The 476,775-nt window shown below is 43.5% G+C and overlaps 2 protein-coding genes across 5 annotated transcripts; both read right to left on the bottom strand.

The window, feature by feature from the left end:
• Positions 1 to 23,874: 23,874 nt before the first annotated feature.
• DGKI (diacylglycerol kinase iota) lies at positions 23,875 to 332,244 on the bottom strand. Of its 2 annotated transcripts, XM_050918163.1 has the most exons (34): positions 332,048 to 332,244; positions 225,335 to 225,443; positions 214,508 to 214,603; positions 211,373 to 211,447; positions 197,823 to 197,879; positions 195,155 to 195,220; positions 189,233 to 189,304; positions 188,482 to 188,598; positions 182,324 to 182,419; positions 181,949 to 182,023; positions 181,480 to 181,575; positions 180,093 to 180,175; positions 167,386 to 167,446; positions 163,644 to 163,757; positions 162,455 to 162,592; positions 161,150 to 161,228; positions 154,953 to 155,008; positions 153,830 to 153,892; positions 152,911 to 152,984; positions 151,747 to 151,858; positions 146,658 to 146,857; positions 118,355 to 118,455; positions 100,162 to 100,241; positions 89,638 to 89,682; positions 82,631 to 82,700; positions 80,168 to 80,208; positions 78,182 to 78,309; positions 77,618 to 77,743; positions 59,139 to 59,164; positions 38,341 to 38,378; positions 34,956 to 35,076; positions 28,487 to 28,523; positions 26,903 to 27,002; positions 23,875 to 25,245 (listed from the first exon to the last, which is right to left on the bottom strand). In XM_050918163.1, exons 1-34 carry the CDS (start codon positions 332,242 to 332,244, stop codon positions 25,129 to 25,131), a joined length of 3,066 nt encoding a protein of 1,021 aa, XP_050774120.1. In that variant the 3' UTR covers positions 23,875 to 25,128. The 2 variants fall into 2 exon arrangements, with proteins under 2 accessions (XP_050774120.1, XP_050774127.1); XM_050918170.1 differs by lacking the exon at positions 225,335 to 225,443 and having other exon boundaries at positions 332,048 to 332,105.
• Positions 332,245 to 341,320: 9,076 nt separating this feature from the next.
• On the bottom strand, positions 341,321 to 470,378 carry CREB3L2 (cAMP responsive element binding protein 3 like 2). 3 transcript variants are annotated; one of them, XM_050918748.1, is made up of 12 exons: positions 469,923 to 470,378; positions 393,684 to 393,900; positions 372,769 to 372,935; positions 370,988 to 371,075; positions 369,620 to 369,801; positions 368,931 to 369,077; positions 367,591 to 367,649; positions 365,271 to 365,339; positions 355,498 to 355,597; positions 352,896 to 353,022; positions 351,630 to 351,864; positions 341,321 to 349,356 (listed from the first exon to the last, which is right to left on the bottom strand). In XM_050918748.1, the coding sequence occupies exons 1-12, from the start codon at positions 470,022 to 470,024 to the stop codon at positions 349,281 to 349,283; spliced, it is 1,569 nt and encodes a 522-aa protein (XP_050774705.1). In that variant the 5' UTR covers positions 470,025 to 470,378; the 3' UTR covers positions 341,321 to 349,280. The 3 variants fall into 3 exon arrangements, with proteins under 3 accessions (XP_050774705.1, XP_050774708.1, XP_050774709.1); XM_050918751.1 differs by having other exon boundaries at positions 369,620 to 369,798; XM_050918752.1 differs by lacking the exon at positions 469,923 to 470,378 and adding an exon at positions 453,536 to 453,566.
• Positions 470,379 to 476,775: the final 6,397 nt, after the last annotated feature.

Below are 476,775 nucleotides of genomic sequence, written 5' to 3'. Positions count from 1 at the left end.
TGCACATTCCTGAAGAAAAGTGTAGATTAGAGAAGAGTGTGGTGGAGGTGCAAGAACCAGCTGCTGCTGAGTTTAGTTCCTTAAGTCTAGATCAGTAGTTCTCAAAGCCAATCTGCCGCTTATTCAGGGAAAGCCCCTGGCAGGCCAAGCTGGTTTGTTTACCTGCCGTGTCTGCAGGTTCGGCTGATTGCGGCTCCCAGTGGCCGTGGTTCGCCGCTGCAGGCCAATAAGGGTTGCGGGAAGGGCAGCCAGCAATCAGCCAAACCCTCGGCCCGTGCCACTTCCCGCAGCCCCCATTGGCCTAGAGCGGCGAACTGCAGCCAGTGGGAGCTGCAATCAGCCGAACCTGCAGACATGGCAGGTAAACAAACTGGCCCAGCCCACCAGGGGCTTTCCCTGAACAATCGGTGGACCAGCTTTGAGAACCACTGGTCTAGATAACCCAGGGCTATGGACCCACTTGAGCAATAGCCTGAGGGACTGCATGGGCCACAGCAAGCAAAAAACTTCATGTTCCCCAAAGACAATGAAAATAGAATTTTCCATCCAACACATTACGGCAGGAAATCCCCAATGGTGACAAAGTGGCGAGGCTATGGCTTATGTACTCAAAAACCCAGAATGCTGCATACTGTTTTTGTTGCAAACTCTTCCAGTCTAATGTTCCAGCCACATTGGCTTCTACAGGAACAAAGTACTAGAAAAATCTAGCTAGAAATCTGGCATGCCATGAGAAGGCAGCGAATCACCAGAGAGCATTCCATAGGTGGAAAGAGCTTGAGATGAGACTAAGGTTAAAGGCCACCATAGATAACAGCATCAAGAGAAGATTGCATCAGAGTCTCTTTACTGGCAAAATACTCTGAAAAGGCTCATTGCCATTGTGAGAATGCTTGCTACCCAAAACCTAACACTATGTGGCACTTCAGATCAACTGTATGTACCAAACAATGGAAACTTCCTTAAAATTGTGGATCTGATGGCTGAGTTTGATGTTGTACTCCAGGAGCATCTAAGAAGAGTCACCACCCAAGAAATGTAGACACACCACTTATCATAACCATAGTCCCAGATTTGGACCTTAGCGTCCAAAATATGGGGGTTAGCATGAAAACCTCCAAGCTTAGTTACCAGCTTGGACCTGGTACCTGCTGCCACCACCCAAAAAATTAGAGTGTTTTGGAGCACTCTGGTCCCTCTGAAAAACCTTCCCTGGGGACCCCAAGACCCAAATCCCTTGAGTCTCACAACAAAGGGAAATAATCCTTTTTCCCTTCCCCCCTCCAGGTGCTCCTGGAGAGATACACAGACACAAGCTCTGTGAATCCAAACAGAGTGAATCTCCCTCTCTGTTCCCAATCCTGGAAACAAAAAGTACTTTCCTATTCCCCCAGAGGGAATACAAAATCAGGCTAGCAATCCAACACACAGATCTCCCCTTGATTTCTTCCTCCCACCAATTCCCTGGTGAGTACAGACTCAATTTCCCTGAAGTAAAGAAAAACTCCAACAGGTCTTAAAAGAAAGCTTTATATAAAAAGAAAGAAAAATACATACAAATGTTCTCTCTGTATTTAGATGATACAATACAGGGTCGATTGCTTAAAAGAATATTGAATAAACAGCCTTATTCAAAAAGAATACAAATCAAAGCACTCCAGCACTTATATTCATGCAAATACCAAAGAAAAGAAACCATATAACTTACTATCTGATCTCTTTGTCCTTACACTTAGAAACAGAAGATTAGAAAACAGAACTACTTCTCCAAAGCTCAGAGAAATCAGGCAGCCAGAAAACAAAGACCTCAGACACACAATTCCCTCCACCCAAAGTTGAAAAAATCCGGTTTCCTGATTGGTCCTCTGGTCAGGTGCTTCAGGTGAAAGAGACATTAACCCTTAGCTATCTGTTTATGACACCACTACCTTGGAAAAACAATTCAAAATGAGATCATATAATTACTGGCAACAAAAGTCAAACAGAAGATTGTGGCAGATCTGAAGTCAGCAAGATATTATTCTGGACTGCACACCTGACATCAGCCATATGGAACACATGACTTTAATGGTGCATTTTGTAACAACAACAGAACCTAGTGAAAATATCCCTGCAATGGTGACTGTCCGAGAGCATTTTCTAGAATTTATTGACATTGATGATACTACAGGAGTTGGTATGACAAATGTGCTTCTTAAAAAGCTGGAATATACAGGAACTGCGATAGCTGACGTAGAGGTCAGGGCTAAGATAATGGTGCCAACATGAGAGGAAAGAACAGAGGAGTGCAGACATGGATCTGAGAGTTAAACCCTTGAGATTTTTTTGTCCCATGCAGTTCTCATTCACTGAACTTGGTGGTCAGTGATGCAGCATCAGCTTCTAGTGAGGCTGCTAATTTTTTTAATGTAATTCAAAGCATCTATATATTTTTCTCGGCATCAACTCATTGATGGCAAATCTTGAAGCAACATCTTCTCTGACACTGAAACCACTGAGTGCCACACGATGGGAAAATCGAGTGGAGGCAATAAAGCCTATCAAACGCCAAATGGGGAAGATTGATGATGCCATAGTTGCCATTATGGAGGATAATGCTATGACAGGAACTGTTTGTGGGAGAATAGTGGCAGAGGGAAATGGAATCACCAGAAACACACATAACTTCAAATTTCTGTGTGGCTTAGTGTTGTGGCATGACATACTGTTTGAAATAAATGTTGTACACAAGAGACTCCAAGGTGTTGACCTGGATATATCTGGAGCAATGGAACAACTGGACAAAGCAAAGTCATACCTACAGTCTTACCAGTCAGATGAGGGATTTCAAAATGTTCTGAAGCGTGCACAGAAGTTGGCAGAGGAACTTCACACTGAAGCTATTTTCCCACCCATTCAAGAATACAAGAGTCACTGAAGAAGAAGAAGTCATTTTGATTATAAGGCACAGGATAATCCCATAAAATATCCCAAACAACAATTCGAAGTTGAATTCTTTAACCAGGTGCTAGATTGTACAGTTATTTGAAGAATGTTTCATGCAGCTCAAGGAAGACAAGCAGTATATTTGGGATGTTGTATGATATTCCAAAACTCACTATACCTGAAGAAGACCTGCACCAGCAATGCAGGGCGCTAGAGACAGTTTTGACACATGATAACATGCGCAATATTGATGCAAGTGATTTAGGTGATGAACTGAAAGACCTTTCAAGATACATTTCAGCAGGTTCAACTCCAAAGGCTGTTCTGGAATATATGTGCACAAATAAGATGACCACCGTCTTTCCAAATGCTTTTGTTGCTCTATGCATACTTCGAACACTTCCTATAACAGTTGCCAGTGGAGAACGCAGCTTCTCCAAGCTGCAGTTGATAAAAACACATCTGTGCTCCACACTGACACAGGAGAGGCTGGTTGGCCTTGCAATCACCTGAATAGAGGATGAGCTGGCCCAGACTGTGGTCTTTCAGGAAGCAGTTCAAATCTTTGCAACCAAGAAGGCACGGAAAGCACCACTTTGATTATTCAAACAGATAAAAATGCCAGTGTTTACTATGTAGACAAGAAAAGTTACATTTTCTGTTCAGGCATTTGAAAGTTAAGTGTTACTTAATTTTGAACAAGGCATTTGAAGTTGTTAGTTCTCCTTTATTGAAGTAGGTAGCAGAGCAATACCATGAGAGTAGTAGAACAGGAAGAAGGCAGAATTGAGGCCTTTCAAAGTTTTGGCCCAAGCGAGGGAGCATGGGAGCGTCATTTGAGCTTCCCACCTCAGGTGCCAAAATGTTGTGGGCTGGCCCTGCCAATAGATGGATAGCAAGAAAGATGCTGAAACTGGAAAAATTGGCAGGCCGCATTTCTGGCCACAATTGCTATTGTGTCTCTGTATTCCACAACATTCAGTAGTCAGTTAGGCCAAGATTTTCAGATGTGATTAGTGATTATTAGGTATCTCATGTTCAGTGTGCCAAAATTGACACATCTGATTTTCAGAAAGTTCTGAGCACTTACTTTTGGTAATGGTTAAAGTCACTGTCAATTTAAATCAATACTATTAGGATATTGAAGTTATTAAAAAAGATTGAAAGCCAGAAAATTATGGCATGCTTAAAAAAATCCTTAATAGCAGAAAGTGTGAAAATATTCATTTAAATTTTCATTACCAGCTTTAATTATACCTACCTATCCTAACTACCATCCCCCATTTAGCTGCCAGCTACAAGCCACAGAGTGCCATTATCACACCAAAATACTTTACACACTGTCCTGTAATACTGTAAAATGCAAATCCACTTGCTAACTAGAGACCAGCAACCAGATCTTCCTGTAGTTTCATGGTACAGGTCAAAGACCACATCTCAGTGCTAGTGTTGGAACCTTAACTTAGTCTGCCTGATATTTAGGTTTTTGAAATGCAGCAGACTTTCAAACAAACACCACTTATAATGTATGGATATAAACATACTACTGATGTTTTAAATTAATAGGTATGTTTCACTCTACAACATTAACTATCATCTTGGTAACACTTCACCATAATATTAATTGTGGTTTTGTCTGGGAATAAACCTTAAATCGCAGTTCCTTGCTTCATCACTATGTGGCATGTGACTGAGAAAAATGGGAGGAACTGTGGGCAGGACTTTGAGAACTTTAAATAGCTGCAAATGCATTGAGCAGCTGTTAGAGTTACTCATTGTCTTTGTTCTGCCATCTTTTTCAATTGGACACCACAGTTATGTCTGCCCTTCTGCTTTATACTTCGTATGGTATGGCAGAAGAGGGAGAAAATGAGAAAAAGGGAATGTCCAGAATAACAATTCCTCACATTTATTCAGAGGGGGTAGCCATGTTAGTTTGGATCTGTAAAAGCAGCAAAGAGTCCTGTGGCAGCTTATAGACTAACAGATGTATTGGAGCATGAGCTTTCGTGGGTGAATACCCACTTCATCACATGCATCCGCAATTCACTCACAAAAGCTCATACTCCAATACGTCTGTTAGTCTATAAGGTGCCACAGGACTCTTTGCTGCTTTCACATTTATATAATGCTGTTCATCCCACAATATTCCAAAATGCTTTGCAGACAATATTTAGATCATTTCACCCACCAGTGAATTTCAGTTGCCCCCTGCTGGCCTAAATTGGCAGAGCAACATTGAAATCAATTGGCGCTCTGCACATTTTTACCAGCAGAGAAATTGACCAAGTATGTGTATATACAGACAGATATATATGGATGAAACAACCATGGAATCACACTCCACCCAACACACAAAATTCTAGCTCCTGCTGACTAGTTATATCGGCAAATATATAATCAAATCCTTGTGTGCCAATTGCTGTCCCAGCATGGGCCCTGCAGCAGATGGTTTGACTCAAGGTGGGTTGGGATAGGGATAGGGATACAGGATGGAAGAGCCAAAGCACAGTTCAGAAATAGTTTTGTTTTTCTCAGAACTTTCCCAGAAAGTTCCACCAGCATGGGACTGTTTCAGCTCGTTGGTAAGAGACCCTCTGCTACCACTCTTAAAATAGTTTCCAGCTTCTGCAGAACTGTGCAGTCAGGGTTAAAAAGCCACATCTCCTTCTTTACTCTGGGATCAGCGAGAACTACTCAGCAAGCCACCACCTGTTTTATTTTTCTGAATGATACTTAGATGCCTTGAGAATGAATGTGTAATAGATAGTGTGACGTTATTGATATAAACTGGGACCATATAGAACATGGTTTGCAACCAAGGTTCTGTAGTGGCACCAAATCTTATGTAAAGGGGGTCATATAAGGTGTCTAAGACCAGGTTACGGGTTACTGGTTATGATTATGCTGTCTGTATGTCTGTATCGTTTTTGTAGTTGAAGTTATGAATATTGGCTGTATGCTGTCTGTATTTCAAACTTGTGCTGTGTTACTGGGAAACATCCCAGACAAGTTGGTGTCAGCTCTGTTTAGCCTGTTTGATGGCCCATTAAGGACCATCAGCTACACAATTAACCCACTCAGAGGAGGCGGATATGCCTTGTGACTCAGCAGGGTATGCAGAAACTGGCCCATGTGACTGCAGACTCCATTTTGCTGTAACTTTCCACAGTAAGGACAAAGGAGTGTCCTTACACCTGGAAAAGTCTATATAAGGCTGACGCCTCATCTCCATCTTGTCTTCAATCCTGCTTCTTACCTCTGGAGGGACTTTGCTACAAACTGAAGCTCTGCACAAAGGACTGAATGACCCATCCCAGCTGTGGATGTATTCCAGAGACTTGATTTAAACCTGCAGTTTACTCCATCACTGCTACAAGCCTGAACTAAGAACTTTGCCATTACTGTATGTAATTGATTCCATTCAACCAATTCTAGCTCTCATCTCTATCTTTTTACTTTTTTGAATAAACCTTTAGATTTTGGATTCTAAAGGATTGGCAACAGCGTGATTTGTGGGTAAGATCTGATGTGTATATTGACCTGGGTCTGGGGCTTGGTCCTTTGGGATCGAGAGAACCTTTTCTTTTACTGAGGTGTTGGTTTTCATAACCATTCATCCCCAGGACGGGTGGCGCTGGAGGTGATAATGGGAAACTGGAGTGTCTAAGGAAATTGCTTGTGTGACTTGTGGTTAGCCAGTGGGGTGAAACCGAAGTCATTTTTGTCTGGCTGGTTTGGTTTGCCTTAGAGGTGGAAAAACCCGAGCCTTGGGCTGTGACTGCCCTGTTTGAGCAATTGGTCCTGATTTGGCACTCTCAGTTGGGTCCCGCCAGAACTACATCGTCACAGATAGATTGAGCTGCAATCACAGGGTTCTATTACACTCACTACAACTGATCTCTACAGGCTCTTTGATTAGATAACAGCCTGATTGTGAATATTGATCATTCGCAATCTTTTGTCTGGTTCTCTATGTAGTTGCCAGAGAGTCCTGCTGATTCCATGTCTCGGTGTATGGATTTTGTATGCTGAGTTTCAGCATCAGTGTTTCTCATCTCTTGGGAGTAATCTTTATTCTTTTGATGCCTAGGCTGGTGCATGTCACATTACTGCTTGTGGAACTCCTCATCCTTGAGTATGAACATAGTAGCATCCTTGGCTGTGTTTCTTGTGAGGATTCAGAGCACTCTGGATCACTTGGTAGACTGGGCCCAAGCAAACAATAAAGTTGTAATATGGCTAAATGTAAATGTATACATCTAGGAACAAAGAAGGTAGGCCATACTTACAGAATGGGGAACTCTATCCTGGGAGGCAGTGATTCTGAAAAAGATGTGGTGGTTGCGGTGGATAATCAGCTGAACATGAGCTCCCTGTTGTATCTGAAAGATCTAGTGAAATCATGAGATTGATAAACAGGGGAATCTCGAAGAGAAGTAGAGAGGTGATTTTTACCTCTGTTTTTTGGCATTGGGGTGACCACTGTTGGAATACTCTGCCCTGTTCTGGTATCCTCATTCAAGAAGGATGTTGATAGATTGGGTCACACCTCCCCCACTTACAAAGCTGCAGGAGCGTTAGCCATTGGCTGACCAGCAGGTAGCAGGTCAGACCTCCTTTCCTGGACAGGGCATCTGCCATCATATTTGCTTTTCTGTTTATATAGAAGAAACCTGTTTTGTCACCTTTGTCAGTTTATAGTTTCCAGGACATGATGCCAGAGAGCATCCCTAATTTCACCTACAGTGTTGTTAAACATTTCACAGTGACATTAATGACCAGTGTCTTATCAGCTGTCAAATAATATATTACATGCCGCCTATTATATAAATATCATGATACCAGTGTGGGACAAGAGTTGGTGACAAGAGTTGCTAACACAGCGTAGTGTCAAATGGGCCTCTGTGGCTTGCTCACCTGATTAGGGTCTAAGTGTCTACATTTATAGTGGTCTTTTCAATCTAGCAGAGAAAAGTATATGATCTAATAGCTGGAATTTGAAGCTAGAGAAATTCAGATTGGAAATAAGGTGTACATTTTTGACCGTGAAGGTAATTAACTATTGGAACCACTTCCCAAGGGTCGTGGTGGATTCATCATTTCATGGCTATTTTAAAATCAAGATTGGATTTTTTTCCTAAAAGATCTGTTCTAGGAATTTGTTGGAGGAGTTGTTTAGTCTGTGTTATACAGGAGGTCAGACTGGATCATAATGGTCCCTTCTGGCCTTGGACTCTATGAATTACCCAGTTGAATCCTTTTATGTTTGCTAAATTTGACCAAATTGTTTTGGTGCCCACAATGCATTTTCAGCCGAATTACTAGTTGCAAAAAAAAAAAAAAAAAAAAAAAAAAAAAAGAAATATCACCCAGCTGTAGTCATAAATCACTAAAGCCAACTTCATGTGTGTATGTAGCTAACATTTTCAGTGTACTGTATCATCTCGAGTGGGACCATTTGTGGTTCTGTCAAAAATAATTTGCTTAATACTGGTGCTCTCCTATTCAAGGGAAACATGGGGTATGTCTACACTACACAATTAGGTCAATTTTATAGAAGTCGATTTTTAGAAATCGATTTTATACAGTGGATTGTGTATGTCCCCACCAAGTGCATTAAGTTGGCGGAATGCTTCCTCACTAGCATTGACTTATGGAGCAGTGAACTATGGGTAGCTATCCCACAGTTCCCACAGTCTCCCCTGCCCATTGGAATTCTGTCGTGGGTGGTTTTGGGTACATGGAGTCAGGCGCCCCTCCCTCCATGACAGCAACGACAGACAATCATTTTACACTTTGTTTCCTGGGTTATCCATGCAGACACCATACTACAGCAAGCATGGAGCCCGCTCAGCTCACCATCACTGCTGCTGTTGTGAGCATTGTAAACACCTAGCGCATTATCCTGGAGTATATGGAGAACTGGGCTAAGAGACGCCAGCACGAGGAGGATTTTGATGAGGACATGGACACACACATTCCTGAAAGCACGGGCTGTGGCAATTGGGATATCATGGCAGCAGTGGGGCTGGTTGATACAGTGGAATGCTGATTCTGGGCCCAGCAAACAAGCACAGACTGGTGGGACCGCCTAGTGTTCCAGGTATGGGATGATTCACAGTGGCTGCGAAACTTTTGCATGCATAAGGCCACTTTCCTGGAACTGTGAATTGCTTTCCCCCATGCTGAAGTGCAAGAATACCAAGATGAGAGCTGCCCTGACAGTTGAGAAGCGAGTGGCAATAGCCCTGTGGAAGCTTGCAACACCTGACTGCTACCATTCAGTCGGGAATCAGTTTGGAGTGTGCAGGTCTACTGTGGTTCACTAACTGTGATGGGGTGATAGACGGAACGCATATCCCCATTTTGGAACTGGACCACCTTGCCAACTAGTACATGAACTGCAAGGGGTACTTCTCAATGGTGCTGCAAGCACTGGTGGATCACAAGGAATGGTTCACCGACACCAGTGTGGGATGGCTGGGAAAGGTGCATGATGCTCGCATGTTTAGGAACTCCGGGCTGTTCAAGCAGCTGCAAGAAGGGACTTACTTCCCAGACCAGAAAATTACCACTGGGGATGTTGAAATGCCAATAGTTATCCTTGAGGACCCAGCCTACCCCTTGCTCCCATGGCTCATGAAGCCTTACATAGGCAGCCTGAACAGTAGTAAGGAGCAGTTCAACTATAGGCTGAGAAAGTGCAGAATGGTGGTAGAATGTGCCGCAAATGCATCCCGATTCTTCAGGGCAAATCAAACATTAAACACTATTGCTTTTAAACCCTGCACTGTAGTTACAAATGTGCACTCACTAGGGTCGAGGATCCCGCCTTGGGAGAGTATTGGCTCCAGGATGATGAAAAGGTCCTAGCCACTGTGTAGCAGTGGTGGCTCCAGGCACCAGCACGTGCCTGGAGTGGCAAGCCGCAGGGGGCACTCTGCCAGTCCCTGCGGGGGCAGCAGTCAGGCTGCCTTTGGCAGCGTTCCTGCAGGAGGTCCGCTGGCCCCGCGAATTCAGTGGCAATTCAGCTGTGGGTATGCTAAAGCCGCGGGACCGGCGGACCTGCCGCAGGCACGCCACGGAAGGCAGCCTGCCTGCTGTGCTTGGGGTGGCAAAAAAGCTAGAGCTGCCCCTGCCGGGGACAATGGAGTCACTGCTTGCCAGCTGTACATTCTCCTCCTCCTCTTCCTCATCCACAAAATCCTCCTCCCTGTTGCGTGAGATTCCCCCCTTGCAGGTGTCCATGGACAGTGGTGGGGTACTGGTAGAGTCCCTCCCTAGAATGCCATGCAGCTGATCACAGAAGCGGTATGTATGGGGCTCTGACCTGGAGCAACTGTTTGCCTCCTTGGTCTTTTGGTAGGCTTGCTTGAGTTCCTTAACTTTCACGTGGCACTGCTGTGTGTCCCTGTTGTAGCCTGTGTCCACCATGCCCTGTGCGATTTTGGCAAATATATTTGCATTTCTTCTTTATGATCGGAGTTCGGCCTGCACAGATACTCCTCCTCATACAGAAATAAGATCCAGTATCTCCCTTTCGGTCCATGCTGGAGCTCGTTTGTGATTCTGGGGAGACTGCATGGTCACTTGTGCTGCTGAGTGCCACTGAGTTTGTGACGCTGACCAAACAGGAAATGAAATTCAAAAGTTCCCGGGGCTTTTCCTGTTGAAAAGTGCTGTCCAGAGCGGTCACAATGGAGCACTCTGGGATAGCTCCCAGAGGCCAATACCATCGATTTGCATGCGCACTACCCCAAATTTGACCCAGCAAGGTCAATTTTAGCACTACTCCCCTCATCGGGGAGGAGTACAGAAATTAAGTTTTAAGAGCCCTTTAGGTCGATGGAATGGGTTGGTTGTGTGGATGCAGTCATTTTTAAATTGACCTAATGTGGCTAAATTCAACCTAACCCTGTAATGTAGACCAGGTCCTACTCATCCAGTTCTCCATTGTATACTCACTTGCATTAGTACAAAGAGAGTGCAATGTGCTACCATTCTGATGTTAGTGTTTTACACCTAATTTGCACTAATGTAATTGACTATATATGGTGTAGGGTAAACCCAGTATGTTTGACTATTCTTTGGGGGTGGTCTTTTAAGATGGGATGTTGATAAGAAGGGTTATCAGTTGCACACATTTCACTGTATATTGCACAAACACATACCTGTCAGCGATTGTCTAGGTGTACTTAATCCTGCCTCAGTGTAGGGGAATGGACTGGATGTCTTCTTGAGGCCCCATCCAGCCCTATATGTCTATGACTAAAGAAACAGTTTTGGGCCTGGTGCATTTCAGAGATGTGGGAAGACTGAGTGGAATAGAGCCCAAGAAGCGACACTCCATTTTGAGAGACACATTTATATCCTTGGGCATGAGAAGCAAAAACAACATGGCATTTGCCAGCCTTTTGGGAGATCTCCATATAGTGAATTTCCAGGAGAACTATTTGTTAGAAACCAGCCCGGCAGCAGCTAAACTGACAAATAACAAGGAAAATTCCTGTGGCATGTGAAGTGGTGGTTGAAATCTCTCATGCCACTACACTAGTTCTTGACTTTAAATGATCAGAAGTGTGGGAGGCTGAATCAGTGGGATGTAAGAATGTCTAGTTGTGCTTTCAGCACAGCCTGGAATGCCTCCTACACTGGATGTGGCTGTGTAGGCAGGATTGCACCTTTCAGAGAGCACTGTTTAATTTCCAGAGAATAGCTACTGCGGCCACTTTGTACCAGCCTGTTGGTGCAAAGGAGTCCCACGATCAGTATGAATGTGGCCCTTAGTGCATATGAAAGAGAGGAACTGATAGCACTGTCTAGAGCTAGCCACAGTAGGGGCAGTGCTGAGTGCAAGTTTCTCAGCTCTGTTGATATGTAAACGGACACAACATTGCACACAATCGTGACAATTACCCCTCTTTCCCCCCCGCACACACAGTAGAGTTAGCCTTTTTTTTTTTTATTGCTAGACTGGCCCAAACGTCAGGAAAAGGGGGTTTAGATTTTAAAACAGGCAAATAGAATGCTGGCTGCTGATGATTCCATGGCAGTTGAGAAGTGACAGTTGGTGAGATGGAGGAGAGAGTAACAGAAGAGCGCGCCGGTGAGATGTCTGTGCTGCAGGCCCTACCCTTGGCAGAAGTGGCAACGGAGGAGGCAGAAGCCCTCCAAATACAATTTTACGAAGGGAGGATGCCTGACAAAACGATGCCTTACAGGATCAGATAGGAGAGAGACAGAGACTGAAGCCCTCTGGCTTAAAGCAAATGGAGATTGCTGACTGAAGCATGGAGTGTCGCGCCGCAGGACAGGAGAGCAAACGCTAGCCACCACAGAGACTTCTGTTGGGTGGAAAAAAAAACAGACCTAACGTGTGTCTCTGGGTTAGCAACCAAAACATTATGAAACTGAGAACCTGCTTTCCCTCAGTTAATCTTGGAAACTGGGGGCAGGTCACAAGCACAAAGCTTTTTAAAACTGGGCTCTTTGGAAGACTGGGCAAGACTTCCAGGTGACATATCGGCCCATGCACCTCAGTCCTGCTCAGTCTCCCTTGAGCAGCTTGCCAGGCAAGCTGAACACTGGGGGGTTTGTTGTGTGCATTATCAAAGGATGAGGATGATCACACCAGAAACATTTGTGAAAGGCCCGTGCACTAACCTCTTATGCCACCATGGTCCCCAGGGCAAATTACATAAGCAGCTTTTTCTGACTCAGTTTGGAACAGGGGCTGATCCCAAGCCCAGTACTCCAAAATGTGAGTTTCTGATCCCTCACTGTGTCCCATTCAGTGGACCTGGAGTGAGAGGTCCCCAGGTCGCTGGAGATACGGTTACTGAGGAACACCTGGAAAACAGGGAATGTGAGGAATGGGGCTGGAAGCAATGCAATCACATGGACAGAGCAGTGCACAGGATTTAGCAGAGTTCCACTTATTCAACTTAACCTGCCTTCAGCTTCACTCTTCGCTAATGAAACAACACTCACAACCTCTTGCCCAGTCTCGTGAGCTTTCTGCTGCTTTTGAATCTCAAAATTGTTCTGCAGCACTGACAGCTGCAGCAACCTGGCTTCACTGGAATGACACAAGGAAACTTGGCCCAACCAATGAGTGAGCTTCTTCACTTTTATTCTGTACATTTCCACACAAGTCACAATACAGAAAAAGTGTCCAAAAGTAATAGCAACTGGTAATTTCATTGTTTACAGGTTTCCCTTGCTTTCAGATTAGCTCACATTTAAAACCTCTTTTTAGCAACACAGTGATCAAGATACTTTGTATAAATAGGAACTGCAAGAAAATTAGGGAAGAAAATACTTTGTCACTTTATTACAAAAAAAACCCCTTCCTCTTTCCCCTTGCCACCACCCTCCACTGCACCCTGATCCTTTGTTAAACACGTCACCTCACTGCTGCTTTGCTTGGATTCCGTCTGCCAGCTGGCACGTTCCTGGTGGTGCACAGCTCTGGGGCATTATGCAGTAGGGTCATACAGCATAAAAGAGCCCTTTGTGATGTTTTTACAACTCCTGGAACAGATGTAGATTTGAATATAGGATATCTACAAATACTGGAAGTCTGGATGCCCATGAAATGCTGGCTGAAGATGGATGTTTATGCCTCGGCTTTATAGTTTTATAAAGAGGAATAAAACTATTAGAAGACAATGGTCCAGATTCTGATTTTTTGTTACACTGGCATTAATCTGGAGTGACTTCACAGACTTCCATAGAGTAACTCCAGATTTATACAGGTGTAATTGAGATCAGAATTTGGCCATCAGTCTTCGATTTATCACAGTCCCCTGACAGTGGTAAATGAACACCCACTATATTGGCTACTGGGAATCTCAGCCCTTTCACCATGACCACCACACCTCCCAATATCTCCTGGTTGTCTGATAAATCCCAAGTGTACTTTCGCATTAGATCAGTTTTGTCCCTTTTTGGAAAAGAGATACTCAGTTCTCTGTGTTCCATTAATTACTATCCTCATTCTGGTTCATGTATCATCTCTCATTCCATGGGTGGCAGGAACATAAAAATCAGCCCGCTAGGGTGGGTAGGCAGTTGAGAATGAATGCCATACATCCTTCTCCAGCAACCCTCTCAGGCTAACAGAAAGGTTGCAGCACCAGGCTCCAGATGGTGCAGCATCCAGTACTCCTTGGCTAGAGGAAGGGCTGCTGTGACCCCTTTGATGGTAGGGTAGATACAACTGGGGTGAGGCGATTCTCAGACGTTTTCCCCTCCAACCCCCCCAAAAAGAAACTGCCTGTGCTCAGTGAACTCTTAATGCTAAGAAACATAGATGTTCTAGAGTTTGGCAAAACATATCTAGTGTGTCAACCGGGTGTGTGGAGGGAGAGGACCACCTGAATGCCCTAATTCAAAGGAAACATCACCTGAGTAAACATTTTAATATGCAATATTTTAAACATTGAAACCAAGCATGAAAAGTGCAAATCTCCTCTTCAGGAACTTGTCATCTTCCAACACTATTCTCTACATCAATTACACTAAGATAAAAAAAAACCACAGAACAATGCTAATCCTCTTCCTTTAAAATGTGGCACCAAAAGAAGCAGGATACTAAATGGGACAAACTTTGCAAGGCACAATGAAGAACTGTAACAATGATTAATAATATGTAGCACTTACATAGCACTTTTCATCAATAAACCTCAAAGTGCTTTATCAAAGTGGATAAGAATTATTATCCCCATTTTACAGATGGGGAAACTGAGGCACAGAGAGGTTAAGTGACTTGCCCAACATCACATTGTGAATCAATGGCAAAGATGGGAATAAAACCTAGCTCTCCTGATTCCCAGTCAATTGCCGTATCTATTGGACCACAATGCCTCTCTATAAAGACATGCTGATTACTTATTATTTACTATAAATGCATTCTCAGTAATGTGGAATAACCCTGTAAACACATGGTTATCTAGACTTAAATACATGAGGCACAAACATATAATTAACATGAGGATCAAACTCTTTGGGGGTACTGTAGCTAAACCATGGGTCAAATCCATAAGGCTTTGCTCAGACAAAACTCCCACTGAGCTACTTGTGGACAGTCTTATAAAATGTCAGTAATTCCTATAGACACGGCATTATCATAAACATATAGCAAGAGTTTCATGAATATTTAGATGAGTGTTTTTGTCCATATCAAACAATTTGTGCCCATAATGTGATATCTTTAATGTGGTGCAAGGCAGAAAATTCATTGCATCTCTAAAGCTGTGCAGAAGCGAAGTATTAGATTTAAAACAATACTAAACAAAACAAAAAAACCTGTCATTTGCAGCAATAAGGTTTATTCACTGACTAAAAGGCAATACTGAAATTCCATAGATAGTTGGAAAGTTTGCCCAGCAGGTATGGAAGCCCAGCCCTCAAAATTCACCTCCTACCAGGCTGAAGATTTCCGATTGTTAAGTCAGGAAAGTGTTACAATCAGGTGTCTCACATGAACAAGTTTTCTGGTGGTCTGTTTATAGTCACTAATATAAGCTGGAGAACATTAGTGCACGCTACAGTTCGGCCCAAGCAGCCAAAGATAGCTCTCTTGTTGAGCTTCAGGGAGTGATATGCTACGAGTTGTATTACAATGACAAACATTTGCAAGTTATAGCCTCCGTTAGGAAGGTACTTTAACCTCTGACTATTCAATTTTCCATCAGAAGAGCGGGTAATACAGAATGCTCAACTCCTGGTGGTGGAAGATGTCACTTGAGTGCCAACATTTACAAGGGAGAATTCAGAGCTGTGGGATTGGGAGAGATCTAGGTGCAAAACTTCCTCGGCCAGAAGAGGTTTCCCTATTACCTGGGAAAATAGAAAAGAAAATACGAGGATCTTGGAAGACGTCCCCAGAAAGGAGGGTGAGACAAAGACTTACTTGGAGCTGTAGGTATTTAATGGAGGTATTTAAACTGAGGCTTAAAGACATTTCCCTGTGGCATCTCTGGGATGGGGAGTCTCTGAAGAAAGGTCACTTCCCTCTGCAGCATTGGTGCATGGCATGCATGTTTCTCTGCACATTTAGGACCCAGTTCTATGAAGTCTTGATATAGCTCAGATAGAAAAACAATGATTAGACAGACTTCAGTGGGAGTTCAGAGTACTCAGCACCCTGCAGGAGCCGCTCAACATTTTGCAGGTTCAGCCTCTCACATCCTTTCCCCCAACACTGTTAAGTGGTTTAAGGAGTCAGCAGTATGGCAGGGAACCATTCTGCAGTACATGTGAATGGATACTAGAGACCCTTATTGGTCTTTTCCATCTCTCTATGATTCTGTGAGCTGCAGGATGAAGAGAGACAGGCGTTTCACCATACTGAGAAGCTTTTGAGAAAGGAAATGATTGGGGAAGAAGAAAGTTGGGGCAGTTTGATAGCCCAACCAACCCCCACTCACCCAAAAACTCCATGGCCATTAATCTTTTGGAAGAAGTTGGCACATCCTGTAAAACCTTCAAAGAGCAAAACAATTATTTGTCCTAGGCAAAATTCTTCAGTGGGATAAAGTTGAGCGAGAGGAGGTGTCACAGTCAGGGGAAAAACACAACTTATTGAGACTGCTTTTCATTTACTCTGCATTTAAGGTTAAAAGATGGACATATCACAACCAAAACCACAAGTGCAAACTATCCCCACAGTTTATGCTCCTGTCCTCATACATCTTAATCTTGACACATGATGGAAATTCCTCCTGCTCCATTCCACCACTAGGATCTGCTCTCTTGGCATGAGAGCCCTGCCCATGAATGGTACCTCAGAGATCCACAGCTCTACTCATGGCAGGTCCTGACTACTCAGAAGTGCCCCAGGAAGGATTATCTTGCAGGAACCTCTCTGTGATGCTGGTCATGAGGAGGGACACAGAGAAGGTAGAAGAGCATAGTATATAGAATCAGGAGGAGCCTTTTTAGCACAAATAAAGTGAGCAGGAGGTAGGGAGGAGAGAAACAGCATATGTGGGGAATGACTAAATGGAAAGAAATCTGATGGAGGTAAGAACGGAAAGAGAAGGAAGAAGAAATGGGCATGGGCCGGAAGAGCAAAGAGCACCCGGAAAGAGTTTAAAATAAGCCCACCTTAAATTACTTTCCAATCCCTGCCTGCTCTTACTGCTACCTCTCCCACCTTCTCTACAGGCCTGGGGACTGATGCATACCCCCAGAATGCCTTGCACGGAAGGAATGTTGCCATGGTAATGGCAAGCCCACAAAGCAGCACTGAACCACGATGGACCAATTGCTAGATGCACATATAGGTCTGCTTCCTATTAAAACAGACCAAAAAAAACCCCTTCTCACAGTGATCATGAAAAAAAGATGATGAAAAGTGACTGGAGAAGAGTAGGGGAGGGGTATTTGACTTTTTTTTATCTGCAGCAAATGAGAAAGGTAGCAGTTTGTTTCAGGGTGGCATTGTCATCAGTCTTTATGGGGAGAAAGCTTCTTGGCAATGTGTATGTGTGTGTGGGGGGGGGAAATGTCCAAAGTCGACCATTGCCCAGTTTACAGCTTTTCTTCAGTATTTGCAAAGATCTCAGGAGTTGAAAACAGAGAATTTCATGCATTTTTGGACGGCAAAGGAATAGACAAGCAGGAACTTTAGTTCCCCCCCAAACACACACAAATTAGGGATTGTGTTAATAAAGAAAGAAAACCCTGAGCTCAGAACAGCAGCTCACTGTTCTCACTTTATTAAAAGTGGACAAATTTAGTCATGCTACAAAACTGCTAATTCCAGTGATATTCTACGGCTCCTATTGTATTTTTTTAACTAGCACTCCTCTTTCCCCCCCCCCCCCCCAAAAAAAAAATTGTCTATGGCCTTCAACTGACATCCATCCTTCAGGGGGTCCTAATATGTATTGAGTTTAACTTCAACTCTAGTTTTCCCACCTCTACCCCAAATATCATAGCACTCCATGGAATAAAACATACCCTAAAAAATGAAACTGTCAATTAGAGTCATGCTAACCAGATAAGTAACTCCTATGTCTAGTATTTTCTGTACAAGAACGTCTTGTTTTTCTCAGTAACTAGAACATTATTTCCTACAGATTAGATGGGAATCAGAAATGCATTAAACCCCTTCCCTCTAGACTGAAGGCTCTAGAGAAATATGATAATTAACAGACATTAAGGCAGTTAGAACCAGGATATCCTTAAGCATATACTAAGGATTAAGTGTTACTGTGGTTCATATATTAATTAAATTATTGCTGCATGACACAGCACTTGTCATAGAATACTGGAATGTTGCAAATTCTGTGTTTAATGCAAATTAATAGATGCCCATTTTTATCTATTAAACTAATTTGTTATTAGACACTTCTTAGTTCTTAAGCACTTTTAATTATCAGTGCTGTGTAAGGGCCAGATATTGATACCTTACTCATATTGAGTAGACCTTTACTCTTCGAGTACTCTCACAGATGGGACTAATTATGGAATCAGGTATTACTCAATGTGAGTAAGGATAACACAATCTGGCTCTAATACAATAATTATATAATTAGTGATATATTACTTAAAGGAATGGTGTCTATTTCTGGTATTTTAAAATGTACATCTCCTTACTGTATATATGAAAGTTTGAGCTGCTAAATCATCGATAAACAATAATTACACAATTGTAATACAGTGCTCCCCATTCAGTTTCTGTCTTTGTAGATGATGGCAAGAAAATGAAAACCAATTGCTATAGAAAATATTTCAGAGTGAATTTTCTGTTCTCCCATTATTTTATCTCTGTCGCGTCTGTTTTTCTTTGAAAAATATCTAGCCTTCAGGTCTTCACACTTCTCTGGGATTGGGGGATGTCCAACCATAATTGGATACATTTAGGTGGGCTAAAAATCAAACCTTTCACTGAACTATTATTGTGTTCATGTTAAAACAAAGAACACTTGTTAAAAAGGCTTCCTTCCTTTACATCTCAAAAGTCTCCAGATGCTGCATCTGCATGGGCATTATTAAAGCACATACAGAAGAGGAGTATGCTGGCCCCTTGCCTCCCTCCCTATTGCCAGCTGGATATATGTGCCCTCTGTGGGAAAGACTCTTCTCTTTTTACCGTGCAAGAAATAAAAGACTTCACCGAGGGCTGGAATATATCAGTTTATAGAAAAGGTTGGATATCAGATGCAACCTGATTGCTTTATGAAGTGAGATTATTCAGCACTTACTCTGCTTAATCATCAGAGACTTGATCCTGTGCGCATTGAAGTCAAATGCAGTTACTTTCCTGGGGCAGGATCAGGCCTGAGGGAGGGATTTTTTCCTGCCATTATGGCAACCCTTAGCCAGCAGGGTGAAAATTCCTCTGACACATGCACTGCATAGGACAGCCATAGGCTTCTCTCTGCAGGCCCCATCACAAGCCCTAGTGTAGGAGGCATGCCAGAGGCAGGATGGGAGTCCCTCTAGTTCATGCAGCTACAGAAATTCTCAGCAACTGCAGGCTACAAAGCAGCCCAGAGACAGACCAGGGAAAGGGTGCTGTAACTTATAATAGCCAGTCATTGGTCTAAATTACTCTGGAAGCCATGGAAGAGCAGCTTAAAGCTACCTTTAAGACCCTTCCCCCTTCTCAGCAGAGCCTTCCATTTGCACTTCATGGTGGAGTTGCAGCACAGAATCTCAAGAATCTTTTCCTAACATTTAAAAGTCTAGACTTAGATGTGCGACTGTGAAATAATTTTTGGCACATTACTGGACTTACTTTAAAATCCACTGTAGTGTGGTGGGGAGCTCCTCCAGATTTAAAATATATGTTTAAAAAGCAATTGCCTATTCTATTACTAAGAAACAGGGGCGGCTCTAGACATTTCGCCGCCCAAGCACGGTGGCATGCCGTGGGGGGCGCTCTGCCAGTCGCCGGTCCCGTGGCTCCGGTGGACCTCCCGCAGGCTTGCCTGCGTGCGGAGGGTCCACTGGTCCCGCGGCTCCACCGGAGCCTGCCGCCACTTGGCGTACTGGGGCCTGGAGCCGCCCCTGCTAAGAAATCAAAAGAAGACACCCACCAGTTTCAATCCTGTAATATTGTTTGTTCTGTTGCTTCAGAGGCAGCCAGCAAGGCATGAATTTACTAACAAACTGTTCCCAGAAATGCTGCAGGTACTAAAGACACTCCTGGCTGATGCTTTTGACAAACAAGGAAGTTAACAACCTATTGCCAGGTTGGCTTGTGTTCCCGGAGACAAAGGAGGAAAATGTACCATTTGACAAATAGAAAAGGTCAAACAATGCAGGAAGAAATGCTATTCTCAAAGTGCTGAGGGAGCTGTTACAAACAATGGGAAGTGAAACCTTAAACAACAAATTTACAAAGTGCTTGGCCATGTCCCTTTATTCTGACCAAAACCAGAGACAAAAATGGGGAAAGAGAAAATTATGAACTTCAAAGGAATCAGCACAAGGAACCATTTTCTCAGTGCAGTGCCCAAGAGGCATGGACAGGACTGCTGGACAGAATTTCTCAAAGTGTCTTCAAGACATCCAAATATCCAGCATGTTTATATACTCATTGAGTGTCATTACATATGTGAAAGTCACAGGGAGCTCAAGACTAGCAATTTACCTGCCCATTTAATACTTTTTGCCAGTTCTTCTCACTATGAATCTGATGCACTGGAACTATCAACACCTAGGTGCACCCAAGTGCAGCATCTGGGATAGCTGAATGGAAAATAGCAGCTGGCAAGCCACCATCTATGTGAGACCTGGTGTGTTCATGCTATTCATTACAATTCATGTCACTGTAACAATGAAACAGCAAAATTGAAGAGAGAAGTGAGTAAAAGGGGTGATTAAAAAGCCCAAACAAACATACCAGAACTAAATGCAACATAGCATCACAAAACTGTGTGCTCACTTGTTCATCCAAATTAGCACCACCTACACATATACAATTGTGCAGATCAATGGCAACAAAACATTTTGTTCTATTTTCTTTATGTATCTGGTGCTCTAATGGCCCTTCCTTGTGCATTACAGAACTGCCCACAAACAGTTCAAAACCCAGGCTACAGAACTGTGAATTGATATTGAATGAGTCCATTATTGTTGTTTTCACATTTGGGAGATACAAAAGTGAGGGGTGTCAGCATAAGACTCTAGACAGACAGATCTCAAACTGTGAGATGGCTCATCCTGGCTATCACAAATTTGTTCGGAGTGAGCTGTACAATTACAGAGACATTTTCACTGACTATTGCTGATGCTATACCCATAGGTACAACACTTACTAAATACAGAGGGCTGAGGGGTTATTTTATATTGAACTTCCATTTTATAACCAAGAGCTGTAATTTCCTTGAAATCTACTGCCTGCCATGGCCTTCTTCTTCCTACAAGGTCAACAATGCTTGAAGGATGCTATAGTTACCCAGAACCTTGTCATGTTTTATCACATAATGTATACAGAGATATACATTTATAAAGCATTGAGATATGCAATAACAAAAATAACTAATATTGTTAAATAACAAAATTGTTTATTTCATTAACATAAAAATATTTTCTGCCCCTCAGTTTCACTTTAAAAATGGGACAGTGCAGCACTCAGAATGGAACAATCCAGGGGTTCCTACATTCTACATCAAGAACCTCTATAAAGGATATTAACTAATAATATTCTACCAGTCCAGCAACCTCAATGGTTGATCATCCCTAAATTCTTTACACTTCTAAAATAATAGCTCCGTGGAAAAATACCTGCAGTAAAGATATTTTAATAAATTAAAATTATTTAAATTTAATTTAAGTGAGTTTCCAGCCCCACACTAGAACTTGGGCACTGCCCAATGCATAGACTGCAACGCAGTGCTAGGATGGACCCAAACCCTCATAGGTTCTATACGCATGTATAATATTAAACTGATGCCCAGTCTGCTTGCTTCTGATAACTGTCCAGAATCAAGGATCCTGTGGCACTTTGAAAGGAATAAGGAATAATCCCTACTAGGGTCCTAGCCCAACATTCCCTCTCTCAATGAGACAGATTCTGATATCCCAGGCTGAGAGAGAGCCATTGCAGAGAATAAATATATGCTCTGTTTAGCTACATAATCAATATTCCCCCAGGATGTAACATGTTTGTGAAGTGCATTTGCACACCTTGACCATTGACTATGTGGACAACCAAGTTCTGTTCTATCTCCAGCGCTGTTTTTTTTTCCCACCACCCCCATCATATAGTAACTGGTTCCTACAGAGTTCTCAGAGTGAAAAACTTTGAAGAGGCACAATACTGTCATTCTAGTCATAGCATCATTTTCCAGCTGCAGGAGAAAAATAGAAGGCCAGATTCTCATTTGGGATCCAGCTCCTTTAAACTGTATGAATGGCACAAGTGAGCCAGAATCTGGCCGCAGATGCCAAGTTGAAAATTCTCCCTGCAGAGGGGAATTCCTAACATGTAAAAAGCCAGCTGCTATGCTGACCATTTCCCCAGTTCTCAGGGCACATCATGGGAGAAGAGGAAAATCGGTGATGGGGAGGGGTGGAACTCAACCCTGCTACAGTAATTCATAGCCACTCTACGGTTCCCTATGGACCACAACAAGTGGTCATAAGTTAGAGCAGCCATTAAATTGCTCTAACTGATGTCTGGTCCTGGGCCACGGAAGGTTGGGAATCAGGGAGCTATAACCGCCTCACCGACCATCCTGACCCCATGCCCCAAGTGTATCTTGGCACAGGTCAGAATTTAGCCCAAGGTACCAGTCCCATTTCCTCCATTTCTCACATATAGAATGCACAACCAAAAGCGAAAAAGCTGCATGCCTTTCCTCACAGCTGGGAAATAATGCCAGGACTGCAGTGACAGCACAAGGGGAAGGTTGTTTGTATGGAAGTATCACACACAGAGAAATTTTACTCTGCTTTCTGTCTTTGTATGTATACACTGGCCCTCCATGGAAACCCCTGAATGAGTATCCAAGGGAAGAATTTAGCCTTAATCTTTTGGTTTTAAATTAGAAAAATAAAGTGAATAGAGAAAATAAGACAAAATACATTTCATGTCGCCATTGATCTGTAGATTACAAATATAATATAATCTTCTTTCAACGGAAGAGATACTGAACAATATTTTGCTCACATTGAATAGAGCTTTGAAAACAAGATAAATGAAAAGGCTTATTATTCAGCTCCCCCTCCTCTGCCAAAAGACTCACTTGTGGAAAAAAAAAAAACGTGGAGAGAAAAATTCACCAGAATCACATCAATTTCATCCCCATAATGGCTATTAAAGGAAGAAAAACTTTACTGAAGAATGATCTGATGGGTTTTCCTGGGTTCAAAACTGTACACCAATCCTGTTTAGCACCAGCCATCAAAAACCTACACCTTGCAAATGGATGTGAAAAGAGAGAGAGAATTGGATCTTCAATTACAAACAGTGTTGGAATTATGATGTCAGGATTGAGTCTTGACAATTCTTAAGGGGCTGGTCAGACTAAGGAAAAGGGCAAGCCCCCTTAATTCTGACAGCTGAATCCCATAAGTGATAGAAAACCTTAACATGAACACTCTATGTATATGTGAGTATTTTTGGGGTGTGGATGATTCCTCTGTTCCATGGTGGTATTCTTTGGGTCAGGAAAGTAAGGAGCAGAATAAAGAAACCATAACTACTTGCCTGACAACAGCTAAGCAATATATGTTTTTAACCCTATGGCGAGCAATGAGAGGCTAATGGTTGACATTTGTCTTCTTTTGAATAGGATAATCTCTCTCTTTTAAAGCTTTGTTCCAAATCCCTCTTGGAATCTGCCCATCTGTTTTCATTGTATTTTATTATTTAAAAAATGTCTAATGTGGTGCTCATCCTCTTGTTAATATCAGCAAGCCTCAACAGCAGGGCCGGCGCTTCCATTTAGGCGACCTAGGCGGTCGCCTAAGACACCAGGATTTGGGAGGGTGGCAGACTGCTCTGGTGGACCTCCTGCAGGTGTGCCTGCGGACGGTCCGCTGGTCCCACGGCTCTGGTGGAGCATCCACAGGCATGCCTGCGGGAGGTCCACCGGAGCCGCGGGACTGGCGAGCCGGCCCTGCGCCTAAGGCGCCAAAAACCCTTGCGCCGCTCCTGCTTGACAGACAGCTGATGCTTTACATTTGGTCTCTATGACTGTAAAGAGTCAGTAAGTCAAAGTGGCAGCGCTAGTAAGTCAGTCAACCACAACTGCATCCATCATACTCTGATCTTGCCCTATCTTAAAAACACAACTTGACAGAAGCCCCAAATGGCTAATTATAGGCAGGATTCAGACCTGAGCAGAATCAGTCTGTCATTATCAGCAGAGTGGCGATATGAGACATCTTATTGGTTACTGTGTGGTCTGTCAGAAGATAACACAAAATGTCACATAGCAACTCCCTATCATTTCATGAGGACACCTTTAAGATCTATTCAGAGAGATAGAAGGCTAGCTCTTGTCAGTGCTGTAAAGCTAGCTGGATCCAGCACCCCATAGAACAGGGCAGTAGAAAGAATTTGTTCCAAAAGAGAAAAACAAGCTCCCTGGCAATTCAACACTGAGAATTCAACTTCTGAGGGAACAGTAGGTGAGGACTGAACAGGTTCAAAAGTCATTTTTTTCTAAGGGCATCCAGAGATCCTCAAAGTCTTGCCTATCACCTGTCCATTTGTGAAGAATTAATACAGAGATAACAGATATTATTTAATTGGTGACAAATGAGTAGGATGGGAGAGGAAGGAATGTAGGGCACGGTAGGAATGGAGGAAGGGGTTCGTTGGGTTTATTAATGTCCAAGTTAGTTTGTATCAGAGGGGTAGCCATGTTAGTCAGCTAGCCCAAGTTAGTTTGGTTTTTTTCCTCCCTTTTTCTTTTTTTTAAATAAATTGTACAGATGAACATGGGAGAAGTTCATGCTACTTGCTGGAAGCAGTAAGGGTAAATTTCCGTGGTCTATGGATTCCACAGACCTTTGAGTGTTTCACCTCATCCCCAATGGGCCATCACATGGGAACACAACAGTTCCGTGGCAAGACTCATTAGCCCTTAGAAACTGGTGGCATGTCCTCAGATATTTTGCATGAGAGCGAGAGACACGTTGATTCCATCAGCTTCTTCCTCATACAATGCCTGAGTGTCTCAGGTGCAGCCTTGTTATTTCCTAGGATTCTCTTCCCCTTCACGGACATCAAACTGCAGTCTCCAGATCCTCGTGGGAAACCATCTGGTAGTTCTGACGACTCTCCAGGTAGGAGGCCAGATCTGAGTCCCCAGCTTGCTGAGCCTTGTCTCTAGGTGTCTGACCCTACAATGAAGGGACACAGATAGAAAGCCTTACACATACATTTTTAGAAGACAAGATTAATTTATGTCTCACAGAAGGTAAAACTAGAAGTACAGAAAGAAAATTCAGAAGCAGAAATGTGAAGAGGCAGCTTGACTGGCGTCAAGTTAAGGTTCTCCATGAGAATTATTTAATTTTACTATATGCATGGCTCCTGGGACTAGTGAGCTCCTAGTGTCTTGCTGCCAGGCTTCCTCCTACTTAAAGTCTTTACCAGATTTAGAATAAACCCTTCAACTTTACAAGAGACTGTATGGTTTGCAGTCACTGACAAATAGTATATAGACACCAAAATAGATTTAGCAGAGTTCCCATCCAATGGCTGGACATACTGTGTGTGCATACCGCACAGTACTGTAGCTGAGGCATGAAAAAAACCCATACAAACCATAGGGAATAACTCTATCAAGTGTGTGGAGAGAAAGGCTCCCAATATCTGAGTCTGTAGAAGCCATGTTGCGCTGGCCTCAGTTAATAATCACTCTTTAGGGCATCTGACTACTACCAAGTTATTTTAAGATTGCTGTAACCTAAACCCAGGAATCTGGAACATCAAACTTTAAAAAATATTGAAAATACATTAATATACATAGGAACATCCCAGCCCCCCAGGAACATCAATATCCCTGGGTTGATAAAGACAATCAGTCAGTGTCCACTTGTCTGCATTTCAGCCTTTGCTGACAATAGTATTCAGTACTGTTGTCCAAAGGGAACAGATGAACCTTCTCTTCACAAGAGACTACTCTGCACCACAAAATATGGTAATAATGTTTTTAAAACTTCATTTATCCGTTTGAGAAGCAACAAACCTTGGATTCTGGAATCCTAAAGTTTAACTGCCTTTTTATCACACCTTTCAACCATTACCCATAGGTTGTCTGCTTTTACCAACTTCTTGCCAGAAGGGCAGCTTATGTAGCACCTTCCAAGGTGATTGTGGTCACCTGCATACAGGTCAGTTGGGTGATTAGAAACCCTGGTACTCAGTGTAATGTGGTAGTGGCCCCTCCCTGACCGTGCTCAAGTTTATTTATGTTCGTGAACTTCTTGTGGATGTTCAGTCAATCAGACTGATACAATGGCTGAATGTTCCTAGCCTCTAATTTTGCCCATGTTTTCCTCATGCTCAGACAGTCTCATTAGGTCTGTTCAATTTTGAGTTTACGCTAAGAGGGTGGGGGAGATTGTGGTTGGCCTTGCATAAGTGGACAAAATGGAAAGTAGGACACAGAAGGGGGTTAGCCATCCCCACAAAATAACTAGATCACAACCACAACACTGCATAGTCACCATTGAATCAAACTAGTATTCCTAATCAGTGACTCCTACATCTCTTTTTACAATGTCCAGCGATGATACTACTCTGCCCTGGAGATGCCTCACTGACACTCCATTTGAGAAAAGAGTTCAGTATCACTATGGCAAAGATGACCCAGGTTGGGGACTTAACTGAGGTCTCTTGTGTTTGTTTAAATCAAGACATTTTTCTAAATAAAATGACTTGTTTGAAAAGAAATGCTTTTGGAACATACAGAGGGCCTCAATAATGCAGACAGATGCTGACTGGTCTCACTCGTCTAAAGTGTTTTATAATTGGTTCATTTGGTTTGGTTACCTTGGAATCTGTATTTCTTAGAGACGCTCCCGCATCCACCAAGAGCTGGCAGATGCCACGATGGCGCTGGCAGGCCGCCTTGTGCAACGCTGTCTCACCCCTAAACCAAAGCAGAGGAAACTAGCCATAAGTTAAAATGAAAAATGCAGCATTTTTGTGAAGATCTCTTCTGTTATCCTTGGCATAGACGTACACTTTCTTCCTCAGCTTGCATACCCTCTGGATCAGTAGAGCAGCTTATAATGCACATATGGCATCCAGGTGGGTGGGGAAGGGAACAGGAACTGTTGCCTTCATATATTTCCTTCCTATTAGTACTCTTACAGAAACAGATCACCACATTCTTCTGGCTGCTGGAAAAGCAAGTTAGCTGCCTTTCTGTTAATTCACTGTAGGGTAAACAGTGGTGATTTCTTTCTATTATTTCCTACCCAAACTAAATATTATGACACTTTGGCTCCTGCAAGCAGGGACAGATACATGGAAGTCAAAACTCCTGCCTGCCAAAGTCAGCGCTTGCACCATATTGTTGCCTGAGCCCAGATCCCCACCTCTTCCCGACCTCCATTAGTGAGTTAGTGTTCTAGTAGAATCACTGGTGCATGGGAATGTTCCACGCACGCCTCTTCGTTCCCTCTTCCAGCGTACTCTGGAACTCTCCCTGCAGTGGAGGCTTCTGTGGAGATGGGGCAGAGTTGGTTCTCTGCAGGGCACTGGCATCCCTGTGACAAGGCTATGCTTACCCTATTATGGCCCTTTTGTGGCAGCTCAGTACAGATGGTGCAAAGGGGTTATAAATAAGGTGACTAGACAGCAAGTGTGAAAAATCAGGATGGGGGTGGGGGTAGGGGTAATAGGCACCTATATAAGACAAAGTCCAAGATATTGGGACTGTCCCTATAAAATCAGAACATCTGATCACCCTAATCATAGAGCAGCTGTGGCTTCACCCTATAAAGTCCAAAATGGTTTGGGTTCTGACTATTTGAGATAAAAATCTTCTCTGCTTGTGGGAGGGCATTGTCAGCAAGAAGTTCTTTCTTGCCTTTGGAATTTACTATCCCTCTTGGGCCCTCAGTGCCTAGATTCAGTGGGTGTCAGGACATTGCAAATCTCACCTGTTTTCCTCTAGGACTGTGGTTCTCAAACCTTTGCACTGGTGACCCCTTTCAGACAGCAAATCTGAGTGCACCCCCCCTTTACATTAAAAACACTTTTTTTTATAGTTAACACTATTATAAATGCTGAAGACGAACCGTGGCTTGGGGGTAGATGCTGACTGCTCGTGATCCCCCCACATAATAACCTCTTGAGGGGTCACGACCCCCAGTTTGAGAACTGCTGCTCTAGGAGAATTAGAGCAATTAGGAGATGAGGGGAGAGAATGGAGTTTGTTTTTTGAGCTTGGAAGGAGGGGCATGGTGCTCACTGGGGTTGGGAATCCTTTTTCAGAAGTCTGCCATTTTCACACATTTTTGTTTTAACTTTTGTACCACACCAAGAGATTTCCAATGAGCACAAATGGAAGGAAAGTGAAACAAATCAATCATTGAAGGAAGTGGGTCTCAAGTGGGCTGCACTTACGTTTCACTGTCTGTCATATCCAATAATTCTGATGGACCTGTGAAAGAAAGTCACGTATGTCATATGCAGTGTTGCTGTAACCATGTGGGTCCCAGGATATTAGAGAAACAAGGTGGGTGAGGTAATATCTTTTATTGGAGCAACTTCTGTTGGTGAGAGAGACAAGCTTTCAAGCTCACACAGACCTGTGAGGATAAGCTCAAAAGCTTGTCTCTCTCACATATGTCACATGGTATGCTTTATGTTCTATGATTGGCTGATTATTGTTCTAACCAGTAAAACTGTGCCCAATATTGTGGGTTTGGTTAGAGGTGGGTATGGTGAACCTTACTTTGAAGTTTCGTTGCCTGGGGGTTCATATCCCCCAAATTCAACTTTGACTTTCAGGTTGAATGATCCTGCAAAGTTTATATCAAATCTCATCTGAAACCACCAAATTTTACACTATTCATTACAAAAGCACAAAATAGAACCCCTCTTCTTTTCCTCTTTTGCTGTTTTCCTGTGGGTGTGTTGGAAGAGAGGAGAACAGGACTCAATGGCCTGCACCCCCTCCCCAAAAACAAACATTTTCAATATCATTGAGGGAAGCCAACTGACTGTCTCCTGGAATTGTAGGTGGCCCACTATCTTCCTCCTCCAGCTTCAGACTGTGGGAGGTTGGAAAAGCAATCCCATTTCCCATACCCTTACACTGTATAAATCTTTAAGGAACCCTGCAGCCTCACTGTTTGCCTCAAGTTACCAGCAATGTGCTCAAATGGTTCCACTGGCTGCTGCAATGGCCTTGAACCTCATATGGTGATTTATAGCATCTGAGATTTCACCAGCTACTAGGGAACCCGCTCCCATAATTAGCTGCTTTGGGGGCCCACTCCCGACACAGCAGGGACTGTGGGTGCTATAGACATAGCACATTCAGTTCCTACTTGGAAAGGCTGCACTGTAGTCCAACAGTAATACTTCAGACATACACAACACTTTTACATAAAGTGCTACACAGCATTAATCTTAATAAGGAGCAACAATGATGGGTTCCACATTCAACCCTCCTTGACTAGAAAGGTAGTCAGATATGATGAAGGGCCTAGGAGCATGGAGGAAGGAGGAAAATACGCAACTCCTTGAGGCTCTGAAGCCCTTGCATGCCAATAAGCGGGAACATGAAATTTGAATGTCTCATTCCATTAGAATCAGACAACTAAGAAAAAAGAATCTAGGGTCCGTCAAAAGATTGTTCTTTTCAGGCAATGATGCTCTTTCAGCTTACCAACGTTGCCATTTGCCAGCCACTGGGCTTAGACAATACACTGTAGCCTGCTGGGAAACACAACTGGAGCTTTGGCACTCCCAGATACATACACACTTCTTTTGTGCATGGAAACAACTTTGATTGAGTGAGGAGTGGCGTGGGGAGAGAGGAAGACAGTTTGACTGGGGTGGAAAGTGCCTTGGTAGATAGAGTAAGGGTAAAAAGAGAAACGGCTAGGGCATCAGGGGAGAAAGGGAAGGGGTATGAGGTAATTGGTCTGGGGTGGCAAAGGAGCTGGCTTAAAGTGATGAGGGATTAGGCCTGCTAAGCAGGGAGACCAAGGAGGAGAGGAAATTGGACTGGGATGAAAAGGGATGAAATTAGGATGAAGGAGGATGGGGCTGATGGCAAGGAGCTCAAAAAGCATTCTAAAAATATACAAATAAGAAAGCCAGCACATGTTCTGCCGCCTTAGGGAAGGGGGTTTATATGATATTACACTGAACTAAGCTATTTATCAGCATCCCAACTATCACAGTCAGCTTGAGGGACAGAGACTGGTAGTATACAATTCACAGAACAACATGGCACCCAATTGTTGTTTTGTTCTCTTATGTTTACAGCTGAAACTGGAGGCGCTGAGTCATGCATAATATTAAGCTGGGCCCTTATTTATGTTCAGCAGTGCTTCTCTTAAACCATTTCACGCCCTCCTTCTAACTCCCCAACCCCTCTTTTTGGACCTTGTTTCTACATCAGTCTCCCTGGCGCTGCTAGCCGACCATTCCAAATCCCCCTCTGGTGCAGGACAAAAGCTGCACAGATGTGGGAAAGGCTGGCACTGGGAAAGCTAACAGCACTGTCATCCTGGCCCAGTGGGGAGCTGCCTGTTTTACTGGGGACAAGAGACAAAGAAAGAAAAGGGGACTGAGGCACAGAGAGAGAGAGGACAAAATAACCCAGTAGAAGTCCGGAAGGGAAATGCATGAGTGAGAGTTCTATCAAGGAAAACAGCGGGGGAGGGAATAAAAACAAAAGATAGAAATGTGTTGGGAGGTGGAGGAATAAAAAAAGGCCCAGGAAAATAAAATAGGGGAAGGGGGAGGGGAGTTCACTTGAAAGGAGCTGGAAAGCAAGAACCACTGGGGAGAAAACCAGCTGAGATCACTCTCCATCCTTAATGTCTGATAGTAATCTCACACAGAAAGACTAACTTTTTTCCTCTCTCCCTCTCTCCCCTCCTCCCCTGTTTGCTCCACCAAACCCGCTCTCTGATTTCTCAGGAGGCATAGCAGTCTGGGTTTTGGGGAGGGACAAGGAGTGAGATGTTCAAAAGCAAACAGCTGCCCTTTAGCTGAGCTCTCTGCAATAGAAAAGAAACTAAATGACCACATTTCCAAGGCCATTTCCAAGGCATTTCCAAAATCTATGGCACCATGCAGGCTGAAAGTCCTCAATACGTGCAGCAAACCCTACCCCTTCGAACTGAGGCTGTTAAAGCTACTCCTTTCCTCTTCAAATTCAATCCTAGGGAGAGGTTAACATTAACTGTCTTTTACAGTTGATGTCTTTTTAACTTGACTCAGGGTCACCCCCATGACTTAAGGGTAGGGCTCTACTTTGAAAAGTGACATTGTGGGTTTCCATATTTATTGTGTCTCAATAATTTCCATATAAAATTTGCTTACAAGTAAAAAGATGGATTTTCTATCTGTCAGCCTCAAACTGTGATAGCAAAGCCACATAGTGGTCTAGCTGGCTTAGGTACCTGATTTTGCAACAAAGATTTTGCAGGTCAAATGCTGCACTCAGTTATACCACTGCAACCTCACTTCCTTCCAGTTATGTGCTTAGCACAGTTATGCAATCCCTGTGCCTTCAACGGGATTACATACATGTCATTTAGAGGAGAATTTGGCCCTATATTTGGAATTTACCTAATAAGTCTGTTCATGATGTGAGCCGAAATAGAATCCAGCTCATACACCCAGAATTGTGTTGGCTCTTCAGTGCTAACAGTGGTAAAACTGTATCCTTCTCACCAAAGTAAACTGATACGACTCTGAAAAAGGACTAAAAATGGCACTTTCCTACTCAATAGATCTGCTCCCTCTGTGTATTCAGAGTATAACTCCACTGGAGGGTAGCAAGGCTGTTGAAGTTTGAGGAATGTTCAGGACTGGGCCTACTGCTGAGCATACTGACTGACATTCCACTAGCTCTGCCTCATCTCAACAAAAGTTAACACAATACCTATCAGTGTCAACTTACTAATCTACCAAAAGACACTGCATGAGTGGCTAGACCCGCTCGCTCCTCCTGAACACATAGGGGAGAAGATAGAAAATATCCTACTCCGCTCCATGGAAAGGGGACGAGAATCACCAGCACATATTCTCCTCCCATTAGTTAAGGGTAAATATTTCAGAACTGCCACATAAAGAATCAAGGTCAGGTTTGATTCCAAATATAGATGAAGATTTAGGAGATTATTTTTCCCCACCAGAACTGGTTAAGCCTTTCCCAGTTAAATTCAACTAGATTATTTAAGAGATTAGCTTTTCTAACAGATTTATTTCTGTAGTGTAACAGAGCAACTGTGCTGACTGGGCATTTCTTGGCACACTCAGTTTCTAAAGGGTGTGTCTCCACCCATATGGGAAGGACCCCTGACTCTGGGAATTCTGGGAGGAAGTTGAGGGTTTTGTATCTGTTTTTCCTGCCTCTGGGAAAGAGGAAAACTTCTTTGTTACAGCCATGCTAGGAGCCAGCAAAGTGTTGCTTCTGTACTCTTGTAGAAGAGTCTATTCACTACACGTGCATCCTCTCCTGGCTAGGCAGGGTGTAGCAGCTCTCCTCCTCCATTGGTGCCCCCCCACCGACAGTGACCTGGCCCTGTGGTGGTCTACCTCTTCCTGTGAGTTGGCCATCCAGCCAGGTCACTTTTAGTCCCTGGCCTTCTGGGGAAACATGAGTCCAACAGCCCAATGGCCTGGCAGCATCACACCAGAGGTTCTGCCCAACTTCAGGCTTTTTGGGCTTGTCAGCCATAGGCTCTGGGGTGTTCATGCCCCTGTCCTAGGTAGGCTGACAGAGGAACACAGGCCTACCCTCTACTCTGGGTTCCAGGCCAGAGACCCTGTATGAAGCAGATGAGGTCTGTTTGTTGAGATCCACTGCTGTCTCTGGATTGCTTCCTACTATGGCCTGTACCTAGGCCTTCCTCACAGTCTCGTACCCTGCTGACTCTTCTGTTGGTCCCAAAACAAATGAGAGCCAAACCACTTATGAGAAACAAAAGAAACAGAGGTCCTGCACCAGACCCACCTTTCCCCAGGGGGCTATGACCCATAGGAGTCTCTGGTTAGGCTCTAGCCCCAGTTGGCTCTTCCTTCCAGGCAGCTTCAAGGCAGTCTCTGGCAGTAGCTAGGGCTTTCTTCACACGGTTAGTTCAAGTTATCTACTCCCTCTCTCAGCCAGCCACCAATGAACTGGCCTTTTCCTCTTTTATCTCCTTCCTCCAGGCTTGACACCTTGCATAGGGGTAACAGGATGGGGCTGATTGGGCCCACAGGCTTTCATTAATCCCATCTTGCTCAGCATGGTGTCTGCATACCCCATCACACTCATCTTCCAGCAATAAACAGATGTGATTCTGATGCCTACTGAGTTTGTACCTGCATTGTCATTCCAGCGACTATGCCAGATTGTTCTAGGGCACTAATAAGTACACTGCAGCATTGCGTAACGGTATCTTTATATGACTAGCCTATGATTTTTCTAATTTGAGACTTTTTTTCTTAACATCTGAAATGTTTCAGATCCAGAACATGGAACAGCCTCTCCTCATGACGACACTGGTGTGTTTGAAGATGGCATATGCCCATCATCACAAAGGGCCTCCTCACATTAATGCTTCCTTTTTCCTCCTCCTCTATCTCTGAGCACATGGGATTGGATTTGCCTTTTCTTTATTATATTATATTCACCTCCCTAGTTCAATGTGAGGAATCTAAAAGTTCTGTCTAATCCTTTTTAGCATTCTGAACATTTTCCCTATATGATTTAGTGCTGGATTTTCAGCAGCGTGCCCTGGACGGTATTTTGCAGTGTGACTCCCGCTAACATTAGCCATATCCAAGAGTGCATAGGCAGCAAACACACTACAGGGGCACATGACTGGGCAGGGATTGAGGCAGTAGCAGGGATGAAAACCATTCCTGTATCTTCTCACATTAGCTAAAATGATTTATGGGGGAAGCATAAGATATTAGGAAGTGTCAGAAAACATCTAAATCACTGATTAATATACTTTATGCTCTGAAAACTGATAAGGTGGTAGGGGTCACAATCTACATTTTAAAGTACTATAGAGAAGCAGAAACATTACACAGATGAACCTTCAGCAAGTTGGCTCAGAGAGATTATCAAAGAATGAGAAGTGTCCTGTGTATAAATGACTTTTATTAATTTCTTGGATGCAAGTGGAGAGAGTGAGTGGACCTCCATTAGTGCATTGCCAATCCCCAGTCAGATTCCCCAGAGACTTACACAAACAAGGCAGCTGAGCCACCCAGAGGAAGAGGATCTAGAAAGGTTTCAGAGGGTTCCTGCCACACTGGTGAAAACGGCTGGTGTTTGCTCAATGCTATGGTTTGTCTTCATTTAATCTTGCCATAGCCTCCTCACACTTTCTTTGTTAGCTGAGGAGACTCCTTCTCATGGATTTCCTGTTCATGTCCCTGCTAGCTTCAACTACTACTTCATCTTGAGTCTTCACAGAAGTCTAACTGTGCTGGAATGCAATTGAGATGCACACATGCAAGATGTGCCTGAGGGAAATATTGGGGAGGGATGGGGGAGATGAGTACATAGGCCAGGTGTGTTCTGAGACTCAGTCTGGAGAGAGGGTTCAATGAAGGAAACTACAGAATTCAGGGAAGTCCTATGGCCTGTGTTATGCAGGAGATCAAACCAGATGATTGCAACAGTCCCTTCTGGTTTTATAATCTAGGAAAATGTTGCATCTCCTTCAAAGTTGTCCTGTTATACTCTCCACTCTTTCCCCCTTATCTAGGGCCAGCTTCAACACTTCCAAATCCATAGCAACATGCTGCAGGAGGATAGATTGGTAAGGGGTTCTGAGTAAACTTTTATTCTACTACAATGACACTTCATGGAATGTGATTCCGTGTGGGTTTGCACACAGTTACTCACCATGTTCTAAGATGTATTTCACAATTTCAAGGTGCCCAGTCTTGGCAGCATGGTGAAGCAAGGAACAGCAGTCAGGTCCCTGGATTAACAAATTAGCTCCTCTCTTACAGCATTCTATGAACTGGAATGTAAATGCACAGGAAAAGGACAAGAAAACTGTAGAACAAGGTGCACAGGTAAATAAACATGCAAGTAAATTAACTGCAGGGCTGGCTCTAGGTATTTTGCCGCCCCAAGCACAGCAGGCAGGCTGCCTTCGGTGGCTTGCTTGCGGGAGGTCCCTGGTCCTGCGGAGTCAGCGGCACGCCTGCGGGAGGTCCCCGGTCCTGCAGATTCAGCAGCACGGCTGCGGAAGGTCTCCGGTCCCACAGATTCAGCAGCACGCCTGTGGGAGGTCTGCCGAAGCCGCGGGACCAGCAGACCCTCCGCAGGCATGCCGCCAAAGGCAACCTGCCTGCCACCCCGTGCGGCGACCGGCAGAGCATCCCCTGTGGCTTGCCGCCCTAGGCATGCGCTTGGTGTGCTGGTGCCTGGAGCCGCCCCTAATTAACTGTCAGATTTGCTAGCAGATGGCTAAAAAGGAGCAGTGGTAACCACTAGCCAAACTTTTAGGCTCTTACAATGCACAGCAAAGGCTTTTGACCTAAAGCTAGCAAGACTTACAACACAGTGAGTTAACAATGTCAAATCACATTTCCTTAGCAGTGGATCATTGGTGATATACTGTAGATGACTTATTGCTTGCAAGTAGGGCTGATAAAAAAAATCATTGAAATTATTTGAGGTTTTTGTTTGTACATTTTAATGAAAAATTGGGTTTTCAGCTAAACAGTTCACAAAAAGTGTTTGCTTTCTGTGGAACATTTCAACTTTCTGATCAAAAAACCAAACACACGTAAACCAACAAAACTGAGCCAAACCCCAAAAAATGTATTTGGAAATACACAGTGTCTTATGGGAGCTGTAGTTTGGGTGTTTTATGCCCCAAGTCCATCTGCAGAGATTCAGATACAGAGTTTACATGCATGTGGGTGTCTTGGTTATGCCCTGTGCAAATGTGTGGTGGGGTGGATCGCTGTGTGTTTGTATGAATACATGTTATTACAGTGGTGGTGCTACAGCCTAAGTCTGTATATGAATTTGTGAATGGCCCATGTGTTCATGATTGGGTACACACTGTATATTGCTTGGAAATAGTAAATTGCTCTTTATATTTTCATGTATATTCCCAAGTATATTTTTAGCTAATAGGGGCTCTAAGTATCAAAGGATCATTCCTAAATACACTTGTATGTATTTGCAGCTGATATCATGGGAAGTATCTTTTAAGAATTAGGTTTGGGGTCTTTTCCCAAAATCTTCCTGCCTTGCCTTTCCTACTGCTGCCCCGAGAAGATCTGAACCTCTGTAAGGAAACCAACATGTCAGAGATCTGTTGTACCTCCTACTTCCTTATCCATATATTGGATATACATGCTGTACCTCCTACTTCCTTATCCATATATTCCTCCCCTCTCACACACTTTTCTACTTGGATCTCATTGTAGGGGAAGACCCGCATTGGGAAGGCAGGAAAGAGCAGGTGATTGCTTCTTAAAGTTGCTGACGGCTCTGGGCATTTGTAAAACACGCTACAAAAAACAGTGTTCAGATTGCATTATGACAATGGGATATTATTATGTCATGACACAAAGTCTTGATGCACCTGCAGAAGATTCAAGGGAGAGTTGCATCTTATAAATTACAGTAGCCTTAAGGGATGGGGAAACTGTGCTGTGAAATCCAGAATAGAATGTGATATGAGAGAAAAAGCAATATTGTACAAATAAATGGTGGTTACAGTGAATCATTGCTACTGCTGTTGCTAGTGGGAAAGTGGGGGCAGAGGTGTGTTTCTATAGGCAAAGATCATGAGTAACAGAATTGCCACTTTTTCAGATAGCTTCAAGGCTTTTTCCAGTTAATGTTGCAATTGTTAGTCACAATACTCACCCAAATTCAGGGGCATGTTTGCAAATCCCAACCATTTAGGGTACATCTACACAGCAAAACAAAACAAGCAAAACAAAAAAAAACAAAAAACAAACAAACAAAAACAGTGGTAGCAAGTTTCAGAGCCTGGGTCAACTGACTTAGGCTTGTGCTACAGGGCTAAAAAATAGAACCCAGGCTGTGAGACCTACCCCCATTGTTAGATTTCAGAGCCTGGGCTCCAGACTGAGCAGGAACATCTACAATGCTATTTTTAGCCCCAAAAGCCTGAGTGAGTTGACTCTGGCTTTGAGACTCATTACCATGGGGTTTTTATTCACTGCGTAAATGTACCCTTAGCTGCTGAAAAACAGGGACTGCAATTGTCAGAAGAAAGCGTCACACTTATAGGAATTAAACACTTTCCCTCTGCCCCCTTTCCTTCTTCCTGAGAGAGTTCCCAATAGCTGACACTTAGGGCTGGGCCAAGGTTTCTTGGGTTTCAAGCCCTTCTGATTGTCCGAAGAACTTGGTTCATAGTTAATACTGACATTACAGTGCAGTGCAAAGGGAGCAGAGACTGATGAACTATCAGAAGTGTCCTCTATCAGATCATAAAATGCTAAACTGAAGTCCCCTCTTCCTACCTTTGTAGTTGTCCAGGTGGAAGTTGCAAATATCCTTACACTCTTTAAAAAGAATGGGGGCAAATCTGGTGTTCTGACCAATATTCCCCTTTCAGTAAAACTGGCTTTATTGTACAAGGTTGGGTTGGTGATACTGTATTGCTCAGCACTGCATTTGCCTACGTAATCATTTCATTGTGTAATCAACCCATTGCTCCATGAAGTACTTTGGGATTCCCAGAGTATGAAAGGTGCAGTATAACACCAGATTCTATTCACTTGAATTTTAATCATATCTCACTTGGCTATTGTTCCTCTAATATTCAATGTACCCTGCAAGTGGCATTTGGCTATCAATCTTTACAGTAGTATGTTTATGTTTTGAGAGAGGAGTAGACTATAACTCAGGGGTCAGCAACCTTTCAGAAGTGGTGTGCCAAGTCTTCATTTATTCACTCGAATTTAAGCTTTCGCGTGCCAGTAATACATTTGAACATTTTTAGAAGGTCTCTTTCTATAAGTCTATAATATATAACTAAACTATTGTTGTTGTATGTAAAATAAATAAGGTTTTTAAAATATTTAAGACGCTTCATTTAAAATTAAATTCAAATGCAGAGTCCCCCAGACTGGTGGCCAGGACCCGGGCAGTGTGAGTACCATTGAAAATCAGCTTGCGTGCTGCCTTTGGCACGCATGCCATAGGTTGCCTACCCCTGCTATAATTCATAGTCCATCACAGCTGCAAATAGCTGAGAAGAGGGAGAAACTCAGCTTGCTGTACTTACCTTTAGAAGATCACCATTTATTACTGCTTGTAAAAGTGCTGCAAAAGACAAAAGACAAGACTAACATCAGGGATAAGGACACTAGTACAATTAATATTTACATAGTTCCACAGATGAGTACAGTGCTTGACAGTATTAAAAATACATAGGAGGCAAGGTCCCCTGGCCCCAACAAGCTTGCATTCTAGTGACACAATCTTAAATCACCAGAACCATGCTCTGGGTATGGCTACACTGGAGCTGGAAGTGCAAGTTCCAGGTCAAGCAAATGCACCTGTGCTAGCTCTGATCAAGCTAGTGTGCTAAAAATAGAAACGTAGCTGCAGCAGCATGAGCAGTGGGATAGGCTAGCCACCCCAAGGACAATCCTGTCCGAGACCCTAAGTGCATATTCAGGGAAGCTAGTCCCTCCTGCAATGCATGCCACACAGTGGCTACACTTCTATTTTTACTGCATTAGCTTTATCAGAGCTAGTATGGGTGTCTCCGTGGGCTGGGAATCACCCCTTCCAGTTCCAGTGTACTCATACCCTCTGGCAAGCATTACAGAATCGGGGAGGGAGTATAAACTATATTGTGTCAAACACTACCAAAAGTTTAGGCCAATGTTTTCAAAAGTAGCTATTCAATTTGTGTGCCTCAGTTTTTGAATTCTCAACTTACAACATGTTAGGTAATTTGCAATGTGCTTGCAGAATTGGTTTAACTCTGTTCCAACTGAGGTCAACAGTGAAACTCCCATTCACTTAAATGGGAGCACAGATAGGCCAACACTGAATGCAAAGAAGGTCCTTCCTGGGATCCTCTCAAGATTTATACTGATGAACAATCAGTCCCAGTAGTGGATAGCAGAAGACTCAGAAATAAACAAACGGGAAAGCAGAGCATTATTAATTATTTAGTAGTCCCTACACACCCCAACTGAGATTCAGGCTTCCATTCTAGTAGGCATAGCACAAACACATCATAAGAGACAGCCCCTGCAGCACTTGCAACAAACAGACAATGGGTGGGAGGGAAAAGAGAGACAAGATACTCTGGGTCATGCAGCATGTCAGTGGAAGCACTGAGACTAGAACCCAGATCTCCCAGTCCAATGCCTCACCCTACCCAGTAGGCCACATTGATTTATAGATCAGGAGAAGCATACAGGGAGTCAGACTAGATGATCACAGTGAAACTAGTGTCTCATTTGGGGTGTCTAGGCACTTCTGTAATACAAACAATTAGTTGGGAGCCAGTGGATAGGATGCTAGACTGGGGATCAAGGTTCCATTCTTGGTTCTGCTCCTGATGGAAAGTGCAAGTCACTTTCTCTTCCCACTGTTTTTAACAGTGGAACAATTTGCCAAGGGCTGTGGCGGATTTTCCACCACTGGCAATTTTTAGATCAAGAGTGGATGTTCTTTAAAGACATGCTCTGGTTCAAAAGGAATTATTTGGGGGAAGTTCTATGGCCTCTGGTATACAGGAGATCAGACTAGATAATCACAATGGTCCCTTTTGGGCTTGGAATCTGTGAATCCTCATATACTGCCTCCCCCATTCCTAATCAGATTACAAGAAAAGAGGGTGGGAAGAGACCAAAGTTCCAGGTATTTTGGTCATAGCTGAACTATATAACTCACAGGAGAGTTTCTACACTCTCTGGGCAGTAAGTAATCACAAATAAGTGAGGGTGATACAAGTTTTCTACCACAAAGCTATTTTCTCCTCTCTTTCCCTCCTCTTAGCATTACATATACAGCAAAAATCAATAGTGAACTAATCTTTCTGGAAAAAATTGTATTAAGACCCATGGGACAGAATAGCATGTTAGTGCCTAATCCCATCTTTGTTTTAGAACAGCACTTAAGTATGTGCTTAACTTTAGGCAGAAGTGTAAAGTTAAGGATGTGCTTAAGTGCTGTCTGGATAAGGATGCTTTCCTGAATCAGGGCCTAAAGGCAGAATAAGAAAAACAATATCATAGTATTTTATCTGGCAAACACAGCACTGGAACCTCCATGGTGACTATTCCACAAGGAGCTCATTACTTCTCCAGGAATAACATCACAAATTACTTAAACACTGAAGGGAGACAAGGGAGAAACCAACAAATGTTTCTTTCTTTTAAAGCACAAGGAAAGCTGCACGGTATGCAAGAGGTCATAGAATCATAGAATCATAGACTATTAGGGTTGGAAGGGACCTCAGGAGGTCATCTAGTCCAACCCCCTGCTCCAAGCAGGACCAATCCCCAGGTGGATTTATATTGCCTAAGCAATGTCATTTTTGTGCAGGAGATTTAGGGGCCTTTTCTCACTTCATCCCCTGGCTGTGTAGCAGTGGGGAAAAGCAAAACTTCACCCAGCAGAGCTCTGAATTTGGAAAGTAGTGCTACAATCACAGTTCATATTTATCCTGCAGCACTTAAGGCAGTTTCTGAGTGAGCAGTGGTTAACAAACTAAGTATTATAAATCACCTGGCAGCTGCACAAAGTTCTTAAGTAAAGAAGGAGACAGAAAGCAAAGGATAAGAGCCAGAATTGGGAAAATACAATGTTGTGCCTCTGACTTGGTTTTCACATCACTGGATTTAAATCTAGTGTTTCTTCTCTGTCTTCAATGGATTTATACCAGTGCAATACAGCAGAATTTGGCCCCTTGTGTTTATTTGTTGCTCATTTTGTATACAAGTCTTGTCTTTTGTCTCCTTGGAAAATCTGACCCCTTCAGAATGGCTGTCTTGTGGGTTACTTGTATTTTCTATAAGACATTCATATAAATACTGTGTCCTCCCCACAAAATGAGGAGTCAAGAAATGGAGATTACTTACTTTAACTGGAAGTCCTTTGAGATGTGTGGTCCACACGTGGGTATGCATGTGTCTGAATCTGAAGATTTTAACAAGCAGCGTCCGTTGGCCAACACTTGTACAGAAGAAGTCCTTGTGCTTCCCAGGGTATAAGAGGCAGTGTGGCTGAATATCCCCTCAATTCCTCTTCTCACAGCTAATCCAATCCAGATCCAAATGCGGAGGGGATGAAGGCAGGAAGTGGAATACAGATAGGAACTACACATCTCGAAGAACTTGCAGTTACAGCAAGTAATCTCCATTTCTTCTTCAAGTGATGGTCCCTATGTGTATTCCACTTGTGGGTGATAGACAGGCAGTACTCAGACTGTAGACTGAAGCAAGGAAGCCAGCAACAAAGACACATGCAGTATTGCAGAGCTCACTGCTGCATCCACAGCAAAGGCCTAGACTTGAGCATAATGCCTAGCTAACATGTGTATGGAACTCCAGGTGGCTGCTTTGCATATGTCCTGCACTGGGACGTCCTGCTGGGATGCTACCGTGGTGGCCTGTGCTCTCATGCAGTGGGAGGTGGGATGCAAGCCAGTTTGTAGCATTTGATAATTCAGCCAGAAACACACACAGAAATCCTCTGAGAGGATATAGCTTGACCATGGGATCACTCTGCTATCACAAAGGAGAGTCTCAGATTCTTCCTGATGAGCTTGGTTCTTTACAGATAAAAGGCCAATGCATCCCTGACATTGAAGGAGTGAAGTCTCTTCTCTTCAGACAAAGCATAGGGTTTTAAAAGAGACTGGTAAGTGGTAATCCACTGGTTAAGACGGAATTCAGAAAAGACCTTGGGTAGAAATTGAGAGTGAAGGGATACTTTGTCCTTTTGAAATACTATAAAGGGAGAGTCCACCATGGGAGCTCCCACTTCACTCCTGGTCGAATTGAGGGGCACTACAACACTACCTTCATGGATAGGTGGGACATGGAACATGTCGCTAAGAGTTCAAATGGAGAACCACTAAGTTTTGACAGCATGTGATTAAGATCCCATAGTGATGTCGATTTAATGACTGTCAGGAAGGCCTGAACAAGGCCCTTCACGAACAGTGTCATAGTTGGTTGCATAAAAACAGAGCACCTGTCTACTGGAAGGAGGAAGGCACTAATGGCTGCTAGGTGGATTCGAAATGAGAGGATTGAAAGACAAGAATTCTTTAGAGACAGGAGGTAATCTAAAATGATAGAAGAGACTGGGTGCAGCACTATCAGGCTCATCCAAACAACAGGTTCTAGTAGATTGTTTTCTACTCTCAGTATAGCCTGAAGAGGTGATGAACAAGAGCTCTCTACTTCTGACTCCCATCGAAACATCAGTCTGTGACAGGGAGAGAGCCTGGGTTGGGGTGTTTGACCCTGCCCCTGTCCTGCATCAGGAGTTCTGGGAAGGGGTGGATTTTGATTAGAGGAGGACAGGATGACATTGACAGAAGATCTGGGAACCAAAACTGTCTGGACGCATAGGTAAGGCCCTACCAATTTCATGGTCATAGGATTTTTAAAATCGTAAATTTCCTTATTTCAGCTATTTAAATCTGAAATTTCACAGTATTGTAATTGTAGGGCCCTGACCCAAAAAGGAGTTGTGAGCAGCGCTGCTTTCAGGGCTTGGCAGCTGGAGAGCAGCAGCTGCTGGCTAGGAGCCTGGCTCTCAAGGCAGAACTGCCACCAGCAGCAGTGCAGAAGTAAGAATGGCATGGTATGGTATTGCCACGCTTACTTCTGCACTGCTGCCTGCAGAGCTGGGCTCTCAGTCAGCAGCTGCCACTCTCCGACCACCCAGCTGTGAAGGCAGTGCAGAAGTAAGGGTGGCAATACCATGATCCCCCTAAAATAACCCTGTGATCTCCCTGCAGCTCCTTTTGGGTCAGGACTCTCAGTTTGAGAAACATTGGTCTCCCTCGTGAAATCTGTATAGTACAAGGGAAAAGCATACAGAAGACCAGATTTCACAAGGGCAGACCAGATTTAATGGCCTGTAACGAGTTTTTCCATCGCCATGAATTTGGTAGGGCCCTACCCATAGGAGAATGGCCCTGGCCTCTTCACAATGTATCTTTCTCAGCACCTAAGGAAGCAGGGTGATGGAAGGAAATTCGTATCTGAGACTGCTTTTTATGGATGGTAGGAGAGTGTCACCTTGGGAGTCGCACCTCTGGCTCCTCAGGAACAACATAGAGGAAGTTTTATGTTCATTTGTGACACAAAGAAGTCCCATAAAGGTGTGCCCCATCATGTGAACATGTCCAACAGAATGGAGACCTGGATTTCCCACTCATGGTCCGCTGAGAAGTGCCTGCTGACATTGTCTGCTAAATAGTTGTGAACCTCTGGGAGGTGTGCCTGGATGGTGATTATGTGCCTTATGCACCAGTTCCAAAGCCTGTCTGCCTCCAGACAAAGCGAGTGAAATCCCGCTCCTCTATTTGTTTATGTACCTCACAGTGGCAATATTGGCCGCCATCCCTTGGATGGGGATGAAGTAAATGAGTGGGAAGATGGCCTTGCAAGCAAGGCAAACTGCCCACAGCTGTATAATGTTGATATGCAGTCTGACCTCTCATGGGGTCCACATGCTTGCACAGTGTGACTCTTCAGGTGTGTGCCCCACCCCAGAAGGGATAGATCTGTTACGATGGTGGGAGTGGGAGAGGAGAAAGGAACTCCCACTAGTACCTTGTCTGTGTTTGACCACCAAGTGAAGGAGTGATGACCCTGGTCACCTGGGGAGCTGATATGGTGTTTGTTGAGTAAGCAGACTGAATGGAGCCAGGCCTGCAGGGAACGTAGATGAAGCCTGGTGATAGGTGTCACATAAGCACCGGCTGCCATATGACCTAGCAGCAATAGGCACATTCACACTCTAGTCCAGGGGTCGGCAACCTTTCAGCAGTGGTGTGCTGAGTCTTCATATATACATTCTATTTTAAGGCTTCACATGCCAGTAATACATTTTAATGTTTTTTAGAAGGTCTCTCTCTAAGTCTATAACAGGGGTCAGCAACCTTTCAGAAGTGGTGTGCCGAATCTTCATTTATTCACTCTAATTTAAGCTTTCACGTGCCAGTAACACATTTTAATGTTTTTTAGAAGGTCTTTCTATAAGTCTATAATACATAAGTAAACTTTTGTTGTATATAAAGTAAATAGGGTTTTTTAAAGGTTTAAGAAGTTTCATTTCAAATTAAATTAAAATGCCAAGTCCTCCAGACTGGTGGCCAGGATCCAGGCAGTGTAAGTGCCACTGAAAATCAGCTTGTGTGCCACTGTCAGCATGCGTGCCATAGGTTACCTATCCTTGCTCTAGTCCTTAGTCTCTGGGAAATCAAAGAAATGAGGTTATGCATCATTTGAAATCTTTCTACAGGAAGGAAGACTGGCAGAAAGAGGCCAATGTTGCCCCTATAAAGTTCATTTTCCTCATGGGGGATAAAATTGACTTTTCTCTGTTTGCAAAAATTCCTAGGGCTGCAAGACTTTGAATCAGGAACTGAATAGCCAACCTGACCTCCATTCAAGAGTGGCCTACCAGGAGCCAGTCACTGAAATACAGAAAGACTGTGTGGCGCTGATGTCTCATCTCGGCCACCATCAGGGAGAAAACTTCCGTTAACACTCTGAGTGCTGCTGCAAGTCTGAAGGGGAGGACTTGGAATTGAAAGTGCTCCGAGCCCACCATAAGCTTTAGGAACCACCTGTGGGGGTGCTGAATGTCTATATGACAATATGTGTCCTTCATGTTGAGAGCCACAAACCATATCCCTTCTTGAAGAGAGGAGATGCCAATAAAACCATCCTGAATTTCAACTTTCAAATGAAGATATTCAGTTGCTGAAACTCCAGAATGTGTCTCCTCTTTCCATCTTTTCTGGTGACTAGGAAATATGGAGACTAGAACCCTCCTTCCTTGATACTGAGGTGGGACACACTCTATTCCCCCTCAGTGCAATAGGGATTCCATTTCCTGATGAAGAATCAACTCGTGAGAGTGGTCCCTGAAAGGAGACTGTGAAGGGGGTTTGTGAGGAGGGAGGGAGGGAGAGGAGCACTATATAGAGTATCCCTGATAGATAATCTCCAGGACCCAGCTGCTCATCATGCTTTACCCTGCAGTCTGGGGGTTTTTAATGTGGAAACAGTTCCTTAGAATCTGTGCAAAATGTTTCTCATTGAGACAGTAGAGGCCGCACTGTATTTGTTGCTGACAGAGAAGGATCTAGGACAGGGGATGCAGTTTTTGAAGCCCAGGACCCTGGGCATAGTCCCCAACCGCAGGAAGGGAAACCTCAGTCCAGGGAAACAAACTACATTAACTTTACTAAAAAAGTAACTGTACTAGGCTAAAAGAATAACTATTTACAATCTTATTTACAGGATTTTCTGAAAGGCTGAAGCAGGAGAGGACACTGGATTCCAATGCAGACCATGAGATGGTAAGATGGTCCTGAGTGGGCATTGACTTGCACTGCCTCTTATTTCCTTACTTGGAAGCATAAGGAGATCTACTGCACATCTGTGAGCCAATGGACATTGCTTGTTAAAATATCTGGACTTGGGCACTTAGAGCGCATGCGTTCCCATGTGACGAATACACATATGGCCCAGAACTCGAAGATGACTGGTGATACCATTTCCAAACTGTCTTATACTTCCTATTATTTCAACAAGTGCTGCCTTAAAAGTTCCTTTTCAAAAGGAAGATATATTTCATCTCATTCAAACCAAGGTGACTACCTGTGGCTACAACTCTGAAAAGATAAAGGGCAGAGAAATCAAAGTTTCCTAGAAGTCGCGCAACAAATCTATCTCCCAGCAAATATCAATAACTAGTGATTGGCTAGTGGCTCCTCCTCTATTGTGATGTGATTGACTACTGAATGTGGATTGCTATCAGTCACAACGAATAATTTATATGATCCTTTTCAGACCTTGATCCAGCAAAGCACTTAGGCAAGGTGTTAACTTGATGCATGACTAGCCCCACTGAAGTCAATGGGATGACATTCATACTTCAAGTTAAGCACTTGGTTAAGTGCTTTGTTAGAATGAAATCTTTCTGCATAGATAAAATAAAATACACATATACATACCAAAAACACAAAACTGCTGCTCTAGTGAATAGATTGAACTATAAGAATTCAGTGCTTTGTTAGAATACTGGAACAGGTAGAAGTAGTCTGCTTTTTGGGGAGGGACCATACATGTTTTGTACATAGCTTAGCACAATGAGGTCCCAAACTCAGCTGGAACTTCTCTGTGCTAGGATTTGATGATGATGATGACGACGATGACGACGACAACAATACAATAATAAATTCACTCACTTTTAAAACAGGTGGTCCAAGCAAGCAAAGATATGGTATTGGGGATAGCGAAAAAAGCTATTAACAAATGAAATCAAATGAAAAAGCTATTAACATGTAATGACAAAAAGTAAAAAAACAAATGTGAGAACAGTTTTATTTGTTCTGAGCAAAGTATGTTTGTCACTGGTGTAGTACAAAACATGAATTATGCAATTGTTTTATCATACCAAAAAATACCTTCAGGTCTTAAAGAGTTTAAAATAATTACTTGATCTAATAAACATTTAAATCAAGTCATTATTTTCTTGATTCTTCCCAAGATGGGCATTTGCTATGAGTAACAGAAATGTTTTACTACTTATTTGGGGGTGGGGGTGTAGGTGAATTTACTGCAAATGAAAGCTACCAGATAGACAGAACTGGAGACTGAAGTCCTTTATCCATATAATTGGCAACCACACAGTCTACAGCAGTGCTAGATTCCTTAGACTGCCTTCTCAATAGGCCTCAACTTTCTTGATTGGGCGCCAAGGACAGTTCATATTCCATGTCTCTTCAAACCTTTGACCTCTTTGCAGAGACTGCCAATGGTGCTATGAGTAGCAGTCAACCACTAAACTTCTCCACAACTTTCCAGGGATCCCTGGGAGGCTGGAGCTGCAGCCGGGGGGAGCTGTGGCTGGGGGCCGGAACTCCCTCCCCACCCACCCAGTTTGGGGACCACTGTTCTATTAGGACAACCATCAAAGGAGTTAATTTTGCAGTTTATGTACTCATGTGCTCCTTATGGGAACCTGAGTCCCATCAATAGTACTGTCACAGTTAAGAAACAGAGTGGGCAGTAGAGTTTTCCCACAGTGCAGCATATTCATAGGGCTAAAGTGTTAACATGGGGAGGATCACTAGGCCTTCTGGGACAGGGTTACTTTGGCTCAGGTCTGTTTACTGCACTGTGGATGCCAGAGCCCTAAGTTGAAGCACAGGTCAGAATATCCTTAACCTAGCTGTAACAGGGTGAGCACACCCCCGCCATGAGCACCGCCCTTCTCTGGCCAATATGCCTGCAATCACAGTTCTTTTCAGCAGGACAGCACCCACCTCTCACCAGCGGCACTGCTTTGATTGGTTGGATGTGAGCCTGTTTTTCTTTTTTAGTTCTTACTATTGGGTGTCACCTGTCTCTCACGAGCACACAACACACTCACACTCCTGGCCAATGGTTTTCTCAGCAAATCTTCAGCAACTCAGCTCTCTGGCTGAGCCGCGTACATTGTTCCCCCTTCCAGGGTATACACTCTAGTTTTTTCCCAGTAATAGTATGGGGCCGTAGCAATAAGGTTTCTTCCCAGAGGCACTACCTTCTTCAACAACCCCACTGGGGCCTATCTCCGTCCCCTTGGCTGGTGTCCTTTCTGCAGCCCTTCATGAGATCAGTCTGCAACCAGACCAGGAGGGCCAACCTTGGTCTGGCCAGGTTCTGTGCTCAGTCCCCCAGAATCAGCCTGCCCACACTGACCTTTTCATGGCCCTGCTGCTCTTTCCACCAGCCAGGCATCTGGCCTTCAGCAGCCTTCCCTGGGCTTAGTTCTGTCTGGTGATCACTCCATGGTCCCACTGTTCATCTAATCAGCCCTGCACCCAATCCTCTCTCATTAAGTTCCACACAACAACTGAAGGCTCTGTTCTGCTGCTTGCTTTTTATCTGGCCCTTCTCCCTTCTGGCCCCTTATTGGTCACTCCTGCAGCCCCTCTTATTGGCTGCTCCTCTGCATCCACTCTAGGCTGCCTGGAGGACTTCTCACTGCTCTATTCTGGGGCAAGATGATGCAGGGACAAGAGGCCTTCAGCAAGGGATCTCTGGATATAGTCCATCCTGCCACACTAGGGTTAAAATGCAATGTAGACAATGAAGCCCAGAGTTCCCTGACACAGGTCAGCTGACTCAAGTCCCACTAACCCTAGGCTTACGTAGCTGTGTAGACATACCCTGAGAGGCAGAAAGCCAGCAGACGGAAAAGGAAGCAATGGTGAGAGTGGCCCTGAGAGGAAGCCAAGGGACAGAGATTCTACTGGACACAGAATTTGTTAGAAACGCAGACTTGGATTTCTGAGCAAGGAAACTGCCTTCTGTTTGGTTTTTGCCCCAGAGTCCAGTGTACATTCTTTGCAAATAAACGGGACTGAACAAAAAACACCTAACTTATGTAATCAGTTTTGCCTGCTAACAGAAACACAGCAAGGCTCCAAATATTGGCTAACTCCTCAGACCAAAAAGAGGTAAGAATACCAAAGACATGCAACAACAGCCAGCTAGAGAATTTCCTCTTGTGGGCTGTTGCTGTAATGGTATATAGCATTTGCTGAGTGAAGGACATGCTAATTTGCTCCTCTCAGCACTCTCAGGGCTAAATTTTCCTTTATAATTGTCCAAACAAAAGACATCCATGTACAAAGCAGCCATATTTATATGTAAATCCTGTAAAACAACATGTCTGACTAACCCATTTAAACATGCAAGTGAGTACATATGCACATTCTACTTCTGCAGTTTGGGAGACTGTTTTCGGAAGATGTCAGTCCTGTGTCTAAGTCCTGTTCTAATAAAACCTGCAACTTGGATTGCACACAATGGTATAAATTTCTCATCAATGTTTGTGGCTGCCTCTTAGCTAAGAAACCATCATTTTCATAAGCAATTTAAAGGCAAGAGCTAACACAGGCTTCAGTGCATCTGCTAACTAATTTGGAAATAAGACAAGACTTTTAATACGTGAAAAGCAGCAATTGCTCAATGTACTTACAAATACGTATCAGAAATCTTTTTCCTTTTAACATTTTTGCTTCAAACAAGAGGCCGTATCAAGCCCTTTGCTTAGAACAGGAAGATAATAAAAAACAACCACTATCCTGCCACACACATTTGCTGTACAACTGAAAGGCCAGATTCTCATTTGTACCGAGGTGCCTTTTCAACTCTCTGGCAGTATAAAAGGGTCTTAAAATAGTTATGAATTATATTTAACCCATTTTAAGACCCATTTACACTGCCAAAGCAGTGTAAAGGGCTCTTGTGTAAATGAGAATCTGTCCTGGAATGCTCCCATAGAGCACACTGGTGAGTGTAGGGATGGCTGAGGAATGGAAGTACTTGACTGGCTGATGGTGAGGTGATGCTTTCCCTTCTTGCATGGGGAAATTCCAAACAGCTTTGCAAAGGAAGGGATGACCATGAAGGAGAAGGACCTTCTGTGTAAATGGTCTAAGGAACAAAGAACAGTTGCAGATAGAGACAGTACCATCTGGCTGGCATCTTCACTGTATCCTAGAAAGCTATTTGTTTTTTTAGCCAAGACAGGAACAATTAATGTTACTTTCAAGCATGATGAAATGGAGGAAAATGTTGCTGACCAAGTCAGAATGAGGACCAGGAGAATTTTGGCTGGCTAAATCCAGGCACTTTATCAGAATGGCATTACTTTGGCAAAGGAAGAACTTTAAGCAGAATAATTAAACAATGGCATTTTTTATTTAAAAAAAAAAAAAAGACGGAAAGCAAAGAAAGTTAAGGGCCAGACCATTCGCCCTGTTGCTCACACAAGCAGTCCTACTCAAGTTAGAGGCCTCTCTTCTCTCTTTTCCCCAGAGGCCTTTGCAACCCAACGTCTGGCCCTGCTGTGCATTGGGTCTCCCTGACAATACTCAGTGAGTAACTGTTCATCAATAGAGAAGGGATTCACAATATGATCCTAAACAATTTGCAAACCAGCTCAAGCATTAAATTTTTTACAGGCCTGTTGATTTTTTTTTTTACATTAGCATTGTGATTGGATCCTAAGCAGAGGCACTGCTCGCTGTCAGAAAGAGCGACGAGAAGAAAAATCTACGTATTAAGTTCCATCACTGAGTTCTGTTTAGATCTGGATATTCTCTCGCTCTAACTATGTGTGCCCTGGTCATATGCTTGCTTCTGGGATGAAGAAATAAGCCATATTTGGGAAATTATCTCCATTTTTCTCTTTTAATCCTCACTATGAGGCCTTATACTCACCATGCCTGTCCTGCCTTCTCAGAAAGGCTATCCATGTCTCCCTCTTGGCCCTCCATCCCTCTTTCTGAATCTATATAGGATTCTATGATGAGAGGCACCTTGGAAATACTTAAGAAAGATCAATACTACTCATGAGCCAGCTGCAAGGGGCCCCAACAGAGTGATGGGAGGCCCTTCCTCCTGCTACAGGTACAATCCCAGCCTCTGTTGAGCTGGAAAATTAAGAAATAAGCTCAACTTCTGAACTCTGATTATCCAAGCAACAGACGATTGGGGCTGGCCAGGGACACACTTTCAGAACAATATATATGACCGCTTTCTTCTCTAAGTGGTTAATTAATCAAAATAAATACCTGCAGTCAGGAGCCTCCCCTGCCGTGCTCTCTTTGATTTGTTCAGAGAAAGCATTCCAAGACATCTTAATTTGTTGCTATGTGAATGGCTGTGACTTCACCCTGAAGTCTACAGCCTCTCAGTAGGAGCTGCGTGAAACCATTGATCGCACTTTTGAGAGTATTTGGCATTCAAAGCACAGCTTTTCCTCTCCTCTCCCTGGCCCCAGCCCAGTTTTACCAGCACTAAGAGGTTTGGGATTTGATTTTATTTCTTTACACAACTCTCTGCTCAATGTAACCAGGAGAGTTAAAAGTGGAGCAGAATTCCTGAAGAGAACATCCCTTTGCACACTAACACCAAACTTGGAGTGCTCAATGAGTGAAGCTCAGGTTTGGATGGGCCCACAGCGATACAAGGATATCAGGAACAGAGACAGGCTTGTAACCTCTTGCTTTATGTTCTGGGATGCATTGAAGAATAGCCAAGAGCGGACTGTGGGTGCTGACCCCAGGGAAAGGAAGAAGCTACCCCTGCCTGAGGCAACAAGATCTCCCAGAAATCCATAACCCCACAGCAGCCTGTGGAAGCCATTGGAGAATCTCCCAGCAGACCCCCTCCACTCTGACCAAAGCCTGAGGAGGGCACTGAAGAACTTGTTGGCAATGAGCCCTCTTCCCTGGAAGCCTGTGCTGGGGGGAGGGTGAAGAATCTCCTTGCAGGTTTCCCTGAGGTACGGTGAGGTGGGTGAGGTGGCAGAAGTCTCTTTCCCAAGGCCTGAGGAAACAGGTAAAGATTTGCCTGGATGGAGACCCTAGTCTGAACTGATTTGTTGCTCTGAAGAGGGATTGTTTTGATATGTCAATTCAAAGTCACAGATGCAACCCCCAAAAGCAAAAAATACTCCAGCCAAAAAACATATCGACTCAAACAGACTCAATCAGTAAATCAACTTAATGATGCCCCATCCCCATTCCTGCTCCTGCAGAAATCAATTCAACCTGCTAACCCTTAAGAGAAAAATCAATCACATCTTCCCTTCCTCCCTCCCATAGTAGCTACATGCATAACTGCCTGCCTGGATATAAGGCAACCACGGGCTTTTCACCCCCTTCCCACCGTGCAAGCACTATTGGGAACCTCTTCAGTCCAGCCCCCACCCAGGCCTCAGTGGATATGTCTACACTGCATCTGGGAGCCTCCCAGCCTCGGTCCACCATGGGGCTTGTGGGGCTCACCCTAGCCTGCTAAAAATAGTTGTGCAGACATTGCTTTGATGTTCTGCCCTGAGTTGGAGTGCAGCTATTTTTACCATGCTAGCCCAGGCCCAGGAAGCACAAGTCTGTAGACTCGGGCCTGGAGGCTTGCTCCCAGATGCAGTGAAGACATGTCTGGGATGAGGGTGGGTAGTGTTGGGGTATTCTGCAATACCTTTCCCTCCCCCGCAATAAACCACTGCTTTTCCAGGAGGTTCTTCACTACCTCCTAAAGCCTCAGTGCGGTGCCACTGAGAGGATCTACTTTCTCAATAGTTCAGGAAACTTCTGTCATTTGAGGGTGCTGGTGCCCACACTGCATTCTGCATCACTTCTCAGCGGCACTGACACCATCCCTGGGAGTCAGCATCTGCTGACTTTCAGGCATAGGGGCAGTCGGGAAGGCCTGGGGAAATAGGTACATCTTGCAACTCTTTCTAAAAGCATCCAGGTTTTTCAACTAGACACTAATTCAAAGACCTATTGTTAAAAATCCACTACATTCCTAACATGCAGAAGGGCCAGCCACCTCCCATGCACCTCCTAATGGCCTAAGGTCTCACTACAGGTAGCCTACCTCAGTTTCCCCACTTGGACGTTCAGTAAACTCAAAAAACACTTTTGTCCACTCCCATTCCTTCTTATGCTCTGCTTTATTAAATTAACAAATGTTCAAAATAAAGTTTTCAAGTCCATCCAAAAGTCCACACAAACCAAAGGTTTCTCCTCCTCCTCCTCGGCATTTCTGCCTAGGCCCTTTCCTGCTTTGGCAGGTGCTTCCTGGCTGGAGTCTCAGTCCTGACTCTCTTCTAAAGCCTGCTCACTCTTAGAGATCTCTATTCTTGAGCATCATTATTGTTTTTTTATTTATTATTATTCCTCCTCTCCCCTTCATTGCAGCCTCCTGCTGCTCTTTATAGGGCAAGCACAACGATCTCTTCTAGGTATGCCTCATTCCATAATCAGGGTTGACTAGCCCTAGCCCTTAAGGGAGATGCTGCCCTGTTACAGGCAGCATTAAATGACTCAGCATCAGCCAGCCTGAAAACACTGCAGAGAGCATATCCAGATTGGGAGATACTAAAAATCAACTCCTGCCAGGGTTTTAAAGGTTTTTTTTTAGTGTCTCCATATGCCTTTCTAAACAGAAAATCATCCTCTATCTTCTCCCTTCAAAAATAATTATTAGAGTGCATTAAGAAAACTGGCTCCAAACTCTTTTCAATCTATTGTTCTCATCTTAATTGATTTCCCATTTATATCCTATTCCCTTGTGGACTCAGAACCTACTCCCAAGATAAGAGGATGAACTTCAAAATAATAGCTCACTGGAAATGCTGCTGGTGCAGCAAAGAATGTGTTGTCATGCCTACTAAAAGAAAAAAAAGCAAAGCACAATTTTCAAGGATTGAGTAACAATAGGGGTGTCATAGTATAATTCCCAAATCTGGACCTTAGCATCCAAATTATGGGTACTAGCATGAATTCCCCTAAGCTTAATTACCAGCTTAGATCTGATAGGCTGCCACCAATCAGGACTTAGGTAGAGCGCCTGATAGACTCTGGTCTCCCCAAACCTTCCCTGGGGACCTTGAGTCTCAAAACAAAGGGGAATAAACCATTTTCCTTCCCCCTCCTTTCTTTCTCCCAGCTCTTTCCCGCCCTGGGCACCCTAGGAGACCACCGTGATATAATTCCTTGAATCATCCCTTCCCCCTCCCTTCTTCCCCGGAGAAAGATACAGAGATAAACACCGAGAGCAGGTTTTTCTTCCCTCTTCCCTTTCCTTTCTCCCACCAACTCCCTGGTGAGTGCAGACTCCCTTCCCTGGAGTCTTACAAAAGATAACCAAAAAAATCAATTAGATTAAAAAAAAAGAGGAAAACTTTAATAAAGAAGGAAAAACATAAAAATTGTCTCTGTAATCAAGATAGTAAATATACAGGGTTTTTATAGCTTATAGACAATAGAAAGAAGCTTTCTCCAGCAGAAACACAATTTAAACTATTTCTAGCAAGTACACATCTGCAAATGGAAAAAAACAAGTTAAAAGACTATAACCGCCTTTGTTACTTACTAACTATTCTGAATAGATAAGAGACTGTAGCAAGGAGATTGGCAGAAACCTGGTGGCACCTCCAGTCCCGTCCAGGACCCAGAGAGAACAACGCACAAACCCAAAACCCACAAACAAAGGCTTCCCTCCACCCAGATTTGAAAGTATCTTGTTTCCTGATTGGTCCTCTGGTCAGATGTTTGGGTCCCTGTTTGTTAACTCTTTACAGGTAAAAGAGACATTAACCCTTAACTATCTGTTTATGACAAGGGGTAACTAAATGAAGGGACAATTACTGGGATACAAAACTTGTCATCTCCACATCAAAATTTGACTCAGGTGGATAGTGACTAAACAATGTTGGGCCTGAGTGCACCAAAGAAGATAGGTGCCTAAGTCCCAGTTTTGGAACTACCCTGATATACAAAACTCCTGCAGAACCCTGTAGGCACCTAAACTCGGTGCCTACATTTTTGCAGTAAAAGTTCCCTAGGTGCCTATGTTTCTGGCTCTGGACATGCGCACAGCACCTCACTCTAGGCACCCAGACACCTACCTCCCACCTAAGCCTCAGAGCAATTCACACCTACATTGTGGGATGGACCCAATACAATAAATGTGCTCTGAGGCTGCATAGCAGATTGGCCCCTCAGGTGAGTTCACACAAAGCAGCAGGAACAGGACCTCCCTCATAACTTTTAGCTCAGTGACTAGAGAACCCACCTGGGATGTGGGAGACCCTGGTAGGTCCCCCATTCACCTAACAGGGAGAAGGGATTTGAAGAGGGATTGGTCAGCCCTCAGGTGCATGCTCTAACCACTGAACTATGGAATATTCTGATTAGGGCTCCTTCAGTCCCTCCTGTTGAAGTTACTGCACTCTGGATAGAGTCGCCAGAGCAGGGGGAATGGATCCTGGATCTCCCACCTCCCAGGTGAGTGCTGTGACCACCAGACTATAGAGTGAGTCAGTCTCACTCTCGGAATCAGAGTCATCTGGGGCAAAGAGAGAGCACAAACATGAGAATGACTATAGTCTGGGAGTAAGAACAGTCACCTGGCTTTTTTTTTTTAAATAGGAAAACAAAGTGTATGGTTCAAATATGCATGTGAGACTCCTACAGCAGTTGTGTAGTCCCTTGCAAGATCTTAAGGAGGCACTTTTATTGCAAGCCACTGTGTCCCTTTCTGCATCAAGAACTAAATGGCCTTATGTTGTAGCTGATAAAGGTGCCTTTAACATGCATCCACAACAAGGAGCATTGTGTGTTGATTGGATGCACAGTTCCAGACTAATGGTGCTTTATCCCCACTCCCTTTGAAGACAGCATGATGCATTGTCCTAGTAGGGATTAATAGAAGTGCTACTTGCATTCAGTACTAGATACTGGTAGCACTTCAGACACTAGAACTTCTGCTTGCAACTCATGCTAGAATCATTTAATGTGGGGATTGAGGACGGAGGAGAATGACACAGATACCAAAGCGAGGAGGATGGTACAAGAATCTATACAGACTAGAACGGAATAGATCACCAAGGGAAAGGACAAGTAAAGGACAGAAATGGCAGTGAGGAGGTGGAAGGATGGCAAAGACATGAGGTACCATGGAAAATAGTGGGAAAGAACATAAGAATGGAAATTAAAGAGGGAAAGAAGAGATCAGAGGCAAAATGTGAAGTAAAAACAAGAGATGGATCACACCAGAGACAGCACCTCATCTCAGTAACAGCCAAGAAGCAATGCAACCAGAAAGCCAGTTCTGAGGTACTACTAAAGTAACCAATGTGCTAGAGAGAGGCAGGATTATGCAAAGAGGAGAAATTGAAGTATCGCCCCCTACTTTTAAAATTGGGCCCATACTTTATGTCACCATTCCCGCCAACACATTTCTGAAACTGATCAAGCCCCACTGTGTAACTCAAAACATTATCGGGTTATTAAAAGAAACAGCATTAAAGCACTGTTGAGAGGTATACTTTCAACATGATGAATGGGCATATAGCTGAGTGCTGACTATTAAGAAAGAGAGTCACACAGCTAAATCCTGGAATCCCACTTTAGAGAAAATATTCCTCTCAATGTCTGAAATAAAATCATAAAGGCCAGAGAATACAGAGTGAAGGGATTAAACTCTGTCCTTGACCCTCCCAAGTCACTGTTTAGAAAAGGGTTCTTAGAGTAGTGAGCAATCTTACCAAATATGGTGCTGCAATACTTAGCCACAATGGGTTTTGAATGGCAACCTTGGCTCTGAATTTATGGCTTTTATGAAGTTACATCATCTCTGTTATTCCACTTGGGAGCCGCCCAATATTTGATACATTTAGGACTGTACAGTGAGTTAAGAGTGTGTCCAGGGCATCCAGTCTCTCCTCCAAAGAGGCAACAGAGCATAAAAATTCTGTTGTGCTTCAAGCAAGATACGTATAAGCTAAACTTACTCCATTGCTTCATGTTGACAAATTCAAATAGATATTCCACTTCCACCACATAGAACCTTGTAAAGACCATGGTATGATAGGCAGAGGCTAACTAGTTAAGAGTGTAGGGTGTTTAATGCTCCATTTCAAAGCAGACTTTTAAAATTTTTGGAGTGTGTAAGGATACTGATCAAAATGAAGACTTGTACTCTGATCACATAGGCACAGGTGAGAGGTATTTGTGGGAAGAAGGAAACAATAGAAACAGTGAAAGGAGAAAGGAATGAGTTAGGAAAGGGGGAAGTATTAGAGATTAAAGTTTAGAAGATCATAAAGAAACTGACCATACAATGTCTGTTGCTCCATTAATAGAGTAAATGCAAGAAAAACCTATAAGCAAGTGCAATTAATCATTGATGAGTTCATCCACTGACAAGTAGTTCAAGACCAGATCCCAGAACACCGTATTAAAATGTCATGTTTCTCCTAAGTACTGGGGAGTAGGGGAATGGTGTTCAAATTTTGCAAGGCTCCAATACTCCCAGCTTGAGTGGTGGGGAAGGGAAGAGGGGCACTTCCTTTATTAGGAAATGTCATTTTAAGAAGATGAAGGAGATTTTTAACACTTATTTGTGGCTGTGTGTCAATTTATTGGCATTTGCTGGATTTAAGAGTTCTGCCTAGAAACAAGTACAGTGCAGCTAGGTGCTATACAAGGTTTCCTCATACAGTATTGCCAATGCACTTCAATGGTGCTCTGCAAAATCCCTTGTTAATTACAGTTGTGGACCCCCACAACACTGAGTCAATGCCTCTCAAATCTAACCTTCCCACAATTCTCTCAGCACACTCAGCCTTGACCTGCAACACTCCTTACTACTCCAGTCCTGGGCCTTTGTTGAGCAGTGACTAACACTTGTCCAGTACTGTGGGAAATGGCATGGTCATCTTATGAAGCATATGCACTGGCAGGCAGAGAATACTACCAAACTCACTTCATTTGTGCCCAAGATTGTGTACAACTCTTCCGAGGTAATTCAGCAAATGATGTCACCCCAGTAACTACTTTATTTGCCAAATATTTTCAGGATAGAACAGGAGAGATTAAGTTCTGTTTGAGCATGACACTAAATGCATGGAATTACATAGTGGTTTTGTAAGTGCAGTAGCATGCATGATTTTGCATCTGAAATCATAATGTAATGCAATGCGACACAATAAACCAGCTCCGTTAGAATGTCAAAAATATGGATAAAGACTGACATTCAGTGGCTCTTTTACATTTTCTAAATAGGGATACGGAAGTTCCATCTCCATATTGTTTACTACTGGCTTAAAACAGAACTACAAACACACAGACGGCCTGATTCTTATTTAGATTAAGGCCCCTTTTCATGAATCTGCCACTGGTAATTTACTCCCACTTCAAGGGCCCTTTACACTGTCAGAACTGTGTAAAGAAGCCCTTGTGCATCTGAGAATCAGTCTCCAAACAATTAATTTAACTATTAAACATTACAGTTCTTTTTCAGGCAGCACTGGCTAGAATCCAGTAGTTGGTGCTAACTGACATTATTCCTGTAACCCCATAAGTTACCAATGAACTTAATTCCTAGCTTCAGAGAGGTAGCTGCATTAATCTGCATTTGTAAAAAGCAACAAAGAATCCTGTGGCATCTTATAGACTAACAGATGTATTGGAGCATGAGCTTTCGTGGGTGAATACCCACTTCGTCAGATGCATGTACCCACATGTGTCTGACGAAATGGGTATTCACCCACGAAAGCTTATGCTCCAATACATCTATTAGTTTATAAGGTGCCACAGGACTCCTTGTTGCTTAATTCCTAGCCTGTAACACTTCTTTCTGTTCCATTCCTGATCTTCCATGCAGCTCTGCCAATGCACTTCATTTCTGACCTGCAACATACCCTTATTCCAGTTCTGGGTTCCCATGCAACTCTATTAACAAATGTATCTTCACCTGCAACTAACCTTGGATTCTTACATGTGGAAATCCATAGGTGTTCTGACCAAACAAACATACAAGACCACCAAACTAGTTTTAGTAGTAGTCCAAACTAGCTTGAAAGCAAAAACCAAATGTAGTCATTCTCTTCACCTTCTCATGTACACTGCCTCTCCCCTAACAGTCATAATAATTTAGCATCACCTAACCCATGCAAACTCTTTTGAGCGTGTACACTTCTTCCCCTAAGCCGAGCCCCAGTGGTGATGAGGTACAAGAATCACTCTGCAAATGCTTTTAGTGCCTCAAGTTTAGCTGAGCAAAATTCATTTTGCAGAATTTGGGGTTAAGACCTAAACACAGACTTGGCTTTTACTACATTGAACTTTAACCGATATGAATTTGAAGTCACAGATGAACTAAATATGAACATCAAAGTGCTATCTTTGCAAAGTTGCTTTTCTCCATCACAGGGATCATCAAACACAGCTTCCTAACTCGTTGTCTGTTCCATTTTTAATCCTTCATCAATATCAATAAAACAGGATCTTACCTTGATCTTCTGAAGAGACGGGTGGCCTGGAAGAAAACAATAAAGATCAGTCAATCTTTTGTATGATGAAAAGGCTGCAGACAGGGTTCAGTGTCACCTAGAAAATGGTGTAGGCATGTTGGATATGAGGGAGCTGAGATATTCCAATCCCAGCTTCTCTCAGTCAGAATGTCTATAAGAGGGGTGACAAGAAGGGAGATCTCAAAGCTATTTCAGGAGCAAGGCCTCCCAGCCAGAACACTTTTATGGAGTAGTACCACAGTGCTGGGCTGGTTGTAAGGCAGCTCATAGCTACTTCAGCCCTTAGCAAGAGTTTCTGTAGGGTCTAACTGTGTGGGAAGTCTCAGGATCTCCAAGCAGGTTTCAGGGTTGGAAATATCTGAGGAATAATGGTCATGGTGAGGAAGTAGTGTCCCAATCGCACCAGGAGTCACTGCAGGGAATTGTGAAGGAGTGCTGGCTGTTTGGACAGCTCCCCAAGTCGGGTTGCTAGAGGGACTAATGGAAGAATAATGGCTGCAGAAGAACTCACAAAATGTACAGCCCCAGAATCTCCTAGCGGTGATAGTGTAAAAGCACTAGCAGAAGATGGAAGCATTTTAACAGGAGCAATGCATATAAGTTTAGATAATAAAGAGCCCTTAAGATATATCTGCTGAAACTTTGGATACATTGAACTATCGTATAATACAACTCAATGGCAGGGTTCTGGGGATTGAGGGGATATACAATCACTGACTGAAAGGTTTGAAAACATTCCAAGAGTGATGAGGTATGAAGGTATGAAGTGTGGTCAGCTAGTCAGGTCCTCAGCTGGCATATATTACGATAGCTTGCCTTACATTGGCAGAATTATCCCAGTGTACACCAGCTGAAGATCTTACCCTCCATCACCTGTGATCAAAAATAAAAAATAGCACACACAGATGAATGCAAAGTACTGTACTTCATTTTTCTCCCAACATATTAGCATGGGGCAGTAGGGCCGGAGTTAGCCATGTGCGAAAATTTTTGGACGTGCTTTGGCTATTTAAACTCAGTTTGGCAGCATACTGTGGGTCAGGCCATCACCTGAGCCATTCCTACAAGATGACTTTAAAGTAAATGCACATTCTTGCTGCCAAGGTAACACAAGAGCTAGCTGCTAGCATGGTAAGGCTTCTGTTTTCTTTCTGACATAGTTTAATTTTACACTGATGCACAAACATGACAGATTAGTAAGATTAAACAAATGTCAGCATTGCAGGCAAAGTGCTCAAAGCTGGAGTCAAAAAAGCATCTAATGGTAGGGGGTGGGGGAACAGAAAACATAACAGGAGCAAAAAGGGTATGTGTGTGAGAGTAACAAGTGGGGATAGAGGGGTTAAAAGCTTTGAATTCAGAGGAATAAAGAAATCGAAGGAGGAGTCACGATCTCCTTCCATAACAGGGGTCTGAGGACGAAGGACTGTAGGGCATCAGAGTCAGATAGGCATATACGTGTAGGTGCAAACATGAAAGATGGAGAGGGAAGAAGGAAACTTCTCTAATGAGGTTTGTATTTTTTTTTACTTTTTAAAAGGAAGAGCTTTGCAGGGAAAGAGAGGAAAGAGTTACACTCAATTAGAGAAAATAAAGGAAAAAATCAGATTGCCTAATGAAGATTACGACCATGCCAATATCCAGAGTATCTGTATAGATCAGAATTAATCAACCTGCTGCTACTGTTAAAATCTCTGACTGCTGCTGAAACCTCCTAGCCATGTCCTCTGCAGCCAAACAGACCAGGTATATCCTGCCATTCCAATAATTTCCATGCAACATGGCAATACTGTATGTAACTCAGAGGACAGCATCCAAAATATTAAACGTTTTAACTGCCCCACAGCATTAAGCAGTAATTATCCGTTTCACAGTATATTCCCTTCTTCCCACATGCCCCCAGTAAGGTATACAATTCTGCAAACATAGAAGGCTAAGTGATGTAGGACGGCAGATACCAAGAGGTACAATTCCGCTCTCCCTTTGGAAAGATACACCCAAGCAAATAGTTACAGATAGGACCCTCACCAGAATTCTCAGCTGTTCTATCTTGATGCCTCACCTGCCAAAGTGGTTTCACACAATCTGAGGCATTTATTCTCTTTGTTTGTTTCTTAGTCACACAATTTTATCACTTTCCTTGTGCAGGGCAACAGTACAGAATAGGACACACTATCCTATAATTCAGTTAGATTACACCTGGGAAGACATATGCTATTATCTCTAAAGCACCCACAAGGAAAAAAATACAGAAAGCAAGAGAGATATACAGCAGGAGACCACTTTAGCAAGCACAAGACTTGTATTTATCATTTTTAAAACTAATGGTGATATGTGTGCAGCCCTGAAAAGTGCTTGCAGATCTATGGATGAGAAAATCAATATATAAGATATTTATTATTATTATTATTGTTTTCACTTGATAGGCTGCAGAAGGGTTGTTTTTTGTAGGTAAGGTTGTTTGTTTTTAGTAAAGAGTGTGGGGAGTTTGGTCTCTTTTAGCATTGTTTTGTTCCTTGTAGTCTATATAGTTTAAGGCAGGGATTTTCAGCATTGGCCTAACTTTGCTTCCACTAAAAACAATGGCGTTTTACCAATGACTTTACTGGGAGCTGAGTTAGGCCTATACCAAGCACTTTGGAAAATACATCCTAAATTGTCAAATGCTTAGTCATTCTCTGCCAGATCTTCTGGTCCAACCAAACCATGCTCATTACAGGACTGGAGAAAGGAAGGAATCAAAGGTGGCCTTAAGCCTAATGGCTGCTTTATGTTATGCCCTGTTGCCCCAGAGCCAATAGGGGGCATATTTTTATGGGAGAATAATCTGAGCCATAGTCTCCAAAACTGGTTACATCTTCAAAACGACTTGCCTAAATTAGTTGTGCCAAAGGCAGGGCTCCCTTTCCATCCACAAGTGTGGAAGAGAAACATCAGACCTTGTTTGGTCTTTGTTGAGCTCTACTGTATTATTACGTTGCTGGAGATGGGACCAGCAGCAAAACAACTAGCTAGAAGGCAAGACGGCCAGTTCTTGTGGACAAGTAAAAACTGCAGGACTAGCAGAACCGTGACCCACAGATCTTGATATTTCCACTCCTCCCTACTTCCCCTCTGTAGTACCAACAAAGTAGGCCTTGGTCCTACATTTCTGTCACTAGCTGGCTGCCCAAAAGCTGAAAAAGCTGGTGAATTCTGGGAAATTCAACAGAGAATTTGGCCCTTGATTTCCAGCTGGATAGGGATGTAACTGCAGCTTTTCTGAAGGATACAGATCGGGATAAAATGTCAAAGTGCAGCCCCAAAGGAATACTGTGTAGTAACACCACCATTTTAATGGAATTTACAAACACCAAAAACTAATAGGAAGACAATGCCTATAGTTGCTTATTTCCAGGACAGCAATAATTAGTGATGCCAACTGTAATGTAAGTGCCACCGCCTTGATAGAGATGCCACTTGGAGAGCCTATTTCCCTGACACCTCTACCCCTCCCTCCCTTGCCACATCCTTGTTTGTGCAGAGCAATGCTCTGACATGTTAGTTATGGAAGGAACAAAGATGGCTACACTAGGGGTGTGGGAAGAAGAGTAGTGGTGCTATCATGTAGCCTCCTTTTCTTTCCACACATTGCATTCTCCTTTAATGAGTCTCCGACAGTTGAGTTCCCCTCTGTACTGCACAGTGGACAGGATGCCTCCGAATGGGTAATTGCACTTGCAGTTACCAATATACAAGGAAAAACTGTGAGTTGACTACACAATTATCCCTTTTAGAAGCACAAGTGCATATTTTGCATGTATATATATTTAAATGTACCCCGTACGATCACTATCACAGCAAGCTAGACAGAGATTTAGCAGTGCATTATAAAGACCTGAATAATAATCATTAAAAAAAAACCTCTTAGTCATCATAATAGACACCTCCAGGAAATTAAACAGCCTGTGCCATGACAAGCATGGTGTTCATCTGCCTGCAACATAGCATCAGGGCCCAGGGATTAAGGGTATGAGCCAAAGTTCAATGGAGTCTCTCCAATGGGTTTTGGATCAGGCCCTCTCACGGGATTAATCTCCAGTATGGCCAGGGCACTTTCAGCATCATGCAAACATTCCACAATCAGTGAAGCACTTACAGCAGCTATTTCCAAATGCTCTTTTCAATCTGCGGGCGTGAGGTTTATTCAGCACTGGAGGGCTAGGGAAGGGAACATTTATTTGTAAGAAGGGAAAATGGGGAGTGTTGTGATGTAGAGCTGTGTCTACAGGGGCTTGAGAACCTAGAGAAACCCAGCCAACCTCCTACAGGTAATTTCTAACAAAATTCCAGTAACTGAGTACCTTTTTCTTGAAGACGAAAGCCCCTAGAGAAACAAACATCGAGCTGATGAAAAACTGCTATTTTTATCAAAAAACCTGCAACCGATACCATTTGCACCAGGGCTACTTAAAACAAACCGCTTACAATTTAAAGGCCAAATAGCAACCTGCGTGCAGCACTTACACTGTTTTCCTATGATCTCCCCCGCACACACACTTTTCTCTACTTAAGTGATGTAATGCTGTAAACTTGCTAACTCACTCTATTCTTGCCAGGAACTAAAGGTAGTGGGCTAGAGGAGGGGAGAGGGGAGGCTTTAGACTAAATCTGTTCCCTTTCATTTTATGTTTTTGTATATATCTTCAGAACTGTAAATCACCTTCCTGATTTAAACTAATTCACTTAGACCTCAGTTTTAATTAAAGAGAAGTTTTAATATATTAAACATTATTCAATGTGCGAGCTCCCCCACACCCTGGCACCTGCACCTGTCACTGATACGGTCTGGGACTGGAGTAGCAGTGAGCTCCCACAGCCAGCACTTCCAGCGTGCTATACCGCACCTCCTGGTGGGAGACAGTCAGGCTGGAGAAACTGCACAATCTTCCATTCCATGTAGCACCTCCTACTGGGAAAGGTGAAACTGAACTAGAGGTATTGGTCAGACTGTCACCAAAATTATTCCTGTAATGGCAACTGGTGGAAAATAGTGGAACCAGAGTAATTGTGAGTTTCCCCACATGCAGCACTTTTTACCTACATCTACTCTCTATGGTGCCTTCTGCTGTGAGAAGCTAGGAATCTGCTGGAGCACTTCCACTGCACTTTCTCAGAAGCCAATCAGTCCTTCTGTCTATCTGTCTTTCCTTCCTTTAATCTATTTCTCTAAGATAATGGCAATATGATTAAAGCAGCAAATAAAGAAAACTCCTGATCAACAAAGCTCCATGCATCAAACAAAATCCCATTCAAATAAAGAATGGTACAATTGTTTGCCAATTTGCAGACATTCATTCAGGGATTTCCAGATCGTCTGGACAAACAATACAGATAGTTCAATATTTCTTATTAAATGTAGTGATCTAATTTGGGGCGGCATTTCCCTTCCCTCCTTTCACTTCTGCCTCCATCTGCACATCCAGATATTGAATTGAACTGTTTGCAGGCAACGTAACATGCAAGAAACCAGCCCAGTGCTGCTTAGTGGAAATGTCTCATGAAAATAAGTTCAGGTCCAGAGTATTTCTCTCTGTCCAAGCATTTGTGCCCTTCATATTGTTTCATTTTTTTTCCACTGCTATCTCACTTTTTAAACTCTTGCAATTTTTTTACTTCTCTCCCTACTATAATGATTTTGCAAGCTGAACAGGATGGAGGGAAGGGTGCGGAACGAACTGGCTATACTTGAAGTTTTACTGCCACCTAGGGGAGTAGGGGCATTTCCATTCAATAGTAATCAAACAGGGAAAGGCCAGGAGAAAGATGCAAGGATAGAAAGCAACACTTAACTTTGTTTTAAAAGAAACAGGCTAAAACAGCTTCATAAGCTACCCTCTGAAAAAGAAGGGAATACTATCCAAAGCAGATATTTTCCCCTGAGGTCAAGAGGGGAAAGATTCCTCTGACTACCCTATACACCTACACTTCCTTCAGTTTTATGCAGTCAGCTGAGGAAGACCCTGATGCAGCTCCTTTTGAAAAGAAGGATCTACCCAAATGACTAGCAAGATCAATACAGAGCTATGTGAGGTTCTTCCTTTCACACTATTCACCCTGCTGCTCCAGTCCTAATCAAGACGTGTTCTAAAAGAGAGAAGATGAAACATCTGTTCAGTCTGGGCCTGATCCAAAACCCCATTGAAAGCAGTGGAAAGATACCCACTGACTTTAATGGGTGTTAAAATTCTCACTGATCTGACCGATAAGTCATCGACAGTGGTAGGAGACAAGGGGCAGGGAGAAAAGAGGCTGCTGATGGGGAGGTAAATCTAGTGGGAGAATATGGTTCAGTCCTATATGCAGGCAGAATGACACACTAGCACAGGGGTCGGCAACCTCTGGCACACGGCTCACCAGGGTAAGCACCCTGGTGGGCCGGGCCAGTTTGTTTACCTGCCACATCGGCAGGTTTGGCCGATCGCAGCTCCCACTGGCTGCGGTTCACTGTCCCAGGCCAGTGGGGGCTGTGGGAAGCGGCGCAGGCAAGGGATGTGCTGGCCGCAGCTTCCTGCCACCCCCATAGGCTGGGATGACAAACTGCAGCCAGCGGGAGCCACGATCAGCCAAACCTGCTGACGTGGCAGGTAAACAAACTGGCCAGCCCTGCCAGGGTGCTCACCCTAGCGAGCTGCACGCCAGAGGTTACTGATCCCTGCACTAGTGAGAATATAAGGCTGAAGAGTTCTGCTACCCATTCAAAACCATGAGGAGGGGGCCAGGAAGAGCTGAAGGGTATATAGGTTACTCAGCTTGCTCTGGGAAGCTGAGAAAAGGCAGCGATCAATCTGGTGATAAATTCATTGGATTCTCTTGCATGACTAAGGGTGTTATGTGAATGACCTCTCCCAGAGCCAGCGCTAGGCATAAGCAGACTAAGCAATTGCTTAGGGCCCTGAGCAGCAAAAAGGGGCCTCCTATTAATTATTAGTATGTGTTGGGGGGGGATAGTCCTGCTTTGGACCCCCAATGGGCTAGCACTGCGTCTGCCCAGGTAACCTTCTGTCATCACCGTAAGCTTTTGATCTGGCCCAGAAAATAATTGTTTGGTAACTGCAAAGACATCAAGAAGGTCAGAATGCTGCTTTGGAACAGATCAATGGGCTAATGTGCTGCAAACTTAGATAAAAACAAATTACTCCTACCAGTCCAAGAGTTTCAAAAACAGGTGCCTAACATTGGGGTCTTAAATCCACATTTTGGTATCTAAATAAGTTGTTAGACCCAGGGACCCCCAAATAGCTTTAGGCACACTTTTTAATAATTGTTGGCCACGGCACATGTCACATCCACATTGAAAAAGAAATGAAGGGTCATCTAAACCCAAAGCAAAGTAAAACTGCTGAATTTTGCACAATACTGCTATGGACTAACTAATGGAGAATGAACCACACAATGTTTAGAGGCTTGGGGAGGAGGGATAGCTCAGTGGTTTGAGCATTAGCTTGCTAAACCCAGAGTTGTGAGTTCAATCCTTAAGGGGAACACTTAGGGATCTGGGGCAAAACCAGTACTTGGTCCTGCTAGTGAAGGCAGGGGGCTGGACTCAATGACCTTTCAAGGTCCCTTCCAATTCTAGGAGATAGGATATCTCCATTAATTTTTTAAGGGGCACAGCATAGAATTCAGAGTCCAGGAGTCTGGGGTTAAGAAGGCTTTCAACCTATAGGTGCTGACTCAGTGGGTACTTCAGCATCCACAGGAAAAAATAGTAGGTGCTTGGCACCCACTGGCAGCCCCACCAATCAGCTTCTCCTTTGCCTCCCCCATCACATCCCTCCCACCAGTGATCAGCTGTTCAGCAGCATGCAGGAGACTCTGGGTGAGGAAGAGCAGGGGGCAGGATGAGGCAGAGTGAGGGTGGAGTGTGCTCGGGGGAGGAGATGGAACAGGGTGGGAAGAGGCAGGGCGGGAGTGGGTGGGGGAGGAAGAGGTGTGATGGGGCAGGGTGGAGGTGGGAAGAGGAGAGGCAGGTGGGGCCTTGGGGGAAGGGGTGGGTGGGGGCAGGGCATGGGGTGGAATGGAAGTAGAGCACCTCCAGGGAAATTAGAAAGTTAGCACCTCTGTTTAAACCACCTTCTCACCCTCCCAATTCTGGGCTGCTCCAGGAGTTGAAGCAGCTCCCGGCATAATTTTGACCCAATCTATCCCCACTTGCCTATAGGCAACAAGCCCACCCAGAATCTGAGCAATGCCATATGCTTCTGCCCACTCCACCCTGACATGCCCAGCACAGTCATACCCTCAACAGCCCTTTCCCCCTACCCCCAATGCCAGAGTTTATGAAGGGGTCCTACGGCTGTCATCCTCATTTCCTGAGCCAAAGACTTTGCTTTTACAGCCCCTTTACCCGGCATTTGCGAGGTGGTTCCCAGCAGTTATCGGTTCTCCCAGCCTCTACAGTGAGATAGCAATGACACTGCCTAGCTTTGTTTACCCCTTTCAAGCATGATATCAGTCAAAACAGCCACTAGGTGAAAACATTAACTAGCTATCATAAAATAGAATCTGTGGGCACATGATGGTACATGCCTGAGTGTTCAATGTGAGTGTGTGCACGCACAACAGTTTGTGTATGTATGTCGCCGTGTACACGTGTGAGCACACGCTGAAACTTTACAGCCCGCTTGGTACTGAATGAAAGCAGATTAGGAAGTGGTCTCATCTCCCAGCAGCTGGTGGGTCCTCATGGCAAGGACACAGTGCATGGACAGAGGACCATGAGCAGGCTTGCCTGTGTATTGCTGGGTAAACTAGGACATCAGATCTTTTCCATCTTGGCTTAAGTCTTTTTTACTTCTTCTTTTTAAGATAGGATGGCAAGGTTCATTTCCTGTGCAGCTTTGAAAGAAGTGCACTGTTCTGTTCAAGTGGAGTGGAAACCTTGGGCATCAAAGGGTAAGAATTTCCTTCACTCTGTCTTTCTAATGAAGCTTGAAGGAAAGAGAACTAACTGTATACATAGATGTAGGTGAACAATGGATTTCTTTTCATCACATAATTCTAGCCCACCTTGTTAAACCCAGCTAGATTTCCCTTTTGCTGGCTGCCAGTATCCTCTGGAGGGCTAAGGATGCTACTTCCACTCCCCAGAGCACCCAGCATTAGGAGAAAGGGATATTCAAGCAGTAGTAATGTTACCATCATCATGGCCTCCCCTCTCTTTCCCTTAACAATGCAGTTTACCACTTGCCTTAGGGCAGCAGTAATCCCTTAAGGTCAAATTCCAAAAGGTCATTTTCTCTTAGCCAACCAAATAGAAAGATGCTGCACTAAAGCTGATATTCCCATTTGTTCCCCTGCCTTCCTTGCTATAGAGTTATATTATTCTCTGTCACAGACGCATCTCCTTCACTCCACAGGAAAGAGATTGAAAGGAAAAAAGGATGAGGAGAGAGAGAGAGAGAGAGAGAGAGAGCGTGCAAGGTAAGTCATCTATTCTACTCTGGCCTGGACAATTAGCCAGAGATAGGGAGGAAGATTTGTGGCTGCTCTGGCAAGCCATGTGGAGAAAACAGATGCACCCTGCTATCTCATCTCTGTCAAACACAGATTTCATCTTTTAAACTCATTCCAACAAAAACTTACATTCCACTCAGAAAACTCATTTTCTCTCCCTTATCTGCTGACAATATTTGGAGGGGATTTTAAAACCAAATTGCAACAAGCTGTCTCTGCACCAGGACCATGGAGTCCTTAGCCAATCATGCATTTGTTCTGTTCCTTGGAAATCAGCTCCAGGAAGAGGTTGGAAGCTGGGTTGTTTGCATTTCCCTTTCAGAGAGCAAGAGGCTAGTCAGCCATGAGATCTCTCTAAATAAGTCAATTTGTAGTCTCATGATGTGTGGGTGTGCTTTGTGTTTCACTATCTGCCAAAACAATTTGCTAGCAGGGCAAGTTTCCTCAACTGCACATCAGGTGCTGAGATTTTACAAAATCATTAAGAGCCTTCATTTCCAGGATCAAGAAGAGGGAGAAGGGGAAACTAAAATCCATGCCAAATCTGTTCTGAGGATCCACTCCGTCTAAAGTATTCACTTAGAAGAGGGGTGAAAGTGGGCCGGTATGGGTTGCCAATGGAACGGGGGAAAAGGGGCAGCTGTCACAAGGACAGCGATTTAAAAGGGCCCACGGCTTCCGGCTGCTGCCACTGCTACCACGGCAGCCACCGGAGCCCGGAGCCCTTTCAAATCGCTGCTGAAGCCCTGGGCGGCAGGGACCAGGCAGTGCAAATGGGCTGGCTGGGGGGAGGCTGACCCCCAGCCCTGCCCCTTCCGCCCAAGGCCCTGCCCCTTCTGGGGGCTGGAGTCGGTCCCGTACCGGTAAGAATGTAATATTACTTTAATCTCTGCTTAGAAACAGGGATGGTGGGAAATATCATATTTCACAGTATACAGAAAACACTGTATTTCCATCATATACTGAAAGGCCAGAAACACAGATAGTCTTGTCAGATCCAGCAGCTTTCATTACAACCCCTTAGCACCTCAGTGCCTAAACAGCAGGAGGCAGAAGACCTAATTCTAGAGGAAAAAAAACAAACATAATTTGTCTAGCAATCTTTTATGCAAATAGGTTTGGGTCTATGAAAATGAAAAAGACACTTTAATTTCCTTTTTAACCACATTTATTAACAGCAGAAGAGGTGGCACAAGACTGATTTAAAGTTCAGTTATTGCTGGAAAAGGACTGTCAAAATGATGATCCGGGGCTCCATATATACTGAGTCTCAATTACTTTCATGGAAATTTTACTCTGTTAAGTCAAAAAATTATTTCTCTGAATGCCAGTCCTGATTAGATAAGTCAAGACCCTAGCACTGTACTGACAGGTGGTGCCAAAGACTCACCCATTTCTAGGGAACAAGTTATTAACTTGAGTGTTTTCTGCAGCATCTGTGATATCTTTCTGCTCATTTCACAGACTCAGTCACTCACTAGGGACAAAGGGCCAGTAAAAGCTCTAAAAGTTTATCCTGGCTGCTGTCTCAGAACCCCTGCTGGGAAGAGCGCTCTTGTATCCAATAAAGTATACCATGATGTACATCACTGGTGGTTGTTGCCACAGTCTGTGTTGCGAGAATGAATTTGTGCTGTGGCATTTTCTATTTTCTCAGTTCTACGTTGCCAGAAGGCAACACCGTGATCTTCATGCATCCAGTGCTCACTACAAGACAGCAGGAGGATGGCTGAGCTTCTGACTGGTTATTTCTGTCATGTCTTCCTCCCAGAAATGGGGCCTGAATGGGAACAGACCAGGAATTACAGCTCTCGGATGCCCAAACAGCCAAAGATTTGTTTGTTTCCAGTTGGTGCTAGTGGGGGGTTTCCTTGCTGACAGAGCCAAATTACCAAGTTTGAGATCTGAACTGATTTCATGAAAATCAAAAACAATTTTAAAATAAAAGAGGTATGGTCAGAGCCAGTCCTAGGCAAAGATGTGGTTTGGTGCCCTTCCTTCCCACTTGATTCCCAATCTGTGCAGCTTTTCCCTTCAAAATGGTGTTCCTTTTTCTGCTCAGTTGTCCACATGAGGTGCCTTTAGTTCTCAGCCATGCCCTGGAATGCCTTTTATACACCATGGTGGTGATTAAAGGAGATGTTGCATCATATGGTGTGAAGGAATTTGGTGTGGCTCTGAGGGACACAAGAATAAGCCAAAATAGAGACACCACTTTGGAGAAGCTGAAGAGGGACTAGGTATGCAGAAATGCCACAGCTGGAGAGGACTGGTTCAAAACTGGCCTGCAAGTAAGTGACCAAAGCAGTCCAGACACATTTGTTATCATGCCTCTTTTGAGGTAGAATTTTGGATCAACACATTTATCACGTGCCTTACCCCACTGACATTGGGGTAAGCTTTGTAAATAGTAGCAGAAGCAACAGGCATTTTTCCAGGAAATTTTTAGAAGACAAATTGGACACAGAAATCAGCATCCCAGAGTAGCAGACACAGATAGCTGCAGCAGCTGCCATTAAGAAACTCCTGAAATCCTATGGGCTGCAGCCTCCTGAAAAGCAGCACAACAAGCTGAAAGGGAGTCCAGAAACCATACTACTTTGTGCAGTCAAAGTGCAAAGAGACCGAGTTTCCCTGAGGAGTGGTCCCTTTTATCCAGAGACAACCACCTGCAGTATGAGGATTGTTCTTATACATAGTTGACTGTACAGGGGGAAAAAACTTTCCTGAAATGAGTACACAAGAAAACATCAGATTGATTCTGGCAACTTCTACCAAAGCTTTGATTTTGCAAACATAACGATCACAATGGAAGAACAGATTATTTTATACCATTGTATTTAGCCAAATATTCAACAATTCTTGTAAAGCCTTGCTATTATTTCTCAGTCTATAAGCCTTCTTTGAAGGCATACAGTGAAACTTCTGAAATTCCGTTCATGCAGTGCTGGGACTGTCTTTGATTTCCATTGTTTCATGGTACATAAAACTATGCAAGAAAAATAAGACCAGGCAGAATTCCTGCTTCCGAGTAGAACTACCTTCAGAATGGAGACCCAAGAAAACTAACTGTTTGAATGCAGTGAAAAATACACCAATACACCTTTTAATCTCTCTCCTTTCTCCTCCTTGGTCATCTTGGGAAAGATGCTAAAATGTAAGCCTTCTTAATATGCCACATTACGGTAATGAGAATGGTCCCTTACAAGCTATCTTGTTAAGAGTGGAGGGCAATGCAAGAGAAAGAAAGAGAAGACCAACAGATGGAAAAAGAGGATGAAGTAGAAGGGAGAAGCAGAGAGAGGGGGGGAGGGAGGGAGGGAGGGAGAAATTTCAATTCATCATTTTGTTGCTCTTAAATTACATTTTACAAGAGAAAGTATATGTGGGTGAGTGGGTGACAGGTTGAATTTGTGTGTGTCATCCTCCAAACGTGATTGGGTTGAAAGCCGTGACTACACTCACAAATACATCTATGATCTTAAACAGCCCTGGAAAATTGGTTTCTAGGAGTGAGTAAACTGCTTGGATAAAATAAGAACATCCCACTCAATCCTCAAATTTGCACCCAGAGCTTAAACAGAATCTGAACCAAACAAACCTTTTAGTGTGTGATGCTGAAATACTACCAGACAGACTATTTGGAGGTATTTGGGAACAAGTTTTATGGCGTTTCATGCTCATTTTTCCAAAAGCATAGTGAAGCATCTGAAATTTTAAATGCTTATTCAAAGCAAACCTCTGGACCTTCTCAGGTGCACTTATCACTAGCTGCTTGCACCACACATTTTCAAACTGCACATGCCCTCTTTACATTTTCATAATCCTGTCATTGCATGAACATTTCTCTCCCTTTTCACATCCACACTCACTTCCCTGATGCTTCTCTCACCTTATGCTACACACAGTTTTCCTTTAAGAAACCTTTGTAACATCTGTACTGCCACTCTGATTTCCTCAACAATGATCCAGTTCCTTTGGCTGTGACAAAGCACTTGACCTCCAGCCTCCTTTTTCTCCCTGCTCGGGAACTCGATCATTATTGCCTCATAAAGCAATGGCTGCGTGATATTACTGGCTAATTAATGTCCACTTATTGTGAAGTGTTGCTGCCATCTTCAAGCCCCTGTAGGCATTTTTCTTCTTCTGTACAACTTAACCAGATGGTGTGCTGGCCAACCTTCTCCCACCCTTCACGAGCCATGCACTTTACTCAGATAACACATCTAACAGCTCTGGACACACAATGCCATTACAGCTGGGTAGATGTTAGACAAGTTGCTATTACTCTTTCCAGGTGACTGAAGATGAAAGAGTTTGGTTTACAGGTTCTTTCATTCAGCGTACTGCCAACCTCCATCAAGTACTAGTTACAGTTCACATCTTCCCTTTTCAACACTGTCTTTTTTTTCTCACCTGCAGCAGCTAATATGGCAGGGGTGGCCAAACTATGCTTGGCTCTTTTACAGTTAAAGTGCAGCTCGTGGAGCCCCCTACACCCATCCCCCATTCTCCACCTACCAGACACGGAGGAGGGGCATGGGGAGCTCAGGGCTTCTGCCCTGCAGTGGGGAGGGGATGTCTCAGAGCTTCAGCCCCGTAAGAGGCGCCTGCTGGGTCTTGGGGCTTCAGCAGGAGTGAGGCAGAAGCTCCGAGCCCTGCCAGGTGCACTCGGCTCTAGAAATTCTGGAAATTACTGTATGCGACTCGGAGAGTCAGTGGGTTTGGCCACCCCTGGAATAGGATAACCATCCTGTGGCCTGACGGTTTGAACGAATACCCATGAATGTTCCCTGATGACAGACCAACAGTCAATGCTCTAATGATGCAGTAAATACTTTGAATTCCTCACATTGCTCTGCTGCCAGAGAACAAGCACATCACCTCTGCATTCCACAGATGGTCTTCATGGACTCACGGAGACACAGGTTTCAGAAGAGCATGCCTAAATCCAGCTCTTACTAATGACAACTGGCAGTTCAGAGGTGGTTTTGGAGTTAGGAGGTGGGGATGATGTGACATCCCTTGTTTGGTGCATAGCCTCCCACATTCTATCATATGTCCAGCCAAGGAGTGCTAAGAAGCATTTGATCAGATGAAAAGCAATTACTTCAATGAGACAGCTTATGTGCTTAAAGTTAAATACCTAATTATGTGCTTTGTCAGACTGAGGCCAGTGTTTAACACATTGCAGGATCAAGCTCGCCCCCTCTCCCTCCACCCCATAGGCAGAGCATTTCTCCAGCCCAACTCTCTCAATAGAACATATAGTTTATTCATTCAGAAAACCCTTTTTTAAATGTAACTTCAGGAAGAATTTTAGCAAGCCAGAACACAACTACCCAAAGAGGAAAATTTACAGAATACAGGGGATACCTCGTGTCTTGCATCAAGTTCCAGCCGATCTTTTAATAGCTATGAGTGATCAGAAGCCATGTTTCACATCTCATCAGCAATACCGTACAACACCTCCAGCTACACAGCACAATATCCCTTAGCACCATACTAGGGCATTGGTCCAGCACTCGCTCTGGAGGAGGAAAGAGTGCCTTCAGCTGATTCACCAGTGCCATTTTCTGCAGTGCTCTGGGTCTCCTTGGAGGTCTCTTTTTCAAGCATTGACCTGGGTAGACTTGTCTTAGATCATGAGAGCAGATCACAGCCAGAAGGAGTATGGCTGACGGCTGTTTGGAGTGTCCATATACCACCCTTTAAAATGCTGTCAGCCTTTTTGAAAATGCAGGGGCAGTTGAAAAGTCAAGATATGTAAACAAATTGATGCCTTAAGTCTCTCCAATCTGAATGAAGAGATCTACAGAGAGAGAATCTGAAAATAATTACCGTGCTTGGCACTGATCCTACTCTTAAGCCCTTGGAGGGAAAGAGATTTGATTTTAATGGTTCCCAGGCAGGGGTCTTTGTTAGAGAAAATTAATTACCCTTTTGTTTTTCATTAAGTGAGCTTCACATGAGTTTATTTTCAGATGGCATCTGATTAATGATATTTCAAGTTTTTCCCCTGCTCCCTTTCTCCCTGCCCCTTGATATGGAAGAGCTGTCTGTAGCCAGTGCTTAGGATTAGAAAGGACTGATCACTAAAACCTTAGCACAGTAACCGGGAGGGGAGTCAGGCTCATTTTACAGCTGGTGAACACAGGGCCAGAGAGTTTAAGACCAAAATTGTCAAAAGTGCCCACTAATTTGGGGGTCCGGCAGATAACAGTCGCCCTTCACTACACAATCCTGATTTCTCGCTATGACAGCTCCATCCTGTACACTGAATAAAGCAGGGGACATTTGTATGTGACCATGCAATGTCACATCTGTTAATCTATAAGGTGCCATAGGACTCTGCTGCTTTTACAGATCCAGACTAACACCGCTATCCCTCTGATACTTGACACCATGCAAGGCACTGCATTTAGCCGTATGGAGTGGAAATCCATCAACCTCATGAAGAAACTTGTACAAATACAGACGGATATCATCTTCCTTTCCAAATGCAAACGGATGGACATCATACCAAATGGACTAAAGGTAAAAAATCCACTGCTATCTACATACTACACAGACCACAGTGAGAGGTTCTAGAGAGAGGGTTCTCTAGTGGTTACGGAACCTTCTGACGCTGTAACCCTACCCTATCTCTGTCCCACTCTGTTCCTATCCACCCACCCAGGCTCCTTCTTCCTCTCCCCTTCTGTTCCTATCTAGCCCCACACACTGGCTCCTTCCCGACCCATTCTGCTCCTATCCATCATCTCCATCCTTTTGTTCCTGCTCCCTCCCTCTCTGTGCCAATATACTCTCCCACCCACTATAAGCTCCTAACCCCTGACTCCTCTGCTCCACCCCCTTCCAGTTCCTGAAACGTGATCCTCCTGCTTCCACCATTTCTCATTCATCTGCATTCTAGTGTGGATGTTTCCTTCTCCTCCTCACTGCCTGGATGTAAGCAGCAGAAGCATTCAGAGCACAGGACAGTCTCCCAGCTCTAAGTTCTTTATGCCTGGTACTGCAGTGCTCCTACTCCCACCAGAAGTAGCAATCACAGGAAAAGTCCTGCTCTGCATCCTGCATTGAAGCATGCTCAGTATGGCCAGAATCTTCAGATAATGTAGCTGCCAGACTCTAACAAGTCTCTACTGAGCATGTATGAAAATTTTCCAGAGGTTTATAAGGTGGCCATATTTGAGTGAATTCTCATGGAAATGGCAAAAGGCACATCTCTGGAACCAGGCTGACTAAACTTCAAGTCCCTGATCCAAAGCTAGAGCATCTCAATGAAACAGTTGTATGATTTTTTTGGTAAAAACAGGCAAAACGAAGTACTTTCCCCTAATCATCCCCAGTCTCAGAAAAAGCTGAACTGTTTTAGTTGAAATTTTCAAAAAACATTAATCTGAGGCAGACTCCTGTTATGGAAAATTCCAGCCTGAACAGGTAAACGAAGTTCTAAGCCACTGAACACAGGGTTCTATAATTGGAAGTATCGGGTAATCTTAATAATAGGCAGCACAACCAGTTCTACCTGCAATAAATGAATCTCTGTGATAAACACCATTGTTGTATCTATGCAAATGTTTCTTTACACATCACTTTAAACAAAATCTGTCCTCACAGCAGTCAGAACATTTTTCACACCTAATTACCTTTATTCCGCTTGGCCAGGAATTACATTACATCATTCTAATTTCTTTCTGCTTCATGTGCCCCAAGTTTAAGACCCTACATTCTGGCCTGGGGAAAGCTGCAGACTCTCCCAAGCTGTTTAGGTTTCCCTCTGCAATATTCACAGTCCCTATCATTCTGGGGAGCACAAGATCAAGGCCAACAACTGAACCAAAACGTTCCCCATGACAGGGCAGAGTACTAACCAACAGACACTGTGGCAGTCCCTTTTCACATGTACACATATAGTTGATCTAAGGGACAGGAATTAACTAAAAGTCAGGCTATAACAAGGTCTGAGTGATCTGTATATATAATTGCTCTTTCCTCAGGCAGACCTGGCTTTTCTCCCCCTCTCCTCCCCTCCCCCCCCCCCCCCGATTGGGGGTAACGTGAAATGTAAAGTAGAATTGATGTAAATCAATCTAAATCAGTTGCTATAGTAAAAAGATGAGAATTTCAGAACTAACAAAGGAATTCAGCTAGCCTCCTCCCATTTAAGATTCAATGGGAGTTGTGTGTCTAAATCCCTTCATTAGTGTTTGAAAAAATCTCAACCAACAGGAACAAGCAGCTGGGCTCCACTTCTGAAAAAAGTGGAGTGGGTGGGGAAAACGAAAGATACATGCACATGCAAATACATACCTTTTATGTAATGAGAGTCAGTTAAGTCTGGCGTGTAGTCTAAAGAATCATCTCACTGACCCTCCTCAAATCCTTAAGCTGGCCCTGAATGTCGTGGTATGATCATGATGGATAGGAAGCTGTTACATTGTGGAAGTGGGACAGCAAAAAGTTGTCTAACAGGCCTGCCCCAAAATGCTAACCTTGGCTCTGATCCCTTGGAAACTGTGGCCTATATTTTCAAAATGATTAGTGATTTGGTGTGCCTCCATTTTGGGGTGATCAACCTGACACACCTTAAAGGGGGCTTTTTTCAGAGGTTGAGCATTCAGCTTGTTCTGAAAACCAGGACCCTTTAAGGTGCCTCCAGTTTTGCAGCCAAATTTTGACACATCCAAAATCACTAGTCACTTTTGGAAATCTGGACCAATGTTTTTAAGACTATGGGAGACTGAAAGCTGGAGAAAGAAAGGAAAGGAAAGGAAAAGCAACAGACAGAGAAAGAGGATGAAGCAGAAGGCAGAAGTGGGGGGGAAAAAAAAGAAAAGAAAGATTCCATTTCATCCTGTCACTGTAACCCACTACATTTTAAAAGACCAACTAAAAGTTGTCAGCCGTGATGGTGACGGTGCAGCATCAAGCAGAGAAATGCAGAGGGCTCTTACTGCAGCATGTGTGTCTGGCTGGCGTCCTTTTGTTTGTCGGGTACCTCGTAGTGCGGGGAAATCTTGCCAAGGCCACTGTCACTCAGCATCCGCTTTCGGACTGCAGGGTTCCACCGATCTGATATTCTAAAAACACAAGGAAGAAAGAAAGAGATGAATTCCTCAGAGACTGCTTTTCACTCTCCAGTTTGAAGCTCCCTTATACTCATTCATCTGCAGTACTTTTCTAGCCCTGCATTAACCCTACATAGCTCATTGGGAGAAGTGAGTGTGGGGTTTATTTCAGTGTGAGCATATATTGAACCATCAACAGGACAAGGGGAAATGGAGACATTTCAGTGTAACTCCCAGGTTCACAGATCAATTTAAGACCCCATGTACCAGTATCTGAACCTAAGCCCCATAGAGAAAGAGTTTGTAATTTGATCAATGGATCTGTTTACCCAACTCCTTACTTTAATATCTGCCTTTTCCTCTTCCTGCTGTTGGACTTCAGGAAGGGAAGTGCCCACTCCTGGAAAAGCTGCAAAGGCCAGAGCCCAGCCTGGGAAAGGAAGTGCTTACCCAGAGGCCTGCTCCACTACCAGATCAGGCATTCCTGGCGGCGTCCCCACCTGCTGTGATATCACCAGCTCTGGGTCCAGGATAAAAATCTCGTCCTGAGAAATTTCCGTCACAAAGTGCAAATGTTCCTTTTAGAATGAAATAGAGTCAATAATGAGTCACCAGCAATCTGTCAGGAGGCCAAATTGGCTATCAGAAAGCTAGGTGAAAATTGGCCCATCCTGCAGGATTTCCCCCTCCATCTGCAGCAAGTATCCATTCCGTAACAATGCTTACAAGGCTGGTTCCACCTTTTCTCCATTGGTCTCTATTCTACGTTCCACCAACAACTGAGCAACACCTCCCAATAGACAACTGAAAGATCCACAGAGACTGCTGACACTGACATTTGTGGCTAGACACTCCTGCCATTGTTCAGGCTTGAAGGCTGCCCGGAAAGCCAGAACTGACCTTGGCACAGAAAAACATTTCAGAGCTTGGTGGGACTCTCCCAAGCCAATTTATTTTTTTTGTTCCTTGTTTGTTTGTGGGGGGTTGCATCTCCATTATCACTTGTCCCTCTCCTTCCAATTCCTCAGAGACATAAAAGAAGGTTCAGAAATCCCCACCCCTTTACTGTTCTGGGAAGTTCAATGCAAGTCTGAGGGAGAGTAAATCTGCAATCCTGTGCTCAGTGGAAACATCATGGATCCTCACTTTCAACCCCAAAGAGACTTGGGGGAGGAGGGAGAGAGTAAACCCAAGGGCATCTATAACATCATGACAAAAGCTGTGCAAAACTCGGTAGGATCACATCCCTAGAGGTCCAAGCAGGGGCGGCTCCAAGCCCCAGCACGCTAAGTGCGTGCTTGGTGCTGCAAGCCGTGGAGGGCGCTCTGCCAGCACCGCGAGGGCGTCAGGCAGTCTGCCCTCGGCGGCTTGCCTGCGGAGGGTCCGCTGGTCCCGCAGCTTCAGCGGACCTCCCACAGGCGTGCCTGCGGAGGGTCCGCTGGTCCCGCAGCTTCGGTCCGCTGAAGCTGCAGGACCAGCAGACCCTCCGCAGGCAAGCCGTCGAAGGCAGCCTGCCTGCTGTGCTTGGGGCGGCAAAATGCCTAGAGCCGCCCCTGGGTCCAAGCCAACATTTTACTTCACCCTGCTTGTGAGTTTCAGGTTCTCCAAACTTTAAAGTAAAACCTCATCCAAGCAGTCACCTGGCTTTTTGTCAAAACAGCAACTTGTGTAAAAACATCCCTTCTCAGATGATTCACAGCAATTGAAGCTGGGACCTCTGGTCTACAAGCATGATCCTCTACTGCACAAGCTACAGGACCATCTCCATCAACTTGGAGACAGTAGCAGACTCAGGAGACTTTATCACATGGTCCAGAAGAGGGACAAAGACACACCTGCCCAGGGTGTGACAGTTGCATGATTGTGATGCAAAACCATTAACTGGCCCAACTTGATTAAAAACGAAGTCCAGGGTCATAAATTATTCTCACTCAATTTGGAAATAAAACCTGAGACCAGTGGAGTTTGATAATTGTTTTCTGTTTCTTTGTGAGCATTTTATACAGCTCTAATCATAATTTGCAATTTGTAACATCATAAATTCCATAGTTCTACTGCTATCCAATGTCATACACAGAAGATTAGGTTTTCAGGTTTGTTATAAACAGCAGAAGATAAACTGATAAATATTCTGTTTGCACACATATGTCCTTAGAAATAGAGGATAAGGAAGAAGAATGGAGAAAACTATTTGAACATCAAATTGCTTGTAGATTGAAGGGCAGATCTTCAGTGAGTATAAATTGTCACTGACTTCAGTAGAGCTATGTCAATTTACACCAGCTGAGGATCTGGCCCAAAATATATTTCAGTTTTTCATGAGGCATCAGCAGAACTTTAAGACACACAGGAAGAAATACAGATAATTCATTTTAAGCTGTATCTGACAATGCTTTAAAAAAGATCTATAGAAACAGTAAATGGGTGGAAATTTACCTGAGATCTGTCAATGCAGTAAAAACGATCCGCAGAAGTTGCTGCAAGAAAGGGAAACAGCAGAGCTGTGTTAAAGAAAGAGAACTGAGCAAAACTGAGTCCACAATGTAGATTGGACTAAATTCAGCCCTTGAGTAAAGGCAACTAGAGGAGTCATGCCAGCTTTTCATAAGGACTAACGTGGAGATTTTAAAGGCAGAGTTTAACAAAACAAAGGTCACGATACTTTATTAAAAATCTGATCACAAACAATATCACACACACGGAGTGAACTTTAAGGCTCACTGTGAAGTTTAATATATTTTATAATAATCATAATATCATATGTGACAGACCCAGGCCAGTGGGATGCAGGAGTCTGGTAGAGGGCAAATATACTGGTCACTGGGTGAGTAGTTTTCTGTTCCCTGAGTGCCCAGAGCAGGGGCTGCACTAGAGTAATCAGGAACCTGCTAGAACCGATTCAGGCAAATAGGCTGATTAGAACACCTGCAGCCAATCAAGGCAGGCTAATCAGGGCACCTGGGTTTAAAAAGGAGCTCACTCCTGTCAGGCGATGAGGAGCCAGAGGAGAGGAAGTGTGTGTGAGGAGCTGGGAGCAAGAGGCACAAGGAGCTGAGAGTGACAGGGTGTGCTGCTGGAGGACTAAGGAGTACAAGCGTTGTCAGACACCAGGAGGAAGGTCCTGTGGTGAGGATAAGGAAGGTGTTTGGAGGAGGCCATGGGGAAGTAGCCCAGGGAGTTGTAGCTGTCATGCAGCTGTTACAAGAGGCACTATAGACAGCAGCAATCCACAGGGCCCTGGGCTGGAACCTGGAGTAGAGGGCGGGCCCAGGTTCCCCCCCAAACCTCCCAACTCTTGATCAGACACAGGAGGAGTTGATCCAGACTGTGGGGAAGATCACTGAGGTGAGCAAATCTGCCAATAAGCACAGGACCCACCAAGGTAGAGGAGGAACTTTGTCACACATAGCTCTTATATAGTGCTTTTCATCAGTAGATCTCAAAGCACCCTACAAAGGAGGCAAGTAAAAATCTTTCCCTGTGTTGTTAATAGTGCTCAGCAGATACTGCTAAACAATTTATTTATTCTGACCATATTCATATCTGCTCTTGTAACCTCCCACTTTCTGCTAACATTTCCAGCAAATGATTTTATTTGCAAGAATTTTCATTGAAACAGCAAATTTTAGGAAAATAATGCAAAAGTATGGAAAGCAAATTTCAGATTTGTAATAAAAGACAATCGTACCAGAAACCTAATACAAAGAGTTGCCTTTCAGTCAGGGAACTGAAAAAACAACAACATATGATTTATGTGTCCAACCATATCAGCTCAATTTTTTATATCAAATAAATCAAAATGCTTGTGAACAAGCTGCAGATCAAATAATTGGCTAATAATTTTGAATTGAAAATAAATTCAAGAAAATTGCAGTCTGTTCATGGCAAAAGTGAAGAGAAAAAATTCTATTTATGAAAGCAGCTTAGATTATTAAAACTGAAAGCATTTGAACTGTCTACATTGTTTTTCACCATCTGTGCTATCTGTTTACTTTATGCATGGCACTTACTTTGGGCAATGAAACTACAGACTTGATAGTTTCACTTCGGGGTTTTTATGCAGTAGCATTTTGCTGCTGTGTTTTAATTTTCAACATTGCAGAGAAAAGTTGAAATCCATAAAGACCAAAAATGAACCAAAACCAACAACAACAACAAAACTTGTCTTGAAAGGCAATTTCAAAGGCCTGCTATGAACAGATGCAGCCATACTGAGGGCAAAGTATGGCCAGGAACAACATGCTGTTTTAGGGTGACCAGATGTCCTGATTTTATAGAGACAGTCCTGATATTTGTGGCTTTTTCTTATATAGGTGCCAATCACCCCCCACCTCCATCCCAATTTTTCACCCTTGCTATCTGGTCACCCTATGCTGTATCTTTCAAAAAGAGGAGCCAGTGTGGGGGGGGTGCATCTACGCAGCCCATTGGAAGTGAGTCTCATAGCCCGGGTCGACAGACTTGGGCTTGCTCTACCATACTAAAAACAGCTGCGTAGTTATTGCAGCTTGGGCTGGAGTTCAGCTCTGAAGCCTAGGGATGGCAGTGGGCTTTGGAGCCTGATCTGCAACTTAAAAACACTGTCTACACAGATATTTTTAGTTCAGTAGGTCTGTCAACCCTGGCTGGGAAACTTACTGCTGTGGGTTGCCACAGGCTGTGTTGATCTAAGTGCTGCTGGCCACAGCAGACACATTAGTTAGCCAGGCCTCTAGCCACACACAAGAGAAAGGTCTTGCTCTGCTCCTGAGAAGGAAAGAGGCACCTTTCTCCTTCTTACCTGCCTCGCACAGCAAAGGGAAGCACCTGGCCTTTACACCCAGAGTTTTGGAAATACTAGTCTCTCAATGTGTATCAATGACAAGACCTGATCATAGCACCACAAGGAGATACACTTACCATCTAGGAAGCACCATCTAGGAGAGAGCCTCTGAACAGAAAGTACTCGTGGGAAGGAACCTTCCTGATCCTGGGTGCGGGGGAGGGAAAGAACATTTAAAAAAAAACTCTTTCGTCTAAAACTGTATTATTTACCCATTTATTTTTCTTTGCTGACGTTATCCTAAAGGTAAAAGTTAATTAGCCTAGTCCCACTTTTCTAGCTGTCAGTTCCTATGTGCAATTCCCATCTTCTTTGCCAACACCAGTCATATACTTTGGTATCCATTCCCTTCAGCTCAGAAGTCTCAAAAGCCCAGTATCAAAACTAGCTAAGTCACCTGCTATGTCAGATGGGAATTACTCATTTACGGTGGTGGAGACGATGATGTATATTGAGATGAGAGGGGTCTAAAAACAGACACTGGAGACAAACAAACATCAGTAAGGCTATGTCTACTGCAAAAATAGGTGTGTTCTTAATCAGGTTAGCTAACATGGGTTAAAATAGCAGTGGACACAGCAACTCAGCTTTTAACTCAGGTTCAGTGTTTGAGTGAAATCCTGCAGGGCAGCCTGGGGTTGAACTGAGGTGCTAATCTGAGGCCTGGTCTACACTACGCTGTTAAACCAATTTTAACAGCGTTAAAAAGATTTAACGCTGCACCCGTCCACACTACACTGCTCTTTATATCGATTTAAAGGGCTCTTTAAATCCATTTCTGTACTCCTACAAAACGAGAGGAGTAACCCTAAAATCGATATTACTATATCGGATAAGGGTTAGTGTGGACGCAAATTGACGTTATTGGCCTCATTATTTTACAGTAGCTACCCACAGTGCACTGCTCCAGAAATCGACACCAACCTCGGACCATGGATGCACACCACCGAATTAATGTGGCTAGTGTGGATGCGCACAATCGACTTTATAATATCTGTTTTATAAAATCGGTTTAAGCTAATTCGAATTTATCCTGTAGTATAGACGTAGCCTGAATTAAAACCCAAATTATCTTGTTTTCACTGCTATTTTAACCCCATTAAGTTAACGCATGTTAGTACCATACCTTATTTTTTGCAGTGCAGACATGCCATTATACACCTGTCTTCACCCCGATCACAATGCTTGTACATTGTGTCCTTGTCCTCTTCCCTCCATCTATCTTCATATTTCTAGTCTGTATGCTCATTGGGTTAGGGACTGTCTTCCTCTGTGTTTGGAAACATTAGCACTTTTGGGTGCCACAGTCACTTGAACAAATAACAATAATCCACTAACACAACCATCCTTCTGGCTGAAGAGAGATGCCTCTCGAAGCCGGCCAACGCCACAACTAGAGCTGCCCGGAGGAGAATTACTAAGGAGAAATATGAGTCTTCTCCTGCACACAACAGCACCAAAGAGCTGAACATACTGGCCCTGCAGCACTCTCAGTCTCATCTGAACTGGGGAGCAAAGAACCCAAACTCTGATCCACTATATGGTGCTATGTTGTGCTGCCACTAGACCAACAGGCCAGCTGATTCCAACACTGTGCTGAATGATTTACCAGCGTAGGAGATGACTTGGTCCAACTGGTCATAAGTGAACACCCAAACTTCGGTACATTTAGGGCCAAATTCTGTTCTGATTTACATCTACAGCAGAGATGTCCAGTAGGGTTGCATGGAGTGTAAATCAGGGCAGAATCTGGCCCTAAATTAGAATGCACAACAAATAAGGACAACGGACTATGGTGGGTATGCGCCAGGGTGCAGAGAATAGGGATCAATAACAGCATAAAGGGGAGGAAAGGCTCCATTTGAGAAAACAATGTTTTACATGGACACCACAGCATGATAATCGTTTTTTTTTTGTTTCAATTATTTTTTTGTTTAAAGATCCAGCACCACAAAGCGAGTTAGAGAGTCACAGACTATAAAGCCTGGAGGGACCTTTATGATGTTCTAGTCTGACCTGAAAAAGAGCCCATGGAATTCCACCTAGCAATTCTTGCATCAAAAATCTAACTTCTATTGAAGCTAGAGCAGTGATTTCCAAACTTTTCAGGAAGACCACCCACCAGCTGCATCTTGTCTTCTTTTATGACCCACTCAGGGTCCAAATTTGTGGGCCCAAAATCAGGCCAGCGTCCTCCTCCTCCTCTGCCACTGCTACCTTCTTCTCCTTGCCCTGCCAAAGGGGTATTGACCTCTCACAGAAGCACCTTCCACTCTACTCTGGTGCTGGAGTGGGGATAGGAGAGTGAGCACACCCCATGCTCACCCCATAGTGGCAGCTCCTGTCCCACATGGCTGGGTCCAGCTTCTGGCTCTGGGCATTGCCACCTGGTGCATAAGACCACAGTGCCACTCAGGTGTGGCCCAGCCACCATTCTGTCATAATGGAGGGGCAGCTGAGCCAAATTTGAATGAGTGGCTCTGTAACCCTGCATGTCAGGTTGCAATGCCCAGAGCAGGGAGCTAGGCCAGCCCCACTGGACAGGAGCTGCTGCTGCAGGGTGAGTGTGGGGCTGGCTTACTCTCCACCCCCACGCAAGACCTCATCTCCACTTTGGGCCCAACCCATCTCCTACCTTCCCACGACCCACCACTCCCCAGAAGATGGGGAAACACTGAGCTAGAGTATATTTTTTTGAAAGATAACCTTGATTTGAAGACTTCAGATGATGGAGAATACATCATACTGCTAGGTAAAGGTAATTACCAGTGATTAACTACCTTCACTGTTGAAAATGTGCAGCTTATTTGGAGGAGAATGAGGCTGCTTAATACACAAGAGGTAAGCTGTATTAGGTATAGAAGGTAACATTATAAATGGTTTCCCTTTATTGTGCACAAATAACACATTTGGAACTTTAATACAGAAACTGTCAAGTACTTTGTTTATTTAATAGTTTTTAATTTTTGTGGATTTACTCACCAATATTTGTATCATTTAGAAATGTGGAAATAACATTTATTCCCCTGTGGATAGTTTTGTTTTTCTGCTTTGCAAATGATTATTTGTTTTCCATCTATCTGAGATATTTCTAAGGTGCCTAGCACCTTGATATCCAAGCATTGAACAAAATTTGGAAGAAGCCAAAGAATCTAGGGGGAAGGGAAGTGGTGCTTCATCTCTCCATTCCCCTAGGTTGAAGAGCTCTGCAAATCAGGATGCTCAAGAATTTGTTGGTTGGTTGTAAATTCCTAGGAAAAATCTTGGAGTGACCTGAATGAGGTTGTACTTTCAGCTAAACTCTAGACAAATGGTTGACCAAATCACAAGTCACATCTCCATATGTTAGTGTGTATCATGCACTGCTTCTTCATTTATCTAAAGGTATTAGATGCTTCCTCAACACTTGGAGATGTAATAAGGTTATTCCAGTACTGTACACATACACACATTCTTGGCTTCTGCGTTATTCTTGGTCAGCAGAGTGCTTGCACTCTCTAGGCATCGTTTACAATAAGCTGTTCCCATGATTAGTGTTTAATGTTTTGATGGACTGTGTCTTTTGTTTCTCAGCCAGGTGGATGCATATTAGTTTGGCACTAGGCAACTGCAAGTTGTTAACAACTTGCCTTGGCAGCCTACCAGCATTTGTAAGATTCATCTTATTAGCTTCTGCCTCAGGGTTTGATTTGTTCCATCTATTATTGGCTTTCTTTCCTGACTATCCATGAGAAAAAAGCAAAGGCTGTTCCAGACAACTTATACAATGTTTCAGTACACTCAAAGATTTGGCATTTTGCTAGGGTCCCAGCAGCAAACTTTTGCCTGAATTGTTACAGATTTACAGGTTTCACTTGATGAAAAACTTCTTACACATATTACCTATACCCACCTCTACTCCCCAAAAAGCAAAGTTGTCTCAATTCACTCCCAAATTTGCATTTTACTGGAGTCTCTAAATCCTGCATTCATTTATTGCCAGTGCTTATCTGTCCTTCCCTCCTTTTGTCACCATATATTTCCTTTCTTGCATCCACTGCCCTATGTTTGAATACAACTGTACGCTTAAGTCCTTGAAGAGCCATGAGGAGAAGGAAAGCAGAAAATCCCCACTCTGCTTATGCGCATACTTATGTGATGACTTGGCTTAGTGGTCTAAACATCAGGTTTGAAACACATGGAAACATGTAAAGCTCCCTGGAACCTGACATCCATGGCTAGCAGGACCGACTCAGCTCTTATCCTGAGTGCCTCACAAGTAATTGGAAATAGGGATAACAGTGACCATGTTTCTTCCATCTCAGCTTGTAGGAGAAGTAGTATGCTTAGTTTATAGAGTTTATTTGTTTGTGTGAGTGACTGGGTGTGCTGTGTGCCTAGAACTTATTGAGGAAAACTATGGCCAGAGGATTTTTTTGGATTTACGTGTGTGTGTGTGTGTGTGTGTGTGTGTGTGTGTGTGTGTGTGTGTGTGTGTGTGTGTGTGTGTGTGTGTGTGTGTACACTACTATTTACCCTTCTATTTAACAATAGGGTGAGGACTACAGTAAAAGAAGCAGGGGATGAAAATGAGGAAGAATCTGAGGTTACTGATGTATATCAGAGGGGTAGATGGTCTGAGGAGGAACTGAAGCAGACATGGGGATAGATTCCTGGAACCTATCAGAAGATGCAGTGGAAAGGATAACGTTGCCACATAGAAACTCAAATCAGAAATCGAGGGCAGGCCTGCCTCAGTAGCTAAACCTGGATGAGCAGGTATCACTCATATGAATATGCATTAAACATATCCGAGGAACAAACAGAATGAAAAAAAAAAACCCAGCAGCAATTTTTGAATTTGCAGCGAGCTCACTGATAGAGTTTATGCTGACTCTCCTCATTTCCACCTGCAGAGGAAGCCCAAGAGAGAAATGTAAATGTTTATAAGATTTAAAAGCGCCTGTGAAACCTTATTAGTGAGATATGAAGACAATTCTATCAGCTGAAGCACTTTATTCCTGCTCTTGCCCTGATTTCTCTTCCTTTCCATAATTTATAGTTGGTTGCCAACAAAATGTGGAACAGTCCCCAATTAACCTAACAAGACAGTTTGTAGCAAGATGCCTAAACAATCAAGGATAAACAAGCACAGAAGACAAAACATAAAGGCAGTGCCATTCAAAACGAAACATCATAAAGTATTGATAGAGGTTTCAAGCTGACTTGCACTTCCAGAGCCAGTTAGGTGATTCATTTATACAGAGCAGATAACTACAGGGGTTAGAGCTACCTCAGTGCTGTAGGGAGGATAATTTCTGACATTTCACACTTTGGCTGTTCTAGTTTGTACCTGCATATACATACACACGTAGCCCAGCATTTTACATCCAGCTGGTCCCTTTGTGTGAAGCAGACAGCAGCCAGTTAGGATAATTCTGGATGTGGACTCTTCTGTAATGAGCTGAGTGGAATAATTCTCACCATTTTATTGTCTAATGTATAATGCTCTTATGCTCAGTACTTGGAGGTGGCTAACACAAATATCAACAGTATGATGTTGAAATTGGAAGGAGGACAACAGAACCAACAAACACCCATTCAAAAAAGAACTTTCAAAATCATTTTTTTCCAAATGTACATTTTCTATTAGTATCTACTGGGGCTCAGGGCATATGTTGGGGATTATGTCTAACTGGAGTCTATGTCACCCAGCTAATCACTGATCCTCAAAAAATAATCTGTTCCTAAACCATAATGCTCTTGTACTACAGTGTACTGGAGTGCTTTCTGTGACATACTTAATACCCTCCGTTCCCACTGATTTCAATGGGAGTTGGAGACATTAAACCCTTAAAAGGATGTGTCTTGCAGGTTTGAGCCCTATGGTTTGGATTCCATCACATTACTAATCCATTGCCAATGACAAATAGTGCAGGAGACAAAGTTAATCTCAGGTGGGTAGTCCCATTGATATAGTCTATTCAAATCCCTGTTTTCAATTTTAATGTGGTACAGCGGACAGAATGAATAATTTTAAGTGAGCATTTCCTAATATAGAACCATATAAAATACTTCAGGCACAGTATCCCAGTTATTGCATATGACAACGTAGTTAAGAAATACAAACTGGAGGTCTAATTTTCAAAACTGGCCTTCTAAATTGGAAGTCCAAATGGAAACCATGCCACACAGCATTCTGTTTTATGTGCAAAAGAAAGATTTGCATGCACAATTTAGACAACCAGTTAATCTCAGGTGGGTAGTCCCATTGATATAGTCTATTCAAATCCCTGTTTTCAATTTTAATGTGGTACAGCGGACAGAATGAATAATTTTAAGTGAGCATTTCCTAATATAGAACCATATAAAATACTTCAGGCACAGTATCCCAGTTATTGCATATGACAACGTAGTTAAGAAATACAAACTGGAGGTCTAATTTTCAAAACTGGCCTTCTAAATTGGAAGTCCAAATGGAAACCATGCCACACAGCATTCTGTTTTATGTGCAAAAGAAAGATTTGCATGCACAATTTAGACAACCAGCTTCTAAAATGTATCTGTGTGAATTAATTTAAAGCTGGGATAGATGCACACTCTGATCTGTGTGGCGCGCAGTGGTTATAAATGTTCCAGGATTGCTGTTTTTAATCTCACTGACATACTGTGTTATTTCAGGCTACTGGCTGTGTGAGATATTATATTATTGTTCCATTTATCAGGAAAAGTGAGAGTATTTATTCAGGTTTAGCCATTTGTCCTACAGGACAAACTCTTCAAAACACTAATTTGAGACAAAATGCAACAGCATTGCAGTACAACCTACATTATGATGTTGTGCCAAGCCAAAATAATTTTGAGAACAGTTCCACAATCCAGTGTTTGCTACATAAGGGGCTGTGTTGTGAGGATACAGAAACTCATCTCAAACTTTGGGATACAGGGCAATTTAAGACTAATCTAAGATAACACACTCTATTCAAAGTCTGGCTTCATATACAGGGAATGTAATCTGAATTCAACCACCATATCAACTCCTTGCTGAGACTAATTTTTCTCTATATCTTAAAGATTAAAACAAGAAGTGTTCTTCATATTTTACCTGGTAGTGAACTCTCTGCGTAGTAGAAGTTACCGACTGCAGGTCCTAATGTGAGAATAAAAGAAATGACAATGACAATGAATCCAAAACCAATTTACAAACTCCAGACAAGAGATGCCCACCACTAACGCCACTCAATTTATTTATTTAGCATGTGCAATTCCACCTAAGAACAGGGTAAAAAACACAAAAGAATTTTGCAACTATTTATTCACATTTTCTAGACTATTAGTTTTCATCATGTTTGCAACTCTTTTGTGCTCACTTCCAATAAGCATTCTAGCAAATAACTCTACTGGCTGTCACTCTCGCTCACTCTGAAGTTAATACTGAGGATCTGAAGTTAATACTGAGGATATTTGTGGAAAGCAAATTTTGCATTTTGAACTGTTTGGCCCAGAAACCCAATTCTTAGAGCCATGTGAAGATATAAAATGTGTATCTACATCTGATCTGTGATCCACAAACAAAGATATTTGCATCCGCGGATATAAGAACTTCTAAGAACTACCATATGTTCATCCTAAGAGGGAACAATGACATACTAAGTGACCTGTGTCCCCCTATTACAATAGCTCTGATTTAGAATATTAACAACAAACTTCATGCAAACAAGAATTATTAACAGATGCTTTTCAACAAATACTTTGGAATAATTTTTTAATTTAAGGAAATCTCAAACTATTCACAGATTATTTTTCCAGGTCTATAACCACCTAACCTCAGTGAAGGCACAGCATAATGGTACCAACAGCAAGTTCCAGGGAGCTCTTTTATTGTAATAGGCACTCTGTCCAATAGTCTAGGCCCAAGATGTGACCTACCATAAAGGCAGATTAATCACTGGTCCCAATACAGGGGAGTCAATAGGCATAAGGCTCCCTCCATCTTTTTGTAAGGCCTGCCAAGACAGCAAGTGTCGGTATGAGGGGGAGTCATTGTACACTTAGGGTACGTCTATACTACAGGATTATTCCGATTTTATATAAACCAGTTTTGTAAAACAGATTGTATAAAGTCGAATGCATGTGGCCACACAAAGCACAATAATTCGGTGGTGTGCGTCCATGTACCTACGCTAGTGTCGACTTCTGGAGCGTTGCACTGTGGGTAGCTATCCCGTAGCTATCTCATAGTTCCCGCAGTCGCCCCTGCCCATTGGAATTCTGAGTTGAGATCCCAATGCATGATGGTGCAAAAACAGTGTCGCAGGTGATTCTGGGTAAATGTCGTCACTCATTCCTTTCTCCGTGAAAGCAACGGCAGACAATCATTTCGCACCCTTTTTCCCTGGATTGCCCTGGCAGATGCCACAGCATGGCAACCATGGAGCCCGTTTTGCCTTTTGTCACTGTCACCGTATGTGTACTGGATGCCGCTGACAGAGGCAGTACTGCAGCGCTACACAGCAGCATTCATTTGCCTTTGCAAGGTAGCAGAGATGGTTATCAGTCGTTCTGTACCGTCTGCTGTGCCATTGTAAATTGGTGATGAGATGACGGTTATCAGTCGTTCTGTACCGTCTGCTGCTGTCATGGGTGCTCCTGGCTGGCCTTAGCTGAGGTTGGCTGAGGTCACCAGGGGGCGCAAGGACAAAAATGGGAATGACCCCCCAGGTCATTCCCTCCTTTATGTTGTATCTAAAAATAGAGTCAGTCCTGCCTATAATATGGGGCAAGTGTACTAGAGAACCAGTGTACCAGAGAACCAGAGAGCACAGCTGCTCTGTGTCAGATCCCACAGAAATGATGAGCTGCATGCCATTCTAGGGGGTGTCCCTGCAACAACCCCACCCATTGCTTCCCTCCTCCCCCAACCTTCCTGGGCTACCATGGCCGTGTCCCCCCATTTGTGTGATGAAGTAATAAAGAGTGCAGGAATAAGAAATACTGAGTTTTTAGTGAGATAAAATGAGGGGGAGGCAGCCTCCAGCTGCTATGATAATCCAGGCAGGACATTAAACGGTGGGGGGGAGAGGAGCCCAGCATCCTGCTGCTATGATAGTCCAGGCAGTACAGAATCTTTTCTTTAGACATGAAAGGGGGGGGCTGATGGAACTCAGCCCCCAGTTGTTATGATGAGGACGGTTACCAGTCATTCTGTACCATCTAACGGGAATGACCGGGAGTCATTCCTATTTTTACCCAGGCGCCCCCAGCCGACCTCACCTGAGGTCAGCCAGGAGCACTCACAGGATGATGAGGACAGCTATCAGTCCTCTTGTACGGTACCGTCTGCCACCAGGAAGGGAAAGGGAGAGGATACTGATATTCATTTCCCCAGCACCACGTCTACCAGCAGCATGCAGTAGACATAGGGTGACATATAAAAAAGTCAAGAAACGATTTTTTTCCCTTTTCTTTCATGGGGGAGGGGGGAGTAAATTGATGACATATACCCTGAAACACCCCGGACAATGTGTTTGACCCTACAGGCATTGGGAGCTCAGCCAAGAATGCAAATGCTTTTTGGAGACTGTGGGGACTGTGGGATAGCTGGAGTCCTCAGTACCCCCTCCCTCCCTCCATGAGCGTCCATTTGATTCTTTGGCTCTCCGTTACGCTTGTCACACAGCACTGTGCTGTGGACTCTGTATCATAGCCTGGAGATTTTTTCAAATGCTTTCTCATTTCGTCTTCTGTAACGGAGCTGTGACAGAACAGATTTGTCTCCCCATACAGCAATCAGATCCAGTATCTCCCGTACGGTCCATGCTGGAGCTCTTTTTGGATTTGGGACTGCATCACCACCCGTGCTCATCAGAGCTCCATGCTGGGCAAACAGGAAATGAAATTCAAAAGTTCGCGGGGCTTTTCCTGTCTACCTGGCTACTGCATCCAAGTTCAGATTGCTTTCCACAGTGGTCACAGTGATGCACTGTGGGATACCGCCCGGAGGCCAATACCGTTGATTTGCGGCCACACTAACCCTAATCCAATATGGTAATACCGATTTCAGCGCTACTCCACTCGTCGAGGAGGAGTACAGAAAGCAGTTTAAAGAGCCCTTTATATCAATATAAAGGGCCTTGTTGTGTGGACGGGTGCAGCGTTAAATCCGTTTAAAGCTGCTAAAATCGGTTTAAAAGCGTAATGTAGACCAGGCCTTAGTGGTGCTTCTACTTCCCAGCCTGCAAGTAAGTAGGTGAGGAGTGGGTGAGCCTTGGCCCCAGTCCATCTCCTCCCACAATGTGCTAATCAATGAAACTCAGCCAGCATAAGCAAGGGAAATTAGAGAAACCCAGTAAAGGGCTGCAGCGAAGTGGGTATTCACCCATGAAAGTTTATGTTCCAATACATCTGTTAGTCTATAAGGTGCCATAGGACTCTTGGTTGCTTTTTACAGATCCAGATTAACACGGCTACCCCTCTGATAGTTCCCCCAAAAAGTGGAGCCAGAGATAACTCAGAGTCAGAATTCCTTTCCAGGGCTCTTCCATGCTGAGTGAAGCTACTTTCCATCTTTTACCCAGGGCTTTGAGAACACAATTAATGTAGGCCCTAATTTATAATCTGATGGGAAATGTCCTCCAAAATCCTCTCACTGTGTCATCACTGCCAAACCTGTCTCCATATTAAGATACAGCACACTTCTCTTTTGTAGTCCTGACATGTTATTTGCATTTTAAGAGCTCCATTTGCTGATGTACACCCTAGCCAAAATTTTAAAAACAAATCCTAATCTTATTCTCCGAAATCTGCATTTAGCTATCTAAATAACTAGCTTCATTTTCAAAAGCGCTGAGCATTATAGCAGATCCAACTGGCTTCAAGGGGAGTGGTGGGACGCTCAGCACTTTTGAAAATTGGGCCATCACCTCCGGTGCCCTAAGTATGGTCCTGGGAGCCTAAATCTGATCTTTGTTTTTGAAGATCTTGGATAAATATAATAGAGAGACTGATTAAAAAACACCTATCAGAAAGTAAACATAAAGTAACAGCTGTTACATCACTTTCATGAGAGTCCATTATCTTGGTTCCTAAATACATGTATATTTTAAATTATGATGATTGTTGCTTACTGGAGCATTCTAGACAGAATGTAATGTTTAATCAGCTCTTAGTAGACAATCTGTCAACAGAGGAAGTGCAGTACTTTTACTAACTACATGGTGTCATAAACAGATAGCTAAGGGTTAATGTCTCTTTCACCTGGAAAGAAGTAACCTGAAACACCTGACCAGAGGACCAATCAGGAAACAAGACTTTTTCAAATCTGGGTGGAGGGAAGTTTGTGGGTGAGTCCTTTGTTCTTTGGTCTTCTGCCTGTACTCCCTCTCGGCTATGGGAAGGATTTTTCAACCTCCTGCCTTTCTAATCTTCTGTTTCCCAGTTGTAAGTACAAAAGATCAGATAGTGATTTATATGGTTTTTTTGTATTTACATGTGTGTAATTGCTGGAATGTGTTAAATTGTATTCTTTTGAATAAGGCTGTTTATTCATATTTCTCTTAAGCAATTGACCCTGTATTTGTCACCTTGATACAGAGAGACCATTTTTATGTATTTTTTCTTTCTTTTTAAGACCTGTTGGAGTTTTTCTTTAGTGGGGAACTCCAGGGAATTGAGTCTGTACTCACCAGGGAATTGGTGGGAGGAAGAAGTCAGGGGGAAATCTGTGTGTGTTAGATTTACTAGCCTGACTTTGCATACCCTCTGGGTGAAGAGGGAAGTACTTCTGTTTCCAGGACTGGAAATAGAGAGGGTGAAATCCCTCTGTTTAGATTCACGGAGCTTGCTTCTGTGTATCTCTCCAGGAACACCTGGAGGGGGGAAGGGAAAAGGTTTATTTCCCTTTGTTGTGAGACTCAAGGGATTTGGGTCTTGGGGTCCCCAGGGAAGGTTTTTTGGGGGGACCAGAGTGCCCCAAAACACTCTAATTTTTTGGGTGGTGGCAGCTTTACCAGGTCCAAGCTGGTAACTAAGCTTGGAGGTTTTCATGCTAATCCCCATATTTTGGACGCTAAGGTCCAAATCTGGGAATAGGTTATGACATGGTGGCAGCATTTGTGGGAAAGATAGAATCCAGAAGCCAGCAGGAATATTATGTTTTTCTTTTCTCTGCTAGGGGCTTTTAAGCAGAGACAGTTTGGTTTTAAAGGGAACCAGAGAGAATTTTTTTTTCTCTGCTCTCTCTTGCAGTTTCTGGCTTGTATATTAAGCAAGCAACCATTAAGTAACTATTACGGGTCTTTTGTCACACAATAGCACTCCCATTAGGAGTCAAATACCAGCACTATACACATGCAAATAAAGTGGTTTTTCTGGTTTACTTTACATTGAAAAGATTAGCTAGAGGAAGAAAGGGAAAAAGGCACTGTTGCTAGGCAGACCCCAGGAGGCAACAGAGAACCTGCAGTTCAGACAACAAACACCAGAGGGCACCCCAACACAAGAAAACAGGAACCATGACTTCCAAGGAAAAAAGGGAGGCAGAAGAACAATTCAAAGAAGCTGAACACAGGCGACAACTGGAAATAAAACAAAAAGAGATGGAACTAAGAGAAAGAGAAAGAGAGGCAGCCTACAAAAGAGAACAAGCAGCCAGAGAGGCGGCCTACAAAAGAGAACAAGAAGACAGAGAGGCAGCCTACAAATGAGAACAAGCAGCCAAAGATGCAGACCACCAAAAACAGCTGGAACTCCAGAGGGAAGCCCACCAACAGGGCATGGAATTAGAAAAGGCTAAGCAAAACACAGCAAACCCTAACAACCTTGCGCCAATGATTGTTCCACAGCACAGGAAATTTCCCACCTACAAGGCAGGTGATGACACCGAGGCCTTCTTGGAAAATTTTGAAAGAGCCTGTCTTGGGTACCGCATCTCTGAAGACCAGTACATGGTAGAATTGAGGCCACAGCTCAGTGGACCTTTAGCAGAGGTGGCAGCTGAAATGCCTAAGGAGCAAATGAACGACTATAAACTTTTTCAAACCAAGGCCAGATACAGAATGGGGATGACCCCGGATCATGCCCGTCGGCGGTTCAGAAACCAAAAGTGGAAACCAGATGTGTCATTTCCCAAACACGCCTACTACGTTGGGAAAAATTATGAGGCCTGGATATCAGGACACAATGTTAAATCCTTGGAAGAACTGCACCTCCTCATACAAATGGAGCAGTTCTTGGATGGTGTTCCTGAGGACATAACACGGTACATACAAGATGGAAAACACAAAAATCTCACCGAGGCTGGGGAGATTGGAGCCAGATGGATGGAAGTGGCAGAAAGCAAGAAAGCTACTGTCAAGGGGAACAAATACCCCAGAGGGCACACCGACCATAAACCCTACAACCGAGGACAACCAAAGACCCCACCTACAACCCAAGGAAAGCCACAGACACACTATTCTTCCACCTCACCAGTCTCCAGAAACCCACCTCGACCCAGTGACCAGTCAGATGGAAGATGCTTCAAGTGTAATGAACTGGGACATATCAAGGCCAACTGCCCAAAGACCGCCAACCGAGTGCAGTTCATTACACCACCATCACACCAAAGATCCCCAGGCCCAGATGCCTCTCAAATACCCTTGGAGCGAAGAGAAAATTTGAGAGTGGGCGGAAAGAAGGTTACTGCGTGGAGAGACACGGGAGCCCAAGTGTCAGCTATCCACCAATCCTTCGTAGACCCCAAATTCATCAACCCAAAGGCCCAAGTGACAATTTACCCCTTCATGTCACAAGCTCTAGTCTTGCCTACAGCTAAACTGCCTGTCCAGTACAAAGGCTGGTCAGGAATGTGGACTTTTGCAGTCTATGACAACTATCCCATCCCCATGCTACTGGGGGAAGACTTGGCCAACCAGGTGAAACGGGCCAAGAGAGTGGGAATGGTTACACGTAGCCAAACCAGGCAAGCTTCCAGACCCATTCCTGTTCCTGAGCCGTCCACAGGGGCCCCGTCTGTGTTACCAGAGACCCAGACACAGGTAGTGGACCCGGATTTCATGCCAACCACTGAAACAGCCACAGCGCCTCCAGTCCCAGGCCTGGAACTGGAACAGCAACCAGCACCAGCAATTGCAACCACATCTTCAAACTCAACGCCAGAGGGTGCCAGCGAGCCAAAACTGGCAGAAGCAACAGACAGCCATACCCAAAAGGCTCAGTCAGAGCCTGAAATACCCTCAGGTGCACCAGCGGAGAGCGGTTCACCAGCAACAGAAACAACCCCATCACCTACATCGCTTCCAGAGGGACCAAGCCCAAGTCCACAGTCTGAGGAAGAACTGGTGACCCCAGCCTCAAGGGAACAGTTCCAGACTGAGCAGGAAGCAGATGACAGCCTTCAGAAAGCTTGGGCGGCGGCACGGAGCACCCCACTGCCTCTCAGCTCTTCTAATCGATTCTGGTTTGTTATAGACCAAGGACTTTTATACAAGGAGATTCTTTCTGGTGGACACCGGGAAGAATGGCAGCCGCAAAAACAGTTGGTGGTTCCAACTAAGTACCGGGGGAAGCTCTTAAGCTTAGCCCATGATCATCCCAGTGGCCATGCTGGGGTGAACAGAACCAAGGACTGGTTGGGGAAGTCCTTCCACTGGGAGGGGATGGGCAAGGACGTTGCCAAGTATGTCCGATCTTGTGAGGTATGCCAAAGAGTGGGAAAACCCCAAGACCAGGTCAAGGCCCCTCTCCAGCCACTCCCCATAATTGAGGTCCCATTTCAGCGAGTAGCTGTGGATATTCTGGGTCCTTTCCCAAAAAAGACACCCAGAGGAAAGCAGTACGTACTGACTTTCGTGGACTTTGCTACCCGATGGCCGGAAGCAGTAGCTCTAGGCAACACCAGGGCTATCACTGTGTGCCTGGCCCTAACAGACATTTTTGCCAGGGTAGGTTGGCCCTCCAACATCCTTACTGATTCAGGATCTAATTTCCTGGCAGGGACCATGCAAAAACTGTGGGAAACTCATGGGGTGAACCACTTGGTTGCCACCCCGTATCACCATCAAACCAATGGCCTGGTGGAAAGGTTTAATGGAACTTTGGGGGCCATGATACGTAAATTCGTCAACGAATACTCCAATAATTGGGACCTAGTGTTGCAGCAGTTGCTGTTTGCCTACAGGGCTGGACCACATCCCAGTTTAGGGTTTTCACCGTTTGAACTTGTGTATGGTCATGAGGGTAAGGGGCCATTTCAGTTGGTGAAGCAGCAATGGGAGGGGTTTACGCCTTCTCCAGGAACTAACATTCTGGACTTTGTAAGCAACCTACAAAGCACCCTCCGACAGTCTTTAGCCCTTGCTACAGAGAACCTAAAGGATGCTCAGGAAGAGCAAAAGGCCTGGTATGACAAACATACCAGAGAACGTTCCTTCAAGGTAGGAGACCAGGTTATGGTCTTGAAGGCGCAACAGGCCCATAAGATGGAAGCATCATGGGAAGGGCCATTCACGGTCCAAGAGTGCCTGGGAACTGTGAACTACCTCATAGAATTTCCCAATTCCTCACTAAAGCCCAGAGTGTACCATGTTAATTCTCTCAAGCCTTTCTATTCCAGAGACTTACAGGTTTGTCAGTTTACAGTCCAGGGAGATGATGCTGAGTGGCCTGACTGTGTCTACTACCAAGGGAAAAAAGATGGTGGCGTGGAAGAGGTGAACCTCTCAACCACCCTGGAACGTCTGCAGCGGCGACAAATCAAGGAGCTGTGCACTAGCTTCGCCCCATTGTTCTCAGCCACCCCAGGACGGACTGAACGGGCATACCACTCCATTGACACAGGTAATGCTCATCCCATTAGAACCCCACCCTACCGGGTGTCTCCTCATGCCCAAGCTGCTATAGAACGGGAGATCCAGAACATGCTACAGATGGGTATAATCCGCTCATCTACCAGTGCATGGGCATCTTCAGTGGTTCTGGTACCCAAACCAGATGGGGAAATACGCTTTTATGTGGACTACCGTAAGCTAAATGCGGTAACTCGTCCGGACAACTATCCAATGCCACGCACCGATGAGCTATTGGAGAAGTTGGGACGTGCCCAGTTCATCTCTACAATAGACTTAACCAAGGGGTACTGGCAAGTATCGCTAGATGAACCTGCCAAGGGAAGGTCAGCATTCGTCACCCATGCGGGGGTGTATGAATTTAATGTCCTTCCTTTCGGCCTTCGAAATGCACCCGCCACTTTCCAGAGGCTGGTAGATGGTCTACTAGCAGGACTGGGAGAATATGCAGTTGCCTACCTCGATTATGTGGCCATTTTTTCAGACTCCTGGCCCGAACACCTACTACACCTGGCCCGAACACCTACTACACCTCCTGCCTTTCTAATCTTCTGTTTCCCAGTTGTAAGTACAAAAGATCAGATAGTGATTTATATGGTTTTTTTTTTATTTACATGTGTGTAGTTGGTGGAATGTGTTAAATTGTATTCTTTTTGAATAAGGCTGTTTATTCATATTTCTTTTAAGCAATTGACCCTGTATTTGTCACCTTGATACAGAGAGACCATTTTTATGTATTTTATCTTTCTTTTTATATAAAGCTTTCTTTTTAAGACCTGTTGGAGTTTTTCTTTAGTGGGGAACTCCAGGGAATTGAGTCTGTACTCACCAGGGAATTGGTGGGAGGAAGAAGTCAGGGGGAAATCTGTGTGTGTTAGATTTACTAGCCTGACTTTGCATACCCTCTGGGTGAAGAGGGAAGTATTTCTGTTTCCAGGACTGGAAATAGAGAGGGTGGAATCCCTCTGTTTAGATTCACGGAGCTTGCTTCTGTGTATCTCTCCAGGAACACCTGGAGGGGGGAAGGGAAAAGGTTTATTTCCCTTGTTGTGAGACTCAAGGGATTTGGGTCTCGGGGTCCCCAGGGAAGGTTTTTTGGGGGGACCAGAGTGCCCCAAAACACTCTAATTTTTTGGGTGGTGGCAGCTTTACCAGGTCCAAGCTGGTAACTAAGCTTGGAGGTTTTCATGCTAACCCCCATATTTTGGATGCTAAGGTCCAAATCTGGGAATAGGTTATGACACATGGCCCCTTAGAGTCAACACAGGCTTCTGGAAATACTTAGTTCATACTTGGCATGCTCATAGCTTTACCACAGATGTGAGCAGGGTCACTTCCATACAAATATTACATCATTTGCATAGTCAGCTCCATTTTACTACCATATCTATCCATCCTTACACAAATAATCAAGATCTTCCTAACTACTACTTTTCATTGAAAGACCCACATTATTTTCGCAAGATTCATGGGGTGTCCTGCTGTTCTGATCAAATTCTGGCATCAGTAAATACAATCTACCTACTACCTTTCATGCCTTTCTTTGCTTTAAATTGATAGAGTATTCTTTCTCTCGCTTCCTGTCCTCCAAATATTGTGCAGTGCTGCTTATGAATTTATAATGGTTCCCATGTCCCACCCTCATGAAGTTTCAGTTTCAGGAGCAAGCGAAGTGAAGCATTTTTTATACATTGCGTCTATAGCTATCATTCTGTAACACACTCAGATTTGAGAAAAGTACGTCATAAATCAATAAGTAATAACTGAAATTCTCACTGACTCACCTCTTGTAGCCGGTCAATATACATACGACAGGCCTCCAAGTCACAATCTCCTCGTATAACTATAATTCCCAGAGGTATGGCTGAGGACAGCAAAAAGAACCCTTTAATTAAAATCTCTTTTTCAAAGGTTAAACAAACATTCTCAATGCATTTTCCTTTTATTCCCAAAAAAGATTTTACTGTCTAATTTTTAACGACCACCTAGAAACCTGAGCCTATTTTCCCTTATCCATTTTATCATTTTGTATTTATCAAATCATCTGTTTTTCTGTGTTGCTAAAACTGCAGGTGCTAATATGGCTACAGCGTGTTTACATCCTTCTTTGTCTGCCAAAATTATCAATTATGTTGACACAGCAAAAGGAATAGTATCCCAGCAAAGGAGTTATTGGTGTTGAGTGTTTTGTTATGCATTGCAAAAAGCCGTGATTATTTTTTGAAATGAGACTCCTGAGCACTTTTTAAACAATTTAAAGTCAATGAAAAACAAATAACCTTGGAAGCCTAAAAGTTACATCTATTTTCTAACCATTTTTCTTCCACTTACCTCTGACTCTCTCTTCTTTTTTTTTTTAATCTGTTTTAGAGCTGTGCACATTGATAGGAAATTTTAGGGCTGTTTATGATCTCCAGCCTGGGCATGCTGATTTATTAATGTAGGTCTAAGACTGATGTTGATTTTATATTTCTGCATTTTATTTATTTTAGCAGAAAAACAACTGAAGCATTTGTAGCAGAAAGAAAATCTGGCAATAGTTGCTTGGACTTTGTGACGAGATACAAGAGAAAAAAAAATAGTTCAGATTTTGAGATGGCCAGTCTTGACCACTGATCCTCTAAAACAGACATTAAGCATTCAGAAGTTATGGCCCACCAGATTATAACTAGAGAGGGTAGAAAATGTTCTGTCAAAACATTTTTCAATGAAAAATGGCTTTTTGACAAAAAAGAAATGTGTTCGCACCTTCCCTTGCCCCCCAAAAATCCACCTTTGCAGAAAAAATATTCACATTTTTGTTAAAAACCCCAAACATGTAAACCACAAAATGTTTTCCCTGGTCCTGGAGGCATCACTTTTAATGGGAGAAGGGAGTTCAGTCCCTGTAGCTACTCTGTTCTTGGACCTTTCAATGAGCCTGCAAATGAGCGTGCTCACTTGCTTTAGTAGCATCTCACCAAACAAACAGGAGAAGGGAGACTTGGAAGTACTCGTATTTCTAAAATGGACTCATTTAATGATGTCTTCCGTCTCCCTAGACAGGCTTTAACCAAACACAGCAGTAGCAACTGGGGAAGCAGCAAAGAAATAGCAGGAAGAGATTAGAATATTCATAGGAAATATTCCAGGAGAGGATGAGATCCTTATCGTCATAAACGGTTTAGTTGATTGGATAACAAGGAGTCATGTAAAGTTACTGACAACAGTAGGGTAAATTGAAAAACTAACTACGCTGCAACAGCAGCTGCTCTTGTAATTCAAAAGGATTTGATTAAGAGGGACCTTGGGATGTTTGCCTCCTGAGGAGCTCTTTGTTCTGATAAGTGAAGGAAACAGACAATGACAAGAGATAATGAGGAGAGTCTTCATAGTTCATATTCCCTTCGCCCACTGAGGCAGGCTAGAGAAGTTTAGCAATCTCAGACATAGAAGGAAGAGTTCTGCAGCATTCAAGCTCTGCACAGGGCCTACTGACCAACTCAGACCAGAGCCGTGGCATTAACACTATGATTATGATTAACCAGCTATGATTATGAGCCTAAGAAAAAAGTAGGATGTTCTGCTCGGAGGCAGGGGTTGAGAAAATAAGAATGGGTATGTGGGAGGAAGGTAGCTGAGACCAATAAGGAAGGAAGAGAATATCTCACATTCCCTCTGCAGTAATGAAAAAACACATTTCCTTCTAGCAATCTCCCACTCACCCACATCTTAATTCTTACAAATGCCAGAAAGGAAGGATTCCAACGTTGATCCCTAGGACCTTTCATTACCAAAAAGAGTTGGTGAGGAGAGCCTATAGAACAGTGCCAGTTGTTACATGCTTTTTATTTGTTTAGATGCTCTGGGATACAGACTAATTCTCTTGGCTCAGTATTTATTATTTCTTAACCTGCCTACTTTAATGAATGTATTTAATAGCTGTTTAGTTTCAATTCTTTAGGCCCCTCTACAGTCCCTGCTGAAATGGTATTTTGTAATGTTTCACAGAAGTAATCAGTGAATCACAACAGATATCACTATGCCTCCAATAGCAACAATGCACAAGGGGACTGTGTAATTGGGTCCTACATTTTCCTCTTTTTTAAAAAAAATTATTTTCTATTAACCTCCTCCATTGACTAAGGAATGTATGTGCCTAACTGGGACCAAAGGCTTGTCCTACTGAGACAATGCAACTAACCAAAGATTGAAGTTGTTAATTAATAACAGTAATACTTCCTCATGATTCAGAGAGGAGAGACTTTAGAATGTCTGGAATTTTAAGGAAATCCATAAATCTGGGATGTAAGTGCTAATATGCAAGAGACAGTTCAGCTATGAAATTTCCTGAAGTTGCGTTATTTGCACGGATGAAAGAAAAGCACAGTGTGCCTTTCAATCTTCCCAGGTGGGAGAAAGAACATTCATTAAATTATGTCCCATATATTAATTTTAACAGGTATTGATAAAAGAATTTTATAAAAATCATTGTTAGGTGATTCCACCCATGAAATGATGAGAGTGACATTTACAATGGGTTTGTATAAGAGCCCTAGCTCTTATGTATGAATCTTGGCCTAGTGTGACCAAAAACTGAAATGTTAATTGCTTATTTTATCAGGTAATAGTAAATACTTTCAATGTACATATCAGTGTTCATCCAAAAATCTCAAAGTACTTTACACTGGTTGACAGAGTGGTTGTCATTTAAAGAAAATCACTGTTTGCTGAACAATACCGATAAGTGGTATCTAGAATATTGTAGTTATTGTCAATTCTAAATATAAGGAAATATTGTGATATCTCAGATAACATGGGATGGTACCATTTGATATATGGTGACCACTGTATGTGTTGTTAGCCCCATTTTTCAGGTGAAGCGTGGAAGAGGGAATAGACACAACTGTAGATTAGAGATTTGTTCATGACCCCACAGTGAGTGATAGATTAGAGAAAGTACAGAAGATTTCCAGATCTCCAGTCCCTTGATCTAATCACCAGACTACGCTGCTTCCCAGTACAGATAACTATGTGCATGGTAGAGCAATGAGGAGGCAGATACGAATACATTGCTTGGGAAGCTCACCAAAGAGATCCTTTGAAAGGAAATAGGTTTCCTAAAACAAGAAGGGACAACCTGAATTTTACAGATGAAAAAGACATTTAAAACAGCTAAACATGGGAGAGAATTCTCTTCAAAACTGGAGCTGGATGGAAAATTTTATCAACAACAATCTCCACACACACTCCTCATTTCTCAACCAGTTCCACTCAGAGCAAGTATATGGACCCAATGTCTTCCCATACTGAGGGTACGTCAAGACAGCAAAACACAAAAGAAAACACAAGCCATATCAGTGAGTCTCAGAGAACAGGTAAACTAACTTCGGGTCATGGGGCTCATGCTGGAGAGCTAAAAATAGTAGTGTACGGGCAGTGGTCAGGCTGCAGCCTGGGCTCCAAGACCCTTCTTCATTGCCTGCCCTGTACCCCCATGTTCACTATATTTTGTATAAAGTATGCCTTGCGAGATATTATTTGAAAACTCATAATCTGCTGAACATCATTGTACTGTTATGATGTGTGTAACAATATTACATGTGAAACTATGAGATTTTACTGTGTAATGTGCTATAGTTCTGGGGAATGCCCACAGACTAATTCCTCAGAAACATACCAAAGAACTGAGCACAGGTACTGTGAAAATGTTAACTGCATAAACAGAGATTCACTATCAGGGGAGTTGTAAACAGGAAATTTACAATTCACCTGAAAGACATTTGCAAGCTTACATATGCCATGGAACTGCCTGACCTCATGACCCAGCAAAGGCTTTTCCAGCACAAGGAGTTAGAGTATAAGAAGGAAGGGCAAAAATACCTCCAGACCTCTCTTCTCCCCCCATCTCTACTCACAGCAGCAAGATTATTTGAAAGAACCATCACTGAACTGGGGGAAGTGGTTCTAATTGGAAGGCTTTCCAGTTAGCATGGACTGCTGAAAGTTTTGGGATGAGAGAAATCTTCTTGCTCTCTAATCTTATTTAGCTTGGTAAAGTTTAGGAATTAGATTGTGGTTTTATCTTTTATTTCTTTTGTAACCAATTCTCACTTTTATGCCTTAAACACTTATAATCACATAAAATCTATCTTTTTCTAGTTAATAAACTTGTTTTATTCTTTTATCTAAACCAACGTGTTTTGTTTGAAGTGTTCGGGAAAGCTCTGCTCAGATTAACAAAAGGCTAGTGCATAATCATTCCCTCTGATGGAATGATGGACTTTTAATGAGCTTACACTGTTCAGAGGGGTCCTGAGCAGTTCAAGATGCACATTCCTGGGATGCAAGACTGGAACCAGAAGATTTGCAGGCGTCACCCTATATATAGTTCATGAGTGTCTGGGAGAAAATTGATGTATTCAGCTGGGAGTGAATTTGCATGCTGAAGGCACCGTGAGTAGGCTAGAAGTGGCTGTTCTGACAGCAAAACAATGTAAAAGGCACCCCAGGCTAGACAGTTAAGGGGACACAGCAGTTCCACAGTCCAGATTGTATCCTAGGGGATGTCACAATGGACCCAACATCATCCCACACTGAGGGTACATCAAGACAACAAAACATGGCAGTGAGCCTCAGAGCACAGGTAAACTACCTCAGGGTCATGGGGCTCGTGTTGCAGAGCTAAAATTAGCAGTGTGGAGGCTGGGGTCAGGCGAGAGCCTGGGTTCTGAGACCTTTCCCCCTCCACAGGTTCAGAGCCTGGGCTCCAGCTCAAGCCCAGCATCTAAACTGCTCTCATTTTTAGCCCTGCAGCGTTAGCCCTGTGAGTCCAAGCCAGTTGACCTGGGCTCTAAGACTCGCTTTGGTGGATCTTTTTTTTTTTTTTGTTCCCTATGTAGACGCACCCTTAGCCAGTGCAGTGGGAGAGCCTTTGCATGAGGAAAACCTGGGCAGGGAGAAGGGAGGTTTGGTATTTATGCATATTGTAGAAGAACCAAAGCAGAACCCATTTCCTGGACAGCCTCATGCCCTTTATTTGATCATTGTGATGGGTTTGTGATGTCCCTTGCAGTAAGATAGTTTGGTTTGGAGCTGGTTCTTCCAGCCTTTTGATCCTTCACCAATAGCATTTGGTTTGGTTTTGATCTGGTGATCTTCCAGATTTTCTACCCCTTTTCCCTTGGCCGTCGTCCATTTTGGCTGATAGATAGCTAGTGTGCAGTTATGACCTATGTACATTAGAGGAGGGCTATCACCTAGACCAGTGGTTCTCAAAGCCGATCCACTACTTGTTCAGGGAAAGCCCCTGGCGGGCTGGGCCAGTTTGTTTACCTGCTGCGTCCGCAGGTTCGGCCAATTGCAGCTGCCACTGGCCACGGTTCACTACTCCAGGCCAATGGGGGTGGCGGTGGCCACCACATTCCTCAGCCCATGCTGCCTCCCGCAGCCCCCATTGGCCTGGAGCAGTGAACCGCAGCCAGTGAGAGCTGTGATCAACCAAACCTGCAGACGCGGCAGGTAAACAAACTGGCCCGGCCTGCTAGGGGCTTTCCCTGAACAAGCAGGGGACCGGCTTTGAGAACCACTGACCTAGACAATGAGTATTACTGGCTAGTCACAGGCACCCTAAAGAACTGTCCCAGGGTACGGTCTTGGGTAGCCCAGTATGATTACTCAAAATGACATCAGTCCACAGATGGTTTGTTTTTTGGCTCTCACCAAAATACATATAGATTATTTAATTATTTTCAATGCTAGAGCATCACTTAGAGCAGGTGAAAGGTATGGGCGTGGGAGCAATCAGAGAGATGGGTACAGCTCCCTAATTCTCCTGGCCACTTCCTGTGCTGATGAGAGTTAGAGCTGCTTCCCAGCCCCTCTGACTTGCACCACCATTGCAGGGTATTAGTGAACACAGGCATAGCAAAACAGAGTTCCACTACACCCACTCTCTGCCCACTGCAGCCAGTTTCCAATCCCTTTTGTACCTCCTGAGTAGTCAAAAGGGTTTGGATCGGATTACAGAATTTGCTGTATTGGGTATCGGACATAGCACTCTTATTATGGCGATGAATGCCATTATAAGAATATAGGTAGATGAATAAGATAGGCAGAATATTTCAATTAGTTTACTTCCTGTACAGTTGCTGATGAAAGTTTGTTGCCTATAATGGCAAATCAAATACACCTCTACCCCGATATAACGTGGTCCTCGGGAGACAAAAAATCTCACCGCGTTATAGGTGAGACCGCGTTATATCAAACTTGCTTTGCCCCTCGTCGTTCCTTATTCCCTGACTGCCCCCTCCAGAGGCCCCCATCCCTAATCACCCCCAGCACCCTACTCAACCCCTCGCTTCCTGTCCCCTGACTGTTCCGACCCCTATCCACCCCTGCAGGCACTCACTAGCAGCGGCAGGAAGCAGAGTAGCCCGGTCTCAGTCTTACCACCTTGTATGCGAACCCTCCTTATACCAGGTCGAGTTATATTGGGGTAACGGTATATCAACAAAAGGCTGGGTTGGAGACACAGCAACGTGGCGGGTGCCACACTACACTTTGCTATGCAAATCACCCCAAATGCTGGCTGGAAGAATTATCAATGATTTCTAAACTCCTCATGATGTTAGTTACGGCATGTACAAATAAAGGAGAAAACTCCCACCTATCATCTCTTCATTGTGTTGAATCCCTGAAGCTAGTGAAAATTTCATATAGACAAATGGAAAAAGACTAAAAATGTTGCCTGTTACCACCAAGAAGAGATAAAATTCAATTAACTTCCTCATTTGCTGTTACTAAGGGATTCAATTGTGATCTAAACACTACAATTTACCTGCAAAAATACTGATCAAAACAGGTGTGATCTAGAAAGTTCATTACCTTCAGGGATTGTGTAGATTGCGTGTTTGGCTGTAAATGTTTAATGCAGCAAATAAAAGATCCCGTATGTTCAGGATGTTATAAGGATATCATTTTCCTATGAGATTGCCACTGACATTAGAAATGTAAAGGGCCAAATCACCACAATAAATTCTCTAGAACCTTGAGTTTGAACTATAAAATAACCAGACACATATTAAGGGGTTCAGCTTGTAATGTGGGGTTGTAGACCAAGAATTGAGTATGTATTAATGGGACCTTCTTGCCACACAAACACTCCCTATCTCTGTCAGGTCATTTCTGCTGATTTTACTGAAAAGAACAAGAGAGTTTTTTTTTTTTTTTACTACTGTCAGAACTAGTGGGCCAATACAGCTGTGGCAGAGAGAGCTGCATTCTGCTTGCGCCCACATCAATGGCAGCTTTGCTGGTTCATTTCTAACAATAAGATCCCAATTACTAGTTACAAGGTAAGACCTAGGAAAAACAGTCTGATTTTATAATAAATAATAATTTGAGATGTATCTATCTCATAGAGCTGGAAGGGACCCTGAAAGGTCATTGAGTCCAGCCCTCTGCCTTCACTAGCAGGACCAAGTACTGATTTTGCCCCAGATCCCTAAGTGGCCCCCTCAAGGATTGAACTCACAACCCTGGTTTTAGCAGGCCAATGCTCAAACAACTGAGCTATCCTTCCCCCCTTTCGCTCCATTTTTCTTTCACTCTCTTTTATTTTGGGGAGGAGGGGCATTCCAGGTTGAGTTTTTAGTGCAGATTGTTAAAACTGGGCATATTTGATAGGACATATCTGAGTACATCTACAGAATAAGTATGAAACTACACATATAAACTAGAGTATGGATGGTTCTGTGCTGGTGCATAGATGGAGGTGCACAGAGGACACTACAAACCTTCCCCCATTGTCTCATTAAGTAAATGCCTGCCATAATGTTGAAAGTTAACATTGCCAACAGCTCTAGCCTTCTCAAAAGGGTCAGGGACAAGGAATGGTCATAGCTCACCTCCACTTCCCCCAACAACCCTGCACCAGCAGGCAGAGCTGGCTGGTTACAGCAGAGAGTACACACTGTGTTACTGGATCATTGGGCTGCCCTTCAGTATACATGCCAGGGAGCCATCAGCCAGAATTCTGGTGTTTGGGGCAAGAAGCTTGGTTGAGGAAGACTGGGACTAGGAGTTGAAGGGGAGACTGGGAGGGAAATGGAAGGGGCACTGGGAGCCAGTAGATGGGGAAGAGACTAGGATTGTGTGAGGAGAGGCTGGAACTGTCTGGGCAAGGAGTCTGAGACTGGGAACCAGTGAGGAGGGAAGACAGGGAGACAGATCTGATGAGGAGTCCAAGTGCAAGAAGAGAACTGAAACCTCCTGGGACAAGGAGCCAGGGAGGAGGTGCAGAGGAAACTGAGATTGGAGGAGGATACCCAGGATGGACTGGGACTGTGAGCCAGAGAGGATGGGGAATGTGGGTATGGGGAGGATTTACCACGAAACAAACCGTGTGGTGGAATGAGGCCCCCAACAACAAAGAGTGCCCCCAAAATGCAGGACAAATATCTGACAAGCTGCGCCTGAGTCCCAGCTGGCTGCACAGCAGGGCTCAGGCAGGCAGGCTGCCTGCATGCTATGGCCGATGGCCCCATGTCACTCCCAGAAGTGGCCGGCACGTCTCTCCCAGAAGTGGATGGCATGTTCCTACAGTCCCTGGGGTGGGAGAGAACACATGTGTCTATGCATGCTACCCCTGCTCCAAGTGCCGACCCTGCAGCTCCCATTGGCTGGATCCGGGGGGGGGCAAAATTAAGCCGTGTGCAGGGCCCCACTAACTCTAAATCCCATTGGCTGGATCCGGGGGGGGGGCAAAATTAAGCTGTGTGCAGGGCCCCACTAACTCTAAATCCACCACTGGGGTGATTGGAGGCCAGAGGCATTAGAGGGAGAGGGAAACTGATTGAATGGATAAGCCTGGGAACAAGGAAAAGGGCATGGACAGGAAACTGGGAATGGCTGGGCAAGGAGACTGGGACTGGTGGGGAGACTGGGATGTGAAGACTGAAATGGGAGACTAGAACTGGCTAGGAGAGGAAACTGGGACTAGGACAGAAGATCTGAGGAGTGGAGACTGGCCAAGGTTAAGTGAAGAGAATGGGACTTGGGTGAAGAGCCAGGGGCGGGGAAAAGATAGGACTTGGGGTACGTCCAGACTACCCACTGGATCGGCAGGTAGCAATGGACCTATCAGGGATTGATATATGGCGTCTCGTCTAGACGCAATATATTGCTCCCCGAATGCGCTCCCATCACTCCGGAACTCCACCAGGGCAAGTGGCGGAAGCAGAGTCAATGGGGGAGCGGCAACTGTCAATCCTGCGCCATGAGCACAGGAGGTAAGTCGAAATAAGATACGTTGACTTCAGCTACGCTATTCCTGTAGTTGAAGTTGTGTATCTTACATCGACCCCCGCTCCCTCTCCAGTGCAGACCAGGCCTTGGAGAGAGTCAGGGACAGCATGGCAGGGAAGGGCTTGGGGGAAATTGCATGTTTGTTTTGGCAGGGGAACACACCTTTTTTGACATACTGAAGCTAAAAGCATTGGATTACACTGCATGGAGCATACAGAAGGCTAAGCAGATTCTGTAAGAGTCACTGTGCAATTCCCACTCCTAGTGACCTTATTCACCACTCTGCCACCGAAGCGACAAATCTAAGATGGCGATACTGAGAAGAATCAGAAAGGGATGCAGACTGCTCAGTTCACTAATTGTGCTGTGAATATTCGCTGCATATCCCCACAGTGATAAGAATTTCTGCTCCACAATAGGAAGGGGGAAAAGCATTTATGATGGTCAGAATCTGAAAGGTTTTTATTATTAAAAAGAAGAAAAGGTTAGGTAGAATAAATTCAGTTTATGACCACCTCAACTCCTCCTCACCACGCCACTTTGGATCAAACTCTCCTGCAGTTACAAGGAAAAGCAGAACAGATATCCAGGGATATATCGAGAATGCAGCCCTCCATATCCGGAAATATAATTCCATGTCACTTATACTGGCAATTCACAGTTATTCACAATCAGAGTGCATAGTGTATGGGTGGTGGGTATCATAAGCCATTGGAGGCTAAGCCTCCCCTAACCCAGACCCGTGGCCCTGTCCGCACTCTGCCCTGAGGCCCCGCCCTCGCTCTCCCTCTCCCCTGAAGCTCATGGGGGCTGGCAGCTAGGTGCCCAGGGTGGCTGGGTTGGTGTGGGAGGGGGGGTTGGGGCTCCTCTGGCCACAAAGCGGCGGTCTCAGGACTCCTGTGGGTGGGGGGGCCTCACCTGACACCCATGGAATAGTCATTGGGCCAGAGAGAAAGAGAACTCACAGATTCAAAGGTCAGAAAAAAGACATTGTGATCATTTAGTCTGACCTGCTGCATAACAGACCATAGAATTTCCTCCAAAATAATTCTAGTTTGAACACCTCTGTAAAAAAAAAATCTTGTTTCAAAAACCGCCAGCAATAAAGAATCCACCACAACCCTTGATACATTTTTCTAATGGTTAACTACTTTCACTGTAAAAAATGTATGCCTTATTTCCAGTGAATTTGTCTAGCTACACCTTCCAGCCATTGGATCTTGTTATACCGTTCTCTGCTAGATAGGAGAGCCCATTATCAATTCTTTGTTCCCCACATAGCTACTTACAGTCTGTGATCAAGACACCTCTTAATCTTCTCTTTGTTAAACTAATCAGATTCAGCTCCTTCAGTCTATCACTATGTGACTGTGGCAACACGGGCAGCAAATCAGACTAGCCACCTGAGTACAATCCACCCAATCCCTGGGTACGTACTTAGTGGCTAGCCCACGCTGCCAGCTGTGCTGCCACAGCCACACTGTACAGCTACACACCCCGGGAATTACACCTCCCAGCTGCTGTGTCAGCATACCCCAGAAGGCGTGTTTTCTAGCTCATAGCTCTTCCCTGAACTGTCTCCAATTTATTAACATCCTTCTTGAATTGTGGGCACCAGAACTGGACACACCATTCCAGCAGTTCTCACACCAGTGCCAAATATAGAGGTAAAATAATCTCTCTCCTGCTACTTAAGATTCTCCTATTTCTGCATTAATCTTTGAGCTACATCACCACACTGGAAGCTCATGTTCAGCTAAGTATCCAACCCCTACCCTACACACGCACACTCCCAAATCTTTTTCAGAGTCTCTGCTTCCCAGTATAGAGTCCTCCATCTTGTAAGTATGGCCTGCATTCTTTGTTCCTAGATATTTATATTTACATTTAGCCATATTAAAACATATTGTTTGCTTGTGCCCTGTTTACCAAGCGATCCAGATTAATCGATAGCTTTGATCTGTCCTCTTCATTATTTACTACGACATTACATTTAACCAATTTTTAATTCATTTAATGTGTGCGCCATCTAAACTTTGTATCTTTATAGTTTCTTAATCAAAATTGTATGTGGTACCGAGTCAAACGTCTTACCGAAGTCCATGAATATTACCTTCAAATTATTACCTTCATCAGCCAAATTTGTAATCTCATCCAAAAAAAATCAAGTTAATCTGACAGGATCTATTTTCCAGACATCCATGTTGATTGACATTAATTATATTACTCTCCTTAAATTCTTTATTAATCAAGTCCCATATCAACTGTTCCATTATCTTGCCCAGGATTGACGTCAGACTGACAGACCTATATTTACCTGGATCATCCCATTTACCCTTTTTAAATACTGGCACAATATTATCTTTCTTTTGGAACTTCTCCAGTGTTCCAAGAGTTATAGAAAATCAACATTAATGGTCCAGTGAGCTCCTCAGTCAGCTCTTTTAAAACTCATGGATGCAAGTTATCTGGATGTGCACATTTAAAAATGCCTAACCTGAGAAACTGCTCTTTAATATCCTCCTGAGTTACTGCTATTGGAATGGAAAATATTTTCATCTTATCATATGATGTGACTATATCATTTGTTTTTCCCCAATACAGAACAGAAATATTTAATGAATACTTCTGCCTTTTCTTCATTATTACTGATAATCCTACCATTTTCGTCTAGTAATCAATGTTCCACAATTCCTCGCTTCTGATTTATATTCATCATTATCAGCATCTCCTTTCTTCCAGTTGTTATCTATTATGTTCTTTGACATCGTAGCCTGGTAATTAGGGCTCTCCCTAAGGGAGATCCTAAGTTCCTGTTCCAATGATCATTTAATTATCTATAACAAGAGGCACAGCTTCAACAGGATGAGCGAGATGTGGTTATGGCAGACTCCTACAATGCAGGTGACCCAAGTTCAAATCTCCACTTCCTGGCAGGACATTGAACTCAGGTTTTCTCACATCCTGGGTAAGTGCTGTAACCCGTGGGGTAAATGTTGCACATGTCCTTCTCTAGTTGTGCTGTGAATGGCATCTAAGTTTGAGGGAGGAGAGGGAATTGATCAAAACTATTCATGTCAAATTTGCAGATATTTTCAGTCAACCTAAAACTGCATTTTTAAATGAATAAACTATTCATAAAAAAAAATTGCCCAGCTTTACTGACATCATGTGTGTGTGTGCACACACACCCCATTCTCAAAAGAATGATGCTTTAATAGTCAGGAAGTTACCCATTTCTCCTTGCTGAAGGGTGCAAGGTACCCCTACATTTTCACCATCCCAATGATAATATCCAGGGGTAGGTAGAAGAAAGAACAAGAGAGAGGGAGTGGGGAGGGAGGGGAGGGGCAGACAATTTGGTAGCAAATGTTGGTGAAATGCCTGCTAAAGCAACAAGAAAAGTAGAGTATGACAGAAAACGAGAATCAGGTGCGAATGGACGTGCCCTTCAGAGGACAGAGTGACACCATTTAATTGCTCAGAAGGTTTTCGAAATGAGGTGTCTACCTCCAGCAGAGCATAGATTAATCTTCACTGAACTGTTGGTATGACAAGTTGTTAGACGGGGGAAAATTCAATTTTAGATGAAGCAGCTGATAGAATCAAGCACACAAGGAGCGTGAAATGTGTTTACTCTGATTTAGGGTGATTCAGATTGTTATGCTGATGTCAGAGCTTCCAAAACTCTATTATGGAGACATGTCATAGGCAAAATCTTAATAGCTTTCCTGAAGTGTTCCTGCAGGGATAATAAAGTGAGTTGTTATTAACTGGTTTCCTTTTCATGTTCTGATTTCTGTCTTCTTGTTGTTGGTGTTTTTTTTTTAATTAAGATAGTGGGAGCAGGGAAGTGGGCAGTAATTGAAACATTCTGGACTTTTCATATCCATGTTTATTCTCTAACAGTACAGAAAGATGTGTGGACTGAGAACCACAAAGGTACAGAGAGAGAAAGACAGGCTGCTGAAAGCCATGGTGTTACTGTGGGGGCATGACCTGATGCAGAGAAATTGGCACGCACCTCAAAAGTGAGCCTCTCCAACTTAGAATTCATATAACAGGGGTCTCTGCTTGGCAGCAAACAAACAGCTATATTTCTTTGGAATGTAGGGATTATCTATAGTTATGTTTTAAAATCAGCCTTGCAAAATTCTACCTATTTATTTGCCCAGGGTATGTTGTTTTTTTTTCTTTTGACAGGTGAGTAGAATATCATATAATTTTCATTATAATTATCTTGGTAAAGAGCAGGTGAGCAGTTTTTGTTTTTTCACTTGGGCTGATAATTTTTAATGATAATTTATTGAAAAAGGCACAGATGCTGGAACTAGGGGTGCTGCTGCACCCCCTGGCTTCAAGTGGTTTCTATTATATTCAGGGTTTACAGTTTGGTTCAATGGCTCTCAGCACCCCCACAATACAAATTGTTCCAGCACCCCAGGCAAAAGGAGGAATCTCACTGATGAAGACAGAGAGTGGGGGTATTGGTATACTTGTTCAGACCCACTGAGCTGCTACCAAAAATCTTTTAACATGTATTCAATAACCCACTTCAGAAATGCAGTAATAATAGTTACCTGCATTTTTCAGTTAGTTGAAGGCACCTGGTGTCTTCAGTCTCATTCCTTGCCACACCCATAACCATGTTTTGCTGTTTAGACATCTTGACAGGAGATCTATGCTGTCTATGTCACAAGGTAACTGGGAAGGGAGGTTATGTCATTATGCTCACTGGACTGCATGGATAATTTTTTTCCTAGGTGTCAAATTCAAGATGATGACTACAATTTATGAAGTAGTTTGGTTTCTAGCATCTGTAAAGAACTCTTCTCTTCCCTTGCACCATCCTGAAAGTTGATTCAACCTCTACTAAACTGAAGCAAGCACAATTCTGGTTAGAAGCATTTAGCTCCTGGCCCAACAAAGTACAAGTCTGTTGACTTTTAGGGTAAATTTCAAAGATTATATATTCACTCAGGACTTTTCTAAGTATTGTAAGGGGAGTGGGGAGGATGCATGTTTTTTGTTGTCTATTTTAAGTTGATTGGGGGGGCAGTTGGAGAGGGACTGGGCTTTTTTTTTTTTGTTTTCCAACATTTTTACTACTACAAAAAGCATTCAGAGGAAGGAAGGAAGGAAGGCAGCTAGTAGTTGGGTCTTGGACCAGGAAAAGGCTGGTGAAAAAGAAATGCTGTACTAATAAGAAAGTGAGGAACCAGTCTGGGGTCAGAGATGGAATTAGCAGGAAATCAAACAGCAGGATGAAGAGATGAAGGAGCAGGCTAATATTTAAAATGGTCCCCACTATCTGGCAGTAGCCATTTTAAGTATTTAACACCCAAATTTTTATTTTTAGGATGAATCTGAACAAAAATCCAGCAAATGGCCAGATTCCCATACAAACAAAATCCAGATCAGAGATCTGCCACATCTCTCATAATGCTCTTACATTATTTACTAGACATTTAGGATAACATTATCATTGTGTTTTTCACCAGTAACAAATAACATAATATGTATTTACTGTTGTAATAACAGTATCCCATCTTCTAAATTGTTTGTTTGTTAGAACAGGTTTGTTTTAGGTCTGTTAAGGGATTTTAAAAAAATTATTGACAATGGGTTTGTTTTCCTTTCCTCAAATGCTGAGACTATGCAACAGGAAAAGAGATCTACAAGAGGCATCAATTCATCCAAAATAACATTTTCACAGTATAAATGAATATTTATAATCTGGTCCCTTTTGTTTAGGGTCCATTGGACTCACATCTCAAGTTTATTAATAGAAACTCCCCTCTACCATCATCCACTCCACTCCACCATCATCTTGTTATAATTCTCATCAGCCCTCTGATGGAGTCTGTAATTGCTTTAATTATGGCTGAAATCTACCAGCAGGAGTTTACAAGAGGCTGTCAGAACCTGTATTAAAATTCAGACCATCTCAATTCCATTGCTGGAAGAAGTGATGGTGAGCCAGGGAACTAGGGAGGGGTGGGAGAGAGAGAGAGACTGAAACAGTATTTCTATCTTTCTACAGTAAGATTAGCAAACCAATTAAAAGGCTTGCCATCCTGTAATTACCAGGGAGTCCTGTATTATCGAGGAAGCTACAGCTTTGTTACACAACAAACAGACTGCTTGTAATTTAACATGAATAATGAGGCAGATGCATGAGCAAGACTCTATTAAACTGTTATCGCAAGCAGCTGTGTCCCGCATTGATTAATGATTCCATGTGTCATCAAGGAAAGGGACTTCATTTTTAAGCATGCGGACCATCGTCAGTGATGCCAATGCAACCAGCTGCCTGTTTTCAACTTACACTCTGAATGTGGCAATTAGTAAGAGATGTTAAGAGTAACAAGAAGGGCTTTTTCAGGTATGTTAGCAACAAGAAGGAAGTCAAGGAAAGTGTGGGCCCCTTACTGAACGGGGGAGGCAACCTAGTGACAGAGGATATGGAAAAAGCTAAGGTACTCAATGCTTTTTTTGCCTCTGTCTTCAAGAACAAGGTCAGCTCCCAGACTACTGCACTGGGCAGCACAGCATGGGGAGGAGGTGACCACCCTCTGTGGAGAAAGAAATGGTTCAGGACTATTTAGAAAAGCTGGATGAGCACAAGACCATGGGGCCGGATGCGCTGCATCTGAGGGTGTTAAAGGAGTTAGCGGATATAATTACAGAGCCATTGGTCATTATCTTTGAAAACTCATGGTGATCGAGGGAGGTCCTGGATGACTGGAAAAAGGCTAATATAGTGCCCATCTTTAAAAAAAAAGTAGGAGGATGATCCAGGAAACTATAGGCCAGTCAGCCTCACCTCAGTCCCTGGAAAAATCATGGAGCAGGTCCTCAAGGAATCAATTCTGATGCACTTAGAGGAGAGGAAAGTGATCAGGAACAGTCAGCATGGATTCACCAAGGGCAAGTCATGCCTGACTAACCTAGTTGCCTTCTATGAGGAGATAACTGGCTCTGTGGATGAGCGGAAAGCAGTAGACGTGTTATTCCTTGACTTTAGCAAAGTTTTGATACGGTCTCCCACAGTATTCTTGCCAGCAAGTTAAAGAAGTAGGGGCTGGATGAATGGACTATAGGTGGATAGAAAGCTGGCTAGATCGTCAGGCTCAACAGATAGTGATCAATGGCTCCATGTCTAGTTGGCAGCCAGTTTCAAGCGGAGTGCCCCAAGGGTCAGTCCTGGGGCTGTTTTTGTTCATTATATTCATTAATGATCTGGAGGATGGTGTGGGCTGCACCTTCAGCAAGTTTTCTGATGACACTAAACTGGGAGGAGCGATAGATACGCTGGAGGGAAGGGATAGGATACAGAGGGACCTAGTCAAATTAGAGGATTGGGCCAGAAGAAATCTGATGAGGTTTAACAAGGACAAGTGCAGAGTCCCGCACTTAGGACAGAAGAATCCCATGCACTGCTATAGACTAGGGATAGAATGGCTAGGCAACAGTTCTGCAGAAAAGGACCTAGGCGTTACAGTGGACGAGAAGCTGGATATGAGTCAACAATGTGCCCTTGTTGCAAAGAAGGCTAACTGCATTTTGGGCAGTTTAAGTAGGGGGCATTGCCAGCAGATCAAGAGACGTGATCATTCCCTTCTATTCGGTACTGTGTCCAGTTTTGGGCCTCAAACTACAAGAAAGATGTGGCAAAATTGGAAAGAGTCCAGCACAGGGCAACAAAAATGATTAGGAGGCTGGGGCACATGACTTATGAGGAGAGGCTGAGGGAACTGGGACTGTTTAGTTTGCAGAAGAGAAGAATGAGGGGGGATTTGATAGCTGCTTTCAACTACTTGAAAGGGGGTTCCAAAGAGGATGGATCTAGACTGTTCTCAGTGGTACCAGATGACAGAACAAGGACTAATGGTCTCAAGTTGAAGTGGGGAGGTTTAGGTTGGATATTAGGAAAAACTTTTTCACTAGGAGGATGGTGAAGCACTGGAATGGGTTACCTAGGGAGGTGGTGGAATCTCCTTCCTTAGAGGTTTTTAAGGTCAGGCTTGACAAAGCCCTGCTGGGATGATTTAGTTGGGGATTGGTCCTCCTTTGAGCAGGGGGTTGGACTAGATGACCTCCCAAGGTCCCTACCAACCTTGATATTCTATGATTAAATCACTACAAGAGAACACAAAATACTGATTATTTTTTCTGTATGGAGTGCTGAGGGCTGTTAAAGAATAAGGGATTCAGGTTGCATGATTCACCTGCAAAGACAAATGTATCTGCTTTGTGACCATCTTAGATGCCAGTGCAACTCCCACATATGATATGATTAATCCAATAATTGAACACCTGCCTGGAAATTTTAAGTCAATTGCAGAATCTTTAAAAATGAGTAAAATCCAATATGGCCACCAGGGAGACAGTGATTTAAAAAAAAAAAAAAGACAGCTGTTTTCAATTACTATGCACAGTACAAGCATACTATCCTGACTTATGACTACTGTCTAAGTCCATACATGAATGATAAACAAGGATCAGTTATTCTAGGATTAATGTAAACAACATACAAAGTTCATGCCTAATTATGGACACACTTGTATATTCCATGTACAAGCGACGCATAATGAATACTTGATCCTCGCACTTTTTCTAGTATCAGGTCTATCACAGACATTATCTGGCAAAAGAAAGCAATAGCCCAATCGGCCACTACTGACTTACAGGCTTCTCGCAGTTTTTCCTTGTCATAATGCAGCCCCTCGTAATCTTGTAAACTAATCCTGTTCACTCGGATCCGCAGGCGGTCTGGGATGGAGTGAGGACTGCAATGGAAAAAAAAAAGATCAATTAGAAAAGACTAAAATCTCAGAGTGAAATGGTGGTAGAGTATGGGGAGATTTTAGATGAATGACGAGGGGGAGAAAGCAGAACCCTCACCAAAGCCAACACCCCATGGGCACATTATTAAAAACTCAACTCCATTGATGGAAAACTGATTACGATGACTGCCCACTACAGACTGAAGTAACTGGTGTCTCTTTAAGAACCAAATGGGTCAAGAAGATTCCTACTTGCTATGCAGTCTGGAATCACATTTTTTTCTCATCTTGGTAGTTTTCAGTTTGATGCCCCCACTAAATTTCCAGGAGACAATTTGTGATTGTGTACCTGACTGCAATCCCACTGAGGTCAATGTGACTGCAAAGGTGTAATTGAGGGCAGAATACCATCCTCCAAATCCTTGTGATGGCTCAGAGAATATCGGCCCAATTCTCAGGACTGGTCGTTAAGCACCTAGGGCAGCCCAGAGAAGTAGGTTCACAAATATGGCTAAGAGCCAGATTTTTGAAGGTACTTAGGTGCCTATAGATGCAGGTAGGTGCCTAGTGGGATTTTCAAACATGAATATGCAGGTTAGGTGCCTAATTTCTATTTGATTTCAATGGGATTTAGGTGTCTAACCTGCTTAGGCATATTTGAAAATCCCAGTAGGTACATATCTGCATATTTAGGCACCTAAATACCTCTGGAAAATCTGGCCCTAAGATCCTTATTGTGGATCCATGCTTACCTCCATCTGACCCTGAGCTGGTGTTTTATTCTACCATTCAAAGCTACTAACTGAGTAGTACTAACTGAGATCTAAAGTAACCTGGCCACATTTGCATTTTCCAGCTGTCAATTTGGGCTATTTGTCCTTCCATCAGAAAGAGTTCAGCAGGACAAAAGAAGCAGTTCTTAGAGCTACCTGGAACAGAAGATTAGAGCACAACTGTCTCTCTCCAGGAAATCTGGCTGGTGATCTTAACACAGTACCCAGTGCACATCTGGCCTACAATATGATCAGGAAAGACCTAAGATTAGATTAGCAGGGGGTGCAGCAAGTCAGATATAAGATGCTACAACATAAGTGTTTTGGAGGTTAGCAGGTTTGGAATAGTAGGATTGACATAATCCTAACTGATATAATCAACAAAAATCTGTCAAAGAAGCCCTCCTTGCAGTACACGTATGCCATACATAGCCATGAAATAAATATGTGTTTTGCAATCATGCTTTACACACAATAATGCATTAAATTTCATAGCACCCCATGTGATAAGCGTGATATCCATTTTATTGATGGGGAAACTGAGTCGCATAGACTGTAAATGACTTCCCTAAGGTCACATAATGGCTGACAAAGTTATGAATCCATTCCCTGTCCTGTGCATTACCAACAGACCATCCATCCTACTTATATTTCACTCATTAATATGCCAGTAATATCAATTTGCCAATGTTGCTAGCACCTAATACACTCATGATCTTCCAAAAATTAAAATATTATACAAAGATATATTTGTATGAAAAGACATGGTTCTATCCACTTTATTAAGTTTTCTATTTGGTCTTTCTCCTTTCCTTTGCATCTGATCTACAGGCATTTTGCCTGTTGGAAAACCAATCTCAACACTAGCTGTGTTTCAGAAAGGGAAACTTTTTACAAGTATGCCATTTTTCCTTTGTCTGAAAATACAGCTGACTTAACAAGACATGTTGTCTCTGACCTGTCTTGGTAAATCCACCGAGATAGCAATTAGCAAGTATTTCAGAGTGAGCTTATTGTATATTTTTGGTCTGGGTAGAAATAGTTGTGTCACCTCTGGGCAGATGAAAAGAAAGGAATTGAAAACGAAGTCCCAGTTAAAGAAGCACTTCAGGCACAGTTGTCTTTGCCTGAAAAGTGACAAAGAATAATGAATTCAGGGTTCTTCTGTAACTGGGGAATAAGACAACACACTGGAAAGAGCTTTATCAAAGAACCTCCTGTTTCAGACAGGAGTTTCTGCAGCAATGATACAAATGACCTGTACATAAAGTACACCTTATAAGGAATCATAAATGTTAGCAGCAGCAGCAGGAGTGATGCTTTTTGCAATATACAAGCTATCAACATTTCTCCTGCATTGATTGACAGGAGCTGTGGTGTCCAGGTGCCCAAAGATGTCAGGAAGCTGTCCACGTGCAAGCTAAGCTTGTCACGGTTTATTTGATGGACAGATGGGCTACTAACTTCCAGCAAAGCTTCAGGGGACATCCTTCTAACTTAACTGGCATTACGATATTCCATATAACCAGCTCTCTCCATCTGCAGTTTTTACAGTTAGGCAGACCAACACGGAGACAGATCTATAGACAAAGGAGGGAGGAGGTGCAGTGAGCACATAGATGAAACAATATCTATATAATTAGATTTAGTCTCTTTTTGTCAAAGAAATTTAGTGTCAGACAGCCAGCTGGCTGAGAAATGAATAGGACAGTTGAGGAATTATGTTTCCTTGCAAGTCATATGAAATACAGGTTTCTAAAATGAAAAATTGCCAGGGATTTTATTTTTAACAAGAAAAAAAGATAAGAAAAATGTTTAAGTCTGGGAATATAAGAATATAATTGCATGGTCTTTGTCTGAGGGAAGGAAAACATATTTCAGTGAATTTATTCGAGTTTGTGAAAAGTGACAGATTGACAGCCCTGGAAACTGAAATCTTTTATCCACAGGTACAACATGGGAAGGGGAAGTGCTGGCTTCCCCATTATGTACTGTGCTTTAACGTCAACCTAAGGCCCATCTCTGTGATTATAAAGATAATTCACTCTCCCAGCATATGGGTGCCCAGCCTAGGGACTGTGAACAGGCTTGGGAGTGGGGGGGTCATAATCTCCTTCACTTTCTTTACGGTTAGACTGCAGGGAGCAGCATGGGGTTTAATAAAAGCTTGTATTTGTTGCAACACAAGGTCACAAAAGTGGAGAGCCACTGTCCTATCTCATTCATTCTTCTTTATGAAACTGCCCATAAGGATTCCAGTTATGAAGGTGGTTTGTGTGATATGGACACCTGTTCATTAGGCAATCAGCTGAAATGACTGACTCATGCCATCTCACAGAGCTGTTTAGTAGCAAAATCCAAAACCAAACTGGTGACCTTCAGTCTACAGAGGTATTTATATGGCCTCCATGACCATCGTTTCTGAGATCCACACAAACATTAATTTAACCTCAAAACACAGCTGAGAGGTAACTAAGTATCATTATCCTCATTCTACAGAGGGGGAACTGAGGCACAGAGAGATTAAGTGACTTTACCAGAGTCACACAGAAAATCTCTGATAGAGTGAGAAACTGAACTCCACTCTCCAGAGTCCCAGTCCAATATCTTATCAACAAGACCATCTACCAGTCCCCTAAATTATTTAGTAGGGCTGGTTGGATTTTTTTTGTTGAAACTGGTATTCAGCGGAAAACTGGAGTTTTGAATAAATAAAACTTTCACAAGAACTGTCTACCTTCTGTGGAAATTTTTAACTTTTTTCATTCAAAGCTGAATGACTGAAAAACAAAATAGTTTTTTTTTTGAATTTCCACTGAAAAATCAAAAGTTTCCATGGAAAATTTAAAAGAAATTTATTTTTCTTTGTTCTCATCTAAATATTCCAGAGTAGGGGATGGAAATCAGCCAGCTCTACTCTTTAGTTCCTCAGGACAGACAGAGAAAACTCTGTGGAACTATCCCCCAGACACAGGGCTTTGCTCATGATAATCCATTTTGAGGGTAAGAATATTGAGATGGTGAAGCCACTTATGGTAAAAGCATCTTTGGCAGTCCTCAGCCCAGCCAGCCTGGTGCAGTCCAGAAACTGCATTGGTCATGGTGGTTAATGATTTCCTTGGGGGATGAAAATCGTGTGTCCTTGGCGATTCTTTTGCTACATCAGCTGCCTTTGACTCTTTGACCATAAAATTTCGGTAACATGCCCGTCAATTCTAGGAAGGGTAGACAAGACAACTCAAGTGGCTCCTCTCTGTACTTTTTCAGAGATCCTACAGGGAACGGTTGGGTGGTGGCTCATTTACCCAAAAGGCATTTTCTTATGGGGTACCACCACTACAACTAACAACTCTTCTTTGCATGAAGTCCAGGTAAGCAAAAGGCACGGAGACAAAACTACCCTCTCACAGCTACACTTGGTCCTACCACATCAAGGTTGGTGCACATTAGTAGTGCAGCTTTGGGACAGGCCGCACTGGTCCTGCTTGTACCATACTTGTTCTGTAACTTAGAAAGGGGAAGAGGGGAAGCAGGGACTCCAAAGTCCAAGAAATCTAATCTATATTTCCACATTCAGAGCCAGAACTGGAAGAGTGAAGTGAGATTTATAGCCAGTGGCAAGTCTAAAATAATATTTGGAGCTCAGGAAAGGTATGAAAAAAAACAAGCCACACAACATGCTTTTCAGTAAGAAACACCTTTTCACAAGAAAATGCTTAAAAGGGTGCTTTGCAAATACTATAAAAACATTGCTTTAATTGTATGGTGCATCTTTGAATTTGTCTCTATTAAATAAAACAAGCACATAACCCTGAAATACTATTGGGCTTCAGTAGACATAATTCCTTTCCAGTTCAGTCACTAGAGTGCAGTTAGCTGGTATAAATCAATGCAGCTGTTTTTTTCCCCCCCAAAAAAGAAGTGCAGCACTAAGATGCATATTTCAAAAATAAGTTACAGCTGCTAAAATATGCAGCGTGCAAGAAAGAGGACATGCCATTTTAACTATGTTCAAGATGAATGATAATACTAAGCCACAAGATGTTACCTTCTTGGAAAAAAGAGCTCTCTGGTAGCACTAGGCTAATATTGGAAGTTGCAGTGCTAAAAGGTACTTTGTAAGGAGCAAGATTTTTATGCACTTAATAAAATCTAGTCATATATAGTACAGCCAGAGTTTGACAAGTTATTCACAGTGACCTGTATCTTCAATGAATTTACCCCTACTGTCAGTTCATGAATTATCTGAAAACACACTTTAGTTTCTAACAATTTGTTCATTTAAAATTTATGTGATGAATTGCTTTCTATTCATGACAGCAACTGCTTTCACTATTCACTATTTGTAATTCACGCACATGCAGTGAGAATGGTCACCTGTATCGGATGATATTGTTTCTGCCACCTAACTGGAAGATTCCCAGACCAAAAGAGCTTTTAAAGATAAAAGAGCAAACAGTTCCAGTACAAATATTTGTGCAATTTGCATAAGTATTCATGAGAGAAACCATGTTAGTACACGTATGCACAAATACTCTACCTTTAGACAAACATGCCTGGGAACAACAGAGTTGAGCTCGCAACATGTTTGTGAAAAAGCTAGTAAAAAAGGTTGTGAATACCACTGAATATTAACCATAGTATTTATTCAAATTAATGTTTGCAAACATTGCAAAAAAACCCTGTTATTCCAGGTGTAAAATGAGGAAGAAAAATTTTCAAGCTCTAGACAAACCCAAAGCACAATCTTATTTCAGATAAGGAGAATGCTGGTCATTCAATAAAGATGACTTGGGTCACCATTCTATTAGAAATAGTTGAAAAAAACTGAAAAAAATCCTTTTCATCTTGTTGCTGTTGAGTTCAGTTGGTTGGAAAATGGAGTTTCCATCCTGCAGGAATTTCAGACATTTCAAACTTTGTTTTCATCATGAATTGGGTTAAAATGCCAAAATTTGGGGGGAACAGAAAATTCAATTCTGAAATGTCTAAATGTCTTTATGAAAAAAACATTTCATTTAAATCATTTCAAAATGTTATAATATAAAATGTTAAAATATAGAATTTAAAATAAATATTTTATAATATAAAAGTCTAAATGAAACTACATGGGAAAGTAGAAGCAAAATGAGGAAGTCAAACAGGACACTCCATTTCGATTTCAAATCATTTGGAAGTATTTCTGTCAAAATTTTTGTTGAAATCAACACATTGCTGAGAAACATTTTGATTTCCATGAAATAGCATTTTCCAACAGAAAATAGTTTTGTCAAAATAATTTCGACCAGCTCTACTCATGACAAATATTGTAACTAGAATAAAAATGGCAAAATGGGCATAGATAAGACAAATATAGTTCTGGAGCCGTTAGGTAAGCGGTGCCTTGACGAGTAGATGAGGGAGTTTAGATTGTTATTGGTACTAATTAGTGGGTATTTATCACTGAAGATTGTATGGGTAGATTATTATATCATATGGAATTATATTTAATGGACATATTTTACAGTGGGTGCCAGAGGCACCCAGAGCAAGGTTTGGGCATTGTCTTCCTTCAATCAAAGCAATCCTTACGGAAAAGATCCATAGAATGTAGTTGGGACGAAACATGAAGGGCTCTACAGAAATATAATCAAGGTCTTTAGAAATTAATCCAAAAACTTCAACTGAGAATCTCATTTCTGTAGCAGGGGTATAATTTTCTATTAAACCTGTGCTGAAATTTATTGGAATGTTATCATTTTCTATTACATAAACTCTGCAGGACTTTCTCATATAAGGAAATACATAATAAGAAACACAGATGTGGACTGACAGCAACCGGACTGAAATCTTCATTTATGAAAGTAAAAATACTGGGTCTCCCACACACTCTTTTGGAATTCCTAATTCAAAATTCCTAATTTTCATTTAAAAAGCCAGCAAAATAATCGTTCTCCATTCCCTTTCCCTGCTATGGAATCCACCCACTCCCACATCATGCACCGTCCTCTCCAGGAAGCCAAGAAGTCAGCATCCACTAGGTGTACAGCAGGAATCAGGTCTTTATCATGGTAGAGAAAGACTCCGTTTATTAGATGCAGTTATTTTAATTCCCACCACCTCCCTAAGGGAAATTGCTTACTGGAGAAGTGGCATACTTTTATCTAATGATAACCAGTCCTTTAACCTAAACTACAGCATTCCTGGAATTCTGTACCTGTGAACTAAAAAGCCTGCCAAAGACCCTAGATTTATAAACTTGAGGGGTTGCATACAGACAGACAGACAGCAGTAAAACAGCCATGCTCCACGCAGGGCAATTGGCATCATCACATCAATGTCTGGATGATTAACTGCTGGCAGTACTGGGGTCACAGCTTCATCAAAAGATGAGCGTGTCTTCCAGTGAGATTCACTAGGTTCTGATGATGGTCCTCAGAATATGTATGAATGTATGTTTTGTTTACGTGTGTTCAGACATGCACCTGGGGAAGAAAGTAATACATTAGTAATGCTTTCTCTTCCTTGTCTGTTTGTGAACTCATGTAGACAACACACACATACATATTCTGGCAGTCACCATCAAAACATGGTGTATTTCCATCCAGCAGTAAGGCACACTCATCTTTTGATGGAGCTCTGACCCCAGTACTGCCCGTTTAATCATCCAGACGTTGGTGGGATAATTCCAAATGCCCTCCTTGAAGCACGGCTATTTTACCTCAGCTGTGTGTTTCAGCCTCTAGTCATCCAGGAAAGAAAGAATAGGGGAGGTCAGGCTGGCTCCTGGTCTTGCAGCTCCAGCGTGGTAATCAAAACACACTTGTGCTAGGACACCAGGTTGATTCAACTGGGGGAAAACAACTTGTGATGTACACACTCTAATTCCTATTCCAATTATTTATAAAGCCACTGAACTGTTTCTCATTGTTCATGTCTGCATAAAGATAGAGGAAGGGGTCAAAAAACAACCCCTGAAGAATCCAGTGAGATATTTTTCACAGATTTTTCTGAATATTGCCCACCTCAAACTATGCAAATGCTGTTAATAACACTGTTAATGGGATTCACCAAAAAGCATCCTCAGCTCTTCCCTCCCTTTCCCTCCCCCTCCCCCCCAAAAAAACACCCTAAACTTTAGAAAACACAAAACTCCTCTGGGGCATGTTTGCAGTGACAGATTAATGAATTACCTATCTCCTGAAGAAGAAATAAACATGCACAACTAATTAAATGTCCTTGTGTTTAGAACAATCAGGAACAGGATAACAGCAATCAAAGGAGAAAAATAAATTAACCTCACTGCTAAGATCTCATTGGCAGAGCTTGGAAATGATGTATTAAAAATTAGGTTGCTTCTGACAGCTCTTATCTATTTAAAACATAGGAACTGCCATAATGGAAAAGCACCATCTAAATGGTGTCCTGTCTCTGACAACAGGCAATGCCAGATGCTTTAGATGAAGTTTTAAAAAAAAATCCAATATCCTTACTAAGCTATTTGCCTAAACAATATCCTGCTGAAGTGAGTTCCACTGAACAAACAAATATATATTAGCCGGGATCCAGCCAAGCTTGCTTCATTCAGGATTGGGGGCTTTATGCCACCTAACAGTTCCCTCATTCTGGAGCTGGTCCAATACCCCAACGCAATATAAAGTAACTACAGGGCTGCTGTAAGTTGCACCAGGCTGACTGTGGCCCCAAGGTGTTATTCTGGAAGCTAGGGATCAACAGAGCAGAACAGTTATCTGGTCAGTCCCCAACCATGCCTTCTAAACTCTGTCCCAGCACTAGATTTGCAGTGAAAAGGACTGTCATAGTGTCACAAAGAAGCCGCAGCATGGCTGAAAATCTCCCTCTTTGTCTTTTAAATCCATTTGAGTGTTATAAAGATTCAAGCCTGATCATGACCATCTCACTGCTAACCCAGGAATCTACTACAAAAAGGTAATACTAGAGACCATCATTCTCTTTAAAAAATAATAATAAAAAAGTTAGCAATGATCAACATCCATTCAACTGTACTTACATCTAACTGATTTCAATAAGCATACTGGGCCAAGTCCTCTGTAGACTAAATTATCTTCTTCCAATCCTCCTGCTAGTTCATGATGCTGCTATGTACTGGGCATTATTCTTATCAAAAAGGATCATTTCAAATAGCCAATTCATAGTGTCAGCTGTTACAGGCCAATCTTGCCAGGGAGTCTGACCCATTCAAGTCAGGAGTTAGTTGGACTAAATGGTTTATTATCTATCAAAGTGTCATTTGCACAATATATTAATTTCTTTCCTTAGGCTCCAATTCAGTAAAGCAAATAAGAATGTACTTAACTGTAAGCACATATGTAATCCCATACCTATTCAGCAAAGCACTTTTGTTCTTGCTTACGTCCCATCAATGTCAGTCGGACTAACTCTTCTTCCTTACACTATCTACAGTGCACCCATGCAACCCAACTTACAAAAGCAGCATTACCCAGGTGCAAACCTCACTGCATGCCTTACATCAGAGGTTCTCAAACTACAGTCTCCATGGACCACCAATGGTCTGTGAGCTCCATTCAGGTGATCCATGGATAGTTCCCTCTAAGATGTGCGCCTGGGCAGCCGCACATGACAGAATGAAAGGCCACCCACCTAATTAATGGAGCCGCGCAGGCTTGGACCAACTAATTAGCTGCCCGGACTCTGGAGAAGATGCACATGTAAGGTGAGGTGGTGGTCTTGGGGGGGTAGGGGTAGGTGGGAGGGTGCAGTGGGGTGAGAAGAGGGGATGGGGGCAATTTGGAATGTGCAGGGCTGCAGCGGCCAGAGAAAGAGGTGACTTTCCCCAGCTCCAGGGCTGCGGTTGCCGGGGAGAGGTGTCCCTTCTTCCCAGTCTCAGCTTGGGGGCTGCTGAGGTGGAGGAGAGAGGGAGAAACCCCCCTCCTTCCCAGCTCGGGGGCTGCCACAGTGGGGGAGAGAGGGCACATCCATCACATTAGAAAAGGTAAGACTACTGATATTAAAATGTGTGCTTATATTTGTAGAAAAGGTTAATTATTATTAAGGGGTTTTTTTATATAGCATTTTTATCCAAAGCGCTTTACAATAGTTAGCTAATGGTACAAACATTTGGAAAGATCATTAAGTGGTTCACCGAGACCCTCAGCAATTTTCAAGGGGTCCATGAAAAAAAAAAAGTTTGAGAACCACTGACTTAAGTGACATCGGATGGTTTGGGAAGGATTCAGAAAACTCACTTTTAACACTAGCCCACTGTGAAGTATGGAGATTCTTTTCCCCAAGAGTCAGGCAAGCACAGACAATACTGAAGGGGCTTATTTCACGGTACCGGGAACACTGATAAACAGGGACTGTCGGACTGGAAGGAGGTCACCAGTGGAGTCCCTCAAGGATCGGTCTTGGGACCGATCTTATTTAACCTTTTTATTACTGACCTTGGCACAAAGAGCGGGAATGTGCTAATAAAGTTCGCGGATGACACGAAGCTGGGGGGTATTGCTAACACGGAGAAGGACAGGGATGCTATTCAAGAAGATCTGAACCACCTTGTAAACTGGAGTAATAGAAATAGGATGAAATACAATAGTGAAAAGTGCAAGGTCATGCATTTAGGAATTAATAATAAGAATTTTGGATATACGTTGGGGGCGCATCAGTTGGAAGCGACGGAGGAAGAGAAGGACCTTGGGGTACTGGTTGATAGCAGGATGACTATGAGTCGCCAATGTGATACGGCTGTTAAAAAAGCAAATGCGATTTTGGGATGCATCAGGCGGGGTATTTCCTGCAAGGATAAGGAGGTGTTAGTACCGTTGTATACGGTGTTGGTGAGACCCCATCTGGAATACTGTGTGCAGTTCTGGTGTCCCATGTTCAAGAAGGATGAATTCAAACTGGAACAGGTTCAGAGACGGGCTACGAGGATGATCCGAGGAATGGAAAAACTGCCTTATGAAAGGAGACTCAAAGAGCTTGGCTTGTTTAGCCTGGCCAAAAGAAGGCTGAGGGGGGATATGCTCGCCCTATATAAATATATCAAGGGGGTTAACGTTAGGGAGGGAGAGGAATTATTTAAGTTTAGTACTAATGTAGCCACGAGGACGAATGGGTATAAACTGGATATTAGGAAGTTTAGACTTGAAATTAGACGAAGGTTTCTGACCATTAGGGGAGTGAAGTTCTGGAATAGCCTTCCGAGGGAAGTAGTAGGGGCAAAAGACTTTCCTGGCTTTAAGACAAAGCTTGATAAGTATATGGAGGGGATGTTATGATAGGATCGTCAATTTGGGCAATTGATCTTGAATTACCACCAGACAGGTCTGCTCAATGGTCTGCGGGGAGATGTTGCATGCGATGGGTACTGAGTTGCTGCGGAGAACTCCTTCTTGGGTGCTGGCTGGTGACTCTTGCCCACATGCTCAGGATTTAGCTGATCGCCATATTTGGGGTCGGGAAGGAATTTTCCTCCAGGGCGGATTGGCAGGTGCCCTGGAGGTTTTTCGCCTTCCCCTGCAGCGTGGGGCACGGGTCGCTTGCTGGTGGTGTCTCTGCAGCTTGAGGTCTTCAAACCATTTTTGAGGATTTCAATAACTCGGTCCTGGGATAGGGGTTGTATAAAATTGGATGGGTGGGGTTCTGTGGCCTGCCTTGTGCAGGAGGTCAGACTAGATGATCAGATTGGTCCCTTCTGACCTATGAGTCTATGAGTCTATGAGCTGCAAAAGCGTGGGGTTACAGTGACCAATTATGCACCTTTCTCTTAATCACTTCATTTGCATTTATCTTGTTCTTACAGAGACAAACATTTTTTCAGAGACAGAGAATGCACTTAACATGACAGTGACAGGAACCAAACGTACGCATCAAAGCTATTTTGATTACATTGATTATCTATAACTGTCCTTTAGGCGAAGGGGTGGGGTTGGGGCTGAGTGTTTACAAATATCTGGAGGGCTGTGAAGGGAGGGTTTGTTCTGTTCTAAGAGCCGAGTTTCTGGGCAGACATTTCCCCATATAAGTTTATCAAGTGTTTACAGCTACCAGTGTCCTTCGGTCTCTGGTCAGGGCCGGCTCTAAGTCTTTTGCCGTCCCAAGAAGAAAAAAAATTGGCCGCCCATCCATTTTTTTTTGGCTTTTAAACGTTTGCACTTCACAATGGGTTTTTTTCGGACTTTTTAAAAAAAATGAAAACAGAATTTGTAGTTAGTGAAATAAAACAATTTCCTACGAGTGTACTCATTTACTCACTGGGCCGGCCAAGGAGTGAGCTGGGCTGTGTCTGCCTGGGCAGAGGTGGGTTGCCCCTGCGCCAGAGGCGGGTTGCCCCTGCGCCAGAGGCCTTGGCATAGCCAGGACGTCAGCACCAACCCCAGGGCTCATGTGGCCCATGCGGGTCGGACCAAGTCACGCTACTGGTGGGCTACCCAGCCTGGCTGTCACTGCTGAATAGCCAGAGGGGCCTGGAGCTGCGTGGGAGACACTGAACAGCTCTGCCTCCTGTCTCTCCTGCCCCACGAAGCATGCTGGGGGCTTGGCGCTGCCGTCTGAAGCTGGGCGTTGCAGCCCTGTGCCGGCAGGAGCAAGCAGAAGGCATTGGAGGGGGCTGCCCGGTCCCTCCAGCCAGGGCACAATCATCTCCACTCCCCTCGTGCCAATCCCAGTCTGAAATGGCTGTAGCAGCCCTCCCCATGGTCCTACATCTTGCTATGCAGTGTGGGGAGGGGAGGAGGCTCTGAGAGGAGGGCTGTGGCCTGGTTCCCACACTGGCCTAGGGCCCCCGTGGCTGGAGGGGCAGCAGACCCCAGGGAGCATGGCTTGGGGCAGCCTCAGCAACACCCCAGAGTCCTGGATGGTCACCCCACAGTTTGGCCAGGGACAGACCAGCTGGGCGGAGGGCACTGCCTGTAGTTCTCACACAGAGCGAGCTGGGACGGATGCGGGGTTCAGCTGCCGGGGCCGGGTCAGAGCAGCCGGTGGCTGGTGATTGCAGGGCAGTGTACCCAGGCCTCCCGCTTCCCAGGATCCCCACGAGCAAGCCACGGGCTCAGCCTGCGCAGCGGAACGAGCTTGGCTCAGCCTGGGCTGCAGCTCCCCTCCCCAGGCAGAAGGCGGCACAGGGGGGAGGAGGAGGCGGCGGCGGAGGCAGGGACAAGCCGAGGAGGAGCCCTCAGCCGGCACTGGAGGAGCTTCCCTCCTGGCCGCTATGTTCCGCTGTCACCCCCTGTGCTCCGCGACCTGGGCTGGGCCGTGCTACCAGCTCCTGCCTGAGGGGCGCTGGCCGCTGCCTGTGGGAGAGTGGCTGGGACACGCTCCTCCTGCCAGCTCCTCCTGCCCCGCCGCACAGCCCCAGCGGCACCCGGTCAGAGAACAAAGGGCGGTCAGGATCCAGCCCAGGACACTGCCTCCGGTCAGAGCTGGGGCCCCAGCATTATGTCGCCCCTGGTAATTTGCCGCCCCGAGCACCTGCTTGTTTTTCTGGTGCCTAGAGCTGCCCCTGCCTCTGGTGCTTCTGACTCAGCTGCTAACTACATTTTTAACTCTTGCCTAACACCAGCTAACAATCAACTGATTGGAAACAGAAAAAAGGACAACAAAAAATGAGCATCTCAAATGCTTATAATTCATTCGGGGAGGGGAGGGGACTTCTTTGATCCTTAATTCCACTGTTAGACATTGACCCATTTTCTCTAACTCACCCTCCGTTGTCTTGTTTTACTTTGGTCCTCCTTATGCTTTATGGTTAGGGTGCTTATTTGGCCATTTCAAAGAGTTTTCGTGCATGTGCACACCATACAAACAGATTTCTTTAGACATTCATATTTCTAAAATCAGAAATTGATTCTTTTGAGTACTTTTGTTGCCCACACAGACAAAATTTGGGAACATTGCTGCAAATATCACTAGCCAAGAATACTCATTATATTAGACAATAACAACTAGACAATAACATTTTTCTGTATGCAGATCTTAGTAGTAAATAATTACAGCATATCCACAGTGCTCCTTTTACATATGAAAAATTTGTTGAAGTTGGATCCTTTAGTAATGCTTACATCTCTAAACACAGGCCCAAGTAAGTCAATTATTTCTTGTTTTTCAAGTAGCCAATACTAATTTTTAAGATAAATCCAAATAGTTATACTGCTTTGCATCAACTACACAGCTCAGATATGATATTCATATGCATCATCCCAAATGAGCATATACTCAAAAATCTAAATATCCATCCCACTTTAAAAAACACTCCACGAAAAGTGTGAGTACTCTACTCTATCCATAAGTCCTCAGTAAAAAAAATCAAGGCATATTATACCCAATCCAAGTTTCAAAACTCTCTACTGTTAATAATTCAAAGACAATATCCTCCAACAGTATCCTTTTATGATGTTCTGGCCCAAAAAACTCTGCCAAAGATTGATAATTTGAGAGTTGCTTGGAATAGAGATTTGGATACACATCTCTGGCCCAATGGAATACAATTGTATCTAATGTTAAAAAAGCAATTAAAGACCTGAAGCTATGGCTCATTCACCAAAATATTTGTTTTCAGATATACTGGTCCCCACAGAGACTAATGGTAATGAGCCTTATAAATGCTGACCACTGTTGGAAATGTAACTCCCTTGGTATTCATTAGCTCGTATGTTTTGGGAGTGCCTCTGTGTCAAGAATTTGTGGTATGAGGTGGGTCAAAGGAACAATTTGGATGCTAAATTGGAGCCCTCCTCCTCAAATTTCATTCTTGGATATATTCTGGAAATCTGGAGATTACCTGGTAACAAGGCAGCATGGTTCCAGTGTGTAGTTTTGGTGATTAAAAAATTAATCCTGCAAAAATGGAAAAGTCAATCCTGACCAAATATTGATGCCTAATTCAGTGATCTGTCTGACCTTGCAGCTAACGAATGACAGGCATGCCGCAGAAAGGGAATGCCGGAAACATTCAAAGCCATTTGAGCTGACTTTTTAGAGGTGTATGATTAACCTAGACTCAGAAGATAGATATGTCACTTCCCTTCCCTTCCTGTTATCCAAACCCTCTTCATTTACTTTGGGTATTATGATGAAACTGGTATTTTTGTATATTTGTTGTATTTGGAAAAATTAATTTAAAATATATAATTAATCGGGGGGGTGTTTGTTTCTTTCACATTCTTTGCTGCTCAAAATTCAAGACTTCTCCTGTCCACAGACACTGCTCCAGAAAACCTGAAGGTTATCTAGGGTGCAGGCTCTTTCCTCGAAACTCCACAGAATCCCTCTTGCTGTACTCTGCTAACTGGAACACACATACTTTCCGCATTACCCAACAGACGAGGAACATTTGAATCTCAAAGCAATCACAGCTCAAATCAAATTTCCCTAACACCTCTTGGGTTCTTACTTATATTAATCAGACACATTAATTGGTAGTCATAGTGCAGCTGCATGTTTAATCTATTTTTACAGATTTCAAGATACAGTATATCTTTGACTTACAAATTAGCTTGGGTCCCATATGTCTTAGAAACTGCTGTTCTCTTTCTGCCTTATCCTGTGACAGTTGAGACCAGATGGGATACTCAGGCTAACAGTACCCAGATTTGGAGGTCATTCTCATTGGATGCCCTTAGCTCTGAAACACACTCCCCTGCTCTTGGGTCCCCAAGTTTACTAATGTTCAGGGCATGCAGGAAGGCTTTACTCAGGCCTTTTCCAGGAGTTTGCTTTGAGGGGTGTACCTGGTTTTATTAAATGGGAGAGTTATTTTCTTTGTGTTAATATTTCTTCATAGAGCTGAGTGAATATTGTATAGCAATAATGCATGATGAATGAGGATATTTTCTTGTCTTCAAATATCAATGCGTTGCCTATAATTTTTTGAAATGTATTTGTTCTTTTTTTAAATTATTCACTGAATGCATTGAGCGAATAAGTCTTGGTTTGACGACAGTTTGTGTGCAGTTTATTGCAAGTACTCAATATTCACGAATAGAACTGGGTTGATTAGTTTTCACTGGGCAAACAGGCCACACACAGCATTGTTGCTGTTCCATGATTGTCTGAGCATAACTTTTAGAATCAAGTTTCCACTGTGAATATTCACAGTTACAGTCTGAAATTCACTATTCTCTAATATATTCTTCAAATTTCACAGACCTGCTTGTCATTCAAAGTTGTTCAGCAGAACATTCACAAAACATGATGACAAAAGTGGTGCAAACACAAAACTAATTGCATTTCTTATTTCACTGATTATTAACAAAACATCTTTGAAGCCAAGCTGTACAGATAGGGTTGACATAGTACATGGTGGTAGTTTTTATTGTAAATGTGCCCAGGTTGACAATAAGGCATATCCTTATTAAGGGAACGAGTAAATAAAGCAATAACCAATTGTCTGTGCCTACTTTTTTTTAAAAATCACCAGCTCTCTACATTTTAATAGAGATGTTAGATTCTTAAATGATTGAGCTACAGGATAGCCAGAGAACCACACTGGAGTTACTGATAGTCAAAATACTGCCAGGAACGGACTGTTTTATTTTCTAATGCAGCTGCAAACAGAACAGTAACTTTCCCTTTCAGACATAGGTGCTAGAACTAGGGGCTCTACCACAGGCCATTGCTTGAAGTGGTTTCCATCATACACAGGGTTTACAGTTTGGTTCAATTGTTCTGAGCACCCCCACTATACAAATTGTTCCAGCACCACTGAAGGATTAAGTCTCTGGTTTTTAACATGTTTATGCTTGGAAGGTGGGGTGGGGTTGGGCTATTTTTGGTTAAAACTGAAAACCAAAAATCCCAGTTATGAATCTTGTAAGTCCATGAAAAAGACACTATTCACTTCATCTCCAGGTTTCCCAGGGATGTTGTGTGACCATCAGAAAAGGAACTTGTACCTTTTCAAGTGAGGGCGGCTCCAGGCCCCAGCATGCCAAGCGCGAGCTTGAGGCGGCATGCCTCGGGGGGCACTCTGCTGGTCGCCGGGAAGGCGGCAGGCAGGGTGCCTTCGGCGGCATGCCTGCGGAGAGTCTGCTGGTCCCACGGCTCCACCTCTGCAGGAGGTCCACCAGAGCCGCGGGACCAGAGGACCCTTCGCAGACATGCCTGCGGGAGGTCCACCGGGGCCAGCGACCGGCAGAGCGCCCCTGTTTTCAAGACAAATGCATTTTCCAAAGTGCAAGCACAGATGCAGTAGTATAGTTCTAGCTCCTCAATAATTGGTTGGAAGCTGTGCTAGGAGCTAATTAGTGAACAATGCCATAGAATAAACAGAAGCATCAGCACTGCTTAAGCCAAGCAAATGCTCTGGATATGCATTTGAATATTTAACAATGGCTATGTTTGGGACATGTGCAGGGCCGGCTCCAAGGGTTTTACTGCTCCAAGCGGGGCGGTGGGGAAGCCGCGATTGTTTCTTTGGTGGCACTTCGGCAGCAGGTCCTTCCCTCCAAGAGGGACCAAGGGACTCGCTGCCGAATTGCGGCCGAAGAACCGGACGTGCCGCCTCTTCCCCTTGCCTGCCCCAAGCACCTGATTGCTGAGCTGGTGCCTGGAGCCAGCCCTGGACATGTGCTTCTGGAGAAACCCCAGAAGGTCTTGTTCATTTCTCCTTGACTGAAGGGAAAATAGCCATGTCTCCTTCCAGCACCTGTCAATGCTTCTCTAAGCATTAATTGGGGGAGGAAGAAGGCACTTGAGAGATGCTTCCTGCTTCTTCCAGGGCGGGAGCTGAAAAAAACATGGTGCCTTCAAAGCACCTCTGGCTTCTGACAACCTTCAGGCCAGAATCAAACCCAGCAGCCAAAGAATGCAGCTATGCTTAGGACTTGACATCCAGCTCATGCAACAAAAAAGAAAGATCAAATAGAAAGAAATTTATTCTAGGCATTTATCACTGCATTGCTGAATTTGCTCCTTTGGGAGACAGACTGTCTTGATTGCATTGCTGCCTGGACGGTGGGTACAGCAGAAGAGTGCAACAGACAAAAGTTAAGGGAAGCAGACAGAACACACTTGAAAGGGAGGAAGGAAATGAAAAGAAAAAGCAGAGTACTTACATAGTGAAGGAGTCAGGGGGAGCTGAGACTCTTCTCAGGTCTGCAGAGCGCCCTTTATGGATACTATAGGCAGCAGGAAATGAGCAGCCAAGACAGAGTCAGCACAACAGCATGGACAGACAATGAAGAAGCCAGGCGAGAGAAAGAAAGAGAGAGAGAGAGAGACATACAACATTTAAACAGAAATAAAAGGAATGCATCACATAACATTTGAATGAAAACACATGCAAAGCTCCAAGATTGCACTAGAGAGACAGCAGCAACAAAACACAGGCAAACAGAACAAATGAGAGTGTTCACTGCAGAGTGACAAAATGGTCTTTTTTTGAAGGCTGTGGACAGGCTACTGGCAAACAGTGTGCACAGTTACACTAGGAGAGGTTTCTGGGCCAGGGTCCCACAGGCACTGAAAGATCTTAAGCCTGTAGAGTTTGAAAAGCCTGTGATGCACCTTGCAAGTCCAGAAGAGCAAACAGCTATCAGAGCCAAAGCTTGATATGATGGATTCGCCTCCCCAAATCTGTCAATTTTTGTTGATGTTTACAAAAATACTCTTAGTTGTAATTCCTCTATCCCAATGGCAAAATGTTGTCCTTATTCCTCCTTAACATATCTTAGAGAACCATGCATGTAATATACAGTAACTCCCGAAGTTGGTTTCTTTAGTTTCAATAGTCGAAGGGGTCTCTGTACCTCTCTCAACTATCCCAATGGAATGCTTCTATATTTAATCTCTGGAACAACTTTTGTTTCATAACAGCAGATCATCCTTCTTTAACCCAAACTGAAAGCCAAATACTCTCTCTGTAGGGTTGTGTATGCCTCTGATTAGCTACAACTTGCAAAGCAGTATTTTAAATTGGGGTTCCAGGTCAGAGAGTGACTCTGGGAAAACTGATTCTTGGGCTACGTCTACAGGATTATTCCGATTTTACATAAACCAGTTTTGTAAAACAGATTATATAAAGTTCAGCGTACGCGGCCACACAAAGTGGTGTGCGTCCATGTACTGAGGCTAGCGTTGATTTCCGGAGCGTTGCACTGTGAGTAGCTATTCCGTAGCTATCCCATAGTTCCCGCAGTCTCCCCCGCCCATTGGAATTCTGGGTTGAGATCCCAATGCATGATGGTGTAAAAACAGTGCCGCGGGTGATGCTGGGTAAATGTCATCACTCATTCTTTCCTCCATGAAAGCAACAGCAGACAATCATTTCGCGCCCTTTTTTCCCTGGATTGCCCTGGCAGATGCCATAGCATGGCAACCATGGAGCCTGTTTTGCCTTTTGTCACTGTCACCGTATGTGTACTGGATGCCGCTGACAGAGGCGCTACTGCAGCGCTACACAGCAGCATTCATTTGCCTTTGCAAGGTAGCAGAGACGGTTATCAGTCATTCTGTACTGTCTGCCATGCCATTGTAAATTGGCGATGAGATGACGGTTATCAGTCGTTCTGTACCGTCTGCTGCTGTCATGGGTGCTCTTGGCTGACCTTCGCTGAGGTCGGCCGGGAGCGTAAAGACAAAAATGGGAATGACTCTTCGGGTCATTCCCTTCTTTACGTTTTATCTAAAATAGAGTCAGTCCTGCCTAGAATATGGTGCAAGTGTACTAGAGAACCAGTGTACCAGAGAGCACAGCCGCTCTGGGTCAGATGCCGCAGAAATAATGAGCTGCATGCCATTCTAGGGGGTGCCCCTGCAACAAACCCACCCATTGCTTCCCTCCTCCCCCAACCCTCCTGGGCTACCGTTGCAGTGTCCCCCCATTTGTGTGATGAAGTAATAAAGAATGCCGGAATAAGAAATACTGACTTTTTAGCGAGATAAAATGAGGGGGAGGCAGTCTCCAGCTGCTATGATAGTCCAGGCAGGACATTAAATGGTGTGGGGGAGATGAGCCCAGCATCCCGCTGCTATGATAGTCCAGGCAGTACAGAATCTTTTCTTTAGACATAAAAGCGGGGGGGCTGATGAAACTCAGCCCCCAGTTGCTATGATGAAGATGGTTACCAGCCGTTCTGTACTATCTGCCGGGAATGACCGGGAGTCATTCCTATTTTTACCCAGGCGCCCCCGGCCAACCTCATCTGAGGCCGGCCAGGAACACTCACGGGATGATGACAAGGACGGCTACCACTCATTCTGCACTGTACCGTCTGCCACCAGGGAAGGGAGGGGAGAGGATGCTGCTGTTCAGTGCCGAGGCACCGCATCTACCACCATGCAGTAGACATATGGTGACACTGAAAATAGTCAAGAAACGATCTTTTTCCCTTTTCTTTCATGGAGAGGCGAAGGGAGGGTAATTTGATGAGATATACCCTGAAGCACCCCAGACAATGTGTTTGACCCTACAGGCATTGGGAACTCAGTCAAAAATGCAAACACTTTTCGGAGACTGCGGGAACTGTGGGATAGCTGGAGTCCTTGGTACTCTCTCTCTCCCTCCCTCCATGAGTGTCCATTTGATTCTTTGGCTTATCGTTACGCTTGTCACACAGCACTGTGCTGTGGACTCTGTATCATAGCCTGGAGATTTTTTTCAAATGCGTTGGCATTTCGTCTTTTATAATGGAGCTGTGATAGAACAGTCTCCCCATACAGCAATCAGATCCAGTATCTCCCATACGGTCCATGCTGGAGCTCTTTTTGGATTTGGGACTGCATCGCCACCCGTGCTGATCAGAGCTCCATGCTGGGCAAACAGGAAATGAAATTCAAAAGTTTGCGAGGCTTTTCCTGTCTACCTGGCCAGTGCATCTGAGTTCAGATTGCTTTCCAGAGCGGTCACAATGGTGCACTGTGGGATACCGCCCGGAGGCCAATACCGTTGATTTGCGGCCACACTAACCCTAATCCGACATGGCAATACCGATTTCAGCGCTACTCCTCTCGTCGGGGAGGAGTACAGAAAACAGTTTAAAGAGCCCTTTATATCGATATAAAGGGCCTCGTTGTGTGGACAGGTGCAGGGTTAAATCGGTTTAACGCTGCTAAATTCGATTTAAACGTGTAGTGTAGACTAGGCCTTGGTGTCTCCTCTAATTCCTCTTCAATGGCTTCCACACAGAAAAATATTGTCTGATTTGTAACCAGAACCTACCTGCCAGCATTGCATGCTTAGCCTGAGCTCTGAAAACCAAACTTTGTTCTGTTTCCTAAATCTCCAGCATCAACAAGAGAGATTATGGAATCAGAACCTAACTGGCAAGTCTTTTAATGATGCATGCAGCAGAGTAGAATGCAGCTCATTGTTCTGCAGCAAAATTGACTCTGCTAGTCTGGCTACAGTAAAGTCTTACTTTTTCCACTAAACTTAACAAACTGACTCAGAAGACGAATGGAAATCAGATATGAGAAGTAAACAAATTTACTATTGCCCCGTGAGCTGCCTTTTTTCTGTCCACAACTTGCACTGTTCCTGAGTATAAACAATATCAATCAACATTGTACAATTGTTGCATCTAAAAAGTCACTTCTGGATGGAACCTCTTTACTTTATTATGTCCCCATTATGTGTAATGGTATATAGAATGAGGCAGAGACTATGCCTTCTTTTATGTTTGGAAAGTACCTATCAGAAACAAACAATGAAGTGAAAAACATTATATGAGTGACCACAGTATATTGACCCTGAACATTGTCCTCCAATTGCAATGCAAACATTTTTTTTTAAACTTTTAAACCAATTTTCTTTGACTGTTAGGTTGCCAGGTGCCTGGATTTTGGCCAGAAAGTCCAGTCGAAAAGAGGACCTGGCAGTGTCCAGTCAAATGTACCAACCGGACACCAAATATCTGGTTACCGTGAGCTAGGGATCGGGGGAAGTGTCAGGTCATCAACCTGTGCCAGCCCCTCCTCAGCCGGGGCTACCTCCTGCCTGCAGGCAGGTCACAGCAGCTCCCGTCCCAGGCCTGGAGCACAGGGAGTCCAGCTTAAGGAGAGGGAGGTGGAGATGATCCAGCGATGGGGGGAGAGGAGCAAGCAGGGGGTGAGGTCCTAGGGGAAGAGGCAGGGCAGAGGTGGGGCCTCAAAGGTCTGGTTTTCAGCTAATAGCACCCATATTGGCTGTATTCACAACTTTTTTACATTTTCTTCTTGCAAATTAGTTTAATTGGCAGGATGTTTGCAGATGCAGAAAATTTTAAGGAAATATTGTACAGTATTTATTGAAAAAGAATTCCAAATTCATAATCAGAAGATGTTCAAACCAGAAAGCTGATTCCGGTTAGCAGTGGTATGCTCATCCAATCAGAGAACAGAAACAAACTCTGTGTTCAATCAAAACAGCACAAGTTTCAAACAGGAAATATTCAATGATGAACTGAATATTCAGTGATGAACAATGAAGAGACCAAGGAATATATGCAGAAATTATTCTATGAATAATTTCAGATAATGAATACATTTGAGAATATCACAATCTGTTCATGGATAACTCAGTAATCAAAGAGGTGAAATTCATTGGATAAATTATTCATTGCCAATTATTTGCCCAGCTCAGGTGGAATGCAACACATGTGAAACTGTCTGGTCCTCTAATAGCTGAAGGCTTGAATAAGGCTATTAGTGCGGCTGCTGTCAGTAAGGAAAGGAAATTCTCCTTCAGCTTAAGTGGCTCAACAGTACTGCTAGATTTAGATCCCTGGCTCAGATTCTATTCAGGAGCAGATTTCTTGTTCATTATCTTTTACAACCCTTAAGACATTTTACTCTCAAAAACAAACATTAAACAATCCTCACTTCCCCACATCTTGGGATGAGATGAATTGTGAAATGACGGAGAAAGGAGATGGCCCTTAGATACTTAGATACTAGGGTAATAAGCATGGTATAAAAACCTAGATTAGGTAAATGGATGAGAAGCAAAATATTCAAAAGTACCCAAGTGACTTAGGAGCCTGAGTTCCATGGCAAGTCAATGAGACTTAGGGTCCTAAGTCTCTTAGATGCTTTTGACATTTTACCCGAGATAAGCTATGAGATAGATAAGGTAGGTGAGTTCCCATTGCGGAGACTGAGCCATTTAAAAAAAAAATATCTATAGGGATGCTGCTCTCTGAAGGCCTAGTATTTATCACTGCCTCAGCATGAAAATATGAAGGAAGAAAAAGTTAGGTTCACCACCTTCCTAATATCCACTGACAACTCACATCCTATGCCAGGAGGTAAAAGAATTTACTAATGAGCACAACAAAGTGAAGACAATCCAATCATCCAGAAATCACAACAGCAGAAGAGAAACCAAGGGGGCCCATTTAATAGCAGTAGTCAAGGGAATGTCAATGACCTTCCTTTTCAGTAAGAAAGGCCTCCGCAGCATTTCTAAGGTCAAAAAAAATAAACGATAGCACCAGAATATCCTATTTCTGTTGGATTTTCCCACCTGAGCAACTTGACTTCAAATCCTGCTTAGGTTCACCACTGTAATATTTCTTAATATCAACTAAAAACTCCAGCAGACAGATGCCAAAACCACCAGACCTTTCAATACTCAGATTCCAAGACCAGAACAGACCATTGTGACCCTCTAGTCTGACCTTCTGTATAACACAGGCCAGAGAACTTCCCTCCAAAATTTCCTAGAGCTGATCTTTTAGAAAAACATCCAATCTAGATTTAGAAACTGCCAATGATGGAGAATCCACAATGAACCTTAGATAATTGTTCAGTTTGTTAATTCCTCTCAGTGTTAGAAAATAAATGCCTTATTTCCAGTCTGAATTTGTCTAGCTTCCAAATTCCAGCCACAGGATCACGTTATACCTTTCTCTGCTAGACTGGAGAACCCATTATCAAATATTTTTTTCCTCATGTAGGTACTTATAGGTTGTAATCAAGTCAACCCTTAACCATCTCTTTGTTAAGCTAAATTGCCTCTTGAATCTATCACTATACTGTCTGGCTACATCTGCTTGTGAAGAAAGATTACTGGTCAGAATAGCATTAGAATAAGAGCAAAGGGAGAAATATATATTGCTCCTCCAAACATGCCTCTTTCTAGACACTTATTAACACATTTCTGTTTACTAGAGCTGAGCAAAATTTGAAATTTCTATCCCGTGGGAAATTCTGACATTTCAACATTTGTTTTAATCCTGAAATGAGACCAAAAGTTGCAATTTAGAAATTTTTCATGGTATGCTGAAAAATGTGTATTTGAAAATGTTTAAATTTGTTTCAACATTTCTGATTGAAACAAAACATTGTGACATTCCTGAAAATCTAAATGTTTCCTTTCATTCTGTTGAGTTGACCCCAAAGGCTTCCTTTTGAGTCAGATCAACCTTAAACTGCACTTTCCTGGCATGCTGCTTTATGGGAGTTTGGGGACCCATTGTGTCCTATGAACCAGACTCTCTGGAGGTGAGCAGTGTTTACAGGTTCTGAAGCAAGACACTGCAGGAAGATAGGCAGCTCTTTGAATCTGAGGAGAACAAGAGTGTTGGGATAGGTGCAGGATGGAGGGGGAAATCTCTGTAGCCCTCCCTCCTTCCAGCATACACAGCCACAAAAAATGGTTCTGCTCTTTTATAAGATACTGTATATTTCAGTTAAATACATAGAGTTAAATACAAAAGAGAAGTCTTTGGGTAATTAATTTGTTATAGCCAGTTTACTATTGCACTTTTCCATTTGAGGGCTTAGAAATTCATCCCTCCAGCAGGTTTATCCCTCTATCAAGGATTAACCTCAAAGAGTTTCACAGTTAGATCCTGTTAAAAAAATTTCATTAAAACTGTTTTTGATGGAAAATTAGGTTTTCAACTACATGACAATTTACCCAAAATGTGTCAGAAAAAGAATTCAAAATTCAAAAACTTTTCAGTTTTTTCAAAGAAAAATCAAAATTTTCCATGGGAAAAAAAACAACCCACTCTCACCACAGTATTTTAGGGCATGTGTTTTGCCTTGGTCCATAGAAACTGTTTTATTTCATAACAGGTTTACGTCATTAACAATTATTTGTATAAGCGGATTCCACTGCTTTTGAGTATCAGAAGGGTAGACGTGTTAGTCTGGATCTGTAAAAAGCAACAAAAAGAGTCCTGTGGCACCTTATAGACTAACAGACATATTGGAGCATAAGCTTTCGTGGGTGAATACCCACTTCGTCAGACTGCTTTTGAAAAAGTCATCGGCAGGGAAGATGGTAAATTTACCATTCCTGGCCAGACCTCAATGCTATAAAAAACAGAACTCCAAAACAACATACAATGGGAAGTCAGAAACATATTAAGAAACTTGAAAAAGAAAAGAAAACTTTCTCACTTGTGCCACTACATCAGACAAAATTCCAAAGGGAGTTTCTGCTATTAACCTCCTCCTCCAATATCATCAAAGTAATTAATAATAGCTTTCAGTATTAGTGTGATGTGAGATTATTTTTTAATTATTGTATGTGCAGAAAGATCAAGAAAAGCTTCCAGCAATTGTAGATGCAGTGCCAGACCCATTCAGTAATCTCACACATCTATAATTCACAGGATGCACTTTCACCAGCCTTAGAAGAAAAATCCACCTATTCTATCAACTGTAAAGATTTTGATGGGATGCCTTTAAACACTGAAGACATCAGATTAAGAAATTTATATGACAATGTAAAAGGTAAAACTTGGTGACTGTGGTGGGATTTTGCAGAACAGTGTCATACTGGGCAAACTCCAATTTAGTCAGCTCTTACCTCTTCCTCCTATAATTCATCTTTATTGTGCCAAGAAACTCGACAGACATGCCACCTGCCAGCCCATTCCACCTTTCTTCCCAACTGCCCAGACACACTGACACACATGCCTTGCAGAGGTTTGAGATTGGGATTAAAATCCTTGACGTATTGCCAGTAACCCTCCAAAAACACAGACTCACAGGTAGATATTTCATTCAAACCAAAAGGTACCCAAACAACAAAAGCTCTGAACCCGATGGAGTTTGGCATTGCATATTCAAACCAATTCCACGGTGAACAATATTCTCCAGGGTTCAGTGGACCTTAATTACTGTATAGCGTTACCATGATGGGGTGGATCAGTATACCCCATCCACAGTTTAAATTCAGATGCTATAGCTCATGCCTGACCATGCTAATGACTAGACTGAAATACACCAAATGCTTTTTTCCCCACTGCTGTGGCCTCTCTCATGGTTGGAAACAATGGCTCAGGATCGAATTTTTCCAGTTTGGACTTTGTAGCACGGAATGGGGTGATGAAAAGAAATTAGAGGTCATTGTTCAGGGGGTGATAGCCTTCTGTTCATCAACTGTTCAAGGTGAAATGTAGGCCTAACATATTTTCCAGACAAATAAGGATCTAATATGGCAAACACAAGCTTAGATTGCTGCTCCAAAACGTTTGTTTCATTAACAGAACTGAATACACAAAACTGAATAAGGAGACATTGGTTGGTATACAAAAGTACTTGATTTTATGAATTGATACATTTCTGCTTCTAAAGGTTGGCAGCTGGATTATAGGATTTGCTGAAAGGAATAACACACTCCTGAGTATGTGGCTGTTTGAATGAAACACATTTGTAGGATGCTGGAGGTATCTGGCTTTAAACCTAGGCGACGTATATACTGAAGGTCTGCCTTGTCTTTTGCAATTTAAATAATACATCATGAAGAAGATGGCAGGAATGCTTATTAGCTCCCATTTCAGCAGCACAGAAAGACGCATTGGTAAATAAAAAATAATGGCATTTTTAATATTTACAGTCTTTTTAAAAATATTCTTATGCTATTAAAATGATCTCTTAGGGATTTTTTTAAAACTAATGTTTTAGTATAAAAAGATATTTTAAAATTTTATCTTCTCTTCTTTGGATGTTTTCTGGCTTCCATTTATTTCAACCTTTCCCTTTTCCTTTTTAGGCTACTCTAATGCTGCTTCCCTCTCATTTTATAGCTTCTCCCCTTACTTGTCCATTCTCACTTTTCTCCTTTCTTTCCTGGTTCCCTGATCCAGAAACTCTCAATCCTAATCCACCCTCAGATGCAACTCCCTAAAGCTAACACACTTATCGTAATCTGAGTACTATAGCTTTTCTTTTAGCAGACTGGGAGCTGTCAAATATACTATATATAGTGTCTCATGCAAAATGCATCCCTCAGTACTTCCTAATAGACTAGGAAAGTCCCCTTTGATTTGCTGATAGTCCAGTGGAACACTAACACTTCCAAGAACACTGCAATGTTTTACCACTGCCCAGATACTGCAGCACAGGATGAATTACTATTTATTTGAGAGCTATTGAACTCTCTCAATTAGGGGTGCATATACGCTGCAGCTGGGAGCATGCCTCCCAGCACAAGTAGACAAACTCAGCTAGCTCTGCTTGAGCTAGCATGAGAAAAATGGTAGTTAGCCACGGCAGCAGCTTAGGTTAGCCACCAAGTACATACCGGGGGTCACATGAGGTTGTAGTCAGGCAGCAAGCCAGAGTCATCACATGTCACCGTGGCCATGCAGCTATTTTTAGCACACCAACTTGAGTAGAGCTAGTACAGGTCTGTCTACCTGTGCTGGGAAGCATGCTCCCAGCTGCAGAGTAGCCAGACCCTAAGGCTTGGTCTGCACTACAGACTTTTGTCGCTATAAATACGTTGCTCAGTGGTGTGGAAAATCCACCTCCCTGAGCGACACAGTTATACTGTAGACAGTATAGTGTACACAGTAGAGCGACGGGAGGGCTTTTCCCATGACATAGCTGCCACTTCTAAGGGCAATGGAGTAACTACATTGATGGGAGAAGCTCTCCTGTCAGCATAGGTAGAGTCTTCACTTAGTGCTGCAGCGGCACAGCTGTAGTGCTATATGTGTAGACAAGCCCTTAGCGATTTATACCAGCACACTCCGATCAGGATTCCACATGGTGACAAATAGCTCTATTCAGTGAATCCTCAGGCTGGTCCCATTTTCATCCGGGAGCAGCATGCTCCCAACACAAAGACTCAATATAGCCTAAGCACATCTGTATCCTGCAGTGGACTGTGGATATTGGTTGAATGGTCTCAATGTGGGACCAAAGAGACTCATTAATTTCAGAAAGCAGATTATATGGCACTTTAAAGGGTGTGAGAGGCATACGTGCACAGCTTCCGTAAGTGTTAGTAAGAGTCACACAGTAGAGTCCACTGAGACCTCCCCAAATAGTTGCCCCTTTGGATAACTGCAAGACATAACATCTTTCTGAAAGCAAGACAAAGGGAACCCTGTTAGTTAAAGCACACAGGAAATCTGGTAACTATATACAATGTGGAGGAGAGGAACGTTCTGGGGTTACTGGACCTCTTTCTCCAAATACTCTGATGGTTCAGTCCATGAAAACTCCCTGTTTGAATTCTCTGCCCAGTAAGAGCATCCTTTTATTAGGACATGAACAAGTCCAACTCACTCATTGAGTAAAGGCATGGATGTTCTCCTCTTGCTCTTCTGCACCATATTGGCCTGGTTCCTTAGGGAGATCCGAATGAGAGATGGAGCCAGTCGACATGGCTCCCCATCCACTTGCATGGGGATAGACTTGTATGTTAACAGAGTCACTTCCCGGCACTGATGCAATCTTTCTCCATGGCCTCCCACCTGAAGAGCAGCCTGCAGAACAAGAACAAAGAGAAGGAAAGCCATAATGTTACCATCCTATACCAGCCACTTGAGTTAGCTTACAACTCCCTAATCCTGTTTTACCCAGCACTCTATACCCTCTGCTACAAACTATTCCATTTGCACGAGACCCACCCTATTGCAGTAAGTGGTTTGCTCTGTCACAGGGAGATTTACATGCTTGCCATAATACAATCCAAAAGCAGCAGCTGCTCACTAATTTGGAGGATTCAATGCAAAGAACCCACTATTCCAAATTCATCACCACTAGGAAGTTGCATTTCAGGCCAACCCCACATTTCCCCCCATCTAAATTTGCAGAATGGCTTTCCAGTAAGAGACATGGGTGTACATGATGCACTAAGGCAATCTTCCAATTAAAGCTTTTCAATAAGTCATTGCAATGAGGCATGACCAATGTAATTCCATTCACAGAAAAGACATAATATGAGACTTGGAATGCTAGAATAAAGTCCTGGAGAGAAGGATCAGTGGGCAGAGGTCAGGTGAAACAGTCAAACATACATGACAAATTCAAGTATCACATGGGTATGAAATTTACCAAGTGGAGGTTGCCTCATCATATGTGGTGTAGATCTATATTTAGAGATATAAATAAACACTTATATGCTTGCACACATCCGAGGTGCATTTCTGTATATTTCTACATCTTGTTTTAAATTATGATTGCTTGTGTTGCAGCAGTGCCTACAGTCTGTGACTCAAGGATCAGGGTCCCATCTGTACGATCTAAATGCTTTTTCAAGTAATAGTATTAATAGGGGTTTTCTTTATTACCAAGGCAATACTGTCCTTGATGTGAATTAGATTAATCTGAAATAATTATTATGGCAGTTTATAAAGCAATTCAGCATCAGGAGTAGACAAGCTGAAAAGAGCAAGGAGAAAAACCTTGTTCAATAACTGCAGCTGGAAAGCAACTAAATGCTTTATGTTCAACAATTGTCTTGAAGAAACGAAACGAGAGAGCTGTACCATGTACCCTCTGAGACACCCACCCACTGCCCCAACATTCTGTCCATAAGTTGACAGAAACAAGTCAACAGAAACAGGGCTGCATAGTTCTCATCAAACAACACGTTCTTGAATGACAGCATTCTGTTAACTTAAAGACAAAAAAATTAGCCAGCTTTCCAAGCCCATCTCCTCTCTCCTACCTTAGTACATACAACCTCTTTAAAACCTAAACCAGGAATGAAAGAGCAGTGGAATAGGCAAAGGGAATTAAAACATATCAGAGACAAAAAGGTAGAGAGAGGTTGTTAATGGGCCCTCGAGATTTAGGCAGGCATCTTGGGGCAGAAACACTGTATTTTAATAAAAATTGTGAATATTGTCTATCAGATTTAAAAAAATCTAAATTAATACAACATTAGCATCAAGAGTTACAGGAACTGAAGTCAGGACATTCACTGTTTTGTTTCCCATAGGAACCTTAACTGTGCTATTATGAATATATCACCTAGGCTATTGGTTACATGATGATGATAATCATCATCATATTACTTAATATTTATACAGGGCTTTTCATCCAAAGATCTCAGTGTGTCACAAACGTGGACAAGCATATGATAAAGCATAGTGTGATGCACAAAATGTCAGCTAAGATACAGAAAAGGTCTATCATTATAGTGACTCTTCAAATCATAAACAAATACAAAACCTTAACTCTGATCTCAGTTTCTTTTAGGTAGAAATAGCTCACTAAGGGATCTGATTCTGAATTGTGGCCTAAATGAGTATATGCAGCTCAGGAGATGGATGGCAAAGGTGGCTGTGCCTCAACCTCTGTGGCCTTCTGGAGGCAACCCCAAAGACTACTAGTGTGACCAGATAGCAAATGTGAAAAATCAGAAGAGGGGGTGGAGGGTAATAGGAGCCTATATAAGAAAAAGATGTCAAAATCATGACTGTCCCTATAAAATTGGGACATCTGGTCAGCCTAAAGACTACTCTAAGTCACTGTGGCCTGCATTGATTCCCTACGGCAGTGTTTCCCAAACTTGGGACACCGCTTGTTTAGGGAAATTCCCTGCCGGGCTGGGCCAGTTTGTTTACCTGCCACTTCCACAGGTCCGGCCTATCATGGCTCCCACTGGCTGTGGTTCACTGCTCCAGGCCAATGGGAGCTGCTGGAAGCGGTGCAGGCCGAGGGACATGCTGACTGCCGCTTCCAGCAGCTCCCATTGGCCTGGAGCAGCGAACCCTGGCCAGTGGGAGCCACAATCGGCCAAACCTGCAGATGCAGCAGGTAAACAAACTGGCCCGGCCTGCCAGGGGCTTTCCCTAAACAAGCAGCGTCCCAAGTTTGGGAAACACTGCCCTATGGGATGTTACACTGTAAATACAGTTCAGTGCATTCCAGATACACCTACTCATTCCTCCAATACATCCTGCCCCTTTCCTCAGTTATAACTTGACATACATCTACACCAAGCACTGTAATAGTGGGGGTAACGAAGGGTTATTCCACCAGACATACACTACTAGGGAATTCCACTGATGCTAGGGGTACTCCCAGTCAGTTGCCACTGGCTTTGTGGCACCCATATGATAGCTCCACCAATATACAAAGGCTATAGCAGAAACCCCAATCAGGGGCATAGACATTTAAAGTAGGTCTAGCAGTAAGGCATCTTAGTTTTGCTTATGATGGAGATCAAGTTTATTTCAGTGTGAGGAATGAGATGTCTGCATTGTGGATGGCTGTATAATGAAACTGAAAAGCACTTCGGCATGGAACTGACGAGCCTGTGAATGCATTTGGGTGCTACAGCGAAAAGGTACAAAGACTGAGGTTGGTCTGGAGGGTAACACCATTGTAACTGGTGATCTTGTGTTTTTAAGGTTTGTACTCGGGAAATGCACTTAGAGTTAACTTTTTTGTGAGGGAACAAAAGAAAAACAATTATAGTGGCACTTACCTGATGCTTTCAAAGCACTTTACAAACATTATTCAATCCTCATAACACCTTTGTTGGGCAGGTAAGAATTATCACTCCCATTTTAAGTTAAGTGACTTGCCCAAGACTACACAGCAAATCAGTGTCAGAAGGGAAGCAGCACTCATATTTCTAGATTGCTGCTCTGTGTTCTGACCCGTAGACAACACCCCTTTCAAAAAGTTTTATTCCTTTTCCACTAAATCACACAATGTTCTATTATTTCTCAAGTACCATGTTATCTTGCTCAGGATTTTAAATGGCATAATTGTAACGCACAATTGAAAGATGATGACACAGGGTTAAGGTTGCTGTGGAAATGCTCACTCTGAATTCCATGGCTGGTGCATATAAAAATGCAATGCTTATTTATGCATCAGCATGATTTTGTGTATTAAGGTACTCCACATATATAGATCTTCTTATGTAAATATTCATTATAACACAGCACAAAATAAATCAGCCCCACTGGCTTTAGGCAAGACTTCTGAAGGCACTGTAGACCTTGAGACCAAAGAACAAGTCATCAGAATTTGAGCTAACATATGCAGACTGTACAATTTTTTTAATCATTTATAATATGTGAGCACCAGCTAGAAAACACAAATACTTAAAATAAACACTTGCACTACTCAATCAAGGGTGTTTCTCTTATGGTCTATGATCTTCTTAAAATTTCTCTCTCCCCCTCACTCTGATAAAACAGGGAAAACGGGAATTTTCTGAGAATATTTAATGCAGCAATTGAAATACTTTTAAACTATTCAGATTTGTAGGTGTGACTTTACGTGGAGAACTTTTGCAATACCAGTGATGGTCAATTCTAGATGGTCAGTTCTAGAGTACAGCAGAAAGGAATGCTCAATTTCAAGATAGAGATACGGCCTTTAAAGGCCAGGAGTCCCAGCATGTAGTGCTCCATATTGCAAATAAGCTGCAGGACACACCTACATACTGAAGACGAGGAGGGCTACAATGTGTGTCTATTTTAAGCAAAATTAGATATGTCCATTGAGCACCTGGTGATTTGACAACATGGTGCTTCTCAACATTGCAAAGTTGGGACAACCTTTAATCATGTGATTAGTACAGATGGTTTAAAAAGAGTAAGTATGTTTCATAAAAAGTTTTAGGGAGAAAAAACCTAAAGATGTTTATTTTTCTTTTCTTTTTTTCTTTTTTCAAACAACAAAATTACCCCCCCACCCGCCAACACACATGATTTCTTACCTTTTTTTTTTTCTTTTCTCCCAGTGAAAAAGTGAAAGTAGGATTTTCCTCACAATTTTGACATGGAATATTTTGAAATTTTCAAAAAAAATTGTCAAAATATTTTGTTGGTTTACAAATTTTATCAAAGTGTCATTTTTCTATACACAAAAAAATTGTTTCTGGAACCCTATTTTCCAACTATGAATTTCTGACTAGCTCTAATGTAGATGGAAAATATATAAAGACCATAGTTGTAGTGGGGCTAGTAACAAACAGCAGTTATTGTGAGACCATAGACGTTCCCCATAGTACAAACACACATACATATGCACACACATCCCTTCTATAATACTTTAATCTTTGAATTTTGATTTGGGAGCATTTTGAAGCACCATTAGATATGTTCAAAGTGACCAGTTTTTCAGGGAGTACATTTTTACAATGAAATAATACTTCTCTTCCTTTGAAAACCATTATTTCTTCATAATTAAAAAAAATTGAGGCAAAACCAATTTTTTCCACCTTATTGAACCCAGGAAAGCATAGGAGAGAATCTTTTTCTTTTGAAACTTTGTGCATCTTAGTGTTGAGCCATGGAAATGCGGTGTCTCATACAAAATTGCACACAGAATAGTCCCAGTGCCCTAAGCAGTGTGAAATCTACTGCATGCAAAAAAAAATACTCAGCTCTGCAAAAATTCTCACCAGAGAGGCCATAGTGAACCCAATGACCTCAATGTAACCATCATCATGGCGCTGAGGTTCAAAGTCTCTGTGGTCGCTGGGGGTACCCCAGGGCATTGTGCCAGCACAATACCTGCAGAAAGAGGTTTAGAAAATGACAGCTTTAGGGAGCATACTAAGAATTTGCCCCACTGAGTCTTACAATAATTAAAAGAAAAGAAAGTATAAGTACTGGCCAGTTCTTTATCTTCTGAGTGAATAGCCATACATCTATTCCAAAAGGCATTAAAATTCATTCTGGGGCCTCCCAGTGACCATACATATAATTACAGGAGAGATCAGAAAGGGAACCTGCCCTCCAACTTTCAAGCTGGTGGGGCAGGCAATTAGTTTGTCTATCCCAATTTCTGGTAGGTTGCTGAGTGGAGATGGGAGGCAGCAGAGAGGGGACAGTGCCTTTTGGCAGTAGTGCTCAGGATTCTTCTCTTCTCTCTCCCTCTAGTCCTCCTTCAGATCAGCTACTCAACTGGATTTTCACCTGCAGCCTCCTGCCAACAAAGGCTGCTTTGTGCCCTTACTATGAAGGCAGGTGGCTAAAACTAAGCTTGCTTTCTGCAGACCTTAGTTTCCTCCCTCCCTCCTGGCTCAGAAGGTCTAGGAGCAGAGAGGGATGCAAAAGCTGGGATAGACTGGAGGAGGAGCTCCAGACAGTGGCCTCCTACCTAATGGCTGCTGCTGCTTCTCTCTCCTGCCTACCTTTAGGGATATATGGGAGACCTTGCGGAGCAGGGGGTGGGGAGAACTCTGGAGAGGAGACTCCACAAAGAACCTTGCAGAGGGGGCAACACAGGAGAGAGAGGAAGTGAGTACCTTGGAAAGGGAATCTTTGGAGAGGGGACAGGAAAGATGGGGGAATACTGGGCTTTTAAAAACACACCCCACTGTTTGTGACAACCTCTGAGATGTTAGGAAACAGTGTTTCTTCCAAACCCATTTGGAGCTCTTCTATTTAGAGGTACTGATCTGATTTTTTTTCCTCCTGCTTTGTGTTTCTAATGAAGCAGAAGACAACTCTGTTCTATCTGCTGACTTCCTTGTTCATGTATTATGTGCACAACTCTGGAAATTGTGTTTGTTAATTAATTGTTCCTATGAAGCCAGCACTTTGTTGTGACTGGAGCTTACCTGGGTATATTTAAAAACACTATACACTGGAACTTCAGCTCCTGAATCTTTGGGGTCAGGTCTGTTCCATCACACTGCAAAAACCAAAGCAACAGAACAAAGAGGGGTTTGTAAATGGGGTCTCAGACAGGGTAATAATTGCTGTTACCCCATTTTGTAACAACCTGCCCAAGAACATGGATCGCATTTTAGAAATACACATCTCTCTATAACATAGTTGCTGGGCACCATTCACTCTCTGTGAGATAGGGAAGGGTGTGTTACTCAGTGGGAAATTGTCATGTATGTTCACGGCTGGTGCAAGGAAGTTTCCCGCCCTAGGTGAAACTTCCACCTTGCACCCCCTCAAGCCCTGCAGCAGCTCCCCTCCCCAACCCTGAGGTGCCCCCCCAGGGAGCCGTACAGCACCTCCCCACCCCAGCTCACCTCTGCTCTGTCCTCCCCAGCACTCCGCCCCCAATCTAATTTCCTCCCCTTGTGGCATCAAACAGCTGACTGTCGGTGGTGCGCTGACCCAGGGGTTCGGGCTGCTGGCGGGGCGGTGACCCAGGGGAACCCCTCGGCTGCCGGCGGTGGCTCAGACTCCCTCTCCCTCCCACCGCAGCGGCCGCTAAAACCCTTTAATAAAAAAAAATTGGGGGTGCTGCTTTTTGGTGACCCCAAATCTTGGCGCCCTAGGCAACCGCCTAGTTGGCCTAAATGGTAGCACCAGTGCTATGTATGTAAATTCCGAAAGGCTTTCTACAAAATGTGTTTCAAATGTCACAGTCAAAACTGAAAGTAACAATCAATGGTCTGGTGTGATTAGGTCTGTGTTTTCTCAGCACTCCCTCTCCCTCTCCCACACACATATTCTCTCTCTCTCTTCCTCTCCAGCTGTCTCACTGCAGAAAATGGTGCCATGCTTTCCTATACTTACCACAACTTTAACATGTTTGGATAAATCTCTGGAACTTCTCTGCAGGAAGTCTGAAAAGGCTGCCTACCAGACATAGGAAAAGGGAGGGAATTCAAATCAGAATTTTTTTTATTTGAATGATCTACAGCTTCTTCCTGTCACTTTCCTTCCTTTGCATCCCTCCCTAGATTCTACCACCACATACCATCCTGAGCTAAACTCTTTTCTTTCCTGCTCCCGTTGACAGAGTTTTAGGCCAAGTTTCTTGTTAGCATCCAGTCAACAGTGCATGTTTCAAATTCTCAAAAATCCCTTGAATCAGAGCCAGGGGGTGAGGACACAGAAGGGAAGATTGGTCCACTTGTTTTGCTGCATTAAGGTGCTACACTAAGAAAAGGCACTCCACTTGGGAACATTTACCATGGAATACCATTGTGCACTCAAATCATCATGCAAATTCTTGCTCTGGTTTATTTGTTTGTTTTTAAAGCATAAGGCTTCTGGGTGTGACGACAGTGATAGAATCTGACAGCAGAAAGACATGTATGATGGCAAGTATTATCCAGTCAATGCCCTCCTTTCCTAATTACACCTTAGAATAAAGCTGAAGCCCCGTCCACATCCCTCCTGGATAAGAAATTGTCATCTGATTTGCATATTCATGTATGAAAATGAGATGCTCCAAATAGCAGCTCTCTGTCCTCCTCCTCTCTTTAGCTCCAAGTCCAGGAATGCTCATCAGGGGCTGAAAGATGTGGTCAACAATTTTTCCTATGCGCTAGCAATTTCCCCAGTAAATTCAGTATCCAAGTGCTGCCCACAGATGGGAATAAATGTGAACACAACAGTGAAGCACTTGCCAATCTGCAGCAGTGGGTACAGGATATTATCAGTCCTCCTCCAAATGCTGTAGCACTCTTCTGAACTACTAACTATTAGGGGGAAATAATACTTCAACCTCTTCCAAACAGACATGGGGAGGCATGGCCAGAAGTAGCTGGAAGCAGGCCATGTACTTTTAAAGGTGATGGGCAAAAGAAATGGTCATAAGTCTCAGGAGTGAAAGGGAGAGGAAGGGGAATAAATAATAAATAATTTAAATAAATAAACCAAGGCTATTCTGCAAAATCTATTCGCAACTCACCCCAGCATAAAACATTTTATTTCGAAAGCGACTGTTGAATTTCTCTGGATTTGCTTCTGTAAAAGAAGAACAAGGAAGAAAACAAAGTCGTCGTAAGGGAGAAAGTCTGCAAAGCACCCTTGCTGTTCCAAGAAGTTTCATTCCAAGCTTTCCTGGAGGCAGGAAGACAGATTTCCAGCCTTTGCATGCTGCTAGCTTTCAACCCATGAGGGGGAAAGGGCAAGGGAAGTCTTTATTTTCAACACTATCTACATCAGCAACCCTAAAAGAGCAATTCCATGTGTACTGTACATGCACCACACATTGGTAATTAAAAGGTGAAAAATGTCAAATGAATTTTTACTTTGCAAGAATCTATCCTCTATGCTATTCTTTGCTAGTGGATTTCTATTTAGTGCAGCCCCTTCTTGGTGTAAGGTAGAGTGGATGAGGAGAAGGGCAGACAGCCCCTAAGGCATGAGTCTCTTGAGGGAAATTTACCACACCACCACCTTAGAGAGTCACATTGTCTCTTTCATGATCCCACTGTAAACTTCCAACAGCACAATAACAACTTTTCAGTGACACAAGTACACACTGTACACTGAGTAGATCTCCGTTTGGATCATTCGAAATCTCATGAAACATTTGAAACAAAACTGAATGGTTCATAGATTTTCAGGCCAGAAAGGACCACTATGATCATCTAGTCTGATCTCCTGCATAACCCAGGCCACAGAATTCAACCTAGTGATTTCCGTACCTAGCCCAACAACTTGTAGTTAAAGTAGAGCCTAATTAGAAAGATATCCAAATTTGATTTAAAGATTCTAAGTGATGGAGAATTTATCACATTCTTGGTAATCTGTTTCCAATGATTAATTACTCATGGTAAAAACTTCTTGTCTTTTTTTTCCAGCCATTGGATCTTTTATGCGTTTGTCTGATAGACTAAAGAGCCCTCTACTATCAGATATCTTCTCTCTGAATAGCTACTTATAGGAGTGTGATTAAATCACTTCCTAGCCTTCTCTGCGATAAGATAAATAGAATTATTTTAAACTTCCACTGAAAGGCATATTTTCCAGCCCACAAACCATTCTCATAGTTCTTCTCCAATTCCTCTCTAATTTTTTCAGCATCCTTTCTAAAATGTGCATACCAGAACTTGTAACAGGATTCCAGCAGTGGTCTCACCAATTCCATATACATAGGTAATATCATCTCCCATTTTTATGCATGATGATTCCCTGTTAATCTATGCAAGCATCATGATAGCCCTTTTGACCACATCATCACACTGGGACCTCATATTCACTTGGTCACCTATAAAGACTCCCTAAGGCCTTTTATGAATCACTGCTTTCCAGAATACAGACTTCCATATTGTAGTGTGACCTACATTTTCTATCTGTTGATGTATGACCTGCATTTGCCTGTATTAAAAACACGTGTTTGATTGCACTCAGCCTGCCAAGTGATCCTGTTTGCTTTGTTGTGGGTAAACGTCAAATGCAGGACTCTACCATATCAATACATTCCGGGCCACATGTTCAGAAATCATTTATTTTGTTGTACCTGCAAGTTGCATCCTTATTTACATGCACAAGTGGTGGTTCTGCCTACAAAGGGTTACAGTGTCCTCAGCAGCTGCTGAATGGGATATCTGCTTCTCCTTCTGAATGGCCACATTAAAATTGCCTGAATTGCAGCTCTGGGTATAGGTGGAAGGCAGCGGCTGCATGCCCTGGACCACCACAGTGATGTTGCACTCTATATGATTTTAGGAAAATATGCTAATGAGTGTGTAGATAATGTAACTAAAATATGCTCCATGCAAAAGGTCTCTTGTAAGGTATCATTACAAAGCTTATAATCTACTGAGTGTGGTCATCCTATTTGTATAAATGTATCACTCTTGTAACTGAAACTAGAAATATGAAATATGATTCTGAGGGCTTATTATAATTATGCAAAATGTGAGCCATTAATGGTGGTTTGGAATCTTGATGGCTCCCATCAACCAGGACAATTGACTGTGGATGGCTCTGTTTGCTTGCAGGCCTTGCTTTGAGTCAGGCTGGGAGGAACAAAGTCTTGGGGTCTCACAAAACATGTGACCATGTCACCTGGTAGTGAAATCCATCTTAAACCCGGTGCTTTTCCATTTAGAACTGGGGTTGGGGACCCAGAGAGACAAAAGATTCCCAACTTATGCCAAAGCCACATAAGGGGGTGGAACAGAACAAAGTGGGCTGCAATCATGAGAAATCCCCTAGCTACCACCTGAGCTGGAACAAGGGCTGTACCAGGGGAAAGGATTGTGCCCAGATTAGAAAGGCATCCAGTCTGTGATAGAAGCTTATTGAAACATCTCTGAGGGTGATATGTTATCTGTATTCAGTTTTCTTACTGTATTAGGTTTACACTTGCGTGTTTTATTTTATTTTAACATAAGAACGGTCGTACGAGGTCAGACCAAAGGTCCATCTAGCCCAGCATCTGTCTACCGCAGTGGCCAATGCCAGGTGCCCCAGAGGGAGTAAACCTAACAGGCAATGATCAAGTGATCTCTCTCCTGCCATCCATCTCCATCCTCTGATGAACAGAGGCTAGGGACACCATTCTTTACCCATCCCGGCTAATAGCCATTTATGGACTTCATCACCATGAATCTATCCAGTTCTCTTTTAAACACTGTTATAGTCCTAGCCTTCACAACCTCCTCAGGCAAGGAGTTCCACAAGTTGACTGTGCGCTGCATGAAGAACTTCCTTTTATTTGTTTTAACCATGCTGCCTATTAATTTCATTTTGTGAGCCCTAGTTCTTGTATTATGGGAATAAGTAAATAACTTTTCCTTATCCACTTTCTCCACATCACTCATGATTTTATATACCTCTATCACATCCCCCCTTAGTTTCCTCTTTTGCAAGCTGAAGAGACCTAGCCTCTTTAATCTTTCCTCATATGGGACCCACTCCAAACCCCTAATCCTTTTAGTTGCCCTTTTCTGAACCTTTTCTAGTGCTAGAATATCTTTTTTGAGGTGAGGAGACCACATCTGTACACAGTATTCAAGATGTGGGCGTACCGTGGATTTATATAAGGGCAATAATATATTCTCAGTCTTATTCTCTATCCCCTTTTTAATGATTCCTAACATCCTGTTCGCTTTTTTGACTGCCTCTGCACACTGCATGGACATCTTCAGAGAACTATCCACGATGACTCCAAGATCTTTTTCCTGACTCGTTGTAGCTAAATTAGCCCCCATCATATTGTATGTATAGTTGGGGTTATTTTTTCCAGTGTGCATTACTTTACATTTATCCACATTAAATTTCATTTGCCATTTTGTTGCCCAATCATTTAGTTTTGTGAGATCTTTTTGAAGTTCTTCACAATCTGCTTTGGTCTTAACTATCTTGAGTAGTTTAGTATCATCTGCAAACTTTGCCACCTCACTATTTACCCCTTTCTCCAGATCATTTATGAATAAATTGAATAGGATTGGTCCTAGGTAATTCACTTTGTTCTGTCTATTACTACTTGGAACCACTTAAATCCTACTTTCTGTATTTAATAAAATCACTTTTTACTTATTAATTAACCCAAAGTATGTATTAATACCTAGGGGGGGCAAAGAGCTGTGCATCTCTCTCTCTATCAGTGTTATAGAAGGCAAACAATTTATGAGTTTACCCTGTATAAGCTTTATATAGGGTAAAAGGGATTTATTTGAGGTTTGGACTCCATTTGGGAGTTGGGCATCTGAGTGTTAAAGACAGGACCACTTCTTAAACTGCTTTCAATTAAGCCTACAGCTGTTAGGGGACATGGTTCAGACCTGGGTCTGGGTTTGCAGCAGGTTAGCGGGTCTAGCTCAAACCAGGAAGGGCACTGAAATCCCAAGCTGCCAGGACAGGAAAGCAGGGGCAGAAGTAGTCTTGGCACATCAGTTGGCAGCCCCAAGGGGGTTTCTGTGATCCAACCCATCACATCCACTTCTCAAGAAACTGAGTGGGGAGGAGTGAAGCGCTCTGTCTCAATTACACCCCAAGCTTCAGCCACTAGATGTGGCCAGAAATGGGGGTAAGGATTAGGAAATAAGTGGCACGTCTAAAAGGGGTGAAGTAACTGAGCAAGAGCGGAACAGGGGAGGAATTGTGACTCAGAAGCAGAGTTTCCTTCCCAGAGTGCTTCCCGGAACAGCATAGCTACATGCTGCCCCATATTCAGGACCAAGCCTAACAGTTCAGTCTCCCCTCAAACAAGTAACTGGTCACATAAGCACTGAGGTTACCACTGAAAAGGCAACATTCATTAAAAGTAACATTTGAGATACTTACTACCTAGTCTACCTAAAGGGAAATACCCAACTACTTTAGAGGGCAGTTACATTTCCACACTGTGAAATGCCTGCGTGGACTAGGAAAGTTCAAGTCAGTATCTTTATTTATTGTTTTTGCTTCATGATATTTTATATCATTAACAGTAGCTCTGAATGCAGGAATGTGCATGCACATTCCATTTATTAGACCAAATTCTGCTTTAACGAAACTAGTGTAAACCCAGAGTAATTCCACTGATTTCAATGGAGTTACTCTGGATTTATACCAGTTGTAAATCAGATCAGAGCCTGATCCATCCCGATTATTTCCATAAATAACACATGACAGAGGAAATTAAATGAAAACAAACACACACAAGACAACAATGACATCAAAATGTAAGCTTTAAGTTTTTCTCCCCCTATACACGCAGGACTCATTTGTAAGTGTTTGTCTTCAAGGAAGTGAGAAAATAACTGTGCCAGCTAGAATGGGAACAGCAGATGTAGGTGCTTTGCAAGCTTTCCCATACACACATACCCAAACACAGATTGCTCTGAGTATTTTCTCTCTCTCATCTAAATTTTTAAAACACTGGCATGTCTGGAATAACATTCATTCTTTATATAACTCTACAACTTAATAATTAAGCAATGCTTCCACTAAGCGAGAGGGTAGCCATGAAACTCATCTATACTGTATTGCAACCACATTAGGAATGCACACTGGGGTGCATTCATAAAGACATGCATAGTGCTGTCATCATTTCATTCCTGTGCCCTTCTGTGGCCCTTCATTATTATTCCTGAAGCTTACAGCAGTCTTAAACATTATAAAATATGCATTAGCTCATTCCATCAGGCATTCAGCTCTTTATTTAGCCTGGCATGAGGGTGTTACCTTTTTACTTTTTTAATGGCATTGTTATAGTATAAAAACGAGAACAAGTGAGGCTTCAGTTCAAAACTCACACAGCTAAATCAACAACATGCTGACCAAGGAATATTGAACAGGAGCTCTGGTAATATAAATATGCTTACCTAACACATGCACACAATGTACTGCCTGTCAAGCCAAAACTCAGCTGTTTAGGCATATTTGGAATTCTGTGAGAGTTTCTGGCAGAATACAATCTTCATCAGTATGAAGAGACCCCACGCTAGGACTCCTGGGGGATTTTTATGGATTATTATGAAGGTCTGTTTATTTCCTTACGAACATAGTGGATCTAGGGCTCAGTATTGTCCAACTCAACCTAATAATACTATACCACAGTCTTCCATAATAAGTCTTTCTCTAGTTCTTCTGTAAACATGACTTTACTACTGCTGCCATCTACAATCCACAATTTCACATCCCTATCACCGCCCCTCCCAAACCCTCCTCTACTGTGGGAAAAATTTGCACCCAATGTAAATTCTCTTTTTCTCTCTGCTGTTTCCTTATTTTTGTCCACATGCCCTCATTCTGGATCAACATAAGCCTTTTATAGTATCTACAGCTCTCTTTAACATTTCCTTTAGAAGCTTCAAAACTTCAAACCTCTCCCCTCTTAGTCTCTTTTCCTTCCATGACTCTCAGCTTTTCCAACCAATTTCATCAATCTTGTTATATCACCAAAACCTTTTCTATTTCTTCAGTATCCTTTCTTCAGTGCGATGCACAAAACTGGACACATTTGTCCAACTGTGGCATAATAAGTCCTTCAGAAACTAGTGTTAGAATCATTCTTCCCACTTTCTTGTCTGGGACAGGAGTTAATATGTTTCAGCATTCTCTTTAGATTTGGGAAACAAGTTGTCATAGACAACCCTAGCTAAAATTCAGAAGCCATTTGTCCATTCCTATGATTCCCCAGCTAAGGGAATTAAGAGTTCCTCTCACCTCGGGATTCATGGAATTCCAGCGTGACATGTGCATCAAATCCAAGGCTGAAGTAATTATTGAAGACACTGAGTGGAAGCTGCAATCAAAGACCAGAAAGGAAAACATGTGAAACTGTTTTGGGTACAGTATGCAAGAAAAGACAACCAAACATTTCATGCCATCCCTCAAATTAACAGCTTATTGAAAAGCTATAGAAGGAGAGAAGAGTAACCTGTGGGAAATTTTATATGCAGAGTTGCTATGAAGGCTGGAAACAACTTGCTGAAGATAATCAAATGCAAAAATGAAAGAACACAAACATCTGTAGTGCTTTATGGTCACATAAGTGACTCTGTAAACATGGCATCATGGGGTTCGCTGTTTATCCTCTCTCAGCAATCTTCTACTTAACATGTCAAAACAAAGATTCTCCTAATTGCTGGCACTACAAGCTCAGCATGGCATCTGAAAAATCAAGCTGTGTTCTTTCTGCTTCATACATCAGCAGCAGCAACACAGATCCTAGATTCAGAACTCGGCTGGTAATTCTGTTGTTGATGCATGAGGCAGACTAGAGCACATCTGGCCCTTTCACTGCTCTATTGGCTCTATTAGGCTGACAAGAAGGAAAGCTAGAGTTCAGTAAATTATAACTCAGAAAGGTTAGAGGGCTCTATGTGCAGAAACAAGGAGTCATTTTCACAGAATCTCTTTTCTCGCTATTGCCTCACTTTAAAATAATTGCGGATTAAACTGGAGAGAACAGAAATACAGCTCCTCCCATGACAAATATTCCAAAATATCTGAAAACCTTCCAACTCGTAGACCAAATGGGGGAGGGTCAGTGATGTAACAGAACCACACAGAGGGAAGGGGGTGACAACCTCAAAAGACACAGGCTAGCAACCCATAAACAACACCTTGCTTAGAGAACAGATACACAACTGGTATCCACTAGCAGCAGCCCAAAGAATATACATATGCTTTGTGGTTTTTCAATCAATTGAGGACTGGATCATGGGGCTAGCTTTCATTACCACAGCTAACAAGGCCAGGGGAAGAAGTAATAATCTAACAAATGAGATGCCACAGATTTTCGCCCTTTGACCCAGGGAACAAGGAGTTTGTTTAAGCGCTAAGATATCGAGCATTATGAGGGACAACAAATGGGCAGCATGCTGTAACTGTGATCTACTTCTGAATGTGGTGACATCTTTAACCTTGCTGTAGGAGGAGACAAGAGTGGAAAATGTTTTCCTGAGTCCCAGAAACCCCAGCTTGCATCCTGCATGCTCTCTCTGCTGTAAAACAGGCAGCTCTAACCTTACGTGCCCCATCCTCAATTTCTTCCTGCGGCAAATCGGGGTTTCGTTCCACCTGGAGGTTCCAGCGATCCAGCTGGACAATAGTCCCGTCTTCTACGTGACAGAGAATCTTCGAGACAGGCTCATCTGTGTAACCCTGGAAGCAGAATGAGCACCACCAAAGACTCACTAACAGACTTCTAGAACACCATCACGTCACACGTTAATTACCTGACTGAGACACCAGTGACCATGCCAGGCCAGATCTGTGTGAAGGAAGTTTGTATGAAAACCAGACTAAGTCTGCCCAACAGGTTCATAAATTTATACTGTGGATGAACCAGGAACAAGAAGTTTGGCAAACAACTGTTGAAATTTACAGTCTCTGCCCAGCACAGTAAGGCCAATGGTATATGGAGGTGACTTAACAGATTTCACTAAGAGTGCCATGCCCTTTTCTGCAGTCCACAGGTCCTACTGACCACAGGTGGCAAGATTCTGTACACACATGCAATAAAATCCCTGCCCCAAATTGTTCATAAGATCTTGCCTTGTTTCATCACAAACCTGAAATGCAGTATGGGTTGGTGAACCTTTGGGCAGATGCAATCTGAGTTTCGCAGAAACCTTTTCATAGATGTCAGGGTGGGTTGGATGGTTGCAACCACAAACCATGTCAAAACTTGTTTGTTTCAGATGAGCTGAGATTTCACTTTGCAGGCTTGCATAAACCCAAAAATCAAAGCAAAACTCAGAGAGTGCAAATCCATAAGAACCAATAAACAAGCAAAAGAAGCATTCAAGAAACCACATGCAGCTGCTGAAATTCACACAGTTCATTTGCAGGATCTGGGCCAAAGCAGGCACTAGTTATCAGAGCAGCTGAGGTGCCCTGTATTTTACTTCATTGTGTGGGCTAGAAAGACATATTAGAATTAAATTTTGTTGTCAGCTTTGAATAGACTCTGGATCCCACCATGGAACAGGGAAGAACTTCAGTTGTATTTGTCTCCATCTGCAATAATTCTAAGTGCATCTTAAGAATGGAAACAGGCACAAAAATCAATTTCAGTCTGGAATGGATTTTGGATACATCCCTGTCTTCACTCCACTGCTGTAGCTAGCAGAAGCCCCATCCTATAACAACTATCAATTAGAATGAATAGCAGGTAAGTCACAAAGAAGAGGGTACTAGAGTCAGTGCTTACCCCTCCCCAATTGAGGGTGCGAGCAAGGTCATTCCCAGTGCCAAGGGGAAGGACGGCAACAGGAGGCTGGGGGCTGAGCTGTAGCTCATCCAGAATGGAGAGGATCCAGCCCACCTGCAAACAGAGAACAGGAAAGGGAAAGAAATCAAATTAGGTGGATTTAAATAGTGAAAGAGAGAGAAACAGACAAACAGAGTTTATCCTCATCACACATATGGTCAAGTGGTATTAATGGGAGATGCAGAAATGAGCACTGCTGAAAACCAACCATTTAGCCCCCCTGCCTGAGCTTCCTCTTCCGCAAAATAGGGATAACAGTATTTATTAGCCTGCCTCACAGGAGTGTTACAAGGAGCAACTGGATTTCAAGTTGTATATAAATACTGATTATTAAAAATAATGAATTGGCATTATTTATTGTTCTATTGATTTAACAACAATCACTTCCACCCCCTCCCTGAGCACGAAACGAAAGCACCTACAATTATGGACTTGTATTTATACCTGACTGAACATTGCTTTGAAGGTTTTTAATTGAAATTCTTGTCATAAAACAAAAGACCTCCTTGGATTATCTTCTACAGAGTACCAAGAAACATAAAGCAAAACTAGACAGCATTTTAAAAAACTTGAATAAAAAAATTAAGTTGGAAATGACTAAGAACAAACATCTGAAACTCATCCTAATTATTTTTTCACAGTAACAGCATTGAAAGTAAGGGTTAAAGGGCACTGTACCGCTGGAGATGCCATCCGTTAAATGAGGCACAAAACCAAGGTCCTGATCATTTGTGGTTATCAAAGATCCCAAGGTACTTTTTCCAAGAGTGGAAATGTTAGCTTTGCTATCTGGGCCAAATTCCTACGTGAGCTCCAGTAGCTAAAGAATTCTTGTTTACTACTGAGTAGTGTTGCTTTGTGCTGTTAAATGGCTTTCATGTTCTACCAATAGCTGTGGATTAGTGGTATGTGATGGTGGAAGTGACTCTTGTAGGTATAGAATTTTTAAAGGACTTTCTGCATTTCCTTGAGCTGAAAAGGGCTATTTAACTATATTAGAATAATGTAGAATTTACACTTTAAAATGGTGGTGTGGAAAGCACAGTCACTGAGGGACAGATTTTTTAAGGTCTTTAGGCATCTAGTGGGATTTTCAAAAGGGGCTAGAAGCCTAACTCCCATACCTTTAAAAATCTGGCCCCTGGTGCTTAGAATAGGAGATAGAGTCAGGAAACCCTAAGGTGAAATCCTGGGCCTCCTGAAGCCAAGTGGACCACCACTCTGCCATTGACTTGCTATCTAAAATTGGGCAGGTCACTTCATCTGTGCCTCAGTCTCCCAATCTGGAGAGTGGAGATAATACTATTAAATCACCTTTGTAAAACTGCTTTGAAATGATACATAAATTGATTCTATTTGAGTGGCAGGCCTTATTATTTAGTTTGACCCAGTCTCTAAATATCCAACAGCAATCTTGGGGTTAGGGGTGACAAGGCCTACCATCTTTTGTGAACTGTGTAATGGTGAAAGGATTGATAGCCCTGGAGGCTACAGCCTTCCATGTATCCCCAGGAAAAGGAGAGCAAGCAATGAAACTGGAAAAGCTTCCACTTTCTGCTTCATGTCAGCAAGGCGAAGTGATATCTGGTCTTACTGAATATTCACTAAGCCCATCTGAGCAAGATTTTTCATTGGTTTTTGGGACAATGAGATATTAATTTGTTTCAAATTTAACAGCAGCAAAGAGAACAGTCTAGAGTTGTTCATACTAATGAGAAGGTGCTGCCCCCTATTGCTCATACTGTGAAGTCAAGAGAAAACAAGAGTTGGTTAGAACCAATCGAGCTGCACTAATTTTTATATTAAAATTCTGTGGACCTAGACTATCTCACATTATAGTTTCAGCTCCCTTGGATGGTAGACTGCATACATTTGACAAAGACATTAGAAGGTTATCTTTTTTCACTATGTCCTCTGCTGAAACAGTGTCCTGTAGGTTCTGGAGGAAACAATCTCTAGTGAATCACAGAAGATGTCCCTTTGCTGGACCCTAGCTGGTTCGCTCTTACTTTCTCTCTGACAGTGAAGGCACCCTTCCATTCATATTAATATTCACTAAGGCTGGGATTTTTACATGGGCCTAAAGAGATTAGATACCCATCTTCCCCTGAAACTTAATGGGAGTGTGGGGGGAGACTCATTCCTTTAGGCTCCTTTGAATATCCCTGCTTATGTCCATTGTAAACCATTCCAACAGATTTAACCCTCAATTATATGATTTCTCAGTTCGGGTGGCAGAGTTCTGTCATCAGGGTAGCCCCTACACCTTATATACCACCCTGGTGGAAATGTGCCTGATCATATTTAGCTATCTCAGAAGAGACAGTGCGATGTCATACACACTGGAGTATGACAAAATCACAGGCAATATTGAGAGAAGTTGATTATGAAGAAGAAAGATTCTATATTGGCTCACAAATAGGCTACATCTACACTAGGAAGTACGAGTGTGATTCTCCTCCTCATGTACATATGCTCCCACAAGCACCCAGTGAGCTAGCAGTGTAGCCACGGTAGCACGGGGGGGGCAGCAGCAGAGACATGGTTGAGCTATGCCAAACACATATCCACCGATTTCAGAGAGGTTTGTACTTGGCATGGCTTGGCCATGCCTCCACTGCAGCTGCTTGTGTTAATGCAGCTACAATGCTACTTATACTTATGCTAACTCAATGAGAGCTAGCAGGAGTATGCGTGTATGAGCAGAAGAATCACAACCACATCTAATACTCAGCACCTATATATCTTAGATATTTATATGGTCCTTGTCCATGTAGAATCTGAGCACCACACAATCTCTAATTTAGAGATCCTCATCACACCCCTGTACTAGCCCCATGTTACAGATGGGGAATTGAGGCACAGAGGGACTAAATGACTTGCCCGAGGTCACACAGGAAGTCTGTGGCAGAGCAGGAAATTGAACCCAGGTCTCCCAACTCCCAGGGTAGCATCCCAACCACTGAATCATTCTCTCTTTCATGCACAGATATCAAAATACTTTACAAAGGAATTGGGAGAGGAACACACAACTTGCCTATAGTCACAAAGGGAGGCAATGGCAGACATGAAATAGAAAGTGGGTCTCCTGATGCCTCGTCACATACCATGGGCATAGTTGGACTAGACAGAGGATACTGCCCCCCCAACTGCAAGTCTCAGATAAGCATGGAGTCTGCCCCCCACCACACACATATGTGGCCCTGCTGGTTTGACTGGAACTGCTCCCTCCCACCCCTAAATACAGAAGTCAAACTATGCCTACATCACATACCCTTGCCACTGGATCATCAGTTTTGGGATATCAGCAACAGTCAGAATGGTGATACAGCAGAGGAAAAGACCAGTAAAATTGAATATTATTCAGCTGTAAAAGCTGCTTAAGGGTGAAGGAAGCTTTTTTTAGGTATAGTATCATGTCCATATTTTATTCATAACAAGAATGTAATCCACAAATATTATAATAGATAGCACCTTACCCACTAGATATTCTTAACCAGGGTGGCAAGGGAAATTTTGCAATATATTTTATCATGTTGAAAAGTCTCTTAATTATTAATGTTCCCTTCAAGCACATACTGGACTGAGGTCTTCCTTGCAGGGGCTTTTTTGTCCAACTCTGTCCTTTCTGAGTCAATGGAGACAATCATCGAGTTTGACATGAAATGCACAGAAAACCTACCGTTCCATCCCCACCGCAGGCCAGGATTCGCAGATTTGGCACTTTTCTGTACAGTTCGAGTCTGTCAAGGAAAACGAAGGGGAGAGTCATAAGGAAGAATATAGGATGGAAGTGAGCAATTAGAAATACAGTAACTGCAATAAGGGATGCTTCACTCATAGACAAACAAAACAATGGAGGCAGTTGTACATACCAATGAAAAAATATTACAGAGTGCCAGTTTTATCACTGAATACACTTACTTCACTGCCAAGTGTTCAGTATCAGACATAAAGAGGTGGCATGGAAAGAAAAACTGCCCCTACAACAAAAATGCTCCATTTTTGGAACTATTACCAGCATCTGCTCAAGGAAAGTTTACCCTTGGAACAGTAAGGATGCTGTAGTTCAGTGGCTTTCAACCTATTTTCATTTGTGAACCCCTAAAAAATTTCAAATGCAGGTGCGGACCCCATTGGAAATCTCAGACAGTCTGCAGACTTGAAAACCACGAGTTGAAAACCGCTGCTGTAGATGAAGAATGAAGTGTCCCAGCAAAGTGGTGTGGAGAAGCTTGAACCGTTTATACTTCAAATAGTTTTGGTTCAACTCGTGCTGATAGTAACTCACTTTCACCAAAAAATTCACTCCAGTATCTGACATTAGTAACACAGATCTGGGCACGCGGTAGAAGGGACTGCAGGAGATTATTAGTTCTCCTGGAGCACCCTCTAGTGGTACTAAAAAGGCTACCGAGCAAAGGAGTTCTATGAAAACTTTTCCATAAGGTAGAACTTCACCCCTTAATAGCTTCATGCTTCATAATTCATTTCTCATAGATTTCACGTTTGTCCCATGTGCTTTGAAACAAAACCGCTTATTTTTCTTAAAGCAATAATGTCTTTTGACTGGTATGATCATAGTAAATAGTATACTACAAAGGGTTAAGCGATATATTTAGGCCTCTTTTCCGAACTGATAGCTCAATTCAGCAGTAATTTTCCATACAGAATCATGGAACTTGGTTTCGTGAAAGAAAATTAAATCCTATTGCTGCAGGTATGACTATGAAAAAAAGAAAAGCCGACCAGGAAGCAAGCCTGGGCTCTTCCTTCCATGGCTCAGCAGGCCTTATTCAATAGGATTATTTTTGGTTTTTAAATCTTCATTCAAGCTGAAAGGAGACTTTCTCACTTCAGCTCAGAGGCTGGGAAACTCCTGATTTTCTCCTTGTATAAAGCAAACAAACTTGAAATTAAAAATCAGACTGTAGGTTGAAAATGCAAACACTCACTTTCAGGCCTACTGAGAGTCCTGATGAAAGTAGGAGTATGGCTAAAGTAGGATAGCCCTTGCATTTGGGGCATTTCTCCTGCCAGCTCCCCTGACTCCCATTCAGGACCGGCGCTAGAGTTTTTCGCGCCCTAGGCACACAGCCATTTCGCCGCCCCGTGCGCCGCTCCCGTGGCTCCGGTGGACCTGCCGCAGCCATTTCTGCGGAGCGTCCGTTGGTCCGCGGCTCCGGTGGAGCTGCCGCAGTGGTGCCTGGGGGAGGTCCACTGGAGCCACGAACCAATGGACCCTCCGCAGGCACGACTGCAGCAGGTCCACCGGAGCCATCTGCCGCCCCCTCCCCCAAGCAAAATGCCACCCCCCGAAAATCCTGGCGCCCTAGGCAATTGCCTAGTTCACCTCAATGAAAGCGCCGGCCCTGCTTCCACTATATTTCCTCTAGACTGTTAATCTCGCTTTTGCTTCTGAAACAGATGACTATATTGTGGAGGCACACACTGATCAGATGGGTGTTTTTCTGCTGTGTTTAACACAAGTGCCCTCCTACTCAGCCTACTGGTGGGTTCCAGTCACAGAAGGGAGCACCAATTATTAAACTGACAGGGAGAGCAGTCTGCTAGGAATCTGAAGGTGTGCAGCAAATTTCATATCCCCAGCAGGATTGGAGGGAGCTGAGGAAATGGAGAACAATTACAGATTTGGTGGGAACAAGATAGAAAAGGAGAAAGTAAAACTGGAGAAACAAAATCCGAATTTCCTCCCAGTGTTGTACAACCTCCTCGACTTGTGAGTGAAACTTGACAATTATGAATTTAGAAGGGCTTCAGCCATCACCATGGTGTTGTGTAAATTACATAAATTTACCTTAATAAGTATTTGCTCCCCAAACAATTGTAACACACCTCACATACATACGCAAAAGTGCTCCAAACAGAGTTGCCACCCATCTGGATTTTACCCAGAGAGTCCAGTTTTTGGTTTTCTGTGTCTGAGCACCATTTAGGGTTGCCTGGTGCCTGGTTTTTAACCAAAAGTCCAGTTACTGCAGGGCTAGAGGAGGTTCAGGGTCACTAATCTGTGGCAGCCCTGCTCAGCCAGGGCCACTTCCTACCTGCAGGGCACCTCCTACCTTGAGACAATCAAGCGAACAATGGGGAAAGGGGAGAGGAGCTAGTGATGGGGCTGGGTCTTTGGAGGGAAAGAGGCGGAGCAGGGGTGGGGCCTCAGGGGTTCAATTACCAGCAATTAGAAAGATGACAACCCTAGCTCCAAAGAGTTTATAGTGGGGCTAAATACCACATAGCTTATGCTTCATCAGGAATACCGACTGAGCTGAACTATTTTAGTATTAATTGTTTTAGGAACAATGTAGATATAGACAAACTGAAACTTGTCCTCACATTACATCCCACAGTGCACTGATGGCCTTTCAAAGTCTCTCGGAATGCAGTGTTGTTGGGAGCTGTGCCAGCAACTTTGGGATAGGTAATCAGAGAGCTCTGCAACTGAAATGGTTTAGGACAGTGCTAGTGTGGGTGTGGTGCTACCCTGCAAGGTCTCAAAGCACAGTTTAGCAGGGCCAGTGAGGTTGCATTAAACCATTTGTGCTTAAACCTGTGTGATGCAAGTTCCATTAGTTCCATTGCCAGTGTTTCATTTCTGTAGCGCAGATAAGGTCAACAACAGTTTAGCGTGTTTCTTCACCATCGGATGTTCAATCTGAGATACCAATAATTTAGTCAAACAGCAATGTTGATAAAGAATTGCTGTGCTGAAATGATACTGAGATGGCAGAAGACTACGGTGAAATGCAATCCTGATGAAAGACCCACAACTGAATAATGTGGATCCAGGTATGAGAGTATAAATCGAGGGGCTGGTTCTCATTTATACTCAAGCCCTTTTACAGTGCTCTGACCTCCTGAACTTACACCCACTTAAGGCCTCATTACATTGCCAGAGTGGTATGAAGGAAGGAGTCCTGGTGCACATGAGAATCAGGCCCTGAAGTTTTGGATGTATGGACAATAAAAACTTTCTGACCCCTCTCACATGGGTAAGTATTTGAGTTTACTTTGTGGGATTTGTATCTGTTTTATGGTCTGCATGATCTTAAGGAATGGTTTGCAAATAAATAATTAAGCAACTTAAATGCCTCTTTTTCAGGCAGGGCTGCTGAGAGTGGGTTCAGGCCCCAGTGGAAAAAATTTTTCGGGCCCCTCAGCAAGGGTGGACCAGCTAAACAGGGCCGACGAAGTCAGGGAAGCCGGGCCCTGGGCTCTCTTCCAGACCGCTGGGCCTCAGTAATTTGTACCGGCTTCCCTCCCCTCTTTTCCTGGCCCTGTTTTCAGGTAACAGAGAGTCAGACAATCATTTCTAGCCTCCCTCCCAAATGAAAGGGAAGAACTGAACTACCTTGTCAGTCAGCCCCTATAAAAGGGAAGGGCTGCTTATCTGCCAAGGGGAACACTATGATAAACTTTGCCAGCACTGTGCTTGTGGCCCAGGGAAATGAATTACTACTTGGGCAGAGATAGTTACACACAGTTGCCACATCTGGAGAGTCACACCTGATCCACTGTCATGGATAACCATTAGAAAAAGGTCAGCCAGTATGTGGCTGATGACTTGGGTACCCAGCAGAGATTTAGGCATGGTGCTTTGTTCAATTAGGCTGCCCCTGTGACTATGGGAGTCTGATCACCCATCCTATGTAATAAGGAAGGTCCTTGACTAGGTGGGGTGCTGAATGCATATAATAAGAAACTGTTAAAAAGCTTTTGATCAGATAAAAAATGTTTTAGAGCAGTAATCATACAACATATCAAACAGTGTGATACAATGTATGATTTTGTATCATAACTAAAATGTGGTATCCCTTAATGGAAACTTTTATCCTGTATTTTTCATATATCTTTGTCCTGTACTGCCTGAAAAATAGCAGGTCACCCCATTCTTCAGCTACCTCTTTGCCATAGCAAGTGCCATCTCTTACTAGATCATTTCCAGACTTTGTGTTTTATTGTATTATTTGGCAGGGCTCTTTAAGAAAATACAAATCACCTTACAACAGGAACACCCACAATTTGCCTGAGGTGACCACTTGCCAGGACACAAAAATTCACACCTAAATATCATACAATGCAACAGATTACACACTCCCACTTTTATTAGAGTGGTGCAATTCACGGAGGTTACAGGCTTCAGCACACAATGCTACATCTTGATTAAAGTGAACTCCGCTCCACCGCATGTAGGTTACTCATCATCAAGATGAAGCATTGCAAGCTGGGCCGTGGAGTCTCCACACACCTATATAAAAGGGGCAACGGCAAAAAAAACTTAAATTAGCACAGAGTTAAGGATGCTTGGTGGTATATTGTCCCATTTCAGAATACTGAGTTGAGTAAAAACAAACGTCTGAAAACCAGGAAATGTACAATTAAGGTTGCCCATTCAACCTTAACTCTGCCCTCTTTCAGCCATGCCCCAAGATGCACTGTTAACATGCAAACCTTTACTCTGCCACCACACAGTTGATGAAATGTACAAGCTTGTCACTTCCCAACTACTGTAGTTCCCCTTCCCACATCGCTAGCAGTGAATGCAGCTCCCTGAAGTGTTCATTCTTTAGTATTCAGAATTTCTATTACTCTTGCTTCCCCCCTCCTATAACTCAACTGAGGTGCCTAGCATGAAGGAAAACTATGCTACAGTGAAATGATGCCCCTGGCTGGTTTCAGAATGGTTGGAAGGTGGAGTTTGTGGCAGGACCAGCGATAGAAATCACAGGCAGGGTTTCTGTTCCAAACGACTGATAGTTTTATGTTTGAGAGAAAGATCCTCTGACCTCATCTCCCAGAAACAGTGAAGTGCCAGAGCCTGTGATCTTTCTATGCCATAGAATGCACATTTTGCAGTGGACCATGAACCCTTCAATTTCCCAGTTAATATTCTTCCAATCTTATTAATAGATTTTGAATTGCTGCTGTAGCAATTAGACACTGAGCCAAATCAGAGAAAACTATCACAGTTCCTGGACACACATCTCTGATGAAGTCCAAATCTGCTCTTATATATTGTATGAGGTGAACACCAGGAATAAAGCTCAGACCATTTCAGCCCAAGTGAATCACCACAATGTATAGTTGATCAAACCTCTAAAATCACCAGTTAGACATTGCAGAGTGGACAAAATACAGGGCCCCAAAATGACACCAATGGAGACTACCTCTCTTCACCCAAATGAGCCTGTAGTTAGCAATCCCCATGTCACTCATGGTGTACTCCTTGCTCTCCTGAAAACTTTGGGAACCTCATGATCCAAGAATCCCAGAATCCACATTAGCAACCCTGGAAGTGCACATATTTCTTTCCCCTCAGCAGTCAAGGTACCTGCATTGTATGAAAATCTATAGAGGTCTATAAAATCTTGACTAGTGTGGAGTAAATGAATAAGGAAATGTTATTTGCTCCTTCACTTAACACAAGAACTAGGGATCACTCAATGAAATTAATATGCAGCAGGTTTAAAACAAACAAAAGGAAATATTTCTTCACACAACACACGGTCAGTCTGCGGAAACCCATTGCCAAGGGTTGTGGTAAAGTTAAAAACTATAAGAGATTTCTAAGAAGACCTAGATAAGTTCATGGAAGATAGATCCATCAATGGCTATTAGCCAAGGTGGTCAGGGATGCAACCCATGCTCTGAATGTCCCTAGCCCCAGTTTGCCAGAAGCTGGAAATGGGCGACAGGGGAACAGATCACTTGATGATTACCCGCTCTGTTCATTCCCTCCGAAGCACCTGGTATTGGCCACTGTTGAAAGACAGGATACTGGGCCACATAGACCATTGGTCTGACCCAGGATGGCCATTCTTATGTTCAGTTCCAAACCTCCACTCTGTGTGTCTTTAGAAACACTACATTAATCTGCCCCAAGATCAGGAAGTAGCCACTTGCTTCCCTTCCCCAGCCAGAGGCCAGTAAAATACAGATTTTCTGAAATAAGCAATCCAAGGCTTGCCTATCATCCTTCATCATTTCCCAACCTCTCTGCAGCCATAACCCCTCACCCTGTCCATGATTCCCTCCCCTACATCCTCCTCCACACTCACACACCCAAAGTCCCCTGTCTCCGGCTCCTCCTCAACTGATAAAACAAAAAAATTGGTTAGATTGGCTGCTGACTATTCTGCTTTGTTCATAGTGAACCGCCACATAAAACAAAAACAAGTTATCTTAGAACAGAGACAACTTTTAGCAAACAACTTGAGTTATTAAATCTGTATTGCACAGGTGTACCAAGAATGTCAGTGGCAGGTGCTCATCAGAGGCAATGGCATCAGCACTTTCCCTCAGACTACCCGGGAAGACATTAAGTGGCTGCATAGAAACTTTCTCATGATCTTCTACTTTATTGGAGCATGTCAAAATTCTGACAGGGTTACTTGTCTAGTGAGTGGGGCGGGTGAGGGGGAAGCGGTAGACATGATATATCGTAATTTTAGTAAGGCTTTTGACAGTCACACATGACATTCTCATAAGCAAACTAGGGAAAAGTGATCTAGATGTAAGGTCTATAAAGTGCACAATTGGCTGAAAGACCATATTCAAATAATAGTTAGCTGTCAAACTGCAGTCCCACAGGGATCTGTCCTGGGTTTGGTACTATTAAATATCTTCATTAATGACTTGGACAATGGAGTGGAGAGTATGGTTATAAAATTTGCAGATGACACCACGTTGGGTGGTGTCCCCCACTCCTACAGGCTGGGGATCAACTGATTAAGCAGCAGTTCTGCAGAAAAGGACCTGGGGATTACAGTGGACGAGAAGCTGGATATGAGTCAGGAGTGTGCCCTTGTTTCCAAGAAGGCCAACGGCATGTTGAGCTGTATTAGTAGGAGCATTGCCAGCAGACTGAGGGAAGTGTTTATTCCCCTCTATTCGGCACTGGTGAGGCCACACCTGGAGTATTACTTCCAGTTTTGGTCTCTGCACTACAGAAGGGATGTGGACAAATTGGAGAGAGTCCAGTGGAGGGCAACGAAAATGATTAGGGGGCTGGGGCACATGACTTTCAAGGAGAGGCTGAGGGTGTCATAAACAGATAGCTAAGGGTTAATGTCTCTTTCACCTGGAAAGGAGTAACCTGAAACACCTGACCAGAGGACCAATCAGGAAACAAGACTTTTTCAAATCTGGGAGGAGGGAAGTTTGTGTGTGAGTCCTTTGTTCTTTGGTCTTGTGCCAGTCTCTCTCTCGGCTATGAGAGGTTTTCTGTCTCTTGCTTTCTAATCTTCTGTTTCCAAGTTGTAAGTACAAATATAATAAGGCAGTAAGGTTTATATTGTTTTCTTTTGTATTTACATGTGTGTAGTTGCTGGAATGTGTTAAATTGTATTCTTTTGAATAAGGCTGTTTATTCATATTTCTTTTAAGCAATTGACCCTGTATTTGTCACCTTAATACAGAGAGACCATTTTCATGTATTTTTCTTTCTTTTTACATAAAGCTTTCTTTTAAGACCTGTTGGAGTTTTTCTTTAGTGGGGAACTCCAGGGAATTGAGTCTGTGCTCACCAGGGAATTGGTGGGAGGAAGAAGTCAGGGGGAAATCTGTGTGTGTTAGATTTACTAGCCTGACTTTGCATTCCCTCTGGGTGAAGAGGGAAGTACTTCTGTTTCCAGGACTGGAAATAGGGAGGGTGGAATTCCTCTGTTTAGATTCACGGAGCTTGCTTCTGTGTATCTCTCCAGGAACCCAGGGAGGGAACACCTGGAGGGGGGAAGGGAAATGGTTTATTCCCCTTTGTTGTGAGACTCAAGGAATTTGGGTCTTGGGGTCCCCAGGGAAGGTTTTTGGGGGGACCAGAGTGCCCCAAAACACTCTAATTTTTTGGGTGGTGGCAGCTTTACCAGGTCCAAGCTGGTAACTAAGCTTGGAGGTTTTCATGCTAACCCCCATATTTTGGACGCTAAGGTCCTAATCTGGGAATAGGTTATGACAGAGGGAACTGGGGTTATTTAGTATACAGAAAAGAAAAGCCAGGGGAGATTTGATAGCCGCCTTCAACTACCTGAAGGGGGTTCTAAAGAGGATGGAGCCATCACTTCTCAGTGATGGCAGATGACAGAACAATAAGCAACGGTCTCAGGTTGGATATCAGGAAACACTATTTCACTCGGAGAGTGGTGAAGCACTGGAATGGGTTACCTAGGGAGATGGTAGAATCTCCATCTTTAGAGGTTTTTAAGGCCCTGCTTGACAAAGCCCTGGCTGGGATGATTTAGTTGGTGTTGGTCCTGCTTTGAGCAGGGGATTGGACTGGATGACCTCCTGAGGTCTCTTCCAACCCTAATATTCTATGATTCTATTAGAGCACTTTGGGGGACAGGATTAGAATTCAAAACAACCTTCACAAATTGGAGAAATCATCTGAAATCAAGAAGATAAAATTCAAGGAAGATAAGTGCAAAATACTATATTTAGGAAGGAAAAATCAAATGCACAGCTACAAAATTGGGAATAACTGGTTAGACAGTAGTACTGCTAAAAAGGAACTGGGAGTTATAATGGATCACAAATTGAATATGTGTTAACAATTTGATGCAGTTGCAAACAAGGCTTACTATAATTCTGGGATGTATTAACAGGAATGTCATATGTAAGACATAGGAGCTATTTGTACTGCTCTACTTGATAAGGCCTCAGCTGGCGTACTGTGTGCAATTCTGGGCACCTTAGGAAAGATACAGACAAACTGGAGAGAGTCCAGAAGAGAGCAACAAAAATAAAAGGTATAGAAAACTTGACCTATAAGTAAAGGTTAAAAAAAAGTGGGCATGATGAGTCTTCAAAAAAGACTGAGATGGACTTGATAAAAGTCTTCAAATATGTTAAGTGCTGCTACAAAGAGGATAGTGATCAACTCTTCTCCCCTTGAGTGCAGGGGACTGGACTAGATGACTTATTGAGGTCCCTTCCAGTCCAACACTTCTATGATTCTATGTCCATTAAAGTAAGGACAGGAAGTAATCAGTTTAATCAGCAGCAAGGGAGATTTACATTAGCTGTTTGGGGAAACTTTCTAACTAAAACGATAGTTAAGTACTGGAATAGGCTTCCAATGGAGATTGTGAAATTTCCTGCTATTTCCTGCAATATCTTGACAAATATTATTCAATTAATTTAAACTTTATTAAATTAACTTTAAGTATTTTAGGAGTTCACTGTATTAAAAATGCAAATGTCTATGTGTTATTGGGGGCTTCTATGTAACTTGTCCAGGAGACATGACTAATAAAAACTTTGAGAAGTGTTATACGCTTCCAAGGACTTTTTTAAACAATGTGCTGAGACAAGAATGAACTGTTAGTTGAGGAGGTTTTCTACAAAATACTTGAGAGAAGAGCAATACAAATGCCCATCTCCAGACCTAATCTTTTGAAGCTTGCCCTCAAGAAAGGGACTTTTGTTTATGAATTACCTATTCCCAGAATTAAAAGGCTCAAACAGCATAAAGGAGTAACTCCCAGACTCACAGCTGTTACGAACTTGTGACCACAGAGGGGTCTGAAGGATTGTTCATAAGCAAGAGCCCTTGTTGCAGCTGGCATGATTCCTTGTAAGCTTATTACCACATGTGTAAGTTCTTTCATTGTTCTTAATATGTTTTCTCTGTAATCTTCTTCCCTTAAGAATAAATGCACTGGCTTAGAAAGAGCTGTGTGGTAAGAACTATGGGCAGTTATGTTGTTTGTAGTCTCTGAGGAAGGAAGGCAAAGCAGACCTGCTGAGGCAGTCTGCCTTGCTAAATAACAACACATTGTAGCAGGGAACTGTGCAGCCTGGAAAAACCCCAGTTGGCAGGGAGACATGGGTCTCCACCCAAGAGAGGTGATGGCTGGGGAACTGAGAGTTTGAGAATAGGTGCCTTTGCTGGACCATAAATGGTGAATACAGATGTAATTGCTCTGATCTGCAATACCCATCATTGAAGGTCTTTAAGAATAGGTTAGACAAATATTTGTCAAGTATGGTCTAGGTACACTTGGTCCTGCCACAGCACAGAGGGCTGGACTAAATGACCTGTTAAGGTCCCCTCCAGCTCTGTATCTCTATGATTCTGTGTGCACAGTTATCCTTCCAGGCTGCACATTTACGTAAGCAAACAAGTGAACACTGGTGGAACCACTGTCATGGGACGCCAGGCTGGGGCTGATCCAGCTGGTCCAGGGCTGGGGTTGGCCAGCCGGCATCGCTGGAGCTCTGGTCAGCCAATCAACTGGGACTAGGGCTGGCCTGGGACTGGGGGTGGCCCAAGGTTCCTTTGGCGGTGGGGGGCAGCTCAGAGTTCCAGCTGGCCCGGGGGTTCTCCAGCTGTGGGAAGAGGTGGCAGAGGGGACTCAGGGCTCCTGCCGCAGGAGACGGGGCCTCATCTAGCAGGAGTGGGGCTGTGGGGCTAGCCTCCCCGAAGAGGAGAGTCCACCCACGGCCCCTGGAAGTGAACATGCTCTTAAACACTATTCACAATTTTGTTCCCCAAAAAACTTAGTGGGCATCATGCAATACCCAATATAAAAATTGACTGATTGAGACTATATTGACCCACATCACTGCAATAGTTTTATCTCTAGCTCTGCATAAAGACTGAAAACACCTAGAAACCTATTGGAAAATAGTTATTTTTTTCTGGGCTTATATCTCTGGAATTCCTTGCTCAAATGACCCCCCAATCCAGGCATTAACCCTACTCTGCACTCCCACAAGGCACAGCAAATTCCAAGAAAATCCACACAAGCACCTGGATTTGAGAGCACTCGGAAGAGAAGTCTTTTAATGAGGAAGGTTAGAGGGGGAATGAAAGTGAAAGGTTTCCCCTGCACATCCAGCTGCATCACAGGAAACTCTGGACTCTGGAGATGAACACAGCCTGAAACATTAGCTCTGAGGTATGTGAACTGTTCCATTCATCTCGGTAGGTGTTCTCATCTCCCTCAGGATAGCTTCAGAGCCTGGGATACGCACAAAGTAGGTCTGTTCTCAGCTTCCTATCCAAAGGGGCAGGACTTCCCCAGATCCTGCCTCACATGGGAGGCATGGAGGGGGGCCGCAGACCCTCCCAAATGGGCACACTCCCCCCTGAACACAACTCTCATCAGGGGGAAGTAAAGGGGGGCCAACCCCTGTTGATGGGCCCTGAGCCCCCAGATCCTGGCTCACACATGGCAGCAGCAAGAGGATCTTGGACACTACCAGAGAGGCAAGGTGCCCCATATCTCAGCTCATATGAAGGAGGCAACAAGGGGCCAAGACCCTCACTAGAGTGTAAGAGCCCCCTAGATCTGGGCACACATCTGGGAGGGGAAATTGTGGGGTTGACAGATGCCCCTGCTCCTATTCCACCCCAGTTCTCCTGCCACTCACCCCCACATCCTCCTTCCCAGTGTCCCTCCACCCCGAACTCTTCCCTCACCTGAGCCCCCCCATCCTACCCATCCCTATTTATGCCCCGGTCCATAACCCCACTCACTGACATCTAATACCTTTCCCTTCCCATCAAGCATTCACATGTCTAATTTTTTTATTTTGATTACATTCAATCCAAAATAAAATTGCCACTCATGACTCACAAATTGAAGCAACTTCCAGTCACTCGGTCTCAAATTCCTTTTGTTTAAGATGAGGGCTTGTGATTAATTTATCCTTCCTTATGATAATTGAAGGGTCAGTTCACAGCCATCAATTTCAATGAGGTCTGTGCATCCAGTCATTAGTACCTTTCAGTTTAACAGAACAAGACAGCAGAAGGAAACTGTTTTCACAGGGCCTGTAACTTGGGAACCCATTGGTCAAATAATCCCAAATTTGGAGCATTAATGCTACCCCATACCTTCATTAGGCACACCAAATTTCAAAGCAATCCAAGTAACCGTCTAGATTTTAGAGCACTTACAAGGATTGAGCTTTAACGCATATAAAATGGTGGGAATGGGAAACCTCTAGCTGTTTTTTCTGAACTGATGCATGCAAACTGTACAAAATGTACATTTTCTTAAACATCATTCTCAGTTTGGGTTCCTCAAAGATTTAGTGGGTGCCATGCACTACCTTGAGTGAGACCATTTTGACCCATATCACATTAATAGCTTGATCTCTAGCTCTGCACAAAAACAACCCACATAGAAGTTTTTGGAAAATGAAATGTGTAGTTAAGCAGGTACTTAAGTCCTTTGCTGAATAAGGATGGACACAAGCATGTGCTTAACTGCATTGCTGAATCACTCCCCTAAACAGTGGGTCACACTTTGATAAGCCTGGCCAATCTCCCTATTACTATCAGGAAGCCCCATCCAACCTACCCTTTGCCCACATACTTAACAAGCAAAGAAGGATGTTGGCAATGTTTAACGCTTCAGTACTTACGCATCTCTTGGCCCTTCCTGAGAGAGATCGAAAACTTGGCGTGGATTCAAATACCACATGAACATCTGGAGAACCTTAGTGCCCTGTTAGGATAAAAAATGGAAGGAAAATAAATGAGCAAATGAAATAATGACTCTTATACGTAATAATATTTATCATTAACAACTTAATCTTCATAGTACTTTTCATGCGTGTTTTACAGAACAAAAGCAAACAAAAAAGGAGTATTTATCGGCAAGCCAAAGCAAAAACTATCCATCGTGACAGATGATTGCCCTAGAGAACAATCACGTCACCTACCATCCCACTCTTTCTGTATTTGTAGCCTCTTGGGGCAGGGACTGTGTTTTTATTCTGTGTTTTTATAGTGCCTGGCACAATGAGGTCACAGTCTATGACTCAAGTTCCTAGGTGTTAAAGAAAAATGAACAACAACAACAACATTTGTCCATTTAATTTAGAATGCACATGTGTAGTGGCTTCAAATTCACAGTAGAGCTAGTTGGAAAAACTGTGGTGGAACCATTTTCCATCAGAAATCCCAGTTACAGCAAAATCAAGATGTTTTGTGAAATAGTTCCAAGTTTGTTGAAATTTTGTTTTGGAGAAAAGCATACAAAAAAGAGTTCTGGAAATGTTGAAAGTTCCCATTTCAACATTTCCTGAAACAAACATTTTTACTTTTCATTTAAAAATGACCTTTCATTTCAACATTTTATTTTATATTATAATAGAATATAAACGTTTTAAAAGGTCAGAATCAAAACTAAACAAAAAAAAGTCAGAATTTTCCTTTGCATGGAATTTTGAAATTTGTGTAATGATGTGTAAACCTACTGTTTACTTCAGCTCTGCTTGCATAACCAAAGTGTTCAGCCTGCTACTTACAGCTTGATAATGGAGCAATATGCCTAAGCAACAGTGTCATGCTCTGAAACTCAGTTTTCTAGAGCACCATTTCCAACATATTTACAGTTCAAGACTATGTGGCTTTACAACATAAGATATGTGGCCAAGGGATGCTGAGAGATTTCTCTGATTAAATCAAACCAATGATAGGGAAGGAGGATGACCGGTGATTACTTTGAAGAATCGGAGAGCTCCATTTCTGTGGAAAGACTGAGGTTTCCTGAAAGACTCCAAGGCATTATTCTGGTTTCCTCTCAAAGAATCAAAACCTGAGAGGAAGATCACACTGGACAATCCAAATCTCAATTCTGGTGAGAAGATGATTCACCAGGAAGGGTCCAGTCCTCCATTCTAGGAGTCTGCATCCCAGGTCACATGCAACCCTCCCTTTCTGTGCCTCACCTGAAATCACTTCTTGCCACATAATTTAAAGGTCTTTGTAGAAACTTTGCCACTGGGATCAAGTTGATGTCTTTACCTGATTCCCTCCACTTTTTGGATTGACAAACACCAGCAGTGGTTTCATGAGCAGCGAAGAGATGGGCTTTATCACAAATGGTCTTCCTTTGTTTTCCTGCAAAATCAGAAGTGGCAGAGTACTTTAATCCTAAAATCTTTAGCAAAAAAAAAAAATCACAAAACATTCTCAATTCTGTTTTTAGAGGCTTTTGTGGTCATGAAAGCCGCAAGATTAACAACCTCTGTAACTTTTAGTCAGAAAACCGCTATAGCATAGACGAGATTCCCTGTGCACCCCTTCATCATGCCTCAACTATTCAGCCTAGCCTATTCTACCCTAGAGAATGAATCTATGCATCCCATCTAAAGATGGAAGGATTGGTCAACCCGGGCTGGCTGATCAATAAACGTGCTAGATTTTAACTGGCAGTCTAGAGATAAAAATATCCATTCAGTCCACCTTTCAAATACTATTAATTAGGACTTACCTCATTGCTTCTCTTGCTGGCTTTTCTTTTAAAGGATGTTCTCTTCTTCCGCCGGGTTGAAGTTTTTAATGAGTTCTATGAAAAATGAAAAAAAAGGATACATGAAAAGCAAAACAAAAAATCAAGTCAGCCCCAGAAGTAGCCTCATTTATGAAGCTCCTTCATGCATGGTCCGTTTGGAGAATGATACAGTGTCTGGCACATGCTTGAAGTTTAGATCACATGCGTCTCATGCTTTACACTTCCACATCACCATTGATGGAGAAAGCCACACACGGAGACCAGACTGGTGCTTTGGAACTGGAAGCTTTCCCACGCCGTGGGGAGAAAAAAATCAGATACTCCCAAAGACTCACATAACACCACATGTTGTACCTGCCAACCCTCCCAATAGGGGTAGGAGACGCCCGTTTTCCCTCCGGGGCTCCAGTCTCCTTCCCAATCAGGCTCGTCTCCTGGTATGGAGACCACCTGCACAAAAATGTAATAAAACATGATAAAATGAGCTATTTTTTCATGTTTAAAAACCAAAACCAAAACAAAAGCAAAACAAAACAAAAACCCAGTTTTAGCTGTGGTGACCACCATGACTCAACATAATGCATGCCACCACTGCATATGATGCTGGCAGACAAAGTCAAACCTGACCTACCATGAAACTAGTGTAATAATCTGATAGAAAACCTCTGAATTCTTAATATTTAACGGTTTCATTTTTCTAAAACAAAAACCTCTGCCACTCTATTGCAGAAAAATTGGTTAAAACAAATAGATGCTTTGTAAGACCTACCAAAAAATTGCAGTTAACTAAAAATACTTGTCCTGCCATGAGCGCAGGGGGCTAGATTAGATGACCTCTGAGGTTTCTTCCAGTCCTATGATTCTATGAAAAAAAAACTATTCCCCAGAATTGCGCAAACTTCATTGATGATGGACGACAGAAATGTGCTGAAGTGGTCAGGGTCAGCCAAATTGAGGCTCTTCTTTTTTAATTACTGCAGTTGTTGAATTAAAATAGCCATATCCCTATAAATTTTCTCCCTATTCCCACAGTGCTGAGTTTCAGCTGAGTTGGAAACACTGAGAAAATGGACTTTCCCCACAGTATTTCAGCTTAGTCTATTCAAAACTAGGAAGTACAGTGGGGCAGAAAATTAAAAGAAAATTTGCAGAACTTCTAACCTCAAGAAGTGAACAAGTTCCATTCCATTTTTTCCCAAAAAAAGTTCAAGTCGCTCTTATTTTATCCAAATTGATCTAGACACCCCTACTGAGAAAAGTTTCATGGGCCCAGAGAACTGTGAGTGGACACAGCAAAGCTATTCATCTTCAGCCAACAGTCCCATTGCAATAAATAGTGTATTTACTGGATTCACTGACTGATTCCCCAGTGACCAGCTCTGGCATTTCAAACCAGCCAATTTTCCTGTTGCTTTTCACCATGCATAAAGGGATCAGCATTCACATCACACTCCCCGTCAATACCTGGCCCAACCAGGGAAGCTAATAATCCAACCAGTGGACCAAATTTTGTTATGAATCCTGGTCACATGCCACCTAAGGCATGTTGCACCTATGCTAAGAAGCAGGAGACTGGCTCTATAAAAGTGCTCTAAACTTCCCCTGCTTCGGTGCATATGAAAGTGCACTAGAAAGCATCATTTGCTCTAAGGCTGCACTGACAGGAGTAGGTGGATGGTGTGATGTTGCAGTTTATATGATTTTATGAAAATATGCTAATGTCACTGGAATATGCCTCATGCAAAAGGTCTCTTGTAAGGTATCATTACAAAGCTTATAATCTACCGAGTGTGATCATCCTATTTGTATAAATGTACCACTCTTGTATCTGAACCTAGAAATATGAAATATAACTCTGAGAGCCTATTGTAATTATGCAAAGTGTGGGCCATTAATGGTGGTTTCGAATCTTGATAACTCCCATTAACCAGGACAACTGACTGCAGATGGCTCTTTTACACCTGTAAGTCTCCCTGTATATGTGTGCGCTGGCAAGTGGGTAAGGAAGTCTTACAGTGACATGTGATCATGTCACCTGAACTGGAATCCATCTTTAACCTGGTGCTTTTCCATTGAAAAGGGGGTAGGGGGAACCCAGAGGGACAAAGGATTCCCGCCTTATGCAAAAAATATATAAATGGGTGGAACAGAACAAAGTGGAGCAGCCATCATGAGGAATCCCTTAGCTACCACCTGAGCTGGAACAAGGGCTGTACCAGGGGAAAGAATTGTGCCCAGACTACATCCAGTCTGTGAAAGAAACGTATTGAAACATCTCTGAGGGAAAGGACTTATCTGTATTCAGTTTCTTACTATATTAGACATAGACTTGCATGTTTTATTTTATTTTGCTTGGTAATTCACTTTGTTCTGTCTGTTACTACTTGAAATCACTTAAATCTTGCTTTCTGTATTTAATAAAATCATTTTTTACTTATTGATTAACCCAGAGTATGTATTAATACCTAGGGGGGGCAAACAGCTGTGCATCTCTCTCTATCAGTGTTATAGAGAGCATTGATTATACTTAACTATTTTACTGGAAGAAGCTGACAACCAGCTATTTAGTGGAAGGAACTAAACCTAGTATAGTTCTTCTGGATAAAGCCAGGACAATTAGATAAAGTAGCATTATCCTCATTAAAAAATAACCATGTGTAAATATATCTGTTGCCAAATCATGTTGTAACTTAGCTGCTTTTTTGCCATTGTGGACACAAAAAAAACCATATTGTAGCTTTGATAGAAGAACATGCCTTGGTCTCTGCATCTACCAGGATTAAAATATAATAGTGTTTTGTATCTGCATACACTGGCAAGAAAAGACATAATGTGGTTTTGTCAAAACTATATTACGCCACAGTGTTTAAGTATGCCTATTTTTGTGATGTTTAGAGAGCCTGAATGTTTGCTACAACTTAGCAACAGTAGCTATACAACAGTTAAGAGGCAGGGGCACTGGTTATGCATGTGCAAGGTTTCATTTCAAACTGGTAAAAGAATAGCTGCCCTGGGAAACCACTGGGGTATACATGGTGAGCTGAAGTTGTTGTTGCATGTTCCATCTTGTCCATATTGAAGTCTTCCCTCTCCACAGAAAGAGAATGGGCATTTTGACAAAAACTAAATGTTATTCAGTGACATTCTATCTACAGTAAAGAATACCTGTAAGTAAATCCTGGATTGTCTCTAAAAGAGGAAAAATCTCCTCGGTGACAATAATTTTGTCCTTCTTCAAAGATAAGAAGCACAGATCATATTACATCATGGCCACTGGAAGTGTTCCAAGCCCACTTAGATAGATGTATGGAAGGAGTAGGACAAGGCCCTCCTTGAGTAATGTCAGGTGGTGAGCTGACAGTCTTAGGTAGATCCTTTCATCTAGAATGCTGCAGATTTAATTTTCAGAGGTTCTGAGCCTCAGTAGCTCCAAATTACTTGAACGGGAGCAGCAAGTGCACAGCACTGATAAAAGTCTGACCCTATGATCTTCAGGCAGTTCACAAACTGAAATGAGGCTCAGATAATAGTCTCACATCACTGGCTTCAGCCAGCAATAAAGAAAGAAGAGAGAGTAGACAGTAGTAGACAGCTTTTGCAAGCTCCTTTTGATGGTTCCAAAGAGAAAGGAAAGAAGCAGATTCACTCACCTTGATCATAAACCCTTTCTTAGCATTGGGACCCAGTTACAATTACTGCCTCTGCTTTGTATCCAGAACCTCAGAAGGAGGACTGGCTCTGTAACTTCATCACCCAGATCCTTCTCATCAACTGCTCCTCTCTCCAACATGCGCACGCGCACACACACACACACTCCAAGTCTGTTTAACAACATTCAGGCTGCCAAATATCAAATATTAAAAAAGGACACTAGCCACTGTAGATACCTGCAGTTGCTAACTGGAACACGTAATTTATCTGAACTCCAGTAAACCAGATCCAGAGGCACTGAAAATCATTAGAGAGGCTACAGAAGAGACTCAGACAATGAACATCATGAAGGAGGTATTGAGAATTTGCCATCTATATAAGTGGGTCATTACATACAGGGATACCACCTGTTCCAAAATTATCCAATTTGTTCTGAATTTCCTTCATCCTGCAAACAGAAGCTTGCAAGAAGTAAAAACTCCCCATTTTAGTACAGGAAGCAGGTCACCTAGGCAAAATGACCTTATGCAACTACATTAGGATGTTGCATCACCAAGACACTGCCGGGAGTGAGACGGGGGCCTGTTCTTTATTCAAATAGAGTATTAGAAAGGTGGTAACCCATGGTTGATATAATGATAATGGAAAAACAATAAAAACAGAAAGCAAAATTAGGTGAAGAGTCTCTTCATGAAGCTCTCTTGTTTGCTCAGAAACAACCACCAAAAGGAAGTAAGGGACATTACTAGAATCCATTTTAAAATCAGTAGAAAATCCAGTCCAGGACTTATGTGTGACCAGTCTGAGTTGTTAATAAGTGGAGCTGAGCAAATAATTGTAGTAAAAATGTTACTAGACATATTTATTTCAGGTCATGGAGCATCTACAAACAGACTTCTGTTTCCACGTATTTATTCATTCATTAAATTTCCTCTAATTTATTTATGAGTTTTTATTTATTTTCTCCATGGATTGATTGCTGTGAATGTCTGATACTATCAGAAATCCAGACTGTGTAGATGAGTTAGAAATGGTCAAGTCATTCACAAGTTAGAGCTGGTCAGAAACTAGTGGTGGAGGCCGTTTCAGTGAAAAATTTTGACTTTTCACTGAAAAACTGAAAATTAAAAACTTTGTTCTAATGTCCACAATTCAAAAAGGACATTGATAAATTTGAGAAGGTTCAGAGCAGAGGCATGAGAATGATTAAAGGACTGAAAAATATGTCTTATAACTGAAGCTAGAGAAATTCAAATTGGAAATAAGGCATAAACAGTAAACAATGAGTATAATTAACCATGGAATAATTTACCAAGGGTTGTGGTGATTTTCTATCACTGCCAATGTTAAAATCAAGACTGGATGATTTTCTAAAAGATATGCTCTAGTTCAAACAGTAGTTATTTCAGAGAAGTTCTCCTGTCTGTATTATACAGGAGATCAGGCTAGATGATACCAGTGGTCCCTTCTGGCCTTGGAATCTATGAATCTATAAATTCTTACAAGGGTTGGCTTTTCTCACCCTGATTTCGGTTTCCTTGGTGGGTTTATGGTTTTTTTTAACATTCCAGGGGGCTCCTGATCACACTCTGCCATTAGCATTCGGCCCTTTGAGAGGTTTCCACCACAAGAGAGCATCTATTCTGGTGGTTCTTCCTTCAAGCAGCCTGTCAGAGGTCTCTAGATCACTTGATTAAGATAGGATTCAGTAATGTGAGGACTGGTGGCTTGGCATTTTTGTCATAGCAAATTTTGTGACATAAGTCATGGGGCTACGGAGTAGCAACACAGGAATCAAAACTGCACACCGCCCCTTCGAGGAGCCTGGATAGTTGGCGATCCCATGCATGAGTTGCATGCCATGTAGCACAGAATCAAGTCTCACTTATTGTGGAAAGGGGACATCCTAATTAGGATACCAGGTAGGTTCTGGGGAACAAAACCCATGGGGCTGCCAAGAGAACTAACTCTCTCATCAGTTATTTCTCATGTCCCTTTTCTGGTTTATCCCGATAATTTAAGATAAACTGGGTATTATCAATAAAAATGGCTGTGTCCTTTACATCATAGACCAGTGTTGTGCATTCACTCTGAATAGGATTCCGGGGATAAATTACACCAAGTACATTGCATTTACTGTTCTGAATTATTAACCATTCCCCCACCCACCCACCATCCACATGCAAAGTAGCTCCATTTGCTCGGGTGACCCTATTTGTGAAGAATGCATTCAGCACCTTCTCTGGAAAGGGGCTCTGGAAACCCTTTTTCCCCTGCTGTGTTGAGCAATGTCTTATCCCATCTAAGATATACCAAATCTGGTGCAAACGCTGACAAGTTGAAAACTCATTATCTGCAAGCACTTGAGCATGTAAGCTTAATGTTCAGCAAGCATCCATGTGAGTAAAACATGATCGTCCAAACATCCATGGAAAGTGAATGCAAAAGAGAAGTGAGCGAAGCCACGGCCAATTCATGTTTCAATTCAACCGAATATTTGTGGAAAGCTTTTTTTCCTGTATTTGCCCAGCTCTACTTAGTGAAACATGCTTGAGTACCTAAAACATAGAGGATTCTTGCAGTCCGTTAGATGAGATCGCAATAAGAAGAATGAACTGGATTGCTTAGTGCCAAAATCAGATTGATCATTTATTGCCCCAAACCAGACAATGAAAGAATCCTTCTGGAGGGGTAGATGAAAGAGTGAGATAGAGGTTCATAATCATCATGGGTATAGCTGGGTGTGAGGGGCATGGACAGGGCAAACAAACATGCTTTTGTGGAGGAGTAACTAGGAGCAGAAGCCAGGCTCGCCCTGAGCTGCCAAACAGCATCAGAAACAGACATCAGCATGCAGTTACCTGAGCTTTCTTCACCTTAATGATCCAGGTGGGAGGCACAATGACAGCAGCATGAGCCCCCAGGGAACACGGCTCCTCAATGTGATGTAACATGAAGCAGGTGACTTTGTTGTGAAACTAGTGAAGGGAGAGCAGAGCATCAGTGAGGGGGACAGAGTGCGAGAAAGAAGGAGAGAGAAAGGCATGGTGGGGACAGAAGAAACTGGGAGATGTGTGAGGCACTGAGGAATATACCCAGCTCAACTTCTTTTCCCAGTCCTCTGGACCAAGAAAGTCTTAAGAACATTAACAAAAAATCCTCACCTCTCCATTTTCTCATCCTTTGTCAAACGTGTCTCCTACCCTCAAAAGACACTCCTGCTTACATACACATAACGGTAGTAAGACCAAATTCTAAACAGGCAATATTATACAAAATGGGAATCCCTTATTCTCTGAACCAGTATCAGCAATGGAGTGCTTGAGAGCTAACCCTCTTGTTACCCCAGGAGTGGTCTTGTTATACTCCAAAAGGAAGGAGCTACATTCAGCTCTCCTCTACCAGAAGAACAGACTACCCAGGTGTAGTATCCTTGGGGAGAAGAAACAGAAAGGGTACAAAAAAGGGAGATTCTAGGGGGCTCTTTTCCCTAATAAATGAGCACATAAAACGACCAGGATAAATGAAGTCAAACATGATGATCCTGTGTGGGTAAAACTACCCCCAGCATTTACACAGCCCCAGCTCCCAACCTCAGTTCTAGCCACTTACCGCCTGCTTGCACCAGGAACAACTGATGGCCACAATCTCTTTACTGTGGAAGGAGAATTTTTGCTGAAATCCCTGGGATGGCAGGAAGAGATAGGAGAGGAAGGGTTAAGCTGCTTTCCATCACATCCACATACTTCTCATCACATGAGAAAGTTTAGCACCTTTAATTTTTGTCACATGACTGAGCTAGATCAGTTCAGGGAAGTCATATAAAGTCTTTCACATCTCCTGGATGTCCTATGAATAGACTAAGGTCCCTGGGGGCTCTGAACTGTTGCACATTGCTGTAATGAACAGAATATCATGACATATACAGTTCATAAACACCCAACAGGTTAAATCCACCATTATTATTTAGATCCCCTACTATTATGGAGTGCCATAGTTAAGGTTGTTACTTATTTTCCATTATATAAACAATTTTGGACTCCACGATAAAATCTATAACATCTTATCAACCTCAAAGTTAGAAGATTCTACCTGGAGACAAGATAGCATTTTATCGAAAATTTGAAGTGACTCCTATCATTTAATATATGTAATACTGAATTATAATACCCTAAACACAGAGGTGTTGGATACACTTCCCAAATTTGTCTTCTTCCCCCAATTCCCCACAACTTTGTAGCAAAGAAAAAGAAGAATCAGTAAAGAGAGAAAAACTATTTTCATAGATTTGAATAGAACTGTGTGAAATTTAGAATTTTCATCCTGCAAGAAATACTAACATTTCAACATTTGTATTGTCTCATATCTGGATGTAAAGTTACAATTTCAATTTTTTTTTATAGAAAGTAAATTTCAAAACCTTTAAATTTAGATATTTTCGAGCAAAGCATTTCAACATTCCCAAAATCAAAATGTTTCATTTTAGTTTGTTGAAATGACCCAAAACACTTTGCTTTGAGTCATTTCAACTTTATATTGAATTTTTCAGTTGTGGCACATTTTCTTGTGGGAGTTGCAGTTCATGAGACTGATGCCCCCACTCTTCCATATGGGCCAAGCTCCCTGGCCAGACTACCATCTCCCTCGATGCACCCAGAATCATGTGACTCCCATGATGTACCACACAGAGCCTGGGAAGAGGAAAATCCACATGGAGTATGGGAAATGTAGTCCTCCAATACTATGGGAACGAGGGCCTCAACTATGACTACCATCAGCAATGTGCTGATAGGGTGACCAGATGTCCTGATTTTATAGGGACAGTCCTGATATTTGGGGCTTTGTCTTATATAGCTGTCTTTTACCCCCAACCCCCTGTCCTGATTTTTCACACTTGGTGTCTGGTCACGCTATATTGAACTGATTCAAAAAATGTTTCAGATCATCTTCAAAACAAAATATTTTGTTCAAATTTTTCCATTAGGAAATCAATTTTTTTTTCACAAAATTGAGATTTTGCCATGGAAAATTTCAATTTAGCAGAAACTGCATTTTTTCATCTGAAAATCATTTCAATGGAAAATTCCCAACTAGCTCTATGCTTTGAGGCCAGAAAGGACCATTACATCATCAAGTATGATAGCATGTATAATATAAGCTGTGAAACTTCAGCCAGCTACACTGGTATTGAGCCCCATAACTTGTGATTGACTAAAGTATATATTTTCCAGAAAGGCATCAAGTCTCAATTTGAAGACATCAAGAGATGGAGAATCCATTACTTCCCTTGGTCATTTGTTCCAATAGATAGACACATTCACTGTTAAAAAAAATGTGTTTTATTGCTAATTTGAATTTGTCTGACTTTAACTTCTTGCCTCCCTTGGCTCTTGTTATGCCTTTCTTTGCTAGGTTAAAGAGCCTTTTACTATCTGGTATCTTCTCCCCATGCAGGTCAATGACTTATCCACCATAATCATGTCATCTCTCAATCTTCTTTTTGATAAACTAAGCAGATAACCTAAGCTTTACTTGAATCCCCTAGCTGACATCCAGTGTCCAGGTCCAAAATGGAGTTGTTTGAAGAGTTATTAAAATTTGATTTAATATCAGTGCCAGGGAACATCTACTCCACTGCTTCAGTAATCAGCATGCCTCTTATCGTAGCTTCTGTGGGAGGGAGGAGGGCAGGCAGGTGCAGAGGAGCAGACAGATATTATTGGTCAGTGCCATGAAGAAAGAGAATTAAAACAATAAACAAAAATAATCTAACTGGATTATCCAAATTTGGGCCCTTCACTTATCCAAGTGAAGGGCCCAAATTTATCTATTTTGTCCCTGCAAGATGTGGTTTAGGAGACCACAATCAGCACTCAGAAGAATGGAATTGTCTCTCTGCCTGGCCAATGTGAGAAGGTGCATGTTGCAGTTGTCTGTCCAATACTTAGCCTAAACTGTACGATATGTCCCATACCAGAGCCTATGGATCAAATTCAGTCTCCTGAGGCATCATACCTTGGGACCTCCACACTTATACCTGTTTTTTTCCCTTCACTTTTAGTTCCTTACAGTCTGTTGATTTTGGGGCTCAGTGGCCCCTCTCTCACCTGAGAGGGCAGGCTTTTCACTGTGCTGGTGGGCTTCACCCACCAGTCCTGTCTATGAAATAGGCCCATTGACTTCACAAGCACAAATAGCTGGACTGCCTCCTGATTGGGCAAACCTAGTACATCATTTTATGTGGGCCCAAAAATCCAGTCTCATATCTATAGTATGTATGGCAGGAGTGTTAGAGACTGAGGACTGACACTGGGCAGACTGATTGCTAACTAAGGGCTTGTCTACACTTAAAACTCTACAGTGGTACAGTTACAGCATTGCAGCTGTGCCACTGTAGCACTTCAGTTTAGATGCTGGGGTTCTGATATTGGCATATGTAATCCACCTCCCTGAGAGGCAGTAACTAGGTGGACAGGAGAAATCTTCCACTGACATCGCACTGTCTACATTGGGGGTTAGGTTGGCTTAACTACGTCACTCAGGGATGTGGATTTTTCACACTCCAGAATGATGTAATTAAGCTGATTTAATTTTCTAGTGTAGATGAGGCCTGAGTTTCTTCATTCACTAAGATCAGAGTTTCTTAATATTTCTCATAAATTTAATTCCTCCTTCCTTTGAAAAAAGTATTTTGGCCCCTGGTGGATAGAAACATTTTTTTCCAAGTGGGTGGAAATACTTGTCTCCCAAAGCTGAAACTAAGAAAAAACAAAATATGGTGCATTTGTTCCAAGGGCCATAAATGGTATTTTTTTAAACTGAGCAGCTTGCTTTGTTTCTGGGTGAATCATTTTTTTCATTTATTCTGTAGACTGTTTGATTTCTTACAGAGTTAATAGTGAAAATGATCCAGCAATAAAAATATAATAATGATTACTTAGAAGTAAAATAGCACTATTCTTCCTCAAATTGCTTTACAAATATAAGTTAATCTCTTCTACTGTCAGGTAAATTAGTAAAGATTAAGAACCTGAATTTAGATATAGGGAAATGGATGCAGTAAAGTGATTTATCCAAGGCCATAGAGGGAGTTGGTGAAAACAGTGGGATTAAAATATTGGAGTTTCCCACTCAAGTTCTTCTGATCAGCCTGCTGGTCATTGCCCCAGGCTTCCTCCTGTCTCCCCTCTGAGTAACATAGAAAACTAGAGTTCACTTTTTCTTTGCTGTTCTTGGGTTGGTTTGCCTCCACTCGCTCCTGAAAGAGGTAGAATTATCCCACAAGAAATACACTGCATAGTTTGAGAAACACTGGGATGGAGCACTAACTCTGTATTTGAGATGGAGTTGTTCCATTAATGCCTGATTTACCCCTTTCAGGTGTAGCATGTAAAACTACATGTTGTGAGTTCTTCTTGTGAAAATAAATCACAACGGTGCAGCTGGAGGAAATATATTTGGAGGAAGAGAGCTCCTGGATCCCCAGATTGCATTGGGATCACAACCTGTCCAAACAATTGGAGTCAATGTCATATTAGCAGCTTCCCATATCCAGTATAAAGGAGCTACAGACCATCAGTTAATCACCTCCGATTTCTGTTCTCCAATTGATTTACAGAGTGCAGAGCTTGCACTTGACATAAGCAGATGAAGCAATTACTTCAGGCCCCAAGCAATTGAAGGGGGTCCGCTATTAATTCTTAGTATGTGTTGCGCGGGGTGGGGTATTCCTGCTTAGGGCTCCCAGTCGGCCAGCACCAGCACTGATAGGGTGGAAGCTTTCATAAGAAACCTCAGGAAAAATCTCATGATACACTATCCTGTATCAGACCATCGGTCCATATAATTCCGTAACCTATCCCCCACCCCCACCCGTGGCCAATGATGCTTTCAGAAAGAAGTAAGGCAAAAAAATAAACTAACACACTAAGCAAATGATGCATGAGGAAATTCATTCCTGACCACAGGCTTATGACGAGAAGTATGAGATGTGATTGGCCCATAATCTTTAATATTTTAGCTATCTAATTCCAGCATGGGATTTGACTGATGACCTCCTACAATAATGAGATCCACAGAATGATTAAGCACTTCATGAAAAATACATTCTTTTACTGCTCTAAATTTACTTCCATTTCATTTCAATGACTGACTCCTTTATCTTGCATGACAGGGGAAGTTAAAGGATAGTTTTAAAGGTAGAAGCACAAAAAGTAGGAGAGCACGAGATAAGCAAATATTTGGTTATAGAGGAGGTCACTTTGCCAGTAAAATACAATGGCATTTTTCTTGCTCGTGTTTTCTTTTATCTTTCCTGGTTTCTGGACAGAGAGCTCTACCAGAACACTTGCATGCAAACTTTAACTCTGTGTCTATTAAGGTGCTATTCTCTTTGCACTTCTACTGACCTCAACCTCAGGGGAGCCATGTCTTTTGTCAATTCCAGTCTGGACTGGTCATGTAGATACCATGAATATATCAAGTGTTGGTTCTGGTACACTGACTGTTCTACAAGCATAATGAATCCCTTTGACACCAGCACTGGAGAGACAAAGCAATTCCCAGAATGGCAGAAACATGGCTCCAATGTCATCATGTGTTATGTCAGCATAAGAATGCTGCATGTAGGCCTCTCACTGCTGGTGCTCACATGCCATCTGCCATGAAGAGGGTACTGCATTTTACTGCAGCTAGTACCTTAGCTCAGTATCCAGGGCCAGTTTGTTACATCTGAGTTTCTTTGGTTCTGGCTAAAAAATACATATCGAGGGGAACCTGACAAGACATGGGCACTGCCCTTTGTCCAAACAATAATTAACTGCTGAACCTGAGAAAAGAGAAATTTTTATCTCATAGAGCTGGAAGTGACCAAAGGTCATTGAGTCCAGCCCCCTGCCTTCACTAGCAGGACCAAGTACTGATTTTGCCCCAGATCCCTAAGTGGCCCCCTCAAGGATTGAACTCACAACCTTGGGTTCAGCAGGCCAATTCACAAACCACTGAGCTAACCCTCCTCAGGAAGAGAAGAGAGACAGTACCATAACCTAGTTCTGGAGAAAGGAAGTTATGATTGTGTGTAAATTAATTTCAGCACCTCTTAGATGCTTGGAGGACTGAAAGATATGGGAGAAAAGGTCCTATAGGGAGACAACTTCTCTGTAATCTTTTCTATGGCCTTTGGAAATGGGTATTCAGAGTCTGTACAGCAGAGGATTCATTGACAAATTCAGTCTCACACTGAGAACAATTACATACCAGGGATGAAGGAATGGTGCTGGACTATAGTGCCCTGAGCATTTCACTTCTGGAGATCTGGGATCAGGTCACAAATAAAATGAATTTGCTGTAACCATTTTGGTCCCCATTTGTGCACATCAAAAAATCATCATCCCATTTGGCATGACCACCATTCCCTGCTCAAGAGAGGGCTGGAATAGAATATTTAAGTGGTTGGGAAGAGCCACCTGCTGAATTGAATCTATCAGTGTTTAGAGAATCCTGGCATAATCATTATGATGTACATACACCACCTACCTTTCCACACTGCTTACACTTCCCTTCTTGCCTCCGCCTATGCACCCAGTGATGTCGGACAAAGTTCTGTATGAAAGGGACAAAATGAAAACATTAATAAATGATAACATCTTACCTTTACAGAGCACCTTTCATTCCTGATCACTTTCCAGCCATATATATATATACACAAGAATCACTTCAGCCATGACTGAACTGCAGTCACTTTTGGAGCAAAACGTGGCAGCCATTAAGCAGCAGTATTACCCAACAGTTTATATTGGAAAATGAAAACACCATACACAACTGAAAGTGCAGGAGGAATCTAGGTAGACAGCTTTCATTACCCAAATTGGAATCTGGACAGAACAAAACCCCTGCTACTCTCACACGAAAAGAATAGAGTACAGGCCGGCAAAGACAATTACAATATCAGCCAAGGGAGAAGAAGTGTCCTTAAAACATCATGTTTACCTATGGCATAGGGCCCACTTCTACTCCTCATTTAAGTCAATGGGAGAAGTTCATCAATGAGTTCAGTGGGAGCTGGGTTTGGTCTTATAAGGCAAGAACATGGGTTGTCCTACAGGTCCACACAGGGGAACAAGGGAGTGTCAGACGTTCCTTTATTCCCCAACATGGGCTACCCACACCATGGATCATAGCATGGAGGGATGGAGAGCAGCATCTGCAGGGCTTTCCATGCATGGTGCCTCGACTTTTTTCCCCTCAATACACCAGCCAGCAGAGCTGAGCTGAGCTAATGTGGAAGGGGATATAACCTGCATCTGGTACAGACTAGTAGCAGATTTCTTCCCCTTGGAGAAAGAGAAGAGCCAGAGACATGCTTGTAACTCTAAGGGTATATCTACACAGCAAGTGAAGGGATGACTTTAACCTGAGTAGGCATACCCATGCTAGCTCTAATGTAGTTAACAGTGGTAATAATAGTGGTGTAGATGGGCTAGCAACCAGTGTATGTACCCATGCTATCCAGCAGCCCTGCACTTGGCTACATCTACACCTGGAAGGGTGTGACTCCCAGCTAGCAGAGACATATTTATGCTAGCTCTCCCCAAGTTAACATGTTAAAAATTGTAATGTAGCCACAGTAGCACAGGCAGCAGCAAGTGGCAGCACAGTAACCATCTTGAGTGTGTACCCATGGGGTCTGGGAGGGTTTGTACTCAGGGCAGCTAGTAATACACTACTAGTTTTAGCATACTAGCTCAATGAGAGCTGGCGTACATCTGGGTAAGCTATGGATCACACCCCTAGCACCAAGTGTAGATGTAGCCTCAGAGCAGCCTTGGAAGGTTTCAATTTTTATTGGTCAGTGTTGATAAACATCAATTTCACTGTACACACACAAACCGACGAAAAATATTTCCATCAATAGCAATCGACATAGGCAAAGAAATATAGTGCTTGAGATCTTACTGCAGTTTGATTTAAAGCTGTTCATCTTGCACATTTTGACACATGATGTTGACAATTTGTGCTTTAACAGTTATAAAGCTTTAACTTTTTGAGTCTCAACATTTATTGTTATTAAATATTATTGTCTGACACCCCCATAATTTCCCCAACTATGAAAATTTAAATGGATAAAAATAAAAAATGCTGAAATCCATGATTTTGTGCAACTGTGAACATTTAAGTAGATAAAAATGAAAAGACACTTAGAATAAACATCAATATTAAAGGTCAAAATAATTTAAAAAATAAAAATAAAATCCTGCCAACCCTTCCTAAGATTACCAGGTCTGCTCCTGGGACAGCACAACTATGCACTGTCCCCTACTATGGGTTAAGAGTAAACTCTCAGTCTAGCCCATAGTATCTACTGAACCCTCTACCCTACACTTTAAAATCTTTTCCTGAACTCTCAGACTTCCTTTTAACAACTAATACTATCTCTTTTATCAATGATGCTGGGTTATTACACAAGCAAAACAGCTCAACTTTTTTCCTTCCTTTCCTTTATTTAAAAAAAGAAAAATCTAAACATCTGGGAAATAAAATGGGAAAGCCCGACATGAAGACAGGAAATAACTTTCAACAACTATATTGACTCTACTTTGTTGCACATGTGCTTTTTCTGTGCCCGTTTATTCTTCTTAAATATGTTACTTGGGGTTTATGTCATTAAATACATGCATAAATACTGTAAAATCTACAACATCTGTAATGTGGCCAAATTCAGACTGCAGTTGGAATTAACTTTTGCATTTCTTGAGGTGTTGTAATTTTTAATTCTGTAAGCTAATGAGAGACTAGAAACACTGAAAATACTATTGGCAAAGTGAGGGGAAAGAGGGTAAAAGAAAGGAACGAAATAATGGAGAGTTGCAGAGATAGTAAAATCAGAAAGACTGGTTGAAAGACAAGAAATAAGAAAGGAAGAACATGAAATGTAAGTAAGAGAATATGAAAAAAGAATGATCGGGCAGGAAAAAAAAGAGAATGGATGAGGGAATAAGTAAATAAAATAAACTGATGTTGTTGATGTAACTAATGTGGCTATTTGTCTAGAATGCCTTTTATATTCATTGTGAAGAAGAGAATGTGTCCCAAAGGGGGATAGTTCTCTTTCTAAGGCTCCAGTGAGTCTGAAAGCACTGTTCCTATTCCAGGAACAGGTAGACGAATCACAGAGGGGAGCAACAATTAGTCATAAATTACTTACTTCTCTTGGAGATCTGGAGCCCCCCTCTCGGAAAGTTGGTTTGCACCGGAAATTAATCTGCCATTAAAAGCAAAGCAAACGAATAGGAAAAAAAGCAATATTGTATAAGAATGTAAACAGAAATCAGAGGTGGCTGTAAATGTTGACAATGTGTATGGTAATATAATGAGTGAGAACTGTTCCTCTATATTGCATTAGGCCAGCTCTGCAAAATCCCTTTTTCAAAAACATACTAGCTCAACTAAAAATCCAGTATCCCAACAAAGAGACTCACCTTGCTGTTAAAGAGCATGTGTCTGTATGCACCTGCCCAAACAATCCACATCTTGCCTCCCGTGTCTCTAAACAGTCTTCTCTCCACCATGTTGTGGCTGGCTGTTCAGCGTCTCTTGCCTGCCCTCCCCCTCTTAAAAGGCAGCACTGCATCAGTTTAACCTTGCTTTTCATGAGCGAGGTTACCTTTGCAACCAGAGGCTGGGCTTAAGCTGGAGGTTTTAAAGTCAATGGAAGCTGGGCATCAAACTCCTTCAGGGCTCTATGAAAACTCCAGGTTTACTCCTTTTTAAAAAAAAAGAACGAGGAGTACTTGTGGCACCTTAGAGACTAACAAACTTATCTGAGCATGAGCTTTTGCGGGCTAAAACCCACTTCATCGAATGCATGCAGTGGAAAATACAGTAGTAAGATATATATACACAGAGGACATGAAAAAATGGGTGTTGCCATACTGACTATGAAGAGAGTAATCAGTTAAGGTGGGCTAGTCTCAGCAGGAGAAAAAAAGCTTTTGTAGTGATAATCAGGATAGCCCATTTCCAACAGTTGACAAGAAGGTGTGAGCAACAGTAGGGGGAAAATTAGCACAGGGAAATAGGTTTACTTTGTGTAATGACCCATCCATTCCCAGTCTTTATTCAAGCCTGATTTGATGGTGTCAAGTTTGCAAATTAATTCCAATTCTCCAGTTTCTCACTGGAGTCTGTTTTTGAAGTTTTTTTTGTTGGAGTATTGTGACTTTGAAGTCTGTAATCGAGTGATCAGGAAGTTGAAGTGTTCTCCAACTGGTTTTTGAGCATGATAATTCTTGATGTCTGATTTGTGTCTTTATTTTTTTGGGTAGAGACTGTCCAGTTTGGTCAATGTACATGGCAGAGGGACATTGCTGGCACATGATGGCATATATCACATTGTTAGATGTGCAGGTGAACAAGCCTCTGATAGTGTGCCTGATGCGATTAGGTCCTATGATGGTGTCCTCTGAATAGGTATGTGGACAGAGTTGGCAATGGGCTTTGTTGCAAGGATAGGTTCCTGGGTTAGTGTTTTTGTTGTGTCGTTGCTGGTGAGTATTTGCTTCAGGTTGGGGGGCTGTCTGTAAGCAAGGACTGGCCTGTCTCCCGAGACCTGTGAGGGTGAGGGATCGTCCTTCAAGATAAGTTGTAGATCATTGATGATGCGCTGGAAAGGTTTAGCTGGGGGCTGAAGGTGACAGCTAGTGGCATTCTGTTACTTTCTTTGTTGGGCCTGTCCTGTAGTAGGTGACTTCTGGGTACTCTTCTGGATCTGTCAATCTGTTTCTTCACTTCAGCAGATGGCTACTGTAATTGTAAGAATGCTTGACAGAGATCTTGTAGGTGTTTGTCTCTGTCTGAGGGGTTGGAGCAAATGCAGTTGTATCTTAGAGCTTGGTTGTAGATAATGGATCATGTGGTGTGGTCTGAATGAAAGCTGGAGGCATGTATGTAAGTATAGTGGTCAGTAGGTTTCTGCTATAGGGTGGTGTTCATGTGACCATTCCTTATTAGCACTGTAGTGTCCAGGAAGTGGATGTCTTGTGTGGACTGGCCCAGGTTGAGGTTGATGGTGGGATGGAAATTATTGAAATCTTGGTGGAATTCCTCGAGGGCTTCTTTTTCATGGGTCCAGATGATGAAGATGTCATCAATGTAGCGCAAGTAGAGTAGGGGCATTAGGGGACGAGAGCGGAGGAAGCATTGTTCTAAGTCAGCCATAAAAATGTTGGCATACTGTGGGGCCATGCGAGCACCCATAGCAGTGCCACTGACTTGAAGGTATACATTGTCCCCAAATGTGAAATAGTTGTAGGTGAGGACAAAGTCACAAAGTTCAGTCACCAGGTTTGCTGTGACAGCTTGTAGTCCATCTTTGTGTGGAATGTTGGTGTAGAGGGCTTCTACAGCCATAGTGGCCAGGATGGTGTTTTCTGGAAGATCACCTATGGATTGTAGTTTCCTCAGGAAGTCAGTGGTGTCTTGAAAATAGCTATGAGAGCTTAAATGAAAGCTTAGATTCTGCAGACCATTCACATAAGAAATGTTGGGACTCACCCTGAATGAGTAAATAGATTTTTCTGCTTTATCAGGCCTGTCCCACTTACCCACCCACAAATCCTGGCCAGACTAGCAGTGCCTCAAAAAGAATTAGCTACATTCCCTGTTTCTGAGGGCAGAGTAGAGTACAGGCCAACAAGCATTTTCAGAAAACTGAAAATATTAAAAAGATTGGAAACAAAAAGAAAGGATGAATCAAATGGTTGTGGGGAAGAAAAAGGGAAGAAGTGGGAGAAAAGGGGATGCAGCGAGAATAAAGAAGTAATGGGGGAAATACTGAGAGAGAATAAAAGGAAGAGGATGATGGGAGAGGTGGAAAAAGAAATGATGCATTTAAACTGAAGTTACCAATGGACCTCAGGTTTGCACCTCCACATAAAAAGAAGAGTCAAAATTTCCTGTAGCAAAATGAGAGCTCCTTATAATCCCAGCTCATTTCAAAATGTTTGTCAGGAGTAGCAACACAAGATTGTAATTCTTAATGCCTGGTCTCACAGCAGGCAAAATGCTACAGTGTAAAAATTTTACATACACATTCTACAAATCACCTACACAGAATCATAGAATATCTGGGTTGGAAGGGACCTCAGGAGGTCATCTAGTCCAACCCCCTGCTCAAAGCAGGACCTATCCTCAACTAAATCATCCCAGCCAGGGCTTCGTCAAGCCTGACCTTAAAAACTTCTAAGGAAGGAGATTCCACTATCTCCCTAGGTAACCCATTCCAGTGCTTCACCATCCTCCTAGTGAAAAAGTTTTTCCTAATATACAACCTAGACCTCCCCCACTGCAACTTAAGACCATTTCTCCTTTTCCTGTCATCTGGTACCACTGAGAACAGTCTAGATCGATCCTCTTTGGAACCCCCTTTCAGGTAGTTGAAAGCAGCTATCAAATCCCCCCTCATTCTTTTCTTCTGCAGACTAAACAATCCCAGTTTCCTCAGCCTCTCCTCATAAGTTATGTGCTCCAGCCCCCTAATCATTATTGTTGCCCTCCGCTTGACTCTTTCCAATTTTTCTAGATCCTTGTTGTAGTGTGGGGCCCAAAACTGGAAACAGTACTCCAGATGAGGCCTCACCAATGTCAAATAGAGAGGAATGATCACGTCCCTCAATCTGCTGCCAATGCTCCTACTTATACAACCCAATATGCCATTAGCCTTCTTGGCAGCAAGGGCACACTGTTGACTCATATCCAGCTTCTTGTCCACTGTAAACCCTAGGTCCTTTTCTGCAGAACTGCTGCCTAGCCACTTGGTCCCTAGTCTGTAGCAGTGCATGGGATTTTTCCATCCTATGTGAAGGACTCTGCACTTGTCCTGTTTGAACCACATCAGATTTCTTTTGGCCCAATCCTCTAATTTGTCTAGGTCCCTCTGTATCCTATCCCTACACTCCAGTGTATCTACCACTCCTCCCAGTTCAGTGTCATCTGCAAACTTGCTCAGGGTGCAATCCATGCCATCCTCCAAATCATTAAGGAAGATATTGAACAAAACCAGCAGCAGGACCAACTCTTGGGGCACTCTGCTTGTTACTGGCTGCCAACTAGACATGGGGCCACTGATCACTACCTTTGAGCACCTTATAGTCCATTCATCCAGCCCATACTTCTTTAACTTGCTGGCAAGAATACTGTGGGAGACTGTATCAAAAGCTTTGCTAAAGTCAAGGAACAACACATCCACTGCTTTCCCCTCATCCACAGAGCCAGTTATCTCATCATAGAAGGCAATTAGGTTAGTCAAGTATGACTTGCCCTTGGTGAATCCATGCTGACTGTTCCTGATCACTCTCCTCTCGTCCAGCTTTCCTAAATAGTCCTGAACTACTTCTTTCTCCACAGAGGGCTGGTCACCTCCTCCCCATACCGTGCTGCCCAGTGCAGTAGCCTGGGAGCTGACCTTGTTTGTGAAGACAGAGGCAAAAAAACCATTGGGTACATTAGCTTTTTCCACATCTTCTGTCACTAGGCTGCCGCTCCCATTCTGTAAGGGGACCACACTTTTCTTGACCACCTTCTTGTTGCTATCATAACTGTAGAAACTTTTATTGTTACTCTTAACATCCCTTGCTAGTTGCAACTCCAAGTGTGATTTTGCCTTCCCAATTTTACTCCTGCATGCTTGAGCAATATTTTTATACTCCTTCCCGGTCATTTGTCCAGTCTTCCATTTCTTGTAAGCTTCTTTTTGTGTTTAAGATCAGCAAGAATTTCACTGTTAGGCCAAGCTGGTCTCCTGCCGTATTTAGCAGCAAAGAGTCCTGTGGCACCTTATACACTAACAGACGTATTGAAGCATGAGCTTTCGTGGGTGAATACCCACTTCATCGGATGACTCTTTGTTGCTTTTACAGATCCAGACTAACACGGCTACCCCTCTGATACTTGCCATATTTACTATTCTTTCTACATATTGGAACAGTTTGTTCCTGCAAACTCAATAAGGATTCTTTAAAATACAGCCAGCTCATGATTACAGCTTTTAATCTATATGCATAAAATGGCCATCAATCAAGGTGTTTGCTCTTGGTGCTATCCTCTCAGGCCATCCCACAATACTTGCAGAATACACAAGCATGTTCAACAGCCACACTATGGTGTACTTCCAGAAAGTAGTACCTTTAATATTACAACATTAAACAGACATAAGAACTGATGCTACAGCATTAGTCAATCTGTGTGTCTGATGTTACAGTATCCTTTCCTGAAACAGTATTTACAGGGTCAATACTTCCTCTTTCAGATGAGATATGATCCTTTCAGCCACTTCTGCCCATGGTGTCCCAACAGGAGGGATGTTAATTTCAGTATCCTGACCAAATTCCACTCTGATAATTGTGCAGCTTCCTTAAATTCCTCAAGTAGTTTTAATTTTACACTGTTTTAGTCTTAATCTGTCCAAGACTGTTGCATAGGGATACTGTACATTGCTAAATAGCTGATATGCTTACCCCAGAGGTGGCTCCATTTCTTTGACAGGTGAAATGATTCTCTATTAAATTTGTAAAATGCTTTGGTATCCATGAAAGATGCCATAGAAAAGTAAGTTACTATTCAATGAATGGAATCCATTGTGTCCCCCTTCGTCAGACATGTTCCAGTACCTATGTTTGCTCTTTATTTATAGGATAAATATTTTGCTTTGCACTAACATGAGCAAGAGCTGTAAATCAGATTTACCACAGCTGGATTCACACACAAAAGGGAGGTTTTTGATCTGAAAAACTGTTAAAGGACCCCCTCATGCACACCCAAAGAAGTAATAAAGAAATCACAAACATCTGCATTCCGTTCTTTCATCCTTATGCTAGGTTTCTCTCTAGACAAATTTTCAAAAATATAACTAACACATTTTCTGAACCCAAGAATATGGCCCCTCAATCTATTCGTTTAAAAGGGAAAGTATACACAGAAAACTACATTGAATGGAATTGTTGCTTATTATATATGCACAGTCACAATATACTGGCATGATTTTATTAATTGAGGAATTTTCTGCCATCAGTAGGTTCTCAGCCTATTTACTGTTGTGGGCTGCATACGCATCTCTCTATATGTTATGTGGGCAACATCCACACAATATATATGCTGAGTGCCCGGGAAGTGTGACTGCAGACCCTGCCTGCAAAGATGGGGAGCCCTGACCAGTGCAGGGTGCCTCCTCAGCCAGGGACAGTCTCCCCAGCATCCAGACCCCTGCAACACTGGGCTGGCACACGAGCCTGCCCTGTAGGGACAGGGTACCCTGTCCAGGGCAGAACGGCCCCCCAGGCACTGCCCTTCCAGTACCCAGTACCTCATCCAGGGACTGCCCCCCAGGCACCCAGCCCCCCACTGAGGGACTGCTCCCCAGCGACTGTCCCCAGCATTCAGGCCTCCCAAGGACTGCCCTCCCCACAGCACTCAATCCCTCCCATCCAGGGACTGTGCCCTAGCCACCACGTCCCCTATCTAGAGTCTGTCCCCCATACACTGGCTGCACCCCCTCCCCACACCTCAACCCCCTGCATGCCCCTCCCCGCAGCCCTAGCCCCCTGCACACCCTTCCCCCATGGCCACTGGTCTCCTACCTTGGCTGCACCTAGCTCAGCTGTGCAGCCCACCCTGCCCGCCTGCTACTGCCCCAGCCCCTTTCCAGAGCCTGCACCCTGCACCCCAACCCATTGCCCAAACCCTGAGCCCCCTCCCAGAGCCAGCACCCTGCATCCCCTCCTGCACCCCAACCTCCTTCCCCATCCCTGAGCCCCTTCCTGCACCCAAACTTCCTCCCAGAACCTGCACCCTGAACCTCCTCCTGCACCCAACTCCCCTGCCCCAGGCTCAGCCCTGAGCCCCTCCCACACTCCAAACCCCTCAGCCTCAGCCCAGAGTCCGCACCCCCTCCCATACCCCAACCCCCTGTCCCAGCCTGGTGAAAGTGAGTGAGGGTGGGAGAGAGTGAGCAACAGAGGGAGGGAGGGATGGAGTGAACAGGGCAGGGCCTTGGAGAAGGGGCAGGGCAAGGGTGTTTGGGTTTGTGTGATTACTGTTATTTCTACTTTTTCTTTGAGGTAGATCCTGGGTTGCACTTAAATTCAAAAAGTGATCTTGTGCTTTAAAAGGTTGGAGACCACTGCCCTAGTCTGATTGCCAGAAGCTGGGAGTGGACAACAAGGAACAGATCACTCAATGATGGCCTGTTCTATTCATTCCCTGGCATTGGCCACTGTTGGAAGACAGGATACTGGGCTAGATGGATCATTGGTCTGACCCAGTATGGCCATTCTTATGTCCTTATGTTGGAACAGGAAACAGCATCACAGAGTTTAAAGCTGGAAGGGACCACTAAATCGTCTAGTCTGACCTCCTGTATATCGCAGGTTGCTACCACCACCCAGCACCTGCCCACTAAAACCAGCAATGGAAATGGAACCAAAGTAAATGAGACCCACAGGAGACTAGATTGTTATGTTCCAGTCAAATATTAGGAAGGATCGAGGCGCACCAGTGCTTAAGGTCCCTACAATGACAGGGAAATGATTAAGTGAGATATACCCAGATAATCCTAACAAGTATCCCACACCTACACGCTGCAGAGGAAGGCAAATCCCCACACCTCTCAAATTCACTGGCAACCTGATCTGGGGGAAAATTCTTTCCTGACCCCATATATAGTGATCAGTTAGACCCAGAACATGTAAGCAAGAACCAGCCAGCCATGCTCATGAAAGAGGGATTGCTTGATACAAACTTAACGTCCTGTCCAATGTCCCATCTCCACCTGTAGCCATCTCTGATGCTTCAGAGGAAGAAGATTTTTAAAACTCACAGAATACAATGGGGGAGGAAAGGATCCCTTCCCGACCTTTGTCAGTGGCCAACTGAAACCCTGAAGCATGAGCTTCAGGAACAAAACCAAAGTGATTCCCAGGGCTATTAAGCCCTCCCCCAATATCACAAGTAACCCCATTATACAACGGTACTCAAATTTGTCCAGTCTCTCTCTAAACTAATTAAGTTGTTTGCCACCACAATTCCTATTGGGTGGTTGTTCCAGAAACTCCTTCCGCTGATGGTTGGAAACTTTTTTTCTAATTTCTACCTTTAATTTGTTCATAACCAGTTTATATTCATTTGTTCTTCTGCCAACATTGCCCTTTAGCTTAAATAGCTCTTCCCCCTCCTTGGTATTTACCCCCTCTTTATTTAAAGAGAGCAATCATATTCCCTCTCAGCCTTCTTTTTACAAGACTAAACAAACCAAGATCTTCCAGTCTGTTCTCCTAAGACAGAACCTACATCCCCCTAGTAGCTCTTCTCTCCACCTCTTCCAGTTTAAATCCATCTTTCTTGAATACAGGTGACTGGAATTGTACATAGACTTCCAAATGAAGTCTTATGAATGCCTTGTACAGTGGCATTAATGCTTCTCTATCTCGACTGGAAATGCCTCACCTAATACATCCTAGGAATGCATTTGCCTTTCAGAGCCGCACCACATTGGTGGCTCATACTCATCCTGTGATCGACCCACACACCTAGGTCTCTCTCCTCCTCAGTCATTTCCAAACTGATGAGCCAACAGCTTGTATCAGAAATTCTGATTATTAGACCCTACCTATATGACCTTGCACTGTATACTATTGAATTTCATCCCATTTAAGTCACTCCAGTCTTTAAGGCCATCCAGATTTTCCTGTGTAAAATTCCAATCCTCCTCTGCATTGACAATGCCTCCCAACTTCATAACATCAGCAAATGTAATTAGCGTGCTCCTGCTTTTTCTGCCAAGGTAATTAATACAAATATTGACTAAGAATAGTCCCAAGACCAACCCTCGAAGAATTCTCTGCAGTCTGATAAGTCACCTTTCAGCACAGTCCCTTGCCTTCTCCCCTTTAGCCAATCCTTAGTCACTTTACAACGTTTGTACTGATCTCCATCTTCCCTAATTTGACTAATAATTTCCCATGTGTTACCATGTCAAATGCTTTACTGAAGTCCAAAAATATTAGATCTACTGCACTTCCCTTATCAAAAAAAAAAGTTCTTTTCTCAAAGAAGGAAATCAGGTTACTGCAGCATGATCTACCTTTGGTAAACCCACATTGCATTACTTTCCCTTTACCTCCATGAATTTAAATTATTCATTTCTTCAAAATTTTCTCTAAAGCCTGGCACTCTACTGAGGTCAGACTAACAGGTCTGTAATTGTTCGGATCACTTTTTTACCCTTTCTTAAATATAGGTATGACATTAGCTATTCTCCAGACATACGGTACAATCCCTGAATAGATAGAGGTATTAATCCTTGTTACTGGACTAGCAATCTCATGTGCTGGTTCTTTCAGTATTCTGAGATGGAATTATATGATCCCCAAAATTTGAGATTTAAGTTTTTCTTCCACTTCTGATGTGGCAATTTCCCTTTCTGTATACTCATATCTATCACACTGTATTCATACGCATGTTCCATATTACCATTGTTACTGAAATCTGAGGCAAAATATTCATTTAGTTTTTGGGCCATATCTAGATTATCTTTTAATCTCCTTCCTATCCCTTTGAATAGCACCCCATCCTCATGCTTCCTTACTCTCTTTTTACCTATTATTTAATTTTTTTGGCAAGAGCTAAGTCAGCCTAATTTTTAGCAATTCTCACTTTATTCCTACAATTTCTAACCTCTACAGTGTGGTTTTCTTTGCTGATCAGCCCTTTTTTCCATATCACATAGGCTCTCTGCTTATGCCTAACAACCTTTTTGGGGTGGTTATTCATCCAGCTGAGTTTGGAGTCTATCCATACAAGTTTTTCCCCCCCTTTCTCCGGATGCAAATTTCAGATAGTTTTTGTAAAAATGTGAAGAAATTTTAACCTTCCTGTACATTTAAGTCCTTGAGTTCTTCAGTCCAGTTGACTTATTTAACTAAGTCCCTTAAGTTCCCAAAGGGTTCCCTTTTGAAATAAAATACTGGTTGACCTGATTTTGATTATCCTTACATTTAATTTAAACTGAATCAACTTGTGATCACTCGATCCAAGGTTATTTCCTATCAGCAACTCTTCTGTTATGTCCTCACTACTTACTAAAATCAAGTCTAAAATTGCATCACCTCTTGTTGACTCAGTGACAATTTGATGAAGAAAACTGTCATCTATCATAACCAAGAAGAACTGGGTCCTACTGGTATTAGCAGCATTTATTTTCCAATCTATATCTGGGAGGTTAAAGTCTTCTACTATGGCAATTCCCAAAAATATTTCTCTCTCTAATAATATTAAAGAAATCACTATCCATAAAGGAGACTGACCCTGGGGATCTATAGCAGGCCCCTAAAACCATCCCAAAAGAACCTCCTTTACAATCCTTCCACAAAGTTATTTTGGCCCAGACAGATTCTGTTTGGTCCATACTATCACTTCATATTTCTTTACATTGTATTGCTTTCATTGATGTACAACGCTACTCCACCACCTTTGCCTTTATTCACTTCTCTCCTAACCAGCACATACCCTTCAATACCTGTATTCCTCCAGCAATGAGTGCTATTCCATCTGTAATTACTATAATATCTGGTTTGACCTATTGCACCAGTAGTTCCAGTTCCTCCATTTTATTGCCCAGACTCCTTGCATTTGTGTACAAGCATTTCAGTTTCACTCAGGCCTCACCAGTTTTCTAGCTTGTAGTGTTCCATTATTCCTATTGTATCTTCATTTAGTGTATTTTCCTTCTGCTGTGTATCCAAGTCAGGCGTGGAGATTTCACGAGTCTCTCTCAATCTTCTCCCCTCATCTCCTAATTTAAAGCTCTTCTTTTATCAGTCATGTCAGCATGGATCCCGGAAGGATAACATTCCAGGTGTTCAAGTGGAGTCCATCAGTTGAGAAGATTCTTCTTTTTGTGGATGCCTCCCAATGGTCAACCATCCTCCAAACCTTCCTCATAGCACCAATCCTTGAGCCATCTGTTCATCTTCATTACCTTGTCATGCCTTTGCTCTCCTTCCCTAGGGACCTGAAGTATTTCACTGGAAATCACCCGAGCTTCCACTTCTTTAAGCATCTTACCCAATCAAGTGCAGTCGTCCTTGGTCCATTTTAGTGGGAATCTAGCAGTGTCATTCATCTCAACATGCAGCACAATCAGTGTATTTTTTTCTTGCACACATCAGGATCTTTGTCAGCCTCACAAACATATCTTATATCTTTGATTCTGGCAGACAGCACACTCTTCTGTTCTCTGGAACTAATCTGGTGAGTATCGAATCCCCAGTCACATAGACCTGTTTCTTGCTACTGTTAGTATGAATCTGTCTTATGTTCTCTCTAGCAGTCCCTTGTACATCAACTTCATTCTTCCTCAGGCTATCTCCATCATCTCTTCCTCTCTTCTGCAGAGACTGACTTCCCTTTGTTTCTTTCTTGCATTACATCTTCTGTCTGTTTCTCCTCTTCATGTCTCAGTGCTGCAAACCTATTACTCAACTCAATTTCAGCACCCCTAGTTGGTCTTTTCTTCTGCCTTGTCCTCATGGTCATATTCTTCCATGGATCACACTCCTCTCCTAGCAGTCCCCTCTCTAGCTCCTTTTGTTCAGGAGGTGTCTATAAATCTTGAGTTGTCTGTACCACCTCCTCTCTCCTTTCCTGCATTATTCCTTCAAATACCCATCTGAATTCCATCATCTTCAGCTACATCTCTAATCCTTGATTCTTCGCTGCCATGAGCTCTATCAGGTGACATTTCATGCGTAAGTGGCTTCCATCAGATATCCTCTCAAGGATGATGTACATCACAAAGCTTCTGCATCCAACCATCTTCTTTCTGTCCTCTCCTCCTCTGGTTATTTCTAGTGTGTCTTAATAGCTACCATGGTCTTCTTTTCCGAGACCCTATAACTAGAAAAAAAGAAACTCCACACCCAACGCTCACTTACAAACTCCTACAGAAACACTGCGGTTAGCTGCTGGCTGTTCACTGCTCCAATGTTCACTAATTGGCTTTTAAACCTAGCCAAACTAAGTCAGTCTCACCTGCACATTAAGGGATATCAGGAAGCTCTGAGTCAAACTGAAGTTATTGAAAATATTTCTTCTGTGAAAACAGATTAATCTTGCAATGCTATTAATGCTCTTCCAATGCTGTTCATCTGGAGTCTTGAGTCTTTGTTCCACCATTGAACTTTGACAGGATGGAAAAGGTCACCTAAATTCTCATTATTTTAGTTAAAATTCATCCCAGGACAGAGGAACAAGCACCACTGACATCCCATAAAATGAGATTGAAGAGATGTTCAGATCTTGGGATATCCTCTGCATTGGGGCAAATTTCATACTCTCTAGACTAGAAGAAACAAATTAACATTCAACTCAATGGCCTTCATCTGAGTGTGCACTTTCTCTTATTACTTGGGACACCAAAAACTAGTGGAGATGTAAGAAATTATCATTACTTTTGGTAAAACAGGTCAAGAATAATGGATCAATGTGATTTTGTCTTATTTTACCTTCTGCTGTGTTAACTGGAATGCACTAAAACTCACTGAAAAAACTCACGTATTTAATGACGTTTTGCAAAACTCATCCAAATCAGGGAAAACTAAAAGTCCTTTCTAAAGGGCTGCCACTGAAAATCTTTGACGTATTACCCACTTCTGTGCAAGAATCAGTGTCAAACACGAGGTAAAATTCTGACCCCATTCAAGTTAATGGCAAGATTCCCATTGACTTCAGTGGCACCAGGATTTTCCCCCATGAATCCTATTGGGAAAAATTCATCCTGTAACAGTTAATTTATAATCAGGAATATATGTATTACCAGATGAAGGAGCATTGATAGAGAACTGCATAATATGATCAATATATTATGGGATTTTGAAGGTTTGGGGAGTTTTCTTTAGAGACAATAGTAAGCAGGATAGATATCAAAATAAATTATTTACCAAGGCAAGGAAAGATTTACAAAATGTTTCCAGTTGTAACTCAAAATGCTAAATTCCTAAAGTTTAGGAGCAGTGAGAATCAAGGGAACACAAAAATATTTATGGTGGTTGTTGATCTCGTATTCCTTTTAACAATGGCAACTGCCATAAACTGAGTTATGCTGTTGTAGTTGTGGAATTCTGTGACTGGCAAGTATGTATGGGATAGGAAGCATCGCATTTTCTATCTTTCATTTTTAGTCTACATCATCTTCCCCTATAACTAGAGCAGATTAACAATATGGTTAAAAAAATCAGTTTAAAAAAATCATACTTTCAAAGTTGTTTCTGTTTCACATGGTTCAAAATAGACCTATTTGTTTTGGAAATTTTTCAAAAAATTTATTTAAAAAGTCATATCAAAAGCATTTTTGAAACATTATTGAAAATTTTCATTTACTATAAGCCAATTTTGGTATTTATTAGGTAACAATTTCAGCTAAAACTGCAATATTTTAATTAAAACATTGCAAAAAATTTCACGAAAACAAAAATAATAATAAACATCAATATTTTTTTTTGTCTTAAAAATGGCTTTTTTTCCTATAAAAAAAATTCCATTTGAAAAATTCCAACCAGCTCTATCTATGATATTATGAAAGCATTGTAATGTATTTGACAAACAGTACCAGAAATTAAGCTCATGAAATTTTCAAGATAATACTCAGTTATGGATTTTAAAATGTGTACTGTACGTTCAATATTCCAGCAGGTGGTGTCCTCTTACCTTCTCTAACTGTTCCATGCACGCATTGTGGACCACAATCTTGCAGGCAGCACACTTCCGTCGGAGAGCCGATTTCTACAACATTTAAGAACAGTGTTGGTGAGAGTGTATGGAATGCAGGGGCGGCTCCAGGCCCCAGCACGCCAAGCGCACACTTGGGGCGGCAAGCCGCGGGGGGCGCTCTGCCGGCGCCGCGAGGGCAGCAGGCAGGCTGCCTCCGGCGGTTTGCCTGTGGAGGGTCCGCTGGTCCCATGGCTTCGGTGGACCTCCCACAGGCAAACCACCGGAGGCAGCCTGCCTGCCGTGCTTGGGGCAGCAAAATCCCTAGAACTGCCCCTGATGGAATGAGGGGAAATCATTTACAGAAGCAATAACATTTTATCAGAAGCCGAACAGCTTCTCTTTCCCTCCTCTTATCCAACAGGTCTTCTGGATTGTCTTCAAAACCTGATTGAGCTACGTGTTGAAAAATGGCTTGAAGCTGAATAGTTGAGAATAGAGGCATAAACAGGGTAACAGAGTGGAACATGGGACATATGGCATGGGCACGTGGATGGGAAAAAAGAACTAAAGACATTTTTAAAATAGTAAATAAAGTTACTGATGACATTCTGATTAAGACTTCCTTATCAGGAACAGTCTGAAATGGAAAAGGATATAGCTAGTGAAGAGACAAGGAAACGTACACACTTTACTAAGAGTTTCAGTAATGACTCAAGCCAAACTAGGGAAAAAGTTCCTCCTCTACTGCTCATATGAAGCACTGAATTTGATGGGGCATCTCTCAGACCAATGCCTTGCAGAAAATTCCTGTGTAATTTATTAGAGAATGATAATCGTCCTGCAGAATTTTGTTAACCAACCTATAAAATGCTATAGCAAGAACATAAATTCCCTATTGAATTCTTTAGGGTGGTTTTACAATTCTGTTCAAAAGAAATCATCTTCTGTTAATAGGCTTTTACAGCAATTTCCATAGAATCTTACTGGTCAAATTCCTGTTAAAGTGAACACTAAGTGTCCATTACGGACAGAAAGCCTTTACCGTAAACTTAAATTCTTTCTTGTTCTTGCACATACTTAATCATTCCAATGAGTCTCGCAAAAGGCATTTTTACAGAAACATTTACGGTTGAAAAACAGAAAGATTATCAACACAATAAATTAAGGCTGATTATGCTTGAAACTTTGCAGTCATTTTTATCACAGTCATTGAGAGCTTGTAATTAATGTTTTCTTTATAATTTTCAATATGTTATTAGCTAGATTTTGGAAACAACAGCCCTCTTGTAGCTAACATACCACTAGTAAATTTGTAGTATTGTCAAATCATGATTTTTCTTCGTAAGTCTCTCAATTTTTGGTGTTTTTCTTAAAACGCCAGCTATATAATTATGATACAGCATAAGAATCTCAGCTTTTCATAAAAAGTAAGTTTCTTAGTCCTCATGATTGCAGAGAAAAGCTTGAAAACATGGGACACACGTACCCTAACAGCTTAAAGACCAGAAGGAAAATAAAAAGAACCAAATATCTTTTTTAAAAGCATCATGATTTGTAAACCAATCCCATGATTTTGGGCATTGGACTCATGATTTTTGAATGTTGGGGCTTGCAGTACTGATTCCAAGCATTAGTAAGGAAAGATTGGTGGACAAATCAGACTTTGAGTCTTTTCCATCTCATGTACTATTTATCATAAAGTGTCAGTTCCAAAGGGTTGGACTTCATATACTGTTAAGGCTTTGTGTTTATTAAAATTTCTATGCATTTTTCCATAAATGCAATTATAGATTAATTACTTCATACCACTTTTCCATTAAAAAGATATATCTGATCTAAAAATATTTTATATGTAAAAAGCCAAGTAACAGAAAGGCCAGTGCAGCCATAGAAAGATGTAGGATCTCTAAAAAGATTCAAACTGGAAAACCATTAGCCATTAGCCATTTGATCAAGATAAGCAAAACATAATTAGAGTTAACTAGATTCTCCCCATGTACAGTTCACAGACCCACAGCAGAAAGCAACACATATGCTACTTTGTGTTACACTACTAGATTCCCCACAACTACCAAAAGCTTAAAACGGAAAGGAATTTCAGTCAAGAAAAGGCCAGGCAATTAAAAATGGTCAGTTCTCACATATGACTCCATATCTGTGGGTCTGTTGGCTGGAAAAGTCTTCAATCAACTAAGATTCCCACCAGCCAGAGGTGGACTAGGGTGTGGGGGGGGGCTATGCCAGAGCAAATGGGGATCTCTCCCCACCCCTTCCACCTGCAGTTCCCCCTTCTCCCCCTAGTGCTCCTGCCAGGGAGCGGGATCAGGGTATGGGGGCTTGCCCCGCTCCATCCACCCAGCGCTCATGCCAGGGAGCAGGGTCAGGGTAGGGGGGCTTGTCCCACTCCGCCCGCATTGCACTCTTGCCAGGGGGGAAAAGGGTCGGGGCGTGGGCCTCCCAGCAGGAGCATCGGGCAGAGCGGGACAAACCCCCATGCTCCAACCCCGCTCCCTGGCAGGAGCATCAGGTGGGTGGGCGGAGCAGGCTGGGGCATGGGGTCACCCATTTTTGCAGAGGCCCTCAATTGGCCAGGGCCTCTGGGCATGGGCCCCATTGGCCCAGTGACTAATCTGCCACTGCCACCAGCATTTCCAAAATGGTTCTGATCCATCATGGTTACTGCAGTTTTATTCCAGTTTTATTTTTATTACAGCACTGATTTCAGTGGAGATGGCCCCTCATCAAACTGTAACAACACAGTGGTGAATTAGGCACAATATACTTTTACGGGTCTATACTACTTGCTACAGGCAAAATTCTCAGGGGTCTTAAGCTCAGTTCTTATTCAGGCAAACTTCCACTGACACACTGGGAGCTTGCCCGAATTAGGGCTCAGTAAACACCTCAGATTTCATACTATTAGTAGAAATAGTACAAATTTTAGAGGTTTTTGTTTAAATGAAGAATTTGACCAATAGTTCTGTTTCTTTCTTTCTATCTATCTGCTGTAGCAAGGCACCACATGTCACACTAGAAAATGCAAGCTCCCAAGCTTCTGAAGTAGTCCCTTCAACCAAAACTGGATTCATTGCCCTACAAACAGATAAGAAAGTCTGAAACTGTTATACTCACTGCAAATTTGACTTGGCAACTGTCCTCCCCCAGGTAACACAGGTCCCCAGAGACATTAGTCTCCAGCCACAGGTGCTCTCCATTCACTGCATTCTCCTGAGAAGAGATGATTGTTAAATTGGCTGAGGTGAGTACATTATGTTAAAGAATTTGAATGCTAGCTTAAATTAAAAACGACATTGATTAACTCATCATAGCTTGTGATCTAAGCCACAAGTTTAGTGGTCTCATCCTAGAATCACTCAGATATTTTTTCACAACACAAAACCATAACACTGTGTGTCATAATTGGCCATCTCTCTCACAAGAAGTCTGTAGCAGAATGATAGGGGTGCCATTGGTCAGGACCAATGTTTATTGACAGAGCTGTTTGGAGGAACTTTGCCTAGCACCTGCCCACACTGTGCCTAGGTTAAGCAGTACTATCAGTTCCGCGCTTTCATCAGTATGAAATTTACCACTATATTTAAAATAAAAATTAACATAAAAGAAGCAAAAGACAATGTTACTGATTGTATTGATTGCAGACTAGAGAACCAGACCAGGAAGTGGAAACTACCATATCCAATGTAACTGCAGGGGTATTTAGGTAGGACCTCTGAACAAATCATTTCTACCTGAGTACATACCACCACTCTCATGAAAAATGCCACTTGAATGTTTATGGCTTGAAGTAAGGACCTTGGGTTTACATCTGAAGAATGCCACCTCCTGTTGGCTAATGCTCTCAAAATCAAGCTGGTGTATTGGTGATCCAGCTGTGATTCAGGGAGAAGTGAATCATAGAGTTATAGACATGTAGGGCTGGAAGGGACCTTGAGAGGTCATCCAGTCCAGCCTCCTCTGCTGAGGCAGGACCGAATAAGCCTAAACCATCCCTGTTTGTCTAACCTGTTCTTAAAAACTTCCAGTGATGGGGGTTCCACAACCTCCTTTGGAAGTCTATTCCAGTATTTAACTATCCTTATAGTTAGCTTTTCCTAATATCTTATCTACATTTCCCTTGCTGCAGATGAAGACCATTATCTACCCTTAGTGGACATTGAAAGCAAGTGATCAACATCCTCTTTATAACAGTCCTGAACATATCTGAAGACTGTTATCTGGTTCCTTCCGTCCCCACTCCCACCTTAGTTTTCTTTCCTCAAGACCAACATACCCAGTTTTGAGAAAAGAAGACTGATAACAGTCTTCATATCTGTTAAAGGCTATTATAAAGAGGACTATGATCAATTGTTTTCTGCGAATGAATCACCCAGAACACTTACTGAGCTTTCCTGAGAAGCCCACATCTATTTACCAAGCCCAGCCCTCCTTACTTCATGAAATTGGACAAAATCTCAGCCTGAGGAGATCTGGCTACAGAAAGATTCCAGTTTCCATCCTAGTGTGATACTAGCTTTATAGCAAAAATAAAATGTTGTATGTGCAATATTTGAGCAAAGTGAATAAGCAAGAATCTTGCTGTATTAGAATTAAAGTACAATGGAAAATGCATTGCCAGTCTCTGGCATTTGGTTTCCACACTGCAGAAATCACAAATGATGTTGCTTTCCAACCAGATGGTGTCCAGGATGCGTCCAGCCATTTGGGTCAAAATCCTTTATTTTAAATAGCACTGACAGTTTTCAACATGATGAGATAAAAGTTACTTCTCTCTCCCATGAGGATATTTCAGGTAAGGCTTTTTAATAGGGAAATGTAGCAGGCATGGTTTCTTTGAGTTCTGTAATAGAAATTCATTCCCAATAACTAGATCAATATTAACTAGCATTTAAAAATTGCAAGCAGATAACTGGTATCTGTTAGAACCATGGTGACAATTTACAAGAAGTCATCAGGTCACAATCCAGAAAGGAGAGTGGGGGAAAGGAAAATAAGGTATTTTTACAATGACAGATCTGCATGTCCATATTTCCCTGTATAAACCAGAAATAAGCAGCCTAAGAGTGACCAAAAAACTCCTCCAAATTATGTCAGACTTGGTATTGTCCCTAATAGGGGACTGAATTAGGACTCGGGTTCTATTCTTGACTCTGCTGCTGACCTGCTGTTTGACCTTGGGCAAGTCACTTCCCCTCCCTGTGCCTCTGTTTCCCCTCCCACCTTTTGTCTGTCTCATCCATGTAAATTGTAAGCTCTCTGGGGCTTGAATTATATGTTTGTACAGTGCCTAGCACAACAAGGCCCCAACCTTAGTTAAGGCATCTAAGTGCTATAACGCAAATAATAATAATAATGATGACTTTTCGAGACTTGAGCTCACTTAGGAACAAATCATGCTTTCCTTACTCATATAAGCAATTTTACTGAATCCGTCCATTTTTTTCTCCAAATTCATCCTCACAGTAAAGCTGTAGTCTATAGGGAAAATGGTAGCCAGAACTGTCAAACAGGTTTTTATAGTACATCAGGGGAAAACAAGTAATTTGAAAGCCCAGTCACTTCATGCTAGTGAAGATGATTGTACCTCCCCATCACGTAATGCCAGAAATTCTTATTTCCTGCTCAGTTTATGGGGTGCTAAATTGAATAGTGGGACAAAGAAGCAGATGGGTCTTCCACTGTCCTAAGCTGTTTGAGTGGGACACAAGATAGTGTTCAAGTAGGACACCTTCCCTGTTAAAATAACCAATGGTTAACAACATATAATGGCTCATAATATTACCCAGTGCTAAATCATGTAGATCATAAAGGAAGTCTGTTTGGAACAATCAGTTTGGGAAGCTAAGCAAGAAAGCACACGGAACCAAAATTTCCTAAAAAGAAACAGAATAGATTAAAAGTCCCTCTATTCACATCATGTTTCTCCATGACTTTCCATTCAAGGTTTCTAAAGATAAAGTGGCCTATTTTCATAACCCAGTTTAGACCAAGTTAGATTTTGTTCTCTGTTGTTCCTGAATGGGTTATACATTCATAGGGCCTGGTTTTCTATCAGAAGTTTGAATAAAACAAATCTGTACTCTTCTATGCTTTCTGGCCTGTGTTACACAGGTCAAACTAGATGATCACTGAGACACTTTCTGGCTTTAATATCTATGGGCCAGATTCTCTGTGACTCTGCGCCTAGTCATTTACACCAATACAAAAAATGGGCATAAAATTTTACCATTCTCATCTGGTGGCATTTACACTCATTTTGCACTCACTTTTCTCTGGTGTAAATGACTCCAGGATAGAGCTGGTCAAAACTTGGAATTGCCATTCTGAGGAAAATTCTGACATTTAAATATTTCCTTCAGTCACAAATCAAAATGAAAAAAAAATGTCATGGTGAAAATATTGTTATCAATTTATCAAAAGGCTTTGGCCCAAAAATGCTGAAGCACTTTGACTTCATAGTTTCTACTTTTATATTTTACTACAATTTATGATGGAGACCATTATACATTAGCATTAAAATGTTCCATCAGAAAATATTCAACCAGTCTTACTCCACAAGGTGCGGGACAACAGAAAAATCATACCCAAAGATTTTAAGACCAGATGGTGCCGCTAACGTTATCTAATCTGACATGCTGCATAACATGGGACATAACGGGTGGCAGAGTCCAAATTATTATATTTATATTTCTGATGCATAGATTGTTTTCTGCTGGACACTGAGTTGGATGGACTATTAATTAATATTTTGCCTGGTTAAGTCGTTTTGCACTTGCTGGTGAAATTGTTCATGTGCAGAGATTTACTTTATATCAGGAAAATAATGGAATAAGGCAAGTACAAATCCCACCTATAATTTGGGAAAAGCCAGAAACACCTCCTGTTCAATATTTTGAAGTATGAGAGAAAACAAAATACAAAAAAAGTTAGGAGACAGTGTTTTTAGCACTATCATGAATGTAACTTGTAGCTGCTATGATTCCACTTGTAAATTGAAACAGATCTCCTCCCTGAAGCAGAAGCAGCTGCCATTATGTGTTCAGATCCAGGCTGCTACAGAGGTGACATAAACACTGTGCTCTCTCAGATGGAGACTTTCCATTTGTTTGTTCTTGTTTTGTTACCGACCTAATACAAAATAAAGTTCTTTTTGGTATACGATTGCTCTTTGGGTATGGAAAAACAAAACATACACTGCCCCAATTTGAGGAGAAATTAATATCCCAGAATGGAATTTAGGGGCAATTGTAATTACTTGTGTTTCACCACAACTAGCTGTGCATATGTAAATACTTGTGTTTCACCACAACTAGCTGTGCATATTTCTCAGCCGTTAAATTTGGTTTCTCCTTTAAAAAGTGCCCCAGCCTAGTTCAATGCCAACCAGATTTAGTGAAGCCCTTTGGCCCCCTCCATATGTGTCAGCTCTGCAAGCTGCAGTCAGAGTAGTTTGAAACACAATGCAAACTAACCTGGATAATTTAATTTAGAGTGGCAAGCAGCCATGGATATTCAGTCAATCAGATCAGCCAGTTGGCTGAACATTCTAATTTAAAATGTAGCATGACTTGTAGCAGAAAGAAAGGATCTTTCCATAATTCCTGTCATGGAGAGAGCTTTTCAAAATTATATGTGAAAGGATTTTGAAATAAACCATTTAAAGGAGGAAAAACTTTCAAACATGCCAGGCTAGGAATTCCAGTTTAATGCCATTTATTTGGGAATGTCCTTGTTTGTTTGTTTTTAATATTTAAAAATATATTAATACTAAACAAGAAGCCCATAGAGATGTAACCATGTGATATTTCTAATAATTTGAAGATATGCAGTATCAACTTTATACCAGTCTCTCTTTTAAATTTTAACTCTTAGAATCAGATTCACCGGTAGGCTGCTTCACCCCACTCTGGAACAAAGCTCCCACTGCATACTGGCCAATTTCCCCATTTTCTGTCTCCCACATCTGTCTTCATGCACGCCAGTGCTCCTCTACCCCTCCTTTCCAATCCTCCGTACACATACAGATCAGTTTACCTTCCTACTCCCCCAGTTGAGTATATCTAGTGCAATGGGTAGTTTTTTAAATACATTTTCAAAATAGCCAATTTTGCCATTATTCTTAATAACAAAGTTTATGTTGGCAGAAGCTGCATAATCACATTTTTCTAAAGAGAGGAATAAGCCCAAGCTGCCAATTACTTCTTGCCCTTCCTTCAGAGGAAATGGAGAACAATTGATCACTGTGCTCTGTGTAACAGCGTTTAGCATATTTGAAGACTTATTATGCTCCCCCCTCAGTCTTCTTTTTTCAAGATTAAACATGACTCATTTTTTCAACCTTTCCACATAGGTCAAGTTTTCTAAAACTTCTATCATTTTTGTTGTTCTCCTCTGGACTCTCATTGATTTATCCATATCTTTCCTAAAGTTTGGCACCCAGAATTGGACACAGTACTCTAGCTGAGGCCTCACCAGTGCCAAGTACAGCAGGACAATAACCTCCTGTGTATTACATGTGACACTCCTGTTAATACACCCCACAATGATATTAGCCTTTTTCACAACTGTATCATATTGTTGACTTATACTCAGTTTGCTATCCACTATAACCAGGGATCCCTTTCAGCAGTACTCCCATCTAGCCAGTTACTCCCTATTTTGTATTTGTGCATTTGATTTTTCCTTTCTAATTGTAGCATTTTACATTTGTCTTGACTGAATTTCATCTTGTTGATTTTGACCAATTGTCCAATTTGTCAAGGTCATTTTGAATTCTAATCCTGTCCTCCAAAGTGCTTGCAACCACTCCCAATTTGGTGTTCTCCACAAATGTTATAAGTCCACTCTCCACTCTATTATCCAAATCTTTAATGAAAATATTGACTAGTACGGGACCGAGGACTGACCCCTGAGGGATCCCACTAGACACACACTCCCAGTTTGACAGCAAACCATTGATAACTATGAGTATTGTCTTTCAACCAGCTATGCACCCACCTTATAGTAATTTCATCTAGACCACATTTCACTAGTTTGCTTATGAGAATGTCATGTGGGATGGTGTCAAAAGCCTTACTACAATCAAGGTACAGCACATCAACTGCTTCCCCCCATCCCCAGCCACTAGGCCAGTAACACTGTCCAAGAAGGAAATTAGGTTGGTTTGGCATGGTTTGTTCTTGACAACTCCATGCCGGCTATTCCTTATAACTATATTATCCTCTTTGTGCTTACAAATTGATTATTTAATAATTTATTCCAAGATCTTTCCAGGTATCAAAGTTAGTCTAACTGGTATATAATTCCCTGGGTCCTCTTTATTCCCCTTTTTAAAAATAGGTACTATTTTTACCCTTCTCTGGTGTTCTGGGACCTCACCCATCCTTCACAAATTCTTGAAGATAATTGCTAATGGTTCCAAGATTGCTTCAGCTAGTTCCTAAAGTACCCTAGGATGAATTTCACCAGGCCCTGCTGACTTGAATACCTCTAACTCATCTAATTATTTTAACCTGTACTTTCCCTATTTTGACTGAAGCAAAATAGGCATGAAACACTTGAGCCTTCTTGATGTCATCAGGCATTGGCTCTCCTTCCCTGCTAAGTAGAGGACCTTCACTTTCCTTTGTCCTTCTCTTGCTCCTAAAGTATTTACATAACCTCCTCTTACTGCCTTTTATGTCCCTTGCTAGATTTGACTCATTTTGTGCCTTAGCCTTTCTGGTTTTGTCTCTTCATGCTTTTGTTATTCTTTAGTACTCCCTCTTAGCAATTCATCTATGCGTCTGTTTTTTGTAGGCTACCTTTTTGATTTTCAGGTCATTAAACAGCTTCTAATGGAGCCACATTGGCCTCTTACTATTCTTCCTATTGGGAAGAGTAGCCTCCTCAGTTGAGGCTTTTATATAGTCTGCTTGAGAAATGCTAGCTCTCCGGAACTCCTTTATCCCACAGATTTTCTTCCTATAGGACCCTACCTACCGGATCTCTGGAGTTTATTAACATCTGCTTTTTTTTTTTTTAAGTCCTTGGTCCTTATTCTGCAGCTCTCACTCCTTCTTTTCCTTAGAATCATCCAATCTATCATTTCATGATCACTTTCATCCAAATAGTGACCCCCTTCTGATTTGCAACCAATTCTGCCTTGTTGATCAGAATCGAGTCTAAAATGCCGAAAAAGAAACAGCAAAAAATAATTGCTCATCCTAAAAAATGTCTTCAAATACAGGCTATACACAATTTCAGTGATTTTTAACTATATGGGAAGACTGAATTCACTACTATTTCCTGATGTGAGAGCTAAAGAAGTGGCTAACTAAACCACGCTCCACTTTTTAAAAGGGGTAGTGGCATAGCCACATGCAAGGATTCCCCTTATTCATGAGCCTCTGATGATGTATGTCTCTTTCCATCTGCATACTCAGTTCCCAACTACAAGACTTCGTTTTTCAGAAATGTTAATAGGAAAAGACATCATTCAGTGTACAAATTAACGGAGTATATGAAATGATGATTTACAAGGGAGACCATAGACATGGAAAAGAAAAGCATTCATCTGGTTTAATGTTGTTGTGACAAGTCAATACCAGTAGGATTAGAGTTGATACACTACATTTTATGTATATATAAACGTAGAATATCAATATATACAAATACACACACATACTTCAATCCATTGTTCTTTAAGGTAAGGGGCCAATAGCTCTGGCTAGAACCACATACCAAAAAGAGGCAGAGTATGATGAAAGCATACAGATTCACATGTATGGGTGTAAATACATCCAATGGACACTATGGGCACCCTTATGAAAAAGTCCTATATAACTGAATAGGAAGAATAACCTTTCCATACTTTCTTAAACATCTAAAACTCTCACTGAAATTTTATAGTCTTATCAAACAATTCTGTATAGGCAGTTAAAAACAGAAGCCTATGAAATGATACCATCCTCTATTATATTACATTGGTTTTTAGAATAATTTCAATAGAAATCTATTTCTATAGAATCCTACATGTTTCATTCCTATTAACTTCTACAGGACCTTTCCACAAGACTATATCATGGCTATAGGGTTCTAATAGTTTCCCTCTAAAGAACACTCAACATACTCCATAGGTCTATATAAATTGTCCATTCACATAATGTACACCAGGGTCCAATCCTGAATTTTGCTACTTCACAGGATACAAAAGTGGGCCCTATATATCCACAAGTCCTTCCAACTGCCCCTTTAAAGGATGTGTATCATACAATCAAAGGCCAAACGAGTGTTCCTTCAAAGAACATATATCATAGATCCATACACTGAATATTATCATTATTTATTGTATTACCACAGTGCCTAGCAGCCCCAGTCATGGAGTAGGACCCAAAATAGAACAAAAATACAGTCACTGCTCCCAAAGAACTTATAATCTAAGTATAGACAAGAGACAACAGATAGATAAACAGACAGATAGGGGAGTACAAAGAAACAATGTTGGCCAACATGATAGCCAGTCATATCAGCACGTCAGCAGTCTAACTGTTGTCAATTTTTTTGCAGGCATCATAGAAAAGGGAAGCTTTAAGGAAGGTGTTGAAGGAGCATAGTGAATTCATTTTATGGATGTTTACAGAGAACTTCACCCAAGCGTGTGGGGCAGTATGGGAGAATGCAGAGAGGTGCTCATTTGAAAATCTAATAAGTGGACAATAGAGGCTGGTATCATGGGCTGATGAGAAGCAGGGATCACATACAACATAGAGCAGTGGTTCTCAAACTTTAGTAACCCAAGGACCCCCACTTTGATTTCAATTTTTTGCAGACCCTCAAGCCCCCGCTCAGCCCCATGCCCCAACCCCACTCTACCTCATCCCCCAAGGACCTACCCCACCCCACCTCTTCCTGCCCCCACTCCACCCCTACCCCTCCTCTCCCCCAGCTCTTCCTCCCCCTCCCATGAACATGCCCCATCCCTGCTCCTCCCTGCGCCTTCTTCATGCTGGGAAACAGCTGTTCCATGGTGTGCAGGAGACACTGGGAGAGAGGATGAGGAGTTGATTAGTGGGGCCAGTGGCCCCGACATGATTCCAGTCCTTCCCTGAGAGCGCCCCATCCCCGCTCCTCCCCCCACCCAACATCTCCTGCACGCCCGTGGAACAGCTGTTCCCCAGCATGCAGGAGGCACTGGGAGGGAGGGAGAGGAGTTGATACATGGGGCCAGCAGACCCCTCGAGTACCCCCAAGGGGCCACAGACCCCAGTTTGAGAAACGCTGCCCTACTGGAAGAATACGCACCACACATCTTTAGGGAAGGGCTTACTCCACATTGCCCTATGGCTATAAAAGCAGCTCCTCAGGGGGTATACAGGTTACAGCAGTGCTGCAAAAATACATCACTAAGTTAGAGAGAAGCCAAAGGGTAGCAAGTTATTAAAAGTTTAGAAAATGTGACTAACGAAAGTGAGATTAAGCTATGAATTTATACATCTGTGGGGAAGAAAAGAAAATCTCAGGAGCAATACCTTGCTCTTATATAGCAATGGTCATCGGCAGATCTCAAAGGTCAGCATTATTATGTATGAATGGGGAAATTGAGGCACACTGAAGCAAACTGCTCGAGTTTCTTGAGACCCAGTCAAGTGCTCTATCCAACAGGCCACCCTGCCTTCCATATGTGAAACTGACAAATAAGTAGCAAGGAGATAACAAAAAATGAAGGGTGTGAGCAGGGAATTATTTTCAGCCATCATTGTGGAGACATTAAGGAAGGAAACGTTTATGCTACAAATTTAGGCTTCACTTTCTGGGCATGATGTCAGTTGGACACTGGAATAACCTGCCACAGGAGGTTAATGAATCACCTACACTAGAAGTTCTAAAGGAAAATCAAGAGAGGACCAACAGGAATGCTGTAGGAATCTATTAATATTATCCTGCAGTGTTATAGAGAACTAGATTAAATATCAACATGTCCTTTCCAACCCTAATACAAATTAATCCAAATACTCTGTCAAAGAATTTACTGTACATATCATATTCCTTGGGCTGTATGAATTCCCCAGGACAGATGGCCAGCGCACTTCTGTATAGGTTATATAAGAAACCACTTGGGAGGATATACATTGTCGAGTGCCATTTTTTAAAAGTGCAAGTAGTTGTATTAGGTGATTATGATTTAGCACAGTACTTAATTGAGTTTTTGCCTAACTTGAAGCACATGAGCAGTGCCACTGACTCCAATGGGAAACTCTCATGCTTAAAGACAGATGTGTTTAAATATCTTGCTAAATCAGGGACCGAGTTTCCTCTGGAGCAGGATTTAGGTTTTTGTAAGGCCAATCCCATTGGGATCCACACAGTATCTCTGAAACTGAAAAGACTGAACTTGTTTAACACTCTTCTCTGCACTCTGTTATACATTCATAGATTTTAAGGTTAGATGAGACCATTGCAATCATCTAGTCTGACCTCCCGTATTACACAGGCTATAAAAAAAAATTCAGCTAGTGATTCCTGCTTCAGGCCAAACAACAGTAGCTGAAGCAGAGCATATCACTTAGAAAGACATCCAGTCTTTAAAGATTGTCCTGACCGAAATCACAAAACAACTCCAAAAGGAAATAAAATCTCTCTAATACACCCACAGTTGTCATTTTAGGGCTTGATCCTGCAAGATGCTGAGCAATCAAGCATGTAATTTTGCTGTACTGGTGCTAAACTTTAAATATATCCAGTCCCATTGACTCTGCTGGGATTTTTCATGTGCTTAAGTGCTTTGCTGGATAGATGCCGGAGATCTCTGCACCTTACAGGATCAAGCTCATAGTGATCAGAGCTAAAATCCAACCCTGTTACATGCACCTTTACCTATCCATGTAAAAAATGAAGGTTAGAGGGAACACGGGCAGGAGATGTTATTTAGATAAATTGCCATGATTAAAAATAAACACCTACACTCCATTCTAGTGTTGTTCTTGGCTCCTTCCCTGGCCCATTGGAGATTGCGATGTTGAGGGAGTGCACAGGAGCCAGATGCTGGAGGCCTGACCTGGAGATTGCTTTCCTGCAAGATGAGAAGAAGAAACAAAAACAAAACAACAGCACTCTTTTTTTTGTCTAGAAAATCAGCAGAGGCAGCACAGCTGTAAATTTCAGTTTGGTGGAAACAGTGCTAGTAGGTTATATTATGCTGTAATGAGCCAGGGGAGCAGGTAAGTGGGTGAAGGAAAGTCAGAAAGGGAGTGAGAAGAATACAAAAGCAACTTAGTAGAAAAATAAAGCAAGTTTGATAACTGAAAAGTACTATTTAATACAGATCAGTTACCCTTCTATACCCAAGCATAAAGGGCAAAATCCACTGGGCCAAATTTAGCCCTGCACTCATTGAATTGGAGTTCCTATTCTTTACATCAGGGCTGTTGGGCTCATTGTATATGCAGCTCAAATGAAGATTTAAGTTGCTTTTATTGAAACGGGGGAGGAAGGTCTTCAAAAAGGAAGAAAACACCCTGTTTGCTTTACTCGGATAGCTTGTCATCTGAAAAAGGAACTCCCACATAAACAACAGAAAACCTAACGCAGAAAACTGAGGTAACCCCTGGGAGCAGGAAAGGTTCACATGTTGTCCCTTTTTTGGTGAACTCTGCCAGGGTTATACTCCAGTTCCTTTCCCTGTTCACTTCACTCCCATCTCTTTGGGGCCCATGTGACCTAAATTCTCTTAGGAGGGATAGCATTCCCTGCAAAGGCCACAAATGTTATTCAAAGCATCAGCCAAAGGCACTCCCAGACCCCAGGGCTGAGTGCTCTTCCGCCACACACTCCGCAGCCCCTGCCAGTGCAGCAAGGTCAGCCCGGAACTTTGATCCCTCAAGTGGAAGCACATGCTCTCATAATACCAGGCTGCTCTAGGACTTAGGCTTCTTAAAGTTATAGGGCTGCAAACATAAAGACAGCATGGCCTGATTGGTGACAACCCAAAAAATCTTACAAGTTCTTTCTTCAGCAGTCAGTGCTGTGGGGGTGGGAGTGTGTTGAGGGGAATTCCTTTCTTTTCGCAAGCCTAACACATATCTTTCTCCCTCCCTGCCTGGAAATGAAATGACAATCTGTTTTTGCAAAGCGCTTTTCTGCAATAACACTCCCATCATACTATAGCTATTTATAGGCTGGCCTAAGCATACAAATATCCCAAGGCAACTTACAATAAAGGTCAACAGAGCCAACAATGACAATCCAGCTCAGCCATACGCTAAATGAAACTCTTTACTGCCCTGTAAACATAGAGTGCACTGTATGTTGATAGAAGAGGAGCTCAGAGCCCACAATGCTTTCAGCGCATGTCCTGGAAATCAGGTAGTGTGAGAGGAAAATTATAAATCTTCCCCTCCTCCCACATCCTCCGACCGGTACCCTATTCAGTTGGTACTCTCTCATTTAATGAGCACACTGTACATTTATAGCTTTCAATCCCCATCCCTCATGCCACTGAATGTCATCAATACGTTGGCATAAAAGGAAATTTTTAAAATGTTTTACCAAGACTAAATCCCCTTTAAATATGGGTGAGATCCTGAGGGAAGAAGCTTTCAACAGCTGGCAAAAAGCACTGTGAAAGAACAATTTAGTAGCTAGCTAGGCACCTGTGCAGTGCACATTACCATGGTGTGGTCAATAGACCATAATCTAGTCTTTATGAGGACCAAAGGAAGTCTGGAGACCGTGGACCTTTAAAGAGGTAATGTCACACTACAGCAAACTTTACAATGTAAAATACAATATATAAATATTTATACATAAAGTAGTTTCCAGTATGTGGCCAGTCTCTCTTGATAGTCCTTTTGGTACCATTTTGGTTATTGGTGCTTGGCAGAGAACCATTGCCCAATATCTTCTGCTTGATCTTGCCACAAACCCAGTCCTGTATTTATGGCCTCACAATCTCTTGGTGGAAATGAGTGAGGTATTACAATTTCTGCATTGTATCAATAAGGGCAATAACAATCCCAATTTAGTGGCTGCTTGAACCAGAAGTCAAAATGATTGGAGTAAGTTTATACGTTATACAAAAAAGGTGTGGAGAGGAGGATCTGAATCACAAGTAAAAGTACTTACAATTAATTAGTTCATGAAAATGGCAAATTTTGCAAGCAATATTATTCACAGAATATTATTTGCTGAACTATAGAGTTATTGAATAATAAATGCAAATTATCTGCATCTGCTGAATTTAAACGTGTCTAAATTTGCCACGTATATTACCGGTCAAATTAGAGATAAGGCCTCCAGTGGGAACATTAATTCAACAGAGACATAAAAAGTAAATATACCTAATTAATGGCTACAGACTTCCCAATGTCAGGCTTTGGATACAATTTAAAGCCAGGATTACATTTGCGCAAACCTTTTGTATTGAAACCCGAGGTTCGGCCCATGCTCCCTGAAAGGTTAACTGAGATTGGTGAGACTTTTGGGGGAAACTTGGCTGAGTTTTATGCCTCTCTCCCCATTCCTACCAATGATGGATTTATGGGTTTGTCTGGAAAACATACAAAACACAGTCACTATGATCATGTTTTTCATCTTTGTTGGAACACAAAACCTTAAAATAATCCCATGTGTTGCAAACCCATATAAACCATAACAGCCCATCAATCCCAATGCAAGCTACAAATACTACATGTAGTACAAACTCTTGTCAGAACACTGCTTTGGGAGGTAAGAGATATGGAGTGCCAGAACACACTGAGCTGAGTTGGAGAAGGTCTATATTGCAAAGACACATACCAAAGAGAGAAAAACAAAGGCCACATCAGAGAGAAAATAATTTCATGTTCTGATTTAAATGAAAAAGAGGTTACACGGCAGCCATCTTGGAAAGAAAGAATCTTGAAAAAAATGCAAAGTGGATAAAGTAGTGGATTCTAGAAACAGGTGAATGGACTCAGATTGTTCTAAGTAGTTCATTAGAGCAACTGTGACTTTTCAGGCAGAAAGGTAACATGAATTACTTTCTGTTACTTTTTCCAGGTAAGATTCCTAAGCATGCGTGGCAGCAAAAGGCTCACCATGCAGCCTTCACCCACAAAGCAAAAGTAATCACATTATGAGAAAGTAATAGGAAAATGTATCTGTTTTTAGCTATAAATTTCCTTTCTTCAAAATAATAAGGTCCATAGCTCCATACAATGGGTATGTCAGCCGGCTTACAGCTGGGTGGCAGAACCAGACCAGCCAGTCACTGGCAGCAAGGGCATGCTCCACCTCCATAAAGTACTCATCGGTGGACCTTAACTCAATGAAAATGAGCAATATTTTGCTGATTACAAATTACTAGATCTAAAAAGTATTAGAGTGCATCAATGCACTTATAACAAAACCTATGGCATCAGGGCTGGTGTAACCACTTTAGGCGAACTAGGTAGCCTCCTAGGGCACCAAGATTTGGGGGCACCAAAAAGCAGTGCCCCAAATTCTTTTTTACACTACAATGGAGTCATATCTTACATTGGGGTTAGGTTCTAAGGTCAGCACATAAGAGGAAAATTGCGTACAGTGAAAATTACCATAAAGTACAGTATACATAGTATACACTAGAACAGGGATCCTCAACCTACGGCACGCGTGCAAGCCGATTTTTTTTTTTAATGGCAGGCTGCGGGTCCCGGCCACCGCTGAGCTCACTGCCGGTCTGGGGTTCCATCCTCTGGCTCCTGCCAGCCAGCCCGCTCAGCCCACTGCCAGCAGAGTGAATGGAACCCCAGGCTGACAGCGGGCTCAGTGGCAGCCGGGACCTGCAGCCTGCCATTAAAAAATATTGGCTCGCGTGCCATATTTGGCACAGGTGCCGTAGATTGAGGACCCCTGGTTCTAGTGTATACAGTGCATACTATGTATACTGTACTTCATGGCAATTTTCACCATATGCAATTTTCCTCTTACATGCTGACCTTAGAACCTAACCCCTGCCTAAGATGTGACTCCACTGTATTCATTTTTGAAAGTTTATAATAAGCGATGCTCTGGGAGGAGGGGAAGTTTTTATTACAGGTAAAATATATCATTTTAGAAGTAGGGGCGCCTTCTGAGTTAAATGCTCAGAAACTGGAAAAAAAATGCAGCGCTAACACAATAATCCTCAAAACACAAGGCCACACATCGTCATCACCACCCTGCAAGTCCAAGGTGGAGCCTGTTTCTGTGGATGTGTATGGTGTATACCCACACAAGTTGGTGCTCATGAAAATCATGGACAATTATATCTGGCTAACCTCTAGCATGGTTTAAGTTTTCAGCACTCAGCTCTGCCAACATGATGTGCAGCACCTCCCCTCTCTTCTGATCTAACCTTGGACTCCCCATATGTATTACTCTCATTCTCAGTATCCCTATTACAACCCTGTATCTCTCCTGAGTGTCTGAGGACACACTGCTAATCCAGCTGTTCATGTCTACTAAAGATTAACCAGGAGATAGACAAATTTCCACTTATCATCTAATTTAGGATTTGAAGTAGGAAATCCAAAGGGAAAAGGTTACTAAAGTACTTGAGTATTGTGTCCTGTGTGGCACCTTATAGACTAACAGAAGTATTGCTTTTTATAGATCCAGACTAACACGGCTATCCTCTGACACTCTACAGTACTTGAGTAACAGCATTCTACAAACAGCCCCCTTCTATTGTTTGGCGGTTACTGATCCTATGAAAAACCAGATACCACTATCTCTGTGACTGAATTAATTTTGTAAAAGCAATACCTAGGGATACCTTGACTGGAAATGTGAGGCAATGTGATAGGAATGTTAAAGACATATGCACAGTTTGACCAAACATTGAGTTTCCACAGCCCTTATCACAAAATATTCAATATTGCACTCATGAAATGGGAAGGATAGAAAATGCAAAGAGCTTCTAACACACTATGTTTTGTTACAACATGCAACAACTCTCTGTATAAAATGCCGAAGCCACTTTCCTTCTTGATGCACATGAACTGATGCCTTTGAAAGGATCTGTGACTATCTCAAGGAAGGGTTTTTGGACTCATTACTCTCCAAGATCAAGAAAATAAACTTCAGAACACTTTTACCAGCACTTATCCTAGTATGTAAGTGTTATAGAAAGAACAAACAAATTGTTGCCTGTTGCTGGGTTGTCAGAAGGATGCCTATTTCCTCCTCCTCATTGGATTATGAACATTCTTGACATCTGATTCTGGTTAGACAATGAAAGGGTCAGACAAGTCCTTTGTTGATGATGTCCTCACAGCCCTACAATAATACTCAGAGCTTCAGCTGGCTCCATAACAGCATAGATCAATTCTACAGTTTCAGATCTAGTCACAGATCTCAAGCATGTTCTTGACTTCATCTTCATGTTGTTTTGTATTCAAGAGATCCAGGAGTCTGGGTCTCTTCCAGTCATTCTGAAGCAGTTGATTAAAATCCCAGAACAGGCATTTCTAAAGTTTCACATTTTCTAGTCTTTACCCCTTAGAGAGTGAATTATGGATCGAACCCCGCAAATGTGCGGATATCCGCTTTATATCCGCAAACGCAGATATCCGCAAACATGGTCTGCAGATCACAGATAGGATGAGGATACAATTTTGTATCTGCACAGGGTGCTAATTATGGATTCAACTGGATCCAGAGCTGTGCTGAACTTCTTGGTCCCTCAAGCTCTCTCATTTATCAAGAGATCATCTTCCTAGATAGTGAAGGTGCCTGCTTTCTTGTATCTAACAGCCCTGGTGTTAGAACACTGAAACTGGTTTTCCAGAAAACTCCTCTTGGCACCTCCATCATGCTTCTCAGTCTGGAAACTGAAAACAGTTACTGTTGGGAGGAAGAATTTCCTGAAAAGTCATTTTTAAAAAAGCTCATGTTGGCAAGAGAATATCTAAGAGGCAGACATTTAATCAAAAACTTAAACCATAAGGAATGGTTGAGAGAAGATAAATCTCAGGAATTCAGAATCTAACTAGAATTCTGATCTCTGTTGGCTAGAAAGGAGAATTGTAAGTATCACTAAATGGTATTTCACCAAAACCTCCCTCCCCCCACCCCGGTTTATTGTTTCATTTTGATACATTTTGGGGGTATTTTTATCTTTAATTTTTTTTAAGCAAATCTACCTAATTTCAAAACAAAATGTCATTTTGAAATAGAAAGTCAAAACATTTCATTTAAAAAATATCAAAATGAACCAGTTAGACTTTTTCTATTTGGACATAACTATTAGCCAAATTCAACATGGATTTGCGAAAAATTTAATTAAACCACAAATACATTTTTCAGCAAACTATTTGAAAAAAAAATTACCCAGCTCTATGTCTGGAACTCATCCCACATTAGGTGCAGATAGAAAATAGATTGAAGCAAATCATGGATGAAGATGAGTGTCATATAATTACACTATTTATTTTTCTCTCATATGCTGAACAGCAGATATTTATTAAAACCTGGCAGGGAAAAGGGTTTTCTTTTCTTGCAGAAGAGATTCATGTTCTCCTGATGTTGCTCAGCCTACTAGAGGAAAACAGGGAAGGTTTGGTTTTTCAAGAGAAATTTCTAGCATTCATTTGGAGATATCTGTGCAGGAACTTCTTGGTGGTATAATATAGTCTTCCTCTGATTTTTAGGACCACCCCCCACCCAAAAAAAGAGAGAGAGAGAGAGAGAGAGAGAGAGACAAAATCCTCAGCAACCTGGGACAAAGAAAAAAATGACAAGAGATTTTTTTTCTGACACTATCATTGTAGGTATTTTTCAGCCTGTCTTAAACATCAGCTTTCTGATATTACTAGGAGGCCAGATCCTCAGCTGGCACAAATCATTTACACAAGCTGAAATTTGTTTGTGGCTTAAAAGCTATATGGCCTCATGCCAGGTCCAGCTCCAGGCACCAGCCCAGCAAGCAGGTGCTTGGGGCGGCCCAAGGGAAGGGGCAGCACATCGGGCTCTTTGGCGGCAATTTGGCGGAGGGTAGGACCGGCCGCCGGATTGCCACCGAAGAAGAAAGTGGGGCGTAGAGCAGCCACCGATCGCAGCTTTTTTTTTTTTTTTTTTTTTTTTTTTTTTTTTTTGCTGGTTGGGGTGGCAAAAACCCTGGAGCCAGCCCTTCCTCATTCAAACTTTAACAAAGAAACTTTAACTGGTTTCCTTCTGTCCTGCTAATATAAAGCACATGTCATAGTTTTATATTGGATCCAACATAAACTATAAATGTGGAATTCATAGATTTCAAGGCCAGAAGGGACCATTGTGATCATCTAGTCTATCCTCCTGTATAACACAGGCCAGAAAACTTCCCCAAAGATTTCCTTTGGCGTCTTTTCACGTTTCCATGATGGTACTGTGTGCTTCTCTTTATGTTTTCCTTCTTCCTTTAAAAAAACAAAACAAAACAGGGAAGAGATTCCTCTTTTCCAGTTTATTCATTTATATATTTTCAGTTAACCAAAGATAAAGTGCCAACAGCGATTAAGAACAAGTAAAACAGATTCTCTTCCTCTTTTCTGAGCATGCAAATTAAAACATGGGAAAAGGTAACATATATTCAACTTCTCTGTGCAAATCAGAAATACCTAAAGATACTTTTTTTTAAAAGCATGAAAAGTCAAAAGAAAGTCTTGATTGCTATGCTGGTACAAGCTTAGGTCTAAAAACCAATTTTTACAATGTAACTGTACAAGAATCAAGCTCTATTTCCTAGTTGCTCAATATGCTTCAGGATATCAAATTCAAGGGATGACTCAGAGCTACAGCAATCTTGATATCATTCCAGAATAATAAAGATTTCAAAAAGATCTTAAACAAGACGCAACCCAAAATAAGAAAAATAATATACTGAAACACATTCTCGTTCCTTCTCTCCCCAAAGCTATTAAGGTCATTGGATTTCTGAGTTTAATTGTTAAGACAGAGAAGAGTGTTCATGTAAGTAAACAAACCTGAGAGGAAAAGAGTATGTTCAGATTGTGTCATTCCCAAGCAGTGTGGATAGCAAAGCATACATTTACTTTTCATTACAATGACACTTGGAAAAAACTAACAAAAATAAGGTATCGTTCAATGACCACAATGAAAAATCTCAGTTTCTTTCATAAGAACAGATGTATAGAGATTCAGATTTACCAAAGGTTGCCTCTGCATTTCAGAACTATATGAAATACAGATATAGAACACATAGGTACTCAAGACTGTGTTTTTTTCCCTCACTGTCCATGTCATAAACAGATAAGAGTTAATAGAACAGAACTACTTCATCTCTCTTTTGCCTGTAAAGGGTTAACAAGATCAGTGAGCCAGGCTTTCACCTGACCAGAGGACCAATCAGGGGACAGGATACTTTCAAATATTGAGAGAGGGAAGTTTGTGTGTGTGCTATTAGTTTTTGGTTGTTGTTCACTCTGGGGGCTCAGAGGGACCAGATGTGCAACCAGGTTTCCCTCCAATCTCTCCGATACAGGCTCTTATAAGTTCAGAATAGTGAGTACTAGGTGATAAGGTGAGCTAAGCTTATGTTTGTTTTCTTTATTAGCAAATGTGTATTTGGCTGGGAGGAGTTCAAATCTGTATTTGGTTGGAAGGAGTTCAAATTTATATTTTGCTGAAAGGATTTTACTTTGTACTTGAATACTTAGGCTGGGAGGGTATTCCCAGTGTCTATAGCTGAAAGACCCTGTAACATATTCCATCTTAAATTTACAAAGATAATTTTTACCTTTGTTCTTTCTTTAATTAAAAGTTTTTCTTGTTTAAGAACCTGATTGGTTTTTTATTCTGGTGAGACCCCAGGGGACTGGGTCTGGATTCACCAGGGAATTGGTGGGGAGAAAGGAGGGAAGGGGGAGAGACAGGCTAATTTATCTCTGTGTTAGGATTACTGTCTCTCTCAGGGAGAATCTGGGAGGGGAAGAGAGAAGGAGAGGGGAAGGTACATTTTCCTCTCTGTTTTAAGATTCAAGGAGTTTGAATCACAGTGATCTTCCAGGTAACCCAGGGAGGGGAAGCCTGGGAGAGGCAACAGTGAGGGAAAGGGTTTACTTTCCTTGTGTTAAGATCCAGAGGGTCTGGGTCTTGGGGGTCCCCAGGCAAGGTTTTCGGGGGCCAGAGTGTACAAGGCACTGGAATTCCTGGTTGGTGGCAGCGCTACAGGTTCTAAGCTGGTAATTGAGCTTAGAGGAATTCATGCTGGTACCTCACCTTTTTGGACGCTAAGGTTCAGAGTGGGGAATTATACCATGACAGTCCATCTATCAACTGCTACCGTAATTAGTCTGCAAACTCTTACTTAGCTTGTAAGCTTCTTGAATGCAGTACATAGAGCAATGGGGCCCTAAATCATGACTGGGGTCTTTATTACACATCAATAATAAATAATAAGAATAGTCAATGTTCAGGGCTATCTACATGTTTGACCCCACTCTAGTTTCTCTAAGAGCATCCCCTCAGGTGACAAGCCATGCACCTTCATCTCTCTCAGGGTGGAATCCCATGAGTTTCCTTCCCTCAGACTGGGTCCCAGGAGTACAGTACCATGTGTACCAACTGTGATTCCTCAAGCAGGACAAAGCCTTGCTACTCTTCCCTTCAGGAGTTGTCACCAGGGTGTGACTACAATGACATAAACCAACCTTTCCAAAATAAAATATGGTTTAACCTCAATAGAAGGAAGCAAAACAAGAGCAAAAACGGGTTTAACCCAACGAACTGTCTAATCGAATATCTATTTTACCTAAAGTTTAGAACAGCTTATCTAGACACTCCTATTGCTGGGACTGCCATCCTACAGTCCCTCTTTCCCTCCTGGTCCAGCTAGACCATTCTGGCCTCTGGTCTGTGCTAGGGAATTGACCACTCTATTGGGTACTAGTCTGAGGTACCCCATTCACTTCTCTTTGACTTCATGCAGCAACATCAATTCACTACAGTGGTGCAAGTAAGTCGGTACAGTCAGGAACACTGTACGATGAACACATTTATTGCTGGTACACCATACCGGAAAGACACATTGTTGAGAATGAATTTTAGAGTTTTGCACGGATACAAATTTATGCCTGTGGATGCGGATATCCGTGGATACAACTCAGTATGCACTGAACCACAGGGCTCTCCTGGGAACCGCAGCGGCGAAAGGAGCAGAACGTGGGGCCGCCGCTCCCAGGAGCCAGCACCCCGTGCCAGCAGCTCCTCCGGTGCAGCTGTACTTCCTGCAGCCCCACCCCTAGCCCTTCCACGCAGCTGCATCTTCTGTCTGGGGTCTGTACTGCACCAACAAAGGACAGGGCTGGGGGTGGTACATCCATGCTGGAGGAGCTGCCGGCACAGGGCACTGGTTCCTGGGAGCAGCAGCTCCACGTTCTGCTCCTTTCACTGCTGCAGTTCCCAGGAGAGCCCTGCACTTCAGCAGATACCAATTTCTATCTGTGGATCTGCATCCACTGGTATAAATTTGTATCCGCACAGGGCTCTAGTCATGGAACATTTTTTGTGAGGGTGGGTCGGTACCATACCCTCTACTTACACCATTGATTCACTAGCTTTGATTTTTTAAGCTCTTTAAATCTATCCTCCTCTTTTGCACATTTTTATTAGCTCATCTCTCTTGAACTGCCCTGAACTCATTTGTTCAGCTTGTCCTTCCTGAACAACCTAAAAGATCCACTCTCTGTTTTCAGTCTAAAAGCAGTGGTTTAGTTCCTTGCAAAAGCCCCCTTTTAAGCAGCTTTGCTCAATGCTATGCTGTACTCATATGTTGCCACCAATTTGTTACAGTCTTGGCTGAGTTCCCCTAGTGGATGGTCACCAGACTGTACAAACTGGATCCAACCTTTGCAGCCCACCTGCTTCCAAGCCAGCAGGATCTGGGCAGAAGCCAGATATTGTCTCAATCTCTGAGCCTCTTGGGCATACTCCCAGGTGCAGACTCCCTGCCTGAAACCCTTCTTTGGGACATGGGACTCCACACTCCCACTGCCCTAAGCTCCAAACCAATGCTGAGATTTCCCAAGCCTCTTCAGTCACTCATGAATCCTCCCACAGAGTCCTACTTAGCTGTGGTCCTTCTGGTTTATGGTTTAACCCCTTGGGGACCCCGTGGTGGTTAAAGCAAAGTACATGGCCTTAGCACAGGAACTTCTTAAACACACACCCACTTTTCTCTTAGACAGCAACAGAGCATTACAGTTCTAGGCAATAACAACAAAAACTTGTATGCAATCCCTTCTCAGAGTCGTCACCTCTCCTGAGAGCCCTTGGGTTTGGTCAGTGTTCTTGGAGAAGGGCAGGGATCTCTTCCCCCTGCTCCTCCAGCAATGTCTTCTATTTCTGGGGGTGGACTGTCTCCCTTGCTTAGAGAGTCTATCATATTTAAAACCAATTACTGACACTTTTTATGTTTCTCTTCTTCCATTGGGGATGCTCCATGCATCAGCCCCCTGTTGGCGGCTGGGCAGTGGGCTATTAAAAGCCAATGGCTCTGCCAGTAACAATCCCATTGTTCTAGCAGGGTAGAACTATTCAAGTGTTGATGGCCCCTGGATGGCCCTGTTTCAGCTTCCCAGACATAGTCTGTTCCTGCTACCAAATGGAGGTTTTATCCCACACAGAAAATGACAATCATAAATGCTATTAATAAAACAACAAGGGATTCATAAATTGACAGACATGTTCCCTCACCTATCACAACAATATACCTGTGCTTGACATAAATCTAAGTGGAGTAGAGGAGGGGAGAAAGAGGATGAACTACAGCAAGTGCAAAACCAGTAAACAAATCTGAAAGCAAGTGAAAGCTCCTCCAGTGAGCTTTTAGTAGTCTTCTGTTCTGTCAGGTCCTGATCCAAAGCCCATCAAGCTCAATGGAAAGACTCTCATTTACTTTGCTTTAGATCAGGCAGCAAAGACTTACGGGCAAATCCTAAATCTCTTACGCAAGTAAACCCATTTGAAGTCCATGGAAGTATTGTCTGAGTGAGGACTGAAGGATTTTGGCATCAAAGAATAATTCAGAGTGGACCTTCACTGCCCTCCGAGTTCAGAAATAAGCAAAATAATTGTGCCCAAAGTGACTTTCCTGCTTGAATATGCAGAAAGTTGAAAAGTTAAGAAACTGCACAAATTTAATCTCAACTTTTTATCAAATTATTTGCACTCAGTTATGAGTAACTGGATCTCTAGAGTTCCTTCTTTTCTCTTTTATTCGGTCTGTTGAACTTGAAAAATTATGCCGATGCAACTGCTAACTTCAAAAAATGTCTGTTAACTCCAGGAGAAATAGGGGAGAACACATGTGAGTGTGAGTTAGCAAAAAAATTGCATGTTTGCAAAATGTAAATTCATATTCTTTTTTGCTTCTGAATGAGCACTTAACTTGTGTTCTAAATTCACTTCTGATTATCAACATTACATTTATTACATTTCTGATTAGTCATCCAAAAATCAGAGTGCTACCCTACCCTACCCTACCCTATTGCTCCTAGGAAATACTTTTCATGTCCAATTAAAAAAATACATGATGTCATGTAATGTTACATGCCTCGTTGGAATTATATTGAGAGTCAGCTGCCTTCAGCTAGAAGCTACCTTTAATACGGTGAAGCACTGAAGGTCTAAGGTGTTATCAATCAGAAGACAGTCTACTTTACTCCACTATAACCCCGAAAGATAGTTGTCATGGAGATGGGGATAGGTTTGTTTTGAGACTTTGATTAAGTGAGCTTTCAGGACAACAAGACTAAAACAAGAAAAGTGCCAACATTACATTGGCTAGAACAGCAATCAGCATGGCAGAGGAGAAAGCCTGGGTCTTCAGTGCTCATTAGCAGCTCTGCCGGAACCAATTAAACAGATATTGTCAACTTTTTTTTAAATTGACTAATTTTAGAAATTTCCACTTTCTGATAGGGTCCCTGTCTGGGTTTGTTTGTTTTGTTTAAATTAAATTCTTTTAAATACACACGTGTGTTTTCCTGCTCCCCTGGTGATTGATTATGCAGGGCAAACTGTGAAACAGATGATAAACAGAGAACTGTCAAATGCACAAAGCAAATGAAGAGGGGAAAGCAATTGTCTAATCTCTTTTTGGTTAACAGTATTCCTAAGTGTTACTTGTAAATATATTAGATGGAAAATTTTCAGACAAAAATGTGATTTTCAGTGTGATTGTGTCCCTGCAGAGCCAGAAAAAACCTCAGCTGAGGTTAACTGGCATAGCTCCACTGACTTCAGTGATGCTGCACCAGTTTATACCAGTTGTGGATCTGGTCCTTAATCTTCACAGAGCATGATTGTGTGAGAACCTTTGAGCCACTATTAGCAGATGTGTCCCACAACTTGGAAATATTTAAATCAGGGACAGAGAGCATGACCATACACAAGGATCTTCTCATGGCAAGCACCCAGATCCCATTTCATTGTATTACTATGAATTTTGATCATTTAGACAGAAATATAAATTTGAGATTAAAGGAGTCACCTAACAGGATAATCACAAGATTGGAGTAAAATAATAATATATATTATTAATTATTACAATTCAATATTATTGCCAGTTTGGTTTCTTTTCATTAAAACTTGGTGATCATTAACAGATGTTGATTGACAGCACTGGAGACAGAAGTCTTCCATCCATAAAACCGGTCCAACACAGGTAGCAGCTGCATGAGCTTTGCACACATTTCCTCACCAATGGACCTCAACCTTCACCAGGGGCGGCTCTAGCTTTTTTGCTGCCCCAAGCACAGCAGTCAGGCAGCCTTCAGCGGCTTGCCTGCAGGAGGTCCCCAGTTCTGCGCCTTCGGCATACCTGCCGTCAAATTGCCACCAAATCTGTGGGACTGGCAGACCTCCCGCAGGCAAGCCCCCAAAGGTTGCCTCACTGCTGCCCTCGAGGGAGCAGCATGGCATCCCCCATGGCTTGCCAACCCAGGCATGTGCTTGGAGCGCTGGTGCCTGGAGCCACCACTGATCTTGCCCTAGAAGCAATATTTCTAGTAGTCAGAGGCTAGTTCAGTCTCCAAGTCCCTTCCGTCTTTGGCTTCAACTTCCTCTAAAACTTCCTATAAGACTGCCAAATGCACTCTTCCCCTCTTCCTCCACCCTCCATTTTAAATAATTGTCCACTAGGACTTGGCATAGGTATGTCCACTGCCTCATTTTACATAGGCTACTGAACAGTCCCTAGACAGGAATGTTTTCAACTGTTGCTGTCTCTGGCTGGATTCACACAAGTATCTGAGAGAAGGTAGGTTCCACAGTCCATCACAAATGCCTTCAGCTGTCAGTCTTTCAAGCTGTGCTGCCTGTTAACACCCCAGCACTTGGGGATCCGCAGCTGGTTAAAGAACAGTGTACTACAATGCCCTAGGTGCCTAGATATAACAGAGTTACCATCAACAAGAAGTATTTGATCAGCACTTCCACCATCCGACAACCTGGATATCTCCCATTTGTCTTGAAGAAGGTAGCTGGGTTCCACTCCACTTACTGGAAGGAGCAACATAGGTGCTGTTGCTACCTGAGGCATAGCAATAGTGGCCTGACCAAGCCTGTAAAGAGGGGACCTGTGAGACTCTTAGAAGGTCAAAAACATAATTGTTATGCTCATTTCTTTACTTTACCCTGTGGGAAAGAGGGGACTGGTAGGAAGTTTTCCAGGAAAGCAGCTGCATAGTACCGCCAGGTGCAGGGCTTAGCTGCCTACCATTGGGCCCTGGATCAGAGCCCAGTGGAGAGGATGGGCCCAGGCTCTCCTACCATTCCCTAAAATGGAACAAGTACTAAAGCCTATCCCTTGGCAGGAACCTATTTGACAGAAGACAATGACGCTACAAAAGTCCAGACCATGAGGTCTGACTCAAGAGGGAAGACCTGACTCCCTTACTTGATCCTGATGACCTTCCCATTATTGGACTCCTTATATGTACCCTGAAAGTGGATTTGAAAATGAGACCTGGCTGAGTTACCTGAGTAACTAAAAGATCAGACCACCCCAGGTGGAGCAGTTGTGAAAAAAACAAACAAACAAACAAACAAAAAAGCAAGGGGACACCTTAAAGGCTAACCGATTTATTTGGGCATAAGCTTTCAAGGTTAAAAACCTCACTTCTTCAGATGCCTGGAGTGAAAATTACAGATAAGGGCATAAATATACTGGCACATGAAGAGAAGGGAGTTACCTTACAAGTTGAGAACCAGTGCTGACAAGGCCAATTCAGTCAGGGTGGATGTGGTCCACTCCTAATAATTGATGAAGAAGTGTCAATACCAAGAGAGGGAAAATTGCTTTTGCAGTAAGCCAGCCACTCCCAGTCCCTATTCAAGCCCAAAGTAATGGTATTAAGTTTGCAAATGAATTGTAGCTCTGCAGTTTCTCTTTGAAGTCTGTTTTGGAACTGAAAAAAAGGAAATGCATGGAACACAACTGACCATACTGCCACCTGACCACTAGGCGGCACCGGCAGTGAGTGTTGTTGCCCTTCACAACGCCCTCTCAGGCTGTCCTCAGAGAGCTCTATTTCACATAGGTAACATGATAGTTGTGAAATCTGAACTTTTTCCAAAAACAAACAAACAAACAAAAAATATACACACACACACACCAGAAACCCAGACAACTTCAGAGCATTTGATCTAATAGTATTGCAGTATGTGCATTCAACAATATGATTTTAGATTAGCTATGGTTACTACTAATGTCATATTCTCAGTTCTCAAAAATATACTGATCCATAATTGTGTTGAAATTAAACTATTTTTTAAATAAAATGCTGATTTCCCCCTGATGTTTCTCAAACAAACAAGGCCATTTAAAAAACAATAATGGAGGAGTGCTCAGCAGAGAGGGACATTTTGCACTGGATTCCACTAAGAAGTTATTTCTTACTAAATTCCACTGATATCCTTCAGACACAGGGCCAGATCCTCAGCTGGTATGAAGCAGCATAGCTCTACCGAAGTCAGTGGAACTGCACCAATTGTACTAACTGAGAATCTGGCCTATCATGTACGAATTATACTGCAGGAAACTGCAAATAAGGCTCTATTCACACAGCCTGGGGTTCTGATTCCTCAAATCACTCGAGCTTCATTCTTATGGTTGCTAGGATCTTATCAACACCCAGTGATGTGTATAGCTCACTCCAGGGCGGAAAGCGGGGAAGGGGAAAGAGGAAAATAAGCAAAGCTGTGAGCTAAAAGTTAGAAAGTATTAGTCATAAGTACATTTCTAGGGAAATGTACTTAATTTCTGTGTTTTCTTGTATTAAAATGTACTGTTAGCAAGTCTTCCCTTGATAGCAGTCTATCAATTAGTTACTTTCTAGTGAGGGTGAGGGAAAGCGGTTTTAGCATTAAGATTGATTTTGATGAACGTTAGATGATCGTTTGATGAACCGCAGATTGAAAGGTTTTTATAATAAAATGTTAAAAGGCGAAAGACAAAGGGTGTGGTGGCGTGTGTACAGTAGTTTAAAGACAGAAACAGCATGTGTATGAGTCTCTGCGTGAGTGACTGAGTGAAAGAGAGATCATTAAATCCCTCCAAGTTTTGCAAGCAGAAGTTATCTAGATATCAAAGCTAATACTGCATGAACACAAGATCCATCCTTATTAGGTAGCTTCTTTCCTTAGATCCCCCTCAGAGCAGATTGTCATGACAACTCTGCAACCACCGCTACTTCGCAACCGTAGCGTTAAGGCTTACAAGCCCTAAAGTGATATTAAAAAGTTAAGGGCTTGGCTACACTGGAGAGTTGCAGCGCTGGTGGTGGGTTTACAGCGCTGCAACTTAGTAACTGTCCACACCTGCAAGGCACATCCAGTGCTGCAACTCCCTGGCTGCAGCACCGGCTGTACTCCTGGTCTGCTTGGGGTGTAATGATTGCAGTGCTGGTGATGCAGTGCTGCTCATCAAGTGTGGCCACCAAAAGCGCTGTTATTGGCCTCCAGGGTATTAGGAGGTATCCCAGAATGCCTGCTTACAACAAACCGGAAGAATGGCTGAACTCCGAGCTCCCCCGAGCTACTTATCTAAAAAACTAACACAGCTCCTGTTTGCTCCAGCGAGCGGAGGCAGGCAGGGGAATTGCTTTGGAAGGTTCACAGCTGTTTGCTTGAAGAGAGAAGTCACACGGCAGAGGGGGAGGGGGAGTCCGTGTTGAGCAGCTGCTTATGTGGTCTGAAGGCTATTTAGGAGTGCATAATTTGCATTTAGTGAATAAGAGAGGGGTGGGGGAAGGGCTCGAAACTTTTAAATTGATTGCAGGTTGGTGATGTGTATGTTCCAGTCCTTAGAACTTGCAAGGCAGGGAGCTGACAGATCCAAAAATCCACTCTCTCTCTCCCCCACGTTCCCCCTCACCCTGCTCTTTTGAAAAGCACGTTGCAGCCACTTGAACGCTGGGATAGCTGCCCACAATGCACCACTCCCAACACCGCTGCAAATGCTGCAAATGTGGCCACACTGCAGCGCTGGTAGCTGTCAGCGTGGCCACACTGCAGCGCTTTCCCTACACAGCTGTACAAAGACAGCTGTAACTCCCAGCGCTGTACAACTGTAAGAGAGAAAGCCACAAGGGAGATAATTACAACTGCTTGTTAATATCTTTGTAAATAGCAGCAGGTAATGTCTTTAAAGAGAATACCACAGCAAAGCACTTGAATGCATACAGTCCTGGGGCATGAGAAAGAGGCAATATCTTTTTACCTGGTGGAGGGAGAGAATGAGAATCACCTTAGAATTAACCTGAATGAAATACCAGCTTCACCAGAGTTTTCCTGAATAACTTGTCCTCTCCTTGTGAAATTTTCCACAAGCGGAGTTGTTATGGCCTTACCTTTCTTTGTAACACTTGGAAGCCTGCAATAGCATTGTTAAAAACAAAGGCTCAGTTCCTCAGATGGTTTAAATCAACACAGCTCCATTGACTGCAATGGAACACCACCAATTTTTAACACTTGGTATTGGTCCCAAAACTGCCTTTTCCATCTTAATGAGCAACCTGTATACTATATCATAGTTTTTCAAAGTTACATCAGTAAAGTATTGAATTAAAATCACATTCAGCATTTTGGGGAATATTAATAACTTACAAAAATCATTGGAAAAAGGGTTAACAGACAACCTACATGTGATGTTGGAGCTAGTGAAGTACAGTACTACAAAAATATAGTGGAAATGACTTAACATCAGGAAAGACAGACTTACACCTTATTTACATGAGAAAGCTGTACCACTTAGACTGATTTAGTTATACCTGTGTGAATCCTTGTGCGGACACTCTTATTCCAGTTTAAAAGTGGCTTATTGTTCAAACTAATTTGGTTTAAATTCACACTCTAGATTAAACCAGTGCAAACGTCTCATGTGGACAAGCACTCAGAGAAACAAAATATGTGAATTATGCCTAGTAGCATACTGAATAATGTACTCTGAAATGTACACCAACTGATAATTAGTCAAGCTTGGGAAGGCAGCACAAAGGAGTAGTCTTTATTCAAGCCAAATTTAATGGTGTCCAGTTTGCAAATTAATTCCAGTTCTGCAGTTTGTCGTTGGAGTCTGGTTTTGAAGTTTTTTGATTGAAGAATTGTGACTTTTACGTCTGTAATTGAGTGTCCAGGGAGGTTGAAGTGTTCTCCAACTGGTTTTTTAATGTTATAATTCTTGATGTCTGATTTATGTCTGTGTCCATTTATTCTGTTGCATAGAGACTGTCCAGTTTGGCCACTGTACATGGCAGAGGGGCATTGCTGGCACATGATGGCATATAGCACGTTGGTAGATGTGCAGGTGAACAAGCCCCTGATAGTGTGGCTGATGTGATTAGGTCCTATGACGGTGTCCTCTGAATAGATATGTGGACAGAGTTGACAATGGACTTTGTTGCAAGGATAGGTTCCTGGGTTAGTGTTTTTGTTGTGTGGCGTGTGGTTGCTGGTGAGTATTTTCTTCAGGTTGGGAGTCGTCTTGGATACATTAAATCTTAGATACAACCACATTTGCTCCAATCCCTCAGACAGAGACAAATACCTACAAGATCTCTATCAAGCATTCTAAAAACTACAATACCCACCTGCTGAAGTGAAGAAACAGATTGACAGAGTCAGAAAAGTAGCCAGAAGTCACCTACTACAGGACAGGTCCAACAAAGAAAGTAACAGAACGCCACAAGCTGTCACCTTCAGCCCCCAACTAAAACCTCTCCAGTGCATCATCAAAGATCTACAACCTATCCTGAAGGATGATCTCTCACCCTCACAGGTCTTGGGAGACAGGTCAGTCCTCTCTTACAGATAGCTCCCCAACCTGAAGCAAATACTCACCAGCAACGACGCACCAAACAATAAAAACACTAACCCAGGAACCTATCCTTGCAACATAGCCCGTTGCCAACTCTGCCCACAAATCTATTCAAAACTTCAAAACCAGATTTCAATGAGAAACTGCAGAACTGGAATTAATTTGCAAACTGGACACCATTAAATTAGGCTTGAATAAAGACTGGGAGTGGATGGGTCACTACACAAACTAAAAACTATTTCCCTGTGCTAATTTTCCCCCTACTGTTATTCACACCTTCTTGTCAACTGTTTGAAATGGGCCATCCTGATTATCACTACAAAAGTTTTTTTTCTCCTGCTGATAATAGCCCACCTTAATTGATTAGTCTCGTTAGAGTTGGTATGGCAACCCCCATTTTTTCATGTTCTTTGTGTATATATAACACATATTTACACACAAATTCTTTTCTGGCTCATGCCTATACCGCTGTTAGGTTGACAAAGCCCCCAGTGGAGAGATAGTATACACAGATAACAAGAGTTATTTTCCCAATATAGTTAAACCTCCTCCCCAAATGACAAACCATACTGGCAAAAACAATGAGTCCTGGTGGCACTTTAGAAACTAACAAATGTATTTGGGCATAAAGAAAAAGGAATCTTTTGCTATATAACTGTATCTGCACTAGGACTTTTTCTGACATAGCTGTGTCAGTTGAGGTGTGCGATTTCCCCTCCACCCCTACCCCCGGAGCAGACATACCTATGCTGGCAAAACTTGATAGTGTACACCAGGTCTGCGTGACTTCCCACTTTGGGTAGGTCTTTAACAACAAATGGCTGGTTTACAAAGTGTCAATGGTTTCATTTTCTTGAAGGAGTGGGGCTCAGCTTTCAAAAGTTTGGGAAATACTGCAGTAGCTGATGAAGACTGTAATTCCATCCTGAGATTCTGGTAATTTAAGATCTACTGTTGTGGTCTATGGTGTCACCAGAAACCCTTGATGGAATTACAGATTCATTACATGCAGATGTTTGCGTGTTACCTCCCCAGTAATATGTTTTATGGGTTTTCTTAGCAGAGAAAATAAGCACCTGCATCAAGTGAGAAATTATTTATTCTGATTTATTAGTTAATTTATAATATGCGCTTTATAAATATAGCTATCAGCTCAAGTAATATTTTCTTGTTTAAATTCAGTCTAACTTAATTAGTAATAAACTTGTCATTTTTTTGACAGTACTGTAATTTGGGTAATTTAAGGTAGAATTTAGTTTCTATGGTGCCTTTCATACTCCAGGTTTCCAGAAGTGCTTTATAAAGCAATGAGTCAAACACTGGCATTGTGTAATGACTGTGCGTGCAAAATGGAATAGATGTTATATGCTCGGCAATAGTTCATTCCCAAATGGACATTCAAACCAGTTTCAGTATGGAGGATGGCATCAGACAGGGCAGCTAATATTTTCAGGAAGTGCAGTGGAATTTTAAACAGTCACCAGACAGAAGGAAAAGGAACTTGCCTATATATCTCATGTGAAGGAAAACATTTCTAATTACATAGCACTGCCCTTGTCTTCTCATCCAATGTATATAAGTCTTTGTACTGAAACCAAATTCATTGCTAGCATGAAGGCAAACCATTTCTGGGGACAAATTCACTTCAGTAGTAAAGCTGTGTCCACAACACCAAAAGTGCATTTGATCTCAGCCTGAGGCAAGAGTGCTACCCCATTAAAGGTGGCTCATCTCTGAGAAATACTTCTGGGGACATGGAAGTGGTTGCATAGTATAGGGCAGTGTTTCCCAAACTTGGGGTGCCACTTGTTCAGGGAAAGCCCCTGGCAGGCCGGGCCGGTTTCTTTACCTGCCACGTCCGCAAGTCCGGCTGATCGCGGCTCCCACTGGCCTGCAGCAGCGAACTGCAGCCAGTGGGAGCACGATCCGCCGGACCTGTGGATGCAGCAGGTAAACATAGTGGCCCAGCCCACCAGGGGCTTTCCCTAAACAAGCGGCGTCCCAAGTTTGGGAAATACTTGTATAGGGACACACACGAATAAGAAACTTCTGGAAGAGAGGCAGCCCCCACCCATAAGGATTCTATTACCACACATTCTGAAACCACCCAGGCTTTAAGAATTCCCCTCTGTCATCCTTGAGATCAATGGGTGACTGAGCTTTGGTTGTGCAGTTCCTAAAATGGAACATTCCCCCTCCCACCCCCAGCCCATCCCTTCCAGGATTTCAAAGACTTTCTGAACATTTCTTTTTCTGGGATGTTTTTCTTTTTCTCTTTCTTTCTGTTCCCCCCTCCTTTTTTTTTTTTAATCATCATCAGCCCCGTCACACTCTTTCTCCCACCACTCACCATCCACACCACACACATAGTATGATACCTCTGAAAAGATGGTTGCACAGTTTTAGGATGTTTTACTAATGAAGACAATAAAAAAAATTAATACTTTACACTTGGGGGCCTGATCCAAAGCCTACTAATGACAATGGAAAGATGCCTACTGACTTCAGTGACCTTTAGATCAGCCTCACATCATGCTTTTCATCCATAGAGCGCAGAGTGACATGTTGTATTCTCGCCTTACAGATGAGGCACAGGGAGGTGAGGTGACACGTCCCAGGTCACACAGCATGTCAGTAACTGAGATGGGAACAATACCCAGCTGTCCTATCAGTCCCATGAAGAATCCACTAAACTCCAGCTGCCCCTGTGTTTTAATTGTCCAGTCTACAGAGTCTATTCCATGTTTGTGTCTTCTTGTATTTTAGTTTTAATTATCTGTCCTGCTCCTCACTCACCCTGGCAGGGAGAGAGGGAGCCATTTATACATGTTATTTTTGACATTTAAAACAGTTTAATTATTGTCACTGGAGAGCTGTATAAAGGTTGTCATAGAAATAAGCCAAGTATAGACTTGATAGCAGGTGCAACGTCCATTAAAGACAATGATATACACATTCCTTAAACCAGGCTGTGAATTTGGCTCAGTCAAGGTAGTGCTTTTTATTGTGATGTGTCAACTGGTGTGAAATCCTGGCCCTACTGAAGTCAATGGGAGCTTTGCCAGTGGTGTTAATAGGGCTAGGATCTCAATCCTGTTTTCCAAGAAATGGATTAAGCCCTTATAATTTACTGTACTAATATTTTAGCCTCTTTAACTTGACTGCCCTTTGTGCACTCTGTCTATCTGGGTAATTTTATCCTCCTAACTCCTCCACACCACCCTTCAGTATCTGTGAACCAGTACTGAGCATTGTAGGTATTTTGCTTATCTTCTTAATCTATGTTCCAACTACCCAAAATAATTTTTAAAAAGGTCAAAAGGCTACAGTATTCTACAACAATGGCCCAAAACAGTAGAGCTTACCAACCACATTAATATAGAGTTTTGAATAATTACAATAAAATATAGCAGGAGACTATCAATATATTTCATATATTAGGTCATGGTATGCGAATGGTAGCAAAAAGAATTCAAGTCTCACCATTCATTATGTTATCAATGCATTAAAATTTAACTAGGACACTGAGGAAATTGATGCCGCTTCAGAGACAGGTAATGTAGCCTTACTACTGCTTCAAAAATCTGCTAATAAAAATACCATTTTTCAAATCATTATACCACTGGCTGGCCTCAGAGCAGGAAGAACTCATAACCATTGTGTTTCTATTACTTCGTATACTCTAACTGCATTGTTATAGATAAAACGCTTTTATTAGCAAATTTATCACTTTTGTAATTTTACTTAGCATAAGTGGAACTATTGTTTCTGAAAAAAGGACCACCATAAAAGACAGATGGGCAACTGAGTTAACTGGATTGTCATTGCATTATGCAGACACCCCACTGAATATGTCTGTGATGTGTGCATAGACAGAGAACAAATTTGAGCTTCTGCAGGATTATTATTATGTATTTAAACATTTATTCTGTATCTCTTGCATCTTCTTTAAATGATTACCAGTCTCTGCTTATAGGGAAATATGTCTTCTTGTGTCATATTTACATGCCTATTAGTTTCTGTTGACATTGATCAAGTAAATAAATACAGTGCAAAAATACATGAGAGAGTAATAAGGGATGGAAAAGACCTTTCAGATCATCTAGTCCCTCCACCTGCCAGTGTAGGACAGATATCTACAATATATACTTCAATGACTTATCCTATCGAGTTCTGACCCTCTCAAGTAATAAAGTTCCATCAGCTCCCATGGGAGACTACTCCACAGATGTCTATAGGGCAGATCCTTAGCTGGCATAGTTCCATTGTCTTCAGTGTAGCTATGCTGATTTTCACCATCTGATATTTGCTGCAGGATTAGAAAGAGCTACATGTTATCCATTTTTACACTTGCCCACCTCATTTAAAACAGTATCTCATTTTACGTTTCAGATCTTCTCGTTCCTTCTGTTTTAAAATACTTTAAAAGGACACAAAATGAAACCAGACAAATAAAGGACCTTTAAGCTTCCAATACCATTTCACTGGGTTTCCATGGAAATGGGGACCTAGCTCCTTAACCAACATGACATTAATGATCAGGTGCCTGAAGCTGCACAAAGGAGAAAAAGGGACAGAAATTGCAAGCTGTCCAATGGTGCGACAGTCTGGAACACACCCTCAGCAATTAGGGGTGAGATATGACATGGCCATGAATTTCAGCAAAAGCAGTTCCTGCTGTGTCCAAATGGAAGAGGATGGTTATTTTTAAACCTGATGAACTAAGTTTGCTAACTTTAGAAATATACTAACTAAAACAACAATGCTGCCATCATGTGGGGGAGGAGGAGGAGGAGTGAGAGAAAGGGCACTTTTAATGAAAGCTACTCTATAAATGTAAAGCCATGTTCTAGCCCCATGCATTGTATCTGTTTCCCAGATTCAGCCAACCATATATGATACCCCACACTCACTTTGCCATATATGGTTCAACAGTGGGTACTAGAATGGAATAGCCCTGTACGGAAATATTTATGATTTATTGTTATTATGGTAGCATTTAGAGACTTAAACCAAGATAAGAGTCCTTTGTGCTAGGTACTATACAAACATGTAGTGAAAGGTATGCCCTGCCCTGAGGATCTTACAATCTAAATAGACAAAGGGTGGGAGAGAAAACAGGTGAACTGACTTGCCCGAATTCATACAGCAGATCAGGGACTGAGATAGGATTGGAACCTAGGTCTCCTAGGCCCCAGTCAAGGCCCTAGTCTCTAAACCACACTGCATCTGTAATACACAGCTAACTTTTTTTTCACCTCTGCAGAACTATATCTCAGTCCTGGCTTGGATCATAAGTGTTTGTTTAAAAGGGTTGTTGGACTCATCCTGTATCTTCATTTGTCCTTACTGAAAAACTATCGCATGAATGGTCATCTCTGCTGTTCGGGCTAGTGACTTTAAACCATGCATGGATCAGGTCAGGATTGAAGCACTGTGTGTGTGCAAAGCCTGCACAGTGCATGCCCAAACTATAGGGTTTGGGGTGGGAGAGAAGGGAACGTCACCCAGGTTCCATGTGCTGATCTCCTCACTTATGCATAGAAGTGGGGAGGCAATTGTTTCCAGGGCAGCTGATACATATCAACAGAGGACCCCCCCACAAGTCCTGGAATCCACATATAGAGAGATAGCAAGGATGAGTGCACTATGCTCATTGTGTAACCAAGGTGAAGTTGACACAGAAATACACGCACATACAATTTTTAAATCTTACAGATACAAGCTTCCAGAGCCTCCATAAATCATTCAGGAATATGAAAAGAAACAAAGAAGATATTTTCTCAGTAACCCTCTACAAGCATTAGATGAATCAGCATTGCAATCCCTTGTCCCGTCAGTGCCATACAGTACAGCAGAATTTTGTGATCTTTAACACAGAATTAACATTTTCAAAGTGCAACTTGTATAAGAAAACAGGATGTGGGTTATTAATAGAATTATCAGTCAAGCAGAATTCACAGAGTTCAAATTTTGTTCCATAAATGAAAATCAAGCCAGATTCACTGATATGCTCATCAAAGCACCCAACCTGTAGGTAGAGCTGTGTGGACAAAGGTAATTGCATTTTGTGGAGGATTTCAATATGTCAAAATGTAGTTTCATTCAGATTTGAAATGAAAAAACAAAAATTTCCAAATTTTCCTTGAAAGTGAAAGAAGCAATGGACCCTGGAATTGCTCGTGTTCTCAACTCCAAAGCAGTTCACAGGGTGAGCTGCCCCAGCCCTGTGGGCCATGGAAGCCCTAGGGTCCTGACTCTTAGGCAGGCAGCCAAGAGTTGGGTGGGCTAATTGCCAGGAAACCAGGCAGGCAAGTTTCCATCAGACCCTTGCCTTGACTCCAAAGAAAATTCATCAAAAAGCAAACTGTAACTGCAAAATGTTTTGATTTTGATGAATCAGAAAATTTCAATTAAAAAAATGTTCTCATAATTTTTCCAACCAGCTCTACTTAAGGTTGAACATGGGCCAAGTTTCAGATTAAGTTGGGGTGACAGTAGGAACAATGAAGCATAGAATGTCAGGGTTAGAAAGGACCTCAGGAGGCCATCTAGTCCAAACCCCTGCTCAAAGCAGGACCAATCCCCAGACAGATTTTTGCCCCAGATCCCTAAATGGCCCCCTCAAGGATTGAATTTACAACCCTGGGTTTAGCAGGTCAATGCTCAAACCACTGAGCTATCCCACCCCCCATTAGTTCATATAGTTTAGACCCAAAAGGTTGCAAAATGTGAGTTCCCTTTGAGTACATTTGAAGCTGGAATTCTAAACGAATCTCACAGTATGTTGGTTTATGTGAACCAAAACTGGAAAAGATGTCCATATGAAAAACCCATGGACAGAAGCCACTGAGTTCCATACAGGATCTAGGTATTAACCTAGAACCAATGAGCATCTGCCAGAATACATATATACCTAATGGTATTCTGTGTAAAGTTCCAGGAGTTCAAAGAACCAAATACTGCTCCTTTTAAAGGGAGAAATACATATTCAACATGCGCACACACCTGTCTGCAGCTAAATCCATACAAAGGACATGCCCCAGGAACGAATTTGCTTACCCATTGTACAAAATATTTCACTTGCTTCTTTTTTGTTAAAACAAACTTACTCAAATCAGTAACATCCACCTTCAAAGAATTCCCAAAGAAAGAGTATATGACTCAAGACATCTCAAATCATGCATGATAGGCCCCAATCCAAGAAATTACTTAAGCAAGTACATAAATTTATGAGTAGTTATACTGAAATCAACAGGGTTATTCATGTGCTAAAATACCTGATGAGTGGAGTTCTTAATGCAGAGATAACAATTTAATCTTTGATCATCCTAATCAAAAGTAGCAGGGCTTTGTCTGTTCAGACTCCAAAGCTCAGCTTTGCAAAAAAGAACCAAAGGTACTTCCATTACTTGATTCTGTTTACTACTCATATTTATTTATTGTCATTATCAGTCACATGCACTACAGTAAATTTACAATGTATATAGCCATATAAGTTTACGTTCAATGTATGTTGGGAACCTTTCAGAGTCTAACATCTCTGTAAATCAACTGAACGATAACAGACAGAAGGGAACATGATCTTTCTAGGTACTTACATAACCCCTGTCACGATAGTATCTGAGCATTCCCAAGTATTTATGGATTATCCTGACACCACCACTGTGAGATAGAGAAGCAATGTTATCTTGATTTTTATACATGAGAAACTGAAACACAGATCAATTCATTCACAGCATGTCTGTCACAAAGCTGGGAAATGAAACCAGGGTCTCAGGTGTGACTCAGGAATTTCTTGGTGCCACATGGCACGTAAGGTCTCTGCCAAGAGCCAGTAGCCCCCAGGTCATCAGAATCACTGTGAAATATATGTATGGATACTGTTTGAGGAGTTATATATCTATATCTGGAAATTATGTTCTTAAAGCCTTGAAGTTAAAGGCGGGTCATCAGAAGGTGCCAGGTCTCCAACAGGTTCTGTTCAGGCAGAGGATAGTAGACGCTTAGCTCTGTGTCTGGTCATTGTGTGCCTCACAATGTAAGTCTATTTGCATACTGAGCCACCAGCTAATCAAGATTGTGAAATCGACAAGAGATCACGAAATCTATAGGAAGGAGCAGTCTGCAGGTGGGTGTCCTGTTTACTAAGATCAAAGGATTATCTGGTATATCAGGAAAATGAAAGGAGTCACATGATATCTCCTCCTAGGGGACAAGCTGACAGCAAGGCTTGTCTCATGAAAAAGGGATCACAGCCCACCTGGCTGAAATGCAGGGGTAAGCAATACTTTATTATAGATGAGAGAATCTCATTAATTAAGTCTAGACTCTAGAATGCACGTGATTATTTAATTTTATATATAACCATTTGTTTCCACCATTTCTACTTGCTATCATTTGAATCTCTCTATATTTCGTTAAATAAACTTTTACTTGTTTTCACCATAAACTTATCTAAGTGGTGTCTGTTAAGCAGAACTGTGATCTAAAGTGTAACTGATAAACTGGGGTGTACTGTTCCTTTGGGAGCAATGACTCTGTGAATACAGTGAGTGACCCGTGGAACAGGGGCTGAACACTCCAGGAGGATACTCATATGGCTCAGGGGTTGTGGCATGCTTATTGCTACCGTGGAGAGGGACAGCGGGGCCTGTGTAGGCTGAGAGGGGAGTCCTTGTGTTGTCCGCATCCAGTGGAATCAGGGAACTGATCCCTAGCAAGCACAGACAAGCTTTCCTCATGCTAAGGTGAGGTGGTTTCCAGGTGCCTCACAATTGTGGGTACCTCCAGGAAGCATCACATCATGCCATTGGTCTGCATCACTAGACCATCATTTTTCATTCATTTCTAATACTATCAGAATGCTGACTACGGTCATTTCCACACTAAAGCTGGCCTTCACAAAGAGCTGAAAGAAAGCTAGAGAATTGTGTGAACATCATTCTTCTTGAGTCTCAAAAAATCTGGAAGTTGTATTTAAACATACGATTTCTGAGTGACTGGGGCCGTTTCAGTGAGATAAGAGAGACCAACAGCCACATGAAAGGATGTAGAGAGAGTGGCTGTAGCAGTAAGGTTTGCCTTACATTCAGTTGAGTTTTCTCTCCCCTCTGCTTCCTCTCAGGTGAGTTCTTCCTGTACTCACTCTGACAGAGATTTGGGACTTTATTTTGACATGTCAAAAAACATCCAGAGAGGTGCTTTAAAATACATGTGCATATGTGAAAGATTTTATTTTAACTTCCTGAATTTATTTTAATAATAAAATGTGTGGCACTTTCAGTCTAGGCCAGGGTCCATCCTCTGTGGCAGGATTTAGAAATTCCTGGTACTTATAGGTAAGCCAATGGGTAGCAAGGGGTAAATGATACAGAACAGTGAGGGTTATTGAACATATTCTTAACAGTTACTTTGAGACAGGCCTATGAGACAAATCTACAAAGAACTGTATAAACAGTTTCAAAACAACTCCTGTTCTTTGTATGTAAAACTAGTTTGGTGCTTCTGAAACGTGTTGGACTGACACCCCGGAGTATTTAATCTGCCATTCAGCCATAGAAGAGGTTCAACACAGACTGGACCAGTGCAAGATTCCCACATACTGTCCCACATACCAAGATGCTATGACCTTGTCTGAAGAGACTACTAAGGGGAGAAAAAATGCAGCTTAATCTTCATGCCCAAGACCACTCAATCTTTGGCTTCCCTCATAGGCATACATTAGCGAGACATTTGTTTATTCGAATTAGGTAATTATTTGTGATCACTTAGAACGAACAGAAAAAATGTTGGTGATCAGAAATGTATTAAAAACAGAACACTGTCAAGGTTGATGGGACCTGACCTACAGTTTCCCTCATTTCTTTTGTCGAAGTCCATGACATTATTTAAAATATAAGAGATATTGTTTCAAAATATTTACTTCGATGCAAGTTCTTTTTAAAAACAGAAAATAAATATTTAATTCCCATTACCCAGATCTCAGGAGAAAAACTACAATGGCAATTGTATGATGGGGAAGCAAAGGGAAGCCACAAGACCAGTCATGCAACCCTCCCAGGCAGTATGTTTTGGGTACCCGGGGCAGCCGGCAGAGAGGTAAATCACTTCAGGGCAGGAGGTGGGACTGGCGAAGACACAACTGGTGGCTCCTACCCTGTGCCAGGCTCAGCTGAAAGTCCTGGCAGGACTGGGAAGGGCAGGATCTTCTCTTCCCCTGCACGGTATCCAGGCCTGGGTCAGACCCACCCCCAGGCTGCAAGAAGCTCTGCAAACTCCTTTCCCCTCACACACTTCCTGCACCCATTTCTCCTCAGCTGCAGGGGGAGGGATTATTTTACAGGGAGCTGCTTCCCCATTTACCCAACTCCCATGCATCCAGACCCCCTTATACCCAGACCCTCCCACCGAGCCTCATTGCCCCCACTCAGAATCCCCCATGCCAATCCCCACTCCCCCTGCACCTGAACCACCTGGATGAATTGCCTGGATCTCCACCCCACTAAGCCCCAACAAGCTGCACCTGTATCACCACCCCACTGATCCCAACTCTCACAGCATATGGACCCCCCACCACACCCAGATCCCCCGATGAGCTCTATCCCCACACACACACAGACACACACACACACCTGCTGAGCTCCAACCATGTTCACCTGGACCCCACTGCAGAGTCCCATTACCGTTGCACCCAGAACCCCCCAACAAACCCCGGCGCATCCAGATCCCCCCACACCCAGATTCCCTGTTGAGCTGCCCACACCCAGACTGCCCCACTCAGAATCCTCTCAACCCATGCCTGGATCCCACCACACTAAGCCCATCCACACTTGGATCCTGCCGGACTGAGCCGGCCTGCCACACCTGGTACACTGGCACAGAGGGAAAGGGCCCTGGGATGTTTCTAGGACAGACTCAGTCCTTGCGCTGTGTCAAGATTGGGTGGAGCCTCACCATGGAGTCCGTGTCCCGAGGGGAGCTGCAGAGTGCTCTCCCTCTTCTATGCAGACAGTGGCCTGTGCTCCCCAATGCCTTCCTGGAGTCTCCACGTTTATTTGACAAATAAAATTTGCAACATTTTGCAGAATTATGAAATATTTTGTGCAGAATTTATAATTTTTTGGAGCAGAATTCTTTATTTTTTGGCACAGAATGCCCTCAGGAGTAGCAGATCCAGCATTCAGCCCATTGGAATCACAATGCAGGATCATGGCTGTTAGGATATAGACATGCAGGCCTGTCTGCAAAGGCCTATACTGTAAGAATTTCAGTGTATTCTTATCACTTAGCTAGTTATAGAGTACAAAACAAGAATCAAAATCAGTATGCCTGTTTATGGTCTTCCTTCACTATGATAGTCTAAGGCCCTGTTCTTAGGCTAAGGCCTTTGGCTAAACAGCAGGGACAGCCATAAGCTGGGAAGCGAACGGTCACGTCCTCACCAGTCACACTGAAATAAGGCAGTTTGGGGCTGTTAAAAAGGTAATCTGATCTATCGCATCCAGAGAAAGGGAAGAGCCTAAAAAGATTTAAAGAAAACTTAGTTTGATAGCATCCTGTCTGGCAAGAACTCACTTATCAATAGCTGGGGTGTAAAATCCTCATTTCTTTGTTGTTCTACCCCTGTAGTCCCCACTTCCCTATTGTTTGTCTGTATAATCTCTGTCTGGTTCTATAATTGTTTCTGTCTGTTGTATAATTAATTTTGCTGGGTGTAAACCAATTAAGGTGGTGGAATATAATAGGTTAGATAATCATGTCACAATATGTTAGGATTGGTTAGTTAAATTTCCGTAAAATAATTGGTTAAGGTATAGCTAAGCAGAACTCCAGTTTTACTGTATAGTCTGCAGTCAATCAGAAAGTAAGGGGGTAAGGGAGAATTGAAATCATGTTTTACTAAGGAGGAATTGAAATCATGTTTTGCTAAGGGGTGGGGGGGAATTGGGAACAGGGACACAGGCAAGGCTCTGTGGCATCAGAGCTGGGAAGGGGCACACTGAGAAAAAAATTGATATCATTGCTTGCTAAAAACTCACCCCAATAAACATCAGATTGTTTGCATCTTTGGACTTCGGGCATTGCTGCTCTGTTCATGCAAAAAGGACCATAGAATAGAACAGTAAAAAAATAAGCCCTCTAACAATGGCTCTATAGAGTACCCTTATTTAGTTTACACAATAGCTCTCACCAAAGTGCTAGAACCACTGGCACCAAGTGCTGGAAGTTTCATGCAAGAGTACAAAAATAAACATAGTTAATAAAAACCGTTATAAAATACCCTTCCTTTAAAATACAAACACACCAAAACAAATAACGAGAGGGTCCCATTTGAAAAAAATAAAAAATAAAAAAAAAGGTAGGAAAAGAAGATTGAATGGTATGGCAATAAATATGGGACCAACAATGGCCGCTGTAAAAGCATCCTCACTGGGGGTGGCTTTCTTTTGTCAGCAGGAGAGCTCTTTCCTGACAACAAAGAGTGGCTACACTGTGTACCTTACAGCGGCTATGCCGCTGTGACGTGCCTTACTTTTTCAAATTGGACTATAGCCCTGACATTCTGGTTCAGAAGAATTCTCCCCCTTCTCCTCATCCTCTCTTAATTCCTGTCTGCCAATAAAACATGTGATAATGAACAATTGGATTCCAATAGTCTATTTTTTGCCACTTGAAGCACTAAGTGGGCAGTTCAAAGGCTGTTGATACACGTTGTTTCCTTTGCTTACTGAAATATACTTTGATTTAAATTATTCCACCTCAAAACCAACACAGTGACTCAAGTGCTCCAGTGGGCTGATTGTTCCACATACTCACTTCCAGAAGAAAGACGGGGGAGGAAGGGAAGGAAGGAAGGAAGGCCAGATTTTACATTTGTATTAAGTATTTAAATACTTGTGATTCCTCCAACAGTGTAATTTGATACTAACTGAACAAACATTATATTATATGGTGAGTTTTTAAAAGTGCTTGAAATACTTTTAATCTCTTCTACTTGTAAAAGGAAGAGAGGGGGAGAAATTAAGAAAACGAGTACTTGTCACAGTTACAGAGCTAGCTGCACCTCTGACCCCTCATCTGGTCTCACATAGGGCACTCCTCAGACCCCCCCTTCACACTTTCATCTCTTTCAGGGTGGAATCTCACAATTCCCCCACTCCTAGACTGGTCTTTTGACAACAGTAACCTGTGTATTCACTCTACTTGCCCTGCAGGTCTGACCAGATTTGGGCACCTGCAGTTCTTCCCTACAGTAACCTGTGATCTGTAGATAACAGTCACCTCAAAATAATCTTCTTAAAACAAAGTATTGTTTAATCTCAACAGCAGAAGCAAACCATTACAAAAGAAAAGGATTTAAATAAATAAATAAATAAAACGTCTACATGCATGTCTGTCTTACAAAGAGTCCGAGGCAGGCCTATTCCACTCCAGGCTCCTAAACTCTAGGAGTCTGGGCCACTCTCTGTTCCCCTTAAGTCCATTTCCCTGTCTTTGAGAGCCTGTCTTTTAAATCCAGCCAAAGTTCTCTGTTCCCCAGGCTTGAACTAGCTACCCAAAACCAATTTAACGAGCTACTCAGGGATCCAAGCCAGGGCATCAAATTAAATGACTCTTGCATTGTCTCTCAAGTGTTTGCTGTAATGTGTATATATGGATCCATCTCCCCCTTCCTGGGTGCCTTTACTGACTATCCTGCTATTGAAATTAATTCAATATATTCATAAAGTAACCATCTCAATAACCCAGCCAAAATATAGTGTTCATAAATTAATACAGGCTGCTTCAAATCCATTATAAGTATCTCCTTCAGAATGTTCCCAACTAGCTTGATTCCATATCAGATAGTACCACAATTGTATATCTGAACCCCTCTCTCCCCCAAGCTTCCACACCTCTCTTTCCAACACTGATGTTTTAACACAGTGCATTAAGTTCAGTGGCGGAAGAGGAGGATGAAGCAAAGAACAGAAAATATAGTTAGTTAGAAAAGAGGTGTCTATACAGTGAGGGCGAAATTTATCCCAGAGTAAATTGGCATGTTAGGCCCATGAGTGCTCAGTTCACATAGGAGGGTCCGTACTGACACAGACTATTAGATTCATTCTCTCGGGAACCCTGCTTCTCAAGATGGTTTGTAAAGAATGTTTCAGACGAAAATGGAGAACGTACACAATAATGTACCTGGTTATTTGGGGCAAGCTTTATCATGGTGGAAAAAATCCCAGATCCAACCAGTAAACCGTTTATGTAAACCTGAATATGGGCCTGCTTTCCTATACCATTGACTTGCACTGTCCCAGTTTAGATATTTAGGGAATATCTATACGATATTCACTCAGATCTGTCCATTTTTTTAAAAAATATCCCTCTAATTATTTAATGTGTAAATTAATTCAGCAGGTAATACGTTACATAAAGTAGAATTTCCTAACAATATTAAATTTGCTACCAGCTGGTTTCAGCAAGTGACTCTTGAGCGTAGCATAGCGTAGCAAAGCATTGGTGAAGAAGAGTGGATTGGTTTGTTCTGAAATAAAACTCTTCTTCAGAACAGGGTGAAATTTTCTAACATCCCTAAGTGATTTAGAAGCCTAAATCCCATTTTTAAAAGTGAAATGCACTCAGCACCCTACATCTCATTGAAAATCCCTAGGACTTCATTTCCTAAGTCACCTAGGCATGTTTGAAATTTTTACGCTTTGTCCACATGGGAACGTTGCATTGATTTAATAAATTAATTTATAAACTTGTGACTCTCTTACCTTGGTTTAAAAATGGCTTATTTCCGTTGAGTTTAAACCTGCCCCCACTCAACTTAAGCTAAACCAAAAAAAGTAACTCGACCTGAAATAAGAATGCCCAGAAAAACATTCGAAACCGTTTAACTAAACTGGTTTAAGTTTATATCCTAGTTTATAGATGCTGGAACTAAGGGTGCTGGGGATGCTGCCACACCCCCTGGCTTATATACTGGGTTTACAGTTTGGTTCAATGGCTCTCAGCACCCCCACTATACAAATTGTTCCAGAACCCCTGTCCTAGGTTATATCCATGCAAATTCCCTTGTAGACAAGACCTTACTCCTCTTCGCTTTAAGATAAAAGGTCTGTGTCTCCCTAGCTAACCGGACTACTACTTTTCTTTGAGCCAACCAGCAACAAAATCTTTCTAGTCTAAATGGTTTCCTACTGTGTTTAGAAGTTCAAGGTAGAAGAAGAATTTTCAATGGTAAAATGAAGGAAAGATAGGTAACAGAGCTACTTTGACATGTGATTGGAATCCTAACAGGTCCTTCATCCTTGACCCAAAAAAACCAGAACCAAGGTCCAGTCTGTTAAAGATTCTACAGCATTTCTCATACAAGAAAGGGTTTAGTGTCCCACACATTACACAAAAATGGAATTATGTAATGGATTTAAGATCCAAGTATCTCTGAAAATATTTCCCAAGAAGAAAGCTTTTCTTTCTTAGCTAAGCCATACTGGCCTTTTAAACTAACAATAAATAAATTAAAACCAATAATATTTTGCTGTCATGTAGCATTTTTTCATGGTCAAAGTGCTTTATAAAACATTTTTAATCTTCTCATAGACCTTTCCTTCTGCACCACATCCCCTTCCTGTGATTGCTTCCAAAGCCCTACCTACTTATGCCCTTCCTACTTGCCTGTCTTTTTTTTAATTGCATCATTTTATCTGCCCTCTTTGTTCCACCAGTAATACCAGCATCTGTTCCCCACCTGTCTATTTCCTGAACTGGCCTGTAAAGCCAATAGCTTCTCATTTATATCCCTCCTGAAACCTCACTTTTGCATTTTCTACAAGAAACCAGCTAAATTCACTACTTATTTACTTAACTTAATTATTGTTTGAGTGATCTGCTCATTTATGCTGAGGGAAGGGGTCAAATGTTGGGAGGAAGGGTCATAAGACTGACATTGGGGCTTGCTGCGAAGGGGACAGAAGGGAATTGGATAACAAAGGGAAGGATGAGAGAGGTAAGTGAGCATGTTTAACAGAAATCAAACAAGCTTGTAACTAATAAGCCATGAGCACATGACCACCCTCATCACTTTGCCTGCATGTTATATCCCCTTCATCTGTTTTTTTGTGGTTTCAGATTGTAAACGCTTTAAGACAGGGATTCTGTCTCCCTCTGCTTTTGGAGAGTGCCTACCACATTTTGGGTGATACCATAATATAGATATAAATAATAATAATCCTCGCAATAGCCCTGTGAGCAGGTAAATATTCTTACCCATACATTACAGATGCTAAACCAGACACAGATTGGTCAAATGACTTACTTAAATCCATATAAGAAGTGACTGCACAAATCATGAATGCCTAATTTCCAGACCTATATTTAATCCACTAGAACATACACTGATATGTTTTCTTTTTAATTTGTTCCCCTTTGCCTTCTAATACTAAAATGATCTGTTTTACCCAATCCAACTTCTTGCAGAGTTTAGGTTCACCCAATCAAAATTGTTCAGTTCATCTAAAGTATTAAAATAAATTTTCCTTCTTCCTTTCCCTTCAGAGGTGTCCTATAATTTGCCCTTTACCCATATTGCCCCATCCTCCATCAAGCTAAACAATAATTTAGAGTTTGACTTGTGGGTTTCTTTTTTCCTCTGTCCAATTGCCAGAATGTACAACATGTACCAATCTCTGTATTTGTGGTAACACTGTGTACTCTGTTACTATGGGATTAGAAATTTAATTGCTTTTGTGGTAAAATATTCTAAACAAACAGCAAATAAATGGGATTTGGAGGGGTATATTAGTTTTTAAATGAGGAGCCTCACTGCAAAGTGTCCATTTTCTCTCAGTTTGAATCATTGCTGTATGGTACAAAATGTGCTGGGAAGTCACTTTACCTTGAGGTGGGAAACCTCTAAAAGGGTTCTCAAAGTAATCATCCAGATCCTTATTTGAATTTAGTCTAAGTAACAGGCTGGAAACCTTGTGTGACTAAGCACTCCTGTGAGATTCCCATGGCATTATATCAGACTAGACAGAAGAATATTAGTAGTAGTATTTCAGTAGTGCCTAAAGTTCCTGATTAAATTGGCACCCCATTTGCTAGGAGCTGTACAAACATGCAGAAGACCGTGAGGATAATTTTTGATGCAGTGTTTCCTCCTCTATCCTCAGCTACAACCAGCCAATGGAGAAGCTCACAAAAAAATGATAGAGAAAAATAGCTCCTGAATTTTCAGAAACCTCAGAAAAGGTTTAGAGCAAGCCAGTTCGTTCTTTCTTTCTTCAAACCACATTATTCTTCTCTAATGTAATGATCAAACTTCATCGTATTGGTGGAGAGCATTGTGTACACTTCTATAGGAACTGGCAACAGCAGGCCCACTTTTTGTGGACTCCATTTTGGCAGCTTTTAAATCTATCAGGTGCAACGTGCTGAGAGGGAAAATAGTTTTAAACCGACAGAGTCCTACACCACAACTGAGTCTGAGGATATTTCCAAACAATCTCCTCACTGCATCCCTGACGAAGCCAGCCATTTGAACACCCAGAGTCAGAGCCTCAGCTGGTGTAAACTGGCATGAGCAATATCAGTTTGCACCAGCAGAGGATCTGTCACCACATCTTCCTACCCAGCTCCACAATAAGGATGGAAACTGCCTTAAACATAAAACAACTTTTATTTTAGTTCCCTTGCTCTGTAAGCACAATGGAATCCTGGCTTCTGCTACACTCATGCTGCCTTGCAGGCTCAGGAAGATTTAATTATTCAAACAAATCCTTACTAAGGTTGAGGGGGCGGGGGTTTGGCCAGATTATGTGCCTCCTACAACAAAATGAGAACTGTGTTTTTTATGTTGATCACATCAGGCTTGTTAGGCCCTGTCTGTACTGAGGTTTTGACTGCATTTTAAAAACATAGATCCAGCTGAAATGGTTTCCAGAACAGTTTGGACAGTGTGACAGTGTGAACCATATGTAAAAACTGGCCTCTGGATTAAACTCCTGCCTCCTTGGTACTATTAGCCATCACAAAAGGAGTTGGGCTCTGTCTGTATTAACCAGCCAAACCAGTGTCAAGCCATTTTTATAGAGCTGAGTTTAAATAGACTCTACAGCTTTCTGAGAAGTTCATGATATCTTCTGCTCAGATTTATAAAAATGATTTGGGTTACCTGCAGATCAGTATACGACCAGGGCTCCCTAGATAAGACATGAAAGCTGGAAGTACATACATGGGCTCCCCTTGTTATGGCTTTTGATTAAACATCAATTCAAACTAAAATGCTGGATCTGAATACTACTATATTAAGGAAAACTTTAGAGCTGTTCCAAACACAGGCACTCAGGCCCATCTTTAGCTGTGAGCGGTTTTACAGTAGGTCTTTGGGACTTGCCTGAATATGAACAGTAAATTCATAGTCTCACAAAGCCCCCATGTACTGTGCATCAGGTATTATCCATCCACTTATAAAATTAGACTGCACTCTGACTCTTGTTTGTGGATTCATCTCAAGAGACCTAGGTTTTGGGGGGAGACAAAGGAAGTGTAGATAAGCGTCACCCTAAAACTCCTGTAGTACTTTTGTAGTCCAAGGGGAGAAGGAAGAAAATTCCTTAGCTACATAAAAATACAACACACTGATGTTAAAGCAGACATCAGCATGAAACCAAACACTTTTACTGGAAAGTGGAGACATCAGGCAGGCCTCAAAATTTTCCCTTTATTTCCACTTCACCATGCGTCACTCAGGCTGACCCTTCTTCTAACTGAGGTGGGCTGGACAGAGATCTCTCTGAAATTTGTCATCATCAATTCTTGTTTGGTTAAAGGGGGCTGCTACTCTCCTTCTCTCCCAGGCCTACCTACCCAGAACTTTCAGCTCCCAATGGCCAGGGGTGTCAAGGACAAGTTTGAGACCAAACTTCAGGCCATCGTTGTGCTGCAGGAGCTCAGTACACTGCCCCCAGACTACTGAGGCAAGCCAGTTGTTTCTGAAACAACAACTATGCCCTATGGCCCATCCTGCAAGGCCAGTAAAGACACACATTCCAATTGCCTGCAGGAAACAATGGTGTCTGCACAAATGAGAGAGAAAATCTAGGCATTCAGAGGCCACCCTCTCATGGTGAGGATTTGGATGGGTTTTAGGAGAAGCAGACACATAAAGGGTGCCTCATGAGCAGCATTCATGGCAAAGAAATAAATCTGGAAGCTCTGTTGCATACATTTTCTATTCCTGCAATTCTCCTCAGTGCACTGGGCCATACAGGCAATCATTTTCTCAATGACCCAGCAGTTCCATTTGTAGTTTTCCAATTTACATGTTGTTTTTGTTTTGGTTTTAAGAGAACCATTTTATATCATTCAAAGGCACCTGTATCCTTCAGTAATGTGCTTTCATGGCTTCCTTTCCTCTCTTCCCTCCTTTTGACTATCATAGTCCCCAGTCCTGAGAGAATGGTGGCAAATCCCCTAGGCAACGTACAGGGGGGCTTTATCCATGAGCTAACAAGTTACTTTGATCTTAAAGCAAACGCTGGATTTTGCATTTGTTTTCCAAGAGCATTTATTAAACACCAAGCAAAAGCCATGAAGAGAAACAGAGAGGCAAGTCCCTCTCTCTGGATGAAATTCTAGTTTAATCATAGTTGCTAGCAGTTTCCTTAATCGGAGCAGGATGTAGTGGAAACTGTACAGGAAACTATACTGTAAGCCTTAGCTATCCTATAAAATACACCCATGCCAGGGGAAGAGGACATGGTTATAATATGGGTATATGTCGTGGCATAGAAGAAATTGTGTTAACTGTGCTTTAACTACCTTCCCAACAGGCCCAGGTCTTCAGCACAATTCAGAAATGCGGTTCACACACAACTAGGTCCTCCCTATACTAAAAAACTGAGACATACTTTAACCATGCCAGAGGGAATCTAGGTTGTAACTCAGGGTTTAGCTACACTTGCAGGTGTGCAGCGCTGGGAGTTAAAGCTGTCTTCTTACAGCTGTGTAGGGAAAGCGCTGCAGTGTGGCCACACTGACAGCTACCAGCGCTGCAGTGTGGCCACATTTGCAGCATTTGCAGCGGTGTTGGGAGTGGTGCATTATGGGCAGCTATCCCACAGAGCATCTCTTCTCATTCTGGCGCCGTGGGTTGTGGGAAGGGGGAGGAGGGTGCGGGTCATTCTGCCTCCTGTCGCAACACCCCATGATGCATCGTTTCACGTCCCAGCAATCCCTGTGTTTCCCTCAACGTTTGGAGCCAACTTGCATCTCTCTACGGTTTCTGTGCAGTGCGATTCTGTGTTCCGTTTCGGTCTGTGGGAAATGGAGCCCAAACTGCTGAGGAATATGCTGACAAGTCTCGCCAGCACATCACGTTTGGCAGTTGAGCTGTTCCTTAAGATCCAAAGTGACAACGAGGAGTCCGACGATGATAGCGAGTCGCGTAATGCGTACGACACGAAATTGCTTGTGGCATTCACAGACATGCTCAGCAATGTGGAATGCCACTTTTGGGCTTGGGAAACAAGCACTGAGTGGTGCAATCACATCATCGTGGAAGTCTGGGATGACGAGCAGTGGATGCAGAACTTTCGGATGAGAAAAGCCACTTTCATGGGACTGTGTGAGGAGCTCGCCCCCACCCTGCGGTGCAAGGACACGAGATTGAGAGCTGCTCTGCCAGTGGAGAAGCGGGTGAGTGTTGCAATCTGGAATCTGGCAACTCCAGACAGCTACCGGTCAGTCGGGAACCAGTTTGGAGTGGGAAAGTCGACCATTGGAATCGTGTTGATGCAAGTTTGCAGGGCCATTAATCACATCCTGCTAAGAAGAACCATGACTCTGGGGAATGTGCAGGACATTGTGGATGGCTTTGCACAAATGGGTTTCCCTAACTGTGGAGGGGCAATAGATGGGACGCATATTCCTATTCTAGCACCACCCCACCTACCATCCAAGTACGTTAATCGGAAGGGATATTTCTCTATGGTTCTCCAGGCGCTTGTGGATCACCATTGGCATTTCATTGACACTAACACAGGCTGGCCCGGAAAGGTGCATGATGCACGCATCTTTCGGAACACTGGCCTGTTCAGGAAGATGCAGGTCGAGACTTTTTTCCCAGACCGGAAGATCACAGTAGGGGATGTCGAAATGCCCATTGTGATCCTTGAAGACCCCGCTTACCCGTTAATGCCATGGCTCATGAAACTGTACACAGGGAGCCTTGACAGCACCAAGGAATGGTTGAACTACAGGCTGAGCCAGTGCCGAATGACTATGGAGTGTGCTTTTGGCCATTTAAAGGGGGGCTGGTGATCTCTGTATGGGAAGCTGGACTTGGGGGAAAGCAGCATCCCCGTGGTTATATCCGCGTGCTGTACTATCCATAATATTTGTGAAGGGAAGGGTGAAAGATTCAGTCAGGCATGGACCTCTGAGGTTCAAAGCTTGGAGGCTGAATTTGCACAGCCAGAGAACAGGGCTACTAGAGAGGCCCAGCATAGGGCTGCAAGGATTAGGGATGCCTTGAAGGAGGAATTTGAGGCTGAAAACCAACAGTAATATTTGGTGCCTTGCACATAAGTGAACTGCAGTGGCTACAATGTTAGTAGGAATCTGTGTTTCCTAAGCTGATTTGCAGTGCCTGTTTCTTTCCTGGGCTAAGGTATCTTTGACTTTCTGCAATAATAAAGACTGTTTTCAAAGCAAAGAATTCATTTATTGAAAAGAAAATAACTTTATCGACACACATACATTTTGGGAACCTAAAAGGGCAAGGGGGTGGGGTGGGGAACTGTACAATCATAGACTTGAATATGTCCTGTCTGGAGCGCTGTGCAATGACTGCTGCACTTCAGGATGGCTATACTGCATGGTGAGGGGGGTTGAGTGCAGAGGGTAAAGGTCGTAGTTCTCAGGGCTGGTTGGTGAACGTACAGGTGTTGGAGGCAGCTGGTTGTGGTAAGAACTTGGATGCTGGGAAAGGGGGTTTTCAGCTGACATGGGGGCACAAGGGAAAGAGCTTAGAGACAAGAGGGGCTGGGGGGCAGGCGCGGTAGTGCTCTGCCTACATGGTTACGAGCGCCTGGATAGAGTCCGCTTGGCGCTCCAGGATCCTTATCAGCTGCTTCGTGCTTTTCTTCCTCTGCACTGCGTTTTTCTGGTGGATCCTGCTTTCCCTTTCCCTCCAGTCCTGCACTTTTTGATTCTCTGTGAGAGATTGCTGCATAACTTTTTGCAGCATGTCTTCTTTGCTTTTTCGCAGCTTCTTCCGGAGGTTTTGTAGTCTCTCAGCCGGTGATAACATGGACAGCCGAGATCTCAAGGTTGCATCTGTAAAGCCAAAATGCAGCACTTAACAGAGGCAGCATTGTTTATACCAGACAAAGTTATTCCCCCACAGTAACAGTCTTCACAATAGCATAACTTTCCCATACCAAAGAGAGCGCACATAACCCACGGGAACCCCGAAATGGTGAGTTAAGGGGACTGGTTCAGGGCTATACTGGGGTTTCTGTGCGTTGGGGAAAACAAACAGCTGCAGGGGGCACCTACACTGAACACTATCCCAACATTTTCCACAGGAGATTATCCTGAAAGATATCTCGCTGCTGCGGGTCACCTGGGAAGGGGGAATGATTGGTTCAGAGCTGTACTGGGGTTTCTGTGTGTTGGGGAAAACAAACAGCTGCAGGGGACACCTACACTGAACACTCTCCCAACATTTTCCACAGGAGGTTATCCTGGAAGATATCTCGCTGCTGCGGGTCACCTGGGAAGCACGGGAGGGTCTTCTACTGCAATGCGGATTCTGCCCTGGCCCCTATGTAGCTTGCCTGTGTGCAGCAATGGTCCCCCCAACCCTTGTGGCACAGTAGCATGGACACATTAGCCTGACTGCGACAAGGACCACAGTGGCTCTCTCAATAAACTTGCACAAGCGCATTGCCCATGCTCTGGCTGAAACTTTTGAAGAGATTACCGAGGCCGATTACCGTGACGTGATAGACCACATCAATGCGCTGTTCCGCATTTAGGCATGCATGCAGCCCTAACCCTCCCTCCTCTCCCAAAAAATTTCCATCCTGAAAATAAAAGCTGCTTACCGGGAACCCGCTCCTCTGTTTGTCCTTCGCCAAGTACCGGCTACTGCGACTGGCTACCTTCCTCCTGGCTTGAGAAGAGCTCCTGGCTGCATGCCTCCTGGGACTCCGGGGTGTCTCCCCCCACTCCAGTACCCTCATTCTCGCTCTCCTCCTCCTCCTCCCCTCTCCCGCTCTGAAGTGTCCATGGTGGTCCTCGGAGTGGAGGTGGGGTCACCCCCAAGTATCGCGTCCAGCTCTTTGTAATAACGGCAGGTCATGGGGGCAGTGCCGGAGCGGCGGTTTCCCTCACGGGCTTTGCAGTAGACACTCCGCAGCTCCTTCACTTTAACCCTGTACTGCAGTGCGTCCCGGTCACGGCCCCTTTCCAGCATGGCTTTTGATACCTGCCCAAAGGTATCATAAATCTTACGGCTGGAGCGCAGCTGGGACTGCACAGCTTCCTCCCCCCAAACACTGATGAGGTCCAGCAACTCACCATTGCTCCATGCTGGGGCTCGTTTGGCGCGTGGAGGCATGGTCACCTGGAAAGATTCACTGATTGCACTCCACACCCGGCTGAGCAAACAGGAAGGGGATTTTTAAAATTCCTGTGGCATTTAAAAGGCGGGTCTGATGGTTGGTCACCTGAGGACAGGGCAGAAGAGTTAAAACTGATGAGCAGAGTGGCTGAACAGGCATTCTGGCATACCTCCAAATACTTCTGGAGGCCAATAACAGCGCTTTTGGTGGCCACACTGGCGGAGCAGTGCTGCATCACCAGCGCTATAGTCATTATTCCCCAGGTCAATGTAGAGTACAGCTAGCGCTGTAGCCAGGGAGATATAGCGCTGTATGTGCCTTGCAAGTGTGGATGGTGAGTGAGTTGCAGCGCTGTAAAGCCACCACCAGCACTGTAACTCTCCAGTGTAGCCAAGCCCTCAATCCCTGACATATTTGTGTTTGTTGTGTAGACATGTCCACCTAGAGAGGCGATAGCAGTTTTATAACACAGTGTTCAGAAAACCTCCCTGATGCCATTCAAGCCGTGCTTGCGCACAGTTATGACTAGCATAGGTAAACTACAGGGCTCACAGACACTACAACTGTAGCCAAGTCTGGAACTGAATCCTACTACTCCAGGTCTTAGTTACATTCTGGGGAACGTGGTTAGAACCTGTCCACATCGCACATTTTAATATGTTGTAACAAGGCCAGGAAATAATTGTGTTGTTACAGGTTCCACTATAGTGTGGAGGGATCCATAGTGTGAAGCTGGGCCCTTAAATGGTGAATAGGAGGATTGCTATATATATCCCATCACAAAAACAGATGTCTGTCTTCCTATAACTCAGTATTATCTATTGACTGTGACACTTACCTGTGTCTGTCCTACACATAAGCCACATCATAATCTACAGGCTGTGCTGACACAGAGAGGTTTATGTTAAGGCACGAAAAATAATCTTAGATAGCAAACAGGACATGAGCAATCCAGCAGAGCTAATTTAATAAATTTATTTAATAAAGCATCCCGCATGATGCATAGTCCATATTAGGTAAAGCAGCTATACAGAAAGGTCATATGTCTAAATAACTATGAGGGTGATGAAATGCACCTGGAAATGAACATGAGGGTGTATAGGACAGTGAACCAAGATATGTCAGCCAATGCATAAATACTGCACTGAGAAGGGTTCCTTATTTGTCATATTGTGAGAAACTCTCCAGAGACTGCAGATTTGTGCCCAAATCTGATAGCTTTATTTTTGCAGACTAGCAACTGACCAACGTACCTGCTAATGGCAATTGTACAAGTCAGATGCCTTCCAGGAGTACTTCTGAGAAAACACAGAAATTCTAATAATAAAAGCTTATGCAAACGGAAAACCAGACCAAACACTTTCACCTTCCATTCCAATTTACCACAGCTCACAGAGCCCTTACAAGGCTTAATCTGGAGTCTCAATTGCTGGAGGATGACTGGGGTATTCTTTTCATATTATTTATTTTCCTAAAAAGATTCTTGAGGCAGGGGTTTCCAGTGTGGTCAGGGTAACCCTGCCAAGTGCCTCTAGAGCCAAGTTGTAGTAATTTTCAACTGTTAACAAATGCCCACTGAAGATCACCCTAAGACCCAGAAATGTGTTCCACTTGCATTCCAAGCAAAACGTGAAGCTGCTGCTCCTGCTCTTGTTTGTGGACCAGGCAATAGCACATACTTTCCAAGACACAAAGGGATGTGTTGTATCTAAGGACAGAATTAAATCCTAATGTGGAAGAGAACAGCACACTAATCCTGACCCTAGCCTTTTCCACCTCACATTATTTGTTTCTCAGAGTGACACTTTTCACAATGTAGGGTTGTGAAAGAACCCTTCCAAACCCAATGTAAAATAGCAGTTTCTCACTAGGTTAATGCTAAGCACACATCTTGTCAGTTCCAGGTTTTTATTTTATTTTTCACCAATGTACAACGTCAGGTAAGCTGCTCCCCTTCCTCGTACCTTCATCTGAAGTCTCCAGAAAACACAATTCCAGGTGCTTTTTGGTGAGAATCAATAACAAAGTCCCTTACAGCTCCTCACTGGCACCCTGATACAATCCTGCCTCTGGCCAGAGAACTCCAATGATTCAGTCACAATTCAGAAAGATTTTACCAACATTTTCTGTCCCTGAAGTTGGGGAAAGCCTCATTTCTTGGAATTTTCAATAAACGTGCAAAATACTTCATATGAATTGAACAACTTCATTCAAGATATGCACAAGATGGGCAAAAGGAGGGTACAGGCAACGGTCTCTGAGTGCACATTCTGACACTATTTTTCTTTAAAGAGATACTCTTTCATTCATTACTTTAAAGTAAAATAAATTGATTAGACTGACTAATTACTGAAGATGTGGATGAAGGTAGATATCAAATCCCACAACCATTCTGGTCCACAGATTTCTGTTTTATTATTTCCTCTCTCCCATCTGTATTGTACTGAAGTATCCAATTTTTTTAATTGCTGCATCCGTGCTATGCAGATATCATCACTAAGCTACTCACAATGACTCTTATTCCTTAGAGAATCCCACAGGTTCAGAACCCATCAATGTACATGAGAAGTTTAGGCTATTTTTGCCAGAATGCATCACTTTGCATTTAGACAAGTTACATTTCAAGTGCCACCATCATGTTACATAACCCCCAAAGCACTGAACTCTATCTCAAGCATTTCACAGCCCTCTACTATTTCTACTAAACACTTTATTTTTCAATTGTCTTTTATACTGATTGGCCTAGTGAATTCCTCTGTTTCTCCATAAAACAATGGCAGCATGAGCAGAAGCAGTGCAAATTTCTCCACATTGCCCTATCAATGTGTCTGGGCCCTAACATTGAGGAATCACCTCTAAAGGCAAAAATGTCTCTAGCTGATTTAGTTCTTGGCTTCTCTAATTAGAATGCCAATTAAGGTGCCAATGATGTATGTGCATTTTGTGATGTGATTCATCTGCTAGTAACTGGACAAAGACTATCACACTTGTTTCACATAGGCCATTGAACAGCTGATGAATGATGAAAACTAGAGTCCTGCAAATATTGGGGGGTGGGAGGGGACACAACAACAAGCTTTCCACTAATATTCTCTTGAATTTTTGAAAGAATGTGTTCCTGTGTTTGCTTTCTGAAAATATTCTAATGACAGGAATGTTTACTGAAACAGCACATTTTATGTAGACTTTTCCGAAACCTGATTCAAAGAGTTATGCTCATCCAATTCAGGGAACAGAAACATACAAAATGTCATGTATAGGCCCAAATCAAAACAGATTGGAATGCAAGTAGCTAACACTCAAAATGAATTACTCACAAATAAGCACTAGACTATGGTTGTTGGAAATTTTATGGGTTTATGAACATTTTTGCCATAATTTCAAATTTCTATGGAAAAAACTGCAGGTGAATTGAAAAAGAAATGTGGTTTTCTCCCCACACCAATTTCCCTCTAGCTCTACTAATGATCAAGAATTATTCACAGAAATTATCTGGTGAGTAATTTCAAACAACAAATTCACAAAAATCACAGTCTGCTTTTGGACAGTTAATGAACAAGAATGGGAATAATTGTAGTTGACTAAACTATTCACCCAGCTCTAACAACCGCTGTTGGTCAGGCTAGATTTGAACCAGTAAGCTATCAGTGATAGGCTCAGATTCCCAATATCAGCCAACTGAACCATCCAAGCCCCCTGACCAAAACCATTTCATGTCAGACTTCACCTCTCCACTTTTCACTTTCACCTCCAAATGCCTCATAGTACTTGGCCCAGCTACTGCTCATCCAGCTAACAACTCTACTCAGAAGCAGCATACATTGATTATAACTACCATATTTCCTTTAGCTTAACCAATTTTTAGCACATACCGAGACTTTGGACCCAAACTCCATAGCTACTCATTTTCTTTTATTCACTTAGTAAAAGCTTTTTGAAAAGCCAAGTAAATCAGGACTATTAAGTAATCTTTATTTAGAGAGAGAGAGAGAGAGAGAGAGAGAGCGCACACACGTGTTATTCTCCTTCTTACAAAGTATAACAGGTAATAGATACCTTCTTTCGGAAGCTGTGCTGATTTGACCCTAAGAGTTTATACTCAGCCAAGTGTTAAACTATTCAGTCCTTAGACTCTCAGTCCAATCCCTCAGAATTACAGTGGGGCTGGTGTGACTATGATTTTTGGGATCTCCTGTGCCTCCCTTTTGGATTGCGTTATTGGCTTTCCAACTGTCAGGAACAGCTGCTAGTTTTTCAGGATATATCACCAGTACCTCGGCTATTTCACACTTTATTCTCTATAGTAATCTCAGATGAGTGTCATCCGGTTTCTGTGATTTACCACCCTGCAGGTTCTCAAGTTGCTTTACAAAACACATGCAGGTCCAAAAAAGTATCTTGTCAAAAATAACCAAAGTGAGTAAACAATATGGATTAATCTAAAATAAAGTCTATCGTTTGCTTGAAGCAAGTATTTCAACTTCAGCCATACACCTTATGTTTTATAAATTATACCTAATCATAAATAACTTCACTGTGGGACGAGAATTTGTCTCCAGCCCCTCACCCTCTCCACACACCAATTCTGAGGTTAGTTTTCTTATTCGAATTGTAAATTATTGCTATCAGAAAAGCTGAACCATGAAAGTGAGATTGTATGAAACATTTCATATATTCAAGGAGTAAAATCCCTCTGGAAATTAGACTCATTTTAGGTGTTTCAAACTGGGCACCCAAAAACCAAGGCAACCAAAATTATTACTTATCTTTCAAAATATCAACCCTAAAATCCAAATTTATACACTTAAATAAATGGACTGATAAAGATGGAGTCAACAGGAGCTGAGATTTCTCACCTCTTCTGAAAATCAAATCTCTTATTTAAATGCCTAAAGTGGATTTAAATGTCTAACTATAGGCACCCAAATTTGTAAATTTGGGCATAGTCGAGTTACCTAGGATTATAATGAGCATGAGTGGCAAACCTGGAGGAAAATTCAAAACTCCCAACTCCGATTCCTTTCTTTAAATTTCTTCCAGCGCTGCTGCACAATTAATCCAGAACATGCTTTTTTTATTTTTTAGGAGGATGGAGAGGCTGATTAAAGTAAGTTAATTGTAGCATCTTTTTAAACTATGCATCTGAGCACATTTGCATGCTCACTCAGATAAAAGTATGTTTCTAATTACTAAGCATGGAGATGTTTAGATTTGGCTCAGACAAGCACCCTAAAAGCACAAGCGTTTAGCTGAATTACCCAAACCTCTTGAGACAACAAGATTGGTCTGGAACTCTCATGAAAACAAGATTTCCAGTCATTTCTGCTTCTGTTTAGCCAGGAGTACAATGGGAATAGCCAGTGTTATGGTACATCAGCACTTCCTGCATGTCTCAGCCAAAACTCCAAAGGAGGGTGTGAGGGGCTCCAGAGATGAGCACTGTACTAATGCTGAGTAGGGTTGCCAGGCGTCTGGTTTTTGACCGGAACGCCTGGTCAAAATGGGACCCTGTTGGCTCCAGCCACTAAAAGTCTGGCTGGCCACAGCAGCCAGCTTCACTTGGCTTCCGAAAGCGGACAGCATGTCTCTCCAGCTTGCAGGTGCAGGGGGGCTCCATGTGTTGCCCCTGACCATTGAACCACGGCAAATGGGAGCTGTGAGGGCGGCATCTGCAGATGGTGTCAGCATGCAAAGCCCCCTGGCCACTCCTGTGCCTAGAAGCCAGAGGGAGATGCCAGCCACTTCCGGGAGCCGCCTGAGGTAAGCGCTGCCCAGAGCCCACACTCTAAACCCTCTCCCATACCCCTACCCCCCAGCGCCCTCCTACACCGCAAACCCTTCATCCCCAGCCCCACCCAAGAGCCCACATCCCCAGCCAGAACCCTCAACCCCTCCTGCACCCTAAGCCCCTGCCCAGTGAAAATAAGCAAGGGAGCGAGGGTGGGCGGGAGCAAGCGACAGAGGGAGTGGGGATAGAGTGAGTGGGGGGCATGGACAGGGTCTCAAGGAAGGGGGCAGGGCAATGGTGTTCAGTTTTATGCAATCAGAAAGTTGGCAACCCTTGAGAGAGAGAGAGAGAGTGAGAGAGAGAGAGATAAAAAGACTGACTGAACTTTTGTTGCTCCCTGAACCTTGAGAGAAGGTTTAAAAGTGAAAGGTTGTTTTGCCCTACCCTGTTCAGATGTCAAAAGCGTGAAAGATAGGCACAACAGAAAGGCAAACTTACTTGAAATTGGAGGGTTTTCTGTATGTTATGAACTCAAATAAGGGACCCATTTTACAAACTTTTCACTCTACATGGATCACATCCACTCAACAAATGAATCCATTTCTGAGCAACAGTTGGCTTCAAAAGTCACATTTCCCCCTTGAGGAGGGGGAAAAAAGATGCAGAAAAATTTGAAGGGTACAAAATTTTCCAGATGAAACAGCAAATATGAAAAGCAAATATTACATAGAAACACCAGTTTCACACCATTCAGCTAATTCATTAATTATTTTATTCTAGAGAGCTAATTTAAATAAATAACCTGATGTTTCAAAGCATCTTGTAAAGAACTATTTGAGTTAGTAATTGATATTGGAAATTAGGCCTGGGAGAGAGATTCTTTCATTGATTATTGTCCAAAATATTATTTCTATATTGACTCAATCTATCCTCACAGGCTCAGGCTGGAGCATTACTCCCCTGTCTCCTTTAGAAATGAAAAATGAAAGCAATTTTGATGGTGGAAAGGAGAGACTTTGTATACCTCTGAGAGCAAACCTAGGGAGGGCCAAATAACTACTTTTTCTTAAAAGTAGAATAAAATGAATTTCACTACAATTGCTGATTAAATAGCTATGTCCGTAAAAATCTATTTGCAATGGGTGTAATGAAGTTTCTTTGCTTTTCTAATTAATAACCATTATTCGGTATACATCCTTTAAAAGTTTTGTTTAAGGTCCAGTTGGACGAAGTCAAGTGCATCTGAATGTTTGGTTTCTTCTTGTCCTCTCCCAGCAAGACTCAAAAATAGTGGTGAAAGTCCCAAAACAAATACCCTAATGCAATGGCATGATCTGAGAAGATCAGAAAGAGAGAGGTTCTGCAAAGAGAGATGTAGCAAAAGATCTAACCACAAGGCAAAGCAGCACCTCACAGGCACAGATAAAAGCTATACTCTGGGTTGGATGAAAAGCCTATTGAAGTCCAAGAAAGTCTTTGCACCAACTTCAGTGAGCTTTGGTCAGGCCCTAAATGGGATGATAGAAGCCAGATTAAAGTTGGCCCTGATGCCTAGCAATGTCAAGCAGATGAACCAGGTGCTTGGCCCCTTGCCTGGCAGGGACAAAGATGCAGGAAAGTCAGAACCTTTAAACTGCAATACTTTACTTTGAAAGGACATGCATTCATTGCTCCTCAGCCAAGACAGGGTCCAGAATTAGGCATCAAGAGCCAGGGTTAGCAGGGACAGGGAGAGGATGGACAGGTGGGTGGGAGCAATCTCCAGAATTTGGAGACAGACATGAGGGACCCTTAGGGGAGAAACAGTTACAATTTCTCAGAAGTGATTACAAGCAGTTTCTTAGCATGCAGCAGAAACATTGCATGATTTCAGCTGTGTAAAGACTACAAAAACAATTAGCATTTCCAAGGGTGTACTCTTTCCCCTACCCAATCTTCACCCAGTTTGAGATCTTGAGTCATTTTCTACAGTAGTAGGTACATACACAGTAATGCTGTAAGCTAATATAGCTTTGTCTAATCAATTAATTGTGCCAAACAAACACACGTCTAAAGGTAAGTGAGCTGATAACAATACAATACAGAGTGTCACGTTGCGCTACAGGTGGAGTTCTTCGTGGAAGCAATGTATTATTAGGAGAAGGAGGAGGAGGAGAGGGAGAGCTTGGTATACATGAAACACTTGGGGACAGCAGCCAAGCAAAACTGGCCACCATGTCACAGACAAAGCTAAGAAGCAGCCGTTCCTGCAAACACACACTTACCAGCTATCCAAAGAGCCTGACATAGACAATTTACACCTGCTCTGCTTCCTGCCGCTTTTACGAAAGAAATCCATGCACCCCGCACTCATAGTTTCCAGAAAAAGCCAAGACCAGAAATCCAGTGCCTAAAATGGCCAGGCTATATGAAAATCAGATGAGAGTTCATTCTTCAGGGAAATCCCCTGCAAATTCGCCAGTCAACTCCTTCCCCCGCCTCCCATCTAGATAAACAAACCAAACTGAAAAAAGAGGCAAAGAAAAAAAGAAAAAGAATCCAAGGCCAATCTTTTAACACAAATGGTTCTCAAACTGATCAGTATGAAGCAGGAGTCTGTTTAAATGATGTATGGCTAAAAGGCAAGCGTGTATACATATATACACACACCTACGTCAAACACTTCCCTGGCAAGTGGATTAACTGGCAGATGGTGTCAGAACCTGAGCTGCTGTCAAGAGCAGAGTTCACACAGTCCTTCACTTGACACTGCTTGAATAAAAGAAAGCAATAAACAAACAAATGAACAAAAATGGCCAGTGTGTTTATGGCATAATCAGCTTTATCCGGGAGAAGGATGAGAGGCTCTGAGGCACCTTTTATTTTCTCCCTTCCCACCTCTAAATCCCTTAAATGCGAACTCCTGTCTTTTGGAGGAGACAGGAAAGGAGAGAAGCAAAAGCCATGGTGCAATTTTCAGTCACAAGAAAAATACACCCTCCCTTCAGGACTACAGGTGCTGGAGTTTTATACAAAGAAATCAGATCTTAATTTTACCAACAAAAATAGTAAAATCTGAGCCTGACAAAGGCAGAGGGAGAGAGAGAGATAGAGTGAGAACACCCAGTTGAAGCATTGTCAAAATGCAAGAGAAAAAACACTGACTAGGGTTGTCTAAATAATAAAGACAAATGAGGCAGATAACAGGCAGTTGGAAGGGAGGTAAAACTGGAGAGTCACAATGACATTGTGCAGACATCTTTGTTATTAATAATTATTATTGGTAATAAATAATTGAGAGGATTTCATACTCAGCCAGCGTCCTCTCTTTTCAATCCCCTGAACCCCACCTTCCTCTGTCCCTCTGAGCACCTGCCTTACATAGCTTCCCCTGTATTATCATTAGCTGCTTGGATAATTCATAGCTGAGCTTGTCCATCGCATACTAAGAAAAGAATTATAAGGTACTTAAACATGAGCCTACTATAAATAAACACACAACGTGACCAACATTTACCAGTATCTGATGAAGGCTTCCCCTGGGGTCCTAACGTGAGCTAGATTTCTGAGAATCAGAGACTCAAGTGAGAGTAAGGTAAAAACGCTTTCAGTTAAATCTGCAAGGTTGAGGGAGAGAAGTGCTTTCATATTTTATGTGATTCTAAAAAAACATCCACACTATCAATCGTTGAGCTCAGTTTGCTAGTCTCATTACAAACCTCAAATTGGCTCAATTGGCACATGGGCCCAAAAACTCAGAGGCAATATTTCAGGTGACGTGGGTTGTACATTAGTAAGTGGGTGCAAGGGAATCTCAGAAGGTTTAACTCCATGGCTGGCATTAGGCACAGGCTGCCTAGGACTCTGATTCTGCAAGGACACCTTCATCCCTGCCACCACCTGGGAGCCATATTAGCACTGGTCTACCTCATGTCCACTTAAGGTGCCCCAATCCACAACAGCAGCAGTATCCAGCTACCCCAGCACACCCCTTGGAACGAAGACTAGCATGGGGAAAATATCTAGCTCTGGTCTTGCTTAACTCACACTCTAAGGAGCCAGACAAAGGCAAGAAGATACATTGTAAACCAGTGTGTGGCATGCTTTAACATGCGCCTTCCTGACTAGTTGCTTTTCCTCCTCTTCCACACCCTCTGCATCTAAATCACATCATCTTATAATGCCAGACGTATCACCTCTTTATTCGGCCCTAGCTGTTTAGCTAAACCATTTGTGCCCGCAGAGTCAGGCTGGAAATTACATAAATATCTCCCCTATGAGCTTGCTGGTATTTCCTGCTTTTGGTCAGGATAGAAACACCACGAGAAAAGTTCTCTTTATGGAAGTTACCCACTTCCACCTCTGCTTCTGGCTGGAACCCACAAGCACACACTTTCATTTTTATGAGTTTGGAGGGGGGATTATTTTTATATGTAATTAACCCTTTCCTTTTGATCTCCAGAATTTCTTGCTTCTGGATTTGGGTGATGGTTAGAGTCAATTCTTATTTTATCTGATCTAGTTCATCCACCCTTATTTTGTGGATCATAGAGATTTTGAAAATGTAAAAGATCTTCTATTTCTGGAAAGTTGCCTATTTTCTTCCTTCAGTGTCCTTTCTCCAAAACACTAGATTAGGCCTTTTCTAATGGAGATTTGCTCCAGTTTCAGCCATCTGTAGGCAACTAGCAACAGAGTTGCATCAGTGTAAAATCTTAGTGTGGACAAGGCAAACTGCAATTTACATCAGTGAAGCTTAACCCATTTCCAAGCAGGTGTGAACTCCATCAAGGCAAATTGTGACCTGCCTTGTCTAGTCTAGGGCTAGTCTTGCAGCTACATTGGTGGCTACCAATGACTATAATTGGGGCAAATCCCTGTGGTAGAAAAGGACAGAGACTTGCCTTACAGCATCACCTACCTGCCATAAAATCCATGATGATGAAAAGGAGCAGAGAACCTCTGGAAATTAACTGTTTGGAGATTCTTGAACTAAAAGTGAATGCTCCTGGTCCAGGGGTCTGTACACCCAGTGGGTCACAAAGTAAAGGAAATGGCCAGTCTATTTACTCCAAAATGCAGTGAAGGAACAAAAACCTTAGATTTTTGCTTTGCTCAAATGCTTGTGTCTTACAGACATGTCCTCTCTTGAGTTTCCTTCTTCTCTGTTCATTAAGTCTCTCTTTGGAAAGCATGGCTGCTCCCCCAGATTTATAGGTTATTTCAGCATATGCAGACTTATTTATTCTCAGACAAAAAGAAAAGACAGTAAAATGGAATGTAGGTTGAGAGTACATACCGGTAAAGGTAAAACACAGGTTAAACCACCCCCCACATTACAGGAATGTTTTAAGTATCCCAAAAATCAGTTATCACAAACCCAGGAAAGTCAGACATAAGGCTACACTTAAAAGAAATCCAAACCTATTAAGGTATAGAAGTATATAGTTAAAATACCTAAACAACCTTAACTCTGCCCTAAAAAGACATCATGCAATTACTGTACAAATATGATTGCAGTATTTTAGGTTTCAGATTAGATTGAACTGATTTTTATAGACATACTAATAACAGAAACCCTTTAGGTTGTCACCAGTGTTGCCAACTCCACACACGCCTGGCAACTGTGCCTAGTAATCTACCATCTGTTCACTCTCCCTCATACAACCAATGAAACTGTTGCTTGCAAATTAACTGTGGAGTAAGGATATTGATTGGTTCAGTTACCTCTGATATTCCAATGGTCTAGGAGTTTGGCATGGCACAGATGAATACATGCACTGTACACTATATGGTAATAATTTGTAAAGTCAAAATGACTGGAAACTTAAAAACTGGATGGCAACAGACTGCACAACCCAGTGATGACTAAGCCTGGTGATATTGTGAATAAAAAGAATTCTCAAGCATGCTGTTTCCATCGCTTCATGCTGACTTAAACATTCTAGGCTTCAGAGTGGCAGGGAGCGACAATCCTGAAATCTCATATTGATCAAGGTTTTTCCCTATTTTTCCTCTCATGGTGTTACTACAAGTCGTGACTGGTTGAGTTACCTCTGATGTCAAATCAACCCCACTTACAACTTATCTGGGCTATTGACCTGACCTTGAATGTAGCCTACATACTTACAGCTATTGGATTCAATAATAGCTAATAACAATTTAGCTTAATTAAAACCTAATTTCTCAAATATAGCCTATGTGCAAGATTTCAATTAATTTTAGCTATTTGGGAAGTTGGAAGAGTCTGTGTTATTCCATTATTAAGATCATTTGGGACAAAGAAAAGACTGACATACTTAAAAGACCCATTTTTTAAATTAATTTAAACTCGAATTAGTGGATTTACTTGTAAATTCATTTTGTTCTTAAAGACTATACACTGTAATTTGGGGGAGTATATGCTGTATTCCTCATATATAACCATGAGGTCAACTCCCTGTTATAAGTGCCAAACTGAATTCAACTTCGCTATGGCATTATGAGTTGAGCCTCCATAAAGAGAGCATATGGACTCCTTGAGTACAGCTGAGAATCTGTTCCTGCTTGTGCTGAGACAACAGTAGTTTTGTTCTCACAGTTGCTGTATCCTGTTACAAAGGAGACACACATACATACACAGTGTTTCTCGTGACACTTTTGCTTTGTTCTTTCTTGGTGTTATTTTCCTTAATCTGAAATAAATTCCATTTTAGACTGCAAATATATGGTTGTATGGAAATAAACAATTTGTCCCAATTCCCAACAGAAAATGAAAAATAGAGAAGGTCTGGCATTTTATGGCATTTATGCCATTCAGTTTATTTGGGAGCAGTCATTATCTAGTGATGCACAGTCGTGGTCTCAGAGCAGCTACTCAGATTGCATGGTGGGAAGAGGAAAGACTAAAACAAACCCCATTGTTGTTATGTGACAGACAATGGGCACTTGGCAGGATGGATAGTACAAAGCCACATGACTTTAAAAAAAACATAACTGTAGACATCTGTTTAAGTTGGAAATCTCATAATGAGAAAATCTTAGCCCAAGACCACCAAAAAAGCCACATAGTATAAAAGAGAATCCTTTTCTTCTCACTATCATTTAAACAGCCAGTGCTGGAGAGCAGGCAGGGAACATAGGGAAGGGAAAGAGAGTGAGATTGTTCAGATAGCTTTCTCTCTCACCAGCTGAAACAAATACACACAAAAATTGAAGCTTGAAATATTTAATGTCTAAAACAAATAGGAAAAATTCCCAAAACAAGTGCTAGAATGGCAACACCAGTGATTAAGGAGATAAAGGGTTTACATGCAGCCACACTTATACCAATTGGGGTAAGTAAAGCCCCTTAGAGATGAGAAAAGGCAGGTTCATTTTACAGGAACAGGGAGCCGAGGATCAGGCTGAGAGTTACTGACCTTCTTTGTCTTTGTTGGCTTTGCACAATGTGGTTAAAAGACCCAGACAAGGTGGGAGGCAGTTAACAAGATCAGTGATGAGTCTCAATATATTGTGTTATTTTCAATTTTTATAAGAGAACAAATGAGCCCTCTTTATACTTTTGATTTAGTTTAATAGATGTCATAGATGAGAAAACCTGTCTTATTTCCCTCTAGCCTGCATGCCAACTGTCCTTATTTAGGTGGAAGAGACCCTTCACCTACTTTTTTTTTTTAAACAAATCATTTATTGTTTTCCTACCATCCTGCCAAAAAGCTTTCTAGTCCAGTGTATTCCAGCTGAGCTAGTTTATTTTATTCCTATTGGCCCTAGATTTCAAAATGTTGGCCTGTATATTCTAGAATGATGGCACAGGGAACCTCTGCATGAAGCATACAGGTGTGTTCTTGCAGCCAGGAGAGCTGTAGAAGTGTTCAACTCTTATCTTTTTACTGTGCGAAAGGCAAGTCCACTTCATGTTGGCTTTTCCACCGCACACGAGCAATGACCCATGGCTGCATCCTCCTCAGTTGTCAGCTAAAGCATATACATGGAGCATGGAGAAAACAGCTCAAAACCCGCACATCCAAAACACAAACTACCAAAAGGCCTGACGAGCTAATGGAACAGTGCCCCAAAGGCCAACTACCAGAAGGAACTGATACGCTTGAGAAAGCCTGACTTATTCCACCCAGCAGAGAGAAGCAGTCTGACAGGCTCACAAGCCTGCACACATCACACAGACCAAGGTGGTAACGACATGACTTCAGCTGGGTTGATGTAGCCAGCACAGCATTGAAATTCTGCCTTGAGGACCAGATGTAGCTGTAACGCAAGACCATTTCATTTATACAAACTGTATCCCAGACTGCTTTACTGTTAATACAGAATTTCAGCAACGAGCACTATATATAATAGGAACAGGAGAGAGAAATGTAAAGGTGCGGCAGAAATGGAAAATCAGGGAGGAAAAGCAATACATGAAAGGTGGTGCAGGATGATGAGAGCTGCAGAGGAAGTGGCTGTTGCACCAGAAGTTGTTGAGGCCAGAAAGAGAGGCAAATAATACTGTAAAGGAGGCAGAACAGTAGTCTGTAGAGAGACCAAGTCTATTGGATAGGCTGAAGCATGGATGATGGGGTGGGGGGGATGCCTTGCTTAGTTAATTAGTAGCATCATTGTTAGATTTCATTCCAATGAGGTGAATAGGAGCAACTCATACCTTCTGCCTGCCTGAAGAGTCAGACCACATTGCATGGGCTTCACATTCTTTTGGTTTTGCCGTGAGGGCTAGAAACTTAGGGTATGTCTACATTGCAGCCAGGAGTGAGCCTCCCAGCCCATGTAGGCAGGCTGGTGCTAGTGGGAGTCAAGCCAGCATGCTAGAAATAGGGTGGCTGTTGTGACTAGCAGAGACTCAGGCTAGCCACCCAAGCTCAGACCCAGGGGATCAGGTGGGCATGAGAGTCCAAGCTGCTGCCTGAGCCACAACATCCATACTGCTAGTTTTAATGGGCTAGCTGAAGCCCCTCTAGTGTGAGTCTGTTTACCTGGGCTGAGAGGCCCACTCCCAGCTGCAGTGTAGACATACCCTTAGGGGGGCTGATTTTCAGAGGTGTCACATACCTTCAGCTTCCTCCAGTGTTAGCTGAAGTTGTGGGTGCTCCGCATTTCCGAAAATCAGACTCAACCCTTCATCCTCTCCTTTTGTCTCTCAAATGGAAATATGATTTCTATAGAAACAGAGCCCTCAGAAAAGCTCTGATACTGTATACTACCACCTATTGGCTTACTCCAACCAAGGGCTACAGCAAAGCCCATGGAAGATTTAAAAACTAGGAGGTGAGTTTAGAACTGGACCCTGAAATAAATGGGGAGCCAGTGGAATTGTCTGATGACAAAAATGATGTTTAAGGTGCTTCTGTGCATAACAGTGTAAGAGTACTTAGTCAGAAGTGCATTCCTAAGGCACATACATCCGCTCTTCTCGGCACATTACCTTCACCGGCAGAACGTAGTAAGGGACAAAGGTTTGAACAAGCTCATGCTGGAAATCGTAAGTCATGTCACAAGTCCTCTCAAAGTGCATGCTGTAAGATTTGCCATGGTAATGGTGACATTTCTAGGAACTGGCAAGTAATGTGGGCAAATACTTTTCCTCTGAAGACAAACCACTGTCTCTGCAGGAACTTTTACTGGGTTCGTGAAGAAGATCTAAACTCCCATTCCCTACATTTCTAACCCCTACTTCCTAGGTGGCTCCAAACAAGAAGCATTACACGTGGGTCTCTGTGGAGCCTTCTGTGATGACCATCCCTGAATACACATATGGGAGCAATGCCACGCACCCTCCCTGGTTAGTCCTGCATCTTACAAGGCCCTGTGCTATGGTACCCATTCTGTGAAGCACTTAAACTACACAGACCTAGCTCTTTAGTACTGTATTGGCTTGTGCCTTTAGACTAAAACCTGCAATACGAGGGTCTGTGTAACCAGTTCCATAATTTGCACTTTGTGCAGCCTCATGTACACGGATGGTTCTGTGCGAATAATGATAATAAAACAAGAATTAAATTGTGCATGTCCCAGCTTTCTATTACAAACATGTGGGGGCAGGGGGATGTTGGGGGACCTTTTCCCAACTATTTGGGGTGGGAATATGCCATAGCTGCAGAATTTTTGTTACTTTGGGGTAGGGAATTTGTCCCCCCGGCTACCCATTTAGTTGGAAACAGCACTCGTTACAGATTCAGTGAAAAGAAAATGCACTTGAGGTATGAGCTCACATGAACGTAACTGTGTGGCTTTCGATAGCTGTAAAACAAATAACGTGCTCCATCTCCCTTGGCTTTTGTTCCTTTATGCTTTTTCCTGCTGTTTCCTCACACTCTGTTTTCCTCTTCTGCATCTGAGTTCACCTTTTTCTGAGGCTGTTGGCATCCAGAGCCCCCTCAGGTTAATCTTTTATCATTTTTCCGACTTTTTAAATGCATCTTTCCCTCAACAAGCTTTATTCCCTTATTTCTTCAAGTCGTATCTTCTTCTCTGATTCTCTCTCCCACCTATTTGTTTCTTCCCTTTGGGTATTCTCCTCTTTCTCCCCCCACCTCCCCACCCCCTACTTCTAACTGGGTTGGTTTGGGGTTTTTTGGTTTTTTCTGTTTGTTTGCTTGTTTTTACAGTTTTCGATTTTTTTCTCCCACTACTACTTTGATTTTCTCTCTTCTCTGCTAAACCCCTTCCTCTCACTTGCCTACATTCTCCCTCTCATCTCCACATATTTTCAGCACTAATCTTTTGATCCCTCCTCCATTCTCTCTCCCTTCTCCATCTCCCAGCCCCAGCTCCTCTCTCCCGCTTTCCTCCTACCACAATCCTAGCATTTTCTCTCAGGTGTTTCCCTTCCCCAGTTTTACAGCCCACTGCATTTTTTTCCTTCTATTCCAGGGTTTCTCAACCTTCTTTGAATCAGGCCCCATCTGAACATATGGTTGGTTTTTTTTTAAAAACTTGGAGTACTCTCTCCCAAAAAAAAAAATCGCATGAGTGGTGGTGGTGACCTAGTGCTTTGCCTCCTCCCCACACTTTTACTATAACTACAAAATTATCAGAAGGCTCATAGAATATCAGGGTTGGAAGGGACCTCAGGAGATCATCTAGTCCAACCCCCTGCTCAAAGCAGGACCAATCCCCAACTCACCACACACCTCTAGATATCCCCTCCCCAGCTGAGAACATCTGATCTATTCTATTTAAGTTATTATGCTGCATCCCTCAAAATTTCATCTGGTCTCTCCAGCCTCAGACTCCCACCTGCACTTCCATGCTTTTCTCTATCTTCTACAATTTCCTGTTCCCATATTCTCTTCATCCTGCTCCCTTCACTTCTCATTCTCACCTGGTTTCTATCTCTCTCTCTTTCTCTGTACCCCCAGTTAATTTATTAGTGTTAACAACCACCTCCTGTCAGAGTTTTGAACATCAGGGCCTTTCAGATCAGGGATAAACTCCAGATCATAGAGGGTCCCCTAAAACACACAGCACCACCCTCCACACACACCTAAGGTTAGTCCTGTACAGTCTTCTCCTGCCATCCTCCATCTTCAGCTTTTAAACCATCATTAGGCACAGATAAGTTTTAACTCTGTTTAGCTGGTGTAGATGAGGTTCTTGAGGCATACTCTCTATTGTGTGTATAGACAGACTCATTCGTTCCCTCTAGAGGGCAGTCACACATACAGGTGGTTGACATCTTACTATTAACATCACAGATGGCTGCATCGCAAATCAGTTTGACAAGCCCTCTCAAGGTCCCCCTTGTTGACACAGCCAGGTACATGTACACAATGTCTGCCAGGAAATGCTCCCCCTGATACACTGCTCTATTCTCACTTAATTGAAAGCCACACCAATATCCTGGTGTTGAAGGGGGAAATTATATTCTTTCACAGGCAGAGAAATTATGTTTGCTAGACAGACAGGGAGGATTATCATGATTTATTTAAAATGTACAGTGTGAGAAAGTGAGTTCAACAAACAAAACCCAATTAAGGAAATCACTCAATCAACCTCCCTGAGGCTGGGGTTGGCAAAAGAGCCATTCAACAGGCCCTCCATTATAGTATCTCTATCTAGGCTGTATGAACCTAGTTATTTTCCATGTTGCACTGATCTCAACAAGAGCTATATTTAACCTCCTTCATCCTTCGCTCACCTTCAGAATCTAATGACTAAGTACTTAGGCTTTTACAATTTGTTTTTTAAATATTAGTTCAGAGCTGAAGGGACACAGAGCTCACAAAGCAAGAATTGAGATTGTGGAGCTGAGAGATTTTGAATGGGGCAAAATTTTTCTACCAGACTTCTTCTCCCATGATGCACTCTGGCTGAGAACTCTCATGATGTACCGCTTCTCCTCTCCAAGATGGGAGACCATGATGTATCGCAAGAGATAGTAGTCTGAACAAGCATAGAAGAGAATGGGGGCATGAGGCATGCAAACTACAACTCCTGTAAGGTACTGCATCAGCATTTCCAAATCAAAATTGTGCAGTTTTCAGCCAAAATGTTTTAGTATTTTAATTTCCCCTGGAAAACTGAAGTTTTTCCATACAGAAAACAAGATTTGACCAGATGTCGTATTGCAGTAGGATGGCCAGGGTGGCAGAGAGCAGTAATAGTGGCTGCTTTTCTGACACAAGGGTGTTTGAAGAGATTCTTACTGGCATGTCTAGGGAGAGTTGTTGTTATTAGTTCTGTTTGTATTATGGTAGCACCTGAGAACGCCACTCAAGTTTCAGGGCCCCTTTGTACTAGGCACCTTATCGATAAGAAATGAAGAAGGTTTCAGACCCTGGAAAGCTCACAGTCTGCATGACAGATAGGACAAAACCGACACATTGGGTAGAGATGGGTTGGAAGAAGGAGGAGGAGGAGGTAACCGTAAAACAAACAGAGTTTAGCAAATCAGCAGAAATGTCACTTGCCTAACTAACCCCAGATGGGAGTGATTTGTAGGCATTGCAGCAGAAGTCAGTTCTGAGGAGATATCTAAAAGAGGGTACACTTTACAAATGGTGAAGGAGCTGTCCCCAGGCATAGGAGGGTAGCATGGGAAGAAGGGTGGCAGCGCTAGAGGCAAAGCAGATAAGCGGGCCATGAAGGCTGCCATCATTGTCACAGCAAAGGCGAGTGCCAGTGGTTCACTAAGTTAGTAGACTGGCTAGAATGGGTGGGGATAAATGGTGAAGGGCCTTAAAGACAAAGGAGCCCGTATGTGGTGCAGTGGAAGAGGGGGAGTCAGTGGAGGACTGCAAAGAGGTGGGTGATGCAGTGAGCATCATCCAGTGCTCAGTGCAGGAGAGAGGGAGTCAGGATTCATGAGCTCTACTCCCAGCTCTGGCACTGGATTTGCTACGTGACCTTGGCCAAGTCACTCAGGCCAGGATTTTCATATCCATGTATAGGTACCTAAATAACTGCCCTGATTGTCAACAGTGCTGAGCACTCCACAGCTCTGACTGACTTGCAAGCTGTGGAGTTTCAGTACCCTCTGAAAAATCAAACCATTACTGACCTGCTATTTAAAGACCCTAGACGCCCTGCTTTCACTGTTCTCCTCTGATCTCTGTTACTCTCTCTCTCTCTTCTTCTGAAACAGAATAATACTGCCCCTCCAATCTTCCACAGCTGCACACACCAATTTAGTTTTAGTCTCACTCCTTCCTCCTGCTCCCATAATTTCTCGTAACATAAGCAGCATCAGACTGAACAAATCAGCATTGAGTCTTTCTATAAATACTCTTCAAAAATGCAGAATCAGGGCCAAATTCCCCCTCTCATGCTGGCAGCAAACCCACTGAAATCTACGGACTGCACCTGTGTAAATGAGGAGAATTTAGCCCTTAGCTGTTGAATCCTTCTATAAACAAAAAACCAGATAGGTCAAAGGAAGAGATAGCTCAGAAGAGAGTAATGAAAGAATCGGCTGAAATTCTCTGTGCACACAGGCCACATGAGAGAAGGGGAATGAGGAGGTGAAGTTGAATTTAGCACAGCAAAGCAGAGGGGGTGAAGAAATGTTTGTCTTTATGACTCAGAGACTGGGGTACACTAACCTTTGTAGAGACCATCACAGCTAGAATCCCCCTTAAGGCATACCAGAAATATAGATTATTCTGGCTGTGAACATAATCCATGGAAACAATCCTAATGGTTTTATGCCACACGTGCACTTACCCTTCCGTAGAGTGGCTGGGGGCTTCTTAACCCACTGATGCACATTGTAGCAGCCTGAATTCTGCTCTAACTTGCATCTGGCTACCCACAGCCTCAGGTCTTGCAGCTGACAATACCCAGCAGCATTCCACCCATGCATCCTGGGGATCTTTGCTTTGAGAGTCATGTAGAGCTAAACTCTGTGTCAGTCAGGAAAGCCCTCTATTACCAGGGAAATTCCCCAGGAAACTGGATCCATGAACTTTATGGCCCCTTTGCACAGCTGCCATTGGGCGGTGGTGAACTGGACCTTTTATCTGTCTCATGCTCGCTCCTCTTCTCTCGTTTTCCCGTCTATTCCTCTAAATTGTAGAGCACAGGAACATAAATTGGGAGATTCAGGTGGATGCTTTGCTTCCAGTGTTTGGGCTGATCTCAAAGTATGCTCCGCCCATCCTTCCTGTGTTGTCTGTGGAAGAGCAGGGGTAGCAAACAGCCATTCTCTCTCCCCTCGGTCAAATTGACACAATCACTTCTTTTCTGCATTTGATGCAAACCATGCAACAGTGGGTCTGGCTACACCGCAATCCCTGGGTGTGAGTGCAGCTCGTGTAGACATACCTGAGCTTTTAATCTAGCTAACTCAGGTACTGGACTCGCAGTGAAGCCATGGCAGCATGGGCTGTACAAGCCTGCCCAGGACCTTGGGAACTTACTAGAGTGTCAGCTAGCAAGATTAAAGCTAGCCCAGGTGTGTCTAAACAAGCTGCAATCACACCCCAAGACTACAGCGGTCAAGCGGTCAGTTTTTTTTCAAGACATTGGGGCCTGTGCTAAGTCAACTCATTCTTCCCTCTCTCCACCCCAAATTGTTAATGAGTCTTCTGGCAGCCTGTTGTCATAAGAACCTTTATCTTTATCTGCTTTGCTTGTTAGATGGGCTGACATCAATACATATCCTTCCTGCGGCTCCCATTCCTCCTCCACTCTCCTTGAGGGATTGAAGGGAGGGGAATATATTTGACTCCCTCTCTCCCTCTCCTTAAAAGAATCTGATCTTTTAAATCTTAACGCGATGTTGTGCAATGAAATGTGTTAGGTGAGGGTGCTGCAAGGCTTTGCAGATATGGAAGGGGGAGATGGGAGGGAGGAGGACACCAGGTCAGACAAAAACTAAAAAGGGTGCCTGTTTGAAAACCAGACACCACAGCGATAGAGGGCTTTCTGGCTTTGGAGCACATGGTGCCGATTATCTAGGTGGAAGTGCTCAGTCATTTTACATCACAGCTTCCTCCTCACACACAGTTTTCAACAGCTGCACTGTCCCCACTCATTACACATAAAGAAAGCACTTTTAATGGTATCAGAGAGGGGGAAATGACAAGGCGTGTTTCAGAATAAGAAGTCTAAAAGGGCAAGCAAAAAATAAAACCCAGATATATGTGAAATGCCAGAGAGAGGTGCAACAGCAAGGGGTTTGCAATGACCCAGAGGTTTGTTAATGTGAAGCAGGCCTTTCCCCTCTGGGGGCCAGAGATAAAGTCCAGAATTATTTATCTCACAAGTGAAATTTTTTTGGGTTGGTCTTAAGATAATCCTTACATGAGAATAGTTCCCTCTCAAAGACAGTTTACACCAGCGTACTCTACTTGAAAGAGAAACCCAGAACTGAAATTGCAAGGGAAGCTGCAGGTCAGGAATGAGGTGAATCAGTATAGTTGTCTGGGAGCTGCTCTCTGGACTCAGATAGCTCCACTCTGATACACCTGCCAAGCATGCATGACTTGGAGGAGGAGCTCCAAAAGAGAGCAGGCAGCTCTGTTGGGGACAAGCAGTGGATGGGAGTGACCTGTGCGCTTGAGAAGGAGCACTACAGGAGCTCTTGTTGCCTACAGCCTGGCAATTCTGATAAGCTTGTCAAGGAGGGACTGGGGATTGTTTTTGAAGGTCAGAAACTTTCTTTGGTGTTCAGTTCTTTAATTTACCCTGTAGGACAAAGGGGATTCTGGTAGGATGTGACCCAGGAAGGCAGCTGCATCGCACTCCAAAATATAGGACTTAGCTGCCCACCACTGGGCCCTGGATCAGAGCCCGAGAGGGCAGCCCCAGGCTCCCCTATCAACACCTAAAGAAGGAACAATGATAGGAGCCTATCCCTCTGCAGGGGACTTACTTGGGGAAGGCCTTGAATGCACAAGGGTCCAGACAGCAAGTCCCTGACCCAAGGAGAAAGCCCTGAAGCCCTTGCAGGCAGCTGAAGACTTCCCCATTATTAGACTTTCTTTTATGTACCTCAAAAGGGATGGACAGGAAGGCATGACCTGGCCAGAGGACTGAGTCATGGAAGGGCCAGATCATCACAAGACCAGGGCAGCTGCCAACAGGGGCACCAGGAAGAAGAGGACCTGCCCCACCCTGCATGAACACTGGGTGGCGACTGCGGTGAATGATTCCCTTCACAAGGGAAGACCTAATAAGTCAGAGTTCATACTGTACCTAGCATAGTGGTGATGTATTCTGGTAAACCAGGAAGATGTAATCCAGATTTGCCCAGTACACATGTATTTATATATTGGCAAGCATTACCAGGCTCTCACTGTCTCTCGGGGTATTAATTTCTGGATGATTTGGGCACCTGCAATGATTACATGACTCCAGCAGCTGTGCAGAAACACTTATGAGTCATGATCCTCACTGAATTCCTCACAAAAAACTCATCCTGCACCAGAGGGCAAGGGGGAGGGATAGCTCAGTGGTTAGAGCATTGGCCTGCTAGACCCAGGGTTGTGAGTTCAATCCTTGAGGGGGCCATTTAGGAATCAGGGCAAAAATCTATCTAGGGATCAGTCCTGCTTTGAGCAGGGGGTTGGACTAGATAACCTCCTGAGGTCCCTTCCAACCCTGATATTCTATGATATGACTCCAATGGCCAAGGGTTTGCTGATTTCTAATGCAAGACTTGAGCTGGCCTGATGTGTGGATGAGAGTTTCAAGGGGCCCAAGGTAATCCCCTCCAAACATGACATTGCTTCTCCTATGCTCTTTTAAGATTATTTGTGCTAGCTGCATCCATTGCTGCCTGTTGTAGTTTATGCCAAAGAAATTCTGCTTCAGCTTAGCCCTTAGTGTTGTTTGCAATCATAGATTAGTTCATCCATCCTATTTCCATGTTTAGCAGTAGTAGGCCTTAAGGCCTTTGTGTTTTAGTGGAAATGTGTATCCTTCAGTGAGGTCACCTCCTGATCTGAGATCAAAGGAACCTCAATATGATCAGAGTTCAGGTTCAATTCAGATAAGCACCCAAATGGCCAGGTGTGTTAATATAAATTATATTGACAATACCAGCAGAGTCCTATGGCACCTTATAGACTAACAGACATTTTGGAGCATGAGCTTTCGTGGGTGAATACCCACTTCATCCCTCTGATAACTGACTATACCCAAACTCTTGAGTCTGCCAAACTCGGTCTGTAATGTTCTAAGAACAGAGTCTCTTCAGATTTGATTCTTCTTGCTTCCAGAAGGAGGAAGCATCAAAAAAGCAGTCCCCTTCTCATAGTATTTGTGCACGTCTGGTGATGCCCACAATCAGGAAGAGCTGAGACAAATGGAAACCTTTTTTTTTTTTTTTAACTTTTTTTTTTTTAAATGTGAAAAGTTCTGTTGAGGTTCATTTGTATTCTGTGGTGACGGTTCAGGCCAGCTCCTATTTTAATTGAACCTGTCCACATCCGTAAGCCTCCCTTTCCCAGTAAGATCTTTCTTTAGAGAAAAGAGATTCTCGAGCTCGTCTATCAGCCTTTTTTCTGTCTGTACTAAATCCTGTAGAGTTGTTTTTATAAAGAGGTGAACACAATATTCCCCATGCTAGCCTCTTTAAACATAATGCATATTCCAGACTAAAGTAATGCACAAATCATCAGTCATATTTTGTGGGGATTGGGGGGGGGGGGTTTGGCTTCAATCCCCCTGAGTTCCCACCCCCAGAATTATGTTCTGAGCTTTGTGGCTGAACAAACCCAAAATGAAACTCAGTTGAATGATGAAGTTTCCACTTATTTCACATCAGAGCCATGCAAAGCAGGGGAGGGGAGGAAGGGGGGGTGGAAAAATCACACATTTTGCCAGACTTAGGCATGAAGCCATACATCATCCCATGTTTGTTTGAAACTGGTCTCCTGTTCACTTGAGAGGTTTGCACCCTTAACAAACCTTTCAGCAAAATAATCTGAATTCAGAGTTTGCTACAAAAACCAGAACTAGGGGAGTTTCACATAAAGCTTGAGGGGTTTTTGCAGAGCTCTGCTTACACAAGGCCCTCACAGTTTATACAGTACCCCTCCACTGATGGATCCCAGAATGGCTTGCTTTCCTTCTGTGATATAGCTACTCGGCCATCCCACCCCCACATCCTTCTCCCACTCTCTCAGTGACTCAGCCTCATCAGGATATCTTCCCTATTCATGTCGAAAATGATGAACCAGATTACCTTATGTCTCAATACATAGCCCACACCTATGTAAATCATTCTCTCCCTCCCTATTTAGTTCTTTTCCTTCTAGCCCCTCCTGCCCCTTCCCCTACCCTGCCCCGACAGAATTAGTCAAGTGCTGCTAAACAGAGCTCTTGAACGTTCAGTCAGATTCTGAACCACTGCTCAGTTCAACCATTTTTGTGCCACCTTGTGATTTGCTGTCTGAAAACACTAGGGCAAATGGGGTTTTGTTCTCATGAACATTTGGGGGAATAGCTGTTCTTCATCAGGACACCCATATCTATCTGCAAGCAAAGAGACGTGTGCATGAGCAAGAACATTTGTTCATCACCATTCGCTACGCTCCAGTTTAAAATGTTTTAGGCAGAAGTCGCTGCTCACTGTGTGCCAGGTGGGCCTAAGTTCCATCAATAATACACAAGTTTTCACCCACACTCTGGATTCGGTGTAACCTGTGTCTCTCGGGTGATTGCAGGGTGCACCGGGGGGTTCATAGTGTGGACAGAGCAGCCTCAGCAGGAGTCTTGGCAGTATGTGGGCTGCAAGCAGCAGAGAGAACAGGTGCAGAGAGGGAAATACAAACCTCTATAGAAAGTGGTAGGAAGGAGGATTAGTGTCCCAATGGCAGGGTATGGGACTTCCTGCACATAGTCTCTGCTGCTTCTGCACCTTGTCTTCCTGGAGCAACAACAGATGGAGATAGGGTTGGGAGAGGTGCCTCAGAGATGAAGGGGAGTTTGGTGGAGGATTTTGAGTTTTAAAGATTCTTAGCCCAGCAGAGATCAGTAGTGGGAGAGAGGGTTTTCTGAGCGTGAGCTTCAGGGATATACATGGGGGAAAGCTGCAAGGCTGGCACAATCAGTTTGGATCAACAGGGTGTTTTGAGGACAGAAAGGGGAAGGGTTTCGGTGCCAAGGGGAGAGAGGGTGCTCTGAACTGTGGTGCTGTTGGATAAAAATAGGGAGAGATTTCTGCATCTGGAGGGGTCAGGGAAAAAGTGGGAGAGATTTGAAACAGAAGGTGTGAACAGAGAAGACTTAGGGAGGGGTTTCCAACCCCATCCTTAGGACTAATTTTGCTCCCCACTAAATTAATTGCTTACAATCCATTACCGAGGATTAAGAGATGAAGAATGTTAATATCTGGAGCACGCTATTGTGTGCCATAGTTTCATAACCTACTTTTTTTGGTTAATCCATGTTTAAATGGAGTACTGCTGAAGATAAGGGACAGGAAGTACTGTCTAGAGCAAGGCATGTTATAAGCAAACTTCCCCAGTTTCTTTTCAAACAGTTTTGCAATTTTCTCTGTAAACACACCTCTATTCCGACCTGTTCCACACCCTGATATTCTAATCCTGGAGCCTAGCTTGGGAAGTGGAAATCAGGCCTAGCTGAGTTATGATGCATGTGTGTGTGTGTGACACCTGGGATAGAATTTGAATCTCGAGGTGAAAGGTCTGTTCATTAACTGCTTTGCAGACCCTTTAAAAATCTCCACTCCAGTTGAATGGCTCTCTTTAGTTTTGCATTGTATTATTCAGATTCATGGAAAAAGTGAGTTGGAACCACACTGTCCCTCACTCAGGTGGAACACACGCCCAGCATATACATTCTCTTTTCATGTGCCAACATGTGCAGAATAAGCCTTGCCCACATAAAACACATCATCTAAGAGAAACAGTGCCGAGGGGGAAGGACATGGAAGAAAGAGGAAAATTATCCATTTACCTCCTCAGACTTTTTGGCAGGTTGCAATTTCACACCGTCAGGGTGCTGAGTTGTTAGGCCTGGAAAGATGTTCAGCTATTACAGTGATGGGGCCACATAATTAGAGTGATCAATAAGACAGAAGTGAAGTCCTATCATTCATAGAACAGATAAGGCACGAGCAATGGCAGTCTCCATACCACCTGCCAGTATGACTGATTTCTGAGACAAAGGCACCGTTCCATAGACATAAATTGGTGCCAGCCTCTGAACCCATTCACACCTTGGCCCCTCTGCCAAGACAGCCTATTAGGGTGAACAGATGTCCCGATTTTGTAGGGACAGTCCCGATATTTGGGGCTTTTTCTTATACAAGCTCCTATTACCCCCAACCTCTGTCCCGATTTTTCACACTTGCTGTCTGGTCACCCTACAGCCAATAAAGGTGCCAGTTACTGTTAATTGTGGAGGTGGTGGTGGGTTTGCACTGAAGGTAATACTTCTCTAGGGAGAACTGATCCCTTATCAAGAGAATTGGGTTTACTCTGATTTACAGTTTGGCATACCCACATTAACATCCTCCTTCATACTTTTCTCCTTTATCTCAGGAGGTGTGTGAACAATCAAATTCCAGGTAGAACTGGAAATCTTTTTTTGCACACATCAGTGTTAAATTGTCTAGTGCACCTGTCTGCTATGGCACAACAATTTCAACCTTTCCTCTCACCCTATCTCCCTATTGTGCTCTCCTGGAGAAAACCTCCATCATCATCACAGAGTGACACCTACTCAAAGTCAGCTGCAAGCCACATTTGATCCCTTGCCTCTGTCCTTTCATCAGTTACAATTGCAAGGTGGGATCTCAATTTGCAGACACCCAAGGAGAATGAGAGCATGCTCATCCTGGAAGTGTCTGAATGCATCACCCACTGGAAGAATCTTGTCTTGTCAATTTAGTTTTAAATTCAAAACATTTCTGGTTTGCATTTATGGTTAATATACACTGCCAACCATCCACTTGGCAGTGCCATCTCCCTGTCAATCAGCTTCATTTAACTACAGGGCTTGCACAGAGGGATGGTGTATGAGTATATGCCATATACCTTCTTCTCCCAAGCTGCCATCTGTTTCAGATTTTAAAGTAAACCAACAAAAATAATAATAAAGCTTTCAAACATGAACCAAGTTTAACTTATGCCTAAGTTTGCAGAGAGCCTGAAAATAGCTCTGAAAGGTATGAACAGTCCTGCTCATCTCAATGATGTGTTAAGGCAGATGTCCAATAATATCTGATGTCCAGTTGTTATGGAGTGTCAGAATTATTAACTATTTCACTGCTAATCAAGACATGTAAAAAAAAGAAAAGAAATTAACTGATCACACATCAGCCAGAATACATGCAAACTCCCCCACCTCACTCTGATCAGGGCATAGACAAAGCCCCCTTTGTTGGTACCACAGTACACCCAATCCCTTAGCATGTTTCTCAGCACCAGAGGACTAAAGAGGAAAACTGGAGGTGGAGACACTTTCTTCTGCCTAAAAAGTGTTACCATTCTGAAGAGCAAATGTGACACAGTACATAGTATTTGCACTATAAATAGGAGAGGAGAGGACTAAAGAGAGGCTTTTCTCCCCTCTTCTAGTCATTTAGGGCTGATACCAATAGAAGCAGTAGCAGACACTTCAAAGTAGCCCCAGACGACTCCACTTCCGTTCTACCAGTGTGGGGCTTCTACAGGACAAGAAAGGGGAAAGCCAGAGACACTAAACATTCAGAAGTATTAGTTTATTAGTTTATATATGTGTACATTCTATTATTAATAATAATTATTTTTTATTTATTTATTTTTCAAATTTAACTCTTAATCAACCTGGTGCTCACTTTTATGAAATGAGAGGAACAAAACAAAAACCAACACAGCCTCATTTTACTGCTTTCCTGGGTACCAATTCCGGAGTTCTATTTCTGCTTGTTTTACTCTAGACTCTGTCTCACCATTTCCTCCTCACTGGAAATAAAATTCATGTTTTGAAGTTGCAAGATACAAAGTACTATTCATGAAAGCAAGGGTTTAAGAGTTCTTGGGGCTAATTTGCTGTTTTTATTCCAAGAAAAATGTACATCACAAAACTGAAAGAGGCTCCCAAATAAACACAAGTGAACATGACAGCTCATGCACACACACAAACACTTTCAAACAGCAACACTCCAAAATCTAGATATGGCCAAATGAGAAAACAGATGCACATTTGTGTACTTGCTCTGCACAGCATTTAAGATTCTGAAGCTGCCTTTGTTTCAGTACTCCTGTAGTGGCCATGCAGGAGTAATCTATAACCTGATTTTCAGGAATAGCTCCTCATTTCTATCTTCTACTTAAACATTTTTCTGGTTTTGTGGAAAACAGGATCCTTGTCCCAGACCCACTTTGTAAGAAAAGCTTGTATTCTCACCCAATGCAATTTTCTCTTGTCAGTCTACCACAAATCAGAACAGTAAATGTGCTTGCTTTATACCCCTTTCAACAACTGGAAAAAAAAACACACTCATGCACAGAATAGAACCAAGCTCGCAAAAATCTGGCTGCCAGCTAGCAAAAAAACCACCCATCCACAGCCAATGTCATTAGAGGATTATATATTTCATGGCTGTTAGGTCATACCCATGAAACAGAATATTTTTGCAGTATCAGAGACTCCAAACAACTCTTGTGGCATCATATTCATTTATATACTTTCCTGCTAGATGTCTGGTATCTAAGAGTCTCAGTTTTTAAAACCAAACAAATGCTAAGACTGCTTATGTGGGTAGCTAAGAAAACCAGTTTTAATTGATAGTACTGCAGCATGCAATAAATCTAAAGTCAACTGTAGTGGCCATTTAGCTTTCACATCATAATATCCATCTTTATCTACACTGTCAAAGAAAAATGAAAGTAGAAGTTTAAAACACATTGCAAGAGAGTTTCGCACCTGTTTTACTGGTTCAATTACATATGAACAGTAAGTTTAGAAATTTGGATCCAATTCACCATTGTCCTGTATCATTTACATCAATTCAAATAGAGCAAAAAATGCTACCAAGTCAGAACAGTAGCATTTGCAGCCACTCAGCACTGGTGTCAGGGCCTAACCCACTGAAAATTTCAGGCACGAGAAGTCTTAAGTGACTACACCAGGTTCAGGGCAATGGTGAACTGAGCCTCCAGTTTTTAACTTTAGATCAGATATTGATTTGCTGTATGACATGGGGGAATCTCTCAAATTCTCTGAGTCTTTGGTTCCCCATCAATAAAACTGCGATGTAACAAGGTATCCTGTCCCCTCTAAGGACAGTGGGCACCCAGGAACAGTCAACTGTCTATCAAGGTATGGCCCCTTTAGGAACAGGTAGTTCCAGGAAGAATTAGGAGACTAACTGGGACTAAAGGCCAGGCACTTGAGCCATGTACCTACCTGCGGAGATTTACAAAGGAGAGCTCTTAGCTCAGTCAATGGGGAACCTAGAATTAGGGGAGACCTGCAGGGAGGCTGGGAAACACTGTCAGGATACAAGCATAGCCCCAAGGAGGAGGGCTGTGGAGACACTACCCCAATGGAAGGAGTTTGAGCCCAGGGCAGAGTCTAGGACTTGAAGGAATGTCTCTCCAGAGAGCCTCAGCTGCCGGCGTGGCAACAGCAGAGCTCCCCTGCCTCAGAGGGAACTAGGTAGCTGAAAGAGAGCCAGAATTTGGAGTCCCAGAACAAGGCAAATTGGAAGCACTAGAATGGTTTGAGCATAGAAGTACCAAAGAACCTATGTATGTTGTGAGGTCTTAATAAAATTAGACTCCAAGACAGGGAATGTTATGTTCAACTCCTGGCTAGGAGTGGCTGAACTGGAGAACCAAGAAACATCTTGAGGCAACGTGGTCAATGGCATCAATGCCATACAGAGAAGAGGGAGTTTTGGGGGAGGGAAGGCACATGTAGGTGGCATGCAGGGGCGAGTGGGGAAATGATCTCACCTGGTTAATAATATTTATAAAGTGCTACATAAACTATTAAGACCAGTAAGTAATAAAAGTCAAAATAAAAACTCATGATTTCCTTGTTCCCAAACCAATCCATGCTTACTCCTTTAGATTATGTGGGTTTGAGGAGCATCCCCTCCATCTCCTCCTCACATTGACTTCCAAATCACTGACTGAATTTCTCAATTAAAAATGGCTTTTTTCCCTCCCCACAAATACCTTGATCACAACAAATATTTTGCATGGCATTTCTTGGAAAAAAATGTAAGCTTCTCTAAACTGAGCAAGTTTTACAAACTCAGAACCATGATACATTTGAACCAAAAAGAGAAACCTGTTTCACCCAGCTCTCACTGAAATATAGGAGAACACCACATTCCACTGGGATAGGTTAAATAGAGTCTTGTATATTTATGGGACCCATCTACTAACAATATCAGAGGAGACTGGCATGGAGGAAGGAATATGCTGACAATCTAACAAACCCAGTGCCCTGTTCTTGTTCCCAATGGGTCGCCCAGCAGCGCTATTGGCATTTTAACAATGTGGCAGCCCTTGTTCTAAGGCAAATGAGAGACTTGGGATCAGAAGGATAAAACAAATTTCATTTGCAGGGCAGGTCAAATTTGGGGCCTCTCACCCTTGGCAATGCCTCTTTAACAATTTTTTTTCACTTGCAGGCATAAACTCATAGGAGACTATTAAAAGTGTAATATTATTCAGAGACTGCTAAGTCCCTTGCCACACTCCAGCACCTCCAGTGTTCAACAACATCCATCTAAAGTAGTTTTAGACCTTGGTGACAATGAGAAAGAACTTCTAACCTCCTCCTTTCAACATCATGACAGAAACCAACAACACGAATTGTAATATACAAACATATGTTGTTTTATGTTTATAAACATGTACACTATTATGCACAGACAGTATATTACACACACACACACACACACACACAAACCAAAAAACTGTCCAACCTCCTTGCATTCCAAGGATGCTTGTCTTTCCACCGTTCCCACATTCCCGGGGAGCTCAGCAGTACCCCAGCCTCGGTACTCACTACTGCAACTTTCTATGTGCAGTGTCCTTCTCTATTGCTCACTCCATATGCTGTCACTGACAATGGCAGGAAAGCAATCCACTCTGAAATATGACAGGAACTTCCCTGTGACTGCCCTGTTGTGCATGAATGGAGGGGAAAGGATTGGGGAGATGACTCCTGTGACATCATTAGAACTGTTGTCATAACAACAGACTACTTCCCTTCCTAGTTTTTTTAATTTTAGGTCCAAACATGAGTAGTAATAACCTTTAAAAAGGAACAAACCTCCTTAGACATGTTTTTTCCATGGAGAACCTGACAGTACGTGGATATCAGGACAATGGACAGGAACTGAAGGTTCAAATACACACAATTTCTAGTGAGCTCCTTGGACTGGAAGTCTTACTGAGTCCCAGTGGAAGTAACAGAAAAGGCACCAAAATCTCCAGGCGCATGAAACATCAAAAGGTTAAATGGATGGGACTTCTGGAATTTGAACCCCTTACCCCACCCAGCTCACAACCAGAGTGACTTTGAACGGACAGCTTGACTAGACAGCTCTTAGCAAGGTCCAAATAATCTCTCTCTTTACAGTGAGTACAAGGCCAAGTCAAAGTGCATCAAAATACAACTTTGCACTTATATAGCAACTCTTATCAGTAGATCTTTACGTAGGTAGGCAAGCATCATTATCTTCTTTTTACAGAGAAATTAAGAGATTTGCCTGCAGTCACACAATAAGTCAGAAGCAGATTTTGGAACAGATTTGCCTCATTCACAACACACAGCAATATTCCATCCCGTGATAATGGCAACTCTCCTGCTTTTTGTCAAAATGACGCAATAAGGGAAATTCCTTGCTCTCCATGTCTTCCAATTGGGAATTATGGTTATTTTTGCACCACACAGCACTAGTTCTTCACCACTGGGGTTCTCCAGCTCTACACTGCCTGGTATTAATCCTTATGGTCCAACCCAGTCTTTTCCAGAAGGGAAACCTGATCATGATATAAAATCTAAGGAGTGGATAATGAGAAACTGGAGAGAAAGAAAGCCTTCATAGATGTCCCTTTAATCTTTTCACTCCCTGTATGCAAGCTTCATGTAATTATTACTGACCACCAGTCAAAAGGATCGAACTAAGCTCTTTCCAATGCACTTATGACAGAATTCTTATTCTCATCAGACCTAGGAGCATCATCATCTTTGCCATTCTCCCAGACCTTGCAAGCTCGAGGTGCAAAAACCTCCACTGTTTCTTGCTACTGTTTAGCACTGCTCTGAAAGCCACTGAGCCAGCTCAGCTGATCAGCAGTTAATGCCTTTTTCTCCATGATCCGTGCCATCAACCACCATTACTGATGTATCTATACCAAGTAAATCAAGGAAACCACAGGCCTGTGCTTTCAGTGCTGACCTTAATCTATTCTTTCACCTTGAATAAACATTGTGTCTGCTATAAATGACCACTCCAATACACTGGGCACAGCGATCATCCCAGAGAAGCACCTTGCAATATAGAACAGCCTCATCACTGCATGACCTAGTCTCTGTCTAACGCACTCTACCATTCTTATGTATGGATAAATAAATCCTCATCTTCTCTCAGAGACTGTGAACTATTCTGAAATATTTCCATTCAGCATTTTTTCCAAACAGCTTCTTAAAATGTCTTGTTATAAAAACCAAAGCTGACTCACTCTCTAGTGCAGGATATTCTCTGACTCATTTTTTTTTAACTCTTTGGTCTCAGTGGCTTATTTTGGTCAGTGACTGGCTCACCCACAGTTGTATTGCACATGAGGAGGGCAGGGAAGGGAAGGGAAAATATACTTTAAACACTCACTCAATTCCAGCCCATTAAGAAATACACTCAGGATAAAACTGCACAGAAAGGAAAATTGTTATAGCAGCCAGCAACCTATTCAATATTAGAACAGAAGTGAAAATTTGTCAGTGACAGAATTTTTCTCTTTCATACCCTAAAATTCCGATGAAAAGGAAGACTCCACATGGGAGCTATTTTGCTTAAGGGGGTTCTTTTTCTTGGTTAGCTTCATCAGAATGCTCAAAATAAAACTAAACAACATAATTCAGAATTAATATGATAAAGAAAGAAACAATTTTTCACATGTCTCAGAGCATAATTTAGCCCTTAGTGCTGGTAAAATATGCCAGACTGACAGCCCAAAAAAACTAAGGGCCAAATTCAGGCCTGGAATAAACTGCAACCACTTACTCCCGATCTGAACTTGGTTAAATCTTCTGTTTGTCCATTGAACAGGGACAGCACATGCAGTGGTAGGAAAACTTGCATTACCAATGTCCCACAACCCTGATTAGGGTGGCTCCTGACACATCCTCAGAATACAGAGCATACCGGTACTTCTGAAACAGTGTGGGCCTGTCCCCACCTGCACTACCTCGCATGCAAGGTAGTGCAAGGTCACACCGCCAGGTGGAGCAGTGTGCTCTGCAACATGGTGTCCTCAGTGCGTGCACCATGACACTGGACAAAACCACACCCGGTTTTCTATCAGTACCAGACAGGACAAACCTTACAAAAACATGACTGTTTGGATTAAAACCAGACAAATGGCCTGCCAAATCCTGACCCTTGAAGGACCCCTGGAAGAGTCAGAAGGAATCAGTAATTCAGATTTCAAGGTATTTTCAAAGGAGTTTAAGGGAGTTGGGGGCCTGGGTCCTATTGAAATCCAGTGGGAGTTGGCCACTCTTTAATCTATTTTGAAAAATCCCAGCTCTAGTCTATTCTGGCCTATTCAGTCTTTGGCCTAGCTGTTGAGATAGTCAATGAGAAGGCCATAGAAATGTAGCAATGTTTTCTTTTCTGGATATTTGCCCATTAGGAACTAGACTGAAGCCACTGATGTATCTTACATATTTATTATCATCATTATTATTGTTAATTATTTGTATATGATTTACCTATGAGCCCTAGTCATGGACCAGGCCCCCATTATGCTAGGCACTGTACAAACATCGCACGACGGTTCCTGCCACTGCACTGCTTTCAGGTTGTAATAGCTCTCAGTCATTATTAACTGGGGACAGATTCATGTTTGTGACCTAGAAGACAGAAAGCTCCACAGGCCAGAATAAGTGCCTCAATTCATCCCCCAAGTGAAAAACAGATTTCTTAAGTAGGATTGTATTTTTTCAGTCCTGCTCTTATTAAATAAAATAAAAATGACAGTAAAAGAAGAGGGAACACTTTAACAGAACAAACAAGTGTTTATTTAAAATAATAGATGGAAACAGCATTAAGCTTTGCTTTGTTTGCTTCCTTTTATTTTGTTGGCGGGGGGCAGGGAGGTATAAGAAATCAGTCATCCAAAAAAGTGGTTTTTTGCTTGTAGCAATTTTCACCTATTTATTAAAAGACAGGAAAAAAATACCCTTTGCGTTACCCTTTCTGCTTTGGGAAAAGAAGTTAAAGCCCATTCCTGCTACCCTCATGTTTTTAGGGTTGGGTTTTGTTTTGTTTTTTGGTTTTGTTTTTAATTACTTTTTTGTTTCTAGGTAACCCTGAATTCCCAGGCCTTTTATTCAATAGACATTTTTGTCAGTCACAGCAGACAAGCTGTTCCATAGAACTAGATGCTGGTTGGTACATGAAAGAGATTCTGACCTTCAGATGCAAATTCCTGAGATGTTTACATTCTGTTTGGCCTAAGATGAAAGTAAGCAAAAAGTTGCTACAACCTGAAAAATGTATTTGGTGGCCTGTTTGAAAGGAGTTCTGCCCTCTAGTCAGTTCCTCATGGACAAGGGAGCCACCTACACAACTGGCATCTTTGTGGTGGTCTCAGTATGAGACCAGAGTCTGAATGGACAATATGGTTCAATTTCCCTCTTGTAGATGAGGCAGTCAAGGCACAGTTTATCACATAGCTCCAAAATTTACCATGTGGTTGTGACCACTCCTGAGTAATGTCATCATCCCAACCTCAGAGTCATGTATACATACTTTCTCTTGTTAATGATATGTTATACACGGAGGTACATACAGCTCCAGATTAGTATTAAAATGTGCTTATCCCATGCCCTACAATGATATACACAAGTAATACATGCCCAAAAGATCCCTATTAAACCAATACACATCCTTTCCATCCCAACAAGACTGCAGCACTCCATTCTTTTAACCCACAACTTTAGAAAAAGCCTGGGGAAATAAGTAATATGTCTTCGGGCAGGACCGGCTCTAGGGGTTTTAGCGCCCTAGGCGCACGGCAATTTCGCCGCCCCGCACGCTCGTCCCGTGGCACCGGTGGAGCTGCCGCAGTCGTGCCTGCGGAGGGTCCTCTGGTTCGCGGCTCCGATGGAGCTGCCACAGTGGTGCCTGCAGGAGGTCCACCGGAGCCGCATGAGCAGCCAACCGTCCACAGGCATGACTGCGGCAGGTCAACCGGAGCCGCCTGCCAACCCCTCCAGCAAAATGCCGCCCACCAATAATCCTAGCGCCCTAGGCGATCGCCTACGCCGCCTAAATGGAAGCGCCGGCCCTGTCTTCAGGATTAAACAAGCTCTGTCAGAGAAAGTGGGGAGAAAAGCTCAAAACTCTGCATTCAGAACAACCAGCTCCCAGCCCCCTTGTACTCAAACCTAGCTCAAGTGCCTCAGATGATCTCAGCTGCTGCAGTTGCTCATGAGGAGAGGGACGTGAGGTAAAATCCTGGCCCCATTGAAATCAGCGGCAAAACTCCCATTGACTTCAATGGGGCCAGGATTTCATCCATGGTCTCCGAGGCAGCTAAGCTCCAAAGTATTTAGGGATTTATAGGTGCAAAACAGCACCTCAAATTGCACCTGGAAACAAATTGGAAGCCAGCACAGAACACATGAAGTATCCTCCCTGCAAGATGCACCACTGAGTTCTAAGCATGCAGCCATACCAGCTAAAATTTGTGAGTGGCCTTCACGCAGACCCAAATAGACTGCATCATGGTACACTAATCTCAAAATGACAAAACCTTGGAGCACTACCCCCAGAGCTGCATCCACAGAAAAGTTTGCAGCTTCCTGGTCCATCTGAAAAATGTGCTTCCTCTACTCTCCAGGCATTGAGAAGTCACTGAGGATTCAACCAAACTTCTATTATGGAAAACTATGTAACAAAAGGTAGGCAAGCCTGTTTAATCAGGGGAGCTGATATATTCTCTGGCATTTCCTCTGGTTATTCCAAACAGCATTACTATTCTGATCCAAAATGAGCCTCAGCCAGATCACATAGTTCTGTAAAGAACCACACAGAGATAATTCAGCAGAGCCTGGGTTTCTAGTTTGTCTCACTATCAGACTCTGGCTGGCGGCATTCCCTGCTGTATCACCAGCATTCCAGCCTGGTCTGGACTTTGCACGCTTTCACAACCTCAGAGCGCAAAGCTCCCCAAAACGTCTGCGCTTTGCAAAATTGTTAGGCTTAAAATGAGAAGGGAAAAAAAATGTGTTTGGTTTTTTAGAAATAACCACCACCTCCTCCCACTACAAAGCTGTTTAGCAGTTCAACTAGAAACCTGTAGGGCCCAGAGTGTTCCTATAGTAACAGCTCTCCATTATTCCTCTAGTGGAAAATCAAATTCTGCAAAAGAAATTAAACACACACTTGGAGAGGGACTTATTACTGGACCCTCCCATTCAAATGCTTCTGGGCTGATTATTATTAAATACTGCTTGGAAAAATAAGAGTTAATATATATTTTTCAAAACATGCAAACATCAGACACAAATTAGCACTGGAGAATCAGAGGTTGCTCTTCTTGGAAGAGTCAACTGGCTGGCATCCATCTGGCACAGAAATCAACCAGCAAATTTCTAACTCGTAGGAGAACTAGAATAGCTAAAGTGGCCACTTTTCCCTGAGCAGCTGCCTCTACATCTATGAGAGAGAGAGGATTTTCCAGAGCACTGTATCCTTTCCAGTAAAGGGCTTCAGATAAGTGACACCAAACACATAGGGAAAAGAGGTATATGCCAATCTGGGGCACAGGGGAGAAGAAAAGAGGGTTTCTCCCACAATGGGGAGGATCAGTAATACTACTACTCACAGCATTCACATACTCTTCTCTCTAAGCACTCTGGAAAGCTAGGTAGGCATTGCTGGGGCAGAATCCTTGGAACCTGGGCCCTACAATCAGAAGGCACAGATGAAGCATGAAGAGTAGCAGGCAGCAAGCATCACAATGTGCCTCCTATTGCTGCTTGTCAGATGTGAGATGGCTGGACTAAGTGAAAGAGTTTGTCAGAAAGGCAAAGATTATTTTCTATGGAGTTTTAGTTGGGTTGGATTTAGGGACCATTTAGTCTTAACCTGTCTCGAAACCTGGTGCAAATATAAGGATGAGGGCATACAAGATACCATGGCAATTCATGTACTCAGATGCCAGGCAAAAGTAGTATGTTCAATTAGTCCAAGACAAAAAAGGTCATTTGCCAGACAGATATACAGCATTATCACTTTCAAAGCCACAGAAGTACAGGAGAAAACACAAAGCTTTACAGGCACTGGCCAGAGTTTTGGATTTAATCCACTGCCAATCATTTTTAAAATATTTATTTTTGCATTAACTAAACAAGCTCTTGTGAAGTTGATACAGTATCTGTGATGACTTGCTTCTGAGATGGAATAAAGATGGCAACCTTGGCAAGCACCTATGGTTGACAAAGCCCTGGCTGAGATTATTTTGTTGGGGATGAGGCCCCGCTTTGAGCAGGGAGTTGGACTAGATGACCTCCTGAGGTCCCTTCTGTGACGAACTAGGAATGTTCTTAATGTTTGCTCTGAATACTGTGTTGGTGCCTCAGTGTCCCCATGGCAGTTCTTAAGTATCTGGCAGAGCAAAGGGACAGTGCACCTAAATGCCTGACCCTCTGTCTCCTAGCAACTGATGGCCTGGGCCCCTCCTCTGCAAAGGTGCCAGCTGAAAGTGTTGGAGACAAAGGGATCAGGTGACCTCCTGGCCCCGGAAAGGGGCTGAGCAGAGAGGAGGGACTGGGAGGGGTTGTTAGTCTGGAGCTGGCTGGGGGCAGACGTGGGAGTCTGGCTCACTGCCCCCCAGAATGGACCCAGCTGAGGGGTCCGGGTCTCTGTACCTACAAGCTCTGTTTTAGACCCTGTTCCTGTCATTGAATAAACCTCTGTTTTACTGGCTGGCTAAGAGTCACGTCTGACTGAAAAGTGGGGGTGCAGGACCCGGTGGCTTCCCCAGGACCCCGCTGGGACAGGCTCGCTGTGGGAAGCGCACGGAGGGGCAGAGGATGCTGAATGCTCCAAGGAGAGACCCAGGAGGTGAAGACGTGTGAGCTTCTTGCCCTGAACAAGTCTGCTCCAAGGGAGAGGAGGCTCCCCAAAGTCCTGACTGGCTTGGTGGGGAGCAGTTCCAGAGCATCGCCCGGGAACTCCGTGACACCTTCCAACCCTATGATTCTAATCTATACCTATAGAAAGCACTATCAGCTGCTGGGGAGAGAAAAGGAGTCATGAAATTCTTGGATATAACTTTGGTGTAGGAGGTAGATGTTTTGTGGTAAGGCAAAAAGGTTGTGCATGCTTAAGGGTAGGGGGAAGGAGAAAGTGTACAAACTATCAGATTCTGTTCATGAAACATTTCAGGTTTGCCCATCACTAATTATACCCCTTTTGACTTTGCTTTAAAAGCCTCATGTCAGTGATCTTCCAGCAAGGACTTCCTCCAGAGCGCATCGGTGCTTCTCCTTGGATCAACTAAGGAACAGAAGGGACAGGACTGGTCAAAAATGAGGGAAAATATACCAAAAATATATATATTTCTCTATGTTTGTGTAGAAATTATTTTTCCAGTGTCAGTTTGCGGGGAGAGCTGAAGGATTGCTTTTGTTTTTCGGTTGGGTGGATTTTGACCAGCCAGGGACACAGGACCCAGTTCTCTTCTGATATGGACCCTTTTTGTTGCTTCACTAGTGCAAATGGGCCATAAAACTGATGGATCTGGCCAGCTGGAAACTCCCCTGTGTAGGGTACACACGAGTGGTTTAGATCAAGATAGCAACTCTATATGCCCCAAGCCCCTAACACAGTGTTTCCCAAACTTGGGACACCACTTGTGTAGGGAAAGCCCCTGGCGGGTTTGTTTATCTGCCCCGTCCGCAGGTCCAGCCAGTCGCCGCTCCCACTGGCCGTGGTTCGCTGCTCTAGGCCAATGGGAGCTGCTGAAAGCAGTGCAGGCCGAGGGACATACTGGCCGCCACTTCCAGCAGCTCCCATTGGCCTGAAGCAGCGAACTGTGGCTGCTGGGAGCTGCAATTGGCCGGACCTGTGGACGGAGCAGGTAAACAAACCAGCCCAGCCCACCATGGGCTTTCCCTGAACAGGTGGTGTCCCAAGTTTGGGAAACACTCCCCTACCACATCTCCCAAGGAGGCTGGTAAAAAGAGGATATTGCCAACACTACTTTCTGGTTATTCCTGTCTATCAGAATGGCCCTTTAAAGCCATAGGCAGCCTGGTTTAAGTCACACGGAGGCTGCTTTAATTTACGCTGTAGGCTAGTTAAGCCCCAGACTAACCACAGAATCATGAATTTCACAGCAACCCCACCCCCTCTCTTTCTGTCCATCACTTAGGTATGGATGGGTAGGAGGAGGTGTCCCTACTGTTTCTAAGTGCACAGACTCTTACTCGTGAGGTCATTCTGTGCCAAAAAAAAATAAAATTCTGCACACAATATTTTCAAATTCTGCAAAATTCTGCAAATCTTATTTGTCAAATAAATGTGGAGGCTCCAGCATGGCACTGGAGACCACAGGCCGTTGGCTGCACAGAGGTGGGAGATCACCGTGCAGCTACCCCCGGGACACAGACTCAGCGATGAGGCTGCACCCAACCCTGAAACAGAGCAAGGACCGGGCCTGCCCCAGAAACACCGCAGGGCCCTGCACCGCCGTACCAAGTGCAGGCAGGTAGGCTCAGCAAGGCAGGATCCTAGTGTGGGGGAATCCAGGTGTGGGTTGAGGGGGTTGTGTGTGGGGTAATCTAGGTGTGGGCAGCTCAGTGGGAGATCCGGGTGCAGGGGGATCTGGATGCACAGGAGCTTGTTGGGGGGTTCTCATGCAACAGTAATGGGACTCTGGAGGGGGGTTCAGGTGGTTGGGGCTCAGAGCAGGGGGACTCTGGGGGGACAGATCTTGGAAGTAGGGTCTTGGTGTGGGGGGGTTCAGTGAGGGCATTCAAATGCTGGGGGAGTGGCACTCTGTGGGGTGGATCCAGATGCAGCTGGTTGGGGCTCAGTAGAGTGTGGGTCCAGGTGGCTCATCAGGGTGGTCCAGGTGGGGCGAGGGGGAGTGGGACTTGTCAGGGGGGATTCTGGGTATGGGGGAGGTGAGACTCAGTGGGAGCATCTGGATGCACAGGGGTTGATTGGATTGGAGAGCAGCTCCCTGTACAGTGATCCCACCCCCTGCAGCTGAGGGGCGATGGGTGCAGGAAGCAGGGTGGAGGGGGAGTTTGCAGAGCTTCCTACAGCCAAGGGAGAAATCTGGGGGTGGGTATGACACAGCCCCAGATGCCGAGCAGGGGAAGAGGAAGTCCCGTCCCGCCCTGCCCTGCCCAGCTGGGACTAGCTGCTGAGCCTGGCACAGGGTAGGAGCCACCAGCCAGGTCTTCCCCAGTCCCGCTACATGCCCCACAGTGATTTACATCTCTGCCGGCTGCCCTGGGCACCGGAAACATACTGCTGGGGAAGATCTCATGACTGCTCTTGTGGCATCCCTTTGCTTCCCCATCAGAAAGTCATTTTTCTGCAGGGAAGCAAAGAAATCTGTGGGGTACATAAATTCTGTGCATGTGCAGTGGCGCAGAATTCCCCCAGGAATAACAGACTGCAGAGCAGCAAAGGAGGGGTGGCTGCTTGAGCATCCAAACCTAATCTCTTCACTCTGTCTCTGGCAAAACTCACTTTTGAGCAGCTGTTGAGTGGCTCAGCTGTACCTGCTGGAAATGGTCTTTGGTTACTCATCCTCCAAATTTACCCCCACCTGCCACCTAGGAGTACTTGAGCCATTGGGAACTCAGAAAACTTGGACCTGGATAAACAGCAGCTTTGAAAATCCCCTGGGTGCCCAACACCCATCTGAGTCCTTAACTAGGTACCCAAAAGGCTATTTGCATCTCCTCCAGGCTTTTGAGAACGCTGCCCTCTAATCCTGAGTTTTCTCTTCTGTAAAATGAGGGTGATAATAGCTTGCCTCCCTCCCTCACATGGCTGCAGCATGGATTCACTTGTTTCTGTACAGTGTTTGGAAACTGTAAAGCATTTTTAATTTCTTGAAAACAGAAAATGCTTATGCAGGCAATTGTAGAAATTAACATGAAAAGGTGCCAGGGGATGAGCTCAGGGTTTTGAATGCTAAGAGAGAGCCAGTCTTAGACAATAGCAACACAAGCAGTGACGCAGTGCAATCCCTCACATGCTGTCATATGGGTATTCTGCGTATAGATTGTTATGCTGGCAAACCGGAGCAACCTGGGTAATACTTTCTGTAAATTCTCAGAGTAGTTGTAAAATGAGCTTTACTCTTAAAGACTTAACAACTGGTGAGCTGAAAATGGGGAGAGATTATGACTGAGACAACCAGGTCCTACGTTCCCTCTAAGGAGCACACCTGTATGGTGGCTGCGCAAGCATGCACACTGCACTCAGGAACATGGGGTGAGGTGAGCGGTGGTGATGAGCTTGGAACATGGGAGGCTGCAGTGACTCCCCCACTCCAGGGCTGCCGTGGGAAAGATGCCTTTCCCCCTCAGCTCCGGTGAGGAGAGAGGACTCCGTCAGCCCCAGGGCTGCTGCAGCCAGGGAGTGACACTCTACCGCAGCCCAGGGTCTGCTGTGGGAACAGAGGGCTGGGGAGAATTCTCTTTCCCTGATGCAGCCTGCACCCCAAACCCCTCATCCCTGACCCCACCCCAGAGCCTGCACCTCCAGCCAAAGCCCTCACCCCCCACACCTCAACTCTCTGCCCCAGCTCTGAGCCCCCTTCCACATCCTGAACCCCTCATCTACAGCTCCATTCCAGAGCCCACACCCACAGTTGGAGCCCTCACCACAACTCTCTGCCCTAGCCCTGAGCCCCCTCCCACACTCTGAACCCCTTGGCCCCACCCCGCCACACATCACCTCCACATTGGTGCATATAACAAAATTCATTCTGCACATGGATGGGAAAAATTAGAGGGAACATTGACCAGGTCCCTAGAAAAATCTGCTGTTCTACATTCCATTTCCCATACACACCCGCTCTGCCCCCCAAACATGAGTTAACTAAATAACACAAGAGAGAAACAAAACAGAAGCAACACACTCACGCCCATGCATAAACCCGCAGGCACTTTCTTGCCAGTAATTCCCATCCCAGTGTCACCCTCAGCTACACTCTTACACGACATCCACCCCCCTCCCGCTTCCCCCGTTATATAGTAATAACTGCTCAACAGATCTTCTACTACAACATCGCTGCTGAGCAGTCTGGGTCACAACAACAGTAGCAGCAGCAAGTCAAAACGAAGCAGTTGTTGTCATGCTCTGACAGAATGCAAAACTCACTGACTGGAGAGAAGAAACCAGCAGAATACTAGAAAGGCAATTCAAATTCTTCCAGGTTTCCTCCGTAAAACATACCGAAACATAGTAATACCCTCCTCACCACATCAGTGGGAATGGTCTACTGGCCACTGCACTGACGAAATAGGCTTGGTGGGGCCTGTTGAAAGCAAATGATCTGATTCGCTGAACATTTCATATAGTTCTTCAGGTCAGTTCCTAGGATCTTGGGACAGAACATCCACACTTACCTGATTCAATTTGCTCTCTCTGCTCACTAGCCTTTAGGAGCAAATAAGGCAAAAACTAAGCTATCAGACACCAATTCTGCAATATTCTAACTCCAGAAGTCACGATGTTCCTGATACAACTATCTACAAAGACAGAACTCATTAGAGGTTAAAGTGGCCTTTCACAATCATGTCAGCAATAAGTGGTTAAGCTACTTTCATTTCAATTCTTTTTAAAATGGTATTACTTTTATGACCTTGTGTTTATTCCTCAAGTAAATTGTAGTAGAACATTAACCCCAATGGCATATATTTTTCCACACCTAAAAAGGGAAATAAAAAAAAATACATGGGAGAAGTGAGTGTGGATTCACACCTGGATAGTCCATGCCAGCAAAATCTGTGGCTCTCTCTTTTTCTCTCAAGCTAGTTTACAAAGCTGCTAGCTAATACATCTTGGAAAACTGAAAGCAATATATTTTTTTTTTAGAAACAATTTGGTTCTTCTATTGTATATCTACCTCTTTTCTCTGAGCCTTGTTCTTTATTTGGAACAATGTTTTGTACAAAAACAGGAGCTTTGTTTTGTTGGGTTTTTTTAAATGCATCTGTTCCAGCTGCTTACTCCTCACTTAAAACTCGTAATTAATCCTCTTTTTATGACACCATAATTGTTTCCACAGCAACCAGTTGTGATGTCAAACAGGATTATAATTTTAGGTAGAAGCATACTGTAAATAGAATTAGCTTCTTATTTATGTATTTGTTTAAATCCATAACAGTTGTTATGCCTGATCAAACCACTGGCCCATCAAGTCCAGCATTTTTCATAGATAGATAGATTATTAGGGTTGGAAAGGATGCCAGGAGATCATCTAGTCCAACCTCCTGCTCAAAGCAGGACCAATCCCCAAATGGCCCCCTTGAGGATTGAACTCACAACCCTGGGTTTAGCAGGCCAATGCTCAAACCACTGAGCTATCCTCTCCCCCCCGCAAGGTGGTCAACACCTGATATCTCAGAGGTGGGCAACCAGAAAAACAAAGAGTAATGTACCTGGTCAAGTGTGGGAGGCTATATCACAAAAAGAAAACTATTCCTGTCCAACCTCTGCAAGTGACCCCTTTGCACTGTGAAGCATGAAGGTTGGTAACTATTATACCTTTTTGAATGTAGATAGTAGTGAGCCTGGCAGCAAATGTGACTCATGTTCATATTAAAGTCTCATACTTCTTTGAATCCTGCTAAACATTTTGCTTCAATGATTTCCTGCAGCAGTAAATTCCCTAATAAATGCACATGAAACAAACAATTATATAGGGCACAGAAAGGAGAAGCCCCTGAGCACACTTATTTTATATCCTTTTATTCCACTCAAACTAAATAACCTCAGTCTATCATCTTTCCTTCCGCAGAATAATCACAAACACTCCAGTGACCTGAGTAATTTACAGTAGCCTTCTTTGGTCCTTTTCCATTTCAGCGGTATCGGTTTTTTTGAACTTTCCAGCAAAAAAGAGTTACAAAGAGAGAAGAAAAAGGAATTAAAAGACCCAAATATCAACAACCATCCAGACAGCATCAATCACCATATCAACAATTCTCAAATGTCATTGATGAGGTATAAATATTTGGTTTCCCCTTTATTTTTTTCTTAAATTTAGTTTTTATCATTCCAATGAGATTAATAAAGGTGGGTCGTTCGTAAGAACGATCCTAATTTTAAGGGGTGATCAAAAATTGAGACTGGCCCATAAAAGTGGACACATGGGAGCTGTAAAGATGGGTGAGTGTTCCATTCCAACATACACACCTTTCACCAAGTATATGCAGTCATTCTCAACAAGCTGGCTCATTATTCTCTGCCCAGGTTGGTTGGATATGGGCTATTTAAGCCCAGCACCTACTACGCCTGATCCTTCAGAGAAATGCCTTCCCAGCCCTGAGCATCTAATCCCAGTTATCCCCACAAGATAACTAATGTCCAATAATTAGAATAATAACGTCCAATAACGACCCATTTCTTTCTTAAATCCCATTGAGGTGGATTCTGACAAGAGCAAAGAATTCCAGACAGTTAATATTCTCTGAGAAAGGAAAAACAAAATAACTTTTGGAATTTAACTTAAAAACTGTCTATTATTCATTTAGTCTCTAGAAAAAGTGCTGGTTTGACAGCTCTGGGGAATGAGCTCTCTATATAGCCACAGAACAGGTATAGAGTAGTGTGAACGGCAATAGTGCAGGCTTCCTCATGTTGCCCTGTCAATGTGCCTCAACCCTGACCTTGAGGGTCCACCTCCAATGGTCAGACGGTGGTTCAGTCTCCTCTCTGCAGAAGCTACCAGTGAAGGTATCAATTAGTGTTAAATGTAGTACTAGTTCCTGTAACAGATCCTTTTCCAATGTAAAATTAATGATGACCCAACTCATTTCATATAGGCCACCAGTCTTCAGATAATTGCTTTTGGCCATTACTAGAGTTAGCTGAAACTCATTCTGAATCAGAACAAAAACAAAAACTTGAAAATATCCCACTTTAGTGAAATTTGGGGGAGAGGGTGAAATCATTTTGGGTCAATCATTCCAAGTCTGACTTTATTTTATATTATGATTTAATAATATAAAATAAATATCAAAATGCTTTTTAAAAAAGAAATGTCAAAACAAAATTTCATCAAAATTGACACATTCCCACAGAAAAGTTCCCTTAGAAAATTTAATCAGCTCTAGTCACTACCAACCTGGGTGAGATTTGAACTACAATGGCATTATATATCATAGTACCTCCACAGATAGCATCTGCTGCTCACATCCCCTCTTCTCTATGTTTTAGTTTTGATGGAGAATTTTTTGTTTTTGTTATTATTTTGGGAGATACCCATGTGTGTTCTCATTGATGCTTTGTTTGACTAGATCCTTTACAAAAGTCTCTGAGATACCTCTTAAGCTTTTACATACATACACCCACTGCTCAGAAGACTCCACTGTGATGTATTCTTTAAGCCTACATGCTTGTTTGTATTATCTACTTGTTTGAATACCTCTGTCATTAAAGAGCTGAGAGTTGACATCCTTTATTTTGTCTGTGCATGTTTAATGCTACCTTGAATAGATAGTCTGAGATGATCTCACTATTTTGCATTTATCCCGGTATTATTTATGTTTGATACATAATAGAAGATGACTTGTGTGAATGTGTAGTAAATTTTTCTCATTGTTTTACAGCCTTGCTGTGAAGAGGTGTTAGAACAGATTCACAATGGGCCCAACATTTCCATCAAGCAAACAGGATTCTCAACACCTGACAAATTGTGACACCATCTTCAGGATGACTGAATCAGAACAATGCTCCTGCTGCAACAATCAGATGGAGGAGGGGTGGAAGATGATACCCAGTCATAAAGAAGCATAAATAAGGCTTTGCAGTGTGTGTGGGGGGAGAGACTGCCAACTCATGGACTTCCCTGTACAAGAGTCAGAAGACTTTCTAGTTCAAAGCTGCACTTTCTGCAGTAGCGTCAGTGTGAAAGGAGGACTGGAATCCTGACAGGCTATTGCATGACCTTTCTGAGACAGCAGTGTGCTTCTGCTGTTGGAGAAGAGTTAACTACTTCTTCTCCCGCACCTCATGTCAGGGGTGGATTAGCAGAAAACTGGGGCCATGGGCTCAAAGGAAATAAAGCCCTGTCCCCACTCTCTTTCTCTCTCTCTCTCCCTCTCTCTCTCACACACACACAAATGGACTTTTCTAAGCTCAAAAGCCATGCTGATAGATAGCCTTATCTGTAGTATTTGTTCACAGCTGGTACCATCTTTCTGAACCTCAATCTCCTCTCATATTTTCCCCTGTCCCACTGTTGCTTGTTTGAGGGATTCCAACATTAACTGGCTGAAAATGCCTGAAAGTCTGATCAGGGCCACAATGACTCCCCCCTGTTCATGCTTCTTTCTGCAGCCTGACATTAGGCACATAGCTGAGCTTTCCCAGCACATCGCCTCATGCACCCTGTGTCCTGTAGGAGGCATGGGCACAGGGTTTTCATTCAGAGAGATGTACAGTTGAAGAGTGGCAAAATGAGCATTGGTGACAGAAGGGCAACACCATCAGGTGGCTGCTTAACAATCTACATGAAAGGAGCTGGGCTCTTGTCCCGTCCCTAGGAAACGAAATCCACTATTAAAAAGATGGCACCCTCTTGGGAGGCTCGGGAGAGAGAGAGCGGCCAACGGCTAACATAAATTAAATGATCCTCTCACTCCACTAACTTGGGGCTGAGGCATATTTAGTCATGATGGAAGGTTACACAGCTGCTATTTGTGGTGCTCCTTTCTTGTGAGCAAACAGAGGCCCTCAGCTTCTAGGCTGCATCAACACAGCACCCTTCATAAGCACAAGACTGACCCTTTTTTCCCCCTCTAAAATTATGTTATTAGTTACCATTACATCAGAGGAGAAAGTAGTACAGAGCCCCAATAGAATCAATGATAAGAGCATTTAGATAACAGCACCTGTTCCTTCATCTCCTTCAAAACGTCTAGGTCCAGAATGCAAAACGGCAGAGGAGAGGGTAAGCAGGAGAGGGAAGAAAGGAGCCAGCACTGAGGGCTTTAATGGCTATGGGTTTCTCTTTTTCTGCACCCAGTTTTTATGGCTGCATTACTTTAATTCAATACAACATCAGATTTTTAACAAAAATATTGAGTACAAAACCTCCCTCAGAAAGGAGGGAATTGCAAAGCTAAGCAGCCATTGACTGACAGGTTGATGGTGTTTTCACAATCCTATCAAAGCAGATGACAGAACCATATTTTGCTGTCTTCCTCTTCCACTTTGGAGAAATGAGAAGGGACAGCATGATCAGTGAGAGGGATTAGTGGAGGCTTTTCCCTAAACTTCATTGCTACCTGATCTCTGGCACCTTCCCTAGATTTGAAATGAGAAATTGCAATGAACAGCTTGGAGCCTAGTGCACCACTTGGAACTGAATTGACTGAATCTTGTTTCATGACCATACTGTCGAAATAGAAACAGCTGAACGCTGTACTAGAAATCTCTCCTGTCTACGAAGAACAATCAGCAAACTCATCGAAGGTCTCTGTCTAAAAATGCATAGGGCACAGTGCAATCACAAGGAATAGAAATTAACGTAAAAAAAAAAAGAGAGAAAAGCCATGCATGAGTCTTGTGTGAAACAGATGTCTTAGCTGGAGAGCACAAATTCCAGGCTAGATTGTGCCCTGCACTGACAATACAGGTGCACAACAGAAAGAAAAAAGACACAAGAAGTTGTCTCCAGCTTCAAACCATGCATTTCAGCCTGATGGAATGTAACTGGGAAGCGGAGGTGCAGCTCTTGGTTAGTGTCATTGGTGGCACCAGTCTGCCCAAAGGGGTGAAGCAAGGGCAAGGCCATGGACTTTGTCATGAGCCAGCAGAGCTGAGCCCACTCAATGACAGTGCATGGCTGCATCCTGTTCAAAAGGTGGTGGAACTTCTCCCCCAGTATACACTCCCCTCCAGAGCCCAAGGAGAAATTCTGAGACAGCCAAATTCCTCCAGCTGCACAGCTTCCCCACATTCCCCTCTAACGGGGGCTTAAAACCACAGCATACTCCTCAGTGTACAATTGTTTCCCTCACTTTTGAAGACAACCACTTGGGAGACTGAATAGCTCAGGGAACTGATAGTGAGGGAAGATGACTTTCACCTCTAGGTCATTGTTTTGATCACAGACCACATCAGCTGTGTCTGAACATGATCAGTTAGCTGCTTGAGGGCTTATGTGAAATTAATTATTGTTCTCAATCCAGCTTCTAATGAACCCAGTATTACAGCTGACACCAACTATCCCTCAACCCTTGTGTCAGTCTAGTCAGTTCTTGGCCTTTCTTGCTTAGACATGGAAACTGAGTAGCCCTCTCCTTGCACACAGTGCATACCATTGGCAATGGTGCCAAGACATCAGTGTTGGACCCTCCTGGTGCAAGAGCTGGCCCCAAAGAAGTGGTGAGAAACAGTGTCACTGCCCTCCCACATTGGGCCCCTGCAGTCCCTCCAGCATGACGTGAGGGAGCCCCTTTGGGGCCAAATCTGAGTGGGCAGTGGGGTAGCCAGCACTGCTCCTCCTTGTCACAGCTATGAGGACAGTTCCTGTTCCAGGACTCCCTCACCTCCCAAGGGGAATGCCTGGCTTCACTCCACTTCTAGCAGGACTCACTCAGTGACAGCTTCAAGACCTCTGCTACAAGTATGGAGAGCTGTGGTGAGTGCCTCCATGGAGGAGCCCTCTGGAAAAGGGGCAGCAGGAAGGCCTGCAGCATCCCATGTGAAAAATTTCTGGGGGCACCCCTGACTTTCCATATGATGAAATGACTAGTCATTTTAGCAATATGATGACCTACATCATGGAAACATGAAATGAAAGGCAGATGGCTGTTCCAGATCTCCAGGGCCAAAAATAGTCCATCAAGACTCCCTATAGCACCACAGGATTGTCTGCACTGACAGTTTCCAGCACTCCCCACCAACAGCTTTATGAAAGGGTGCTTTTTCTGAGGGAGGGAGAGGGACAGATTTCTCTCATGTTGATTGGGGACTCCAAAATCAGGCTCTCTCGTCCACCTTTTACAAATAAGATGCCTATGCCAATTTGTGATCACGGCAACATATCCTGTCTTTTTAGGACTTAAGGAATTCCATAACTGCAAACATAACATGGTGGGGTGGGGGGAACAGCTTATGCTGAGCTTCCTGACAGTAAAGCCACAGAGCAGCACTGAACTATCAAGCCTGTGCCAGGCACAGGAGACAGGAAGAAGCTGATCTCAAGCAGGTTGAATAACAAATATGGCCATTCACTACGGAACGTGAAGTGCAGTATGTGTACACATGCGTGTTCTTCATCCACGTCTCCGTACCCTGCTGCCATGCAATTCGAGGAACACCACACTGTGTGCAGAGCATAGCTGTTCTGGTAACCATCGGAAAGCAGCAGGAAGGGCAACAGCAGTTTCCAGGTAAGCAGAACAACAAGCCAGGGAAGGAAACACTGAGAAGGACAGCGACACATAGAGAGAGCGAGAGAGAGAGAGAAAGAGGGGTGGTAGTCAGGGAGGAGGGAGGGCACTGAGAAATCAAATTTTCTATCATGATAAAAAAAATTGCCAGAAACAAAAATTAAATAAGAAACTATTTAACCCAAAGCAAAATATATTGGCCTGGAAGAAAGAGTGACAGCTGAATCTGCTGGCGACCTGCAGAGGCAAAATGAAAAATAAAACATGGCTTTCCTCTGATCTGACACAAAGCCCAATGCTCCTGAAGATTCAGGCTGCTTGGGCACTGCTGATTCCTTCGTCAATGTCACTTTAAATCATATAAAGCCCTGAAGGTGACTTCAAAACCACAATGGGGTGCGAAGTCTGAGTCTGAGCAGCAGAAATTACACAGGTACTGTATGAGAAACATTTCTCCAGGTAAAGGTATCAAAGGCACTTTTCCTTTGCTTCCAGTCTGCATGGGTTTGTACATAGCCCCTGTGTTTCACTTTGTGTTTCAGAGTCCAACGACCCTCAAAACTCACAATGAAACTTTTCCACATCTGTGGAGTTTAACTTTAGTTTGTGGGGAAGCCATGGGTCTTAACTAGAGTAAATGGTGGATTCTCTGTAACTGAAGTCTTTATATCAAGATTTGAGGACTGCTGTAACTCAGCCAGAGGTTATAAGTGGGTGGGTGAGGTTCTGTGGCCTGCGATGTGCAGGAGGTCAGATTAAATGATCATGATGGTCCCTTCTGGCCTTAAAGTCGTCTATGACTCTTAGTCTCCTAGAGTGTCGACTCAGAACTATAACTCAGCCTAAAAACTGCAAAAGCTGAGGGCCTGACCCAGGGCTGCTGCAACCCACTAGGCGACCCAGGCGGTCGCCTAGGGCACTAGCATTTGGGGGGTGGCATTTCGGGTCCTTCAGTGGCGACCGCAGCGGCTGGCTCTTTGGCCACCCCAGTCATCGTCAGCATTTAGGCGGAGGGCCCTGGGGCAGGGGGGTGCAGGGAGGGCCACCTGCAGCAAGTAAGAGGTGAGGGGGCGGCATGCAGGGGAACTCCCAGCCCCAGCTCACCTCTGCTCCGCCTCCTCCCCTGAGCACACCGCCCCACTGCTGCTTCTCTCCCTCCCCGGCTTGCGGCGCCGCAAGCCTGGGAGGCGGGAGAAGTGGAGTGGTGACGGCATGCTCGGGAAGGAGGCGGAGCAGAGGTGAGCTGGGGTGGGGAGCTGCTGCACAGCTCCCCCGGCCGGGGTGGAGATGCTGTGGGGAGGGAGTTGCCTCAGGGCAGGAGGGGGGGGGAGCTGCTGTGGGGGGGGCATCAGGGCGGGGGTGTGGAGCTGCCACAGGCAGGGCACCTTAGGGCAGGTGGAGTGGAGAGCTGCCACAGGGCTCAGGGGGTGTGGCAAGGTGGAAGTTTCACCTAGGGCGCGAAACATCCTTGCACCTGCCATGGTCTGAACCTGCAAACTCCCCACACAAGGAACCCCACTGACATCAGTAGGAGAGATCCACACACAGAAACCCCGTAGGATGCAGTCTTTATTTTTTAATGAAATTCAGTGGGTTTTCGCAACAAAAATTTTGCACAGACATACTCATGGGATCATTTGGTAATTAGATAAGAGCATAAGAACTACCCCCATTACCACCTCCAGAGGAAACTCATTAGCAGGCTAATGAAATAAAGTAATGATACAGTAACATGATGAGAATGCTTCTCTGACAACTTTTTATGCTAAAAAGCTTGAAAGCCATTTCATTTTCTCTCTCTTCCCCAGCCCCTAGAGTTGTCCCAGCACCCTGGAGAGCATGATAAAACAGCATAAGGGACCAGTTTCTAAATATAGTGGGATTCTAAGTGGCACAACTCTCATCAGCTTTGATGGGATATGTGCAGTTCAACCTTTCCCTACCATGCACCACTCTGAAAGTGTACCCCAAAGGGTCAAATTCCTGTATGGCATACATTTTGGAAAGGACTATCAGGCCATCAGAGCATGTGATTTCACTCCATCTTTCAGAAAACCAAGTGCTGGAGCACTTGTTTGGGGAGTGAAGGAACATCACATAAAAAAAAGCACAGTGCCTTTCACAAGCAAAATATTTACACGCAAAGTTGTTTTTAATATCACAAGTTCTTCTGTTTCTCCTTGTGAGGACTAAACATGTCCCAGCCAGAACTTCCCCACTCACTTCTCTTACTCACCGTGACTAGGCATAGCCTGTTTCACATCCACATGGCACACTCAATCCTTCCGGCAGTGAAAAGATGGCACGATTTTTAAGGGCATATCCACTTCTTTAATTGACTGAGGATTTGGAAATGGTTTCTGCCACTACCAACCTGAACTGGCAGCCAGGAGACAACTGATGTTGAGTAAGTTCTCACCCCCCTGCCCTTCTGTGAGATGAGCTCAAGGTCTCCACTCCCAGCTCCTGCCAGCCAAGCGTTTCCCAAGAAAACCAGAAATAGAGCCCATGTCTCGCAAATGAGAGTGCAGGGTTCCCAGCACTGGACAAATGGTCCATCCCAGCAATACTGTCTTTAAAATGGATCCACACTGTGAAACCCAGCTCTGTTTTAGGGTCATCAACCACTATCTCCTGTGCAATTACACACTGTTTTTATGTGAATTCAGTGCTGGTGAAATGTGTGTGACTGGCAGCCCAAAAGATTGAAATCCTGTAAGTACTAGTGCCCTGTATTCCTTCACACAGATATAGGATGGGAAATGGTGGGGGAAGTTATCATGCTTCAACCCCACCAGCTCTATTCCCATTTGATCCTGGGCCTTGCAGATGAAGCTATTAGCAAGGGGAGCCTCTTCATGGAGATGGTCTGGATGATCTAATAGCTCTTTTCTATCTCTATCTTCTGTTATTTATGAGTCATCTCACACAACCCACCAACAGCCTTTGGATGGAAATGGCTTCTGCCACTACCAGCCTGAGCTGGCTTTGAACTGGTAGCCAGGAGACAAGAAGTTTTGGATCTCATTATCAATCCCAACACTTCATCCCTAATTTACAATTTTGAGACTCTGTGGCCTTCCCAGAAATGTTACACAGAGTACACCAGAGCAGTGTCAGAGTCCATCGCAGTGTCCAAAGGCACTCTCCCTTTATCAACAAAATAATAGCACTATAGCCAATGATCATGAATTCCTTACAGCCAGTTATGAAGTATTTAATAAAGCTGCTAGTTCTTAACTTTCACACTGAGTCATCTTAGTGCACTACTTGCAGGGTCTCAGAAACCTGGGACACTACATGCTACCCAGTGGTGGCCTGAGGCTAATGTAGTTCTTTAAAAAATGAACTGCCACAATCATTCAACATGCAAATAATTTGGAGCCCAAAATTTGACAATGTGCACGCCATTAATGAGATGAAGTGATAATGTTCTTGCACCTGCCTGCCCTCTGACTCTCCCCCTCCCACATTTTTTCTGAAAGTCATCTTGATTCTCTTATTCCCTTTTAAAGTGAAGGAACAGTTTTGTAGTTAAAGGCATATGATTAAGAATCAGAGCTCTAGGTTCTATTCCCAGTTTTGTCACAGACTTTGTGTGTGACCTTGAGCAAGTCACGTTATCCTTCTGCGTCTCAGTTTTTCCCATCTATAAAATGGAGATAATACTTCCCTACAACAGAGAGATTTGTGTACAGCTTAATGAATTATTTTTAAAGCATTTTGGACCTTGGGTGGAGCGTGACAGAGAAGTGTTAACTTTTGAGGCTTGTCAAAGTGAGGGACCGATCATACCTGGAGCAAGGTGGCATGACAACAAATATAGCACAGAGTTGTTTTTTTTCCGCAGTAAAACTCTTTCATTGCACCCAAGTCCTGATGCACCACACTGCCTGCTAATCCACTTATGGGCCTCTCCTCAGCAGAGGCTTCCAAGAGTGCAAAATTGCATGATTGTTTTGTAACATGAACAAATTCTCACTGGCAGCAAGGGTAAGAATCCCTAACAATCTTCCCAACTCTGTCCCCAAAAAATGCTACATTTCATATAAAACCAGAAGGCAAAACCAGGTTTCAAGAGGACAACAGACCAGCACATGAACTCACTGAAATTTCTCATCTTTCTTGTTTGATAACATACAGACATAGCGAGACCATCCTGATAGCTTCCCTGGAAGTTCAAGATGCTACTCATTGAGACACCCTGGTAGAGAAGTGATTCTGAGATTCTTGCACCATGGAAGAACCAGTGGTGGGAGGCAGGGCAAAGAACCAGTCAGATGCATTCAATCCCCTGTGTTAAGGATGGGTAGCTGGTGTGAGGAATAAGAGAGGAAATTGTGAGAAGAGTAAGAAAAAGAAGCTGTCTAAACCAGGAGAAGCCTAATCATAGAATATCAGGGTTGGAAGGGACCTCAGGAGGTCATCTAATCCAACCCCCTGCTCAAAACAGTACCAATCCCAGACAGATTTTTACCCCAGAACCCTAAATAATCCCCTCAAGGATTGAACTCACAACCCTGGGTTTAGTAGGTCAATGCTCAAACCACTGAGCTATTCCCCAGTACTGTTCCTTGAATAGGAATTCCTGCAGTCTGGTTTAAAGCTGTTAGTTGTCAGTGATGAGATGTGACCCTTCTTAGCATAACACCTTCAATCAAAAATGAGGCCAGAAATTAGGCAGTTCAGAAGACCAAGGGCCTTCACTTTGTGCAAAAACATTCACATTCTATATACATAAATATGAATGACCACAGCTGAAAGGAAAGCTGAATAAAAGAAAAACACAGTAATCCATAAACAAGAATTAGTAAAACAATGGTCGCTAATGATGTCCCTTCTTATTCCTCCATATATATTCACAGAAAGCACACATGTACAGAGCCCAAAGAATACACAGTCCAGACCTATGTTCTCACATTCATAGGCTGTATCGCACGCTTTAGCCCACAGAAAGATTTAGTACATAGCTAAGTTCTCTCTCCATCACAAACACATCACAGATGATTTTTACAACACAGCCTACAAAATACATAGCACAGGTCAAACATATACAACATACATACCTACACTGGTCAAAAATACACGTGCGCGTGCACGCACGCACACACGTGCACGCACACACTCAAATATACACCCTTCTGCATACTGATGAAAGTATCCACGTATCATCTTGCCTGCCCACACAAACAGAAGCCCATGAATTACTCATCACAGACCCATGGTCACAGACTCCTACAGCCTCTGTGTACACACACGCTCACAGAAAGACACTTTATTTTCCCTCTTTGTTTTAATTTGCCATTCTTCACCTTTCCCACCCCTAGGCAGGTTCTCTCTGATGCAGGTGATGATTGGTCAAACTGCTCAGACCTCCCAGAGCACAGGAAAGAAAATCCATTAGGGCACTCAGGTGAGCAATATGATTGAGCTAATATATCACTCCAGCCAAAACATGGTGTGCAAACCCTTGTAGACCAATACCACTGAAAAGGGTTCCTTTACCTCACACCCCACTTCATTTCAAGACAAGACTCCTCTTGACAACACTGCAGCTAGAAGAAGCTGGTAAGAGGGCTGCAAGTCTCTCCTGCCTGCTTTTGTTTTTTAATATCTGGGAAAGCCTTTGACTGATTATCAGTGTCACATGCTAGGACTGTGCAGGATTTACAGCAAAATAAGCCAGAGAATTAGTGAGTTGGAAAGCGCACAGAAGGTAATTTTGCATCTACGTGTCAGCTTCCCAGCAGCCCTACCAGAGAGCCAAGTTCAACAAAATAAAAAGATGGAAGGAGCCACATGAGGTTGCATGAAAATCATTTTGTCAACACTGATACTGTCTCAGGTGAGACATGTGGATTATTGGATTATGTACTCCATGGGAATAACAATAATGAAGGTGTTCTTACCCTGTGTAGCACTGATTCAGCTTTCACTAGTTTATGCTTTTCACCTGGGGCAGTTGCCAGCCAATCTTCTAGTTTTGTACCTATGCTAAATAACACTTTATTATGCACTTATACAGGCCCTGATTCATCAAACCAGATAAGCATGTGCTTAATTTAGAGTAGTTCCATTGCAGTCAATGTGACTATTTATGTGATTAAGGGTAAGCACAAGTAAATACTGTACCTTGCTGAATCTTGGTGAATATTACAGAGGTTTACAAAAATGAACAAGTATTATCTCCATGTATCAAATGGGGCAAGTGGGATACACGGTCTAAATTTTCAGAAGTGGCCATTAATTTTAGGTGCCCATATTGAGACATCCAGGGCCTGATTTTCAGGGATGCTGAGGACTCAAAACTCTAAAATAAAAAGTCAAAAGAAGCTGTGGGTGCTCAGCATCTTTGAAAATTGGACTCCATATACTTTAAGTTGGGTGCCTGAAAGTTAAAGTACTTTGTTCCAAACATTACACAGCTAGTTATTGACAGAACTGGGAATAGAACTCTGGTTTCCTCAGCCCCAGACCTAAACACTAGCCACTGGAACAAATTATTTCCCTTGTGTCTCTCTGATTTGGTGCAACATACCCAATGTAATTCTCTAACAGACTTGATTCTCCTATACATCATCATGGAGCACTACACTGCTATGCCACTAGATCAGTCATCTTGAAGGTATGTGTCACAAAGCAAAACAGAAAAAGAGAGTGGGTATAGGAATAGAGAAGGGTCAAATTTTGTAAACTTGGTGGACTTGCTTCCTTAAAAAAAATGCAACAAAAACATTTTACCAGATGGGGGTTTAAATTAATTAATTAATCCTGTATTAGTACAGCACTAGACTAGAAAATTTAGTGGGTTCCACCCCCCCTTTTATTTTTAGGATTCACACATAATGGACACATTAAAGTTCTCAAGTGAGTGGAAAGTTTTAAAAGCAACAGAAAACTTGGTGGGTTGGGTGGCGAGAAGCAACTGCTCCAGAGTAAGGCTATTTAGCCATGGTATTATTTGTGCCTCTGAACAGTCATAGCCTCTCTTCATTTCTTAAACAGAACTCAGAACCTTCACTTCCCCTCTCAAAGCACTATAAATAGTTGAAAGGAGAGCTCTTTGGAGGCCTCAACATGTACCCAAAAGCATCAAGTTGATGAAGTTTTCAGTAAATTATAAAAAAGTGATAATGCTTCAAGGGGGAAAGCAAAGTAGTTTGAAACGTCATATATCAGTGTGTCCCATAACAGTGTTCACGAAACTCAATAGAAGAAGATTGTAAGCAGCTGTCATGGGATTGAGCCAGTACCTGAAACTTATTTTTTGACATGTGTTAAAGGACAAAAATTCATCTCTTGCCATTTTGATACAGGATTACCTCTGTAATTCACGTTGCTGTCTGGGAGACCCATTAAGGATTAGATAATGTTGAGAATAAGCAAACAACATGATTAAAAGATCAAAGATACTCCATCACAGAAGGTTTATTTTATTTTATTTTGACAAATTTAATTCAGTTTTAATTATTTATAATGCTTCGTGGTACACTAGTAAATGTGCTGTCATATTCTGTAAAAGTAATGAAGTCCTAGTAGTACGAGATGTCACCGTAGCACTGTCTCTACTACTCAATTTTCACTGAGAAGTGAAGTGAGACCTACAGGAGTTTTGTGAGAATGATCAGGTATCAGAGGGGTAGCCGTGTTAGTCTGGATCTGTAAGACCAGCAAAGAATCCTGTAGCACCTTATAGACTAACAGACGTTTTGGAGCATGAGCTTTCGTGGGTGAATATCCAGTTCGTCAGATGCATGATGCATCAGACGAAGTGGGTATTCACTCACGAAAGTTCATGCTCCAAAACGTCTGTTAGTCTATAAGGTGCTACAGGATTCTTTGGTGAGAATGATCGTGTTTCCAGGTGAGGGACATGAGAATTACAGAGGTTCTGGTCATTCTTTGCAATTTTGTTGTGGTCCAAAGACTCCCCCTTAGCTCCAGGCTTATCCAGCTAAGTATTTATACCACATTAATCATTGTGGTATCAAAGCACCTCATGGTCTTTGCCATGTATCAGACAGTGACTAGTTCCATCGGACCAGAGCTTCCCTGGGTTTTGTGGCCATTGCTCACTAATAATAATCATGGAAATTCCAACTGCCAATTTTAAAGAGTCACTTTTTTGAGTGGAACTAGACTTTAAACAGACTCAGTAACACAGAAACACCACCCCCAACCACTTCCATTAGTAAAACTGAAACAACATTGTTTCCTATCAGGACAGGCTGCATTAAACAAATACAATGCATGATGAGTGAGTAGCCAGGCTGCTACATATTAGCAGTGCAGGGCTCATTCATTGTAGCTCCTGGTCCAAACATCCTTGATAAACCCCTGAGCAAAAGCCATACACTGCTAAGGTTTCCAAAGCCTGTTTAACACTCCATCAAATAAAGGTTGTCTCCCTCAGGTCAAGGTGAAGACAGAATTAAATTTATGGACTATATAACCTATTCATAGGAAGGTTCTTTGGTGCATTTCACTTTAACTCTTAAAAGACTGCAACTGACACATTTTAAAAAAACAGAAACCTTACCTTCATATTCCATGTGTCAAATACTTCACATTTTAACAGCACTAAGTATTAGAAGTGAAAGAAGTTTAAAGAGCCAATGTCCTTGTCAAGATTTATGCTCTTTGTTTACTTTTTAATATTTCTCGCCACTTAAATAAGGAAAACCCACTTAAATAATAACCAAGAGAGTGCAGTTTCACTTTTGTTTATACTCAATTAAATTTTAAACTTCATAAACCAGCTAGGGTTTGGGGTTTCAAATGTGTCAGGATGATGTCTACTTTAAACCTTTCATGGGCTGTTTTCTTTAGTGGAAACATTTCTACTGATCATCAGGTTGACAAAAGTTGCTTTTAACAAAAAAATAAAGTTTGGACTAAAGTTAAGTTGACAGTGTCCCTTTTAAGTGAAATATATGGAGTTTGCAGAGGCAAAATTCTGGTAAAAATTACAGGTGGATGGGAGGAAGCTTTCCCAGCACCTTTATGTGGTAACATCCAAAAAAATCAACCCAGCTAATTAAATGTCCAGCTAGGTCTTGTGATTTTAGGGGTAGTGCTCTAGAAGGACCAGAGTTAGCAGAGCTTTTGTTTTGTGGGACGGGCATCTGTTTTTGCCAATTTCTGTGGAGGATGGAGGTGAATTTTTCATTAAATCAATATATTTAAACATTAAAACAATGATAAACTTCAATTTGTAAGCCCAATATTCATATTTAGTTGCTTAAGATGCTTACCACGGTATTTGGGCAGTAAAAATCAGCACTAAAATGGCTGCTGGGGTGCTTGTATTCCAATGTAAAGTCCCGGATATGGAAGAGGATTTCCCGATTTAGATGCCTAAACTGGGCTCACAAGGCAGACCATTTCCTCAACTTTCATATAGACCAAACAGTCACTGGGCTGGCCACATGTCCTTGATTTAGATAAAATGCCACACACCCACAATGCTTTTTTACAATGTTGCTAGAGAGACTGTAAGATACATGCTACTTGATAGCTAAGGTCTAGCAGCAAAGCCCAGAGCTTGTTTCACATAACTATGTATTGAGACTACTCCAAGCCTGAAAATGACTAATCAAAGTTAGAAGGGCAAGTAACCCATCTGCAAATGAAGATCTACTTAAACTAACTGCACATATGCACATATACATATTCAGCATACACACTATCTTATGCACAAGCACAGATAAGTGCCACATTCCCACTGTGTATATAAATACATTGCTGGGAGGAAAACAACAAGCAACCATCTATCCTAATAGTATGAGCAGCTTTTGGAGTAAACAAAATGTTTCTCTCTCCAGTAGCTCTGCAAACATTCTCTTGGTATAGACTGAATATGGTAGATGAGAGTTGGCAACACAATACACTTAATTGATTTTGGAGCACTATGTGCAACATGCCTAAAGACACAAAGCAATTTGTTATGTGGTCTTCTCTAAATCCCAAATACTGATTAGATTTCACTATATAAAGGGACAAATATGCCCATATATGCATATATTACACAACTTCATTACCAATTTAATAAATCAATCCCTGCGCTCAGATACACTGGTCACATGAATGCAAACATTTACATCTAAACTAGCTTGTTTATTATAGTTATGGCATAGCCCCTGTAAAACTAACAAGTTATATTTTCACAGTAACTACATAATTACCCTAACTAGATCTTCTTACAATGAAACAGTTGTTGCTTAGCAACTAAATGGGAGGATGAAAGGAATGGAACTAAAAAAAAGTAACCAAAATTCATGTACAACACAGGTTGTCTTTGACAGGAAAGAGGCATACAAACACAGCACATTAAAAAAATTTCCTTTCTTCCCCCGCCCCCCTTTACTCCCCCTTTGCCGGAAAAACATCTCGCCCCCTTCCTTGCCACTCATGTTCCACTTGGCCACTTGTCACTAATGCAGTTTTTACATTTATTTGCATAGGTCTGGGTCTGGGTCTGGGTCTGGCTATTTTAAGCATGTTCCTACTATATTCTTTTATGTACATATAAATACAGATGTATGCTTGTGTGTCAATATAATACACACACAAAGACAACCCTAAATGAACCATTTGAAAGCCAGTGTGGTGCTTTGAATAATTTCGATTGTACTATTGTGTGAAGGAGTCCCAGTGCCAATATAAATAGAGTTTCCTGAATATTATACAGTCATTTGCATTTATAAATCCATTGCAGCACCATAATTTGCAGAGAAAAAAAGGTAGTAATTTTAAGAGGGGAAAAAACAAACTCACCAGCAGTGCTTTGTACAAGTCTATGACTCTGGTGTTTGCTCTATGGGTAAATGAAAGAAAGGAACATTCCTTGCAGGAAATCAGTTACAAAAAAAAAAGTGTGTGGAAATCCCAGCATGCATAGAGAATTTATTTTCCTTTTCTCAGTCTAAATCAAGCAGAATGAATAATATGCCTCCAGAAATGGTTATTTAAAAGTTACTGAGAAAACCTCCCATTTCTAAAGGTTCAGGACTTGCTGCATGCTCACACAAAAGTGGGGAAAGGGAGGAGGAAGAAATCCCACTATTCCTCCCAATCTACATTTATTATGAAACCCTTATATATGCACAGTACAGATATGTGAGGGACCCAGTGAAAAGGCTCCTCATACATCAGAGTACCAGGGAAAGAGAACATGTTACAAACAGATTTGTAAGTATAAAATATCCAAACTAATCAAATGAAGTGAACATATACAGCTTGAATAGAAACACTTCCCAAATCTACTGCAAAATACATCTCTCTTGCACCAAAAGCATGTTAGCTGGCAGATGTCAACATTTAGAACTGACCCTCCCTAGCTTCAGGGCCGGTGCTACCATTTAGGCAACCTAGGCAGTTGCCTAGGGCGCCAAAAAGCGGCACCCCCCAAAAGTGTTTAAAGCCGCTTCAGCGGCCGCTGCGCTGAGCTGCTGCCAGCACCGCTGGCAGCCCGGGGGTTCCACCATGCAGTCGCTGCTTCGCTTTTCCCACTTCCCAGGCTTGCGACGCCAATCAGCTGTTTGGCGCCGCAAGCCTGGGAGGAGAATTAGAGTGGGGGCAGCATGCTCAGGGAGGACGCGGAGCAGAGGTGAGCTGGGGTGGGGAGGTACTGCACAGCTCCCTGGGCCAGAGGGTGGGAAGCTGCCATGGAGGGGCGTCTCAGGGCAGAGAGGAGGGGCGGGGAGCTGCTGCAGGGCTGTGGGGGGGCAAGGTGGAAGTTTCGCCTAGGGCACAAAACTTCCTTGCACCGGCCCTGCCTAGCTTATTAACCCACCTGTGGAGTTCCCCGTCTTCAGCTGAAACTGGCACAAGCTGCTGCCACAAAATTAACAGTTTTAAAAAACATACTGTAATAAAGTTATAAAAATATTGAAAGATGCTATATACACAAAAAGTTCAAGAGGAGGCCAGTGTCACTCACTGAGGACAGCCCAGTATGAATCACTCACAGCTTTATTTTCATCACCCCTTACTCAAAGTCAGAAGAAATATTCTCTACCCACACATGAGGTATTATTTAAATTCAGCTTTAACTACGGAGGGGCAACATCTCCCCACAAGTATGTAATTACATCATTTTAAAGCATCACTGAGAGAGAGAGAGAGCGAGAGAGAGCGCATAGCATTATTAACCTGACTAAAATACAAGGGGACAGCCCAAAAGTATTTTTAAGAAGCACCTCAGTGCTAATGAAAGTTGCTGATTTGACAGCCCTGGACACAGAAGTCCGATTTTATTCTAAAGGCAGAATAGTAGCAGCTATATGATCTTCTTCCACCCTCAAGTTAATGTGGCTCACCCCTGACACAGGTGTGGGGTCATACTGTGATGGGTTTTTGGGGGGACATGTGGTTGTAAATCATCTAGAACTAGACTGAGACCACCAACTTCTCTGACATGAGCCAAACACCTCTTGAATAGTAACAATTTTCAATAGTTACTGACTTGGGAGCAGATGTAACCGGTAGCCTAAAAAAGGAAGGACTCCATTAGCATGCCCTAGTTATCAAGTCACAGAAATGTATTTTTGAAAGAGGAATCTAGTTTTTTGAGTATGTGGTGTAAATGCGTTGTGATAAAATGAAAAAAAAGTCATAAAAGCAACACCACACTTCAGTTATACCAAATGCCCACACTTTCCAGGTGTTTGGACATGCTTAGCCTTTGGTCTTCTGCCTCACAAATCAGCCAAGTTGTGTGAGTATTCAATATAACCACCCACACACCTTGTCATCTGCTAATGCTTACATAATGACTCACTGGGGGGTTGAGGGGGAGAGAAAGAACACTTGCTCTTCATGACACTTTCCATAGAGAAATTCTGATCAGAAATAGCAATGCCACAGGAAAATGTTTTTGTGACCCCTAGCTAAAATATGTTTGGAGGCCCAAGCAATGATAAGCAGCCTTAATTTTATTCCAAACAGCTAAACTCAAGAATCACTCCACTCCTCTGACAGTCAGGCAGCATTTCTGACCCTCTTTGGATAATCCTGAAGTCTGCACACATACACCTCCTAATGCTCTCTACCTATTTGGAGGGTTATCGTAAACAAGATCATGGTTTCTTTTTTAGTGTAATCCAGATTGACTGGGGAAAATAAAAGCAACACAGACAATTACGGTGCTGCCCTCACCTTAATCCCTGACTCTGCAACATCATTCTGATAGCGTAACTCCCACAGCCTGCTGTCAGGGCACTCCATGCAAAGACTACATCAGAACCAACTGCCACAATATAACACATTTCATGGACAAGCATACTAATATACCTACACACACATATAAATGCATATATATAAAACACATATATGCATACACACACACACACACACACACTATTTCCTATAGCACCATCTCTATATTTTAGCCCACTAAGAGTTTGTCTTGTGGAATCTCTCTCCCTCCCAAACCCACCACCACCTTCCTCAAAGCTGTCTGTCCGCTCCTGGAGACCACCAGAGCCAGCTCAGTGAACTACTGGGGGTCCCCACATCTCAGCCTGAGCTCCGCCGCTGGCCCATTCCTACCTGCTGGAGTGGTTCCAGCTACCAACTTGGTGTCTCCTCTCAGCTATTTCCAGAGCAGCAAGACTGCAGCCCTGAAGCCTGAGCTTGCAGCAGGCACCAGGGAACTTCCAAGGCTGGAGCCCTTTTCCTGCGGCTCCAGGAGTCCCCCCATCCCAACCCCCGGACTCCCGAGGCTGGTTCAAGGGGCGCGTCTGGGCTCCAGAGCCCCGTCCCCGGCCCTCACCCACCTGTAGGACACTTGCTTCCTGAAGGTTAAGTTCCTCAGCTTTTCTTCCAGGGACTCTTCCTTCTGGCCGGCGACTCCCATCTCCTCCTCGGCAGCAGCCGCCGCGCTCCTCGTGTCCCCTCCGCCCTCGGCTCCTCGGCAGCAGCTGCCGCTGCCTGCAGCCCCCTTGTCCTCGCCGGCTGCCGACGGGGGGTTCATTGCGGGGCGGGAAGGACAGCAGCCCCCCGGGCCCTGAGCTGCAGGGAGCAGGCGCGGGGCCGGCGGCGGCTGCAGCCGCTGAGGTGGGGGGACAGGGACAGGGACGGGGCGGCTGCTGCAGCTGGAGCCGCTCGCGGAGGAGGCTGCAAATGGCACCACCTTCCCGCAGCATCCATCGGCGGCTGCACCGCAGCGGGGCATTGTGGGAAACTCTCTGCCTCCCCCTCCTCTCGGGCCAATCAGCGCCCGCCTCCTCCTGCTGGTGCTCCTGCCGCTCCCTCCTAGGACGGGAGCAGCAGCATCGCCTCCAGCCGGGCCAGGGGCCCGGGAGCGGGTGGGGGTCGCGGCTCGGGAGCCGCAAGGCGCTTCTTTGCACTAGGGCTGAGGCGAATGGGCCCGGGAGGCGTCAGGACAATATTACAGGGAGGGAGGGAGGAAGGGAGGGGGTATTTTTTCAGGAGCCAGTGAGGGAAGAGGGGTAAATGGGAGGGGGAGCTCTGGAGTGTTTGGAAAGGGAGGGGGAGATATTTGGGAGTTAGGGTCCCCTCTGAAGATTATAGGACGATGATGGGGGGAGAAAGCAGGTGGGGAAGGGAGGTTCCTGGTGGAGTGTTTAGATGTGGGGGAGGAAAAGGGAGGGTCACGGCTACAGCAGCTGTTTAACTAGCTCTGCATACGCACACACAGCCCCAACTCCTCCAGGAGATTTCTGACAGTTGCTTTGGGCACATTTCCTGCTGGAATGGTCTCACGTATCAATCACACTCATTACAGTGGGAGAGACAAGGCGGAGGGAGAACTGGCACCCGTGTCATATTTTAAATGAAAAACCAATACCTAAAAACAGCCTTCCTCCCTTACAAGGTGTTTGAGTTGTGAGGGCAGGGGAGGCCTGGATCAGCAATGAATTAAATATGTTCTCCTGAAAAAGCTCTCCAGAGAACGGCTGATTTTTCTTTACGTTTTGGGCTACATTAAACTTCCTAGAGACATGTCCAGGCTTTCACTTTTATTTCTTCACAGGATCTTGACTCTTTTTTTTTTATAAGACATTACAATCAAAGCAGAAATCAGGTTTGATTAAACTGATTTTAATCTGTAAAAATTTAAAACCAGTGAGCAATTGTCCTGGTGGTGACCCTAGGATGCAGGGATGGGAGAGCTGGAAAGGGAGGTAGACAGGAGCTATTAATGCACAGCACTAATGAGGGATCCAGTGAAATTTTACCAAGGTGGGGGAAAGGAAAGGAAATCTGAACAGATATGTAGGAGGAAGCAGTTAATAGGCATTTTCACGACTAAAGGAAACATAGTTGGGGACAGGGCCCGTGCAACCCATTAGGCAGCCTAGGTGCTAGCATTTGGGGGATGGCATTTCAGGTTCTTTGACGGTGACCACAGGCCAGATCTTCGGCCACCCTGGTCATTGTCGGCATTTAGGCTGAGGGACCTGTGGCAGGGGGGCGCAGGGAGGGCCACCTGCAGCAAGTAAGGGGGGGCACAGCACACAGGGAAACCACTCCCAGATCATCTCTGCTCTGCCTCCTCCCCTGAGCAAGCAGCCCTGCTCTGCTTCTCTCCCTCTCTGGCGCCACAAGGCTGGGAGGCAGGAAAAGTGGAGCGGCGATGGCATGCTTGGGGAGGAGGGAGAGCAGAGGTGAGCTGGGGTGGGGAGCTGCTGGGGGGGACACCTCAGGGCGGGGGGGGAGCTGCCACAGGGGTGGGTGTCTCAGGGCAGAGGGGGGGTAGGGAGCTGCCAGGGGGGCGCCTTAGGGCAGGGTGGGGAGCTGTCACAGGGCTTGGGGGGCAGGGGCAAGGTGGAAGTTTCGCCTAGGGCGTGAAACATCCTTGCACCCACCCTGGTTGGGGAAACAAACAGAAAATATTAGTGAATGGACACTGTAAGTAAATATGGCTTACATGGTTGCATATTAAATATGTGAAAAAGAACAGACAATTCCAGAGACATCAGCCATCACTCCACATAGTTCAGTAACATGTTTTCCATAAGCCACTGAAGAAACCTCAAGCGATAAGAGCAGCCTTGACTTCCCAGCCCCCAACAAATGGATTTAAAATACTAATATATTCTTACACATTAAAATAAAATATAGAGCCGCATGTGCCTCCTGGACAAATGCAAAAGCTTACTACTGTTCTCCTCACCCTTCCTCACCTCTCACCCAGTATTTTTCCATCTAAAATTTGGGCCCAGTCTTGTAAACACTGACATATGAGAATGCTCATGTGCATAAATGTACACATCATGAATAAGTGTGCACAGGATTGGAACTTTAGCTTACATATTCTTCAGACAGGGACCGTGTTTTTCAATTTGTATTATGAAGTATCTAGCACTCTCTTGGACACTATACAAATAGTAATAAATCTGTCTGGTTTCTTCACAATGTTGATTCTTCAACAACTGTACCTGCCAGGTACCTTTGAGTACCTCCAAGATGCCCCCCTCATAATCTGCTCTTCATTGCCTGTCTCCTTTTCTTATAAACAAATATGATATTATTCAAGAGGAATGGTCCAAAACACTGTACCTTGCAAAAGCACTTGGACAATGACAACAGGATACACACGACTGACCTTAGAGGCAAGTGGACAGGCAATCAGGGTGGGTTTCAAGATTCAGGTACACTAAATCCCTGCCCCCAATTACTTTGGGTGTGGGCATGTGGTTGTGTGTATTTTTTTCCCTTCTGGGAGACAAAGGCACCTCTGACCAGCTGGTCCCTGACAGAAGACCAGGGTCAGTGCCCCGTGTCAGAACAAGTGGGCCCACTTGAACCAATTAAAGCAGGCAAGGCTACACCTAGCGTTACAAAGAGCTGTCAGAGGGAGGAAGTATTGGAATAGTCTGTGCCTGGGGGAACAGAGCCAGAGCAGAGTAAAGCTAATGCCTGTGGTGGGTCCCTAGAGGCTAGACTAAGAGGGGAAGGTAGCCCTATGAAACACTAGGACAAAAGGTAAGCAAATTTTATTTGTTTCTCTTTGCACAGTAAACCTTCTTAAAAGGAGACCAGGCTTGGCAGTGAGTACATGCTAAGCTGGGGAGATGCCCTGCCCTGTGGAAACTCCATTTTTGTCCTTCCTTCTTACCAAAAATTGTTGCATGTTCTTCCAACATAAACCAATGCTGCTCACAGCACTGGCCACAGAGAGATCCAAGAGGTTCTTCTGACATGTCCATCTCCCTGTACAGTATAGTATTCCCAGTGCTAGTCCAGAAAGTAAGGGACTGAGGTTGAGCCCTGAACTCAGATCCCCATGTGGCAGAGTAACATGTTGTCCCTGCACTCGCAGAAATAAAAACAGCACTTAAAATAATATATTGCACCCTTGGAAAAAGGGGTCAAACACACTTCTAGCAAGTCCTCTTTAGCTACATCTACAAAATTAATTGGCGATGCAGCTTATGACAATTGCCTGCCTTAACTTTGTCTCATCTATTCCTAGAATCATTAAAAATGTCTTCATGAGAGGTAGGTCAAGTGGCCAAGAGAATCAGATGCTGCCCTAATCCTCTCGGAGTGTTTGTTTATGCATTAATCTCTTCCAATTCCCCCTCCCCATGCAGTCTGTTTTTAGTACACTACTAAAGCAAACACCTGGCTCCATCACAGAACCTATTAACAAACGAAATACCGCACCCCCTTTGTTCCCTGCCTCACCCTTTTGTTGGCCAGCCACAGTGTAAGAAAAAGTCACAACATGGGACTGTTTAAACACCTGGTATAATAGTGACAATAATATTAATTTAAGAATGTAAAGGTTGAAGGTGGGGCTTTGACAAAATCCCAGAGGAATATACCCAACAAGCACCTAGTTTTCAGTGTCCAGAATCCAGAGCCACACTAAGGCAATGTGACAAAAAAAACAATGACACCCCAAACAAACAAAATCCTTACCCACACACCACAAAAACACATCCATAAGAAAAGAGGGACAGGATGAGCAATCCTGTTATTCTAAAAAAAAAAAAAATTCAAAGGGAATACTTTAGGATCACTTGCTGTATAAAAATCACACTGTGTGGTGGAGACTTTTGCAAGGCACTTGAGCTGAGGGGATCCTTAAAGGCCATTTAGAAGCTTCAGTTAGTGCTGACCGTGGTTGCCCACCTTGTAAGTAGGGTAAACTGGTGAGAGCTTATTATGGCTAGAGAGCGTGTGCACGCACACACACTCCACTGCCTTGCACTTCATTTCTGGGTAAAATTCAGTGTGCTTGTTACTCTCTACAAATCCATAATGCTATAGAGCCTAGTTACCCCAGACTCCTCTTGCAATGCTCCACCGTGTTGCTTGGAATCAGAACAGTACAGCGAACGATCCTATGGGTATAATTGGAGGGGGTCAGGGCAGGACATTGCAGGGAATTAATCCCTGTACTAGGGCTTGGGGCAGGTTAGGGACAAAGGGGAGGTGACTTGCACTTTCCATATGCTGAGATTGTCAGGGGAAAGAATTGCCCTGCCATCACTACATGTCTATACTATATTATGGGATCACCTATTTTTGCTATTGCTGCTGAAATTTGCGAGACTAATTTGCAACATATGGTGCTAAATAAGCTTCCAATACATTCTGCTTTATAGTAGCAATAAGGAGTGAATCTGAAGGCTAGTATGGTAAGGCCTTGCTCACCGGAATTACTCCGGAAACATGTCAATTTTTAAAGAAACAGGAGAAACTTCCTGAAAATATCAGATTTATTCATAGATTTCTATGTAGACTTTATTCCCTGTGGCTAGACTAAACTGGAAGAGATCAGTACATAAGAATAGAACCTTACCAGGCTTTGACAACATCTGGGAGTTTTGTGCTGGCTTCCAACAGCGGATATCACAGTTCACAGGTTGGCAGTGATACAGAGGCTCAGGCTTTGGGATAAAGGAAGTACCTTGCATCATTTTGCAGTGACTCCTCTGGCTGGTTTGGGAGCCTTGATGGGCTTCAGCAGGTGTTAAGTCCTCCTTTAGGCAGTAGGCTCATGGCTGCAATGCCTGGCTTGAAGAGCTGGCTGGATGGCATGAATGAAACAGGAAATGCTCAGACAGGATTACATTCATCCCTGTACACAGGGCCAGGAAAAAGCCTTTGCACTATTTAGTGTCATTGAAGTCCTATTCTGAAGGCTTCAATTGTGCATAGATTCTGTGCATGGGGGTAGATTTTAACCGGGGAGGGGAGGCAGAGGGGAAAAGAGACAGACAGAAAATCCTTTTAATTCTCCAGGTAGAGTAATTTTTGAAGAGTTCTAATTACACTCAGCTTCTTCCTCCAACCTAAACCTAGGACAGACTTACCTGGGCTAGCTTAGGTTTCCATTCTGCATGCTTGGTTCAGGCACACAACTCATTCTATGGTCAAGCAACTTCTTCAGAGTAATGTTTGATATATATTGACCTGATCTAACATCAGTTCAGTACTCCATTAGACAGAGTTGTTTAGCTGCTTTGGTTATGGCTGCATTAGACAGACAAGTGGATAGTCATGATGTGTCTCTTTGCTAAACTGTTGATTTTGTTGGTAGAAATGCACTGAGAAAAAAAATTTAAGCAGCTGCTGAACATTTTTAAATAGTGCCTTTAGAAAATGGAAGAGGTGCAACTCAACAAATTTGAAGTTATCCTTCAAGGGGTTTTTTGTTTGTGTTTTTTTTTTTAACTCTTTAAAAAAAAAGCCACATAAAACATAAAAGCCAGAACTGAGACTTTTTTCCTTGTAAAGGAACACACAATTCCAATTTTGTAAAAAAATAATGTATATATAACTTGAAATCAATAAAAATTTTGCAACTTAAAAAAATTGAATTAACACACCTTTTTTTTAAACAAGTTGATGTCGCCCTGCAGTATTTGAAGCCCAAACAAAGCTCTAAGAACCTGAGAACAAAACTGACTATAACCAGAGTGAAACTGACTTCATTAGTTTTCAAAGTCCTTGTTAAGAGGAATGCAAAACATAAACAAAGAGCATACTTAACAAATAAAGTGGACTTTTAAAGTGCAATAATTTCTAATAATACCGACTTTGTATATAGCGCTTTTCATCAGTAGAGCTCAGAACTTTGCAAAGGAGGTCATTATCATCATCACCACCATTTTGTAGATGGGGAAACTGATGCACAGAGATGTCATGGCTTTATCTCAAGGTCACCCAGAAGGTCAGTGGCAGAGCTGGCAGCAAACTCCAGTCTAGAGTCACAGTCCAGTGCTCAATCCAGTAGGAAACACTGCCTCTCTGAATACAGAGTCATGGCAGAGATGCAGATGTGTTCACAACACATGAATTTTAAACATCCATTGTTTCTTCATTTGTTTAGAAAAATGCACTCAGATACATTGTGAAAAATCAGTGGCTGGTGAAGGTTCCATTTCTCTATTGCGAGTACAGTATCCATAACAGGGGCAGATACTCAGTCAAATAATGTCATCAAACTGTCAGGGGCAGACTCCGATAGCCTCTCTCACTGATGTCCATGGCCCTAAACATGGCCGAAAGTGTTAATGTGAATGCAGGTATCAGGATCTGGCCCTGAGCAAAAATAGTAACAGATTTTCCAAAAGACAGTGCGTACTGGAGGGTGACAAAGTGTGAACATGAAAGTCTCATGGCCCAGCATTTACTTCTACCACATGGCTATCTGGTGTAATCACAAAGTGAATGCATTACCACTTACCTCATGCTGCTCTAAGGGGCATAACTACGATGACCATTGTTGCTTAATTCAATATTGTTAATAGTCATCTTGCATTTTCATTCCCAAGCCCTTATTTTTCAAGTGGGCAAAACTCAGCTATAACTACTTAAGACAGAAAGATAATGCCCGTAATTGGTCACTCTCTTGATGATTTTCCATTAAGATTTTTCTGCTCAATTTCAGGCTTGTAAAATGTATCCTGGATTGATAGCTCTGGCATCTGATATCCTCTAGTCAGAGAACCAGGACTACGGTGGCAGTTGGGGAAGGATGGGTGTTGCAACATGGTCTCAGTGGTTAAAGCAGAGAAGAATGAGTGGGATGCTTAGGACTCCCACAAGGACATGGCATATCCCCCTGCACAGGGAAGGCACAAGATATTTAATTCAGATGCAGTGGCCAGTCAGGCAGGCATAAGCCCAAATTTCAGGTGGATTCCTACACTCACCTTAGCTGCTCTCATGCCCTTTGGTTAAAGGCACTTCTGACAGAGGTCTTCAATCCATGGCTGTAGCAGCCAGGCTGTTCAGTTAAGTGCTTCTATGCTACTAGGAGTGTACACCTGTGCACGGTACAATCTGGGGTAAGGGAGCAGCTGCTGTCACCCCATGGATGCTTAGTCTAGAAGAGCTATTCTGCTGTACCATGAGATATGAACGGTATCTAAGACTGGAGGGAAAAGAAATGTACATCAAGCAACGTTACTTTTTCACTCAATCCAGTGGACTACCCAACCCAAAGAAGGATGGCCTCGTTCTTTTCCCAGTTCTTGCCACAGACTGCCTGCACGACCTTGAGCAGGTCATTTCATCTCTCTAGGCAAGATTTTCAGAAGTGTTTAGATATATTAGTTGCCAGACAGGACAGCTACAAGCTCCCGCCCCCTGAAAATCAGACTCTTAAGGTGTCAAGAAGGTGTCCCAAAACAGAGCCATACAAAATCCAGTTATGTCTCTGATTCTGTTTCTAGGATGACCAGATAGCAAGCATGAAAAATCGGGACGTGTGTGTGTGTGTGGGGGTAAATAGGCTTCTGTATAAGAAAAAGCCTCAAATATCATGACTGTCTCTATAAAATCGGAACATCTGGTCACCATTTCCCATCTGTACAATGAGGGTTATAACTTCCGTTCTTCCACCTTCTATCTGTCTTCTCTAGTTAAACAGTAAGTTCTTTGGGTACACAGCATGTGTATGTACAGTACTCAGCACTGTGGGGCCCTGATCCTAGTTGAGAGCTAGTGTCATATAAATAACATCAATAGCAAGACAGCCCCTGGAAATGTTAATTTCATATTTAAATGATGCATGTCTATTTCTAAGCTCCATATATTCGCCATGTCACCATAGCAAGGCTCTCAGCTGGGAGAGGAGAAATGGAAACTTATTCTATTACAGTGTTATCCTCTCTCACTGAGAGAAATACTGATTGATTTGTACCAGGCTTCTGGCTGGATGCTGCTACTTGCCCGCCTGAGGCCTTTTGAAAGGGAAAGAATGTTCCTTAATCAGGCGAGAATAACGTTTTAAAAACAAAATGGCAGCCTTCATTTTAAAAATGTGATGGAAAACCACCACAGGAACAAAAGTGCATTTTTCCCCGGTACATGTGTGTGTCAGAATAGACTTCAAGCTGCAGAGGACCCTTGGAAATAGGAGAAAGGCCAGAGATACATTGCCCATGTGCCCATGACCTTTATCTGCAATGTCATCTAGATTTTTTTTTGAGGATGCTTTAGTCTACCTCATAGATCAAGCAGTCGAGTTCCTGATCCATCCACCCACTCAAACACAGAATATGTCAAAGCCAAAATATGAACCTGGATTTGGAGCATTCATCCCAGAGGCAATGGATATTCAAGGGCAGATCATCAGCTCTTGTAAATCAGGGCACATCAATGGAGCTCTGTCAACTTACACACGGTGAAGATCTGATCCTCAAAGTCAAGACAGTTAGTCAATATTCCCAGAATGTAGACTTTCTTTAAATACATCTATGAATTTTGTATTAACATAGCCAAGTTACATAATTCCATAAAGTGCTATTAATATTACAAAAATGTTACCATCCCACCTCCACTATGATTAACAAAAGCAATTCTCCAGTTTTAGCAATCTTGGTAAGAGAAAGGGGCAGATAGTTACTGTGAAACATATACACATATTACTGCTTTTAAACTTCTTCCAGTTCAGTGACATTTTAGATAATCAGGTTAATAAAAAAATAAAAATACATAAATAAAAAAGTCAGACATGGTCTTGTGCTTGCAAAATAACAGAGGAGACCAGATTTTAAATAAATAGGAAGACAAAGGAGCTATTTTTGCTTTTTTTCTACATAAAATATTTATTTGCAAGAATGAAAAGGCATAACATACTTTAGTTTTTACTTAACTACATATATATAATCCTACAAAAGCATTTAGTTTTATTCCAATAATAGTTTGCTGAATTCTACAAGAAAACAATTTCTTTACACCAAGAGACATGTTTGCAGTGTGAACAACCAAGTGGGAATGTATCCAGATGAGCAGTGAATGTATAGAAGTCATTACAAAAAGAGAGTAACCAGCACGTACACGCACGGTTAAACATACATTTGGCAAAAGAACATAGATGTCAGCAAAGTGAAAGGAGGCTCTGTTACAGTTTACTGAGATGGTTTGGTGGATTTTGTTCTTGCACGGTCCCAAATAACTGCCATCTTTTTCATAATGGATAGTTGTGCTGAATATGCATATGGACAAACCACAAATGTGTGTCATCTGTATTTGCGCACACACAGAGAGAGAAAGAGTGTAATCAAAATGATACATGGATGTAACCTGCAAGATGACATTGGTTTGGACGGCCCAAAACATCATTTCTGGCCCTCCACAGGGAAGCATTTCATTTTAGAGGAGAGGACTCCAGATAATTTGTTCTCTGGAACACACAGGGGAACTAGAATATACCTGCAATTTGAATTTATATGTCCAAGAAAATTCTTTGCAGTCATTTTTTATTGAGCCTAACGTGGTTAAGAGGACGTGTTCATGGGAAAGGAGAATCCTTTAGCTCTTGTACCAGAAGACTAATTGTATTCCTTGAACTGTCACTCCCAGACTTCACGTCTTATGGCCTTCTAATTTACTGCCCTAAAAAAAAAGGGGCTGAAGCTGTAATTTCATGAAACAAAAAAGTGACACCCAAAGGCTAATTAGGGTAAAGCCAGGTACGTTTCCCTGTACTTATCCAGAGCTGTCTGCATCAGGTTTGGTGTTCAGTCCAGGCTCTACTGACATACATCTTCATATACAGTAAGAGATAACACTTACAGAATGTAACAGGACAGCTTTCAGATAGGTAATACCACTGCTAATCTCATTTGCACTGGGATCCAGATAGAACGTTCTATTGAACCAAGTGGAATGTCTGCCAGCTGCTCAGATAAACGCATAAATGATGAAGTATAAATGAATGAAAGCCTTTATTTAGAGTGGCTTAGTATTTTAAGAAAACTCCTGCAAGTGTCTTTAAAATCACTCAATACACATGGTATTGTTAACTATATCAATCGAAGATGGGATTCCATTACTTTGGCATCACTGTACCAGAATCAGCTATGGGCTGATACAAACAGATATTTTAAAACAGAAGTCTGATTGTGACTCACCCACTTCTGCTCCTCTTTTCTTTCCTATTCTCAACCCATTATATGTACAATAAAAGATCAGATTTATTTTACCCATGTTGCATGAGAAAGTGGAATCCACTGAAAAGGTCAGCCCCATTATTCTCCATGCACAGGGCTACATAATTAAAAAGGTAAGGAAGGAGAGAAGGTAAGATTTGCGTGGGAGTGGGGGTCGATCCATACAAAAGATTTTCCTTCTTGGCGTGAAGAAATTTTCTCTTTGCTGCTGGAGACCCTCCATCTCAGAATTACTTCACAACCTTTGAGGCAATTTTGGAAATGCAGCTTTCCCTTACTCCATATCCTCACATTTTACTCTCTTTGAGGGATGGGTTGGAAGTGGGCTGTAGATCATAGCAGAGACTGGTGGCAGTAACTAAACCAAAATACAGCCCCCCCTTCAGTCTCATGGGAGTTTCTTGCAAGATCCAAAGCAACACGGGCTTAGAAAATAGGAGGCAAAACCACATCTGTGCCTTAATAAAGAAAGGAAGATGTGTGAGATATGCATATGGAAAAACAAATTCCTGTCTCATGTCCAGGGTCTCTCTAAGTACAATCTACCACTGAGGCAAGGCAGTTAATCTGGATCTCACCCACAATCTAAGACTGAATGTCCATGGAGCATCTGCTGGGTTTTAAGATTATTGGCTGTGCACATTGACTCACTGACTGAACCTGTACACATTTATTGATATATCTAATGCACTTCTCTGTGGCCAGTTTATCCCCACACCCCCAACAGTCATTTGGCCTTAACACTGATAAACAGTAAGGGCAGCTACAGTGCAAAGCTGCAGAGTTATGGAAGCAATATAGTAGTTAAACAAAGCACCTCTACAATATACTGCTTTATTCCCAATCACCAAAGCAAACGACCTACTGTTTCACCTTCAAAATGCAAAACATTCCCTTTCTAATTAGTGCTTTGAGAATAAAATATTTTAGTCACAGAGCATAAAAATACTAACTATATTTCTGTTCTTGTGGGGGGGGTGTGATTTGGGGGGTTGTACAATGGCCTGTTGGCACTAGCTAGAATCTAGAGCCCAAATACTCTATGGCAATCCCTCTTGATGTGGTAATTAATATTACTCATTCATTTGACCTACACTGTAACTGTGTCTAGACAATGTCCACTGCTGAAAGTGAGTTATTAATAGGTGGTTTTTTGGGGGAGGGGAGGGGGGTGTGGAGAGGACAGGCAGACAGTTAAATTTTAGTCTAAAAATATATTTTGATGCAGATAAAGCTATGGGGTGTCACAGGGTAGCTGGTCCCTATGGACAGACTGAGCCCTGCTCCCCTGGACCAGAATCAGTGAGCCCAATCCAGCCAATTAAAAGAGGGCTGAGCTACACCTGGGCCTATAAAGGGCTGCTAACTGGGCAGCTGGAGGGGGAATTGATTGAGGCAGGCTGTGCCCTGGAGGAGGTAAAGTCACATCAGAGTGGAGCAAACTCCAGTGGTGGGGCCCCTGGAGCAAGGGGGCCAGTGGCTGAGGGAGACAGCCCTGAGGCTGCCACCCACAAGAGGGAGCAAAACTGGCCAGAACTGGGAACATGTGAGAAATCCCTGAGAGGGGTGGAACTGGAACCTGAAAGCAAGGACTGAGTTAAGCCTCTTTTTTCTGTTTCTTTACCTGGGTTTATTAAGTCTTTAAAGAGACTGAGCATGGCAGCGCATACTTTGGAGCTGGAGAGAAGCCCGGCCCAGTGACAGGAGCCAGCTCCTCAGATGGTGTAAGTCAGAACTACTCCATGTAAACTATGTAAATGGAAACTCAGCCAGCTGAGATCTGGCCTATGAACCTTAGTGTATTAAAATATTAGTCTGCACAGAACAAATAGTGAACATACCTGAAACTGTAACAGAGGTTGGTATGCTATTTATAGTTCTCTCTTCCTCCTCTCCTCCATACTAACATGATTAGAACTGTCACATGGCCTGGGCCTGATTTCCATAAATATATATTTATATTAAAAAAATAATGCCCTACTTTCCATCATAGCTTAACTTCCTGGACTCAAAGCCTGACAGCTCGGGGAATGTCCGAAGATTATAGGGGACAAGCAAAGTTTTACTGGTGTGGTAAAACATGGGTTTGGGAATGGGGTTCCATGTAGGCAGCTTTCAGGGTATCTGTGCAGAGGGCCAGCACAAAGGCTATATACTGCATAAGTCCCTAGGCCTGGGACTGCTAGAGTGGGACTTAGATGATTTCTTGGGACTTAAGTGGTGCATGACTTGTGCTGACCCTACATCCAGGAATGAATTTCACCCCAGAGTAAACAAGTGACCAATTGCTAGAAAAAGAGCAAAGGGTACGTCCACACTACCCGCCAGATCGATCGATATCTAGCATCTCATCTAGATGAGATAAATCGATCCCCGAACGCGCTCCCGTCGACTCTGGACCTCCACCAGGGTGACAGGAAGCAGCAGAGTCAACGGGGAAGCCGTGGCCATCGATCCCGTGCCGCGAGGACGGGAGGTAAGTCGAAATAAGATGTGTTGACTTCAGCTATGCTATTGCTGTAGCTGAAGTTGCGTATCTTACATCAACCCCTCCCCTCAGTGTAGACCAGGCCTTACAGAAGAAACCCATTTCATTAGCATTAGATAGCCACTGTCAGGTTCAATAGAAGTAGTTTATTTTAAAGGAATAATATTTCCCAGCAGTGACTTCAACCTAAATGTTGTGCTAGTTTAGGAGAGCCACAAAAAACAGCTAAAATTTCTTTTTACGCATCAAACATATTAGGGCTATAGAGAGGCTATTTTTATGGTCATAGGAACACAGGAATTGCTGTACTCCACATTATCCATACATAGATCAGACCATCTAATCCAGTAGCCTGACTCAGACAGCAGCCCATATCAATGAAGATGTAAAACCCCCATAAATGGTGTGGTGTATCCAAGCTGAGTGAATTGCAAAAAGCAAATGGTTTTAATGGTGATTAGCAATGATTTGGGGAAATTCTCTATTTTAACAGTGTAAATTATTATAAGGAACACAGGGACAGAATTCAATTTTTTTTTAAATTAGTAACGTTAATAGTGTCTCTTTACTGGGAGCGAATGCACTCGTGCATTAAGTAGGGTAATGGGCACGAGAGATTAGACAGTTAAGCCTCCACCTACTCCACATTCACATTCCATACACAGCTATATAAATAATCCCCAAGAGAGACAGAAATTTTGGGCCTGTTTTGTAGGAACGCTGAGCCCCCCCAGTTTCACTCAAAGTGAAGGGCACCTGGGGATGCTCTGTAAACCAGGTATTTTGTGAATCTGCTAATCCCTGACTCATGGCTACCTGATTGTACTTGGATGCCCTGAGATAGCCAATATGGTAAATCTAACAGGTCATACATTTTCCCCTTCCCTTTAGTGACCTCAGGTGGTTAAAATAATGCTGACATCACTTGTGTCTCAGTTCAGACACTTGCCCACTCACACCCATCTTTTCCTTCCTCTTTCCATCGTGCAATTATAATGTGGGTTCCCAAAGGGAGAGCTGTGTGACGGTTGTCTGTGTGCACTAGAGCAATCAAGAGAGCCTGAGAGAATTATCATGGCTGTTGTGACTGACCCTTAATAAAAGGGGATATGCCTTAGGGGTGGTACTGACCCACACTGACAAGAAAAGATTGACTGTGAATATGCTCACAATGGCATTTCTCTCTCATCGCCACCAATTTTTTTTTTAAAGGCACCTGGACAGATGAATGGGGTTTGACCTTGAACAGGGGTCGGCAACCTTTCAGAAGTGCTGTGCCGAGTTTTCATTTATTCATTCTAATTTAAGGTTTCACATGCCAGTAATACATTTTAACATTTTTAGAAGGTCTCTTTCTATGTCTATAATATATAACTAAACTATTATTGTATGTAAAGTAAATAAGGTTTTTTAAAATGTTTAAGAAGCTTCATTTAAAATGAAATTAAAATGCAGATTCCCCCCCCCCGGACCGGCGGCCAGGACCTGGGCAGTGTGAGTGCCAATGAAAATCAGCTCGTGTGCCACCTTCGGCATGTGTGCCATAGGTTGCCTACCCCGACCTAGAAAGTGATGCACACAAGAGGTGTACATACCAAATTCCATTATCTGCTCATGGAATAGGGGCACATGTCCCACTCTTGCCAATCTGAATGTTGTTTCTGATCATGGTACAGTGGGGACTGATCCAAAGTCTACTCAAGCCAAATGGATTCTTTCCATTAACTTCACTGGGTTTTGGATCAGGCCCCTAGTGAACAGATGGGATAGTGAACAAAGGAAGGGAGACTAAAAAAGGAAAAATCCAAACAGGAAAGGACGAAGCACTGCAGAGGCTACACTAAAATACAAAAAAAAAAATACAATTTTTCTTTAAAAATATTTTATAAAATAGAATACCTGGAGAAAAGAGCTACTGTACATGGTATAAAACACAAGGCTACACTAGTTTGGTCTCCTTATTTATGTGAAAAAGGAGAGGGTTTGTTTTTTTTTAAACATTTTAATATTTTTTTAATCAAGTTTTCCTGGTAAATTGCAAAAGTAGCCATATTATTCTGTCCTATTTAGGTTTTTAGGCTAAAGTCATCACTGGGAACTCTGAGCAGCCCTTTGTAATAACCAAATAAAATCCAGAAGCAATCACTGGTGGGCTGGCTGGACCACGGAAAGGACAGTTGTGAGTGGAAAGGGCAGCCCTGCCTAGGCATAATCTGGGTATTGAGAGAGGGAAAATCACTGCACTCGAGGCAGTGTGCATTAAATGCATCAGCATGGTGCTTTAGAAGCAGTATAGTCTAGTGGATAGGGTACTGCACTGAGAAGCAGGAGACTTGGATTCTATTCCTGGCTCTATCAATGACCAGCTGTGACACCCTGGGCAAGGCATTTCTTCTCTCCGTGTATCTATTCCCCCCTCCCATCTTTTTTCTACCTTGTCTATCCAGGATAGCGGCTTCAGGACAGGGACAATCTCTCATCATGTATGTGTACAGTGCCTCGCACAATGGGGCCCTGACCTTGGTTTGGTCTTCTAGATAGTTTTGTAATAATAAATAACTAGAGAGGGAGACCATCAGCACTGACTTGAACTGCGTCTAATTGGGAATATACAACAAATATTTTCCTAAGTGGTTGCTTTAATTCCATTTACTTTTACTAAAAGGGAGGAGGAAGGGAAGCCTCATTACATTCTAATAATCACTATAGGGAACTAAGTATCAGAGGGGTAGCCATGTTAGTCTGGATCTGTAAAAGCAGCAAAGAGTCCTGTGGCACCTTATAGACTAACAGACGTTTTGGAGTATGAGCTTTCGTGGCTGACAAAGTGGGTATTCACCCACGAAAGCTCATGCTCCAAAACGTCTGTTAGTCTATAAGGTGCCACAGGACTCTTTGCTGCTTTTATAGGGAACTAAGTTTAATTTTAAAAAAATGCATATTTTTTCCATCTTGATTTCAAAGTTCACCAAGAACACCTGCATGGTCTTGGGAGCTTGGCTCTCCAGTCTGACTACCAGAGTGAAATTTTGGAAAGCTAATAAATACTATTTACAACAGTAGCAGGAGGCTGGGGGAAAAGAAGAAGAACCTAGAGCAATCTGAGGCCTTGTCTACCTCAAAAAACTGCACCGATGTATCTAAATGGATTTAGAAACTAATTTAATTAAAGCCAGGCAATCCCCTAACGTGGACGCTTTTATTTTGGTTTAAGAGAGCCTAGTATTGATTTCGTTTATGCCAGTAAGGAATCAACTTAAGCTAAATGGATACAATATACTAGTCATAATCTTATTTAAAGATTTCCAAACAAGGGAGTCACACAGATTAAACTCAATCAGTTTCTAAACTGATTTAGCTAAATTGGTACAATTGTAGACAAGGCCTGAGAAGGCACATGGGCTGATTGAACTTTGCCTGGATCCTTCATAAGGATGGCAACAGTAAGGAAACTTCACCCAACACGTGATAAAGGGGCAGGAAAAGGGAAGAGAGAGAGAGAGAGAGAGAGAGAGCGCAAGCAGGGAGAAGCAAAATAAAAAAAAAATAAAAATCAATACTGCCATTGAACAGACTCTCCTGTCTGTGCTGTTGGCTCAATAGAACTAGTGTGTGTTCTCTGCCCTCAGTGGGAGGGATGGGAACTGTGAACACTTTTCTCTCCCCATAAAGCTCCAGTGTGCCAAGAGTAATGGGCATGGAGCTGTGGCCAAATCCTGAGCTGTGTCACACTGCATCTTTCAGCTTCCTTCTCCCACGTGACCTACCACAAATGTTCCCCCGTGAGTTACATTGATCCCACTCCTCCATTCGATGGCTCTGCCCCTTGATTAGGGTACATACACAAACCAACCAGCTGTACACCGTTGGCACCAGCTGCCTTTAGGATTCAAACCCTCCCTTGTATTACCAGTCAGGGATAGCAGTAAAAGCAGAAGCAGGTTTGTGTGCCCGGAGGAAGGGACAAAATGAGGACAACTGCTGCTGACTCAAGTCACAGACTCTTCAGCCAAATCAGAAGTTAGCAGACTCTCTCTCTTTTGCCCTTTGGTTCCCTGATGGTGATGAGTCCGGAGGAAGGGGTGGGCCTTGGGTTGGAAAGAGGGGAGGATAATGAGGGGGGAAAAGGCCTCTTCTTTAAGAAGTGGCATTGACTCGTCTATCAATTTCAATTATTTTCAGCGTTTCATTCACTTCCAGCTCTGAGCTGACCCTGTGAGGAGAAAAATAAAAGGAATGTTATACCTGTATGGAGTCATGCAAAAAGTGCACACTCCACTGAAACTGGCTCCTGCTATTACAATGCCTATTATTTACCAGGAGCTCACTGGTTGGAACTTGGTAATGCATCGAATTAGTCAGCTCTTCACCCTAAAACAGATATGTTGGGATAAGGGTGGGGCGGGGCCAGGGTGTCTCATCCTAGTGCTTTAAGAAACATATCCAAATAAAAACCCATTTGGCACAATCGAAAGGGTCTGTTGAAGAGATCCACACCTTGAGCAGCATGGTGGTGGCAGGGCATGAAGTAGTACAGCAAGGGAAGAGACATAACACATCAGTTCTTCAAACCAGAGAGTCTCATTTTCCAGGAGCACCAAATCTCACATTATTTTAAAGGAAAGAATTTAACAAGGAATTCCATGCAAGTTTCTCAGGGTGACCCTTCTAGCAGTACATGCTCCACCCTCCCAGCTCTGCCCTGCAGCAAACTAACATGGCCTAGGGTACAAAGCCATCTTGAGTGCAAAAGGCACCCAGCTCCTCATAACCCGCCCAGTCAGAAATCTCAGCAATTCACAACCTCATGTTGCCATTCAAATGGCAATGCCCCATGGCCTGCATATTTTTAGATTGCTTGATGATGCGTATTTCCCCTCAGCTTTCAGCACGTAGGCAATGCATCTCCCTCTGGTTTATATTTTACTGGTATTTTCCATCCCAAGAAGTTATTATTTGCATAACGCTGTGTGTGTGTGTATATATACACACATGCGTGCACATATACACACACACACACACACACACACACGTACGTGCACATCAGACACAAAGATGGATGTCTGACAGATATGGCAATTTCCCGCAAAATCTTTCTGAATTAAGTTAAACCTTACTGAATTAAGTTTCAGTATCTTAGGAGCTCACTGTACCAAAAATGCAAATGTTTGTGTGTTATTGTGGGATAGTATGCAAGCTGTCTAGGAGATAAGACTAACATAAATGCTGGGAAGTCTTATGAGCTTCCAAGGACTCTTTTAAACAATGATCTAAGACAAGAATGGACTGTTAGTCAAGTAGGGTTCCTAGGACATACTTCGATGGAGGTGGGGGGGAAAAATGCAAATACCAACCTCCAGACCTGATCTTTTGAAGCTTCACCCTGGGAAGGGGACTTTGGTTTACAAATTGTCTATTCCCAGGATCAAAATGCCCAAATGGCATAAACGAGTAACTCTCAGGTCCATGAGAGCAAAAGGAATTATGAACTTGTTAGCCACAGGAAAACCCCTGGATGGGGTTTGAAGGACTGTTCACTCACTCTTCTTGGAGTTGGGATGACCTCTGGTAAGCTTATTAGGATGAATATAGGTTCTTTTATTGTTTTTAATATGTTTTCTCCACCATGCTTGTACCTTAAGAATAAATGCGCTTGCTTAGAAAGAACTGTGCGGTAACTTAACTGTGGTAATTACGCTGTTCACCATCTGAGGAGAAAAGTTAAAGCAGGCCTGCTTAGGCAGTCTGACTTTGCCAGGGAATTCACAGTGCATGTACAGAACTGTGCAGCCTGGAAATACACTAGTCAGGAGGGAGAGAGGCATGGTTCTTCACCCAAGAGAGGGGAGTCAGAAGCCTAAGGATGGATGCCCTTGGTGAACCAGCAAGGGGGGAAGATAGGTGCAGATGCCCTGAACCATGACAGGGTGGATTACACAAAGTCTTGTGTCAGTGTCATCCCTGAAACATTTTATAGGGAGCTCTTATTAATACAGGCACAGTAACAGTCTTAAATGACATCTATACTGCTATTGTTGTTTGAGAAGACTACCATCCTCTAACTAATACAGTATAAGTCAAAGGGACCCACACCAGGCTCAGCAGGAACCCCATAACTACCGGTTTTCCAAGCATATGGTCTTGGATAGGAAACATAGCCCAGTGGATCGGACATAGGATTGGGAGTCAGGAGACTAAGGTTTTAATTTTGCCTCCACTACTGACTTGCAGTGTGATTTGGGGCAAGTCACTTTACTTCTCCTTGCCTCAGTTTCCCTTCCCATTCTTAGTCTTGTCTATCTCAGCTGTAAGCACATCAGGACAGGGACTGTCTCTCGCTAGGTGTTCATACAATGCCTAGCACAATGGGGCCCTGATCTAGATTGGGGGCCTCCGTGCACAACAGTAATACAAATAATTATCCAGGAAACATGCAACAAGGAATTTCATATAACTCATGCCTAGGCCTGCTTCCTCTGCACTCACCTGTGCGGCTGCAGCCCCAGCACCACTGATTTCTCTAGCCTTGTTTCATTGGCTATTGTGAAATGTGTGACTTTGTCCTGCTGTCCCCCCGGCACAGATTCCAGAGATAGTGCTGTGTGTTTGGAGGCATCCATGCGCCTATCCCAGACATCACTGCGATCTACAAAGGAGATTGAACTGTACTGCTCCTCCAGTTGGCGGGGCTCTTCGTAAATTAGCAGACTTCTTGACCGTACTGTGTACAAATAGGGGAGGCAGAAACTACATGAGAAACACAGTGAGCCCAGAAATAAGGGTACTGGACACGTGGGGAATTGAAAGTGGACAAATATAAACACAGTAAATCTAACTGCACAGGATTTTGCTACCCGTGGAGATTAACTAGAAATTTTGGAGCTAGGGAAAGATGCTGCGCTGACAGTCCGCCATGTATGCCCACAGCAAGTGCAATATGAGCACTGGTCATGCAAGGGTCCTTCCCCACTAGTCCAGCCACTGTGCCAGAACTGGAGGGATGACTTCTGGGGTAAACACTCAGATATCATGGTGACAGGCTCTATTTTAACGTAATAGTTATTGGAGACAGCTAGCATCTACTTCCATCCTGGTGCCCCATTCAATCCTTGGCCTCTGACACCGACAACAGAAAGGCAAATTGATATCAGTTTTGTTGGAGGTTTTTTGGCAATGTGAATACTTGGCCACTTGGAAGTGAACTGAAGCCAAGCTCACCTGGAATCTTTTGGGAGCTATGAGTCTGATGCCTGCAGCTGACACACAGAAGGCTGACTGGAACTATCAAGTAGGTTGGGGAGAAACAGACTCCATCCCTTCATGATGCGTTTCAACAACAGCATGGGTAACTCAGCCATTGAACTTTTTCAACTCACTCAATACACTTGCATTTCTATAATGCAAAAACACCAACACCTCAAAACCACTAGAGGTCAGGATTTATTATTGTTTTGGATGTGGCCCTGGTGAGTGGGAGCCCATGGTTCTCATCCTCAAAGAGGTGGGGGGAAAAGGAACATTTCCTGGATGTCAGCAATGCCCTTTTCCAGGTTGTGCAAGAAGATATGTTGAGAGGCTCCAAAGGAGAATTCCCATCCTGCCCTCAGCCAGAAAAATGACAACCACAATGTGGGGAACACAGCTACTGGGAAGGGAAGAGTAGGCGGTATGCACTGGACTCACATAAAAATGCAAAGGGGATCTTGTGGGGGAGTGAGTCATCAGGCAAACCGCAGCACTGACTTAGCTTACCAATGGAGGCAGTGTATGACTCTGGTGTGGAATGCTGGCTGGGCAGCACCATCTTTGTGGCAGAAGGATAGGGCCCGTAACTCTGAGAGAAGCTGCCAAAAATGCCTGCGAAGCACAGCACCACCACCTGGACAAGGAAGAAAGCAAAAATAAAAGAGATCTCACTCTTTGGACACAAATACATGGGAATTAAGGTTAAAGCAATGGCAAGTCACACAACTGTTGTAATTTTAAAAAATATATATTGATTCCAGGCTACTTTTTGGTTAATATATATGATGCCCCTAATCAAAGGTGCATCGACAATAACAATTCAATATTTAAAAGGACAAATTTAAATGCAAGATTCTATTTTAAAGATCTGCAGCCATTTTATTCTGTTGAACTACTTTATTTGGAAGTTGGAAAGGCTAGAAGCCAGTGCTGGGTTTACAATGGCTCCAGTGGCTCTATGGAGCCGGACCATGCTCAGAAGGGGCCCCAGCCTGCTCCGCTTGCACTGTGCCCCGAGACCCCACTGGCTCCCCCTGCCCACCATTTGCTTCTCTTGGCCTGCCCACCAGCTGGCCAAGGGCTCCTCTCTGCCCCCTGGCCTGACCCTGGGGCACCTCTGACTCCCAGCAGTCTCTGCTTCCCACCACCTGTGGGGCCCCACCTGTTTCCCCAGAGCTGAGCTGCCTGGGACTGGTGCAGAAGCCTGGTCAGTCTCAGCCAGGTATGTAGGGGGGAGAAACAGTGTGGGGAGCTTTGCTGGGTCCCTCCAGGCAAGTGCGTCTGGAGGGAGCCTGGCCAAGGTAGGTCCTGGCCTGGCTGATCGCGCTACTCCCAAGGGGATGGAGCAATTCCCAGCTCTGGGACTGGCCCTGGCTGCACTGCTGGCTCAGCCCAGCACACATAGTCACCTCCCAGCAGGGCTGGTGGGTGTGGCCAGGAGGTAGGAAGGGGGGCGGGGAAGATGTGTGTATTGGAGCACTAGGGAGTGGGGGCTCTGTGGGGGGTGCTGGGCAGTTGTGGTGGGGCTGTAGGCAGGGGCGGTTTTGTGCAGGGCACTGTGCATTTGTGGGTCGGTCTGGGGGGGCACTGGGCATAGTGGGTCTGGGGGTCACTGGCCATAAGGAATCGCGGGGTGTTGGGCTGGGAGGGGATGAGGCTGTGTGGTGTGGCATGGGCCTGCCCCCAAGGGGAAGGGGCACGCTGGCAGCACAGAGCCGGACAGACCACTGTGAATCTGACAACTGCCAGTTTGTAAATAGTGCCCTCACATTGCGCGGAGCAGAGCCACCTCTGCCATGCCCACACTCCATGACCTCTGGCTGGCTCCTCGCTCCAGGGACTGACCTCCCCATGCCATGCTCCATTGCCTCCATGGGGGCCCACAAATATGTTTCGCACTGAGCCCACAAAAGGTTAATCTGTCCCTGCTAGAAGCACAATTTAACTGGACTAAATTCAGACATGCATTTAAAGATTCATGTTGCTTAACCTGTATCAGGCATTTCTAAGCTGGCTTTTGGATACAATCTTACTTAAAAGTGACAGATAAGCTATACTAGCCTGAAGGCTCAATGTCGAACTAGAAACCAGTTTCCATCCAGCTATAGCACCACCATAAAGGGAATCTGGTTGCTAAATTTAAAAGTAAAGCCTTTCTAACACAGTTCTTTTACCCTGAGTATTAAACAAGTAGATTTACCGCCTCTGGGTTATTTTTATTTTAATGAATTAATTTATTATTTGGATTGAAAAGAACCAAGCATCTAAAGGGCTCTCATTTCATAGCTCTGGATGCCCTCTGACATGCATTTAAATATGCAAGATTATAGCAGGTAACAAAAAATCAATCAATGTATCAGCACTTCTTCCCTCACCCCTGGACACTTCATCAAGAAACACCTTGAGACAGTTTACCTCCCGCAAACCACACACTGCCAGATGACAGTAATCCCCTCCTCACACCCCTTGTCAATGCGTGCTCAAAGAAATGGACTTTGTAGAGGGCCTGGAAAGTCCACAGTTTTGTGTTCTTGCAGCCCCAGGTCTGACATGAGTACATTCCAAAGGAAAGGGGTCTTCACAGAGAACACTCCACCAGCAGCTCCTCCCCCCTACTCCAGTTTTATACCAAGTGGGAATGACCCCAAGGATCATGATTGTGGCAGTATGTCTAGGAGAGAGAAGTGGTCTCTTAGAAAGGAAGATCGCACGCTATGATGGCCACAAATTATGCTTCTTTTCAGCAAGGTGGTATCTATCAGCAAAAGGCTCAGAAATCCCAAAAGTAATTCAGAACTTTAGGACACATTTCATTGTTAATTCTTGACGAGAGACGCTTCCCACCCTCTGGACTTTCAGACTAATGGGCTGAACAGAATGGGTAGAGTACCCTTCAGCAACAAAAATCCCCACATATCCCAGGCTGCCTTATTATTCATGACTTCCCAAAGCTTCCAGCTGCTAGCACAAAGCTGACCGCTGTTCCCACCTCTTTTTTCATCCCTGGACTACCATTATCCAATGGAGTTGGGAGACAGACATGAGCTGAGCCAGGGAACAGTGGTTTTAGCAACCGCTGCCTGTGGTCCCCAACTTTTGAGTCACTCACCATGAGACAGGTCCCTGTCTGCGTGCTGGCTGCTTTACAGGAACGGGACACTTTGCCAGCAACCATGGCTTGGAGTCTCTGTAACTGCTGCAGAAGAGTTCTGGAATGTCAAGAGTAACACAGCCATCAATATTAACCAGTAGATTTACATACTTCAGACCATATGATCATACAGCTTTTCACCTTGATCTCTGTGCCTTACAAACAGTAAATATTTACACGCAGGTTCATCTAGTTAAAATCCTCGCCTTGAAAGTCAGAGGCAAGGAATGGCTGCATTAATTTTCCAAAATATTGTGCACAATCACATTAGACCTTTCAAGGAGTACTTTGTTTTTCCACAACTGATGTCAGTTTCATTCTTCCCCAAACACTCCCACCAACTATTTTACTTCCTACTTTTGAGGCTCGTATTTGTTCATCTAGGAAGAAGCAGATTTTCAGAAGAATGGGAGCAGGATTACCATTTACATACATGCAGTTTAAACTGTTACATTCACAAATAACCAGCTGCACATCTGATCTGATTTTGTGCCATGATTGCAACAGGAATTTTGCCATTGACTAATAGGTGCAGGGTCAGGTCCACAATTACCCTAATCAATTGTGTAGAGGTGCACACACATCTCTGAAAATCTGGCCCTTAAAATAAACTGGAAAGCTTTTGTAAATAAAATGCCTTTAGATCTTAAAACCTGTAATATGTTCAAACTTATCTTCCCATACATTTGTTTTAAATAAAATATTTAAATGTTACTTCCTCCTAAGGTTACCTATTAAGTCTTCCATCCTCCAAGAGCTGCTGAAATCACAGGCTCCTATATGTTGCTATTATTACGATCATTCTTAAAGGTCCCAACCACAACAGAGGCCCTATTGCGCTGGACAAACATAAGAGTCCCAGCCAAGAACAGCACTTTCTACCCTCCTGGCTCTCTGCTTAGTGTAAAAGGTATGATCAACTGCTGCAGGGACAACAGTCCATGAATTTGAGTACTGGCCGTTTAAAAGTGAAGTCGGAACCGATCTCAAACTATAGTTAAGCGTCTATTTTTAAGCCTGCTCAAATCACATTCCATTACTGATTTGGATCTCTCCAAACTGTTCCCATTTTGTTCTGACAAATGCTTTTCAAAAGAGTTGGACTACACCAAATGCCCTACTTCAAACACACACAAAAACTGTTAGAGAAGCTGGGCCTGCTTTAGGAAATGCGGTGCCTGATTTGAATACCCGGTGGCAGTCCAGGTCTTCCAAGGCACTGAAGGACCCGCTCCCGAAATGCCGCTGAAGACCTGGAGCGAGTGAAGGACCCGCCACTGAAGTGCAGCCGAAGACCCAGACCACCGCCGGGTGAGTAAAAATTAAAAAGGTGCCTAAGTTAGATACTCTTCTTTAGGGCGTGGGGCCCTCTTAGGTGCGGGGCCCAATTCAGTGGAATCGAGAGAATCGACCTAAAGCCAGGCCCGTAGAGAAGTTTGTACCTGGATCCTAACTTTGCAGCTCAATCCCATTTCTACGTTTCATTTTGCCTATAAGAGAACTTGAGGCCTCGTGACAAATATACGTGGCAACCCTCAACAGCTTTAAAGGTTGTGATGTCAAAAATGATGGAGCAAGAGAGACAGAAAAGAATTATTTTAAAACCAAGTTATCACAAGCCAATTGTAGGACAGACCCAGAGGTGCCTTTGCAGCTCAATATACACTCACCTGTCTATTACTGACTTTTTAAATCAATGATCATTGTTAATTAAGGTAGAATGATTTCAAGGACTTCAGAAGTGGAGTCTGAAATTAGTACAAGGAATACTCCCAGTACAGATGTATCTGGGCCAGCAAATCCTTCCCAACTTTCACAAGGGTGTCTAATACACTGTTGAAAATATGGTTTGTTCCACATGTAGGTGTAAAATAAAAATTGGTTGTCCTCTTTCTGTTCCTTATCTACAGTAGGTGCAACTTTAGAGCCATTTCAATTTAGATGAAAGAGGCCACACCAACTACTCATTAATACTGTTACACACCATGTGTGCATCACACAAGCAGCTTTCCTTAAAAGGTAAATGCATACTGTGTCTGGCTATTCCCATCCTCTAAATCAGTGTACACATTCCATGGGAAGGTTTTTTGAACCTTGGCATATATAATCACTATAGTAACAGATGACCAAATCCTCCCTGGGTACCAAGACAGAGTAGCTGGGCTTGGTGCACCAGGGTTCCAGAGGAGTTTCAGAACGAAATTTTCCTTCCAGCTCTGGGCCTGCTACTGCAGTCCTGAGATAGCAACAGAAGCTTTGCAATAGCAACAGCTCTTGCTGCTCTGGGGGATTTGGGGGAGGAGGTAGAGATGGATGTTGAGAAGGAAATGGCAGGTGGATCTGCATAGTGGCAAATCCACTACAATTTCTCCTCCTCTCTGTCCAGCCCAAGCCTTGCTGTGCAGAGAGCCCCCAAAGACCTGGACTTCAAGATGCTATGCTCCTCAAATATGTCTTGTCTCCCCCACCCCCCAAGCAGTGTAACTATAGTGGTTCCACTATATCTTGGGCCCTTCATGGCCAAGGTTGTGGAAAGTAAGATATGGTCCAAGTTATTTACCAACTACACAAGGTGTGGGTACTTCGTACTGAAAGTAAACAAGTACTTATAAGTTCCACCACATACCACCACCACAAATATTCAAACATCTCTAAACTGGACCTCATTTACACTGGTGAAAATCAGGAGTAGCCTTTTTGAAGTTAATGAAGTGACTCCCTATTTACCCTGGCGTGAGTAGAGAATCAGGGCCACTGTCTCTTTCAATACAGTAAAGGATTCAATGTTGGGAGTTAAAATACTCATGATGCATTTTCAAGCTAAGAACTAGGAACTGAGGCAAGAGAAGACTGGAATTCATTTGTTTGGAGGCAACATGGCTATCCCTCTTGCCCCCACAAAACACACTCTTCCGTACTTCTTTTCTATAGTTCAGTCCAAAACACTGGAAGAGATAGCTGAAGGTCAAAAATGCTTCCTCTCCCACAGAAAAGTTGCCTTCAGTATTACCACCATTGGGGTGAGATGTGCTAATGAAAAGAGAAAGAACAACTTTAAGAACAGGGCATTTTATACCAAGAGGCCTCTGCTGAACATCTGGAGGAAGGTCAAGAATGCTTTTAGTGAAACATATTGCCTATGGCTGAATTTTAACACGAGAAAATGAAATCTTAAGGCAATGTAGATAAGGGAGTTGCATCCTGGGATTAATCTCACTCTGTCTGACACATTTCCTGATGATATTCAATTAGAGGGTCACCTCCTGGTAGGAGGTGTGAATGTGCTTTCACGCTTTCCCTGACAATCGAAGTGCCTCATAGGAAAGCTGTAAAGTAACTGAGGGATTCCCTCTCCTTTCTAGTCTTGCTGGAAAATCCACTCCAGCGTGTGATGTCTAATTTGTGTTTTCTTATAGGTAAGTTACTTTTCAAAAAGCGTTCCTTGAGCAACTGAGAATGGGTGCAACCCAAGGCTTCATCACCACCCTCCCCTGAACAAGACTTGCTGTAGGGCATGAATATGAAATCTGGGTCATTGCAGGATCTTCCTGCCTGGCAGGCTTTTGGAATCTCGCCTTCACATTCAAAAGCTAGCACTGCTCATAGAGTGCTATATACTTTCAACAAAACAAACTGCTTGCTGCATGCAAGTTTTTTCAAAGAATTTCTCCCTTTTTTGACAAAACAAACCGATTTTTTCCATTTTCATTTTTTGAAAACTTGTGGTCCTCCACTATTCTCCATTTCCACACACACACACTTTCTCCCATCGGAAGGGAAAAAACCAAAAGTGACTCTTTACAGTTTTTCATCAATAACCAGAAAGTTTCCACCAAAAGGAAATTGAAAATGTCTGTGGAAAAATTTAGGTCAAGAAGCCATTTTTTCACCAACACCACCCCCTCACCAAAAAAAAAAAAAAAAGCTTCAGTGCAAAAACATTGATCTGCTCTGTTAAAAACAAGTTGTTGTTCTAGAGCTCTCAAGCTGTGTCAGTTTTAGAGAGATTTCAAAGAAGAAAGAAAGATATTTTAAATGTCTCATTGAAAAACATAGCCAAGTCCTTCGTCACCCACAGGACATACTGTAAAATAAGTTTATAAATCTCAGTTGAAGGAATTACCATGCAGCTCAATAAGACTTGGCAACTCTACTGCTGTTTCAGCTCTTGCAATGCCCCATATCTCTACATTCACCGGACACTGCACCATGGAAGTTTCACCATTGACCTCAGTGGGAGAAGAAGCAAGGGCCTCAATGTACTATTCTTAGCATCCAATAAAGAGCAACCAGATTTAAATTTTATAAAACCACTACCTTCCAAAAGTGATCTCAGGTTGGAAAGCAGCACAGCTTGCTTTCTGTTGTTGTTGTTTCCCCCGGCAATCCTATCATTCCTGATCCATGTACAAGCAAGAAATTGTGACAACCAGTCTGTGTACTGTCACCATTTTCTTGTTCAGTTTGCACACACAGCACAAAAGTAATCCATACATAGGGTGACCAGACAGCAAGTGTGAAAAATTGGAACAGGGAGTGTGTGGGGGGGGTAACAGGAGCCTATATAAGAAAAAAAACCCAAAATCAGGACATCTGGTCACCCTATCCATACAACTGGTGAGGTACATTTTAAATAGGATCCAATTTCTATTACTAAACTGGGAAAATAAATCAGTAATATATATGTCCTATTTCTTCTCTCATCTAATACAGATAAATCCTATTTTTTCAATACTTTCTTTAAACCCAAATATCTATGTCCTCCAGTCTGACTGCATGCTGTTGTGGAGGAGGCAGCATGGTCTATGGCAGAGGTCGGTGTGCCGAGTCTTCATCTATTCATTCTAATTTAAGGTTTTGTGTGCCAGTAATACATTTTAACGTTTTTAGAAGGCCTCTTTCTATAAGTCTATATTATATAACTAAACTATTGTTGTATGTAAAGTAAACAAGGTTTTCAAAATGTTTAAGAAGCTTAATTTAAAAATTAAATTAAAATGCTGATCTTATGCCACCAGCCTGCTCAGCTCGCTGCCAGCCTGAGGTTCTGTTCACCTAGCAGGCTGAGCAGGGCCTGTGGCTGGGACCCCAGACCGGGGGGGAGGGGGGCGGAAGGGGGGAGATTCAGGCGTCAGGGCTGAGGGCTGGGTGTGTGAGGGGGTTCAGGCATCAGGGCAGAGGGCAGTAGGGGTGGGGGGGGTTCAGGGCAGAAGGCTGGGTGTGTGGGGGTGCAGGGGTCAGGGCAGAGGGCAGTAGGGGCGTGGGGGGGGGTTCAGGGGTCAGGGCAGAGGGCTAGGGGTGTGCAGGGCAAAGGGCTGGGGTGCTCGACTTGTAGGGGTGCTCCCAACCCCCTGCTCTGAGCAGCTCAGGGCCGGGGGCTGGAAGGGATATGCCCTGTTCCACCCCCTTCCCCAAGGCCCCGTCCCTTCCTCTCTCGGCCTCCACTACGGAGCTGCATGCACACTGCTGCTCTTCCCCCTTGCCCTTGCTAGGGCCATTAGCTGATTGGCGCAGGGAGGGAGAGGGGCAGGGGCAGGGGCAGGAAAGCACCATGCTGTGGGAAGAAGAGGGGGGAGGGGAAAGCTTGGCTGCTGCAAGGGAAGCGTTTGTCTCCTGCCCCCGCAGGCAAGAGTGGTGGGCAGGGGGCTGAGGGCTGGGACTGCGGCAGCGTGCCACTCAAAATCAGCTTGCATGCTGTGTTTGGCACGCATGCCATAGGTTGCCAACCCCTGGTCTATGGGATTCTATTCCCAGCTCAGTCACTGGCCTCCTTTATGACTTTAAGCTGGTCACTTCTCCCACACCATCCTTATGCCTGTTTCCTCTCCCATCCTTTGTCTGTCTTGTCTATTGAAGCTCTTTGGTGCTAGGACTGTCTCTTACTTTGTACTGTGCCTAACCCAATGGAATCCTGCTCTCCCTTGACATCCATAACTCTGTGCTGTCCTGGTTCTCATTCTACCTCTCCAATTCCTCCTTCAGCATGTCTTTCCTAGGATCCTTCATCAGCTTTCTGAGGGAGCTCCATAAGGCTCTGTCCTTCATCCCCTTCTCTTCTCCCTCTAAACCTTATCTCTGTGTAATCTCATCCATAAATACAAGTTAGACTACCATGTCTATGCTGACCACTTGCAGATCTACCTCTCTTCCACAAATTAGGGATGTAAAAACTGTTTAACTATTAAAATTATATAATTTATCTCGTTAACTGATCAAAGGGAAAGGTGACCCAGATATTTAGTTTGTTCCAATGTGGCTTCTGCAGACACTCCATGCCACCCCAGCAGCAGCTTCCCTTCCCTGTGCACCGTCCACCTCCGCAGCCAAACCCCTTCCAGTGGCACAGGGGGGAAGCCTAGGGACTACTATACACTGCCCCCCATGGGGCCCCCAGCCCCTGCCCACCCACTCCGGCCTAAATGCGCTCCCCCTGCCTGGCTGGCCATCCCCCGCGAAGTCCCCGGGGCTGGGGTTGGCCAGCAGGGCCTGGCGTGGCTTGGGGAGAAGAATTGGTTAGAGACCCATGCACAGTGGGTTACCAGCTAGGGTGGGTTAATGGTAAGGCTAATAAACAGTTAACTGGTAAGTATTTTACATCCCTACCACAGACCTGCCTCCTTCTGTCCAAAATAAAATCTTAGCCTGTGTCTCAAACATCTCCTTGGGGATGTCTAACTGCCAGCTCAAGCTAAGCATGGTTAATATAGAGCTCCGAATCTTCCCCCACAACCTCCTTTTTCAATCATCGTGGATAACACCACCATCCTGCCTGTCGCTCAGACCTATAACCTGGGTGTCATCTGACCTTGACCTCTCTCTAGTCCTTTACATCCATGTTATGTCTAAATCTTGCCTATTCTTTCTCTGTAACATCTCTAATATACAGCCTTTCCTATCCATCCACATAGCTAAAAGTCTTGTCCAAGCTCTTATCATCTCATGCCTCAATTCCTGTATCTTTCTCTCTAGCCTTGACAAACACAATCATGCCTTGCTCAGATCTAGTCACAAAGATGGTTTCCCTAGTCTGCCGCTTTGACCAATACCACTCCCCACTTTGAATTCCTCCACTGGCTCCTGCTTTTCTATTACATCAAACATAAGCTCCTTCACTCTCAACTTTCTGATGCTCTTAATTCCTTCTTACACCTTCCTGGCCTATCCCCACTCTACCTATCATCTCTCTTTTGCTACTGAGCTGTCAATGCTGGCCTCCATTTGACCCTGGAGGGTCATTTTCAAACAAGTATTTTTCTCCTGTGTTGCCCTATGCACTTGAGCATTTCTCCCTGTAAACATCTGCAAAGCTGCCTCATTATCCACCTTCAGATTCCTCCTCAAAACTCACCTTCACCAGGACGCCTACAAAAAAACTGAACAGTTAGGCTGCTGACGTCTTGAGATCACTGCCTACCATGCAGATCAGTACCGTCTCACTTGTACTTCCCCATCTGTCTGTATCCATCTGTTGTCTCTGATCTTAAACTTCGACTGTAAACAATTTGGGGCTGTGACCATCATTTTGTTCTGTGTCTGTACACCTAGCCCCAGAAGGTTCTGGCCCATGATAGAAGCTTCTAGATGCTACAGCAATACAAATAAATCTCTGTGCCTCAGTTTCCTGGAATAATAATACCATCTCCCCTCACAGAGGTGAGGTGTAATTAGTGTTCTGAAGGACTCTGATACTACAGTGAGGGCACCGTAGAAACACCCATGAGGAAATTAGTAGTCCAGGGTTTACATGGTATACATTAAATAAAGGCCTAGGGCCTACACACTGAATGAGGAAGATAAAGAAATATTGAAGAACTACTCATTCACTGAATGAGGCAATATGATCATCTAATTAAAAAGACTGTACCATGATGAACATGCTCCAGGGGCAGAATGAAGGTTGCATGGGCCACAGGGAAAGGATCCAGCAGTGTGGAAAAGGGGAGGGAGATGCAGCAGAGAAAGGCTCTGACAGCTTTCTCTACTGCCAGAGCCTTTCACTGACATGTGTCACTACAAGCCGCGGCATGGACTCATCCCGCTTTTCACTACAGCGTGTTACTACACCTACCCTACATGCTGTCACCAGTGATGTGCAGTGTGGACGTAGTCAAATCCCACCATGACTGATGAAGGGAAACTATGCAACTAATTCTGCATATCGGGGATGTAAAGGATTTGGGGATAACATCACCTAAACAAACAGATGCTCTTTTGGGGTTTACTCTCAGAATTAAGAGCATTAGAAACTTGGGAAAACTTGGAGAGTTTTATTAAAAATAGAGCTTCTTTTCATTATTTAACGAGGCAACCTTGGGCGTGAGGGACAGATGACATAAGCAAGATTTTTAGAAAGCCTGCTGTGTCTAACATTGGGGAAGGCTGTGCTTACATGTAAAACTATCTTCCCTGGGGACAAGGGCTACTCAGGAAGAACCTTTTCAGTGGCTTGTTAAGGGGAGCGTAGTCTGTAACTGCCTACTTCCCAGTTCTTGCACCTTCCTCTCAAACAGCTGGTATCAGCCCCTGTCAGAAACAGATGCTGGATTAGACAGACCTGGTCTGATCTTGTACAGCAATGCCAACATTTTCTTGTGTAAGGTAGAGTGGGGAGATAGGCAAAGGAGGGGGGAGAAATGGCTTGGCTCTCTCCAAACAAGCAGCAGATGTCTTTATGCACGAGCAGTGTGTGGGAGACATTCTCCAGCAAATTACAGTGATACGGGGTCTGTCTCCATGAAATTAGAGATTGGATCCGAAGATTAGAAACCACACATGCCACTCAATGAGCAATACATTGGCTGCCAGACAAATAACAGGTCCATTTCTAGGTCCTAGACCTTATCTTTAAAGCTTAGCTATTTCAGTGATCACCACCTCCCTCCACACTTCTATGGACTGTGTAGGTATATATACACACCACACTCATCTGGGACATATTCAAATGGGACAGGGTATTCTCAGTGGAATCTGCCAGCACCAGAGATCAGGTTGAGCTCAGGTCTTATAACTTTTAAATCACAATGCATACGAGGCCGAATCTTTTAAATAAATATCAGTCTTGCTTTTATCTGACATTCCCTTAAGAACTAAACTGTGGAATGGTCTCTGCTGTTTGTCTTTTGAATAAACCACTTGGATTCTAACTGAGCTGAGAGGGGTGAAAAATTGGTTTCCTCTCAAAAGAAACTGCATTGCTAAACTGATATAGATGCTATGGTGATAGGCGCCTTAGAAAGATGTACGGTAGTTATAATGATAAGTAGCAACACCCGAAGAACTAATTACTAAGGGCTCTAGATCTATGCATCAGGGCTGCACTGTAGCCTTACACTCCAGGTTAGAGCTTCTCCTTTCCAAGGCCTCACGTCTGACCAGTCTTCCACAAGTTGAAGACGGCTTGATGAGATGTCTTTGCTAGTCCATCAATATCACTCCTAGATCAGTCCAGAAGCTTGCTGAAGAGTGACATGAAGAACTCACAATTCTTACCAGCCTAGGGAGAGCACCCAGACCTAAGCATCAAACTCAAGCGCTCTCATATTACATTGAGCACTCAGGCACCATGCCAGTTTTTTTACATATTTTACCTCCCACTTCTTTGTCATTAACCAGATCAGATGGATCCATTTCTCATCAGTCATTGTCCACTGCTCTGGTATTTGATCCCTTCTTTTCCAGATTTCCCACTTTTCATTTTGGAAGCATGTTCCAGTTGTCCTTTCAGATCCTACCTGTTAGTGTTCTCCAGGACTTCCACTTTCTTACGCAGCTCACTATTTTCATTTGAACAGGACTCAACCCTGAGGAAGGCACAAAGAGAGAACAGCAAACTTAAAACCAGGCCTCCATCATACTTCAACAAAGGGGGTAAAGACAGCGTTCTAAGGTCCTTTCTATACTAGGTGAAACCTTTGCAAATCTTTAAGTCTTTGACCTTACAAAATCCTGAAAAAGCCCCTGCAACTGCTACCCCAGGCATTTTACAAGTATTGGAGAGACCTGCTAGTTGTAACGTTTGGGAGGAGTTCTTCGCTTAGGTCCAGCTCATTCAATATCGACTACAGTTATTTCTTCCTGGAATAGACAGGATGTCCTGATGAGCCTCCCAGTTCCATCCACCATGCAGGGCTCCATGTTTGAAAATTACCCAGACGACTTTCTTTCTGGGAACAGTACTGTGGAACTATCAGTGTTCTAAGGCATGTGGTATATGGACCTGCCACAACAGCTCTGACAAACAGTGCTGGTACACGCACGCATTTCTGTGGCCGAGGTGGCCACAGCCCAGCTCAGGGCAGGCAGTTTGGTGGCACAGTGCCAGGAAGTGACAGGGAGGGGCCCTGTCTACAAGCATGGCAAGAGCCAACAGGTCAGAGCAGGGCCCGCCCTGTGGGATTGGAGCCACTTTGGGGTGAGTGTGGGACAGGCTCACTCTGCAACGCCCCTCCCCTCTCACCAAGGCCTACTACTACCCAGAGGCAAGACTGACAATCTCGACCCCCTTCCAAGGACTTCCTACTCCCCAGAGGCAGGACACGAGACCTCCACATTTCACCCCCAGGGGCACGATTCAACCTCTTGTCCCCCACCTGCTCCCTATTCATTTTAAATGATGCACCGCAGCTCTGCTTGAAAGGATGAAACAGACATCCGTTTCATGCAAATCACATTTCTGACACTGTGTCCCTCATAGCATAGACACAACCCTGAAAGACCACACAGCCCATGCATCTCACCCTCACAATGTGAATAAACCATGACATTTATTTCCAAAGAACATTGGTCACTTCCAAGCTGCCGTTAGAGATTGCCAAAGAGATCACATTGCATCATGTTTGGTAGTGCAAGTAAGGTGACCAGACTCTCAAACAGACAAACCAGAGTCCCATCTCAGTCTCTTAGTGGAGGGGGAAGGTGCACATAGGAGAGCTTTGCCATGTGTTTGGGACTGTGATGGGGTGAATGGGAAAGAGGCTTTCAGGGGTTTGCCCCAGGAGTGCAAGACTTTCAGCAGGAGACAGAAAGAGCCCGGGGAAATTAAGTTGGGGGCTTCACCAAAGGAGGTGCAAGGAGTTTATCAGATGAGAGCCAGGCCCATCTGGCCAAGGGCACAAGGAGAGATGAGGAAAGATTCAGGATACTTGGGAGGGGGACTAATTTGGGGCACAAGTCTCTATAGGAGGATTTGATGCTTCTTGCTAAAGCAGACTGCTAACATGCTCCTTCTCCACTTCCTCTCTCAACTCCTCCTTTACACCTATTCCTACCTCTGCCCCCATCATTTCAGGAAAAAGAATGTATTCATTCGGAGCCCAACTTCACCTGGACACTGCCTCCCGAGCGAACCATGAAAATCATACTATGTAGCCACATCGCATACCAAATACTGAAACACAGCCATGGACATATATTAATTTGTCTTAGCTTATTTAAAATCCAACTAACTAGATCTGTTAGCATGGTACTGGGACTTGGCCTGGGCCCTTTTTGCGTTAGCTCATTCACAAAATAGTTGGAGGAAGGTGGCAGGTGTAAAATGAAGGTTCCGCATAAAAGTAGCTAGGCAGCTGGACAACAGGAAGGGGAGCACAGCAGGCTGCTGGTTTTGGGGGGGTGGGGGGATCGTGTATTATATTGAAACTTGACCAATATCCTGGCTTCAAGATATTCATTTGAGGCACAAGGATATCCTCAACAAAAGCAGAGCTTTTCAGGTAAGGCAGAACAGCAGATCACTCTAGGTTTGTGTGACAAACCAACTTCAGAAAGCAGGAACCAGTGTTTTCAATGCTATGTTAACATCAGAAGACCGACTACAAAGTACCAAGTGTTGACACAGTAATATTTGCCTAACATTAACCATAAATATACGATCTTTAGAACCCCAAAACCTTTAGAACCCCTTTCCTCTTTCCTGCAGATAAATTCTGCCTGTAGCCACCACTAGGTGGCAACTGAAACACATTCTGCAGGAAACACTCACAGTATCAACCCTTCCATCTCAGCAACTGTGTCATTGGTTCATTTGAAAGGGGAGGAAGGCTGGCTTACTTCTTTTCAAGGCTGTCCATGTATTCTTTCTTCTTTCTCCTACTTTCCTGGGCAGAGATCTAAGAGGACCGGGAAAACACCACACAAAACATCTTTATAGCAAAAGGAAGCCATAAGTAAATCAATAAACAGATTTAAAACATTGGCATTATTAAATCCAAGTCTTTTTGCCACTCTTCTTTATTTTTCTCCCCTTGGCAATCAGCTCTAGAATTTCCTTGCCAAATCCCCATCCTAGTGCAAATACAGTCTTAACAAAAGCAGTAAAGTCACTCCTCTGCTCTAATTCTCTTGACCTTTTACACTACATCAACACTCAGACTTCTCTTAGGGTATGTCTTGACTACCCGCCGGATCAGCGGGCAGCGATCATTTCAATGGGGATTGATTTATCGTGTCTCGTCTAAATGTGAAAAATCGACCCCTGAGCGCTCTCCCGTCGACTCCTGTACTTCAGCTCGGCGAGAGGAGCAGGCAGAGTCGACGGGGGAGCAGCAGCAGTTGACTCACCGCAGTGAAGACACCACGGTAAGTTAATCTAAGTATGTCGACTTCAGCTACATTATTCACATAGCTGAAGTTGCATCACTTAGATTGATCCTCCCACCCCCACCCCCAGCATGGACCAGGGCTTAGAGAAAAATTCAGGGGCAGGAATGGGACAGAGGTGTACAAACACACCAGGCTTCATTTTTAACGCTGGATAACTAATACAAGCCCTGTGCACCTGCACCTGCAAAATACCTGAGGATGTGCAAGATCTGTGCAAGGATAATTTAGATGGTCAGGTTGGAAAACTTGCCCTTCTAGCCAGCCATTTCCCTTGCTGCAGGAAAAGGGCAGCACTTTGGAGATTTCAGAGTGTCCTGGCATAAAATAGCTAAGTTAAGGCCCTGGAATTGTACTGAAGAGTATGGCACTCTGATGCACAGAGGATTAGAAACATGAAAATGGTGGGTAGAAATCTCTTTCACCAGGTATAGGGGGAAAAGAGGCCTTGTCTAGACAAGCTAAAAAAGGGGTGGCTTTCTTTAAATGGAATTAGTGGACATGATTTCATACACCACTAGCACCTAGTATAGGCATAAATTAGTATCTTTACAATCTTGTTAGCTTTAATTGCTACTCAGATGCTATGATGATGAGCAAAATAAGTACCTGGACAGAGAGATATGTACTGACTAGATGGGCAATGTAAGTGGTACATAGCAGTGGATAGAAGGAAGAGTATCTCTATTAAAAAGTACAACAGTATTATGGACCTTTTTGTAGAACTGTTCTAGCCTTTTCATATGAGACATATGAGGGGACCATTCAGCAGAGCTGCAGCTTAAAATTACCTTGTTCTTTATTTTCCTGCGGATTTTCTTCAGTGCTTTTTCCTCTGCCTTTGTCAGGGGCAGTTTCGTAGGAATAGGGTACCCCTCAGCTATCAACGTCCTCTTCTCTTCCTCCGTCAAGATCAATGGACCAGTCCCCTGCAGCTTCTGCATGTACCAAAGGGATGAGGGGAGGGGAGAAGCAAAGAAACCAGGAAATGCACCCATATTAGTGGATCCTAGCACAGTTGTTCTGTAAGGCATTGGCCCCAGAAAATCTAATGCCAGCACTGGTGACCCCATTAAAATGGGGTTGTGACCCACTTTGGGGTCCCGACCCACAATTTGAGAACGGACCAATGATGAGTACTTATGAAAATCCCATCCTAGAGTTGATCACCTGCTGCCTAAAGACAAAGCAGCAAGACATCCACTATGATGCAGGTGATTGCATAGGTCATTAATCTATCAGAGCAGAGTAGTAGCTGCCAGAAGGTATAAAGGAAAAGCTTGTTACATAAAACATATCTTTTCACTTCAGACTCCAGCTCCAGATAATCAGCGGGGAAGCCAAAGCCCAACTCCTTGATTTGGAGTTTCAGCCAAAGTCTGGGAGGCTCCCCAAAAGGAACAACAAACTGGCAGTACAGAAAAAGTAAAACACAAGGTAACAATAAAAAAAATTGGGGAAAAAAGTCACCATGACTTACATGTGGTGCTGTCAGGAGAGGCGAATTGGAGAGTGCTGAAGCCATGCGCGATGTCACTTTAGCTGTGGCTTGTAGTTGGACCGGGCTTGAAGGCGGGAGGGACCTGGTTGGGCTTTGCCCTCCCTCAGAGTCACTGCCATGGCTGCTGGGAGGGGTTGGAGGCAGGTGTAGTGGATCCACTGCTGATGGGATGGAAGAAACAAAAACAGAAGGTGTTTATCCTAATGAGAGAGCAATTGGAAGCTCCAGGAGAACCAACAAATAAAAGTAGCTTTAAAACTAGAGGCAAGTTTGTACTGAGAACAACTTGTTCTGAAGGCCCTGGAGTGAGAAAGATTCTCAAGGGGAGACTTGTAAATGTGCAGCTGCCCCAGCCTTCCAGCTGTACAGCACTTAATTAAGGGTTTGAAATGAAGTGACCTTTCCCAATGGCTCACCTCTCTAAGGAGCAGGGTTAAAAGACCCTGCTGATAGATGGTACTAGGTCTGGGGATTTCTACTTCCTCCCCAAATGCACTGTGGTACAAAGTACACTCCTCCAATATGTGATATCCCCTTCACTCATGAAGCAGTATTAATGGAGACAACATCCAGCCAGTGCTTAAACTCTGCTAAGTCAGCAAAATATCCACCATCTCTTATTACTAATTCAATTCTAACTTCACTGTGTGTTAACAACAACAACTATTTGTTCTTTGTTTCCAGTGGCATGCACAACAGGCACTGTATGAACTGGGAGGAAAGAGCCAGCCACTGCCCTGAAGAGCTGACAGTCTAACAGCAGACTGTTTGGAGGGTTTAGTAGTTTAATGCTATTGGAAGGCATCAAACAGATAGCCCTCATCACTGAAATGTTTTATTTATCCAGAGTAGTACAGCACAGGTAACAGCAATATAAACATGTCCCACACAGTGCCAGCCACACTGTCAGAAGACAGGGCACTGGGCTAGATGGGCCATTGGTCTGACCAAGTATGGCTCTTCTTGTGTTCTTAAGATACAAAGTAGGAAGAGTCCGTTTCTGCTATGCTCTCCATAATTCCAAACACCTCAGTCAAGTCCCCTTAAGTTTGCCTCTTTTCCAGGTTAAGTAATCCTAGGTCTCAAGGATTCTAGTTCTATCCAGTAACTCTGCAATCAGTAATACATTACAGATGGCAGGGATTGTTTTCTTTATGAATTTTTTTTTTAAAAGTGGGTCAAAGAGGTTGGTTTCTTTAGCAGCCTGAATCAAATCCCTAGGAGACAGCAGCCTTGGTCTGGAGATTAGCAAAGACAGCTAGAAAGCCAAATAGTTCAACAGAGCACACTATGATGATTCTGCATTCTGGCTATCAGTCCAGCATCTTGGATTGGTAATTAACAAACCTTCCTTAGAAGACAGGTTCAGAAACTGATCTACTTCATGTGGCTCCAATTTAATCTCTGGAAGAACCTTCTGGCTCAACGGTTTCATCTACAGAAGGAATTAAAAAAATAAAATTTGAGTATAAGGAAACAAGTAAAGTTTCTCCGTAAGTGACTAGACCTCTTTCCCCCTCCTACTCCAAGATTTTTTTTTTTACTGCTTCTCTAGCTTCTTAACCCAGGTCAATTAGACCATTATCCGGAAAAAGTGATGCTGGGGCTTCTCTTACTGATATAATTAGTTAAATAAGAGATTACTTCTCAGGATGACATTTCAGACCGACAGGTAATGTGCACTGCACTCAAATTACTTCTCTTGGAAACAGAGCTGGCACTAGTATTTGCTGGACCAACATGCAAAGGCTTTGAGCAGGTTTCTGCAGAAAGAGTAGTATTCTTTTCGGTGGGAGGAGAGTTTGGCACTATTGAGAGGACGTCAGGAGAGTTACCATCTGGAAGGGGCTTCAGGGTTCTTGCCAGTACAAGCTGGGATATTAGGCCTAAGTTCATTTTACAAAGTGAAGAAGGAACAGGCAAAGAAAGTTATAGGCCAGAATTGGAAAAGGACACTGAGAAAGATGGAGCCCCCACAGCTGAGCACAGGGCTAGAGTCAGACCTGCTGAGTGAGTCAGTCATGCTCATTGGAGTAGCCAGTACAGCCAGAATCCTACTGTGCAACTTTTTGGCCCAAAGCAAAAATAAAAAACAAACAAACAAAGACCCAATAAGTTTTAAGAGTAACACATGGTCCTAGGGCCTGCTTGTGATATTGTGACATCTCAACTAGAGTAGTGGCACATGCTGGAGACTATGAGTTCACACTCAAACTACAAGATGGTTATGACAGTCTTAAATCTTTCAGCTTCCTGTGAAGTGACTTAATTTGCACATGAGCACTTCTGATATGCAACTGAGCAATGAAAGTCAGGTTGTGAACATAGCCTGCCCACGCTGCAGCTGGAATGACATCACCCTGATGGATTGGACACCCTCCACCACCACAGGGACGAGAAGGGAGGAGCTGAAAGAATAGGCCTTTAAAGCAGAGTTCTGTCTAATCAATAATTCTTGTATCTTATTTTCATTGACTGAAGCACATTCAAATTAAGCCCTGGTGAATGTTCTTTGGCTGTTGAACCTGTGGTCACAAACATATCAGATATGCTCCTTACTGGGCCTGCTGGGCTGGAGGCAGTAGCAGCAGTCCAAAGTGTTGTAAAAGCTGAATACATTAAAAACCCATGTAAGCGGCACAGCTGACCTTACAGTGGTGTGGAAGTTCTCATTACAAGCGCTGGCCACCCCACACAGGTGTTCTCATTTGGGTTAGGGTGAGTTTGAACAGCCTTGAGGCAAAATCGTTGTGGATAACGGAAGATGTGCATCTTGCCACAGATTCCACGGAGTTAACTGGTTAGCAATTCTAAGTGGGACTGATTCCTCAGATACTAAGTGTTCTAGAGATGTGTGAATCCCAGGCTTTGACCCTGTCCAGAAGAGGCTGTAAGTATAGAAAAGCAAATGATGCAGCCAGCAGCTAATAGTACCAGAGGCTGAATTATACAGACACATCATTTTAAAAATGAGCACTCACAATATTGTTGGAGACGAGCAAACAAGAGACACGTTGCATGTCTGGAATTCTTAAACCTTCACACCAGAAAGACTACACTGCAGTGCAAAGCTTTATGGGAACCTGCATCTATCTGGACAGGCAGGAGAATAGAAAATATGCAAGTACCATGGCATCAGATTGCAGCTGGGGTTCTTCGCCTTCCAGGGGTACAGGTGTGATGGTGAGACTGACAGAGGGGGTAAGGCCTGGCGCCTCACACAGCACAGGTTCAGTTTTTATTGTTGCTGAAGTCAATTCTGCACCCAGACACCATTCCTCATTCTCCAGGTCAGCTGGTGGGGAAAGAAAGTGAATGGCACACATTTAGATCAGAGATAAAACATAAAAACAAAATCAAAAATGAAATCAACTCCACCTTGTCCCTGACAAAAAAAAACCAGAAAAGGCAGCATTTAGCTCATTGTTATTAACAGAACCCCATACCTATTTTCAACTTATTGTTCCATGCAGACAACTGAGTCATTTCATAACTGTAACCTAACCTTAGCCCTAGGATATGGGAATAAGTGGTGAGATGAGAGAGAGGGTAATCACCACCGTATATTGCTGAAGGCTGCTAACACATGGCGGAACAAGACTAAACAAGCCATCAGATAAAGCAGCCCAAGAGTAGCATTCTACACAGGCTAATGTCAGTTTTGATCCTTCTCAGTGCCTGCATCTGGGCAGCCTTTTGCTCACTCTTGTGCTTGTTGTCATCACACAACTGCAGAGACTGAATGACACTTTTAGGAACCAAGAGGCTTTTGCGCTTCCAAAATTAAATTTCTCCCCCTCAGTGTTTTATTTAATTAGCATAAAAGGAGATAATGGCTTTAATGATTTCATAGGAGTATTGGTGACATCGTGATTATCTCAGCTTCCTCCCCAGAGCCGCTGGAAGTCACAGCATAAGACGTGCACTTTGACTGGCAGCAATTAAATGTACATCATGTGTTGGTAGAGCTATAACAATGCCCAGATTATGAAAAGCTCAGCCATCAAGGGAAACTCAATGGTATTCAACTGGCCAAGCTGGATTATTTGCACTGAGGGCCAGGATTTGGTGGGGGTGGCAGTATCTCTACAGACTCTCCAGTAACACACTGGTCAATGCATGTGGTGAATCAGAGCACTTGAGGAGAGAGCCATGCTCTACTTGCCTTGGCCTAAAGGACAAGTTAGCCTGCTCTAAAGTCAAGAGGGTAAAGGTGATAAGTCAGGAGGATTCCCACTTTTAATACAAGCCCATGAAGAGCCCAAAACAACCGCGCTATTACCACCACATCTATCTATGAATTCTGATCATTGCATCCTGCCCAAAGAAGTTACCACTGTTGTTCAGTTGTGTAAGCTATTCATCCCCCCTTTGCCATGTTTTTGGTTCAGAGTGGCTGTGTTTCAGTGGTGGGATAGCTGGGTAGTATGGATATCTATCCAAGCAAAGGATTTTGCTCTTTCTGCTGCTTCCCTATCCTGACTACACACACACACACACACACACACCAGGAAAAGCAAAAAGCCTTTGAATGCCTATATATTGATGCACCATGGAAGCTCAGTTTGTAATGGACTGTTTTATAGCTAGGGTCCTACCAAATTCATGGCCATGGAAAACGCGTCATGAACCATGAAATCTGGTCTTTTGTGTGCTTTTACTTTATATTATACAGATTTGATGGGGGAGTCCAACATTTCTCAAATTGGGGGTCCTGACCCAAAAGGGAGTTGCGGGGTTAGGGGGTTGCAGTATAACCATCCTTACTTCTGCACTGCTGCCTTCAGAACTGGGTAGCCGGAAAGTGGCGGCTGCTGACTCAGGGCCCAGCTCTGCAGGCAGCAACGCAGAAGTAAAGGTGGAAATACCGTACCAGGCCATCCTTACTTCTGCGCTGCTGCTGGTGTTGGCTCTGCCTTCAGAGCTGGGCTCTAGCCAGCAGCCACTGCTTTCCAGCTGCCCAGCTCTGAAGGCAGCGCTGCTGCCAGCAGAAGCTCAGGATTACAGGTAGCAGTACCACAATCCACCCTACAATAACTTTTTGTAACCCCTCCCTCCCACCCACAACTTCTTTTTGGGTCAGGGCACCTACAATTACAACACTTTAAAATTTCAGATTTAAATAGCTGAAATCATGAAAATTGACTAAAATGGACTGTGAATTTGGTAGGGCTCTATTTATAGCATGCCACTCACAAGTACTGCCAAGGCAGTATCACTCCACCTGGGACTGAAACACAGCCTTTCTGAGCTAGAATCATGCAATACAACAGTGACAAACAGCTTATACAGCTGAACTGCAATGGGTCACTTGCTGGTGGATTCTCTGCAGCCTGAGGTCTTCAAACCACAATCTGAAGACTTCAATAACTCAGGCATAGGTTAGGGGTTTGTTATAGAAGTGGATGGGTAGAGTTCTGTGGCCTGCTTTGTGCAGGGGGTCGGACTAGATGATCACATTGGTCCCTTCTGACCCTAGAATCTCTGAATCTATAACTGGGGGGGACGGAGGAGGGAAATATTGACACATTACAGCCTATATGATTTTATAAAAATATGCTAATGATTGAATATAATGTAACTGAAATATGCTTTATGCAAAAGGTCTCTTGTAAGGTATCATTACAAAGCTTATAATCTACTGAGTGTGATCATCCTATTTGTATAAATGTAACACTCTTGTATCAAACCAGAAATATGAAATATAACTCTAAAGGCCTATTGTAATTATGCAAAGCGTGGGCCACTAATGGGCAGGCAGGCCTTCCTGTAAGTCAGGCTGGGAGGAATGAAGGCTTGAAGTCATGCAGTGACATGTGATCATGTCACCTAAACTGGAATCCATCTGGAAACTGGAATCTAGTGTCTTTCCATTGAGAAGGAGAGGGTGGGAACCCACAGAGGGACAAAAGGATTCCCACCTTATGCAAAGGATATATAAAGGGGTGGAACAGAACTTAGGGTACGTCTATACTACCTGCCAGATTGGCGGGTAGTATTCAATGCATCAGGGATCGATTTAGCAAGTCTCGTCTGGATGCGACACATCGATCCCCAAATCAATGCCTGTACTCCACCTCGACAGGAGGAGTAAGCGTAGTCGACAGGGGAGCCACGGTGGTCAACTTGCCGCTGTGAGGATGGCCAGGTAAGTCGAACTAAGATACTTCAACTTCAGCTACATGAACAGCATAGCTGAAGTTGTTTATCTTAGTTCGAACCCCCCCACTAGTGTAGCCCAGGCCAAAGGGAGGAGAGGAGCCAGAATGAAGAATCCCTTAGCTACCACCTGAGCTGGAACAAGAGCTGTACCAGGGGAAAGAATTGTGCCCAGGCCTGGAAGGTGTCCAGTCTGAGTAAAAAACTTACTGAAGCATCTCTGAGGATGAGATGATCTGTATTCAGTTTGATTAGAAATAGATTTGCGCATTTCATTTTATTTTGCTTGGTGACTTACTTTGTTCTGTCTGTTACTACTCGGAACCACTTAAATCCTACTTTCTGTATTTAATAAAATCACTTTTTACTTATTAATTAACTCAGTATGTATTAATACCTGGGGGGAGCAAACAACTGTGCATCTCTCTATCAGTGTTATAGAGGGCAAACAGCTTATGAGTTTACCCTGTAAAAGCGTTATACAGGGTAAAACAGATTTATTTGGGTTTAGACGCCATTGGGAGTTGGGCAGCTGAGTGTTAAAGACAAGCACACTTCTGTGAGCTGCTTTCAGGTAAACCTGCAGCTTTGGGGCAAGTAATTCAGACCCTGGGTCTTTGTTGGAGCAGACAGAAGTATCTGGCTCAGCAAGACAGGGTGCTGGAGTCCTGGGCTGGCAAGGAAAACAGGAGCAGAGGTAGTCTTGGTCCATCAGTTGGCAGCTCCCAGGGGGGTTTCTGTGATCCAACCCGTAACAAATATATTTAGGTAGAACAAAGTTATTGGAGTTCAGACGCAAATGTGAAGCCTTCATCTTCATTTTGCCTGCTGGTATCAAGACTGTACACAATGTTGCTGGCAATTGAGTAACTAGAAGGAGGGAGACAACGTACAGTTTTGATACTAGTTATTACTTTGCGGTGTAACCTAACTTACTCTGCTGGCAAAAAGAGATGTAATTTGAACAGACACACTGAGGGGGTTAAAAATGAAAACCTATACCCTGTAATCAGAAACTTCAAACAGCCACCCCAGCTCTGACAGGGAGAATAACTGTATAGTGAGAGCTAAGACTTTTTTTTTTTTTAAATGTCTATGCCTGAAGTCTTCTGAACAGCTTAAAATATAAACATACATTTAGAGACAAGGGCAATACTGCTGAAATTTCAACTCAGGATAAAGGACACCATGACCTCTCAGCCCTCCCCCCACGTCCACTGCCTTCCCTGCCACAATGAAAATTTGCATTGTACTGAAATGGAGTTCCCTTCAGTTTACTGTGTGTGGATTATTTAGATTTTTAAAACAATATTCTCTGCTTTGTCTGGACAGTAAATATCCTGTGGCACTCTTCACCAAAGCGAATCTTTTCTTATGAACTCTGCCAAAATGTTCCCTCCTCTCAGCTGTTGTGCAATGTTCTGTGCATTAGTTTGTTACTTCTCTTCTCCCCAGAGGTGGCCACATTTTAATGGTGCTGTAGTTTGTAAGCCACTTTAGGATCTTTTGGGAGGAAAAGCACTCTGTTAATTTACATTCATAATGAACTGAAGAAGCAGCCTTGAGAGTTCTCCTGAGACACAGGACATAACACAAATAGGAGGCCCTGCCCTCTAGGCTGTACTTGGTGATTACTAACAGTTCTAATCACTGATTTCACAAGGGCCTGGCTGCCATGACAAAGAGAGACATTTATCATTCTTAAAAATAGTCATTTTGCTGCACTGGAATCTCCAGAGGCCTCAGTAACAGCCACTTAGTTCTGCAGAAGTTATTCGGAATTATTCTAGCCCTGAAAAGCCAGTTTAACCAATCAAATACTCATCAAGGCAGAGATAGTTTACCATTGACGTACTATATTTAACCAGGAAATTATTATAAGGAACTTCATCTGGCTCTTTCTTGACAATCATCTCGTATATACACATGAGGAACAATCTCAATCCATTCAATCAACTCTTTGAAAGTGTGCAACTGAAACATGTACCCACCTGACCAGAAAGCTACAGGTATTCCCTTCCCCTTGCCCCCACCACTCCAGAGCAGAGTGTACCTTAAAACATTTCATTGTCATCTTTGCTACCAAATCTCTTCCTAAGGCTTCCAAACCCTGGCTCCAGAAGACAGTGTTATACTGAAAGTACTGCTGTTGGCTGCCAGAACTCTCGCGAGCTAGCAGTGTTCATTGAAACACCAGAGTTCCATTACGCCTCAGCTTCATCAAGGATTCCAACAAAGGGCCTTCATTGGATCCTTCCACCCACCATGGATTAATACTGAGCAGTAATGAACCTAAGTGCACATTATATATCCTAGTCTAACTTTTTTCTTCTGGAGACTTGATTTTACAAATGGATTTAAAGTCATTACTAAAGCCATGTAATTTTTAACTTAGCCTCTAGCAGACATTTGTCCATTTCTTAAAACCACCACCCACTGTCTCTCAACAGGTAGTTTGAAGCATCGCTGTTCAGACATTAGGTGCATTGGCAGAGGTAGGTGGGGGCCCTACCACTGGAACAGCACGATGGCGCTAAAAGGCCAGACAGATATGTTTGCAGAGCTGTATGCTGCTTGCTACTTGCCTGAATACTACAATCCCCTCATTTTCACAATCCTCAACATTCAAATGTATTGTCCCTTAAGAAACAAAAAATAATGGAGGCTGATGACATCTGACAAGTGAAGCTGCAGCCTGAGTGCTAGCTTAGAACAGAAGGTGAAGCTCATACTGCAGCGGACTCAAAGCTTTATAAGAAAAACATCCACCCCCATCTCCACGGAAAGAAAATGAGAACCCACTCCACAGTGAACCAAACAGTGCCCTTTACTCTGTAAAGGGCTCATGCCTGTTTAAAAGCCCTCACATGCTGCTGAAGGCATCACTCATAGCAAAGTACAATATCCTAACTCAGTGGTCTGATTTACACTCTTTTGCAGCTTCTGAAAGGTAGCTGGCCCCTGTCTCTATGAGTAACTGTTTCCTTGTGCTCTCTGTCCATCCCTCACCTCACAGGCTCTTGTCACTCAGCATTACTCCTGCTACCCTCACTCAGCACGCTCAGAGGCAAACACAAGCCTCGTTTATTAAGTCTGTAATGTTAGATGCCAATCCCACCCCTCTCTACCCCACCCCCATCAGGTGAGAGGCTGCATTCATCTACAAATAGTTTCTTTTACAGACTTCCAGATGGTCTCCCCACCCACTTCCCACCCTCCCACTGCTACCACCAAAGATAATGAAACCAAAGCCACTGAAACAGTCTTGACAAAGGAGGTACTGTCTGGTAATCAAACACTGGGGTACTTTTCAGACTGGTAAATTAACTAGTGGGGGGGAGGGACAGAAGTACAGTGATCACACTACAGCCGGGGTAGTCAATAGGCAGACCGCAGGTCAAATCCGGACCACTAGATGCTCTGAACAGAGCCCAAAATACTTTTATTTACTTATTTTCTTCTTCTCTGAAGTCCTGACCTTGACTATACCTTGATCAAGAAATTTGGACCTTGTCAAGAAATAATTGATTATCCCTGCACTACAGAATTACAGTTGCCAACTGTCTAATCACACAAACTCAAACACCCTTGCCCCACCCCTTCCCTGAGGCCCTGCCCCACTCACTCCATCCCCCCTCCCTCACTTTTACCAGGCTGGGGCCAGGGGTTGGGGTGCAGGAGGCGGTGTGGGCTCTGGGGTGGGGCCGAAGGGTTCGGAGTGTGGGAGAGGGCTCTGGGCTGAACCTGGGGCATGAGTGTGGGTGTGGGGTGCAAGCTCTGGAAGGGATTTTGGGTGCAGGAGGGGGCTTTGGGGTGCAGAATGGGGTGAGGGCTCCAAGCTGGGGTAGGAGGTTGGAGTGCAGGAGGGAGTGTGGGGTGTAGGCTCTTCCAGGAGGTGCTTACCTCAGGCAGCTCCTGGTCAGTGGTACAGCAGAGCTAAGGCAGACTCCCAGCCTGCCCTGGCCCTGTGCTGCTCCCAGAAGTGGCTGGCATCTCTTCGCGGCCCTGGAGGGGCAGGGGGCTCTACGTACTGCCTGCGCCCACAAGCGCTGCCCCTGCAGCTCCCATTGGCCACAGTTCCCCATGGAGGGTCTGCAGTGCGGCACCCCCCGCTGCCCAGGAGCCCAGCTGGGGAGCCACTTCCCACCTGGCCGAGGCCTCGGGGGAGAGAGGAGGAATGGGGGCGGGAGCAGAGCACATGGGGAAAAGTGGACAGGCCAGTCCACTTTCAAAAGGTGGGAGGGCCCTGGGCCCCCAACACCCCCTATTCAGTGCAGCCCGGAGGGAGGCTGCATCCCAACTCCCAGCCCTGAACCCCCTCACAGAGCCAGCACTCCATACTCCCTCCTTGCACCCCAACCCCCTATCCCAGCCCAGTGAAAGTGAGTGAGCGTGGAGGAGAGTAAGTGACCAAGAGCAAGGGGAGGGGAGAAATGGAGTGAGTGGGGCAGGGCTTTGGGGAAGGAGCGGGGCCTCAGGAAAGGGGCAGGGTAGATCCTGAGTTGCCCTTAAATTCAAAAAGTGATCTTGGTCATAAAAAAGGTTGAAGACCACTGATCTAGGACCATTAAAGCACTGCACCACTGTTCCCTCTCCATCTCTGAGAAGTGAGCACTGAAGCATTTATTGTGGAGAGTTGGAGTGGGAAAGGATTACATGCACTTTTCAAAAAAGGTCAAATTTGGAGGCAAACAAACAGCCTTGATGCCTTGACAGCATCCTTTGCAAAATGAGCTATGGGGAACTTCTTTTCACAAACAACATTTTGCTCTGAATTAATGGGAATGGTCCAGGTGTAGGTCAGTGAAGAATTTGCCCCACTTTATGCAGCCTCCATTTCATTAATTCAGTATTTAAGGCAAACCGCTGACAACATATGGGACAGGACCCTGTTTGTATGAGGCATATGAAGATTAACTGGAGCTTTGATTTTGCAAGTGTCTCCACATTGTCTTGTTTTTTTGGTTTTGGTTTGTTAGTTTTTAAAAGAGCCCATTAGAGAATAACACTGCCTTGGCAAAAACAGGATGGGTATTATTTTGGGGCAACCCAACTTCTGCGCCTCAAGCTATAAAATTGCAAGATGGTTTTTGCCACAAATGCCAAGTCTCGCTTTTAGTCAGGGCAAGTTGCTTCAAGTCCAGGAGCAACCACAAAGCATTCCTGGGTACAGCAGCACAGGGAAGAAGGCAGGTGTGCACCAAGGATAATCTCAAATGCACGGCCCTTCAGGGATAAGGGGAAGGAACGTACAGCCACCTGGCCACAGTTTATCAAATGAACAGCTAGTTAGCTGATCACAATGCTGCCGACCCTTCTCCCTTCACACACCCCCAGGAGGCTCCCAAGGCAGAGTCTGCCAACAAAGTATTTCATTTTCCTCAGGGTCATAAAACTCCAGCAAGACATAGAAGCCTCAGCCTCCAGATTCCTGCTATTTGCTGCTCTCTTTTAGTATGGCTATTTGTATTACATTAGCACCCACAGGACCCAGTTAAGATCAGAACCCCACCGTAGTAGGTGCTGTACGTAGCAAACATGGTAAGAGACAGCATCTACCCCGAAGGGGTACACAATCGAAACAAACAAGATAGACAAAGGATAGATGGGGAAGGAGATAAGAAGAGATTTACCCATTGCTGGTCAGTGATAGAGCCAGGAATAGAACCCAGGTCTTTCCTATCTCCTAGTCTGCTGCACTATTCACTGGTCCATGGTGCCTCTGTTGTGTTTCTATCTCCTACTACTTTTTGGGAAGGAGTGGGATGAAATATTTGCCCCTGTCTAGTTGTAGTAGCAAATAAGGCATTTTCTTGAGGTTTAAAACTTTCAAAAGGGGACCTAACTCCCCAGAAGATCTTAATATGCTGTGAGAGCTTCTATCTGCATGCCCCACACAGGAATGTCTTGCGCTTAGAAATTATTCAGAATCCTACTTTCATAGGAAGCCTCTGCAACTGTTCCCCAAACCCAGGGCTCATGGTTAAGTTGAAATAAACTGTAATGCAGGAAATTAACTCTGGCATAAGCTCATCAACTCCTGGAGCATAGTTTCTATTTTCATGCTATTGTCTACATATCTCCCCAGGCATATATGTGCTCTGTCTAGGTGGAATGCAGCCAATTTTTATGCTTTGCTCCTTATTCACCAACTTAGAAAAGCACCAGAATATAGTCAGCAAAGGGTAAGTAAATGGTTCACAGATCTATACATTAAAAAAAAAAAAAATTAACAGATTCGCCCTGAAGATGGTCAGTGTAGTTTACAAATTTTATGCAGAATTTAATGCCACAATAGAGTCTGAAAATTCCAACAGACACCAGGCATCCCTTGCACATAGGCTGCAAAATAGCTACGATATGCATTGCACCCATATTACCAGACATTTTTGGATTGAAGCTTTCAAACAACATGAGTTCTGTAGATAACCTACAAATATACAGAAAAGATTTTGGAAAGAAATTAACAATATATTTTGCATACATTGAACTTTAAAAGAATTATGAATTAGGAAAATGCATTGTTAAATAAGGCCCTGATCCTGAAAAGAGTTAACCCTATACTTAGCTTTACTCATGTGAAGTCAATGGGACTACTCACAGAAGTGAAGTGAAGTGAAGTGAAGTGAAGTATGTCTTTAAGTGCTTGCAGCAGTGGGAGGTTATTTACAACTTAGCATTTCTTGAAGATATAGCCATGAAAATTATAGTTGTAAGTCTTAATTTTGGGTTCTATTTCTGGGTTCTGCCACTGGCCTGCTAAATAACTTTGGGCAAGTCACTTCATTGCTCAGTTTTCCCCATCTGTAAAATGAGGATAATAATATTGACTTCCTTTTTAAAACCCTTTGAGAGCTATGGATGAAACCCATTATGCAAGAGCTAGGTATTATATCATTACTACTCCCTATGAGAGACATTTCTGATGTATCCATTTGATCTGCGTAATCTGTTCATAGAACAAGAACTTTTGGATTCATACCTTAGGCTCTAAAGCAGCATGTCTGAGCTCAGTTTTGTTCGGTCCCCATTTGGGGATCATAGAGGTAAACCTTGTGGTCCTGAACTGACACACACAATGAAGCAGAAACCTCTGCAAGTCCCTCCCTGTGTACTACATGTACTAGGACCCTGCCTCAAACTGAGAGGCCAATCACTGATGGCTCTTTGATAGCCTGACGGAGGGATTCCCTCCAGCAGAAATTCAATATAAACTCCACCACCCTCTCCCCAAGTGGGTGGACAGAGGGGGCTTCCTCTTCTTCACTCCATCACTATTCAGAATTTGTCACCTGCTGCTAGGACGGCAACACAATTTCCAGTGAAATTAAATTAGAATCTCTGTTACTAGGGAAACGACCTTCAATTTCCAAGGATATTTTAAAAAGGCAACTTTATCCTTTAGGAAATTGGATGTGGGGAATGAAAAAAAAACCACTTCTACATCGCTGCTTAACCTCTCCACCTCCACCACCCCCACCATGCCTTTTATGCAAGTGTCCTCCCATGGAGCAGCTATGTTATATTTAGTGATTCACCAGAGCCATGATTCACCATAAGGCTGAGGGCCTTCAGCGAGGGATTTAACAGTCACCTGCCCACTCCCAATTCAAGTAAAAATAATACATAAGTGGTAACGGAATGCTAAGTAGCAGATCTGCTAGAATTACATAATTAAAATACATCAAGTTAAAAACAACTAAATAAAAAAGAAACTCAGGAAGTTAGTTTACAGCCAAAATATATATCAGAACATTTACCGTATATACTCATTCATAAGCCAATTTTTTTTTTTTTTTTTTTTAGTAAAAAAGGGAAGCATCAGAGAAAGAAGTCAGCTTATGAATGGGTATGGAGATGGGGAGAAGTGGGACACGGCTCCCGCCCTCCCCCCTCCCACCCAACATAGGGCACAAGGAGAGGCAGCACAGCCAGCAGAACCAGATGGGAAGAGGTGGGGCCGGAGTCTCTCCACTTCTGGCCGTGCTGCGCTCTCCCGACCCGCCGAAGCAGCTGCAGCTCTGGGGCTGGCAGGCTGCGGCCATGCCACTCGGCCTGCTGGAGCAGCTCCAGCCAGGCGAGAGACATCCCTCCGTGGCCTGTCCCAGGTAAGGTGGGAAGGGATGGGATGGGGAAAGTGTGGGAAGGTCCTGGCTCACGTGGAGGTGGTCACGTGGGGGTGGTCACAGGGGTTACTCCCCTGACCCTCAGCTTCTTCCCCCCAAAATTTCCCCATCAGTTGCTGTCCTGGCCCATTAGGGTAAGCGGCTGGCAGGCTGGGACATTTGTTTACTTAGGTTTACCTCCATGCCTGCGGACGCTCGAGGTAAACCAACCATCCCAGCCCACCAGCGGTTTATCCTGATGGGCTGGGAGCCACAGTTTGCCCACCCCTGAATTATAGGGTCAGCTTATGAATGAGACATAAAAATTTGCTATTATTACTTACCAATCTTGGGGGTGAGGGTTGGCTTATAAACGAACGGGCTTATGATTGAGTATATATGGTAATTTAATAAGCAGCCTTGGCAAAGTAATGGGTGGCAAGGCATGTGCTATAGAATTGTTACTTGTGGTGCAATGACTGCAACTGGTAGTTATTGCTTCCCTTTGAAAGTACATACGATACGTTCACTTAGGCTACATCTACACTGCACACCACTGATAGTGGCATGCAGGGTATGTGCAGCTATGCCCCACAGTGAAAAGCAGGCTGCATGTGGGTTGTAGTGTGTAGCTACACACAGCAGTGGGGAAAAGGTTCCATTTGGCAGGGAGGCAGCGGTACCTTTTCCCCAGTGCTTCCCTCCTGTCAGAACCTTCCCCGGAGGAGGGGAACAGCTCCAGCAGCAGGACACTACAAGCTAAAAATAGCAACATAGACGGGGAAGGCACTACTTGGGTATGTAGAGAGCTGTGTTGGGTAAACACCTTAAGGGTTCAGGCATGTCTTTATTCACCTAAGCAGTGCCTCACCATCTAGAATGCTATCTATACTTGTGCTAGGGAGCATGCAGCATATGTACCCCACACACAGCTGTGAAGAGCGTGCAGCATGGACGCACCCTTAGTATTACAGGCTAAAGGTCTCATCCAACAATGTTCCTACTCCTCTCCTCCCAGTCAGTACACACTGACTTCAGCAGGAGTAGAAGGCACTCAGCACCTTGCATGGTTGAGCAATAAATGCTTATTGCTAGACCAGGGTATTAAAGGGTTGTTTTTTTGTTTTTTTTTAAAAAGCATGCTAAGTTATTGCCTTCCCCCACAAAACAGAAAAGCATCTGTGTGTGACATCATGGTCCAGACACCCCATGGGGGCAACAGGAGGTCTGAATTCCAAAGAATAAACAATTGAATCAACTGACTGTATACATTATTATTGTACTGTAAACGTATTGAGTAAGTTATCACACAAAAACTGGTGACACACTGGCCATGAATATCATTGTGTGATGTATGGATGGTTGGAATGTAAAGAGTTATGTTCCTAAAATAGGTTTTGGGGGCAGACTTGATAAACAAGCCTGCCATAGACAAAGGAATGTATATTTACCTGTCTGGATCAATCTTTGTAAGCCATAGACAAAGAAAGTACACTTAGGGTACGTCTACACTATGGGATTATTCTGATTTTACATAAACCGGTTTTATAAAACAGATTGTATAAAGTCGAGTGCACGCGGCCACACTAAGCACATTAATTCGGCAGTGTGCGTCCATGGTCCGCGGCTAGTGTCGATTTCCGGAGTGTTGCACTGTGGGTAGCTATTCCGTAGCTATCCCATAGTTCCCACAGTCTCCCCCACCCCTTAGAATTCTGGGTTGAGAGCCCAGTGCCTGATGGGGCAAAAATCATTGTCGCGGGTGGTTCTGGGTAAATGTTGTCAGTCATTCCTACCTCCGGGAAAGCAACGGCAGACAATCATTTCACGCCCTTTTTCCCTGGATTGCCCTGGCAGACGCCATAGCACGGCAACCATGGAGCCCGTTAAGCCTTTTTTTTTTTTTTTTTTTTTTTTTTTTTTTTTTTACAGTCACTGTATGTGTACTGGATGCCGCTGACAGAGGCGATACTGAGCGCTACACAGCAGCATTCATTTGCTTTTGCATGATAGCAGAGACAGTTATCTGTCGTTCTGTACTGTCTGCTGCTATTATGGGTGCTCCTGGCTGAGGTCAGCCGGGGGCGCAAAGGCAAAAATGGGAATGACTCCCCGAGTCAATCCCTCCTTTATGATTCCTAAAAATAGAGTCAGTCCTGCCTAGAATATGGGGCAAGTGTACTAGAGAACCAGTGTATCAGAGAGCACAGCTGCTCTGTGCCAGATCCCGCAGAAATGATGAGCTGCATGCCATTCCTGGGGGGTGCCCCTGCAACGACCCCACCTGTTGCTTCCCTCCTCCCCCAACCTTCCTGGGCTACCATGGCAGTGTCCGCCCCATTTGTGTCATGAAGTTATAAAGAATGCGGGAATAAGAAACAGTGACTTGTTAGTGAGATAAAATGAGGGGAAGGCAGCCTCCTGGTGCTATGACAGTCCAGGCAGGACATTAAGCGGTGTGGGGGAGAGGAGCCAGCATGCCACTGCTATGACAGTGGAGCTCAGCCCCCAATTGCTATGATGAGGACAGTTACCAGCCGTTCTGTACCATCTACTGGGAATGACCGAGAATCATTCCTTTTTCACCCAGGCGCCCCCGGCCAGCCTCACCTGAAGCCAGCCAGGAGCACTCATGGGTTAACAACGAGGACGGCTACCAGTCCTACTGCAGGGTCTGCCACAGGGCAGGGGAGAGGAGTGGATACTGCTCTTCACTGCTGCAGCATCGCGTCTACCAGCAGCATTCAGTAGACACAGGGTGACATTGAAAGAAGTCAAGAAATGATTTCTTTCCCTTTTCTTTCACGTGGGGGGGGAGGAGTAAATTGACGAGCTATTCCCTGAACCACACTGGACAATGTGTTTGAACCTACAGGCATTGGGAGCTCAGCCAAGAATGCAAATACTTTTCGGCAACTGCGGGATAGCTGGAGTCCTCAGTACCCCGCCACTCCCTCAATCCATGAGCGTCCATTTGAGTCTCTGGCTTCCCGTTATGCTTGTCAGGCAGCACTGTGTAGCCTGTAGATTTTTTTTTCCAAACGCTTTGGCATTTCGTCTTCTGTAACGGAGCTCTGATAGAACAGATTTGTTTCCCCATACAGCGATCAGATCCAGTATCTCCCGTACGGTCCATGCTGAAGCTCTTTTTGGATTTGGGACTGCATTGCCACCCGTGCTGATCAGAGCTCCACGCTGGGCAAACAGGAAATGAAAATCAAAATTTTGTGGGGCTTTTCCTGTTTACCTGGCCACTGCATCCGAGTTCAGATTGCTGTCCAGAGCAGTCACAGTGGTGCACTGTGGGATACCACCCGGAGGCCAATACCATCAATTTGCGGCCACACTAACCCTAATCCGATATGGTAATACCGATTTTAGCGCTACTCCTCTCATCGGGGAGGAGTACAGAAACTGATTTAAAGAGCCCTTTATATCGATATAAAGGGCCTTGTAGTGTGGACGGGTACAGGGTTAAATCAGTTTAACACTGCTAAAATTGGTTTAAACGCATAGTGTAGACCAAGCCTTACATATAAAGGTAAACAAAGCAATCAAGCTACCAAGCAGCTGAGGAAACTGCTTAGTAAGCACATCAGGGGACAACTGGCACCCCCGGAAAATCCTCCTGGCTCTTGAGGCCAAGACAATGGACTTTGGGAAACATAAGGGGAGTACAAGATAGCCTAGTTATCCATCACTAGATGGATCATATGAGCAGAAATTAATAAGACTGGGACTTTTCAGGTTGGAAAAGAGACAATTAAAGGGGGATATGATAGGTATGGGGATGGTGTCCCTAGCCTCGGTTTGCCAGATGCTGGGAACAGGTGACAGAATGGACCCTGGATGATTACCTGTTTATTCCCTCTCAAGCACCTGGAATTGGTCACTGTCGAAAGAAAGGATACTGGTCTAGATGGGCCTTTGGTCTGACCCAGTATGGTTATTCCTATGTTCATCACTTAGGGGACATAGAGACCAGCACCCTCAGAGCCTGTGAACAGCGAATCCTCTTGACCTGAAAGGCAGGAGCTGCTGAAAATTTGCTGTGAGAAAGGGTTTTAGGCAAAGGCATAGCTTGCTCAAATTAAGTTTTAGGCACTAAAAAGCATGGTTTGTGTTTTCTTTGTAACCCTTTTCTGTCTTTTATTCTTGCCTGATATCACTTAAATCTGTGTTCTGTATTAATAAACTTATTCTTGTTTGATTACAAAACCAGCTCAGTGCTGTTATACTGAAGTCAAGTGGGAGTCCTCAGCTACACTAACAGGCTGGTGTGTGCTCTGTCTCTTTGGAGGCAGCAACCTTAGTAACTTCTGTGAGCGTCCCAGTGAGGGGGGCTGGACACCACAGGGAGACATCTCTAGGAAACTCTGGAACTGGGGTTCACTGATTGTTATCTGCAAAGCAAGGTTTTGACTGGCATAGGCAGACAGGCTGGAGCGTCAGGAAGCTGACACAGTTCAGCAGCAGCAAAGCTCTCACTTGCATACGGGCTACACGATGGCTTATGGTTCTGGGTTCCCTGAGGAGAGAGAGTGTCATGCTGCCCCACATGCAGTTTTACAAAATAAGGGCTTTGTTCTACAGGGCTAGATCCTAAATTGTATCAAAATCTGATCTGATTGGTCTGTACTTTTTTTCTGAGCTCCTTTTCCTCATTATGGATTCCCTCTGCGTATATATGCAGAATCCTTTTAACTAGCCTGCTTCTGTTCCCCTCCTGCAGAATTTTCTCCGGTGTTAGTAAGATCACAACTCATCTCCATGGAGTGAATGCAAATATACAGCAGTAGGTGTCAAGCCATCTGCTCAGTGGGCTAATATTTTAGAGAATGCGATTCCTTGATACATTCTTTACACTCAGCCTCTTTTCTGGCCTCATCGCTTGATTTCCGTCCCCCTCTCCCCCCACACATATACTCCAAGTACCCAGGGCCTCTTCTGGAAAATGCAAGATTGTTTCACAATACCTCTTCTGGAATTTGAAGATCCTAGTCAGAGGTGAAAGTAAGCCGGTATGGGTACCAGTAAGAAAGTGGCTGCCAGTCCACAGCTCACTGTACCAGCAGGGCCGCTGATGGGGCGGAAGGGCAAAAGGGGCAACCTCAGGGCCCGGCGATTTAAAAGGGCCTGGGGCTCCCGGCTGTGACTGCTGCTACCGCACCAGTGGCTGGAGCCCCAGGCCCTTTAAATCACCACCAAAGACCCGGACAGCATAGGCCTGGCAGTGCTGAAGGCTGACGGGGGGGTGGGGGGAGAGTCTGGCCCCAGCCCCGCCCCATCTGCCCAAGGCCCCTCCCCTTCTGGGGGCCCAGAGCTGCCCCCCTCCACACCTTGCCCAGGACCCCAGCCGCCCTGTGTACAGGTAAGCAGGTTAAGTTACTTTCACCTCTGATCCTAGTCCTGTTATCAGTTAATCGTATGCAGATGCTCTGTTAGAATTTGTCTTATTATTCCCCCAACGACTGAAGTTAAAATTGGACAGGAATTATCAGCACTTGCGCTCCACCCACACCTCACCTCATTGAAGATAAGTGACAAATTCAGTTCTTAACCCCATGTCCTCCAGTACTTCCACAGTTCTCTGGATTTTTTTCCCCCTCCAAAAGTCATCAGGACAATTAGTTCAACACTTAGTCAATGTATTTAACACCCCCAAGTGCTACATCTTGCAGCCATAAATGCAGTAAGTTTTCCCCTAAGTATCCTCCAATCTGTTTTTGTTTTAACAGTGATTATGGGGACATGCTAGTGACACCACTCCAGAGTTACTATCTTAACAGCTCTTATGGGAATGTTCTATATAAATTTAATAGATGAAAAGTTTTCTAATTTTCTACTTTTAAACCCATCTATTCAATTATATAGTAAGAGTATCATTCTCTATTAAAATCTATAGATTTTTAACAAACACTTTGCACCCTATTTAACAAACACTTTGAACCCTATTTAACTCCTGGTGTTTCACCCTTATTGAATTTCATTGGACTTGTCCATAAAGGTAACTAACAAAGCTCAGATCACTTCCTTCATTACAACTTCTTCAAAAAGATGCTTTCTATCTGAAGTTTCTTGTGCATGTTCTCTGGCCATAAGATAAATTTTCCCACATAAAGAGCGTGAAGATAATCGGACAAGGCAGTTTGGAAACATGAGTGATATTGGAGCTTTTTGGTAAGTAACATTTTTAGATCATTTCACAAACTTTCACCTAGAAATTCTTCATTGGTTTCATTCGGTTGTCCTCAATGAGGGCCAGTGCCTTTGAGTGATTTTAGGAAGTGTGGTTGGGTTATTTAAGGTTAAGTACCACATGAACAGCTTAGACTAGGGGTCCCCAACACGGTGCCTGTGGGTGCCATGGCGCCCGCCAGGGCATCTAAGTGCACTCGTATACTGGCCAGCGGACGAGCATCCGCCGAAATGCTGCCGACAAGCAGCATCATCCAGAGGCATCATCGCCGAAATGCCGATTTTCGGTGGCATTTCAGCGGCGACACCTCTGGATGACACTGCTTGTCGGCAGCGACGCCTATTGACATTGCTGCTTATCAGCGGATACTCATCCACTGCCATGGTCCTTCGTGGCTCGTTGTCTGGTGCCCACCAGACAAAAAAGGTTGGGGACCACTGGCTTAGACTGCTAATCCTATAAACCTAAGCACTAGTCTCCCCCCTTTTTTAAAAAAAAAATGCAGCTTATGATTGTACTGCTTTTCATTGCAAAAATAGCCTTGAAATGTAAACCAGTTAGTATGAGTGAAAGTCTGTCAAGGCTTTTATTCTTAATAGTCACCAATTATTCACAGTCCTATCCTATCCCCCTCCCAGCCACTGGCTGTCAGAGCTCTATCTTACCTGCTAGGATCTTCACATACATATGCTTTCCCCACCAGAACAGGCAGGTTAGGGCTGAATCTCCTCCCTCCCTCCAGTCCTACCCCTATGTTTCCCTCATATCCCTGCTCTGCAAGTCAGTGCGTGTGCCAGCAACTCTGCTATGAAAAGCTGCTAATGCTCACCATTCCTTGATCCACAGCCCTTCCCCTATGCCCAAGCACCTCATAAGAGTTGTACCTATTTACACAAAGTTTCTATTACTGCTTCAGTTGTCCACAACTCTTTCCCCCATTTCCCCCCCAGAAGCCTAATTTCTAAAAGTAATTCAGTATCTCAACCATTTTAGAATCATTGGGCCAGATCCTCAGTTGTCAGAGCTATGCCTATGTCCACCAGCTGAGAATCTGGTTTGTTGATTACATCTCCTTCCTTGTTTGTTAGTGAGCCTACTTCCTCTCTAGTGTTTTCCCCCTCCCTCGATATATTTATAGAAGTCTTTCTTACTCACATCAACCTCATTCCAGCATTAACCAGTCTGCTTTTTTGCTACCTCATCTTCTTTCTGCAAGCCTTAGCTAACTAACATTTTGGTTTATTTTTCTTCCCCTCTCCTTCATTTCCCAGAGAGGTTCTTTTCTAGTCTTACATCTACAAGTACCCCATAGAGAAATGACACTGGACACTTCTTGTCTCACTTCCCCACCCCGATCCCATTTCCAGTGAATAGCAGCAGTATGTTGAACTTTAATTGCAGTGACCTAGATTTTCAGACTTGGGCATCTGAAGTTAAATGCCTAAATACATACATTATAGTGCTGTTGATTAATCACAGTTAACTCACATGATTAACTAAAAAAAAATTATTTGAGATTAAAAATGTTATCGTGTTTAATCGCACTGTTAAACAATAGAATACCAATTGAATATTATTAAATATTTTGGATGTTTTCTGCATTTTCAAATATATTGATTTATATTACAACACAGAATGCAAAGTGTACAGTGCTCACAATTTTTATTACAAATATTTACACTGTAAAAATTAATAGTATTTCAGTTCACCTCATAAAAGTACTGTAGTGCAATCTATCGCGAAAGTGCAACTTACAAATGTAGATTTTTTTGTGTTACATAACTTCACTCAAACAAAACAATGTAAAACTTTAGCGCTTATAAGTCCACTCAGTCCTACTTCTTTTTCAGCCAAGTGCCAAGACAAAAAAGTTTGTTTACATTTACGGGAGATAATGCTGCCCGATTCTTCTTTACAATGTCACCTGAAAGTGAGAACAAACATTCGCATAGCACTTTTGTAGCCAGTATTGTAAGGTACATATGTGCCAGATATGCTAAATATTCATATGCCCCTTCATGCTTTGGCCACCATTCCAGAGGACATGCTTCCATGAGGATGATGCTCATTAAAAAAATAACGTGTTAATTAAATTTGTGACTGAACTCCTTGCAGGAGAATTGTATGTCTCCTGTTCTATTTTACCCACATTTCAGTCTCAGATGATCACCCAGCTCATGTTTGTTTTAAGAACACTTTCACAGCAGATTTGACAAAACGCAAAGAAGGTACCAATGCGAGCTACAGCATTCAACTCAAGTTTTAAGAATCTGACGTGCCATCCAAAAATCTGACAGGGACGAGGTGTGGAGCCTGCTTTCAGAAGTCTTAAAAGAGCAATACTCCGATGCGGAAACTACAGAATCCGAACCTACAAAAAAAAAAAATCATTTTCTTCATCTGAGTCAGGTGCCACCAGCAGAAGGTTGAACACGTGTCGGTTCGCTCTGCTTTAGATTGTTACTGAGCAGAACCTGTCATCAGCATGGACGCATGTCCTCTGGAATGCTGATTGAAGCATGAAGGGACATATGAACTTTAGTCGCACCTGGCATGTAAATATCTTGTGACGCCAGCTACAACAGTGCCATGTAAATGCCTGTTCTCACTTTCAGGTGACATTGTAAACAAGAAGCTAGCAGCACTATCTCCTGCAAATTGTAACCAAACTTGTTTGTCTGAGCGACTGGCTGAACAAGTAGAACTGAGTGGACTTATAGGCTCTAAAGTTTTTTTTTATTATTATTTTTGAATACAGTTATTTTTAATACATAATTCTACATTTGTAAATTCAACTTTCAAGATAAAGAGATTGCACTACAGTACTTGTATTCAGTGAATTGAAAAATACTATTTCTTTTGGGTTTTACTGTGCAAATATTTGTAAACAAAATATAAAGTGAGCACTATACACTTTGTATTCTGTGTTGCAATTTAAATCAATATATTTGAAAATACAGAAAGCATCCAAAAATATTTAAATAAATGGTATTCTATTATTAACAGCGCAATTGCACGATTAATCACAATTCATTTTTTTAATCACTTGACAGCCCTAATAAATTAGGCACCAAAATAGGTGGTAATTTCTTCAATGCTGTTGAGGACTGAGGAGCGCCAAGTGCCAAGCATTGGATTTAAAAGTCTTGCATTAAGCAGCTTAATTTGAAGATTTTGGGATGGTGTGGTTTATGAGTCCCTAACTTTCTTCTATGCTCATAAGAAAGAGCTCACCTGACAGCCTACTTTCCTCAAATCTCATTCCCCGTTAATAAGCTCATGTTTTAATATGCTGAATTCCAGTAACTCATGGTCAGTAGTTTCAGATGAGTGGAACCTCTCTGCCTGGTGACAATCTTAGTTTACGCTGTCTACAGATTTATAATCAAATTAAAAACATACGCTTTTTCCCATGTATTTTTAGTCATCATTCACTCTCATGCATGCTCACATTTTACTTTACTAAAAGTATTACCAGCCTAGGCTTGTGCAGCTACGATATTACGCCATTCACAAGTAATGCACATGACAGCAGTTTCTTCCACAAAGGTCAGCATCAACTCATCCACATCACCGTTACCTTCATTGAAGTTGTCATCAGTTGAAACGTGGGTCAGCGGGGACTGGGGGCGAGAGTCGCCGCACAGGGAGTAGCTGTGTTCTGCCTGGATGAGGGGAGCTGGGGATGCTGGGGACAGTTCCACTTCCATCATCTCATTTTTCTCAGACATGAAGGGGTCATTCAAGAGCTGGCCTAGGACATCCTGCGAAAATTCATCCAGGAACTCCGTGAAGTGCTGGGAAGACAGAAGGGGAAGAACTCTTATCTAACGAGTGTCTCTGGCCAACAACAGAAATGCACTGACCAAAATAATTGCAGTATCTGCACCACGTGTCTGTGCCAGTTAGGAACAGAACCCAGCAGTCCTGCCTCTCAATACCCACTTTAATCGCTACTCCACATTGAAGATAGAACAAAAAGGTTCTCATGTATGTACGTTAATTTAGCTATGCTGACTCATCATCAGTAAACTGTTACAGATAATTACAGTTTTCCTTATTTATGGATTGCTCATGAAGTAAGCACATCATATACATGGAACCAGATTCTTAGTTGGTGGACGATGGCAGAGATTCATACTGAGGTGTACCAGTGAAGGAGCAGGCCCTTTAAAATGCCTAGTTGCTGTGGTGATTGGCTCCCTATAAAAGTCTAAGAAACAGATAAAAGCCCATGTTGCTGAAAGCAGAAAATAAGATCAGTTGCCATGTTCTGAAGCCAACCCCTTTGTTCCCAGGATGCAATTTGGAGTGTGTTGCATTAATGAAAAAGCATATTTCATCCAGTCAGACAGGGAAACATCCTTAAAGATTTATATTCAAAACATATCTTTCGTATGTGTAATCTGTTCCATGGGGTTTACATGCTCATTGAGCCACAGAAAAAGGATGGAGGGGGAACCTGGTGATCAGATCCATAGTATTTAGTGCACCAATCAATCTTGTAAGCCCAAGTGTACCTATTCCAGTGGTGTGGAACATTTCCTTCATCTTACCCTAGCGTAGAGAAAGGATCAAAACCCTGAAATTTGTGTGTTCTGGATTAAAAACCGCTAGTACATTTGGTTTAAAGAATTACATTCAGGCTGAATAGCTGCATGTTGATTATTTTTGACCGGAGGCTAACGTTAAAGTTCAGGTTCTCAACTCCGCAGTAAGAGGCGTTCTGACTACCAACATTAGTAAGTCCTTCCCTGGTGCACTGCAAGGGTTACATTTAAGGTGCATGAGACTTTGTTTATTATTACAGAAACTTCCTGATCTGAACCAAACTTCCCAATCTGATTAATCCCAGCTCTGGGGTAGTTTCAGTCAAGATGCAAACTTTGCAGCTCTTATAATATTTCCTTCGAGGGGCAGGAGGCTTAGCGTGCGTGTTCATATTTAGTAATTGCATTTCGGGAAACAATTCCAGACAGCGGCATGGCATACACAGACAGAATATGATAGTTTCCATTAGTCACACACACACCCAGGGGGTTCTCTTTTCATACTCCAAAAAGTAAGCAGAAGATAGAAATGTAACTTCTTGCAATCAGGCATCCTGCATTAACAGCTAATGTATACAGGAATCTTTAATTAATTGGACTATAATATCTTGAAAGTGGAAATTAAGTCCCTGGTTTATTTGCTCTGTTTTTGCAAGCAGTGCTGATTTTGGCTCTTATTCGCTCTCCTGCGCAAGGGAACACAGATTCAAGATTTGGCTCCCTTGAGCATAAATTAAGAGTTTAACTAGTCAGCGATGTGTAGTCGAGTAATGGAAATGGTGCTCACGTATGCCCTCATTTTATAGCTCCAGGACAACTAGCAAACTAAAAGCCTTATACTGCGAAGCGCTGACTGGTCTCGAATCCCATTAAAGTCACTGGAAATTTGGAGTGCACAGAACCTTCCGGGGGAGCAACTTGCAGGACTGGGTCTTATGTCAGTATTAACAGACTCCTGCCACTGGGAACAAGAAAAGGTTTTTATTAGACTAAAGAGTAGTGAAAAAAAGGAGGAATCAGGTCACTGACTATGCTAGTCATGAAGCTGGCTAGTGACAGGATTTTGAAAAGGGACAAATACATGCATACCCTTATCTTTAAGCGCCCTGAATGATAACACTACTAAACAAACTCCAGGCTAGTACTGGTTGACCCAAAAAGAGTCATGACCACTTCAAACCATTGTTTACATGAATTTCTAGAGCCAAGGACTCACTAGTGCATCACTTCCCATGCGCCTCTAAATATTTGCAATAGTAGGTATGCATCATAATTCTCCACTGTTGGACACGCAGGCTAGAAAAATAGGCCTTTATTTGCCTATCCTATCTCCGTCAAAATCAAAATGCCATTATTGACAGGACAAGGTATTCAACTATTGCCAAACTGTAATCAAGGACAGAAAGTGCTGCTCAAACAAGTGCAAGACACATGCATGGACAATCCTACGAGAAGCAGCACTGTTCTTAAAATGGGTTTTCCACAGTGCATATTGCTCCCTTTCCTGCATGCCCATGGAGCGCATCAGTCATTTGTTTTCAGTTTTATAGGGCAGGCTCAGAACATTTTTCTCTCTAAAATACTTGTGTGTACTTATTCTGATTCTTTAATCATGAAGATACAAAACAAGCATCCCAATCACCATCTCCCATTTCTGATCCCATATCATCTATTTCATTATTATTAAAGAAAAATGACTAAAAAACTTTCCATCCCAAAGGATCCTAAAATGGAATTTGCTACCGTAAACGAATATGCCAGAGATCATTTAATCCAGAGGTTCTCAACTTTTTTCCTTTTGAGCCTTCCCCCCCTCATAAAAAGTCCATGGCACACCGGTGCCACAACTGTTTTTCAGTAGATTAAAAGCCAGGGCCCGCGTCAGGGATTAGCAAGCAGAGCAATTGCCCAGGGCCACACCACAGAGAGCCCTGTGTAAGAGGACTAGTGACCCCTTACTAAAACTCAGTGAGTGGGGTATTTTTGTTTAGCTTGCTCCCCAGTACCCACACACAAAGAAAAAAAAAGAGGAAAGGTTGACGAGAAATCAGGACCCTGAGACTGACAGTCCCCAGGGCAGGGGTTCTCACAACAAAAATTTTGGTGACCTCCAAGTGCAGTTGCCAACTCTTGCTGGTAGCTGTGCTGACAATTATTCCAAAAATACTTAACTTTAGGGGAAAAAATATATATATACACACATATATATACACACACATACACATGTCCAAATCATTGTAATTTATTGAATCTTTTTGCAGACTCAATAATAAACATCATGTACAGTTGTGTCTCTTCTTTACAGGACCTTAGACAGAATAGAAACAAATAAGGTGGTCTGCAGGGTCTTGTATTTTTTGATGCCTTTTCCTTTAAAAAAAGACTTGCTAGCTCAGAGGTGAGCAAACTACATCCCGCAGGCCACATCCGGCCTGCGGGACCCTCCTGCCCAGCCCCAACAGATCCCGTCACAGAGAGTTGGGCTTCTTTTAGGGATTGGTTTGTTTTGGAATGGGATTAGCTTGTGTTTTTGGCTTATTGTGAAAGCGGGTTGCTTTATTTACAACATGAAAAGCTGGCAACGAAGTGAGGGCTGTGCCAGACAGAGAAAACATGAGAAGCAGCCCAGGGAAAAGAGTGATAGCAACAAGAGTGATAGCAACAAGAGTCAGAGAAGCAGCCCAGGGAGCAGGTCAGTGCCGGGAGAAGAGTCATGGCTCTGGTTGCTGCAAGAGGGGCCAGAAAAGCAGCCCAGGGAGCTGGAGGCAGAGCAGCAGCAATGCCGAGGCAGAGTGGAGCTGGAGCAGTCCGGACCCTGGGTGCGGTGAGCAGCTGGGGAGAGCGAGGGGGACTCTGGGCAATGAGCCCAGCGCAGGCAGACAGCCCCAGCCAAGAGGCCGTGCAGCGCAAACTGGGTGGGAATCGTAATCCTGACAAGGTTGAAAACTGCTGATTTAATCCACCTCTGAAATGCAGCCACCATGCATGTAATAGTCCAAGGTAACACTTTAGGACAGAAGGCAGAAAAGGATATTGCATCCAACCGTGCAAGAAGAATTTAGGTAGGTAGAATGTAATTAGCTGGATTGGAATTTAGCCAAAAGAACCAAAGTTAGGAGTTCTACACTTGGATGGTTGCAAAGAATCCAGTGGGATCTTTGACTGCAAGTCTTTGGATTCACATCTCATCCATGAGATAGTTTCCTCCAGGAATACAGCACATATTAACACAATCTTGGGAAGAGACGCATCTATTGAATCACCATCTCATCATAGCAACTATAGAAAGACATGCTTGAAGGTATCCTTTCCAAGTATTGATGTGGTCTCACCTTACCTGGATGTCATAAATTACCAAGATGAAAGCCCAATGCAATATGGCTGCAGACCAGTTGGCCACTTGAAGTATTAAAGCAGCCCCAAGGCTAGCTCCATCTCAGGAGTCTGAGCAAGTCTATTAATGATCCAACCAGTGGATCAAATTCAGTAATGAATCCAGGTCACGTATCACCAGAGGCACATTGCACATATAGATTCATAGATTCTAGGGTCAGAAGGGACCAATGTGATCATCTAGTCCGACCCCCTGCACAAAGCAGGCCACAGAACCCTACCCATCCACTTCTATAACAACCCTCTAACCTATGCCTGAGTTATTGAAGTCTTCAAATTGTGGTTTGAAGACCTCAAGCTGCAGAGAATCCACCAGCAAGTGACCCATGCCCCACGCTGCAGGGGAAGGCGAAAAACCTCCAGGGCCTATGCCAATCTGCCCTGGAGGAAAATTCCCTCCCGACCCCAAATATGGCGATCAGCTAAACCCTGAGCATGTGGGCAAGACTCACCAGCCAGCACTCAGAAAAGAATTCTCTGCAGTAACTCAGATCCCATCCCATCCAACATCCCATCACCAACCACTGGGCATACTTATCTGGCGATAATCAAAGATCAATTGCCAAAATTAGGCTCTCCCATCATACCATCCCTTCCATAAACTTATCAAGCTTAATCTTAAAGCCAGATATGTCTTTTGCACCCACTCCTCCCCTTGGAAGGCTGTTCCAGAACTTCACTCCTCTAATGGTTAGAAACCTTTGTCTAATTTCAAGTCTAAACTTCCTAGTGTCCAGTTTATACCCATTCGTTCTTGTATCTACATTAGTACTAAGCTTAAATAATTCCTCTTCCTCCCTAATATTAATCTCTCTGATATATTTAAAAAGAGCAAGCATATCCCCCCTCAGCCTTCTTTTGGCTAGACTAAACAAGCCAAGCTCTTTGAGTTTCCTTTCATATGACAAGTTTTCCATTCCTTGGATCATCCTAGTAGCCCGTCTCTGAACCTGTTCCAGTTTGAATTCATCCTTCTTAAACATGGGAGACCAGAACTGCACACAGTATTCCAGGTGGGGTCTTACTAGCGCCTTATATAACGGTACTAACATCTCCTTATCTTTGCTGGAAATACCTCGCCTGATGCATCCTAAAACCACATTAGCTTTTTTCACGGCCATATCACATTGGCGGCTCATAGTCATCCTGTGATCTACCAATACCCCAAGGTCCTTCTCCTCCTCTGTTGCTTCCAACTGATGCATCCCCAATCTATATCTAAAGTTCTTATTATTAATCCCTAAGTGCATGACCTTGCACTTTTCACTATTAAATTTCATCCTATTACTATTACTCCAGTTTACAAGGTCGTCCAGATCTTCCTGTATGATATCCCGGTCCTTCTCTGTGTTAGCAATACCCCCCAGCTTTGTGTCATCCGCGAACTTTATTAGCACATTCCCGCTTTTTGTGCCAAGGTCAGTAATAAAAAGGTTAAATAAGATTGGTCCCAGAACCGATCCTTGAGGAACTCCACTAGTAACCTCCTTCCAGCCTGACAGTTCACCCTTCAGTACGACCCGTTGTAGACTCCCCTTTAACCAGTTCCATATCCACCTTTCAATTCTCGTATTGATCCCCATCTTTTCCAATTTGACTAATAATTCCGCATGTGGAACCGTGTCAAATGCCTTACTGAAATTGAGGTAAATTAGGTCTACCACATTTCCTTTGTCTAAATAGTCTGTCACCTTCTCAAAGAAGGAGATCAGGTTGGTTTGGCACGATCTACCTTTAGTAAAACCATGTTGTACTTTGTCCCAATTACCATGGACCTCAATGTCCTTAACTACTTTCTTCTTTAAAATTTTTTCCAAGACCTTACATACTACAGATGTCAAACTAACAGGCCTATAGTTACTCGGATCACTCTTTCTCCCTTTCTTAAAGATAGGAACTACGTTAGCAATTCTCTAGTCATATGGTACAACCCCTGAGTTTACTGATTCATTAAAAATTCTCGCTAATGGGCTTGCAATTTCATGCGCCAGTTCCTTTAATATTCTCGGATGAAGATTGTCCGGGTCCTCCGATTTTGTCCCATTAAGCTGTTCAGATGTGGTAATATCCACCTCCATATCCTCATTCCCGTTTGTCATCCTTCCATTACCCCTAATCTCCCCATTAGCCTTATTAAAGACTGAGGCAAAGTACTTATTTAGATATTGGGCCATGCCTAGGTTATCCTTAACCTCCTTTCCATCCTCAGTGTGTAGCGGTCCCACTTCTTCTTTCTTTGTTTTCGTCTTATTTATATGGCTATAGAACCTTTTACTATTGGTTTTAATTCCCTTTGCAAGGTTCAACTCTACTTGGCTTTTAGCCTCTCTCACTTTATCCCTACATGTTCTGACCTCACTAAGGTAGCTTTCCTTGCTAATCCCACCCTTCTTCCACTCCTTGTAGGCTTTCTGCTTTTTCTTAATCACCTCTCTGAGATACTTGCTCATCCAGCTTGGTCTACAACTCCTGCCTATGGTTTTTTCCCCCTTTCTTGGGATGCAGGCTTCCGATAGTTTCTGCAGCTGCGACTTAAAGTAATTCCAGGCCTCTTCCGCATTTAGATCCACAAGTTCTTCAGTCCAATCCACTTCTCTAACTAATTTCCTTAATTCTTTAAAGTTAGCCCTTTTGAAATCAAAAACCCTAGTCCCAGATCTATTTTTGTTTATCCTTCCATCTCGTTTGAACTGAATTAGCTCATGAATACTCGAACCAAGGTTGTCCCCTACGACCATTTCTTCTATGAGGTCCTCACTGCTCACCAAAACCAAATCTAAAATGGCATCCCCTCTTGTCGGTTCTTCAGCTACTTGGTGAAGGAATCCATCAGCTATCACATCCAGAAAAATCTGATCCCTACTATTCTTGCTAGCACTTGTACTCCAGTCTATATCTGGGAAGTTAAAGTCTTCCATGATCACACATTTCCCATTAGTGTTTACTTCATTAAAAACATTAAAGAGGTCTCTATCCATATCCAAATCAGATCCCGGCGGTCTGTAGCACACCCCAAGCACTATCTCAGGGGAGGCTCTAGTAGCTTTCTTTCCCAGTGTGATTTTTGCCCAGACAGACTCTGTCTTAGCCATTCCATCACTTCTTATTTCTTTATAGTTAACCTCCTCATTGATGTACAATGCTACTCCACCACCTTTGCCTTTATTTCTATCTTTCCTAAACAGCACATAGCCTTCATTACCTGTACTCCAGTCATGACTACTATTCCACCACGTTTCTGTTATCCTTATAATATCTGGTTTCGCTTCCTGCACCAGTAGCTCTAATTCCTCCATTTTGTTCCCTAGGCTCCTCGCATTAGTGTACAGACATCTTAATTTTTGCCGTTTGGCTTCACTCACATTCTGTACACATTCTACCACCACCATCACCTGTTAGTCTGTTATCTACACTACCTTTCCTCCTTATGCCAATTCTTCTGTCCATGGCTGTATCCCCTCTTACCTTGTTTACTTCCCTCTCAAGGTTAAATTCCGGCGTGGAGATCTCCCGAACATCTCCCAACCATCTCCCCCAAATTTCTAGTTTAAAGCTCTCAATCAGGTCGGCGAGCCTCCATCCTAGAAGTCTATTTCCCTCCTTGCTCAGGTGAAGTCCATCCCAAGAGAAGAGTCTTCTGTCCGTAAATGCTTCCCAATGGCCATACATCCCAAAGCCCTCCTTATAGCACCACTGCCTGAGCCATCTGTTGCTCGCCATAATCTTGTCACACCTTTGTCGCCCTTCTCTAGGAACCGGCAGAATCCCACTGAAGATCACCTGAGCCTCGATTTCCTTAAGCATCTTCCCCGATCTGGCAGTCTCCCTTGATACATTCCAGCGAGTATCTAGCCGTATCATTCGTTCCCACATGAAGGACAATCAACGGATTCTTCCCCGCTCCCGCTAGGATCCTTTTCAGCCTCAGGTCCACATCCTGTATCTTAGCATCCGGCATACAGCACACCCTTCTGTTCTCCCGATCAGCTCTAGTCACAGGCCTGTCTATTCTTCTCAGTAAGGAGTCTCCAATCACGTAGACCTGCCTTTTCCTGGTGACAGTGCGCTTCTCCGGTCTATCTCCCGCACCCACCGGCTGCAAGTCCTCTTGATTCCTATTCCCCCTTGCAATCCTCCTGGGGCTTATATTTGGTGTTGCCTCCATTGACTCCTCCCCTCCTCTTGTAGGACTATCAGCTCTTCTCTTTTTCCTTGCCCTCTCTCCTTCAGCGACCACCTGCTGTGCCCCTTCTTCATTTTCTAACTCTGCAAACCTGTTCCTGAGTTCTATTTCTCCTTCACTGGCCCGTCTTTTCCTCTGCCTGGTTCTCTTAGTCACATGCTTCCACCGTCCACTTTCCTCCCCCAGCAGTCTCTCCTCTGAATTCTTTGGTCTTGCTTCCATCTGCACATCGGAGCTTATCCCTTCAGCCCCCTCGTGTCTGTGCTCCATCGTCTGCTCAAACCCCCTTCTGAACTCAACCAGAGTTTCCACCTGCATCTCCAGTCCTCGGATCTTCTCTTCCATCAGCTCTATCAGGTGGCACTTCATGCAGACAAAGCTCTTTTCAGGCGCCCCCTCCAGGATCATGTACATGCCACAGCTTCCACATCCAGTCATCCTCATTGTGTCTTTCACTGCTGCCTCTGTATCAGTCATGGCCTTCCCACCTGACGCCTGGTAGTCAACACAACACAAGCCCCCAGCAGGCACCGGACCACCACCCTATCCCTCGACTTGCTTGTCGGTTCCTCTGTCTTAGTCTCCCCCACAAACTCCCCCTGTAAACTCCCACTGAAACTCCCCTGTTTACAGCTCTGTTTTCTGGCTCCTGTGCTGCTGCAGCTGTCTGTGCTGCTGCCTGACTGGCTGGCTACTTATATAGGACCCCTAATCAGGTAAACCACGCCCCCTAATCAGGGAGCCCCGCTAAGAACAAGAATGTTCTTCGGTGTGGAAGTTGTTAAGAACAGGTTAGACCAGAGGTCGGCAACCTCTGGCATGCGGCTCGCCAGGGTAGAGCCCCTGGCAGGCTGGGCCAGTTTGTTTACCTGCCACGTCGGCAGGTTCGGCCGATCGCGGCTCCCACTGGCCACGGTTCACCATCTCAGGCCAATGGGGGCAGCAGGAAGCGGTGCAGGCCAAGGGATGTGCTGGCCACTGCTTTCTGCAGCCCCAATTGGCCTGGGACAGTGAAAGCTGCGATTGGCCGAACCTGCCGACACAGCAGGAAACAAACCGGCCTGGCCCGCCAGGGTGCTTTCCCTGGCGAGCCGCGTGCCAGAGGTTGCCGACCCCTGGGTTAGACAAACACCTGTCAGGGATGGTCCAGATTTACCAGGTTCTGCCTCAGGACTTGGGGATGACCACCTGAGGTTCTATGATATTGTGGTATCACAGCAGCTTTGTACATGTTATTTGACTTCATTTGCTTCAGATCTGACACTTTCTACCTCCACTTTTCTGAGGGGAATTTCCCTGGACCACCTGGAGAAACAAACAAAGGAGGAATAGTATTTGACTTCACAAACCCGAGAGAAAGAGGACCCTGCAGTGGAGAGGGGAAATGTAACATGCTTCTCTTAATTTAGGCTTTTAACTTTTACTGATAGCTTGATTGCAAGCAATCAGCAGGATCTTGGGAAAAGAGGAACTAGTACCAAGAGCAGGAATGTTGCACATACAATATACAGAATCTAGGTTTTAAAAAAAAGTTCTGTAACTTTGTTCCAATTGTATTAATCTTGCTCTTTATGGTTTTGTGATATAACCCAGAATGCTGATCAGCTGTGGATCCTCAGTCAAGCTACCAAGGTTCAGATAACACAGTTCAGAGTCCAAAGACAGACAACTGGAGAGAGCTGGGTCTCTCCTCATTCAACCTGAACCAGCACAAAAGCGTTCTCACTCAAACTACTGATACTTTTGGTCCATTTTAAATCACTGCCACATGGAACACTTGTTAAAGAGCAACTTGAATTATATTTTAAAGGAAATTAAAGTCCTCACTCAACACTGTTGCATTCTGACAGAATCAAAAAACATAGGCATTTCAGCAACAATTATGGGGGAGACTTTCAAAAGGCACAAAGTGTGATTAGGAGGCCAACTTCCATGGACTTCCACTTAACTGCACTTTGGGCTTCAGAAAGCTTCCCCCTTATAATGCTTGTCTGAAATTAATTCATGGGGTCCATCCAGTTTAGGGTGACCAGATGTCCCAATTTTATAAGGCCAGTCCCAATATTCAGGGTTTTCTTATATAGGCGCCTATTACCTCCTCACCCCCATCCTGATTTTTCATACTTGCTATCCGATCACCCTAGTCCAGTTACAAGTAGAAAGTGCATCAGAAAAACAACCACCACTACTGTTACCCTAGTGACAGTGTCAATAGAGAGGTCAAAAAGACTGAATAAGTACAGAAACTCTCACCCCTGGATTGAGGCCCAATAGGGGGCAGCATGGAGAATCTTACATTGCCAAATCCCTAGATATACCTGAGTATTGATAAAGAACAAACTTCTGTATTTAGGCCTTTCAGTCTGGCATCTCTCACCAGAACAGAGTTCTTCTAAAAAGAATTGCACCAAAAATTATCTTTTTTTGTAGCTCTGCAAATTAGCTCTCTTGTGATTGCCAACTTCTTTCTACACTCACACCCCAGTATAAACTGCAGCAGCGGTGCCAGTACCTTCTACAGATAAGTGTCGGAACAGTGAGTCAACTTGGAGGATTAAACTGTCTTCCCTGTATATTAAAAGGATCTCCTTCTATATTTTTCTTGTGGATTTTTGTTTTCTTTTCACCTTGATAAAAGTCGCTGAATGAGAAAAAGTTTAAACTATTTTTTTCCTTTTTTTTTTTTTTTATATAAACAAAACGTAGTAAAGGATGCTTACAATTTTCAAATGTATGAAAAGGGAGAATTTTCACTGCTGCTGTTCTACAACTGTTCAGGACATTTGCTTTGATCTATTCTTGCCTATGTCCCCAGTGATTGCTGGGAGCACGGAACTCATAAAGAGATCACTTGTGGTAAGCAAACAGGAGAAGAATCCCAAATCCAGGAATGCATGGAACTTTAGATAGACTCAGTGATTTCCCTACACCACCCCCAGTTTCGTGAGCTAGTTACATACCAATTCAGTGACTGTTTGGAAATCTGAATTTAAACTGAACCATTAATACACACTTTAAAAGCTTATACAGTGTATGATAAAATATGTGTATCTGAAAAAGTATAATAGATTTGAAAAGTATGAACGTAGACTAGCTTCCTTGCCTCCTTATACAGCTGTTTTTTATGATGCCAGTGCATTCATTTCGGTGATGTTGGCCAACCTAATAATTTCAAATGATGATTTGTAAGCAAAGTCTAAATGAGCTCTCCCTGACAGCTAGTGATGAGCTGGGGCTGCGGGGAAAGGCTTCAGGGCCAGATTATATTTACATTCACACCTAATCTACCTAGGTATCCAGCAAACAGAGCTGTGTTGTCCAAGTGATAGATTTTGGCTGGGGTTGGGTTACAAACCACTTGAATGTGGGGGGAATGGGGGGGATGAACTGTTGTTCTTATTGTATGAGTAAAGGGAAGTAGAACTGTAGCCTGTGATGATTTGAAGACATCAAGAGAGAGGGTGGGGACCTGTCCCTCTCCACTGCTTAAAGACAGAGCTGATTAGGCTCCATCGATAGTCTTTTGGTCTGTTAAGTGACCACTGCAGCTGAAATCACTGACAATCAGGTTTAAGTGCTTAGTCCTGTTGTGGGGACAGTGTTCCTGTGAGTACAGTGTTTTTGTGTAAGAGACAGCCCAGACTGCACTATCAGTGAGAAAGGTTCCCGCACTGAGAGCTCAGCTGAAATCACTGAGAGCTGGTGGAACCTCAAGAGACCAACTCGCAGAGGTCACAGTGGCAGGTGGCAGCCGAAGGTGACTGTGCAGGGCCATTGGCAACAGAGTGGTGGAGTGAACGGTGGCACAACGAACAGACGTGGCCAGAGCGAACAGTGAGCAGCTGGAGGAACAAGCAAAGTGCCTTCTTGTCCCCCACCTCAAAGGCGTACTCATGTGAAAGCACCTCTGAACTCTGAGTCTCCACTGACCAAGGACAACACTGGTGAGTGGAGTGCGGTGGAGAGAAAAGTGAGGGGCATGTTAAATAAACATTTGTTTGTTGGACTATATTTTAGTCACTTTGCTCCAGAATGCTAGATTTGTGACTGGGAATGGAAACTTAGATAAATATGTTTCCTAGTAGGCCAAGATTGTTAAAATGCACTATTTGCCAAAGTTGTTATCTCACATATTGCTATCTTGGGAGGTCATTATATTGAGCAGTTTCTGAACTACACATTTTTATTATTAGAATTAGCCCAGTACCCTGTCTTACAACAGTGGCCAATGCCAGGGGCTTCAGAGGGAATGAACAGAACAGGTAATCATCAAGTGACCATCCCCTGTTGCCCATTCCCAGCTTCTGGCAAACAGGCTAGGGACACTCAGAGCGTGGTGTTGCATCCCTCCCCATCCTGGCTAATAGCCACAGATGGACCTGTTCTCCTGGAATTTATCTAGTTCTTTTTATAATCCTGTTATAGTTTCGGTCTTCACAGCATCCCCTGGCAAAGAGTTCCCTGGGTTGACTTTATATTGTGTGAAGAAGTATTTCCTTTTGTTTTTTTAGAACCTGCTGCCTATTAATTTCATTGGGTGACTGCTAGTTCTTCTGTTATGTGAAGGATTAAATAACATTTCCTTATTCACTTTCTTCGCAGCAGTCAAGATTTTGTAGACTTCTATCATATCCCCATTAGTCATCATTTAAATCTCTTCTCCTGTTTCATACTCCTGATCATTTTAGTTGCCCATCTCTGTACCTTTTCCAATTCCAATATATATTTTTTAGGATGGGTGACCAGATCTGCACACATTATTCAAGGTGTGGGCGTACCATGGATTTATATAGAGGCAATGTGATATTTTCTGTCTTATTATCTATCCCTTTCTTAATGATTCCCAACATTGTTTGCTTTTGTGACTGCTGCTGCACACTGAGTGGATGTTTTCAGAGAACTATCCACAATGACTCCAAGATCTCTTTCATGAGTGTTAACAGCTAATTCAGATGCCATCATTTTGTATGTATAGTTGAGATTGCTTTCCCATGTGCATTTCTTTGCATTTATCAACATTGAATTCAATTTGCCATTTTGTTGCCCAGTCACCCAGTTTTGTGAGAGCCCTTTGTAGCTCTTCACAGTCTGCCTGGGACTTAACTATTGTGAATAGTTTTGTATCATCTGCAAATTTTGCCACCTCACTGTTTACCCATTTTTTCAGATGAATATGTTGAACAGTACTGGTCCCAGTACTGACCTCTCAAGGATACCACTATTTATCTCTCTCTCCATTCTGAAAACTGATAATTTATTCCTACCCTTTGTTTCCCATCTTTTAGACAGTTACTGATCCATGAGAGGACTGCCCTCTTATCCCATGATGGCTTACTTTTCAAAAGTCAATTTACATGAAATACATTTTTTTAATAATTTTTTTTTTTTTTTAGAAATCTAGATCTGTTATGTGTTTTGGTGTAACTTGCATTTTCCTTATGTTAAATTTGCATAATCCTAACAAAACATTTACTTTATTCATATCTCTTTTATATATCTCATTGGACCCGACACCCCCGCTGTAAATTCGAACACCTCCCCTAATTTCAATTCCTGGGGAAACCACTGGATAGACTTTTGTCAGAGTCACAGGGTATGATCTATCCCCCAGCCTATAACCAAGCTCTTGGGAGTGACACTTTAGTGTGCTGGGCCCCAAGGACCCACACAGTTCTGCAGGGGCAAGCCCATGGCCTCCACAATTCCTGAACTGGACCTTTGGCACCAGCAGTTCCTGTCTCTTTCCAAGGCTCCCTGAAGAGAATCCAGCCAAGCCAGACTCCTGCAGGAGGCTTGTACTGTGCTCCTTCAGGGCACCATGTTCTCATTGAGCATTTATAATGACACAGGCAGCTTTTTCAGAACAAGGCAACAATTTACTCATCACCTGGCATACAGAATCTGAAAGTCCTTAGTTGGCACAAAGAGGCAGAAGTTAAGTCAGTGCCCGATTTGTGCTAGCCAAGCTGTGATGGACTCCCTCTCTGACTCTCTCTTGCCTCTTTGCCCACCCAGCTGAGAGCTCTCAAGGGCAGCCTTTCTCCCAATCATCTGACACCATTTCCCCTTTGTACACTGAGCTGGAGAACACGTCCTGCCTGCTGGGGTTTCCTGATGTTAGGTATGGATTGTTCAGTCACTGGGGCGTCTCTCAGTCTTGCTGGACCCTCTGTTGTTTTGGGTTAGTTTCAGCCTGTTCTTCAATGGTCCAGACAGTTAAGACATACACATCCCTAAGTCTCTTGCTCTGTCCTGAGAGCAGACTTAAATCCTTTCCCTGCCACGCTGGGTAGCCATGCAAGGTGTAGGAGAAAACTGAGGCACACATGGGAATCATAATATTGCAAAACTCCCACTTTGTCATAACCTTAGAAAGGAACATTTGGCTATGGAGCAATGGAGCCCCGGGCTGCAGCTCTCCATAGCATCAACCTGTTTGTCAGACAAAGCTCATTTGCTACAGATCTCCCTAGGCACGAGGTCTTCCACGTCCAGTGCAGAGAAATTCATTTTATCAAAACACAGACGCTGTTTATGTTAACTTCACTGGACCCCTCACTTCTCCATATGACATCCCAAAGCCAGGCCTGAACACCACAAGTACCCTGCAAAAGGCAGATTGAGGTGATAGGATACCAGCAGTTATAGGAAGCATCACTGTGTTCTGAAAATACATTTGAAAGAATCTAGCGCAAGGGGAAAGGAATTGAGAGGCCACATTCACATATGTAACAATTGTGACCTCTCAATTTTGCCCCTTCCACTGGATTCTTTAAATGTATACATATAACGTGTATATAAAAACACGCACACCATATATAACTCTGACTCTGCTTTACCCAGCCTAATGAAATGCATTATTAAAAACTAAGGCTCTTACATAGTTAAACTGTAGTTACACAGATTAATATTGCCCTGTCAAAAATGTTCATTCTTTCCAACTGAACCACTCTCCTACAGCAATTAGGGTGACCAGATATCCCAATTTTATAGGGATAGTCCTGATTATTGGGTCTCTCTCTTATATAGGCTCCTATTACCCCCCACCCCCTTCCCGATTTTTCACATTTGCTGTCTGGTCACCCTAACAGCAATGAACTGGATTCACTCCAGCTGCCAGACCCAGCCTGTGGGCAAGTGGCACAAGCCACCCACAACCCCGTTTTCCCAAGGGTCCAGAGCAAGCCGGAAAATAAGTAGCATGGTTTTGGGGAGGGGGCTGAGCCAGGACATCCCGGAGAAGCATTATTTAGCACATATCCTACGCCATGGCTACACTAGAGAGTTGCAGCGCTGGTGAGGGGGTTACAGCGCTGCAACTTAGGATGTGGCCACACTTGCAAAGCACGGCCAGCGCTGCAACTTCCTGGTTGCAGCACTGGCTATACACTCGGTCGAGCCTCGGGTGTAGTGATTCCAGCGCTGGTGATCCAGCGCTTGTCAGCAAGTGTGGACCCCACCAGCGCTTTTATTGACCTCCGGGGTATAAGGAGGTATCCCAGAATTCCTGTCCACAACAAACCGGAAGAAAGGGGGAGCTTGGAGTTCAACCAAACTGCTTATTTAAAAAACAAACACAGCTCCTGTTTGCTGAGCGAGTGGAGGCAGGCAGGGGAATTACTTTGGAATGTTCACAGCTGTTTGCTTGGAGAGAGAAACAGCACGCTCCCACGGCAGAGGGGGAGGGGGAAGTCCATGTTGAGCAGATGCTTATCTGGTCTGACGGCTATTTAGGAGTGCATAATTTGCATTTAGTGAATGAGAGAGGGGTGGGGGAAGGGGTCAGAACTTTTAAAATGATTGAAGGTAGGCACTGTGTGTCTTCCAGTCCTTAGAACTTGCAAGGCAGGGAGCTGAGAACAGCGTCAGCTCCAAAAATCCAATCTCTCTGTCTCCCCCACGCTCCCTGTCACACTCCACCCAACCCCCCTCTTTTGAAAAGCACGTTGCAGCCACTTGAATGCTGGGATAGCTGCCCACAATGCACCACACCCAACAGCGCTGCAAATGCTGCAAATGTGGACACACTGCAGCGCTGGTAGCTGTCAGTGTGGCCACACTGCAGCGCTGGCCCTACACAGCTGTACGAACACAGCTGTAACTACCAGCGCTGCAGAACTGTAAGTGTAGCCATGGCCCTAGATGGAGATTGATTGCTTCCCTGAGGAACAATGGCCTGCCCTCCCCAGGAGTGAGTCTGCCACACAATGAACTGCTCACGTGAGTGCAGGGACACGTTATATACAACCTGCACTCATGAGTAAAGCCCATCTTAGACCAGAATCATGCTGTTTCTAGAATTGTTATACAGAGGTGCAATGGTAGGAATCATATCTCCTTCCAAACTGCTCAGAAGTTGGTCCCTAAATTACATTGTTAAAATCATATCTTAAGAAAATAAAACAATCACTTCTTGCCCTCCAATGGCCATTCAGGGACCTACATAAACTGAGATTTGGTGTTACTAGCAGACAGTTGCACTCATCAAAAAAGCTGCCACCACCTCTAACGTGAACAGCCATGCTAAGGAGCCAGCAGGCATGGAGATTCAACTATCTTCTCACCTTTAGCTCCACATTGGCTGTGGAGCTGCATTAGCTGCACACACTTTTTTAAACAGCATGGAAGACTTGTTTCCTAATATGGCAGACAATATAGCAGAGGGACAGGTCCTTGGAAGAGGTCCTTCCAGGTCAGGTTTGTAGGACATTAGTGGGACAGCATAAGGAGCCTAGCATTGCCATGGCTCACAGATCTGCTCTGAGGATGAAGAGAGGATCTCAGTTTTCCAGCCTGTCAGTCTGGCACCTTCTACCAGTGCTAAATTTAAACTAAAAAACAATGTACAACAACAAGATAATCACCTGCCATTACATTTTACTCTATTATGAAATTTGTTATCAAGCAGTCGGCTGACTTGAAATGTTCTTCTTTGCAGGGGTGCATAAAGCACAGTATGGAGTTGGCACTTGAACCTGTATGGAGGAATTACTTAACCAGGCCTGTTAACGCAGACTTCACATCAATACTTAGTAACTGTAACACTGAATAATAAAATTGGATGTAACAAGAAAAATCCATTAAACAACTAACATTCTGGATGTGTCAGCAGCTGGCAAACAAATGCTAGGAAAGTCAAGAGTTGATGGAGTCACATGGTAGCTCAGTGTGCACATCTTCCCAACTCACTCCATTTACACAGCTAGAAATGTTGAAGTTCACGCTGGGTAAATCTCACAATGCAGCTCTATACTGCACATACCCATACAAATACTTCCATGGCAAACACTAAAGCACAGCTATTGACCAAATGTATAGGTCTAGTTTCCAACCCATCTCTGATGAAGTACTACAGGGATTCTTAAATTAGCATATTGGTTCATTGCCCCCTCTCCCCTCCTCAAAAAAAAAAAAAAAAAAAAAAGGGAGGGCCCTGATAACATGCTTTTACCAGCTCCAAGGAAACAAGACCTTAGGGGCCATTTCCCATCCCCAAAACCATAATCAGAGTTTAGAGAGGGTGCAGTGAAGAGGCACGCTGCTCCAGTGACAGCCCTCTCAAGCTCTGCATCTAATTCAAGCACAAAGTTGCCTGGAGCTCTGACCTGGGAACAACTTTGTGGGCTGATGTGGAGGGACAGGTAGTGTCACAGCCCCTCCCCACCCACTTTGGGGAAGCTAAATGTTGCTGTCTGCTCTAGATTTGAGTCCTTGCGTTCGGAGAATACATGAACCAGATTGTGCCCTCTCCCCACCCTATTGTGCAGACACACCCCTTTATATGGGATCATCTTCCCATGCAGGGAAATGGATGGCACTGCTGGTTCCTGGCCACCTATAATTAAAAAAAATATCAAGAAACGCCCCCCTCCCACAACCAGTGCAGGACTCTTGAGTCTAATCTCGCTTTAAATAGGTTGTGTATATATTCTGTTACCTCTCACCCTCTTCCTATAAAATCAGGGATTGTGAACAGATGAATCACCCAGGCCTGAGCTTCACAGCTGTGAGTCATTGGGCTGGAAGCCCTCCAGAAAGAACCACATCTGGATCCTACACAGATCTCAATTTGGTTTTAGCTCTGCTAGGTCTGAACCCAGTGACTGGATTACTCCACTGGGCAGACAACATTTGTTCTCTTGTTATCCCAGCTACTATTGTTTGTCCCCTGTCCTTGTACACCAGGCTAATTGAAATACACATTCTTTTCATAAGGCTGCTTTTACGCTCTCAGCCTGAGAAGCCAGATTAATATTGCCTGCACTCTTCTCCAGCACACCACCCCTGTCTAGTTACACTGCAGTCATAACTTTTTATCAAGAGTGATTTTACTGCTTGCGAAGTGTGCTGGATTGACAGCTATGGAGACCGAGTCTTTATTAGCCTCAGAATAGGCAACAGCCATGCAAACTTCCCAACACCAACTCCAGCCAACATGACTCATCCCAGACACAGAGGGCAGTTCAGTCTCCATCCCACTCAGTTAGTGGTCCCTCTACTGATGGCAGGCAGTCAGGCAAAGCATTGCTCATTCAGATCAGTTTTTAAAAAAAAATTACTTTCAGTGAGGAAGGGATAGGAGCAGCTATTCTATTCCCAGCCATACTGCGTGAGCATGAAGCCAGCAAGAAATATTTGTTCTGGGATAAGAATTTGTTGGATGAAGTCTGTATGTTGTTACATCTGCAGGGAAGGGACTTGCTTTTAAAGCCACATGAGGATCCTCTATCTGCCAAGCACTGTCAGATAACAGATTTAGCTAAACAATTGGATAAACAATTCAATGAGTTTTTAGAAGTTAAAACCTCTCACCCACAGCTTTGTGGCTCACTAGTCTGCTTTTAATGGCTCGTTCGTTGCCCTAGGCAGGAAGAACAAAATGTTTTGTAGCTGCATAATTGGCGTCAGTTATTGCCACTCGATTATTCTAATATCCTCTTGTATAGATATGGATTTTAATACTACAGTAATGGTTGACAAGATGGATGTATACAGTACTTATTGTCATGATGGCTAGGACTGGTACTGTTTCCTTTTCCTCATCCCCACAAAACTACAACCCAAAAAGGTGAATTTCAGCCCTTGCTTGTAATACAGCATAGTGCTGGATGAAAGGCCCAGAGGAGTGCTTTGCAAACAGTGAGTAAGCCTCACATCATTCCTTTGCAGAAGGTACTAGAAGTATTATGCCCAGATCCTCAGATAAAGGATGTTGAACAGTGTAGGCAGGAAGCACTGTTTGATATTTGCTCCATCTGTAGAACTTCTGTGCTGTTGCTTGCTGTTTTGATGACTGATATGACATTTTAAAAATCCTTTTTTTAAAGAGTGCTTATTTCTTTCCATATTTAAGAATTAAATCTTTCCATTGTTATTTCAATATTGCAATAGCAAATCTGATTTATGGGCGCTATTGTTCATCTTGAGGTTTCTGTTGGCTTTAACTTTACTACCATCATTTATAACTAGAAATCCTCCATATAATTCAGTTGCTTTGGTATTATAAAATTGTAAAGATTCTGTTTTTAGAGCCAAACTGCTGAAGGAGAGATTTAGCCATTTATTTTGCTATGACTTCTTAGCCTTTGCATTGTAGTTGTATTTTCTGTACTCATTTAAAAGTAAAAATACTAAGGTTAAAATTTTCAAAAATGGGCACCTAAAATTAGGCTCCTAAATCCTTAAAGTGCTCTGCGCTCTTCAAAAGTGAGACCACTTATCTAAATACCGTGAGCCAGATGTCTGTGAAATGTTGCCTGAACAACAATATTGTTATGCACAATGATCAAAACAAACAGTTGGTGTATAAAATAAAAATACACACACACACACACCACGTCACCCTCCAAAGAAATGAACAGTCACTTGATATGGGGGAGTGGGGGAGGAGGACGTTGAGGGAAGATTGAGGGAAGAGAGAAGAAAAGAGCAGCCGCCTAAGGCTGTGGCTACACTACAGAGCTTGCAGCGGCACTGCTGTAGTGCTGCTAGTGCAGATGCTCTAAGACGGAGTAGGCAACCTGTGGCACACAAGTTGATTTTCAGTGGCACTCTCACTGCCTGGGTCCTGGCCATCGGTCCGGGGAGCTCTGCATTTTAATTTAAATTTTAAACTAAGCTTCTTAAACATTTTAAAAACCTTATTTACTTTACATACAACAATAGTTTTATATTATAGACTTACAGAAAGAGGCCTTCTAAAAACATTAAAATGTATTACTGGCACGTAAAACCTTAAATTAGAGTGAATAAATGAAGACTCGGCCCACCACTTCTGAAAGGTTGCTGACCCCTGGTCTAAGACAATGAGGGAGAGCTCTCCTGTTGACTTAATTATTCCAGCCCCCGCAAACAACAGTAGCTTTGCTGGTGGGAGAAGCTTTCTTGCTGACACAGCACTGTCCACATCAGCGCTTAGGTCAGCGTAACTTACGTCGCTCAGAGGTGACTTATTCACACCCCTGAGCAACATTACCACTTACTTGGGCATAGGTTGTGTGTCCACAGCCTAAGCTTAGGGGGAAAAAGGTTAAGCAATCCACAGGCATGACGCCTCATGTTGGACATTAGCCCACAGCCTTCATCAGAGCTCAAGGATCAAATGGCCTAGGGATGATGATCTCATCAGCCATGGGTTTTATGACCTGCCCAGTGTAAACTGCTGCCCTCTCTATCAGGAAGATATCCATTATCTAGGCGTAGGGAGAAAGAACATTGACAGTACTTTGTGTTCAGCTGCTGAGACGGGCATTTCGATTTCAATATCACTCACTAAGGAGAGGAGCTGGCTTTTGGATCACACTATCACCTATATGTAATTATCTAGGCAGATGGAAACACCACCAACCCCCCCCCAAAAAACCCCACCCACCATCAAGAACCCTTTTAACTTCTCAGTAAAAAGTAGTTTATGGTTTCCCTTGCACACAACACAAAGGTTCACCTTGCTTGTGATCCGAGACAGATGCCCCATCCTCCCAGCCAGCACTAACACTGTCTTCCGTCATCTTTATACGGAGCCCACTGTTTTGGTGGATACCGGCATGGATGGCCAGTGACCCGGCCGTTGAGGGAGGCTAGTCCCCAGCCCCTCCCCCTTGTGCCTGAGGCTCTGCTTCTCCTCCCTTCCCCTACAGGAGCCCAGAGCACCCCCACTGTGGGCCCCAACCCCAGTGCACCAGGCAGGCAGCATGGCCCGAGCCCCCGTAGCAGGCTGGCCAGTTCCAGACAGCCTGGGCCAGGGCAGAGTGCTGTGAACTGCAGGAAGAGGTCTAGGGGTGGATGGGGCCACACCAGGCTGTTTGGGGAGACAAGCTGCCCCAGCCTATGATACCTGCCATCCATGGACCGCCCATGCCGTCCCTCACTACCAACTGCCCACCATCACCAACCCCAAACCACTGGATAAGTGTTCTGAGCTTGCAACTTTGTTCAAAGCCTTGTGTCCAAACTAGAGCTATTCCAAGAATTTTTAGGAATAGTGGAGTGGTCGTACTACTCTACTGCAATACCTGGAACAATGCTTTAACTCAGAACTTAGTATATAACTCTCTCCCCTCATTGTGGACAGGAAGTCATAAGCACTGCAACTTTTATCAATTCATCTGGTCTTCCTACGTCCGTCCCACCATAAGGTGCCCTGTGTTTGGAAATGACCCAAAAGCCTTGGGTTCCCAGAAACAGTGCTGAGCACTATGGAATAGGTACTTCAAGACTCCCAGAATGCACTGGTACACCCAAGGCTGCACAGCACGTTATACCCTAGTGCATGAAAGAGGTTCTCTCCTAAAAGATGTGATAGACAAACAATCCAATACACTCATTTCATGAAATCAACATACCTACAATGCTTTCTCCTTTAGAAAAGGCACACTATGTCTTAATCCACCCAGGGAAGAAACCATTAATTGAAATAGGTGTTTACTTGACCCTAGACAAAACTCTGAACTTTTACCAAATTTACAAAACTAAAAAAGGAAACATCCTTATGGTCACAGAGACCCAAACGAGGGAATGGGAATAAGATCAGACAAATAAATGTCCAATGAAAAGCAAGGTGGGTGAAGTAATTTAATTTGATGGAACCAACTTGCATTGGTGAGAAAGAGAAGCTTTTGAGCCACACAGAGCTCTTCCTCAGGTCTGGAAAAGATCCTCCTGAGCATCACAGCTAAATGCGAGATGGAACAGATTGTTTAGCATAAGCAGTTAGCACATATTCTAACGGACCATTTAAGGTAGTGGCCCACTAACACCCCTGCAGTCATAAGACAAAAGGGGAGTTAGTGGATTACAGATACTGTTCTAATAAACCATAAATCCAGTGTCTGTTCAAGCCACAATTTTTAGTATCTGGTAGAGTCATGAATTTAAGCTCCCAAAGCTCATCTTTTGAAAGCGCTGTTCAGGTTTCCTTTGAGGATGAGGACACATGTCAGACAGAGCGATCACTTTGTGAAAAGTGTTCACTCACAAGTGATAGGTTGTTGGTGTCTTATTTTCTTGTGAGTGTTGATTCAAGCATAGCTATTGTCTGGTTTCACCCACGTAATTGTTATTGGAGCATTTAGTGCACTGGATGAAGTATATACCACATGTTCTGATAGGCATGTGTAGGATCCATGGATCTTGACGTGTGTTTTATGGATCACTGTAGCAGGGGAGATATGTCCACAGGTTTTGAACCTGTTGTTCTGGCAGGATCTGGTGCCACTTTGAGTTGGTGTGTCTTGGTCTGAGGGGGAGTTTGCTTCTGGTGTTGAGCTTGGAGAGGTTGAGGGGGTTGTTTGAAGGCCAGAAGTGGGGGTTCAGGTAAGAGCTCTTTCAGGATGGGTTCCCCATCGAGTATGGGCTGTAGTAGTGTGATGACACCCTGTATTGGGCTCCAGTGTGGGGAGGCAGGTGACAACTAGAGGTGTGTGGTCAGAGGGAGTTTTATTTCTGTATTGAAGCAGGTCCTCAAGATTTCCAGGTGGCCTGTTCCATGATGCGATCTACTTCTTTAGTAGAATGTCCTTGTTTGGTGAAGGCACTTCTAAGCGTGTTAAGGTGTATATCCTGGATTTTCTCCTCAGAGCGTTTTCTGTAGTATCTGAGTGCCTTGCTGTAGAGAACAGATTTCTTGGTGTGTTTGGGGAGGTTACTGGATCTAGGTGTGGTGATCAGTCAGTTTTTTATATATGGTTGTCTGTAGAGTTCCATCATTAAAGCTGATTGTGGTGTCTGGAAAGTTGACCCAAGTGTGGGAGTGTTCCAGAGAGAGTTTAATGGATGTGTGGTGGGTGATGAAGTTGTGGTGGAAATCTATGAGGGTGTTTAAGCTGTCTGTCAAGAGAAAAATATCATCCATGTACATCATTGGTTTCATGGTGCATTTGTCCAGAAATTCTTCAAGCCGACTCATGAAGAGGTTGACACATTGGGGAGCCATCCCAGTAGCCCTGGCTCTTCCCATGGTTTGGGCAAGTGTTTGTTGCTGAATGTAAAATTGTAATGGGTGACGATGAAATGGATGAGTTTGGTTATGTGTTTGGGGTGGATATCCGAGGGTTTTCCATTGTCTTGTAAATATTTGAGGCAGACAGCTATGCCATTATTGTGAGGGATGTTGGTGTACAGGGAAATGACATCCATGGCAGTGAAGATGGTGTTCTGAGAGACCTTGTCAATAAAAGATATCACCTCACCCACCTTGTCTCTCTAATATCCTGGGACCGATGGCTACAACCACTGGTGCCGGCTTCCTCTTGCTTTGGGAGTGCTCAACCCCCACTCTACCCCAGTCCCCACTCCCCCCTTTCCCCTGCTGCAGGCCCTACCCCCATTCCACCCCTTCCTGCTGCTGTTCTGCCTCTTCTCACCCAGTTCCACCCCCGCCCCCTTTGCATTACAGGACAGGGCAACCACAGGTGAGAGAGACTTCTGACCAAAAAGCTTCAAAGTTAGATCTTCCCTATGAAACTTAGTGTTCCACTAGCGCATCTCCTTAGATAATTTAGGGAGTGATATGACCATTTGCTCTTTTTCTGCATTTCCCCTGTTTATCCTTGCCCAGCACTGTAACAACAATTACAAGGGGAAATTCATCCCTGCACTGTGGCCACTTTGTACCATTGGTGCCTTGAAAAAACATGTGGGAGCAGAGTTGGCACCATGAGAAAAGAGACTAGAAGGCAAAGCAGTGCAAGCAACAGCAATGGAGAAAAACACCACTTGGGGGTGGGGAGGGGGAGAAGATGAGCAGCATAAAAAGATTATGAAAGCATCTCTTCCATCCCCAAATAGATATTTTTGCCAAGTAAGTGTCAGTGCATTATATCTTGTTATTAATGCCACTTATTATAGAGTCAATCTGTAGCAACTGCATGATTAAAGCTGCAAGAACTTTTCATTCTAGCCCATCTAACTTAAATCACACTCCTCTTTTTCTAGTCACAACGGGGAGTGGGGGAAAAGACAAGACACCGAGGCCCAGGGATTTAGATTCTGCTTCCCTAAACCAACCAAAGTCAACACATGTCATAGTGAGGGGTTCACATGGAAGATTCTGAAGAGCATATTCTAATTTGCCCTATTATGGCTGATCAAAAACAAGCACACTCCCATACATGCAGCTAGAGTTCTCTTTGTGAGGTCAGAGAAGGGGACTGGGGAGGGAAGGGGAGGAGGAAGAAAAGGAAAACGCTTCCTCCCTCACCCCTCTACTCCTCCCCCCAAGCCACAGCTTCCCCTCCTCCATTCTCCATACCTCCACAATTGCAACACCACACATGCTGGAGTGAAGCATACATGGAGGACTACTCCCATGCGTTCAACATTTTTTTAAATATTAAAAACAGCTGGTTTTAAACTCTGTCAGTCTTTGGCTAAGGAAGAATTTGGGGAGGGAGGTGTTGAGAGAGAAACACTGGCAGAATCCCGTAATGGTATTTGATATTGGAGGAAGATAAGAGGAATATGAAAAAAGTAACAGTTGACAAGAACAAAAACTGATGCCCCCTCCACCTCCCAACTCCCTTCTGCAACAAACCACATTAAGTATATTATTTCCTCCAGCTCACTGTAGCCCAGCCCACTATTAGTCAGGCCCCTCAAGCCATCCCCACACAAAACTGGATCAAGATTGCCTCTAAGTAACAAAAGAGGCTGCCCATGTGACCAGCAGCGTTCTGGAGACTCCTGCACACCTCAGAGCTGGGAAACTAGCTGATTCTGCTTCTCATTCCAATTCACCAGCTCTTTTTTGATGTCCTTATCAGAAATCCCACACAGGGAACACAGTTCAAGAATCAAGGTTTGAAGCCAAAGGTTGCTCATGTGTACACATAACCACCCATACACTTCCCTCTGAATAGAGTAACTGGCAAATAAACCTGACAGCTCAAGTCAACAGCATGAGCAGGCAAATCCTCCAGGAACAGTTCATTAGAAAGGGTCTGCCTTTTTTGTTGTGTTTTATTTTTTAAGGACCAGACAATGTGCCTGTCTGTTGGGGCTCTGTGCTATCGTAGAAGCCATGTGAGTTTCATTCCAAGTCTCTCCCTGCCCAGCCTGGCATTAAGGGCTGAAAATGCTATGGAGTGTGGGGTGCTCCTAGGGCCCCCCCACGTAGAGTGACCAGATAGCAAGTGTAAAAAATTGGGACAGGAGTGGAGGGTAATAGGGGCCTATATAAGAAAAAGACCCAAAAATTAGGACTATCCCTATAAAATCGGGACATCTGGTCACCCTACCTACGGGGAAGACAAGAGCTTAGATGTCACTAAGGAGTGTTCATAATCTGTTGTTGAAAGAGCAGTGCTCCACAGGAACTCCTCTGTCATGTTCTGTTTGACTGGTGGCTCTGACTCAATAAATAGTTCAAAAGGGTCCAGAGAGGGGAAAGTATGGTGGGAGATCCTGAAGTCTATTTCTGAGAATCAGAGGGTACTGAGGAAGGGATCAAAAAGCTATAAACACATGCTACTCCCTATCCCATATTTGGTATTCTTCATTTCCTTATGAGGAACAGAGGAAAAGCTGCAGCTAGGCAGAAGCCCAAATACACACACATGACCGAGACCCACACCAGGGGGCCATTGTGTATTCAGTTTCTAAATTAAGTATACACTACGGGTGAAGCATAGATTTTGGCAGTGATGGGAGATTCCCTGAAAGGCTGAGAGAAGTCATAAGAGACTTTCATACCAAGGGACAACTTTCAAATAAAGAACCCATTTATCAGTCACATATTTCATAGTTTCTCTTACCAGGCTTGCTAACCACCAAACCAGCATGTGTCTCGGCTTCCCTCCCCTCATCCCCACAGTACATCAAACCCCTAAAAGTGAAGTCATGATGTTGAGTTTGCAGAATCAGAAAGATTTCCATCACAGAGATCATCATCAAAAGATAAGTTACTTCAATGGTATATTAAATACAAGCGGGAGAACTCTTACTAAACCACACACACAAGATTAGCTAAGGAATTTTTTTTAAAAATCTTTTTTGCTTTAGTGAGAAAGCTCCCCTTATTTTTATAAATGAGGGTGGAATTATCAAAACAAGCCACATTATTCAATAGGAATGAGGGGAGACAGAGCACAGGTAAGGGAGTTTCAGCCCCCAGAAGGCAGAGTTCATCTGCAGTGCTGAGAAAGCACAATTTCACCCCAGCTGACACACACACCGAAATCCCATACACACACACACACACACACAAAAAACATACATCTTATTTCACTGGCACCTAGAGCTTTGTTATTAAATTAATCGTATCTACTGAAGTGAGAGGGTGGTCTCGAGATGTCACTACTAACCCAGCAAATCTTTCTGGTCAACAGAGAAGGGGAAGGAAGAAGTTGCAGACACTGCATAAGCACATGCACATATAATCACTCACATTACCCTGGGCAATGAAAACCTAGACTCAGGAAGCCACAGTTAAAGGCTGCTCATGCTCTGACTGAGTGCCTGGGGAGGGAGCAGGAAGAGGGGAGGAAGGGAGAGAAAGAAAGAAAGAAAGGAGAAGAAGAGGAGATGTAAGGTGGGGAAGGAGATAATTATTTGTCACTGTGAAACATGACAACAACAGCAGTTGTATTTTTAAGAGATCTTGCAATGATACAAATTCTATTTTTACCTTATTCTCTGCATTATAGTCTACACTTCCATGAATGCTGAGCACCCGCAGATCAGATTCAACTATGGGTGCTCAGCCTCTCTGAATGATATAGCCATAGTTCTAACAGGCTCTCTCCTCTCTAGTCAGACCTTTGCCACTGAAAGCCTCACACCATGTCTGCTTCTGGGTCCATGCCATGATGCCACAACAAACATGTCTTCATCATCAGAAGTCAGCCATTAGCTGGGACTTGTGCAATCACTTTGAAAAAAGAAAACCATTGTTTCCATTAGCTCAGTGGGAAAGGCTCTGAATAACTGTAAGAGAAGTAATATGGTAGTGATTAGGGTCCTAGCCTGAGACTCAGGAGAGCTGGGTACAAGTCTATGCTCCACCACAGACTTCCTGTTTGACCCTGGGCAAGCATTGAGTCTCTCTGTGCCTCAGTTCCCCATCTCACAGGGGTGTTTCAAAGAGAAATACACTGAAGATTGTGACAAGTATCAGAGGGCTAGCGGTGTTAGTCTGGATCTGTAAAAGCAACAATGATTCCTGTTACTCTTCAAGGTGCCACAAGACTCATTGTTGCTTTTTGAAGATTGTGAGGTGCTCAGAGAGACTACAGTGCTCATTTAACTCCTGTTACTAAAGATAGCAACTAGAGTTAGATTCTGCATCTTGGCCTCTTGTTCCCTAGCACCAGGGCCGGGAGTTCTGTGAAAGCAGAGCACTTAGGCATCAAGGTGGAGAAAGGGACTGAAAAGGAACATCAAACTCAAAGGAAATTAAGAGACAACATGGACTAGCTCTAATAAATCTGAGATAATTTCCCATGAAGTCTTTCCTGGCTGAAGGAATGGCAACTGAAACAGAGATGCTAAATAACAAAAAGAATGGTTTTCCAGCACCACTTTGGTTACCAAGAATCATTGAAAACCAGCGACAATAGATAATTGTACAAATCCCTGAATGGATCATATCAAACTGGTGTAGCACCCAGCACCATTATCTTCAACAATCATTTTCCCAGGAGATCAGATTCACATCTGAAGGAGACCAAAAAAATCTGTCCGGACAGGTGGAAAGAGTGCCTGCTGGGGTGGAAGAAGGAAGTGTTTTTTGGAACTGAAAGGTTCAGGGTTGAATGAGACTGGAGCAGTTAGCTAGCACTGATGTAATCCTGTTTCAGACAAAACATTAAGACATACTAGGTACCTTTTAGTCTGCAGCAGCGGAGTCTACACGAGCAGTTAGAGCTCTCTGCAATTCACATCCCCACAGAGCAGTAATGCAACAAGCTTTACGAGGGACTGGCTCTAGGTAAAGGCTAAGGCACGTTGCCAGGATAGTACAGGGGAAACTTGCAGTGCCACTGCACATGCTGTCTCTCTCTCCAATCACTTTATAATTACTATAGATCTTTATTTATTTTTTATATATATATATACACACACACACACACACACACACACACACACACACACACACACACACACACAGTATCACTAACTGTTCTGCAGCCTGCGGGCATCTGCTACAGACCATCTGGACTGGAAGAGAAACGAGACATTACAGGACTCCTGAGATACTTGAAATTCACCAGTGACTTTACCCAGAGAGCTTATGTAAGGTATACAGGCAAATGTAAATGAAAGAAACTTCTTGATACAAGAGAAAAACTAACATCCAGAAAGCAAGGAATCCAAGCAGAGAAGTGATCCTGAAACTGCTAATTACTGACATGGATGGAACTGCCTGAAAATAGAGACATTGGTAGCAGTGACCACAAACCACTGAAATTCAGAACAGGAAGAAATACGTTCACAGAAGGCAGCAGTATAGAATATTAAAAAATTATAGCTTAAGTTTGGGATTTTTCAAAGGAGCTGAAGAGAGTTAGTTGCCCAACCCCCACTGAATTTTAACAGCAGTTGGTCATCTTTGAAAATCCCACCATCACTCTGCTTTTTCCATCAAATCAGTTAACAAAACAGAAAGCAACGCCTGCAAGTGATTCCTGTGTTTAGTTTGTAAAGCACTTCAGGATCCTTCTGGCTGAAAGGACTGCTGGATATCTGAACATCATCATTACTTTGGTCGTTTCACAGGCAGCCTTTAGAAGAGAATGTGGATTTTGTAAATCAAAGTTCAAACTGACTTTTCCTTCTCTGTGTATTGTAGATTCAGGATATTCTCTGGGTATGTCTACATCTACAATTTTGCAGCGCTGGTTGTTACAGCTGTATTAGTACAGCTGTATAGGGCCAGAGCTGCAGAGTGGCCACACTTACAGCAACCAGCGCTGCAAGTGGTGTTAGATGTGGCCACACTGCAACGCTGTTGGGCGGCTTCAAGGGGGGTTCGGGGAAAGTGAGAGCAAACCGGGGAAGGAGACCAGCTTCGCCGCGGTTTGCTATCGCGTTCCTGGAACCACCCAGCAAACCGCAGGGAAGGAGACCTGCTTGCTCGGGGGTTCGGGGAATGCGAGAGCAAACCGGGGAAGGAGACCAGCTTCGCCGCGGTTTGCTATCGCGTTCCCCGAACCACCCAGCAAACCGCAGGGAAGGAGACCTGCTTGCTCGGGGGTTCGGGGAACGCGAGAGCAAACCGGGGAAGGAGACCAGCTTCGCCGCGGTTTGCTCTCGCGTTCCCCGAACCACCCTGCAAACCGCAGGGAAGGAGACCTGCTTGCTCGGGGGTTCGGGGAACGCGAGAGCAAACCGCAGGGAAGGAGACCTGCTTGCTCAGGGTTCGGGGAACGCGAGAGCAAACCGGGGAAGGAGACCAGCCTGATTACCAGAGGCTTCCTCAGGTATGCTGGGATACCTGCTTATTCCACGGAGGTCAAGAAAAGCGCTGGTAAGTGTCTACACTTGATTACCAGCGCTGGATCCTCTACACCCGAGACAAAACGGGAGTACGGCCAGCGCTGCAAACAGGGAGTTGCAGCGCTGGTGATGCCCTGCAGATGTGTACACCTCCTAAGTTGCAGCGCTGTAACCCCCTCACCAGCGCTGCAACTTTGTGATGTAGACAAGCCCTCTGACTCCTAAGGGTATGGCTACACTTGCAGCTGTACAGCACTCCCGCGGCAGCGCTTTGAAGTGCAAGTGTGGTCACGGCACCAGCGCGGGGAGAGAGCTCTCCCAGCGCTGCAGATACTCCACCTCCCCATGGGGATTAGCTTGCAGTGCTGGGAGATGCGCTCTCAGCGCTGGGGCAGTGTTTACACTGGCGCTTTGCAGCGCTGTAACTTGCTGCGCTCGGGGGGGGGTGTTTTTTCACACCCCTGAGCGAGAAAGTTGCAGCGCTGTAAAGTGCCAATGTAGCCAAGGCCTAAGGTCTGATTTTCACAAATGCTGAGCACCCCCAACTCTCATTGATTTATACTGAATTTAGAGGTGGCTCAGTATCCCTGAAAAAAAAAAAGCAGGCCTTTAGTAGAGTAGGATGATTGGACTTAGTCTGGACCAGTCCCATAAGAATGGCAATATTGTGTCAGAATGGTCTGGTCTATCTAGCGGTCTATCTAGCCCAGTATCCTGACTTCCAGCAGTGGATGGTGCCAAATGCTTTAGAGGGAATGAACAGAACAAGGCAGTTATTGGTTGATCCCATTCTCTGTTCTCCAGTCCCCACTTCTGGCAGTCAGAGAGGTTAAGAGACATCCAGAGGACGGGGTTGCTTCCCTGACCATCTTGGCTAATAGCCATTGACAGAACTGCCCTCCATGAACTTATCTAGTTCTCCTTTAAGCCCATTCACTCGTGTGACCTTCACAACATCCCCTGGCAATGAGTTCCACAGGTTGATTGTGCTTTGTGAGAAAATGTATTTCCTGATGTAGAACGCAGCAGGTCTTGGATTTCCATGACCCTGTCCTACCTGCTCACTGGTATTCCTCGATCTGGAACACCAGTGGCTGAGATCCAAAAGGAAAAAAAGAGTGGAGAGTGATGAAGAACAGTATTTCCCCTTATGGAAACATTAGCAGAAGGTTACTCTACACCAACCACCACATTTAAGTGTCCCAGTTTGTGTGGCAAAAATTATCTAATAGATCAACAAATGTTACATAAAAGTGACCCAATTTATGGAGGGATCCCAAAACAAAAATAATACACAAAAAAATCTTGTTACACAAGCCTCCTCCAATCTAAGCTTTACAGGGACATGCAATGTGGCTTTGAAATGTCTGCTAACAGATGGAGCGAATAGGATTTAAACAGCTCATCCAACTACTCAACATAACCAGCCTCTATAGCCTTTTACTAGCTGCAAGGGTGGGAGTAGAGTAGAGGTGGAAAACATTACTGGTGACCCTTTCCTAAACTGTTTCCATATCTGGTTCATGATGAGGTAGCTAAAGTTATGTCTGTATCTCATTATTTACTCCCTTTGGAAAGGGTACGTAAGCCAATCAGAAGAGGTCAGAATGGAACTTGTAATATTAATTTAAACGGAAAGTCCCCTCCCTATAAACTGCAATTCAAATTAGATTCCCCTTTAAAAATAAAAAGATGAAAGAAAAATGAGGGTAGCCTAGTATGGTTTTAAAATTTTAGTGCTCCAAACTTGATAAATTTTTTAAGCAAGTCTGCAAATAAACACTTTTGAAAAAAAAATTAAGGAAGGGAGATGAGTATTAGAAAGATGGCACTTATACATGGGCAGGATCCTACATTTGATATTAACAAAAAGCTCTCACTGGGGACGGTGCATGGAAGCATAGCTGTGGGAACAAAACCCAAAAGGTAGTTTTCATACTGTCTCCTCAACAGAGCTACTGTAGACAAGATGTCCTATTATTAGTCAGCACTGACATCATACACCATAATGGCTACAATGGAAGGAATAAATAAGCAAATTGACTATAGACCATAGGCATTTCATACCTCTCTCTGTCCCATGAGGAATGCCACATCTGAAATAATCGCTATGCAGATTTAAAGGATCTGTTTATGCACTTTGAAGTTAATTTCTTTGCTAAATAAAAACAGACTGTTAAAAAGAAATGCATAGGTGCTCCCAGGTAGCACTCAGGACAGCTATAGCACAAAAGGTGGCAGAGACCCAAAAGGAGGGATACACCAAAAACATTAGCACAAAAAGAGATAAGAGAGACATGTCAGTCTTTTCTCCCTTCACTCAATCTTTAGTGCTCATGAGAGTAGCTGGATTCCCAACCCTGGAGACTGAAGCTATCAACGTGATCAAAGAGCAGAGGCAGAAACAAGGCAAGCCTCCTCTATGGATGTATCCAAGTTATCCTTGTAGGGATAATCTGTAGGAGCAGAAAGGTACTCCAGGTTCCTCACCCAGTTACTCTCTGCTGAGAATGTCCAAAGTGGTGCCAATTATGACGGCAGTCTTACTCATATGGATGCATATTCACTGAGAGCAGGGCAGACATACCCAAGCTCATTTTTCACAGGTTACCAACCAAACACCAGATAGATAACTGAAAACTGAGTAAGCAAACATCGACTTTAAATTATGGCTAACTCATGGCCACTTAGCATGGGGTACTTACATGTTTAAACTAGTGTAAATGGTGGAGACTCTGTAACTTGAAGTCTTTGAATCATGATTTGAGGACTTCAGTAACTCAGCTAGAGGTTAGGGGTCCATTACAGGACTGGGTGGGCGAGGTTCTGTGGCCTGCAATGTGCAGGAGGTCAGATTACATGATCATGATTCCTTCTGACCTTAAAATCTATGAGTCTCTGGTTCTTCTTCTTCGAGTGATGGTCCCTATTGTATTCCATGAAGGGGTTTACACTTGAGCATCATGCATCAGGAGCTAGAGAATTTAAAAGCTGTAGCCTCCACTGGTCCACGCACTTGTCCTGAACTCGCCCATGGTTTTGTGCAAGGTGATAAATGGAAGGGCAGACCAACTGCATCTCCAATTCCTTCTCACTGCCACATGGTCCGTGTCAGAACGATTGGTGTTCGCTTGCTTGTGACACACTTTTTCTAACAACCTTGTATATAGTTTTTACAGATTTTTGCTGCGTTTAGATAATTTCCAGTAGCTTGAGAGTAGAATAGTTAGTTTAGGGGCCTGTTTTTGTCTCTGCCCCCACCCCTACCCCAGTACCATGCACAGGTACTGAACTACGCTGAAGACCCCCTGCTTTAAAATCTGTGCCTCCTGCCCACGTTCTATCTCGGTCAGTGATGAACACCAATGCCATCCCTACTGCTTGGGGCAGAGTTATGACACATCCAGGTGCAGCATCTCCCAGTCCTTCCTGGGAGAAGGTCAGGCTCTTGGCCTCAAGATATCTTATGGAAGTTGCCAAGAGGCCTCATTCGGATCTAGGCCAGGGGCCCCCCGTGCATTGGCCTGAAATGAAAAAGTGTGCCCCTCCAGCTACAGAGTCCAAATCAGCCACTGACGGTACCGCCACTATGGACACCATGCCAGGGCCTAGTCGGGAGGCCAGGAAGCATGACCATGAGACTTCTTCCAAGACTCCCTCCACTACCTCCAGTCATGGTGAGAGAGCTCATGCCAAGCCTCATAAGCACGAGGAGGATGGATCCGCCAGTACCAAGGATAGAACTAACACCATTGGCACCCCATAAGAGAAGCATCCTTTGCCACTGGTTTCGTATGCTCTGGGGTCTTCACAATATCCATCATGAAGGCCAAACTAGGGTCCTTGGCCACAATACCCACTGTCAGAACCTGCACATTCAACAAGGGAGACTTCTCCCATTTCACTGTCCAACGCACCTTCCAGCAGATGCTCAGAAGCAGCGATAGAGAAAGAACCACTCAGCCCAGTTCTGATGGGACCGACTGAGCAGGAGACATTTCTATCTTCTTCTCCAGATGCAGCACTTGGTTTGGCATCCCCTTCATCCCCTGACGGCATCGAATCCCACTGAAGGAGGTACAAGATACCCAACACCAGGTCCTGGACAACCTGCATTCATCAGCACCAGGTAGAGTAACACTACCCATCAACAACACTATATTCGAGCTGTCCAGGAGAGTTTGGCACATGTTCCCAAGGAGTCTGAAAGACAGTATTACGTGCCTGTTAAGGGGTCTAAATTTCTGTTCTCACACTCCCCTCCCAACTATCTTGTGGGATAAGCACTGACTGAGCGTTCCCATGCAGCAGCATCCATGTGCCACTCCATTAGATAACAGATGTAACTGATCACCTGCATGCACTGAACTTGAAAATTCAGGGTAGAAAACAGGTGATAACACTGTCATACATCTGTGTTATGTCATTCCAAGTCAAGTTCACTCTGGGGGGAAAACGGCTGACTGCTGCCAGTTTGGTACATTTCTCGACTCTGAATTCCTTAGGAAAAATTGAACCCAAATCCTTGAAAGAATATGCAGAGATCATTTCTAACTTACACAAACAGTTTGATGTGCGGTTTAAAGATTTCAAGGTACTTGAACCACATTTTCAACTTTTTTCCACACCATTTGCTGTTGAATTGGACAACGTTGCAGAGGAAATGCAGATGGAGTTAGTGGAGCTTCAGTGTGACACCATTTTGAAGCAGAAGTCTACAGATGTTGGAATTCCAGAATTCTACAGGTTTCTTTCACAAGAAGGATTTCCCATGTTATTCTCTGCTTCCACAAGGATAATGGCAATGTTTGGAAGTACATATATATATGTGAACAGTTTTTCTCTTCCATGAAGATTAATAAATCTGTGTTAAGATGAAGGCTCGCTGATGATGAACATTTGAAAGCAACACTGAGACTGGTTTGATATCCGGAGATGAAACCAAATATTGATGCTCTGGTTGATGTAAAACTCTGCCAGCTAAATGGCCAAAAATGAAATGACTGTCAAAATTAGCACTGACTTTACACATTACAGTTAAAGAAGTTGTTAAAAAAGTTAATAAATTGACTTTTAATAGCATACTATATTTTAATACTATACTACTATATTACTCTTCATTTTTTTCCCGCCTACCTCCAGGCGCTTTCCCCCACCAAACAGCTGTTGGTGGCGCTTAGCACTTTCCAGGAGGGAGAGGAGAGGAGCAGGGAGCCACACGCTCAGGGGAGGAGGTGGAGAAGAGATGGGGCAGGGGCAAGGCCTCATGGAAGGGTTGGAGTGGGGGCGGGGCTGGGGCAGTGTGTGTGAGGGGGAGGTGTCAGTGATGCAGCCCTCAAGCCAATGCACTAGTCCTCATGTGGCCCTCCTGGTCATTTGAGTTTGAGACCTCTGCATAAGCCCCTCAGTGGAATACCACATATCTGGAAGAACCTCCAGTTACAGGTAAGTAACCTCCTGAATCTAATTATATGTATTTTTACCACAGCCAAAGCATGCATCAAGAATGGCATCTTATGGCTGTTGAATTTTTTAGATATACCAACTGAGCAAATACAGCATTTATTATCCCAATGACACCACTAGAAGGAGCTGTTTTCCGCAGGTAAGGAGCCTGAAGCCTGGTGAAAAGAAACCTGTCAGATATGCAAACAGGCTGACTTTAAAGAAACTTCATCTGCAACATGTATTCTCTGCAGTTTTTCCGAGACCTTTGAGAAAAGGGGGGGGAAAAAAAAGTGTAAAAAAAAAAAAAAGGTATTTCCTATGATGCACTGCAATAAAGCTACAGCCCTATCCCAGTACCGTACCAGCCCCATCCATACCACTGTCACCATTTAAGACTCACCCTGTGGTGATATGTGCATTAACAATGCACAGATTTATAACAGTCCCTTGACAGGATTAAACCAAAATCCATTTCTCTGACAGTTTTTAGTTTAACATTATGCTCACACATTTTATTTTAATAGGGTTTCAAGAGCTGGGCTGCTGGCTTCAACTCAGCTCTTCTCCTCTTTCCCCATCCCAAAGGAAATACTGAAGAATTTATTTAAAAAACATCCCTCCCACACAAATAAAGAATAGACTGTACATGCAGATTATACAGCGACAGAGAGCTAGGTCAAGTGTTGGGCCCAACAAGCTCCCATTTAAGGTGAGGTGTGGTTAACTTCCTTTTCATGAACAATTTCTGAAACTCAATTTCATTAATTCAGCCTTTCCAAGGTAAACAAACTAGGTGACAAAAAAGTGAGACATTTCTATATGCTGTAACCAGAAAAAACAGAAAAAGTTACTGGGAACTAAGAACAGGGGTGTTTACTTACACCAGGTTTGTATGAGATGAAGAATTTGGGTCAGTAACAAGAGGGGAGACTAAAGACTAGGAATCTGGAAAGTAACTTCTCTTCCTCATGGCGAAAGAAAAGCAATGCAAGCATTGGACCCAAAGCCCTGGAATGCCTGCCTGCCTCCACCTTCCCCTCCTTGGTTCCTTGATTGCTGAGACGCCCAGACAGAGTGCATTCCATGGGGCGGGAGAGCTGGCAGGGTTCCAGGTGGCATTCAAAACACCACTCTGTATTCTCCAGCAAAAAGGAATGTCTGGGACTGAATGCACACATCCTCCTATGATTGCACACTTTTGCTTCCACTGTCTCAGCCTGTCTCTATTTATTTTTTAATTGTAAAGTACATGCTGGGGGTGGGGTACAGCTATGAAGGCAGGCTATTATAATGAAGCACTCCCAGACCACTGGGACTATTATTAGTCTTGTGTCCAAGTCCAACTTGGAGACTGTGGGCTGCGAAGGACACCTTCAAGATTGGAGGACCCAAAAATCTTAGTTATCTTACCATCTGCTTTATATAAAAAACATCTTTTGGAAAAGTCCATGCAACTTAGAGAATCTCTCTCTTTTTTTTTTTAATACATTAAAAGTTTCAACACTATTTTTCTAAAAAAACTAGGAATTTAGTGCTCATAAGTAACTCAATAAACCAGTGTGAGTAAGACTGAAGGAATAAAACAGCTTTCAATTTTAAAGTTCCAAGAAGTTATAACAAACAATGAGAGTCTGCCAAACTATAAAAAATACTTTGGCAACATCTCCTTTAGGGCTCAAGAAGCCAAAGGCTGCCTGACTGCAATGGATGAGAGTATGTCTTGGTGGCTAATGCACCCAGGGTAAGGTCGCATGTGGAATTCTTAAAACTGAACTGGACTGAGTTTTGTAATTAATAAAAATGCAACCTAAACAAAATCAAAAAGCTCTCAAGTCAGGGTTATAAACGTATAGTTTCTCGCCCTAAAACTAATCCTCTAGTCACACCATTAGCCAGCCCTTAATTGTTTCAAGAGAGAGAGTTTAGTTGCTGGCTTGCACAGCCCTGCAGACAAAAACCCAGCAAGCTTTAGCCTTTGGTCTTCCCTGGCAATTTTGCCAACAAAATCCTTGATGGTGCTATAATTAGCATAGCTAGAGCACTGATAGGAACTTTGGGGTAAAATTCCCTAGTATCAATATAGTCTTTGTTATAGTTCTCGCTTGCTTTTCCCCTCATGGATAGCCTTTACACTACGTGTATGGCCTTTATAGTCAAATCAGGACATATTCTGTTTAAGGAACCAACAATGTATCCTATGTGGTTCCATCACTTCCTCACAGCTGTTCTGCAGCCTTGTGGGGGGTTGTTTTGGTTTGATTTTTTTTAAAAGTGATTTAAAAACCAATTCTAACTTTGCAGGGGAAACTGAAGCTTCATTTCCTCCCCAACAGCCCTCTCCAGATCTCCTTTTTTTTTTAAATAAAAATGAAACTGGATCGATTCTGAACGGCCTCCTCCCCAGAGAACAGCTCTAGCACTACAAATGCATCTGAAGTTTCCACTTCAGCTGCAGTGTCCCTCCAGATCCCTGCATACCGCAACCACAAAAGCATGGCACTTCCACAGACAATGCTGCAAACACAAGCACACACTGAGATGGGTAAAACATGTTCAGGTGTTGTATGGGAAACATGGAAAACTGAAGCTTGATTCACAAACAAACCATATATAGCACAGACCAGCAGTATGAGCTTCCTTCTGCCCCCAGCTTTCTAACCAGAAGAGGTTATCTTCATCTAGGAAGGGGCAGGTCAATCCATTTAATCTTTGCCTTCCACCAAGACTGCCAACTCAGGGATCCACTCGTTACAACATTATTTGTAACGTGAACATTTAAGTCACAGAACAGGTGCCACAAATTAGGAAATAGGGAGGAATCTAATAGCAGCTGCCCATCCAGTAGCAATTACTTCAGTTCTGTATCCACAGCAGTGACTGCAGTTATAATACATTGTGAATAATTCTTTTTCCTTTGTTTGTTCTATAAATGGCGCTGAACTTCCCGTTACAGCAATACTTAATTCATCCTGGCCATGCACAGTACTATGGGCCTCCACTGAGTTTCATTTGTGTTGGTTTTTCCATAGCCAATAAAAATAAAAGCTATAAGACACATACTGCAGCAGAAGCTCCATTGTAACACAACTAGGACCTTTGTGTCTTCAATAATTAATCCACACAAACATACCCATGAGGCATGTAAGTATTATCCCTATTTTCCAGATGGGGAAAAATGAGTCAGAGGCTGACCTACTCAAGTGGTTTAACAAACAGAAAGTTACATGTGGACTTGATCACAGTCTATAAGTACACAGGGAAAACAAATTTGATAATAGAGGTCTCTTCAGTGCAGCAAACAAGGTATAACAAGAACCACTAGGTGAAGTTAGACAAATTCAGACTAGAAATAAGGGATACATTTTGAACATGAGAGTAATTAACCCATTGGAAAAATTTACCAAGAATTGGGGTGTATTCTCCATCACTGGAAATTTTTCAGTCAGTCAAAGATTAGATGTTTTTCTAAAAATTATGCTCTAATTGACAAGCTAATGGTATGCCCAGATGAGTGCCTCTCGGCCTCTTTTAATTAGTTCTGCTTCTGCGTTATCCACTCCAGAGACTATGGCTTTTCAGAGTCCATACTGCATGCTCAACTGCATTGACCATATGAGGTGCTTCACCAGGAAATGTTGAGCTTCTAGACTCCTTCTGCCTCCTTCATTTCCAGCTTACATCTCGTATTGTACAGTTCTCAGCAATACTTACCCCAAGTGTTGGGTGAAATGGTATTTTTCCTGCCAGAGAAACCTTTTGAAAGTCTTGATGGTTTGGTAGGCCTTATTAGTGACATTTGCTTCAAAAGAGTTCTGTATATTGATGCACTATTATTCAAGACAATCTTCTTTTGCCACTTTAATCAGGGCTTCTATTTCTTGTGTCACACAGGAATATTGCTCTCTTGGGGTTTCATCCATCTTCCTTTGTGCTCTTAGCTTCCTTCATGGATCACATAACTCAATAATCTTCTTCATGATCCAAGGTTTCTTCTTTAGTATCTGTTTGCCCAGGAGTTCATCCATGGTCTCTCTAATGTAGCAGGAGATTTTGTACTCTCTGATCCATGCACCCCATGCAGAGGTCAGCAGCTTGCAACTTTCATTCAATCATCTTCTTGAATTTCACTTGTGTTTCACAGACTTTCAGTTAACATTGTAACAGACTCTGAAGGTACTTGCTGGTCATTTCTTATTTCACAGTTTGGCCTTTGTGTTGGCTATTACTAAGTTCTGATTGGCTACTATGTCAGCCTTCTGGAAGGATCAACTCCCCATCATATCAGAACACCATCTCATTGAGGTCAGGAAGAAGTCAAACTGCTTGTGAGTCCGCAAATCTGGAAAGTCCAAGTCAATTGCCTTGACAATTAGTGCTTGAACAAGGTACTGTTAATATTAAGTCATTCCAAATCACAAACTGCATGAATCTCAGTCCTCTGTTTGTCTTGCATTGACTAATTTGAAAGTGATTGCCTCAATTTACAGCATAGCATGATATCAAAACAATCAGATGAAGAAAACTTGAATTTGCTGGATAAGTGGTACTCCTGAGGGAATTCTGCGCCACTGCCAAATGCAGAATCTTGCATAAATTAATGTTGTGCAGGCAGAATTTCCTCCTCTCCCCTCCCCCGAAATGGGCTGCAGAAACGTTGACCACCACTAGGAGCTGCTGGACCAGCAGAGCCAAGCTTGCGAACAGAAGACACTGCCAGAGGGAGGCAGAAGGACATGGAGGGTTTGCGGCAGCTGCAATTCCCAGCATACCCTGAAGGACAGAGGTGGCAGCGTGCAAGAAACTGCGCAACTGGGACCCAGCCTCAGGCTGTTTCACCCTCTAGATCCTTGGGAGGTAGAAGATGTGAGTGTCTGGGCTGGTGGGGGCCGCAGCTGGGCTCTGAGGGGAGGAGGTGAGAGTGCCTGGGCTGGGCAGGGGGTGAGTGTCTGTGTCCCCAGCTGGGTTCTGGGAGGGAGGGGACAGAAGCAGGAACTGGGCTGCCATAGGGGTTTCTTTAACTCTCTACTCCTGGGGGGATTTTTTGTTTGTGTCTGTAGTATTACAGACATACTTTCTGGCAGGTATTTTGAAATAAATTACCAAAATAATAACTGAAATTGGCATGATTATGTAGTGTTATTTTGAAAAATAAAATTTGCAGAATTCTGAAATATTGTACACAGACTTTTTAATTTTTGGTGCAGAATTCCTCTAGGAGTAGGATGAGTGGAGGGAGATTGCTGCAGGAAGTTTTGCAGATATGGGTACCAGCTGTAACGGACAGGAAGCACTCATGGCAAAATGTTTTTTGACAAGGTGACTGACTGGGCAGGATGACATATGAAGCGCTTCTCAAGGGTATGTGAAGACCTCAAATGTGGAGGAAGATTGCTGACCAATGACTTGCGTGTTGCGTTTAGAGTCATGTCACCACTAGTATAGTGCTTTGCACAATGAGAGAGAGAATGTACGTATGCATGCGCTAGTTCACACAACTTACTTCAGGAATGTTCCATAGCCTGTGTTATACATAAGGTCGGACGAAATAATCACAATGGTCTCATGGCCTTATAATCTAGGAATCAAAACTACAGTGGGAGTCGGAATCTGAAGCAAAACTAGAATTAAAGAATTCCTGGTTCCCAGTCCTGTGCTCAGATCAATGGTACCGGAATGGGGGAGGGGAAGGGGGGCGCACACATGCAAAGGGACCTTGGTCCTCCCACTTTTCACCACAGGCCCCCTCGTCCCTCCACTCCCACCCCCCACCCCAAGGCCCTGCCTTCCCGCCCCAGGCCAGGCTGGCAGCAGGAACCCAGCTGGGGAGCCACAAATCCTCCGCCTGCCCTGGGTGGGGTCCCAGGGGGTGGAGAAATGGGCCACGGCTTCCTCTTGGCCCCCCACCCCAGGCAGGTGGAGGGTCCATGACAGGGTTTCAGGCAGAAGGGACAGGGGCCCCTGACCCTCTCCACAACTTTTGGGAAGGTTTTGCTGGGGCTGGTTCACATCACCAGACTAGCCTCCTCCCTCCCTTAGGGCATGTCTACACTTACCTCCAGAGCGATCGATCCAGTGGAGGTCGATTTAGCGCGTCTAGTCTAGATGCGATAAATTGACCACCGAGCGCTCTCCCGTCAACTCCAGTACTCCACAGGAGTGAGCCACGTAGGTAGGGTCGACGGGGGAGCGTCAGCAGTCAACCACCGCAGTGAAGACACTGTGGTAAGTAGATCTAAGTACGTCAACTTCAGCTACATTATTCATGTAGCTGAAGTTGCATAACTTAGATCGATTCCCCTCCACCTCCCATAGTGTAGACCACGCCTCAGCCTGAGAAGAAAGCAAAATTGGCACTCCAAGAATAGAAATGTGAAGGTCCCCCACCATAGAGGAATTCCTTCTACATTCCAAGGGAAAATTGGCTTGAGCTGAGCTTTGCCATGTGGGTTCAGTGCTCTATACTGGAGGTGGACATTGTACATGTTGAAGACTCTCTCTGCTTTGGAGAAGTCCTAGGGCTTAGAGGAGAGTATTGCAAGTCAGAATTAGGAAACTTTGCCTGAGCTGAGTGAAGATATTTGTACAGCCCTGGCTACATTATGCTTTGTTCTAAACTGTCTCTCACTTTCATAAGTGAAATGCTGTTGCCTGCCCTCTCTTAGAAAGAGGGCACTTATTGTTCTCCTTCCAAGAGCAGAGGGCACTCAAGTCCTCCTGCTGTGGGGACCATATACTTTTAATCCATGCTCCTAGCGTGTACACCAGCAGGCACATGAAAAAAAAAATCACATCAGACATCTCTGAAGGGGAAGGGTTAATGCCTACTATTCTCCAATTTGCCATATGCCATTCAGATAGCACCTGGCACATTTCCTACTACAGAAGCGACGCATCACAGTGCTTCCAGGCATCCTGAGGGTGTTGAAAAGAAGGGTAGGGGTTCTCTTGCCAGGAAGCCTGACTAGTCCAGTTTTTTCTTAATCTCCCATAAGTCACAGTTCTGATCGTAACATACTATATTCTATGAGCCTCTCGGTGCACAGCAATCATGTCTGCAACAACTCCAACTGCAAGTACTTCCAGAATTCACAAATCGTTTTTCTCACTATTTGCACAGCAAGAGTTGTCACTTTGGGTTTAGCTACACTTGCATGTGTGCAGTGCTGGGAGTTACAGCTGTCTTCGTACAGCTGTATAGGGAAAGCGCTGGAGTGTGGCCACACTGACAGCTACCAGTGCTGCAGTGTGGCCACATTTGCAGCGGTGCTGGTAATGGTGCATTATGGGCAGCTATCCCACAGAGCACCTGGGCCCATTTTGGCGCCGTGGGTTGTGGGAAGGGGGCGGAGGGGGCAGGTCATTCTGCTTCCTGTCCCTATGCCCCATGATGCATCACTTCACATCCCAGCAATCCCTGTTTTTCCGTCCACGTTTGGCGCCATCTTGACTCTCTCAACAGTTTCTATGCAGTGCGATTTCTGAGAGAAATGGAGCCCGAACTGCTGAGGAGTATGCTGACAAGTCTCGCCAGCACATCACATTTGGCAGTTGAGCTATTCCTTAAGATCTAAAGTGATGAGGAGTCCGACGATGATAGCGAGTTGCCTGACGCATATGACACTAAATTGCTTCTGACATCACTGCTCTACAGCCAAAATGCTTCTGAAATAAATGTAGTCCAACTTTACTAATTCTGGGTCACTGAGAACAAAAATGATGCTTAAAATTGTTGATTGGCTCTAGTTTTCAAGATATGCTATTGGGTCAGTATATACGACCCTTGACTTGGGAATGGCGGAGGATAAGTGAGTTATAAAGGGAAGGGATCTCAATTTAAACCAGAAATAACTAAAATACATCTTTGACTGGATCTATGAATAAATCTATGACTGGGTTTGGCCAGTACTTGCTTTTTAGGCAAAACAATGAATGATGCAATCTGAAGCTGGTATTGCATCATACATGATATGAATTGCATCATGTTATTCCTAGAAGTCATGGATGATGCAATCATAACGAAGCTTACATCACTCTGATGAACAAATTGCCCTAGATCAGCTCTAGAAATCATACAGTGTTGTGCTCTCTTATTTGTCAGTGTTTGATTTTGCAAAGGGAGACATTTCTGTTTAGCCAAACTGAGCAGAGATGCCTCATACTTGTGTGAACAGTGCAGATAACTTCTGCTATGTTTGCGGTGAAGTGACTTTTGCATCACAAAAGCACAGTGTAACCACGATGGTTAAGAAAGCCTATCACCTTTATTTTGGCTGCAAAATTGGAGATCAAGACAAGAGGTGGGCCCCACACACATGCTGCAACATTTGTGCAACAAATCTTCGCCAGGGGTTGAACAGGAAAAGGAAATCTATGCCTTTTGCAGTGCCAATGATTTGGAGAGAGCCAACAGATCATACCAGCAATTGTTACTACTGCATGGTGCCTCCAGTTGGGAAAGGTGTGTCAAGGAAGAAAAAGTGGACTGTGCATTATACAAACATTCCATCAGCTATACGCCCAGTACCCCACGGAGAAGGACTGCCAGTTCCTGATGCACCAGAATCACTCTCACTTGAGTCAGACGAGGAAGAGGATGAAACTTCTGGTCCTGAACCATCAATGTCATAGGACCCACATTTTCTCCCATCCTCCTCCTCTGAACCACACCTCATAACACAAGGTGAACTGAATGACCTTGTCAGGGATTTGGAACTACCCATGAGTAAGGCAGAGCTGTTGGGCTCGAGACTACAGCAGTGGAATCTCCTGGCAGGCTATCAGGGCAAATGGAGCCCATCAATGCTTGCAGACTATTGCTGGACAGTGACAAGAGATGCTCCATTTAATGAATACAAGAGACAAGCCAAGAAGTGCCGAGTAGACACTGAATAGGACTAAACTACGTACATAATAGTTTTTTGCCTTTTGTTTCATAATATATTTTATTTATATAACCCTTTTGCTGATTTTTAAAGTGTTACATAAACAGGACAGGTGAAATATCATCATGTAAAGCAACCATAAACACATGAAAAGACCTAGGTTTACAATTTATGATTAAAACTCTACTATCTACACAATATACATAGACATAAAATGTAAAAACTTAAATATCTTAGAAACAGTAGCCAGTTGTTTTAATTGTCATATTTGAATTCAGCACATCAAAATACATAATAAATATCACATTTTATCTCTGAAGCAGAATAGTTCTCAAAAATTGTAGACCAGTGCATTCAGGGAAATGCTCAGCACCGTGGAATGCCACTTTTGGGCTCGGGAAACAAGAACTGAGTGGTGGGATCACATCGTCATGGAAGTCTGGGATGACGAGCAGTGGATGCAGAACTTTCAGATGAGAAAAGCCACTTTCATGGGACTGTGTGAGGAGCTCGCCCCCACTCTGCAGCGCAAGGACATGAGATTGAGAGCTGCCCTGCCGGTGGAGAAGTGGGTGGCTATTGCAATCTGGAAGCTGGCAACTCCAGACAGCTACCGATCAGTCGGTAACCAGTTTGGAGTGGGAAAGTCGACCGTTGGAATTGTGTTGATGCAAGTTTGCAGGGCTATTAATCGCATCCTGCTAAGAAGAACCGTGACTCTAGGGAACATGCAGGACATTGTGGATGGCTTTGCACAAATGGGTTTCCCTAACTGTGGAGGGGCAATAGATGGGACGCATATTCCTATTCTGGCACCAGCCCACCGAGCATCTGAGTACGTTAATCAGAAGGAGTATTTCTCTATGGTTCTCCAGGCGCTTGTGGATCACCGTGGGCATTTCATTGACATTAACACAGGCTGGCCTGGAAAGGTGCATGATGCACGCATCTTTCATAACACTGGCCTGTTCAGGAAGATGCAGGCAGGGACTTTTTTCCCAGATCGAAAGATCACAGTAGGGGACGTTGAGATGCCCATTGTGATCCTTGGAGACCCCGCTTACCTGTTAATGCCTTGGCTCATGAAACCATATACAGGGAAGCTTGACAGGAGCAAGGACCAGTTCAACTTCAGGCTGAGCCGGTGCCGAATGACTGTGGAGTGTGCTTTTGGCCGTTTAAAGGGGCACTGGCGATCTCTGTATGGGAAGCTAGACTGGGGGAAAGCAGCATCCCTGCGGTTATGTCTGCGTGCTGTACTCTCCATAATATTTGTGAAGGGAAGGGTGAAAGATTCAGTCAGGCATGGACCTCTGAGGTTCAACGCCTGGAGGCTGAATTTGCACAGCCAGAGAGCAGGGTTACTAGAGAGGCCCAGCTCAGGGCTGCAAGGATTAGGGATACCTTGAGGGAGGAATTTGAGGCTGAAAACCAACAGTAATGTTTGGTGCCTTGCACATAAGTAAAGTGCAGTGGTTATAATGTTAGTAGGAATCTGAATTTCCTAAGCTGATTTGCAGTGCTTGTTTCTTTCCTGGGCTAAGGTATCTTTGACTTTCTGCAATAAAGACTGTTTTCAAAGCCAATAATTCATTTATTGAATAGAAAATAACTATTGACAGACACACAACATTTTGGGAACCTAAAACGGCAGGGGAGCGTGGTGGGGAACTGTACAGTCACAGGTTTGAATGTGTCCTGTCTGGAGTGCTGTGCAATGACTGCTGCACTTCAGGATGCTTATACTGCATGGTGATGGGGGTTGAATGCAGAGTGTAAAGGTCGTAGTTCTCAGGGCTGGTTGGTGAACGTACAGGTGTTGGGGGCAGCTGGTGGTGGTAAAACCTGAATGCTGGGGAAGGGGGTTTTGAGCTGACATTGGGGCACAAGGGAAAGAGCTTTGAGATGGGGGTGGGGGGAGGGCGGTGCGATAGCGCTCTGCCTGCATGGCTACAAGCGCCTGGATAGAGTCTGCTTGGCGCGCCAGGATGCTTATCAGTTGCTTTGTGCTTTTCTTCCTGGCTGCTGTGTTTTTCTGGTGGATCCTGCTTTCCCTTTCCCTCCAGTCCTGCACTTTTTGATTCTCTGTGAGAGACTGCTGCATAACTTTTTGCAGGATGTCTTCTTTGCTTTTTCGCAGCTTCTTCCAGAGGTTTTGGAGTCTTTGAGCCGTTGATAACACAGGCAGCTGAGATCTCAAGTTTGCTTGTGGAAAGGCAACGCTTAACAGAGGCAGCATTGTTTATATCAGACAGTTATTCCCACACAGTGAAGGAGTTTACAGTCTTCACCAAAGCATAAATTTTCCCATACCAAAAGGAGCGCACATAACCCACAGGAGCCCCAAAATGGTGAGTAAGGAGGACTGATAGCCCAAGGACAGTACAGCCCTGAAGCAATCTGTGCATTGGGGAAAGCAAACAGCTGCAGGGGGCACCTACACTGAACAGTCTCCCAACATTTTCCACAGGAGTTGATCCTGGAAGATATCTCACTGCTACAGGTCACCTGGGAAGAGCGGGAAGGTCTTCTACAGCAATGCGGATTCCGCCCTGGCCCCTATGCAGCTTGCCTGTGTCTTGCAATGGTCCCCCCACCCCTCGCGGCACAGTGGCGTGGCCGCGTTAGCCTGACTGGGACAAGGACCACAGTGGCTCTCCCAATAAACTTGCGCAAGCGCATTGCCCACACTCTGGCTGAAAGTTTGGAAGAGATTATCAAGGCCGATTACCACGACGTGATAGACCACATCAACGGGCTATTCCATATCTAGGCATGCATGCATGCAGCCCTAACCCTCCCTCCTCTCCCAAAAAATGTCCATCCTGAAAATAAAAGCCACTTACCGGGAACCCGCTCCTCTGTTTGTCCTCCACCAAGTACCAGCTGCTGCGACTGGTTACCTTGCTCCTGGCTGCATATCTCCTGAGACTCCGGGGTGTCCTCCCCACCCCAGTACCCTCATTCTCAGTTTTCTCCTCCCCTCCCTCCTCTTCCCCCCCCACTCTGAAGTGTCCATCGTGGTCCACGGATTGGCAGTAGGGTCACCCGCAAGTATCGCGTCCAGCTCTTTGTAAAAACGGCAGGTCATGGGGGCAGTGCCGGAGCGGCGGTTTCCCTTGCAGGCTTCGCAATAGGTACTCCACAGCTCCTTCACTTTAACCCTGCACTGCAGCGCATCCCGGTCATGGCCCCTTTCCAGCATGGCTCTTGATATCTGCCCATAGGTATCTTAATTCCTACGGCTGGAGCGCAGCTGGAACTGCACAGCTTCCTCCCTCCAAACACTGATGAGGTCCAGCAACTCGCCATTGCTCCATGCTGGGGCTCGTTTGGCGCGTGGAGGCATGGCCACCTGGAAAGATTCACTGATTGCTCAGCCACGTGTGGAGTGCAAACAAACAGGAAGGGGATTTTTAAAATTCCCGGGGCATTTAAAGGGCAGGTCACCTGAGGCCAGGGCAGTAGAGTGCGAACTGATAAGCAGAGTGGCTGAACAGGCATTCTAGGATACCTCTGAATACCTCTGGAGGTCAACAACAGCGCTTTTGGTGGTCACACTGGCGGAGCAGCGCTGCATCACCAGCGCTGCAGTCGTTATTCCCCAGGCCGAGGTGGAGCACAGCCAGCGCTGTAGCCAGGGAGATAACACGCTATATGTGCCTTGCAAGTGTGGACGGTGAGTGAGTTGCAGCGCTGTAAAGCCACCACCAGCGCTGCAACTCTCCAGTGTAGCCAAGCCCTATGTTGCACAGCATGCCCACAGCATGGAACTTCACAGCCACAGCAGTGTTAGAACTCAGGTCCTCCTGCTCCAAAACAGAGATCTCTTCCTCTTGAGCTAAAAAGAGAACCTCTGGTAGCAACAGAGAGCTTGGAAAATACAGATGAGTAGTGCAGATTCCAGCTAACATAGGACAGCAGTGCACTTACACATTAGCTCATTCATTCTAACATTAATGCTAGTTTGCAACTCCTGTTAACCAAGACTGTGGAACGTAAATCTTAGAAAAGGAAAAGGAAGCTTTTTCACCTTGTATTAAGTATTTGACAAGGGAGTGTATATGGAGAAATCCCAGACCATTAAACACTGCCGCATCTTTCTCCTCTTATTCATATGAAGTTCCATTTAGTGGGACCCCACAATGTGTTAATTTGTGTCCCTTTAGTAAGGCTGCCCATCTTCACTCATTCTTATGCACGAGTCTCCCAAGGGGGAAGGCAATGCATAAACACCAAAACTGCCCACTCTGGCGTCAAGTGACGCTAAAACTTAAAACAAGTTAGACATATTAGACAGTGTTACACCAAACGGGCCAAAGGTGACAAGAGCAACAGAAGAGATTCACTAGAAAGCCTACATTTGAAAGATTTCATCAGCGTTAGCAAAAAATAGTGAGACGTACCCAGTTTACTTTATCCTGTGTATATGTAAATTCCTTAATAAAACATTGCAGTGAAACATCAAAAAAAAACAGAAGAGATTCACTTAAATGTCTATTAAGGTTTTCTTTAGGGGGAACAAAAAAGCTCTGATGTCGATCTCAAAATTCAGTTCGTGCTGTTGTGTCCTTCATGTGCTAAACCACCACCCAAAGGTGCATCTCCTTTGCTACTCTTGCTGTTTCCTAAAGCAATGTAAAATACCAGTTCTTCATTATCTTTACTCTTTCTTATTCAACAGTAAAACATTACACTCAAAGGATGTTTTGCCTTGGGCTGTTTCCCCATCCTGTTACACAAAAGAACTTTAAAAAAAAATAGCTTAACATACAAGTTGATTCCAAAAACTGACACAGCAAGATTTCTAGTGATTGACGAGTGTGTTCAGTTCCTGAACCCTCTGAGAATACACCAAATACTCTCTGCATGTCTGCTTTGCTGTTCACATCATTTTTAGGCACCGATGGCAAGGGCTCTCCTATCTTCCTTTATATGGCCTAATCCTTTTCATCACCTCCCGCAAGACAGCTTCTTAACCAGAAGAACTGGCTGAGCCAGTTGGGTTAAACTTTATCAGCTAATCATTGACCAAACAAAGGAATGAATGTTGCTTAGGCTGCCTCCCCCAATCTGACAGGTAGGTCACACTTTCCAAAATGGCACCTATATGTATAACTGCATGAAGTTTGCAAAAGGAGAGAGAAAAGGGGAAATGCAATTTACAAATAGAGCTTGGTGTGAAAAGCCCAGTATAACTTTTACTACAGAGTCACAGTTGTTACTTCATAATACTTAGGAGTCTGGCCTCGCTTGCTTGTTCTGGCACCCCATGCTACAAGAAAGATTCCAGTCATCTACTCTGTGTCCTCTCTCTCCTCCTGAATGGCCCAATTAATTGTACTTGATTTTTTATTTATAAACTATTCATACAGGCTAATTTTTCCCTCTTTCAAATAAAATTTTAAATGCTCTCCTCCCCCCAGTTTTGTCTCATCTAAAAAGCTCTCTCAGGTCAGCGTATGCAGATGGAAGGTGTTGCTCTATTTAAACGTTTCAGATGGTGGCAGGTATACTTTGCAAATGGGGACGGATCAGATTATACATACATTTTAAACAAACAAGAGCAAATGTCATAAGAACACAAGAATGATCATACTGGGTCAGACCAAAGGTCCATCTAGCCCAGCATCCTGTCTTCCAACAGTGGCCAATGCCAGGTGCCCTAGAGGGAATGAACAGAACATGTAATCATCAAGTGATTCATTCCCTGTCACCTATTCCCAGCTTCTGGCAAATAGAGGTTAGGGCACCATCCCTGTCTATCCTGGCTAATAGCTATTGATAGACCCATCCTCCATGAACTTATCTAGTTCTTTTTTGAACCCTGTTATATTCTTGGCCTGGTCACTGGTCAATTTTTTCTAATGTAAGATTCTATTCAAATTTCCAGCTAATCGGGACTCTCCAGCATTTTGAGACCTGTAATGCAACATACTTATTGAAAGCAAAGTGCCTCAGAAGGCTAGGGACCCTGGGTGAGGTGCACTGATGCTACAAGACACTGAACACAAGAAGTGTATGCCATTAGTGATCAGAAACAACAGAAACCTATGGAGAATTTAGAGAGGCTTTTCAAAGCCTGTGGGAAAGTCAAGCCTGGATTTTCCTAGGCCCTCATATTTTCTCTTTTTAAAGCATTTGTTACCCTAGCTAATTAACACAGGGGTAGACTTTCCAATGTGCTGGGGGGCGCTCGAACCCTAGCTCTGCCCCAGGTCCTGCCCACCCTCCACCCCTTCCCCAAGGCTCCAGCCCTGGCCCCACCTGTGGCCCTTCCTGCCCCACCTTTACCTACCCATCTCTACAAAGAAAATTGTAGGATTGAGGAATCTGGTATAAAAGTAGAAAGAAAAAGAAAAAAATACTAAGATTTATCCCATTATCCCACTGGGAGAAGTGCTGATAGGGGGCTCAGCACCCACCATTTTTCCCCCCATGGGTGCTCCAGCCCCAGAGTACCCATGGAGTCCATGCCTATGCTAATTAACTCATGTCAGCCCTGTTAAGTCTCCCGCCTCAAACAGCCACATCATCAGGTTACAGATAGTCTTCTGTGGCTGCTGAGGGCTTCATCTTTGGGGCAATAAAATATCCAGTCACATTCTAACATTTTGCCTTATGAGGCTGAATCCTGCTCATCTTAACATAAGAACGGCTATACTGGGTCAGACCAAATGTCCCTCTAGCCCAGTATCCTGTCTTCCAACAGCAGCCAATGCTAGATGCCCCAGAGGGAATGAACAGACCAAGTAATCACCAAGTGATCCATCCCCTTCTGCCCACTCCCAGCCTCTGGCAAACAGAGGCTAGGGATGCCATTTCTGCCCAGCTTCGCTAATAGCCATTGATGGACCTATCCTTCGTGAATTTATCGGTTCAAAAAAGAGCTACTGTTATACTCTTGGCCTTCACAACATCTTCTGGAAAGGAGTTCCACAGGTTGACTGTGCATTGTGCATCTTACTCGCACTATCGGAAGTTCCCTTGACTTTGCTGGGACTGCTCACATAAGTAAGGCAAGCTGGATTCAGCACCAAATCGTGAGATAACTCACTAATCTCCAACACAAGCACTGCACAGGAGGCCGGCAGGCAGGAGTCTTATCAGAGCCTCCCCACTGCCAATAAAATCTCTGGAGCTCTTACACTTGGCCACTTCTGAACAAGCCTGATCACAGCCATCGAGGATGTACTTTAAAAGTAATGAGGAAAGGGAAGAGGAGGAAATAGAAAAGGGGCCCCAGCTGCATCTCACATAGTGCATAGAGAGCTACATTTTGTCCCCGCTTTCCGTTTTTGGCATAGATACATGGAAAAGTTCATTTTTTAAATGAACGCCGCCCACCAAAACAGCAATACTGCTTGTTTTTAAAAGTAAACTAAAGCTTCTGAGAAGATTAAATGTATATTTGCATCTAAATGTATATGCATACACTGCTTTCAAGGTCACTGTCCAGGGACCACCCTCATCCACCCCAAAGCAAGAACACACTTCTGTTTGGCTTGGCCCAGTCTCCCCAAAGAATTGCATCACTAACTGGAAACAATTTTGCAGGCAATTTCCAAGAAAATACTTGGATGACTGATGCAATCACATGCCCTACCCCCAAAAGAAGGGAAAAGAAAAATCAAAGAATTATTCTAATTTACAGTGTCCTCAATTGACCTAACTGGCAACATGTTCTGGACAAGGTGAAATAAATCTGCCCTCAAAAGTGCGGCCTGGACTCTTCTTTGGATCACAGCAACGACAGCTTGGGTCTATGGTTAGAGGGTTAGCAGCCTCTTTTTTTTTTAATTAAGACAACCTGTGCTATCATCACCAACTAGTTCAAGTTCTAGCTTTATTTTATTGATATGAGTCAATACCCCTAGCTTTATCTGAACCCAAGTCATATCACTACACCGAGACAATGAGCCCCAACAGGGAGAAATATGTCCAGAGGTGTATACCTGGCCCAAATAAACCCTGCTCCAGTGTGAGAGCTGCTATCTGCAAGAGTGCCAGACATAGGAATTTTGAAGCAATTTGATTTTAATCAGCTTGTATGAATATTAATACCCTGAAAGCTCTTCCACAGCTCACAAGAGACATGGTGGGTGAGGTAATCGCTTTCATTGGATCAACTTCTGTTGGTAACGGAGACAAGCTTTTGGAGGTACACAGAGCTCTTCAGGTTTGGAAGAGGTAATCCACTAGGGTCAGTAAGGTATAATTGTTTAATCCCTCCCCCCATTTTTTGTCCTATGACCACAGAGGTGTTAACAGGCGACTCTACCTTGAATGATCCCTTAGAATACGTGCTAACTATTTATGCTAAAACAATCGGTTCCACCTTGAATTTAGCTGCGATGCTAAGAGTACCTTTCCCAGACCTGAAGAATAGCTGTGTGTGTGGCTCAAAAGCTTGTCTCTCTCACTAACAGAAGTTGGTCCAATGAAAGATATTACCTCACCCACCTTGTCTCTCTAATATCCTGGGATCGACATGGCTACAACTACACTGCATACTTCCAGCTCACAATCATTTCAGAGAGTTTAGTCATGTCTGAACTCTGGGAACAGCTTAGAGTTTTGAGCACCATTGCACAGAGAAAGTTCTTTTTGCAAATCAGAAGCATGGAAGCCTTTCCCCAGGTAGGCATCCAGACCTCTGTGCCCCATTTCTATCTAGAATTCTTCACATCCATGTTTGTCTCATCTTCTCCTACATCTGTTTCCTTACCTCTGCCCAGGCTTTGACACACATTCCGCTACCACTGCTACTAAACTGCCCTGTTCAGTCTACATGGCTAAGACTCAAGACTGATTGTTGAAACTTCAGCTTTCAAGCCCTTATTTAGGCATCTACATCTGACTTCACTTTCTAAAATAACTAGTGATTTTGGAGGGCCTTAATTTTGGATGTCCAGCTTGAAACACCTGAAAGGGACCTGATTTTCTGAAACCAAGTACTCCCCTTCTGAAAACAGGGCCCCTCTAAGGTGTTTCAAGTTGGATACCTGAAATGACTGTCTACTTTTGAAAATCTTAGTATTCTTTATTTGTCTTTTTCCTTCTACTTTTATACCAGATTCCCCAATCCTACGGTTTCTATTGTCACTGTGGGGGCATCAGTTCCCTTATGAGAAGGATAGTCTGGAGGTTAGGGCACAAATCTAGGACATGTTTAACCTGAGTCCAAACCCTGCTCCATCACGGACTTCCTGTAAGACCTTGGGCAAGTCACTTATCCTCTTTATGCCTCAGTTCCTCAGCTGGACATTGGGGACAATGCTACTTAATTTGTGAGGGTCAGTAAACTGAAAATTATGACAGAAATGAGGCTAAGGATGAGGAAGCTTTCCAGGAATGTGTGCCTACTGCATGTCAATCACAACTCAGCTACAGGGAGCAGCAACTTCAACAGCTTGAATCCCAACCAACTCACTAAGGCCTGTCTCAAATACTTCTACAGTATGCTGCATGCAGCTTTGGAGGCGTTGAGCGGCAGGAGGGGGATAGTGAGACAAGTTCCTGAACATAAATCTCCCACACACCAGCATGGTGCACATACCCCGAGCACTCTACAATGAGGGTCTCAAACAGCACAAAGGAGGAGCTGAACACACTTTTTAGAACTGCCGGTTTCAAAAGAGCTTTCAGAGCATCTTTTAAGTAACAGGTCTCACTTTCTAGCCTGCATTAGGCACATCACTTAAAAGGAAGCCATCTTTCTGCCCACAACAAATTTCCAAGGATAAAAAAACTGAGAGAAATTTAAAATGCACACACTACAAAGAAAACTTCCTCTGTTTGTACAGCTGGTGGAAGTGTGTAGACCCTCACACAGACAAGGCCAAGTCCTCTCTTTTCTATTATGAGATTCTCATATTCAGCATATGTCCTAACTGGGCACTCAGGCTTATTTGTTAAAGTAGTTAAGAAGGGGAAGAACCTGAGACACTTGAAGTTTTACTTAGATTTTCAGAAACCCTTGGACAAGGTCCCTCATAAAAGGCTCTTAAGCAAAGTAAGCTGTCATGGGATAAGAGGGAAAGTCCTCTAATGGATCAGTAACTGGTTAAAAGATAGGAAACAAAGGGCAGGAATATATGGTCAGTTTTCAGAATGGAGAGAAGTAAATACTGGTGTCCCCCAGGGGTCTGTACTGGGCCAAGTCCTATACAATACATTCATAAATGATCTGGAAAAAGGGGTAAGCAGTGAGGTGGTGAAAACTGCAGATAACTATCTTGAGCAATTTTGTAAGTCCCAGGCAAACAGCGAAGAGCTACAAAAGGATCTCTCAAACCTGGGTGACTGGGCAACAAAATGGCAGATGAAATTCAATATTGAGAGATGCAAAGTAAGGCACATTGGAAAACAATCTCAATTATACATATAAAATGATGGGGTCTAAATTAGTTGTTACCATTCAAGAAAGATCTTGGAGTCACTGTGGATAGTTCTCTGAAAACATCCACTCAATGTGCGGCAGCTGTCAAAATGGTGACCAGAATGTTGGGAATCATTAAGAAAAAAAGGATAGCTAGTAAGACTGAAAAATATCATATTGCCTCTATATAAATCCTTGGTACGCCCACATCTTGAATACTGCGTGCAGATGTGGTCACCCATCTCCAAAAAGATACATTGGAACTGGAAAAGGTTCAGAAAGGGGCAACAAAAATTATTAGGGGTATGGAACAGCTGCCATATGAGCAGAGATTAATAAGATTGGGCCTTTTCAGCTTGGAAAAGAGACAACTAAGGGGGGATATGATAGCCACAATTTTATAGACCTCTATGTGGAGAAAGTAAATAAGGAAGTGTTATTTACTCCTTCTCACAACACAAGAACTAGGGGGTCATCAAATGAAATTAATAGGCAGCAGGTTTAAAAACAAACAAAAAAGGATTTTTTCCATACAATGCATAGTGAACCGGTGGAACTCCTTGCCAGAGGATGTTGTGAAGGCCAAAATTATAACAGAGTTCAAAAAAGAACTAAATAAATTCATGAAGGATAGGTTCATCAATAGCTATTAGCCAGGATGGTGTCTCTATCCTCTGTTTGCCAGAAGCTGGGAATGGGCAACAGTGGATGGATCACTTGATCATTATCTGTTCTGTTCATTCCCTCTGGGGCACCTGGCATTGGCCACTGTCAGAAGATAGGATATTGGGCTAGTTAGAACTTTGGTCTGACCCAGTATGGCTGTTCTTATGTGGAGTGACTGTATACGACTGTTGGGGGGGGGGGGGGAGAGAGAGAGAGAGAGAGAGAGAAGATTTAGAGAAAGTCTCAAAAGACAATTTCCTCAAGACAGACACTGAGTAGATGGCAGAATTATGCTGCATCTACCATAAACCTAAAAAATGACGAGGATACCTACATCAGAACATGGAATGGTATTAACCACCTGTGAACTCATTTGATGCAGCTGCAGCAGGTACCTCAAATCACCCCCCCTCCACATGAAATATAAATGGTTTAAAACAGATTATACAGCTCAGAAGCACTCATACAGATTCAACACCCATCTCTTCAGCTATGCTGTCCACAGAAGCTTAAACGTCAAAGTATTCTTCCTTCAGAGACTGAGACAGCTGGGGGGCAAGGGGAGAAGGTCACTTATCTGAACGGCTCTTGAATATGAAGCATGTTAAGAAAAGAAAATTACCCATCCTTTCTGAATGTTAATGTTCTAAATCTCATCTCCAGTGCACACGTCACTTTCTCTCTCTAACCCAGTCACGCTTTGCCATACAGGTTGTGTCCATATGGACTAAACAGTGGCTGAATCTAGGTTACCCAAAAAAGGCACCAATGTAGCTCTTCCACTGACATAGCGCTGTGCACACCAGCGCTTAGGTCACTATAACTTAAATCACTCAGAGGGAGCTTTATTCACACTTTGTGTGACATTACAGCTTAAGTCGGTATAAGTTGTGTGAATGTAACCAGAGAGAGAGAACAGCAAGTGGAATGGACTATGACAAGCAGTGTAGTGCTGAGCAATGTGCCGCAGGTGTTGATGGTGCAAGGCACCATCTCAGAGGTTTAGTGTCATTTAGGGGCAAGGAAGGAAGAGGAGAATCTCACATTGTTGTAAAATGGGGGTGGGGAAGATGGTCCAATTTCTGAGTGAGTTGACTAGACTGGTAACAAAGGAGTAAAAACAACAACTCAATCTCAACCCTGACGTTAAAGCAGGTCACTTCTCTCCCCTCTGAGCATCTCACCCCACTTCCTTCCCCCGTATTACACACACACAGTCACTTTTTGCTTTTCTTATCCCTCATTTTAAAGTTTTATCTGCATTCTTCTCTTCCTCCTCTAGCACATGTTGCAGCAAATGTTCCTTTAGCTGAGAATATCTGTATGTTGCTCTCTCTAGGGACTGTTAATGCTACTCTAATCAGTTGCTGGAGACCAATGCAGTACCTGTCACCCCAGAGGCTGAGTATGTTTGGCATTTCTCCCAGACAGCAGTAGTACAGTGAATGACGTACCAAACTTGGCTCTAAACTCATTTATACTGTCTTTATATTGTGGGGCCAGTCCCCTAATGCTTGTAGTCTTATCCTCTCCACTTCCTCTTCCCTTTATGTCTGCTTTCCCTCTTATTGCCACATAACAATGTTGTGCATGTGCTCAGAGGTGGCAGCAAGAACAGCAACAGATTGAAACAAATGATATCCTTGTGGTATATTCAAGCTTTAAGCTTGAAACGCTGGGGAGGGAGGGTACTGAGATTCCTGGTCCTGCTTGCAGCAGGGGGCTGGTAGCAAAGTATGTGATCTGATGCAGTCTGGAAAGAACCAGCTTAAAATAAATTGGGGAAAGTTGTTCCTTGCTCCCTTAGGGAGCAGCCTGCTTTCTTTCTCTGTTTTGGCGTTTAGAACCTTAACATACGAATTATAAGAAATAATGTATAGTTACACACACATGCTGGAAGGTTGCAATGAATATAATCCCAGACTCCAGTTCAGCAAAGCACTTAAGCACCTGATTACACATTGAAATCAACGTGTCTTAAGTACACATTTAATTGCTTTGCTGAACAGGTGTGGATTTAAGGAGTTGCTTAAATACCTAGTTAGTTTCACTCCACTGCTCTAGCAGGCCTATTAAGGAAACACCAGGTGCAGGAGCAGATTCAGAAAGTTTAAGACCAGAAGGGATCATTAGATCAACTTGTCTCACTTCCTGTATGACACATTCAAACAAAATATTTTAATAAAACTGAATTGGCCCACATTATCAAACAATCCAGATTGCTCTGTATGACTTCTCTGACCTCATTGTTAATTACTAATCTGCCAATCTGTGTAATTAGTAAATTTTATCAGTAGTGATTTTACATTTACTTCCAAACTATTGATAAAGTGTTGACTAGCACCAGACTCAGCACCAATCCCTTCGAAAGTCCAATAGAAACATTCCCATTCATTGATTCCGCATTGACTATTACTACAAGATGTCATTTAGGTAATTCTCAATCCATTTAACGTGTTTTATTGATATTGTATAGTACTAATTTTATCACAATGTCATGTGCTACTAAATCAAATGCCTTACCAAAGGCTAAATGTATTACATTTATGCAGTTACATTTATCAACCAAATTTGCTATCTCAAAGAATGAGATCAGGTTTCTTCAACAAGAGCTATTTTCATAAAACTACATTGACTGACATTAATTGTATTTCTATCTTTAATTTTTTATTAAATTAATACTGTATCTACTTCTCCATTATTTTATCCTGGATTGATGTCAAACTAACTGACCTATATAGTTTCCTGGGTCATCTTGTATGCCCTTTTTAAATATTGGCACAACATTTTCAACTTTTCCAATCTTCTGGAATTTCCCCAATATTCTGAGATTTTTAATAAATCTAACATCAGCAAGTGAGATTCTCCTCAGCTAACTCAACAGGACTCTTGGGTGCAAGTTACCGGGGGCTCCTGATTTAGAAGTGTTTATTCCTAGAAGATGTGTGACATCCTCCTTGGTTACTAGTGGACAGGAAAGTACTTGTGTGTGTTAACTATGATACAAGTGCATCATCCTGCTTCTTTCCAAATACAGAACAAAAATATTTATTGAACATTTCTGCCTTTTGTGCATCATTATGAATTTTATCATCTCCATCTAGTAATGGGCCTACATTGCTTGGATTTCTTTTGTTCCTAATATACTTCAATTCCTGATTGTCCTTAGCCCTGCCAGCCATGGATTTCCCCCCAGGTCTTTAGCATCCCTTGTTTTTCCTGCACCTTATAACTTCTAATTTATATTGACTGCTATCAATTTCCCCCACAAGTGCTATCCTCTACTTGGGTTAGGGCTATGAGAATGGAGAACTTATTTTTCTGAAGACTGTCAAAAATTGGACCTCTGGATTCAAAAGCCTCTTCATGAGCATGGAGGTTAAGTCCATTAATGGCTATTAGCCAGGATGAGTAAGGAATGGTGTCCCTAGCCTCTGTTTGTCATGGCAGGAGAGAGATCACTAGATCATTACCTGTTAGGTTCACTCCTTCTGGAACACCTGGCATTGGTCACTGTCGGTAGACAGGAGACTGGGCTGGATGGATCTGTGTCCAGTTTTGGGCCCCACACTCAGGGCCAGTGCAAGGATATTTTGAGCCCTAGGCGAAATTTCCATCTTGCGCCCCCCCCCCCCACCAAAAAATCACATACATTATACACAATACATGAGCAGTGACAGAATTTTTTGTACATGGATGATGCTGGTATTCAAGATGCGCCAGAGATTAAAATGGCAATTGTTAAAATTCTAATATAAAGATGTGTTTTATTGTAACTATGAATTGTTCATTCTCTTTGCAATATTATAACAACTGTAGAAGAAACCACAGTTTCAGCAAGGCCTCAGACTGTCTATTCTTGTATCAATACTGAAAAACTCATAAATTAACTATAACCTGAAACTGAGAAAAAGCCTTCCAACTCACCATTGTAGTTTGTTTGTTTTTTTTAACACAAGCAGTTATGATCATGTCATCTCCACACCCCCTTCAAAATACCTGCCAAAGCAATGCATGTTGAATGCTTTAAACCTTCCTCATAAACCAGTTCCTCCAACCACTTCATTTTTGTTGCTCCTCTTTGAATTGCCTCAGGATAGTCTCTCACAGGTGTTCAGGTGCTAAGAATTAAAACACATACTCAAAATGCAGTCACAGCAGCACCAAGTGAGATTAGCAAGCTCTCAGACCCCATGACTTATGTGTATTCTTCCCCAAAAGTGTACTTTTTGCCACTGCAATTTCATGATTAATTTGCCATTCATATCCACCTCTGGCTTTTCTTTTGACACTAGTGCTTTCCAAGTCTCTCTCTCAGAATAATTATTTCAATTATTTTTCCTTCTGTTGCCTTAAGCGTTGCAAGTTTTCCACAATTAATCTATTATTTCTTGCCTTACTTATAACCTCTTTGCCCTCAGAGTATCTGTAAACATAATCAGCATGCTGAATTTCTTTTCCCCAGACCTGTCTTCTAGATCTTTAAATGAAGAGTTAAAGGGATACTATTGATTTGAAATCTAGTTAATTTCTAGAAGGGAGTTAAAGAGACGTTTCTGGTACTATATGGGCCCTGGCAGTTTTTCAGGTTTCATACTCACATTTTCCTATTTTAAAAAACAACTACTGTCTCTCTCTCTCTCTCTCCCCCCCCCCGGGACTGTGTGAAATATCCATACAGACAAGGAAAACTTACTAGCAGATGCCCTAAGAGCTCTTTCAGCTGGAAGAGCTATTCAGTTAAATGAATATCTACAAGTCACACAGCATTAGGATGAAGGTAAATTTACTTTGTTTCTTTTCCTAGTTCTGGGTGGGATATCATCTTATCTGCTTCAGCATTAAGTTTCCACTGAAGGGAACAAGGAACAATAGAATGGAATATGGACAAAATTCCAAAGCAGCAAGACGACAAATTCCTCATTCGTTTTCTAATAAAATGCCAAAGTTACTTTCCGCAGTGTTTTTTCCTTTAGGGGGTTATGAAGGAGCAAAGCTTGCCAGCTATGAGCAGAGTGAGCTGGCTGGGCATCCCAAGGGCAGGGTTAACACATAATGAAATCTCACATCTGCAGGCCTTCTGCAGGCTCCAGCTCACTCCTTCTCTTGCTCAACTAAAGTGTCTTTGTCATTTGTTAACTGTGCTCATGAGCCCTTCCTATCTGTTTCTGGTGTTCTCCCTTAAGGGATAGACAGCAGCTGGAATGAGAGGGGCCAGAGGAAATGCAAGCTTTGTTCTCAAGAGTTTGAGAGAAGAGTTTGTTTCCATGAGTCACATTGAGGGGGAAGGGCAAACCGAATACAGCCACTAAAAACATACATCCTTAACATAGTAGTTCTTACCCACTTCAATCTTTCACAAAAGAAAACAGAGGAGAGAGATGAGGCACCAGTCATACTTAAAAAAAACCACACAGAAGTCTTTTTTTTCAGACCATAGAAACAGACAAGTTTACAACCCCAACCCCTAAACACACACACCAAAAATGTAAGAGCCAGAATCACTCAAACAGAGCTGTGTGAGAGGATTGCTAGGAGGAAGGGGGCAGAGGCAGGAAATTCTAGCTGTAAGAAACAGAGAGAGAGAGAGAGAGATATACAATCAATACTTGTGACTAGCCCAGCCAGCCAGAATTACCAAAATGAGGGACAATATTCTGCAGGAAGTCAGCAACTGTCCCCTGTAGAGTAACTAACTTCTCACTGAAAAATGTACAATACCAAAGTCAATTTCCCCTGCCTTCATTCTGTATTACTAAGAACATCTGCATGAAAGCCAAACTCTTTAAAAGTATCTCCTTCCCAATGCCAGTTCCTCACATGAAGTCATAATCCTGCCTATAATGTACATCACTATCCTCTTCAGAGTAATTTTCATATACCACACACAGTTATTACTTCTGTTCTCGAGTAAGTAGGATTAGAATAACTTAGACATTGTTATCTTGAACTTGCTTAGTTTTAGTTCTGAGTATGTGTAGACCAAAAAATATACTGATTATATATATTAAACCAATTTTTCACTGGGCACTGAAAACTCCTGAGATGAAAATGACTACACAGAAAGCGCTTTCCACACCCACATCTGTCCAAATGAGGCCAAAACAGACAAGATCCACTGAATCTGTACTGTTGTTCTCCTTTTTGCTCTCTCCTCTCCTACAAGGCCTTCCTTCCATTGCAGCTTCCAAAACACTCGAGTAGGAAGACTAAACAGGATTCTATTTGGATTTCATCATCAGTCCTACTGAGGTCAGCAAGAGTTACAACCAATGTGAGACTCAAGGAATTTAGTGTCTGACCATGTGGCTCTTATAAAGAATAAGAGACCACTGCTAGGGAATCTCAAAAGGCTACCAAATGAAAATGGTCATGAAGTGCATTAGCTAACATCTGCCAAAACTTCTAGCATCCTGCATTATTGGCTAGTTCAGAAGCAGTGCCTGTGGCTTACAGGGGGCATCCAAGGATCTTAGAAGGGGGAAAAGTCCAGGATATACACCTGAACTAGGGTTGCCAACTTCCAATTCCAGAAAACCGAACACCCTTGCCCCACTCCTTCACCACCTCTTCCAGAGGCCCTGGCCCTACTCACTTCATCCCCCCTCCCTCCGTTGCTTGTTCTCCCCACCCTCACTCACATGCTCATTGTCACTGCAAGGCCCAAACAGGCATACTTACTGTTTTGATAGATGTATTATGCTAATTTCAGGTTTTATTTGTTACAGGACACTAGAGTTGGCAGAAAAATAGTCCAAAAGGGTAATTAAAAAAAAATTCAAAGATTTTCAGGATTCTTTCCCTCCCCTCTTCCGATTTTTCATACCCAGCTCCTTGTTTTTTGTTCACTGAAGTTACTGTGATTGTGTGTGTGGAATTAGGACCACACATTATCACAGCTGCAATGGGTCTATTAAAGGCCCACTTCTGAAGCCCAAATACAAATCCATAAAGCACAACAACCACAGAAATGCACACCTGTCCAGATACCTATATAAATAAATCTGTAGAAATGGACTCCCACACCTATGTATGTGTATTCATGTGCACCCATCTAGCATGCACAAACACTTCCATATTATTTATTCTTACAATTGTTGTTTAACGCCTAGAGACCTCCGACTAAGATCAGGGCTCCAGGGTGGTAGGTGCTGGACATACACATAAAAAGAGAGAGTCTGCAACAAAGTTTATAATGTAGCTAGACAAAGGTGGGGAGAAACATACGATAAATTGGCTCTTCCGCAATTATTAGTCAACAATGTATTATTTCTTAAAAAGTGAATATTTCTTTTAGAGTTCCCTTCTCTTTTAAAGAGCTTCTGAATATGCACATTGTGTGTCCTCAATTTTTTAGAGCGCAAGCCAGCAAAAGAAATAAAAGTCAGAGTTAGGCTGCAAATTTTATTCACACAGGTATACACACACCTCCCTACACAAAGATACACAGTCTCTTACACACATACAGTGCATGCCTGCACATACACACTCAGCCGGGAAGGGAGGAGGGTGGAGGAGAGGGGATGGGGAGAGAAAGAGGCCAAGGACAAGAGGAGGGCAGGGGTGAGTGGGACAGTGAAGGAGGGGGGCCATGTAGGGTGGATGGGGATGCAGGAGGTTACAGGTGCATGAGGATATGGGGAGGAACAGGGATATATAGGGACATAATAGGAGTGCAGCAGTGTATGGAAGTGAATGGGGTGCAGGGAGTGAAGAACATGGGGGTGGCAGCTCTGAGAGGGGGAAAGGATGTGTGGGAGAGCACGTTAAGGGCTAGGATAGGTAGGTGTGAGGCAGGGTGGGATGAGGATGTAGGAGGTTGGTACAGGGAGGGATGCAGTGCGAGGGATGGGGGGGGTACAGCCCCATTCCCAGCACTCGGAGATGGGGATACACATACCTCCAACTCCTGGCAATAGTGTAGCCAGGTGAAGGGAACAGAGGGAGTGATAAAAGAAAACCGCTACCTGCTGCAGTGCTTTTACTCACCCAGCGGCACTCCGGGTCTTCAATGGCAGGACCTTCACTCGCTCCAGGTATCTTCGGCGGCTCTGAAGGTCCCACCACCGAAGACCTGGAGCCCCGCCAGGTGAGTAAAATGAAAGCGCCACAGCAGATGGTACCTTTTTTTTTTTTTTAAATATATATTCGCTCCCCCGGGGTGAGTACAAAGGCGCCAAGAAATTGACAAGGCACCACTTGTGCTCAGTGGGAGAGCGGCTGCTGCCCCAGTTTCCCCCCCCCCCCCCCGCAGCTATGCTACTGACTCCTGGGTGCCAGCGATGGGGCAACAGACAGACTGTGGTTCGCCGCAGGGCACACACTGTAGCTCAAGCCCAGCCACAGAAGAAGGAGGGCCAGCAGCAGTGGCACAGACACGCACCACAAATCCTCACCAGCCACTTGCTAGGTGTGCTAGTTCATCCCCTGCCCTACCCATAGGAGCGGTGCCCGTGGGCGGGACAGCACCCAGACCCCTCAGCCGCCCCTAAGCCTAGGAACTGGATATGCTGGTTGCTTCCCAGGAGCCGCACAGCACAGAGACTAGCAGGGAGTCTGCCAGCCCTGCTGCACAGCGCTGCCAACTGGACAGTCTATGGCCTGGTCAGCAGTGCTGAATGGAGCTGCCAGGATCCCTTTTCGACTGGGTGTTCCGGTCCAAAAAACCGGGCACCTGGTCATCCTAACCTTAACATATTTAAAACCTCCTTCGGCAAACAAGGACACTTACCCCCTACCCCAAAGAAATAGATCACAACATGGAAGAGGCCATCCAAGCAGCCCAAGAGAACCTGCTTTAATATGGAAAATAAAACCCCCATCAACTGCACACAACTAGTTGTCTCGTATCACCCCACCCTAGAATCCAGACAGGGTATCATTAAATAGTTGCAATCTATATTAGATGGGGACCACAGCCTCCAAGAAATCTTTCCTGAACTCTTTCTTCTGACCCTCAAACAACCTCCTGCTCACAGACTGTCCAAGATCATTAGAAGAAGCAAGCTCCACACATGCTAGGACACCTCAGCTCAAAACAGCAACAGACCCAGTAAGAACAAGTAAATACAAAACCTGTGGACATATTTCCGCTGTTAATCAACACATCTTTCAAGATCCATGGGTCCTATATATGCTTATCACAATATGTGGTGTACTTCATCCAGTGCACTAAATGTCCCAACAACTATGTGGGTGAAACCAGACAATTACTATGCTCTCAAATGAACTCACACAGAAAAATGATTTAAACAAAAAGATAAACATATCATTTTTCACAAAATGATCACTCTGATCTCTCAGTCCTCATTCTTATAGGAAACCTGCACAACACCTTCAAAAGACAAGCCTGGGAGCATACATTCATAACTTTGCTAGACACTAAAAACCATGGATTGAATTGACATACTGGATTTATGGCATATTACAACTACTCCCCCCCCCACCCCCAGTTGCTTCCCCACCATGACTGGCGGGGTGTTACCAGGCCACCTCACCTTGAATGGTCCCTTGAAATATGTTTTAACTACTTATGCCCCAATGTCACAGCTAAATACAAGGTGGAACAGATTGTTTAGCATATCTACACTACAAAGTTTAGTCAACATAAGTTACATCGATGTACAGCCACTGCAGTAATGAAATCAGTTTTGTATGTCCACACTAGCTCCTTCGGTCAGCAGCGTGCATCCTCACCAGGAGGGCTTGCACCAGCTGTCAGTCACCCAGGCCTGACAGCCAGAACAGTGACTGCAGTGTCTACACTGACACTGCAGCAACCTAACTACACCAACCTAAGCACTGTGCCTCTCGTGGAGGTGGAGCTATTAAGTTGATATAGTGGGAGATTTACATCAGCAGAAGCAACACTGTAGTGTAGATGCTCATATATGGTAGCTTATGTCAGCCTAACTCTGTAGGGTAGACCAGGCCTAAGTATGTTTCTCAGACCTGAAGACTAGCTCTGTGTAAGATCAAAAGCTTGTCTCTCCCACCCACAGAAGCTCGTCCAGTAAAAGATATTACTTCACCCACTTCATCTCTAAATACTTTGTCAGCCATGCCTTTGACACTCTTGGCTGCTGCAGTGTGTAAGGATGCTTTTATTGTTTAGCGAATTTCAAACGCATCTCTCAGCATCATCAGCTAAATAAGTTTGAAGCATCCTGTGAAGGCTGCGCTCCTGCTCTCACTTGAGCCAGTGCCAATACTCACGCCATCTTTGATGCAAGTGAGAGCTGGGCCCTCCCATCTGTCATGGACATTTTGCCATCTGAGGTAAGGCATGCTGGTATGATGTGGGCAATCTCTGCTAAAGCAAGAGCCAGCAGTGAAGTATTTCAGGGGTGTTGCAGAACAGAGCTGAGTCAGGCTAGCAAAGCTGAGGGACAGCAGCTTCCCCAGCACCTGCAGCCCTAAACCATACAAGACAAACACATGTAGGTGCATTTCTCCCTTTCCATGGTGAGGAAAAGATTTCATTAGCACAAAACTGGCTTTAGTTCTCCGATTTTGGACACATCTAGCACAATAGGTAGAAGAGAGCAGCCTGATGCTTCACTGCCATGGACAGAATGAAATCAAAGAAAAGGTTACCAAAAACAACACATTTGGACTCCATTTTCTTACTATAAAACTAGGGTTGCCAACTTTCAATTGGCAGAAAACCCAACACCCTTGCCCTGCCCCTTTTCAGAGGCCACGCCCCTGCTCACTCCATCCCCCTCCCCCAGTCGCTCACTTTCCCCCACCCTTGCTCACTTTCATAAGGCTGGGGCAGAGGGTTTGCGTGCAGGGGGAATGGCAGTGAGGTATGGGCTGTGGGGTGGGGCTGGAAATGAGGAGTTTGTCATGCAGGAAAGGGCTCCGGGGGGTTGGGGTGCAGACCCTGGGCGGTGCTTACCTCAGACAGCTCCCAGCATCTCCCTCCAGCTCCTAAGTGGAGGCACAACCACATGGCTCTCTGTGCTGCCCGCACCTGCAGACACTGCCCCCTCAGCTCCCACTGGCCATAGTTCCTGGCCAATGGGGGCAGCACGCAGAGCCCCTGTGGCCATCCCTCTGCCCAGGAGCCAGAAGGAGATTCTGGCAGCTTCCCCTTGAGTTGTGCAGAGGCAGTAGGGAGCCTGCCTGAGCTGCTGACCAACTTCTAACAGCCCCATCAGCGATGCTGACCAGAGCTGCGAAAGTCCCTTTTTGACCAGGCATTCCAGTCAAAAACTGGACACCTGGCAACCCTACATAGAACCCCAGCAGTTTGTGCGAAATGATGAAGCATCTCTCAGTGCAACTGCATGGGAAAATCCTTTCTTGGCAGACAGATTTCTAGATTTTTGCTTTTCACCAGTACCAATCACAGAAGAGTAGGATCACATGCAGAAGATTTAAAGCTAGCAGATGGCAAACAAGTAGACTTCCAAAGTGCAGGACAGACACTAAATGGTCACTGGCATCTTCACAGTAACTCACTTGGATCAAAGGCAGCTGCAGAGACTGCTCTATTCACTTAAGTCCATCCTATCTAGCTAGTATCCCATCCTTTATTTGCTGTTTCTTTCCTCTCAGTGCCTTTCCGACCTCTCAGCTTGGCCTCCTAATGAAGAGTGTCCCTCATGTTTAATATTTGTATTTAGTGCAGCCCAGAGGCTCCTGGTTGAATCAGGGCTTCATGTTGTTAGTCACTTTACAGACACAGAAGCAAATATAGTCTCTATCCTAAAGGATGTAAGGTTTAAGATGACAAGCAACATACAAAAGCTGGGGGGGAGAGGGAAGAGAGCAAAAATATATTTTACATAAAATATAGCAAATGAATGTATTTACAATCTGATCATTTTTCCTCCAAACTTTGTTGTTGTATGTTACTTAGGTCAGAAATGTTGACTCAACTGAAAAAAAGAATGTTTGCTGCCAAAAAAAGTTCCACAAGGCAAAAAACTATCACTGTTTTTATGCATCCCTTATATTTGCCTCAGTCCCTCATTTACAGCTTAAATAGAACATCCCTAACCTCAACAGTATTTAATATTTTACTCCTAAGCAACTGGATTTTTCCTATTGCCTATTCCACATACCCAAGGAGGAATACTGTGTTTACTCTTCAACTATATTTTCTCTATTGACTTGCAATTTCAATACAGTAGAATTTACTTTAGAGCAGTTGCAGGGGCAACCAGTAGGTCACCTAGACTCTCTCTACTGCATGCAACCCTTCCTCCCACAAAGTAGTGAAGTACTACAGAGGAAGCCTTCCCTGACAGAGAACTGGAGCCAGAGTACAGGACCTATGTTCAAAAACATATTTGGAAGCCTAGGACAGCTCTAAATGAGATCCCAGACTTCAAGAGACAATCAAATGCCCCTATCACTGAAAGTCTTTGAGGCCTTGGCTACACTGGTGCTTTACAGCGCTGCAACTTTCTCACTCAGGGGTGTGAAAAAACACCCCCCTGAGCACAGCAAGTTGCAGTGCTGTAAAGCGCCAGTGTAAACAGTGCCCCAGCGCTGTGCTCCCAGCGCTGTAAACTAATCCCCTTGGGGAGGTGGAGTATCTGCAGCTGCCTGGTAGCCTATCGTTACTGCTGTGGAAGATACCGATGCTCATGAAAAGAAAGAAGATTGAAAAGAACCCAGTTTTATTCCAAATCTATTTGAAAGGCTTGCACAGTTGCCACCTTTTCTACGATAGTGCTGAAAAGGTCTCTTTAACGCATAGTACAGAGATCTGTAAGGAATTCTAAGGCTGTTCTCTCTTCCCACAACTTGGCCAAATGAAAAGCTCTCTGTTCCCAGCTGCAGGACAACCAAGTTTTAGTAACATGAATGATACATTCATTTGTCCAGACTACTGCACTCCACTCACTTCCTTGATTAGCAGTATACCTTTACATATACTCAACAAGATCCTTCTAAGTCTTGAGAAACATTTAGCTGGGATATTGCGGACTACAGGCTTCCACAAGGTACCAAAAATCGTGTTCTCTGTGCTACATGGGCACACTTATCCACCATACCTCAAAATCATTTCCAGAATAGATCACTCTTCTTCTCTACCTCAACCGTCATCACAAATTCAGCATCTTAAGTGTACAGTTACACGTCAGTCCAAAGAAGCCCATCTGGAGAAAATCCAACACACTTATTTTTCTAAATTTAACTGGCAGGAAATATGATGGTATGGGTAAAGTTTCAAACCAGCATGTGCTTCTCTCAGTCAGCTTTTAGATCAGAGATGTTTACAAGAGATTTGCTGAATATTAGAACTTACTATGTTCCTCTTTTTTTTTTTTTAAATGGTTTTAAATGGGAAGTGTAGAGCATAAGTAGTTCGTTGGTTTTTGTTTCAAAAGTTATCCAGCTCCTTCATAATTGATAATGACTGTCTTCAAGTTTATTTAACTTATCTTCCTTTTAAAAATATGTACATCTTCGCTTCTATCTTTATTGGAGAGCCTTGAACAATTCTTTAGAAGACCTGATTAGCGATGTCACATTAGGCTATAAACCAAGCTGCAGAATTGCCTTCCACGCCCAGTTACAGATGAGAAGAAATGCTGAGTCTTTAGTCAACTCCTTAAGCAGGCAGAGTTAAAACTAAATGTGCAATATGATGAATTGCACTTTTAAATAAGTGTACCAGCACTCTCAAAATCAAAAGGAAATTAAATAAAGTTACATTAAATCAGGATTTTACAGGCAAGAAACAGTTATGTTTTTCACAGAAGTTGTAACTTGGCTACCCTGACAAAAGAATATTTTAAATCAGTAAAGCTCACTCCAGGTCCAGTGGTACACATGCTGTAGAAACATTGAATTTTACAGTGTGCATGTAAAATTAAGCATCATATCAGATATAATTAACAAATGAAATATAGCCTCAAGTGCCATACATTGAAAAACACAGGCAATCCAAGGAAGCCCATTCAGACATATTCTTTCTGCAGAAGTCAACTGAATACTAAGCAGAGGACCATGATCAGAGTATTTGTGAGACAGAAAATGAGTCACTGCAAATTCCCGATGAGATTCATTAGCCTGTAATAGACAATTTATCTGAAGAGATAAGAACAGCTCAAAAAGTTTCCCCAACTCTTCTTAGAGGACAATCACGATTCTGAACTCTGACATCATTGAACTTTAAATTTGGTTTTATTTTTGTTCAGGTGCAAACAAGGAAAGCACGGTCAACCTGCTGAGACTCCAGAGCGAACAATGCATTCCTTTGCACATGCCAACTGACTGCATACACCCCACAGGCCCACACTCTACAGGTGTTCAGAAATTGAAGTATCCATAGCATCAACTGTAGTGTCGTCATGGATTTACACAGCTCATGCAAATGCTATAAGGAAGCCTACATTAAGGTCTACAATTTCAGAAATGGCTAGATTTGGGCCATTTCAATTTGCATACCTTTCAAAGGCTCTATTTTCAGAGGGCAAATACTCAGCACTTTGAGAAATCAGGCCCCTTTGAAGTGTCTCAAGTTGAGTACTCAAGAATTCAGATACCCAAATTCACTGGTCACTTCTGAAAATGTAGGCCTAAAATATTTCAGTCAACTATTTCAGAGCTATCCACATACATACCTTCTCCATATGGCCAAACACCTCCAATTCTGCTCCCCATGCATCACCTTTCGAACGCTGATGTTCCAGTTCAATATCGATATTAAATACAGCTGCATTCTGCTACCATACAAAAGCAGAATCAAGCAATAAATAGGCTAACAACAAAAAAATGCAAACAAGATGCCTTTTGACATTTAAAAGTTCTTTAAAAGAACCATTCGCCTTTTGACTGCCTTCAAGAAATGGAACAGGTAGTTGGCATTTTACAGAACATTTTGTCAACAGATTTATCCATCTGTATCAGGACCTGGTATTTGTCACTGAGGCTCACAGTCCTGCTGAGATGGCATCAACTGTAGGTCAGCTTACGCAGACTTGAATTCCAACTGTCTTTTGAACAGCTACCTAAAAGGCCTGCTGCCTGCCAAGACCTGCATGCAGCTCCTCAGGGCTCTGTTTCAGAGGATGTCTCTAACAGTTACGTGGAGCAGGGAGCAGCATTCCTTATGGTGCTTTAGGCACTGCTGAGATCACCAGCTATGGCAAGAAAAAACTACAGAAGCCCCAGGGGGCTGAATCTAGGCATGGACAATTTTAAATAGTTGTGTGTTTAAATGCATTTGTACTATTACGCATTTTCTACACAGCTCTAATTAATAATTTGAATCTTGAACTGCTTTGGGGGAGTGGAGGAGGTTAAGGATTTTTAACTATATAAAGGCACCTGTCCCAGGCAATGTTTCAGTGACAAAATTTTTACCCTTTTTTATATTACTTATGCACACATTACTGTACGACTGCAGAAGGAAAGTGGATCCTTCCTCCTGTCCGTAAGTTTTCCTATCATACTTCTTTTTTTTGCGCTTTTGTCTATCACACATTAATAGAAGATTGTGTCTATTAAAGACATCTCTCAAAGGCTGTTCACATCATTCCTAAATGCATACACACGTGTCTCTCTACTTAGAGGATAAGATGCTTAGTCCCAAGGAGGGATGCCAGTTTCACTAGCATAGAGGTGTCTGCTGAAGGTTGGGATTTATAAGCAGCCTTTATAATGGTGCATGTCCATCTTCTGAGATGGCAATAACAGGACTGTACGACCAAATTTTTCATATTTAAATCACAGCTATGTGCCCAGACAAGAATAGGCAAAGACCAGAGGAAGACTCAATCTGCGTGCCATTGGCTGCCAACAAGACAGTGACATTGCACTAGGGAACATGGGAAGGTCAGCATATCATTTGAGAGAGAAGTGACCAAGCAAATACATCTGTGGTGTTCATCCTACTAAGCAGACAAACAGTTGAAGACACAAATCTGACAGCAGCAGGTCTACAGTGGCACTACAGACTCTACTCTGTGCACCCCCATTGCTATTTACAGATACACCAAGCAAGAAACTTGCATATGCAGCAGAAGCAGCAAAGCCAATGAATCCTACAGGATCTGAAATCTGAACCAGGGAAATACTAAAGTTCGACTCAGTTGCGAAGCTCTATTAAAAGTAGTTGTGGAATTTTTACTTCATTACAGCAGGCACAACATATTCCTCTACAGAAATGGTACTTTGCAAATAAGAGAGTGTGGGTGACAGTAGGAATAGATGCTTTTCTTTCCCTGTGAGGGATTACTATGGAAAAAATAAGCAGTCAAAATAATCATACTATCCTCTCTTTTTGAAGTACATCCACTTCATCATTCATACTATTGGTCGATTGTGTTTATCCTTCTATTGGTGGCTTCACGCACAATTCTTCCAACACAGAAACAATTTCTTGCATCTGTTTGGGTCCCTTCAGAGGCCTCTTCCTACATGCTCCCAACAGTCAATGCCTAGGTAAGATTATTTGCCACACAAGCACGGCACTCTCCATTTAAACACCGCAGAGACCGGAGCAGTATTCCTGACCACTGGGCAGCCAGAATGTCATTTATTTTGCAAGCTATACACATTTCAAATAGCCAGTAACTGGGTTTGGAAATAGTGTGACCAGATCATAAGTGTGAAAAAAAATGAGGACAGTGGATGGGGGGTAATAGATGCCTATATAAGAAAAAGCCCTTAATATCAGGACTGGTCCTGATAAAATTGGGACATCTGGTCACCCTATTGGGAAAACACATGTATGTTGGGCAGCCACAATTTTTCACCCAAGCTCTGGATTTTAATTAGGAAGATACTTCTGGCTGACAGTATGAATTAGAATGGCAATTCAGTCTTTGTCACTGACCAAGATCCAAATAGTAGCTGGAAAGATTAATCACAAACACAGCTATAAAATCGGACAGAATATTCTCAGAGGGGTCCCTGGTTTCATTCAGAACATTCCTTTTTTTAAATTAATGGGGGGGGAAGAGAGAGAGAGCGCGCGCGCACCCTTCCACAGAACAGTGCAGAGCTTGCTGTCATTAAAGTCCCTATCAGCTCATTAACATAGGAGTGCTTTCCCCCCAGAGCTATCTGAAGATATACATTGTGCAAGGCATAAGAAATTTCAATGACAAAGCAGTTAAACAGGATAGTTAAAGAAAGACAGTTACAGCGTGTAACAGAAAGCCTGCCTTCTAGTTGCATTAAACTTCAGAACTTGCAACAGGCATGCTTCCCAGGACCCTAAGGCCAGCCTGCCCCGCACAGAGCAAGTTAGACCTTATATGGTTATTCATGTTTCTGCACATGGACTAACACAAGATCTTTGCTATGATGCAGAATTATGATACTGCACCATGGCACTATGGTACGTCACGGTTCACAGATGAAAACCTTTTATTTATTTACCTGGGTATATTAGTACTCACAAAAGTGAGGCACAGATAGGACTGCCTACACTGAGCCAGGGATAGCGCAGGTAAATACTGAGCAAGCTTCCTCATACAGCTCTGCCAGCACACCTCAGCCCTCACCTATAGCAGTCCCCTGAATTAGGATCTTGGACTTCTCCTGAGCAGAGAGTCACCAATTGTGTCAACTTTTATTACTGTGTGCTGTGCACACACACATTGGACTTGAATGCACCCTCTCCATCCACACACCCAAGAAAACATTACTCATTTTCACCTGAGATCAGAGACTAAGGTCTGCAGAGCTGACAAAACATGCCCACAAAACATCTCCTGCATTAGAGACAAGTAACAGCTGGAGGCCTAACACTGGCTTGGTTGAGGCTGGGTTTTTCTCTTGTTTTGCTTTTTGTTGTTTTTAAGGTAGTGGGCAAATATAGTTAAATTTCAGATATTTATTGGCCCTTTATAGTCACTCCCCCAAGGAATTTGCATCTTTGTTTTTTAAAGGCATAAAATATTTGTGCTTCAACAATACATTTCCCACCGTAGAAAGGTGGTTAATATTGGAAACCAGCATGGTAACCAAATGATAGGACTCTGCATTTCCATGGAAGAGAAAAGAGTTTAGTTAACGATCTTCATCTCTCCTTGTCAGGACAGACAGGAAGCGACAAAACATTCGGCCTTTGCAGGACAAGATCAGAGTTGGAGGGGAGGAAGACAAGAATCCTTGTGACACAACAGCAGCCCCTTTGATAGGTGAAGCTCCACTGATGGTCTCCAAAAGGGACAGGGAGCCCCAGCCAAAAAGAGAGTTGCCATAACCATTATGATAGGCAGTGGTGAAGAGTGGGGCTCATGATTTCAGTCCAGAGATTACACAATATACTTCCAGGGAAGAACGGAGACAAACATGCCTAAGCTTCACCAACAGCTGCTACCAAAAGCAAGTAGACTGGAATCAGAGGATTCAAGGGCAATTTTTAAACTAACCAAAGGCCATGTCCACAGTAGGAAAAACAGGTGGGTTAACTAGCACACTAGTACTACCACTATCTTTGTCTACCTTAGGATTTTAATAAACTAAAATCCCTATGTAAACAAGGTAATTGTAGTTTTAACATGCCAATTAAACACACCTTTTTCCCCCTAAGAAAGTCAGCCTACAACAGTGGTTCTCAAACTCTTGTACTGATGACCCCTTTCACATGGCAAGCCACTGAGTGTGACCTCCCTAATAAATTAAAAACATTTTTTAATATATTTAACACCATTATAAATGCTGGAGGCAAAGCGGGGTTTAGGGTGGAGGCTGACAGCTCGCAACCCCCCATGTAATGCCTTGTGACCCCCTGAGGGGTCCTGATCCCCCGTTTGAGAACCCTTGACCTAGAAGGAAGAACTTACCAGAGGGATTGCTTAGCCATGCCATAGGAAAGTCCCTGTAGAGCATTTCACTTGCCAGGGTTAGACGCATGTTTACAGTGAGAGTTTCTGTAGCCAGAAGCTATGAACTGTTGCACTGAGAATGGTTATTTACAAACCTCCATAGTCTGTGTCCAAATAAACTTTTTTTTCTTGGTCCAATAAAAGGTATTACTTCACCCACCTTGTCTCTCAAATATCCTGGGACTAACACAGCCACAACTCTGCATCCCAATAAACTAAAAGCCTACTAAACAGATGGTCAAATTCCAAATTCTCAGCTTTGCAGCAACTAGTAATATAAAGTAATCTGCACCATGGTAGAATTCACTCACTCGGTACACTAAACACCCAAACCAATTTCTCGTCAATATTTTGTACAATTCAGTCAAAGCCTGGCCCATTTCCACCCAATGAGGGTTTGTCAGCCACTATAAAAAAATAAGATCTTCAGTAGAAAATACTTCTCTCTCTAACGTGGCTGTGGAAGACTGAGTAATTCTGCATTGTTTGCCTGGAGGAACTTCATTTCCCCCCTTTCCCATGATGCCCTGGGAAAACCCACTTTTGGCCTTATTTTGAGTGAAGTGACTTTTGTGCACACTGCAGTAAAGTAAAGCATACATCTGGCTGCAGCTGTGCCTTTGAAACCAATTAACAGTGCATTTTTCAGATGAGGATGAAGTCTTCTTTCTCTCCTTATACCCGCAATCCAACACAAAAATCTTTCAGGAGGTAGGAGGGCTCCAACTCCCTTTCAAGCATAACCTCTAATGATGTGGTGGTCTGCAGAAATGCAGGAACCGGTTCCTCAGAATTTCAAAGTCTTGGATTTCACTCAATTGCAGAATAAACCCATTATGGTAAAGTCCTGAAGTCTGTTATTTTGTTACTGATGCTTTAAGTTAAACCTTTACAAACCTCTTAATTGGCACAAGGTGGGGGAGAGAAATGTGGAATCCAAACCACAAAGTTACACACCCATCTTTGCTGCTACCGTTTTAATAAAATATGAAATTTCAAAGTCATTTTTAAAATTGCTTAGGATCAACAGCACCTTAATGCACTGTAAGGGTGCTCCCTGTATGCTCACAGTCATTCTCGTTTGGAAGGACGTGAAGAAATGAAAATACATTTCAGCAAAGTCCTGGGTGCATCTGTTTTCCTAGTTACCACCCCGATTAAAATCCCAAACGCCAGACTCCCCGCCCCCGTCATTACTAAGGGTAAAGCAGTTTTACGGCTTCCCTCAAATGGGGCCCAACTCCACCCTGGGTTTCTTCAGCTACCCAGCTGGAACGACAAAGAAAAGCTAGGCTTAAAGGGACGGAAAATGGTATTACTCATACTTTTCAAGCACATTCATAATTTCACAAGGAAGATTTCTGACCGCCTTCTACACCGAGTATTCGCAAGAACTCCTGCTAACAGACCAGCCTAACTTCCAGGTAGATGGGTGCTAGCCCAACTCCTGCTCCTCCACCCCCAAAGAGAGGGGCTGCCCCCCACATTGGAATTATTGCACACCCTCCCCGTGATAAGACGAACACACTTTAGTGTCTGTACAGAAGACACACAAACAGCCCAGCGCTGCTGCTTCTCACCGTATTGTTTAGCAGGGAATCGGAGTCCACCAGTTCTGACAGCTCGCTCAGCTTTCGATCCCAGTGCAACAGGCTCTGCTCCCCATTTTCCAACACCTCCATGGTCAGTCAGAACCACAGTAAAGCCAAGGCGGGAGATAGGGTATGTGTATTTGGGCACACTTCACTATGGGCACTCTGCTCCCACAGAGCAGCCTTATTCCATATGACCAACGCTCTCCTTTTGCTCAGTCTCTTTGTACTTTACGCTCCCTCAAACGCTAGCTATATGATATAAATATATCAATTTAAGTTGAAACAAATTCCCAGAACAAGCCCTCCTCTCGCCAGCGCTCAGGGCTGCAATACCCGTATTATTTGCACACAGCTGATACGCATTAGAATGTGTCTGTGTTTGGGTTTAATAGGTACTGAGCTTCCTCTATCAGCTGGAGACCCTCCCTCCAGCTGCTCAGAGCCCAGACTCAGACTGACACCAACAGCCTTGTCTCCCCACCCCCTTCAGACGCTGGCTCCCCCTCCATAAAAATTGCCAATCACTGGCTGGTTTCAATGACTCTGCCCAATCAGAATTAAGGAACTAGCCTCCAGACTGCACTATTTCCCACACCGCTCCAGCTGTGGAATGTGGGCGGGGGGGTCCCTGACCTACTTAGCCGTATGGGGAGCCCCTCCCACGCCCCACCTGGCCTATTGCTTTGCTTTCCTTTGGCCAATAGAAGCTGCCCCCACCCTCCCATCTGCGCGGCTGGGCCAGCAAAACAAAGCTGACAGTTGCTTTAGCCAATGCAATAGCGACAAGAATACAGCCTGCGGAAAGCTCCGCCCGCACTTGAAAAGCAAAAATCAAAACAGTGAGTGCGGTGAGAATACACACAGCAGGGAAGCAGGCAGGCTGGAGGGCTTCCCCAGATCTGGCAGCTCTGTGTCTCATTCCGCAGTTAGCCTAAAGCCATCTTACAATACACAAGATTTTTCTGTGCACTTCCATGAGACACTTGCAATCTCCTTCCAGTTGTCACAACTATATTGCTCTGAAAGGCTGGGCTGAAACTCATTATGTAGCCCCAGTCCCTTGCTCTGATTGGTTACCCTGGCTTCTAACCTACCAGGGACCAGCACCAGGTCACACTGGTATTATTCACATGCTTAAAACTAAGCACATGCTTAAGTGCTGTGCTGGGTCAGGGCCACCAGGGTGCCCAGTACTTTGTAGGATAGACCCCTAAGTCCCAGATTTGCTATAAGTTTTTAAACAGTCAAATAATGTGAAATTACATTTCACAGGGTTACTGAACCCTTTAAGAGGAGATGGGTCAGCCACACCTGTGTCTGATCAGCTCTGCCCCAACTGAGGCTGCGGGGCTAGAGGGCAAGTGATAGACTGAAGAGCACGTGGCCCTTATAAAGGCCTGCAAGTGGTCACTTAGGCTGGAGAACTATAAGGAAGGTTTGTAGTAGAAAGTGGAATAGGGGTAAGAACTTGGCTATGAGATGACTTTCAGGAATGTGTTAGAGAGTGAGTGGTACAGAGACTAGGCAAACTCTTGTGGTCAGGTCAGGGACCCAGAGGGGCTGAGAAAGGTGAGGGCAAAGCCTTTGTGAATTGTGGCCTATGCTGGTCAGAGGAGCTACTTTACTTTAAGTTTTTGGTTTAACCAATAAATTGTGCTTTGAGACTATGGCCTAAAACCAACTCTAGTGTGTGGCATTGATTGTTCCTGGGCCAGTGAGTTGGTCTACTGGCATACAACTGGAGCTGGTCAAAAAGTTTCTGATGAAACAGTCTTCCAGTGGAAAAATACTGATTCAGCTAAGTCCGATTTTTCTGTGGAAATGTATTGATTTCATAACATTTAAGGGGAAGTTTATTGAAATGTTGTTTCAACTTTTGTTATAGTATAATTTATAAAAATATAAAAGCCAAAACACTTCAGAAAGATAGTTTCAAGATTTCCAAAATAAAATATTTCAAAAATTTCATTTTGTGAGCAGTCTCTAGGCTTTTCGTTCAGCTGTGGAATGACAAGTTTTGAAATGCCAAAGTTTGCTGCAGAGCAGAGATTTCATTTCTAACAAGCTCTATATGCAAAATAATTAATAGTATTTAACTTTGCCTACAAGGTCCTTTGTCACTGTGCCTGTTCTATTCCTGGGGAAATTCTGCACCTGTGCAGAATTCATATCCCCCTGCAGATTTTTTTTTTCTGCAGAATAATATATTCTGCTGGAGAGGCGCTGCAATTATATATTTTGCCCACCAGAGGCTGATGTGGTGCAAAAAGAGAGGGTGGCCAGCCACAGAGAAGGAGAGAGCATAGGATCCTGTTTGTGGGGCTAGATGGGGGGGGGGGGGATGATATATATGGGGGATAGACAGAGTGAGATGTGGGGCTTCTGAGATGTGGTGTTTAGATGTGCTTGTGATTATTAGAACTGGGAGCACTGGCTGTTGGGAGTCTGAAAGGACAGAAAACAGGAAGGAGAAGGGAGGAGTTGAGGAGGCTGAGTGAGAGCTAAAGAGGGTGCAGCAGTGGCAGCTTGGTACAGAGTTTTCCCCTGTAAAAATAAAGTCCTGTTGAAGTTGTTAGTAACTTTCCTGGTTGATACAACATGAGGGGGGTCATGTAGACTGAGGTTCAGAATGGGGCAGTGGCACAGGAACTAATGGAGCAACAGCATTGAGCCGTGGGTTGAATGGGAGGGGGTGCAGGGACACATGAGGACAGGGGGAGGGGATGGAAGGAAAGACATGGACCGGACAGATGTTCCTGACTGAATGGGAGAGGGTAGAGGTCAGCCAGGGTCTGCATGGGGGAGGCTCCCCAACTCCCTAACAATCTCCCCCAAAAAACCTGTTCCATACTTCTCCCCTCCACCCACAACAACCCTCCAGGTTCTCTCCCAGCAATTACTTCCCTCTCCCTCAGCTCCTCCATTACCTCTGACTCCCGCAAGCCTTTGCCTTGTTTCTGAGGGCTGTGGGAAATAAGTTTCTGTATTGTAATTTAAATGAATTATTACTCAAAGTTCTGTATTAATATATCTAGTAAGGAATCCATTTGTCAAAAACATTTCCTGAACATTTCTTGTGGTCCGCATTGTTACAGGTATTACTTGCTGAAAGGTATTTTGAAATAAATTACCAACATAATTAAAACTGGCATGATTATATTGTTGTTTTAACAAATAAAATATGCAGAATTTTAAAATATTGTGTGTGGAATTCCCCCTCAGGTGTACTACTCCTGCTTAACCCCAGCCATTAGAGATGCCAACTTCATCTGTCCATTTGTCAGCTTCTCATACGAATGGGCTGAGGCTTTCTTCCACACAAAACATCCTCTCTGCACTGATTCATTAGCCTTCTGCCCCACCCCTTCCACCGAATACTTTCCCTTGCCAAAGTCCTCCCTCTGCCATGAGGCCTATAAGAAATTAGACAATTAATGTTTGCTAGGTTGAGGGCACTAAGCACTTCGATTTTGTTTTAAATCATATATGTGTGTATATATAACCTGTAGACATTTTATTGTATCCCTCCCCTGACACCTTTCATGTGTCACTCATCTTCAGTTGCAAACTGGTCAAGTTAGTGATTGTCTTTGCATTTGTACAGAACCAAACACAATGTGGCCTGATCCTGATGGGTTCCTGGCAGGGCCGGTGCAAGGAAGTTTCGCGCCCTAGGCGAAACTTCCATCTTGCGCCCCCCCCAGCCCTGCAGCAGCTCCCCGCCCTGAAGTGTGCCCCCCGCCCCCGCGGCAGCTCCCCACTCCCTGGCCCGAGGAGCCCTGCGGTACCTCCCCACCCCAGCTCACCTCTGCTCTGCGTCCTCCCCGAGCACGCTGTCCTGCTCTAATTCTCCTCCCAGGGTTGCGGCGCCAAGTTTGGCACCGCAAGCCTGGGAGGCGGGAGAAGCGAAGTAGCAACTGCGCAGTGGAACCCCTGGACTGCCGGTGGCACGCTGACCCAGGCGTGGGTGGCAAGTTTGTAGAAATTTTGGTGGTGCCCAGAACCTGCCCCCCAAACTCCGCCCCCACTTGCCTAAGGCTCTGGGAGGGGTTTGGGGGGAGAGCTCTGGGGTGCAGGTCCTGAGCTGGGGATTAGGGTGCAGGAGGGGTGCAGGATTTGGGATGGAGTTTAGGTGCTGGGTGCAGGCTCCGGGCTGGGGCAGGAGGTGGGTGTGCAGGAGGGGGTGAGGGGTGCAGGCTTTGGGATGGAGTTTGGGTGCAGGCTGGGGGTGGGGGTGTAGGAAAGGGTGAGGGGTGCAGGCTCTGGGAGGGAGTTTGGGGGTGAGAAGGAGTGTGTGGGAAAGGGGAGGGAGTGCATGCACTGGGAGGGAGTTTGGGGATAGGAGGGAGCGCAGGGGGATGAGGGTTGGGGCTGAGGATGAGGGGTTCATGCTGCAGGGGGGGCTGAGGGCTGGGGAAGAGCAGTAGGGTGCAGGAGGATGAGGGTTGGGGCTGAGGATGAGGGGTTCATGCTGCAGGGGGGCTGAGGGCTGGGGAAGAGGATTAGGGTGCAGGGGGATGAGGATTGGGGTTGAGGATGAGGGGTTCATGATGCGGGGGAGCTGAGGGCTGGGGAAGAGGATTAGGGTGCAGGGGGATGAGGATTGGGGTTGAGGATGAGGGGTTCATGATGCGGGGGGGCTCAGGGCTGGGGAAGAGCATTAGGGTGCAGGAGGATGAGGGTTGGGGCTGAGGATGAGGGGTTCATGATGCGGGGGGCTCAGGGCTGAGGCAGAGGATTAGGGTGTGGGGGGCTGAGGGGTTTGGGGTATTGGAGAGACTCAGGGCGAGGGCGGAAGCACTGGGTAAGGGCAGCCTGCCCTGCCAGTAGGAGCTGGGGGGCACTAGGACCCTGGGACAGCAGACAGCAGTTCTGCTGGAAGCTCTACTCCAGCAACAGAAGCAGGCAGGGGAGAGGTGCTGCGCTGCTTTCTGTGAGGCAGGACGCGGCGGGGCGTGTGGGTGGGAGACCCGCGGGGGTCGGGGCCGGGGCCTGATCCAGGCAGGGCCGGGGGAGAGACCCAGCTCCAAATATTGCTGGAGCAGGGCCCCCAGCCCTGAATACTCCTGGTGCTCGAGCACCGCAAACAGACATAACCTGCCCCCTATAAACCCTGGGTTGCTGGCTGCCGCGGCAGCGCCCTGACCTAGGGGACACCTTGGGCTGCCGGCTGCGGATGCTGCCGGCAGCTCTGAGTCCCTCTCGATCCCAGCAGCAGCGGCCGCTCAACCACTTAAAAAAATTTGGGGGCACTGCTTTTTGGCGCCCCCAAATCTTGGCGCCCTAGGCAACCGCTTAGTCCGCCTAAATGCTTGCACTGGCCCTGGTTCCTGGGTGCTACTGCCCTATCAATATGAAATGTAGAAATACACTGTCCTGCAGCACTTCAGTTACCTCCACCTTGTATACTAACTCCTGTCTTGCAGCAGCAGGTGTTACTTCTGCTAAACTTACATCTAGACCAGGGGTGGCCAAGGTGTGGCTCCAGAGCCTCATGAGGCTCCTTGTATAGGCACCGCCTCCAGGGCTGGAGCTACAGGTACCAACTTTCCAATGGGCCAAGGGGTGCTCACGGCTCAACCCCTGGCTCTGCTCCACACCCTGTCCTTACTCCACCCCTTCCTGCCCCCTCCCCTGAGCCTGCCATGCCCTCATTCCTACCCCTCCCCCCAGAGCCTCCTGCATGCCACAAAACAGCTGGTGGGGGGAGGGAGCTGGAGGTGCTGATCAGCGGGGCTGCTGGTGGGCAGGGGGTGCTGGGAGCAGGGCAGGGGAGCTGATGAGGGGGCTGCTGATGTACTACTGTGGCTCTTTGGCAACGTACATTGGTAAATCCTGGCTCCTTCTCAGGCTCAGGTTGGCCACCCCTGATCTAGACTTAAAGATCCCTGCCTTTCTCTTCCCTTCTCTCATGCACACACCCATGGGTGGTATTTTATAATTGATGTCATGAACCTAAATTTTCACTGTCACCCAAATGCAAAACGCCTTAAGGCATGAACAGAAACCTGTTTGCAGTAATAAACCAATAAATTAGCTTTCTTCCTGTCAGAGATCCCTATGAGCAATCATGCCCAGGATCTCCCACATTCAGACTCCACCCAGCAAATAGCACTAGGAGGAGAAGAAGGAAAACAAATAAATGAAGTTTAAGAATGAGAGCAACCTTTACATTAACCGATGTCTGTTTATTTAGGCGTACTGTCTTGGTGGTTAGCTTAGTGATTTATCTCAGAGCACAGCTAACACTTTCTGCATTTAATAGCAAAAGCAAATACTGTTGCATCAGAAGAGGAGGAGAATACTGGTGGGTGAATTATAAATCCCTGGAATATAAAACATAGGTCCTGTATGTCAGGAGGGAGTTCTGTGGCATAAGCACCTACACAGACCAGTGACAAGTTAAACTGTTTCAGAGTGATAGCCAGGTTAATCTGTATCAGCAAAAACAACAAGGAGTCCTTGGGGCACCTTAGAGACTAACAAATTTATTTGGATATAAGCTTTCGTGGGCTAAAACCCACTTCATCAGATGCATGGAGTGGAAAATACAGTAGGGAGGTATAAATTACAGTTAAACTGTGAAGTTTTGGTGATAGTGTCTGAAAGACAAAAGGGATCTGAAGTGGCGGCAGTTTGGTTTACAGCACTGGCAATAATAGGAAGTAGTCTTCCTCTAGGGCAAAGGTGGTAGTGACTGAGTTATTGGCATCTGACAATTGTTCTGTGGCCTGCATGAAGTTCATTGATTATTTTAATCCACTCAAATCTAGTTGGCAGCTGGAGAGGGGCCAAGAACTAAATGAGCCTAGCAGTTGAACTAACTCCCCAGAACAAA

Source organism: Gopherus flavomarginatus, chromosome 1 (assembly GCF_025201925.1).
Source record: "Gopherus flavomarginatus isolate rGopFla2 chromosome 1, rGopFla2.mat.asm, whole genome shotgun sequence".
Lineage (NCBI taxonomy): Eukaryota > Metazoa > Chordata > Testudines > Testudinidae > Gopherus > Gopherus flavomarginatus.
Note: the sequence above shows the minus strand (reverse complement) of the source record. Positions and strands in the feature narration are given on the sequence as shown.

Excerpts from the sequence above, each read along its gene's own strand:
- DGKI (XM_050918163.1), bottom strand. The coding sequence starts at position 332,244 with ATGAACCCCCCGTCGGCAGCCGGCGAGGACAAGGGGGCTGCAGGCAGC. Across the intron at positions 214,604-225,334 it reads GAACAACACTAGAATGGAGT|GAGAATGCAGTGAATGGAGA; the intron begins GTAGGTGTTTAT and ends ATCTCTTCTCAG. Across the intron at positions 146,858-151,746 it reads GGTTCACTATGGCCTCTCTG|GCTGCTCTTCAGGTGGGAGG; the intron begins GTGAGAATTTTT and ends CTTGTTCTGCAG.
- CREB3L2 (XM_050918748.1), bottom strand. The coding sequence starts at position 470,024 with ATGGAGGTGTTGGAAAATGGGGAGCAGAGCCTGTTGCACTGGGATCGA. Across the intron at positions 371,076-372,768 it reads AGCTGCAATCTGATGCCATG|ATGAAACCGTTGAGCCAGAA; the intron begins GTACTTGCATAT and ends TTCCTTCTGTAG. Across the intron at positions 349,357-351,629 it reads CTGGGGCTGCAGCCGCACAG|GGTCAGCTCAGAGCTGGAAG; the intron begins GTGAGTGCAGAG and ends TTCTCCTCACAG.